We start from the raw sequence: 487,587 nt of genomic DNA, 5'->3' as shown, positions 1-487,587 counted from the left end.
CAATAGCTCTACCTTTAATAGTGCCGAGACCATTGCATTGTAGCCGAGCTGCAGCACAACCTGGCAGAAAGACATTGACAAAGCCAGTAGCTCTTATGAAGGAGAGGCCTATGGGTTTTGCCAATGTTTGCATGCAGAAACCCGATTCGGTTTTATAAAAATGCCAATAATAAAATGATGACGACTGTCACCCACACTCAAATCTCCCCCTCTAAGAGTTACCTCTAACATCAAAGAGACAGGCTTCAACATTTTAGTTTTAGCAGTTCAAGTACATAGTGCCATGTCAGTGGGAAAACACATTCTCCCAACTATTTTCTTACAACCTCCCACATGTCTACTCGAACATGTTGGCATTTATGCGATTCCCATGCTGCTATTTACTTGTAATGCTTCACATTACCATACAACATGCCAATGCTTGATTTTTATTTACAATGCGCAGCACATCCAACCTTTCGGAGGGTAAACTTTGCGGCCATCTTGGTATGGAGCAGATCACGATTGTACGTGGCGTTGCGAGTTGTGTTTTCTTATCGGCAAAACATGATTACGCTCGCAGCCACGCGCATGATACCCACGTCCTTATGCCACGCGCTATTCGATTACTCGTGAGAACGGACCCCCTATGGTTGGGCTAGCGCCCAGTCGGTGGTTGGAGAACTGCCAACGAGAAGAGAACTACCGAGTCGAGAAGTACGATAGACATAGAGAGCGGACAAAGCATTGGGAGGGATGTGGCCTGGACGGAAGGAGGAGGGAGAGGGGTCCCGAGGACCAAGGAGCTTGTCTGCAGGTGGAGGTGAAGGCGGAGGCCGCGGAGGGACCGGGCAGGCACCTGGTATCATGTCCTCCTCCACGGCGCCCGTGGGCATTCTCAGTGCCGTTACTGCGAAGACCAAGAGTAAGAAAAAACACTTTGTGCAGCAGAAGGTGAAGGTGTTCCGGGCCAGCCAGCCCCGCCTCAGTGTGCTGATGTGGGGTCTCAATCATTCGGTAAGAACACCGGTAGAGCACAGGGGCAATAGAGGAACACTCACATGAATAGGTGGGGGGGGGGGGGGGGGGGGGATGTGTGTGTTCAAGTGGCTAACACTTGAAATGAACCACCAAAACGGACGAGTAAGTGAGAAAAAGTTCTACAAAACGGTCGAGAGACTAGGTGAGCATATAGCTGGCAAGTTTTCATTGTGATCATGTGTTGACATTTCTATGTGTTCAAGGTGATTATGTATGACATTTATATGTGTTCATGGTGATTATGTGTGACATTTCAACATCTTGGTATCACACTTTGTGTGACCCACGAGTGGGAGCAAAGTAGACATTCCAATGTAACGAACGAGTTACATTTCACAGATGACTCGTCTTTTATGCATTCTAATGGTATTTAAACGATATTAAAACAAACATTGGTAATGCTTCAGCTTCGCCTATGTAATTAATAGTTGTTTTAATCAACCATCGTCTGGGAGATGGAAGGAGCTCCATGACAGATAACACGGGAGGGGAGAGGATGTGGCACTGTCAGTTACCTGGCCAAAGAGAGGGCATGAAATAGCTGAAACAGGATCATAAATTCAAAGCAGTTCTGATCAGGGGCCCTCCAAAATATGTTTGGCCAGGGTCCCCGAAATCCTTAAGATGTCCCTGGGCCCATATTACATTCATGCAGTCTCTCACATAAATGTTTTGTTTTTGAGACCTGACCAACGACCCCGCCGCCGCCAGAGCCAACCTGCACGAAGGAATGAGAGAGGTAGCCGAGTGGATGACGATGAGCCGCCTGAAGCTGAACACAGATAAGACGAGGTCCTCATCCTGGGCTCCTCGCCCTCCGCCTGGGACGACTCCTGGTGGCCCCCCGCCCTGGGCACCGCACCCAAACCGACGGACCACGCATGCAACCTGGGTTTCATCTTGGACTCCTCCCTCTCCATGACCAGGCAAGTCAACGCTGTCTCCTCGTCATGCTTCAACATCCTGCGCATGCTGCGGAAGATCTTCCGGTGGATCCCCACAGAGACCAGGAAGACCGTCACCCAGGCCCTCGTCACCAGCCGACTGGACTACGGCAACGCACTCTACGCCGGAACCACCGCCAAGATCCAGAAGAGGCTCCAGCGCATCCAGAACGCCTCAGCCAGACTCATCCTCAACATCCCACGACACAGCCACATCTCCGGACACCTAAGAGACCTGCACTGGCTCCCGGTCAACAAGAGAATCACCTTCCGCCTCCTTACCCACGCACACAAAGCTCTCCACGACCAAGGCCCGAACTACCTCAACAACCCGATCAACTTCTACGCTCCCAAACGCCACCTCCGTTCCGCCAGCCACGCCCTCGCCGCCGTCCCACGCATCCGCAGAGCCACTACAGGAGGAAGATCCTTTTCCTACCTGGCCGCCAAGACCTGGAACTCCCTCCCGGCCGACCTGCGCCTGACCCAAGACCACCTCTCCTTCAGGAAGAAGCTCAAGACCTGGCTGTTCGAGCAGTAGCGGCACCCCCCGCCAGCGCCTCGAGACCCTACGGGTAGGTAGCGCGCTATATAAATGTCTTTGATTGATTGAGAGCTTTAGTATGTGAAGTCCTCAACAGAACCTGCTCCTAAAAGACGAAATCACTATGCATCAGTGTTATGTATGGCTGCCTATTAGCACAGTATGCAGTGAGTTCAGATATTATGCCTATCCAGTCCTTAGTCTCACTGATGAGACCACCAAACAGTGCTAGTGTACCCACCTACAAACGTGTACATTTGTGGGCATTACCAAACTCCTCTCTGACCCCTTTCCATTCTGGAAATGGTGGAAGATTAAGTCCAGCTAATGGCTGAAGTAACTGCCCTGCAAGTATTATAAGGTAGTAACACATCACCTCATAATTGCTGGGGCTGTTTGTAGAAGGCTTTTTCCATGGGTGAAAATGTATTCCCCATGGAGAATTTGTTTTCATTTTCACAGAAGGCTCCATTACGCCTATGCAGAATTTTCTGCAATGGAGAACTCCGTAGAGGGAAAATTGATCCTTTAGGTAAAGTGACATGGCAGTCCCAGAGGTGTACCTGATAACCTGTGCTTGGCACAGATTTCTAGACATACTTCTAGGAATGTTTGTGAATAGAAAAACACATGTAAAAGTGCACTCAGCCAGACATGCACTGTGTACCTTCACACATTTTGTGAGTAGGGCCCACAATGTCTAGCAGTGTGCATAAGAGCAACATCATGTTTAATTTTGGGTGCATAAGAGCAACTACATGTTCAATTTTGGGCCTCTATGCATAGCATACATACAAATGCACTACACCTTTGAGTACATTTAATTGCACGCAGACAATATTTAACATTGAAAAGACACCAAGCCACTTAAACAAATCCGAGTGGCGAGGAGCATCTAGAGATGGGTACAGGATACTCACATTCATTCAGCTTAACCAAGCTAAAACATTGCTGGTAGCTGTTTGCATCAAGAGAAGGCCGTCACTGGCCTCCCTAGAAATCCTATGCATCCTTGATCTGGTTGACAAGGTCAGATCCTTGGGTTATTTTTGACACCGAGACCCAATAATGCTGTAGTGAAAATAGCTCCCACCAAGTCAACATACTCAAACCCATTCTTCTGATTACTTGCCGTAAGATTTTTTTACTGGTAGGAGGCACATCTTAACAACTGTAATTAGCTGTAGGAACCTCCTCTCACAAGTAAAAGGAGAACAGAATGTCAAGATGGTAGCCATTTCTGGGCTCAGGAGAAGAGCTAATATTTCACCTGTACACAGAACACTAGATAGCCTACCATTACCAGGCTGCATTAGGCTTAAGATCTTATGCTTGGTGTATAAATATCTGCACCTCAAATCTTGACCCCTGATTTACCAGTATTCTAGCCAGTGCTACGTAGCAAGGCTAGAATCATGTTATCAGTCCCCAGATACAATTGGACTAAACGGGTGGCAAGTGAGCGCTTAGGGGAAATCCGAGTCAAAGGAAGTACTACCTTCAGATATAAGCACTCTTCTTCATACATACGCTCAAACGGGTAGCTGAAATCTGATTTTAGTGGTTGAGGAGACACTAAGACCAGTGATAAGCGTCAACCTTGACGTGGTGGGAGCTTTACAAATGCTGTCAATCATTCACAACGTTTTTTAAAGTAAAAAAAAAACCTGTCTGTTGGCTTTGCTATTGTTGACATTGTAGTACTTTACTACACCAGGAAAACAATTTCTTCTTTCTAAAAATGATGTTAAAGACCTTAAGTAATGTTAAACGAGGTACACAGATCTGGATATTCAGTATTCTGAGTGGTAACACAATCTGGAGATGAAGTGGGAGCGATTTACAAAATCATGATGAAAGAGCGAGGCCAGGGAGATGGGGCAGAGAAGATGAACAGCCAAATGTGTGGGAGTACAAGTCTTAAATTGAACATCAAGATAAATAGAAATCCATAGTCGGGAAGCAGCGTGGAAAACATGTAAATTCCTGTATATTTGCTCTTTCTAAGAATAAATGTAAAATGTTATTTAGCCTTAGACACTTAGGGTGCCGATTTCAATGTCTGATGGAAAGGCTCAGACAGACAGTCGGATTCTCCTAGACTGTGTCGGAACCCATCCGCCAGACTCGATCAGAAACATTTCTGACTGACTGATTGCGATGCTCGCGGTCGGTAGGGTAACCGTTTGGTCTTTCTGAATCAGTCCATACCGGCATTCGGAGAATCCGAGTCTGTCAGAGACGATTCGTACAGCTCAACGTACAGCGTTTCTGACTGACTGATTATAATGTCGGAGTCTGACAGCTTTTTTGACATGGTCTGTCCAACACAAAAAGGCTGTTGGAAACTGACCTTGGGGGCCCATCGCAGGCCCCCTTTCATTCTGAGGCCTGCAGTTGGTGGCTGTGGGGGTACCACCCTATAAGACCATGCAGTGTGGCATGCACCATGGATTTGCCCGCAAAAGGGTGCATGATTTTCCACAGACACCCATTTTACCCATAGTAGCCTGTGTTGTCGGTCGGAACACAGTCTCCACTTGAAGTCAATGGGAGTCTTTCCGAACGGTGTTCGGAAGCATCATAATCGGTTGGGCGTAATCACCGACTGCGAGCCGGTCAGAGCCGATTCGACAAGGAGTCGGGCGGTTTAGTTTCTGACCGACATTGTAATGAGGCCCTAAATGTTTTACTTTCCTGCCCACTCACTACATTAATTTTCCATCGGTTTAGTGAGCAAAGCACGTGTAAAGTGGCTGCGAGGTGGTTTGTATAGCCGTAGCAGCCAAATAGGAGAGGGCAATAACGTTGTCCATGGTGGAGGAGTTTGGCCATTTACAAGTCCCTTCTTGTGGGAATCCCTGGATTTGTCAGGGTCGACAAAGTCTTTTTGCATAGGCTCCCCATTCATTTGCCAGAACAATGTTATCCTTGTGATTTCTACTTGTCAGTCTATTGACATATCCCCAGAATCCCCTGGTCTTGCTGGGTGAGTGATGCACAAGAGTCTTCCAACTTAAGCACATAATTTGTCAATCTGTGCTTGTTCCGTTGGGACAGCTGTTGTATAGTTATGAGTCATCGCCTCTTTGCAAGTTCTTATCCCATTCCGATGAAAGATTGTTCGTAAGTAAACTCGCCTCTGGTGTAGCAATACAGAACACCAGCAAACCATGTGCGCTGCCAACTCAGAATGGTATTGGCACAGACTGCACTGCCTGTGACCTGTGGGAATGTTCTTCCAGTGAAGCCTATATTCCCATATGGGCAGAGTTAGGAGCCTTTGTCCGCAGTATGTTCTGTAGGGCTTGTTGCCATTCCAACCAACTAATGTTTCTTAATTCTATGACCAAACACCATGACTTTGGTTTTCGTGGCATTTGGATGCAGAAGGTTTTTTGCAATATATATGGGGAATATGTCCAAGGCTATCTTCATAGTGATTCTAGTTTGATCCAGTAGCACTGGGTTGTCCACATACTACATGATGGGGAGTCTGTTAGGGCCTAGCTAAGGTGGGAAGATGTTTTCTTTCAGCAATTCCACGCTGCAGTGTATACGTTGAACAAGGTGGGAGCAAAGATGCATCCCTGCTTTAGCACTTTGTTTGTATAGATTTTTGCAGTAGTACGGTTCTGGGATCTTGTTCTGGTCCCATGTGTCTGTGTACAGTGCTGTGATGGCTGCAAGGAGTTTCCTCCGAATTTCCCGCTTCACAAGTTTTGACCAAAGTATGTTTCGGTCAATGACGTAGAAAGCGGCGCTGTAGTGAACAAATCAAGCATAAAGTTGAGGTAAAGTAGTTTCTGTAGCTTTAGCTGCCAAATAGGAGAGCGCAATAACGTTGTCCATGGTGGAGGAGACTGGCCATTATCAAGTGCCTTCTTAATGGAAACCCTTGTTTTGTCAGGGTCGATATAAAGTCTTGTTTCTTAGGCTACCCATTAATTCGCCAGAAAGGCGTTCTCTTTGTGAGTTCTACTTGTCAGGCTATTGACATAGCCCCTGAATCCCCTGGTCTTGCTGTGTGCTAGCAGGGAGTATATATATTTCCATTCCTCCTCTATTTGATTTTGGTTTAACATCCAGGATGGTTTTTTGTGTAATTTCCTTGCCTCTTACAGCATACTTTCCATTTGTGAGCTCTTCTCTCTTCAGTGGAGTAGATCTGCACACCGTCACTTCCATTTGCTCTCTTTGAATTATTTGTTGTCAAGATGCGAGAGCGGCCTTTCTCTTTAGGCACTCTTTGGGAGTTCCTATGCTTGTGTGCAGTTAAGGCTTCATATAGCTTTTCCGTTATCTCTGCTCAATGTTTATCAATTCCCGTGGTCTGGAGAGCACAAAAGAGTTTCTATTGTGAGTATCTGGCCATGCATGCAAAGCCTCATTTGATTCTTTTTGTTGCTTGGCCAGCTTTGAAGGGGAGTATTTGGCCTGCCGAATTGTATTCTCCCTGTGTCATCCTACTCACATTGACCACAATGAGTAGAGGATGATGGTCACTTTCGGTTCTGTGTTGGACTTGATAGCTTACACATCTACCTAAAAGCTTCTTATTTAGGAATATTTAATCCAATGTTCAGATGGTTTTGAACGAGGGCTTTGATTTACTCCACACTGGACCTGTTTGAGCCCAACTCAAATTTGCTGAAGCAAGTTTCCAGAATGTTTTGACTGCAGTTCCCTTGACTTGTCTCAGGGTGACACATGTCTCATGTGCTAAAGTCTCCTGCTACTAGGCACTCCTACCCCAGGTGCTCAGCCTATTAATGCCATTTATGGTAAGGTGATACCAAAGGGGATGAAAGACGGAGTGTTTGAACAATTCAAACACTCACCCCCAGTCAACTGATCTGGGTTTAATCCATCATCATTCTTTAGCTCACTCCACCACCCCAGTTCAGAGATGGCCATATGCAAATTAGTCTGACCCTGTGCCTCATGGAAACAGTCCAGCCCGAACTGCCAAGCCATGTCTTCTCTGGACCAGAAACAAGCAACCTGGGACCAGTTTCGGATTCATAATCCACATCAGCCAGGCTATCTTGAATCCAGTGGTAGAGTGAACAAGGGACCCACTTCTGGGCATACCCTGCCAACTTAAGGCGAACAAAGCGATACCAAAGGAGATGATGGACGGAGTGTTTGAACAAATCAAACACTTGCCCCCAGTCAACTGATCTGGGTATAATCCATCATCATTCTTTAGCTCACACCACCACCCCAGTTCAGACATGGCCATATGCAAATCAGTCTGACCCGGTGCCTCATGGGAACAGTCCAGACCGAACTGCCAAGCCATGTCTTCCCTTGACCGGAAACAAGCATTCTGGGTCCGGTTTCGGATTCATAATCCTCATCAGCTAGGCTATCTTGAATCCAGTGGTAGAATGAACAAGGGACCACGTGGGCTAATGGTTCTACTGTGCAGTGTCTCTTTCCTGGGCTCCTGTCATCTGGACTATGATCTTTTTTTCTAAAAGCTGGGGAATGATTTGTGTGATACTGCTCAAAATGCTATTTGAAGATTTTCGTTGCCATAGGTGGGGTGATCTCTGAGATAGGATGTGGGGATATCTTTCCATTGCACAGTTGTTTGAGTATACCCCAATCTTTGAATTGCTCTTTTTCTGCAACTATATTTTGACCAACAGCTGTAACTGCCTGTGAAAAGCTGGCATGGTATATGGTGTACACTCATGTAAGTGGGCACCTTGCACCAATCCAGACAATGCTTATGGTGATTTTAGTGGTCGTAGATCACCTTAGAAAGCTCTCTAAGTGGTTGCTGCGGAGAACAGCCTCCAGCCTTAGTCCAGAAGGAGTGTAAAGCAGCTTGTTTTACCAGCAAATAATCTTATAGGTATAGATTAAGAGAAAAAGAACCACACTGTGTGTTTATAAAATATGTATTTATTATAAGACATTCACTAACACATACAGATATCTCTTAGCCTGAGATACACACAATACTTTTCAATAGAAACAGGTAAGTACCACGAAATACACAGTGGTCACCAGGGGAGCCCAAACCATATACTAAGATAGTGGTATGGGAACCACAATTCAAGTTAACACTATACCCAGAAGACGTAGGAACCACCCAAGGTAAGTAACCAGGAGCCCCACAGAGCCCGTGTGTAAAGTGGGAAAACGACCACAGGGTCAATGCAAGTCAGTTGGTAAGTCGCGGTTGCAATTTTAAGGATGGATCCTTCCCAGTGGCCCCTGAAGAAATCATGTGGCAGACAGGAGTTTGAAGAGCCACCCTACCCGTGGATACCCTAGGACCCAGGATACCTACACCAGGCAAGCCTGGTGCATTGGTGTGAATTGGCATCAGAAACCACAGTCGAACCCAATGGAGTACTTCAGGAAGATACCACTGCTGGAGAAGGTGAAAGTGTCCGGTGGAACCCAAAGGTGGATTCGGGAAGAGAAGTACCTGCAAGCAGAGGGGACAGAGTCTATGCCACTCAGGCAGTGCTTAATTTGTAAAATATGAAGTCCAGGTGCTCCAAAAGTTTGTCGGAGGGCTTACCCACTTTCCCCAGCTCCACCCTGTTCCTCCACTTGCTACACCCACATCCTCTATTGGCTCCACTCACATCCTCAACTGGCACTGCTGAAAGCCAGATGTCATTTCCATTCTGCAATCCAGCAATAGAGCCTTCCTCAAAAAATGTTTTGATAGGATGTTCCCCCGCCTTGCGAAAATTGTGAAAAAGATTAAATCAAAAGTGTATTTAAATCACAATTTTGGAACTACTTAGCTAAAATGACTAACATATTGAAAAGAGACAGGTGAAATAGTCCAGTGCTCTGTGCCAGTTTGTGAAAAGGACAATACTGGGGTATGTGCAAAAGTGCTTTTTTTTGTCATTTTTTACTTAAACCATAAGTGCAGCAAACTAATTGTCTAATTATTTGTCATGAGCTCAAAGAGACGGCCTTCCGGGTGACCTCATGAGGGTTTACCCAGCGGAATGGGGAAGGATCATAGCAGCTCTCCTAAATGATATTATGAGGGGAGGAGTAGTGCCAGAATCCTGGAAAGGGGCGGTGGTGGTCCCGATTTACAAAAAAGGGTGTAGGGAGACCCCGGGCAACTATCGCCCCATAAGTCTGATAGACTCCACCCAAAAGATAGCTGGTAAAGCTATCCTTGGTAGGATTCTCCATTGGGTGGAGGAGAAACAAATCCTATCAGACTTCCAGGCAGGTTTCCGGGCTGGTATGGGGACAATAGAGCAGGTGTTTAGGCTGTCCCTTTTGGGGTGGAAGGTGGTGGAACTAGGCAAGGGTAGTCTTTACTTAGCCTTTATAGACTTGAAGACTGCCTTTGACCTAGTCCCCCGGGAAGAGCTTTGGAGGGTGCTTCATGAGTTGGGATTACCACCTTACATCTTGTCCCTTCTCATAAGCCTTCATGCCCACACCTTTGCACAGGTCCGTTGGGGTAAAAACGGAGAGCTCACTGAGAAGATACCAGTGTCCAGGGGCGTAAGACAGGGCTGCGTCTTGGCGCCCACCCTATTCTCACTATATCTGAATGGGGTGGTAAAACACCTTCAACAAGAACCAGCCGACGCCCCCTGTCTTGGAGGTGTCCGCATCCCAACCCTGCTTTTTGCGGATGACACGCTCCTGATCTCGAAGACCCCACAAGGCCTGCAGAAATTACTAACACGATTCCAGGAGTTCTGTGCTGCAAAAGGGTTAATAATAAATGTGGACAAAACGAAATACTTAGTTGTAAATCCACCTAAAAAATTGGGCCGCCCACCTACACTTAATTCTATCCCCCTAGAGAAAGTAGCCGAATTCGACTACCTTGGTATCCGGATTACGGATAGGATGACTTGGGCAAACCATATTGATAAAATGGTTCTTAATCATAGGAGAGTAGGAGGAGCTCTCATGAGGGAATACAGGGCCTCAACTAGGAGATCACTTACCCCAGTACTCGACATCTACAAGGCCAAAGTAGCGACATCAGCCTTGTATGGGGCAGAACTGTGGGGCCACTGCCGATTGGATGCCCTAGTGACAGCGGAGAGCAAGCTTTTAAAATCTTTCATCTCTGTTCCACCGAGCACACCATCAGTACCAGTGTGGATGGACACTGGATGTAAAAACATCAAAGACCAGGCCCAGCTTCGCCCGCTCCTGTTGTGGACACGGATTTGGAGGAGCGAAGAATTAAAATCCTATGCTGATGCCCTGGGAGATATGAGCCAGGGGGGTTGGGCTAAGATAAGATGGTTAACCGACACCAAAAAGCTTTTGGAGAATATCGGCCTAGGAGATTGCTGGTCATCTCGTTCAGCCCCTCCAAAAGAAGTTGTCAAGGCGCTTTATTGGAAATGGACTGCGGAGCGTCTAATTACAAACTGCAACCACTGCAGGTCCACGGCCGCCTTTCTACAAATTAAAGACACTGTGGCCTTTGAACCCTACCTGGACTTGATCACTCTCCCCTTTGACCGAGCTCTTTATTTTAAATTTAGAGTTGGTTCCCTCCCGCTAGGTGCTCTGGTATCGAAATGGTCACTAGCGGCCCGTACTTCTCCTAACTGTGCATGTTGCCCGAGTAAGGTTGAGTCCATTGTGCATGTCTTATTTGAATGCCCGGATTACGCAAGGCCTAGGAGTCTCTGGCTGAAACCACTCTGCCGAAACATGGGCACTCGTAGTTATTTAGTAGCCTTGCGTATCCTAAGCACGGACACTTCCCCCCCTATTGTGTGCAGAACAGCTAAATTTTTAAAGCAGTTTTGGCTTATTCGATGTAAGAGATTGTCAGTAGCTGTTTAATTCTCTTTTTAGTTAACTTATCAACGGTCTTTTACGTCCTTTTATCTCTTTTAATATTTTATACTGACTTCTTGTGGCAATGATTTTTTTGTACATTATATTGATTGTATTATAAATGTGCTTATAAGATATCTTGCATATCGAATAAAAGCTTATGACTGACTGACACTAAGCTGCAGTAGAAAATTGTCACCTCTGTAGCAAGTAGCCTACACCCCCCCCAGTCATATTGTCCCCTGTGATGTTAAACACACCATCCCCAAACCGGACGCAATCCCCGATATCCTACCATACCTGTAAATCTGCAGCTATTATCGAGTTAAAGGGTATTCCGTTTGTCACTACCTTTGCTAGACTCAACAGGATATTTTCACATCTATGCCTGAATTAATCCAATGACGCAAATCAGGGTGAAAGCTTTACCCATCATGACTCCTAGTGTACCCTATAAACAAATGCTGGCCACTCAGTCAGTTCTACACAGCACATGTTTACCATCTGTGAGTTTGCACAAGAACCAGACTGCCAGACCTACCCAAGCATCACACCTTTGAAACTCAAGGTATTTCTGCTATTGGATTAGTGGTACAAAAATAAAGTGTTAAGGGTAACGAGGTTATAGCCCCAAAAGCAGGTGGGACTAGGAAATATCCGAGGAACATTTTGAATTCTCTAAGCTCTTTGTGCACATGTAAGAATCTGTTGAAGAGGACTGATTATTCAGGTAGTCTCTGTGGCCAAGGAACAAATTGAAGTTAGTGCAACATTAACACCTAATGGCCATTTAATATAATCAAACTGGTCTGCGTCTCTAGAGTGTACTGCAATCAAGGGGTTGCAGTCTGTCAACCACTTTTAGGGAAGGTTATGGAAGCACAAACGGAAGCCTCTACAGAATATAATTGTAATTATTGTACAGATATTACAACAAGAAATAAGTGTGTTGACAATATTAAACTAGATACACCTGGCACTGCATGGATCTTAGCTTCCTGCTTACAAAAAAACAAGTCAAAATTTCTACATGCCTCATGCCAATTCAGAATGACACATGCAATATTGGACACAAGATTGATCCCTTTGCTAATCATCAATGGAAGATCCTAAATGCCAAATTGTTGTCTGATTAATTTATTAGGGTTTCTTGAACCCAGGAACATTTATTAGCAGACGGGCCATAATAGGTGGTTTTGGCATGAGGGTGCAAAATATTTCAAGGAACTATTGGCATCACAGAGCTTGACATTGTGCTTTTGGCTCTTGTGAAAACAAATTAAGTCAAAGCCAATAGCCTGGCTTTCAGAAAGTAGAGGGAACACAGGCTTGTCCAAACGCTACAGTAGTGGTAATGATGACAATAGTAATAGTAGTGATAAGGGTGGTAGGGAGGTTGGTAATGGAGGAGGCATGGTTATAATGGTGATGTTCGTAATGATTGTGGTAGTGGCTATAGCTCACTGAAATTGTGAGCATAATCATTTAAAAAGCCTACTGCAATAAGAACAAAATACTGAAAATAATCCTTTCCTCTACAGACTGCACATGTGTGAGCTAAATAACTGAGTGAGTGTTGACTTGGTGTATTTTCAGATGAAAAGTAATCCCTCATGCATGACAAGCCAAGCACTCCATAGGAGGTGAAATCATACGCCAAGCAGGCAACTGCAAGAGGTTTGAGAGAAATTCTCATATGGACTTAGCAACACCCCACTGAATGCATACTTTAAAGAACTAGTAACAATATGTCTGCAGATAGCAGCACTGTCAAGTCAGGCCTAAAATCCTAGAAAAAGGCTAGTTTGTCAAAACAGGAGATTTGTGCGTGGACCTACAAACGGGCGAAGGTGTGTGTGTTTCGGTGGAAGCAGGCAAGGAAAAATATCTCAACTCAAAGTGGATTGCTTACAATTATTGTTCACTTACCTATAAAAGACAGAAGAGTGGAAATTGACTAGCCAACAAGTAAATCAGGAAGTTACCTGGCAAAAGTATGATTTTAAAAAAGGTACATACTGCAGCACAGGAAAGAGGCCAACAACGTCAGGCTCAGCTTGACATGTTCATGAGCCTGTCATGTCTACTGCATTGTCACCTCTCAGAGCACTGGTAACTCAGGAGATGTTGTGATTTCCATATAAGGTAATTTGTGGTCATGTGCCAGATAAGAAAGAGAGTTAGTGCAAAACTTTTCCAAAGACATGTCTTGGAGTGTCAAAGATGTTTTCCGTGTGACGGACAATAAATTCTCCTAAATACGCTTGAGTATTCGTTGGCTTCTAAGGGCTATTGAAAAGCCCTTCAAGTTCTACCATAGAATAAAATTGCACTTGAATATATTTTGGTGGCTGAATCTATTCCTAGCTCTAACTCCTGCTGCACCACTGCCGCCTCCTCAGCGCTGGATTGAAATATATAATAGGCCCAGGTGAGCACCAAATTAAAAGTGTCCCACATTAGCAAATCAGATTGCTAACAATATGTGGACCACGTTTGCAAAGCAGGGCAGTTATGAATTTTTACAGACCTGCTGTATAAGTGTTTCGCAAGGTATGCAAGCATGCATCCATTTGTGCTTGCTGTAAGCAATGTTTGTGTTAATATCCGGAAATCAACTGTAAAAATCAGCACTCCAAACCTTAAACCAGACCCATAAACCAATAAAAAAACAGCCCATGCACAGATATGTGAGGCCAGCCCTTCAGGCACTGCCAGATTTTCCTGTAGGTGTCAAATCAATAAAGGGTTCTGGCCCATAATCAGTAAGGCTGGACATCTCTATAATGGACACACCAAGACAAATGCCAATACTGATATGAGTGCCACATGTGATTGTGTCGAATGAAGTGGGAATAGATATCAGATTTTCCTGTAGGCCAGTCCACTCCTGCACCGCTTACATAGACAGCATTGCAGAATGTTATCCCGCTCCGGTTCCTCTTGATGCCATGCAAAAAGCTGCAGTTGTTAATTGTTTGTCGAGTATTATCAATGGCCTTTCCTTTGTACACAACCACTGGTGCTACTGCTTTCTGCACATTCATACACACTACTGTGCTGAGGGTACCCAGGTGCTGCTAAAAATGTTATTAGTAGATGACATCATGCACCTCAAATAGTGCCTATTTGATATAGAGTAATGAAACCCACTGCATTCTCTGTAAGCGAATCTAAAAATACTGAATTTCTTCTACGAACTTCCTACTCTCACAAATGCCTGGTAAGGTGAACTCCTAAGTTGATTGGTGACAGGGCAGTAGTTTGTTTACTCAGTGCCACATGGCAAGACCCTCACTAACCTACTAATATGGTGACACTTTCCACTGCCCATTACAGACGTGGCAGTTGATGGCAGAGCAGAGTGAAATCAAACTGCTAGCCTATGAAAATATACTTTCAGCCCTGCCCATTGAGCCTCTAAAAAGCTAACAGTGGCTTTGATTATTTAAAAGGCTAATGTTGTCTTCCATCACACTTTACATTAAACCTTAAGTGCAGCAAACTCAGGCCAATTCCTGCTCTATCTCCGGTGAAAAGTAAAATCAAAATACATTCTGAAATCTAGCAATCGCCACATAGCAGTAGGGAGTTTAATGCATTGATGTGTAACAAAGAAAATGTTCAACTAACCAGTCATAACAAATCACCAATACGCAGAGAAGCATGTAACCCTGCTGATCTCCGGTTTCCACTAAAATTAGAATATGTATCCAAATTATAATGTTCATACACTGTCTACACCACTATATAAAGTAAGATCATCATCAAGACAGCTTACCAAAGCTGCAAAGATTTTCACAAGTTTTCCCGAACTCAGGACACCAAAATCTAACCACACCTTCTTGCCAAAAACGGGAACATATTAACTGCATCCAAAAGCTCATAACAACATGATTAATAAAAAATAAGTAGACAATCCTTCCTGATGGGTGGAAGTGGAACACACCGTACCCCAATATTTAGGACTGTATTTCCAATAATCATGATACTCAAAGTTTAATTACAACAATTTACGTCCGTGACTACGCGCAAGAAAAATCAGCGTTGACAACTTACTGGGTTACGTAATGTTAATGCAGTTACGGTTACATCCTTTATTAACAGGCCTGTTGGCTGTGGCACTATGGAGCCTTGGCTTCATATACTTACCTGTCCTTTCAAAACTCGAACTTTCACAAGACCTCTGGCTCTCACATGATCAGGAGCCAAAGTATAAATACGGAGCCCCTCAGGTGCTTGATGCCTGGCATTGAGAATTCATGGGTGGGCTCATTTGAAATTACTGATTGAGTTTTTTGAGTTCTTAGAAAGGGACCGTCTGTGACTTTCGAGAGAGAATATTAGAGTTGTGGGACAATATATGGACTTCGGATCAAGTGCTAACACATAAGGAACCTTGAACTTCATAATGAATTGCATGCAAAGTATTTTGGTTACATTTTCTAACCCTTTTGTTTTTGAGGATTGCACACAGTGTCCAGCGAAAGTGCCATGATTGCTCGAAGTTGGACTCGGAGGAGTCATTACGTAACGTTCATTATGGCTTGCTCATTCATACCAAGTTTACACTGCAACCACCCCGGTGATCACGCACAAGAAAAAGCAGCATTGGTTGATTACTTACGGCTTTACAGTTACGGTGAATGCCTTTAGAGGCTTGCTGCTGCACACTGCACAACACACTGCTTCAAATAATAGTGCCGTTGTACTCAGCTGCTGGTGCGTGCGTCGTAACTCGTGCATGTTTGCCTCCCCCTCATGAATGACGATAAGGCGGCTGGCTGGATGGAGCGTGGAATAAAAAAAAGAAAGTTAAACGCGCTGCCGTGGCTGCCGCAGAGCATACCCACAATCAGAACCAAATCCGGCCAAATCAGTGACCCACCCACCGGCACTACTGACTGAGGGGCAGGCATGGATTTATTATGGGCTAAGCGCTGAGGCACTGTTCACCGAGGAGAGTGGAGACTGAATGTATTTTCGAACACACCTTGTGCACTGCAGTCGTTAATGTAAGTTGCCACTCATGTCGAGACCCAGCCCTGATAAATAAGTGCCAGTGCTAATCACCGGCAGAAATTAAGCGCTGCAGACCAGTCAGCTGACACAAGGGAGTTGGCCGTTTTTAGGTCTCGCCTTTTCCATTCCGAAGGAATGGAAAATGGAGAGAATTCAAGTGCTCAAAATACTCGTCAAACCAAGGGTTTTTTGGTGCGGTTTTCTTCGAGTTCACGTGACCACAGGCACACGCTTTTGGGCCATAAACTTTCATGGCCATCTGTTCCCCAGCTCCAGCACCTCCCCGCACACAGCCTTACTTGGATTTCTCCTCCCCCTCCGGCTTCCCTCCGCACGCCTGCCACACTTCTCCTCCCCTCGCTCGCATTCCCGCCCCCCCACCAGGCTCTCCCGCCCCCATCCGGCTTCCCTCCGTTATCTTTTTCAGTCTCTCGCCCTTTTCTGTCTTGTCTCTTCCTCTCATTCGCTGTCACCCTCCTGTTCCCTCTCTCCCAGTGATCAGTTTTTTTTCACTCGTCCTTCCATCAACACCCTTCCTCTTTCCAGTTCCACGTTTACTCGATCGGTATTGTTCTTTTCCATGCTGCCCTCTCGCCTTAGTCTTCCCAGAACACGTCTCTCCTTGGGGGCGAATGCCTCTCATTTCTAAAAAGGAAGTCACGTTTTTCTGTGAACAGCGAGTTGTGCCAACAATACAAATGGGTCGCTGATGCGAGCCCAGGAGTTCCGTATGCGCACACCACCCCCGTCAGTATCACCGCAACCACCACCACTACAATTCACCTCACACACTTCCCATTAATGGACCCAGCAATGTCTGCAGCTGCACGAGGGGGTGTGGTCACATTCTGGGCTGGAGAAGCATCAGGGTGGCTATGATGCGCAGGATGGTGGGGGCATGGAGGAGGGAGCATCTATCCCAAATGATTTATTCAGATGAGGGAGTATCGGTCAATGACGTTCACCTCTCGTGCGCACCCATCGAAAAATAGCCACTGAATTATCAGGCAACAAATATCAATCTAGATCCGTGCCATCACACTGGGACCAGGTCGTCTTCCCGGCTCGTGCCTTCATTACAAAGTCGTGAAATATTTCCAGATCTGATATCAATTCAATGTATTCCAGAGGCATGCCATCATATTCCAGAACAGAGTCATTTTCAAAAACCCTGTTCTGACTACAGAGCACTCTCACCGGATCCAGAAACCAGGCATCATCCAAGAAACATGTCTCGGGAATTCTTACATCATTTCATAGCCCTTGCTTCGTAATCCAGAACCCGTCATCATTCTAGAAGCGTGGATTCATTTCAAGAATCTTGTTTTCATTCCAGAACATCCTTCACCATTTGATACTCATTGTATACTCATGGCTGCAAACCAGACATTGTTCACACCCAGAAAACAATGTGCTTTCTAGAAACCTATAAGCACTTGTAAAACTAGCGGAAATACATAATATAGTCTCTCTAGAGTCCCTGTCTGTTTGCCTGTGCACACGCGCGTCTAATTATACGTAAGTATATACTGATTTGTATATTAAAAGGTGTTGGAGTGATGGCTGGATTCTATATGCATGCATGTGCAACTAAATATGACAAATGTGTGAGTGCGTGTATACGTACATCTATTTGCATACATGTGCACGTGTAGCTAGACTGATATATATGTATGCTTATGATTGAGTATGCAAAAATATGATTGTATATATTTGTTAATTTCAATACATATTTATATAAGCAATCTAAAGGGTATGAATGGCCATGTGTTGGTGTGTATCTGTGTTGTGCGCGTTTGTGAGCATGAATGTGTGTTGATGAGTGAGGTATTGGCCATGCAAGTGAGAATAAACTTTCCTCGGTTGGTTACTTTACCCTTAAAACAAAAAGCTCTGAGAATTGTATCCATTATTTGGCAGTATCTGGCCTCGGGCTCTCACGCACCAGTAGACAATGTAGTTTCACATCATTTGTCGCAGATGGATGGGGGAGGACCCGCAGGGCCCTCCCCTGGCCCGCCTTTACAGAGCACAGCCATGCACGCCTGCTCGCCTGCTTTACTAGCCCTGCCAAGATTTCCATCAGCCCTTTAGAGAGACTCTCGCACATGCCATTGAGGCGAACTGCAGTCAGAACTACTGGCTGTGAGACATTAGTTCACTCAGTTACCAATCAGATGGGCGGGGGTATTCTGCAAAGGCCTCCCTTACGCTGTAAGAGGCGGCCGCTCACTCGCGCTCTGCCGAGTTCCCTCAGCGCCATCCTCACATCCCTGACGAAATTCTGCTGGCTGGTATCGTAGCGCTTTGAGCACTCACAGCACTGCAATTGAATCATTACCTGCAACGCAGCGCTTTTGCTCCGTGTAACCGCCCGCATAGAAGCAGTATTATTTGCATATCTCTGCTCGCACTGCGCTCGCTTTGCTAAACTTGTACCGTTTTGACTGCTGTTGGTTAATCTGTGCCTTCTCCCCTTTATTTCATACTTTTGTGGCCCCAAGCTCGCCCAGATCGTATTGTCTGCCCCTGCCATTTTGTTTGTTTGTGACTCGGAGCAAGCCCCTCCTCTCCGCCCCGCACCCGCCTCCCCAGCTGCTCCTCCCTTCCTCCGCCCCCCTCCACTCTCCATTTATGTCTGATGTACCCACGCGCAGCGTCCACGCGCTACGTACACGCCAAAGGTGCGCCAAAGGTAAGCCCGTCTACGCCCGTCCGCGCCTGGACCGCGCCCAGCGCCAGAGCCCCTGCCCCTCGCGCTGCCCAGCCCCCCCGCGTTACCTACGATGCCGCCACCCTCCTAGCCCTTAACCCCGGTCGCGCCCCCAACTGCGTCCAAGCCGCTCCGGGACGCACCCATGGACCGTTCTCCTGCTTCTCCTGCAAATTTAGCGGCACCGACAACATCTCCGCTACGACCACACCACAGATTCCCGACCCCAACGACCTACAATGCATCCTGCTCAACACCCGCTCGGTCCACAGACACGCCATCGACCTATGGAACCTACTAGACACCATCTCTCCAGACGTCGCCTTCCTAACGGAAACATGGATGAACGCCTCCTCCGCCCCTGACATCGCCATCGCTATCCCTGATGACTATAAGATCACACGCAAGGACCGCACCGACCATACAGGAGGAGGAATCGCTATCGTCCATAAGAAATCCATCCGCATCTCTACCAGCTCCGACGCCAACCTCGCTAACTCCGAACACCTTCACTTCCAGATCCACATCGACCCCAAGACAACTCTTAGAGGCACCCTCCTCTACAGACCACCAGGACCCCGCGCAAAATTCAGTGAAGACATCACGGACTTCATCACCCCTCACGCGCTCCCCTCCAAAGACTACATCCTTCTGGGAGACCTCAACTTCCACCTTGAAAAGATCAACGACCGCAACACCGCCACCCTCTTAGACAACCTCGCCAACCTCGGACTTAAACAACTGGTCACTTCCCCCACCCACATCGCAGGTCACACACTCGACCCCATTTTCACCTCCAGCAACCATGTCTCCTTCAGCCACACTACGGATCTCATCTGGACTGACCACAGCTGCGTTCACTTCACCTACAACAAGCCGAAACCCATCATCCACCTCCAACCAACTCTACAAAGAAACTGGAACAAAATCACCACGGATCAGATCTCCACATCGCTCCTTCGAACCTCCCCAGCCCTCTCTTCGAACGCCAACGAAGCCGCATCCAACCTCACCCTTTGGCTATCCAACACCGCCGACACCTTAGCACCACTGAAAAAACGTCAACACAAACTTGGCAACAAGAAGGCCTCATGGTTCAACGATGATCTCAAGAAGTCCAAGAAACTGTGCCGCTCCCTTAAAAAGGCCTGGAAAAAAGACCCATCCACCAGCAACAAGGACGCCTTCAAAAGCGCCACCCGTACACACCACCAACTGATCCGAAAAGCCAAGAAAACAGCATTCAAGGATCGACTTGACAACAACGCCCACAACAGCAAGGAACTTTTCAACATCGTCAAGGAATTTTCCAACCCCTCGGCCAACTCCAACGACATCACCCCCTCTCAAACCCTCTGCGACTCCCTAGCCTCTTTTTTCCACAACAAGATTGCTGACATCCACAACAGCTTTGACAACCAACCCGGAAGCCAACCCACCCTACCATCTGCTGACCATCTTCCCCCCGTAAACACCCTTAACGCCTGGAACCCAATCTCCACGGAGGACACCATCCGCCTGATGAATTCCATCCACTCTGGATCCCCCACAGACCCATGCCCTCACCACATCTTCAACAAAGCAGACTCCGTCATAGCTCCGCACCTCCGAGACGTCATCAACTGCTCCCTCAACTCCGCCACCTTCCCGGAAGACTGGAAACACGCTGAACTCACCGCCCTTCTGAAAAAACCAACAGCAGACCCCACCGAACTCAAAAACTACCGCCCCATCTCGCTTCTTCTATTCCCGGCCAAAGTCATCGAGAAAGCCGTCAACAACCAGCTCGCCACCTTCCTCGAAGCCAACAAATCACTCAACCCCTCACAATCTGGCTTCCGAGCCAAACACAGCACTGAGACCGCCCTCATCGCAGCAACAGACGACATTCGAACTCTACTGGACAATGGAGACACAGTCGCCCTCATCCTCCTCGACCTCTCTGCAGCCTTCGACACAGTCTGCCACAGCACCCTTTTACAACGCCTCAGAAACATCGGAATTCAAGGAAAAGCACTGGAATGGATCACCTCGTTCCTCACCGGAAGAACCCAGAGAGTCCGCCTCCCACCATTCAAGTCCGAGGCCTCTGAAATCATCTGCGGCGTACCTCAAGGATCCTCACTCAGTCCCACCCTCTTCAACGTATACATGAGCCCCCTCGCGACCATCGCCCGCCAACACAACCTCAACATCATCTCTTACGCGGATGACACTCAACTAATCCTTTCTCTCACCAAGGACCCCAGCACCGCCAAAACTAACTTACACGAAGGAATGAAAGAAGTCGCCGAATGGATGAAACAAAGCCGTCTGAAACTGAACTCAGACAAAACAGAAGTGCTCATCTTAGGTACATCCCCCTCTGCATGGGACGACTCCTGGTGGCCGGAAGCCCTCGGAAAAGCACCCATCCCGACAGACCACGCACGGAACCTTGGCGTCATCCTGGATTCTTCACTCTCAATGAACAGACAAGTCAGCGCCGTATCCTCTTCCTGCTTTAACATTCTTCGCATGCTCAGAAAAACATTTCGCTGGATCCCCTCCGAAACAAGGAAAACAGTCACCCACGCTCTAGTCACGAGCCGACTGGACTACGGAAACACCCTCTACGCAGGTACCACCGCTAAACTCCAGAAGAAACTACAACGAATCCAAAACGCCTCAGCCAGGCTCATATTAGACATCCCACGCAACGAACACATCTCTGCTCACCTTAAAGACCTCCACTGGCTACCCGTCAATAAGAGGATCACTTTCCGACTGCTTACCCACGCACACAAATCACTCTACGACATCGGACCAGATTGCCTCAACTCTCGACTGTCCTTCTACACCCCCTCCTACCAACTTCGCTCTTCCAGCCAAGCCTTCGCCACTGTACCTCGCATCAACAAGACCACCATGGGAGGCAGATCCTTTTCATACTTGGCTGCCAAAACATGGAACTCACTCCCCGCCTACCTTCGCCTCACCCAGAATCACCTAGCGTTCAGAAAGCAGCTTAAAACGTGGATATTTGACAAATAATCCTCCTCCCCTTCCTAAGCGCCTTGAAACCCTCTGGGTATGTAGTGCGCTATACAAATTTTATGACTTGACTTGACTTGACTTGAACAAATGTAACACATACAGACCATGGTGTGCACAGAATAAAGCAGAACTCGGTGGAGCAAACGACAGATGAAGGATCAGAGAGACCAGTGGGCGAAAAAATGCTAGACAGAGGAAACAAGCACTGGCGTTGCCAATAGGTTTCGCATTTGGAAAGTTGGAGCTATTGGTTTTGTAAATGACATTTTGTATGTATATATTATTATTGACAATGCCAATAACGATATATAAATATAAAATGTCATTTACAAAACCAATAGCTCCAACTTTCCTACTGCGAGACCTATTGGCAATGCCAGTGCTTGTTCAGAGGGCATCTCTAAGATGCCCTCTCAGTGCATTTTGTAATACATCCAACACAGGCATCAGTGTGGGTTTATTATGCTGAGGAGTTTAATTCCAGACTTCTTAGCATTCAGTAAAGCCATCATGGAGCTGTGGAGTTCATAATGACAAACTCCCCGCCCATGTACTCAGTATGGCTTCACTGCACTTAGTGTCTAAGAATGAACGTAAAAAATATTATTCTTTCCTTAGTATATGGCCAGTGAAACTATTTTTTAGTTTTCTTAGTGATACTGATAATGTGTAATAGTGAGCCACGAAATTTCATGGAAAAGCACTGTGTTTTTAAAATACCCCTCACACACGACGAATCCTGTAGTGTCATGCTTCATCATAGGGGTCTTCCCAACCCTCTACGGGGCGGGGCGTGATATAACCTGCAAATACGCGGGAGCACAGTTGTGAGAATAGGCTATGTGTAGTGTAGAAGTGAGAGTGGTAGGGTCTGTGAAGAATATAAAAGATTAAAAATTCCATGGCTAGTGGAAAAAACACATTTTATTCACTTCTGGAAATATTAAAAATGGGTGTGTGTATGGGGTATACCTTAATGTGATGCCCCCTACTGGGTCAACATGTTTTGTAAGCAGTCCCCACTGCTTTACTCGTCAGGGCCTAGTGTGATCCCTACTGCACTCAAAATATAATAGTAGTTTATATATTTTTGTATGCCTATCTTTCAAAAGCCAACCTGCAAAAATAAGCAAGGCTGGAAAAATTGGGGTGCAATGGCCCCTTTGATTTTAACAACCAAATCGGGATGCTATCTGGAATAGTACCCAGGTGTCATGAGCTTGCATCGAAGGGGAGGATGCCTTGGATATAAACAATGAAGAAGGATATGCCCTCGCCTTTATGTACCTCTGTGCTGCTCCGTGGAACTTCAGGTCACGTGGTTGTTAAAATCAAAGGGGCCATTGCACCCCAATTTTTCCAGCCTTGCTTATTTTTGCAGGTTGGCTTTTGAAAGATAGGCCTACAAAAATATATAAACTAGTATTATATCATGATATATTAATATTAATAAACAGCAGATAAAAGTAATCTAGTCAAAAAGAGTAGTTTTGCATGCAATAATTAAATGTATTCTAAAGTGCAGAATGCAAGTTACATTTGATGCTCCATGAGGTTATAAATTGATAAAATGCTATAAAAATGTGTCCAGAAGAAAAAGCGTTATGATATATTAATATTAACTTAATGGACAGCATTTAGAAAGTGCTCTAATAGGGAAGTATAATTTTACATGCACTGTTAAAAATATTCAAAAGTGCGTGTTGCAATTAGATCTCCATAACATTTTGAGTAAATAAAATACATTACAAGTACAACCAAGAAGTATTCATACGTGCTTTAGCTCAGGTGGTAATTTGGGAAAGAATCTTGCTACGCTTGTACCGAACATTGGCAAAAAATGGATGACTGCAAACAATTATGTGAGAGGTATCACTTTTCAGTATTCTCTGGGCAATAAGATATCTGGTTATCCCCCAACTTCAAATGGATTTGGTGTATCCATTTTCTGCGCGAGCCTAGATATCCCAAGCAAAAAAACAAAACATGCGCCTCAGTTTCAGAATCTAGTCCTTAGGCTGGGCACAGGCTAGGGTCTAGATCTTTGGTCCATTTGCTTGTGAAAGATCTAAGCGGGAGAATACCAAACCAGAAGCGCATGTACAAACTCTTTGTTAAAGGGGGGTTATTACATCCAAAATGGCTCAAAACAGGGAGTAAACTTAAATTCTAGGTATTATTTGTCAGAATGCCTTTATCCCCGGTCCCTGCATATAGATTTGGCCGAATCATCCTTACATATAGGTTCTGGATTGTTCCACAATCTCGCCAAACAAAGCTTATAAAACCAGTTGTGAACAAATTTTAACCAAGGTACCTGGTGGGGCACAGCAACCCACTGTGGACCTGAAACCTTTTTGTAGGATTTAGGCAGCGGCACCTACTACAGGTTAATCGGAAAAAGAACTACTAAGACCAGTGTGCAATGCGTGCACACGCCCAAGAGGCGGGACAAGTGAATGGATATTTAATTGGTATACTTGCTCCGCTGCCAAATTTCACACAAGCCATACCTGTGAGCAAGGGCGGACGACGCCCGAAACGCGTGGGAGAAATTTATGGCAAAAATGAGCTGTTCCCTTCATGCTGATGTGCGATGCAACCTGGCTGAATAAAAGATTGAACACGAAACGTGTGGACTTCCAACTGTCGGGTGCTCTTGTTGATATATATATAAGATTTAACGGCGTGGTTCCGCCGTAGGTGAACGCACCCACGAAGAGCGCTCCAAAATCGGGGAGAGGTGAACCAGCGTGTGGATATATATATATATATATTACCTACTATATCCTAACTATATACACCTACTGGCGACCGCCAGTAGGTATATATAGTTAGGATTTTTTTTAATAGGGATTTCTGAAAATTCTATGTTGAATAGCTTTGGCGTTGATGGACGGAATTGGCTGAAATTTTCAGGAAAATGGCACATTTTGTTTCTGAGCGTCCCCTGAAAGTTTGGGGGGGGGGGGGGGGGGGGTTCGTCAAGCGGGGGCCGAGAAAAAAGGGGGGTCCCAAAACGTGCTTTTAACATTGAGTTTTCCATAGGGCGGTTGGACTCACTTTTAGCTCGAACGGCTGAATGGATTTGCACCAAACTTGGCAAAATGTAGGGATTGGTAGCCCGATGTGCCTTTCCTATGTCTCAAGATATATGCTCCAGTGGTTTTTACGAAAATTAACTTTGAAAAATATATATTGGGCTACATTGGGATATATATATGTTAGAGCCCAAATGTAGCCCAATGTAGCCCAAAGATGGCCACCAGAGACAAAAAAAAAACAAATGTAGCCCAAATAGCAGCCAGATGTAGCCCAACTATAGCCCAGTGACATAATGTCCCAGAGTGTTCTAAAGAACAACTAGAGCGCTAACAGTCTTACTTATGACAAAAGTATGGCACACCTGAAGTCATCTTGATTGGAATAAAGTGTTAACACTTAAAACATTTAATTTGCAAAGGAACAAAATGAGGGGGTTCATTTTGCCATAGAAATTATGATTAGTGCTGAAGAAAGAAAAATTAGGGCACATTTTGAGTGACTTCTCAAATCCTCTTATATTTCATTAAAAACATTCTGATATGCAGTCTCCCAAGATGGCTGCCAGAGACAAAAGAGCCCAAATGTAGCCCAAATATCAGCCAGATGTAGCCCAACTATAGCCCAATGACAGAATGTCCCAGAGTGTTTTAAAGAACAACTAGAACGCTAACAGTCTTACTTATGACAAAAGTATGGCACACCTGAAGTCGTCTTGATTGGAATAAAGTGGTAACACTTAATACATTTAATTTGAAAAGGAACAAAATGAGGGGTTTCATTTTGCCATATAAATGTTATATATATATTATATATTACCTACTGGCGGTCGCCAGTAGGTATATATAGTTAGGATTTTTTTGAATAGGGATTTCTGAAAATTCTATGTTGAATAACTTTGGCGTTGATTGACGAAATTGGCTGAAATTTTCAGGAAAATGGAATATTTTGTTTCTGAGCATCCCCTGAAAGTTTGGGGGGGTTTCGTCAAGCGGGGGCCGAGAAAAAAGGGGGGTCCCAAAACGTGTTTTTAACATTGAGTTTTCCATAGGGCGGTTGGACTCACTTTTAGCTCGAACGGCTGAATGGATTTCTATGAAACTTGGCAAAATTGTAGAGACTGTTTGCCCGATGTGCCTTTGCTAGGTCTCAAGATATGTGCTCCAGTGGATTTTGAGAAATTAACGTTCAAAAAAATATATATATCTGTGACAGTGTCCCGGTTAGCGCCCCGATTCGCGTACCAGACGCGTAACGGAACTTCGCGAGGAGAAGCGGATTGGCTCTCCGGTGACTCTCCATTCTAAACAGTCCGGAGCGGCCGCCATCTTGTCTCTCGGTAGGATCGAGAGACAAGAGGTGGAAATAAACGAAGGGGGAAATGAATGAAAGGGGGCAAGGTAGACCTCTCCTGACCCCCTAGGATTGATGTGGGGGCTATTAAAGGGCCCCGCGGGGCAAAAATATAAAATAATTTTTTTTTCGATTTTTCGCGGTGGAAGCGCTACCCGGTACGCTAACCGGGTAGCTCACCGGTAGCGTATCGGTAGTCCGCCATCTTGTGTTTCGGACGAATTTAGTCACAAGATGGAGGATAAACAATGTTGGGAATGGGTATAAGGGGGCACGGGAGACATATCCTGACCCCCTAGGTTTTCTGAGGGTGGCTGAGGAGGCCCATATATGTAAAAAAAACAACCTTTTTTTTTCAAATTTTTGCACGGTTAGCGCCCGGTCCGCGCACCGGGTAGCGTTCCAGAAAACGTAACAAGGGGAAAACCAAGGGAAATTGTAAAATAATATTTTAGAGTGCTTTGAGGTAGGGTAGCTCTGAATAGAGCTGTTGTGTTGTGTGGGTGATGTAAGTACCAACATGTAGGTACCAATGAAGAGTCTAAAATTCAATGTACACCGTCTCCTCTGTAGATATTTTGTATGTTCTAATATGGGTTATTTAAATGTAAATGTGTGGAAAAGCACTTCATGCTTTAAAGCAATTGTATTTTTGAACTGATTGTTCTTTCCTCTTAGTCCTCCTCTTTGTTTTTTTCCCTCACACTCTTCTTCAGCATGATAGTTGATAAATTCGTTCCCTCAAAAAATTTATATACATAAAAAAATTATATTAAATACATATAAAATATATTTTTCCTTTAAAAGAAGAATACATTTTACAGCTTTTGATATTTGCTATTAAAATACCATTGAAATTCACTGAAAAAACCATAGGTTATAGACCACATATAGTTAGGAATTAGCATTTACAAAACCTTGAAAATTCACTGAAAAAACCATAGGTTAAAGACCATATATAGTTAGGAATTAGCATTTACAAAACCTTATTTTACTCGCACAAAACCATTGAAATTCGCATATATAGTTAGTTGCACTAACTATATATCGCGCACCCGCAATCCACTGCTGAACATGTCACATATTACATCATTCATGACATGGTCAGTGACATCACTGATGACATCACTGATGACATATCAAATGACATCACTGATGACAACATCCAGTGACTGTATGTTTCTGTAAAGTTAAAATATGTCTTACATTTTGAAGAATGAGTGTATGTATAAGTGTCTGGATGAAGGATTTAGTAGGTGCATGACTGACTGTATGAGTGAGTGATTAAATGTGTCTCACTGAGTGCATGGGTTAGTGACTAAACTGTCTTAATTTGTGCATCATTATGTCTGTTGTTCTGTAAACTGCTGCATGTGTTGATCAGTAGCTATATGAGTAACTATATGGGTTATTGATTGGTTGCCCAAGTATTTGTATGGGAGACTGAGTGTGTGTGTGTGTGGGTGGCTGGGAGGTGTATGACTCTGTGCATAGATGTGTGAGCAGTTGATTGACTAGATGTATGGGTTCAAAAGTGCATGTGGAAACAGCTGTATGGGCGGTTGACTGTGTGCATGAGTGTATTGGTGAGTGAATGGATATCTCAGTGCTACATGTCAAAGTAAGTACATATGTAAAACACAGTACATGTGAGAGTTGACATATATAAATAACTGTGCATAAGAGCCAGTGAATGTGTGAGTGGCTGTATGGATCATTGTGAACTTGTATCAGGGATTGTATAAGAGAGTAAATATGTGTTAGTATATGTTTGAATAAGTAAGGGTAAGGTGTGTATAACTGTATAGTTGAGGAAATGGAGGTGTGATTGATTCTTTGCATGACTGACTAGGTGTGTGAGTAACTCCATGGATGAGTGACAGTCTGTGTCTGTTTACACTGAGTGGATCTAAGGTTATATTAGAGTCTGAAGAGGTTCATCATATTATCACATGAATGATGTCATCAGTGATGTCATCAGTAATGTCATCAGTGATGTCATCAGTGATGTCATCAGTGATGTCATCAGTGATGTCACTGACCATGTCATGAATGATGTAATATGTGACATGATCAGCAGTGGATTGCGGGTGCGCGATATATAGTTAGTGCAACTAACTATATATGCAAATTTCAATGGTTTTGTGTGAGTAAAATAAGGTTTTGTAAATGCTAATTCCTAACTATATATGGTCTATAACCTATGGTTTTTTCAGTGAATATATATATATATATATATATATATATATATATATATATATTACCTACTGGCGGTCGCCAGTAGGTATATATAGTTAGAATTTTCAAAAATCCCATAGAGAAAAAATCCTATGTCTAATAACTTTGGCGTTTGTGGACGGAATTGGCTGAAATTTTCAGGAAAATGGGACATTTTGTTTCTGAGCAGCCCCTGACAATTTGGGGGGGTTTCATCAAGGGGGGGCCGAGAAAAAAGGGGGGTCCCAAAACGCGTTTTTCCCATGTTAATTTCCATAGGGCGGTTGGCCTCACTTTTAGCTCGAACGGCTGAATGGATTTGCACGAAACTTGGCAAAATTGTAGGGACTGTTAGCCCGATGTGCCTTTGCTAGGTCTCAATATATGTGCTCCAGTGGATTTCGAGTAATTTAGGTTAAAAAAATATATATATCTGGGCGGAGCCTAACCACACATCTGATCTGATTGGCTGTCAGCACTTCATCCAAGAAGTGTTGGCAGCCATCTTGGGACCAATATACATGATAGCACCTCATTAAAAAGCATTGTAGTTAATAGAGGGTTTTAGGACTTTAGTTACATTATAAATCATTTGTTGATGGTACCATACTCGTTTTAGGAATTGTGGTGGGTTCTAAGGTGATTTTACCATGTGAAAAAACCTTCTGCTGTGATATCATGAATATTGTTTGAAAGAAAAACTAATATCTCATGATTTTCCCACAGTGGTTTGGAAGGGGATCTATAAGCTAAACTGAAAGCATATTTTCTGTAAATTCACATTATCTTTCTCAGTCATGTGAAAATGAAGTCTGACATTCTCAGTAAAACATGTACATCCAACAAGGACAGAGACTGTCAGTTGATTCCTTTGTGTTCTACTGCAGCCTCCTAGAGTGTTCTAAAGAACAACTAGAGCGCTAACAGTCCTACTTATTACAAAGGTATGACACACCTGAAGCCATCTTGATTGGAATGAAGTGGTAACTCTTAAAACATTTAATTTAAAAAGAAACAACATGAGGGGGTATATTTTGCCATAGAAAGTATGATTAGTGCTGCAGAATGAAAAATTAGGGCACATTTTGAGTGACTTCTCAAATCCTTTTCTATTTCATTAAAACATTCTGACATGCAGTCTCCCAAAATGGCCACCAGAGACAAAAGAGCCCAAATGTAGCCCAAATATCACCCAGATGTAGCCCAAGTATAGCCCAATGACAGAATGTCCCAGAGTGTTCTAAAGAACAACTAGAGCGCTAACAGTCCTACTTATTACAAAGGTATAGCACACCTGGAGCCATCGTGATGGGAATAAAGTGGTAACTCTTAAAACATTTAATTTAAAAAGGAACAAAATGAGGGGGTATATTTTGCCATATGAATTATGATTAGTGCTGCAGAAAGAAAAATTAGGGCACATTTTGAGTGACTTCTCAAACCCTCTTCAATTTCATAAAAAAATTCTGACATACAGTCTCCCAAGATGGCCACCAGAGACAAAAGAGCCTAAATGTAGCCCAAATATCACCCAGATGTACCCCAAGTATAGCCCAATGACAGAATGTCCCAGAGTGTTCTAAAGAACAACTAGAGCGCTAACAGTCTTACTTATGACAAAAGTATGGCACACCAGAAGCCATCTTGATTGGAATGAAGTGGTAAGTCTGAAAACACTCAATTTAAAAAGGAACAACATGAGGGGGTTAATTTTGCCATAGAAAGTATGATTAGTGCTTCAGAAAGAAAAATTAGGGATCATTTTGAGTGACTTCTCAAATCCTCTTCTATTTCATTAAAAAAATTCTGACATGCAGACTGAAACATGCACTTTGAATACCAGCAGCAGACGTCCCTGGTGAGCAGTAGCTTTACTACAGTGATCTAATGTGCAACTAGAGTGCTAACATTCAGAATTTATGGCAAATGTGTGACACATCTGAATGCCTTCTTGATGGAACCAAAGTAAACAAGCATTGAAAATGCAATAGATCTCGCCCTCGTTTAAGTTAAAGCCATTCTGTTTGTAATGAGGTGGCTTTTTAGCTTTGCTTTTATTAGTGTTTTTTCAACTTTCATGTAAATAACATGTTTCTGTATGCCTATAAGTATATGTATGCATGCATTTATGTTTGTATTTATATAGATATACAGATGATATATGTTTATATATGTATGTATATATATATATATTCACTGAAAAAACCATAGGCTATAGACCATATATAGTTAGGAATTAGCATTTACAAAACCTTGAAAATTCACTGAAAAAACCATAGGTTATAGACCATATATAGTTAGGAATTAGCATTTACAAAACCTTGAAAATTCACTGAAAAAAACCATAGGTTATAGACCATATATAGTTAGGAATTCGCATTTACAAAACCTTATTTTACTCACACAAAACCATTGAAATTCCATATATAGTTAGTTGCACTAACTATATATCGCGCACCCGCAATCCACTGCTGATGATGTCACATATTACATCATTCATGACATGGTCAGTGACATCACTGATGACATCACAGATTACATCTCAAATGACATCACTGATGACATCACTGATGACAACATCCAGTGACTGTATGTTTCTGTAAAGTTAAAATATGTCTTACATATTGAAGAATGAGTGGATGTATAAGTGTCTGGATGAAGGATTTAGTAGGTGCATGACTGACTGTATGAGTGAGTGATTAAATGTGTCTCACTGAGTGCATGGGTTAGTGACTAAACTGTCTTAATTTGTGCATCATTATGTCTGTTGTTCTGTAAACTGTTGCATGTGTTGATAAGTAGCTATATGAGTAACTATATGGGTTATTGCTTGGTTGTCCAAGTATTTGTATGGGAGACTGTGTGTGTGGGTGGCTGGGAGGTGTATGACTCTGTGCATAGATGTGTGAGCAGTTGATTCACTAGATGTATGGTTTCAAAAGTGCATGTGGAAACAGCTGTATGGGCGGTTGACTTTGTGCATGAGTGTATTGGTGAGTGAATGGATATCTCAGTGCTACATGTCAAAGTAAGTACATATGTAAAACACAGTACATGTGAGAGTTGACATATATAAATAACTGTGCATAAGAGCCAGTGAATGTGTGAGTGGCTGTATGGATCATTGTGAACTTGCATCAGGGATTGTATAAGAGAGTAAATATGTGTTAGTATATGTTTGAATAAGTAAAGTTTGTATAACTGTATAGTTGAGGAAATGGAGGTGTGATTGATTCTTTGCATGACTGACTAGGTGTGTGAGTAACTCCATGGATGAGTGACAGTCTGTGAGTGTCTGTTTACACTGATTGTATCTAAGGTTATATTAGAGTCTGAAGAGGTGCATCGTATTATCACATGAATGTTATCATCAGTGATGTGATCAGTAATGTCAAATGAGATGTCATCAGTGATGTCATCAGTGATGTCATTTGAGATGTCATCAGTGATGTCATTTGAGATGTCATCAGTGATGTCATCAGTGATGTCACTGACCATGTCATGAATGATGTAATATGTGACATCATCAGCAGTGGATTGCGGGTGCGCGATATATAGTTAGTGCAACTAACTATATATGGAATTTCAATGATTTTGTGTGAGTAAAATAAGGTTTTGTAAATGCGAATTCCTAACTATATATGGTCTATAACCTATGGTTTTTTCAGTGAATATATATATATATATATATATATATATATATATCACATCCACCAACACAGCCTGAAAAACATTCATGAGGAATTAGAAGAGAGATATAGCCCACTGGGGGGAAAAACTGCCTATATCTCTACTAGGCACTTTAGAAAATGATCACACTCCAGAAATTCCTCAAAACCACTCCCCACGAGGTGTCTGATGCCTTGTTGAATACAGTGATGTCCACGACACTCACGCTGCTATAGGATAGTGGGACACCTTGGATAACCTATTGAACTTTGACACAGGAACCGTATAAAGGGGGATTGCTTTCCTAAATTTGAAATACTATTACTGATCGACCCAGCTGTTGGTGGCAAATGAATGGGCCTTTGCTTCGCAAATAGACAGTAAGAGTTAACCTGGTCTCCTGCATGGGGGCGGGGTACACAAAAACTCTCAACTCCAACAGCCTAGATCCCACAGGGGTATTTTAACACTGTTTTATTGCCATTTCTTAAAAGAAACAACAGTGAGGCGATGCCCTTTAAGTAACAAGGGAAGGAGTGAGGGGGAAGAAGCACAATTGCAAAATCAGTACATTATGAAAGACATTGGCATCATCACTCCATTCCCTTTTGAGCCAGAACTACATGGGAATAAGCACATCATACAAGAAAACCATGCAGCAGTACTCCCTCCAGCGGGCAACTACCACAGGTTGCACTCACACCTTGAGTTTTCAGATAGTCAAGGGGCTGAGGACGGGGCCATCCTGGTCACCTGCACACTGCCTGGCTCGGAGGGAGGGTCTGCATTGGGCAAGTTCCTCCCTGTCACAGTTGGGGAGGGAGGTTTCTCTTTGTCAGTGGTAAGCTAGTAGTGGCTCCCAGATATCTTTCAGGCGAGATCTCTGTACCATCCGGTCCCAGTATGTAGATAGTTGTTCTTGATAATAGATAGTTGTTCTTGATAATAGACCGTGTCCCACTGCCAGTTGTTGGCTTTATGTGCGTGCCACCTGCCCCAGTGTGTAGCAACTCATCATTTGGATAATAGCAAAAGCATAGCTGTGAGGCATCGGATTCCAGAGGGGAAATCTTTGACATAACCCAGAAGTACAGCTAGCGGTGTATGCGGGAGCGGATGGCTCGTTATCTGGTACAGAATGGAATACTCCTCGGACCAATATCCTGCCACCCGCTGACACTCCCAAACGAGATGGAGGAAGGAGGTTTGTGGATATGAGCAAACCAAACAGCCCGATTGTACACCAGTCCCATATTCATTAGTTGCAGCATGGTGCAGTATATCTTATGTAAGTATTTAAAATGGATGAGATAGCCTGTAATTAGGTGACAGCTCTGCAATCTGACCGCAGCAGTATGTCCAATGCGCACCTGTGATTGGGGGGGGGGCCTAATGTCTAGGTCAGGAGGCACGGGCTGCTGGGGTATGCACTGGTGCCTTATCCGGCATTGTCATATATAATTGGGCAACTTGTTTGCGGGGAGAGGCATTTATTAGAAGATGTTCAAGCGTGTGAAGTGTGGGTGGTGGCTTAGGGAACATGGGGGTGCAGCGCACATCAAGTAACACGCATCTGGTGCTATAGGAAGATGTCTAGTGCGGTGGGCTTGGGGCCAGGTGTTCTGGCGTGCAAAGTGGGGGCAAGAATTGACAATCTGGATAGATGCTGACAAATGTGATGAGGCCGTGTCTATGTGCGTTCTTTAGCGCCATCACCTTGGAGCACCTGTCGCTGAGAGTTTCAATGGAGAGGAATGGAGGGATCGTAGAGGCAGGGCACTTGTGCGGCGCATGTCATGCCGTCTCAAGCCACTGGACACACTTGACTACATACTTACTGGCGAATGTAGCAGAGGAAACTCCACTGGAGTTTTGGATCTTGGCGGTGCTCCTATACAAACACACAATTTCACACATCTAGGGAACACTTGTGATGAACTGTCAACACCCGCTAGACAAACTGAAAAACAGGTGGGAGGTGGACCTGGGAGCGCTGGAGGAAGCAGACTCTGCAGAGGCGTGTTGCTACCCGAGGGAGAGTGTGATAAAGGAGGAGCTCCGCCAGGTGCATCTCAAGATCTTACACAGGGCCCATTACAGTAGAACAAGGCTATTCCAAATGGGTCGAACCAGTGATAATCGTTGCCTCAGGGGGTGTGGCAAGTCTGGGACCTTGGTACATATGCTATTGATCTGCCCCCCGATTATGAGCATTCTGGGAATGTGTGGAAAACTACATATCAGAGGTTGTAGAGGATAGGAGTACACTCGTAGTGCCCTTTATATTGCTCAGATAGTGGGGTGATGTCACACTCTCCAGATATGACTTACTGATTTGAAACACTCCCCTGGCAATAGCTAAAAGGGAAATCGTACAACTGTGGGGAGCGGAAACAACACTGGGCTTCACTAAGTGGGTCAATGACATTAACTGGTTTATGCTGGCAAAGGCCAGTGTATATAAGGTGAGATGGCGTCCCAAGAGGTTTGAGAAGATCTGGTCCAAATGGATGCTGATTTGGGACCCTGAGGAAAGGGAAAAGCAGAGAGCGGGGAGGGGGCAAGATACATGATCGAAATGATCATTTGCATGGGTATTAACTATCGAAGACCACTCGGTTCGGAGGGATTCTAGAAGTGACCATATGTAAAGTTACTGTGAGATTACAGACTATCCCTGGTCAATTTGGTAATATGGTGTACCTGAACCTGTCCCGTATGATGTTATTCAATGGTGGTCAGTTGTACTGTTGAGAAAAAAACAATAAAAAGAATTTGAGAAACAAAAAATTAAACAAGTTACTTAACCTTCAGTAACGCTTTTTTTGGTGGATACTCTAACTGCAGATTCCTCACTGACCCTCCAACCTCCCTGGTCAGTGAAGTGGGCTCTTCTAGTCCATGTTAATTAGATTCCATTTTGGCAATCTGCACACTGGCACAATGTTGGTTACTAAAATTTTGTGTCAGATGGCCCGGACATATATCCGAAATAAACTGACTTCTGTGCACAGAGGTGGCATCTATGTACGGTCTCTGACTTCACATCCGGGGTAGGAGGGATCTGATGCGGAGCCGTTCAATGCCACCTATATGTACACAAGGGAATTGCTAAAGAAACTTCTACAGAGCCAGTCTGGCTCCTCTGGGTATTAGCAAGGTGAGGAATCCGGGGTTCGACTAGCCACCATAAAGCATTGGGCCATTGTCTCTGCTTTGGGAGCATTCTTACCACCCAATTTAGACCAAGTACAGGCTGGGCAGTTGCTGGAGAGCTAATGCAAACTAACCTCCAGCAGTTTCAGGCAGTATAAATGTAACGTTTCTAAAAGTTAAATTTCACAAATATTTAATAAAAATCGGGTGTAACTAGTGCATTGGATTATCATTAAAAATAAGACTTTAAATGGAGTCTGTAGTTTTAGGTCGAGCTGACGTTAGCATTCATGCGAAGCATGAATGCTGTCAGCTCGACAACTAATGCTATCCGTATTTGGGAAAGTGGACACCAAAGTGTCACGAGCTTTCCCAGTGTCGGATTTCACCGCGCGAGCGAGCGAGCGCGCTTGCGCAGACCACAGGGCTTGCATGCAAACACGGCGTGCACACAGGCAGGCCCCATCCCCTGCACGCACAGGCGCGCACACACACACACACACGCACACGCAGGCACACACATGCAGGCACACAGCCCCCCCACCCGCCCCCTCCCCTCTTACCTCACCGGAGTCGGGCTCGCACCATCTGCCAAGGGAGCCCCGCAGAGCACTCGAGCTCCTCTCCACACTCTACCAAGGAGCGGAGCTCTCCCCATAGGCATGGGGGCCTCGCAGTCTCCCCGCTGGTCTTCACCCGGGCCCCCTCCTGGGACCCGGGACTTAATGTAGTTGCTGTAAAATTGACGAGACCTTTCTTTTTCGGCTCAGTTTAAGCTTTAGTCATCCGTCAAGTATTATGTGAGCTGCGACCTAGCTTTCACTTTCTCTAATCTCTTTCGGCGTCCCCCATTAACTTGAGCAGAAATACAGGCGAACACAACAGCAACCGACTGCGCTTGCGCTTAGGGAAGTGGTACGTGCTGGTCACGTGACCCTGTCGTTGGCACGCTGCAGTTTCCTGTTCCGAGGCCGGTCGCTTCCGCAGACAGTATCCGTAGGACTCTATACGAGTGATCGGCAACATGGTAAGCGTTAACCCAGTGGAAAACCGGAATAGGGAGCTGTGTTATAAGACCCTTACAGCGCTAGCGGTGGACTCTCACACCGGCCGGATGCTTGGAAGTTCTTGGCTGTCTATAATGTGTCTTTGGTAAAAGCTTTACGTCTATCCTGTGATGCTACTGGTAGCTGCTGACTCGCGGTGTACCAGCGGCCATGCTACTGGTAGCTGCTGACTCGCGGTGTACCGGCGGCCATGGATTTGCACACAAAAAGGGCCATGGAGCAGTGCGGGGATGGGTGGTCTGCTTTCCGTGCGACTCTAGTGGCAGACCCAAGGGAACACATAGAGCCAAGATAAAATATGAGATTGCGATACTTGGGTCGCTGTGCAGTTTAGTTTTGCACTTTATTATTTACCATCTGTAGTCCAGTAAACTGAAAAAAAGTACTCTGAGATTCCATAAACTGGGGGTTAAGGTGTGGCAGCTAAACGGGGTTTAAATCAATAGAGACAGTCAAGTGGCGTCCTACAGTCAACGTTCACATTCTTGTTTTTCATACTCTGCTGCAAAGAAATTGGCAACTAGGGATGGAGTTAAGAGATCTGTGTTTCCACAATTTTGAATCGTAATAAAGTAGTATAGAGGTTTAATGTGTCTCCGGCATAGCACAAGGTGTAACAAGGAGATATGATTTTTATTTTATGTAGGTAGTTCAGTGGGTTACTGCTTTTGTTATAGATAACTTAGTCATTTGCTATTCTTTAATTACAATCCTCCTACTATAGCACACTGAGATATGAATCGACACCACAGCTGCATGCAAACTACAAGGTTACGGTTTAGTACCTTATTGTTTTTTTCCCCTCAATCGTTTGTTATTCTAAGGTTGTTAAAAAAGGGCTCGTTTTGGTAGTGAACTCCTCTTCTTTTTTTTTTCTTCTTTTTTTAGTGCAGACAGCGACTGTTAAGTTTGAAATCCTGACTTTGTTTTTCCAAACCAATCACTCTTTATCATATACTACCTACTGGTATTTATACTGTGTGTGATGTAAAGCTCTCTGGCACCATACATTGGGATGAGTAGTTCTAAATAACACACTAGTAAGTGCTATTCACTTCATTATTAATGTGATTACTGATACAAACAGATACATTTCTTACATAAAAGGGTTTAAAAAGTCAAAAACCTGCCTGCAAATTTTGTTTTCTTAACACTTGTTAAATGATGATCCGTAATACTTTTTCCTCCCCTTCATTGTGTTGGTATCTCTGTTATTTGACTTAGGATAGATCCCAGCCAGGATGTGACTGCACTAAAAGTATGACTGGTGGGCCTTTAAGAGCGGCCTTTGTATTGTGAGTAAAAATAAGAACCCGGTAATACATGTAATTCACGTAAATACAACACATATTGCATTACAAATGCTATAGGTGTCACATTTGCAAAAGTTATAACTATTGGCATTGTAAATGACAAAGCTATTAATTTCGCTATTTTCAAAAACAAAACCTAAATTAAAAAAATTGTCATTTACAATACCAATAGCTCAAACTTTCCTAATGCGAGACCTATTGCATTGCAAATGCTTGTTTTTTTTTTGCTTTTCCTGTGTACTAGTTACATCCTGGCCAGTGACAAAGTCGTTTCGGGTCTTGTCAATGGGAGAACATGACATTTTTTATATCACATATGCTCCACTCTTAAATATTATGCACCCTAACTGTTGGCAGGATGGTGCACTTAGGGGTGATTTATTTAATATTAAAAATCAGTTTTACCTACATTTAAAAAGTGGGATTTTGACCGGTCTCTGCAACAGGCTAAAGCTGCTGCTGCCAGTCTACACAGGCTAGACTCGTAGCCATATTTTACTGCCTCTGTAGAGGATGGTACAATAGGTGGCTGCAGTCATTAAGTGACATTATCTGCCAGGCCATGGATGTATTTCTGTATCCTATTCTATGGCTTCATAGGAAACGTAAATGTGCCAATCCGTTTTTAAGCCAATTTCAACATGTTTTAGGGGTCAGAGCACATGCTCTGGTCACTGGATAGTAGTGTCAGAGTTCGAAAATACCAGCAGGTATGTCCCAGAAAAATGCACTTTGCAACATTGTCCAATGTGACGTTTCCCAAGTCTGCCACTGCCAAAACTCATTCGCTTGTCAAATTAAAGCCCAGAACCTAAAAACAAATCTCCTATGACGAACAAAAGCGAGTAAAGCCAAAAGGGAATACTAACTATGTAAAGGGGTAAGACCACTTGAGGAGGGACACAAGAAATCCCCTGATGGGATGGTGGACACAATTGAGAGCGTGTGCTCAGTTGATGTTTAGACCACTTGAAGAAGAGGAATTATAACAAAGAGAGGCAACCCCCAACCTTTAACAGTGCAAGAGGTTCTTGTGCAAATTCTATAGGACAGAGGAAGTAACATCACTGGGATATTTTCCGCTCCTTGGATTTTTAATACTTGTATAATAAATATTTACTTTTGGTATTTTTCAGATTAATGAACTGAACCAAGTTCCTGTCCCGGTGATGCTTTTGCCGGACGATTTTAAGGCTAATTCAAAAATCAAAGTAGTCAATCACCTTTTTAACCGGTAAGTGCAATGCTATGTTTGCCAGTTAACCCTTTATATCTAACCCCACTTTCACTGTTTACTTGTCTCCCTCTTTATCCTTCATCAATGTTGGCTTTGCATTGTTGAGTGGGGTTACGATGTAATTGCAATCTTAATATTCATAGTGTCGATTTTATTGTTAGAGTGAATTTTTTTCCCTCTATTTTTGCAAATAGTGTGTGGATGGAAAATCCCCAAAGATGGCCTGCTTTTTTCTGGGAATAGTGTGAGAGACCGAAGAATGTGTTTGGATTTTTCAGTACAGAGCAAAAGTAATGCAGCTGCAGAGGCATTTGCCGGCTTTGCCCCTGAGTGATCGCGGAATGTCAAGTTAATGGTTAGCTGGTTTCAGGAATGCGAAAAGCGCCTCTCTCCGCCAGGAGGCATCGAGAGGATGATGAATGGAATAATCGCTAAGAGTGAAAAACTTAAATCCGTGCACAAAAAAGAGATTGCTTTCTGTTAGTGAAGTTTTCTGTAGGGCATTTTCTCGCCAGAACATTTTAAGTCTGGTCTTAGCCGCCTTATGCAGCGTTAGTAGGGTTAGCGAAAGAGCGTATATACAAAAGGGTTGAAGCTTTCTCATGGACAGTGGGTCTTGCTTTTGTTGTGTACCAAGAGTATGATCTAATGTTTCAACAATAAGGTTGTATTTCAGTTAATGTAAGTGTAGAATATAATTGAACTATTAAAGGGTCTTTACCTTTACCAGCACTTTCTCTTTTTTTCTATAACTTACTTTTGCCATGACAGCTGCAGGATTGAACCGACATTGATTATACAGAGCTTGGAAGGCATTTGTGGTATTGTACTTGCAAGTTCATAGTGGCAGCGGCCATTGCCTGCCTTTTATCGTGTGGGGCTAGATGAACATGTCTGCTATCTTCCAGGTCTTGGGCTGGCCTATCGAGCACTTTGTTACTGCTGGATGGACCAGCTTGAAAGGGCAGTGTCTGGGCTGTTTTTTGGATAAAAAAACCAAGCGTTGGCAAAGCCGATAGGTCTCGCCTACAGGAGGTGCTGACTGTGTTATAGCGCTCTTTTTTTTGTGGGCAGGCGGGAGGCAACATTGACAATGGAGGATGGGGGAGCACTGTGGTATGGCTGTACTTCTTTATTGTAGGGTGGGAGGCAACACGGAGGTCAGTGTGGAGGGGGAAGGCAACTTAGAGTCCAACACAGACAACAGGGGGGGTGGGGGGCGGGGGCGTATGACGTGGCCACCGGTATTTGCGACATAGCACTTCTTTTTGGTTATGGCGGATGGCGGGTGGTGTCAACACAGACACTTGAAAGACACAGCGAATGGAGCTACGCCTGGGAAAATTTCCATCTACCATTGACCAGCCAACCTGGGTCCATGATGGACCAAAAGTTTGCAGACTGTGGGAGCAGTAAGGAGGACTTCATACATCTTGTTTGCATTTGCCTGAATTTAGCCCATGCACAAGGCATCTTCCTAAAAAAAGCCATGAACGACCGAGGCATAAGAATGTGCAGATAGGCAATCGTGGCAACCCTAAATCCAACTGACACTCATTTGAACTGCCTACTAATAAAATTCTTTCTGGCTCATGTACATGCTCTGAAATGTAATCCGGTACCTTGCATAGAAAAGGGCAATAGGACGGTTGACTCTGCGGTAGAGGGCTCTCCCGAACTTAACACAGAATAGAACTAGAATTTCGGGAGGTACATTTTACATGGACCAACAAATGTCTTTGATCAATTTTAAACTTGTATATTGTGTATATTAAAATGTCAATTTTTTAAAAGAAAACATTTGCACAAGACACAGAAATTTGTAGGATTCAGGGAAATAGAATGTAGACAAACACTCAGGGTGGAGGCAATCCACCCGACACCGTATCCCGAATTCCCCCGCTATATTAGTATGGTGGGGGGACCGCAGCGGACGGATAGACCAGATGCCGCTTTTCCGCCCTGGTCGCCTTGCGACCGCAGCGGAAAGGGCTTAATATGGTAGCGGTGTCCAATGGACACTGCCAGCCATATTATGATGTGTGGGCATAGGTGCCTTTCCGCCGGCGGCGATGCCGCCACGGAAAGGCAGGCGGTCTTTGCTTTGGGGGCCCCCTGCGGGCCCCCCTGGTGAAGGCCGAGGTGGTGGGTGCAAATGGGGGTATCTGTGGTACCCCCCAGCATTTGCATACACCAAGCAGCAGGCACCGCGCGGTGCCTTCTGCTTCATGTATGCAAATGCGTGCATTTATTTTTAAGATTTTGGTGGGCGGTGCAGTGAGCACCGCCCGCCACAATGTTAAATATGAGGGATGCGCCCGCCACTGTGGCGGGCGCATCCTAATGCACACATCGGGACCCCCGCCCTTTAGGCGGGCGGTTCTGTTTACCACAAGGGTGGCGGGCGGGTAAAGCCCGCCCGCCATCCTAATGACCTCCTCAGTTTCATCTGTAGCACAAGATTTTATACAATGTATTGTTATGGTTTTAATTAACTGTAACAATAAACTTTTCTTTTTCTTCTTCTATTAAAAAAAAGAGTGGGTAGTAGCAGCAACAGGGGCAGGAACGAGAGTGGTTGGTCGCAGCAGCACAGACAATGGAAGGATTGAGGGTGATGGGATCAAGCAACACAGTCAGTGGAAGGAGAGCTGGCGGTGGGGGCAAGCAATACGGACATCAGAAGAATGGAGGGTGGCTGGGGGCAAGCAACAAGAACAACGGAAGGATAGAAGGATGGTTGTTGCATGCAACGCGGAAAACAGAACCGGGTGGGCTTCTTGGGGTAAGCGACACAAACAACGGAAGAAGGGAGGGCAGGAGAAACACAGAGTGGGGAGAAGTACAAAAGGGAGGCAGCTGAGAAACACACCCTCATGAAGTGCCTAAACATAAAGAAAAAGTAGCACCTAAAAAAGATGAACAGTCTAAGACACAAGTAATGCATTCATGCTCTACAGGAGGGACATGCACACAAACAGCAAACAGTAAGGAAGCCTACAGTAGCTGACAATAAAGCCAACCAATGGTAAACAATGGGCAGGCTCCAAGCCTACAGTTAGAAAGCAGTATATCTTTCAAGTGACAGCTAAACCTAGAAATATAGAAGGTGATAATTGAGTGGGGACAGGTTATCGTGAAGCTGGACATTAAAACTGCAGTGCTTTCTTTTTATTCCAGGGTGGGAATCAAGATGTAGGTGGGGACAATGTGGAGGAGAGGCAACACGTAGAGCCAACATAGACTTCAGAGGGTGCTTGAGATACAAACTGCTATGACTCGGCCAGTGGTGTTTACGTCTATGCATTTCTTTTGTCCTTGTTATATTTGATAGGGGTTCAGCATGGACCATGGAGGCCGGGATAGCAGGTGGGCAGCAACATAGACAGCGGAATGAGGGAGAGTAAGTGGTGGAAGCAGCACAGACAACGGAGGGAGGGTAGGTGGTTGCAAGCAGCACAGATAATGGAAGAAGGGAAGGCGGTTGGAGGCAAGCAACAGGGACAACGGAAGGAGGGAGTTCATGTGGGGCAAGCCACATGGACAACGCAGGGAAGACAAGTCAGGGCAAGCAGTATGGGAAACGTAAGGAGGGAGGCTAAGTGAGGGCAAGCAATACAGACATTATGAGCAAGTAGCACAGACCATGGAGGGGGTTTATCAGGGAAAACAACGCAAACATGGAAGGAGGGAAGACGGGAGAAACAAAGAGGGAGGAGAAGTAAAGGAAGGAGACAGCTGACGAACGTGTAACTTCAAAGTGCTTAAGATGAAAAAAGTAGCGCTTCAAAAAAGAGCGCAAGCACAAAAAAGAGCGCAAGCACAAAAGTTATTAGTCTGTGCTTCAGGAGAGAGACATACACACTTAGAGGAAGGAAGCCTGCGGTAGCTGACCAATAAGAAGAAAACAAATGAGATTGACAATGAAGCCAACTGATGGTAAGCAGTTAGCGGCCTCTAAGCCCTCTGTTAGGAAACAGTATATCTTCCAAGAGACAGTGAGAGCCAAAAATAGACAAAGCTACAATCAAGTGGAAATTAGTTATCAGGAAACTGGGCGTTAAAAGCATTTAATACTAAAAATAATAATGGAAATTAAATGATCCTACACTGTGGGACCTGAAGGTTGGTTCAGCAATTACATCAAGACGATATTGGATTAGTGGGCTAATCTTTAGCATATTTAAATGTATCATCAAGGCACCACTCACACCAGATGATTGTAATAGGAAAGAATGGCGGCACCCCAAAAACACACATTTGCAATGCAATAGGTCTCGCATCAATTAAGTTTGAGCTAATGGCATTGCTAAATATTGCAACACCAATTGCAACAAAAGTCTATAAATTGTAGGCCCCAAAAATGTGTATTTATTTTCGTAGCAATAGTGGCATGCTGCGCTTTAGATGAATATGTTTAAAAAGCGATTGCTACAATACTTAATTGTGGATGCTTAACAATTGATGTGTGCACTCATGGCTTGTGGTGAGTGTGCCTGTGGAAATTGTGCACTGATGGCTGGTGGTGTGTATGCCTGGTGAAAGCGTGCACTGCAGGCTGTTGGTGTGTGTGCCTGGTGGAAGTGTGCAGTGACGGCAGGTGGTGTGTGTGCCTGTTGAAAGTTTGCACTGACGGCTGGTGGTGTGTGTGTGCCTGGTGAAAGTGTGCACTGACGGCTGGTGGTGTGTGTGTGCCTGGTGAAAGCGTACACTGACGTCTGTTGGTGTGTGCCTGGTGGAAGCGTGCACTGATGGCTGGTGGTGTTTGTGCCCGGTAAAAGCGTGCACTGATGGCTAGTGGTGTTTGTGCCCGATGAAAGAGTGCACTGACAACTGATGGTGTCTGTGCCTGGTGAAAGTGTGCACTGACAGTGTGGTTGTGTGTGTGTGTGGTTGTATGTGGGGTTGTGTGTGTGTGTGTGGTTGTGTGTGGCAGTGTGTGTGTGGTTTTGTGGTTGTGTGTGTGGTTGTGCTTGTGGTTGTGTGTGTTGTGTGGTTGTGTGTGTGTTGTGCGTGTGCTTGTGTGTGTGGTGTTTAACACACACAAGCGAGAAGAGACAGGAGGATATGTGCAAACAATGGCAAAAAAATGCCAATAGCTAAAAGTTTTGTAAATGCGAAACCTATTGTATTGCATTTACACGAGTGTGAGCTCATTTTCCATGTCGAGGGGTGGGTTAAAATTGAGCATTTGGCAGATCTTTATCTAGTGTTTGCCGTGGGCAGCTCTTCTGTTGCTGCTCGGTAGATGCTATGGGACGTGCTTTGTGTACTGAACACGAAGAACCCTCCCTGAAGCGAGGTGCATTTTGTCTGCATTGTGTGATATTTAGGGGCAGGGCCTTAAGTGGGCCGGGTCCTGCCGGTGCTCAGCACTGGCAGTTCTAAAAAGCAGGTGCTGAGACAGGGCTCTCTATTTTTGCCCTCACCCTCAGAGTCTATACAACGAAGCCATAGTTGTTGCTTATTGAACAGAAGCACTGTGAATAGTCTATACAACAAAGCTACAGTTGTTGCCCATTTATCTTATGCATCTAATAGCCATTGAGAAAGCCAATAGTCCTGGCTTGTTTTAGATGTAAAGTTACTTGTTGTGTTCTATATCTGAAAGCAACGACCAAAGCAGCAAAATACCATTTCAGTGAGACACTATGATAAGCACAGATTTTTAGCGTGTGTGGTTTTTTTTGGAGCCAGTCCCTTAATTACATTGTCCACGCTCCTTTGAGAGGACCACCCCCGTCTTTGATCTATAAATAAGTGCCTGGAGGCTTCGAGAGCTTCTTAGCGCACGTTTAATGTTACTGGTGCATACTATAGCAGACAGTAACGTAATGTCCGCTCTGTATTTAATGTAAAAACACAACATTAATTATTGATACACAAACTCACGTGTGCCTGATTGTTTTATTGGCAGCTTAAACACCGCTTATGTGAAGCGACACACCCAAATGAAAGAGCCTACAGACGTGGAAAAGGGGCAGCGTGGAGTCCGGGCGCGCGCACACCTCAGACTCGAGGGTCAGTTGGGGGAGGGGGGGTTTAAAAGGACAATAAAGATGGTAACGGGCGAGAGGGGAAACTTGCTGAAAAGGGGGTAAGAGAGGGAGGAGGAGAAAGGAGGATAAGTGGTGGGTCTAACGTGAGGGGGGAGCAGACGAGGGGGTGTAAGAGGACTGCGAGCGAGATGTAAATATGTGATGGCAGAAATTTGTGCCTTGGGCATGTGTGAGAGGAGACCCAAGAGGTTGAAGAATACATATAGTAGATTGCAAAGTACCCCATACGCTGCGAATCACGGAGTGGTAAGCGCATAGAGGCGAACCAATTCTGAATGGACGCTACGCAAAAGTAAAAGAAGGGCAAATGTAACGATAGTTTTGGTTTTTACTCACAATTGGTGTATGCTAGCGAATGGCCTGAACCCCAGGAAGATAGGGGGGAGATGCCACCCTTAGCATCGCTCATCTGAAGCGAGACACCGAAATGAAAGAACCGACAGACCTGGAGCAGGGCCAGCACCGAGTCCGGGCGCACTTGTTGTGTTTGTGTGTGCTTGGAGATGCGCGAGGGATAGCGGATACGTGGAGCCTTTCTTGCTTCTGGGTGCCTTCTGACCTAAAACAAACGAGTCACGCTTTATGCTGATAAACATGCTGCGTTTATCTTTCTGGGACACCGCGCTCCGTTCTCGAGCTGACAGCTTTGTCCTCAGACACCTCCCCTGCCAGGCTGCACAGCAGACCCGTTTCCCACATCAATGTAAACAGTGAAAAGTGGCACCTGTCTTGCGTTACTGCAGGTGTCGCACTCGCATACAAAAAAGCCCCCACCAGAGAAACACGGAGCGGCGGGTGATGGACGTGAACTACACAAGCAGCACCGCGCCAAACTGCAGACACGCAGGACAACCATTCAGCTTAACAAAATGCATGTGGCTTTGTGGATGGGGGCGGCTTCACCTCTAAACACAAGTGGCGCGCACGTCACACCTGTGTCGGCACAATCCTAGCTCCAGCCACGGCCAATTGGTGTCTATCACGCGCTTGGTGAGCGTAATAGACACCAATAGGCCATGGGAGGAGCTATGCGCGTGCTTCGGGCCAATTGCGTGCAGTCTTTTACAATAAGACGCACGCAAAGGCCAATGGGGAAGCTGAAAAGGAAACGCACAAGCACGAGCGTGTGCGATTCCTAGGTCAGCTTGGATTTCCCCGTTTTTACCTACTATAGCTCACGCGACATGGGTGAGCACTGCTTCGCAGTGCACCGCAGGTCGCGAGACCTAAAAAGGACCCTTAAGTGATGCAGGGATTTCATAGATTTGGTTTTTAAGCTCTCGATGGACTGCCCGCATGTATTAGGTCTAAATTATTTTTCTGGGATGCCCTGTAGAATTTTTGTTTCACAACATAATTTTATGGTTGACAGCCAATACAAAAAGAGGGCCTTGCAGGGCACCCAAGGTATGTATACAGGATGACATATACGAATGTCAACATTTTCAAAAATGTTATAGCATTGATTATACAAGGAATACGTTGCAAAGAAAAACAAGAACAGAAAGGATGAAAGAAGAAACAACTGCGCCACATTGCCTCTGTTTAACAAGTAAAGCAGTCCTGAATATAGGGATAGTTTTTGCCACCCATAGTCACATTGATTATAAGTACTATGCAATGCCAGTCTACTAGCGTCCTAGCAACGGTTCGTCAGTGTTGGACTGGGGAGGGGCCGAGGAGGCTACAGATATAGTTCCCTGTAATCAGCCCACCTTTTCCAAATTTTGTAGTGTTTTCGAAGGCATCCCCTCGCTTCGAAGACCGGGAGTTCCAGGCCCATACAAAAATCTAGACCCCTCTTCCATACCCCAAGCGACGGTGGGGATTCATCTTTCCAGACCCGGGCAATTTCTCTTGAAGGGACCTAAATCCTGCTGCCATGCTTCTCCAGTTTGTGTAGTGTGGTAGGTGTATTATTTATGAGTGTGTTGTATATTTTAGTTATCTTGTCGTCCCCCCAAGTCGCCCATAAAAACCTCAGCCTCGATGGGGATAAATTCAGGAATCTCTGTTAGGTGGGATATGTATGAAGTAAAGGCGTGCTGGAATTGGAGATACCAGTAGAATTGTGTGCGGAGCATATCGTATTCCGTTTGCATATCAAGAAAAGACTTGAGAGTGCATCCACGTACAACTGCCCCCACGTGTCTTGTTTCAAACAAAGAACCAGGTACTTAGCTGAAGGGATACTATGCGCACCTCTGGGTACTTGGAATGGTCTATACAAAGATTAAGCTAAGGTGGTGCAGCTAGGAAAAGGGGTGACCTGTACAACCCCTAAACAATGTAATGTGCAAACACTTACATATAAATTGGATAAGACAAAAACCTGCGCAACCACAAATTAAGAAAGAACTGTAATAAATTCTTTGGTCTTGATTAACAGCAACAACAGAGGACAGGTGGTAAATGCAGCAATAATATTTATTGCGCCAGCCGACACGTTTTTCATTAGGGTGCAATACACTCTAAATCTTCAGGGCCCAATCCAAATGGACAAAGGAAGGATAATCCCCCACGACTGGTGATAATTCCAGACCAGTCCGGGTACAAGGATCTTCAAGTCAGGTGCGCCGGTTGCTTGTGTAATACACTTATCTGTAGGTTCATGGAAAATGAAAGTTTTTATGTGTTAATGTTGGCATCAAGGAGGGTGGCACTGAAGTCAGTGGCTATTACGAGTGCAGTGACCATCAAAAAGCCTCGATGGGCAAAAGAAGCCGGCACCGCCCTTCAAATTTGTTCTTTCTCGCCTTCACTGGTGTGTTGCTGTCTCCTGGTCAGGAGCCGGACTTGTCTGGAATTATCACCAGTCGTGGGGGATTATCCTTCCTTTGTCCATTTGGATTGGGCCCTGAAGATTTAGAGTGTATTGCACCCTAATGAAACACGTGTTGGCTGGCGCAATAAATAATATTGCTGCATTTACCAACTGTCCTCTGTTGTTGCTGTTAATCAAGACCAAAGAATTTATTACAGTTCTTTCTTAATTTGTGGTTGCGCAGGTTTTTGTCTTGCCCCCACGTGTCTATCCCAATGGCCTGCCAGCACCGAAAGCCGGACAATTGCACCAGCTGTGGTAATTGCCCGTTGTTCCATAGTGGAGTTTCTCTGGTGAGTCTTCCCCACCAATCCATCAGAAGGAGCGCTGACTTCCAAATCTTGAAAGCTGTAGCTGTAGCGGCTGGTAGCTCTTGAAGCAGTCCCACTGAATAGAGAACCATGTGGAGGGCATGGTCTTCCAGCTGCCAGCATTCTACAGTGTATGCCGGGTCCCCGCTGTCACCATACCACCAATCGTTGAGGGCGAGCAGGTGTGAGGCCATGTAATATGCCGGAACGTCTGGGGTGGCCACTCCACCGGAGTAGGTAGACAGGAAGCAGATCCTCAGGACCACTCAGGATTCACCCCTCAGTGATAGCGGGCTGGAATAGCATTCAATCCATGTTGGTTTTATCGGATAGGGATGATTCTGTACTTGATAAAGGAGACGAGGTAGGGAAGTTATTTTAAAAATAGCAGACCTACCAAAGAGAGATAGTGGCAGGTGTAACCTTACTCGCGTCTGGTCGCTCACCTTTGTCCATAGGGGGGGCGAGGTTCTTATTCCACCCCAATGTCTGAGACGTCGAAAGATATACTCCCAGATACTTGAAGCCATCTGGGACTACTACCTCCCACGACCAGTTGCCCAACCGACCTCTGCTCCGCAGCGGGCACAAAAAGGGATTTCCCCCGATTCATATGGAGGCTGGAGGTTTCGCCAAAGATCTTCATAATACGCAGAAGACGCGGACCAGTCCGGTCAAGATCTGTAAGGAAAAACAGGACTTCATCCGCATAGAGCGCTATGCGATCGGAAATGCCCGGAGCCCATTCGAAACCACATGCCTATATGTACCCAAGCCGCAAGCGACTCCATAACAAGAGCGAAAAGATAAGGGGAGAGCGGGCAGCCCTGGCGCGTCCCCCGCCCGATAGGGAAGCTTCTGGAAATCGAGTTGGCTACCTGGACAGAGGTGGTTATGTGAGTGTTCAGCAGGTGAATAAGATTAAGTAACCGGGCCTGATATTTAGACAATCGAGTAAGGCAAAGAGATACGTCCAGCTGAGGGAATCAAAAGCCATGTTCATGTCTGCCAAGTGGAGCTCGGCAGGGGTATCAAGCCTATCGACCATGGCTATAGCATTTTGGGCACGCTTGATATGGTGCCGCATAACATGGGGCAGCATAAATCCTGCCTGATCCGGGTGAACCAGCTCCGTAATATACATGACTAGCCGGTTTGCCATCACCTCGGCCAAAAGCTTTGCTTCCATATTGAGTAGAGAAATCGGGGATATGACTAGTATTGTTCCGGCGTATGACCCAGCTTCAAAAACACAACGATCTCGGCATGCCACCAATCTGGCAGGAAATCACCACTCTCCAAGGAAGCCTCCAGCGCCGCTAGGTAAGGTTTTAATAGTTGAGTGGTATTTCTGGAAAAACTCACAAGGATAGCCATTTAGACCAGGTGCCTTTCCCGCCTGCATATCAAGCAGCGCGTTCAGCATTGTATCCCGAGCTGTGTCTGATAATGTCCGAGGGGGAAAGTTATCAATACATTTCTGAACTAGGGCCGCGGGCAGCACTTCACGGGGGCAAACAAATCTGTAAAATACGAGGCAAAGCAGTCAGCAGTGGCTGACGGTTCCGTAGGAGCAGTCCCTTCGGGGCGGCGTATGCTCGGGAGTGTCTGTTGACACAGGCAAAGCAACAGGGCAGTAGATTTGTCTCCCCACTGGTATATCTGGCTACGGGTGGCGAGCCAATAGAGCCAGGCTTCGTTTAGGAGTTCTCTGGCGTAAGTCTGTTGTACGTTCAGCAGTTATCTGCGCGCCACCCGTCCCACTGTGTCCCTACTCGCGCGCTCCTGATCGAGTAACTGGGCCTCAAGTTGTAATAATTTGTCGAGTCGCTGTCAGCGTTTTCGAGGTACAGAAGGCAATGTCTGATTCCCATGAGGGTGGGCTGCATTGCTTCCCACAGAATGACCAGAGACTCCACTGTGCCTGTATTGAGTAATAGGGAGCCCGCTAAAGAATTATGAATTAGCCCTATATTTATCGTCTCTCTGCAGCCACGGTGACAGACGCCACCAAAATTGGGAGCGCCTGGATCTAGAGACAGGAGAATAGACATCGGCGAATAGTCATACAAACCTCTGGGGAGAATTTCGGCTACGGTCAATCTATGAGTATGCACCCCGAGAGGAAAATGTAATCTAGGTGAGAGAAGGAGTTGTGGGCTTCGAGAAATAAGTGTAAGCATGCATGGTGGGGTGTATGGTCCTCCACGAGTCAACCCACCCCAAGCCCTGAACCAGGGGCAACAATTTAGAATCCGGGGTCCCTGCAACTCGGCCCATGGCGCGCCACCTATCTTGCGATGGGGACAGAACATCATTCCAGTCCCCCCCAACTAGAGTTGGCACTGATAGGAGGTCAGTCCAGAGCGTCGACAATTTTTCAACAGGGGGGCGTATACAGTACCCAGAACAATGGGTTCTTCGTACAGTGTCCCATATATCACAATGAACCTACCCTGTGGTTTTGAACATGTTTGACTTTGAAGGAAAGGGACGCTGCGGTGTATGAGGATTGCAACTCCCCTGGAGCCTTTAGTGCAACCAGCATGGTAAGTGCACGCAAAGCCAAATCTCCCCAAACAAGATGTCTTGGTGCCCGCTAAGTTGGTCTCCTGCAGGAGGACGCCCGCCCTGTGTCGCTTTGCTTGGCGCAGCACAGCTCCCCGTTTGATCTTATCAAGTAGGCCGTTTGTATTCCAACTAAGGACTCGGAGCTCTCTACCCCAGCTAAATCCTTTGGCATAAATGGTCGTGACATGTATATAGGAAATAGCAAAGTGAGTGACTGTGGCAATCCCAGGAGCACACATGGCAGAAGACCTAGTGGCAGTAATAGAGAACAGCAAACAAATCAACAATCCGAATCCCTCCCCCACCCAATACCTCAAAACAGTAGAAGCGAATGCCGCGGTGAGCGCCGTACCGTTGCCCCAACTGGAGCAGGGCACAGCCCCAGATCAACGGTTCCCCAAAGAATTGTCCCCAAGCAAATACTACGTTCCCAGATACTGAGAAAAGAGTGATGGGGAAGGCCTCACATAGGCCCATGCATAGTGACATCAGCATAATGAGCATCCCAGTTCTCAAGCCCCAATACCAGTTGCGAACAATCCGGAGAAATGTAGGAAGAAGGGAAAGGGAGATGGGGTTCACCAGCCAGCCTGGCCCGCACAGATATGTCGCTTGTGATCCTCAGTCTCCATAGGGTTCACCAGCCAGCCTGGCCCGCACAGGGATGTCGCTTGTGATCCTCAGTCTCCATAATGTAAATGCCATTTGTAAAGCGCACAGCTACCTCCAACGGAGGTGTCCCGGCGCTGCCCTTCCTGGTTTTTCCCTGTGAAATGTCCACTCCTGGGCACCCCCAAGGTGAAGCCAGGCATCCCAGCGCTGTTGGGGCCGTTGTGGAGATTAAGCAAGCTATTGCCCAGAGTTGCAGAGTGGGACCCATGATTAGAATAGGCACTGAGGCGAGAATGATCAGGTCCGAGGAAATTGATCCCCAAAACATTTCATGATTCATGGATTACACTCAGCCAGGCCGGCAAGAGCAGTGCCCACTGGATTTCAAGGTCTCTCAGCCGGGCATTAGCAGCTGTGAACGATTGCCGACGTTGTTGCACCAGTCTTGTGTAGTCTGGAAAGATTTGATTGTGGTGGGAGTCATACTGACGTTTACCCGCCAACCTGGCCTGTGTGAGAATCGCATCATGGTCATGAAAATTAAAAAACCTAGCTATAATGGGCCGAGGTCTGGCCCCCGGTGGAGGTTTTTGCATCAAAGCGCAGTGCGCGCGTTCAACAATGAAACATTTAGACAGAGAAGTCTGAGGGATCCAGCCCGCTATCCACTCGGTGAGGAAACATTCCACATAGTTATCTTCTCAGCCCTCTGGAAAGCCCACAAAACGAAGATTGTTCCTTCGGGCCTTGCCTTTGGCATCTTCCACTCTGATCGCGAGGCCTTTAGTGATGGATTCCAGGTAGGACACCTTCTTGTGGAGGGATGCAACTGTGTCTTCTGTGGTTGATATCCGGGTTTCGGCTTCAGTTATCCTGTCAACTGCCTTACAAAGGTCCTGGCGGATCTACATCGCATCTAACCCCACTGCTTGATCTTGGCCTCCAGCTCATCTTGTGACTGCGTTATTGCCACCATCAATGCAGCGTTGTCCGGACCAGTAGCGCCTTGACTCGCCAAATCCGCCTTTTGTAGTTAGCAGCAGCAGGTAGGCCCTCACAGCGCCAGCACAGTTGTGTAAAAGCCAGTAAGCAGCGCGATCACACTCAAGTTGGCGGTCGTGGTGGTAGTAACACTTGAGGGGTGAGAGGGGGGGAAGGACTTACCAAAGCGAGCAATTTAGAGAGCGTTCGTCCACAAGGCAGGCGTGGAGGCTAGCCACACCCAAGCCGCACAAGGATCTTGCCCTGCCGCTACCGGGCGCAGGTGCCGCTTCACCCCCCTAATGGGTGCCTCTGCCTAGTCGCACACCTGTAGCTCTGTGTCGTCCGTAAGCGGGGTGCTCCACACCAAGCGTGGTAGAGGTACAATGATCTCCAGTTCACTCTGGCAACAGTGCTCCTCCAAGCCCCGTTCGATGTGTGGGGAGGCGATCCCTCGCAGGATTGTTAGTGGAAGGAGACCGGGTGCACGCTGGGCACAGCGTGGGCTGTTGATATCCCCCAGTCACTTCTTCTGTATCACAGGGTTATTTATTTATTTCACTTGTAAAGTGCTCTATCACCTAACAGGCATCCTGGCGCTAACATTAAGAGGGCATGATTTGGGGTTGGGCACACCCGGGAGCGGACAACAAATTTAGACTTTAGGGAAAAGCCAAGTTTTTAATCTCTTCCTAAAGGGGAGAAAGTCCCTAACCTGTCTCAGTATCAGTGGAAGCTCATTCCATAATCTGGCGGCTGAAACACCAAAGGCTCTGCCACCTGATTTTATTTTCTTGAATCTTGGTATTTTCACCAGTCTGGCCGAAGAGGAGTGAAGGCTTCTCGCTGGTACGTACCATTCAAACTTACTCTGCATGGATACAGGTCCAGACCCAAGCAGGGCCTTGAACATTAAACAGAGGGACTTGAACTGGATTCTTTGTCGTATCGGGAGCCATTGCAGCTCTGCCAAAGCCAATAAGGAGGAGAAACCTCTGGACCATCCCAAGGCTAGCTTGGCTGCTGTTGGCTGAATCCCCTGGATTCTATCTAAAAGATATTTCGGGACTCTAACAGCAGCGCGTTGCAGTAATCTAATCGGCTTAATATAGTGCTTTGTACTACTAGCGCTCGCGTGTGCGAAGGCAACAGGCAAAACATCTTCCGCTGGATTCTGATAATAGCGAAACAGCTTCCCACCGTTTTGTTAACCTGGGACTTCAACATTAGTTTGTTATTGAGCATAACGCCCAGGTTCCGAACCTTCTCAACCGGCCTCAGTACAGTTGATGTGTCTAAGGGCCAAAAATTTCCAGGCAGCACTGAAGGAACCTTCCCCACTGAACAGTAGAGGATCTCAGTCTTTCCAGCATTAAATTGCAGTGAGTTGTCCTTCAGCCATAGAGCCGTAGCATGCAGGCATCCATGAAACACTTCCATTGATGTCGACTGATCTCCCTCTAAGGAGAGAATCGGTTGCGTGTCATCCGCATAATTTATGATACTAATATTATGCGCCCTTATGACTGCGATCAGGGATTTTATGTAGATATTAAATGAAATTGTGCTGATTGCGAAGCCTTGAGGCACGCCATGCGTGATGTTGGTAAAGGCAGATTGATACAGGGGAAGGGCCACCGCTTGTCTCCTTTCTGAAAGAAAGGATTGAAACCAGTTCAATGCCAGGCCAGTCACCCCTACCACCCTCGGCCCCTCAGCAGAATGATGGGGGGGCCCAAGCCCTGTAGAGCGCTAGCAACCTCCAATCTGTAGTAAGCACTGAGTGTCCTTAATCCGGAATCAGGCCATGTGTATAGCCCTGTGCCGACCCAGCACGATCACCTCTGCCATACACCACCACTCTGCCAGCGTCAAGGGGCGCAAAGGAAGGAATCCCAAGGACCCCTAATGGGCCCTGCAGCAGGCATAGCCAAGAGGCCCAGGCAGGAGCGTGGCCCTTCAGGGAAGCATAGGGGGACTCCCTGGGCGTATTCTGTGGCAAGGTGGACACACACCTCGACCGTAGGAAAGCTCCCCAGCAGCCATGAGAAGCTCCCAGTATGCTGCATGGCCGCTGCGCAGCACAGTGAGTGTCACCCTGTATCCAGGCAGCCGGGCCCAGCTTCGTCGATCACCAAGGCCGCCAGCCGTGACGTCCTCAGGCAGGGGCTCAGCTTGGTCGCACGACCACAGCCCAGCGGGATATCGTTGTCTCCACCCATGGGGTCCGCTCGCAGGTGGGGAAGAAGCAGGCAGGAGCTGCCGCCGCCACCGGATTCACCAAACAGGCTGACGACATGCAGGGCCAGCGGCGGAGAGCAGCTGAACCTGGGCCCTCTGCACCAATCCTCCTGCCGCCCCAGGGCCGGCGGTGTAGTGCTACGGCTTTGATGCACTCACCCCGCGATCTTCAGAGTGGACACAGCACAATCCCTGCTAGTGTCGTTTTGAAGCATTCCCCGCACGCCCGTCTGCAGCTCGCAGCTCCCGGATACAGTCTGGCCGTGGTGCGCTGGAGGAGCCGGGATGCAGCGCAATAATAATCCACATTTGTAAAGTGCGAGCAATCACCCATAAGGGTCTCTAGGCGCTGGGGGCCGTCGGGAAGATTAAGCAAGCTATTGCCCAGAGACACATGGTGCTGGGCTAATCTGCCACCTGCGCCGGGGATCGAACCGTGATCCCCAAATTCCAACGTCAGTCGCCCTGGTGCCACACCTCTCCCTCAATGAGGCATCGAACTCCAAGGACCAGGCCGGCAATTGGCGTCACCATCGGCCGTCCCGGCTTCGATATGGCTGTTAGTTACCTCCACGGTAAGGAGGGCGCATAATGGCATGGTGCATGGGAGTCTGGGAGGAAAATATAAGCTGATGACACAGGATTTTGGAAGGATGTACAGCGGGCAGCCAGACCTCGGCTAAAGCACGTCCGCCATGTTGGACCGCTTGGCCACGCCCCCCGCCCTGTAAAATTTGATACATATTTTGTCTCATATACATAACATAGTTAGTTTACCAAGCATAGAAACAGGACAGGCTATAGGGACAGATGTACAAAGGTTTTTTTAAGGTTACAAAAAGCCCAGTTTGCAACCGCAAAAAAGATGTAGAAAAGGCAAAATGTGATTCAGTAACTTATTACCGAATCTCAATTAGCATTTATAATTGGGTATTCGGAAGGAACATGTTTAGGGCGTCCATTTCAAATACCGATCTGCAGTAGTATGTATTGATGTTATACAACCAAAATTCCAGGCGCAAAACCCTTTACTACCAATTTAAAAGTGCTAGTAACCCACTTGCTAGAGGGAAGGGGTCCCTGTGGGACCCTATCCCCTTTGAGAATTAAAAAAGGCAGGCAGTGGTTCCAGGTTATAAATAAATACATTTAAATTAACTGTTTCATTTTCTTTTTTTTTTTTTTTAAACGAAGCCCGTTTTCCTTTAAGAAAAAACAGGCATGCATGCCACCATACTTTAGATGGTTGTCATTCCTAATGAGTTGCAAACTGCGACCCACCTCAATAATATTCATGAGGTAGGTCAATTTGCGACATGTCATTTTAATTTAAAACGTTCTTAAATTAGAAATTGTGATTCACAGAAAATCGCAATTAAGAAATTGCTATTGCTAAAATGAGTACATTATGCCCATAGTGATGTTTTAGTTAAAGGTGTATGTTTATTATGGGAACCCAATGAAGGGAACATAATAAAGGTTCAGATGGAGATCGCGTAGGAAACTTAACAGTTTAAAATATGTGATGTAGGGCAACATGTTTCATGTATTGTGGTCCAACTGGATCTTAGGCAATTCATCAGACCCAAATGAATGACGCCTACCCTATATCTGATTGGGAACATAGGTGTGCCTGAATAAATGTGCCCAATCAATATTTGTTGTCGGCTATCCCTGCTGCGGTACAGGACATCGGAAATCCGACCCTATTAGAGTAGTGATTGTGCCACTTATAAATGGCCAGAGGACCGTGCTTAGCTGCAGAAACAAAGTGGTCCCACGTAGTAATTTACGATGACCTACCCTCCTCTGCTGTATAGGCTCTGGATCAAAAGCTCTTTCAATAGCAGGTGTAGGTAGCCAAGTGGGCACAAGCAGAGGGCACCTCTCTGTGCTGCGAAGAGAGGCATTGTTTACGAAAATACCCCGTAGCTTCACATTGGGATTTGATCCTCCAAGATTTCACTATCCACCATGATGATACCAGGCCACTCTAGAGGTCCCCTGATGGGGCCACTATCCATTGTTTCAGGTATAAACAGACCGACAATGACACAATCCACCACGGTTCCTATATTATACGTTCCCATGAATACCCAACATACAATTGCGACACCCTACGCATAAAAAAATGTTCTGCTGACTCTCGTTAGTGGTGGCGAGTATCTGGTGGTAGGGTATATGGTAGTTTAGCAAATGCTTTTCTTTTGATTCATCCCAAGAAAAGACTATTTAAGCGAACATCTTGAATAGTGACCTACATTGGTCGAGAGGACTGGCTGGTACCCTTCCCATATATAGTATTGCTGAACAGAAACATGCTTGATTTACCTACATTTCTATTTTTTTTACTTGTAATGAGGATATCTGAGATTGTCAATAAATATTTATTTTAAGAAAATTATACTTTTCTGGATTTACCTTTAATTGACTTGGTCTCTTTCTGTGGACTTCTGCAGTGATGCAGAAACAGGCTGTCTTTCAAGGAACATCATTTGCACAGACTTCGTTTGTGTATATATTTTTTTCTGTACAGTATGATGCTATGCTAAACAATACTCGTGTCTCCTACAGCTCCTGCCTTTAATAAGAAATGTATCTGCTGTTTCAGTTCCGATCCAAAGTCGCTCTGCACGCTTGCAATATGAGTCACGAAAAACTCTGGTTCGGGGGGTTGGATAGCGTCCTTTAGAGGGTCCTGCAGATGTTTTAATTTGTTCACGCTCCCCCTTTTTAAAGGGCGTTGTCATTTGTTTCCCTTCCCCCTTTCACACAAAAGACTTGATTAAGATTTTCTCTTTTTTTGTTGCCCAAACGACAATAAAAGGGACCATAAAAGTGGTACTACTGGCAGAAGAATGAAAAAGGTGCTACCCTAGATATTTTCTGGTCCCAAAAAAGGGAGGTTTGTGCCCAATTTTCTACCCGTGATGACTGAACTTGTTGTAAGGAGAATATGCATATGGTAACCCTACAGCAGGTTGTCCCAAGCCTTGGAGATACAGGTTTAGCTACTTCAGGTGGACTTCCAAGGATACTTCTCTGGTTGTAAAAGATCACTGGTAATTAGCGACATTTGTGATGGGAGGCCAACATTATCAATTTGCAGTTCTCCCTTTCCTATTAACACCCACCCTAGAGGTTTGACAAACGTCATGGCAGCTGTAGTGGCTCATGTGCATTGTCAAAAAATTCATACTTACCCTAACCGAAAGAAACAGTTACTAAAGTCGTCTGGGCCAGTTCTCTTCCAGGATAACGTGAGCATCATGCTCTCCATTTTTTGCATTAACCTGATTTTACTGTTTAATTATTACATTTCTGTAATCCCTGTTAAGCCGTACAGTTTTATCTTGGAGAAACTGGTCATACATTTGTTGCATTTCCATTTGCGATACTAATTAACATGCAGCTAAAGATGACAATGTTTTTCTTGAAAGTGACCTAGACAACAACATTTCTTTTGCTTTTGAGTTCGATGGTTGCATGCACCTGAGACCCCCTTTGCTGGGTGCTTTATCAGCAGTGGAATCAGTTCTGCTGTCACATGAGCAATCCGATTATTGCATTCTTCCCCGTTCACCCCAGAGCAATGTCCTTTTTCAGCAATCTTTTGGTAGGGGACTACTTCAGATAATCCAGGCAAAGTTGTCAGTGGTGATGGATTTCTCTACGGTAAGGGGACCTGACGCTCATTGCCTTGTGGTATCTCCCAGGAAAAGGCTTTGGACATCACTCTTCTGCAATTAAAGGCTGTCATGATAGCCCTGAAGGTCTTCATCCTACATCTCCTCTGGTGGCATTTTCAATTTATGACAGTTAACATTACTACCATGTTTTATGTAAGCAAGAAAGAGGAGTGGTCTCCTCACAACTATGTGTAGAAGAATTGAGTTTTTGGGTTGGGCGATAGATGGAGGAATTGGTCTGTCAGCAGCTCGTTGTGCAGGGAAGGAGAACATTAAAGTGGATCACAGAAGCCAACCGACTCAGCTGTGAGTCAGAAATAATTCAAGAAGTAGCAGATATCTTTCTGGTATGGAGAAGGCTTGACCTATATCTCTGTGTGGACGCCAATGCTCCAAAAATTGCATGCTTTAATTTCTGCCAGAGCGCTCGTTTGGCTATGCTTTAACGTTGCAGTGGAACTTTCATCCCCATTCCACAGTTCCCTCAGCCCCTCTTCTGAAAAATATGGCTCGTTTAATCTCACATGACACTGATTGCCCAATGTTTTCCAGGCAAGCCTGGCACTCAGACCTGTTGCTACTTAGATGTGCACCATCTGACCTTTGTGTCTGGTGGTAAATCTTGTCTTGCAGGAGGGGGCCTTTGGTTCCATCTCACATTTATGCTAGTAAGTGTTCTTGCCTGGAACTTGGATAGACCTTTCTGCATATATGCTTCTGTCAGATGTGGTGGCTGTTCTGCAGGTGGTTAGTTAACAGTTTGCAGGGGCGATCTATTCTAGCAGATTGTACATTTTTGCAGCATGGTGCAATTCTTGCCTATACCTACTAAGCTTCTCTTTTCAGAATGGCCGTTGCATCCAGATTTTAACAAGGGCTTCACAATAAGTTTCTGCTAATGGCCTTTCATGTTATTTTTATTAGGTCGAGCAGACCTACGCTCAATGCGTGAGCATTGAGGGTGTCTGCTTCAGACCTATTGTGGCCCGTTATTGGGAATGTGGACACCAATCTGACACGAGCATAATCCCTTCGCAGTTTTCACCGCGGGAGCGCGCGTCTGACCCGCGCATGCGCAGAGTAACTCTGCCCTTGCTCACACAGACGCAGGCAGGCAGCCCCCACCCCTCTGCACGCACGCACACACAGGCGAGCGCAGGCACACACATACAGGCACACAGACACTCGCTCACACACACCCCCCCCTCCCCCACAGTCACACACACGCACGCACACACACATACAAAGCCCCCCCCCCCCCCCCCCCGCACTCGCGCACATGCTTCCCCCCGCTCAGCAACCCACTCACCGGCTTCCTTCATGCGGCGGCTCTCCTCAGCTGCAGGGCCCGGCAGCAGGACTCTTCTTCCCTCCTTCGGCACCGGGGCGCTGTTTCCTGTTGTCGCGCCGGCCCCGCAACAGGCGCCACACTCCTCCTTCTCCCCGGCCCCCTCCTGGGGACCCGGGCTGATTCGGACAGGCAGGGCGCTCCATGCGCCGGCAGCTCGGGAGGCGGGACTTCCGGTCGGCCGCGACCGGATTGGCCCCACAGTCACACACACGCACGCACACACACATACAAAGCCCGCCCCCCCCCCCGCACTCGCGCACATGCTTCCCCCCCCCCCCCCCCGCACTCGCGCACATGCTTCCCCCCGCTCAGCAACCCACTCACCGGCTTCCTTCATGCGGCGGCTCTCCTCAGCTGCAGGGCCCGGCAGCAGGACTCTTCTTCCCTCCTTCGGCACCGGGGCGCTGTTTCCTGTTGTCGCGCCGGCCCCGCAACAGGCGCCACACTCCTCCTTCTCCCCGGCCCCCTCCTGGGTACCCGGGCTGATTCGGACAGGCAGGGCGCTCCATGCGCCGGCAGCTCGAGAGGCGGGACTTCCGGTCGGCCGCGACCGCATTGGCCGGCCGGCCAAGAGCTTCTGGGTCGCCGCGGGACTTGTTTCTATTTCTTAATAAATCAAACTTAAAAGAGACAGCGGGCCATGCTCTGACAGAGATATACAGGGGCACAAACAGGCGAGCGTGAACTTTTGTGCAGCACAGTCCAGAGAGAGAAACCTGCCCCAACTCCCGCTTTGTGCGTGGTATCCTGCTGCACAGCTTCCGTGGGTTCGAGTTGTGTTTCTGTGAACGTGTTTAATCCCTTTACACCTATTTTGTGTTCAGTTCCTCTACTGTGCCTCGTGTGTTCGCCCCGAACGGTGGTCCTGTCTAGTATGTCTAATCTATATGTGTCCGAGCCCTTTCTCGCGCTCCACGTATCCCGGTCTCCCCCCTGGAGTCATGTGGGTGTCCGATCCATCTGAAACATCATGTGTGTGTCCAGTTCATTTAAATCGGCCACTTGGGGATTGTAGCCCCCTGCCACCACCGTTCACCAAACCCACACACACTCCATGCCCCGGTTATATGCGTGACACGAGGCATCAATGTACACATGCTATATACGGGGCTTACACCAAGCACTACATGTGCTCGCCCTTACACCAAGGGCGCCAACTCGCTGCTACCCACGGAATACCGCTTACAAGTCCTCGGCTTTTTAGAAAACATTCTAAAGCCAAAGTAAAGAACTACAACACCCATACTGCACTGGGGTGGTCATTTAAATCACCGCAATGAAATCGCGATGCTGACTCGGGGGTATGGCTAAACTACCTACACCAGAGCTCGGACTTTTACCAAGCATTGGCAGTCTGGGGCGGGGTGGGGAAACCGAGGAGGGCTGCCCTGTAAACAGTGCAGAGTACAGTACACACGAGAATGGCTTCCCCTTCCACCCTCTTGGAGCCGCCTGGCCATGCCTACGCCTGATCCGAAACGGTTTAAAGAGACCTCGTCCTGATCTGTCCGACTCCCACAGAGCGGTCGCACTTTCTACAGCTGTCAGACTTCTATCGCGCCTGCCGCCGCCACCCCCTCCCCTCGCTCTTTCCAGGAGCTGTCAGCCGCTTCTAGGAGCTGCCGCACACTGCACCGTGGGCAGAGCTGGGAGACGCGCCACAGATCTGCCAGACCACCCCTACCCGGAGCTGTTTTTTCCAGGGATCTCAAGGGCCCTGATTTCCCCGCCAGTGCCTCCAGAACCCTCAACCCCTTCGCCGTAAGCCCCCTCCCCAACCAGCATGCCAGACCCTTCTCATGAATGTCAGACTCCCTGTCACTCAATTCCCATTCCCCCTGCCCCGTCATTTGTCAGCTCCCCTGTGCTAGAGTCCTGGACCGCGCGCGCCTCAGTCCGTAGCTGAGACCCCATCCTACAGACACAAGACCCCCGCTCCGAGATGTCAGATAAAAACTATTTAAAAAAAAAAAACACACTAGCAAGGCACCCTCTGGAGCGGCCTCCTTTCTAAAAGTGTCAAACCTCCCACATCAGCCTGGCCCCGCTCAGAGTTATCGGAAATGACTCTTAGAACTTTAACACCCCAAATGCAGCTCAGGCCCCCAAAAGATGACACACACACACCCTCCCCAGGACTGTCAGAAACACTCACGAGTGGCCAGACGCGTCTCCCCTTGCTGTCAGACACCCCAAAGCTGTGAAACCACCGCCGCCCCCCAGACACACACACGTCCGCCCCCTCTGAGCTACTAAGGGACAGCTCCTAGGCGCACGTGCCACGCCCCTGCCACCCCCGCAACATAAACATTAACCCTTCATTGCCCCGCCTCCTGCTCGCCAAGTCATGTGGGTTCACGGGCCGTGTCCTTACCTGCTCTGTCCCAGAGGGGCTGTCGGTGGCCGGGTCCAGTGCACACGGGGTTCAGGGTTTGAAGGGGTGGGGGGGGGCTTCAGGCCAGCCCGGTCACGCCGCAGCTCCGGGGGCTGCCGCCCCTGCTCAGCTGCAGTCCTGCTCGCCCCCTCTCCACCAAAGCTGCATGGCTGGCTGCTGCAGGAGAGAGCGGCCCGGTGCCTCCAGTCCAACACCCCCGCCGGCCGGCTCCTCACTCCACCTTGAACGCCTGGTGGTCCCCTCCTTCAGATCCCGCCCCCACTGGGGCTGCTTTTGAAAATTCGGGGGTGCAGAGTGCCGTTTTCTGCTCTTCTCGCCCTTTCCAGCCTCCTCTGCTCAGTGTGTGTCAGGGGCAGAGGAGATCATGAGACAGCCCTGCCAGCTCCCGCCCGCTCCTCCCAGCCTGGTCTGGGCCAACTCCCATTGGCATTTTTGAGGTCTAAGCTACATCTTACTGGTAAGACAACTGTTAACAATATACAGGTGAGAATTTTGAAAAGGTACTCACGTTATTTAAAAATCAATGTGTGGGAGGAAAATTGTTTTCTTCTTTAAAAATCAATGAGAGTTTCTGGAAAGGCACTTTTCTGTACATACTGTTTTTGAAGATGAACTGGGTTTCTCCCTTCCTTCCGTCTTTGTCAGCTTTAATATCCGCAGCTGACCCTTTACCTTTGTGCAAGGCAACGTGATCACAGGACAGTTCATGATTGTCCCACCTCCATGTCTATTCATCACACTGTCAACATCTCAATTATTTTAGCCAACTTGAGTTTGTTACAGCACACATACCATTGTCCTGAAGCTTCTCTATCCCACCCAATGCTGTGCCTCTTTCTCTTTTGACTTTATTCAAATGTCTTATTTCCAAATAATATGTAAATGTGAATCCAGTATTTGTAAAGCACACCGCTACCCGGAGGCATCCCGGCGCTGGGGGCCATTGGGAAGATTAAGCAAGCTATTGCCCAGAATCACATGGTGCTGGGCAGACCCCTGCCGCCTAGCCCGGGGATCGAACCATAATCCTCTTACTCACAAATAGCGCGAGGACGTGAATTACTTTTGGAGGTGTCTCTGGAGGAGGAGAACTTTGAGGTCCCTTTTGAAGGCCTGGGAAGAGGCAGTGGTCCAGAGCTTTTTTTTGTCCTCTCGCGGTTTGTAAATACAAAACATATTGCATTACAAATGCTATAGGTATCACATTTGCGAAAGTTATAACTATTGGCATTGTAAATGACGAAGCTATTAATTTAGCTATTTAAAAAAAAAGAAACATAAATAAAAACTTTGCCATTTACAATACCAATAGCTCAAACTTTCCTAATGCGAGACCTATTGCATTGCAAATGCTTGTTGGAACCTTCATTTTGTCTTCACCTTTTTCTTATTTCCTACCTTTTCGACCAATGGATTCTTGTCCTTTTGAAGTGTCCAACATTAAAAATGGTAACATTACTAGTAATTGCTTCAGTGAGAAGGTTAAGTGAGAATCAAGCCCTTTGTGCATCTGCCCCCTTTATTGTATTTTCAAGACATATGGTTTCGTAGTAAAACTTTGCATTATTCCAAAAGTAGTTTCTGCGTATCATTTATCATGTGTTGCATGTGTTTTTACTACCTTTCTTCTTTCACCCTTCTCATCAAAGAAAAGTTGCATAGTGTTGATCCCAGGCAATCGCACCCATTACTCGGAGCACCAAAGATTTTAGAGTACATGACAATCTGTTGGCTCAAAGGTAAACATTCATCTCAAGATGCTTGTCATCTGGGTGACAAATGCTCTTATGTGCTTGCTGGAAACATTCTAAACTCTACCCTAAGAGTGAAAGGGGCAGTTGACAAGAAGAAAAACAGCTAGAAGAAGTTTCTAATGGATACTTCTATGTGTGGAATCCTCACCTGTAGACCAATGTCCGGGATCGGACTGGCTCCGGAAACTTAAAAGTTTCGAAGTCGTCAGTAGAGGGCTTTGGACTCAGTCGGTGCTTGAAGTGATGTCTGATTATGCCACTGAGGCCATACAGAGCCTGCTCTGGTGCACCAATGTCAGTTCCCTTTTTTCCACACCTCAGATGCAGATACAGAGTTTCACCTCTGAGGGGAATGTTTCTTCATAAATTAGTTACTAACGAAGAAAGTCTCTTCCGGAGAAGTCTGGGTTGAAGCCTTACAGGGATTGTGAGGGACAGATGTCTTTCACAGATCACCATGCCATCTGCTTGTGGTCTTTAGGCTCCAACCACAACACTTAGTCGCATTCCTCATTCCTCAGCATGAACCCAAATGCCATTAAAAAGCGTAAGCCCAAACTGTTTATTGCCCGGGCATAGGATGATCGATGTCACTGTAAACGGTCTTATTGCTCTCATTCTCCATCAACCTCTTCAGGTAAGAAGCGACAAAAGCATAAGAAGGACAGGTATTAGTCTCAAGGTAGGTCTCATTGATCTCAGTCTCCAATAGCCCTCGTCCTCTGAGCTGGAGCTTGTTCTTGTATCCCACGTTGAACCGGCTCCCCACATAGATTTGCAGAGCACTATTATCTAGACTCAGAAGTAAGAAGAGCTGGTCGCTTTGCTAGGTTGGTTCTACACTATTTCCTGGTATAATCACCCATCAGCTCTCCACCTAGGTAAGGTATTGCTATAGAATCTGTTCAGCAGTTGAGGAATCTGCAGTTAGAAGTTTCCAACAGAAGAAAAAGTTAATTACCAGTGGTAACAATCTTTTTGGTGGATACACTGTCTGCCTGCAGCGACCCACCCACCTCCCCGTTTCATAGATGATTTATAGAAAACATTAATACAATCACAGTTTGCATTCTTTTGGTACTGCAAAACTTTTCACCAATGTCATTCTGCCCTCTTGTCTCGAAGGCATTGAAGAAATGGAGGCTCACTGACGTTGATACACCAGGATGGGCTCTATATGGCCTCAGTGGTGTCACCTGATGTCACTACTACTACCGACCGAGTCCAGCGCCCTCTAATGGCGACCGCAAATTTTGAAGATTCCTGATCCACTCTGATGGCTGGGACAGGTGAGGAATCTGCAGGTAGGTAGAGTATCCACCAGAAAGATTGTTACCGTAGTTGAGTAACTTTTCTTCAAGTCATACAATTTGACAACCAGCTGCTTGATTATCTTTCTCTTCTAAACATCTCTGCCTTAATGCAAAGGATTGAGTGTAGTTCCACCTCAGCATAGCAGTGCTGCAGAACGTCTTATAAACAAGATCACATGGGTGTCCTCAGCCCCTCTTCTATCACGGATGCCTTGCGAGAAATTTATAGAAGTAATCAGTGAGTGCGAGAATCCATTCGAAAAACAAGTTTCTTACCTTAAATAATGTGCATTCTGATGGATACTTCTGCCTGTGGATTCCTCACCTTTTGAATACCCCCTGCACCAGAATTCCGCTGGAAATTCTTTCCTAGCTCTACCACGTCGACGTGTACCTCCCAATAGACCGGCACCGTATGACCTCATCGGAGCCACAAAAGGACCTCATTGGCGTGCTGACGTCAGTTCCCTTTTTTCCGTGCCGTCGATGCTTAACGGTTTTTCTAGGGGCTCTCCATTTTCAACTAGAAAACTTTGTATCTCTTGATTGTTTATTACCTGATGGATACCTCTAGGAAGACGGGTTTAAAACCCTGCAGAGAGTGTGCCAGGCATATGTTAATCACAGACCTGCACGGTGACTGCCTCTAGTGTTTATCTTCGGACCATGCCGTCGAAGAGTGCAGAAGCTGCAGTAAGATGAATCCAAAGGCAAATAAGGAGCGTGAAGCCAAGCTGTTCATGGCCAAAGCCAAGAAGGAGCGACCTTGTAGGAAGTACTTTATCTCTCCATCCCCTTCTCCTCCGGTGATGCCGGTTCCATCTCCAGTTCCGGGGTCGCCAGCGTCAAGAGGTTCTTCGCAGCATGAAGATTCACCGGCTCTAACGACGTCCCCGGCGCCTAGGGAGTCCACTCCAGGCCGGGTGGCATCACCTGTGCAGGCGTTTTCCCCGGCTCCGCAGCTTCCAGTTCGACCTCAGGTGACTCCTCTTCGAGAAGGCACGGATCCATATCCTCCTTTTCCTGCTCCTGGGTCAGATTCTTCGTAATTTCTCAATGCAATGTTTGGCATGTTTGCCAGGGCCTCAGCTCCATCCGGCGCGCCTTTGGGCCCCTGGGTCCTTTGGCCTTTAACCTTGGTTTCCTCAATTTTATCCCCAGGCACCCTTCATGCCATTCTTGTCGTCGACTCCGGCTTGGCATTTCCCGGCGCCGAGATCCTCCACTCCGGCTACTCGGACTCCTTCGGCTGCTGAGTCGGCACCGCCTCGAGTTCGATCGACTTCGAGGTTCGAAGCCAAGGCTCCTCTGTCGACGCCGTTGATGTCTTCACCGGCGGCGCGTATGGCTCCACCGACACCTATACCTAAACAACGCTCTAGGAGAGAGACGCAGAGGCTTCTTGAAGAGGAGGAATGTGCACAGAATCAGGAGGAAGGGGAGATTGTTGACTCTATGGACGAGTTTGCAGGCCTCCATGAAGCTAGTGGCCTTGATACTTCTCCTGAATATAATCTTCCATCTGCAAGTGGAGGTGTTGTAAAGGACATTGCTCCATACCATGTAGTCATAAGGAAGGCGGCTGATTTACTTGGTCTTCAGCTTCCTTCAGCTGAGGTAAAATCTAATATTCTTACAGAAGTTTTAAACATATCTTCGTCAACTTCTGAGCCGTTGCTTCCCTTCACGGATGCTTTAACTGAACCAATCCTGGAGGTGTGGCAGAAGCCTTTATCTGCACCTGCGGTTTCTCGTTCCATCTCGAGAAGGTACAGGTCTGCCCCTGGTGATTCAGCTTTTTTATCATCACATTCTACGCTTGAAAGTTTGGTTGTCCAGGCTTCTTGTTTGAAGCAGTCTTCTGGTTCTTTCCCTACCATTCTGGGTGATTGGGATTCTAAAATGATGAAGCAAGCTGCAAAGAAGGAGTTTTCTTCTGAAAGTATGGCTCTTAAGTCCACTAATGCAACTTGCCTTCTTAGACAATATATCCATGCTTTGATGGACTCCGTTGTGCAATTAGCCCCGAAGTTGCCTGAGGAAGATTGTGTCAATTTCTTAGAAGTCCTTTCGGATTCGCAGGCTGCGGCACGTCAGGTGATTCAGTCGGGCATGGACACTGCCGAATCTGTGGCTCCTGTGATGGGGTCTTCTGTGGCTGCAAAGAGACAGACATGGCTTAGATCATCTGGTTTCTCTGCTGATGCTCATCCGACTTTGTTGGATTTGCCCTTTGATGGGTCAAAGATCTTTGGTTCAATGGCGGATTCAGCCTTAGAGCGTTTTAAAGATAGCATGGCTACTGCAAGGTCTCTGGGTCTCCAGGTGCAGTCTAGAGGATATGGCTACAAGCGGTATTGTGGACTTGGGTGGTCTGCTTCCTTTCGTGGTCGCCAACAATCTCAACAGAGTCAGCAACAGCAGAATCCCTTGTACAAGTCGTACAGAGAGAAGAATAAAGGTTAGGGGTGCAGCTCGACAACAATCCTCCTCCTCCTCCTCTACCTCTCCTCCCGCCACTGTTGGTACAACAGGAAAGCAGTTCTAGATCCCCCATCTTATAACATGTTGGTCCGGTTGTAGGTCGTGTGTCTCACTTTCTACAAGATTGGAGACTGAGCACGTCCGATCGTTGGATCTTGAATCTTGTAGAGAATGGGTACGCCCTTCCTTTTTTGGAGTTTCCTCCTCCTTACCCTCCACGCCAGGGTTGGTGCTCAGAACACCACTTACTGCTTTTGCAGCAGGAGGTTCTTACTTTGCTTCAGAAAGGTGCGATAGAGGTTGTTCTGGAGCAGGAGAGGGGTCAGAGGTGCTACTCCTGGTATTTCCTGATCCCCCAAAAAGGACGGTCGCTTTTAAAACTGTTTTCTTGATTGACATTACCTCAGCTAGATGGCTAAGTGAGCTTCAGGCTCTTAGCTCAAAACCTCCTTTCCTGACCATTCATGAGGATAAGTTGGTTCTAAGGACCATGGCTGCTTTCTTCCCCAAGGTGGTTACCCCCCTTCATATGTGACAGTCCATTAATTTACCCTCTTTCTATCCTCCCCCTCACCCTTCCAAGGAGGAGGAGAGACTGCATCGTTTGGACCCTAAGAGACCTGTCAGCTTTTATGGTTTAAATCTCTTTATTAAGATTTCAGAGGAAACAAGACAACAAGACCTCAATCTCTTCTTCGGATATCGCGATACAAACTCCAGCTCAATGGAGACAGTCTTGCTCAGTCCGTGCTATGAGTTGGTCAGCAGTACAGGTCATGTAGAACACCCCAAAACTGATCAACAGCCCCCCCCCCCCCCCCTACCCCCTCCCCCCTCTGTCCACAAATCAAAAGGAGGACCCTACCAGAAGGAAAAAGGAGAAGATAGACGAATTAGCAGAGTGTGGCCTTCCGCGGGCACACAGATTTCCTCAGCTCTGGGATTGGGGTGTCTGCCAGACGCAGAAGGCGTAGGTATCTTGGACAACTCAGTTCACGGAACTCCCCAGTGAGTAGTGTCAGGAAGGGCCACCACAATTCAGGGAATTCCTACCTTCGACCTGCTAGGACTAGCGACAGCTTCTCCATGCCTAGCACCATCCACAACCTATGCAGCCAGCCTGTATGTAGGGGGGCCTGAGGGGTCCTCCAGTGTGCTAGAATGTTTTGTGTGTCTCCCCCCTAGTGCTATAGGGATGAGGCGGCCTCTCCGTGATTTCAAAGGATACATCAAGGCGTTGGGCAACCCCAGGAGGATATAGGATGGGAACCGGGGTAGTTGGGTGTCCAAGTGTGAATCTATATCGTCCAGAATTGCTCTCCAGTACTCCTGCAGTCGGTCGCAACTCCACAGCAAATGTTCTAGTGTGCCTAGTTCCCCACACCCTCTCCAACAGCGGTCACTAATGCGGGGGTCGAATTGATGAAGGCCCTCAGGTGTATGGTACCAGTAGGTGGCTACTTCAGTCACGGTTTCAGTGAGGCCTGCATGATATGCGGAGTGTCTAGCTCTGTAGTAAATGCTGCACCATTCTTTTGGTGTGAGAGCCCTCCCTATTTCCCGCTCCCACCGACATCTGCCAGCATTGTACGTGTAAAAGTTTGTAACAAGAAGGTGTTGGTACAAATCGAAAATTAATTTTTTGTCAGACGTGCGTGTGACTAGCCACTTCTCGTACGGAGTGAGATGACGTTGCGCTCCTGGCTTATCCTGTGAATGAAGTACCCAGTGACGAACCTGCATATAAGGTAGCCTGTCCCCCTCTGGGATGCCATAGTCCTCCCTCATTTGTTGGAATGAAAGGATACCGTCCAGGTTAAAAAGGTACCCTAAAGACCTGCAAGGGGAATGCCGCCATGCCGTGAACGCCTTGGGGTCAAGACCCGCGGTGAAATCGGGGTTTGCAAATAGTGGTGTCAGGGGGGAGGGGAAGGAGGTTAACTCGTGTTCCACACTTCCATGACCGTGCCGGTGATGTGGGACGCATATAGATTAGGCGGCCGGTGGTGCTTTGGGAGGAAAGGAATCCCTTGTAAGGGCATGCCCGCCACTACCTGGTCCTGGAAGAGCCAGTTTTTGCCAGACTCCAGCTGGTGCCATTCCACCAGGCATCGGAGCTGCAACGCATAGAAATAGATTTGTAGATCGGGTACCCCCCTCCACCGTGCTCGGGTGGGAGAACTGTGATGGCCTGCTTAAAACATGGACGACGACCCTGCCATATGAAACGCGCCAATTCAGACTGCGTCTGCTGGATCCAGCCTGTCGGAGGACGCAAGGGAAGGGTCTGGAATAGGTATAGTATCTGCGGCAGGAGTGTCATTTTGGTGGCCGCTATCCTCCCCAACCAGGAAGAGGGAGTGGCGCTTCCATCTCCGGAGCTCTCCGCGGAGTTGTGTGCAGAGTCTAGAATAGTTCGCATCTATGGTGGCTGGAATGGTGGGGCCCAAGAGGACACCCAAGTATGGGACCGTGGTGTTGGACCACTGTATAGAGTGTTCCTCCTGAACCGCGGCCAATGTCTCGGCCGACAGGAAAATATTGAGGGCAATGGACTTATCGGTGTTGATCTGGAACCCGGAAGCCAGTGCGAAGCTGTGCATTTCAATAAAAAGAGCTCGAAGAGATTGGACAGGGTCAGTTAGGGAAAGTAAAATATCAATGCGTAAAGGCTAATCTTGTGTGTGTCCCCTCAGATTTGATTCCTGTGATGAGTGCATGTTGCCGAATCCTTTGTGCTAACGGCTCCATATAAAAAGCAAATAAAATTGGGGAGAGGGGACACCTTTGTCTGGTCCCTCTGCCTATCAAAAAGCGAGAGGACGTATGCCCATTGACACGCACCACAGCATTAGGCAGCCTGTAGCAGTTCAGAATACGGGTACAAAAAATGTTCCCCAGTCCAAAGAGGTGCAAGACCTGTTCAAGATAGGGCCAGTGAACCCTATCAAAAGCCTTTTCGGCATCTATTGCTAGTAGCATGCAGTCTAGTCGCGTGCGCGGCCCCGCTTCAACTAGATGGAGGACCCGCCTAGTGTTGTCGCTGGGGTCTAAAGCCGGCCTGGTCCGGTTCCACCAGCTGTGGCATGTAGGGTGCTAACCGTCCTGCCAGAATACTTGTATTCAGCTTGATGTCAATGTTCAAGAGCGAAATCGGTCGATACGAGCTACAGCGGGTTGCATCCTTTCCCGGTTTCGGTTTGACCGTAATCGCCGCTGGGCAAAGGAGTTAAAAAGATCTTGCAACAGCTGGGCCACCTGGTGACAGCAAGTTTTGTAAAAAATCGCTGGGTACCCACCTGGGCCGGGGGATTTCCCCAGTTTCAGATGTGAGATCACTGACACCACCTCTTCCAGGCCGATGGCTTAGTCCAGGAATGCAGCCTGAGCTGAGTTCAGGAAGGGAAGATGTGCACTCTTCAGATAACCCTGGCCTACTTGCGGGTCAAGGGAGTCACCTGCATAGAGGGTCTCATAAAACGCCCTGAAGGCCTCCGCCATTGCCCCCACGTCTGAGACCAAGTCACCATGGGCAGTATGTATGGCCTGCACCCCTTGTCTTTGGCGTTGCTCACGCAGCTTGTTCGCGAGCAGGCATCCGCATCCATCCCCCCCAGCGTAATAGGCATGTTGAAGACGGAGGGCTGAATATTCCGCCTTGTCTTGGTCCAAGGCTGCTAACATTTTCCTCTCTGCGCACAGTTGGCGCCAGGCCCGCGCGGCTCCCGTACGCTGGTGCATTTGCTCCAGCTCAGCTACTCTCTGTGCAATTTCCGTCCGTTTCTGCGCTCGCTCTTTGTTATTGGCTGCGGCAATATATATAAATTTGCCCAGAAGCACGGCCTTAAGGGCAGCCCACTGCGTTGCCCGCGAAGTCTCAGTGTTGTCATTGTGGGATAAGAAGTGGGTGATGGCGGATTTAATCCGGTCCACCGTCGATGGAGTATTTAGGAGGGATTCCCTAAGACGCCAGTGTTGCTGCACTGTCGTTGCGGCTGGGAGTGAGAAGGTGGCCACCATCGGGGAATGGTCAGACAGTGAAGCTAGCAGGATGTCTACCTCTTGCGCCCGCTGCACCAGTGGGGAGGAGCAGAGAAAGTAATCAAGCCTGGCATAGGTCTTATGGGCCCCTGAGTAATAGGTGTAGGCTGTACTGCGTGGGTGTAAGTGTCTCCACAGGTCAATGAGCCCTAGATCCCGAAGGTGGTCTTATGGGCCCCTGAGTAATAGGTGTAGGCTGTACTGCGTGGGTGTAAGTGTCTCCACAGGTCAATGAGGCCTAGATCCCGAAGGTGGTCTTATGGGCCCCTGAGTAATAGGTGTAGGCTGTACTGCGTGGGTGTAAGTGTCTCCACAGGTCAATGAGGTCTAGATCCCGAAGGTGTGCATGTCCGGACTTGGAAAGAGCCCCACCTGACCCGACCTTTGGCAAGAACGATCCGTTGTGTTATGGAATACTAAATTAAGGTCGCCCCTCAGTAGTAAATGACGTTCAGTGTTGGCCGTGGCTGCTGCTAATGCTTTCTGGAGAAAGGCCTCTTGCCCCTCATTGGGTGCGTATATAGAGCCCACCACCAGCATCTGGCCTGCCATTAGGAACCGATACACCAGCAGTCGCCCTTTTATCTCTGCCTCTCGGTGGAGTACCTTGCCCGGGAATGATCTAGACACTAGTATCGCCACCGCTGCTGTTTTCTTGGAGGAGGATGAGAATAGTTGCGTGTGGAAGGCACAGGACTTAAGTCGGTGTTGATCTTTAGGCAGCAGGTGAGTCTCCTGGAGGAGGCAGAGATCTGCTGTGGAGTGCTCTAAAAGGGACAGGACAGCTCGTCGTTTTATGGTGTTGTTTAGCCCTCGCACAATAAGGGAAAGGATCTTAAGTCGCGAGTGGGTCATCTTCTCACAATCCGGGACTCAGTTGCCCTGTATAGCTTGTGGGAAATAATACAGAAAAAAAAGGGTGGACAGAGGGGTGCCCCCCCCCAAAACAACCCCCCCATCCTTCCCCTTGAACCACAACACCCTCCACCCGCCCCCCCCCTCCCCCCTAACCCCAACCCCAACCCCAACCAGGAACTCCCTTATGTGAATCATAGTCCCAGGCCGATCCATACTCAGGTCAGGCCTGTGGTATTGGTATTTGGAGGAGTGTGTGGCAGTGGCGACCCCGTAGGCCCCCCGCCCGTCCCCCCGCACGCCTGCATGGTCCTAGTGCAAAGAAAGAACCCTCTTGTCATTGCTGCCTTAGCACACCGTCGCCGTGTCCTTAGTTAGTTCTTGGTTAGCCGATGCCTGTTCCTGTGCCATTATCTCTGGGTCTGGTTTAAGAGTGGGCTTGGGCGAGCGTCTGCGTCCCACTCGCTGTCATCCATCTCACAAGGTTCGCAGTGACTGCTCCTGTGAGGGCCGCAAAGCTGCCTCTCCTTCCTTTGAGCCCTCTTCGGGGTCGATGCCTAGCAGGGCACATGTGTCTTTTAGGGATCTGAGTTGATGCAGGGCCCCTTTCCATTTGAAGATTAGTCTAAAAGGATGACCCCAGGAATAAGGAATCCCAGTGTCACGCAAGAACTTTGTGTCTACCTTAAAGGCTCTCCTCTTTTGCAGGGTGATGGCCGAGAGGTCCTGATATAATGCCACTGGGTATCCTTGATAGTGGAGGGGCTGTTTCGGGCGTGCCTCTCTTAGGATTCGTTCTTTTAGTGGGAAGTCCGGTAGAAAGGCTAGAATGTCAGGTGGGGAAGCAGGTGCTCGGCGCGCCAGGCCTACCCTGTGCACCCTGTCGATGCGAATTTCAAAGTCATCTGTTTCCCCCAAGATCTCATGGAACAATCCTTGCAGGAATTGAGCGACACTATTTCACTCCGCTTTGGATGACACACCACGGACCCTTATGTTGTTCCTCCGAGAGCGGTTCTCTAGGTCCTCCGGGTGTGCTTGAAAATCGACCTGTTGCTCGCGGAGGCGAACAACTTCTTGCTGCAATTGTTCTATCTCCTCACCTTTGGCCTGTTCCGCTTCCTCCACTGCCGCCACGTGCTCCCCCAAGCCATCCACATCCCGGCGCAGCTCACGGTGCTCCCCAGCAATGTCCTGCTTTAACGTCTGGAAGTCCTCTCGCAGGGAGTTGAATAGGGTCTCCAGGAACGATTTAGTAAAGGGGGCCCCTCCATCCTCTTGCCCCGTGGTTTTTTTCGCTGCTGCTGGGGAGGGCGGGCCTTTCTCTCCTTTTGGGGGAACCCTTGACCAACATGTCCGTTATGGTGCATCCGCCTCTGCGTCCCACAGCGGCCATAGTACGCCGGCTGCTGTAGCCCCGGAAAGTCTCGAGGGGTTGTCCGTTTGAGAGGAGTTTACACCGCTAAACGCGTGCCCACCCGGCGCTCAGGCAGCGGGGGCTGTGGATCGGGCCCCCGAAACGTACTCCGCGCTGCCTCCGTCAAGTGCCTCGCCAACTGCTGCGCTTTGGGTATTATGGATGGTGTGGGCTACTTGGTATTACTCCCAGCCCCCCTCGCAGCATGGTACCGCTGGCGAGGTCGCGCCCCCACTGAGTCAGCTTGGCCTAGGTCCGATGGTAGCCCTATTGTGCCTCACTTTAGTCTGTCGCCCCTCCGTCGAATTGCTATGAGTACTAGGCCTGTCTCACCGCTCCTTCTGCCACAGTCCTCACCCTTTGTGCATCGGCCGCACCTCGCCGGGCAGTCGCTCGAATTCGGCCGTTTCATCCCCTAGGCCGTGCCCCAGAAGTATCCAGATAGCCGCGCCAGCCTCACCCTGCCTTTCCTTACCGGCATCCACCTGAAGGCCGATCCGTTCCGGTAGGCCCCAACGCCTGGGGCTCAATTTTAGCGCTTCCCAGGGGCGCCCTCTCCTCCGCCGGTCCGCCTCACCACCACTCGCCTTGCTGACGATGCGCTTCTGTCTCCTGATGCTCCGTCGACTCTCGCCCTCAGGGCTCGATGCAGGCAACCTCTGGCATCACTCCTCACCTGTCCTGGGCTGCTGGATGTAGCTCTGGCCGGTAGGCGCGTGTCCGCTGGCCATAGGCCCCAAGCCCCGGTGCTCGATTTTCGCGCAGCCCAGCAGCTCAAGGCAGCGTTTCAAACTCTGGGGGTCCGAAACCCCGGAATCTCTCCACGTGACCAGGGGGGGGGGGGAGGGGCGGGCGGGAGACACCGGACGCCGCCGGGCAGGCTGATGCAAGGTCTTTGGCAATGTAATTTAGGGCCGGATCCACGCCCGCTCAATCCACACAGTTTTAGTCACTCGCTACACCTGGGGTTCCCCGGGAACTCACCGGGTCAAAGAACCCAAGCGTAAGGTAGGCTCCTCGGCTCCTGCCTCTCTGTTGCACCCTCCCAGGTGCTGGCTGCTTCTATTCAGGCTTGCCTACTCAGAGACTATGCTGCACTGTGTCAGGGGAGGCTCCTTCCGCGGCACCGGGCTGCCCTCAGTCCCCACTGTTGGCCTCCACCGCCCCCAGGGGGGCCACCCCACACACTGCTGCACTCCTAGAGTGCGGGGGGATGTTCCCCCGCACCAGCTCCCTCAGCGCTTAACGTGAGCGTGGTTGGGCGCGCCGCTCAGTTGTAGGCCCCAAGCCTCGTGCTCGATTTTCGCGCCTCCCGGGCCGTCCCCACCGCAGCTCACCTCTTTCACCAAGCGCTGCCGCCACTTCACATATGCCCGCTCCTGGTCGCAGCTCCAGCTATCTGCGTCTCCATGGCAGTCCGCTTGTGTCCCGCCTCACTGACCCCCGCTCCGCTAGATGTGAGCCTGGCGGGGCCGTCTCGCGCCAACCAGATACAGGCCTCAAATCCCGGGGGTCGAGTTTCGTGCCTTCCGGGTCGGGAGCTCCTCGTCCGCCGACCGCTCTCGCTGCCGCTCTCCTCTGCCACCATGTGCTACAGCCTCGCTCCTCACCACAGGCGTCTGGCCACAGCTCCGATTGTCTTTCCCTCGGTGGTAGTCCCCCTGAAGGCCCTCATGCAGCAGAGAGTCGCCACGAGCTACTCAGCTCCTCCGGCCGCCATGACACTCCAGCGCCATTCTGGACCCCGCACCGCGGGGGAAGTGTGTCCCAGGGGAACAGTTCTGCCTGTCTCCCATCACCAAAGGACCGGCCCGAGCTGCTCTTGCTTTCCCAGGTAGGATGCAATCTAGTACAGGGCTCAAGTACTTTTTAACGGGTCCCAGCGGGGGTACGGGACGGGGAGCCTCATTAACGAACGTCCACTCAGGCCTCCATCTTGGCCACGCCCCAGCTGTCAGCTTTTATTTGGATCGGACAACAGATCAGAGGTTGGACGATCAGCTTATCGTGGGCTATGTTGGGAAGATGAAAGGCAAGGCTGTGCATAAGAGGACTCTTTCCAGGTGGATTATTTTGTGTATCAAGATTTGCTACACCCTGGCCAAGAAGGACCCTCCTGAAGGTATTGGCTCATTCCACCAGAGCTAAGTCTACTGCTTCTGCTTTGGCAAGGGGTGTTCCTGTTCTTGATATCTGTAAGCAGCAACATGGGCCTCCCTCCACACCTTTGTGAAGCATTACTGCTTGGAATCTGATGTTAGGAGGAATGGCCCTTCCGCCTCCCCGTTGTCAACCTGCTTCTACCAAATTTTTTTTTATTTTAATCATGTTTGTTTTAATAATGAGAAATGCATTTCCTTTGCTATTTCTCTTTGATTTTATTGATTATGTATTTGTGATTTTACATACGTGTATATATTTGATATGTTTTGTATATATTTGAAAATGTGTTGGCACGCCAGTTTGCCTCGGTGACATGGAAAAAAATGTGTGGAACTGGCATCAGCAAGCCAACGAGGTCCTTTTGTGGCTCCGATGACGTACGGTGCCGCGAGCGGAGCCTGTCTATTGTGACATCCTCATCGACTTTGGAGAGCTTGGTCAAGAATTTCCTGCGGAATGCTGGCGCAGGGGGTATTCAAAAGGTGAAGAATCCACAGGCAGATATTGTATCCACCAGAAAAAGAGTTACCAAAGGTAAGTAACTTGTTTTTCTGGACGAAAGGGAGGCTCACACTGGGTCTTTATTGCTCTTTAACTATGATAAGTTAAAAAAAACTGCAAAACTGTGCTCAGCACCTGTACAATGCCTTATATGGCAGACAGTGCCACTTCTGGTGAAGCTTGCCAAACCCACGCTGGAAAAAATCTAGTGCTGGTGACTTGACATAGCTGAAGAAAAATTCCAGATTACTCTTTGTGCCTAGAAAACTCTACTATTCTCCTTATCCATCAGAAAAAAACTCTTTCAAATGTAACTTGTTCTTTTGCAGTTTACGGAATTTTATCGGAATTTCATATGTAGAGTAAGCAGCCTCTGATGGCTTGTGATTAATATGTTGGAACTCCCAACATATTGCAGGCCACACGGACACTCCAGCATATACACCGCGAGATCAGCGTTGCACGTCAGCTGTTTGTGGATCATTCGGGGGATGTGAGAAAAAGGTGTAATGTATTCTGTCCGACTCACCCCGTGTTTACAAGCCTTGCACGAAGAGCTCCTACTGAAACCCTTACTCGCCTGCAACCAAGTCGTGTTAGTTGTTACCTCTGGACTGGACTTGACCAGAGCATCGCTCAAAGAGCGTGCTTTCCTGAAGGAAATGTCAGGCTTGGCTGACATCAAACTGCCAATGACCGGGTCATTGCAAATCAAGTTCCAGTTTTTGTTAAGAATTTTACGGAGAGCTTGGTGCTGTCTGTTGTATGTCAGAATGAGTCTAACCGGTTGTTTGGTATTTATGGGTTTCACTGCCTGGGATTTCTTATAGAGCAGAGCCTCTTTCCTCGGAACAGAATTTGACTTCCGGATAGCCATGTCTAATACTGTCTTGGTGTGCCCCCTGGCCAAAAATCGTCTTTTACTGGCCTCCTGTGCTAGCTTACATTGGGAATCCATGCTACAGATGCGTCTGATACGCAGCATCTCCCCGTAGGGGATACTGCGTATCAAATGTGCCGGATGATGGCTTTTGGCGTGCAACACTGTATTTCCAGCTGTAGGTTTTCTGTAAAGTACAGTCTCCAATTTGTTGTTGTTAACCACAACCTCCAAATCCAAAAAACAGATCTTATCTTGACTGATGTTAGAAATGAAAACAAGATTAAATGCATTGTTATTGATCATGTCAATGAAATCACTGGCCTGCTGTCTGGTACCCCGCCATATAAAGAAAATATCATCAATGTAGCGGAACCAGTGTAGCACATGTTCAACAAAAATATGGAATGTGACGAGGAGGACCTGCTCCTCCCAGTAGCCCATATGCAAACAGGCATAACTGGGAGAAAAGCTGGCCCCCATAGCAACACCCCTGATTTTCTGGAAATATTGATTGTTGAACATGAAAATATTATTGTGTAGGTGAAAAGAAATCATGGCAATCAACATTTTATTATGTTCATGCATTTGAATTGGTCTGTTACCCAAATAGAATTTTATAGCTCTCAACCCGTCACTGTGTTGAATGCTGGTGTATAGAGCTGAAACATCCAGCGTCACCAGCCAACAATCCGAATCCCATAATACACCGTCCAATTTTCTTTAGAAATCACCAGAATCTTGTACGTAAGGCGGTAAAATGTTGACAAAATCCTGCAGAAAAGAGTAAATGGTAGTGTTTTCCAACAGTCCACTTCGTGCAGAGAGGATGGGTCTGCTGGGGGGGAGGGAAGATTCTTGTGGACTTTGGGGATCAGGTAGAAGACAGGCATAACAGGATAGTCTTTTTTTAAGAAATTTGAATTCGTCCAGGCTTAGCAAACCTGCACTCCTCCAACCCATCAGGAGTGTATGGAACTCCGCCTGAACTTTCCTGACAATGCCCACATCCCACAGTTTATAACCCAATCCATCATTCAATTGGAGGTATGCCTCCTCCAGGTAAAGAGAACGAGGCCAAAGCACAACATTGCCCCCTTTATTGGATTGGTAGACGATGACGATATTGTCCGCCTGGAATTTCTTGACCAAATTGTTATAGCTGTTATGTTCCCAATATTTACGTTTCTCCTTTAATGTTGTCGTGTACAGTTTCTTGATCCCAGCAATTGTCAGTTCGTGGAGAATATCAATGTTGTCATGCAATATCAATGGGGTGAAAGTTGATTTGGGTTTGAAATTAGTGTGACCTGGTAAGTCCAGAACCAAATGATCCTATACTCGGAACTTCATTCTGCTGTGATTTCAAATCTTGTATTAATTCCAAATCATTGGCGACCAAACCAGGTGACAAAATGGCTGATGGAGTACCCTGTGCTTTTGGCTGGAGTTTGCTGCACAGAAAATATTTATTTAGCTTCAACTTACGCGTGTATTTGTATAAATCAATCTGGGTCTTAGCGTAGTTGAAGTCACTTGCTGGACTGTATGTTAATCCAAGCGCTAGTACAGTCACATCTGCTTGGGTGAGAGCAACCTTAGTGAGGTTGATGACAGAGGAGTCACATGCAGTGAGGTGGCTAACATTGTGGGATGAATTTAGTTCTTTTGATTCCATCTCTTTTTGAGGTAATATTTCTTTTTGGGTTTTTCTTGCGCGGCCTGCTTTACGTCGTTGTTGCCGCCTTTTGTTGTTTCTTTTGTTGCGGTCTGACTGGGTTTTCTGGGGCGTAAGGTATCTTGTCTGTCTTGTCGCAGGCAGTCCACTTCCTGCGCTAACGAGAACCTGATAAATCCCAATCGCTGATCATTCCTAACTGCTTCGGTGTCTGATTCACTGTCAGGCACTGACTCATGTCTGATGCAGAAGACAGCGCATCCGATGTTGGAATAACCCCAAGACTGGCCGAGGCAGAGCTCAGAGTCCCTTTAGAAGCTTTAATGCTGTCAAATTTCCTAGCGAATGTAAAAATGCGACCTTGCTGATAGTCGACTTTGTCGCGTTGAAATTTAAACGCTTTGCGCTTCTTGATTATTTCCTCTTCCTTGCGTAGCCTGGCCATCATATCTCCCCTAAATTTAGCAGATTCTGCTTCAACTCCCATTTCCAATTTGCTTATTTCAATGTTTAGTTCATCAATCTGTTGCTGTAACAAAATACGGTCGCTTTCTGCATATTTCACCAAGATAGTGACCAATTTAAGGGAGGATTCTAAATTGCATTCCGCCCATTTGTTGAGCATTTTTGGGTCCGGTTGTTCGTAGCTGGGTGCCAGAGATAGATATATATATATATATATATATATATATATATATATATATATATAAAAAATCAAGGCCTCTGCGAGGCTGAAACGCATAATGGCGGTGGTGCAGGGCATCTGAAAATAAAATGTTAATGCACCGATACATCGGTCTCCCTTCGTCCTTCCAGGGAATTGTGGTGGTGAAGTATTATATGTTTTATATATATATATATATATATATATATATATATATATATATATATCTCCTACTGGCGGTCGCCAGTAGGTAGTTATAGTTAGGATTTTTTTCAATGCAAAATCTCAAAATTCTATTTGGAATAACTTTGGCGCCGGTTGACGAATCTGCCTGAAAATTTCCTCAAATTTGCCTCGCGGAGCTCCGGTCCTTCCTTAAAAGTTTGGGGGGGATTCGTGATGCGGGGGCCGAGATAAAAGGGGGGTCCCAAAACGTGTTTTCCCCATGTTAATTTCCATAGGGCGGTCGAACTCCCTTTTAGCCCGAACGGCTGAATGGATTTCCACCAAACTTGGCAAAATTGTAGGGACTGGTAGCCTGATGTGCCTTTGCTATGTCTCAAGATATGTGCTCCAGTGGTTTTTGAGTAATTTAGGTTCAAAAAAATATATATATCTATGGCAGCGCCCCGGTACGCGCACCGGGGCGCGTACCGGGCGCGCTACGCGACCTGCGTGCGGAAAGCTGATTGGCTCTCGGGTGTCTGTAAACATTCCAAACAGTCCGGAGCGGCCGCCATCTTGTGTCACGGTAGGATCGAGACACAAGAGGTGGCTAAAACAAAGGGGGAATTGACCATAATGGGGCAGAGTAGACCCCCCCTTGACCCCCTAGGTTTGATGTGGGGGCCATAAAAGGGCCCGCGGGGCAACAAAAAATAAAAAGATTTTGGATTTTCGCGGGGGGAGCGCCCGGTACGCACACCGGGGAGCATACCATGGGGAAAAAGAATGACAGTTTAAAAAAAAAAAGTAGCTGTTTTAAAAAAAATATATTTTTGTTGTTTTTTTATATATATACAAATACATACACATACATATATATAAATGCATATGCATATATATATGCATATATGGGTGCGTGTAGAGAGAGGTAGAGAGGTAGAGGTAGAGAGGTAGCGGTAGAGACTAGTAGAGAGAGAAGTAGAGAGAGTAGAGAGTGAGTAATAGAGAGTAGAGAGTGAGTAATAGAGAGTAGAGAGTGAATAATAGAGAGTAGAGAGTGAGTAGTAGAGTAGTAGAGAGCAGTAGAGAGAGCAGTAGAGAGAGTAGCAGAGAGTGAGTAGTAGAGTAGTAGAGAGTAGTAGAGAGTAGTAGAGAGTAGTAGAGGGAATAGTAGAGTGAATAGTAGAGTGAGTAGTAGAGAGTAGTAGAGTGAGTAGTAGAGAGTGAGTAGCAGAGAGAATAGTAGAGAGTGAGTAGTAGAGACTAGTAGAGAGTGAGTAGTAGAGAGTGAGTAGTAGAGAGTGAGTAGTAGAGAGTGAGTAGTAGAGAGTAGTTGGGAGTAGTGAGTAGCGAGTAGTAGGGAGTGAGTAGTAGAGAGAGAGTAGAGTAGTAGAGAATGAGTAGTAGAGAGTGAGTATTTGAGAGTAGGGGAGTAGGAGAGAGTAAGTAGTAGAGAGTAGTGGAGAATATTCCAAAGTTTGGCACATCACCACTTGCACAATGAGTCCAATCAAATCATATCACTTAGAGTCCTTATTGAAGCGCTGCATCTTGGTGTATATTCAAATGCTTTTATTTTCCTTAAGTTTATGCACCACAGCCAGCCGAAACGTTTCGTTCGGTACAACAGAACTTCTTCAGGGCGTTCTTATTTCCTTCAAGTTATGTCGGTATCCTGTTGTCATATAACTAGATATTTCTTCCAAATGTTAGACGAGACGTAAGTACATTCTTATTCAAAGTGACTAGGTATCAATTTTACCCACACAATTCGGGCAGACTTGAGTAATTTATAGCATCCTCAAAGTCAGTCTTTCAAAAATTCCAAAGTATAGGACATGATAATCCAAATTCAAATGTTTCTAAAGAAAAGTCATTTTCAATCGTTCGGAATATCGGTGTTTGGTGCATATATGACCCAGGGACCCCCAGTATGCAAGGGGAATTAGTCCCCCCTCTGCAAACGGGCCAGTGGCCTGCATTGCAGAGAGGTGTAAAAAGGGTGTGGCCTCATTACACCTCCCTGCAATGCAGCCCCCTGGCGCATACTGGAGGCTCCTGGTGGGCTAGTTGGCCCCCAGGGACCCCCAGTATGCAAGGGGAATTAGTTCCCCCTCTGCAAACGCAGCAGGGGGCTGCGTTGCAGAGAGGTGTAACAAGGGGCATAGCCTCATTACACCTCTGCAATGCAGCCCCCTGGCGCATACTGGAGGTTCCAGGTGGGCTAGTTGGCCCCCAGGGGCCCCCAGTATGCAATGGAAATTAGTTCCCCCTCTTCAAACATGCACGGGGGCTGCGTTGCAGAGAGGTGTAAAAAGAGTTGTGGCTTCATTACAACTCTCTGCAATGCAGTCCCCTGGCGCATACTGGAGATTCCTGGTGGGCTTTCAGGTCTTATATAGTTAGGAATTAGCATTAAAAAAACCTTTGAAATTCACTGAAAAAACCATAGGTTTCACACCAGTTATAGTTAGGAATTAGCATTTAAAAAACCTATGAAATTCACTGAAATAACCATAGGTTTCACACCAGTTATAGTTAGGAATTAGCATTTAAAAAAACCTATTAAATTCACTGAAAAAACCATAGGTTTCACACCAGTTTTAGTTAGCTGGAAATTTTACTGACATAAAACCATTGAAATTCCCACGTTATAGTTAGTTGGACTCACTATATCTTGCGCGCCTGCAATGCACTGCTGATGACGTCTCATATTACATCACTCATGACATGGTCAGTGACATCACTCATGACATCACTGATGACATCACTGATGACACCATCCAGTGAATGTGTGTCTTTCTGAAAAATAAATATGTTTTATATATGTATATGTAAAGGTGACATCACTCATGACATCACTGCTAACTATAACTGGTGTGAAACCTATGGATTTTTCAGTGAATATATATATATCCATCCATCCATCCATCCATCAGCTCAACTTCGATTGGCCCTGGATGAAGGGCGGGAGCCCGAAACGCGTTGGCCAGAAAAGAGGGTTTTAAAGACTGCCGCATGCTGTAAGTTCCAAAATAAATACGACAGCATACCCTTTTGGAGTGTGTGTATATGTATATATGTATGTATATATATATCCACAGAAATGGCTCCAACACTCGCAGTCCAATGGCGCTCTTAACACCGGTGCCGACTACAAAGCAGAGCCCCGCTTTTCTATAGTCATCCAAAGCTATCAGCCGATAGCGAAAGTCAGCACTCAACAAGGGTGAAGTTTTCCCAAAATTCACGATTTATTCCAAGATAGCAGCATACATAGCACAACACCAACGCGTTTCTCAACCCACTGTTGCTTGATCACGGTAGGGATACAATGTTGCAATTAGATCAAACAGTGGGGAAAATAATGGGCAATCATCCACTGGTCACATACCGCCGAGCCAAAAACCTAAAAGACAGATTGATACAGAGCCACTTCCAAGATAAGACAAAAAAGAAAAAAGGAATCCAATGGATGAATACAAAAGGTTTCATCAAATGTCAACGATGTAAAGTTTGCCTAATTGCTATAAACAAAAAAGAAGTAATGCTGCCCAACAAAAGAATGTGGAAAATCAACCAACTAATAGACTGCACAAGCACACACGTGGTTTATGTAATTGAATGCCCATGCGCAATGAAATATATTGGAAGCACGAAAAAACAATTCAAATTACGCATCCTGGAGCACATCAGAGCCACAGTAAATAAAGACAAAAATAATGCTGTTGCGAAACACATGGAACTAATGCACAACAGTGATTGGAAACTCTTAAAAACATATGCACTGGAATGTGTGTTACCACATGAAAGGGGTGGAGACCAAGAAAAACAACTGAGGTGTAGAGAATCCAGGCAAATCCTAAACTTTCGAACGATGAGCCCTTGGGGCTTAAATCAGAGTGAGGAACTCTATGTACACTTATGGTACACTAGATACTTCGAGACCTGTTGTAAATACCGAACCAATTTCTTTGCAATGAGAAATAGAGACTAATAGTAAACATGCTAAACGTAATATATGTATAAATGTGGGAAGGGAATGAAATGTTAGGGAACAGCGTACCCATTACTGTGCAGGATGAAAGAACCATGATCTAATAACTGGCCAAATTACAATTAATTTGGGCTTAACATACTAGTTCTACCGAAAGTGAAAATGGTAGGCATAATTTCAATTTTAAAAAAAAGGGGGTAATCTTGTGATGTCTATTAGCCCACTGGAGGGCTAAATTGAATGTGCAAAATTAGCATAATTGCTCACTAGAGAGCTCAATTAAATATGTCCCATTGGATGAATTGGCCCACTTAGTGTGCGTCAATACCCCTGTCAAAAGTTTAAATTTTGGTTCATTGCCGTCCACTTTGTGTGCACCTACACACGGAGAGGTCATATTTCGCTAGTAATGTCCACCAAATCTGTATTTGGAGAATTGGATGGCCAAGTTATAATGTTCATAATGAGAAATTGTGATGTCAGACACTTTACAATAATGGGTCTGCCGAAATAGCGCTATTCCTAACCCAAACACTTTCTTTTACTTAAAAAAACTACATTTCCCAGACCACTTCCTGTCGTGGGACAGGAAGTGAGATCAATAGAATGTTTGAGGCGTTTTTTTCTAAAATACAAAAGTGAATTGCAACATTGTATCCCTACCGTGATCAAGCAACAGTGGGTTGCGAAACGCGTTGGTGTTGTGCTATGTATGCTGCTATCTTGGAATAAATCGTGAATTTTGGGAAAACTTCACCCTTGTTGAGTGCTGACTTTCGCTATCGGCTGATAGCTTTGGATGAATATATATATATATATATATATATATATATATTGATTACCAATCCAATTCCTTCGGATGAAAGGAAGGCACTGACACCGTGACTTGAACTCAAGGAAATATTTTAATCCGACATGCTGCACAGACGCGTTTCGGCGGAAGCCTCCGCCTTGCTCACTTAACTCTGTTGTAAATGGCATACGTTTTTATACTGCATTACATGCTGACACATCATGAGCTGAGTCATACAAAATGATAGGCTGTTGGTTGTTATGACAACGAGTGAGTCATGGCTAAACATACTAATTACATAGACACAGAAGAGTCTGTAGTTTTTACGCGCACAAACCAAAATGGTAACACGTTATTCTTACTACTGACATTTACTCACAACTAGTGCATTGCAAGTTGTATACACATTGTATTAGTGCGTAATATCTATAAATGCAGTTTTAAATCATATATGCGTGTCTGCCACAGTTTCCATGACTGGACTCTAGGTAACTGGCAATTACGTTTCATTGTGCTACGTTCCTATGTGGAACCAGTCATGTTACACTACGGTGCAATTGTAAATTACTTTAAAAACAATAACAATTCAAGGTAATGCTACCTATGACATTATCTCCAAGTGGACATAATTGCTGCTGTGCAAAATACTAAACAAAGAATATAGTCATGTATGTGCCTGACATCCAATTGTGTGACTATAGCTCTATTATCATACAGTTACATCTGTGTCAAAAAACTGTGTCATATATATATATATATATATATATATATATATATATATATATATACACGTGTATATATATATATATATATATATATATATATATATATATATATACATACATTCGCGCTCAATCCCCTGCAGGTATTTATTGCAAAAATATGCTGGGCAAAGAGGAATATTTATTCCTGAGAAGCAACAATCCGATAACACCAACATTTTATCACATTCCAAAAGTCCATAAGAACAGCATTGATCCCCCGGGCAGACCAATAATCTCATCACAAGATAGTCTAACCGAACATCTTTCCACTTTTATTGATCACTTTCTCAGCCCTTTGGTACAAGAACTGGACTCGTATATAAAAGACACGAAGGATTTCTTGTCAAAAATTGAAAAAATTTAATGGGATTCCAGTTATAGAATATTAGTATTAGACATAACCAGTCTATATACATGCATCAGTCATGACAAGGGCATTGAAGCAGTGGAACATTATCTTAAGAAGAGACAACTGAGGTTTTTGGAACATAATCAGATGCTGGCAACTTTTGTGGAATTTTGTTTGAAAAACAATATTTTTTTATTTGAGGATGTCTACTATAGACAAATGTCTGGAACAGCGATGGGCACCTGCTTTGCCCCCAGTTACGCAAATTTATCCGTGGGCTGGTGGGAGGAGCAGGTCCCCAGGTCGCTAGAAGTGGATGGTGAAATGGGCTGTGTGATCAAGTGGTGTCGTTATATAGACAACTTGGTCATAATCTGGCAAGGATCGGAACATACTGCCAAAGCCTATATTGACGTCCTCAATAGGAATGATAGAAATCTGAAATTCAGCGGATCCATAAGCAACACTTGTGTGGAATATCTTGATTTAAAAGTGTTCATAGTGGACAACAAGAAGGAGACATCGCTTTTCCGCAAAAGCACAGCGGGAAACTCTGTTTTGTATGCAACTAGCAATCATCCTACTGCATTAATACAGAGTATCCCCTATGGGGAGCTACTCGGGCTCAAACGTAACAGCACCAGAGATTCAGATTTCAAAATTGCAGCATCAGAATGTATCAGCAGATTTAAGAAGAAATGTTATGCTGCGGCTACTTTGGAAAGTGCATTACACAAAGTCAACGCATTACAAAGACAAAGCCTATCAATAAACAAGAAGCAAACCACTGCTGATGAAAGCACCGAAATGGGTAAATTCCGGCTGGTAACCCCATATTCGGCTGAAGCCAATTATTTGAAACATATGCTCAGAAAAAATTGGCATATATTAAAAACCGACAGTTGCATAAAAGATGATATTCCTGCATTTCCTTTGGTAACTTTCAAGAAATCCAGATCTTTGGAAGTTATTCTGGTGAAAAGCCACCTGAAGAAAGTAGAAAGGAAACCCAACACGATTGCAGATTTGAAGGGCTTTCATCCATGTCACCACTGTAAAGCTTGTGCACATAGCAAAAGGGTAAAGAGTTGTGAGATACAGGACACAGGGATAACAAAAACAATCAACAAATATCTCACCTGCAATACCCCATATGCAGTATACTGTCTCAAGTGCCCGTGTGGACTATCGTATATCGGGAGTACGATCAAGCCTTTAAAACTTAGAATTTCGGAGCACTTAAGGGCGATCGACAAAAATGATCAATCATACCCTGTCGCCCGACATTTCCAAGAAGAACATTCTAGCAACAGGCACCAATTACAATATTTTGGTCTGGGCCATATACCCGAAAGCCCCAGAGGGGGAGATAGACTCCACAAGCTAAGAAGACTTGAGTCTCGATATATAATAGATCTAATGACCAAACATCCTAATAAATTGAATGCGGGAGAGGAACTGGCATCTCATATTGGATTCTAAATGACACCCGAATATACTCGGAGAACCGGATATAAAACTGAGTGACATAAAAACCAACTAAAAAAACCGAGTTATATTACTGTGTGACATTAACATGGAAGTAATGAAACCAATGGACATATGAATCTTTGATTTCATATAAAAAAAAATTTTGGAAAGCCACATATGAAGACACTTGAATAGATTCACAAACTTTGTAATTGTGCAATTTCGCTAAATCCTCAATCTTTTGATATTAACGATAAATCATAGTATGATGTGTGAGTGACCTTTCCATAGTGAAATTTTTGAACTGATGAAACATGGAATAGAAAAAAACCATTGTAAAGGAGACTTTGGGAAAACAATTCTATGTCAAGGGAGGCTTGCCGATCCACGGCCTTATTAACTGCAAAAGTCACATATTATGTTCAAGTATATTGATCATGCTGATACACGGCAAAATAATATAGTTTGATGTGGGTATGGAATTCCAAGATGTGTCTGTCTGTAACAGACACCGCCACTAGACACTGGGAGAGCAGTTCGAAATGTCTTTATGAATAACATATGCCGAACTAGCGAATCGTGTCATGATTATTGTGGGAAAATAGGTAACCCAGGTACTGCTGTGCTATTTAGCCGATATACGGCGTGAAGGCGTGATCGCAGGATTGTGCGCATAATGGTATAATGTAAATACATAATGTGCACGTTAAAAACCCTGTTTTTGCTTATGAAATAATTCAAGCATTTTTGTAGCGTAATGGAATAGATGAGCTACTATGAAAGTATTTGTTTACTTGAACAGAATGTGACGCATAATGTGTACAACACCCAATATGGCGCATGATCACAGTCCCTTGTTTGTTTTCACTACAAATGCACGCAGAGATTGCCGTTAAAACATGGCGTCTCCCATCAATGTTTGTAACATTGAGGAAGGCGGAGCGCCGAAACACGTCTGTTGCAAATACAATGAAATAAACATCTGAGAACTACCCCCGGAGTGCGTGGTTTCTATAGTGAACCTGGTGGAAACCTTGAGCAGAATATATCTTCTCTCTCTCTCTCTCTCGCTCTCGCTCTCGCTCTCGCTCTCGCTCTCTCCCCTCTCCCCTCTCTCTCCCCGCTCTCGCTCTCTCTCTCCCCTCTCTCTCTCTCCCCTCTCTCTCTCTCTCCCCTCTCTCTCTCTCCCCTCTCTCTCTCTCCCCTCTCTCTCTCTCCCCTCTCTCTCTCTCCCCTCTCTCTCTCTCCCCTCTCTCTCCCCTCTCTCCCCTCTCTCTCTTCTCCTCCCCCTCTCTCTCTCTTCTCCTCCCTCCCCTCTCTCTCCCCTCTCTCTCTCTCCCCTCTCTCTCTCTCCCCTCTCTCTCTCTCCCCTCTCTCTCTCCCCTCTCTCTCTCCCCTCTCTCTCTCTTCTCCTCCCCCCCTCTCTCTCCCCTCCCTCTCTCTTCTCCTCCCTCCCCTCCCTCTCTCTTCTCCTCCCTCCCCTCTCTCTCTCTTCTCCTCCCTCCCCTCTCTCTCTCTTCTCCTCCCCCCCCTCTCTCTCTCTCTTCTCCTCCCCCCCCTCTCTCTCTCTTCTCCTCCCCCCCCCCTCTCTCTCTCTTCTCCTCCCCCCCCCCTCTCTCTCTCTTCTCCTCCCCCCCCCTCTCTCTCTCTCTCTCTCTCTCTCTCTCTCTCTCTCTCTTCTCCTCCCCCCCCCCCCCGCCCCCCCGGACCTTGTCCGGGAGCAATCAGGCTTCCCGGACCCCATCCCGCCCCGACATTGCCAAGCAGCCCGGTTATATTTTTTCACATAATTGCTTTTAGTGACATTTTTATAAAAACATTTTCAATGATGAAATGTCAATTTGCTATGGTAAAGTATTTAACTGGCATGTGTAAAATTTGTGTTTAACTTATCTTGCGTATTTGCACGAAGAAAAGGCATTTATAAAACACAAGATGTTGTCTATAGTCACATGACTGTTGGAAGGGCGGAGCTTATGTCACTCACCTAAAAACATTTAAAAACAAAAAAGCTGCGCTAGTTCTTTGCATGTGAACAAGGGCTCTTGAAGCCCGAAACGCGTATTGCCCTCCTGTTGTATCAACTGCAATAAAGCCAAGAACCTGTGAATCTCGTGGTCCGTCTCCTTCTCTGCCTGCCTGCCTCGCCGTTCTTGTGTAGTTCTGGAAGTGGCGTTTGTGGAGTTTCTACATATCTAATTACGTGAGCTGGCTTGCTCTCGTTTCACGGAGCCCCTTCTCGACAGCGGCATACGATTTCAAGCCACCCGCTTTGTGTATTCCTTCGACGGAAAGTATCATCGGATGCCCCCTCCCGCAGCCAAAGAAGAAAAAAAGACTCGTAAGACACGCGACGGTGATTTGCTTTCAGCGGCGAGGTCGGAAGATTTTGCCAACGCCTGCTACCATCGTAACGCGGTGAGTCTTGGAATAGTAGGCAGTGCGGAGGTGGGGAGGTTCCCTCTTCGAGGGATTATCACAAAATAAAAAGTAAACACGAACGCGCAATAATAGTTCTGCTACGGCTACGGCGCTTTGTTTACGTATTGCACATACAAGTACTAATTACAATGGAGGAATGTCTACGGAAGTGTTCCGTGCTAGGGAGGAGGAAGCCGAAGAGTTATTTAAGCAGGTTTCCGTTCCGGGCGGCATGCGTAAAAAAAACGTTACCGAATGTGGAAGCACAGGAAGATGGCAATATTAAATCCCTATATAAAGCACTTGAGAAACAGAAACGTGTGGAACTGACGAAATGGTGGGAACACTACTCGCTTTCCAAATATGCAGATGCTCAGCGGGTGCCGCGAGGGTTAAGAATAATGCTCGCACCAAGCTTTGAAAACCCCAATCCTTTAATGCTGAAGGAGTGGGGTCAATTAAATCTAACAGCTTCCATGAATTTGGTACATTTACTGATTAAATATGACGCCATCGACCGTGAGGAAATCCTGAAAACAATTGACAAAATTCAGGAACAGATTGACAAAATCGAGGAAACGGACATGAGTAAGAAGCTTAAAGATGAAATGATGGACAGATTGAAAAAGCATGAAAATAAAATAAAAATGCGCTTGAGATGCTGCAGACTATGCCAATGGCCAAATCTTTACCTTTGCACGAAAATATAACGCTACTAAAAGACAACAATATAGTAACAAAGGCAACAAAGATAAAGGAAACCAGGCTCAGCAATCCACCTCAGTTACAGAATTGGGTGCTAATCAGGTTGTGATTAATACAAGTTCTGATTCAATTTCATCTTACAGCACATCAAGTGGGTCAAATGATGATTTATCTGCAACTGTCCAGACAGCACCCATTCTAAATTTGGAACATGAGCTTGATTTTTTAGTAGAGGAAAGACTACGCACATTGAGGCCACGTCAAAAAAACGAGGCAATGTCCGCAGAAACAAAAAGAGACGCAAAAGAAGAAGCAAGCAAAAACAACGCTGTGCAAAAACAGAAGAAGACAAAAAAACACTGGCAGAAGAGGAATTAATCAATGAAAGATCAGTAATTAACCTCTCAAATATAGTCCTATCCAAAGCAGAACAACAACTTCTAGCTTTAGGCCTCAATTTCTGCCCTGCACAAAATTTCAAATATGCTTCTACAAGAATAGACTTATGTTGCTATATTCGCAAATTAAAACTCAAAAAATTCTTTGCGTTACAACATCTGAAATCAAGTACGGATATTGCCAATCCAGCCAAGGCTAAAAGTTCAACCAACTATCCCCAGTTGGTTGCAGCAGATATTCCAACGCTCCTTGTTTGCCACGATCTTAATCAGGCAACGGACTCTCAACCTATGGGTTTGGAACAAAACCTTAACACCCAGAGACGATTGGAAAAAATCAACCTGGCACAGAAAGGAGCTGGTATAACCCCCTTCAAGGGCAAATCTGACTTTGTACCACTCTTGACTAGAGATGCGGTGGATGTTTTTCAAGACTGCATCATCTCAGAAATGAAAGACTTATACAGGAACACCAACAACCGGAAAAAACAAAAGTTCAATCTAAATAAAGCCAACTACCATAAACTGATCAAAAAACTCAATGATAACCCTGATGTGGTGGTGAAAACTGCTGATAAAGCGGCAACCTTGTTATTTGGCCTAAAACTGACTATATCCAGGAGGCACAAAGACAGCTACAAGATAGCGTATGCTATGGAAAAACCAACTTGAGAGAATACAAAAAGGCCAATGAGATTTAAAAAAAACTATTACTCAAATGGCGCAGGGAAGGCCTCATCTCTGGTGATGAATTTAAATTCATGCTCAATGAATGTCCGTCCTTACCGGTCTTCTATCTAATACCCAAAGTACATAAAGGAATATTACCGATACCCGGCAGGCCAATCATCTCTGCTATTAACAGCAGTGGGAAAAATGTTGGACGCTTTATAGATTTTTTCCTTCAAAATTTGGTAAGCGAACTGCCCAGCTATGTTCGCGATACGAGTGACTTTTTGGATAAAATAGAGGACCTGGAGTGGCAGGAGGACATGCTACTTATAACTTTAGACGTTGAGCAACTTTACACCAGTATTGTCCACAGTTGTGGTTTAAATGCAACTGCACATTTTTTGGGACAAAGGCCATCTGAATTTCACCAACATAACAATATGATTTTGAGTTTAATTGAATGGTGTTTACTCAATAACTACTTTTCGTATGGAAAGGATGTATGGAGACAACTCAGAGGTGTGGCGATGGGGGCTTGCTTCTCCCCCAGCTACGCGTGTTTACACGTGGGCTGGTGGGAGGAGCGGGTCCTCAACGTCACACACCGGACTTGGGTCAAGGAAAAAATTGTTAAATTTTTACGTTACATCGATGACATCTTTATAGTTTGGCAAGGAGACGAAAAAAGAAGCTCTTCAATTCATTGATGAAATTAATGATAACACTCTCTATTTAAAATTCACGTCCCATATTAGTGCTAAACAAATAGAATTCTTGGATGTCAGTGTCTATGTAGATACAGACAATCGACTACAAACGACCCTACATAGAAAAGCAACTGCAGGTAACACGACCCTGCACGCTTCCAGTCTCCATCCCATGCACACCATTGACAATATACCTATAGGAGAAATTCGCAGAATTAAAAGAATTTGTAGCTCCAATGAAAATTTTCTCAAATGCGTTAAAGATTTGAGGATACGGCTTAAAGCTCAAGGGTATTCTGACAGGGTGTTTGATCGGGCTCTGGCGAGAGCCGAGAAAAGACCTAGATCCTCACTATTCCCCCAATCTACTGAAAATGTTTCTGACATTGTCAATTCTAATGTGGAAATCTCTAATGAATGCCCGAGATTCATCACTGCATTTTGCTGTCAGGAGAGAAAGATCAGACAAATAATCAATCGTAATTGGCCCACTATTCTGACTGACACAGTGCTAGGAAATATGTTACCAAGCAAACCATTGGTAACGTTCCGCAGAGCAAAAAGCATGGGGACAGTATTGGATCAAAGTAGTCCTGAATTGAAACAAAAGGCAGTCTGGTTACAACCAACGCCGGGGTTTCGTAAGTGTTCTTCGTGTAGGGCTTGCCAATTTGGCACCAATAAAACCCACTACAGTACTCCATTTACATCAGTGGAGACACCTATTGTTGGTAACCATACTTGCAAGACCGAGTATGCTGTATATGTCCTGACGTGCACCTGCGGCCTTAATTATATAGGCAGTACCAAGCAGCAGGTGCACTTCAGGATTTTGCAGCATATTAGGGCCATCTTACACTGTGACCAATCCTACCCGGTGGCTCGTCATTTTCAAAGCATACATAATAAAGATGTTAACAATCTATCTTATTATGTAGTAGCCTCAGTTCCCCCTCTCAGACGCGGGGGTAATCGAGAACTCAAACTGAGGCAACTAGAATCTCGATTCATTCTTGAATATGACCGCAAATGGCCCAACGGTCTCAACAATACTGAAGACTTGAGAAACTTCCTCTAAAATCTCTTCCCATGCTCATATACACCTTTTTGTTTTTTCCTCAGGTAGTCAGGTTCCCTGTTACCTAGAGTTGAATGTTCTATGAGTCTTGAGTTTTTGCTAGCTGTTCCTGATTTTGTGCAGACTATTCCTATGTTCTAAATTTCCTGTATTCGGTGGCTAGTCAAGTTCCTTGTTAGCCTCGGACACATTAGTTAACTACTCTTCACCTCCACATTTTAATCCACTTTTATCACTATTTAGAATTTTAGCACTTTTTATGGGTGTTGTTTATCTCTTTTTAACATGATAAATTATTTTATACCTGCATAAAATGTTTTAAATTATGCTTTTATTAAAAAAAGACAATTGTGATTTTTCCTAATTGTCAAATTAAGCATTAATGCATTTTTTTACACAGGTTTTTTTATCATGTTTTTACAATATTTTATATTGTGGTTATTCCTTGTAGCACGCGTGCTGGCACTTTATGTACAGTTAGACACTGATCTAGTTCAGCACTGTTATTTGCACTTTATCTTCAGCCTATTCCAATAACATTTAAATATTTTTACTATAGACTTAGAAATTTTGCATTATATGGATATATCCAGTTATATTTTTTCACATAATTGCTTTTAGTGACATTTTTATAAAAACATTTTCAATGATGAAATGTCAATTTGCTATGGTTAAGTATTTAACTGGCATGTGTAAAATTTGTGTTTGACTTATCTTGCGTATTTGCACGAAGAAAAGGCATTTATAAAACACAAGATTTTGTCTATGTCTATAGTCACATGACTGTTGGAATGGCGGAGCTTATGTCACTCACCTAAAAACATTTAAAAACAAAAAAGCTGCGCTAGTTATTTGCATGTGAACAAGGGCTCTTGAAGCCCGAAACGCGTATTGCCCTCCTGTTGTACCAACTGCAATAAAGCCAAGAACCTGTGAATCTCGTGGTCCGTCTCTGTCTGCCTCGCCGTTCTTGTGGAGTTCTGGAAGTGGAGTATGTGGAATATATATATATATATATATATATATATATATATATATTATCAATGTAAAGTAATTGGTATAAATTCAGCCAATGTACAAATATTTACGATGGTATTTTGTATTGTTTACACTCAGGGATTTAACCCGGTATTTTAAAACAATAGCAAAACTTATTGAAACAGTGAGTAATATTTATAAATGTTTCTCATATTGTTTACTGTGAATGGTATTGAGTAGCGAACACTTAAAATGTATAGTCTGTCCACTATGTCAATGCCAATGATGGTAATTTTAAATGAACCAATCACGAAACCGCACTGTGCACTTTAAAAACTCTTTGAAAACGTGGTTACGCTGTCATGTGATCAGGGCTTTGTGCCGAAACGTTATGGCGACAGCTGAATAAAATCTGAAACCAGCATCTCACGTTTGGTCCGTGTCTGTTTCCAGCGCGATCGAGAGCGAAGGCGATTGCGGTAGGAGAACGGAGGTTGGAATATATATATATATATATATATATATATATATACATTGCCAAGCAGCTCGGGCCCCTGCTTCCCCCGCGAGCAATCAGGCTTCCCGGACCCCCGCCCTGACATTGCCAAGCAGCTGGGGCCCCTGCCCGCCCCGGAGCCTTACCTCAGCCGCCGCTCCTCCCTCGCGCTCATCATTTCGCCGCTTACTGCTCCTCCCGCCTGTCCGCTGGTCCTCACCGCCATTCGTCACTGCTCCTCCCCCGCGCCATGTCCGCCGCTCCTGCACGCGCTCCTGATGTCACCATGCAGGTCGCGGCCGGTGCTACTTGCAAGGGACTACTTTTTGTTTATCTTCAATTTTTTAATTAACGTATTCTTTTTATTTACATAGCCTATGTTCATCTGCACACCCTGACGATTACAATGATGTGTCGGGTGTGTGGATTGGTGCTGTGGTTCCCGAGTTTACCCGCCTCAAAGGTGCAAAGTTCTTCCTTTATTATAGTAGTATAGATATATATATATATCATGCATCGGTCTCCTTCGACCTTGTTACGTGCCCGTTACACAGATGCATGTTGTGCTGCAGAAGGATAATGACATTGAGACATTTCCCATAATCTCAAGCATATAAAAGACAAAATGATTTTAGTTTACGGTTCTAGCACACATATGGAGCATTGACAATTCGAGTTCTGGCACTGGTCATGCACTAAAGGCTTTTTAAACTTTGCACTGCCATCCAAATGAATTGTGGGCCTTGCAGTCTGGTTGGGAGAAATAACAATAACCCGATGGCTGACATTAGTGTAGGACACAAACACATTTTGTGTAAATAAAGCCCCGCAGTGTTGCCACTAATCTCATACATTTGAAGGTGTTTCTCAGATCACTCAAACACGCATTTGTAAGTGATAATCCAAATTATGTTAGATATTGTTACCAGAACCGTTTTTCCAGCACACATATGGAGCATTTCGAATTCTTGCACTGGTCATGTATTTACGGCTTTTGAACTCTGCACTGCCGTCCAAATGGATTACGGGCCTTGTAGTATGGTTGAGAAATAACAATCACCTGGTGACCGACATTAGAGTCGGACACAAACACACTTTGTGTAAACAAATGCCCCGCAGTGCTGCCACTAATTTCATGAATTTGAAGGTGTTTCTCAGTGCACTCAAACACGCATTTGCAAGTGACAATCTAAATCATGTTCGATATTGTTACCAGAACGTTTTTTTTTTCCATTTGAAATTTGAGATGTCCTGACACAGAATTGTTCATAATTTATGCAGCACGACCTCATGGGATTCAAGCATATTTTAAATCATTTTTTGATCTAATGCAAAACGAAAGGGCATTTTATGTATTTACAGAGAGTTGGCGCCACTATGTTAAATACCCAAAAACCCTGGCTAGTCATTTTTGACAAGCTTTCATCGAGAGCAGGAAAGATAACATTGTATCTTTCCTGGGCATATATCAGCAGGCACACTATGTTTAAATGCTTGTTGTAACTATGTGGAATAATGCACTATGCTTGTATTCTTAGGTATAATCATGTTGAATTCAGCATTTTAGTTAGTAGGCAATTAGAATGTTTTGCCAGTGACATTTTCTGTTTAAGGTGTAATGGTTAAATAGCAGTAATTAGCATTTGATTATAACTACATAGTCTGTCTTCTGTGCCTATCCATTTTCAAATGGGGGAAGGGGTATTTCACTGGGATTGTTGATGTCGCCAATCAGATTGATAAAGGTTGCTGTGCAGCCGAAACGCGTATCTCATCTAATGCGGGGTCGAGGGAGACCTGAAATACAATAAATGAGCCATATTCCTGCCTACCTCGAGTACATGCCTCTTCTTCTTTGGAGTTGGATGCTTCTTTTGATATATATATATATATATATATATATATATATATATATATATATATATATATATATATATATATACTTATACTTATACTTATACTTATACTTTCAGGAAGTGTGCATGCAACTTCCATTCCCTTGTGTAAGATGAACTTATGTATAATATGTGCTTCTCTTCTTTGTTGGGGTGGAAAAGGATCTTAGTTATCACTGTAGCATGTAGATTTAGTGCCTATTGCTGGCTGGAGTTCGCACTTAATCATTACGTGGTAAAGCAGTGCACGAGTAAGAAAGCAAAGTCGTGGTCCGCCGCCTTGGCCCAGATAGTTGTTGCCTACACAAAGACATTTAGATGTAGGTTGAGACTAAACGTGGTTGAAAGGTAAGGACTGTTGGTTGTTGCAAAAACAATACTTCAAAAGACCAGACCACAAGTTCTGAACAACATCAATCATTGCCACAGTGAAGCTGACTGTTCGAATCTAAAGAGCGATTATTAGGCCTTTGGCAGTTTTCTTAGGCAGTCTGACACGTCAGTCTCATTCACCTCTTCATATGTTCACTCCCTTTGCTGCATTTGACAGTGGTAACGGCTGCCCACCTGAGGCGGATGGGAACGAGTTGATATAGGCGAGAAATCTGTTGCTGTTCATTTGTTCCAAAACCTGATTGCTAGAGTACTTGGTAGAAAGCATTGTAAAGATGAGCAACACTGTACTCTAATTAAAAAAAGAGCCTGGGAAGCCAGGTTCCCGAGCCATTTCTCATAGTGCATTGCGTTTGCTCTATCAGTAATGAACAGACTTCCAGTTTGCCTCCACTGCGTTAAAAAAAAAGCCCAGTTTGATTTATCCATTATTAATTTCTCCTCGCAACTATCCTTAAGCACAGTGCAAAAACGAACAATGACATTGTTCCTTCTCTATTAAGAAATAGCCATGGCATACTACTAACAGTAGTACTGTTACTTGGAGATGGTAGTTCAAAAGGTGACTTGTTAAATACTATTTCAGAAGAGTTCACACTTCTCAAGCCATCTGTTATATATTGTATGGTATCTAATTTGTGTTTTTTTTAGGGCTCGCCTGCTGTGCGCATGCGCATAGCTGGCGAAGCTCTAATGTGGCTTATCCAGAGGTTAACAACCACTGGCGATTCCACTGGCGATTGTATGCAGTGCATGTGTTTTTTAGGTGATTGCGCAAGCGCAAGCCCTAAAAAGCGCGTGCACAATGCCACCAGCCGCCTGCCTGCCTGCCTCGCATTACCACATCAAAGGCAGCCCGCCCCCCTCCCACAGCTTCTCTAATTATTCACGGCCTCCCGGCCGTACTTTACATCACGCCTGTTAGACCATGAAGTTCCGTCCTGTGTGATTTTATAATAAACTGATCTGTAAACTTCGTTACATAAACAGCTACGCATTTGAATTAAGTTACATACTAGTAATTTAACAACAATATTTAAGTTACAGTCAAGCTTGATGTGCTTGTTTCTAGATTGCTTTAGTTGGAGTCTGGTCTTCGAAGCTGGTGTATTAATGCAATATTCTTGCCTGGTGGCATTTACATAGCCTAGAAGTTTTGTTTGATAGGATTTTAAAGTTTGTGTTTTTTGTTTCTGCTCATTGCACCTGGTAATGCACGGAGCTGCAACTCAAATTAAACCACTATATAATTATCCATTTGTTTACCTTCTATTGTGAGCATTCTTTCATTGGTCTTGCATCGCAGGGTCCAATGCTCTTGTTGGCCTGTTTCTGAGAACCTTGTTGCATAGTTTGGTAGAGGCTACTATGCCATGGGGCCTGCACCTCCTCCTCTGACAGTGTGTGTGCGCTCTCAAACAGGAACCGGTTGCTTCTGTATAACCACGTAAAATAAAAAAATGTAGTCTCCCGATTTAGTCATCGTTGATAAAAGTGGGTACTGCTAATTTTATTTTTTTATAGGAAAACTCACAAAATGTTGTGAAATTACACAAATGGCATATCAAGTGAACATAAAACGCAAGAGCATACCATTTGTTTTAAAGGCACTAAAGAAGGAGTGGTTTGCGGAGTAAATGTGACTTTTTTCCCTCAAACTATTCTCCTGCAACACATTGCTGCTTTAACCAGTCCTCTGCAGCAAATAACTAGACAATGTCATACTTGTGTCATTTTTGACATTTTGCATAATTTTTGTAATGCAAAGTGCACAAATTTTGCAAGCTCAATAAAAAAAGAAAATGAGGCCTAATCAAAGTCAGCACTTGAAAGTGCATCTACTTTGTTACAACAGATGCCCCCACCACACAGCTCCACATATGCACCCACCGAGGCACCCACCACACAGCTCCACCGAGAGACCCTACCACACAGCTCCACCTATGCACCCACCACACAGCTCCACCTATGCACCCACCACACAGCTCCACCGATGCACCCACCACACAGCTCCACCGATGCACCCACCACACAGCTCCACCGATGCACCCACCACACAGCTCCACCAAGGCACCTACCACACAGCTCCACAGATGCACCCACCACGCAGCTCCACCGAGGCACCCACCACGCAGCTCCACCGAGGCACCTACCACACAGCTCCACCTATGCACCCACCACACAGCTCCACCTATGCACCCACCACACAGCCCCACCTATGCACCCACCACACAGCTCCACCGATGCACCCACCACACAGCTCCACCGATGCACCCACCACACAGCTCCACCGATGCACCCACCACACAGCTCCACCGAGGCACCTACCACACAGCTCCACCGAGGCACCTACCACACAGCTCCACCGAGGCACCTACCACACAGCTCCACCGGTGCACCCACCACACAGCTCCACCGAGGCACCCACCACACAACTCCACAGATGCACCCACCACGCAGCTCCACCGAGGCACCCACCACACAGCTCCACCGATGCACCCACCTACACAGCTCCACCGATGCACCCACCACACAGCTCCACCGATGCACCCACCACACAGCTCCACCGAACGACCCACCACACAGCTCCACCGATGCACCTACCACACAGCTCCACCGATGCAGTCACCACACAGCTCCACCGACACAGCTCCACCGATGCACCCACCACCCAGCTCCACCGATGCACCCACCACACAGCTCCACCGACACAGCTCCACCGATGCACCCAACACACAGCTCCACTGTGCCACCCACCATACAGCTCCACCAAGGCACCCACCACACAGCTCCACCGATGCGCCCACCACACAGCTCTACCGAGGCACCCACCACAAAGCTCCACAGATGCACCCACCACACAGCTCCACAGATGTACCCACCACACAGCTCCACTGAGGCATCCACCACACAGCTCCACTGAACGACCCACCACACAGCTCCACCGATGCACCCAGCTCCACCAATGCACCCACCACACAGCTCCACTGATGCACCCACCACACAGCTCCACCTACACAGCTCCACCGATGCACCCACCACACAGCTCCACCGAGGCACACATCACACAGCTACACTGATGCACCCACCACCCAGCTCCACCGATGCACCCACCACACAGCTCCACCGACACAGCTCCTCCGATGCACCCAACACACAGCTCCACCGAGCCACCCACCATACAGCTCCACTAAGGCACCCACCACACAGCTCCACCGATGCACCCACCACACAGCTCTACCGAGGCACCCACCACAAAGCTCCACAGATGCACACACCACACAGCTCCACAGATGCACCCACCACACAGCTCCACCGAGGCACCCACCACACAGCTCCACCAAACGACCCACCACACAGCTCCACCGATGCAGCCACCACACAGCTCCACCAATGCACCCACCACACAGCTCCACCGATGCACCCACCACACAGCTCCACCGATGCACCCACCACACAGCTCCATCGATGCACCCACCACACAGCTCCACCGATGCAGCCACCACACAGCTCCACCGACATAGCTCCACCGATGCATCCACCACCCAGCTCCACCGATGCACCCACCACACAGCTCCACCGACACAGCTCCACCGATGCACCCACCACACAGCTCCACCGATGCACCCACCACACAGCTCCACCGAGGCACCCACCACACAGCTCCACCCAGGCACCCACTTCACAGCTCCACCGAGGCACCCACTTCACAGCTCCACCGAGGCACCCACCACACAGCTCCACCGATGCACCTACCACACAGCTTCACCGATGCACCCACCACACAGCTCCACCGATGCAGTCACCACACAGCTTCACCGACACAGCTCCACCGATGCACCCACCACCCAGCTCCACCGATGCACCCACCACACAGCTCCACCGATGCACCCAACACACAGCTCCACTGTGCCACCCACCATACAGCTCCACCAAGGCACCCACCACACAGCTCCACCGATGCGCCCACCACACAGCTCTACCGAGGCACCCACCACAAAGCTCCGCAGATGCACCCACCACACAGCTCCACAGATGTACCCACCACACAGCTCCACCGAGGCACCCACCACACAGCTCCACCGAGGCATCCACCACACAGCTCCACTGAACGACCCACCACACAGCTCCACCGATGCACCCAGCTCCACCAATGCACCCACCACACAGCTCCACTGATGCACCCACCACACAGCTCCACTGATGCACCCACCACACAGCTCCACCTACACAGCTCCACCGATGCACCCACCACACAGCTCCACCGAGGCACCCATCACACAGCTACACTGATGCACCCACCACCCAGCTCCACCGATGCACCCACCACACAGCTCCACCGACACAGCTCCTCCGATGCACCCAACACACAGCTCCACCGAGCCACCCACCATACAGCTCCACTAAGGCACCCACCACACAGCTCCACCGATGCACCCACCACACAGCTCTACCGAGGCACCCACCACAAAGCTCCACAGATGCACCCACCACACAGCTCCACAGATGCACCCACCACACAGCTCCACAGATGCACCCACCACACAGCTCCACCGAGGCACCCACCACACAGCTCCACCAAACGACCCACCACACAGCTCCACCGATGCAGCCACCACACAGCTCCACCAATGCACCCACCACACAGCTCCACCGAGGCACCCACCACACAGCTCCACCGATGCACCCACCACACAGCTCCACCGATGCACCCACCACACAGCTCCATCGATGCACCCACCACACAGCTCCACCGATGCACCCACCACACAGCTCCATCGATGCACCCACCACACAGCTCCACCCAGGCACCCACTTCACAGCTCCACCGAGGCACCCACTTCACAGCTCCACCGATGCACCCACCACACAGCTCCATCGATGCACCCACCACACAGCTCCACCCAGGCACCCACTTCACAGCTCCACCGAGGCACCCACTTCACAGCTCCACCGATGCAGCCACCACACAGCTCCACCGACATAGCTCCACCGATGCATCCACCACCCAGCTCCACCGATGCACCCACCACACAGCTCCACCGACACAGCTCCACCGATGCACCCACCACACAGCTCCACCGATGCACCCACCACACAGCTCCACCGAGGCACCCACCACACAGCTCCACCCAGGCACCTACTTCACAGCTCCACCGAGGCACCCACTTCACAGCTCCACCGAGGCACCCACCACACAGCTCCACCGAGGCACCCACCACACAGCTCCACCGAGGCACCCACCACACAGCTCCACCGAGGCACCCACCACACAGCTCCACCGAGGCACCCACCACACAGCTCCACCGAGGCACCCACCACACAGCTCCACAGATGCACCCACCACACAGCTCCACCAATGCACCCACCACACAGCTCCACCAATGCACCCACTAAGCTCCACCGATGCACACACCACGCAGCGAAACCACAGCATCGCTCAGCGCAACCACAGCATCACTCAGCGCAACAGCATCAATCAGCGCAACCACAGCATCACTCAGCGCAACCACAGCATCACTCAGCGCAACCACAGCATCACTCAGCGCAACCACAGAATCACTCAGCGCAACCACAGCATCACTCAGCGCAACTACAGCATCACTCAGCGCAACCACAGCATCACTCAGCGCAACCACAGCATCACTCAGCGCAACCACAGCATCACTCAGCGCAACCACAGCATCACTCAGCGCAACCACAGCATCACTCAGCGCAACCACAGCATCACTCAGCGCAACCACAGCATCACTCAGCGTAACCACAGCATCACTCAGCGCAACCACAGCATCACTCAGCGCAACCACAGCATCACTCAGCGCAACCACAGCATCACTCAGCGCAACCACAGCATCACTCAGCGCAACCACAGCGCAACCACAGCATCACTCAGCGCAACCACAGCATCACTCAGCGCAACCACAGCATCACTCAGCGCAACCACAGCATCACTCAGCGCAACCACAGCATCACTCAGCGCAACCACAGCATCACTCAGCGCAACCACAGCATCACTCAGCGCAACCACAGCATCACTCAGCGCAACCACAGAATCACTCAGCGCAACTACAGCATCACTCAGCGCAACCACAGCATCACTCAGCGCAACCACAGCATCACTCAGCGCAACCACAGCATCACTCAGCGCAACCACAGCATCACTCAGCGCAACCACAGCATCACTCAGCGCAACCACAGCATCACTCAGCGCAACCACAGCATCACTCAGCGCAACCACAGCATCACTCAGCGCAACCACAGCATCACTCAGCGCAACCACAGCATCACTCAGCGCAACCACAGCATCACTCAGCGCAACCACAGCATCACTCAGCGCAACCACAGCATCACTCAGCGCAACCACAGCATCACTCAGCGCAACCACAGCATCACTCAGCGCAACCACAGCATCACTCAGCGCAACCACAGCATCACTCAGCGCAACCACAGCATCACTCCGCGCAACCACAGCATCACTCCGCGCAACCACAGCATCACTCCGCGCAACCACAGCATCACTCCGCGCAACCACAGCATCACTCCGCGCAACTACAGCATCACTCCGCGCAACTACAGCATCACTGGTTCAAATATGTTCTTTCAATGTTTCAAGCTGTTTTCAAGCTTTCATGCTTTATTACAAATCACAAAAAGATGTTAATATTTCACTTCTGTTCTTGGATTTTCGTCACAATATAAAACACTGAACATAATCTTGACAAAAGTTATTTACAAAAGTTTAAGCTATTGACATTACAAATTAAATAACTTATTTAAGTATTAATTATTTTAAAAAATTAAAAGCCATTGTTATTTGTAATATCAATACATCTAAGTCACGTAAATACAAAACATGTTGCATTACAAATGCTATAGGTGTTTGCAAAAGTTATAACTATTGGCATTGTAAATGACAAAGCTATTAATTTAGCTACTTTAAAAAATAACACATAAATAAAAAAAATATCATTTATAAGACCAATAGCTCAAACTTTCCTAATGCGAGCCCTATTGCATTTCCAATGCTTTTTTATAACTCTTCTCTGTTAAAATAAAGATGTGGGTGGTGGATGTGCATTCCCCTCACTGTATTTCTTTTTAATCTGGTGCCTCCAAGCTCTAACTGAACTTGGTGTTCTATGTGAAATTTTGACACCAGTTTTTCAGGCAGTCTTAAGTTTCTCAAAAGACCAGTTATGTATTTTATGTCAAATCTGGTTCTCTCGTAGGGGATATTCATTGAAGTACTATGCATTTGAATAGTTCCGCCCACGTGGGGGAATCCCGGAGCATTTCTTCATAGAATATCTTCTTAAGTGTAGACGGTTCTCCTTTGTTCAGGAAGGCCTGCAGACACACCTATGAAAGAACATAATGTGCAGCCTAGAAAACAGGCTACAATCTAGAAATACTTCTGTTTGTACTTACAAAAAGGCTAGGATACCCCTGAATATGTGTAATTTTCTTGAGAAAATGTCACAAAACCGCTTAAATGTCTTTCACAAACTCTTTTTTGCAAAGGTAGAAGATGAAAGGTAGCAGGACAGTGTAGCCTTATAGGCTGCCATTATGTGAGTTATAAATCGTGTCTGCACCTTTAAGGACTCGGAGACCACCATTACCCCATCCTGCCTAGCAGGTGGCAGTGGCCTCAGTTCTTTTTTCTGGTATGTGGTGACATGATACTGAAGCACTGACCTCCGCCTTTGAGGCTTTTTTTCTTCAACGTTTACCTGTGGAATTGTTTTTTTCTTTAATTCACTCAATGTCTTTCATCATCCTCTCTCTCTGTTTTAATCCCTTTCTAACAGAATCCTGAGGCATTTTGTCTATAATTATGCCTCCTCTGTTTGATCACCTGATTTGGCGTACTCAAAGGCCGCCTTCACCTCCTGTAACTCCAATGCCTACTCTTTCAGCTCCAAAGCCTCCTGTACCACTGCCAAGGCCCAGGTTGCGCTCCAGAACAAGTCATCCTAGGCGTCACCAACGCATTCATCTTGCTAAGCTCTCTCTTCATCATAGCCATTGATCACGGTCCAGGACACGTACATCATCCAGCTATCGATCAAAACACACAGCATCTTTTTCTACATCAACTGGACGATATTCACCAACACTGTATGATTCTCCACCACCTTGCATTCTTCGGTGGATGGCAATACCACATTCCAGGAGATTTTGGTGAGAGCTGCTGCAAAACTAAATATTCAGATGTCAGTCCCCATTCCTATCACATCTGTTAGCTTTGAAACTCTACACCAGCGGTCAGCTTCAAGACATCTGCTTCTATTGGTTCCCAGTCTTTTGGAACCAGCGATGGAATTGTTTCGGACTCCAGCCTTAATCAAAATGGCTCCTTCACTGCTACCGAAAAAGTATAGACCTCCTGAGCAAAATCCTCTTTTTCTCATATCGGATCTACCTCCTGAATTGGTGGTCATTCTGGCGACCAAGAAGTATCATGCTACCACCCCTGCTTCTTCAGTCCCTCCTGATAAGGAAAAACATTAAATTTGACTCCGTGGGTTGCAAAGTTTGTAACACGGCTGCACCTACGATGAAAGTGGCCAGTGCTACTGCCCTCCTGAGTAGGTATGATAGAGCACTCTGGGACTCTATCCAGCAGTTTGCAGACTGCCTTCCAAGGGACAAAAGGGAAGACTTCCTGGAGATTGTGAACGAAGACCTCATAGTGTCCAACTAAGTCATCAGCGCTGCAGCAGACTCCTCCCTGTTAGCAGCACATGAATATTGTCATGGCGTTGCCTTAAGGCAGCATTCCTGGCCCTGCTTCAGAGGGTTCAAACCCCTCATTGGTACCAAAGTTGTCAACAGCCTCAACAACAGCAACAATGACAATCTTGTGGGCACTCATCCTAACAGTCTGCCCTAGGGGGTAAACCCACAACTAGCGCTAAATATTGAATCTTCTTCCCTCTCTTCTGTTATCTACTCCGGTAGGGGGAAGCATCACACACTGTGTGGCAGAGTGTCAAAAATATCACAAAAGACTCCTGGGTTCAGAAAGTTGTTCAAAATGGCTATTCTCTCAGATTCACCACTCCTACAATACTGCCAAAACCACCCAGCCATCATCTGCACATGCTTCTGGAAGAAGTCAACATTGTGCTACAGAAGCGTGCGGTGGAGGTGGTCCCCCACAAAAAATGAGCTACAGTCATTTACTCCAGATATTTTCTGGTGAAGAAAAAAGAGAAGGATTAATTCTCGACTTCAAAAGTAGCCAACAAATTGATTGGGCAAGAAAGGTTTCGGATGCTGGCATTGCATCAGATGTATCCCAAACTACACCGGTGGGATAGGCTTTGCTCCATAGACCTCCAAGGTGGGTATTTTAATGTGCCCATCACCAACAAACATTGCAAGTTCCTGTTGTTTGTAGTGGTGCAGGACCAATACCAGGTCCTTCCATTCAACCTCCAGTCAGCTCCCAGAATGTTCTCGAAGTGCATGGCAGTAGGTGCTGCTTATCTCAGGAGGTTCTGAATATTATTCTATACCTATCTGATGATTGGTTGATCAATGCATCAACTTCACAGGAAGCCCAGCAACATTTCAGCTGGACATACAATGTCCTTCACCGGTTGGGTCTTCAACCACGGCAAGTCAATCTCCAGCCTGGTTCAGACTCTGCAATACTTAAGGGCCAACATCGACACACGACAAGCAACTGTGTCCTTGGAAGGAGAGACTTTCATCGATCCATCAGAAATTTCACTCTCTATTGAAAGCCTCTTATCCCACAGTGAGGTCAGTTTCATCTCTTCTTGGCATCATGGGCACATGTATTTACCTCACTCCGAATGCACACCTCCACACCTGTCCCCTACAGGAATGTCTCAAGGACCAGTGGGACCAGACCACTGGTAAGACCAAATCATTCTCCTCACTTATGTGAAGCAGTCTCTGACATTCTGCTGTTCTTTCACCAATCTCCTTCACGGGATGCCTTTCCACCAACAAGCTCCCTCTCATACCATAGTAATGGATGCATTGTTACAGGGCTGGGGAGCCCACATGGATCATCTCCAAATTCAAGGCATGTGGTCTCTGAAGGAGATGACATGTCATAAGTCTCCTTGAGCTCCGGACCGTACACCTTGCGCTGAAAGTGTTTCCCCAGTCATTCAAGACCCAGTCGCTGCTTGTTCTGACAGACAATATGACCAACATGTATTACCTCAACAAGCAGGGGGGCACAGGCCAGACCATTATCCCATAAAGCCCAATCAATTTGGAAATGTCTTGTAGCCAAGACCCTGAAGATCACAGCAACTCATCTCCCAGGTGTGCAAATTGTGCAGGCAGACTCTCTCAGCAGGGTTCTGCAGAAAAATCACAAATGGGTCCTTCAAAATTACGTTGTGCAAGACATCTTTCAGCTGTGGCGCTGGCCGCACATTAACTTGTTTGCCACCAGAGAAAACAAAAAATGCCAAGACTTTGCCTTGGGGTACTTCCAACCTTGGACTCTGGGGAATGCCCTATTGATCGACTGGTAAGGTGCATTTCTTATTGCCTTTCCAACAACCCCTCTGATCCTAGCAATTCTCCTCAAGCTTTCCCAATTGAGAGCCTGACTATTCCTGATTGCCCCTGAGTGGCCATGTTAATGGTGGGTCACAGACTTCCTTCACCGGTCACAGTGTCCGCTTCTAAAGCTGCCTTACCGACCATACTGGCTAACGAAGTTCGGAGGCCAGATGGCTCACCCCAATCTCTCCTCTTTGAGTTGGGCAGCAGGCTCCTGAACTAGTGCAGTATGGGCATTTGAATCTCCCACAAGCCTGCATGGACATCCTCAAGGAGTCTAAACTGCTGTGCTGTGAAGCATAGGACTTCAAGTGAAAGAGATTTTGCATTTGGTGTTCCTCCAAGAACGTAGGCCCTACTATTTGCCAGGAAGATGCCATTCTTCCCTATCTTCTCCATTTGGCAAAATCTGGCTTGCATTTCTCCTCCATACAAGTCCACTTGACTGCTCTCGCTGCCTACAGAAAATGTCCTTCACAAACCTCTTTTTTCAAAATTCCAATGATTAAGGACTTTCTTGTATGGCTAACGTATGTTTTCCTTTCTATTGGGCATCCATCCCCTCCCTGGGAGCTTAACATGGTCCTTTCATGTCTCATGCAGGTCCCTTTTGAACCTTTTCATCAGGCATCCCTACAGCATTTCTCGTGTAAAGCAGCTTTCCTCGTAGTAATTACATCAGCTTGTAGGATTAGCAAAATTCAGGCGTTATGCTCTCATGAGTCCTACGCTGTCTTCCACTCTAACAAAGTAGTTATGAGGGCCCAACCTAAATTCGTCCCCAAGGTAGTTTCGGACTTTCATTTCAATCAGACAATTTCATTGCCAACATACTCTCATCACCCATCAAATCCAGCTGAAAGAACTCTTCATTCCCTGGATGTGAGGCTGGTCTTGAAGTTTTATCTAGACAAGACTCGTGCCATATGTAGATCGGACCAATTGTTTCAAAAATATGACCTGGTCCGTACAGGTTTAGCCACTTCCAAACAATCCATCCAATGCCCAAAAAGCCTACAAAACCTTATTAGCTAGACCTAAGGAATACTCTACTAGAGGCAAAGCAGCTACAGCCACTTTGATGAGAAATGTCCCTACAGCAGTGATCTGCAAAGTGGCTACCTGGAGTTCTGTTCACACATTACCAAGCATTATAATTTGTATTTGGATGTTTGAGCAGACTCTGAAGTAGTTAGAGCTTCCATCAGAATTTGTATTCTTAATTCAAGCCCATTGTCATTCCTATATTGTTTCCACTGCTTTTGATGGCGATGGGCTTGCTATTCTATTCAAATGCTTATTACTAATGGAGATCCCCTATGAGAGAAGGATTGTTTGTTACTTGTAACTTTCGTTCTCTTGTAGGGGACTCTCCATTGAAGTCATAAGTGACCCAGCTGACTCCCCTGTGGATATAATAGGATATAATTGGTTTGCCTATCACTAGCTCATTCTTTCAAAAAGAACTGAGGCAACTGCCACCTGCTAGGCATGATGATATACTGGCGGTCTTGGAGTCCTTAAAGGCGCAGACACCTTTTAAATCTCACATAGTGGCAGCCAATGGGGCTACACTGTCCTGCTACCCATCATCTTCTACCTTTACAAAAAAGGGTTTGCAAAAGATTTAAGCTGTGAAATTTTCACTTCAAAATTATATGTATTCAGGGGTATTTTAACCCTTTTGTAAGTACAAACCGAGGTATTTCTCCAATGTAGCCTGTTTTCTAGGCTGCACATTATGTTCTTTCTTAAGTGTTTCTGCAGGCCTTCCTGAAGAAAGGCGCAAGTCTACACTTACGAAGATATTCTATGAAGAAGTGCTCCGAGACTCCCATAAGTGGGTGTGACTATTCAAACGCTTATGACTTCAATGGAGATTTCCCTTCAAGAGAACTGGATTTAAAGGTAAGAAACTAATCCTTATTTGGCCCTGCTAAAGAAACTGATTCTAAAGTGGTCCTTGCATGTTGCCAATGTGGACATTTCAATCATTTTATTTTACTGTGGCTACTAATTTTGTTGCTTTCTTTCTGCAGTGAGAACTTGCCTAGCCACTTTAAGTTCAAGGAGTACTGCCCTCAGGTATTCAGGAATCTTCGTGAACGTTTTGGTATTGATGACTCTGATTATCAGGTATGTCGATAATGGTGAGCACCCTCCTACCACTGTTATTTATGCCTATAAGCCTATGCTCTTTTCGGATGATGGCTTCTGCTTGGTTTTCATTAGTATCTCAGCTATGTCTGTTGGTTTGGTGAAATAATGTATCCTCTCAAGAGATTTGTGTTTGACCTCATGGTTGCAGGTTCATTAATTGTTTCAACCTTCCAAAGTAGATAAAATGAGCGCCATTGAACTGGGCAACAATAAACATGTCTTGTCTTTGTGTAGAACGTGGGGGGCTTTACATTTCAACCTGTCAGGTGTTCTTCATAGGTTTGAAACCATCCAAGGCCTACCAGGGGCTGCAGCATATCTTTTGCCACCCCTGGCTGGCCATCCAATCTGACACAACTGGCTGATCACTCAGCTGGGGGGTACAAAAGGGGGGTGGTGATGGACGGAGTATCTGAATCAATCAAACACTCACTCAGCTGGGGCAAGGTGGTGTAATCACCCCTTGCTTAGATATAGTATACCTATATCTAAACCTATATCTGGACACATATATAACTATACGTCACTCCTATGGCAGGCCTTAACAATCCTGGAGGCAGAGTGCTTGGTTTTATGTGAGATGGTGCTCTAGCCTGAGCTGAGCCTGTCTGCAGCTTTCGGAACCATGTCCCTTAGCTGTTCAGGGATATTGCCATACCATATACTCTTAAGTGCATTATAATCCTCGCGGTTACTTGCTAACTTTGGTTTGGCTTTATCAAAACATGTAGTGTAAGGTGTCATACGCTTTGGAATACTACCCCCTCACCAGTTCTGGCGACGGGGGTAGCATTCCACCCTTCTAGAGGGAGATGACATGTTACTTTCCTTAAACACGGTTTAATCTAACCAGAGCCTCAGCATCACAAAACGGATGCTGCTGCCACAGACACGAGTCTGGCCTCCTGCTGCTGACTGAAACTCCGGCAGGGGAGGCTTGGACAAAAGGTTTCGAGTCACAGGGAGGTGTTACACCACCCCAGACAGGAGATAGTGGATTGGGGCAGGGAGGGCTGAATGAAACTAGACACTGCCTGGGGCACACAAGGTGTCCCATGCAAAGTACAGTTCAAACCGGTGCTGGGGCACTCCAGCCCCAGCTCTGGCGCGAAACTGGACAAAGGGAAAGGGGTGTAACAACCCCTTTCCTGGGTCCCACCCATAGGAGGGACCTAGCAGGTGATCCAGCCCCTTGATTTGGAATAAAGGTAGGAGCTGTGCGATGGCACATCAGATCATCCTGACTGAAACTTTGAAACGAAACTCTGGACCCTTCGACATCCTACTCGACGTAGAAGACTGAAGAATCTCCCTGTGGTCAAGGAGTGGCCACCCTGTGCAAACAGGCACCATCAAGCGCATCAAGGCTTTCTTTGTCGTTGCTCCCGCCGGAGCTCGAGCGACAGAGACCGACAAGACCTGGACTCCCAGACATCAGACAGCCCGATCCACAGTCCCAGCAAAGCTGAGACCCGTGGAGGCAACACGAGACGTGGGACCGGCCATCTTGGAAAGTCGACGCAGTGCTTCCTGTGCAGCTCCCGAGGTACCCTCGACACTGTACTTTCGGGGTTGAGAAGCCAAAGCCCCGAGCAGCCTGTGCACCGAAAATCACCTCTCCATACTCACCGAGTGCTGCATGGGGCCCTTTTGCACTTTTCCTGCTCGACGCGTTGTCCGGTCACTTGCCCGTTGGCTAGTGGCCACTGAGACGACGAACCTTTGATTTTGCATTGCTGGTCTGGTTGCTCCAGACTGGCCCTAGCTCCCCTGAAAAGGAGCCACCGATCTGACCTTCCCGGTCCGATCCAGAAGACATCTTCGAGTCCTGCGTGGGTTGCCTTTGCCAAGGCTTGGTGACTCCGATTCGAGAACCGACACCGCCGACAGCAAGAGCCTTCGTGGGACAGCTCGTGTTCACAAGCTGGTCATCTTCGATCCTTCCTGTTCCACGTGGCAGCGGAGACAAACTACTCGACAGCACCTGATCGCAACCCGACATTGCCTGGTTCCGTCCTGGTTCCATCCTGGTCACTGGCTAGTGACCTAGACTCTGTCCCCTCTGCTTTCAGGTACTCTACATCTTCGATCCACCCTTGGATCCAACCGGACTCTTCTCTCCTGGCCGCCTGCAGCATCTTTTCCTCCAGGCTCCATAGAACTTCACGAAGAAACCTGACGCACTTTGGCACCTATGCACCCGCTTCCTGTGGGTGAGGTAACGAGGGTACTCCGGTGCCCCTGTAGTGATTTACATCCCTAGTGTCCTAGTTTCAAGTGGCTAAGTTCTAGTCCAGACGGAAGTCTGCTAAATCTATAACTTTCTGATTTTTACGCACCATTGACTTGTATGGTAAACGCGGTTGCCTTTAGACACTGCACCCGCATCCTGTGGGCCTCCTATGTCCTAACCTTTGTTACTCCAGTGTAGGCCCAGCGATTCCCAAGGCCCTAGCCCTAGCCCTTACCTTTGTTCGTGATGTGGTACCTATACCACTTTTTTAATATATGGTTTGAGTGGACACCTGGCCTATCCATAATTGTGCAGCTTATTGTATGTTATATTGAGTTCTTTGTTTAACGCTTGTGCTTCTGTGCTCATAAAGAGTATAGGTGATTATTCTAGAAATAAATACATATATTTTGTAATATATAACTTGTGTGGTGCCCTTTCATTTGGTATTTTAAAGGATTGCATATGGTAAAACAGCTGGCTTCACATGCCCTCTTGAGTTTAGCCAAAGACTGCTTTTGTCCATGCTACCCCTAGAATAGCTGGTCTATAAGGTTGACTTACAACCAATCATCATAAGGGTCGTTTGGACTGGTGCAAGGTGCTCACTAGAATAGTGATCATCATATACCAGGCCAACTTCTCACATTTGGTGTGCAGCGGGTGGGATTTGAGCTTGCTGTTTGTTTTACCAATTGTAATCTTTGACAATATCATTGAAAGAGCACATCAAGTACCATAGGTGCATATAAACAAAGCTTAACATACTTAAGTTCTACTGAACCTAGTGGTTGTAGACCAAAGGGCTTTGCACACCCTGACTACAACCTCTAGAGAGGTTCAAGTAGGTAAACACATAGTGTAGGTAGGTGCACCACCTTCACCTCACTAGTCATGGCTGGCCAGGTGAACCATCCAGTTCTCTACCTGTTGGTGACCCTCCCAAAGCACCATCCAGTTCTGAAAAACTCAGCTTCAAAGAATTGAGTGCCTTGTGCGTCTCAAGATGGCTGAAAAGGGGTCATACCCCACCATCCCTATCCTAATAGCTATCCTAGAGAAAGCTGATCTGAGAAGGATCCTGAGACAGGTCCTTCAGGTAAGGCAGGAGAGGGAGCCCCCACTGATGATGAGACCAATACCCCAGAAGGTGAGGTAGAGGAAGATGAAGACTCAGATAATCAGGGGGATGGCCAAGTTCAAGTCAGAAGACTTAGCAGGGCCAATGTAAGCCTACATGGGGATGGTGAGGTGTTGAACCTTCCCAGACCTAACAGTAGACTTCACCCTGGCACTAGAAGGGACATATCTCCTTCAAGGGAATCTAACCACTGTAATGCCTCCAGGGGATCTCAAAGGGGAATGCCTTCCCTCCAGAGAAGAGAACATGAGGCTAGGATGAAAGCTGTCCAACTTCAAATTGAGAAGGAAGAGGTAGCCCTGGCCCAAGCTAAACTTGCTTTAGCAAGGGAGCAAAAATTAATTGGATTAGATTCCACTGGTGGCAGCAGTATCCATAAGGATAAAGACAGGTCCTATGATCATAGAAACCCGAGTAAGATTGTGCCCCCCTACAAAGATGGGGATGACATCCACAAATGGATGACTGCTCTGGAGAGAGCCTGCATGGTACAGCAGGTTCCCCAAGATCAGTGGGCAGCAATCTTGTGGCTCCCCTTTTTAGGAAAAGGGAGAGACAAACTCCTCACTGTTAGACATGAGGATGCAAAGAACTACACTGTCCTGAAGAGTGCTCTAATTGATGGGTTTGGCTTAACCACTAAACAGTACAGGTTCATGTTCAGAGATACCCAGAAGACTCAGACTCCGGACTGGACTGATTTTGTAGATTGTGCTACTAAGGCTCTGGAAGGTTGGATGCTTGGCAGCAAAGTACATGACTATACAGGATTGTATAATGTGATTATGAGGGAGAAGATCCTTAGTAATTGTCAAAACCAGCTTTTACACAGCACCTGGTGGACTCAGATCTGACCTCTCCACAAGAATTGGGTAAGAGGGCAGACAAATGGGTCAGAACCAGGATTAGGCCTAGAAATCAGGGTAATGACCAGAAGCAGGAGTCTACCAAGCCTCAAGAAAAAGGTGGGGATAAATCTAAAGACAAGACTTCCCCAGGACCCCAAAGCTCCAAGGAAGGGGGTGGGTCCCAAGACACTTCCTCTACCCAAAAGAAACCTTATTGCCATGCTTGTAAAAAGCCTGGCCATTGGAAGACTGACAGCAGTTGCCATAAGGTCAGCAATAAGGAGAATATTCCTCCAAGTAATACTCCAACACCTCCTGTTACTACAAGTAGTAATCCCCCAGGTGGTGGGAGTGCCCCCAAGAATTTGGCTGAGTTTACTTAGGGAACTCAGGTGGACTCTGGCCTAACCAGGTCCCCTACCACAGCTACTCTTGTCTGTGAAAATGGCATGGGGTTTGCCAACTTCACTGCTTGTCCCAGCACTTTGGGCATGTACAGACAGGAGCCCCTCATCAATGGTCTGAAAGTTGAGGCCTATAGAGACACAGGGGCTAGCATCACTATGGTGACTGAGAGTCTAGTCCCCTGAAGGCAACTTTTACCTGGAGCCACATCCCAGGTGACCAACATTGATGGAGTGCATACAGATCATCCCATGGCAGTGGTAAATATCAGCTGGGGAGGTGTCACTGGCCCCAAGAGAGTGGCAGTGTCATCAAATGTGCCTGTAGATTGTCTACTGGGGAATGATCTAGAGATCTCAGCCTGGGCTGAGGTAGAGCAATAAACCCATTCTAAAATGGTAAATCTCCATGGAAAGGTTAGTGGGACTGTGATAGCCACAGCCCCAATCCAAAATGTCCCCCTTAAACAGGTCAGGAGGGCTGTGCCAGTCTCAGCCCAATCTCAAGCGGATTCCTTCCCTGAACAGGTTGACAGGGCTGTGATGGTAACAGCCCAAACCCAAACTGAGTCCCCTCCTGAAAAGGTTGGTGGGGCTGTGATGGCCACAGCCCAAACTCAAACAGATTCATGTGTTGTGAAGCCTGAAGCTATGGATCACTCCACACACACATAGAGCATTGGGGAGGAAGAACAATCTCCCTCCCACCAGACTTTAGGAAAGGATCATCCTCCTCAGGGAACTGATCTTACCCCTTGTGAAGAAACTGCCCCAGAGGTAGTCAGGCCTAGCGTGGCAGAGCCCCTGATGTCAGTGGACCCTTCCAAGGTGGGACCCAGTCTGGAGCAGGTAACCTGCCCCTCTCTATCCTGCCTCAGTCAGCCCAGGGCTGTAGAGGTCAGGGAGGCCAGTGGTGGACCCCAAAGACCCCCTGTCCACAAAAACCACCCCATCAGCAGATTAGGGGCACCAAAGCTAGCAGCCCTAGCAAGGTGAAAAAGTCAAAAACTCCTGAGGGATCTCCCTTACACTTAGTTAGGAGCCTCCCCCAGATGGATTCTGTTGGGCACAGCCAAACCTGGGACCCAAAGGCCCCAAACCTGACCGGTCCCTCCAGTAATCCAACAAAAGGGACCCCGTCTCCAGCTGTTGGCAGCCAGAGGTTGACCCTGAGAGCACAGTGCAACTCAGTCAAGGAAAGAAAGGCATCCATGGTGGATAGTGATTGGAGGAATCTGAGCCCTACATTAGTGGAGCCTCACTTCAATACTCCATTCCCACACCAGCCTTTTACTTTGCCAAAACACACCACAGGTAGGGATTCCCTATGGTGGAGACCCACTGATACCCTTAGGGTGAGGGATTGTTTAGTGGACCATGAGACCGGGGGTAACCATGCTTGTGCAGGTACTTACTTATATGGCCACTTAGGCAATATAGGCTCACCTGGTCAAGGATAGCCTTATCTCCTTTCGTTTGGGGAGGGGGGGGGGGTTTATGTAGGAAGGTGGATACCTCACTATGGTTACCCCAGATTTTTTGCCTAGTGTTTTGCTGGTTTTCGACTTAGTTGGCCTGGGATCCTGCTAATCGGGGCCCCAGGCTGTCTGCTCTCTCTGTAAAATGGACTCCATGTACCCTAGGTACATCTCCAATTGGGTATTGGGTCACCTTATCAGCCCCTGTACAGTGTACTATAGGTACCCAGGGCATAGGTGCATCCAAGGCCTACCAGGGGCTGCAGCACATCTTTTGCCACCCCTGGCTGGCCGTCCAATCTGACACAACTGGCTGATCACTCAGCTGGGGCAAGGTGGTGTAATCACCCCTTGCTTACATATAGTATACCTATATCTGAACACATATACACCTATAAGTCACTCCTATGGCAGGCCTTAACAATCCTGGTGGCAGAGTGCTTGGTTTTATGTGAGATGGTGCTCTAGCCTGAGCTGAGCCTGTCTGCAGCTTTTGGAACCATGTCCCTTAGCTGTTCTGGGATATTTCCATACCACATACTCTTAGGTGCATTATAATCCTCGCGGTTACTTGCTAACTTTGGTTTGGCTTTATCAAAACATGTTGTGTAAGGTGTCATACGCTTTGGAATACTACCCCCTCGCCAGTTCTGGCGACGGGGGTAGCATTCCACCCTTCTAGAGGGAGAAGGCATGTTATTGTCCTCAAACGCGGTTAAATCTAACCAGAGCCTTGGCATCACAAAATGGATGCTGCTGCCACAGACACGAGTCTGGCCTCCTGCTGCTGACCGAAACTCCGGCAGGGGAGGCTTGGACAAAAGGTTTCCTGTCACAGGGAGGTTTTACACCACCCCAGACAGGATATAGTGGATTGGGGCAGGGAGGGCTGAATGAAACTAGACACTGCCTGGGACACACAAGGTGTCCCATGCAAAGTCCAGTTCAAACCGGTGCTGGGGCACTCCAGCCACAGCTCTGGCGCGAAACTGGACAAAGGGAAAGGGGTGTAACCACCCCCTTCCTGGGTCCCACCCATAGGAGGGACCTAGCAGGTGATCCAGCCCCTTGATTTGGAATAAAGGTAGGAGCTGTGCGATGGCACATCAGATCATCCTGACTGAAACTTTGAAACAAAACTCTGGACCCTTCGACATCCTACTCGACGTAGAAGACTGAAGAATCTCCCTTGTGGTCAAGGAGTGGCCGCCCTGTGCAAACAGGCACCATCAAGCGCATCAAGGATTTCTTTGTCGTTGCTCCCGCCGGAGCTCGAGTGACAGAGACCGACAAGACCCGGACTCCCAGACATCCGAAAGCCCAATCCACAGTCCCAAAAAAGCAGAGACCCATGGAGGCAACACGAGACGTGGGACCGGCCATCTTGGAAAGTCGACGAAGTGCTTCCTGTGCAGCTCCTGAGGCACCCTCGACGCTGTACTTTGGGGGTTGAGAAGCCCCAGCCCCGAGCAGCCTGTGCACCGAAGATCACCTCTCCACACTCACCGAGTGCTGCGTGGGGCCATTTTGCACTTTTCCTGCTCGACGCGTTGTCCGGTCACTTGCCCGTTGGCTAGTGGCCTCTGAAACGACGAACCTTTGATTTTGAATTGCTGGTCTGGTTGCTCCAGACTGGCCCTAGCTCCCCTGAAAAGGAGCCACCGATCTGACCTTCCCGGTCCAATCCAGAAGACATCTTCGAGTCCTGCGTGGGTTGCCTTTGCCAAGGCTTGGTGACTCCGAATCGAGAACAGACACCGCCGACAGCAAGAGCCTTCGTGGGACAGCTCGTGTTCACCAGCTGGTCATCCTCTATCCTTCCTGGTCCACGTGGCAGGGGAGACAAACTACTCGACAGCACCTGATCGCAACCCGACATTGCCTGGTTCCGTCTTGGTTCCATCCTGGTCACTGGCTAGGGACCTAGACTCTGTCCCCTCTGCTTTCAGGTACTCTACATCTGCGATCCACCCTTGCATCCAACCAGACTCTTCTCTCCTGGCCGCCTGCTGCATCTTTTCCTCCAGGCTCCATAGAACTTCACGTAGAAACCCGACGCACTTTGGCACCCATGCACCCGCTTCCTGATTTTTACGCACTATTGACTTGTATGGTAAACGCGGTTGCCTATAGACACTGCACCCGTATCCTGTGGGCCTCCTATGTCCTAACCTTCGTTAGTCCAGTGTAGGCCCAGCGATGCTCTAGGCCTTAACATTGTTCGAGACGTGGCACTTATACCACTGTTTTAATATATGGTTTGAGTGGCCACCTGGCCTATCCATAATTGTGCAGCTTATTGTATGTTATATTGAGTTCTTTGTTTAACGCTTGTGCTTCTGTGCTCATAAAGAGTAAAGGGGATTATTCTAGAAATAAATACATATATTTTGTAATATATAACTTGTGTGGTGTCCTTTCATTTGGTATTTTAAAGGATTGCATATGGTAAAACAGCTGGCTTCACATGCCCTCTTGAGTTTAGCCTAAGACTGCTTTTGTCCATGCTACCCCTAGGATAGCTGGTCTTTAAGGTTGACTTACATCCAATCATCATAAGGGTCCTTTGGACTGGTGCAAGGTGCTCATTAGAATAGTGATCACCATATTCCAGGCCAACTTCTCACAGTGGACATTGCTCATGTTAGTTGGACCTATTGGCTAAAAGGAGGGGGACGTTTGAAAAGAATGTTTGGGATATCATAGTAGTCAAAAATCATTGGTATGAGTGATAGAGGTGATTGCACAAATGTTATGGAATGGATTTTATTAAACAAATGAAATAAACATATACATGTATAGAGATGTGCCTACACATCCAAATATGTAGTGATATGCATGCAGAAAAACACATATATACACATGTCACGTAGTAAAGGTTTAGTAACATGCCCTGATAACTCATGGGTGTGTCTTCTTTTACTCCAAAAGGATCCGATACCCTGCATGCCTTTCGGAGGTCCTCGTTTGGGACATTCAACCCACACCTCGACTATTCATGCTCCATATAATTGAGGGAATAGGTGGCAATAGATATAAGCGCCACTTAATGTTTCTCAGCCTCGCGATGTGGCTAGGGTGTGGAAGTGCGAGTCTCCGACATTAGTTAAACCTGGAAGAAAGGACTCAACTTTTGTATGGGTCTAGAAATCCCGGTTTTTGCAGCAAGAGGGTGCCCCCAGAAACACTATAAGGTATGGAAGCAGTAGGTGGATTACAGGGAACTAGACTTAGATCGTCCTCTTTCGGTCTCTGTTATCAAAGAATTGTTGGGTTAATGGTATTTTGCTACGCTATGGATGTTGACCTAATATATGTATGTATTAGATTGCATCGACCTACATGTCCTGAATCATTGGAGGCCTCCAACAATATTGTTATGGCAAAATTGTTTGTTAAAATGTTATTTTCTCCTTTCTCTGTAATGTGTTTTTTACACCAACACTGATATTTTATTATGGAAAATGATGAATTCAATGTTGCTTGTCATTATCTTTTGCTGCCGCTCAATATGACGTCGGATCTGTATCGGCTTTCAAAAATAAAACTGAGTTGTGAAAGGAAAAAAGGATCCGATACAGACTTAAAGATGAGTCTGTTACTTCAGGGTGATCTCATGAGTAGTACTTGTTGAACACTTTTGCTATATGTAAATGTGAATAAAACGTATCTTCTAACATTTGCTTGAACAGTGGATCGTGGCTACAGAAAAAAACCTTGAGCTGCATTGCAGGTGAACTAGAAAGAAGAGTTGGTTCCTTGCCCATGGAAAAGCACTTGTCAGGTTGCCCGCAGTTCCCTGTACCACAAATTGGTCTGGGAAGGCAGGGCTACACTTTTATTGTAAAAGAGTTCCCAGTAGCCAATTTGAAGGCTTTAACAACAGAGGCCTGTTCTGATTTATTGATGGCAGCCAATTAGATGTCCTGAAACAGGCTGTGTGAGTTTATGATTCTGAGAAACCATTAATAGCCCTGTCCCCGACGGCTCATCCCAAGAGATTGTCCATAACTGTATAGACAGGCAAGTAATCTTGCAGCAGGTTCTTGGGTGCACTTTTTCTGAGCGTTTTAAACGAGAGGGTTCAGGATTTGGGAGTTTCCCTTCTTGCCGTCAAAACTTAACCCGACCTTCTATGAGGACTGCGGGATACGTTTTTGTTACTGCTGGATGACTGCATGATTAATTCAAGAGAGTCTATAATTGCCAGTCTTCCTGCTACAACTTAACACTAAATTGTTGTTCAATGTAGTTATTAATTTTACGTTAAGCCCTTCAGCTCTACCCTGATAGGTCCTGTTAGGGTCCCATTCTCCATCCAACTGTAATCAACTCCTTGGCTATACACAGCACGAAGACCCTAACACTTGTTACATCATCACATTCAAACAGCATCCACACTCAACAACTTACAGTATGCTTGCTTAGTCCATGCATTCTTGCCTCCTCCCAGAACAGCTACAGACTCCCACGAGAAGAACTTAACCTCTAATCACAACACTGTGCTTGTATACAGCAGTGAGAACTACCTACCCTGCAATGCCACTACTTCACTCCTTTTAATCCTGCCTATCATCCACTCTCAAATTATGGTCTGTGACTCCTACTTATTGGTAGTAGAGAGGCAGATGTAAATGAACGATTGTAAGAGTAGGTGATAATACCTCAGGTGGAGGTTTTGTTCTGAGGGCAGTCAATGCATAGTTATAGTGGATTTGTAACGCGCACTAATACACTTGAGTGTCCTGGCGCGGAAGTTTGACTGGGGCAGAGGCGGAAGACCGATTAGTTGGCCTGACTGAGCAGATGTGTTTTTAGGTGTTTTTTGAAGAGTTGGAACTCTTGTATGAGTTGAAGATCTGGAGGGAGCGCATTGCAGGCCTCAGCCTTTTTTAACAGAAAGTGACTTTCCTCCCAAGCAAACTCTGCGGAAACGCGGGGTGATCATCCGGCGGAAAGAGGCAGATCGTAGAGGACGGTTCGGCACATAGAAAGCAAACCGCTTCCTGAGATAAGTAGGACCGGCACCGTTTAGGGCCCGGTGAGCCAGGGTAATTGCTTTAAACTGCACTCGCTGGGCCACCGGCAGCAAGTGTAGTTCTCGTAGATATTGTCGAGAGCTTGATCTCCTCGAGGCGTTAGAGGAGTCTTGCCGCGGCATTCTGTATAATTTGAAGTTTGCGCAGAAGATAGCCGGGCATGCCTATAAACAAAGCATTGGCATAGTCCAGCCTCGACAAAATCAGGACCCGGGCGATAGTCTCTTTGGCCACTCTCGGAAGCAATGGGATGATTTTTCTGAGTGCCTTGCGGGTACCAAAGCAGACTCCAGTCAGTTTTTTTACATGGTCAGCAAACCGCAGGTCCTCGCTGAACCAAGCCCCCAGATTTCTTGCAGGTCCACCCTTGGACCGCGGGCTAGGGAAGTTTGGAGGACATAGGCAGTGTCTGAAATCTAAAGGAAACTGACCGTACAGGAGGACCTCCGATTTATCCTCATTACATTTAAGAGAGTCTTGGGCCAGCCAGCGAAATACTGATTCTGCTGCTGAGCTGAGCTGCATCAGTGGCCAGGTCCGAGCCCCTCCAAGTAAATAGCAGCTGAGTATCGATAGCATACGCTATAACTTTTGCTCCCAGCTCCTCTGCCAGGTAGACCAGAGGAGTTGGGTATATATTAAAAAGCAGGGGACTTAAAGTGGAGCCTTGCGGAACCCCGGTTGCAAGGTTCCTGACAGAGAAAGCACATGGAGCCATGCAAACCTGCTGTGAGCGGGAATCCAAAAAGGATTTCACCCATTCCCAGACCAGGCCCAAAATCTCGATAGCAGAAAGCCTTGCTAGGAGCAGCTGGTGGGGCACTGTGTTGAAGGCGGCAGAGAGGTCGAGTAAAATCAGGGCCGCCCTGCCGCCCCCATCAAGACACTCTGATAGCCTCCGACATTTCCACCACAGCAGTCTCCGTGCTATAGGCAGACCGAAACCCCGACTGAGCAGGATGCAGAACACCAGATGCTTCCACAAACGTCTCCAGCTGCCTAAAGGCCACCTTCTCAGACTTTGGCCAAGCTGGTAACAGCGAGATAGGACGGTAATTAGGAAGGACCAAAGGGTCTAGTGAGGGTTCCTTCAGAAAGGGAAGCAGTTGCCGTTTCCATTGGGCCGCCACCAAAGCCGTCTGAAGAGAAAGATTGACAATGTCTGATACCACTGGACAAATCTCCTCGGCTACGCCAGCTAGTACATTAGCCGGACAGGGGTCAGAGGGGGAGCCAGACTTAAGAGAGCTAAGAATGGCCAGAATGTCTGACTCTGAAGCGGGCAGAAATGAGGTAAGCCTAGCGGAGACAGCACACAGGATGTGGGGGGTCCCCGAGGAAGGGGTCTCCTCAATTCTGCGATGTGAACCAACACTATCCTGGATCTTTAGTATCTTGTCTACAAAAAAGGTGGAAAGGTTCTCACACCATTGTTGGGAGACCGGTAGCGATCTCTGTTCTGCACAAGGAGATAAAAACTCCGGACAATAGCAGAGATTTCCCTACTATTGTTCCGAGCCAGCGCAATTCTCCCAGCAAAGTAGTCACTTTTGGCTTGCCTAATGACCATATAGTATTCCCTCTGTGCTAAGCGCAGGGTCGTCTTAGTGGATATGCAATAATTCTGGCGCCAACATTGCTCCAGCTTCTTACACTCCAATTTCATGTTCCTGAGCTTAGTGGAATATCAGGGCTGCGAGGGGAGAGAGTGCCAATTGCGGCCACTGTTGGTTTTGGAGCTGGCGCAGACCCCCAGGCTGATCCAGTGATCAAAATTGAACACCGCCCCTTCTAGGTCCGTAGCGGGAGTCGGACGGGACTGGCGTGGGGCCATAGAGAAGGATGGGAGATTAATCTTCCTGGCGAGTGGATCAGGAGGTAATAGGGGACTTCTGAAGGTCCTGACAGGCGACCAGGAGAACCTGATTAGGTGATGGTCAGACCACGTTACCGGCTCCGGATCGTTGACTTGGATAGGGAAGTTGGAACAGACCAAGTCAATGAGGTGGCCGCCCACATGGGATGGCAACATCACATGTTGTGTCAGCTGAGCTAGGCCTAGGGAATCCAGGAGAACCCTGACTTCGGAAGCGGCCAGGGTATCCAGATGGATGTTAAAATCCCCTAAGAGGAGAAATTTTGGGTAGCAGAGGGCACGTGGGATAATAATATCGTCTAATGCCCTAAGGAAAGCTCCGGGGGGACCCGGTGGACGATAGACCAGAGTCCCACCCAGTGTAAAATGGACGGGGGCAGGGGGAGCACACCTCCCAACACAGGTGAGTGAAAAGATCGTAAGGCTGCCCAGGAGCCACAATAAAAAAGGTTAAAAGTATTTTTAAAAGTTTCATTGATTTGGAATAATAAAGATCAAGTGGAGATCAGACAGGGAACAGAAGAGTACACAGTAATCGCGTCCACAGTGCCTCGCAGTCTGCCCCCAGCGCTCAAGCGGGTCCCCTAGGAGCTGCCACCACCTACGAATACTCCATGTATGTGGTGATGAACTGTGGCTGAGGCCAATAAATGAGCTTCTGCCATATTGTGAGTGGCCAAGTAGGATACAGCAGTTGAATGGTGGTGGACTTTAGGGATATTGTTAAAGGTTAGTGTCCGCTGTGGGTGATTGGTGTTGTGGTGGTGAGTAGTAATTTTTGATGAGTGATGGGGGCAGGAAGTGGCAGGTGTGCTGTGAATGGATGTTAGTGTGAGGGGTAAATGGCTATGGATAAGTACATGGTATGTACAAGTGAAGTCAAGAAGGTATAGAGTTAAGTTATGTTCTGAGTGGGCGACAGAAGAATTTGTACAGGTGTCAAATGCAACCGTTTTTGTTTCTTGCTAGTGTGAGTGAATGGTGTAGATAATGTACATAGCAGTGATATAAGTATTAACAAACAGAAGAGGGTGTTTAGAGTATTGTGAAAAGGGTTTTGTGAGTGAGGGGTGTTGCGATTGTCCATGGAGAACAGTACAAGTGTTTGAGAGGATATATGGGACAGGTGTTAACGAATGGCGGTGGGTTAGAGCTGTAAACTCCTGTGCTTCGGTTGAGGTGGGCTGCAGGAACTGTGAATGAACAGCGCAAGTAGCTGAGGTAAGTGTTCTCAGTGATAGCAAGTTTGAGAAGCGAGCAGCAGGGTTGTGCTGTATAAGATTGGAATGGGTTGCATGTAGCTGTGGGTGAGACATGACTGAGTGATTAGTATTGAAAGTAACGCTTTTTTAAAACAATCCTTGACATTTCAATGATTACTCTAACATCGTGGTTCACATGGTATACTTAGTATCTGCAGCAGTCCTATCATATCCAGTTCCAATTTCCATTATAAACATCCCTTATCGACATTGTCGTATTTCAGTAACAATTCACATTCTACGGATATCGATGAGAATATTCCATTATTTCAGGATCAACTTAATGAAAGTAAAGTTATGATCTGAGGACGATTGACTGGTGGTTTAAGTGGTGTTGTTTGTGTGTGTGTTGAATAGTGGTTTGCTCTGAGAATGACCAGTGTTGCATGCAGATGAATATGCGGGAGCGAGTGAAGGGGTGATGGCGTGGGTGAGTGTTATTGCATCTGCTCTGTGTGTTTGGTATTGTAACAGAGTGCTGTATGTAAAATATGGTGAGTGAATGGTGTAAACAATTAAGGATTGTGGGTTACGTTATCAGTTTGTTGTTAGAAGTGTCTATGTTTGCAGGTGCCTTGAGTGGTGTTGTGTGAGACCACATAGTATGGTGAGTGATTGACTGGTAGAAGGGGTGAACTACACCGTGAATGAGTGAATAATGTAAGTTATGCAATTTGTGCTCTAAGAGGATAGGTCTGTGGATGGCTGAGCAGGTGCATGCAGCTGAGTGAGTGTGTCTGGTGTGAACAGGACTTGTGGACCAGTTATTTTATAACTGTATTGACTCTTGTAAATAGCCACAGCTTTGTCCCACCATTGACTTTTCCTTATCCCCCATCCCTGTACTTTGCCCATGCCTTCATGTATGTAACATACCTTTCCTTGTAAAGTGCTCTGATACCCTAACTGGTCATGTTCGTGCTATATAAAACTTCAAAAAAATAAATAAAATAGATTGATATTTACAACTGAGGAGTTTTGAGTGGCAGGTGAGTGATGCATGTGTGAGTAAGTGACACTGCAGAGTTACGTTCCCAAAAACTGTATTGAGGTAGGAGTGGCTGTGGGCAAATATGTAGTGCAGTAATTGAGTTGAGTGGGGCATATTGTGCGACTAATGTTTCATACTGTGAACTGATTGTTTTTCAATGACTAAGTGGTATTATAATGTAACTGGCAAGAGTGAGCAGTGTTGTGTGTAAACTAATGTTGAGACATGAAGGTGATAGTAAATGTTGCCCCGTGCATTATTTTGGCAAACTGTAGTAATAAACACACTTTGACATTACTAGAATGCAAGGATCCAATTCCAGTTTATTACCACAGTGAAGCAAAAGTGGTATGAGAAATAAAGTGTACTGCCTCAGATTGCATGCTACAAAAGTCATTTACACCTCGTACATACACTTAGCTGAGCATTGCAGTGACTCGTAAATATATTTAAAACAAACAAAAAACGTATCTGTGTAAAAATGGTCCTCATTGTAGTGCGAACAAGGTAATGGCAGGCCTAGTCGTGACCGGTGTCTTCCATGAAGAGGAGGTCAGTAGCATCTCACTGAGCACTTTTGTGGGCCATAGGTCTATTCGCATTCAATAACATATCTGATGGAATTTAGTTTACGTCCTGGCTGTGTGACTTCCTGCAGTGCAGGTTTATTGCTTTCTCTGTGGTATTAAACAGGTCAGGTCCCTTACTTTTTCTTTTAACTTATTTATACTGCTATATGTACAGCACTCTGATACCCTGATGGGGCATGTTCGCGCTATATAAAACTTCTCATATGTGTGTATGTGTTTTGCTGCAGTTTTCTGTAGATAAAATGCAGTTAAAGGTAGGGTGTTGCAGACTCATGGAGGTGTCACCAGATTGTTCATCACTGGGGTTGCTACATCCAACGTCGGAAGAAAATATTTATAAAGAAGTGTTCCAGGGTCCCCGCACCTAGGGGGGGCTATTCTACGTTGATGACTTCAGTGAGGATACCTATGATGCAGAACTAGGATTGCAACACGCATCAACCCAGTACGATTTCACTGTCCCTCAACACGCTGCTCGTTTTCATGGTAAAACCGGGCACCAAGAGCTTCCTGTCAAAGATGCACCAAAAGCATGTGGCATTACATTGTCTGTTGTATTCTTTGTTTTGGTTTATGCTAAACTTTCCCCATTGCGGCCAGTTAATCTGTGTTGCTTTTTCAGCAATTTGGTGTTAATTCTTTGTGTTGCATGCTTTTCCTTTTGTAAATAAACTCTCTCTCTTTTCAGGCCTCCCTTACCCGCAGCCCACCTTACAGCGAGAGTGAATCACAAGATGGGCGCTTCCTTCTATCTTATGATAAGACCCTAGCCATAAAAGAGATCTCGAGTGAAGATGTTGCAGACATTCACAGTATTCTCTCCCATTACCATCAAGTAAGAGCAATCAATACAGGTTGACTTTTTTTAAAACACATTTTATTGAGTTTCTAATATGATTTCACCATCAAACAACGTGGTAAACCTATAATAACAAGGCACAATTTTTTTCACATAATCCTCACCCACCGACAGCTCAGAAGTCTACAGAACACCCAGGTAGGTAGGTCCCAAAATAATGCCATAGGCCATTCGGTGTTTCAGACCACAATAAGTCTGAACTTCCGTATCCAGTCCAGATCTTCTATCCTTGAGCTGCACACTGGAGTTCCCTCTTTAGTCAGCCCCTCGCTGTCAGATTTTAACGTATTTTAGAGGGCATCCCCAGACTTCGTATACCTGCCTATTTCTGTTAAGGCGCCAGTCCAGTCCCTGCTTTCATTATGCGATTGGGAACGGTCCGGATTCCTTCTAGTGGCAAGCAATATCCCTTTTAGTTCTAGCTAGGCTGAGCCAGAGGAAGGTGATTGTGTATAGGTCGTCCTTAAAATCTACTGAGATATGGAGGAGAATCAACCTAGGATCTTGTGGAATGGGCCGTCAAAAGACTTGGCCCAGACAGGGCAGAATTCAAGTCCAGTATGTTTGTAATACAGCACATTCCCACACAGTGTGCAGGAAGGTACCCACCAACAATGTAGATCAGAAACAAGGGAGAGGTGCGTCTTCCCCTTACCCAGAGTCTGTGACGTGTGGAGTATGTGGGATGGAGGTATTTACTCCATTATTGGAACTTTCATAGATTCGCATGCTCAGATCATTCCCCTTCGTTGGGATTAGAGTCCCCGGTATTTCCAAACAGCAATGCAAAGCTAGCACAAACTGGAAAAATAGGCCTAGGCCCATTTCAGTTTTGGATCATATCCAGCTCTTCTTTTTGTAAAAGAGACCAAAATAAGTCCTTAGCCAATCGGAACACCCCACCTTCTAGAACCTTCCTGATAGAACCTTAGACTTTCATATTTTCTACCGCACGTTGTGCTAGGGATTCTCCACTGAACTCTGCTCAGTTATTTCCTTACTTACTTTCTTATTCACATGTGAATCTATGAAAGATTCCAATACTCGATAACTAAAGTTACATGCAAGTAACTTATTTTCTTCAGCTGTATTAGCCGCAGTTGGGATGCAATGGCAGGACATCTTGGGGATGCCCTAGCCTCTGTCCAGTTCTCATCTGCCAAGGCCCCGATTCCCACTCCCAGGCTGTACACCATGTAGCAATTGAGTCCGGCATGTGATTGATTAGGGGCCAATATATCAGAGTTATTTTACGTGTATCCGTTTCCCCCAGGAGTAATTTAGTTTTGAGGTGGCTATAGCCAGGGAGGGCCTCCAACCCGTGAATGTGTGATGTAAGACGTGGCGCAGCAGTAGATAGCGGTGAAACTGACTGCGATGAAGATTAAAAAAAATTGGAGACTGGCTTACGATTTTTTGGGAGACTGGCTTACAATTTTAAAGAGCCGCCCTCTGTAACCTCCAACCGAAAAGCAGGGTCTTCCTGGGTATCAAACCACCATTCATTAATAATTATTAGGTGGGACGCTCAATAATAGGACTGAATGTTGGCTGTATTCCCCCCATCATATGTGGATTTAAAACATTTAGTGAAAACTAGGAAACGTGGTAACATGGAATACACTGTACAGAAAAAGGTCTGTGGCAGGGGAATGGGTAGTTTTGAAGGCAATAATGGAACCAGGGGAGGGCAACCATCTTGAATATAGCTCAGCGGCCCAAGAAGGGACAAAGGAAGAGCCGACAAGGTTTTGACATCTGTTGCCAGTGTATCCAGAAGCGACTAAATATTCATCTCCCATGCCCAGGAAGGGTCAGGGGTGACAAACTCCCAAGTATTTGAAACTGTGCATGGCTATCTGGAAGCCCGTGGCCCATCCACTGAGAGTGTGGGGTGTGGGGTAGGAATTGGAAGATGGTAGACATGTTCTTATTGACAGAAACCTGAAGTCTTACTGAAGATTCAAAGTTTCTCCAGTATTGGGGTGTCTTTCATAGATTCACATGCTTGAATATTCCCCGTCATCGAAGTGGGAGCCCCGCGGTAAATAAATTAGCAATAAAAACCAACAATATGTATATAGAAACATAATTACATACATTATAAAACCATAAATACTTATAAGTACCAAGGATAGCAGTAACACATAGTAATACATTAGAAGAAAAAAGCACTTTCATAACATATCCAAGTCATTATGTTAGTCCAAACTACAGCCAATCAAGTGCAAGCACCCCTCTAGAACCTTCTCCTCAGAGGCTCAGGCCTTCCGATTTTCTACCGCACGTCGTGTGAAGGGAGTCTCCCTGAGCTCTGCTCAGTTTTCAACTTCCTTGTGGTTTACTTCTGTTTTTCTGAGATGTCTTCAAGTAAGAAGTCTTTGTTTCGTCCCTGTGCTTCTTGTGGGAAGTTGCAGCTCTTCTCTGAGGACCCTCACAAGAAGTGTATTTATTGCCTCTATCCAGAGCATGAGGTAGGCAAATGTAAAATTTGCAGGACTTTCTCCACCAAGACCCTTAAGGACAGGGAAGGACGTCTCCTCCTTTGGTTGCAGAGGTTGAAGGAGAAGGATTCACCTCCATGCAGAAAGCCTTGCGTCAGTTGGGTGTAGAGCCACCTCAAAACGTAGCAGTGTGCAGGATATGCCGTCTCCGTTCCTGAAGAAGAAGAAACTTGAACTCCAGAAGGCTCCTGCTGTGTCTTCTCCTCTTCCTGCTATGCCTACGCCCTCGAGATCTGACTCTCAGGCGTCCATGGCTCCTTCTATCCATGTTTCCCTTAAAAAAACTTGGAAAATCGTGGTCGACGGTCGTTCCGACGACAATCTGCCGTCTCTACCTCTGTGACAATGACTTGTGCCAGCGGGTCATCGACGGCGGCTGCGTCAACGTCCGTGGCGATGATGGTGTGTAGAAGCTTCAAGTCTGTCTCGTCGACGATTCCAATCTCATCGTCGACGTCGAAGGGAGTCTCGTCAACATCAAAATCTTCGTCTACGCCTTCTGTGAAGAGAGCCTCTTTGTCGGCGGTTGCGCCATCGACGACTGCTCCATTGACGACTGGTTCGTCGGCGGCGGCTCAGTCGACGGCGGCTCCTTTGTCGACGGCTTCGTCGACGGCTGTGGTTTTGCCGTCGTCTGCTTCGTCAGCACCATCGTTGACGGTGGTTGTCCCATCGACAGTGTTATAGTCATCAACGTCTTCTTTCGCATCACTGCCTCTGGTGCCATTTTCATCATCAAGTTCAGGGGCTCCTGCTGTTGACCCTCTGCACCACTGTCGGCATGTACCTTTGGATCAGCTTCCCATTCCACGTCACTCTCAACCTTCATCACCTCTTTTTGCCACTGCTTCGGAGCCTTACTCTGATTCTGAAGAGGAGGTAGATGATAGATTCCGGGCAGCTCGAAGCCCTTCGGAACTTGTTATAAAATGTCAGGACTATGACGACGATCAGGAATATCCTTACTACCATGAGGAGGAACCTTCTGCTTAGGTTCCCACTGCGCAAATACCACTCTCCCTCATTTCTAATCTCCAATATATGCTGGAGGATTATAATAGGCGATTTCCACCTTCTCACCAGGGGTCTCCTCCTCCTACAGTGCCTGCAACAACAGCGGCTCCGCCCTCTACTGCAATGCCAGAGCCGTCTGCGTCTTCTGCACCACCTACTACCTCTATTCAGGTTCATGCAACTGTTTACGAGGATGATGACGTTCGCCCAGATCGGGAAGACGGCGAAGTTGATGATGATGATGATGGGAACATGGCTGATTAAGACGATTATCAAATCCAGACGCCTTCGACGCCACCTTCGGGTTCAGGAGATTCCCCTCCTGTGGATATAGCGGGTTTTCACCAACTCATGGAACGAGCGGTACTGCGCTTCAACTCCCTATGGGTCTGAAAGATGAGGACTGTTTTCTTTATGACTTCAAGAGTCAACCATTGAAACAGGTCCGGGCAGTGCCTATAATTGACTTCATCTGGAATGAGGGCGTCAAACTGATGCAGGCGCCGTATTCTATCCCAGCGCTTCTTCCTTGTTTGGAGAAGAAATGTAGGGCGCCCCAGAGTTCTCCAGCCTGCCTGGTAGCGCAACCTAAACCTGATTCCGTCATTACACAGGCCGCACAACGTCGTTCCAGGAATCCGTCTTCCAGTATTACCGCTCCTCCTGACCGTGAGGGACGTCGTCTTGATGCCATTGGACGAAAATTCTCCACTATGGCTTCTTCCACCGTGAGGGCTGCAAATTCTCTGGCCATTCTGGGGCGCTATGACCGCCAAATGTGGTTGGATATGTCTTCTTTTATCGACCTCATTCCTGAGCCCTCCAGAGCAGAGACTCTAAAGATTCTTCAGGAGGGAGAGAGAGCGTCATCTGAAATCATCGACTGCTCTGTGGACATTGCATGCACTGGTTTTCGTCAGCTTGCGGGCGGCCGTTTTGCGTCGTCAGGGCTGGCTTCATTCCACCTCTTTTCGCCAGGAGGTTCAGGCGAAGATCCTCGACATGCCCTATGACGGCGAATCGCTCTTTGGCCAGCATGTGGACAACGCACTTCAGACCATAAAAAAGGACACCGAGACAGCTCGTGCCCTGGGCACTTCGCAGTTTCTCAAACACCCTTTTCGTGGTGGACGGGGCACCTCCTCTTCTTTTCGCGGCGGATCCAACCAGTGCCGCTCCTACGGCCAAGGAAATCAGAGGTATTCCTCCCAGTCGCAGCAGTCCTATCGACAGCAGTCTTCAAAATCCTACAGAGAAAAATCTTCCTACAGAGGCTCCGCTTCTAAGAAGCAATTACTTGCCTTCCCCGCTCAAAAATGGAGGTCAAATCTCCCTCTTCTTTTCCAATTGGTCTTCAATCACCTCAGACCATTGGATGCTGGACATTGTATCAAAGGGCCATGCTTTGGAGTTTGTCATTTCCCTTCAAACACTCCTCCATCTGGTCCGCCTCCGGCACACCTCAAGGAGCTTTTTCAACCGATTGGACTCATTATTCAGAAAGGTGCCATCAAAGTGGTTCCCAAGTCTCAGAAGGGGATGGGATTCTATTCCCTTTTTTTCCTGTCCTCAAGAAGTCCGGCGAATGGCGTCCGATCCACGACTTACGAGCCTTAAACAAGTGCCTGAAGTGCCAATCCTTCCGCATGCTCATGCTTGTGGAAATTCTCCGCCTTCTCTCGAAGGACGATTTCATAACCACCATCGATCTCAAGGACGCTTATTTCCATGTACCGATACTTCCAAGACACTGGAAGTACTTACGCTTTCTGGTGGGGCGCAGAGACTTTCAATTCAAGGTTCTGCCTTTCGGCCTTCGCTCCGCCCCTCTCGTTTTCACGAAAGCCCTGGCTCCGGTGGTGGCATATCTACGTTTGAAGGGCGTTCAAATCTTTCCCTACCTGGACGACTGTCTCATCAAGTCGCAATCTCGTCACCAGGCGTCTCTGGACACTTAATTCTGTCTAACTCTATTCCACTCTCTCTCGGTCTGTCCATCAGCTCCGAGAAGTCTCAGGTCGATCCAGCTCCCTGCAGGACTTTTCTAGGCGCCACTCTGAATACTTCGCTGGCGAAGGCATTCGTGTCTCACGAGCGTCCGCTGCGGATTTTACACCTAGTGGCTCTCATCCGTTCAAAAGGGTCCGTTTCAGTTTGTGTATTGAAATCCTTTCTCGGGATGGCGTCCTCCTGCATCTTCCTAATCCCAAATTGCAGTATCAACAGTCGCCCAATTCAGGAGGAATTGGACAAGCAGCGGCTCTGGTGAGCGCTCGGATGAGGTCCACTCTTATGGTGGGCTCAACCATCAAACATCGCTGCCGGTACTTCTTTCCTAACTCTCGCTCCGGAGCTCATCCTTACCACGGATGCCTCCCTGGAAGGCTGGGGCGCACATCTTCAGGGGCTATCCATAAAGGGCAAGTGGACCCTGTCTCAACGTTCCTGGCACATCAACAGACTCGAACTCATGGCCATTTTCCTGGCGCTCAAGTCTTTCCATCTTCTGCTCCAGGGAGAATCTGTGCTCATTCAAAAAGACAATACCACCAGTATGCACTATGTGAACAAACAGGGCGGCACCAAGTCACAGCTCCTTTCTCAGCTGACACAGAGCATCTGGGACTGGGCACTCCGTCACCAAATAACCCTGACAGCGGTTCACCTACCAGGTATCTCCAACATCCTAGCGGACTCCCTCAGCAGGTCCGCGTACTCGACCCACGAGTGGGAGTTGCATCAGTCAACTCTGGACTTCATCTTTCGGTTGTGGGGTCGCCCGAACATGGATCTGTTTGCGAGCTCTGTGAACCGAAAATGCCCGTCTTATGCAAGTTGGCTTCCCCATCAAGCGTCATGCTGGAATGCCCTTTTGATGGACTGGTGCAATCTATTTGCCTACGCTTTTCCGCCGATTCCGCTGGTTCCTCGAGTGTTATGGAAAATGCGGAGACAGCTGTGCCACATTCTCCTGATCGCTCCCAGATGGCCTCGACAAGCATGGTTCTCGGAGCAGCTGCTTCTTTCATAGTGCAAACTCATCCTCCTTCGTCCTCGAGCGGATCTCCTCACAATGGATAAGGGTCAGATCTGTCATCCGGACCCCTCCTCTCTCAAATTATCGGCCTGGAACCTGAGCACCTTGAATTTGTCTACTTGAATATTTCACCAGCTTGTAGAGACATTCTTGTCAATGCGAGAGCTCCGTCCACAGTAAAGACTTGCAAGCTAAAGTGGAAAAGGATCTGTCACTGGTGTACCTCTGCCAACATCCATCCTGTGCACTCCTCTCCTGCTCGGCTTCCGCCGTTCTTTCTGCAGTTGGCTCAATCAGGACTTTCCCACTCCACTTTGATGAACTTTTTAGCGGTATTCTCTCGTTTCCGGCAGGATGGGTCTTCTTCTTCTCTCTACTCTTCCAGAGTCATTCGACAGTTCTTCAAACGACTATTAAGGATGTTCCCTGCCCATTCGGCGTCCTCCTCCTACCTGGCATCTCAATGTTGTTTTGGCGCAATTGGTGAAGGCACCTTTTGAGCCCATTCACAAAGCGGATTTGAAATTTTTGACCTGGAAGGTGGCCCTTCTTCTTTCCTTGACCTCCTCATGTTGCGTGAGTGATATCCATGCCTTTACCATTCAGCCTCCTTTTCTTCAGTTCAAATCGGACTGTGCCGTACTTCGCACCAACCCGGCATTCATGCCTAAGGTGCCAAATGATTTTCACCTCAATGAATCAGTGTTCTTAAAGACTTTCTTCGCTAATCCTCAGTCTCCGGCGGAGCAACGTTTGCATTCATTGGACGTTAAAAGATGCCTTAAATTCTACATCAACAGGACAGCGCCCTTTCAGAAGTCTGATCAACTGTTCGTTGCTTATGGATACATGCGCAAGGGGAGTTCTGTTACCAAGCCAACTATTGCACATTGGATTTCCTCAGCAATTTCATTTTGTTATCAGAAGGCCAGCAAGCCTCTTCAATCTACAGTTCGGGCTCATTCTACCAGGGCGATGTCTTCCTCTACTGCCATGTTTGCGGTTGTGCCGCTTCACCAAATATGCCGAGCAGCCACGTGGTCCAGCAGGCATACTTTTACAAAGCACTACTGCCTCGAGACGATCAACAAAGCTGATTCAGCAGTGGGCCAAGCGGTGTTTCGTAATCTTTTTAAATAAGGTGAGCCTCTTTCATTCCCTCCGCCTATATGAATAATTTGTCTGTCTGGCGGCATTATGTGATTTCATTGCATTGTATGCTTATGCACTGCTCTTTTGCCTTGCTGCCAACTATTACTGCTCACTATTCTATTCAAGCATGTGAATCTATGAAAGACACCCCAATACTGGAGAAGAACAATTGTTACTTACCTGTAAACGGTGGTTCTCCAGTATTGGTGTCCTACATAGATTCCCATGCGACCCACCCACCTCCCCTCAGAGGCTCGCTTCTCCTCTTAGACTCTTTTGTCACTCTGATGCTACGAAAATCTGAGGCCTGAGCCTCTGAGGAGAAGCTTCTAGAGGGGTGCTTGCCCCTGATTGGCTGTAGTTTGGACTAACATAATGACTTGGATATGTTATGAAAGTGTTTTTTTCTTCTAATGTATTCCTATGTGTTACTGCTATCCTTGGTACTTATAAGTATTTATGGTTTTAAAATGTATGTAATTATGTTTCTATATACATATATTATTGGTTTTTATTGCAAATGTATTTACCGCGGGGCTCCCACTTCGACGACGGGAAATATTCAGGCATGTGAATCTATGAAAGACACCGATAATGGAGAACCACTGTTTACAGGTAAGTAACAATTGTTAATTTAAAGCACACAGGAGCAGAGGTCTCTGGTTGTCAAGAAAATCAGAGCATCATCAGCGCCGAGCCAAAGGTCCACCCCCTCCTACTCAAACCCCCAGACCTGTGCATCCATATGAAGCCACTCGGCCAAGGGTTCTATGGTAATCTCCAAAAAGCAGCAGGGACAGTGGAAACCCCTGTCCAATGGGGGTGGGTCTGATGATTGTAAGATTGCAGTACTCAGACATGTAAAGGAGCTTGACGTATTTTTTTAGACATGGGGCCAAAGCGTAGCTGGTGGAGGAGTGCAAATAAGTATTTCCAATTCACAGAATCAAAACTGTTGTGAATGTATCTAGGACCCTAATTAGATATTCCTGATTTATGCCCTTGTGTGGTTATAATAAATCATATCCTTATAAAGTCATAAGAATCATATCCATATTAAGTCATAGCCAATGCAGTCCAAATACGGCAAGGCTACTCCCATATAGACTCCTAGAAAGTACAACGCGTTCTTAAACCAGCCTCCAGCAGCCCGGGAATTTCCCCTGCTTCTGTTTTGATTTGTCCTAGAACTCCTAAGAGTCCTGAAAGAACTGCCAGTTCTTAGTGACGTCTTATGTCCAACCTTACGTCAAACTCGGCACCTTCCAGGTATAAATATACCAGCATCTGCCTTAAGCAACACACAGGGGTTTGGAGCAGATCGGCTATCTACTTGCCCGACGCCCTGCTGATGCGAGTGCCGAAGGAAGCCGACCCTCCCTGCTGACGCACTGAGAAAGACGCTGTCTTTTCTCCTGCCGAGAAATCCAGCTCCAGTGTTTCCCTGATACCCTCGCGGGTTTTTGGGAGATCGTGTCCTGAGAGAGAGATACAAGACCTCCTTCATTCTATACCTAAGGTACGGAGCTGATTAGACCCATAGAGAATTCTTGATTCAGATGCATGGCAAAAAACTGTAACTCATCTACTCCTTCCCACATACTAGGCTTAGGTTAGATACACTGGTGTAGGCGTATCTTAGAAACACCAGTTGAGTACGTTTAGTCATTATTTTATCATTGTATGTATTTTATCCATTTTAAGTTATATGGCTTAGAAACCATATAAATGCTTTTACAGTATTATTTCATAATACTCCTTTTACTGTACGCACTTTACTATATGACAAGTATTGCAATTGCGGCCATTCATTTCTCTTGCATGAGAAAGAAGACTGCTCAATAAATAACACCTTTTATTGAAAACGCCCGTCTCTCTATTTCTCTGCATTTCTGGTGAAACGAAGCATGCACGATTGACTGAGTAAAATAGCTATCTATTGTTTCCGCGACTCTAGAGATATATTCCTTATTGCAGGGGGAACAAAGTTGTCATGTGATATGGTTGTCAGAAGCTAATCCCTTCTTGTCTGTTCAGGAAAGCGAAACGCCTTCTTGTTTACTCGAGAAAGTTTCTAGTGACCTCTGAGCTAGCTGGCACACACAATTAAGTCTAACATATTCAATAGAGACCTAGTCGACCTCAGTCCTACGTCTAAGCTATCGTTTGTTATTCCAATGTGCAGAGCCTATTGGGAATATAGGAACTACACTACATGGCGCCCAACGTTTGGTAAGGCGATAATTTAACGCTAGATACTAGAGTAACTCAGTCGTGCTTTTCACACAAACCCCTTTTCCCGTAAAAACTCCAATAGACGTCTGGAGTGGGTAAAAGGTTAATATCCGCCAAAACTTAGTAGGAAGAGATTCCTATGTATTAGATTTTGGTTTAGTCACTGTTGAAGGATACAGTGTTCCAAAATATTGTGCACCTAATCTTTGTTTCCTTGAAACTTGTTCTGCCAACTTTCTGTCAGCAAAATGTCAGAGAGTGACGACGAAAGGGAGAGAGCTAGACTAGCAGCTCAACTTTTGACGGAAGAAACAAGTCTCCAACAAGATCAACCGGATGCAATACTCATCCCGGTAAATGTACGGAAAACCTTAACTATGGGGGGGGCGCTATAGGGCGCACGGCGGAATGGCTGCCTCTTGAGAAAGCTCTGCCGGCCAGGGTCTTACAACGGGACTTTATGACACAAAGCTGGTGTGTTTAATAACAAAAAGAACATAAAACGAAATCGGAAAGTGCCAGGAATGACGGGGTGAAGTGAAACAAACCAGGCGAGCCTCTGCGGACCAGGAAACGGCCTCGAACTCTGGAGATGCGGACGTCCGACTCAAACTAAAATGGCGGCCCCGTGAACCAACGGATCCCCGAGCCTAGACGGATAACTCACACGGGAGGTAACAGCGCGCTGTGTGCCCGGCGCAGTTGAGGGGAGGCAGTGTAAACGGCAGCGTGGACTAGATAGCCCTGTTAGGCACTGCGCAGACACAGCAGTGGATGTTCCTGACACCAGTGACAGTCACGGACCGGAGGGCGAGATGGTGGCGTGTGAGGGTGAAACGTAAACTGACATCGGACTAGTAACAGGTCCCCCGCGCCGACGCAGCTCCTGACCCCTCAAGTTGGAGAAAATGTAGACCCCAAAGCACTTCCACAACGTTTGCTGATACTGCACTTGCCCTAAAGTGCCGCAGATGTGTGGCGGAGTGCGGTCCGGGGCTACAAGATGGCGGCGCCCATAAGAGATTAGGGGGCGAAAGCGGCTGCATATTGCGAAACTAACGGCGGCAAAGTACTGGCAGCAACTGGCGGATAACTGAAGAGAGAAGCAAGTACCAACACGACGGGTATACCGGGGGAAAAATACTATCTACACGCTGAAACAGGAACAGCCGAAGATACTCTGTACCCCAGTGGCTGTCGGACTATCGGAAGAGCGCGAAGAGAGGTGAGGGCAAGCGGCAAGGAGCGCAATGCGGGGGAGAAGTTGAGCGGGAAACATGCGCGTCTTACAGATCATGCCATCAGCGAAACGCACAAAATACCTGGAGCTGGAAGCAATGCAGATGAGACTCAACTGAACCTCACCTGAACCTCACCTGAAAGCGAAAGTGCAAATCGGAGACAACACTGGGCAGAAGTGGGGCAAATATCGGCTCAGCTGGGCCCCTGTAAGGTGTGACACACGCTGAAGTAGCAGTGGGCAGAGTTGACCGAATACAACTGCACACCGCATGCATAAAGGAAAGAATTGCATAGCCTATAACTACAATTAAGAGGGACATAGAAAACACCACTCGACTGCGCACATACACTGGAGAGAAGTATACAACGCGCGCTGAGATCAGGTGGGCTAGCAAAAATGGGGAAGCCGGAGAAAGTGCAGTCCAAGCTGGCATTCGATTCAAGGAAGACTACGAAGGGAGCCAGTGCGCCATCAGACTCTGAAATGGACAATGACACTGAATCGCAAAATGGTCTGGCGCAAACATTGAAAGCTATACACAAGAGTCTGCAGGACGTGCACAGGAAATTGGATTCCATCACGCAGAGAGTTGACAACATGGCCGCAAAACTTGACAAGCACGGTGAAGGCTGGAAGAGGCTGAAACACGCTTGTCGGCTGTGGAAGATGAGTCCTGCATAACAACTCAGAAATGTTCAGAGATTGACAGGGTGCTGGAGGTCATAAAAAACAAGTCTGAGGAGTTGGAGGCGAGGTCCCGCCGCAACAACGTCCGCATAGCGGGAGTCCCTGAATCGACCAACACTCGGAAGATGGAGACATATGTGGAAGACCTGCTGAAATCGATATTAGGATCTGAGCACCTATCGGCAGTACTGATTGTGGAAAGAACGCACAGGACTCTAGCGCCGAGACCAAAACCGGGGGCACCCCCACGCCCGATAGTGGCGCGCCTTCTCAATAATAGTGATAAAGACGCAGTGTTGAGAATGGCAAGGGAGAAACAGACAATTGAACACCAAGGCAACAAGCTGCAATTTTACCCAGACTTCACGATCAACGTGCAAATGGCGCGTAAAGAATACGCGGCGGTGAAGCAGAAGTTAGGAGAGATGGGTATTGAATATGCAATGCTCTACCCAGCCAGATTGAAAATAACAAAGGATGAAAAAACGGTAATTTGCCAAACTCCCAAGGAAGCGAACGATTTCCTAAAAAAGTTGGGGCAGAGGCGCCGTGAGCAACGCAGACAGGAACAGAACCAAGACTCCGATTGAAGAACGTGCAGTTGCGAATAGTGCGACGGATCTATGGCAAGCTCAACTACGGCAGGCTGAGAGGGAAATACTACCATAATACCGCTATACCACAAATGGGAGAAGGGGGTCAATCGCAAGGTGCCCCTTATTTTGGACATGTGCCCCCCCATTGGAGCAGTGCAGATGTGGACTCAGAGGGAGTGCAACATGGGAGGCTCAAAGGCAGATGTTAGAGCACTGGTGGCTGTAATGGCTGATGCACTGCACAGAGAGAGAAGGGTAGAGTGTGCTGGGACAGTGTTGTGCCTTGCCCGGCATCACGAGGATGACTCAGAGAAGCGTGGTAATGTATTGTACATGATTGCGCTGAGACCAGAAAATGATATACTAGCTGGGAACTTTGTAGATTTAGTGGGGCGGAGGTAAGACTATGACTGGACAGCCTACACTCACAGAGTATGGCATTGCGGGCGTGGATGGTTTCGACTCTCACTGACTACTGTGAAAATATAAGTGAGATAAGAGATAATCGCTGGTGGGAATAGCGTCACACAATACTACAAATGACCTGGCCAAGAATGGAGATATACTAGCAATACACATAAAACCCTGGCCACATCCACTATGTTGGATGAAGTTGTGTGGCCCAGGTGGACCCCCTAACAGGGTGACCCTCTACAATGGTTTTGATAAGTTAACTTTTCATGCAAGGGTGTGTCTTTGGCATGGTTGGGGTGCTGAAGTGGGTGGGGGGTGGCGGGGGGGTGTTGGGAAAGTTCGTTTCGAACTGCTGCATTTGAGAAACACTGCCGGAATCCAAGGGAGGAATGTAATTGTTTATGCATTGCAACTGCTACAGAGGGTATATTCCACATTTAAGACTAAGAGTTACAACCCGAATAATATGGAAATTGAGAAAGAGAATGGGTGAGACCCTGATGGCAGGTGGGCTAAAATTAATCACTTGGAACGTGCGTGGATTAAAAAATCCCAAGAAGATTGGGCAAATACTGGCATACCTCACACGATTGCACGTTGACATAGCCTTTCTCCAAGAGACGCACATTGATCCTCATACAAAATCACATATTGGTCACAGATGGGCGGAAGCGACGTATGGATCGGCCTATTCATCGTACTCGAGAGGGGTCCTAATATTGTTCAGAAGAGGGTTGAACTTCATAATGGAACGCGTGCATACTGACAGTGAGGGGAGATATGTGACCGTCACAGGCACCCTCAGGGGGCACAGAATGAACCTATTGAACATTTATGCACCAAATGTAGACGACCCCATGTTCTACAATAATATCTGGATGAAACTAACGGAATTTCCAGGTGTCCCGGTGGTGTGGGGATGGAACTTTAATGTGGCTTTAAATGATAACGTTGACAGGTCAAGTTCATCGGCAGAGACCCACAGGCAAGCATTGAAGAAACTCCACGACATATTAGTAGATAGGCAACTAGTAGACCTCTGGAGAATGAAACACCCAAACAAACTGGAGGCTACACACACACGACGGCTGCCTATGGCAGCTGGTCAAGGATCGATTACTGGATCGGATCCCCTGATGTGCTACAGTGGATGGTAGACGTCACTCACCTTCCACAAACACATTTAGACCACAACCCGGTGTTATTGACGCTAAATTTACCCAACTATGTGCCCCCTCCGTTTAATTGGCGATTCAATGAGAAAGCCCTACTTGACCCGCTATATAAAGACACAATAGGTAAGGCCATAGCGGAATATTTTGAACTCAATGCACCCACAACGGACGACCCCGGGTTACTGTGGGAGGCCTTCAAAGCCACGATCAGGGCAGTATGCATCAGCACGAATGCAGGTATATTGAGAGACTTGAGACCGCAGTTGACAAGGGGAGAAGCAAAAATAAGAGAACTTGAGTTGGAGTTTGCACGGACACAGGATCCGGGTATACTGGGTAAAATTCGAGTTGAAATATCTGAATCCCAAAAAAGCGCAGAAGCAGAACTTAAATATGTGCATAATAGACGAGTCGCTAGAAATTATGGTGAGGCTGGAAGACCTGGAGCTACACTAGCTGCAAAAATAAGCGCGCAGAGGCCGCCACCAGTGGTGGAAGCGGTGAGAGATGCAGAGAGGGTGTTACGACATGATGCAAAGGGGATACTGGAGGCCTTTAGAAATACATTCGGGAAGTTATACAGGGCAGACACAACTGCACCGACGGACGAAATAGCACAATACTGTGATGACGTGGCCCTGGCCTGGCTATCGGATGCTCAGCGACAGTAGTCAAAGTCAAAGTAATTTATTGTGATGATTATTTAAAATCTTACAACATTACACATCTAAAAGAAACACAATTTGAACATATATTCCAAGATAAAATAACATAAAATGTCATTTCGTGACCTTTACAAACAATTTAAGTATTTGCAATAATTGCGTCTGTTCCCTTTTAACTAACCGTAGGAACTTTACAAAGGAAGCGTTTAAAACAATATCATTTGAGACCGTACACCTAATCACGGCTTGCCTGCATGTCCATATGCCGCGTGATTTGAGAGGAACCTTAAGCAATGTTTTCCTCTCTTGAAGGAGTTCAGGGCAGGTACACAGAAGATGTTGAATGTCTTCCTCGCCCGTATTACATAGTCTACATTTCGTTTGGGTTTCTTGAAATTCCCGTGGGGGGAGATGACATAGCCCTGTCATGGATCCAAATCTCGCTTTAAGGAGCACCTGCTTGTTTTTTTCCGTCCACGGGCTTTTCAGATATGGTTGTATCTCCTTCTTTTTATAGCCATTTAGCACCGTCCAGGCATATTTTCTCTTGATAAGGGTAGCCTTATCCTTTAGAATGGATAGGTGGTCTGCGGTTTTATTAATGATTTTCTTAAATGATGACTTGTTTATATTCGTTTCCCATATAGACATGACACCAAACTCATTAATTGCATCTCTAAGGTAAAGAGCTGCACTATAATTAGTGTCCTTCTTTATTTCTCTCCATAGGAGCAGCGATATCTCATTTTGGTGGTCACTTTTTATCTGGTTCCAGACTTTAATAAAATGGCCTTGCCTTGCGAACTGTTGATTTGTTAGGCCAAACTCCAACCTTACTTGCGCCGGGGAAGCTTTCACTGGGAGATGGAAAAGCGCTCGGTATACTCTGGTTATGATTTTGTTCAAAGTATCACTGTCTTTACCCATTAGAGCTTCCCTACCATATGTAATAGTTGGTAAGAGTTTTGCACCAACAATGCTCAGGAGAGGACCATAGGTCAGGCTGGGAAGAGACTTCTGCACAGTTCTAAATGCAGCAGTTAGTGCGTTCCCTTTTCTTTGCCCAATATTCCTGGTAGGCCAGCAAGAAACCAATTAAAAAGAAGAGGGGCTAAAACGCAGCCCTGCTTCAAACCTTCATTTGCTGGAATCTCCCTGGAAAGTGTGTGCCCATCACCCATCCTCACCCTCACCCATGTCTCTGAGTATAGAAGGCGAATTAGCTTATGTAGGGGAACTGGAATTCTCATTTTTTCTAGCTTTTTCCAGAGTAGTTTTCGGTTGACTCAATCGAAAGCAGATTTAAAATCTATAAAACAAAGATACAAGGGTTGCTTTAATCTAAGCGATTTGTTCATAAGTGGCTATTGGATGCTCAGCGACAGTACCTGTCCCTACCAGTGACGGTGGAGGATGTCACGGAGGTCATACAATCATTGCCGAACGGCAAAGCGCCCGGCCCGGATGGATACACGGGGGAATTTTATAAGGCCTTTGTAGACGTACTGGCTCCACATATTGTGGCTATGCTGGGAAATGCACATGAGAATGGGACACTGCCATCTTCCCTAAGAGAGGCCATGATTCTAGCGCTGTTGAAACCCGACAAGGATCCCACTGCGTGCGACTCTTACAGGCCGCTCTCGCTAATAAATGTTGGTACCAAAATACTCTCTAAAATCCTGGCGACTAGACTTCAACACCTGATGACCAGATTAATCCTCCCCGACCAGTCGGGCTTCATCCAGACCAGATCGACATCCCACAACACCAGAACCTTGTTTGCGCTATCACACTATTTGACACCAGATACAAAGGCAGCGGCGATCCTATTGGACGCTGCCAAAGCGTTTGACACCATAGCATGGACATACCTGCGCGCTATATTGAGCAGGATGGGCTTCCCAGCAATGTTCCTTCAGTGGGTGAAATTGTTGTATACAGCGCCCACTGCACGCATTCGGATTAACAAGTATGTCTCGGAGCCCATCACTATAGAGAGGGGCACCAGACAGGGTTGCCCACTCTCCCCCTTACTATTTGCTATAGCGATAGAGCCACTAGCCTGCAAGATTCGGCAGGCACATCACTACTCGGCATTGCAGTTTCCCCAAAGACCGCTCCACATTTCGCTATATGCGGACGATGTGCTGCTGTACGTGTGAGACACAAAAGACAACCTGAATCAGCTACTGCGGGAATTTGTTAAATTTGGATACCACTCTGGGCTCAGTATTAACTGAGCTAAATCAACGATAATACCGCTCACTGACAGCACTCTCCCATTCCAAATGAAATACCCCTTGGACTGGCAGACAGACCCGGTGCAAAACTTGGGGGGTGTGGTTCCATAGAGACCCGAAGAAGTGATACGCACGAACTATGGTAGAGTAAATTAAAAAAATAAACGTTATTTAAAATTTTAGATAAAAAAAAGTAGTCCCTCAAAAGTAGCGCCGGCCGCGACGTGCGTGGTCACATTAGGAGCACGGGGAGGAGCGGCGTCCGAGGAGCGGCGGACATGGCGCGGGGGAGGAGCGGTGACGTCCCTATCGGAGGAGGAGCGGCGGACATGGCGCAGGGGAGGAGCTGTAGTGCGAGCGGACAGGCGGGACCAGCGCCGGCGAAGGTAAGGGCACTCATGTAGGGCCAGGCGGGGTGGGGGCAGCGGGGTGGGGGCAGACGGGGGTCGGGGCAGGCGGGCCGGGCGGGGGACGGGCGGGCGGCGAAAAGACAAACAGTGCATTACAGGAGGAAAAGGAGGAAAAAGTGACGTGTAGCCACAGGGGTTTTAGATGGAGGAGCGCCGGCGGAGGTAAGGGGACCCCAAGTCCATTGAGAAGTGGTTCAAGGCGGGGGACGGGCCGGGCGGGGGCCCGGCACAATGGACAATGTAGGGGCGGGCGGGGGTCGGGGAAGCTGCCTGTTGCTCCCGTACAAGGTCGGGACGGGCTGCTAGTTCAATAATATTCCGATAAAGCCGCCAGCACCAGTATTCCGAGCGATAAAATCTGCAACCTTAAAGTTGATATGGGCAGGTAAAACTGCTAGGATAGATCTACACACGCTGACTTTGCCGTTTGCGAGAGGGGGATTCAAGGTCCCGGACTTTCTACTGTACTATCTGTGTGCACAGGCCCAATATGCCCACTTTTGGTCCCATAAAGTCCCATTTCTTACGCACGTGGCGGTTGAGGTGGGGGCGCCCCTCCTATACCACTAGATGCCATACTGACTCAAGTCAGACCCCCATTGCACAAGCAAGATATAAATACAATAGACACTACAACTGAAGCATGGCGTCTGATAGCTAAAAAGGTGAACAAGCAGCCAATATATGCCCCAGAGCTGCTGTTACATCATCACCCGGCACTATCGGTCACACAAGAGAAGGTGGGGATGGAGCTCCTTAAACAGGTGGGAATGGACACAATAGGGAACTTATATCATGAAGGAATAGTTAAGACATTAGAAGACCTTTCATATATCCAAAATCAATTGACGCGGTTTAGATTTACATACTATAGGCTACAGAGAGCACTCAAAACACATTACCCGACCTACTCAGCAGAACCGGACGTATTATTGACTCCACAAATGCTCCTTAAGGCACCAGACCCCAGACACCTGGTGTCCAGGCTATATGTATCCCTGCAGGCTGAAATAGGTGTTACAGCACATAAAGCAATTCAGAAGTGGGATGCTTGCTTAGATACACCACTAACCGAAGACGAATGGAGTGCGTCGGGCACGATCACCGAATTACTAACCCCAAACGGAAATCTGCGATTAATACACATTAAATACCTACATCACACATACCACACACCACAGAGACTGCACAAATATGGCCTGCGCGCAGACTCCAGGTGCCAAAGATGTGGAACGGATAACACTGATTTTATACATATGGCATGGTACTGTAGGGGAGTGGTGCAATTTTGGTTGGATGTAACAGATATGCTGGGCAAGATGGTGGACAGCAGGATTGATGGTACTATAAGATCGTGCTTACTGGGTCTCCTACTGACCATTAGGGCAAGACAACGTAAGTTTTGTTTAATAGCCCCCCTTATGGCCAAACTAAGCATAGCAATTTGTTGGGGGGTAAGAAAGCACAGCAGATCAAACAATGAATAAGAGACCTGGTGTATTGTAAGGACACGTTGAAACTGTATGAGGAAGGACTACCGCTAAGAGCACGACCAACAGATTACTGGCATTATTTAGTGGATTATTTAACTGGGTTGGATGAACAGCTGTAACCTGATTGAGATGTAATGTAGATGGATGTGGCGTGTCATGTGTACGTTATGCTCTGTTGGACATGGAGTGTTGTAATGCAGTAAAGTTGTAAGGGGTACGAATACCTCATGTTTGGACGCCGGACTTCCTATGTTGTATTTGAAATGCCAATAAAAAAAAAACCTTAACTATAAAACTTTTAGAAACTGGAGTATCATCAAGAGGTGGTACAGTAATATTTGTTGTCGAGGCACATGAATATCGGCAGACAGAGGTATTCTATTCATGGATAACTTTTCCAGCAGCAAATGCTGTAACACACGAGTTCCACTACTACAAAGTAGGGGAACCTCCAGCAAAATACACTCCTTTCGAGGAAATTGAAAGTCCTATAACTTAGCATGAGCTCTGGTTTAATGGCGCCCTAAAACATCAAAATCACATTACCAGGCTCGGTCCACTAGGTAGACCAGGAGCCACATGGCCGGTTTTAGCCAGCTATACACCACATCCTGACATTGAAGAAATGTCAGACAGAGAACTTTTAGTTCAACTAAAACAATTAATTAAAATACATAGACAATTGGTACAATATGTCATGCGGACTTTAACAGTCCAACCAGCGATAAAAATTCCAAGCACACCCCTCACCAGGAGAAAACAAATAAAATTACACCACAGACTATTCAATCAGTCATTGGTAAAATACCCGCAAAACGGGAACAGATTCCGTTCTGGTTAGCTCAGAAAATTACTCAGAGGCAGTATTTCCTGATACTACCCCTCACGAAAAACACAGAATTCTGCCAATCTGCCTGCCAATGGGGATTGCAACACATGTGGAAGACTGTGACACTTGGGGAACGGTCTTTGTTCAATCTACAAAAAAAACACATGGTGTTCCGTCTATGGCGGTTATACCAGATGTACTAAGACATATTCAAAATGGATATGGTCCAGAACCTGCTTTAACTCTAGGTATGAAATTACTGAAAGACTTTAAGCAAGTCTCGGCTATACTACTAGCCAACATAAAAGAAGAAGCAGCATCCGTGGCAATCCGCCAAAAACTAAAAGAAACCGATATAGCAGACCGACCTTTTGAACTTGCCAGAATAATTGAAAAATCCTATGAAGAATTAGGTAGAGACAGTTTAGGTGGTAAACCACTAAAACCACAACTAACTGAAAATCCTGAAAAAACTTTCATTAAAAATATTCTCAATTCTCAAAAGAAGAAGTGGGAGGGTAATAAGCAAACCTCTCCCAGAGAAAAACATTTCCAGTCCAGAGGAAAGTCGCCCCAACGGAGAGATAGATCTCCAGAAGGGGGGGGGGGGGCAAGTCTCCACAACGGGAGCCCTCTGAAAAAAGATATAACCGTAGAAATAGGGAAAATTTGAGAAAACCTGACAGATATCAAGATATTGATACACGTCCCTCTCGATCTTTTCAGACTTCCTCACAGAAATCGGAACGAAGAGGACTGTTGGAACATAAAGAAGAGCGCGTCCAGTCCAAAGACAAAGAAGCTGCTCATCAAAGTAATAAATTACAATTTCCCAAAATAAAGGTAGCCAGTATTAAAATAAAACATGCCGAGGATCCTGAGGACACAACTCAAGAACGGAGAGTGGGCCCAAACAATGCTAGACAGCGCAGCAGAAGTGACAATAGCTCGCAAGATCCTGATGAATCTTCTGGAGACAGTGGAAACAAATGAATACATTCAAGTGGAAACTGCAGACACCAGAGTTAGCGTGCACCGTAAACTATATGAAATAACATTACGTATAGAGGGAGATAAGACTAGGAAAATAAAAGGTCTCTTCTGGGAAAACCTATCTAAAGGCTATGATATCCTTCTAGCAGAGAAAGACTGGCCACCAGAGTTTGTCAGGGAGTGCCCACATGGCGAAGAAATTATTATGCCTGCCTTCTCAAATCACATTCCAATTAATAAAAAATACACATATGCAAGAAAATGGGCAGTGGCCCAAGCTCCTCCATTATATAAAAATCATGTAGGATGGGATGAGGATTCTCCTCACCATAAAATCCAGTTAAAAAATCAACCAACTGCTCAGAGGCAGTATCCTGTTAAGCAAGAAGCTAAAAAACAAGTCAGAGAGATCTTAGATCAACTAGAATATCAGGGGGTGATTGAAACATGCACCTCACAAATGAACAATCCTTTGTTTCCTGTCTCCAAGCCAGACGATTCATATCGTCTAGTTTTGGACTACAGACACCTAAACTCGTGTTGTAAAACATATGCAGTACAAAACTCACACAGTGCAGCACTAATGAATAATATCGTGCGCAAAAAATATAAAATGACATTAGATATTTCCAATGGTTTTTTCTGTCAAAACATTGCACCAGAAAGCAGGTATTTGACTGCTTTCTCCAGCATGGGGGCCCAAAAGCAATTTTGTCATCTCCCACAGGGATTCAAGAACAGCCCAGGATTATTTTCAGCTAGGGTAACAGAGTTACTACAAATATATGATGATGAGGCATTATCCTATGTCGATGACATCTATCTTACAGACAATGACCTTGAGACACACTTGAAAAGAGTTAACACCATCATACTTGGGTTCGCATCTGAAGGGTACAAATTTAACTTTAAAAAATCACGAATTGCCCACCAGACAGTCCTATTTTTAGGATATGAATTATCAAGTGAAGGCAAAAGCCTAGCAGACAACTTCTTAGAGAAGTGTGCAGTACTCCAAGCTCCAAAAACGCTGAACAACTTACAATCAATTCTAGGTTTCCTGAACTTCGGAAGAACTTACATTCTAAATTATGCAGAGAGGGTTACACCACTCTACAAATTAATAAAACCTGATTTCAAACCAACTTATTGGACTAAAAAACACACAAATTTTAAGATCATTACAAACAGACATGTTCACTAAAACAAAACTGCAAACACGCGCAAACGAACTCAACCTTGTAAATCCGAGTCATCCCAGGAAGATGCGGATTTACATACCTGACCTCCAATGAGGGAGAAACAGTACCAATAGCTTACAAATCACACTTGTACACACAAGCTGTAATGAAATTCAGTTCTACTGAAAAAATTCTAACTGCGGTACAAACTGCTGTAGCAAAAGAAAGAGCCCTCGCACAAGATAGACGTATAATAATCGTTACACCAGTACCTGCTTTAGAAGCAGTAACAAGACCGAGCATTCCAAATGCTATGGCGTTAGATCCAAAATGGATACAATGGGTTAATTCTCTTGATACAACTGAAGTGATACACGCATTTGATCCCAGAATGAAAAAGCTAGAACATCTAGAATACGAACAAGAATGTCCTCCGTCGATCGAAATTCTGCCTCTGGAACAGTACACCTGTGTAATATACGCAGATAGATTTGCACAACACTACGTTGCAGATAAAAAGGTTTACAATTCAGCGTGTGCGATTGTTAAAGGTTGCTGGCGCTTAGGTAAATTCAGACCAATGGTCACTAAAACTGAATCAATTGGAAACAGTACAGCTTAGCGAGCTGAACTACGAACTTTGAAGATGGTGCTTAAAAATGCAGATCGCGAATTCCACACACTAATAGTGTGCGACTCGCATTACTGCGTCGAATCTTATAATAATTCCATGCAGACCTGGATTAAAAATGGTTACAAAGATTAAAGAGGTGGCTCAATCGAACATAAAAAACTTTGGGAACAAGTAGTTCTTTTGCAGAAAGAACTACAAAAGACTCACGTGATACATACGCAGAGTCTTCAACGTGATGGCGTTTACGTTGCAGGGAATTCATTGGCTAAAAAAGCCACAGCGGCAGCTGGTCACTCGGCTTCCGTAGCTACAAAAAAGCGTTCTAAAAAACAAATAGATGGTGAAACGCTGCTTGCAGTAAAAGCCTCCATGGAAGGCAATTATGCGGCGTTACCTCTGAATTATTCACTCGGAAATACATACATAATTGATGCGAACTCCGTTCCTTTTGCTCAAATCCCTGGCGTGGGGGGTAGAGTAATTCCAAACACGAACCGGAGGGTCTTCTTGATTCAAGAAGCACACATGGGATTGGGTCTGAGGCACCAAGAGATCCTGAAATCTCTAATAGAATTGCAATCACGATACTGGTGGCCGGGAATGAGCGTGCAAGTTTATAACTTTGCAATGGAGTGTCAGCACTGCAATAGAGATCGCAGTTATGAACCCGATCAACCAGATATCTAACTCTATCACAGTAAGACCAGCCCAGACACCCCTGTTAGACAGCATTAGACTATCTACATGCAGGCGTCCGACCGGACAAATGCGATCCCATAAATATTAAGACGAGATTCATTTGGATGTGGCCCCAGCACTCGGCTGACGCCAGAATTGTTATAAAAGATTTGCGAGTCTTTACCGGCACATACGCGTTTGGCATGCTACATTCTGACCAGGGTCCTGCGTTTAGCTCTCGAGCTTACAAGGAGGCCATGGCAAGCATGGGCATTGCATTTCGGTACTCTAGTCCCTTCCATCCTGAGGGAAATGCGGTAGTGGAGAGAAAAAAACGTGACATAAAGCAATCTATAACAGCAAGGGTATTAGGTTTCGGGTGATGGGTGGGTCAAACATTTAATAAGTGTCCAACGTAGTCTTAACAATCTGGCAAGAAATTCTCTGGGTGGAATCACTCCGTATGAACTTTTGTTTGGTACAAGAATGATAATCGAAGATCTCGATTGTCAGACTTCAGTGGTGGAACAAAAAGCTTTTGATATCAAAGATCGTTTGGCTGTTTTACAGGACTTGAATGAAACAAGAAGAAGTCTAAGTAACACAAAGCTAAAGCCAACGGCCACTGAAGAGAAACCATCTGTCCCAGCAAGACCTGTCTGGATTCGAAAGATTGGGGATCTGGTCAGAGAAAAGATCGCAGTGAAGAAGGAATTTGGGCCTTCTTACAGAAAATCAGTACCTGTCTTAGCTATCAGCGGAACAAGATCAGTAGTACTACCGCCCCTTGCTGGTAAAAAGGAGAACCGAGTTGTATCAATCGACCTAGTAAAACCACAAAGTTGTGGCCGATAATACGTATTAGGCCCAGTGGACTCCCAAGAAGTAGCAGAGACCATACTGTAGTGTAGTTCCTAGTTTCCCACTAGGCCCTGCGCATTGGAATAACATAAACAGTAGTATCGACGTGGAACTGCTTATATTCCAGGCCTCCACTGACTATGCTAAACTTAATTGGGTTGTGTTACCAACTAGCTCAGAGGTCACTGGAAACTTTCTTCTCTGCATAGGAAGTGATCAGCTTCCTTGGCACAGACAAGAAGGGATTCAGTTTTCCAACAACCGTGCAACATGACAACTTTGCTCCTCAGATCAAGAGTCGATCTCTAGGGTCGTGTGAAACAATAGACATAGTTTTCACTCAGTCAGTCTAGTGCAGTTTACTTTCACGAGATGTAGAGAATAGAGAGACGGGCGTGTATCAATAAAGGGTTAACATTTATTGAACAGTCTTTCTTCTCGTACAAGAGAAATGTATTGCCACAGTTGCAATAATTGTTATTATAAAAAGTACGTACAGTAAGATAAGTATTGCGAAATAGAACTGTAAAAGCATTGATATGGTTTCTTAGCCATACAATGGTTTAAAAGTAATAAAACATATATACAGTCATATATACATTAGGCTAACATACTCAACTGGTGCTTCTAACTAAGCCTACCCCAGTGTGCCTGACCTAAGCCTAACACGTGAGAAGGGGAGTAAGTAAGTAGCTTTAAGTTAAGTTGGTTTTGCCAAGGTTTGTTTCAAGAATTCTCGTCTAAGGGTTTAGTCAACACCATACCTCTGAATAGAATGATGGAGGATTGGTATCTCCTTCAGGGGTCTCTCTCGATATCCCAGTCACCCGCGAGGGTAAACCGGAAGCGCCGGGACTGGATTTCTCTGCACGAGAAAGGCAGCGGCTCTCTTCAGCGCGTCGAGGAAGGAGGGGGGACAGCGTCCGCGGGCAGCTGGAATCTGCTGGACGTCTTCGCAGAGGACGGCTGTTCAGCTCCTTAAGCGTACTGCACCATAGTTCGCGCTGTAGCGGCGATAATGGTAATCAGCAGCTTCACCACCACAGGATAGCAGGCTGCAGCGACAGAGTGCTAGTTTTTACCAACACAGGGTCATGCAGGCAGCTGGCATCAGCAACAGGCAACGAACTCACATTGCTTAAGGCAACGTTGGTAATATTTATACCTGACAGGTGCCGGGTTTGACGCAAGTTTGCTGGACATAAGACGTCAATTAAAGATGTCACTAGGAAGTGACAGTTATCAGTTGCTCATTAGAGTTCCATTACTAATCAAAACATAGCAAGCGGGGATTTCCAGGTTTGCTAAGTTTTTATCTTGTTGAAGAACTCGGAGTGTTATCTAGGAATATCAGATAGTGACTGCTGCTCTGTCATTGCACTAATTGGTCGCAAAGGAAGTAGCAGAGAGTCATGCTGGAATGTGGCTCTGTTCGTGTGAGGCCAGAGATGACTTTTCAGAAAATCGCACTTGAACGGTTATGCCAATATAGGGAATAAATGGATTTATAGCCGAATAGGGGCATAAGGTCACAGTATCGATCAGGAACCTAGATAAGCACGCAACACCCACTCCACGTTTTCATGTCCATCAAAATTACTAAAACTAAAGCAATTAGATGCATGTGTAACATTGCCCACCCCAAAATACATAAATGCATTCGAAATAGGCGTACTTGTAATACATGGAATTTAGGTACTGTACGTTTTTTTTTTTTAAAGCATAGTAATCATTCAAAAAATTATTGCATTTGAAATCAATGAACGATTATGCAAAAGGAATTACACATGAAGTATCTCTGACAGAAGAAAGGCGAGATAAATCATCACATAAAAATGCATTGTAATAACATGTGTGCTAGAGGCTGGTGTAACGTTGTTATGTCTCTAGATGTGTTTAGAAATAGAAGTGTGAAGCTTCTGTTCTCTAAGAATAGTTTTACGTTAAGCAAAGAATTGTTCGTGCCAAAAAGGGTCAATATTAAAAAAAAATTGTCCAATTCAAAGAAAATAGATTTCCAAAGCTCTTGGCAGTTTTTGTTGATCAAAACTGAAGGCCGAAATCAGAGTTCATGGGAACGCTGTGTGTCGGAAAGCTTCTCAAAAAGTTATTGTTTCTCTGTGGGGGAGAACATCGTATCAGACAGGCTCTCAAAGAATTGGTCTACAAATTCAGGTGATAGTTCAACCAAATTAGATAGCGCTGTAACTTGGCAGGTGTGAGAATGATTGCTGTCATCGAAGGCAGGACCAGCAATGCTCACAGAACGTTGTACCTGGATGATGTTGCTTTTGTCACTCGCTCCACTGTTACCACTTGGCTGTAGTACAGGAGTCTCCACAAATGCCGTCATCAGGATTGGTAGCCGCTGGGGACAACACAATGCGTGAGCCGTTATTGGACTGAGCAAAGTATCGACGTCCATTGGTACTGCTGATGGAAGTGAAAGACAGATGTCCAACACGCATTCATCGCCGCAAAGCATACACCGTAGCACAGGTAAAATGCAATTTTGCCATATCGGTCTGAATGAAAGGAACCAGGTCATGTTTAGATCTCTCAGCCTGGCCAATCCGAGGACGTTAGTTATCCTGTCCCTGTAGCGCATTGCTAGGATTGTCTCTTCCATTCCCATGGGAGCTATGTCTGAGCCGAGGCTTGCCATAACGTAGCAGGAGGGTCAAAAATAGAATCCCTGCAACGAGTCCCAAAAATAGTGGTATGCCGCCAAAAATGGAGTGCACAAAATTAGGAAAGATTCCCAAAATTGCCTGGAAGGGTGTTAGCAGTCCCGTAAAGACTGTCTTAAATATGCCTGGGATGCTTGTTGCACTAGACATGTTAAGGAGTTGGCTGAACATTTCTACGAAATGCACGGGGCAATTTGTTGATAAAAGGTCATGGACTTCAGTAGCCGTCCTTGCGACTAGAAGATCATACGTCTCTTTAGATGACGTTATAGGCACTGTTGTCTGTAAAAGCACAGATTTCATTTTGCTTAATGTATCAATTCGTATAGAATAGAGATTCAGACGAGGCCAGAGGGGAGTCACTATGTCTGGAGGCCCGCTCGGAAACAATGCTTGCATACAACATTTGACCATGGACGTTACTTGTACTAGATAACTTTTCCCGGGCGCGAGGCCACAACACCTGTGATCCGTTCTAAGAATGTAACTCCCGTTCGCGAGTTGCATAAAGAAGGGCTCTATCTGAGTTGCAGGTGTGACTAGCTGGTGGCATGAAAGGTTGTTTGAATTTCCATCACATGCTCCGTGTAAATTAATACCCTGACACAAAAGTATACCGCTTAGTGAGCGTTTACAGTTGTCACCACTAAGAAATACATTTTTGTCGCTGTCACTATAGCAAGAATGAGTGTATGGTAATTTCTATATAGATTTTACATATCCTTTACCCAATTGTTCATACTGGCCAGCAGGTATGTACTCAAGGCACTTTTTAAATCGGAAAGTTGTTATCGGAATTGTGATAATTCCGTGTATTATCCATTCAATGACAGGACTCTCTGACATTGTCAATGGTAATCTCTCGAGTTTTTCGATGCTCAGGATTGTATAGTCTGCTCCTTTCTGTGCCAAACTGATCTGTTTATCAGTAAGGTTAAAACTGGAAAATAATGACGTCGTGTTGATTAAACGCCAAGGCACATAGCCTGAACGAAGATTTTGCAGCGTCCAGCCTAATTCTATAATAGAGCGTAATTGAGACTGGCCATGTTGTAACATTAGCAAATCTCTGTCTATCACATCAAAGGCAGAGGATACAATATTGTCCAAAGAATATATTCTGGAAGACAGTCATTAACCCATTGTCTACTACAGAAAGTGATTTCTCCAAATTAATACGATCAATTTCTCGTATTTTTTCAGCAGTTTCAATTTGCTTTACTTTCCAAGCCTCGTTGTAAGCAGCATAGATACTGGTCGCTATGAAACGCTTTTGACGCTGTTTGCGTGGTCCAAGAATGAAGTCGCGCAAATCAGCACCATCTTTTAATAAAGACAAGTGTTGCTTAATTTCAGCCAGTGTGGACGAAGTCAGCCATTCAAGGCAGAGTTTCCCTACACTGTATGTTGTTATAATCCCTGGATGTTGTCTCTGGGAGTATCTAGGGTCTAATCTGGTCATTTTTAACCCCTGTGTTTTATTCAGGAACCTATCTTGACAGCTATTTGTGTCTGTAGGCCAGATTAACCACTTTTTCCAATCAGGATGTGTTCTGTTGAAATGTAAAATATGTGACACGTCTAACTCAATATCTGTGGTTGTATTCTCAGGTATTGGCTTTGGTATAGACGGTGTTTTAAGGTCTTTGATCTTAGCTAGGCCAAGACAAGATGTTTGGTGTATTGTGTCATTTAAAAATAACATTTGTTCTGGTATCATGCAGGTTCTAAATAGTGCTTCAATGCCTTGCACCTGCCAATCTTTTGTACCCCAAATTGTTTTCGTTTCAATATTATTTTTCCAATAATCAAAACCAAATGTCATCATTTTGTCATAAAATGCTTCTGAATATATCAATTTAGAATTTGTCAGCATTGTTTTCATTCCTGTTTTATCTAACAGTTTGTAATAAAACGTTTCTGCATCACTGGTGTTAAACCCTGAGAAGTATTTGAATTTCTCAAAAAATGCTTTAGAACTGCTTTTAGGTGGTGTAGCACAATGTTCCCATTGATTATACATAAAAACATTTCTAGGCTGTGCAGATTTATGCAAGTAATGATCCCCATAATGGGTGTAACAGAATAACTGCGCATAACTAGATGAACCTTGTAAATAATCATGATCTGTGAATCTAGCTGACATTACTAAATCAGACATCATGTCATTAATACTGTTAAAGTCCCAATCATCAGAGAATGTACTTGGTGTCACAAAGTCACTTAAGGAAACCTTTAGTTGATGAGGATACTTCAGGATTTCGACCGGACCATAGATCTCATAGTCTGTTTTCTCCCATACTATCCCACCAGGTATTGGAATTGCTGTGACATTTACTGTTGACAGTTCTCTTTTCTTCACGTGGGATGATCTGTGTGGTTTCAGGACTAGGTTGATGTTCTGACTTGCTGTGTCCATTGTAATATATTTTCCTTCAATGAATTTTCCCAAACACAGTACCATGATGAGCCAAAGCAGGAGGAAAAATACACCTAGACCGAACCAGAACTCTAGCCAAGGGGAAATTAGGTAGATTTCCTTCAGTTGATGAAAGAGTTCCGTTGCTTTTTCTTTAAAAGACTTTTTTGTTTCTGGCATCACTTCGGGGTCATTTAAATCTTCAGAGAAGTTGTCGAAGTTGATGAAATAACCAGAGGCAGTTCTGTCAATTGATGGGATTGTTCTTTCAATCTGTCTCTCGGTAGCACTTTCTGATGCCACATTAGTGTAGACTGGTGTTGTTTCTTGACGAACTGTTTCAATCTGTGTTTCAAGAGGCACGAGTTCCATGGCATTATTGCATAGTCCTTCATTGTGCACTGCAGGCTGATCGAATGTGATGAGTCTTTCAGTTTGAACCTCTTGGATTGTTGCAAGTTTGGGTATTCTGTTGTTTCTTGGGAGTCCACTGGGCCTACTGTTGATTATAGGCCACATGCTTGTGGTTTTACCAGATCGATGGACACGACTCTGTTCTCCTTTTTACCAGCAAGGGGCGGTAGCACAACTGATCTTGTTCCGTTGACTGCTAAGACAGGTACTGCTTTTCTGTAAGAAGGCCCAAATTCCTTCTTCACCGCGATCTTTTCCCTGACTAGATCCCCAATCTTTGGAATCCAGACAGGCCTTGCTGGGGCTGTTGCGGGTGGTGCCTCGTCAGTGGTACTTGGCTGTTGCTTTAACTTTATGTTGCTTAATGATTTTCTTGTTTCATTCAGTTCCTGTAAAACAGCCAAACGGTCTTTTACATCAAACTGCGTTGTTTCTTCTTGTACCACTGACATCTGACTATCGAGGTCCTGAACGTTCATTCTAATTCCGAACAATAGTTCGTATGGGCTGAAACCTTTTAGAGAATTTCTTGGCATGTTGTTAAGACTAGTCTGGACACTTATTAAATGTTTGACCCACCCAGCGCCTGAACCTAATACCTTCGCTGTTATAGATTGCTTTATGTCCCGGTTTTTTCTTTCTACCACACTATTCCCTTCCAGGGTATGACGGACAAGAATACCGCAACCCAATTCCCATGCTAGCCATGGCCTCCTTATAGGCTCGAGAGCTGAAAGCAGGACCCTGGTCAGAATGGAACGTGGTAATTGCGTATGTGCCGATAAAGACTCGCAAATCTTTTATAACCGTTCTAGCGTCAGCCGAGCGCTGGGGACCTCATTTTTTAAGTGCTTTTCGTCTTAACTATTAATAGGACGCAGGATGGGGTGTAGGCAGCGTTACGCTCTTTCTGACTGGTAGCCGGTAGCAAGGTTCGCTACTGCGATCCCTATTACAGTTTTCACAGTTGTTTGCATATATTTGGTGTTCTACACTCATTCCCGGCCACCAGAATACTGATTGTAATTCAGTCAGTGATTCCTTGATCTCTCTGTGCCTTAGACCCAAACCCATGTGTGCGTCTGCTATTAAAAATATTCTCCTGTTCATGTTTGGAATTACTCTGTCCCCCACTCCAGGGATTCGAGCAAAAGGAACGGAGTTTGCATCGATTATGTATGCATATTTGAGTGGATAGTTTACGGGTAGTGCTGCGCAGTCGCCTTTTACGGTCGTTTTTACTGCCAGCATGGTTTCCCCGTCTATGTACTTATCTGTATGCTTTTTTGTGGCTACGGAAGCCGGTTTAGTTGCTTCCGCTTTGGCTGTATTAGCCAATGAATTCCCTGCAACGTGAACGCCATCACGTTGAAGACTCTGTGCGTGAATCACGTGAGTCTTTTGTAGTTCTTTGTGTAAAAGAGCTACCTCGTTCCACAGCAATTTATGCTTTATTGTGGCACCTGTGTCGTCTTTGTAGTCGTTTTCGATCCAACTCTGCAGTTTATTGTTGTAAGAGTTGACGCAAAAATGAGAATCGCACACTATAAGTGTCGGGAATTCACCTTCTGCATTTTCGAGCGCCATCTTTAAAGATCTGATTTCAGTTCTTTGAGCCGAACAGTACTTTACTGATTCGGTTTTTGTTACTTTCGGTCTGAATTTACCGCACAGCCAACGACCTTTAATGATCGCACATGCTGCATCGTAGGATTTTCTCTCTACGTTAAAATGCTGTACAAAGCTATCTGTATAGATTATACAGGCGTATTGTGGGAGAGGCAGGATTTCGATTGGCAGAGGATATTCTTCTTCATATTCTAAATCATTCAGTTCTTCAAATTGCGGAGCAAAATAGTATTTCACGTCTTCCGCTCCTAGAGAATCTATGCACTGTATCCATTTTGGATCCAGTGACACTGTAGGCAGGTTTACTGGGCTGAATAGCGCCTCGAAGGCGGATTCCGCTGTAAGGATATTAATCCGTTTGCCGTGTGCTAGTTCTCTTTCATTTACTAATGCGATTTGCACTGCTTTCACAGTTCTTTCTGTGGGACTGAATGTTTTTTCTGCTTGTGTGTACAAGTGAGATTTAATTGAAATTGGTACCTTTTCTCCCTCATTAGAGGTTAGGTACGTGAATCCGCATCTTCCTGGGATGACTCGGATTACAAGATCGATCGTGTTGTCACGCGTATCTAATTTAGTTTTTGCTAACATGTCCGTTTGCAATGATCTCAAAATTTCTGTGTGTTTTTGAGTCCAATTGATTTGTTTTAAATCAGGTTTTATTAGTTCGTAGAGAGGTTTAACCCTCTCTGCGTAATTTAGGATGTAAGTTCTTCCGAAATTCAGAAAACCTAGTATCGATTGTAAATTCTTCAGCGTTTTTGGAGCTTGGAGTACAGCGCACTTCTCTAAGAAGTTGTCCGCTAGGCTTTTCCCTTCACTTGATAATTCGTACCCTAAAAATAGTACTGTCAGATGGGCAATTCGGGACTTTTTAAAGTTGAATTTGTAACCCTCTGCTGCGAACCCAAGTATAATGGTGTTCACTCTTTTCAAGTGAGTATCCAAGTCGTCGTCTGTGAGATAAATATCATCTACGTAAGATAATGCTTCATCATCATACATTTGTAGTAACTCTGTTACCCTAGCTGAGAATAGTCCTGGGCTGTTCTTGAACCCCTGTGGGAGTCGACAGAATTTTTTCTGTGACCCAAATGCGGAGAAAGCGGTCAAATATCTGCTTTCTGGTGCAATGTTTTGACAAAAGAAACCATTAGAAATGTCTAATGTCGTTTTATATTTTTTCCTAACTATGTTATTCATTAGGGCTGCACTATGCGAGTTTTGTACTGCAAAAGTTTTGCAACATGTATTAAGATGTCTGTAGTCCAAAACTAGACGATATGAATTGTCTGGCTTGGAGACAGGAAACAAAGGATTGTTCATCTGAGAGGTGCATGTTTCAATCACCCCCTGGTACTCAAGTTGATCTAAGATCTCCCTGACTTGTTTTTTAGCTTCTTGCTTTATGGGATACTGCCGTTGGGCAGTTGGTTCACTTTTTAATTGGATTTTGTGAGGCGGTGAATCCTCATCCCATCCTACATGATTTTTATATAATGCAGGTGCCTGGGCTACTGCCCATTTCCTTGCATATGTGTATTTTTTGTGAATCGGTATGTGATTCGAGAAGGCAGGCATAATCACTTCTTCGCCACGAGGGCACTCCTTGACAAACTCTGGGGGCCAATCTTTTTCAGCTAACAGAATATCATAGCCTTTTGAGAGCTTATCCCAAAATAGACCCTTAATTTTCCTAGTCTTATCACCCTCTATACGCAAAGTTATTTCGTATATTTTATGGGGCTCGCTAAGTCTGGCGTCGGCAGTTTCAACCTGAATGTATTCATTCGTGTCCACTGTCTCCAGATGACTCATCAAGATCTTGCGTGCTATACTGATTTCTGCTGCACTGTCCAACATTGTCAATGCCCACTCCCCGTTTTTCAACTGTGTCCTCAGTATTCTCGGCATGGTTGATTACTCTAATACTGGCTACCTTCTTTTTCTGAAATTGAGATTTTTTACTCTGAGCAGGTTCCTTGTCTTTGGACTTGGTGTGCTCTCCTGGGTCTGACCGTCCTCTTCTTTCCGAATTCTGTGGAAGAGATCGAGAGGGAGGTGTATCAATACTTTGATATCTATCAGGTTTTTTTAAATTATCCCTATTTCTAAGGTTATATCTTTTCTCAGAGGGCTCCCTCTGGGGAGACTGGCGTTCTCTAGTCGGAGTTCTTTCCCTCCGTCGAGGAGACCTTCCTCTGGACTGGAAAACTTTTTCCTTGGGAGTGGATTGTTTATTTCCATCCCAGCTCTTTTTAGGAGTATTTGAATTATTTTTAATAAATAATTTTTCAGGATTTTCGAGCAGTTGGGGTTTTACTGGTTTTCCACCCAAGCTGTCTCTACCTAATTCTTCATAGCATTTTTCTATGATTTTTGCAAGCTCAACAGGATCTTTTATATCCGTTTCCTTCAACTTCTGGCGAATCGCCACAGATGCTGCTTCTCCCTTTATGTTGGCTAATAATATAGCCGTGACCTGCTTGAAATCTTTCAGTAATTTCATACCTAGATTTAAAGCGGGCTCTGGACCGAATTCATTTTGAATCTGTTTTAGCACTTCTGGTATTACCGCCATAGACGGAACACCGTGTGTTTTTGTGTAAATGGAAGCAAAGACTGTACCCCAAGTGTCACAGTCCTCCACATGTGGTGCGATTCCCATAGGAAGGCAGATGGTCAAGATTCTGTGTTTCTCAATAGGGGTAGTATCAGGAAATACTACCTCTATTTGAGTGATTTTCTGTGCTAACCAGAAAGGAATTTGTTCCTGTTTTACGGGTGTTTTACCAAGACATGACTGTATGTTCTGTGGTGTAATTTTATTTGTGTTCCCCTGATGAGGGGTCAGCTGTGGTGTATTAACAGCTGGCTGGACTGTTGCAGTCCGCGTTACATATTGGACTAATTGCCTATGTATTTTTATTAGTGTTTTGAGCTGTGCTAACAGCTCTTCCTTAGACATTTTTGCAATGTCAGGATGTGGTGTGTAGCTGGCTAGAACCGGCCACGTAGCTCCTGGTCTACCTAGTGGACCGAGCCTAGTTATGTGATCATTGTGTTTTAGGGCGCCATTAAACCAGAGCAGGTGCTCTTGAAATTTAAGAGGAATTTCAATCTCCTCGAAAGGAGCGTACTCTTCCGGAGGTTTCTCTATTTTGTAATAGTGAAACTCTTGTGTTATAGCGTTTACCGCTGGAAAGTTTATCCATGAATAGAATACCTCTGTCTGCCGATACTCGTGAGCCTCTATCACGAAAATTACTGTACCACCTTGAGGTGTCAGTCCGTTTTCTATAAGTTTTAAAGTTATAGATCTTCTTAACTGGACCGGGATGATAATAGCACCCGGGTCTGTGTATTCGGGACCTTGCTGAGTCGCATCTGCTGCGGCCCCAGTGGTGCCGTTGTTTTCTACTGACATTGTATAAATGCAGTTTTTGCAGAGTAGGTCTCCAAGGAGACAAAGATTAGGTGCACAATATTTTGGAACACTGTATCCTTCAACGTTGAATAAACCAGAGCTTTACATAGGAATCTCTTCCTACTAAGGTCGGGCGGATTTTAACCTTTCACCCACTCCAGACGTCTATTGGAGTATTTACGGGAGAAAGGGGTGTGAAATATGCACGACTGAGTTACTCTACAAGTCTTACGTTAGTTTATCGCCTTACCAAACGTTGGGCGCCATGTAGTGTAGTTCCTAGTTTCCCACTAGGCCCTGCGCATTGGAATAACATAAACAGTAGTATCGACGTGGAACTGCTTATATTCCAGGCCTCCACTGACTATGCTAAACTTAATTGGGTTGTGTTACCAACTAGCTCAGAGGTCACTGGAAACTTTCTTCTCTGCATAGGAAGTGATCAGCTTCCTTGGCACAGACAAGAAGGGATTCAGTTTTCCAACAACCGTGCAACATGACAACTTTGCTCCTCAGATCAAGAGTCGATCTCTAGGGTCGTGTGAAACAATAGACATAGTTTTCACTCAGTCAGTCTAGTGCAGTTTACTTTCACGAGATGTAGAGAATAGAGAGACGGGCGTGTATCAATAAAGGGTTAACATTTATTGAACAGTCTTTCTTCTCGTACAAGAGAAATGTATTGCCACAATTGCAATAATTGTTATTATAAAAAGTACGTACAGTAAGATAAGTATTGCGAAATAGAACTGTAAAAGCATTGATATGGTTTCTTAGCCATACAATGGTTTAAAAGTAATAAAACATATATACAGTCATATATACATTAGGCTAACATACTCAACTGGTGCTTCTAACTAAGCCTACCCCAGTGTGCCTGACCTAAGCCTAACACGTGAGAAGGGGAGTAAGTAAGTAGCTTTAAGTTAAGTTGGTTTTGCCAAGGTTTGTTTCAAGAATTCTCGTCTAAGGGTTTAGTCAACACCATACCTCTGAATAGAATGATGGAGGATTGGTATCTCCTTCAGGGGTCTCTCTCGATATCCCAGTCACCCGCGAGGGTAAACCGGAAGCGCCGGGACTGGATTTCTCTGCACGAGAAATGCAGCGGCTTCTCTCTTCAGCGCGTCGAGGAAGGAGGGGTGACAGCGTCCGCGGGCAGCTGGGCTGGATGTCTTCGCAGAGGACGGCTGCACGGCTCCTCAAGCGTACTGCACCATAGGTCGCGCTTTAGCGGCGATAATGGTAATCAGCAGCTTCACCACCACAGGATAGCAGGCTGCAGCGACAGAGTGCTAGTTTTTACCAACACGGGGTCATGCAGGCAGCTGGCATCAGCAACATGTTCGCTCATTGCTTAAGGCAACGTTGGTAATATTTATACCTGACAGGTGCCGGGTTTGACGCAAGTTTGCTGGACATAAGACGTCAATTAAAGATGTCACTAGGAAGTGACAGTTATCAGTTGCTCATTAGAGTTCCATTACTAATCAAAACATAGCAAGCGGGGATTTCCAGGTTTGCTAAGTTTTTATCTTGTTGAAGAACTCGGAGTGTTATCTAGGAATATCAGATAGTGACTGCTGCTCTGTCATTGCACTAATTGGTCGTAAAGGAAGTAGCAGAGAGTCATGCTGGAATGTGGCTCTGTTCGTGTGAGGCCAGAGATGACTTTTCAGAAAATCGCACTTGAACGGTTATGCCAATATAGGGAATAAATGGATTTATAGCCGAATAGGGGCATAAGGTCACAGTATCGATTAGGAACCTAGATAAGCACGCAACAATACCTTGCTACAATCCAAGAGGTTCAAACTGAGAGACTAATCACATTTGATAAACCTGCAGTGAATAAAAAAGGACTATGCAACAAAGCCATGGAACTTGTGCCTCTTGAAACACAAATTGCAACAGTTCGTCAAGAAACACCTGTCTACAATGACGTAGCCTCGGACTATTCTAATATGAAAAAGGAAGAAGCAACTGCAAAGATTAATAACAATCCTGATGCCATTCAAACAATTGACAGAACTGCATCTGGCTACTTTATCAATTTCAATTACTTTTCCGATGATCCAAGTGAACATGGAGACAAGCCAGCAAACACAATTTTCAAAGACAACATTACAGAGCTCTTTCATCAACTTGGAGAAACATACTTGATTTCACCCTGGATTAAACTGTGGATTGTGTTAGGTGTACTTTTCCTCCTGCTCTGGCTCATCTTAGTTTTAAGCTGAGGAAGAATGATTGATGGAAAATACAATACAATGGACACAGCAAGTCAGAACATCAACTTGGTTCTAAAACCTCACATATCCTCTCACTTTGAAAAAAGAGAGCTATCATCAGTGAACATCACAGCCATTCCTATACCTGGTGGTGTAGCATGGGACAGTTATGATTACGAAATCTACGGCCCGGTTGAACTCTTGAAATATCCACATCAGTTCAAGATTTATTTAAGTGACTTTGTATCACCTAGTACTTTCTCTGATGATTGGGGCTTTGAAAATATTAATAGTATGATGTCAGATTTAGAAATGTCAGCAAAATTTACAGAACATGATTATTTACAGGGTTCATCGAATTATGAGGAAATGTATTGCTTCAATCATTTTGGTCATCATTATTTGCATAAATCTGCTAATCCTAGAAATGTGTTCAGTTATAATCAATGGGAACATTGTCCAACTCTGCCAAAAGGTAGTTCGAAAACATTTTATGAGAAATTCCCATACTTCTCAGGGTTTAATGTCACTGATCCAGAAACGTTTTATTTTAAAATTATGAATAAGACAGGAATGAAAAACATGTTGCCAAATACTAAACTGATTTATTCTGAAAAATGTTATGAAAAACTGTCTACATTTGGTTTTGAATTTTGGGAAAACAACATTGAGACAAACTGTCTGGGGTACAAAAGAATGGCAGGTACAAGGTTTAGAATCATTATTCAGAGCCTGCTTGATCCCAGAACAAATAATGTTCCTGAATGACACCATTCAACAAACAACCTGTTTTGGGTTAGCCAAAATAAAAGATTTAAACAACCCGTCTATACCAAAGCCTATGCCTGATAGAAACAACACTACAGATGAGGGTTTAGACGTGTCCCATATTTTAAAACAAAAGAGAACAAATCCTAATTGGAACAAATGATTGATCTGGCCCACAGACACTAATAACTGTCAAGATAGATTCCTGAACAAAATAGAGGGGTTCAAACAGATTAGGCCAGACCCAAGATATTCCAAGAGACAACATCCAGGGATAATTACAACCTATAGTGTAGGAAAACTATGCCTCGAATGGCTACAGAAATCCACACTAACCGAAATTAAGGGACACTTAACTTTACTTAAAGAAGGTGCTGACTTGTGAAATTTCTTACAGGGACTTCACAAACAGCGTCAAAAACGTTTCATATACGCCGGTATATACGTAGCTTACAATGAAGCTTGGAAAATAAAACAAATTGAAACTGCAGAAAAAATACGAGAAATTGATTGTATTAATTTGGAAAAATTGCTTTCTGTAGTGGACAATGGGTTAACGACTCTGTCCTCCAGAATTTATTCACTGGACAGCATTGTATCTTCTGCTATTGATATAATAGAACAGGATATGCTAATGTTACAACATGGCCAGTCCTAATTACGTGCTATTGGACAGTTAGGCTGGACGTTACAAAATTTGCATTCAGGCAAACGTGCCATGGCGTCTAATCAACACAACGTCATTATTTTCTATCTATAACCTTACTGATAGACAAATCTCTTTGGCAAAGAGAGGGGCAGACTATACGGTGCTGAGCATTGAAAAACTAGAAAAATTGCATTGACAATGTCAGAACGACCTGTGATTGAATGGATAATACATGGCACCATTACAATCCCGATAACAACTTTTCAGTTTCAATACTGCCAAGAGTATATACCAGCAGGCCTGTATGAAAGGTTGGGTAAAGGATACATCAAATCAACCTGGAATTTACCTTATACACATAGATGTTGGAGTGGGGGCAAGAAAGAAGTATTTCTTAGTGGTAACAACTGTAAAAAGTCACTAAGCGGTACACTTCTGTGTCAAGGAATTAACTTGCATGGAGCCTGCAAAGGTTCATCAGATAACCTTTCATGTCACCTGCACGGCACCCCTGCTACACAGATAGAGCCTTTTTTCAGACAGCTTTCCAACGGCAGCTATGTTCTAATAAGTGACCACAGCTGTTGTGGCATGGTGCCAGGAAAAGCCTATCTCGTGAGCGTTACTTCCATGGTCACTTGTTGTATGCAAGTATTGTATCCAAACAGCAAGCCAGACATGGAGGCGGCAATATGGCCTTCTTTGAATATCTCTTCTATTCGAATTGATACTTTAAGCAGAATGAAGTCTATTCTTTTACAAAAAACTGTGCCTTTAACCTCGTCTAGAGAAACGTATGATCTGCAAGTTGCAAGGACAGCAGCAGAGATGCATGCATTATTATCAACTAATTGCTCCGTACATTTCGTAGAAATGTTAAGTCAAATCTTAAACATGTCTGATACCAGCGGCATCGCACATGTATTTAAGACAATTTTTTCGGGACTCCTAGTACCCTTCGAAGCAGTTCTTGGCATCTTCCCGAATTTTGTGCATTCTGTGTTCAACGGCCTGCCTCTCATCTTGGGAGTCGTAGCAGGAATCTTATTTTTGTTTCTTCTGCTCCGATATGGCAAGTCAAGTCACAGACAAAACTCAGGGTACAATGGAAGACACGATCCTAGCAGTACAATACCGAGAGCGGATCACTAAAGTCCTCGGCTTGGCTCGGCTAAGAGATCTGAATACTACCTGGTTTCTTTCATTCAGACCAATCTGGCTAGATTGCATCCTACCTGTTATACGATGCTTGCTTTGCGGAGAAAAATGCTTGTTAGACGTCTGTCTCACACTTCCATCAGAAGTACCTATGGATGTCGATGCTTTGTTTGGTTCGGTAACGGCTCATGCAACGTGTTGTTCCCAGCGGCTACCCATTCTGATGACTGCATTCGTTGAGACCTCACCATTACGATTAGGTGGCGGTGAGGTACGAGATGAAAGCGGCACACATGTACAACCTTCCATGACCATTGCTGATCTAAACACCGATGATCGCAATTCATCGCACATATGCACTATTTCCACTTTTTTTCGGATTTGGCCCAACTTTCACCTACTGTTGTAGACAAATTTTTTGCCGGCCTATCTGAGGTAATGTTCTCCTATCAACGGGGATAATATTTGAAATAGCGAGCACACAGCGTTCCCTGAACTTTGAATTCGGCCTTCAGTTTTGATAAACAGAACTTCTAAAAAACATTGGGACTATTTTTCTTTCTGAAAGCGAAATTATTTTTCTCCAGTTCCCAAAATATTTACTTTTTTTTTGGCACATGATACTCTGCTTTAAGTAGAACTATTCTTAGAGAACAAGATTTCTATTTTTAAAATACCTAGAGACAATAGTTTGACTTAGCCTCTAGCACATGTACAGCAGTGGCGGTGCGTCCATTGGGGCGTTGGGTCGTTGCCCCACTAGCCATGGACGACCGTCACGCTGAGGCAGGATTAAAAATGTACATATTCATATTATAAATAAATCTGAGCGTGACTGCGTGAGCACGCACTCACAAACTTCTCTGCGGCAACCCTAGCTCAATTACCGGGACAAGGCTGACATCGCGGAAGGTGTGGGGGCGGGGCTGTGGCAGTGATTGACAGCACAGTATCAGTCTGCAGAAACAGCGCAGCAGCAGTCTGCGCATGTCAATGTATGGTGACTCATTTTTTGGACTTGCATGCGCTCATGGTACAGTCACTTCCCCTCCCTCTCCAACAGCGACTCATACTGCGAGGGACCCGGACCCCGGGGTCTCATAAGGGCAGGCACTAACCCTGCTCTCAGCCAATCCTGGCGCAGTGGTGCTGCTAATGCAGGACCAGGATTGGCTGGGATTCCACCGCGCAGCCTGGTGCATTTCAAACAACTATGAATTCAAAAACCTAGGCCATCCATAATAAGTGACCATACATGCTGAGACCAATGGAGAAGAAGAATTGCCAAAAGATAACGTGTATATTAAAAAAATATAAATTTAATTAAACATAGATAAAAATCATATAGAGACTCAAAATAATAAGTCAAACTATATGGTACAGTAAAACAGTTACATATATATTACTGGAGCAAAACCATCAAATACATTCATTAAAAAGCAAATACATCTTAAAAACAGTGTAGACCCTGACTGATTTTAACAATATTATACAAAGATGACAATTGCATTTATTAGAAAGTTATACAAAGGACTCTATTAGAAAGTTATACAAAGGACTCGACGCGCGTTTCGGCAGTGAGAGAACTGCCTTCCTCAGGAGTCGTTGGTGGAACTCTGCAAAGAATTTTATAAAGAAAGGATGTTATACATAACAGTGCATATATATTCATGTACATTTTCACACTTATCTGATTATATATCCCTTTGCATATTTACAAACTACATAATCCATGACAACTCCCTATCTAGCCAAGGTCCAGACATACTGATTAGTCACTTAGTGTCCTTTACTAGACTGATGCAAATAACATCTATAGTGCAGTACTTCAGCTAAAAACAAAAAAGGGCCAACAACATAAGTTGGCTACATTGTAGATATAGGTAATTGCCATAAATAAATTTCACATACACTTTCTCAATGTTGATTTCAATTCGCAAGTTCTTTACATATTGTTAGCATAAACTAGACATAGGGTTCATACATGTCAATTCACTTACATTGGTGGTTATATCATATACTGCTCATGGCAAAGTAATCGATGATAACTTCCTTTTGATTCTTGCCGAAAGTGTCAACCATTACAAAGAGCCAGGAAGTAAGATTGGTACCTGATTATAAATGAAATAATGAAGGAGTAAGCTACATGTTTAAAAAAATGCGGAGAGCGCTTTGCTCACACATTAGGTTAAAAAGAGCCAGTTACTTAATGTCACCGAATGTGGTCTTATTTAGAAGGGATAGGGGTGTCTATGTTAGGCGATTGTATATACCATTCTGTTGGGCACTTAAACACAGCCCATCTTATATCTGGATACATTGTTGCCGGTAAATCAAACCGTTTTAGCATATATAAAGAAGGCAGGGTGATTTTTTCGCCCATAGTGATATTGAAAGAGAACCTATTACTCTAAGGGTAATATCCTAAGTAAGGGGATAGATGGGTTTACTGTCAGATAGAAAAACAGATACCTATTAATGTTACCGCATAGAAGTCCTGAATTACAATGCCTCCATGATGGTGTTCAGAAGGATGGAGAGAATAACTGTGGACAAATACACAAAAAGAGGGGGGTATATAAATAGATCATAGATCGTTTCTATTATCTATCTGTTTTTTCAAAGAGAAAACATAATAATGCAGTTTGTGGGGCTTAAAGTACTTAGTGGGTTTAACAAAAAAATCCTGGAAGTTACCTCCAATATCGTTTTGTATAAATATTTCAATAGGGGTTCATAGAGATGACCGAATATATTGCCGATTAAAAAATGCTCCAAGCATTGGATAAGCTGGAAAATAGAAAAAAAGAGGGGTGGAGGGGACACAACGAGCATTAGGAGTAACCAATACTAGCTCTGTATGTACCAGGGTTTATAAACCACTCGATAGTTTAAGAATAAAGGATCGAATATAGCATGTATGTAGACCTGCTATTATTCATTAGGACCACATAAATCTAGTAACTAATTACCTTCTAAATGTGTAGCTTTATTCCGACCACAAGGTGGTGCTGTTCCGCTTTTAAAACATCAATCGGAATGTTAAGGATTGCAGAAACGCTGGTTCCGTGAACGGGTCGTTTCTATGGGGAAAGATTGAAAATACAGAAAAAACTGAATAAACAAATAAAAAACGGGGGGAAAAACCTATGTAGTGATGCCTAAGGATCTCGCTATAACAAGCGAATACTTTTCTTACCTAGTTTTGGATGAAATTTCACGGACTGCAGGATGGTGCAGTTCCAGGCGACCAAACGGCGGGGCAGCTTTGTCGGGTTTAGAGAGATGAGCGTCTTGCCGATGACAGCTCTTTTATAGTCGAATTTCCGCGCCAAAATCGAGTTTTTTTTAAAAATTAAGGAACAAAGCGGTAATTGAAAGGGTTGGCGGACAACTGGTAGGAGGGTTATCGAGTATGAGATACCCTCTCAAAGATGGCGTTTAAATAAACGGAAGATGTTGACAAAGAGAGCCCGGTTTGACTCATAATTACTAGCAGAGAGACGACAGCGTCTCTATCAAATATTATGTTATAGAGACATCGTAATATAATCATAGTAATAAATCTAATGGCGATGTTAAGCCATATATAATGCTATTAATAGGACTAAACCATAGTCGGGAGGTGTTCGAAATTACAGGTATTCCAGATAAAACACACAGATTGTTATGGGCTATATAGTGGGGTATATCTTATATATGTGGGCAGGGCTATAAGGGACTGAGTGCTGATTCCTAGTACAAAACAGGGAGCCCGTTCCAAGAAGGCGCTGGTTATGGCATTTTGTTCCTATGCACTTAGGATAGAGACAAGCTGTAGGTTGTCCAAATGAAGTATAGCTGTATAGTGGGATATGGTTAAATAAGTGGCAAAAGTGTGTATGGTTATCCGAGGCAGGTGAAAGAGGGAGGGAGGGGAGGGGGTAGGGGAGGGGGGGGGGAAAGGAGGGGGGGGGGGGGAAAGGGAGGGGGGGGGGCCGAAGGATATTACAGAAGAAAGATGAAAAATTTTGGGGGATGTTACAGCGGATAAGTAAGAAAGTCAGAAATACTGATAGCCCTGAGGCTAAATGATCGCATTTTCCCACGGGATCTCGGCATTTAAACCTTTTTTGAAAGTTCCCAGGGAGAAAATCCAGAATACTTCTCTTTTCTTTCGAATTTTATCACCACCTTTGCTGTTTGGGAGCCTTATTTTTTCTAGAATGCACCATCTAAACTCCTCTGGACCATGGTTATTCTCCCTAAAGTGTTTGACTAGGGGTGCCAGGGTTTTGTTGGTGCGAATGGCTGAGCGGTGTTCTGTAAGCCTGGTTTGTATCGGTCTAGAGGTTTCGCCGACATATCCAAGTTGGCAGGGGCAAAGGATGAGATAAATGCAGTTGGCTGTTTTACAGTTCCACATGTCGGTAGCATTAAACTGACAACCATTGTGTACAAAGGACTCTCCTGTTATAATATTATTGCATGATTTGCATGAGGAGCACCTCACAGTTCCTTTTACTGGGAAGTTGTTATCGATTGACCTTTGAGCAAATTCAGAATTAGCTTCTTTGGTGGTAAATCGAGAGTGTATAATGAGGTCTTTAAGATTTTTGTTCCTTTTATGGGCAAACAATGGTTTTTCCAATTTTTCATTAGTTGGATTGGAATTTAGTATGTGCCAGTTCGAGTTTATAATTTGGCGAACAGTATTGTCTATGGTAGAATGTTTGGCAATGCAAACCAACTTTTTGTTATCTGAGATAGGTTTTGGTTTAAGGAGTGAATCTCGATCATAGTATCGTGCCCTCTTGTAGGAGTCTCTGACGAGTCTATGCGGATAACCTCTATTTAGAAACTTCTGCCGCATGGTGTTTGCTTGAAGGTCGAAGTCTGCTAGACTAGAGCAGTTCCTTCTCACCCGGAGAAACTGGGAGAAAGGAATGCTTTCTCTTTGACACCGGGGGTGAAAACTTTTAAAATGTAAGAGGGTATTCCTCGCGGTGGGCTTGACATAGAGATCTACAGCCAGTTTGTTGTGCTGATGCTTAATAATAATATCCAGAAATTCCACCTGGTTATTGTCAAAATGGGCAGTAAATTTTAGGTTTGTGTCCACCAAGTTAATCCATTCTAGAAACTCACATAACGAGTCCCTCCCACTGGTCCAGATAAAAAAGATGTCATCAATATATCTGGACCAGTGGGAAATGGACTCGAAAAATGGAGCTATTTCATTGTGGATGGCTTTAATTTCAAAGGCTGCCATGTATATGTTGGCAATTGATGGGGCCACTGAAGCCCCCATACTCACACCTCTGGTTTGACGGTAGATAGTGTTACCAAATTCTACAATGTTCTCCGACAGCACAATACGAAGAAGTTCTAAGAGAAATTCTTTGGAACAAGGAATGTCAAAGTTATCAATGAACCAGCTAGTCGCTGACAGTGCTTCTTGCTGGGGGATATTGCTGTACAGAGCTTCAATATCCATCGTTACTAGAAGGTCTGTGCATGGGTCAAAGGGTATATTCTCTATTTTTGATATCATGGAGCCTGTGTCCTTGATGTACGAGGCGATTTTTGGTATATGGGGACGCAAAATAGAGTCCACAAATTTGGAGAGAGGTTCGGTATTAGTACCTATTGTAGATACGATAGGCCTATATGGTGGATCTGTGATATCTTTATGTATTTTAGGCATCCCATAGACGCATGCTGTCTTGTGTTGATGGTGGTTAAGGAAATCAAATTCTTTTTGGCTAATGTCTCCTGCTGTGAGTGCAGAGGTGGTAAGATTACGAATTTTTTTTGAGGTTGACATCGAAGGGTTACCTCTTATGGGGGTATAAGTGGTAATGTCAGAGAGCATAGTCTTCATTTTGGTTTCGTAGTCCTTGGTATCTATTAGGACAATACCTCCCCCTTTGTCACAACTTTTGATGACTATGGTGTTATCTTGTCGTAAACTTTTAAGGGAGTCTGATTCTTCTCTGCTGAGATTGTAGATTGGTTTAGGGATAAAACGGAGAGCTTTCTCAAGTTGTTGGAGAACAACCAGCTCAAAAGTGGCAACCTCAGGGCCTAATTGGTCTAATGAGGGGTTAAAAGTGGATGGGAGGGATAGTTGTCTGATGTCTTGAGACTGTTCATTATTGTCTAATTGAGAGGAGAAGAATTTCTTAAGTCTAATTCTACGGAAGAAAGAAATAATGTCTTTCTGAAATTCAAAAATATCAAGATGGGAATGTGGGACAAAAGACAAACCTTTAGACAAAAGAGATTCTGTATGGGGATCTATGGCTTTTGAGGACAAATTAAAAATCGGGATTATATCCCTTGTCCCCAATATTGGCGGTTGCGTGTCTCGCGAATAAATTGGGGTTCCTGAGGCTGATGTTGATGGGAATGTTGGTATTGATGTGGATATTGCTGCTGGTGATGGGCCTGTTGGAAATTGCCCCTGGTCTGATTCTGAAAGTGGACTCTCGGGTGTCCTCGCCGTGGGCCCCTGTTGGATAAAAAAGGCTGTTTAGGGCGAGGGCCATTGTACTGGTTGGAATTACTTTCTTGTTCATAATAGTTAGAGGGACCTTCATTCTCTGAGTCCGAAGAATCAGTAAAGTTGTTCACTCTCTGAGGTGTTGATCTCGTGTCATCCACATAGTGGTTTTGTTTATAAAAGTCTTGCCTCAGGTAGGGATAAGTACCTTCTAGGGTGTAAAAACGTTTGTCCTTAGTTAGTTTATCGTTCTTACGTTTATTTAGATAGGCACTGAAGGATTCCAACTCTTTGTTGGCTTCCTCGATTTTCTTCATTGCCTCTTCTATGCTGCCAGCTGCTTTAAGTTTAGTTTCTAGGGCATCAATTTCCTTTTTGATGTCAGCAGCTAGTTCTTTAGCTGTCTCGATGATAAGAATCATCAAATCCCTTGAGCACCTATTTGCAATGAGACTCCATTTTTCTAAGAACGGTCTATGGTTGACAAATAGTCCCGGTATGTTACGAATTTTTAACCCCATGGGAATCATACCATTTTTTAGATATGCCAGCATAAATTCCCCGTGTGCTTCCATACGGGTCAATTTCTTTTTAAGTTCAATGAGATTCCGGCTGTCCTCATTGTTTGGTATATTAGAAGGGCCCCCATTGGTAGAGTTGATATTAGTTCCTACTAAGGAGGCAAACACTTCATCTGAGAAGCCGAATGTTGGTAATTGGGCCATAATGTATAGAGAACAAGATTGTTATTCAAGCTAGATATTGATGGAGTCTAGCAACACAAAGTACTGACACTGATTGATAATCTTAGTAATGATACAAAACACAGAAAAGGCCCTACACAGACAGGCTGTGGGTAAACAATGGCGAGAAAAACAAGGACCCCCTGGGTATCGATAATACACAGATTCCTAGGGCAGGGTGTAAACCAATATGAATTCAAAAACCTAGGCCATCCATAATAAGTGACCATACATGCTGAGACCAATGGAGAAGAAGAATTGCCAAAAGATAACGTGTATATTAAAAAAATATAAATTTAATTAAACTTAGATAAAAATCATATAGAGACTCAAAATAATAAGTCAAACTATATGGTACAGTAAAACAGTTACATATATATTACTGGAGCAAAACCATCAAATACATTCATTAAAAAGCAAATACATCTTAAAAACAGTGTAGACCCTGACTGATTTTAACAATATTATACAAAGATGACAATTGCATTTATTAGAAAGTTATACAAAGGACTCTATTAGAAAGTTATACAAAGGACTCGACGCGCGTTTCGGCAGTGAGAGAACTGCCTTCCTCAGGAGTCGTTGGTGGAACTCTGCAAAGAATTTTATAAAGAAAGGATGTTATACATAACAGTGCATATATATTCATGTACATTTTCACACTTATCTGATTATATATCCCTTTGCATATTTACAAACTACATAATCCATGACAACTCCCTATCTAGCCAAGGTCCAGACATACTGATTAGTCACTTAGTGTCCTTTACTAGACTGATGCAAATAACATCTATAGTGCAGTACTTCAGCTAAAAACAAAAAAGGGCCAACAACATAAGTTGGCTACATTGTAGATATAGGTAATTGCCATAAATAAATTTCACATACACTTTCTCAATGTTGATTTCAATTCGCAAGTTCTTTACATATTGTTAGCATAAACTAGACATAGGGTTCATACATGTCAATTCACTTACATTGGTGATGTTATATCATATACTGCTCATGGCAAAGTAATCGATGATAACTTCCTTTTGATTCTTGCCGAAAGTGTCAACCATTACAAAGAGCCAGGAAGTAAGATTGGTACCTGATTATAAATGAAATAATGAAGGAGTAAGCTACATGTTTAAAAAAATGCGGAGAGCGCTTTGCTCACACATTAGGTTAAAAAGAGCCAGTTACTTAATGTCACCGAATGTGGTCTTATTTAGAAGGGATAGGGGTGTCTATGTTAGGCGATTGTATATACCATTCTGTTGGGCACTTAAACACAGCCCATCTTATATCTGGATACATTGTTGCCGGTAAATCAAACCGTTTTAGCATATATAAAGAAGGCAGGGTGATTTTTTCACCCATAGTGATATTGAAAGAGAACCTATTACTCTAAGGGTAATATCCTAAGTAAGGGGATAGATGGGTTTACTGTCAGATAGAAAAACAGATACCTATTAATGTTACCGCATAGAAGTCCTGAATTACAATGCCTCCATGATGGTGTTCAGAAGGATGGAGAGAATAACTGTGGACAAATACACAAAAAGAGGGGGGTATATAAATAGATCATAGATCGTTTCTATTATCTATCTGTTTTTTCAAAGAGAAAACATAATAATGCAGTTTGTGGGGCTTAAAGTACTTAGTGGGTTTAACAAAAAAATCCTGGAAGTTACCTCCAATATCGTTTTGTGTAAATATTTCAATAGGGGTTCATAGAGATGACCGAATATATTGCCGATTAAAAAATGCTCCAAGCATTGGATAAGCTGGAAAATAGAAAAAAAGAGGGGTGGAGGGGACACAACGAGCATTAGGAGTAACCAATACTAGCTCTGTATGTACCAGGGTTTATAAACCACTCGATAGTTTAAGAATAAAGGATCGAATATAGCATGTATGTAGACCTGCTATTATTCATTAGGACCACATAAATCTAGTAACTAATTACCTTCTAAATGTGTAGCTTAATTCCGACCACAAGGTGGTGCTGTTCCGCTTTTAAAACATCAATCGGAATGTTAAGGATTGCAGAAACGCTGGTTCCGTGAACGGGTCGTTTCTATGGGGAAAGATTGAAAATACAGAAAAAACTGAATAAACAAATAAAAAACGGGGGGAAAAACCTATGTAGTGATGCCTAAGGATCTCGCTATAACAAGCGAATACTTTTCTTACCTAGTTTTGGATGAAATTTCACTAATTTATTTATGGCAATTACCTATATCTACAATGTAGCCAACTTATGTTGTTGGCCCTTTTTTGTTTTTAGCTGAAGTACTGCACTATAGATGTTATTTGCATCAGTCTAGTAAAGGACACTAAGTGACTAATCAGTATGTCTGGACCTTGGCTAGATAGGGAGTTGTCATGGATTATGTAGTTTGTAAATATGCAAAGGGATATATAATCAGATAAGTGTGAAAATGTACATGAATATATATGCACTGTTATGTATAACATCCTTTCTTTATAAAATTCTTTGCAGAGTTCCACCAACGACTCCTGAGGAAGGCAGTTCTCTCACTGCCGAAACGCGCGTCGAGTCCTTTGTATAACTTTCTAATAGAGTCCTTTGTATAACTTTCTAATAAATGCAATTGTCATCTTTGTATAATATTGTTAAAATCAGTCAGGGTCTACACTGTTTTTAAGATGTATTTGCTTTTTAATGAATGTATTTGATGGTTTTGCTCCAGTAATATATATGTAACTGTTTTACTGTACCATATAGTTTGACTTATTATCCAGTATTAGGGGTGTCTTTCATAGATTCACATGCCTGAATCATTCCCCGTCGTCGAGACGGGAGCCTCCGGTAAATAAAAAAGTAATGTCCATAGACATACATAGAGAGAAAGGGTCCAAGGGTCTCCCCTTAGCAGCCTTTCCTTGTCCTTATGTAAAAAGGACCAAACTGACCTAGTCAGCCAATCAGCTCCGACCTCCCTCTAGAACCTTCCTGGGAGGAGCCTCAGTCCCTCAGATTTTCTACCGCACGTTGTGCTAGGGAGTCTCCAGCCTGAGCTCTCCTCAGGATTATTCTAAAAATCAACAAACTCTCTTGGAAGTTTCTCTGAACCTAAAAACTCTTCAAGGACTTCCTCAACACACTACCCCTGAAGTAAGTGTGTGTTTATACTGCCTTTTTCATGTCTGACTCGGGGAAGAAAGCCCTGTTCAGGGCCTGCTCTTCCTGCAGCAAGAAAAGGATTCATGTGGATGATAAACACGACCTGTGCCTGTATTGCCTTTACCCGGATCATAATTCGGAAAAATGCGCAATCTGTCGGTCTTTTCCCAAAAAGACCGTGAGAGACAGAGAAGGTCGCCTTCTGATCTGGCTGGACAGGCTTAAGAACAGGGACAATCCAGAGTCCTCTGTGAGCAGCGTTTCCAGAACTTCTGCTGTCTCGAGCAAGAGGCCAAGGGACGCTTCCCCGGGCCACTCAGGCACTCCTCCTGCGAAGACTCACAAAAAGTCTTCTGAGGCGAGATCGGCGTCATCCTCAGTGTCGGCGAAGGAAGATAAAACCTTCAAAATGCCTGCTCCGTCCTCCAGACAAAGCCAGAGGACTACTTCAGTAAAAACCACGGTGTCTACCACATCGGCATCGTCGCCCTCAGCTTCAACGACGATGACTACTTCCTCTTCATCTACAGGTAGGCCTGTTTCTTCAATTATTCCCCTGACCATGTCGACCACGAAGACTACACCGTCGACGACGCCATCAACAGCGACGAGCACATCGTCGTCAAAACCGTCGTTGACGAGAGTGTCGACGAGAGACTCGTCAACGAGACAATCGTCTACGAAGGCACCGTCGATGACGACGACGGCTGCGCAGTCGTCGACGACCAAGATCCCTTCGTCCACCCCTCCGTCGACGAAGACCTCGTCGACGCCCGGCTCGTCGGCGACGAGCCCGTCGACGAAGACACCGTCGACGAAGACACCGTCGACGAAGACACCGTCGACGAAGACACCGTCGACGAAGACACCGTCGACGACGGGCTCGACGACGACACCGTCGACGGGCGATTCGACGACGAACGAAACATGGAAGAAATCAAAGCTGGTGGAGACGCCGTACATGATGCTACCACCGTCGACGGCCCCCTCGACGACTACGAGCTCTACCATTCAGTCTACCAAACAGGGCTAGTCAATAATTACCCCGGAAACGACGTCTCCTAGCAAGGTGGAAAAACAACCACCTCAAGAAATTTTCCAAAGCGAGGAATCCGAGGAGGATGACCATCTGAATCCCGCTACTTCACTCACAGACCTCCACATAAAATGCCAAAGCACTGATGAGGAACAGGACGAATTCACGTATCAGGAACACTCGGTCCAAGCCAGTGTCCACACCGAAGTCACCCCCATGATATGCCTGCCGGCGACCCTGGTGGATGACTTGAAACTTCTTGTGCAAGACTACAAGCGGCGCTTTCCGGAGCCTAGCAAAGGAGGTCAAGCACCTGAGAGTCCCGCACCAGGGGACAAAGAAGACCAGACACCTCCAGTGCATGTTCAGGTGTCCGCACCGGAACGCCCTCATCCTCGCCATCAACCCCACCAGGAAGTTCATCCTCAAGTGGTGGTCTCTTCGGACGAAGAAGAGGAAGAGGAAGAACTGGAGGAAGGAGAGGTCCAGGAGGTTCACTCAGACCACTCGGACCAGGCTGATGAGGACGAATATATTACATCATCCCCAGCTTCACCACAACCACGCCAAGCGGACTCCCCACCGGTGGACATTGCGGGTTTCCACAAGCTGGTGGAGAGAGCGGCGAAGAGATTCCACATGGTGGTGGAATCCACGGAAACGGACTGTTTCCTCCACGACTTCAAGGAACAGCCTCAAAAATCTGCAAAAGCTGTTCCAATCATAGACTTTTTGTGGGAACAGGGAAAGAAGCTAATGCTCACTCCTGCTTCTGTGCCAGCGGTGGTCCCACGCCTTGATAAAAAATACAGGGCACCACTCACTGCAGCGGCTTGCCTAAATGGTCACCCCAAACCGGACTCGGTAGTGACGCAGGCGGCCCAGAAAAACTCCCGCAACCCTTCATCACCTCTGTCAGCTCCCCCGGACAAAGAGGGCAGGAAACTGGACACGATAGGCAAGCGCTTCACTTCCACATCGGCCATGTCCATCAAGGTGGCCAACTCCATTGCCTTGCTAGGGCGTTACAATCGACAATTATGGGAGGACATTGCCCCTTACATAAAGGAACAACCTGGTGACGTCCAGGGTGAGGTGAAAGCGCTCCTCGTGGAGGGTCAATCTTCTGCAGCGGAGCTCATAGACTGTGCTATCGACGCAGCCATGACAGGCTTCCGTCAACTTGCGGGAGCGGCTGTACTGAGACGACAGGGATGGCTCAAAGCCACTTCATTCCGCCAAGAAGTTCAGGCAAAGGTTCTAGACATGCCCTTCGATGGCCAGCACCTGTTTGGAGTACAGGTCGACGAGGCCCTACAGGCCATTAAAAAGGACACAGACACGGCAAGGGCCCTGGGATCTCTACAGTTCAGAAACCAGTCCTTTCGTGGCAACAAGCCCAGGGGTCAATCCTCCTATCGAGGCTCATATCAAAACAGGTCCTCGTCCTCATTCGCGTACAATCAAAAAGGCCAGTACCAAAACAAGCAACAACAGGGCAGACAGTCTTCATTCGGAAGATCGTCCTACAGAGGTAAAAACACCAAGAGGGGCGCTGGCGGCCGCCAGTGACCACCTCCTCCAGCCAGTCCGAACACCATCTCCGTCCTTTCAAATTGGAGGAAAGCTGACCCATTTCCTTCACAATTGGCAGAATATCACCACGGACCGGTGGGTTCTTCAAATTATTCGATTTGGCCACTCTCTCGAGTTCACCTCCATCCCTCCCAATACCCCTCCACGCAGACGGACACACAAACATCCACGCCTGCTTCTAAAGGAACTTTCGACAATGCTACAAAAAGGAGCAATCGAAAGGGTTCCGGCATCCTCGAAGGGGAAAGGATATTACTCCCACTTCTTTCTTGTACAACAAAAAGAAAACAAGTGGAGACCCATCCTGGATCTCCGGGGGCTCAACACCTTCCTACGAAGCCAATCATTCAGGATGGTGACAATTCAGGAAATCCTGGGCATTCTAGAGAAAGGAGATTTTATGGTGTCACTGGATCTCCAGGATGCATACTACCACATCCCTATCCTCAAAACTCACCGGAAGTTCCTAAGATTCGAGGTGGCGGACCGTCACTATCAGTTCAAAGTACTGCCGTTCGGCCTCAAGTCCGCACCGCGCATATTCACGAAATGCCTTGCGCCTGTGGCGGCATTCCTGCGCCAACTGGGCCACCAAGTCTTCCCCTACCTAGACGACTGGCTGGTGAAAGCACCCTCACCTGGGGACGCGGTCACGTCCTCCAACGCCTGCACCAATCTCTTTCAAAATCTGGGATTGACGCTCAATATCAAGAAATCATGCATGGTGCCCGCAACAAAAATTACCTTCCTAGGGGCCATGTTAGACACAAGCTGCACGAAGGCCTTCCCCTCAAAAGAAAGAGCAGACAGGATCTTATCTCTGGCCACGGCTGTGGCAAAGAAAAAGCACCTGAAAGTTCGGACTTACTCCTCCCTCCTGGGGATGATGTCTTCCTGCATACTCCTCATACCGCACTGCAGGCTCAGAATGCGGCCCTTGCAGGAGGCACTCGCGAGCCAATGGACACAAAGCACTGGCTCATTCGAAGACATCCTTCGGATCACACCGAAGATTTCAAAAGCTCTACAATGGTGGACAAGTCGTCACAATCTGATGATGGGCTTACCGTTTCTCCTCCCAGCATCACCGCTGGTGATAACAACAGACGCCTCCCTAGAGGGTTGGGGCGCGGTGCTCCAGGACCTACAGATCAGCGGCAAATGGGACTCTCAAGAGCAATTGCTCCATATCAACCTCTTGGAACTGAGAGCAGTGTTTCTGGCTCTACAAGCCTTCCTACCCCGCATCCAGAAATCCCCAGTGCTCGTCAGGACGGACAACACCACGACGATGCACTATTTGAACAAACAAGGGGGAACGCGTTCACTCTCGCTCTCACGCGAATCACAGACGATCTGGAACTGGCTGGTACTACACGACATCCAACTCAAAGCGGAATACGTGCCGGGAAGGGACAATACCATCGCGGACGCCCTGAGCAGGCAAAAATCCCTCTCCCACGAGTGGGAACTATCGGACAGCGCCCTCACTCACATCTTCTCTCTTTGGGGAGTCCCAAACATCGACCTCTTTGCCACCAGGAGGAACGCAAAATGCCCGTGCTACGCAAGTTGGCATCCCCAACCAGGATCACTAGGAAATGCGTTCTCCATCGGATGGTACAGCGTCTTTGCATACGCCTTTCCTCCATTCCCGATGATTCCACGGCTCCTGAGGAAAATGAAAGCGGAACCATGCACCCTGATCTTGATCGCCCCGTCCTGGCCGAGGCAACACTGGTTCTCGGATCTGCTTCGACTATCCATCAAATCACCGATCCGACTGCACCAACACCCAGCCCTTCTGACGATGTCCAACGGGCAAGTGCAACACCCGAACCTCCAATCGCTCAAATTATCAGCCTGGCTCCTGAGCACAGAGAATTCGGGGGCCTGAATATCCCACAAGACTGCAGGGATGTGCTAGCCAAAGCAAGAGCGGACAGTACGAACAAGACCTACTGTCTCAAATGGAAGAGGTTCTGCATATGGTGCTCGGAACAGGGCTTACGGCCACTCACCATCACACCAGAACAAATACTACCATACCTCCTGCATTTGGCCCAGTCGGGACTGGCGCATGCGTCCATCAAAGTCCACCTGGCAGCAATCTCGAGGTTCACCAGAACGATCACAGGACCATCTCTGTGGTCTAGTCGGCTAGTTAAACAATTCCTCAAAGGACTATACAGATCCTTCCCGAGGCCTCGGAAGGTACCCCCCACCTGGCAGCTTAACCTGGTACTCAACCAGCTCATGCGACACCCGTTTGAACCCATTCACAGGGCATCGCTTCAACACCTTTCATGGAAAACTGCACTCTTGCTCGCTCTAACTTCGGCCAGAAGGGTCAGCGAGCTGCAAGCCTTGTCCATTCAAGAACCTTATCTACAATTCAGACATGATAGGGTGATACTGCGACCAAACCCTAAGTTCATTCCAAAGGTACCGTCGGACTTCCATCTCAACGAACCTTTGGTCCTTAGGTCTTTCTTCGCCAACCCTTCCACAGCAGCGGAAAGGTCACTGCATTCTTTGGACCTTATGAGGTGCCTGAAGTTCTACCTGGAGAAGACTAAGGATCTAAGGAAATCCTCACAGCTGTTCGTGGCATACAGCAGGCCAAGAATGGGCCTACCACTCACGAAGCAAAGCATATCCAGATGGATCTCCTCGGCGATTTCCTTCTGCCACGAACAGGCCGGCCGGCCTCTGAATGATCATGTTACCGCTCATTCCACCAGGGCGATGTCCACGTCAGCGGCGCTGTTTGCAGGAGTGCCAATCCTGGACATCTGCAGGGCGGCGACCTGGAAGTCACCGCATACTTTCTCCAGACACTACTGCCTGGACATTGAACTCCAGAAGGATGCGGCAGTGGGCCAGGCGGTGCTTCGCCATCTCTTTCAGTAAGGTGAGCCTTCCTACATCCCGCCTTCCAGGTATGCACATTATTGCTCTGATGATATTATATCTAAGCTGTCTCTTTATTGTATGATATTATATGCATTATCTACTATGACGGCAGAGCGACTCTGTTTTACAAATGTGCTACTGTGATTGCTAGCTACTCTGATTCAGGCATGTGAATCTATGAAAGACACCCCTAATACTGGATAAGAAATGCGTTACTTACCTGTAACAGCAGTTATCCAGTATTGGTGTCTTTCATAGATTCACATGCAACCCTCCCGCCTCCCCGGGAAGGACTCACCTCCCTCTCGGAACTATATTACGCCAAACCTAGCTGGGTGCGTACGAAAATCTGAGGGACTGAGGCTCCTCCCAGGAAGGTTCTAGAGGGAGGTCGGAGCTGATTGGCTGACTAGGTCAGTTTGGTCCTTTTTACATAAGGACAAGGAAAGGCTGCTAAGGGGAGACCCTTGGACCCTTTCTCTCTATGTATGTCTATGGACATTACTTTTTTATTTACCGGAGGCTCCCGTCTCGACGACGGGGAATGATTCAGGCATGTGAATCTATGAAAGACACCAATACTGGATAACTGCTGTTACAGGTAAGTAACGCATTTCTTATTTTGAGTCTCTATATGATTTTTATCTATGTTTAATTAAATTTATATTTTTTTAATATACACGTTATCTTTTGGCAATTCTTCTTCTCCATTGGTCTCAGCATGTATGGTCACTTATTATAGATGGCCTAGGTTTTTGAATTCATATTGGTTTACATCCTGCCCTAGGAATCTGTGTATTATCGATACCCAGGGGGTCCTTGTTTTTCTCGCCAGCATTTCAAACAACTACACTCTAGTCTCTGAGGCGGCGGTATGGCGCGTGATTCGGTCCGGGGCGTGGAGAAGGACCCAAGGTCCAGAGGAAGGTAAGTTTTCTTTATTTTATTACCCTTGCCGGCCCCTGCGCAACACTCCTGTCCCCCCCCTCAGCTCTCACCTGCCCGTCTTGCCGGCCGCAACTGCTTGCTTCAGGAGGTGTCGAAATTACATTTGTGCACCAACGTCGTGTTACTCTCTACACACTCCATGGGCTGAAACCTTTCTGTTGGCTATTTCGTCGAAATAGCCAACAGAAAGGTTTCAGCCCATGGAGTGTGTAGAGAGTAACACGACGTTGGTGCACAAATGGCCCAGGGCCAGGGGTTGAATTAACAAGTCTGCGCTAATCACACTTAGGCCAGGCCTGGGAACCTCACTCAGGCTTCTCTGCACGTCGAGCGGCGCGCGGTGGAAAAGGCTGGCATTGGCTGTCCTGTAGCAATCAGTACTGTTTCGGCCTGGTTGATTTATATGTACGAGAGAAAGTGTCTTACAAGTGCTAACAAGATATACGTAAGGTTGTGCAATATGTTCTGCGTGACTGAAAAAGAAATAGGTGTGAAAAGTAACAGTCTGTACGGCACTACGTAGCAATTTCACAGCAAGAGCTAGTTAAAATTTTCTGTATGCAATGCATGACGTTTTAAGTATGACAGTTTACGGTGCAGTGACCATGATTAATTATAAAACCTAAGATCTTTAAACGAAGGGTTTCTTGTCAATGAAAGTTTCCACCTGCCAATGTACATAATCCTGTACTACGGTTTGCACCTCGAAATCAAAGTGTAAGCAGAACGAGCAAGTTTAGCTTTACTGCTGCCGACGAAGCCCTAGTAAGGAGGAAGTGTTTGTTTCCAATGACTACATTTCCCAGAATGCCTGGCTTTGAAAACAACAGCACACAGAGTTCCAAATACCTCTCCCCATCTTTAGGTCCGCGAAAGTGCTGAAAACTAGTAGCACCTGTGACTTAGTGGACTGCTCTCATGACCACCCAATGGCCGTGCAGCTGCTAGGAACTTAATCGTTGAATCCCTTGTGAAACCAATAGTTGTGCCAAATTTTAACGGATAAGGGACACCATTGAATGGCAGACCTAATGGCTTTGCCAGTGCTTGATTTTGTAATGGGCTTATGTTGTAAGGTGCTATATTTTGATGTGGAGACAGAAAACACAACCACACCGGGCCTTCAAGCACAAAGACCACACTGCAACGCATGCAATATACTCTACGTATTTGGACCCCCGCGCAGACCCAGACATTGAGTTGTTTAAATGCATATATGAGTGGATTGATCGTTGTGTTTTTGAATACAAGGAACCCTCTGTAGGTTGTTCCGGCTCGCTCGCTCGCTGTGACGCATTAGGACAATAATTTTACGCCCTACCTCTTTCCAAATGTCACCAGCCGCCACTGATGTACAGTCTTGTATAAATATGTGATGAAATGGTCTCGACCTTCTCTTCTGTATTAAGAGCCATTTCATAAATGTAATTTTCGTGATTCATTCAGTCAACATTCTAAATGAACAAAATATGCATTATCTGAATGATACCACTGCTTGAAAACGTACAGTATTATACTCGTTTTTCGTGTATACACCATTTCAAATGCAAACTATGTATTTTGGGGTGGGCTGAAAAACACATGCATAGTTATATGTTTAGTATTGCTTAGTATTTAGTAATGATGGACATTATACGTGGAGTGGGTGTTGTGAATGTATCTAGGACCCTAATTAGATATTCCCAATTTATGCCCTTGTGTGGTTATAATAAATCATATCCTTATAAAGGCATAAGAATCATATCCATATTAAGTCATAGCCAATGCAGTCCAAATACGGCAAGGCTACTCCCATATAGACTCCTAGAAAGTACAATGCGTTCTTAAACAAACCAAGCCTCCAGCAGCCCGGGAATTTCCCCTGCTTCTGTTTTGGTTTGTCCTAGAACTCCTGAGAGTCCTGAAAGAACTGCCAGTTCTTAGTGACGTCTTATGTCCAACCTTACGTCAAACTCTGCACCCTCCAGGTATAAATATACCAGCATCTGCCTTAAGCAACACACGGTGGTTTGGAGCAGATCGGCTATCTTCTTGCCCAACGCCCTGCTGATGCGAGTGCCGAAGGAAGCCGACCCTCCCTGCTGAAGCACTGAGAAAGACGCTGTCTTTTCTCCTGCCGAGAAATCCAGCTCCAGTGTTTCCCTGATACCCTCGCGGGTTTCTGGGAGATCGAGTCCTGAGAGAGAGATGCAAGACCTCCTTCTTTGTATACCTAAGGTACGGAGCTGATTAGACCCATAGAGAATTCTTGATTCAGATTCTTTTTTTTTTTTTTTTCTTTTTTTTTTTCTTTTTGTGTCCTCATACATGCCACCAGTCAATTGATACTCTGATTTAGCGCTCTTCAAGCCACTGACACAACCTTCCGTTACGGCCCTTGTGGTTATGGATAGCCTTTGAAGATTGCCCAGAGGTAGGATTGTTACCCGTCCAACTTCCTCTCGTAATGGTTCTTGCTGCATAGGAAGGACAGGACCACAGAACCTCTGGCATAATCATTGGACTATTGGGATTATTTTTCGCTCCAGGTTTTTAGCATCGACCATAATTTAGCAGACTTTTCACCGCCGCATAAAATATCTAATTTACTCACCACCATGATGTTTTTGAGACAGTCTGCAAACGTCGGAGAGAGTGCCGACTTCCAAGCTTTACAAATCTCTCTTCTAGCAATCACTATTACATAAAAAATAAATTGTGATATGTGATTATTGACAGCATAATTCAGAGTTAGACCAAAGAATACCAATCTGGGGGTACATATAATTGAAGAAGATAATACCTCCTCCATAAATTTACACACTTGCCCCCAAAAGTTGCTTATATTTGGGCAGTCTAAAAACATATGAATATCATTTGCGTCTTGTAAATTACATCTGGGGCAAGAATACGAAGTTACTGACAGCTTGGAAAGCTTAGCTGGAGTCCAATAAACTCTATACATTGTGTATAAATGATTTCTTCTTAAATTGGACGGTTTGATTACTTTCTGAGATATCAAAAAGGAATCCGTCCACAACTTCTCCAAATTCTCCAAGTTATCGGTAATCGGGACCGGACTAAGATCCCATAGCCTAGTAATTTCCAACTCGGGATTATCTTTGTAATCTAATAAAATTTTGTAGCATTTGGCGGTCTCTCCCTTCTTACCACTACAGCTGCTAATGAATCTCAAAAACAGATTTTCATCATCAGTACCCCAATATTGGGTTCCCCACCAGGCGGAAAGTTGATAAAATTTAAATCTCGTAAGAGTGCCGCCAGTTATGCCTACCAAAAAGTCCCAATTTAGACCTCTTGATTCATCGCTTAAATCGCCCCATCTGAAAAGACCAGTTATCCTCAAGGGGAGGGCCAATCGATCAGTTAAACATTCAGGGGTACCGGGGGAATCCCAAATCGGGGCATATGAATGGTAGTAAGGAATATGAAGTAACTTGCAGCACTGTGTCCAGTAATATAGAGCAGCTTTCAAAAGCTTCAGTCTAACTTTTTTGAAAAACTTTTTATCCCCAAATTTAAACAAAAAAAAATCTGCATCATATGGTAGATCTTGCAGCATTGCCTGAAACAACAAACTGTTGGAAGTTGAGTCCAATTTATTGGCTAATAACCTAAAATTTTTAATTTGAAAGGCGTAACAATAAAATAATAAGTCTGGAAGAGATAGTCCTCCTACTTTCAATCCTCTCCTCAACTTCTTCCAGGCTATCCTTGGAGTCTTAGTAGCCCAAATAAAAGATCCTATCCTGCTTTGTAAATTCATAATATCTTTTTTATTAAATATTAAAGGAATAGAATTAAACAAAAACGTCACCTTTGGTAAAATAATCATTTTAACCAAATTAACTCTACCGTAAATATTGAAAGGGAGTACATTCCACCTAGACAAAAGTCTTTTAATCTCTTTTATTACCTCTTCCCAACTAGTATTAGGAATTTCCTCCAATTTCTGGTTTAAGTAAACACCTAAATATCTCATCTTTGGTTTAGCTTCTGGAATAGGAACTGGGATATTCCAGCACATGACCTCGGTTTTATCCCGATTGATAGAATAACCGGAAACAGTACCAAAGTCCTCTGCTAGACTAAATAGTCTTGGGATTGCTACTAGTGGATTGGAAGTATACAGGAGAAGATCATCTGCATATAGTGCGGTCCTTATAGATAATTCTCCAATACTAAAAGAGGAAATTATGGGATCTTGCCTTAAAACACAAACAAAAGGCTCAATGTATATGTCAAACAATAATGGAGACAGGGGACATCCCTGTCTTGTCCCTCTGCAGATATTCAACCACTCTGACAGACCCCCATTCACCAAAATCTTAGCTCTCGGGCCCCTATATAAGGTTTCAATGCCTTTAATGTAAATCTCAGGAAAGCCAAATTTCTTCATCACTCTCCATAGATAAGGCCAGTTCACTTGGTCGAAAGCTTTGGCAGCGTCTATTGCCACAATCGCAAGTGGCTTTTCCTTCTGGATTGCATAATCAATCGCGCCAATCACTTGAAATGTAAGTTCGTTCAGTTGTCGACCAGGAATGAATCCTCGCTGATCAGGATGGATAATAGTCTTTATAACCTTAGCCAACCTGCTTGCTAGTATGCCCGAGTAAATCTTTAGGTCAGAGTTCAAAAGTGAAATGGGTCGATACGACCCTATTATTTCCGGGTCTTTATTCGGTTTTGCAATTAAAGAGATTGTAGCATCTGACCAGGAGGGCGGGATTTGATTTCCCTGGATAAAAATATTGTTAAATAGTGCCTGTAGTGGGCCCAAGATTTCATCTATGTTGTCCTTATATATCTCTATTGGACGACCGTCTGGGCCTGCTGCTTTGTTCCTTGCCATCTTTTTCACTTGCGATCTAATTTCCCCTTCCGTTATTTCCTTTACCAAAAAGGCTATGTCTTCATTACATAATTGTGGTAAGTATCCCAAAATCGCCAATTTTTCTAACTCATCCGTTGAGTTATTGATATTTTCTGAATAGAGTTCTTCGTAAAAGGATCTAGCTTCCTCCCTGATCTCACCATCTTCAGCCAAGACAAGGCCCGTTCCTCTTTGTTTTAACGTTTTGATGTTGTTCCTGGTCCTCTCCGACCTGGCTTTCCAAGCTAGCAATGACCCACATTTTTCCCCATATTCAAAATTTCTTAGTTTACTTATTTCCCATTTATCTCTAATTATTTTTTCATTTCTTAGCCTGAACTTTGTTTGTAGCTCCGAAAGTTCTTTTTCCAATCTTGATATGCCAAATTGATCGTTAGAAATGGCGGAAAGAAGTTGCTGTTCTTTTAATTTAATCGCTCTAAGATCCTTGATATCCATTTCTTTTTTTAACTTTCTAGTCAGAGCCATTTGGGAACCATATATACCTCTTAATACAGATTTAAATGCGTCCCATATTATATTGTCTGGGGCAGTATTATGGTTAAACAGAAAGAACTCTAGTATATTCTCCTTGACTTGATTCAGATTCTTGGCAAAACACTGTAACTCATCTACTCCTTCCCACATACTAGGCTTAGGTTAGGTACACTGGGGTAGGCGTATCTTAGAAACACCAGTTGAGTACGTTTAGTCATTATTTTATCATTGTATGTATTTTATCCATTTTAAGTTATATGGCTTAGAAACCATATAAATGCTTTTACAGTATTATTTCATAATACTCCTTTTACTGTACGCACTTTACTATATGACAAGTATTGCAATTGTGGCAATTTATTTCTCTTGCATGAGAAAGAAGACTGCTCAATAAATAACCCTTTTATTGAAAACGCCCGTCTCTCTATTTCTCTGCATTTCTGGTGAAACGAAGCATGCACGATTGACTGAGTAAAATAGCTATCTATTGTTTCCGCGACTCTAGAGATATATTCCTTATTGCAGGGGGAACAAAGTTGTCATGTGATATGGTTGTCAGAAGCTAATCCCTTCTTGTCTATTCAGGAAAGCTAAACGCCTTCTTGTTTACTCAAGAAAGTTTTTAGTGACCTCTGAGCTAGCTGGCACACACAATTAAGTCTAACATATTCAATAGAGACCTAGTCGACCTCAGTCCTTCGTCTAAGCTATTGTTTGTTATTCCAATGCGCAGAGCCTATTGGGAATATAGGAACTACACTTCAACACTTTTTCTTTATCCGCCAGCGGTAGCCCCGCTGGGCCATCCCGGCAGTCGGCCAGGGCAAACACATTATATACTCTAGAGTATTATGCCTGGTGGCACGTCTGGGCATGAAACCCGCCTGGTCACAATTGACCAGGGAGGGTGTAACCCTAAGCAAGTGGTTGGCTAGAGGTTTAGCTAGGATCTTGACTTCCGTGTTTATTAAAGAAAGTGGGCGAAAGGAGGAGCAGTGGTCAGGGGGATTCCCCGGCTTGGGGAGCACCACAATCTCCATCGGTAGAAGTAGGATTCTGCCAGCCGCCTCCTTGAGGGCTGCTATTAGCGGGTCTCCTAGCTTGTTCATTAACAATTTGATTCACTCATGAACCAAATGGGGTCTGGCATCTTACCAGACTGCCCATCACCTAGGGCAGCTGTTAGTTCTTCAGGAGTAAATTCTTCATCCAGTGTTGCCCTATCAGCCAGCGATAAGGTCTTGAGGGACAAGTCTGTCACAAACTGAATGATCTGTGTGTCTGGCAGGTGGGCGTGCGGAGTGTATAGGTCTTCATAGAAATGGTAGAATTGATGCGCCATAGCATCATCCCGGAGACCCTGGACCCTGCAGAATCCAACAAATAGAGGATCAGGGAGTGGAATTATAGGCGGCATTCAACATTTCTGAGATAGGCATTCAGTGCCTGGCTCACATACTGTTGTTCCAACTCTGCGATTGTGGCTTGTGTGAGACGCTTCTAAGCTACGATTCTTCTATTCTAGACTACAACACGACTTTTGAACTCTTAGGCAGAGCTGCAGTGGGCCTGCATCTATCTAGGACTTGGCAGCTTCTCTGAGTGTCTGCTTCAGAGTAATTGGGTTGGAGACTTATATGGTTAGGGAGGTATCCAGAAGCTGTACCATGTGCTGCTGATTCCACAGCTCCGGGGCTCAATATGCAGTTGTATGTGCCAACCCATTAATCTTTAAAAACTCCAGGAGTTTGTGGTCTGTGTAACCTATTTAAGATGCTAATCACTTATTCCCAGACTACATACCCTACTCGTATCTGCTGTCCTTGCTAGTTCCTCAAATCCCATCCTTCAGACCCAAATCTCAGTGAGTTTGTTTCAGTACTGTTAAGACTAACAAATGCAATTTCATCTACCTTTTGGAGATGTCCTAAGAGTTCTGGTGATGGGGCTATGGGAGAGGGAGCACTTGACTGGAAATAACGTTGTTGTTCCACCATACAAGGGGGAAGTCTTCTGAAGGGTGCTGATCATCCTTGCAAAGTATGTCTCATGTGCCCTAAACAAGTTCTATTACTGTCTTGTTTTTCCTATTGTTATATTTAACTACACCAAACTTGATCACCCTCAGCTGATTACTTCACACCATTTTTGGAGCTTCGGGTATTGGTTGGAACATTATCCACCTCTTCTAGCTTCCTGTAAAATATTTACGTTATGCCCTTCATTGGACTTTTTTCAGCTGTTAAGCTGATTTAGCTTTTCTTCTACCTATATTTGTCTACACTGTAAACATCTAGCACATTCTAGCGCAGTCTTCAAAACCCCCTAACTTTTCTTTTCACTTCTAACCCATAATCCTAATGTCTGAACACCCTTCCAAACACTCTTTACAGCTCCCAAAGACATATGCAGTACCTTAACAGGTAAAGATGACCTGCATAGTTGGTGCATCTGCAACATGCTCAATAAATTCCCCTGTCCACTGGTAATGTTTGCTGCTATAAACTAATGTATGATGATACAACACGTACCATCACAACGCGATATGTTACATCGCGGTTTTAAAAACGCAAGTCGTTACATCGACTTGCGCTGGAGGGCGCTGGACTTAGGAATAGTGTGAATTACTATTCCAACTCCATTCTACGTACAGTAGGGAAGGTGTTGGAACAGTACTTCACACTATTCCTTAGTCTAGGCGCCCTCCAGTGCACGTTGATGTAACGATTTGCGTTGTTAAAACCACAATGTAACCATACCGCGTTGTAATGGTTACGTGGTAAAGGATGTTTCTCGCTATAAACTTAGCAAACCCATGGCATTTGATTCCCAAGTTGATTCCCAAGTTTGCCTTAACATGCCTTGTACAAGTCTAATATACTGGGAATGGGCATCCCTACTTTGCTCCTGTAAGGAACATCCTTTCCTGTATGCACTCATATTTTGTAGTGGGATTCCTTGTTTCGGCTGTCAAACTGTCATAAGCAGGCGTTTCTGCACACCAAGAGCTGATGTGCGTTACCCGCCAGTATATCCTAAAAACTGTCCTATAGCGGAACCATCAGGTAATATAGTGCCAGATCTCACATTACCTTATTAGCAGTCTCCTCTCCACATTGCATGGAGTAATCCTAAGGCAAATGGCTTCATAACATACTCAAGGTTACAATGGCAGATAAGTGTGTGATTGCAAAGCGTGCTTGACTCAATGTTTGCTGATATCACAGTTATGGGTTGCTTGTGTTCTGGTTCAGGGAGGACCTGGACTGGCAGTTATGTCTAGACTGTTCCCATTGGATCAGGGTTAAGACTGATTTGCATATGGCTGGGTCTAAACTGAGGTGGAATAGTGGGAGAAAAACAATGCATTTGGATGTGGTCCGAGCTTTGCCAGTGACAGAGACTAATTCAGGTATTCCAGCCATCACTTTTTAATTCATTAATTATTTTTATTAATAGTTGTTCAGTTATACAGCAGTGAGACAGAGAAAGTTTTGATTCGTACGGAGCCATAGTTGATAATGTGATAATCTATTGTGTCTCGAGCTTGATAGAGCAGCTCACAATCTGTCATCATCGCATTCCCAAACCGATTCTACCCACCCACCCTATTGAATTCTCTTGTGAGGGAGATGCCTATCTCTCCTCTGTGTATTCCACTTCCCCATTTTTTATTCCATTTTCCAGGACACCCTCTGTTTTTGTATATGTCATTTCTCAGCGATAATACATTTATCCATATTTTTTGCTATCTTTCCAGTGTAGGTATTTCTCCTGAACACCACTTCTGTGCTATGTTTCGTTTGGCAAAAGTCATTCCTAGTGTAGGCCAGGTTTGCTCCACAGTGGTTATGTCAGTGACCTCCCATTTGTTAAGCAAACACAGTTTGGGTGTGGGGTGGATCTCCCTTTCACCCACTACTGTACTCCCTAAGAAATGCCAAAGTTACCATCTTTAACTACGCGGACGATCTACAACTCATCTTCCCTTTGAACACCAAGGACTCTGTGGAAGAATTTTATAACACCATGACACACATTCAGGGATGGATGAGTCGTAACCATCTGAAACTTAACCCAGGCAAGACTGAACTGGTCTTGCCTGGGCAAAGTGAACTAAGTTGGAGCCCATGCTTTTGGCCTTCTAGAATGGGGGCTCCACCTACGAGATCGTCCTCAGTCAAAAGCTTGGGAGTAATAATTAGCAAGGACCTTTCTTTGAAAAGACAAGTAGGTACTGTAGTGTCGTCCAGTTTCTTTCAACTTAAAAAAATAAGGAAAATAGCTTGCTTTCTTACGCAGGCCGCTCTCACCCAGGTCCTAATTGACCTTGTCTTATCCCGATTGGATTTTTCTAACAGTCTCTATTTGGGGCTCCAAGCGGGAGAGTTAAAACGACTTCAGTTGGCCCAGAATCAAGCCGCCAGGCTTATTCTGGGACTCACAAAATGGCAATCTATTAGACCTGGTTTGAAACAACTACACTGGCTACCTGTTGCGCAGCGAATTGCATTTAAAACCGGGTGTATTATTTTTAAAACCTTACAAAACTCAGGCCCGAAGTTTATAAAAGATCTGATCTCCAGATATAATCCTTCTTTAAATCTCCGCTCTGCTCAAAAATCTTTACTGATTGTTCCATCTTACAAAAGGAAGCGCCTTGGTGGCAGCTGTTTCGACCATCTTTCAGCAACCTTTTGGAACTCGCTTCCCTTACAATTGAAATTGAGTTGAGACCTTCTTAGCTTCAGACATTCTCTTAAAACCTGGCTGTTCTTGCAAGCCTACTGCTGAGCTGTATTTTACTTTTAACTGTTGTGTTGTGTTCCCTTCCTATAGCGCCATGAAGCCCCCGGGCATACGAGCGCTTAATAAATACATATTAACATAACAGCTTGCTACTTGGAAGTTATAGCCACCCAGAATGGTTTATTAACTGGGCATTTGCAGAGGGTAGAATAAAATGTGCTTTCTTTCACACAGAGCCTGAAACATCTCAAGGCCTCCCTCCTCCCCATTTTAGTCAGTGTGCCACCAGAGAGATAGGTTCTGTGTAGAATTTTAAGCTGGATTAGTTTGAGTTTCAATGGAATAGTTGCCTCTCGCGGTGAGGCCATTGCTTCCTGCCAGTCATCTTCTTCTAGGTTACCTATGCCACATTGGCAGCGCTCACACAGTGACTGGAATGGGTCCGGTAGATTATTACTTAATTTTGGGTAGGCCATTGAGATTGCCTTACAATACAAAAGCTCTGTTAGGAGTCTATCTTCCAGTGTGGACATTTCCGGTGTATCCTCACCCCGAGGAGTGAGCGTTGTCAAGGCATGATATATTTGTAGGTACTTGAATGTTTCCTGGTTCGTCAATTATATTCTTGTTGCAACTCTGCAAATGGAATTGTCTTCCCTCCCTTCCAGACATCTCCTACCGTTGAGATGCCGATAACGTCCCACTTGTCAAACCCAGGGTGACTACTTAGTTTGACTAACTGTTCTGTTAGGCATAGGGGCATTGCTTGCTTCACTTTCTTGTGCCAGCCTTATTTTGTTGTTGTCTGGTACCATATGGCTATTGTTTGTCTCATTGGGCCCTGTAACTTTTGGTGATTAGGGTTAGAGTATAATGCGGTCTTGTACCCACCAGGGCCCATGACAAGTCTATCCATCTGATATGCAGGATCGTCATGAGAATGGTAAATCCATTGGTTGACGATCACCAATTTAGTTGCCCAGTAATATAATCTGATGTTGGGGAGAATGATTTCACCATCGTACCAGCTTCTTATTAATATATGCGTGGCTATATGCGGGGTTTCCATCCCATGACAACATTCTCACTCGCTCTCTAGGTTGATGACGTAGGCCTCAGGGACTTAAATGGGGTGTTTTGCAGTGCATATAAGAAAAGTGGCAGTGCCAGCATTTTAAACAGCGCTGCGCGATCCAGTAGGGACCGAGGCAATGATCTCCAATGTCGCACATCTTTTTATAGGCGAATCAGTGGAGGCAGTAGGTTGTTTGTAAAGAAGGGGGTTGGATCTGGTGTGACAAAGATCCCCAAGTATCGAAATCACTGCTGTTGCCCCGCAATCATATGGTAGTGTTGGTGGTGGTCCATACAGAGCTTATGTAATTGATTTGGACCAGTTGATGGTAAAGCTAGAGTTTTTGCAGAAATTAGTAAATATGTGCAGGATTCTGTTAATGGATATACCCAGTGATGCTTCATACAATAATATGTCATGTGCATATAGTGAAATTTTATCTTCGTAACCTTCCCCTCATTTTAGCCCTCTGAGCATTGGGTCGCGAGGGGCTCTAACATTAATTCAAAAATGAATGGTGAGAGAGGGCAGTCCCAACGCATTCCCCTTCCTAATCCGAACTCCTGCGAGGAATGGCAATTCACTATCACTGTGCCATCGGTTCGGCATATAGCAGCTTTATCCAATTCAGGAAATGATGGCCAAATCCCATTCGTTCCAGAACTGCAAAGAGATGAGGCCATTCTATTGTATCGAATGCCATTCGTGCATCTAGAGATAGTATCACTGCCTCTTCTCTGATTGTATCCCTTCTCCCCATCACACTGTGAAGGCGTCGTAGGTTTAAGGCAGTACCTCGTCGAGGCATGAAGCCGGATTGGTCCGGGTCCAGATGTACTATTTTTGTGATGATTGGCATCATGCGTGCTCCCAAGAAGCCTTGCCAAGATTTTGGACTCTGCATTGAGCAACAACATGGGCCGATATGAGCTGCAGCTCCTCGACGGTTTACCTTGCGTATGGATTACAACTATGGAGGTTAGTCTTTGGTCAGGAGCATCACTTTGTGTTTGTTGACAGAAGTTCTGATGATCATAGTTCGTAGCACTTTAATTCTGCTTTGCTCATCTTATCACAAGTTCTTCTATGGTTACAAAAGCACAGCAATGTTAGGCATTTCTATGACCCACAAATTCTTCTGGATATAGTTTGTGGCATAGAAATTTGGATTGCTATTTGTTTCAGAACATTTGTTTCTTTGGGAAATGTATTTAGATGATGACTGGGGACACTAGGAAAGCGGTGACCATGCATATTCAGAGGTGTAGAACTTTAAAAAAATACCTTCTTGTCCAAAGGACGGAATGCTTCAGAAACTTTCTTGTCCAGTAAAAAAAAGAAAAAAATCTAATTTTCCCTTTTGTTGCCATGCATTGAGTGAGATGACAAATTATGTCAGCATTCTCGCTATATATGAGTTCTGATAATAGTCCCTCGGATAATGCCAACATTCATATTATATCAGGATTTGGATTCTATTAAGGGTCTGATTTAGCTACCTTTCGGCAAATCTACAGTGGATGCAAGTAGATGGAGAGTGGTAGTTCTAGGTTTGGAATGCCCTGTGAGTCTTGGAAGACCCATAAACTTGCATGTGTAGGGGTATTCACCAGCTCTTCTCCAATATCACTCCACACTGGAAAATGTTGGAAATTTACTCCAGACAATAACAAGAGTAAAACATTTTCCTGGGTAGGCGGAAAAAAAGGGAGGGATAAAGAAAATGAATTTGAAATTTCTGAGATTTTATTATGAGGAAATATATGTGAATATCAAATTCACAGATGCTATTTTCCAGACCTACTGATCCAAACTCTTGTGAACTCTGTTTGAAAGTTAACAAATGTGTACCAATGCAAAGACATATACTTGCGGGTCCACTTTTGGCCCCCTAATTTTTTTCTGATGGTCCTAAAACTCTGCTTATAATTATTTTCGAATACTGTTTTGTGTTATTTAACCTTTTAAAACTCATGACATGAATCGAGCATGTGTCACTAAATGCTGTTCAAATACCTGGTTTCCAAAGTTGCACTTTTTTTTGTTCATTTCATTTTGAGAACGAACAATTACCAGTAATGCTTCCAAGCTTCTGCATGTTTTTGCATATCACCAGAGAGCATTCTGTGGGCGTTATGAGTAGCCTCAAATTGTTAAAAGGTTTTGCAGCATACACATATTTTCATACTGGACCCGCCATCTGAAATGCAATCTAAGCTCACTGCATTTCCTTGAAGCAGTCGCCCGCTTGCTTTTCTTGACCCCAAACAGAATGTTCTTGGCATTGAGCAATGGGAATTGCACACCCCTGTGTATTATCCAAGTACAAAAATCATAATTAATAGGGGCTCTTCTGGCGATATGTGGATATTGGCAGTTATGGTAATTTGATAGTATTTTTGGCGGGTGATTCTGTGTTGTGATCCGCATGGACACTGACACTTATATTTATGGGTATCCACACTAAACCGTTACCTTTTAATAAAAACCAATTGATAATTGAAAGCGGTCGACCGGAACAATGGTTTTAATTCTTTTCAACTTTTCCCCCACCTTCCCTTTTTCTAGCACATAGTGCAGTGTCATGGAAGTACTCTGCTGCCACAGTTCTTGGGAATGTACCGTCTCACTGTGGAAAATGAGGAACATTACATGCTCATAATGCGGAACATGTTCAGCCACAGGCTTATCGTGCACAAAAAATATGATCTGAAGGTATGTCTCTGAAAACCTATGATGCCTTACCCATTGTGTTGTGTTTCCTTGTGCAGGTTCCAAGAATGCCAAGCAATACTCTTATCCGTGATTAACTTTTGTTTGTTGTCGAGCGGACATCCGTTACTGTCAAACCTATTCTTTTAGGTATTGCCTGTAGTTGACATACAGTAATATTGCAACCCTCAATTGATATCCAGTAATGATGTCAAATATAGTCGGAGGCTGATGTAGTGAAAGACGTAGTCCAAGATTACCTGATAGACCACTGAAAAACAGTGAAATTCGGTTGTTATGGATATCTGCAGTCAATAACTTGTACAACAGCCATCAAACCATAACTCGCACACCAAAAGCAATGCTTATGACCTCAAGCCTTGATGTAACAGATGCAAGATTGACAATTTTAAATGAGTTTGATTGCGTATTACATTATTTAAATTAAGGGGACGACTATAGTAATAGAATTATTTGTTGTTTGAGAATGCTGTTTAATGACTTACTTTTAGGTGATGTTCATTGATCGTGGGTATGGATATTGTGTGGTCATAAGCATTGTAGGTGGGGTGGTTACAGTTTGCATGGCTAGTTGTGGATTGTGATGCTAACCATAGCTGGTAAACTTTAGTGATTTTTTTTGTTTTTACACTATTACCCTAACTGTACATTAACTCTATTGTAGGTGAATTTAATTGTTTTTTTTAAAGAATATATCAAGTATTTAAAACAAATCCTAATGGAAACTTAAGTTTCACAGTTTTTTTTTCATTGAATTTCTAATGATGTACTACATCCATCTTCTAAAAAGCATTTCGTTACCTGCTGCAAAGCAATGTGGCCTACCCAGTGTAGGTGGCCTTACAGGGCCAGGATGCTAACTGAGTTGAGCTCTTGTTATAGAAATTTTGGGGGTCTCAAAGGAAATTCTTTTTCAGTATTTTGGGGTTGTTTTGTATTTTTTTTGTTTTTTTACAGGTTTGTTTTTCTTGAAACTTCAGAAGCCACTTATAATCATTTCACCCATCGATGGAGTTTTCTACTTCATAAAATAAGCAGCAACTATGCTTTGGTGGTGGTTGTTCTGTGGTGCCTTCTGTATAATCTTGGGGGTATTTCTGATTCCTGGCTTGCTGGTGTTTGTTTTTTAATTTTTGGTTTTCCAGGAACATGATGGACTCCTTCTAATCCTTCAATCATGAAACAACATTTCAAATCAATGACATAGAGTTCCTTCTGCCTCATGCTTGGCTTCTGGTCACATAGTTTAAAGGTGACCCTCTCCATGTGAATGAGTAAAGAACTCGGACACAGTTGAATCCTTGGTCTGCTTGTCCACTTCCTTACCCTTCTCATTGCAAACCAATTTTCTCTCTGGAGAAGCAGAAGATGATCTATGAATATCCTGTTGAGATTTCTCAACTGTGTTTCAGAGCTGCAATATAGTAGGGACTCCATTATTCGACTTCATAGGTGTCCTGCACTTCAACAACAATTTAGTCTGGCGCCGAAATTTGTTGATAGGTTGCAGATTTGAATTGAAGTCTACTGATCCAGCATATCCTTAATGATGCATACCGTTCTCAAACTCAAAGCAGAGATGGTGAACTTTAGCAGAGGGCCATGAGTTCCACAGTGGTCGAACACTATACAGAGTTCACAAACTATCACCGGGAACCCAATACTGGTTCAAAACCGGATTCTCAGCATTTAGGACACAGCCGGCCTGTGTCTGTCGGGGTTAATGGATCTCTTCAATGAGTTTGCAGACCCCATGCCACAAGCTTATTTTTTTTTAAGCTTTGAGGGTCAATAACACATCAAAGACAGAATCTATGGGCTGAGCTACTGCCACCTTCACCTTGTTGTGGTGGGCTCGTGACTTTTACTAGAGAAGTTCTTGTAGATTCATTACTGTTTGTGGCGCTCTGCGAACATGGGACTCAAGTGGCAGGACATAAAAAGCGCCCCTCTGAAAACACAATTGTTCCGACCCTCCACATCTTCTTCTATCTGGGACTCTGCCACGATCAAATATGGCGGGCCATCACATTTATCTGCACAGACACAGCTATTGAGGACTGAGCTTGGAGCAGAATTCTCCACCAGACCGATTGGGGTCGGGGAGAATAAACCATTGGCATCCTATTTTGAAAGGGTGCAGCCTTCTAGATTAAACCACACAGTCTCACATGGGGACTATGAAGATTGCAATAATGAAGTAAGTCATACTTTATCTTTGAATGCCAGATTAACTTCTGGAGGGTTGGGGGAATAGAAGTGTAGTATCTGACTCTAAGGGTTGACCCTCAAAGTGACACATTTAGCACTGGTTAGCGATGGTCATGTTCTCTCCTAATACTATTATGGCAGCTCCCGCTTTCAGCACCTGAGGAATTATATAATCCCAAATGAATGCCCTCAATATTAGTACCACTCTAGCCACCATAGGATCTTCTTTAGCATCCCAGCCCAGGCCAGATAATGATATATGCCCTCTATTGGTAGGGCATGCTTTCAAAAATGCTAATGGTGAGCAGTAGAGAAGCCCACCATCTCTTCAGGATAATGCTTCACCCCTTGGCAGTGAACCAATTAAGGATGCTTCACTGGATCTTACAACTCTGCCAGTAGCTTCTGATGGATACATCTGCCAGTGGATACCTCACCTTGTGAATATCCCCTGCGTCAGCAACATTCGGAAATTCTTTTGTAGCTCTACACGCCCATGTGGACGACGTCACAGAAGCATGGCATCGCGCGGCTACGCTGACGTCTCCGACTCCATAAAGATCCTACGTCAGTGTGATGACATCAGTTCCCTTTTTTCCGCGTCGTCGGCGCTAACTGTTTCTTTAGGGATCCTCGGTAGCTCTATTGTTACTGTGTTGCTGTCGAGAGTTTTCAGTGTTTCTTGTAACTCTCAAGATGTCGTCGAAGAAGACCGGTTTCAAGCCCTGTAGAGAGTGCGGTAAAATGATGTCGATCACGGATCCGCATGAAGATTGCGTGTGGTGCTTATCATCTGACCACGACGTCCAGGGTTGTCCAAGTTGCAGAAAAATGAACCCGAAGGCTTTGCGAGAGAGAGAGGCTAAACTTCTGGTTGCGAAGTTAAAAGGCAAAAAGGAGAAGAAAAGATCGAAGTCTCGCTCCAGGCGTTCGAGGTCTCGTTCGAGGTCGGCTTTGAGGTGTTCTTCTGGGCATGCTTCTGGGTCAAAAAAGAAGCATAAGAAGAAGAAACATCGGTCTCCGCGTCATTCGGAGAAGGAGTGGGACCCTAAGTCGCCAAGTCGTTGACATTGGAAGGATTATGTTTCTCCTTCACCTGCTGCACTGGATCTGGAAGGTGAGCAATCGCCTGTTGGTTCACCGGAGCAGTGACCAGCTCGGGTTTCGAATCAGTCTCTGACATCGATTCATTCTCCAGCTCGAGAGGAGGAAGAGGTTCCCTCCCCTGAGGTTTCGTCGACTCCTGTCACTCATGCCGAAGAACAGGTTGAGCGGAATCCGGTGCCTCCTCAGGAGCAGTCGGTGGGTCCATACCCTCCATTTCCGGGCCCGGGACAAGACCCTTTGCATTATTTAAATGCAATGTATGGGGTGTTCTGTTCTCGAGAGCCATGAACCCCTCTGGAACACCTGTTGGTCCCATGGGTTTGATGGCTTATAATCTTGGAGTTCCACAAACGTATGCTCCGGCTCCGTTCATGCCGACTTCGGCTCCGGCTTGGCATCTCCCGGCGCCGCCGAGGTCTTCGACGCCGATACCTTCGTCGCCGGCGCTGGTTCCAGTTCGACCACCTCGTTCGCTACAGCCTGGTGCTTCGGCGCAGAGTTCGACGCCGGCAGCTACTCCGATCCCGAAGGAGAGGTCGAGAAGGGAGGCTCAACAGCTTCAGGAGGAACGGAGATACAGAGAGATGGAAGAAGGCGAGTTGCAGGAATCTGAGGATTTCTTTGATGATCTGAGGGAAGCTAGTGGCTTGGAACTTCCTTTTTTTATTTTTTATTTAAAGACCTTTATTCTTATGAATCACAGCTTGCGTTGCACCACTTATATGTACACATATTCAGATGTAACAGTACAGTTGGATCGCAGAGCTCAGCAATGTTGAACACAGCCATTTAGCCGACATCCCGGGGGCCCGGCGGCGACCTAGGTAGCAATCCATCAAAGCCAACATTGTGTAGATGCAACCCATCAGCAGAGTGTAGTGGACCATGGGCGCTTGCAAGCATCTGAAGTTTTGTGTATGTCTAAGGTCTAGGAGAACCAAGAGAGACCAGAAACAAACTAACTAACCCAACTACCCCCCCACCCTTCCCCGTGTGCCCGCAATGGTATCCCTGGTAGCAAACTCCAAGCAGATGTGTCAGTGTGCCACTGTATACTCAATCTACTGTCAACACCCCAAAAGCCCCCCTCCCCGCTCCCAACTCCCCGGGCAGGACCCTTCTCATACTAACGCTAATCCCCGCCTCCCCTCCCCCGCAGGTTCCCCATGAGGACACTGTAACACCTAGTCCTCCGTGGAATCCCGGAGGTCTAGTGTCTCGGCACCATCCGGGCCCCCCTCCTCCCTCTGCTGCACGTAGACCTGGTACAGACCCCAAAAGTTTTTAGGCCGACTTCTAGGGGGGAGCAGTTCACTATAGAGTTCTGATTGAGTGCAGAAGTTGAGTAGCTCCCCCGTCCATCTTTTCCTGGTGGGGAGAGGTCCCCTCATCCAGCACTGGGCAACCACCCTCCTGGCTGTCAGTAAGGCCATATCGACTAGTCTACGCTGGGACGCAGGGAGCGGCCTAGAGTATCCCAGCAGAGCTAGCTCTGGGCCAATAGTCAGCTCCGAGCCTAGGATCTCATTGATCTCCAAGGAGACCTCCGCCCAAAATTTCTGAATATCCGGACAATACCACGCCATGTGGATAAAGTCTGCGACCGGGGTGTGGCACCATTCACACTTCGCCGACAGTCGTAGCCCGTACCAGTGGAGTCGTTCCGGGGTATAGTATACCCGCTGGAGGAACTTAAAGTGCACCAGTCTGTGCCTTCCGTTGAGGGATAGTCTGCGCGTGCTGGAGCAGCAATACTTCCACATACCATCGTCTATTGGTGCTTGCAAATCACTCTGCCAAGCCTCTCTGGCCTTGGAGTGCTGGATTTGTTGGTGTGCAACACCCAGCTTGTATAAGTTGGAAATAAGTTTACTGGAAGATTTGTTTTTAATGACGTAGGTGAGCTCTGGGACCTCGGGGGGTTCCTCCATTGCAGGGCCCAGCACTTCTTTACATGCTGACCGGAGTCTATGGAACTGGAACCTCTGCAGTAGGGTAGTCCCTGATGGGGTAGGGGGGAGCTGATCCCATGTCTTCAGGATCCCTGCCGTAAACAGATCCTCCATTTTCAGGAGCCCCAGCGCACGTTAGGCCTCCGTAACTCCCTTTTCCCCGAGGTGGTCCAGCCACAACATCCAGTCAATCTGCATTTGCGGCGAATACAAATATTGGCAGCCATGCGCGCGAGTAAGCATATGCCATGCATGATTGGTAGACTTAAGGGAGTCCAATTGGCCAATGGTGCGATCCTCCGGAAGACAGACGGTGGCCGGGAGAGGAAGGGGCTCCGCAAACAGGCGCTCCAGGGTCACATGCGGTATGCGTGGGTCCCCATGGATCCAGGAATGCAAATGCGACGCCTGCGCGATGCGGTAGTATCTCTCCAGGTCAGGAGCCCCCAGTCCCCCCATTTCACATGGGAGCATTAGGGTCGACCATTGGACTCTGGGTTGTTTGCCCCCCCACGCCAATCTGATAAGCACTTGCGTGAGTTGTTTGAAGAAGGCCTTCGACAAGACCACCGGGATATTGGTAAAGAGGAATAGGAACCTCGGCAGCACTATCATTTTCATAATGGCTATTCTGCCCATGAGGGATAGGGGGAGTTTACACCATGCATCAACGTCCTCCACCAGTTTAGTGTATGCTACGCCATAGTTGTCCCTGACTAAGACTTCCGGGTCTGTGTGTAGTTGTATGCCTAGGTATCTGACTGAGTCTGAGGTCCATTTCAGGGGGTATTCCATGTCGAAGGGCTGCGTCACAGGCGTCAGTGGGAAGGCTATTGATTTGTCCCAGTTCACCTTCAGCCCGGAGAGAGCGCCAAAGCGGACAACCTCACGTAGTACAGCCGAAAGGTTCGACTCCGGATCGCGGACATAGAGAAGGGTATCATCAGCATACGTTGAGATGCCTATTTTGTATGTGGGGAAGCTGATACCTTCCAGGCTTTGATACTCCCTAATAGCGCAGGCTAGTGGCTCCGCAACAAGAGCATACAGCAGAGGCGAGAGAGGGCACCCCTGCCTAGTGCCCCTGCTGATGTTAAACGGGTCCGTCACCCTGTCCCCTATCTTCAGTCTCTCAGTTGGCTGGTAGTACAAGGCGCCCAGCATCTGCAGGAACGGTTCTCCCAGACCCAGTTTCCTGAGAACTCTGATCATGAAAGGCCACTCCACTGAGTCAAAGGCCTTTTCCATATCGAGGAAAACTGCTAAGGCAGTGTTTTCCTGACGCACGTGCTGCATTGTTCCTAGTACTGTGCGAATGTTATATGTCAGGTTTCGGTTGGGGACAAAGCCTGACTGCTCAGGGGCAACCAGGTCCGACACCAAGAGCGCCAAGCGGTTGGCCAGCACTTTGGCAAAGAGCTTTGCATCCACATTTAACAGGCTAAGCGGTCTGTATGAGCTACAGGACTCCGGGGGTTTCCCTGGCTTTAAAATAGCGACTAGTAAGGCCTCCCTCATAGTGAGGGGCATAGCGCCCTCCTCACAGATATCGTCGAAGAGGGTGATCAGGTGTGGAACCAGCTTGTCTTTAAATGACTTGTAAAAGCCCACTGTCAGACCATCAGAGCCCGGTGCACTACCGGATCTCATGCTCGCCAGCGCCTCCAGAATCTCGTCCTCCTGTATGGGGGACATCAGGAATTCTCTGTCCGAGTTCAGTAAAAATGGCATGGCAATGTGTTCGAGGTAGTCATCTATCTCATCCTCTACGCGCAGCGACCTGGACTTGTACAGCTCGGCATAGTAATTCCGAAAGGTTAGGAGGATCTCCTCCTCATCTGAGATTACTTCCCCCCCTCTGGTGTGTGAAGTTCGTCCACCACAAGAGGTCTTCCGGTACCACGCACCATCCTTGCCAGGAGTGCCCCAGGTCTATCTCTCTCCCCGTACGTTCGTGCCGTCGCGTATTTGCCCATGTGTAGTATCTCCCTGTCGGCTAGCTCATGGAATTCCGTCAGCAGTTGTTTAAGTTGGGCATCAGTAGTAGACCCTGAGTCACCCCGTTGCTGCCTCTCCAAGTCCGACAGTTGGGTTTCGAGAGTTGTCAGATCTCGTCTAATGGACCGTATCACACTCGAGTGTTTGGACATCGCCATGCCCCTTATGTAGGCCTTGAACGCATCCCAAACAGTCTGGAAGCTGTCCACCGTACCCAGGTTTGTTTCAAAGAAAGAATCGATGTCTTCCGCTAGTTTGGCCCGGAAAGCATCATCCAGCAGGGAGTAGGGGGGGAACCTCCAGGTAAAGGGTGGGATAGTCCTCTTAGGGGTGGCCAGATGCAGCAGTATGGGGGAGTGGTCCGAGAGAGTGCGGGGGAGCACTTCGCATCTCCGAATGCTATCTATCATGATCTGAGATATCAGCCAGTAATCAATTCTAGTATGAATATCGTGGAAGGCAGAGTAGTGTGTGAAGCCACCTTTCGTAGGGTGTTTACTTCTCCACACGTCCACAAGGTCTAATTTGATTAATTCCGCCTTCATGTGGGCAGCCGAAGCAACAAGCCTTCGAGCAGGGCCCGAGGATCTATCCAGGGTGGGGTCAAAAACAAAGTTGAAGTCACCTCCCCACAGTGCTCTAGAAGTATCGTGTGGTCTGCATAGTGCCGATAGTTTTGTGTAGAAGTCAGGGTTGTCATAATTTGGTCCATAGACATTAACCACTAAAAGATCAAGACCCCTACCCACACATCTAGCAATTACAAACCGACCCTCCGGATCAGTTACCAGTGGAAGTAGCTTCAGTTGAGAGTTGGGGCTGACCCAGGTAAGTACCCCCCCTGGAGTGTGTTGTGAACCCTGCAGCCACTATGTGTCCCGCGAGTCCCCGGGCCTGCAGCATCCTGCTATTGAGTGGGAGGTGTGTCTCCTGGAGGAGAGCTAGATCGACGTGGTGCCTGTGTAAATAGCTTAGGACCTTACGCAGTTTACGGTAGTCATTAAGGCCCCGTACATTCCATGTCAACATCTTTAATTCCAGCTGAGTATGTGCAGTGATTCCCCCATTAGCGCTAGTCATCCTGACAGCAAATACCATAGGTAGCAGATAGCAGTTCTGTCATTGCACGTTCTCGTGCTTGTCATTTCTACAGGTAACGCATTGCAAGGCAATAATGTCAATTCTCCACAAACTGAACAGTGAGTACATTCCCCATTGCAGTATCCTCCCCGTCTATGGTAGGCCTCCCCCAACCCGGCCTTCCAGTCCCCAACCCACCCACTGCCGACCACCCCCAACCAGGTCAGACTGAACCCCAAACCACCCCCCTTCATCCCAGAAATAACGGACTCAGAACAGTCCTTTAACTGGCTCACTGCAGAGCCTAACAGCCAAAAGCACCGGGGCAGAGGTTGCCAGTTTGAATCAGTTCCCCAACTGCACAACACCGCAAAGCTAGCGCGCCCCTTTGCCTAGCCCCAGCCAGTAGTTCAGCGCCTTAAGCAAGACCCAGAATAGCAGGGCAGATGGACCGGACCATCTCGCCCTCCAATGCCTGGGGACTCCCCTGGGACCTCCGCCACTCCAGCCACCCTCTCAATAAACATGATGATCTACACGGAGTGTCAACCCAGGGCATGGGTTCCTCATGTTCATACCCAACACAGAGAGAAAGCCTCAGTTTTTCACCCACCAGTGTGTCCGCTGGGCTTTTCCAGCATGTGGTCCAGTGGAGGCCACCAGTACGGGCGTCGCCCAGGGCCTTGGAACTGGGATGTCCCCGTCTGAACAGAGACTCGCCCGTGGGGCAAAGCGCTGCACGTTCAGTCTTGCTCGTCCATTTGGGAGGCCCCATTAGTGTCGTCGCTGCGGTTCCTCAGAGCGTCCCTTTGCTCTCTGGACCATTCCTTCAGGGATTTCTGGAGCTCCCTAGGGTCCGTAAAGAAGTGAGAATGTCCCTGCTTGTTGTTCCGGAGTTTTGCAGGGTACAGCATGGCATAGTCTAAGCCCAGATCACGCAATTGTTTTTTGTAAGGGGCGAATTGTCTCCTCTCCTCATGTACCTTGGCAGTGAAATCCGGGTAAAGGGAGACGTCCATGCCCTCGTACTGCAGCTTGCCTTTGTCCCTGGCCAATCGCAATGCTGTGTCTCTATCACGATAATTCAGGAGCTTCGCTATTATGGGGCGGGGGAGTGCACCCGGCTTCGGCTTAGGACCCAGGGTACGATGGGCCCTCTCAACAATGAACATGGGCGAAAAAGCCTCCTCTCCCAGCAGCACCTTCAAGAGTTTCTCAACAAAGAGCTCCATTTTACCGTTCTGGGTGGTCTCCGCAATTCCCGTGATACGGATGTTGGATCTCCGTGACCGCGCTTCCAAGTCTTCTGACTTATCTTGGATCACCTGCAGGAGTCTGCCAAACTGCTTTCTGTCTTTGTGCCATTCAGTCTGCGCCTCCTCCGTCTCCGTAAGCCGTCTTTCCGCCATGTCGAGACGTTCAGCATGCTTGTCAACGCGCTCCGACATGCGTTCCATACGGTATGACAGGGCATCTATTTTGGTTCCAATGGACGCTGTACTGTCCTGTATCCCCTTTTCCATGGAAACCAGCAGGTCGCGGAGTTCAGCGCCCGCCGATCCATCCAGGGCTGCCCCCCTTCGGGGACGTCTCTGTAGCTGGCGCCTCCGGCCCCTTGGTCCGTCGCTGTTCAAAGGAGAGTTTCGCTTGCGTTCTGTCGTTCTTCCCCATAGCTATTCTGCTTGTCATCAAAGATGACCACCGTGCCGTCGTCCGTACACAGGCGAGGTGTTCCGGGGGGCCCGCTGCGTGCCTTGGTATTCAAAGCACCCTCCGCGACCACGACCAGGCCGCCCGTGGGGACACCAGTCCATAATGGCGCCAAGTTCCAGTATCCTGTCGCACGTCTCACCAGACCAGAGACTATTAGCAGTCGGCACCGGCCCTGCTCCGCTGACCCTGCGTGACCAGTATTGCACCACTCAGCGATTCTTTTCCGAGCCTCGTATGTCAGAGGGCCGCCTAGGGTGTAGTTGGTCCAAGGCCAGGGGGGCCACTGCTTCCCGGGGCTACAGGGGCAAGCTGTCTCATTCAGGGCGTGCACTTAGTCACTGCTTCAATCGCCACAGTCCAAACCAACATGGTCTAACTTCGCCGCTGATTCGCACTCAGGCCCTGCCGCCGTCGCAGTGCGCGATTACCCCAGGGCGAGCTCCACTTCCAGTATGGCCGGGTCTCAAAATGGCGGCGACCGTGAAGGCCCTCGGCCCGCCACCAGTCACCACCGATGATCGCCTCCACGCTCACTCGGCTGATACTCTGACCAGTCAGTGGGGGGGGGGGGGTCCGCAGTTAGCACCGTTGCAGGCCAATACCCCTCCAAGTCTCTGCGCCCCCTCTGTGTACTCACTGCTGCGGCTCCAGGCGGCAGGAAGAATCTGGCAATGTCCCTGGGTCGTTCACGGGTGCCGCTGTGCTCCAGGCAGCGCTCCACCAGCCAGACACCCGTCCGGCGCAAAGAATCCCCCTTCCAGCAGTGACCCTGTGTGGTGCAAGCCAGGCCGAGTGCACGTCGCCCGGGGCGCACCTCAATCCCCTTCTCTGCAACGCTGCCGGGGGTACTGCCAGGCACAGCGTCTCCGCACCCGCGAGGTCCCGGAGGAAGGGAGAGGAGCGCCGGGAACCGCACTTCAATTCGTCCAATTATGTCGGAAGGGACCGGACCTCCGGCTCATGCAGCGCAGCTCCAGCCGCACGCCAGGTGACGTCGCTCGGCTTGCGCCTCGGGAAAGGTCGCGGCTCCAGGCCCAGTCCGCCGCCGCCAGGACACTCTCTCCCCCTCGCCGCGGACCCCAGTTTGCCCGGGGCTCCGAGCACCTCCTCAGAGATCCGGGAGTCACCGGGGGTAAAACAGGGCATTTGGGGCCAGGCTAGTCGCTGTGAAGGATGGGGTTGCAGGATATTAGCGGGGCATAGGCGAGGAGCTGAGCGCTCACGCGTCCGCCATTAACGCCAGCAAGCTCCGCCCCCCCGGCTTGGAACTTTCTCCAGATTGGGAGTTGTCTTCTGTTCCGGATGCCCTGTCAAAAGATGTGGCTCCATATCATGTGGTCATAAAGAAAGCAGCTGAACTTTTGAATTTAAATCTTCCCACTGCGGAATTTAAATCTAATATTTTAACAGACGTTCTCCACTCTCAGTCTTCAGTGATAGAGCCTATTCTTCCTTTCAATGAGGCGTTGACAGAGCCAATCTTGGAAGTGTGGCGTAAGCCTCTTACAGCTCCAGCGGTTTCGAAAGCTGTCACGAGGGGATATAGGGTGGCTCCTGGTGACCCGGACTTCTTATCTTCTCATCCTTTGCCCGAGAGCATGGTGGAACAGGCAGCATGCTCCAGAAAATCTGCAGGTGCCTTTCCGCAGGTGCCTGGGGACAAGGAATCTGAAAAGCAAGATCAGTCGGCAATGAAAATCTTTTCTTCAGCCAGCATGGCTCTTAAGTCAACGAATGCCACTTGTCTCTTAGGGCGGTACATCCATGCTTTGATGGACTCTGTAAAGCAATTAGCCCCTAAGATTCCGGACAGGCAGAATTTTAATGAGGTACTTTTTGACACTCAGGCTGGTGCTCGCCAAGTCATCCAGAGTGGTTTGGACTCAGCTGACTCTGTGGCGAGGGTTATGGGCTAGCCGATTGCCACCAGGAGAACTGCTCGGCTGAAGTCCTCTGAGTTTTCTGTGGATGTCCAAGCAGCCTTGGTAGATCTGCCGTTTGATGGCTCGGTCCTTTTTGGAAAAAAGGCGGATGCTGAGCTGGAAAGGTTCAAAGACAGCAGAGCAACGGCTAGGTATTTGGGTCTTCAGTCCAGAGGTTCTGTGAGTAGGAGATACAGGGGATTCAGAAGGTCTTCCTTTCGTTCTTACAACAAACCGCAACAGCAGTAGCAATCGCAGAATCCTCTGTACAAGTCATACAGAGGAAGACAAAGGGCTCGTCCTCGAGGACGTCAAGTTCCTCCTCTTCCTCCTCCTCCTCCTCCTCTTCCACCCACCCCCTCCATCTACAGCAAAGCAGCCCTAGATCCACCATTCCGGATCATGTTGGTCCTGTAGGGGGTCGGCTTACCCATTTTCTGCGGGACTGGGAATCTGTCACATCGGACCTTTGGGTTCTCAATCTCGTGGAGAATGGGTATGCTCTTCCCTTTCGGGAATTCCCTCCGAATCACCCTCCTTGCCAAGGTTTTTGCTCGGAGGTCCACCTACTTCTCCTGCAGGAAGAAGTCCTGGGGTTACTGAGAAAAGGTGCGATAGAGGTGATTCCGAAGCAGGAAAGGGGTCGGAGATGCTACTCCCGGTATTTCCTGATACCAAAGAAGGATGGCAGACTTCGTCCAATCCTGGATCCCAGGATCTTGAACCTTTATCTGAAACAGGAGAGGTTCAAGATGCTCACCCTTGCACAGGTTCTTCAGGCGTTGCTGGAAGAAGACTGGATGGTGTCGATCGACTTGCAGGATGCATATTTCCACATTCCAATCCTGAAGTTGCACAGGAAGCATCTCCGTTTTACGGTAGGATCGCAACATTACCAGTTTGCGGTTCTTCCGTTTGGTCTTACTACTGCACCTCGAGTCTTCACCAAGGTGATGGCGGTGGTGGCAGCCCATCTCAGAAGGTCGGGGATACCAGTATTCCCTTATCTGGACGACTGGCTGATCAAAGCAGAGTCGCCAGAGAAGGTGCTCCATCATCTGCAAGTCACAACTCAGTTGTTGTTCAGATTGGGCTTTTCGATAAATGTACCCAAATCTCACCTGGTGCCCTCCCAGCGCAACTTGTTCATAGGTGCGGTACTGGATACTATTGTGTGTCGGGCATTCCCTCCTCCACAAAGGATTTGCGACATACAGGAAATTATTCCTTTATTCTACAATGGAGCGGTCGTTCCAGTCCTGAAGGTCCTTCGCCTGCTCAGTCGGATGGCTTTCTGCATTCTGTTGGTCAACCATGCACGCTGGCACGAGGGCACTCCAGTGGTGCATCCGCAGGCAGTGGTATCAACACAATGGAGATCTCAGGGAGTCTGTGAGGATCTCCAGAGAAGCTGCAGCGGATCTGTCTTGGTGGGGCGTGGAAGGCAATCTGTCTCAAGGAAAGCCTTTTCAACTGCCTCCATCGGTGGCCACAGTGATAACGGATGCATCCACTCTAGGGTGGGGTGCTCATCTGGGGGATCTGGAGATCAGGGGTCTTTGGTCTCCATAGGAAAGGTTGCTTCACATCAACCTTTTAGAATTGCAGGCGATACGTCTGGCGCTCAAGGCCTTCCTCCCTTCGCAGTCAGTCAGTTCAAGTCCGGACGGACAACACTACCACGATGTGGTAGGTCAACAAGCAGGGAGGAGTTGGGTCGCAGTGTCTCTGCAGAGAGGCCCTGCGTCTCTGGTCCTGGGTTCAGGATCATCAGATTTGTCTGACGGCAAATCATCTGGCTGGAGTTTTGAACATTCGTGCAGACAGTCTCAGTCGGAGGTTTTTGGTACTCTGTATATTTTTCTGGACTCTTCCATAGAGGTTCAGCGAAAATGCTCCAGTTTTTTAGAGGCTAAGAGAAAATTGAGATAGCTGGGACTATCCTACTCCATGATCTTCCCAGATCGCTTGCGAGTTGCCTCAACGGATGGCACACGTTTCTTCCAGGCCCCATAAGAGGTCTGGAGCCATATTGACCAGCAATCACCGCTAAGGCCTAGCCAGGAGGCACATGAGGGACATCTTTGCAGGGCTCAATCCAAATGCAGATGGAGACACTATCAGCAGACAGCCCCCTTCGGGGCGAGGTCCAACAAGAGCGTCGAAAGGCAGTGAAGGCTGTGGCATCGCTGAGTGATGGTGGTACGAGACCCCCTTCTCTGGTGGAGGCCAGAAGCACATGTTCGACGGACTCTGATCATGATTCCAACATATCCAGGGACTTGGCTCTGGAACTGCCTTGAATGACACCCGGCACATCTCATAGGAAACATATAAAATGCCTGGTAACAACATAAGTGTGGGGGTGCTGGCATAGGCCCAAGTAAACAGGTCTAGTTAGAGGGATAATGCATATATTAATCCCCACATGCCGAAGCCATGTTTAGACCACTAGCCACTGGGTGGGAGGGTCCATGGGTGGAGCATGCCTTTGAACTCACCCCCACAGTAGAGTGGTCCGTGGGTACTCTCTCAAACATTGGAAAGTTAATTCACCAGTTTGAATGGGGGGTTTTTACGTGCTTGTTCTGAGGTGTGGGATTTGAGATAAGTGTTACTTGTTGGTTACAGGGGATACTATGAGTGGCAACCGAGAGCAATCTGAGATAAGGCCTGGCTGTCTGCGGCGACCTGATTCACTGATGAAGAGGAGTGAAGCAAGGTGGGCTTGGTCCTAAGAACGTACCAATGACTGCCCACATGACATACAGGCTATTCTCCCGAAACATTCAAGGGATGCACACAATGTCAAAACACTATAAAGATTTTTCCAAATTGAATGGGAGAGGGATGCACATAGCTTTTCTGCAGTAGACACACTTGACGGCTCTTTATGACTTCCTCGGCATATGCCTTGGGAACGCTGATTTGGACACTGTGAGATTCCCATTCCAGCACACAGGGGCCTTGATAGATCCGGAAGGCAGATATGTAGGAATGGCTGGTCACTTAGACGGACGCAACATACTGTTGTTCAATGTCTACACCCCTAATGTACAACAGGGGGTCTTCCTGATGGGGTTATTGAGACCACTGGCCCCCTACCTTATCAACCAAGTATGTAGGGAGATGATTTGAGATAAGGTACTGCAAAACTTTGTTGACAATAATGGCACAGCATCCCCCCCCCCCCCCCCCCCAGATAGAGTGGGACGCTTTAAAACAGTAATTCGGGGCCATTCCATTTCAGAGTTGACAGGAGTTAGGCAAACATTGTTGAAAATATTATGACGTCTGAACAGGAACTGCGGGAGGTCAAGTAAGAGAACAGGCGACTGGAACTCTAACATACCCTGTTGGACTCCACAGAGATGGTGGCGGTCCAAATAAAGCAACTAAGATGCTTTGACTATATTAAATATATGGAGTGGACCTACGTCTGACGATATGGAGGAGGAACCAAGCTGCTGTGGGTGGCCAATCTCAGTAGGAGGGGCTCTGTGATAACAAAGGTGGAGACTGCAAATGGGGATATGGTATCCAGCCAGGTTGCTAACAGACAGTTAATGGAATATAATTTGTGAGCTCTATAAAAGTACCACAATCCATGATGAATTGCCGATCGCCGATTATCTGATACCAATCTCTTTGCCTAATCTCATGGAGGATGAGGCTGAATCTTAGGGTGGGGCCATCACGATTCAGGAAATGAGGGCGGCGATCAAGAGTACGACCCAAGGTAAAACTCCGGGAATGAATGGGCTCCCAGTAGACGTTTATGCCACATATGTAGAGGAATTGGCTGCTAAATTGGTTTACCTTCACGCCTCTGCCAGAAAGTTGGGACATCTCCGAAGCTCTTAAAACCAGGATGACCCAACTACGACTGCAAAGCATACCGTCCCCTGTCAAAACTTATCATCGACTATAAGCATAACTGCTCCTTCCACACATTACCAAGATCATACACCCCGACCAGGCGGGCTTTATTCTGGGCCGAACACTGCTCAAAACATCAGGAAACTGCTGAGCTATTTTTGCAGTCAACATTGAAAAAGCCTTTAACAGCCTGGAGTGGGCTACCATTATGGTGTGATGAGACACATGCACCTGGGGTGCGTTTTTTATGCTTGGATGCAGCTGCTCTATACGAACCCCACAGCTAGGGTCCCTATGGTCTGGACCATTTCTGGTAGCTATTGAGTGGAGTGAGGGATGAGACCGGGATGCCTCTTTTTGCCCCTACTTTTTGTACTGGCCATGGAGCTGCTGGCCAGTGTGGCAAGGATTGAGTTCCTTTATGGGGGCTTTCAGATATGGGCACACCATCACTGAATAGCGCTCTATGCATGTAGCCTCTTGATTTTCCTTAGAGGCCTGGGTGAAGACCTGATGAGAGAGCTTTGTTGGAAGAATTTGGCTCAATTTGAGGGCTTAGGGTTAACTGGCAGAAGTCAAGGTTGTTCCCAAACTGGTGTGGTGGTTCAGTGGACTAATGCTTCTACTGCAGGGGCCTGTGTTCGATCTCAAGGTTACAGGTTCAGATCCCATTGGGTCGACTCTGCCTTTCATTCATCTGATATAGAAAAAATGAATACCATTGAGTTGTCAGCGCCAAGATGCCTACGGGTAAATGTGCGCTTTACAAATACTTATGTTTTGTAACTGAGAGGGACCAGGTCCAGCCAGGGGGCTTTGAACTATTTTAATGGGAGCCTCGTTGCCGGTCTTACCTTGGAGTAAAGATTTTCCATAACACATCTGACCTCAGTCAGTCATAGATTATTGTATGATTAATTCAAATCTTTACAATCCCCCCCCCCCCCCCCCCCCCCAATAGAGATAAAAAAAAAATATTTAAAGGTCTATCATTACATTCCCAATATAAAACTAAATGACATTGACGCAGTCTCGATAGTTTTAACTAAAGTGCAAGTGCTTATCCTTCGGTACCAAATGTTATAAAATGCTTTGTTGAGATAACTGCTAAAAATATAATTTTCCTGGCTAAAACCAGGGTAGCGCATTAACTTACTATTGTATAGTGTCTCCCACTTTACTGAATGGAAAGCACAAAAGACGATTTATCAGTTAGTCGGCGCAGTGTGACATCAGGATAAGTACTACAATTTAAAAACAAAAACAGCCTACTTAGTAAATAGGGAGCCCTAAAAGGAGGCAAGTTCATTTGGGGAGAGCCTAGTTATTCAGAGAAGTATAATGTTTCAATCCAACTTCTGGGACCTACTAACTAGAAAGAGTTTCTTAATGATTTTACCTTCAGTCCATTTATTGCATTGATGGTCTCAGCTGTTGCCATGCCGAGTGGGTCATACTTCTTGACTTTACCCCGGGTCGGCTTGCCGTAAAAGTCTTCTAACCTCTGTCCTGTATTTTACTCCCCGGCAGGCCAAGATTATGGAGGTACCCTCCAACCAGCATATCACGGCTTGCCTGCACGTGCGAATGTTCTGATCATTGACATTTAAAAAAAAATACTGTCTCCCATGGTCCGTGGCTGTCGGGCATACACAGAGTAGATGAAATAAAGATTCTGCGTGAAAGCCACATAATTGGCAGTGTGCGGTTTGATAGGTCTTTTTCCAAGAGGGCTGTAGGTCTTTTGATTCATGCAGGCCCATTCGATAGTCTGTGAAGCTCTTTTTTAACTGCAAGCTAAAGTGAGCAGATAGGTATGCTTGTGGCTTTAAGGATTTATAAGAGTTGATGACTTGTCCACCCATGCCGGCGCTTGATAATCGCTTTTGTATCTTCCAGCAAAGATTTCTTTTTAGCTGCATCATTGGCAGCTTTTCCAAAGCTTACTCCATCAACCCTGTTTTCCCATGCTGTTTGCATTTCCAGCTTCCCCATGAGTTCGGTGTTTCGTGGTCCATCTGGTGCTTGATTACTTCCCAGCGTAACCTATGCATTGTATCTGGATTGGAGGAGCGAAATTTATAACATAGTTTTACAAAGCCGCTCATTCCCCGAAATTTCTGATTCTGAAGGCTGAATTCCAACCGAGCCTGAGCAGGAGAGGCAGACTTTGGCAGGTTAAAAACAGCCTTATAAACCTTCGTCTTAAGTTTGTTTAATAAATCTGCTTCCTTGCGAAACCAAGTGACTAAACCATATGACCGGCTGGACTGAATTTGTGCGGCCATTACTCTTAACAGGTGGTTATAGTTCGGGAAGTCCAATTTTTTGCGTAGTGATCTGTATGCGTAAATTAGCGATTGTGCTTTAGCTTTTATGGCCAGATTATATTCCTTGTGTGTTGTGCCCTGTCCTATTGTTATGCCAAGATATTTATAGGACCCTCTCTCTTCCACCTTTGCCCCTTTCACTGACCATTTAAACTTAGTTATTTTGGAGTCCACTAAACAAACGATTTTAGTTTTTTCTTTGCTTAGTTCCAATTTTCCTGATCCAGATAGGTTACTAGGCTATGTATTGCTCTTTGTAATCCAATAGGGGTTTGGCTTAACACAACAATGTCATCCGCATACTGTAAAACAGAAATTGACTCGTTGGCCATATTTGGCGGGTGGCAATCGGCTTTTCCCATATGCGTAGTAATATCTGAAGCGACAGACCTCGTGTTTAAGACACGGGATACCTGTCCAAGGAAAATTAGAAAAGGTTTTATGCGCAATTTTGGGAATTTTCCTTTCAAGCTTGATTAACCAACAGCCAATACATAGGATATCTTGCCTACTCAGACGTCTCTGGACTTTGTAAGTAGGGTCTCTGAGAATAAGCACGCCTGGGCTACTCAGATTCTACTGTTGAGTATGTGCACCATGTATTTTACCACGTTGGGCAAACCATGTTTGACACGTTGTGTGCGATTAGACCATCTAGTGTAGTCCCAAAAAGTACCCTGTCATGCAGGACCTACAACGATTACGGATAACATATACTGTGGGTCTGGTAGCAGATTGACTCTGTACACCCTCATCGCATATATTAGCCTATGGTTTGCATTAGCTAGCTCGCAGTGCCACTAGAATCTCCTGTTATCAGAGAGATTAGTTTGTGCAACTTTAGAACACAATAACCTCAGACTCGTGGAAACAATATATTACTTTTCACCCACTCATTCGTGCTTGTTTTTGCTCTCATAGACATACAGAGAAGAAGTAGTCGAACGTTTACAATAAGAATTTACTGTACAGTATTTCTTCTCATGTAGAATATAAGTGCTCTGTTACGACTGTAACACAGTAACAAAGTAATAGAACCAGCAGTAATGTGAATAAAAAGGAATAGTATTGTTCTACTATTTTGCAATAGTCATGAACCTATACATGAATATAGAATGCATTTATAAAATAAAGTGCATACTCCTAAGGTACCTGTCCAGATGTACCTAAGAGTACCTAGCATGGGAGTAGGTGCGAAAGAGCTAATGAGACTAAGAGCCTATTAGCCTAGAATCTAAGAGCCAAGAATCCCACTAGGATTTAGTTGAACCCCCATACCTGAATAGTGAGAGTGTGGGACTCCATTCTGGACTTGAGTTGGACACCCCACAAGGGATGGTTAGACCACTGTCAGCTGGGGCAATAGCATGCCAGAGCTGCAGCCTCTCTGTTCAGTGTGTCGGCCTTGAAGTCTCGGTTCCCTCCTGCTTACTGATAGCAAGAAGTGCTGTATTTATAGAGTGTATGTACGTGTGTTACCCATTGTTCAGTATGAGGATGACGTTTGGGGATTAAACATTGTGTGTCGATTGGAGAGGTGACGTGTACCTCCTGGAGAGTGTACTCATTAACCCCTTCGATGCTCATGACGAGCTCAGCTCGTCATGAGTTATACCGCTCGTGTGCTCATGACGAGCTGAGCTCGTCATGACCACACCCATTTACATTAGGGCCCAGCACAGGAGAAGGATACCATCAGCAGCGATGGTGTTAATTATTCATATGTGCCAAGATGACGTTTTAGCAGTATGGATTGGGCAGAACCCACCCTCGTCATGAAGTAGATGAAAGGTTTATTCCATAAAAGGCTGCAGACCTCATAAGGCATTATGTCTATACAAGGCAGTCTTTCCTTATTTGAAATTATGCCCTTAAGGCTCGTTCCTATGAAATGACGGCAGCTGATGTAGGGAAAGTGTACGATGTTCCCTGGAGCTATATTAGGGTACCGATATGAGATATAACACTATGGGAGCTCTCCCGGCCCCCTCCAATAGAGGTTTCTTTTGGCGGTCCTTTTCCCGAGCAGGGTCTAAGACCACACACACAGACCAAAATACATCCACTTATAAAGGTAACAACCAGTTCGGGCTGGACTGTTCCCATGAGGCACAGGGTCAGAATGATTTGCATATGGCCATGTCTGAACTGGGGTGTCAGAGTGGCCTAAAGAACGGTGATGGATTAAACCCAGATCAGTTGACTGGGGGTGAGTGCTTGTATTGTCAACGCTCCGTCCATCATTTCCTTTGGTTTTTCTTTGTTCGCCATAAGTTGGCAGGGTATGCTCAAACGTGAGTCCCTTGCTCACTTTGCCACTGGATTCAAGCAAACCGGGCTGAAGACTGCTGAAATGCCAGAAACCGGTCCTCAGTAGCTTGTTTCCGGTACAGGGAAGGCATGGCTTGGCAGTTCGGGCTGGACTGTTCCCATGAGGCACAGGGTCAGACTGATTTGCATATGGCCATGTCTGAACTGGTGTGGCAGAGTGGACTAAAGAACGGTGATGGATTAAACCCAGATCAGTTGACTGGGGGTGAGTGCTTGTATTGTCAACGCTCCGTCCATCATTTCCTTTGGTTTTTCTTTGAACAACCAGTCGCCCCCTTCGAGAGGAATCTTTCCGGGTAAGGTACAGAGGGAAAAACTCTAAGGATAGAGGAAAAGGCAGCACGCCCCGTACTTCCCCCTTCCCCAAATAAACAGTGACTCCCCCCCCCCCCCCCCCCCCCCCCCCCCCTCCTTGACTATACCACACCTGTTGGGGGGAAAACTACAACAATTCCTCTCCATTAGCGGTCTATAACTACAGACAAATGAATGTTATTACCTGGAGCTTACCACCAGTCCTCCAAACATTCCCCCTTGTTCTCACAAAATTTCACTAGAACATTTACACCTGCTCAAACAAGAAACGCAGTCTCTTTTACTATAGGGAGCCCATAGAACCTGTACCGTTACAATATCAAGGGTCAAGCATATTCTCCCTGTATTTTCTAATTCCCAAAAAGGATGCCTCTTTGAGACCTATTCTGGATCTCAGAGAACGAAACCTCTACATACTGTCAGAACATTTCGACATGGTAACACTTCAACAAGTTCTCCCACTCCTATAGCAGGGAGAATTAATGTCTACTCTAGACATAAGACACATATTTCCACATTCCAATTCACCCTGCTCATCGCAAATATCTCAGATTTGTGATAGCAGGACAACATTACCAATTCGAAGTACTACCGTTTGGAGTCACCACTGCTCCCAGAGTATTTACCAAATGTCTGGCAGTAGTCGCAGCTTATCTAAGAAGACAGCACATCCATGTCTTTCCATACCTAGACAACTGGCTCATCAAAGTCAGCACTTACCACAAGTGTCTCCAACACACTCAAGCCACAATCTAGTTGCTACATCAACTAGGGGTTATAGTGAATGTATTTGCAGCCTTCCAACATCGACTTACCTGGAAGCCACCATAGACACTGAAAGAGCTCTGGCCTCTCCCAGTGCAGCCAGAATTCTCAGTATGCAGTCTCTTCTCATTCACTTTCAGCCCAACCAATCATATCCAGCAAGAGTCTTCATGCAACTGCTAGGAATGATGGCGTCTTGCATAGTAATTGTTCCATATGCAAGACTTTACATGTGTCCCCTCCACGAATGCTTAGCAGGTCAGTGGAATCAGTCGCAGGGTCAATTGTCGGATCTAGTGTTGGTATATGGTCACACCCATTGCTCTATGCAGTGGTGGAACCCACAAAATGTATCCAAAGGGTGGCCCTTCATCGACCCTGTTCCGCAAACAGTGCTAACAGCAGACGCACCGCTCACTTGCTCAATCACACAATCCAAGGATTGTGGAGTCTACAGCACAAAAATCTTCATATAAATCACCTAGAATTACTAGCAGTGTTTCTAGCGCTCTGAGCCTTTCAAACTCACCTCATAGGCAAAGCTGTCCTAGTCCACACTGATAACATGACAGCTATGTACTACATTCAAAAACGGACGGCGCACACTCTCCAACTGTCACGCCTAGCACAAGCCATTTGGAAATGGGCTATTCGCCACAAGATTTATCTCCTGGCAGAGCACCTTCCAGGAATAAACAATCAGATTACAGACCTTCTCAGCAGACAGAAGCAGCAAATTCACGAATGGGAACTTTATCCTCAGGTTCTCTCAAGATTCACCTCCAGGTTCCATACCCGCTCTCCAAAGTTAATGCCCTATGGCTGAACTGGTTATGGAGATTTCCTTATGCTTTTCCGCCTCTCCCACTCATTCTGTTGGTAGTTCGGAAGCTCAGGCAAACATCCCTCAGACTGATTCTCATAGCTCACACATGGGCACGTCAACCATTGTTCACCACCCTGCTGGAACGGTCAGTAGTTCTACACCCAATGCTGCATCTCACCTCCAGTCTCCTCACTCAGAGCCATGGAGAAATCCGACATCCCAATCACAAAGAACTCAACCTAGCGATCTGGCTCCTGAAGTCATAGAGTTTGGTTATTTACAATTACCACCAGACTGTATGAATATCCTAAATAAACTAGAAAGCCTACTACTAGAGCATGGTATGCAGCAAAATGGAAACAGTTTATCTATTGTAACAATATCAATACTCGTAATGCTTCTGTACAGAACATCATCTGTTACTTGTAACATTTACAGCAATCTGGGCTAACCTACACATCCATTCAAATGCATCTAGCAGCATTAGCTGTATACTCACAAAACTGACAACATTTATCTCTTTCCAGAGTACTAGTGATTAAAGCCTTTATGGAAGGATTAAAAAGAGTAATACCACCAAGTGTCCCAACAGCATCAGCGTGGAGCTTGAACCAATGCAAAGGTGTTAGTTACAGTTCCACTCATGGAAAGTTGCTTTCCTCATAACAATAACTTCACTCAGGAGAGTTGGTGAACTCAAGGCAATAACTATACAAGAGCCCTTCTTTCAGCTTCATAAAGACCGAGTGGTTCTTTAACCTAATCCTAAAGTAGGGTCTGCCTGTCATATCAATCACTCGGTTGAGTTACATGTGTTCGTTCCTCAACCTGATTCTATAGCAGAATGAGCTCTACACACACTTGATGTTAGAAGAGCTCTACTGTATTACGTAGAAAGAAGAAAATTGTTTTGCAAAACAAAGCAGTTTTTGTTTCTTTTTTGCCACCACACAAAGGCAAGCCCATATCTAAATCAGGCATTGCAAGACAGATTGTGAAATGTATCCAAACATGTTATGTGAAAGCGAAAAGAACTTAAATAATACCCCCTAGAGCACATTCCACACACAAGATATGGGCTACTATGGCTTTCTTAGGGAATATTCCCTTAGCTGACATCTGTAAGGCAGCAATATTGTCTACACCGCACACATTCACCAAGCACTATTGTGTGGATGTGTTAGCCAGGCAATAAGCTAACGTAGGCCAGGCAGTACTTAAATCAATGTTTCAAACAGCTGCAACACCTACAGGTTAGTCGCCGCTTTGGGCGTATACTGCAGTATAGTCTATGCAAAGCAAGTGATCTGCAGTAAGCATCTATTCTTGGCATGTAGAGATGTAGATTCACATGCGCCCAGGGCCGGTCCTAGCCATGGGCGGTATGGGCAGCTGCCCAGGGCCTCGCGCTCAGGGGGGCCCCTCTCCGCCGGGCCCGCAGTTGCGGGCAGCGCCAGCGGGAATACATAAATTATAATTATGGGCAGGAGCAATAAGCGCTGCTGCACTCGCATGCTACTAATGCGCACTCACATTAACATCGCTAGCCATAACAACGTGCGAGCGCCGGGATCGGATTGCTGACATGTATAAAAAGCCGAGTGCCGAAATAATACATTATTGATGCGGAGTGCCGACATGTATAAAACGCAGAGTGACATGTATAAAACGCACAGTACCGAAATAAAAATTATTGATGCGGTCCACTGATGCGTGCCACTTAGATGACTGTGCCGGTGACATGGGAGATGGTACACAGGAGGTGACTGCTGTGCCGGTGATGTCATAGCAATAGCCACAGGGGTGCTGCAATGACTTGGGAGATGGTACAAGGGAGGTGACTGATGCGTACAATTATCAATTAGTTTTATGCACCGATCACTAGTATTTATTACACTTTTTTATGCAATTAGCAATTAGCATAAAATGCAGAGGGCCGAGATTTGTTAATAGACGAGATGTACATCTCAATAAAAATTATTGATGCGGGCCACTGGTGCGTGCCACTTAGATGACTATGCCGGTGACGTCATAGCAATAGCCACGGGGTTCTGCCATGACATGGGAGATGGTACACGGGAGGTGACTGCTGTGCCGGTGACGTCATAGCAATAGCCACGGGGGTGCTGTGATGACATGGAGGATGGTACACGGGAGGTGACTGATGCGTGCAATAAGCAATTAGTTGTATGCACTGATCACTTGTATTTAATACAAATTATTATGGAATTAGCAATTAGTTGTATGACTGATGTATAAAACGCAGCGTGCCGAGATTTGAGATGTATGGAGATCACTTGTATCAGACTCAGAGTGCCGACATGTATATTATTATGGAATTAACAATTAGTTGTATGACTGATGTATAAAACGCAGAGGGCCGAGAATTGTATCAGGCGAGATGTAGATCTCAAGAAAAATTATTGATGCGTACCACTTAGGTGACTGTGCCGAGGTGACAGATAACATGTACGCAGACTAAGATGAGATGGGAAATTTCAACGGCATACGGTGACGTCATACCAATAGTCACGGGGGTGCTACCAATACATGGGTACACGGGAGGTGACTGATGCGTGCACCGATCCCTTGTATTTGATAAAAAATATTATGCAATTAGTTCTATTTCATATGCAAAAAATAGTATTGCGCAATTAGCAATTACTTGTATACACCGAAAGATATGACAATCAGATGTTCACAGTGGGTCATCACATTTAAATCTTGACTCGCAGAAGGTGTGAGCAGACGTTTTATATGCATTGCTGTAATGTAAAGTGGTACGCTTAGAACTTAGCAGTAATGAAGGGCCTGGCTGCTGAAGCAGCCTGAGCCACCGCAGCTACTAAAATTAAACGATAACATTTTATATCTTAAGATACCCTCGTGTGTGAGGAGCCATTGGGGTGTACATTAACTGACGGATTTCGTTTGGCGAATGGCAAATAGTACATCCGACATGTTTTGATGGCCTTCCCATCTGTTACACTCTAAAATATTGCTCATGCCTTTTTTAAATCGGGCACTGTCTTTTTTTAATATTACAACACAGTTGTGTGAAAGTCTTGCTGGAAGTATTGTTACTGATGGGACACAATCTTTCAGCCTCAGGAGGTGACTTGCTCAAAGAGGTGTTAATTGCGGCACTGGTAGTAAACTGTGCTTGCTCTTTTATTTGAAGCAGATGGGTGTTGCCTGGCAGTAATTGTCCAAACGAATTATAAAGCAATAACACAATAAACTGCATTAAAAGCATTAAAAGGGTGCAAACGCTATCCCAGCTATTTATAAATCCTGTGCCCAACACAGGTGTTAACTAGTGCACGTGTTATTTGCACCAAACAGAGTGTTTGTATTCGTCTTTAGCGACCAGCTGTTTCCCGCAATGATGTGTATGTAGAGAATGTGTAATACAATTAAGGTACTCAATGCTGATTAAAAAAAAGCGTTGTGATGGTACGCGATGTTTTTGTATGCGCTGTCATGCCTTGTTGCATAAGGGAACATACATTGACGTTGCAACAGCACGCAATGTGGAAACTTGCGAAGTAACAGTCTTTGTGATGTTAAATCAGCGTGGTTACAGTCTGCGATGTAACGGTTGGCGATGTAGCATCATACATCCGGAAAAACACTGTCTGCGACTGCGCAAGCACCGCACGCACCGTGACGCATGCACCCCACCACCTAGCTTGCTGGTGGTGGTGGTGCCTTGGTGGTGGTGAGGTGACGTGACTCCGGCCGGCCTTGCTCATGAGTGACTGACAGTGGGTCCCAGGGCCGTCAATCTGGTAGCGCGCGAAAGCGCTACCAATGACGGCCCTGGACATGATTTTATGGCCAGCCCCCGCTCAGCGCTTTATCCAGGGCTACTCTGCAGTGTGAGATCTGAGGTGTATGACCAGGACCGACGAGAAGCACTAAAGTGCAAGTATAAAATCGAGAAATGCCCCCCTTGGCCTAGAGACCCTGATTTCCTGACCTGGAGGTCACGTGCAGTGTGAAGCTCTGCAGACACGTCATCTCCTCTCGTCTACCTAAGCTGTCATTTCCTCCCAGAATTATCATGTTAATAGCAGCCAGGACACCCCCTTCACACACTAATCCTCTCCCAAATTATCTGCCGCTCCTGCTGAGAGACACCTGCAAGCAGTGTGGGTGGGTGGGGGCATCCTGAAAGGGGGTACACAACAGAAAGGGGGTAATTGAGAGCAGAGAAGAGCCTGGGGTTCAATGCCATCTCCCCACCTGGGGGAACGCCCGCCGCCTGGTCCCTCCTTTCCCGATGCAAAAACACCGGATGGAGAAACCTCCCAAGCCTTTGTCACGTGTGGAAGCTGGGCATCACTGGTCGATGGGTAGAGTTCCTATTCACCCCTTACCCCTCGCTGGCATCCTGTAATCCTGAAATTACCACCCTGGGTCTGTGGCATTTAGACGAGCGAGCTAGATGTTATTGTGGCATGCACACACTTTGTGTGATCTTCGGCAGGCCGCTCTAGCTCATTGTACTTCATGTTGTTTGAGGTAGCTATGGCTGTGTGACCCGAAGGTACCACTCAACACATCCCAGAGAGGAGTTGAGCGCCAGAGAGGGCACAGGCCTGCACTAGAAATCGTCTCGAGGGAAAGCAACTCAGATCTCTCTGGACGAGACTGCGGTAAGTGGTGACACTTATTTAACTCACCGTTACTGGAAAATGTATTTTACATGGGTAGTTGTTTATGGTCTTATTAGATGGAATTTACCATTATATATGTATTTGCTCTCTTATAAAAAATGTTTTATAAGGTATTTATATAGTGTAATGTAATGGATATAAATGTTGTGTTGTGTTGTTTAAAGGCCAATGATGTAGATAAATATATGTTTTATTGATTTGATTGATATGCAGATTTAGGAATTAATTCACGACAAGCAGACATGAATTCTGTTCAGAAAAAGTAGTGAAGAGAGCATAAACAGAATGCTTTGGTTATCGAACTGTATTGCAAGTGTATTCGTGTAGTGCTTTCTTCCCCTGAAGAGGTGTTGAAGCGTTTTTAATTGGGGAAAAAACTCTGTTCTGGAATCCAAGCGTAGTGGTTAGTCTAGTGCTATTGATTATTGTTGATTATTTGGGTTAGCAATGTGCTCGCAAGGGCACCATTCCATGATTTATACCAGTATCTTTGTTGGAGATTAAATGAATATATTATTGTGTGACCATTAGTAGAGGGACAGAGGGGAGTCTGCTCTTTTATTTTTCTTGGACTGCAAAACGCCCTCAGTTCACCAAATTGAAGTCAGTAAACCAGAAACCTCCATGGATTATGCCTTGGTTTAAAAGTATAATTTTGAGTGTGAACCCTTAAGAGTATATTGAACTTCCACAACAATATTTTTCCAAGAGCTGGTTACAGTGTCCCACAGAGGGAAGCCACATGCGGGTTGTCACATCCACCAGGATGGAAACAACCAGAAGAAGAACCTACCTCCTGTACTGCAATCTCTCGCTTCTGACAGAAGACACTACTCGCTGAGCACCTGGACTGCCAAGCGCCCAAAAACCAGCTGTATGGATCTGTGAGCTAAATGCTTGCTGCTCCCAAATGCGGTGTTCTAAAGATCATGACTCATTTCCAGCATGGAAGATTCAGCCTTTCACCTGTCTGAGGTGGGGAAATTGTTGCTTTCTCTTACCCATAAATTGGAAAATTGCACCATATGTTATTTACTGCACTTAGAAACAGCAAAAAAGTCGCATTTATTGCTTTATAAAAATGAGTGATTATTATTTATTTAGCAAATGCACCCCACATGCTTAACTTGCGGCTCTGTCCACACCTATAAACGGAAGAAGTCAAGGAGCCCACTTACTAGAGACTAAGGGGCAGATTTACAAGCCCCTTGCGCCTCTTTTACGCCGCCGTTGCGTCACTTTCTGTGATGTCACTTAGAGGGGCCTCACATCTTCCCTTTCGCCCGGGGCCTCAGAAGGCCTAGGACCGGCACTGCATGCGCCCTCCCAGAGTACCTATATAGTTGTTGCAGTTCTCACTTTACATACATATACATGGACATCTCTAGTCTACTCTTACTACTCCATTCTCATTATCTGCGGGAAAAACAATCTAACAATGGAATCGATGCCCATGTGCACTATTACTGAAAGGAGTCACCTCACCTTGTGACTAGAAAGACTTCTTCGAAGTAAAACACTTGCAAACATCCGGATCCAACACTAGATGGCAGGAGTATGAAAAGCATGTGAATCTACAGCTCCACATGCCAAGAACAGATGCTTACTGGGTAAGTAACATTATCCTTGTCGGTTGGTGTAAATCTGTTCAGTAATTTTTTTTAGAGATGTTACCGAAGGGTGTCAAGTGTGCCACGAATCGTTAGAGAGCGGTTTTTGTACATTCATTTACGGATTCCAGTTCTTGGAGGTTCAAAATTTGAAAGGTAAACCTAACCCATTTTAAGAGGGAAGCATCCGTCATTATGTTCAGTGTGGAATTGATTCAAGATCTCTGGTAAAAAGTCTGTCTAGCAGCAAATGAAATGCCAGGCTCTCAAGCCTCCTCCCTGAAAAAACGTTTAGGTGTCAGTGGGAGCATTCCTTGACCCCAGAGAGAAGGGTCGGATGGGGTCTGGACGTGGTCTGGACGGGCAGATACTGCATCCAAAAATAGTTTAAAATAAAAGGGTTTGTTTCTAGATTTACAGACCCCTGACCAGAATTGCAAACCGATATAAAAACTCAGTATTTTGTTTTGGTGTATGAATCCTGAAAAGCAAATTTACATTGCAACTCTTGCATAGTATAGACTGTGGGCACTAAACATTGTGCAGCACCTGGCCACAGGCCAGGAGCTGTGCTAATAGCCAATCACATTCAGAGACTTACAGCTGGTTAAGTAGCAAGGAGGCCGGCGCAGGGCCCTGCATCCAGAGACCATGCACTGCTGGTTTGGCTGCGCAGATGTGGTACATATAATATACACCTTTAAAGCCCAACAGTGTCCTTATGCTGACAACATTGTACAGGAGCTGCTCTAATAGTGTCTGTTCTAAGGTTTTTAGATAGTGTGTGCATGGAACGATTTCCTAAAGTCAGGATTTTGCTGGAGGAACAAGTTATCTATCAGAAAAAATGTAACAATATAACTTTTTTTTCTCACTTAGGGATCCTTGGTGAGTCGTGAAGCTAGTGACAAGGAAAAGGTAATATTCCTGTTTCCATTTTCTTTTATTTATTAGTATGTTGTGTGTCTTTGATGTTCAGTTCAGTTTGACACTTTATTCAGAAGGTTTTTACTTCCATAAAAGTAACACGCATATAGCAATTAACATTTCATCCAGTTAAAGACATAAGTGAATATTACAGGAAAGTGAATTATAGATAGCAGCAAATGATTAAAATATAGTGCCCCTTTCCTTCACAGAGTCTTAAGATTAACCTACTTAAAAACATGTTTAATTGTCAAACATTTATATATTGGATAAAAGCACGTCTATACACCACACTATATATTAAAAAAATCAGTAAATAAAATTACAAGATAGCAAATTGTTAAACTGATTGTTAGACCTGGCATCCTTGGCGTGGTTTCCCCTGACTTTTTGATCTCTACCTCCTAGGTTTTTGACTCTATGCTGGATTACATTTTACTGGTTTAGATGCTTTGGGCTCGTTGCCACTGCTGATCAGTGCCAAAATGCAAGTGCTCCTAGTAGGGCCTGTACTGATGTAGGGGACATGCTGTAGTAGTGGACTACTGCCAAATTCGTTTTTCCCTGCAGCAAGGCTATCTTGCCCATAGGACAGAATGAGGGAGGGCTGGGTCCCATGTGTACCTGCCTATCTTCCCCCAGGAGCAAGATAGAAAATCCAAACCTGGTTTCCCAGGATTCAGAAATCAATAATACATCTTTTAGCGCAGATGGTTTTTAAATGTTGTGTCTGAAAATAGCATTTTTAGAAAGTGGCTATTTCCTTGTCCAGTCTGTCTGTGCGCCTGCCTGGGTGTGCGAGCTAGAGGGAGTGTGACAGGGTCTGGGAAAGCTCCAGCAGTAGAGTGATAGCTGGCTGCCCTGGAAGGTTAGGGGGAGGAGAGGTGCTGGGCTGTGCCCTGCCTTTTATGATACCGGCTCCACTGTCTGCTGGATGACGGATGTCCCTGCCTCCTTGCTTCAAAGGGAAAGATTCCCCGGGACCAAGAGACTCCCACCGCCAGAGTCTGGACAAGGGCGACCCGTGCTTAAATCACAAAACCTCAAAGGCATCAAAGACCATTTGCTGTATAAAGGAAAGACCCGTGTACACTAGACTCAGACTACTTCTGACTGAAGAGGAGAATCCCTGCTGAAGAGGACACCGTAAGAAGACCCCAGGAACAGTGCTGCCATTGCTGTGTGTCTGGAAGCTGACCTGCTGTCTTGTCTTGTCCTGCCTAAGAGGGACCGTTGGGACTGTGCTGTGTGCTTGGTCCCCCTCCTGCCAAGAAGAACTCTCCAAGGGCTAGAAGTAGAGCTAGCCTCCTGATCCCAGAGTTCAAGGACAAAGAATCTCTGCCATCGTCATCGCACTCCCTCCCTCCTTGCTGTGTGTGGGGGGAGCGTCTTTGTGACTACAACCGACCGGGAGAGAGTGAGTGCTGCGTGAGCCCGCCGGCTCGTGCTCTCTCTCCCCAAGCTCAACGCTACGAGGCACCGCCAGAGCCAGGGGGGCCGCTCTTCTTCATCCTGACAGAAGCGCCGTGGGCCCCTGCCTCTTGCATTGAAAACCCGGCGTCCCGAGGTGCCCCCAGTGTCAAGATTGCCGAAAGTAAAGTGCTCCGAGAAGCCGAGGGGGGGCTCGCCCAAATCGCTGCGCAGGGATTGGTCCAGCGTTTCCCGGCTACCAGCGTCACCAAGGGCTTCCTGGAAGCTGCGCTGGGAGTGGCCGAATTATCGCCACGTCATCGGAATCCCCGAGAGCCCCTTGCGGATTGGCTGCCCAGTTGCCGGGACCGTCGGAGCCCTCAGGGACCCGAGCTGCCGTAGCCAAGACCTACGAACCCCCCGGTAAGAGCGCGTTACCCCCTGTATCTCAGAGCGCCTTTCCGGGTTAACTGCCCACGGGACATCTGCTGTGTTCTCCGGCCCGCGGCTCTTCCGCCAGTGCCTGCACCTACGGGGGCCCTCGGAAGCCGCCCCCTACCTCCATCCTTCATTGCTGGTTCTATCCCAGAGTCCGGTACTAGGCGCTAGAACAGCGTGGTACTGGGACTTCTGCTGAGAGGCTCCCCGACATGACAGGGCCTCGAACAGGCAACCCAATTACCGGGGGCAGTCCTGATCTAACCCCGGAGTAGGGGAGGGGGCGCCAGAGACCCTGAGAAATCCCACAGAGGTGGCTACATTGTGAATTTGTGAATTGATCAACCTTTTGCAACAGACTCTTGTTACCTGTCAGGAACACTTTCTACCATAAGAGTCCTCTTGTTTCAAGAAGCATATTTTATGTGGGTTTATGTCCGTTTTAAGTCTGCCTAAAAGTATATAAAAATATTATTTTTTATATTATACCTGTGTGGTGTCCGTTTGTGGTGTCCATTATAATTACTGAAGGTGTTGGTGCATATACTTTACACATTGCCCTGGAGATAAGCCTGTCTGCTCTGCCAAGCTACCAAGGGGGTGAGCAGGGACTATCTACTAACGTGTGTCCACCTGGCCTTGACTGGAGGAGAGGGTCCCTATTTGGTCAGAAGCCTTGGCCTCTGCCAACTGGAGACGCCCAATTCTAACAGTGATAAAGTACCACGTGCCCTTACAGCATGTCTTAAGAATGAGCCTATGTATAAACATGCTTCACTGTCGGACAGTTGGATAATACGTAAAAACATAGCTCTGCACTGCCTAGAATGACGGTATTTCCTTTTAAAAAGTGGAATCAAAAATAGCTTTGTGTATAATACATAAAATTTACATGACAATTAAAATGTGTCAGAGTTTGGCCTGACTTGTTATTATTATTTTGTGTACTTATAGAGCGCAGACCTGTCACCCAGAGGGCATCCTGGCGCTTTGAACTACTGGACGATACACTTCTCACTGCTCAGACAGTTTCCGGGAACAGATGCGTTTTCAACGCTTTCCTAAATGGCAGGTAGTCCTTGTGACTTCTCAGAGAGATAGGCAGGGAGTTCCAAAGTTTGGCCGCTGCAACACTAAATGAGCGGCCACCCATCCTAGCTCTCCGAAACCTCGGGACCACCAGCAGATGTGCCGAAGAGGAACGAAGGGGCCGCGCTGCAGAGTACCAGGCAAACCTATTCCGCAATGGTCCTCGGCCCAGTTGGTGTACTGCCTTGAACACCAGGCACGCAGCTTTATACAGCACTCGCAGATGTACCAGAAGCCAGTGTAAGTCTCTTAGTGCGAGAGTGGAAGAGCTGGACCTGGGACGAGAAAGAGCCAACTTGGCGGCCATGTTCTGCACGCGTTGTAACTTCCCCAGCAGATTTTTTGGGGCCTCCAGAAGTAGCGCATTGCAGTAGTCTAAGCGACTAAGAATGGTACTGCGAACTACTTCTGGCCTGGCCTGGGCGGGGAGAGGGGGCAGAACTTTACGCAACATGCGTAGCAGCATCATGCACGTCGAGATGGTTTTATTAACGTGCAAGTCCAGCTGTAAATCTGGGCCGAAGATCACCCCCAAATTGCGAGCTGACCCCGCTGCCGCTACTGGCTCAGGAAAGGTAGCGGGCCAGAAGTTCTCTGGAAGAACCCGCGGAATCCGGTCTGTGGAACAATATAGCACCTCCGTCTTAGAGCTGTTAAATTGGAGGGAGTTGGCCCGTAACCAGTCCGCTGTGGCTGCCATACAGCGATGAAATGTCTCCAGCGGGACCGCGTTATTTCCCTCCAGAGAAAAGACCAGCTGGGTGTCGTCGGCATAGTTAAAAGCCGAGACACCAAAAGATTTTATGAGCTGGACTAGGGGGCGAAGATACAGATTAAAAAGTATCGGGCTGATGGCTGAGACCTGTGGGACCCCCTGTCCAACTTTCCTAGGCTCCAAGCTGAATGGAGGAAGCGAGACCATCTGTTGCCGGCTACCCAAATAAGATAGCCAATCTCTAGCGCTCTCTGTGACCCCACACTCCTCTAGTCTCCTGATGAGGGTCTGATGGTAAACCGTATCGAACGCGGCCGACATGTCGAGCAGCACTAGAAAAGCTGCCCGACCACTGTCGACACGCGACCGAAGAGTGTCCAATACGGTTACCAGGGCAGACTCCGTCCCGTGCCCGGGGCGGAAGCCAAACTGGGCCTCATCAAACCAGCCGATGTACTCCAGGAAGCCTGAGAGCGAGCGGGTCACCCATTTTTCCATGATCTTGATTGGAAATGGGAGCAGGGAGATTGGCCTGTTGTTATTACACGGGCAAGGAATAGCAGCAAGGTTTGGTTGGTGCCCAAGAGGAAAGCACAGTAAGTATTTAACAGTATTGCTCGAAACCTAAATAACACTCCGACAGTTCTAAATAGATGGGGGATGACGGCGAGTTTCTCAAGGACAAATATGTGGTTATCATCGTTTTCCCTCCTGCGCTTTGAATGCGACTTTCTGGCACTAGATCATAAAAAGCTAAGACCACTTCCTTTCTATTAAAAGTAGGACATAGTTCTTTCTCTGTAAAGACCCTCTCAATACCAATTTTTCCAAATTTAGATTTATTATATGCCAACCACAGAATTCGGAGGCCGATATCACAGGAGAGGCAGTCATTTATAATATCTCTTGTAAGTGCTGCCAGCTCGTTGCTCCAAATCGATGTGACGGAATAATAAAGGCCTCACTCTAATAAAGTCGGCAATTGAGACACTTTGGGATTTATAGATTAGCAACATAACTCTCGCTTGGCCCCTGCCACGGGGTTGAGAAAGGGACAATAGTGAACTGATTGCTTTCGAAAATAACATTTTACAATGTGCAATACTCTGTGACCAAGCTCCAGAGGCAGAGAACATATATGGAAAAGTCTTAACATTAGTTAACATTAGTTATGGAATTATCCCCTACTTGCGTACTAGACCATTGAATGTAGCGTGGGCTGCATACCATGATATGTGATTTTGTAAAATTGGTTTGAAGGTCTAGTTTAGACATAAAATCAATGAATGCAGATAATAGGGGGCGTATTGCATTAGGAGTCCGAGCCATTATTACTGCGTCGTCTACATAGAGTGTTTGTAGGGGTTTCTCTTTAACGGATGGGACATCTCTGGTTATAAGGGCTAGGGCCGGGTAAAGATCATTATGTATCCTATGAACAGGAGCAGGACTAGCACACACCCGTGGCGAACTCCCCTTCCAGTATCCCTTCACTCAGATACATTCCCATTTTCACTTAGTCTAACTCTGGCTCTCATGCCCCTATAGAGAGATGCAAGAAAATGGACAAGGGGAGCATCCAGGCCCTTAAGCAGCAACATGTGCTGTAGCTTCATTCGATTGACACAGTCAAAGGTGGCACCTAAATCCATGAAGGCCATATATAAGGGCACACGCTTGCCAACTGTGTATTTACCTATTATTACTTTCAAATTGGCACATTGCTCAATTGTCCCAACCTTGCTTCTAAATCCGTGCTGCACAGGATATAAAATGGACATTGCACGGGTCCACTCCTGAATTCTATTATAATGACCATGTCCCAAAACTTTTACAGTTGTATTGATCATCAAAAGTGGTGTATAACAACTGGGGTCTTCTCGGTTGCCCTTCTTGAATATAGGGACAATAATAGAAGAGCATCAGGATTCCGGGATGTCTATGTGTAGCAGTTTAATATTCACATTAGTTAAAATAGGAGACCACAGTTGGATATTAAGTTTGAGTAAATCGATTGGTACTCCATTGGGCCCCGGGGCTTTACCTCCCATACTTTGGATAAGGGCCTCTTCTACCTCATCTACTGTAATCCTAACATCTGTCAGCTTTGGGTGTCTACAGTAAAAAATATCCCTATTGAGGGGGGGGAAACATAAACTTTACTAAAATGATCTTCCCAGGGTTCACTTGTAATATGACAAGAGATCGGGGAGACTATTACGTTTTTGGGTCTCATATCAGAGACTATAGCACAGAAGTGCTTACTATCCTTCATATTAGCTGCATGTGCAAGTGTCTCCCATTGACCTGTTAGAACTTGCTACCAGCACTTGGCTTGACAGCCATATAATGTTTCCTCAAGGCAGCAATTAGTTCTTGGTTTCTGGGCTTTTTCCCTAATGCTATTCTTAGTTTTTGGTTAGCTACTGTGCAGTCATGGTCAAACCAACTGTGCAGCTTGTTGGGTGGGCATATTAGTCTAAGAAGGACATTTTTTTTGCCTTTGCAGAGATCGTTAAAGGCACACACTATGCTGATTACACTATCCTTTTCTGATAAACAGACCTCCACTAGTGTCTGTTTTCTTTTACAATTTTCTCTAGGGTTTGAACTGGATCGTGCATTCTCCATACCAATTTTAAGTTGTCTGTTGAGAGTTGCAGGTCTCTAGCCCAATCTAACTCTCATAAACTGTCCTGGGGGCCATAAGTAGAGCAGCTTCAAGAGGATTATGGTCACTAAAGGTGGATTTGACAAATGAACCATAGAGTAAGATCTGTTCTAGATTCCTCGTAATAAATAAATATAAAGTCAATTGTAGATGGAGACCCTCTACCTTTATAAGTGGTGGGTGATAACCTCTTTCCCTGCAGTTACCTTAATGTCTAATAGGTCATGGGATTCCACTATTGACTCCAACCCCTGATTTCTTGGGTCCAACCCTCCCTGTGTGAAACCTAAGGATTTTTTGCCATTAGGGAGGTGGATATTGAAGTCACCAGCAAGACTGAGGTGTAGCTTGGTAAGAAAATGTGTTGGTTTTAGGAATATTGGGTATGATACATCGGTAAAATCATTATTATAAAAATTGACTAAGTAAAAATGTAAATGAGTTTTCCAACAGAGCATCTGGAAACTGGTGCTGACTGTCTCCAGGACCTTCAGATGACCACCCAGAGCTATATTCATCCATACTAATAAACCACCTGATGCACGTCCAGAATGGTAGCCAATGGCTGGGATTTTATAACATTAGTACCCGTCGACAAAAGTGGGTACCACCCCCCATGTCTCCTGTAGCATAATTGTCATATTTTTTTAATAAAGGATAGCCATTCTTGTACGAGTAACTGGGAACAAATTCCTGCCACATTCCAGCTGATAAGGCGCAACCTATTATCCTGCATGGACGGCGCGAGCGCAGTATTAGTAACCAACATGGCTAAACTAGGCAGGGAGTACACTGGTGGAAAGGCCTTTAGTAGTCATTCTATATCCTCCAAAGTGCTAAGAACCTCAAATCTATTATTGCAGCTCAGTAAGGGCATTTCCCTATTGGGAAGGTCACATGGGTTCTAGGGAGCTACTAGCTAATAGAAATAGCCACGGGATAGTAGCACAATCTGAAAGAGACACGTTAGTGATTGATTCCTTACCTTAGAATTACCCCCAGGCGTCAAACTGAAACCGGAAAGGTTTTGTCAGCAATACCCCTGTGCGCCGGAAGGTGGCATTGTGCGGCTCCGTGTCCTCGTAGGCATTGTGATCCCCCGGGATGACGTCACAGCAGCTACTTAGACGCTGCCCTCGCGCACTGATGTCCGCTCTTTATTTTTCCATGCCAGCAAGCGCGGATCAGGAGAGAGCGGCACCCCAATCAATTTTTGACTGAGTTTTGGGGGAATTTTGTCTTTTTTTTAGTCTAGCGATTCCTGGTGCTGCAGGGATGCCCGGTTTCAAATCTTGCGAAGTTTGTCCTCGCAAGATGTCTGTGACGGACCCGCAACACGAGTGTCTCTACTGCTTGGGGCGCGACCATGACCCCACGTCGTGCCCCGAGTGCCGGGCCATGGCTCCGAAAACTTTGCAGGAGCATTGCTTGAGGCCCAGGAGTCTGTTACGCGCCGTTCAAGGTCCCGGTCCCGAGGGAGGTCGAGGGACTGGTTGCAGAGCCGCCATCATTGTTCGACGAAGTCTTAACACTCTGGATGATGTAAGACGAAGCACAAGAAATCGGAGAAGCGCCATCACTCTTCCCCTTGCCTGTCACACGACATGGCTGAGGGTGTGGGTGATGCCGCCCCCGCGGCTCTGGAGGGGCCTACGCATTTGCTGACTGCCTACCCGCCTTATCCGGGTCCATCTGCAACTCTGACCGTGCTGCAGGACTTTGTCTACCATGGCTTGCCTACGGGCCTCGCGGCCTCTCGTCCTCAATGGCTCTGGCCTCGGCTTCGTTGATGGCTCCGGCCTCAGCGCATCGAGACCCCCACAGATCCATGCATGGATCCCAGCCGACAGTGGTTGACCCCGTACGACCTCCACCAACGTTGACTTCTATGGCATCGCTGCTGGTGTCGCCCCCCCCCCCCCCCCCCCCCCCCCCCGGCCGATGTCGTCCCCGGCTTCCACCCCGACATGGAGACGGTGCCGGACTGGTGTCGATCGACGGCGATTCCGATGGGGAATTTTGATCCCTTTCTCCATCCTCCTCCTTCTTTCCCGCCTGCCCAGCAGGTTACAGAGGACTGGGAGGCAGCACCTTGCAAGTTCGACCCGGACTGGGCAGAGGATTTGGAGGACGCCCGTGGACTGGATTTCTCTCTAGAACCCGGTGCACTGTCTCCTTCTTCCAAGGCTACGGAGAAGGGTGGTAGTTATTCAGTGGTGTTGGGCAGCCAAGGCTCTCCACCTCGAGCTCCCTACTGTGCCCGCCAGGACTAACCTCCTGACAGAAGTGCTCCGGCCGGCGGCTTCCTCTGCGGAGCCGCTGCTGCCCTTTAATGACTCACTTTTGGATGTTCTTTTGGGCACCTGGTCCTGGCCCTACACAGAGGCTCCTGTGGATAGGAACGTGGCCCGACGCCACCGCCAGTCCCGGGCGACCCCATTTTCGTCTCCCAACACCCTACCCCTGAGAGCTCCTTTCGTGGCCACGGAAGGGGCACCCAAACACGTTTGTTTCAGAGCCACAGGCCTGCGCAGCAACAGTCTTAGCACAACCGAGGACGTGGGACCCACCGAGGTTGGTCACGGGACCAGCAGGCGGGTCAGTCTACCACCAACACTGCCACCAAACCTTCCTAGTCTGGTGCCCATCAATCGCCAGTGGGCAGCAGGATTCGCAATCACCTCCCCCACTGGCGCACCATCATGTCGGACAGGTAGGCTTTGCAAATAGTCCGAAGGGGTTACTCCCTCCCTTTTGAAACTACCCCTCCATCCATGCCACCTCAGTACCATTGCATGTTTGAGGATCATCTGGCCCTTCTCCAACAGGAAGTTGCAGCACTCTTGGCCAAGGGAGCCATCGAGCGAGTTCCTGTCCCAGAAGTAGGTCGTGGTTGCTATTCCCTCTACTTTCTGGTGTCCAAGAAGAACAAAGGCCTGCGTCCTATCTTGGATCTCAGGGACGTCAACCGCTTCCTCCGGAAGGAGAAGTTCAAAATGTTGACGCTAGCTCAGGTCCCGTCTGCCCTCGACCCTAGAGACTGGATGGTAGCGTTGAACTTGCAGGATGCTTATTTTCACATCCCCGTCCTACCGGCCCACCGGCGTTACCTACGGTTAGCAGTAGGCCACGAGCACCTTCAGTTTACAGTGCTCCCCTTTGGCCTTATTATTATTATTATTATTACATTTCCTATATAGCGCCAGAATCGACCCCCGAAGGGGTATCTCCGCGCTTGCCTTGGGAACCCGTCCTGGTTTTTCCCTGTGAGATAGCTCCTACAGGGCATCCCCAAGGTGAAAGCCAGGCATCCCGCCGCGGGGGGGGGGGGGCGTTGTGGAGATTGAGCAAGCTTAATGCCCAGAGTTGCAGAGTGTGAACCCATGATTAGGTCAGGCACCGAAGCGAGAATTATCGAGTCCGTGGACATTTGAGCTCAACACCCTGCCGCGTCGGGAATCGAACCCTGGTCCCGGGTCTGACCTCTGCTTCAGGGTCTGCCTGCTCTAACCAGTGAGCCACACTTCTTACCAGCGCCTCTCGGGTGTTAACAAAAGTGATGGCAGTGGTCACAGCTCATCTGCGCAGATCAAGGGTTTCAGTCTTTCCCTATCTCAACGACTGGTTGTTCAAAGCAGGCTTGCCCAGGCAGTCGTTTACCACCTCCAGACTACGGCCGACCTCCTGCATTTGCTGGGGTTCTCCATCAACATGCCGAAGTCGCACCTGTTTCCCTCTCAAAAGCTCCTCTTTATCGGAGTGGTTCTGGACACAGCGCAATTTTGGGGTTTATCTTCCCGAACAGCGAGTCCGGGACATTCGGGCTAAAATGCCAATCTTTTTGCCCTTGTCCTGGGTTTCGATCAGGATGATCTTGAGGCTTTTGGGCCTCATAGCTTTCTGCATCCTGCTGACCATTCATGCCAGATGGCATATGCAGGCTCTGCAGTGGTACCTGAAGTTCCAGTGGGCGCAGCATCAGGGGAACCTGTCCGAGTACTTCTAAATATCGGAGGGCACTGCACGACAATCGCAGAGGTGGCTCACGAACCAGCATTGGGTCAGCGGCAGATCACTCTCCCTTCCCAAACCGGAGCACACAGTGGTGACTGATAAGTCTCTCCTGGGATAGGGCGGCCACATGGGAGAGGCGGAGATCAGAGGCCTCTGGTCTCCAGCGGAGTCCTATGCTCCATATCAACCTTCTGGAGCTCCAGGCGATCCTACTTGCACTGAAGGCATTCCATCCCTCTGTCAAGGGGGGAGTAGTGCAGTAGTTCACAGACAACACCACCGTCATGTGGTACTGCAACAAGCAAGGCGGGGTGGGGTCGTGGACCCTATGTCAGGAGGCTCTGCGTCTCTGGACATGGCTGGAACATCAAGGCATTTCTTTGGTGGTTCAACACTTGGCAGGTTCTTTGAACGCCAGGGTGGATGAACTCAGCCTCAGTTGCATGATGGATCCCGAATGGCATCTTCACTCTGAGGTGGCGCAAGGTCTCTTTCAACAGTGGGGAGAGCCTTGGTTAGATCTTTTTGTCTTGCTGTAATTTCTGTCCCACTGTTATGATTACTGTGTTTCTATGAAATGTTTTTAACCTGTCATTCATATTGTAGTATGAATTTTTAACTACATATTTGCTTTTGTCACAATTTTTAATACATTGTTTGTTTATCTTTTTTTAACATCATTGTTCCTCCTTGATTTGCTTTTCTGGTTCACTTTGAGGATAGAATAAACCTGAGAGTGTGTTACAGAATGTCTGTTGGATGAGGAGTGTGACTACAAGAGTGGTGTATTGTATTGGTGTGTTATACTGGTTTCCCAAGGGAATCTTTTTTTAGACAATAGATCTATTTGCCACCAAAGAGAACGCGCAATGCCAGCAGTTCTGCACGTTGGAATTTCCAAGGCATCACTCGCTCAGCTACGCTTTTGGTCATAGAGTTGCGGTCTATTTTAAGCCTTTCCGCCTATACCACTTCTACCCAGAGTGCTGAAGAAGATCAGGCGCAACGTGCCCAAGTCATTCTTGTGGTCCCGGACTGGGCTAGAAGAGTTTGGTACCCCGAGCTACTAAGTATGAGCGTGGATCCCCCAATCCAACTGCCTCTTTGGGAGGATCTTCTGTCTCAGCAGCAGGGGACGGTCCTCCACCCGAACCTGTCCAGCCCCCGCCTCCTTGCGTGAAGATTGAGTGGCGGCAGTTTACGTCGTTTGACCTGCCTCCTGAGTGTGATGTTATCTTGGCAGCCAGGCGTCCCTCCACTAAGACGGTATGCGCCTGCAGATGGAACAAATTTGTGGCATGGTGCACAGCAAAGGCTGTGAATCCCCTTTCCGCCCCTCTTTCTGAGATCCTCCTGTTCCTCCATTCTTTGGGCCAGCAGGACTCTGCTCTGGGCACTCTAAAGGGCTACCTCTCGGCCATTTCAGACTTGCTTATGCTTCCTGATCAGCCTTCTCTATTTAAGTCCCCTGTTGTAAATCGCTTCCCTAAGGGCATTATTCATCTTTTTCCTCCTGTTCCCTTCATAATGCCCCAGTGGGACTTGAACTTGGTTCTTACATATCTTATGTTCACTCCCTTTTTTTTTTTTTTTGAAAACCTTTATTGGAAAATCAAGGAGATACATGCGCAAGCCCACAACCATCATGGCCGGCCGCAAAGACAGTCATTAAAAACAGGAGAATCGTGGGCAATAGGTCAATATACAAACAGGATATTTCGAAGTACACTGTAAGGACTGCGGGGTGCGCGATATAGGATGTGAGGTTTTCGTTTTTAAGTTTAGAAGAAGAGAGGGGGCTGCAACAACAAGGACTGCACACCTTACATAAAGGACAAAGAAGAAACAGGGGGGACGTACCCCAGTTACAATCGGAGATAGGCTATAGGTACAGCAACTATACAGTTAAAGCAGCCGCAGCGAAAAGACTAGACAATAGCCACAATACAAAAAGCTACTTTACCAAGTCCGATCCCCGAAAGCCCACCCCCAGAAACAGGGAACAAAGGCGTGTCGAAATGCCGGAAATAGAGAAAAAAAAAAAAAGGGTGCGAGACCCAGTGACAGCCAGCCCCACTAAAGAGGAAGACCCTCCCAAAGCCGGAAAAGAGCGATAGGGACCATAGAACAAAACAAACTAAAATAACAAACCCCCCCCCACACCCGCCACCCTGCACCCCTGTAATGGCTACGGCCTAACCCACTAACAGCGTGCCTGTCGCCCCGGAACTGCCCCACAGTAGGGAAATTATAAAGAGTGGAGGAGGAGAGGAGCAGACCCGCACCCGGTGCCCCCTCGCCGGCAATTAAAACATATCGGTACAAGGGGTCAACATTGAACAAGGTATACACAGTCGGGAAGACTACGAGCGGAGCGTAGGCAGTAACACGCCGGAAACAGGATTAATCACAAAACGGTAAAGTTCGCTCCCCAAAGCATTCATACCCACTGTAGTAACAACGTCGTGAAAGCAATACCCCTTGCAGCCAAAGTCACAAGCAAAAATGAAAGCCAACCTATAGCAGTCCCTCGGCCCCTCCCATACACTGTATTATATGAGCCCAGAATGTGAACTAGAGCAGCAAGAATCAGATCAAAGTAACATATCAAGGGACAGAGTCAACTAGGCGCAGCATCAAATAGGACAACGTATCACGCAGCCCTCACAGTCCCAGCACAAAGGACGATGACCCAGAGGGGAGACAATTATCCTTGTCCAGTCTTGCTTAAAGTACCAGAACCAGCGACAGTACCAATCTCTAGCAAGTGCGACGGGCGAGACCTGGCAATGAGACAGACCTTCCACACTCCATGCAACGAAGCTACACAGGAGAGCCCCAATCCAATGTCCAAATACAGCAGGAACAGCACCAGGATATCAAGCAACAGGTCGTTGGAAAAGGATATTGCAGCCAGGTCCAGGCTAGCATGTCCAGAACGTCCAGTGCATCTAATAGTACACGTATGGAAAGTCCCAAGACACCGTGTTTCCGACCCTCCAGCATCGATAGTAGGCGCCATCTTGAAGCATCCGGGCGCCGAAAACGGCGACTCACTGTGCACGAACGGGTCAGCCGATCTCATTCGCTCCACCGCGAGGATCACGTTATCCAGCTTGCTCCCCAGTAATAGGGCGCCCTGCACCAAGGTGTCATGAAGGGCAGCTAGAGAGGCCAGCAAAGCGTCAAGGTGCAAACCAGTTCCGTGCCCCCGTGTATCCTGGTCTCCTTCTCCATAGTAGCACGGGTCAGATCAGGTCCGGTGTGGGGCCGTGGCACGGGCAGTAAGGCAGCGAGCAGTGCAGCTCCCCCGGCAGGGCCACCGAGATAAATCAACAGGCACCGCAGGAATCCGTGCAGCTGAAGGGCGGCTCGTAGGAAATTAGGGAGCCTCCCGCCAGAAGCGGGATGGTTAGGAGAATACCTCTCAGCGGAGAGCAAGTGAAATTAGTGTTGCACTATCCGGTTACACGGGGGCACAGGGAGAGTCTCGGTCCTCACACGTAGCAGCAGACCGCAAACATAAGCCTGCCAGGAAAAGCGCCGCCACACGCCACCTCAGAGCTGACCGGTCCCTCCAGGCCAACGGCGGCCGTTGTTGTTTACTCGGGGACCAGCCTCACAAGATGGCCGAGTCCCCGGTCTCAGGGCTGCTGCTGGCCGCTAGCGTCGCCGACCATATCTCGCCTCCAGAAGCAGGCACGAACCTCGGGATTGCGCCCTCGATGATCGGGCGCTTTCATGTCCCCGTACACTCCGTCTTGCCGCGGTAGGTCACGCGGATTGCGGTCCCGGGAGGAGATGGTGATCGGAGCCGAGGGACTAGGCGGCCATTGCGGTCGCCGGCTTGGCTCCTCATGTTCACTCCCTTTGAACCACTACATACCTGTCCTCTCAGGCTTCTGACCTTAAAAACTGCTTTTCTGGTGGCCCTCACATCTGCGCACAGGGTGAGTGAGCTCCAAGCACTTTCTTCTAAGCCTCCTTTTCTGACTGTTAATCAGTACAAGGTTGTCCTTCGAACTCGTCCTTCCTTCCTGCCCAAAGTGGTTACTTATTTCCTTATTGACAGACTATCACTTTTCCCACCTTCTTTCCGCCTCCACAACCTTCCGAAGAAGAAGAGAGGCTCCACTGGCTGGATCCAAAACTTGCGCTTTTCTTTTACTTGGATCGCACAAAAAAATTCCGGGTGGATGACCAGCTCTTTGTTGGATACGTGAGCACCAAAAACGATCAGGCCATGCACAAACGGACCATTTCTAGATGGGTTGGATTGTGCATTAAAGCTTATTCCTTAACAAAGGAGGTGTCTTCAGTAGGGTTGCGCGCCCATTCCACCAGGGTGACTACAGCTACCAGAAAAAGATTGATGAGAAGTAACACACAAAATCAATAAATTGTAGTGCATACAAAACAAAGTTAGTTCTGCAGGGATAGTACGTTTAGTATTAAGTCTTGATTTTCCAGAGAGTCCTTTGTACACAAACAGCCAATTTGTTTCGCCCTTCACAAGGGCTTCTTCAGGGCAAAGGTAAGATGGCCAGATTCATGTCTCAGTTAACAGAGTTCAGCAATATGTGTTATTGAGAAACATCACTGTTGTTGGTCGCTGTCTCCATTCATGAGGCGTGAGTATTCAAATATCCTCAGTCCAATTAGAGTGTCTGTTGTAAAAAAGGAGAAGAGCTAGGTCTTGTGTCATAAATGAGCCTCCAATGTAGATAGGTAAAGTACTTGTGAGTATCTGCGTGTGTCCGCGAAAGCCCTGTCCAGCACGTCTGACACCTGGAGGGAATCTGACAGATTTCCTTAGTGCTGAGCCCACTGAGACTTCAGATTCCACCACAAAGCCCACTGTAGGCCCAGGTTGCACCATCAGGATCATAGCCAAATACTCTGGACTTGTTTATGGTGACGGATGGCTCTGAAAATCACCATGTCTGGGATGGCTCCAATGAAGGCGAGCCACTGTGAAGCCATGATTTCAGCATGTTCTTACCTTAAATGGGATAGGTTTTTCTGCTCTAAGTCATTGACCTTACAACCGTGAGACCTTCTTTGGAGGCTACTTTATTGACCATACCGTTGTTCCATTCTGAGCATGCTATGTAACAGTTACTGTATTTATCTCCTCTGACCCCTTTGTCTTGCAATTGTTCTGTTTTGTTATTCTTATCTAATGCCGGTATTACATTTATTACCTGCCTCCATCCTTTTGTAAAGCGCTCTGATATCCTTTGGGATCTTGTTCGCGCTATATACAACTTTATAAATAAATAAAATTAATAAATCTTGGAAGTGCTTTATGTACTACCTAAAGCAAGTCAGGTGACCAATCACCGTCGATGGTGGCCATCTTGGAGTGTCAAAGTGCCAAGGATGCATCAAACGCATATGCATCCAAAACCTGGAAAGTCTAATCCCCTAATCTCAGGGAATATGGTACGCATATAACTAGACAATATGAAGTCTAAACAAGTTGGAGGTCAGCCATCTTGGTAAGAAAAACTAACCAACATTGTGTGAACTATGGGATGGTCCATGTGACGAGGAAGGTACGAGTGGTGCTCAACTCGCAGTAAGCTATATTCCACCATCTCTCATGTGTGAAAAGTATAATCAAACACAATGTACAAATTAACGTGTAATAAAAGTATTGTATTCACAAATGTTACCGGTCAATTCCATGCTCTAAAAAGAATTCATATTGAGTGAAGGCTAATAACAAAAGCTCAGTTGTTCAAATCAGATCACAGCGGTGGCCATCTTGGAAGGAGTGTAAACTACAACTGAGACAAGCCAAATATGCCTCACTGTCACAAGGATTAGGTTTCAAGGCATCTCATAGGTCATGAGGGAGGCCTCTAATCTACAATAATCTGTACACTAACAAGTGGAAAGGCGCATTAACCCCTGCCCAGGGCTGTCCAGGGTGCGACGCTAGTGTAGAGTCTGATTTGCATGTTTTGTTATTTTGTCCCTGATACAAAAAGGTCAGAGTGAAATGGATTGTCCAACTATGCAAGAACTTGGGCTATAGGAACTACCTCGAGGTGTTTAGACTTTTAAATTATCATACATCCTTTCTGACGATATTCGCTACTTCCAGGTTTCTATACTCTATGTGGTGTACTAGGTGTGCAAAGATTAAAAAATAGAAAAAGAGAAATGTGTTGAACCCGTCCCCTGCCTGCAGACCTGAATTCTGGACGTTCATCTGTTTTTACCCATGGTCATTATCTAAACCCGATCATACTGTAAACTCCCGACTATTTATATGTATTGTTTTGCAGGGTTTTACTCTATTTTTAGCACATTTTATCTGATGGTTTTACATTTTATGAACAATTTGTCTGAGATTTAATTGTGATATTTTCGATTTTAATGACGTTTTTTTTTTTTGTTCAAATCTGTTTTTATTGTGAACTGAGCGATAAGCCTACAACCTCATGCTGAGGCCGGCCGCGCATATACGAACTCGTGGGCTCATACAAACTGGGGCGGGTAAGAAGCGTTAACACAGCGCCTTGCCTACAACCCCTCGAGGGGGGCCGGCCGCGTGGCTTAAGGGTGGAGGACGCAGAGGTTGGCCTCACGCGGGTGCTGTGTTGCTACGCGTGGGTGGCGCATAGTGAATAGCTGACTGTAATGTCACAGAAATTTAAGGCCCAACAGGGCACAACTGCCCCATAGTGAGGCGAGAGCCAGGGTGGCAAGTAGGAAAAGAGAAAGAATCAGAGAGTAGCTAGTCAGAGAGGAAAGGGGGGCAGGGAGAAGGTGCGGCAGCTTTGTGTGTCTGGTCAGGGGGCAGAGTGTGAGAGGACTTGCGTGGTTGCAACCGCGCCTGCGGGGAGAGCGGTAATCAGGGGCAAAGTCTGGCGGGATCCGCTGGGATGAGGGCGTCTTCAAAAAGGTGTAGAGCACGGAGCCTGGGAGGCATGTGTCTCGCGTAACTGACTGAGCATAGGTGGCGCACAAGGGGTTCCCACACTGCTTTGAAGAGCGTGTCTCTCGCTTGTATCTGCGCCGTAAGCATTTCCATAGCCAGGACCTGCCAGAGGCGCACAAACCAGGAAGCTATCGGCGGTGCTTCGGCCCGCTTCCAGTACAAAGTGATGAGTTGCTTAGCTGCGCCTAGCATTTGGAGCGTGAGGATCCAGTCGCTGCGCGTGAGGGCCCTAAGCGCGGGGGTCAGACGCCAAGCAATAACGTGCACACCTCCTCAGATAGGGGAAAGCCCAGCACCCTTTTGATGTGGCTTAGTACCTCCTTCCAGAAGACAGCTAGGTTAGGGCACGTCCACCATATATGCACAAAGTCACCAGTCGCAGTTCCACATCTCCAGCACAGCGGCGAGGTGTTAGGGAACATCTTGCTAAGTCGCAGCGGGGTATAGTACCATTGGGTGAGCAACTTGTAAGCATTTTCCCTCTGAGGGATGCTGCGGTAGATTTTGGGGATATCAGCAGCCTGTTCCATTGGGAGGGCTCTATGTCGACGCCTGCTGTCATCTGCTATTGCCTCTGGTAGGGATGTGTAGGCGCGAGGTAGGGTGCTGCAGTATGCGATATATTTGAGAGATAAGCCTCTTCAGTCCCCCTAGGGAGCGTGCTAGTTTCTCAAAGGGTGTGTAAGCCCTGGTGGCCGCCTGGTACATGTCGTCACCCATAGTCCAGTGGCGCAGCTGGGCGTATTGTAGGCCGGCGGTCGAAGGTATTCCGAATTCTTCCCTGCAGTCCTTCCACATTTTGGGCGAGCCTCCAATGAAGAGGTCTCCTATGACCCTACAGTCTCCGTGCGTCCAGCTCTCGAAAGCTCGAGTCCGGGCGGCAGGAGGAAAGTGCGGGTTTCCAGCGATTGGGGTGTGTGGGGATGGGAACGTAGTTAGGCCTTTGGACACCGCTATCCTGTCCCAGATATCCAGGACCGTTTTTGTCGGGATCGCCATGTACGCACTCCTGGAGCGCGCCACTCGCGGCAGCCAGGGTAGATCCCATATAGTACGCCCTGTGACCGCCCGGTCCATGTGGAACCAGTGCTTGTCGCTTTCACGTGCACCCCATTCCACCACGAACCGGAGGTGTGCCGCCCAGTAGTAGTGTAGTAAGTTCGGGCAGGCGAGGCCGCCTCTGTCTCTCGGCTCCATAAGGACCTTCTGGGAGAACCGGGGGCGTTTCCCACCCCAGATAAAAGACGTGAGGTCGCGTTGGAGACTCTTAATGCAGTGGAGTGGGATCGGGGCGGGAAGACATTGAAAGACATAAAGAATTCTGGGGAGAATCGAAATTTTAACTGCATTAAGGCGCCCCAGCCACGAGACCATCAAGGGTTTCCACTTCCGGAGGTCTGCCAGGACCTCTTTGCGGCATTCCGTCCAGTTCACCGAGGACCAAGATTCTAAATGGGGCGTCAAATCAAGGCCCAAGTACTTGGTGTGGTTCTCCGCCCATTGGTAGGGCACAGCCTCCTTTAGGAACGGGATCTCTTCCTCAGGTATGGTGAGGTTGAGCGCCCAGGATTTGGTGTGGTTTATTTTAAGGCCGGACGCCCTCTCGTACAGGCAAAGCACCTCATGAGCCGCTAGGAGGGAGTCGCGGGGTGCGTAAGAGTGAGGATCAGGTCGTCTGCAAATAGCGCCACCTTGTTGTCTCGTCCCCCATGGGGTATTCCGTGGATGTTAGGAGCACGCCTTATCAGCGCCGCCAGTGGCTCCACCGCGATAGCGAACAAGAGTGGCGAGAGCGGGCACCCCTGACCCGTGCCCCTGTGGATCGAGAGCGGCGGTGTAAGTTGGCCATTGACCCTGATTCTGGCTTGTGGCCCAAGATAAGGGGCCATGATCCTAGCGATCATTTTGGGACCAATACCGACTTTCTGGAGAACCTCCCTCAGGAAGGCCCAGTCGCCCCGATCGAAGGCCTTCTCCGCGTCGAGCGAGAGAAGACAAGCCGGGATGTCCCAGTGCCGCACCTTCCCTACTAGATGTGCCAACCTGCGCACATTGTCAGACCCCTGACGGTCCCGAATGAACCCCACCTGGTCCGGATTTACCAGTCCTGGCATATACGGGTCGAGTCGTTTGGCCAGCATCTTGGTATATATCTTTAGGTCGGTATTCAGGAGGGCGATAGGGCGGTAGAAAGCACATAGGTTGGGGTCTTTCCCTGGCTTGGGTATCAAGGTGATTTCCGCCAGACCCATATCGGGAGACGGGCCAGAGGTGTCAGAGAAGGAGCGGTACAGCCTCAATAGGTACGGGCGAAGCTGGGTCAGGAATACGCGGTAGAAGGTCAGCGGTAGGCCATCCGGTCCCGGTGTTTTCCCGGTGGGGAGGTCTTTGACAGCCGCAGAGATCTCCTCCTCCTGTATGGGTTCTTCCAGCTCCGCCGCTCAGGCCGGTGGCAGCGGGGTCCCTTCATAGTCAGCAAGGACGGCCGCTCGCGCCTCCGCCGTTGAAGCGTCCTCCGCATATAGGGAGGAATAATAAGCAACAAAGGCCTCCTGCTTGGCTCTTTCAGTAGTGGCACAGGTGCCGTCTTGCCGTCGTATATTGGCTATATGAGCTCTAGCCGTTCGTGCCCGCAGTCTACCAGCTAGAAGGCGCCCTACCTTGTCCCCGCCCTCGTAATATTGTTGTTTAAGTGCCAGCAGGGAGCGCTCCGCCTTGTTGGTGCGCAGTGTTCGGAGTTGCCCCCTAAGGTTGGCGAGGGTTCTCCTAGACGCCTGCGAGGGACAGTCTCTGTCCTGGGTCTCCGCCTGTTTGATCTCGCTTGTTAAGACATTCTCCAATTTAAACGCTTCCCGTCTTCTCGCTACCGCCAGGGAGGTAATATGGCCTCTAATGGTGGCCTTAAAGGTATCCCAGACTGTCGGGAAGGGCGTGTCCGAGTTGTCATTAACGGCGAAGTACAAGTCTATGGCTTCCCGGATGCTGGCAACATGCTCCGGGTCTCGAAGGATGCTCGGAGGGAGGGTCCATCTCCGCGGGCCAGCGGGTCTTGTAGCAGAAGTTCCACATGCGCATGATCCGACAGCGAGATATCTGAGATGGTGGCCTTCAGCGTATCTCGAGTCAGCTCAAGGGAAGTGAAGAGATAGTCAATACGGGAGTACGTCCTGTGAGAGTGTGAGTAAAAGGAATAATCCCGGGTTGCTCACCTCCCCCAGCAGACAGGGCAGTACCCTCCTCCCTCCACCCCCATTGCGCCAGCATCCGTGGCGTCCCCCAGGCCACCACACTACATTAATGGAAAATTTGCCAGCAGAGAGTATAGCGCAGGCGAAAAGTAGGATAAATAGAAAAAGTAGGAAAATGGAGAGTATGTGGAGCGAGTGTAACCACAACAGGCCAACAGGGCCACAGTACAATGTCCCAGGTACCGGGCATCCTCTTCCCGAGGGTTCGGATGAACACAGGAATGTCACTTCCTACGGGACAAAGTGGAGGGGTGGTTGTCTGAAGGTTAGAGTCCTGATCGTCCCGCTGCCCGTCTGCCCCGCTGTCTCGAGCAAGTTCGGGGGCAGCTAGAACCGAAACCTTCCAAAGGTAGATGTGTCTTATCCAGAGGTTCAAATGGACAGCAAGACTCGATAGGGAGGGTCCGGGCACCGAAGAAGAGGGACGTCACAGTCTGCTCCCTCAGATCTACTAGGGGGGGGGGGGTGGGGGGCGGAGGCGCCCCGCGAAGAACGATTGGGGTCTCCACCATCACTGGCGGCAGGGCAAGTCTATTTTAGTGTCTGGATAGCCCCGGTCAACTGTAGGACAGTTCCAACCTCCGGAGCATGTGCCCTTCCTGCGTAGAGAGCGAGTGGAGTCAGAGGAGCCACCGGGGTACACAGACCAGTGCACTACTTTGGATGGGGGGGTCTGTCGCCGTGTGAGGTGTAGAGGACCTTTACCTAGAGGAGTGCCGGCCATGTCTTTGCCAATCAGTGGCCATCTGGAGTCGGGGGTCGGTCCTCTCCCTCAGTCTGAGGCGAGGGGCTGGGAGGCCTGCTCTTCGCGGTCGCCCTCAAGGGAGCGAATGTGCGCTATAATGTCCTGCTTGGCCTGAGAGGTGGAGCAGCTATCCACTGGGGGGGTTTGGCGATGATGGCGTACCGTGGACCAGTCCGGGCGGGGAGGGGCCTTCTCCTGTCGGTGAGAGCGGGAGGGGCTGTGCTCTGGGGACTCCGACATGCCAAGCAGTTGGGCCGTTTCGCGATAGGACCGGATGGCCCTGCGTTTATCCTCCCACCGAAAGATGAGGGCGAAGGGGTGTCCCCACTGGGAGGAAATGTTGAGGGCCCGCAGTTTCTCAGTGACCGGACGGAAGACTTTCCTCCTGTGGAGCGTGTTGGGGGCCAGATCTTGGAAGATCTGGATCTTGTGCCCTCCGTAGCGCAGGTCCGGTTTGTCCCTCGCCGCCTTCAGTATGGCCTCCTTCTCCGTAAAGTAGTGCAGTCTGGTGACGATGTCAGGTAGGAGGCCCGTCTTGTTTCCAGCCCCAAAGACTCAGTGGGCACGGTCCAGGAGCGGTGGGGAGGCGTCGTCTTTGCCCCACACCTCGTGCAGGGAGTTGGGCCACATAGGCCATGGCGTCAGTCCCCTCTTCTCCGAGTGGCACTCCCCGTATCCGGAGGTTATTGCGGCGTCCCCTATTTTCAAGGTCCTCCTGCTTGACCTGGAGCTCGATGTTCTGTTCCTCCAGGGCGGCCACTCTCTGCCATAGCTGCTCCAGGTCTTCCGTGCGGGTGTCAACTATTTTCTCAAGGCCATCGACCCTATCGCCCAGGTCAGTTACCTCCTTACGCAGCTCCTTAACACACGAGTGGACCTCCGATCGCAGGGATCCAATTTCGGATTTCAGTTCAGTCATGAAGGAGGACATATAAGCCTGGGTCACCGGGGGGGAGTCGGCGGGCGGCCGCGGCGGTCCTCCAGATGAAGGCGGTGTGCCCGCTTTGCCCCACATGGTGGCCACTGACGTGCCCTTGGTCGTCGCCACCGGCGGGTCCGTCTTACCCCCTCTGCCACGGGTCATCGTCCGCTCCAGGTGCGGGGCACCGTCCCCTAGTGCGCCGGTCTCAACCGCGGGTGCGGGTCACTGCAGTCGCTACAGCAAGGTGGGATTGGGTGATCTGCCACCAGTGGCCTCCCGCCCACACCAGCAGTGTCTCTAGTGAGGGTCCCCTTAGTCCGATGCGTGGGGTGTAGGCTGCGTCCCCTGGGGTCGTGAGGGTGCCTCAGCGCGAGTCCGTCGTGAGTGAAGGGCTCCTCTCCCAATCAGAGGCGCTATACTGGCCCCCCCCCGGCTTGAATTGAGGGCACCCCCGTGGGCGCGCAAGGGGCCCCCCAACTGCCAGCGGCCTGTGGCTCCCCAGCGGCGGGAAACCGTGCTCCAGCCCCCCCGAGCAGTTAGTGGAGGTGGAGGGGTACTCGCGCGCCGCCGGTCAGTCCCTCCGTCAGCTTCCAGGGGGGGGGAGAAGCACACAGTCCGTCTCCGTGGCCCCCAGGCGATGTCAACCACTGCAGGGCGAGGATCCAGCACAGGGCCGCAGGCGCGGGCGTCAGATGCGTGTTGCAGGCAAGGGAAGGGCCAGCGCAGGTCCCTTCAGGCCGTAGCGCCCAGCTGTGGTAGCCCGTCCGAGTTCAGCGTCTCCCCACCAGGCAGCCGCCACTCCCCAGGACCCCAGTAGTCAGGCAGGTCAGGGCCCGGGGCCAATGGAGCCAAGCAGCGGGGTAGAAAATGGCGGGCAGAAGCAAGAATCCCCACAGGCAAGGGGGAGGGTGCCCCAACCAGTCCCACCGCTTCTTGGCTGTCCACTCAGTTGCAGCGGGGGACAGCGTGGGCGGGCGAGGTCTCCACCACCGCGTCCGGGTATGCCTCTGCGGGTGGCCGACGAGGGGGCAAGATGGAGGTCTGCACCGCCGTGAGGCCCACCCGCAGCAGGACACGGCCGTCTGCAGACAGGGGAGGGAGGCACAGGGAGGGCAGCTCACCAGAGTTGTCTCGTGGCGATCCGGGGATTCGAAGCTGGGCCTCGCAGGAGTAGGTCCGACGGCAGCTTCACTAGGCTTGGCCGTCGGACTCCGCCGAAGCCGGGGTCTCTCCTGGCGGTAGCGCCCGGGCGTCCTCAGCGCCTCTGTGCAGGGAAGTCTCCGCGCCGACAGCCGTGTTCTCTCCGCCCGGCGGACCCCCCGCCAGCAATCCGTCCCCGGGGGGGTCCGTCGCAGGCGGTTCACAGGCAACTTCTGCTACTTCTTCCGACGCGGGTATCGGCCTCGGGAGGAGCAGGGCCGGGCGTCTTGGCGGCAGACCCGTCAGCAAGATGGCGACCAGAAGTCGGCCGCGGAGGTCTCAGAGCTCCGGTCGCCCTCAGCGGGATCACCCACGTCTAGGACTCTCTCCGGGGGTTTCGATGCAGACAGGGCTTGCCTCGTATGGGGGGGCCCCCAGAAATAGCCCCCGAACTTCGCGTAATCAGGCTTATGACACAGCGGGGCGACGGAGCTCGCTCAGGACGCGTCTGCTCACATCGCTGTCTCGGCCACGCCCCTTAATGTCGTTTTTATCCTTGTTGGTCATAGAATTTTTAGAATTGCCTCTTATGGAAGTTTCTGTATGCTTTTATGGCTTCCGGACCGATAATAAAGTTTTCTTGACTGACTGACTGACTGACTACTAGATACAGAAATTTACAAACTGTGAATTTATCGCAAAGAAAGAAAGATCCAATGCTGTAGAATTTCTTTTTTTTTTTTTAACTGTAATTGTTTCTCAAGCATTAGTATCTTTCATAAATTTGCATGCAGCCCTCCCTCCTCCCTAATAGAGGCTCACCTCAGGCGTTAATATAGGGTTTGTTTTTTCTACTTGAGTTACAGAACTGAAGTCTGTAGACCTCTTTGGGGAGGGGGGGCGGTTTGAGACAGGGAGCACATATTGCCTACAGTTTGGTTCCTTTAGAATGAGGTGGATGTGCTAACAAGGTGGGCACTGTCTATGGCCTTTTTGAGCTGTGAGTACCATGTACTGTTAAATTACAATTAGAGAGGGATTCGCCCTTCGACAGCGATGAGTGATATGAGCATGTGAGTCTATGAAAGATACAAATGCTGGAGAACCAGGTACAGGTAAGTAACTCGTTTTTAGTGATTATTTTAGACATACAATTCAGACAATAGAGGAGAAATAGCATTTACTGTGCAGCATAAGTTTCACCTCCACAACTGGTGCAGTTCTACGTTTTATAAATATCTTGTAATTATTTGTAATCCAGGTGAAAGAGTTGCCTACTTTGAAAGATATGGACTTCTTAAATACAAGCCAGAAGGTATATGTGACTGAGGAGCAGAAGAAAGCCTTCATGGAGAAATTAAAGAGAGATGTAGAGGTATGGTTCTGTGATCTAATCTTTTTTTGCTTTTACCAATAAAAATATTTCAACTAAGTGATAGATTTTTTTGATGGATGCTTCTAACCACAGATATCTGATGGAGACTTCTAGCCACTGATCCTTTACCTTAGAATTATCCCCAGGCATCAGACTGGATCCGGAGATTTTTTGTGAGCAGTACCCCTGGGCGTGGATAGGTGGTGTCATTAGGCTTTGCGTAGTTTCATTGGCGTTGTTACACAAAAAATTGCGTTTGCGATGCTTAAATAAGAGGCACCTAGGCGTGCTGACATAAGTTCTTTTCAACATTTTATCCAAGCCGCCAATGGTCTTAATTCCAGGACTTTTTATCTTTTTTGGGGGACACTGGGCTTGGTTACTAACCAATTGAAAACTTTTATTATGGTATGCAAGCCCAGAAACCACAAGATGCGGGCCATCTATCGGCACAGTCATCCTGTTGCTCAGACTGTAGAGTTGTCATACTTGGGAGTAGTTATGGATGCTAGGCGTAACTGGGGACCATGTATAGCCATGGTGAGGCAGACATTTTTAAGTTCGGTCGGCCACATCTTTGATATGTCTGAACATATTGAGGAAAAACCAGTAACAACTCTATTTGAAGTCTGCAAGAGGATGTGCCTCCCGATCCTTACCTATGGTGCAGGAATGTGGGGATTTTCGAACATAAGCCCCCTCCAAGTGCAGCAAAGTAGTGTACTTAGGCGACTCCTGGGTGTCCCACCTACGTGCTCTACCTTTATTGTACATCAGGCGCTTAGGATGGAGTATTCTGAGGATACTATTAAGCTGGCTCCCTTGCTTTTGTGGTGTTCTATTTGGGCTAATCCACATGCTTTGTTAAATAGAGAGTTCATTAATGTTTGGCTCATGTGTGAGAGAGGCATGAAAATCCCCTGGTTTGGTTATATAAACTGAACTAACGAAACTGGGTAGGTTGTCCCTTTTCACCAACCCCCTACGAAAAACTGACATATTGTGGATTAAATCCGCGTTTAAGGAAAGGCTGAGAGCTCTGACAGAGGACAATGAATACAATAAACAGTCCGTCAAAGAGTATGCAGAGATTCACTTTTCCATTTCCCTAGAGCCTTATCCGAGAGTGGATGGATGACTCCAGGGAAAGGCAGCTGCACACTAGGTTCAGGCTAGGTTATGTGAGGTGGCACCTTGGTTTTCCCCTTGGCCAATTTGAGCCGTCAGAAATCTTATTGTGCCCATGTGATAAATACTTCCTGCAAAGCCTTTTGCATTTTAATCAATCAATCATGTCATTTATAAAGCGCACTACATACCTGTGAGGGTCTCAAAGCACTGGGGGGGGAGGGTGATGCTAGTGATCGAAGAGCCAGGTCTTAAATAGTCTTCTGAAGGCCGGTAGGGCTTGGGTCTGCCCTAGGGTGGTGGGGAGGGTGTTCCAGGTCTTAGCAGCAAGGTGGGAGAATGATCTGCCGCCGGCGTTCGTTCTTCGGATACGGGGAAGTGTGGCGAGGGCAAGGCTGGCGGAGCGGAGCTGGCAGGTGGGGGAGTAGAAGTTGAGTCTTCTGTTGAGGTATGATCTGTCGGTCTTGTGGAGAGCTTTGTGTGCGTGGTTGAGGAGTTTGAAGGTTATTCTCTTGTTGACGGGGAACCAGCGAAGGTCTCTCAGGTGGCGTGTGATGTGGCTGCGGCGGGGGAAGTCGAGGATCAGACGTGCCGAGGCGTTCTGTATGCGTTGCAATCGTCTCAGGAGCTTGGCCGACGCTCCTGCGTAGAGGGCGTTTCCGTAGTCCAGCCTGCTGGTGACAAGGGCCAGAGTGACTGTTCTTCTCGTCACGGTGGGGATCCACTAGAAGATCCTTTGGAGCATTCGGAGGGTGTTGAAGCAGGATGAGGAGACTGCGTTGACCTGTTTAGTCATGGAGAGGGTGGAGTCGAGGATGATCCATAGGTTGCGTGCGTTGTCGGTGGGTGTTGGGGCTGTTCCTAGGGTTGGCAGCCACCAGGAATCGTCCACGGCTGAGGGGGTGGAGCTGAGAATGAGGACCTCAGTTTTGTCCGAGTTCAGCTTCAGCCGGCTGTTCCTCATCCATTCGGCGATGGCCTTCATTCCTTTGTGGAGGTTGGTTTTGGCTGTAGGAGGGTCTTTGGTGAGGGAGATGATCAGCTTGGTGTCGTCCGCGTAGGAGATGTTGAGGTTGTGCTGTCTGGCGACGTGGGCGAGCGGTGCCATGTAGATATTGAACAGCTGAGGGAGGAGCCCTGGGGTACACCGCAGATGATTTCGGTGGCAGTGGAGCAGAAGGGGGGAGGCGGACGCTCTGAGTTCTGCCAGAGAGGAAAGATGTGGTCCAGGCCTTCTCCTGGATCCCGGCGTTGTGTAGGCATGTTCGTAGTGTGCGGTGGCAGACCGCGTCGAAGGCGGCTGACCGGTCCAGGAGGATGAGTGCCGCTGTTTCTCCGTTGTCAAGCAGGGTCCTGATGTCATAGAGGGCGGTTTCGTTGCTGTGGTTGCTGCGGAACCCGGACTGGGACGGGTCCATGATGCTGTTCTCCTCGAGGAAGCGGGTCAGCTGTTTGTTGACTATTTTTTCGGTGACCTTCTTCGGGAACTGGAGCAGGGAGATGGGTCGGAAGTTCTTGAGGTCCTTGGGGTCCACCTTGGGTTTCTTGACTTTTACTTTTTTGCAATTTTTTATTGACCTTACAAAATAGTTTTTAATTCAAAAACGAAAGCCTGGGATTAAAACCTCTAGATTAGCCCTTGTGTATCTGCAACAACTAGATTCCCCATCTAACTGGCTCAACACTTGTTCTTTTTTACAATGTGCAGTCAGTAGAAGGAAATCATTAAGATTTCAACTGGAAGACCTTCTATTATGATGGAAGCAGGGTCGGATTGGGATCACAATTTGGCCCGGGCACTGACGAAAAAAGTGGCCCGCATTAAAGGGGCGTGGCCCACATTAAAGGGGCGTGGCCCACATTCAAGGGGCGTGCCCTTTCATGAAACACCATTTGGTTACACATGTCAATGTCCTTGTATATTAGATGTAAATACATTAGGATTTTGGACAAGTATGGAAGTGCACTGTCCAGCTGAAAGAGGGTATCAAAGATCAGAAATGGATTATAAATTCAAATCTGTGCTGAACAGGGGCCCAAAAATATGTTTGGCCCAGGGCCCCCCAAATCCTTAAGATGTTTGGCACAGAAATGAATTAAAGTGAGAGGATACTGTTCTTGCACAGGAGACACGGGGGAAAGGTGACAATGGCGCCATGCTGAGCAACTAAAAAAACATCAAGGCCCTTTTCTGTCACAAAATTGTTTGAGCCCTTCAGGGAAGGAGCACCTAATAAGCAGCGAAGCCCCTGCTATTACTAACCTACTCAGCCCTCCCGAGACCTTCAGCTCAGGAGCACATGAACAGCAGTGAGGCCCCTGCAATTAGTAAATTAATCAGCCCTCCCCAGCTCTCCAGGCCTCAGGGCAATGTCCTGGCAAAGGAGCACAAAACACAGCTGCTGGGTCATCCATGGCAGCCAAGGAGAGGCTGAGGTGAAGATGGTGCAAGTTGCAAAGATCACCTGGCCCCCATAGCGAGACCCATTCTTCTTCGCCCACTATTCCCTCTGCCGTTTTTCTCTGGACCCCGACCCGCCATCTTGTCCATTCCCTAGTCTTGTACCCTTCTCTCTCGTTTCCCCCTTGGCGATCCTCAAATGTTTCTTCCCTTTTCTGCTTTGCCTTCTCTCCTTACCCTTGTATCCCTCCCACCCTCCCTTGGTGCTGTGACTGCATCCCCCCTCCAACCCCACTTAATGGAACTCTGCCTGAGAAAATCTACTATGTGTGTATATATATGTATATAGAGAACTCTAATCACTAGTATATGAAGTAGACGTTTGTACTATCTACCATTCCTATGTGACTCTTAGAGTATATCCATTCGTATCCCTTCCTTAGGTATTTAGAGAGGACTCTAATCACTAGTATATGCAGTAGACCTTTTTACTCTCTACCATTCCTATGTCACTCTTAGAGTATATCCATTTGTTTCTCTTCCTTGAGTGACTTTACTACTTGTACATTTGCAATTTTTCTTTCTGTTTGTATCTCTTCCTTGTGTGACTTTAAATCTTGTACATTTGCAATTTTTTCTGCTTGTATCTTTTATGTAACGCATGTAATCCTAAGTCCTTATGTTTCGCAACTGATTCTTATGTAAAGCGCTCTGACACCTTCTGGTAAAGTTTGGCTATATAAAATCGCATTAAATTAAAAACAAACAAAAAATAAAAAACTAACACTGTTTATGTGCTGCGTGGGCCCCAGGGGGGCCGAGGTGAAAATGGCTCAAAGGCCTGATCAACACCTGGTCCCCAGAGAGGCCGACTTTTTGCAAACAATCACCCCCTCCCCAGCCACCCTCAGCGCGATTGCTTTGCTGGGCAGGGGGTGAAGGAGAGGCCACAGCGGATATCACTGCACAGTGAAGCTGCATTCATTTCTCTGTCTCTGTCTCCGTGCCCTCTGTGGGCCGTTTTTTTTTTCCTCCCCTTTCCTAGTCCACAGAGATCACGGAGACAGAGACAGAGAAATTAATGCAGCTTCACTGTGCGGCTGGGAAAGGGGAGAAAAAAAAACGGCCCACAGAGGGCACGGAGATACCGGCCCTTCGGCCGATGCCCGAATGCCCGCATTGCCAATCCGCCCCTGGATGGAAGCCATATGCACGTGGGTGGGGTCTAGTCTGCTGATACAGAAAAGAGGCAACATCATATTGCACTACGTCCAAGAGACCAGCAAATAGAAACTTGTGCTTCGAAAACTCTAAACATGACATAACTGCAATATAGGAGGAAGCCACATATGTGATGAGAACGCCACAAGGTCCAAGGGAGAGCATACTGAGAGATGTAATCACCAAATCCGATCGCTTCAAAAATCGTAGTATGGAGGCCAGAGTTCCTCCGTACAAGAAGAGGGTGATCGGCTGATAGAAAAAATACATTCAAAAGATTAAACTGGGTAATAAAAACCCCTGGAGTAAAAAAACAGTCAGACCGAAATCTAACTATTCAGAGGGGGAAACGGCTGCTGCCTGATGCCAGAAAAAGTTAACAGTAGGCTCTGCCAGGTTAGACCAGGGTGTTCCTAAAAAGGGCCACAATCATGAAAACATGAGAATCTTCTGAGGGAATTAAATATCACAGGAGTGAAATGTCCCTAGAGAACAAGCAAATAATCTGAAAGAGATATCTAGCTGCAGATTCATTACCTGAAACTTCCAGGTGTAAGGCTGGGTCCAGAAGATTTTTGATAGCAGTACCCCTGTGCGCAGATAGCTGTCTGGTTCGTCTTGGTGACGTCCACGTCATCTATATAGGTGCCACCCCGATGTGCTGATGTCCGTTCTTTTCTTTCTGCACCAGCCAATGCAGATCCGTTGAAGAGAGCTCCCCCCAGTCACTTTTTGGACTGACTTTTTTCGACTTTTTGTTGACATTTTTGGTGTGTAGGATGTCCAGTAAGACCTCTGGGTTCAAACCTTTCAGCACCTGCCACTGAGCCATGTCGGTCACGGACCCCCATCTGGTATGTCTTCGGTGCCTGGTGCGCTACTACGACCCAAAGTCGTGCTCCGATTGCTGGGCCTTGGTGCTGAAAGCTTTGAGGAAGCGGTCCGTAAAGCTGCTTGCAGCCTGGCGTCCAGCGCCATGGAGATCTTGCTCCTGGTCGAGAGGAAGGTCTGAACACCGGTCCGGGGGATCGAAGTCTTCTTCCTCCCACTCAAAGTCATTGAGGTCCGGTAAAAGGCACCCTAAAAAGCATAAGAATTTAAAGAATGCTTTGACTTCGCCCCGTCTGTCACTCAACGAGACTTAGGAGTCTTGCAGTCGAAGCTCCGCTCTGCAGAGCGGGTGCCTGGGTCGGCTCAATTCCACATTTCCCTACCATTTCGGGGCCAGGAGTGATCCCTGCACAGTTAGAAGAATTCTATGACACCATGTTTGCAGTATTTGAGCGGCCTGACCCTGGCAGCGTGCTTTCGGGACCCGCAGGCTCAGCAGAAGGAGACCCCATGGGTTCTGCGCCTCCTGCTCCATGGGTTCCTCTTGGATCCGTTGCTGGATCCAGACTGACGGCGGCCGTATCACTTCAACGTTCCCCTGCACTGTGTCTGTTGCTGAGACACTCGACGTCTCCGGCCCCCATCAGTGGCGCCTCCCCCACCATCATTTCGGACGACACAGAGCCGGCTGAGTTGTCCACCAGCGCCAACGGAGTTTTTGGACTCCATGTTGTGCCTTGTGCCTTATTCTGAAGGGCTAGGACTGGATGAAGCTTGGGAGGGGCATCAGTCAACAAGGAAATGGATTGGTATGAAAACCTGGGTGATACCAGCGGGTTGGACACCTCCCCAGAGTCTGACATGCTGTCTCCTCCTAACCTGGCTTCGAAGGAGGGTCTTCCTTTGCAATTGTGGTGCGTATGGCTGTGGTGGTCTTGGACCTGCAGCTTCATACAGTGGCTGTCAAAACCAATGTTTTCATGGAGGTCCTGCAGCCTGGTGTCTCCACCTCGGAAACCCTGCTTCCATTTAATGAGGCCTTGACATATGTTCTGATAGGCACCCATTCAAAGCTCAGCACAATAACTCCTGTGAACAGAACTATTGCCCTCCGCCATCGCCCTGCACTGGGCGACCCAGTTTCCTCTGAAACCACCACAGCCCAGAGATCTTGGTGATCCAAGCCTCTGCTTCCCATTGTGCGTTCCCTACCACACCCCCGGATAGAGAATCCATAAGACTTGACAGCTTTGGAAAGAAGATATTCTCTTCCACCAGCCTAGCATTGCGGTCGGTAAACAGTGCATGCCTCTTGTGCTGTTATTCTCATTGATTATGGGAAACGTTGGCGCACGTGCTGCCACAAGTCCCGGAGGAGGCCCGACCCGTCCTTTCCCAGGCGGTTGCAGATGGTAGAGATGCAGCAAAGTTTGCCATACGCTGTGGCCTAGACACAACAGACTCGCTGGGCAGAGCAATTTCATAGACGGTGGCCGTCAGGCACCACGCCTGGCTGAGAACGTCTTGTTTTTCAGGGGATGTCCAAGCCAACCTCATGGACATGCCCTTTGATGGCTCTCGTCTCAACGTAGACCGGTCGGACGGTGGCGCCAGAGCGCTTTAAGGGGAGGGGGGGGCACCACGGTGTCTCTGTGTCATCCTGGCCTGTGTCCTCCTTTCGTTGCTACAGAAGGGACTTCCAACCATGCCAGTCCTAACCCAGCCAGCGGACTGTGCATGTTCCGCAACCTCTGTGTGGCCGAGGTCCACTCTGACCCTGGGGATTGGGAGGCCAGAAATCAGGTCAGGCAGCAACCACCTCCCCCTCCAAACCTTGCTAGTCCAATCTTTCCAGATCAGGGGCGTCAAGTTGGTAGCAGTATACGCCATCACCTCCAGCACTGGCTGGATATCACCTTGGACAGGTGGGTTTTGTTAATAGTCCGAAGGGGCTATTCCTTCCCCTTCGAGACTAACCCTCCCTCAATGCCTCCAATATAAAATCGGTTGACCGAGGATCACCTTGCCTTACTTCGCGAGGAAGTCAAAACTCTCTTGACCAAGGGAGCTATAGAGAGGGGTCCCGGGCTAGAAATAGGCTGTGCTTGCTATTCCCGGTATTTTCTGGTTCCAATGAAGGACGGGGGCCTTAATCCTATCCTTGACCTCAGAGCCCTCAACTACTTCCTCAAAAAAGAAAAGTTAAAGGTCCTCACTCTTGCTCAGGTCTTGTCTGCCTCGGACCCGGGAGACTGGATTGTAGCGTTGTACTTGCAGGATTCCTATTTCCATATTCCCATCCTGCCTGCCCATTGCCGCTACCTGCGGTTTCCTACGGGCCACAAGCACTTCCAGTTTGCCGTGCTCCACTTTGGCCTCACCAGTGCGCCTTGGGTGTTTACCAAGGAGATGGCAGTGGTCGCAGCCCACCTGAGGAGAACAGGGGTTCCAGTCTTCCCCCTATCTTGATGACTGATTGTTAAAGGTGGACCTGTCCCTAGCAGTCATCTCCCACATCCAGACTATGACGAACATCATGAATTCACAGGGGTTCATGATTAACGTGCCGAAGTCACACCTGACTCCCTTCGACACTCCAGTTCATCAGAGCAGTTCTGGACATGTTGCAGTTTCAGGCTTATCCTCCAGAGTGGCGAATCCAGGATATTCAGGCTATGATACTGATGTTTCAGCCTCTATTCTGGATTTCCGTGAGAATGGGCCTCACAACCTCCTGCATCCTGCTAGTGGACCGTGGCAGATGACACTCTCTACCATCCGACCTGAAGTTTCAATGGGTGCAGCATCAGGGAAACCTCACTGACCTCATTCAGATATCGGAGGGCACTGTGAACGATCTGTAGTGGTGGCTGACAAACCGCGATTTGGTCTGAGGCATACCTCTCTCCCCCACCCAGACCTCACAAAGGTGACGGAAGCGTCGCTTCTAGGATGGGGCGGCCATCTGGGAAAGGTTGAGATCAGAGGACTCTGGTCGCCGGTGGAAGCCGGGCTCCACATCAGCTTGTTGGAGCTTCATGCGATCCGTTTGGCACTTTAAGCCTAATTACCATTGAAAGAAAATGGGTTTCTGTTGCAGTAACCCCCCCACGTTTTGCCTGGCACTTGGTGCACTTTGACTTGATGTGCCCTGGGTCCCTGCCAATCGGGTTCCCAGGAATTTTTCTTTCCCAAAACTGTACCTTTGTACCCACAATTAGCATGCCTCTGGCCACAGCTAAGCCTCTTGTGAAAGGAATCATGGGTACCAAGAACATTGTGACCAGGAAAGTCCTCTAAGGGCTGCAGCACCTATTCTGCCACCTTGAGTAACCCTGGACCTTGACATACACTGCCATTGCAGGCTGCATGTTTTGGAGCTGAGAAAAGTGAAGAGACGACATGGCACACATCCCTGTGTGCCATACCTGCAGCCCACTTCCTTGGGCCAGAAGTCGCCCCTCTAGCAGTGTGCACTAGCCCACAGGTGAGGGTACAGTTGCATGAGCACTGTACCCCAACCTTGTCCCCAAGTCCATTCTTAGACATTGTAAGTGCAGTAAAGCCATACAGAGTACATGGTCTGGGTGTTGGTCATTACAAACTCCACAGCTCCCTAATGGCTTTACTGGTAGCAAACTTCTGAGCACATTAAACCCACTTTGATGCCAGTGTGGGATTTATTGTAAAATGCACTCAGAGGGCATCTTAGAGATGCCCCCTGAAAAACGACCAGCCCATGTGAGGTTCCTGAATGGGTGCCTGCCCTTTGCCACCACCAGACAGGTTTCTGGAGCCCTGGGTAGAGGGTCCCGCCCTCTGGGTCCAGAAACAAAGCCCATCCTGGGCAGAGGTGTCATGCCTCCCGCCCCAGGATGGGCTGGGTCCCACCAGTTCTGACCACTGCCTTGGGCTGGAGGATCGGCTGGAAAACCAAGTTAGGAGGAAAGGTGTGCCCATCTTTGTCAGCCTCAGCTGGGGAAGGCGAGGTGAAGCACACATCTCCGTACCCTCCATCTTGAAGAGGAGGGGACCAAGCCAATTGGAGGCTCGTGCTCCCTCCCACTGGAGTGTGGCATAATAGGGAGTGTACTCACCCTAAGGGACCTATTGGTCCTGACCTGCATACCCCTGTAAATGCCCTTTAAATGTAGTATTTAGGGGTGACCCTGCGCCTTGCCTCCCTAGATTACTGACCTACGAAGAAGGAGGACGGAAGAAGTCACACAGCACAAGAGACTGTTGAGAAGAACTGACTTGGCCTCAGCCCTACCGGTCCGTCTGCAGTTTCCAGAGATCCTGCAGCAGAAGTTGAATTGCCTTGTAGCCAATCAATCAATCAAGGTTGGGAAAGTGCAGCTACTCACCCGTGAGGGTCTCAAGGCACTGGAGGGGACAGGGGTGGAGGGGTGGCTCCATTGAGTTCTGGAGTCACCAGAAAAGCTAGGTCTTTAGGTCCTTCCTGAACTGGGGCACTATGGGAGATTGCCGGAGGGGGAGGGTGTTCTGGACTGGCTAGGAGGTAGGAGAACTTTCCTCCCGTTCTAGTCTTTCTGATACGTGGAACATTGGCCAGTGAGAGCTGGGCTGATCGCAGGTGTCTTTTGGGTGCGTGGAAGGAGAGGCAACTGTTTAATTCCCTTCCGGTGTTGTGAAGGGCCTTGTTGCGTGGGTGAGGAGTTTGAAGGTTCTGTAGTAGGGGATCTCTGTGTAGTCATAATCTAGTGAATAGTCCCGCCCATGTGCGTGGACCCCGGCAATCAAAAATAATCTCTTAAGTTGTCAAATCATGCAGAAACTGCAAAGACACTTAAGAGAGAATTTAAAGACAAATAATGCAGCCTATATCCACAGGCTACACTGTCCAGTACTTCAACTAGAAATTCCACCAAACATCACCACACACAACACATCCTGCCCAGTTTCTACCATAGAGAAACTTGCCTCCACCAGTAAAAGACTCTGGAATGATAGAGAGGAAGGCATGGACAGACAAGCCCCATAGGCTGCCATTATGTGGCTTAAATAGGATACTGTGCCTTTAAGAGAACTTTCCAGAACTCTCTCAGTATCCCAGAATGCATAGCAGGTCCCTCTTACTCTCAGTTCTTTTTTCCGGCTCCTGCTAACAGGACCCTGGCATTGAGCTCTCCCTTGTTTCAAGGATTCATTGGATTTTTGTCACTTTTTTGGATAAAAGTGTTTGAGTATTCTTTCTTGGTGCTTTTCTTCTCTCCTGTGTGTTGGTTCAGGCTTTTTAGGGCTCTAAAATGCCTGATCTTTTCGACAAATGCCCAGCATGTGGAAGGAATAAAGCCAAGAGTGATCCACACGACGTCTGCATCGTCTGTCTCCCTGACACACATGTCCCTGAAGACTGTGACATCTGCCAGCAGTTTTCAGCAAGGACCCTGAGGGACAGGCTGAAGATTAGGCTTCAAGGCCTTGAAGAAAGACGACTGCAGGCTGCAGGTGGGTCTGGGCAGGCTGGTAAGGTTCCCTCTGCCTCTGCTGAGGCCTCTGGGGGGCTCCCCAGAGGCAGGAAGGCCAGCAAACGGTCCCGGTCCCGGTCTCCGTCGGCGTCGATTGCATCGGCGACGACGTCGAGAGGGATGACGACGGTGTGTTCCCCATCTCCCCGGGGCTCTGGGTCGAGACGGCGTGAAGATTCGACGTCGAAGGACCTGGACAGGCCGCCGTCGAAACCACCGTCGACGGCGTCTTCATCGTCCTCGTCGACGTCGGAGTCGACCTATCGACGTTGAAGACAAGCATCGGCGCTCGCCGTCGATGCGACACCGCCGATCGCCGTCGCGACAACGGTCGGCGTCGAGGGGCTCCTCGACGTAGAGGACTCCGAGAAGGCGGAATCGACGCTCGTCGTCGAAGATGGAACGGTCGACGTCGCGGAGGCGGCGTTCGGCGTCAAGAAGGAAGAGGTCGACATCGCGGAGGCGGCGGTAGACGCCGGAGTCGCGGAGGCGATGTTCGATGCCGGAAAAGCGACGCTCAGCGTCGAGAAGGAAGAGATCGGCGTCTAGGAGTAGCCCCACCTCTCCTAAACGGAGCAAGAGGAGTTCTGGCGCCAGAAGTCAGGCTGGATCTAGTGGAGGACCCAAGAGGAAGAGATCGCCTGCTGAAGGGGCTGGGCCACAGTCCCCTTCGCCGAAGGAGTCACCTGGCTCGGTGTACTCGGTGGTGTACACACCAACTCGGCCTAGGTCACCCCCTCCTCCTGTACCTAAGGAGGACCCTCCCACCAACCCTCCACTTCCACCAGGCCGACCACTGCCACCACTTCCACCGCATGGGCCTGCCCCTCGGTCGGTGATACCTCCGGTCCCTCCGCCGAGGTCGACGTCTTTACCTCCCCTGTCGACACCTCCTAAGGGGACCCCGAAACCTAGACCCCAGGAGGAACCGAGGAAGACGCCCCCACGGAAACCTGTGGAACGTCCACGGGCTGGGAGATCACGCTCTCGCTCTAGGAGGAAGGAGCAATCGCGCCACAGATCGTCCACACGGTCGAGACACCGCCATAGGAGGCACAGATCTCGCTCTTGCACGAGGTCCTCAGGGACCAGGGACTACTCTCCAACCTTGTCGGGGTCACCAGACACGAGGGTGTCTCCGATTGATGACCTGGTAGCGTTCCATGATGTGCTTTTGAGGGGCGCTGCAAAATTGGGCATATCTTTGACGGTGCCCACGCCAAAGACATCAGTCATTTTCGAGACACTGCACCAGAAACATCTGTCTCGTCCACTGTTGCCTCTGGTGCCGGGCCTGGAGGAACCGGCCATGGACCTTTTCCCCACCCCTGCGGTGACAAAGGCGGCCCCATCGAGATTGCTGAAGAAATACCGGGCTCCCGATTCGGACCCGGCCTTTCTAAGGGCGGAACCTCCTCCGGATTCTGTAATTGTGACGGCGGCCCGCAAACAACATGCCACCACCCAGTCATCAACGGTTCCCCCGGATAAAGAGTCTAGATGGATGGATTCAGCGGGTAGGAAAGTATGTGGAACATAGGTGACCTCTATGAAGGCTGCGAGTGCCACGGCGTTGTTGGGACGCTACGACCGCGCCCTCTGGGACTCCCTCCAGCAGTTTGCGGAACACTTGCCCCGCGAGAAGCGGGAAGACTTCCAGGAAGTGCTGAATGAAGGGATGCTGGTAGCGAATCAGATTATCAGCGCTGCAGCAGACTCGTCCCTATTAGCAGCGCATGGTTTTTGCCATGGGGTTAACCAGCGACGTCACGCCTGGCTCCGCCTTACGTCACTAAAACCGGACGCATAGCAAAGGGTGGCAACCTTCCATTCTCTGGCGAGACCCTTTTTGGGAAACATGCGGATGACGAAATGGCCCGCATGAAGGCGGAGGCCGAAACGCTCACGGCTGTGGGCCTGGAGAAGCCCAAAGAAGCGAAGAAATCGTACCTCCCTTTCCAACGGCTGTTCGGTGGACAGGGCAGAGGACGTGGCCAACCTTCGGGATAGTCACAGCAACCTCAACAGTTCCGTAAGCCGTTCCAGAAACGCCAGAAGGGCAGAGGAGGCCAACAGTCGGCTCCAGCGACCAAAGGCCCGGCCGGGTCTAGGCCCTGAGCACTTACTTCCCCTGGATCTGTTACCCACTCCGGTAGGGGGAAGCATTCAATTTTTTCTGGCAGAGTGGAGAAAAATTACTCATGACAAGTGGGTGCTGAATATTGTTTGCAATGGATACAGTCTTCGGTTCACCAGCCCGCCTCCAGCAATTCCACCGGTCAGCTCACAGTATCAACTGTGCGAGCTCCAGGCGGAGGCCGATATCCTGTTAAGGAAAAGGGCGATAGAAGACGTACCTCTGTCTCAAAGAGGAAGAGGTCTGTACTCCCGGTTCTTCCTGATTCGCAAGAAGGACAAGAACGAGTTCAGGCCCATTCTGGACTTGCGACAGGCAAACAGATGGATTCGCAGGGAAAAGTTTTGCATGCTGTCGTTGCATCAGATTTATCCTCAGTTGCAACAGGGAGACTGGCTATGTGCTATAGACCTACAGGATGCGTACTTCCATGTGCCCATTGCACACAAACACAGGAAGTTCCTGCGGTTCCAAGTCGGCTCCAATCATTATCAATACACATTACTCCCATTCGGACTGAAGTCTGCGCCGAGAACATTCTCGAAGTGCATGGCGGTGGTAGCAGCACACCTACGGAAGAACAATGTGTTTGTCTACCCGTACCTGGACGATTCGTTGATCATGTCATCCTCCTTCTCAGAAGCGCGAGCACACTTCCAGAAGACGTGCGTTCTCTTGAACAAGCTGGGGTTGCACATCAACATGTCCAAGTCTGTCCTGACTCCGGTCCAATGCATACTGTACTTCGGAGCCTCCATCAATACGCTGTCAGCAAGCGTGTCTCCTTCGGAAGAGCGACGATTATCACTCCTTCGGAAGACTCAGGCTCTTATGACGACTCCATCTACAACAGTGAGGACGGTGTCTTCTCTACTGGGATCAATGGCCTCTTGTATCTTCCTGACGCCACACGCACGGCTGCACATGAGACCGCTGCAGGAGTGCTTGGAAGACCAGTGGGATCAGAGGAAAGGATCTTGGGACGACAAGATAAGACTGTCTCTGCATGCTCTGCAGTCTCTGAAGTGGTGGTGTTCAGTGGAGAATCTATTCAGAGGGGTTCCCTTCCACAAGGACATTCCCACGCAGACTGTCGTGACGGATGCTACTCTCCTGGGGTGGGGAGCGCACTCCGGGAACCTACAGATTCAGGGAACGTGGTCCCCGATGGAGGCCACGTATCACATCAATTTCCTGGAACTCAGAGCTGTTCACTTGGCATTGAAGGCCTTTCTTCCGTCCTTTCAGACCAACTCTCTGCTTGTACAGACGGACAATACCACCACAATGTATTACCTCAACAAGCAGGGCGGCTCGAGATCACGCACTCTGTCGCAGGAGGCGCCGACTATCTGGCACTGGCTACTGGCCAGAGGACTGACGATAACGGCTACCCATCTGCCAGGTGTGCAGAATGTTCAGGCAGACGCACTGAGCAGACTGGTTCAGGAAAACCACAAATGGGTCATAAACGACGAAGTACTAGGAGAAGTCTTCGCAAGGTGGGGAACTCCAGACGTAGATCTGTTCGCCACCGCTGAAAACAGCAAATGCCGAGACTTCGCCTCCAGGTACTACCAGCAGGGGACGCTGGGGAATGCGTTATGGATCAACTGGTCGAACAGCTTCCTGTACGCTTTTCCGCCCATTCCCCTGATTCCGGCGGTGCTCATCAAGCTGGCCCGGTCCAGGGCTCGGATGATACTCATTGCCCCGGAATGGCCCAGACAGTGGTCGTTCACGGACCTGCTTCACCGGTCTCTCCTTCCTCACATTCGGCTGCCGTGCAGGCCGGACCTCCTCACGAAGTTCGGGGGACGGATGTTACACCCCAACCTCTCGTCTTTGAGTTTGGCGGCATGGCTCCTGAGATAGTGCAATATGGCCATCTGAATCTACCTGATGACTGCATGGACATACTGAAGGAGTCTAAGAGACCTTCCATTCGGACTTCCTATGCTTACAAGTGGAAGAGGTTCTGTATCTGGTGCCAGTCTAAGAACCATGACCCGACGACGTGCAAGGAAGATGTAATCCTTCCTTACCTTCTACATTTGGCGCAGTCTGGACTTAATGTTCATTCCATTAAGGTTCATCTCGCTGCATTGACTGCCTACAGGAAATGCCCTTCACAGACTTCCTTATTCCAGATCCCTGTGATCAAAGACTTTTTGGAAGGCTTGAAGAAAGTATTCCCTCCTGTCAGGCTTCCTCCGCCTTCATGGGAACTGAATGTGGTGCTGTCCAGGTTGATGAAGGAGCCTTTTGAACCTATTCATAAGGCTTCGTTGCAGCACCTGTCCTGGAAGGCGGCGTTCCTCGTGGCCATTACATCGGCCCGCAGGGTGAGTGAAATTCAGGCGTTGTGTTGCCACGAACCTTATACTGTATTTCATGCTGCTAAGGTTGTTATGCATACTCACACTAAATTTCTTCCCAAGGTTATTTCTGATTTTCATGTCAACCAGACCATAACTTTGCCTACGTTTTTTCAGAATCCTTCGTCTCCAGCGGAAAGGTCTCTCCATTCCCTGGATGTTAGGAGGGTGTTGAAATTTTATCTGGATAAAGCCAAAGATATTCCTAGGTCTGACCAGTTGTTTATCAATTATGGATCAGTCAGGACGGGTCTTTTCAGTCCATTTCGAGGTGGATTGTGTCCTGCATACAATTGTGTTACCAAAAAGCTAATAAGACCTTAGGAGGTAAGCCTAAGGTTCATTCCACCAGGGGCAAAGCTGCCACAACAGCCTTGCTCCGTAACGTGCCGATTGCTGAAATCTGCAAGGCAGCCACTTGGAAGTCGGTTCATACCTTTGCTAAGCATTACTGTCTGGACACTGATGCCAGGGCAGATGCTCAGGTTGGACAGGCTTCGCTGCGGAATTTGTTTGCACAGTAGTGGTGTTAATTTCTTTCTCCACCGCCGCTTTGGTGTGGGGGTGGGCTTGCCATTCTATTCACTAGATTATGACTATTCACAGAGATCCCCTACTACAGAAGGAGTAGTTTCTGTCCTGTAACTCCAGTTCTGTAGTAGGGGTATCTCTGTTATAGTCATAAGCGCCCGCCCTCCTCCCCGGTGGAGATATTTCTTCATGTAAAGAATGCTACAGGTCTGGCGTGCTACGCCTTCAAAAAGAACTGAAAGTAAGAGGGACCTGCTATGCATTCTGGGATACTGAGAGAGTTCTGGAAAGTTCTCTTAAAGGCACAGTATCCTATTTAAGCCACATAATGGCAGCCTATGGGGCTTGTCTGTCCATGCCTTCCTCTCTATCATTCCAGAGTCTTTTACTGGTGGAGGCAAGTTTCTCTATGGTAGAAACTGGGCAGGATGAGTTGTGTGTGGTGATGTTTGGTGGAATTTCTAGTTGAAGTACTGGACAGTGTAGCCTGTGGATATAGGCTGCATTATTTGTCTTTAAATTCTCTCTTAAGTGTCTTTGCAGTTTCTGCATGATTTGACAACTTAAGAGATTATTTTTGATTGCCGGGGTCCACGCACATGGGCGGGACTATTCACTAGATTATGACTATAACAGAGATACCCCTACTACAGAACTGGAGTTACAGGACAGAAACTACTCCTTATTCTTCTTTGACTGGAAGCCAGTGGAGATCGCGGAGGTGTTGGGCGATGTGACTGCGACGGGGTATGTTAAGGATCAGCCTGGCTGTGGCGTTGTGGACAATCTGGAGTTTGCAAAGGAGTTTCCTATTGATTACGTTGTAGAGAGCTTTGCTGTAGTCCAGTCTGCTGCTGATGAGTGCATGTGTGACAGTTTTTCTGGATTCGGTTGAGATCCGTCTGAAGGTCTTTAGAAGCAGGCGGAGGGTGTTGAAGCAGGTTGAGGATACGGCATTCATCTGGCGGTTCATTGTGAGCGATGAGTCTAGTATGATGACAGCGACCTCTAGAACCCCTGGAAGGACTAACTTCCTTTCACAAAGACTAGATCTCCTGCGATCAGCAGCTCTCTTCCAAAGAAACTCCAAAGAAATACTCTGAGCCTGCTGCTTCCTTCAACCATCCCTCAAGGGAAGGCTTGTTCAAGTGTTCAAAGACAACACTACTGCCATGTGGTACTGCAACACGCCAGGCGAGGTGGGGTTGTGGACCCTCTGTCAAAAGACCCTGAATCTCTGAACTTGGCTGGAACAACAGGGCATATCCCTGGTGGTTCAACACCTGGCCGGTCCCCCGAGTGCCAAGGCGGCCAAGCTCAGCGATCATAGCCTAGCAAAGCACAATGTGGCTTCTCCATCCGGAGGTGGCGCAAGGTCTCTTTCAACCGTGGGGAGAGCCTTGGATAGATCTGTTTTCCTCTGAAGAGAATGCGCAATGTCAGCAGTTTTGCACATTGTAGTTTCCGAGGCAGCTCTCGCTCTGCGACGCTGTACAACTCCAATGGAGCACAAGCCTCCTGTATGAGTTTCCGCCCATACCACTCCTGTCCAGATTGCTCAAGAAGATCAGGAACGACTGGGCCCAAGCCATTCTTGTGGCTCCGGACTGGTCAGGGAGAGTTTGGTATCCTGAGCTTCTGCCCCTTCTGGAGGATCTTTTGTCGCAGCAGCAGGGGAGGGTCCTCCACCCGAACCTGTCAACTCTCCGCCTCCTTGCGGCGACAGTTGATGGCTTTAAATCCTCCTTACGAAGTGTGCAAAGTTAATTTGGCAGCCAGGCATCCCTCAACTAATTCGGTATATGCCTGTTGATGACCAACATTTTGTAAATATTGTACAGACCGGTCTGTTAACTCTTTGTCTGCCAGCCTCTCTGACATTGTTCTTTTCATCCTGTCTCTTGCCGGCAGGGCATTGAGATCTAAAAGGTTACTTTTTGTCTGTTTCTGCTTGTTTACAGTTGGCACTCCAAATGCCACTATTCTAGTCCCCTATCGTACATAGATCTCTGAAAATGCTTACACATTTGCATACCCTTCACCTTTCATTTTGCCCCAGTGGGACCTTAACTTGGTCCTCACTTATCTTGTGTGCACCATTTGAGCCACTGCACAATTTTCCCCTCCTGCTGCTCACCAACAAGACAGCCTTCTTAGTGGCAATCACTTATGCCAAGAGGGTGAGTGAGCTGCAAACGCTTTCCCATCAGCCTTTTCACCTGACTGTCTTTCCAGTCAAGGTAGTGCTCCGCACTAAGCCTTCCTTTTGCCGTAAAGTTGTGACACCTTTACACCTAGGGCAATCTGTTACCTTGGCCACCTTATATGCTCCTTCGTATGCGTCTAGGGAAGAGGAACGTCTCCACCGCCTGGACCTAAAACGAGTTATCATTCTACCTTGACTGCACTAAAGAGTTCTGGATGGACGACCAACTCTTTATGTGGTACTTTGGAGCAGAGAAGGGATGTGCTGTACAAAAGAGGACCATCTTGTGATGGGTTATCCTCTGCATTAGTATGTGTCACACTTTGGCAAAGAAACAGTCTCCTGAAATCCTCCGAGCGCATTCCACCAGAGCTAAGGCAGCCACCACGGCCCTTCAGTGTGGTGTCCCTGTTCTTGACATCTGCCAGGTGGCTACGTGAAAAAATAAATTAAAAAAGTTGGTACTTAGTGGGAAATGCACTGAAGGACATTATGAAACCTTTATTAGTCAATGCACTGCAGAGGTCTATGTGTAACCAGAGAGCCACAGAATGAAATCTTGATTGGTGCAGTGGAGTATAGTGATGTGTATTTTTACTGCTACGAGGTCATAGTCTGACAGAAAACACTGTGAATATGTAAGTCATTATTTTATACTTGCATTACACAAAGTGTAAGATAGAGTGCTACAAAACGTGCAAATAATTTTACAATAAAATAATGCTTCCAAAATGTATATTTTAGTAATACCAGAGCATAAGTAATGCAATTCTTTTTTACATAACTGTCCCTTCAAAACTTCTGTAGGAGTACTAAGGGCTTTGTAAATGCAGTTAAAATTAAAAGCAAGCACTTCACAGCCCAGTTGTTAACCCTTTGCACTACCACTCAAAAACACAAATCTTTGTATTTACAAAGCTTGGAGTGGTTTGAACAATTAAAGCAAGAACCGGCTCTCAAGCACCCTTTACACGTGCAGATTAACTGGTAGGCACATTTGCATTTCATTCAGGCAAGCAGGTACTCTGGCATGCAGGCTTTTCCAGCACTAGAGACTCGGTTGATAAAACTTCAGCGGATAACGATCTAAATTAGCTCTCCCAGGACAGCTATCTTTTTCCAAAACGAAAGCAAATGTTTTTGATTGCAGTCACAAGTGAAGCTGGTGAATGTGCGACCCCCTTCTCAGGACTCCAGGGCCCCCCTGGGGATTGCGCCCCACAGATTGAAGACCTCTGACCTAAGACTTTGCATGTTCATTCCACTAGAGCTAAAGCAGCAACAATTGCATTAGCTTGCGAAGTTCCAGTCCTGAACATCTACCAGGCAGCAATGTAGGCCTTTCTGCACACGTTTACCAAACGCTACTCTCTGGACAGTCTGGTCTGTAGAGATGGGCATTTTGCTTGTTCGATCCTGTAGGACTTCCTCGTTTGAAATTGGTCCGCAGACCCACCTCTGGGGAGGCATTTGTTGGGTTTCTTTTCTAAGGTAAGGAATCTGCGGCTAGAAGTCTCTATCAGATGAACAAGTTACTTACCTTCAGTAACGCCTTATCTGGTAGAGACTCTATTTAGCAGCAGATTCCTTACTTACCCACCCTTCCTTCCCACTCTGTGATCTGATTTTTAGGGACAAGCTTTCCCCTTTCAGGTCCCTAGTATTCCACTACAGTGGTAAGTGCACTTTGTGGCTCTGTGCTTCTGGCATGGAAAGTCACAAAAAGTAACTGATGTCAGTGCGCCTAGGTGGTGGCTATATAGGTACTGTGAAAGTCACTTACAGCTTGGACGACGCCATGCGGAGCCGAACAAAGCCACCTACCAGTGCGCAGAGGCTCTGCTAACAAAAATAAATTGGATCCAGTCTAAGGCCTGGAGATAATTCTAGGATAAGGATTCTGCGGTTAGATGGAGTCTCTAACAGATAAGACGTTACCGAAGGTAAGTAATTTGTTCTTCTTAACTTTCTGCATGTTCCTGGTTTCCTTCTCACCACTTTCACCAATGAAATGGCCTGAAAAGTTGATCATAAAATGCTTATCCTTGGCAATAATTGGTATATCACACAAGTGTACTGTTTATTATCAAGAGATGTTATTACAGACCTTTGTATCCTATATTTTGTGTGGGTAAATAATAAATATCAAGTACATGTTTCTCTGGGGAATCTTTTGCAAACATTTCTCTGAAAAATCAGGTTGATTCTGAAGTAACTGTTTTGAATGTTTTAGTTCTTAGTACAACTGAAGATTATGGACTACAGCCTGCTACTTGGAATCCACGACATTCATCGAGCCGAACAGGAAGAGGAGGAAGATTTGAGGGATGATACAGAGGAAGGAGAGGAGGAATGTCCAATTGGGACAACTGGGTCGTATGGAACATCCCCCGAAGGAATTGCTGGGTACCTGAACTCACATAAAGCACTTGGACCCGGAGAGTTTGATGGCCAAATTGACGTATATGCCATCAAAAGTGCTGATGGTAAGTAAGCTAAAACACAGCAGATTGGTCATTCGTGTGAAGAAGGCTGAGTGGGGTCATGACGGCTAAATATTATTATTTTTAAAGTTGGTATCCCCTCAACTTTTCCCATGAGTAATTTGGTGTATGATGGATTTAGATTCCTCCCCTTTTGAATGTCCCTTGCATTCCTCGGGAAACTCAGATCTAGAAACTCTTCTCCGTGAGTATGGGGCGCCAACACCTTGTGACGTCACTGCGGCCATAAAGCGCCTCCATTGGTCTTATGATGTTGATTCTCTTTTTTCTGTGCCATCAACCTCTCCTCAAGAATGTTGATTAGGTGATGATTTGCACACAAAACGTATTCCTAGGTGCAGTTTTCTCTTTGACAATTTACCACCCAAGCAGTATGACTTCAAGCTTAGTTGGGACTGTGATGGTCAGATGTCAATCACAGACCCATACAACATCTGCTTCTGGTGTCTGGCCTATTTGTCGTGCCAGAAGATGCATCCCAGAATGCCAAAATGTTTATAGTTAGGGTGCAAGAAGACCGACATGGGCGCTGTCAATCATGACTGAAGTCGAAGGCTCTAGTGTTACCTATTTCAAAAACCTCAAAGAAGAAACATAAGAAGAATTGGAGCTCCGAGTCTCTTCGCCACACATCGAGAAGCACATCCCCAAAACTGTCAACTTGACCTAATCCAGTGTCTGCTCAAGAACCTAGCTTCCAGAGGATCCGGTGCTTGCGGCTCCACACGACTTGGCGCTGGTCCTGGAGACGCTAGCATCTGCAGCGCCAACTGCAAGGACCTAGGCCGGACAGCTCTCCCCAGAAAGTCCAACTGCTGGAACAGATCCGTCAACGTTTCTGAATGCAGTGTTCAACATCTTCTCTAAATACATTGCCCCAGGTGGAGCGAAAGCTGGGCCCATTGGCTGTCTCATTTGGAGGATTACCTGTGCCCTACTACTCTGTACTCTTCATGCTGTTCCTCTCACTACCTCCAAATTCTTGTTTGAATCACTCAGACTCTGGCACAATCCCTGCCATTGGGATCGATGCCAATGATGAGCTGCTGCCATTTAACATCCCTAGTTCATTCCCTACTGCTCTGGACCCAAGAATTTACCTAGTCCCTCAGTTGATGCCTTTGGCACCTCAGCCAACATCACTGGCGTAGCGTCCGGCTCCATCTGCATCACAGTTCAGATTGATGTCTCCTCCACTGCAGCCACTGTCTCCAACTCTGCTGATGCCACAACCATCCTGACCACAGAGGAGTCTCTGCTTCTGATGAACCTACCACTTTACAACTCCAGAAGAGAGGCCCAGAGACTAATGAAGGAAGGGCAATACTTTTTCGGGGAAGAAGAAATTATTTTCGACAACTCCAGAGCGTAGGACAATGACGAAGGTCCGTCTCCTGTTGACCCAGAAATTGTGGGCCTTTGAGATGGGCTGGATAACTTCCTGTAGTGGTATCTTATGTCCCCGACTCAACTCCTGCTACCAATGGTGACTTCCTACCCGTCAGTCATTAGGATTGCAGTGGACATCTTAGACTTGCAACTATCATCCACAGATTGTAAGCCCGGTATGCTCACTGATGTCCTTCATTCACTTGCTTACATATCTGAACCATTACTTCCTTTTAATGAGTCTCGAACTGAGCATATATGAACCATTTAGGAGAAGCCACTGTTTTCTCCCGCAGGTTCAAGGGCCATCACATACAAAATATATGTAAGAGCCTGGTGATCCCAACTTCCTTGCCTCTCATTCATCTTCAGAAAGCCTGGAAGTGCAGGCATCTTGCTCCTTAAAACAGATACCGGAAGCCTTCCCCACTACTTCATCGGACAAGGAAGCTAAGAAAATGGAACAATTTACATAAAAGATGTTCTCTGCTGGAAGCAAGGTCCTCAAGTCCATTAATGCCACCTGTCTCCTTGGAAGATATGTTCATGCTGTGCTGGATTTCGCAAAGGCAAACATTCCCACTTTGCTTAGCTGAAAAGGGAAAGTCAGGCTGCAGTAAAGCAAGTCTTGAAATCTGCCATGGTCAAAACTGATTAGGTTGCAAAGGCCAATGGGGGACATCTTCTTCCCTAAGCTGACATGCCTGGCTGCGGAATTCTGGTTTTTCATGTATCAACACCACAATGATGGAACCCCTATTCCACAGCTCTCCTCTTGTTAGTAAAAATGCCAATTCTGCATTGAAGAGATTAAAGGAAAGCAAGGCCATGACCCAGTCTCTTGGCCTCCAACCTCACACCAGAGGCAACTGTAAATTTCTGAGATTTCAAGGCTTCAGCAGAAGTTTCTTTTTTTGTGGCTGTCAGCAGTACACCCATCACCAACAGCAGGTGAATTCCCACTACAAGAAACACAGGGGACGAGGCACAGGATGAACATGTGCCCTCCCTCTACCTCTCTCCTTCTCATTCTTCTCCTGTTCCCCAGCCACTGCAGGGAAGAGCCCTAGTTCTGCCTTCCACAACACACACCCTACATGTTGGAGGACGGATATCCGCCTTTCCACAAGCTTGGAAACCCAGCACATCGAACTTTTATCTTACAGATTGTGGAAAGTGGGTATACCCTACCCTTTCAACAACTCACCCTCCCATCCCTCCTTGTCTAGCTATAATCCCGCCAGGCCCTGGTCCCCAAAACAAAATGGCAGCCTTTGCCCAATCCGAAGTCTCAGGATTCTGAAGTCGTTCCTCAGAAATTAAAAGTTCAATATGCTGTCCTTAGATCAGATTCTACTTGTGTTGGAACCAGAAGACTGGATGGTGTCCATCGACCTGCATGATGCCTTTTTCCGCATCCCTATCCTGCAGTTACACAAGAACACAAGAAGTTTTTTCGCTTAATGATCAGGTCCAAGCATTACCAGCTAGCTGTCCTTTCATTTGGACTTACTAACAAACCTCTTGTTAGAAGGAGATGATGGTGATTGCGGCCCATCTTAGATGGGTGGGAATCCTTGCATTTGCTTATCTGGAAGATTGGCTTATTAAAGCCAGCTGACCCTATATGGTGACTTACCACTTGTTGCCAATAGTTTATGCTGTTGTTCAAACTGAGCTTTTTGATCAACAAGCCCAAATCTGCCCTGGTGCCTCTCAGAGCATCTTGTTCATAGACGCAGTGGTGGAAACCACATCGAGTCGTGCCTTCCCTCCTCATCAGAGGGTTCAAGATATTCAGGTGATGCAGAGTGGAACGGTCATCTTACAGTCTTGGTCTATCAGTTTCCTGCATTCTGTTGGTCACCCATGTACGATTGCACATAAAGGCGCTTTAGTGGTGCTTTTGTAGGCAATGGTTAAAATAATCTTGAGATCTCAAAAGCGGTTTTACAATATACAGGGACACTACTGCTTATCTACATTGGTGGATTGTGGACAGCAACCTTACACAAGGAAAGCTGTTCTACAAGCTTCGTCTGGTGACAACATTGATTATGGATGCCTCCACTCCGGGGTGGGGACCCCATGTGGAGAAACTGGAGCTTAAAAGCCTCTGGGATCAAGAAGAAGAGATGTTGCATGTCTGTCTGTTGGAGCTACAGGTAAAACGCGTAGAATGAATGAATGAAAGTTTATTTGTAATGCGCGAACTTAGCCCAAAGGACATCAAGGCGCAGACTAAAACATAAGGTATATAAAAATACAAAACAGAAAAAACATTTTATAATAAGCCTGAGAGAAGAGCCAAGTCTTCAAGAGCTTCCGAAAAGTGATCGAGGGTTGGTTGGAAAGTTCGGGCGGAGGTTATTCCACAATTTAGGGGCCAGAGTGGAAAAGGCTCTTCCTCCCCATTTCGCCTTTTTAAATCTGGGGACCGCAAGCAGATTTCTTGAGGATGAGCGAAGGGTTCTCTTGGGAAAATAGGGGCTAACCAGAGTCCTTATACCTTCAGGGCCAGAGTCGAACACGGCCCTGTGGGCCAGACATATGAGCTTTAAGGAAATCCTGGCATGTATGGGTAGCCAATGGAGATCCTTTCTGGCCTGGGTTGCTGATGATAGCCTCGGAAGGTTTAGGACCATCCTAACAGCAGAGTTTTGAACCATCTGAAGACGATGGAGGGATTTCTTGTTTATGCCCCCATACAGCGCGTTGCAATAGTCAAGCCTGGAAGATACCAGAGCAATTGTTTACTGCTTGCGAGTTTCAGATGACAAGTAGGGGGCAATCTTTTTTAGGATGCGGATGGTATTACAGCAGGTGGATACAGTTCTATTAACTTGAAGGTCAAAGGAGAGGGCCGAGTCAAAGAGAACGCCAAGGTTCCTGGCCGAATTGGTGGGTTGGGGACAATCTCCCAGAGAGGGAGGCCACCAGTCTTTGGACCAGATGTCATGGTTTCCTCCAAAAACTAGGACCTCCGTCTTCTCACCGTTGAGCTTCAGGTAATTACGCACCATCCACTGAGACCGCTTCCATACAAGTTCGAAATTTGGAAGCAGCCTCTTTGGTTGGTGAGGTAGTAGAGATGATAATTTATCCAGTATTATGGGTATCTTTCATAGATTCACATGCCTGAATCATTCCCCGTCGTCGGGGTGGGAGTCCCCGGTATATAAAGAAAGTAATGTCATAAAGACATATACATAACAATAGGCCAGAGGCCTCTCATTAGTAACATATCCATGTCCTTTTGTAAAAAGGACTGAACTTTGGCCAAGAGCCAATCAGATCTCACCACCCTCTAGAACCTTCCTGGAAGGAGCCCTAGTCCCTCAGATTTTCTACCGCACGTCGTGCTAAGGGAGTCTCCTCTGAGCTCTGCTCAGTTTTCTTTATATTCCTGGATTTATCGCCACAATTTTACTCAGAACTTCATTCCCGTGAGGAATCTTCTGCTTTTGTCATGACTGATTCTCCAAAGAAAGGACTATTCAGACCTTGTGCTCTTTTAGCAAAAAGAGGCTTCATGTGGATGACCGGCATGAGGACTGCCTGTACTGTTTATATCCTGACCATTCAGCTAAAGACTGTAAAATCTGCCGTACTTTTTCGGCCAAAACTCTCAAGGATAGAGAGGGCCGACTGCTGATATGGCTCCAGAGACTTAAGGAAAAAGATCAACCAGTCTCTTCAGGTGAGAGTGAGTGTTACATGGGGAGTGTACACTCTACTCCTAAAAGGCCTAGAACTTAATCTCCAGGACCATCTGTACAGCCCCCTCAAAAGAAGACGCCCAAGTCTTCAGAGGATCGTTCTAAGGCCACTGCTGTAAAGGTTTCTCTACAGGATCCTACCTTCAAGAAATCTTTGGTGACATCTTCAGCCCTGCCGGTAACAATGTTGACAGCCACGATCTCCACTACGGTGGCGTCCTCTATGTCATCGACGTCGACGACTACAACATCCTCGTCGTCGACGGGTAGGTCTGTTCCATCTATTATTAGTATAAAAAAGACCTAGTCAGCGCCACCGTCGACGAGTACCTCGTCGTCGACGAAGCCTAAACTGTCATCGTCGACAAAATCATCGACGCCGACGAAACCGTCTTCGACGGCAAGCTTATCGTCGTTAAAGTCATCGTTGACGGCGAGCCTAGCGAAGACGACGTCGACACCAGCGTTGACGAAGCCATCGACGACAACACCAGCGTCGACGAAGCCGTCGACAACGAAGCCATCTACGACACCAGCGTCGATGAAGCAGTCGACGACACCAACGTCGACAAAGCAGACGACGACGAAGTCGACCACGAAGCAAACATCGTCGACGATCCTATTGTCGACGACGTCGTCGATTAAGACACCATCGACGACTCACTCTCAGTCGACTATCGACGGTTCCCCGTCGACGACCAATCCGTCGACGACTGAATCACCTCCATTGAAGTGTTTCTATTCACACTTCAGGATGACTGCGCGTACATTCACGCCAGAATTACCATCGCCGAGCAGGGTACAACCTTTTCCCCCGGCTAATATCATGGATACTGAGGACTCAGATGAGGGCTCTATGTTTCAGCAAGCGACAAGCCCATCTGAACTGCAAGTCAAACTTCACGAAAGTTCAGACTATGAGGAACAGGAGCAGGAACAGGATGTGGAGTAGCAGGAAGAGATCCATCTTCCACTGCTTCCACAACAGCCTATGGTGTGTCTTCCTGCTTCTATTGTGACAGACCTGCAGTTTCTCATTGCAGATTATAAGCAAAGATTCCCGTCCACTGCTCCGCCTCAGCCAGTGGTGACACAAACACCTGCAACACCTACAGTGGTCACACCGCCTCCTAAATCTCGACCGGCTCCTTTGATTCTCCATTCAGAGCCGTCTCGCTCATGCCCTCTGCCGTCCTCTGATGAGGAGGAGGAAGAAGAGGAAGAGCAGCAACGTGAGGAAGGCGAGCTTCAGGAGGACGAATATGATGAATATATCATTTCAGGTCCCGCATCCCCTGTACAGGCGCAAGCGGATTCTCCCCTGGAAGACATTGGGGGTTTCCACAACATCGTAGAGAGAGCGGCGTTACGCTTCAGCCTCAAAGTCACTGCAACACCACAAGATAGTTTTCTTTACGATTTTAAAGACCCATCCCAAAAGGCAGTACGATCTATTCCCATCATTGATCACGTCTGGGACCAAGGGGAGAAGATAATGCAGACCCCGGCATCTCTGATGCCAGTGCTGCCCAGATTGGATAAAAAATACAAAGCGCCGGACACTGCCCCAGCTTGCCTTATCGGCCATCCGAAGCCTGATTCGGTAATAACCCAAGCGGCACAACGCAAGTCAAAAAATCCTTCAGCTGTTTTGACTGCGCCGCCAGATAAGGAGGGCCGGAAGCTAGACAATATAGGAAAAAAGTTTTCGTCCATGTCAGCTTTACAAGTGCGTGCAGCAAACTCTTTGGCTCTACTGGGGCGTTATAACCGCCAAATGTGGGAAGACGTAGCTCCGTACTTGGGTTCACTTCAAGAGGAGCAAAAAGAAGAAGTGAGGAAGATTCTCCTCGAAGGCGAGCGCTCCGCCTCGGAGATGATTGATGTGGCACTGGATATCTCGTCCACAGGTTTCCGACAGCTGGCAGGAGCTGCAGTCCTGAAACGCCAAGGTTGGCTTAAGGCAACGTCTTTTCGGCCTGAAGTTCAAGCCAAGGTGTTAGACATGCCTTATGACGGTAAACTTCTGTTTGGACAACACATCGATGATATGCTTCAAGGTATCAAAAAAGATACGGATACCGCAAGGGCTCTAGGTACTCTTCAATATAAAAACCCTTCCTTTTGTGGCTCCCGAGGGTGAGGTCAGTCCTTCAAAGGCAACAATCAAGGATACAAATCCTCTTGCAGCTCAGGCCAACAATATAAAACCCAGTACCAGCAAAGGCAACCGCAGAACCAGTCGTCCTACAACAAATCTTCCTTTCGCGGACGGGGGGAAGAAGGACAAAGGCAGAAGACAATGACCTTTCTCTGCCGCAGGTCTCCAGTTTCTCTCCACCTTACAAAGTTGGCGGGAGAGTTACATCCTTCCTTCACAATTGGCAACAAATTACGACAGATCAGAGGGTCCTCCAACTTGTCCAATTCGGACATTCTCTGGAGTTTGTGGAACATCCTCCACATAAGCCTCAGATTCCAATGCAACACAAAAATCTAACACAACTACAATTGGAAATCTCCCTCATGCTCAGAAAAGGAGCGATAGAAAAAGTTCCCCGATCTCAGAAAAACAAAGGGTTCTATTCCCGATTCTTTTTAATTCGGAAAAAGGTGAAAAAATGGAGACCTATACTGGACTTACGAAACCTCAACCAATACCTCAAAAAACAGTCATTTCGCATGGTTTCCATCCAGGAGGTGCTACAACTCCTCAATGCAAACAATTTTATGGTGTCTCTCGACCTTCAAGACGCTTATTTTCATATTCCGATCCACAAGAACCACAAGAAATTTCTCAGGTTCAAGGTGGCGGGCAAGCACTACCAGTTTCGAGTGTTACCCTTCGGTCTAAAATCAGCCCCACGCATTTTCACCAAGTGTCTGTCTCCAGTAGCAGCATACCTTCGCCAACAACATCACCAGGTATTCTCGTACTTAGACGACTGGCTAGTCAAGGCACCTACTCACGCAGGCGTGACCAAGTCCTCCGACGCTTGTCTGCAACTCTTCAGTGCTCTGGGACTCACACTCAACGAAGAAAAATCTGTCCTTCAACCGTCCCAGTGCATCATGTTCCTCGGAGCTGTCCTAGATACTGCTCAAAGGAAGGCCTTACCTTCAATAGAACGACAAGTGAAACTAAGGACCTTGGCCACCCGGATTCAGTCCAAAAAAATCTATCACCGTGCGCCTCTACAAGTCCTTGCTAGGGATGATGTCCTCGAACATCCTCTTGATCCCACACTGCCGCCTTCATATGCGCCCACTTCAGGAGGTGCTATCTGCTCAGTGAACTCAATGCAGAGGATCCTTCGACGTCGTCCGGATCACTCCTGCCATAGTCCAGGCTCTAGATTGGTGGCGTCAGTCTCAAAATCTGCGACGAGGCCTATCCTTCATACTTCCAACCTCGCCACACGTAATAACGACGGATGCGTCCTTGGAAGGATGGGGGCGTTTCTTCAAGACCTCCAAATCAATGGGCAATGGTCCCTAGCAGAGAAACAACTACACATAAATCTCCTCGAATTGAGAGCGGTATACCTGGCACTAAAAGCGTTTCTACCCAGGATCAGGAATTCCCCAGTGCTTGTGAGAACAGACAACACCACCACAATGCACTATCTAAACAAACAGGGGGGAACACGCTCTCTGTCGTCTCAAGAATCTCAAGAAATTTGGACTTGGCTTGTACAACACAACCTTTCCCTTCGGGCGGAATACGTCCCAGGGACGGACAATGTCCTGGCGGACTCTCTCAGCAGGCAACGTTCCATGTGCCACGAGGGGGGGTAGATCGTCATCTTCTCAGCTCGGTATTCGCCCGATGGGGCAAGCCACCTGTGGATCTGTTTGCGACTCACCACAACGCAAAATGCCAACATTACGCAAGCTGGCATCCCCAACAAGGATCCCTGGGGAATGCATTTTCGATCAGTTGGTGCAACGTATTTGCTTACGCATTTCCGCCATTTCCCCTGATTCCCAGGGTTCTTCGGAAACTAAAGGCGGAGCATTGCACCCTGATCTTAATTGCTCCAGCGTGGCCGCGCCAACACTGGTTCACGGAGCTTCACCTCCTATCACAGGAACCGCCAATCCAATTCAAACCTGGCCCGACTCTCCTGACAATGAACCAAGGTCAAGTCCAGCATCCGGATCCAGCATCTCTCAGTTTGTCGGCTTGGCTCCTGAGTTCAGAGAGTTTCAGAACCTAGACATTTCTCAAGAATGCAGGACCATCTTAGCCCGGGCTCGGGCAGAGAGTACAAACAAAACTTATTCTCTTAAATGGAAAAGGTTCTGTGTATGGTGTAAAGCAAATAAGATACATCCTTTTTCTTCCACTCCAGCACAAATCCTTCCTTACCTGCTCCATTTAGCGCATTCAGGACTGGCGCATGCCTCTATTAAAGTTCACCTGGCTGCGATTTCGCGCTTCAGGCGTTCATCGACTGGCTCTACTCTCTGGTCCGAGAGACTAGTTAAACAATTTCTAAAAGGCCTTTTCAGGACATTTCCTCCGGTGAGAGCTTTACCACCCACCTGGCAATTGAACATCGATCTTGCTCAACTCATGAAACATCCATTTGAGCCGATACACAAAGCAGACATCAAATACCTGTCCTGGAAAACCGCTCTCTTGCTGGCGCTCACATCTGCAAGGCGGGTTGGTGAGCTACAAGCTTTCTCCATTCAGGATCCTTTCTTGCAATTCAAACAGGACAGAGTTATTCTACGAACCAATCCTAAATTCATCCCTAAGGTTCCATCTAATTTTCACTTGAATGAGCCTGTAATTTTGTGGACTTTTTTCCCAAATCCAGTTTCTGCAGCGGAGAGGTCTCTCCACTCTTTAGACCTCAAGCGTTGTCTAAAATTCTACATTCATCGAACAGAACAGCTTTCAGTAGGCCTAGAAAAAGCCTTCCTCTGACAAAACAGAGCATTTCCCGTTGGATCTCAGCAGCAATAACTTTCTGCCATCAACAGGCAAATCATCCTCTGCATTCAAGAGTGAGAGCTCATTCTACCAGAGCTGTCTCTACTTCAATGGCACTCTTTGCAGGAGTGCCCATTCTCGACATATGCAGAGCAGCGACGTGGAAGACACCACATACGTTCACCAAGCACTACTGCTTGGATTCTGAACTCATGAAAGATGCAGCTGTGGGTCAAGCAGTACTTCGTCATCTATTTCACTAGAGGTGAGCCTTCTCTTTCATCCCACCTTCCTACTGCATTCTTGCACATTTCTTTATTTTGAGGTACTTGTTCTGTTTCACCAATGGCATTCTTATATCGTGTGATTTTACATGTTGTACCTTACGAAATGTGCTAGATATTGCTTGTTACTCTGATTCAGGCATGTGAATCTATGAAAGATACCCTTAATACTGGATAAGAAATGTGTTACTTACCTGTAACTGCAGTAATCCAGTATTGGTATCTTTCATAGATTCACATGCAACCCACCCACCTCCCCTGGAAGGGCTCACCTTAGTTCTCTCAGTAGGTACTATTTAGCACTGTGCTTAAGTACATCTGAGGGACTAGGGCTCCTTCCAGGAAGGTTCTAGAGGGTGGTGAGATCTGATTGGCTCTTGGCCAAGGTTCAGTCCTTTTTACAAAAGGACATGGATATGTTACTAATGAGAGGCCTCTGGCCTATTGTTATGTATATGTCTTTATGACATTACTTTCTTTATATACCGGGGACTCCCACCCCGACGACGGGGAATGATTCAGGCATGTGAATCTATGAAAGATACCAATACTGGATAACTGCAGTTACAGGTAAGTAACGCATTTCTTCGGTATCGTCTGCATAGGACAATATTTGATAGCCAAAAGATCTTATCACCTCGGCAAGTGGGGTTACATAGATGTTGAATAACAGGGGACTCAGGGAGGAGCCATGAGGAACCCCACATTGCACGTCTTGGGAGGAAGACAGAGAGCCACCGAGCTGAACCCTTTGCTGTCTCTGAGAAAGAAAAGAAGACAAGAGACTCAAGGCACTTCCCCTCACCCCTATCCCCTTCAACCGGTCTACCAGGATAGAAGGGGATAGGGTATCAAAAGCTGCTGTGAGATCAAGGAGCACCAGTAGAGTGGTCCGCCCTCTGTCCACCTCAGTGCGGATGTTATTAGCCACGACAGTGAGGGCGGACTCGGTGCTGTGAGCAGCACGGAACACATGCTGAGAGATGTCAAGAAGACCCATCTTTTCTAAATATCTGGTCAAATGAGAGTTAAGGTGGGCCTCAAGTATCTTTGCCGGGGCTGGAAGCAAAGATGTTGGCCGGAAGTTTTTTAAGACTTCAGGATTAAGAGAAGGTTTCTTTAGGAGGGGCTTTACAACTGCCGATTTCCAAGGAATTGGAAAGGACCCCTCATCAATGGCCATATTCATAACCTGCAGGAGGGGAGGGAGGACGGTCTCTTTGCAGGATTTCAAGATTTTTAGAGGACAGGGATCAAGAGGCGAACATGATTTAGTGGCATTGAGAAGGTGATTTAATTCATCATGCGTCAGATGAGGGAAGCGGGGGAAATTTGGCGAGGAATCTAATTCAGTGGTTTCAGTATCAGTATCTGGGGGGGTGGAAGGGAAGGACAAGAGTGTACTGTTGGCATCTAGTACAGTTTTGAGGGATTTGAGAGAAATGTGAATATCCGAGATTTTAGAGTGGAAAAAGCCTGCGATATCGTCGCAGAGCTCTTGCGACTCATTCACTGATTCAATTGTTTTAGGTGTTGCCAAAGTGTCAATGATTTTAAAAAGTGCCCTAGAGGATTTCAATGAGGTGGTAATTTTATTGCAGTAGTTCTTTTTTTTCTTCTTTTATAGCTTTTTTGTAATTTCTCAGGGCGGACTTGTGTAGATTTTTCGTCAGGGGGTCAGGACGGGCATACCAGACTCTCTCCTTCTGTCTACATTTCTGCAGTAGTAATCTTAGACGTTCCGAGAACCAGAGTGGCGAGGGTTTTTTTCTGGCTGAATAGTGTTTTTTAAGGGGTGCTAGCGAGTCCAGGGCATTAGTGAGAGCGTAGCACTTACGGACTTCCTTCCATTCGCAGTCAGTCGGTTCAGCTCTTAAAGGAAAACACAGCTATGATGTGGTGCATCCACAAATTAGGAGGAGTAGTGTTGCATCTTCTCTGCCGAGAAGTTCTGCAGCTCTTGACCTGGTGTCAGTACCATCAGATCTACTTAGCAGCAAATTACTTATCCGGAGTGCTCAACGTGCGAGCTTACAGTCTCAGTCGGTGTCATCTTGCCCACCACGAGTGGTGTCTTTCTCCGGAGGTGGTTCACGATATTTCCCAGCTGTGAGGTGCTTCTCAGACAGATATCTGATAGCGAATTCTAGCTGCAGATTCCTTACGTTAGAATATTCCCCACTGTCCAACTGGTTCCAGAAAATCTTGAGCATTATCTCTCTTCACCTGTAGATGACCTGATCAGCTCGATGTTGGCACCATCTGCGCAGCTGTGATGGGATTTGTGCCTGTATAGGTGTTACACCTTTGTACTGATATCCGTGCTTTCAGCACAGATCTGGAAGAGCTACCTCAGTCATGTTTTTTCACTGCTTTTATATTTTTGTCAAACCTATTTTGAGCTTTAGCTCCCAGTGTGCTTTAAGGATGTTCCCTGAAAAAACCTGTGGGTTTCAAACTCTTTGGAGCAAGTCAGAGGCCAATGTCTGTAATGTAGAAAGCTTGCTTTTTTATTTGGTAGTGCCAATGTAAAGACACACCATACAAAAAGTACAGATGACCCTTATTTGTTATCACCTTGGCTGCTAAGGGGTTTTCCTGCTGTGCGCTGGAAAGTAAGATATACCATTGTTCATGACAAGGTCAACTCGTCATAAGCACAGCTCCACTGTGTCTCATGACGAGCTGACCTTGTCATGAGCATGGAAGAGGTTAAAGAGCTTACATTTATAATCCCAAGTGAGGGGGCACCTCTGAGGTGCTCTCACAAGACATCTGATACTGGCATCACTATAGATTTTTTGAGACAAGGTATTTGATACAAAACACCTTTATTTTCAGTGCAGCAAATGTAGCTGCGTAACTCGTAATGACCAGTGCCTAGTACATACCTTTAACATGGTTGCCTGATCACTTGAAATGCCCTACTAATGGTACTAGACATTACAGGGACATACCTGCTCACGTATTATACTGCACCCTGCCTTACGGCTACAAGGCCTGCTGTATGGGTGACTTTCATATAAGACATGCAGTGTATTTGGACATTGCACACAGTGGGTGTGCAATGTCGTGTTTTCAGAAAGATTTGCGCAGTTTCATGCATTCTGCAGTTGCAGTGTGCATAGAGTTTTTGTGGGGGTCCCTTTGGGTGGTATAATACATGCTGCAGCCCCTGGGGACCCTATTTAGTATTCCTACCCTGGATACCATTTACCAGGGACTTATAAGTCTCGTAAAAAATGTGTGCTGTTACATCAAAAGGGTATAGTCGCCCCAAATTGGTACAAATGCAAATAAGCGTGTGGTCCGAAGTCCGGTGCTGAAGAACGAGAGTGGTGCTCTTTTTAATAAGAATTTTACTTGTAGCAATGCAACTTGATGTGCCATGAATTGACGTTGTGCACTACTGTTGTGGACTGCAAAAACACAAACAGCTTTGAAGAATTCCCGTTGGGACGAAATGTACCGCGTCCGCTATGAATTTTGTATTGTGTTTTTAAAACAAACGAAGTCTGATGAAGAAAAACTATATAAAGGAATAAAAGAAGGATATTTTTTCAAATAACTTGAAGACTAATTCTAGTCATTTGGGAGATTCTTTCTTGCTCGTTAATTACGGATCAGGATATTGTATTGTCTGTCATTATTTGTTTGACCATAGGTGTGTGCTAAGCTATTCTGGGATTCATTTTATGTATGATTTCCTTTTAATGTTCCGGTGCGTTCCCTTTTGCAATATACATATTTGGTCTTCATTAAAAAAAAGAGAGAGAGAACAGAAAGGTATTAATGTGAGTTGCTTCTCTTTTCTCGCTTGCCTTGGTACTTGGAGCGTTCCCATGGAGTAATGTTCACACTGTCGGACCGTGACACTAAAGGTCATGCGTGGCAAGCTTTGTCGATACTTGCGGTCCGGCAGGAAATATTGGCCAGTGGAATTCTATGAGTTGTCGGGCCACTCGGAGTCTATTGTGACACAATTTTTTATATATTATGTATATATCCATATAATATTTGTAGCAACATTTAATACAACTAGCATAAATGATGAATATCTATATTGGATTCAAATCTATTTAGTGTAATTTTAGTTTCTTTACAGTACGTTATGTAAACTTAGAGTGGTCATTTTGTTAAAACAAAATTCTTTATACCATGGAGGTATTATTGTTCATCTTTCTTTTGGTGTTCATTCATATTGGTATAATGGAATCAGTTCTGAAAGTACTTCTTTGGATTGTATCAGGACAGTTTTTTCTCTGATACCTCTTTATTGTTGTGAAGAATGCAGATTATATGGCTTTTGTATTGCACTCAGCCATTTTGGTCAACGAGTTCTCTTTCCCCTTTGGGGATAGAGGTTAATGTCTGCTAACTGACAGATGGTTCTTTAGTTTTTTCCCCCCTTTTCCTTAAAGGGCCGATTCTTTCGGGCCCTTAGGGTTGTTTATTATTTATATGTTCTGTGACAGTGATCATGGATTCTATTAAGAGCCAAGCTCTTGTTCCGCTATTCCAACGTGTATTTGGTTGGTTGTTAGGTACGACCGGCTGGTTCTCTTTGAGAACTTTTGTAGTATTAGTTTGCAGACCCTCCTCCAGGGGTGTATAGCTATGGCATTTAATTAAAAATGTAAGGAATCTCCGTCTAGATGTCTCTATCAGATGTCAAAGTTACTTACTATCTGTAACGTAATATCTGGTAGAGACACAGTGTAGCTGCAGATTCATTAACTCCCTGCCCATCCTCCCCACTCTGCGAACGACCTATGAGGTAAGGATTGTGAGAAGTTAGCCTGGCATATGGTGTCCACTAGTTCTAGTGGGCACCTTGCACCAGTCTAATCGACCCTTATTGATGGTGGTTGTAAAGTCAACTTTATAGAAAGCTGTCCTAGTGGTAGCATGGACCAGCAGTCATCAGGCTAAGACTTCAGAGAGCGTATTAAGCAAGTTATATCTGGTAGAGACACAGTTTAGCTGCAGATTCATTAACTCCCTGCCCATCCTCCCCACTCTGCGAACGACCTATGAGGTAAGGATTGTGAGAAGTTAACCTGGCATATGGTTTCCACTAGTTCTAGTGGGCACCTTGCACCAGTCTAATCGACCCTTATTGATGGTGGTTGTAAAGTCAACTTAATAGAAAGCTGTCCTAGTGGTAGCATGGACCAGCAGTCATCAGGCTAAGACTTCAGAGAGCGTATTAAGCAAGTTGTTTTACCAATTATAATCCCTTGAGTACCAAATGAAAGGACACCACACAAGGTATATATCAAATATATATGTATTTATTCTAAACACAACACCTCTGCACTCTTTATGAGGTCAGAGGTAAAAGTACAATACAAGTTACTCAATTAGCATACGATAAATTGTACAGTATACGTTATGCCCTAGGGGCCTCACAAACCTTATACTAAAATAGTGGTATAAGAACCACGTGAGAATTAGAAAGCAGGCCTGGGGCCTGTGGAATCGCTGGGGATACTCTAAACAACCAAAGGTTAGGAAGTAGGAGGCCCACGGGAGACGTGTGCTGTGTCTAAACCCAGCCGCGTGTTACCATTGACTTTCTATGGGAAACTCATCATCATTTCTTTATTTCGGCAAATTTGACATAAAAACAGCTTTATACAGTTAAAAACAATGAATTTGATCAGATCAATTAATCAAAAAGTCATAGAAAAACAGCAGCATGGTTCCTTAATTCATATCATCATACATAAAGTGTTAGTTGATCCGGGACCATTACAATTATTAAAATGATGATTGCATAAAGTTATTATTTAAAATTTGAGATATTGTTCCGCAGCCCTGGGTAATAAGAGTCTTCTCTTTATCCAGAAGTTTTCCAAGTATTTGGCCACAGCAAACACAATCATGCCTGAAAGATCTGTTTTAAAGACCCTATATGCCTGCAGACAATGGGTGAAGCCCAGGTTTTTACAGGCCGCGGTACACTCCACTGCCTTCTTGCCTGCACATAAGTTCGGCAAAAGAACAATATGTGCAGCTCTGTTTCCTGCTCATAGTTGCACCCTGGACCGAAGCTCAAGGAGGGCTCGGTCCATTTGCTAGTGTAGGCACGGATCGGTAAACTTCCATACCTCCATTGTAGGTACAGTTTCCTAGTAGTAGTTGGGAATATGACATCTAGGATTCCCTCCAGCTGGTATATGTCCTTAGTCTGCAGGAAAGAGTCAGTCAGGGTACCAGACTGTGTGCCATGTCTCTGTGCCTCGATTTTGCTTTCGTGGTACAGTAAGAGCAACTGCTTCCGAGAAATCATAGGGCAAGCCGTCGCAGGATCAGACCACAGATTAGCTAGTCCCAGACGCCCCAGCTAATTTTTTATGTAATTAAACCAGGGGATTTTCCCCAGGTTCGGATAGGTCAAGATTTTCTGCAGCTCGGACCTGTAGTTCATAAGCTCTGGTGTGGTCCAGATTCTGCGCCAAAAGGCTAGCGGCCTGGCACCCAGATCTTCGTCAAGTGGTCTCAGTCCCAGATCAAGCCTCATCGGCAACAAGGGGGTACTAGGAGGGAGTGATAGGAGCTGCCTGATAAATTTATTCTCAATTGCCACCATCTCACGTTTACAGGTGTAGCCCCATAGTTCACTTCCATACATGACCGCTCCCCTGGCCTGCACTCTATATATCTCTAAAGGGGGACCAATCGCTTTGATGGTGGATTTATTTTTATTTACAAGGCTAACAACACCTCCCGCCAGTTGGGCCAGTTTAAGTTGGCATTTTATTTGATGGTGACTCCAAGACATGTTCTCATTAAGAGTCACCCCTAGGTATTCAAAAGTTCAGACCCTTTCCAGCCTATTTACACCAATACACGGGTAGGGACGAGTTTTTGGTGGGGGATTAAAGATCATATATTTGGTCTTGAGAGTATTAATCTCAAGACCATACTCCTTACAAAATGCCTCGAATCCAGTAAGGACTCGTTGAATCCCCATAGGAGGTTTGGACAGCAGCAGGGTGTCGTCCGCGAACATAATCGCCGGCACCCTGCTGCCAGCCAGTCTGGGGGCATCGCTGTCCTCTACCCTATTTAGATGGGCAACTACCCCATTGACATAGAGGCAAAACCGGTTCGGTGCCAAAACACAGCCCCGTCTTTCCCCCCTGTCAACGGGAAATTTGTTTGATAAAGAACCTCCCGGCCACATCTGACCTGCGCATAGTTATCCGTATGTAATCGGACAATTATTTTTAAGAGGTGGTGCGGTACCCCCATGTTTAAGAGGACAGACCAGAGTTTTCTATGGGGTACGAGATCAAAAGCCGCCCGTAGATCTACGAAAACGGTCAAGAGGCTGCCACCCTCCATCTTTACCGTTTTCCAGTGCAAAAGGGTCAGGCGGAAGATTTGGTCTATGGTAGAGACTTTTTTCCTGAACCCTGCTTGGTAAGGGCTCAGGATAGAATGATCAAGCATCCACTCTAGTAGGCGATCCAGGATCAGCCTAGCGAAGACCTTTTGTGGAGCATCAAGAAGGCTAATAGGCCTGTAATTGGCTGGGAGCAGAGGGGAGCCCTTCTTAAAAATTGGTACAATCTCTGCCCCCAGCCAAGTACTAGGAACCTCCATCCCACCCAGAATTGAGTTGAATAAGACCTGTAAGTATGGGGCCCACACAATTGGTTCGTGCCTGAACAAGTCTCCTGGAAGCTTGTCCAGACCCGGTGCTTTCTCCGCTGTCAATGTAGCAATTGCGGCACCAACCTCTGCCACAGTAAATTCTTCCTGGTCCACTCGGGGAACAGAATCCACCATTAGAGTGCCTGTATCCTCTACATGCTCTATACTAGCCTGTTCATATAAGGTGCGAAAATGAACCTCCCAGACACTAGGAGCAATATTAGCTTCTACCGCAGGTATTGGATCCACTGAGCTAGTTATAACTACCTGCCAAAATTTCCGGGCATCTCTAGTGTTAAGGGCTCCCACCATTTCAGACCAGTTATCATTGTCCCATTCAATCTTGGCATTTTGGATAAGATGTTTATAATCGTTCCTTTTAGCCCTGATCAGCACAATGCTACCCCCTTGTTTCATAGCCTCAAGGAGATCAGCTTTGGCCTTCCTACAGGCTGTGTTATACCATGAGGCTTTTGTCGGCTTGCTTTTCTTTTTCATTATTCGCGGGTTCAGTACCTCCGCTAAAGTCCTAGTGAGCTCCAAATGGAGGTCTCCAAGTTTGTTATGAGTCTCCTCAGACGGGGGTAGTATAGTTAGTTCCTCAACTCTTTGTAACACTGGAACTACCATGGCATAAAGCCGAGAAATTACTTCAGGATTTCCTATAACTTTAGCCCACCTGACTCTTCGTCTATCGCTAGATAGGATCACTCTAGGGTCCGGGGGAACACTGGCCATCTGGTTATCAATAGTGGTACCAGGCACCAAGAATTTCAAGGTCAGCGCATTGTGATCGCTATCATCACGTAAAATTACCTTGAAGCTCCTAACCTTTGCCCAGTCACACATCTCCACGAAGATATAATCCAAGCGTGACTCCCATCCCGGTTTATTAAAGGTAGGTTTCGGTGGAATGTCCCCAGTGACCCGCCCATTGCAGGCCCTTATGGAATTATTAAGAGTCAGGGCCATGATTTGAGTAGTAAGCGGCATCCAGGACTTCACTGTTGGGCCCCCCACGGGTGGTATATCCCATTGGTCATCCTCCTCCATTGGAGCGCCGTCCAGAAAGGATGGCAACGGCTCAAATTGACAATTAAAGTCACCCCCTACCAAATATGGGGTGCCTTGGGGAATAGTACCCAAGACGATGGATAGATCCTCAATTGTTCTTGAGACTTTGGTTTACCCGCGTTTGGCCATTCCAACACCACACAATGGATGTCCTCAGAGTTAGTCTCGAGTGGCCTAGCATGGCATCCCAAATGTGAGCCCACCCAGATGAGTAGGCCACCCGACGGGCGTCCCTTCCCTCCCCACTTTGCCGGAATTGAGAATGTAGCAAAGCCAGTTCGCCAGTGATCCTCCCTGGCCCAAGTTTCCTGGAATAGGCAGTGTATGTCGATAAATGACCCCCAATCAGGCGAGTCAAGTTTGTTTGCTATCCCTGCCAAATTCCAGGAAACGATAGACAAGGCGCCTGGTTCGCCAATTTCTCCTTGGCTGTTATTTGCCTCAGATTCGCCCTGCAATGATGGCATCTGGGTTGTAATTGGGCTAGTTAGTCCACTTAAGTTGTTGGTAATCCCACTGTTACTAGGAGAGAGACAGTCCAATTCCCCTGTTAGGCTAAGTGGAACAGGTTTAATTCCTCTAGGCCTAACTTCACTCCGGCCACTTATGGGCACCTTGTAATGTACACTTCTACTCTCATGGGCAGGGACGGTGGATCGCTGGTCCTCCCCTTGCCTAGGATAATATCAATCGACCATGTCCAGGCAACTAAATCTGTTGGGGTGTAGAAAAGGATTGTAGTAGTCACGGGATAGGGCTTGTTCCAAGCGTCCTTATTAAATCCTCTGTTTATGGACCTGTGCCAATCCTCTCCAAGTAGTTTTCCTGGAGCTACCCAGGACCAACCCTTATCCCCCCCCCCCCCAACCCCCCCCCCCCCAACTGCTCAGGTGTATCGGGATAAAAGGCGGCTAGCAGCAGAGTTTGTATAGCAGTATCTAAGTTGGCCAGCGGCCAATTACAGATATGAGCCACTGTCCTGGGGTCCCTGAAGTTTATGAGGACACAATTCCCTATCATGTTTTTCTTTGTGGTACCCACCCATGAAACCCTTCTAACCAGCATAATTTCACTAGTGATCCCAGGGGGAAGAGGTCTAAATTTGTTAAGCCAAGCTAGAACTTTATATTTTAGAGTTATGAATGAAGTACCATCAAGCTCAGGCACTCCACTAAAACAACCACATATGGTGCTGCTAAGTAAGTGTACTGCACGATTATTGTAACCAGAACCTTTACTGTCTGGAACCTTTTTCCCCCTTGTTCGCCATATTCTTATGTGGACCCAAGTCAACTTTTGGGAGATGGGTTGCAGTGGGGAGAGGGTGAGTAATTGGAAGTGTACTACTCACAGATGGGAGGGAGGTGGCCACTGTGTGGGCTTGGACATGCGATATAGGGTCCTTAATAATATTTACCGACTGCCCCTGCTGCGGTTTAATTGCCTTTAGGTAGTCTGCAGTAGCCCCTGTTGCCTGTTCTATCTTGGCTAATCTAGCCTCCATTTGTGCCAGCCTAACTTCTAGAGGATGGAGAATGGACTTCAGCAAGCTACCCAGATTGCTATGATCTTGAGAGGCACTACCCACCCCCCGGGTAACACAGGCTGTCAATGAGCTAGCTAATGAGGTAGACTGTGTTTTGGGAGCAGTAGCGGTTTGGGGACTACTAACTATGGGTACAGTATCTCTAGCAATTTCAGCCGTAGTATTCTGCGGAAGGTTACGATGTTTAGAAACCTTCACTTTTTTACTCCCAGATGTATGTGGTTCACGTTTCCTTTTCGGGATTGCACCCTCCCTTTGTCCTGGGTGCTGCTTATTAAGTAGGCTATCATTATCGTCTGGTAGTAAGACAGCATTTGTGGTCGGGATTAAAATCAACTTGGGGCTAGCAGCAGTATTCAGAATAGGGTCCCTTGAGCTATCATCAACCCTCCCCTGGTTCAGCGGAGTACCAAGTATAACATTTACATCTAAAGGCACTAACTGTCTGGTGGGAGATAAGGTGTTTGCTATATTTCCAAGGGAAGATCTTTTAGCATTCTCAATTACCTGCGAAATTCTTATTTCTAAGGTGGTAATTTCATGCGACAAAAGGGAGCTCGCTCTTACAATGAAATTGTCCATGGCGCCAACTGTATGAGCTGCCGATGTGGCGGTTTTACTCCTGGTTTCTCTCCCCGCCATAGTGCAGGAAAGCAGTATCCTCGGACAGCGGCCTGTCCAGTCTTACCCCAAATTTATGGATAGTAGAAGTCCAAATGCAGCAGCCAAGAGGGGTGGCCCGGTCCGGTCTTGTCCGGTCTATAACGGGCTAAAACGGGCCCGCCCTTGGCCCTGGCTTCGCCCGGGCACGTCCCGCGCGCGTCCTGCGCGAGCGGGGTAGTGGGCGTATTATATATGAGAGGAGGTGAAGCTCGGGAAGAGGACCAGCTGCGGCAGGTGAGGGGCCGCTAAGCACGCTGGTCCTCACAGTCCCCTTCCAACACTTTCAGTCTTTGCAGGTACATCCCTCCGCCGTCCAGGGCACCCGTAGCGAAAATAAAACATCCTCCTCAAGCGGCAATCTCCTGGCAGCTAGAGATGATTCTGGGAGAGTACTCCCGTCGTCGTCTGTTAAGTTTCTAAAGTTGTGGAGAGACTAACCAGTTACATATTTACAATTTAAGGACACTTCCGGATGTACTACGATGGAACCCTTTTAAATGAGGACACTTCGAAGACCCACGGGAGCACCGGAGTACTCGTGTTACCTCACCCAGGGAACCCGGGTGCATAGGTGTCTTTTCGTGTCTGGTTTCGTTGTCTATTTCAATGGAGAGCTGCAAAGAAGTGCTGCAGGTGACCAGAGGAAAAGTGTCCGGTTGGATCGAAGATCTGTAGAACCTGAAAGCCGAAGGGACAGAGTCTGGGTCACTTGCCAGTGACCAGGCCGGCGATAGAAAGATGCCACCAGATGTCGGGTGATTTCAGGTGAAGAGGTGAAGTTTTTCTCTTCAGCCACGAGGACCAGGAGGCTTCGATGACGACCAGGAGCTGCATTCGAGCTGTCCCACGAAGGATCTAGTTGACCGCGGTGTCGGTATCCGGACTGGACCCAGCAAGCCTTGGCAAACGCAACCCACACAGGATGTCAAGATTGGCTTCAGTGCAGACCACCAAGGTCTGAGGAACTTCTCCTTTGTAAGGAAGTTGGAGCAAGACTGGAGCAACCAGGTAAGCAAGTTAGATTCAAAAGAAAGTCTTCGGGGGCTCACTAGCCAATGGACTAGGAACCGCGAAGACACGTCGAGCTGAAATGCAAAAGCGGGGCCCACGGGTCACTCGTGGAGTGGGGGCCTCTGAGCTTCGGTGCAAATGGTGCTCGGGTCTGGGGCTTTAAGCACCCCAATGCACGACTTCGAGTTACCTCTTGAAGTGAGTGCAGCTTGCAAAATGCAGGATGTGCAGGAGTTCCGGTCCCCCGTCTCTCGTGTCTGCCACGGGTCTCAGCTTTGCTGTAAGCGAAGGTCGAGGTCAGAGATGTCTGGAAGTCCGTGTTCTATGTCGCAGATTCTTCGGGATCCGGCGGGAGCCTCGAACATGCAGACCGGCAAAGTTGCTGTTGGTGCCTGTTTGAACAGGGTGGTCACTCCTTGACCACAAGGGAGAGGTCTTCCGTCTTCCAGTCTGAATGGAATGTCAAAGGTCCAGGATATGTTTCAAAGTTTCGTCCAGGGTAATCTAAAGTCCTAGTGACTGAGTTCCTATACTTATACTAAGTTTAGGGGCTGGACTACCGTTTTCCCTTTGTCCAGTTTCGTACAAGAGCTGGTACAGAGTGCCCCAGCAACCGGTTTGAACTGGGAAATGCATGGAGCACCTTGTGTGCCCCAGGCAGTGTCTGGAAAGCATTCACTGAATGTAGCCCTCCCTGCCCCAATACACAAAAGTCTGTCTGGGGAGGTGCCAGCACCTCCTTGGACAGGAAACCTATTATCCAGGCCTCCCCTGACGGAGTTTCGTCCAGTAACAGGAGGTCAGACTCGTGTCTGTGGCAGCAGCATCCATTTTGGGGGAGCATCGTTTACAACGCGGTGTTTACACCGCAGTGCCTTTACAACGATGCCATTACAACGCAAGTCGTTACTACGACTTGCGCTGGATGGCGCTCTTGGACAAGGAATGTTGTAATTTTATATTCCAACACCTTCCCTACTGTTACGTGGACTGGTGTTGGAATATAAAATTATAATATTCCAAAATCTGCGCCCTCTAACGCAAGTCGTTGTAACGACTTGCGTTGTAATTCCCGCTATGTCAAGTACCGCGATCTATAAGATCGCGTTGTACTGACATACATCCTCCATTTTGTGATGCTGAGGCTCTGGTTAGATTTAACCGCGTTTATGGAAAGTAACATGTCTTCTCCCTCTAGATGGGTGGAATGCTACCCCCGCCACCAAAACTGGCGGGGTGGGGGTAGTATTCCAAAGTGTTTGACACCTTACACAACATGTTTTGATAAAGCCAAACCAAAGTTAGCATTAACCGCTAGGATTATAATGTTATAATGCACTTAAGAGTATATGGTATGGCATGGCTATATCATAGAACAGCTATAAGGAGATGGTTCCGAAAGCTGCAGAGGGGCTCAGCTAATGCTGGGGCACTGTCTCACATAAAACCAAACACTCTGCCTCCAGGATTGTCAAGGCCTGCCATAGGAGTGCCTTATAGGTGTATATGTGTCTATATGTATATATAGATATAGGTATACTATATCTAAGTAAGGGGTGGTTACACCACCTTACCCAGGCTGTGTGAACAGACCTGTGGTGTCAGTTTGGAAGGCAAACCAGGAGTGGCACAATACATGCTGCAGCCCCTGGTAGGCCTAGGGTGCACCTATGCCCTGGGTACCTAGGGTACACTATACAGGAGCTCACAAGGGTGACCCAGTAACCAATCTGTTATGTGCCTAAAGTACATGGTATCAATTTAGAGAGAGACCAGCTGGGCTGTGGGCCTGATTAGCAGGTCCACAGCCACACTAAAGTTGAAAAACCAGAGAATCACAGCAAAAAGTGGGGGTAACCATAGGAAGCAGACCCTACTCTCCTACAAGGATTATACCCTTTTTCAGTTCTGGTTTTAAATGCCGGTGATCACTATCGCAACTTAAGTTACGACTCCACAGACCACTTGGCCTGGCCACATAGTTTTTGTTTAGATGTTGCCATACCATCCATTTCCAAATGTGTGTGGTCGGTAGGGTGGGTGGTGTTTTTCTCTTTCACCCTGGATTAGACACCAATGGGCAGTATTGATTTATTTGTTCTTTCTTTGAAAGTCTTTGTTTGGTATCATCATACCTTGTATTAGCACTATCAATATTTCACGTAATTGTGTGATTCAACAAACAGCTTTGTGTTGTTTTTATAGGTTTTCTTTTCCTATTACCATGCCTTCATTACCATTGATGAATGGTCTAGAGTGTATGGTTTTCTTCCCTTATATGAGGGTTATTCACCAGGGCGCAGGGTTTCACTTAGTCCTGTGTTTTGATGATTCTTTTGGGATTTTCTTTCAAATCAATGTCTGGTATTAACATACCATCTGATGTTTCTTCTTTATCCATGTTTCGGATTTTTGATCCTTTTGGCACACTGTTTCCACAACTAGTTTCTGTGGTGGCTCCGCGTTCTGGCACAGAAGAAACGGACATCCGCGTGCCGGCCGGACTCAACTGACCTCATGACTTGAGACAACATCATTAAAAAGCCATATGAATCCGTCTCCTGGTGCACAAAGGTCCTGCTGAAAAATTTCCAGATCCAGACTGGTGCCTGCGGAGTATTCAAAAAGTTAATGAATCTGCGGCCAGACTGTGTCTCTACCAGATATTACGTTACTGAAGGTAAGTAACTTTTACGGTAACTGGATATGTCTGTCCAGTTAAATACTGTTCTGAGTATATCAGTTTTTCAGTCACCATGGTGTCACTTGCACCTGTATCCCTCAGTGCTTCTACTTCAACCTTATTGATATGTGGCTTTTGTCTGTATTTCGCCAGGTTACTGGGCCAGAATGCAAGGATTTTCATGTGCTCTCTGACCTGGTCAGGGCCCACCAAGGATCCCATCTGGATACTAACACCTGAAGGTGTTTGCCTAGTGGATACCTTTTTGGGCCAGGAAGAGTCCCCAGTTTGGTGACCATTCTGCTTACAGAGATGGCACCAAGCCCTTTTTCGGATTCCAGTTCTTACCCTGGTAGAAACCCTTTGACTGGGAAGTGTCTCTGGGTCCACCCTCCTGAACAGCCTTTAGAAGACACTTGAGGTTTTTAACCCTGTGTGTCCCACATCATTCTCTGGTGGGGAAGGGGGGGGGGGAGCATTAACCCTTCCCTACTTGGGTCTTTCTGGACACCCTTGTTTTGACCCAGCAGCCAGCCTTCTTCCCCAGCTCTTGGGGAGAGTCTAACCCTAAGTCCACCAGGTACTAATACAATTTTTGCGAAGTACAATTACAGATGCTCTTTCGTTATCAAATTATAGAGTCATTATCTTGCACCTTGCTGCCTTTTAACCAGCCTCCTAGTGCTTTGACTGAGAAGTCAACAAAATCTATCCAGGACTGACTCAAAGTTTTGTGAGTCTCCCTGAACTTAAAACCGGTACTCCTAAGTGGTAAGTCCAAAGCCCTCAATCAGGGTATCCTTCATGCGAGCATAGGACTCAGCATCTTCCTCGTCCCTGCACTTTCCTGAGAATAGCGCCCACATTAGAGAGCCCCAGTGTCTGTTATGTTAAAGTTAAGTTATGTTATGTTAAAAGCATTTTTTACCGCGCACGTTCACCAAGCGGTTTCATGGCGCTCCTGACAAAAACGGAAACTTGGGCGGAGGATTTACTCGAATGCTGAGTGAAACAGAAGGGTTTTTAACAAACTGCGAAAACAATCGTAGCTGGGACAGAGACGAAGTGTCGTTGGGAGGGAGTTCCAAGTGGTGGGGGCCATGACAGAGAAACTCAGACCTCCATGCTTTTTCCGTCTGGTTTTGGGAACGACAAGTAAATTAAGAGATGCTGAGCGGAGATCTCTGTGGGGAACATAACGTGTCAGGCAAGAGGAGATAAAGGCAGGGGCTAGATCTGATAAGGCTTTGAAGATAGTACATCCAAGCTTGAAAGTGCAGCGTTTGGTAACAGGGAGCCAATGGAGGCTACGCAGAAGGGGGGTGACGTGCTGATGTTTCGGCTGGTGGAAGATCAGGCTGCCTGATTCTGCACCAGTTGTAGCCTGTGAAGATGGAATGCTGGAATCCCGACATACAGAGTGTTAGCATAGTCGAGTCTGGAGGTAATAAGAGCTAGGATGACAAGAGTCAGGGCATCTCTGGTGAGGAACCTGCTGATTTTACGGATCCTCCTTAGATGGAAAAAACAGGATGAGGTGACTGCGTTGATTTGTGGCCTCATAGAGAGGTCGCCAGAGATGACCACCCCCAGACTCTTCACAGTGCTAACAGGACTAAGTGGCGCCCCCAGTGATGAAGGCCAACATGTGGAATTCCATGGATTAGTGGGACCCCCCCACCAGTACAAGCTCTGTTTTTGTTGGGTTCAGTTTCAATTGGCTATGAAACATCCACTCTGCGATGCCAAGCATGGTAGACTGAAAGTTGGAACGGGAGGAGGGAAGAGGATCAATGGGAAAAATTAACTGAAGATCGTCCGCATAGTTGAAAATAGTGACTGGAGTATTACGGAGAGAGGCTAAAAGGGGCTGTAAATACAAATTAAACAATAAGGGTGATAGCGCGGAGCCATGAGGGACCCCGCAGGTTAAAGACGAGTAGGGTGCAGAGAAAGGAGACAGGTGCACCGCCTGAGTCCGGCGCTCCAGGAAGGATCTGAGCCAATCGAGGGCCACCCCCTGGATGCCGGCATTGTTGACACGGTCGATCAAAATTGTATGATCGACCGTGTCAAAGGCCGCCGACAGGCCCAGAAGGACAAGGGCCTGTGAGATGTTATTATCGGCACCTTTCCTAAGGGCATCCATGACGGCCACTATGACCGCCTCGGTGGAGTGGAGGGGTCTAAAGCCCGGTTGTTGGGCATCCAGGAAGGAGGAGTCCTCAATAAAGGTGCTCAGACAGCGGGTGACATATGTCTCCAAGATTTTTCCCAGATAGGGAAGGAGGGAGATAGGTCGGTAATTGCTTAAGGTAGTGGGATCAGCATTAGTTTTTTTAAGGATAGGTATTACAGCTGCCTGTTTGAAAGAGCACGGGACCTCCCCAGTGGCTAGAGAGTTATTGAGCAGGGCTAATGGGGGGCCAGGGCATGCCAGAAAGGCCTCCCTCAGAATATGAGGGGGGCAGCAATCATTAGGGGAACCTGATCTAACTTTATGAAGTAGCGAAGAGAATTCTTTTGGAGAGATTGGAGGGAACTCTACCAATCGGCTAGGGTTCATAGAAGGAAGAGGGGGTGAAGGGGAAGGGATGTTATTTTTGATGGTAGTGATTTGGTCTACAAAGTAAGAATTAAGGGAATCGCACAAGATTTGGGACGGTTGGGGTTGAGGTGTGACCCTATCAGGCAGGGAAAGCTCGTTAACAATGGAGAAAATATCTTTTGCTTTAGTGTTGGAGTCCAGTATTTTTTGTCTATGGTGTAATTTCCTCTTTTTACAAGCCCTCTCAAAGGCTGTCAACTAACTTATGACCTCATCACCATCAACATATTTTGGGACAATTCCTTTGGGGATTTCGAGATCAAAGGTTTCCTGTCTTTCCATATTTAGTTTTTTGCTGCCATCACTCATGGTTGCTAGACCCATCTCAGCCCTCTTTTTAGGTCTCGCCTAGGCAGCCCGCATGCGCTGCACTAGGAGGGCCTTTAGCCATCGGTGTTCACTTTTGAAGCACTGGACTCGTGCTTGTGGCAGTATCTACCCAGCGGGAGCGAGCAGCGGCCATCTGTTTGTAATTAACGTGGCCGCACCGCTGCTCGCTCCTGCAAGGTGGATGCCGCCACAGGCACGTGTGCAGTGCTTCAAAAGTGAAGACAGTGAAGACTGTTTGTTTTTTATTGATGCTTCCTGCCTTGAGGACGGTTCTACGTTATACTAAAACCGCTATCGCTTAATGAAGTCCTTTCCCCGCTCCTCTGTTTGCACAATATTATAATGCTTAGTAATCTGTAGTGCTCCCGCAGTGGCCTGTATCTTTAAATTGCTGCTTCCTCTTGGATTTTTAGGCGTGTCCATGGTGACGCTCATTCTCTCCTGCCTCTGATAGACGACCTGGGCCGCAGCAATGATGCCGGTCTTAATCAAATTTGGGCCACTGGTAGGTGTAGACTTCTTCCTCCGCACGAGTGCCCTGGCTGCAGCTATAATGCCAGTCTTTATTCACAGGGTACCGCCCATTGTTTCACGAAGGTCCTGGGCCGCAGTGATGCCGGTCTTCACACTCCGTAGGCGGGCCCCTGGGGAACACTCAGCCGCCCATTGTCTCACCTCTGGTCAGTGGTCGAGGCCCTCATTGGTAACTTAAATTCACTGCCTCTTTTGACACGATCACCTCCTGCCCAACCGTGTGCTCAAGCCAGATGCCCCATGAGCACTCTCCTGAAGCTGCCCTGGGTTGCGGCGGCAACTATGCTGATCATCTTCTTTGGCAAAGGTACGGCTTCTTATCTCAATATCTCTGAGGTGATGGTCACAGTTGCCCCCCCGCCTTTAATAGGGTTACATGACGGGTGCATTTTCAAATCCTGCGAGGGAACCTGCATTGCGCTGCCTGTTGTGTGTGTGAGTGAAGCTTGCACTGCTGCTGCCCATACTGCATTCAGTAAGTGTCTCTGCGAGGGAACCTGCATTGCGCTGCCTGTTGTGTGTATGAGTGAAGCTTGCACTGCTGTGTGTGCATGTTTGTGTGTGTGAATCTTGCACTTGTGTGTGTGTGTGTGTGTGTGTGTGTGCGTGTGTGTGTGTGTGTGTGTGTGTGTGTGTGTGTCCGAGTCTGTGTGTGTGAGACGCACACACCTGGGGTGCATTTTCAATTCCTGCGAGGGAACCTACATTGCGCTGCGTGGTGTGTGTGTGTGAGTGAAGCTTGCACTGCTGTGTTGTGTGAGTGACGCTTGCACTGCTGGGTGTGCAACTTGCACTGCTGTGTGTGTGAGACACACCTGGGGTGCATTTTCAAATCCTGCGAGGGAACCTACATTGTGCTGCGTGTTGTGTGTGTGGGAGTGAAGCTTGCACTTCTGTGTGTGAGTGAAGCTTGCACTGCTGTGTGTGCAGATTGCACTGCTGGGTGTGTGTGTGTGAGAAGCTTGCACTGCTGCTGCCCATACTGCATTAAGTCAGTGTCTCTGCAAGGGAACCTGCATTGCGCTGCCTGTTGTGTGTGTGTGTGAGGTACGCTTGCACTGCTGGGTGTGTGTAGCTTGCACTGTTGGGTTTGTGTAGCTTACACTTCTGTGTGTATGTGTGAGAAGCTTTCACTGCTGCTGCCCATACTGCATTAAGTCAGCGTATCTGCGTACATAGCATACAGTGCTAAACCACTTTAAAAAAAATTGCATTAGCCCCGGCTGCTTCATGTGTCCATAAATGTTTCCTGAAGTAAGCATGTATTCCTGAATCACACTGCATGACCCCGTGTGCAGTAATTGTATAGCTCTTCAATCCTTGGCAGCACAGCATCCAGGATAATGTGCTGCCTGGCTAAGGGCTCAGAAGGTCCCAAAGGCGAGACCTATTGGCTATGCCATTGCTTGTTTTCTATAGCCAGGATTTAGGCTTCAAGAGCTGCTCTTCTGGCTAGTCTCTCAAGGAGTACTTCCCCTTCCACTAGCTCTTCTACCCGGTCCTGAGTTGCTTGACCTGTCCCCAGTAGGGGAAGGAATTCGAGGTACAGTTTATGGGTAGATGTTAGGTGGTACCTCAATACCGTCTCTAGTTAGGTTAGGGGGACTACCCCGTGGAGTACTGTCTCCAGACATATGATTCCTGTCCACCACCTCATCTTGAGGGGTGTCAGGATCCTCTGTTAAATGGGTTGCATCAAACTCTGAAAAGAGCAACTGGAGCCGGTATTTGTAGGGTTTGAACCAGTTTTGATTTTGCTGGCTGTAAAGACGTTCCTTAAATGCTTCATACTAAGATGCTGATAAGGGGTCATGTTTAGTTTCTGGACTGTGTGCCAGACATTTTTAGTACAGTTGAGACCTTTTTATTGAATCGACAAAAAAGTCTCAGGCCTAACTTACTATTACACTGTTTAACTTTCTGAAGCAAATTACTTGGAGGGGGAGGGGGGGTGGCTTAACACAAGGTCCTAACAGTTCTGAATAAAAAGTTTTGAAAAAATCAAAAGTCTGATAATGTTACAAAAATATTTTTGACTAAAGTGGATTTCTTTGTGAAATCAACTATTGAGCAAGTGGTATCAGCAAATTCAAAGCCTTGTACCCCACCGCTGAATCACCAGTGTAGGAAATGGCCTTTTTATGTGGTAGGTCCAATGTAAGGGCACACCATGCAAAAAGTACAGACAACCCTTATTGGTTTAAATGTCTTAAATTAATAATCCCAAGGGCTCTATTTGTGGTAGTGTGATCGAGCAATTTAGGCTTATCAAAGGGCAGTGTTAAACATCTGTTGTACACCCAGAACTTTAGAAAAATAACACAGATTTTTATATTATTTTAGACACCAAGATCATCGGAATCAGGTAAGTATTTTTAGAGTTATAGATTTTTGTAGAAACAGAAAATGCAGTTGAATAATGATTTTGAGGAATGAGCCTTGAACGCGGTAATGTTATCTTATGGGAAAAACATACACTGCTTAGATATACTTGTAAGCAATTTTTAGATGGTGCCTTCCAGTGTTTAAGGTGCTTAGGGGCTGAGGTCTAAGAAACCACCAGCAGTTCAGTTTTAGCTGCCCCCGCTGAGTCCGGGTGCAGAGATGCTGGACGCATTGGTAGCCTCGAGCGCGATGCGTTTTAGTCTATCGAAGAAGTTCCAGTAAAAGAAAGGCTGCAAGTTGGGGATTGGGTGCAAGTCTGGCAGAACCCAAAGGAAGGCTTGGCTCTTGAGGGTCACAGGGACACAGTTAGTTTACGTGAACTTGGGCTGGGGGGCTTGGGTGCAGAGATGTTTTATCCTGCGGGTCGCTGTAGTTAGAGGCACTTACTTGGCTTTGGTGACCTGGAGAGAGAGAGAGAGAGAGAAACTAGGACAGCAGGGCAACTCTCGACGATGGCCATGTGGACCCTCAAGTCCCTCGGCGGCAGGTCGGTGTCAGTAGTGTTTGGACTGGACATGCAACAAGCCTTGGTAGACGCAAGTTTTTCAGTACCCAGGGTATTGATTCTGATAGGCTCTTGGAGGGGTCAGTGGTTCAAGACTTGGTGAAAGTGACGGGGCTGACCCCCTGGACTCACGACAACTTCTTCCTGGTGAGTTGCTCTCTCAGTGGGCCCAGTGGCCAGCAAGACAAAGTACTGGGTCGATGGAGTCGGTGCCTGCAGATTCAGGAGGATGGCTCCTCCACCTCAAGGCAGATACTGCTTGGTTGTTGGAAGGGGAGAACAGCCCGCAGTGTAAGCAGCCATGTACAGTTTTTCGACATCTTGGTGCAAGACCTCTGTTCTCACGACTTTGGATCTCCTTTGTCCTTCCTTTGGTTCCCAGTAGACGAATCTGAGTTGCTGGTGTCAGGGGGACCCCTAACTACTGAACCTAGGGTTGTTTAGGGGAGTGTAGGGAAGTAGCCAATGGGCTACTTACCCCTGGGGTGAGTACAGCCCCAATATAACCACTTCCTGTAGAAAGTGGGCATATACCTAACCCAGAGTTCCAAGTTTCACCAAATTCTAAATGGTGAAACCCTTTCTTGGCTGTCCACTTCTGGTGGCCCACCTTCGGGGGTGCCTAGCCTGAATGTGCAGTACGCCTAATGACTATCTAATTCTCCTGCTTGCTGTGGAGACAAATGGGTCACAAGTTAGGAGGTGGGGTTCCCCAATCTGGGGGGAAGCCAGGGTTGAATATCAAAAGCGGCAAGGCTTTGAAACATCTGGCCTTGATATGTTAAACCACTAGCTATCCTGCTGGAGAAGGTGTGAACATCTTCCTCCAGAGCAGGCTTTGTCTCTGGCCTCTGAGAGCGCGGGCTCTCACCTACAGGGAGTCAGAAACTTGTCTATAGTGTCAGGCTGGAGGATACCAGTCAGCCAACACTCTAGGTGCAGGTCACAATATATCTGATACTGGCATCAGTATAGAATTTTTGAGACAAAGTGTTTGATACTAAACATCATTATTTTCAGTGTAGCCATTATATAGCTGGGTAACTGTTAATGAACACTGCCCTATACATTCCTTTAACATGGCTGCCTGTTCACTTGCAATTTCCTAGTAATGGTACTAGGCATCATGCAGATATAAAACCACCATGTGCGTGGTTAAGGCGAAGTCGGTCTAGTGTACTGGCAAGACGGAGTTCAGTGTCGGACAGGTAAGAGTGGTTCGGGGTGGAAGGGAGGTTCATGTCAGTTGTTTGGGGGTGGGAGGGGTTTGTGGGGGTGGGGGGTTCAGGTTTGTTTTTAGTGGGTGGGAGGGGTTCAGAGGTTTTTAGAGGGTGGGTTTGAGTTCGTTTTTAGGGGGTGGGGAGGTTCGAGTTAATTTTTAGGGGGTGGGGAGGGTCGAGTTAGTTTTTAGAGAGTGGGGGGTTCGAGTTAGTTTTAGGTGGTGGGGGTTCAGGTCAGTTTTAGGGGGTGGGGGGTTTGAGTTAGTATTTAGGGTGTGAAAGGGGTTTGAGTTTGTTTTTAGGGGTGGGAAAGGTTTGAGTTAGTTTTTAGGGGTGGGAGTTCAAGTTTGTAAGGGTGGGAGATGTTTGTGGGGTGGGGGTTTTCGGTTCGTTTTTAGGAGGTGGGAGAAAGGGGTTTGAGTTGGTTTTTAGAGGGTGGGAGGGGGTTTGGGGTAGTTTTAAGGGGTAGTTTTTGGGGATGGAAGGGGTTCGGGTTACTTTATAGGGGGTGTGAAGGGTTTGGGTAGTTTTAAGGAGGTTGGTGGGTGTATTTAGGGTTCAGGGGAAGAAGTAGGGTGGTAGTAATCTTATATCAAGTAATCAAGAGTGGGAATGGACACTTGTAACTACGTGAACGTAGGTTGGAGAACAGATATACACCGCACAAACAACATAGCGTTTATGAGGGTGATTCAATCCAACCTACGTTCACGTAGTTACAAGTGTCCATTCCCACTCTTGATTACTTGATATATTATTCGGGGAATAGAATGGACTCTGATTCCTCCTCCCTACCAGTTGATTATGAAGTTTAAGCAGCGCACAGCTGCGGGAGTTTAATCATACCTTTGTGACACTGAAGTAGTAACAAAGGATCATTAGCCCATTTCAAAGGAGTGGAAAACATGGAGGACAATTGTGGCCTGAGCTACAGTGAAAGTGACCTCGACGAAATCCTTGCGGCACAACCCTTACTACAGAATACTGACCTTACACAAGCCCTTGCCCAAACTAATGATTGGGAATCTTTATCTGAAAAGAAGAGAGAGCAAATACGAACAGCCATCCATGGCATAATTATGACTGAATACTTGAGATCAAAGTCAGCTCCGCGAGGCCTTTGGGTAAATAATGCACCGAGAATTTTTTTGCACAACCTTGCATTCCGCCGAGTTTGGTCCTCAATCTCATGGAAGCGCACTTTGGACTACCTAGTCTTAATTGTCAAAACTGCCATAAGATTATCCGAGGCATTACTAGTTCAAATACAAACCTGGGAAAATGAACTCAAAAAATGAATAAATCCCCTAATATACAAAAAAAGACTAGAAGAAATTACTAAAGAAATGAATGAGACACAGGAGTACATTTTGCAAAATAAGTTACAGAAATTAGCAAAGGATCTAAAAAGATTCAGCCAAGAAAAGATGCACCCGTACTCCAAGGAAGAATACATGGCGCCAGACCCAAATTCAGATAATGATTCTACGGGGTGGAACTCATCAGATGCTTCAGAAGGAAGCTCCGAAGACTCGACCCCAAAGAGAGGTCGTAACAACTACAGTTTTCAACGTCCCAGGAGAGGCAACAGGTGGCAAAGACCATATTTCAATGGGAACCACGTACCAATTTTCCAACCTTTTTTACCATCTCTATGCAGGTCGGATGAACCCCTGCAATCAAGGATATAATCAAGGAGTACATCAGTTACCACAACTCATGAACCAACACATGCAAGGTATGGAAAATCCACAACAACAACCGCCTTTTTTAGGAAGAGGCCAAAACCAACCGCGTGGACAAAGAAAAAACCTGACCTGGCAAGACCAACAACGCCAAATCATGACACGGAGCATGTCGTCAGACAAACCGAGTACGAGCAAGAACAATCATTGATCGTTAATTTGTCAGATGTAACACTGTCCGAAGATCAGACGAGAGTCCTGAATAGAGGTTTAGGCTTCTCTTGACACCTTTAAACTAAAGTGCGAACTGCCTGAATTTTGCAGAACACTAAAACTGAAAGCCTTTTTCTCAGAAACAGAAAAAACAATAAGTAAGGAGACACGTCTTTAAAGAAAAAGTCCACATTCAATCCACCAAACAGCTCAATCCCAATTGAAATACAAACTTTTGAGCAAGCATTATTAAAGGGAGTGGACACCATTGAACAAAAGAACAAACGAGCATTTCAAAACCTGAATAAAAAAGAACCTCAAGCTTTGGGGGAGTTGCAACAAAATGAAAAAATAATAATAAAACCAGCAGATAAGGGGGGAGGTATTGTGATCCTGAAAAAAGAAGGATATGATCAACAATGCCTCACCCTCCTGTCAGACACCAAATTCTACAATAGGATCTTGATTGACCCGACGTCAAGACTACAAAACACCATCTCAATCATGATCCATGAAGCAGTAACCAATGCGTGGATCTCAAAGAAAGAAGCGGATTTCTTAACAACAAAAGAATTTAAGACACCTTTCTTCTACTCTCTTCCAAAAACCCACAAAAATAAGTTCCCACCACCTGGACGCCCGATAGTTTCGGGGATAGGTTCTTTATTAGAACCTTTGTCCAAATTCGCCGATGAATACCTCAAACCATTGGTGCAAAAAACCCGAACTTATCTGAAAGATACACGAGCCCTCCTAACTCAAATCTCTGAAAAACAATTTGATCCGAAGACTATGCTACTGGTGGGCCTAGATGTAGAGTCCCTCTACACTAGCCTTCCTCAAAAGAGAAACACTACAAATGCTAGAAGACCTACTCTTTTCAGAAAACTGGACCCACAACACCCCCAGACACTTTGTGCTTGAGTGCTGTCGCATAGCTCTAACCGAATTTTTCTTTGAATATAATGGAGATTTGTACTTGCAATGCAATGGAACTTCTATGGGCAGCGCCTTCTGTTGCAGGACTCTATGTAAGCCAATTTGAAGAACGCCATGTACTCAACAACACCAATCCTTTCGTTTCCAGTATTTTGTACTGGAAACGATATATAGATGACATTCTATTAATTTGGCATATTGATAAAGATCTGAACTCATTCATTGAATGGTTAAATGGGAGAGACAAATGGTTAAAATTCACCTATACATCAAGCAATAAACATCTAGACTTCCTAGACCTCACCATTTTCACCGAAGCAGGCAAATTGGAAACCAAAACATACACCAAACCAACGGCAAAGAACAGCCTTTTGTCTTAAAAAAGTTACCACCCGAAACCATTTAGAGACAATCTGCCGTACCGTCAATTTCTAAGATTAAAAAGAAATTGCAGTAAAAACAAAGACTATAAAATGCAAGCAAAAGAATTGAGTCAAAAACTAAGAGCCAGATATTATATACCTACAACAATATCTAGATGCCAAAAACGAGCAAAAAATCAGCCCAGAGAATGTCTTCTACAAACTAACATAAAGGAACCCATTCCAGACTTAGTAACCTGTGTTACTACATACTGCCCTGCAACTTACAATATTCAGAAACTAGTCAAAAAACATTGGAATATTTTGACAACGGGCCAGTATAACTGGCCAAAACCAAGATTTGCCAACAGACGGACGAAAAACCTGAAAGACCTATTAGTGCACACTAGGCCAAAAACAAAGAAGATCATAACACAGACAAGACACATGAATATGACACCGGTAACAGGCCATTATCCTTGTGGAACTTGTCTAGTGTGCAAGCTGACAACGATGTCCAAATCACTCCAACTAACAGAGTCTTTACATTGGACACAACGACAGCATACAAACTGTAACTCTACTCACGTAGTTTATATGATTTGCTGTCCATGTGGTAAGAAATATATCAGTATGACCTGTCGCAAAATCAAAATCAGAATTGGAGAGCATAGAAGTAATATAAGACTGAAGAAGAACACCATGAAACTATGCTCCCACTTCATAGAAATAGGTCATGACTGTGAAGACCTAAGGTGGACTGTCCTTGAAATGTTGGCAGATAAGACAAACAATGCAGAAAAAGTACTCTTTGAGAAAGAACAACGTTGGGTAAACCGCCTCCAGACACACATCACAGGTTTAAATGATAATATACCTTGGTATAAATTTGCCTAAAAAAATCCAGTAACTCCAACTTTATATCGGATGGACCTGCGAATGAGGAACACTAAAATAGAAACATTCAATAATCTTAATCTCAAAATCAGGAATTTCTCTCAATATCAGCGGTAATAGCACATTAATATAATTAAATCACAGCGAATATTTTTTGCAATCTTTAACCTTTAAAAGAGATAGATCATCATCTTCTAATTCCATACATACGATAACACCATAGGACTCCCAAACAAAAAGAAAGCCCTCTTTCTAATTCTATGACCACGCGCTAAAAAGGAACAGGAAACTGTTCCCTGGCGTCCAGGGGCAGAGTCAGCACCAGACGCGAAGACTGGTCCGAATGCGGGTAAGAATGGCGTCTTTGAACTATCGCAACCCGCGCCTTTTCTTTGGAGGTAAGAGCTGACCCGTAATTGTAATACTCTTATTCCATACAGCTCGGGACTAAGGAGTCCCTTTCCCCTGTTGAAGTTTGGAATCTCCTTTAATTAAGGTAATGACCGTATCTACGATACTAAGCTTTGTCTCCCTATTCCACCGCATCTTAACAAATGTGTGCTCATATGCCGAACACTCAAAAACGAAACTTTTTAATTAGTAATATGCTTACTTGCTCTAAATACTAGTACTAACTAGCGTTTTGAAATGTTTAAGCATAGAATCTCAAGACTTCTATTCTCTATTAACAACGGGACGAGATACATAAATTAGTATGTTTCTTTTTCTTTTTCTCTTTCTCTTTCCTCAATTAACTACATACCTACGTAGGTTCACTGATGAGCCTAGGCATTTCTACCAACTACTGCAATCCCGAATTTCCACACAGAAATACTTATGTAATGCGCACAGATTTTGCATTTACCCTGTAGCGTTTTCCACTAGAGTCTTCCCTCACACCACCCTTTAAAAAATATTGTATAAACATACATATATAAAATTTCCAAATAGGAGTTACATTTACAGTGCTGTAAATTACCCCCTATACTGTATGTTGTGTTTCTCTTTTGTGTCTACTACAGGAATTTAGAACAAATTAGAACCAGTGTGTTAATAACACAATTGATTACTACACAAGTAGTGTAAGTAAATAAATATTATATGTATTTTGTTTTTGTCCTGACGAAAGCTCCGTAGACCCGGCTGGGCACAGAAGGAGCAGAAACATGTCGACTTTGTTGATGATAATTGTATAACAAGATCAAGTTACACGATCCTAAGTTATATCCAACATTATTTAATTACAAAACCTCACCTTTTTTATTAAAGTCGTATAGGTGATTTTTTTGTATTTTAATCAATCACCTTCCTCCAATTCTCTGGACACTGCTATTTGAACCAGAGGTCACCTCAGGATGAGGTAGGCATACAGCACTATTGGACACCCAATGACCATGCCATAACGCGTATGCGGGGCGGAGAACAGATATACACCGCACAAACAACATAGCGTTTATGAGGGTGAGTCAATCCAACCTACGTTCACGTAGTTACAAGTGTCCATTCCCACTCTTGATTACTTGATATATTATTCGGGGAATAGAATGGACTCTGATTCCTCCTCCCTACCAGTTGATTATAAAGTGGTAGTAATCTTAGCTACAGATAGCTGGTTACCATGCATGCCTTAACCCCAAAAAATCGTGATAAATGAATTCATGGTAGAGCTAGTCGTGGTTAAGACGCAGTCGTAGTAAAGAACGTGTTATTCAGGTAGGCGTTGTAAAGGAACTCGTTGTTCTGACATACAACCAGTGTATTTGGGCATCGCACACAGGGACTGTGCAATGTCGTGTTTTCAGTAGGATGTCCGCCTTTTCACACATTCGGCAGTGGCAGTCTGCGTTCAGTTTTTGTGGGGGTCCCATTGGGTGACATCATACCTGCTGTACCCAATATGGACCCTCTTTAATACCCATGCCCCGGGAAACACTTACCGGGGATTTACAAGGGTGCCAAGTCCTTGCCAGTTGGGTTACAATTGAACACATGTTGCCGTTTTTAGGGAAAGACCACTGGGGGCATGTTTATGAGAGACCCAGTGCACATCCAGTCAAGAACATCCGTACCAGTGGGCATAAAGAGGAGGCCACCATGTCAAAAAAGCATTTTTCTGCTTGAAACAGATACCCAACTGGTTTGCTTATGGTGCCTGGAGCTGGGCCACAACTCCATGTCATGCCAAGACTGCTGTGCGATGATTCCGAGGGCGGTCCAGGAATCCTTGTCTCTTGGCCCAGGGCGATTCCATACCACAACAGGTCCCAGTCGCGTGAAAAGTCCTGGGCCCGATCTCTGAGTTCCTCCCATCGGTTATTATTGTGTCCTGTAAGTCCCGTAAGAAGAAGAAGGCCAAGAAGTCGAAATGGATTGGATGAGGCACAGAAACAGTGCCACAAATCTAGGCCCTGCTTCCATTCTTTCCCCATTGAGCTTGAATCTGGGCTGCTGCGCTTCTCCCTAAGTATCCCAGAGCCAGAACAACCTCCACTCGCCTGAAGGAATTTTATGAGGCCATGCTCCTCATATATGGAGAGCTGACCTATGGAGCGCATTCGGGCTCCCAAGGTTCAGAAGGTGCCCTGCCTAGATGTCTGGCGACTAGTTCTCCCTCTGTGTGAGCTGGGTACTCTAAATCCGTTCCCTAATCCGGACCGGCTTCTGTAGCGAATCCACAACATTCACTGGAGTCTGTTCAATGAGTCTGTTCCCGACCCCATCGTCCTTCCCAACTCAGATACAGACCCGGACCATGGCTTTCGAGCGAACCAAAACCCTATGGTTTTGAGACGGGGCCCCCTTTTTTGACCGCCCCTGTGGAGAATACAATTGGGTGTCATCTGAGGATCGTTATGGTTATTCTGACCCCCTTGACCCCGGATAACTGGTACGAGGAACTTGCTGGTGCCAGTGGTTTAGGCAACTCTTCAGACACTGACCTGGTCTCTCCTAGTAGTGTGTCCACGGAGCAAGGTCCTCATTTGCCACGCTGGTGTGGAGGGCCGCTGAGGTTCTAGACCTTATGCTGCCCTTGGTTGCAGTCAAGGCCAACGACTTGAAAGATGTGCTTAAACTGGGGTGCCCCCACAGAATCTTGTCTTCCTGTTAATGAAGCCCTCACTGATGTCCTGCTGACGCCTGGGCCAAGCCCTTCGCTGATGCACCTGTGCACAGGTCGCTAGCCTGCTGCCAGCACCCGGGGGATCCAGCATTCCTCACCCAGCACCCAACCCTGGAGAGCCTGGTCTTTTTTTTTTTTTTTTTTGTATGTTCTTATATAGCGCTCGACTACCCGGAGGCATCTCGGCGCTTGCCTTGGGAACCCGTCCTGGCTTTTCCCTGTGAGATAGCCCCTAACAGGCATCCCCAAGGTGAAAGCCAGGCATCCCGCCGCGGGGGGCCGTTGTGGAGATTAAGCAAGCTTAATGCCCAGAGTTGCAGAGTGTGAACCCATGATTAGGTCAGGCACCGAAGCGAGAATTATCGAGTCCGTGGACATTTGCGCTCAAGACCCTGCCGTGTCGGGAATTGAACCCTGGTCCCGGGTCTGACCTCTGCTTCAGGGTCTGCCTGCTCTAACCAGTGAGCCACACTTCTCCAGGCTTCCATGTCCAAAGTTAACCCTGGCAGGTTCCATACCATGCCACTGGATAAGGAATCTAGGAGGCTGGACACCTTTTGGCAAGAGGATTTTCTCTTCCACCAACTTTGCACTGCATTCAGTGAACAACGCATGGTGGCTAAAAGGCTTATTACCCGCCGATGGAAGGCAGATGACCCCCCTTCGATAAAGGCATGGTTACACGCCAGGATAAACTGGGGCAAAGCTGAGGTAATCTCATTAGTGAGAGAAGACACATTAGGGCTTCATAAATACCCCATTTTTTAAGTATGGAATGTAATGCTGTGCACACACCAAGGGTTGGGTACTGTGGAGGACTTGTCTGACATTCCTCATGTTGACTAAAAACTACTCTAAGCCAGTGATGTAATGCGTCTCACATGTGATCTGGAATGTGAAAGATGTATCATACATCTCAACCAAACTGCTTTCTCGTATGCGGATATTATATATAGGTGTATGTATGTATAAGTTAATAAAACTGCAATGGATATTGTCCGCTTTTTCCCCCCAATCATGTAGGCGTTCCTGCATTTTCCCTCTGTCCCTCCAATTGGTTGTTTTATTGTTCCTAAGTAATGTAATGTACGTTTTGTCAAAATCTTGGCATCTGGACTTGGTAGTGAGATAATCTCTGTACAACACATATGACAATAATATGTACATCCATAATACATTTACACTGGGCTATTATTAGTAAGCGTCCCAAGTTTGGAATTACTTTATTTGTATGTTGGACCAAAGGTATGGATAACCTTGATTACCGAGACAGATGGCTAGTACTCCAGGGTTGATATATTGATTTATTGTGTTGTAGTGTCTGTTTTGATGGATGCCTATTGGTTCTTCTGTAAATGTATACACCTGTCAAGTATATTGTATATGTGAAAATCTAATAAAAAGATCCCAAAAAAAACGACTCCGGAATAATGAGTACCGGAGTCACGCTAGCCTAACGACGACTTGCACAAACGACGACTTGGCCTGAACCACGCATGTGCGTGGTTCAGGTTAAGATGGTCTGGTGTTCATGCAGGGCGGAGTTTAGAGGAGCATCGAACAGGAACAGGTAAGAGGGGTTTGGGTTAGTTTTAAGGGGGTGGTGGGTTCAGGCTAGTTTTAAGGGGTTGTGGGTGTTCGGGTTAGTTTTAAGGGGGTGGGAAGGTTCTGGTTAGATTTTAGGGGCTTGGAGGGTGCTAGAACTGCATTAGCTCACAAAGTCCCGTTCCAGACATCTGTCAGGCTGTGATGTAGGTGTCCTTGCATACGTTCACCAAACACTACTGTCTCGTTGGTACGGACACTTTGCCCATTTGATCGTCCAGGACTTTTTGGTCTGAACCAGTTCACAGACCCACCTCTGTTTGGTATCTATTCTATGGCATGGAATCTGCTGCTGGAAGTCTATCAGATGAGAAAGTTACTTGCCTTGGGTAACGCTTTATCAGGTAGAGACTATCAAGCCGAGATTCTTTACTGACCATCCCTGCCTGCCTGTTTCTGCCATGTGATCTTTCTACCTAAAAGATACCTGTAGACCCTTAGTTTCTGCACACTGGTTAAATCAACGTTCTGACGTGGCTGTATGCTTCTGGCGCAGAATAGTCATGTAAAGAAACTGATGTCAGCACGCTGAGGTGGCACCTATATAGGCACTGCACACATCGCATCCAGTGCAGACTCTACTGCCGATGTGGAGCCAATTGCCGCTACCTATTGGTGCGCAGAGGTACTTCCCTAAGAATTTCCTGATCCAGTCTGACGCCTGGGGAATATTCTAATGTAAAAAATCTGTTGCTAGATGCAGTCTGTAAAGAAATGCCTCTTTTTGTATGGTGACCCCCAAGTCTTTACTGATGCTGCTGTTTTGTCGACCCTGAGAGTGCACTGATGCCTGCTAATCAGACCTCAGTGCCCTCACCCTAAAGTATATGTCGAATTGGCTGTAGCCAATTGGAAAAGGCTAACTTGCCTGTAAGTCCCTAGTATCTGGTACCCTGGGCATGTAAGTTAGAGGAGTACCCCAGAGCTTGCAACACTGATTGTGCCACCCTGAAGGCCCCCCAAGTAAAACAAGTCCCCCAGTCCACCACTGAATGCTGTTAGTGCAGCCATGCTAGCCCGACTTTGCCATTGAAAGCAATGGTAAAACCACCACTTCCCCTGAACATGTGTACATGTCACTTTTCTGGCAGGCCTACTGAGCCTTAAAGGCAGTGTGCAGCATATGAAAGAGGCAGAACATGTATATTACATGTCCTGACAGAACAACAGGCAAAACTACTCTTTTACTTTGGAAAGACTTGGCTCCCTAGTTGGCAGGTTCAGAGTTATACGCTGATCCCTCAGTTGTGCTAACTCCTGGACGGTGTGACCAAAGTGGGCACTCCGAGGCAGTGGCGTCACTAGGGTTGGTGTCACCCGGTGCGGGTAACTCATGGTGTCACCCCCTCACGACTTACTGCATGGACCTCCTCCGCTCCGAGTCCGCCAGTGGACACAGCGGCAGCTGGATGTGCACGAGACCCACCGGGCCCACAGTGATACAGCAGGTCGGGTATTTCCATTGGAACTGGTAACTCCTGCTATTGCCCTATCTTAGTAGCGCAGCATTTGTAATGGGGGCCAGAAAAGTAACTTTCAGTCAGAGTTTTAGTAAGACAAACAAAAAAGAAAATCATCTCTAGTTGCACTCAATACATGTAAACTGTCACTATGGTGGAACGGAGACAGAAAGAAAGACGCATGCACTGGTGCCCTATCTCACAGACCGAAAAAAACCAGTTCAAATGATGCTGCAAATTGTCTCCTATCATTAGCGTGAGGTAAGGTTCACATGTGATCAGCACACAGCCCCGTGATGTGTATATTTCTCATAGTCACAGTGACATCTTAGAGTACATAGTGGCAGTGGCGACTCCTCCAGAGCATCGCCCCATTGCTTTCAAGCAGTGCAAGAAGTAGAAACATAACATGGTAATAACAGACTTTCAGTTATTATCATTTGATGATTCCTGCTGCTTTGCAGGTTGCTGCTGTGCTCTTGGAGCAAGGGAGGAGTGGTTTGTCCACTCCTAAGTACACAATGACTGTTTGGTCATGACTCTCGGGCCGCCCACACAAGTCATGCACTCTTTCCGTGTGCTCCATGCAGGCTGCATTACAGCCTGCATGGAGAACATTCCCAGGCCCCCATTCCCTGTTTGAGCTTCGAACCAGGATGCTCAAAACCAATCACAAACTGCATTGCAGTGTTGCGATTAGTCTGGGGTGCCTGTGTGCCAACCAATCACAACATTGGTCAGTGGGGCCTGGCTGTGCTTCCTGTTCCTCGAGGCGAGAAAGAACAAAGACGCGTAACCCGGCGGCGCGAGTTTTTGGGGCAGCGGCAAAAATATTCTCTAGCACCCCTCCAGATCTTTAATGTGGCGTGTGGTGGCAAAAGGCAGGGTCCACCACGGGTGGCAGGCAGAGTGCCTAGCTACGCTCCTGGTGCCAGGGCTCTCATCAGGAGGCCACTTCAGCTTGCACCACACATTGCTCATGCCAGTGCTACCAATGATCGTGACAACACACTTACTAACCATCACCCTACAACCCTACAAGTGTGACAATTTGGAATATTCCAGGCCCACTAAGTTATAAGAATGGCTTGTTGGGAGGGTAAGGGGGCATAGCAGTTAATTTAATGTATATTGAATAAATAATTAACTGTTGTTGTTGTCATCTCTAAATTGGCCAGACAGTGCTATCTTGTGGAATACAGTTTTAAGTGCTGGTGCTGACAATTAAGTGCCAGTGCCGAGCACCGGAAACCGCCAGCTCAAATTAAACCCTGGTTTTAAATGCTATATATGTTAAGAAGAATCATGCTACCACAATGCACAACTTTATTCAGGCCTCATTTAAAAATATTGGAATAGACACCATACATCACAAATTATATTGAAAAGGAATATTGTCAAAGATTACCACGAAACTTATTTAAGGAATGAAAGTCTCACATTGCTAGAAGACACTCACCTAGAGGTTTTCTTTAGAGAAAATGAGATTGACAAGAGTACAGGACCAATGCTTATTTTAGCATTGCGAGTCCACATACATACTACATTTTGTATTATCCAAGTCTTGATTTTTAAGAAACAAAACCAACCAAATAGTTCAGCACACAAAACAACACTTTTTTGCATGTTTGGGGAGGTTACAGATGCACCAGACATGATGTGGGACTGGTGGGTATAAATACTAGGAAGAAGCTGATGATGAACAGTCATTGTCGGGGAACCTGGAGATGAAGGTACACAACCTCCTCACCAAGATCACAAATGTTTTGTGGCTAAAGTCCGGTTTAAATTATATAAAAAAAAGTGCAGGGGTTCAAAGTTTCCTTTGGGAGCCTGCTGCTGGCAACCCTGAAGGCTGGGGTGGCCACATGCTGGTGTTTTCAAATACCCAAACCTTTACCCTTTTCCCACCACACCCTGCCTTCCTTTATCTTATCTCTCGCTGGTTCCTTTTCGTTTGTCTTTTCTCCCTTTGTTACTTTTTCCCATCTTTATCTTCCATATTATTTCGCTTGTTTCTACCTTTCTCTCTCTTGCTTAAAGTCTAATATTGAAAAATAAGTTCCAGTCCCTTAAAATGAGCGCCGGTGCCCACCAGTAGCACAAATTAAGCATATCCCCTGTCAGTGTTTGACGCAGAAAGAGGAGCTTATTTTGCCTGCCCTATATACCCTGCTGTCCCTGGCTCATTCCCTAACCCCGCAGTAAAGTTGTGTTGCATCTCTTCAGAGCTTGTCTCCTCTTCCTGTCGCTCCCACCCTTTGTTTTCCCAACTTTGACCTGCCTACAAATACCTTGTATTTCATTTCAGGCCAGTACCTCGCCCATCCATTGTGTGGCTCCTCATTATAACATGTTTTAATAGTGCATCATACAGAGGTCTGTAAGCACTTTAAATAATATGGGATGAGACCGACAACTGGAACCAATAATCTGATGTCAGCAATATGTGTTAACTTTGAATCATCTTGCCAGCTATACAAATCGAAAAGCGCAGCTAGCCATTAACTTCTATGTTAGATGCTCATGATACAGTAGAGCGGATGTCTCAGTCCAAGTGGCGTCACAGAGCAACGCACACGTGCGCCTTATAAGTTGCAGACACATTTTACACTATGGGAATAAAAGCAGCAGACTCGTCACGGAAGGTCCCTGCGTCTGGAGAAGTGTTAACAGATTAGTGCTTCCAAAAGAAGGTGCACATTCAGCAGATTTATTCGCACAAACATTAACTCGTACTTGTGCTCCTTTTATCAGCACATGAAAGTTTAATTTTTCTAGTGGCAACAGCACTGTACTTACCACACAGCACGTTCCGTGATGAGTCACTGCCTTGAATCAGGGATAGGAGTCCCTGTTAGCAACACACACACACGGCATGAATCTTCCGATGCCTAGTGACCTGGTGACCGGTGCGTGGAAGGAGGCGGCCGGGCAAGCACTGGCTCCAAACAGGGAGGGACATCCACAGGCCCCGGCCTGCGCGCATACGATCAGACCTGGAAGAATGGCGCTGTTTTGACGCGTGCCTGGAAAGGAGAAACAAAATTGCCGCCCGCCTGTGTCTGCCTCTGGCCAATCAGACCATGCATGCACTCAAGGCGTCACTCCAGGGTTCACAAGGGGCAGTCAGAGTCTGCTATAATGCTATTAATGACAGAAACCGTTCTTAACTATAAAATGATTGCCAGGAGGAAGAATTATTTAAAGTAAACTATGCGTGACAGTCTGCATCGGTAAATACAAAATTTAGAGCTTCACTCCGGTCTGCGTCGGTCACCGCTCATTGGTGTCACCCCTAGTGCTGGTGTCACCCTGTGCTGTCCGCACCCCCCTAGGGACGCCACTGCTCCGAGGTACCAAACAACTTGTTACATTAAACCTGACTTGTATCAAACTTAATGTAACTTGTTACAGCTTTAGCAAATCTGCCAGTTTGTTGCCTTTAAAACTACTGTGCCTTTCTGGGATCACATGGAGCCTGCTCCACCTAATAGCTTTCTCCCCTCCTGGACAGATGTGCTAACGATTCTCAGGAAGGATAACATTGAGGTATTGTTGGCCAGGGAGGTGTCACCTCTCTCTTGCAGGAAGCCACTTGGGTGTTCGTTCCAAAAGGCAGACTTCAAATGTGTAGCTACCTTTGAAGAGCAGATGTGGGACACCAAGGTGGCATGCTTCATCATCTGGGATTCTCCTATTGAGCATCAAGAGAAGAATCCCAAATGATGAAGCATGCCACCTTGGTGGGTGATGGGATACCGTCCTAATTAGGGAACTCCTTTACTAGCGTTTTGAGATCATTTTTTGCTGTCTCTTCTTCAGACATGTGTTTTCTTAGACCCGAGGATTTCATATCGAACCTACAACCAGGACCCCCTCACCATCTTTGTGGACTGAGGAATCTGTGCAGGAAGACTCTGATGCATCCACAGCATTCTTGGAGAATCTCTAGCATCGTTGGAGCATCTATAGCATCCTTTATCCTTTGCATCAGTACAATTCTATAGGAATCCATTGCAGTGCGGATAAAGTGCCTTGAGGACCTTGCTGGCCCCCTGACTAGCTGCCTGACTGAGTTGGTCGCCCCAAGTACTTCTAACCGACCCCATTGACACTTACCTATGTTTTTTGTTTTAAAGTTTCAAAGTGTCCAATTCTTTGACCTTGCCACGGCTTGTGTGTGGTTTAGTAAAATTGCACTGATTTATTATTGCTTATAAGGTCTAGATCTCCAGAACCATCTGGTGGATCTTTTTCGTTCTAGTGTGTACATTTTTATAAAAAATGCAACCTATCTTTAGGTCTCGCCTAGGCAGCGCTTCCGCTGTCTCTTTGAGACATTCTGTATTATGGATATGGGCATTAAGCTCGTCCTCCTTTCAGTCCATCTTTTTAATTTTCTCCTGTCACTATCTTTTATAAATGGTGGCTTTTCATTGATCAATAGATTTAATAGTCCCTCCTTAGTACTGCCTTTTCACTTCTTGTACCTCCCATGAGGACACCCCCTGTTAAATGTGTTACTCGGTACGTTTATATATAGCCTCTGAGCACTATTTTCTTAAATAACAGTACACGCTCTTCTGCATCGTTTAAAAAATATTTGTATTTATCCAGCGCGGCTACCATGTTATAAATTTGATTCAGATTTCTATAGTGTTGCGTCAATTTCTACTTCCATGGTTTTGGTGCTGTTTAAGCGCGTAACATTTGTTCCTATGTGTAAGCCTTGCTGCTCGGTGCCACAGCTACCCAGGCTTGAGCTGAGGATGTTACAGACAAAACCTGCTTGACCTAAAGGAGTTGGTAAGTGTACTACATGGTGAGGTCGCACAGCCACACAATTTTAATACACCCCATATCCTCACATATTCTCTATCAGATAAGGCGTTCAGACGGTAAGTAACTGGATTATCTTTACCACTCACTGCCTGAAATTCTGTGCCCTCCAGCATCTGATGCAGGGAGCATTGGGAATGTGTCGCTTAAGGGGGAACGTTCTGCTTCAGTACATGTTTTCCCCCCAAACCCTTGATTAATTGTGTTTGGGGGAAGATTCCTCTTGACCAGGCCCAAGTTGCCAGGACTGGCCACAATGGGTATGGAATGCAGACCTTATCCACCTCTGACTGTGCTCTGCTCGCTGTCTCCCTCACAGTCTTAGGGGCAGGTTCTGCACCCCAGACTGAAGAGCATGCCTAGAGATAAATAACGGTGATGGATCAAGCCCTGATCTTTGGACTGGGTAAGAGTGGTCTGCTTAATTCAGACACTCTGTTCATCACCACCCCCTTTTCTGAATCGTTTTTGGCCACTATAGGTGTGGCAGGGTATACTCTGACATGAGTCCCTTTCTCACTGCACCATCAGGATTCCAGCAAGCCGGGCCGAAGACGGCTAAGATGCCAGAAACCGGTCCCCGGTAGCTTGTCTCCTTTCTGGTGAAGAATTGGCTTGGTAGTTTAGTCTGCCCTGTTCCCATGATGCACTGGGCCAGGGACAGACTGATTTGCATGTAGCCAGGTTCTGAGCTGGGATGGTGCAGTGAGATAAATAACGGTGATGGATCAAGCCCTGCTCTTTGGACTGGGCAAGAGTGGTCTGCCTAATTCAGACACTCTGTTCATCACCACCCCCTTTTCTGAATCGTTTTTGGCCACTGTAGGTGTGGCAGGGTATACTCAGACATGAGTCCCTTTCTCACTGCACCATCAGGATTCAAGCAAGCCGGGCCGAAGACGGCTGAAATGCCAGAAACCGGTCCCCGGTAGCTTGTCTCCTTTCTGGTGAAGAATTGGCTTGGTAGTTTAGTCTGCCCTGTTCCCATGATGCACTGGGCCAGGGACAGACTGATTTGCATATAGCCAGGTTCTGAGCTGGGATGGTGCAGTGAGATAAATAACGGTGATGGATCAAGCCCTGATCTTTGGACTGGGTAAGAGTGGTCTGCTTAATTCAGACACTCTGTTCATCACCACCCCCTTTTCTGAATCGTTTTTGGCCACTATAGGTGTGGCAGGGTATACTCAGACATGAGTCCCTTTCTCACTGCACCATCAGGATTCAAGCAAGCCGGGCCGAAGACGGCTGAAATGCCAGACACCGGTCCCCGGTAGCTTGTCTCCTTTCTGGTGAAGAATTGGCTTGGTAGTTTAGTCTGCCCTGTTCCCATGATGCACTGGGCCAGGGACAGACTGATTTGCATATAGCCAGGTTCTGAGCTGGGATGGTGCAGTGAGATAAATAACGGTGATGGATCAAGCCCTGATCTTTGGACTGGGTAAGAGTGGTCTGCTTAATTCAGACACTTTGTTCATCACCACCCCCTTTTCTGAATCGTTTTTGGCCACAATAGGTGTGGCAGGGTATACTCAGACATGAGTCCCTTTCTCACTGCACCATCAGGATTCAAGCAAGCCGGGCCGAAGACGGCTGAAATGCCAGAAACCGGTCCCCGGTAGCTTGTCTCCTTTCTGGTGAAGAATTGGCTTGGTAGTTTAGTCTGCCCTGTTCCCATGATGCACTGGGCCAGGGACAGACTGATTTGCATATAGCCAGGTTCTGAGCTGGGATGGCGCAGTGAGATAAATAACGGTGATGGATCAAGCCCTGATCTTTGGACTGGGTAAGAGTGGTCTGCTTAATTCAGACACTCTGTTCATCACCACCCCCTTTTCTGAATAGAGATTGAATGGGGCAAACGTAGTTCTTTTTCCCTTGAACCGCTGCTCGGTTGTCCTTTAAGGCTACTAACTTTTAAAATGGTCTTTCTGGTCGCTATTCTGTCTGATACACATGTTAGTGAGTTGGCCTTATATGTGAAACGCAAATGTATTTATTTCTTCCCTGGAAAGCTGGTGCTGAGAGGCAGAGATGCAATCCTGCCAAAAGTGGTTACCCCCTTCCAATGTTCTTTCTCCCTCCACATCCAACAAAGGTGGAAGGAAGACTTCACCATCTTGACCACAAGAGAGCGGTCAGTTTCTATATGGACAGGAGCCTTGATTTCAGGTTGAACGACAAACTCTTCATGGGATACTTTGGAAAGATGAAGGACAGACGGTGCATAGTACATGATCAAGATGGCTAATTGTGCATCAAGGTTCTACTGTGCCATGGCACAAAAGGAACCACTAGAAGGTATTCTGATGGATACATCTACCATGAAATCCTCACTTTTTATATATCCCAAGTGTCAGTTTGGATCTGGAAACTTTTCAATAGCTCTCCCATGCTGGTAGAATGCACCGGCTCCACGTATGTGCCGCATGCTGCACTTCATGATGTTACTGGAGCCATATGGCACATCTGTCAGCGTGCCGAAATCTGTTCCATTTTTCTCTGCCATTGACACAATCCGAAGCTCTTCAGATCTCACAGAACAGTCGGTATGAAACATTTTCTCATTTCATAATAGGTGGTTTCTCTTCATGTCTCCACCTAAATAGTACATACTCAAATCGTTCAAAGACTGCAACTGTCAAATGTCTTCATGCACCCTCTCACCATCTGTCTGTGGTGTCTTGAATCTGTTATTAACAAATCTGTAAATGGCAGATCAGAGAACTTACCCAAAGGGAAAGGCTTCCTCTAAATGTGCGAAACAACGCCCCAAATCTAGGAAGAGAAAATTCTCTTCTTGAGTCCGCTCACTCACCAAGGGTTGCCCCTAGGTGACCTACTTCATCATTGGGGCCATCCCAGACACCTACTGTCTGGGGCATGCAGCAACTTGCGGAACTATGTAAGAGCACTTTTTGTGAAAAAATGTGTAGTGCAGTGTATGGGGGAGTGGTGATGGTGATGCTAAAATACCTAGCCAGAGAGCGATTAATTTATTCCTGCTCCTGGTTGGTATGGATAATAAGGGGTGGATAAAAAGGGGTTAATAGTTGGGAGGAAGTGTAACTGTTATGTGTATACTTTCCCTAGTATTTGGTCGACATGTTTTGAGGTGTCCCCTAAACCTCTTATTCAGGACCACATGGGGACGAGCCTCATGCGTACCACTCCATGAGAAAAACAATCCTATACTAAAGAAATAATGTAATAAAGAAAAGATGCACACCTAATGTGTGAGCACCAAAATTAAATACATACGGTTGAAATTAGACTCCTAGTATCTGTTCAAGGAGATAAGTGACAAAGAGATTAGTACATATTGCCTGCCCACCTTTCACGTGGGCAGGTCCAAACCGTGTGCAGTGCTTAAATCAATGCGTTCCTCTATAGTTTTTATTGGTGCCCTTAGTAGTAAAATGTATAATTAGTGCTTGTATCCAATGTGACACTTTGGAACACATTGGACTACTCTATTGTGAGAAAGTATGGTTAATCGTTAAAAACATTGGTAAAAAGAAAGAAACACTTGTGAACAAACATTACAAAACAAAACAAACATATAAACATACTGTTCACAATTTGTAAGAACAAACTTCTCTTTTGGCAATGCTGTGCCTCATGGACTGCCATTTGGAGGGGCTTGTTGTAACCCTAGACGAATGTATATAAAGTATTTAAGTCAAGGAAAGGGCCATGAGTAAAAAATGAAATACTGGCTAGTTATTCCCCATAGCGTGGCCTGGAGGGAAGACCGAGCGTTCCTGTTAAGGAAAAAAAGATCTTACTTTGCTCAGGACTCCTCCCTTAATGACACCTATTCGTACCCTTCTTGAATCTGACCATGACGTCGAAGCTTGCAGTACAAGTCAGCAAATTTATCCAGAGGCATGCAAATAACATAAAATAAAAATGTTCATGGCCAGTGTGAGGAAATTGGGTGTATTATATGGTATGGTTGTAAAATCTCAGTGTAACACAATTCTAACCCTTCTTAGGAACAGTCAGTTTTCATTTGTCAAACCTTAGCTCAACCCTGGATAGTCATGGCAGTTGAGCTGTCAGACTTCAACAAAGGAGAAAGTGTAAGCATTTAAACAGCACCACAATAACTGAAAGAAATGCGGCTCTCGAGAAATCCAACACCAATTTATAAAAATAAACTCTATTTTTATAAATTTATGGACACCAAAATGAAAAAGATCCATTTGAGGGTTCTGTGATAAATATTTTTTAAGAAACATCCAAGAGTTTTCACTCGACGGCAAACCAGCATTGGCAGTTTCAACTAATTTGACACTAAAAAACGTTTTCAGTAAATAGATATATCAAGGATAGATGCGGTTTCTTAGGATTACTTTGGGTGACCAATTCTGACAGAAGGGCAATTAGGAGGACCACCAAGGGCCAATTGAACAGCTACCTTCACAAGGAAAGCAGTCTCTAGGCCAGTTTCAGTGTTATTGGCCAACTACCAACAGCTTCTATGGAGTAATCCTGATGTACGGGATGCAGGATATTGCAGATGCTGTGCAGTCGATGAGGGACTTCATGGGGCCTTTACTTCTATGTGGGGTTACTTTGGCCACTGGAGTAATGTCCTTCAAAGTCCTCTGTGGTTCAGCAAAAGTCCAGTCGCCACTGGAGTACTACTGCCAAACCAGCGGTTCCCTGCTGCTGACTATAGCTCTCTCTGGACAAACAAACTGATCTCAGGTGGTTCTCCCAAGTCCAGCAGACTATGGTGCAACTTTTGAGCATCTGGACTCAGGTTCCCCGGTGAGTAGTGTGGCGAGGAGCAACGACCCAGTGATTTGACCTACCTACTTACCCAAGCATGTTTTCCCAGCTTTTGTGGCCCTGTGATTCAAAAAGAAAGTTAGCCAACTGACTCTTGAAGTCTCTGCTTCTGGCGAGGCTCAGGGGACGACTTCTTCACAAGCACACAGTCCTCTCTTCGCTAACAAAAGGAGCTGCAGGTGCAGTCTAACGTCGGTGCAGCCTCTCTTTGCCAAATCCTTGGCCAGCAGGGAGTCCTTCTTTGGTCTTTTTCTCCTATCCAGGCAAGATGTGCGACTTGGATGCCTCTCACCCGATGATAACTTCCTGTGAAGTGTGGCATTTAGAGATCCCAGTGTTCTCTATTCTGCCCACTCCAAAGATGGAAGAACTCTTTTCTCTGTGCGTGGTGCTTGGTAGCCCACCCTAGTGGTGTAGCTACCTGAGGGCTACACACCCATAGAAAAAGTCAGACCAGTGATTTCCGCTCGCAGCCCCCAATGTCCATCTGTCTAACTAGACAAAGGAGCATCCCCTCTCATTTGTGGTTGCCATTTGCCCATCAAATGCAGCTTCCCCTTTGAATTGTGCCTTTTGGGCTCTCACTCCCTGTAGCTTTGTCCTGCCAGGAGGAGAGAACACCTCATCTCCCAGCAGATCCCTTGTAGGCTTTCCTTGTAGTCATTTACACTTATCCCCAGGAGGCAGTTAGACTGTCTTGATGACAGACCTTTGTGTGCAACTGTAAACAGGCACAAAGTGGCAACTTACTGAAATCCCAGTATGCCCACCAGTGACATTAAATTCGATTTAGCCATTAAATTAGATTTAATGCACTGATTTAATTGATAACTTGAAGTACAAACGTTAGTAGTGCTATTCAGAAGTTAATAAGGCTGGGATGTCAACCTACAACTCTACACTTGCCAACTGTTAGAACCTTGAAAACATGAAACCACAGTTCTAACCTTTTAACTTAATGCACCCTGCCTTTAGGGTTCAGTAGGCCTGATTTACAGGTGACTTACACATATTAAAAAGGGAGACTTGGGCTTTGCCGTGGCTTGAAATTGCAAAGTAGAGTTAGCAGTAAAATAGTGGTCTGCCAGTCAGCCTTGGCAGGCTGGGAGTCATGCTTTTGCTTTATCACACTAATGATGGAACAACCACGTGAGACAATTAACTCACAGGCCCTAGGTAGCCCTGGTACCATATACTAGGGACTTGCAAGGAAGTTAAATTATGCCAATTGCAAGTAGGCCAATTGAACATGTTCCTTCTTAAGCGTTAAAGCGCACACACGGAGTCCTGAGTAGCAGGTCTCAGGAAATTTCAGAGCCATTACACCAGTGCCTAGCAGTCCAAATGGGGGCAAAACGTGGGGATGAACACGTAAAAAAAAAACTGTTTCCTCACAACCAGAGCATGTGTTGTATGTCAGGGACGCCAAAAATGTGATCCAAGATCCAGGTCTCCATCCCTAGCATCTTCCAAGTCATCGAAGAGAAAGCACAAAAAGAAGAGCAGCAACAAGTCAAAATGTACCGCCTATAAATGTAAGTCTTCGTCACCAAGAATTTCAGCATTTCCTCAAGAATGAGAGCTAGAAAAACTAGCTGATCATTCGACGCCGGCAGCTCAGTCAGTTCCTATGCCGGCTACCCCATCGAGTATGGTGCCTGTGGCTCTATTTCGACTTAGCTCCAGATTCTAAACCAGCTATGTCACAGACTCCCCTGTCAGATCAAACATGTCCGACATTCCCAACACTTGGGACGGATTTGTCTCTCTTTTTGAACACTATTTCAGATATTTAATAGCTTTATGTTCCCTTTTGGCGTGCCACCTGTGCCACTGGAACCGATGGCCTACTCCCTGAATGGATTCCCCTCGCCTTATAAATGGGGATCTTTCACTCCGTTCCCACCACTATATCGGGTGTCTTGGACAAATCCAGTAGAGCCGACATCAAAGATGATAGCACCCCCACTAAATGCTCCAAGCTCTTCCCCTTCAGTGCATGGCTGTGAATTAAATCCGAAGTCGCAGTCTCCACCAGACCCGCAAATATTACATTCGGTGCTGCAAACGACACCACTGGTGTTGAACATGACCCCTCCGGCACCAAATGCCGGCTCCACAAGGGAATCCCAACACAGAGGCACAAGTAGTGCCCCTAACCATGGCACTGTAACTGCTGCTGTTGCAGAAGTCGTTTTTCTATTTAAATCGCTTTAACCCTTTGGTAGCCTTATAATCATCTTCTTCTTCCATGTTTTATTTTCACATAGTCTATCTTATGATATCCACCAGCAAGGAAATGCTAATTTTCTGGTTTTCTCATACTCTTAATGGGCCATCCGTGCCTCTTCACTTAAGAATACGTAATGATGCAATTTTCATAAAAAGCTGTTTATTAAAAACCCAATGCATTTCGGGCCTCCATGGGCCCTTCGTCAGGGGTGACTGAAAAAAATCAATTAAAACAACAATCAATGTGAGTAAAATGTTACAATTACTCTATACTTTAGACATATGCTTTCACGTATATCTTTCATCTACGACAGTAATGCAGCAATGCTTGACCTCTATATTCGTTCAGTGTAGGCAAAATGTTGTTCACATCATGTATCAAAATCAAAAAAAGCAGTTACAGTGCCATGGTTAGGGGCACTACTTGTGCCTCTGTGTTGGGATGGACTTGATTTACGTGCCACAGGGGCAGGGCACGCAACCATCGAGCACGCTTCGTTGAATGGAACAAAAACACAAAATATGATGAATTACGTATAAAAAAGGTGTGCAGCCTTTCCTCTGTTAATGGCTCCACAAGGGAAGCACAGAAACTGATCATAGAAAGCACACACTTCTTCTAGAATTCTCACACCCCTGAGGTTCCTAAGGAACAGGACATCATGGAACAGGAACAAGTGAACCCAGAGTTTGAAGGGTTAATACATGCAAGTGGCCTTGACACGTTCCTGGAGTGGGAGTTACTATCTCCAACTGGATCTTCCCCCTTCCGAGGTCACCTTGTATCACTCCGTTCTACGAAAAGCAGCTGACATGCTAGATTTGGCATCACCAACAATAGGTTAAATCAGATAACCTGACAGACGTCCTTCACAGTACCTCTGACTCATTGGAACTATTGCTTTCCTTTAACATGGCCTTAACAGAATTCATATTGGCCAAATGGGGGAAACAGACAACTTCCAATGCGGTGTATAGGTCCTTTGTCCGTCACAATAAACCAGCTCCAGGAGACCATAGCTTTTTGTTTTCACATTCTACTCCTGAGAGTCTGGTGGTACAAGCATTCAGTTCTTCGAAATGAACTCTTGGATCCTTCTTGTCCACATCTTCGGCCCAATAATAAAAAAAAAAGATGGAACAGTATGCAAAAAAAGAGCTTCTTAGCATCCTAAATGCAAATTGCCTATTGGGCAGATATTTCCATGCACTGTTAGATTAGGTCTGTGCATTAAATCCTAACTTACCATCATACATCCAGTCACATTGTTTGGAGCTAATAGATGACGGCCAGGCTTCTGCACAGCAAAATATCCAATTGAGGCTCTATACTGAAGACTTTAAAGCAAGAGCCATAGGCACTTTGTCTCCCTGCATGGACATGCCTGGATAAGCAGCTCAGGGTTTTCATAAGATGTCCAAACTACGCTAATGGACTTATCCTTTGAATGCTTTAACCCCTTGGGGCTAAAGATCATTCCGCTTTAGAAAGCGTCAAAGATAGCAAAGCAATTGCAAGTTCTCTAGGTATGCAAACACAACCCTGAGAGTACAGGCAATTTAAAAGGTTCCAATGGTTTCGCAGAAGTATTTTTTTTCGTGGACAAAAGCATCCGATAGAGACTTCTGGCCGCAGATTCCTTACCTTAGAATTATCCCTAGATGTCCGAATGGATCCAGAATCTTTTTTGTAAGCAGTACCCCTGCGTGCTGGTAGGTGCTGTCATTAAGCTCCATGGGGCATCGTTTGCACCAGAAGTGGCGTGCACTGTGCCTATAAAGGCACCACCCCAGCGCGCTGACATCAGTTCTTTACTTTCTGCGTCTGTCAGAGCAGACCTGGAGAAGAGCTAATCCCAGTCACTTTTTGACTGACCTTTTCAACCTTTTGCCAAAGATTTTTTGCATTGTTTCTCCTGGTGTGGCAGGGATGCCAATGAGTAAGGCTGGTTTTAAGCATTGTGGCGCCTGTCACCAGCAGATGTGGGTGACGCACCCACCCTCCTCTGCCTATGATGTCTTGAGCGTGACCACAGCACCAAGACCTGCTTTGATTGTCGTGCCATGCATCCTATGTCCGTGAGGAAGAGGTCCTTCGATCTACTTGTCGCTCGACATACTAAGCCACAATGGTCTTGATCCCAGTCGAGAGGAAGGTCCATTATCATAGTTGCAGTTGAATTTGTCCGGGCGTTCGAGTAAGTCACACAAAAAGAAGGCATTGATGCAGTCTTCAACCAGGAGTCACCCCTTCAGATCCGCTTCTTCTTTTTAATGGAACCCTCACAGACGTCCTACTCTGGTCCTGGTCCAAGCCCTGCACTAGGGGCTCCTGTAAAAAGGATAATTACCTGCTGCAATTGCCCTGCCCCAGGGAACCCGATGTTCCTCACCCAACACCTTGGTGGTACAAGCCTCTGCTTCCAAACTAAGTCCTGGTACATTCCTTACCACTTCACTGGACTTGGAATTCAAGAGGCTGGATACCTTAGGAAAGAGGAGGTTTTCTTATGGCACGTCACTTTTGGGCTGATACTCCACTCACTCTGGGATTCTGTTGCACAGGTGCTGCCTATAGACAGATGGGAATTTCTGTATTTCCTTACTTTGAAAACCGGCTCATCAAAGCAAAGTCTCCAGGATGTTGTCTCACCCCTTGCAAGGGACAACACAATTGCTGTTTGACCTGAGCTTTTCGATCAAGGAAACCAGATTTCACCTGGTACTCTGTCAACGCATTTTGTTCATAGTAGCAGTCCTGACCATTACATCGAGTCATGCCTTCCCTCCTCAGGAGATTGAAGACATTCAGGCTATGTATTGATGTTTCATGATGGATTGGTCATTCTGTCCTAACAGTATTACGCCTGCTAGGTCTGTTGGGTTTCTTCTTTCTGTGGATGCTGGCACGAGGGCCCTCAAGTGGTGCCTCTACAGGCAGAGGATCCAACACAATGGAAATATCCAAGCCGGTATCACGATCTCCAGAGAAGCTGCAGTGGATCTGCAATGGAAGAGTGCCAACGAACAAGTTTCTTACCTTCGGTAACGCTTTTTCTGGTAGATACAGTATCTGCCTGTGGATTCCTCACCTTGATTCCTCACCTTGTGAATATCCCCCTGCGTCAGCAATGTTCGGAAAATTCTTTTGTAGCACACCGGCGTGGACGACGTCACAGGAGCAAGGCATTGCGTGCGACTCTGGCTGACGTCACCGACTCCTTATTAGGCCTACGTCGACTTGATGACATCAGTTCCGCCCTTTTTTCCGTGCCTTCGAGGCACACGGACGGACCAATGACAGTAGATATACATATATTCAGTGTACATAGTACATACAATTCAAAACTGCACACATAGTGCGTAGCAAAGGTATGAAAAACCCAAAATATATACAAATATAAATATACATAAACTCAGGTATAGCAGAGTGGACAATAGGGAGGCGGGTGGGTCAGTGAGGAATCCACAGGCAGATACTGTATCTACCAGAAAAAGCGTTACCGAAGGTAAGTAACTTGTTCTTCTGATAGATACATCTGCCAGTGGATTCCTCACCTTGTGAATAGAGTCCCACAGCAGTCCCCCTCCCAGAGGAGGGTGTCCACTCACATATACCAGAAAATCCTGGCGGACAGAGCGCGCAAAGTGGCCGTCCCTCCTCACCTCGGCATCCAAGCAGTAATGCTTTGCGAAAGTGTGGAGGGAGGCCCAAGTCGCGGCTCTGCAAATATCCTCAACAGGTACACCTCTAGATAAAGCAGAAGTAGCAGACTTTGCTCTAGTAGAGTGAGCTCTTATACCCTCAGGAGGGTCCTTACCCGCCAGGGAGTAGCAGATCTTGATGCATAATATTATCCATCTTGAAAGTGTGCGCTTGTGAACAGCTCTTCCTTTCCTGCAGTCAGCAAATCCAACGAACAGCTGGTCATCCAACCTGAACTCCCTTGTCCTGTCCAGGTAGAAGCTCACCGCCCTTTTAGGGTCCAAGCGGTGAAGTCTCTCCTCCTCCTTGGAAGGGTGAGGGGGAGGATATAAGGTAGGGAGGGTAACGGACTGCCCCAGATGGAAGGGAGTTACCATATGAGGCAGAAAAGCAGCCCTGGTCCCGAGTACCATTCTTTCAGCATGAATGGTCAAGAATGGGGGCTTTGAACTAAGAGCTTGAAGCTCACTTACCCTCCTTGCCGAGGTAATTGCGACCAGGAAGACCGTTTTAAAAGACAAAAGTCTCAAGGGACACCTGTGCAAGGGTTCAAAGGGAGAACCCATCAAGTAGGTTAAGGCAAGATTTAAGTCCCATTGAGGCACAATAAAGGGAGTAGGAGGAAATTTATTAGTGAGACCCTTCAGAAACCTTAAAACCACAGGAGATTTGAACAGAGACGGCTGATCCGGCAAACAGAGAAAATCCGACAAGGCCGACAAATAACCTTTGACAGTAGCCACCGCAAAACCCTGCTGGGCTAAGGAAAGTGCAAATTGAAGAATATTGGACAAACGAGCCCTTAAAGGGTCAATGGACTTCTCCCCACACCAAGCAACAAATTTAGACCACCTATAAGAATAGACGGACTTGGTGGAATCACGCCTGGCTGATAAGATGACATCCACCACATCGTGAGGGAGAGAAAAAGAACTCGGGTTGCCCCGTTCAATCTCCAGGCATGAAGGTGTAAGGTCTGGAGGTGGGGGTGTAGAACCTGCCCCTCCATCTGGGAGAGGAGGTCTGCCCTGTGAGGGAGACGGAGCGGCGAGGACGAGGAGAGTTGGAGAAGATCTGTATACCACACCCTTCATGGCCAATCCGGGGCGATCAATATAGCTTGGGCTCGGTCTTGGCGAATCTTCCTCAGAACCCGAGGAATCAAGGGTATGGGATGAAACGCGTAAAGGAGTTGCGAGTCCCAACTTAACTGAAACGCATCCCCCAGTGCTCCATGCATCGGAAACTGAAGACTGCAGTATGACGGGCAGTGAGCATTTCGTGAGTGGCAAACAGGTCCACCTGAGGAGTTCCCCACGTCCGGAAGACGTGACGAACGTCCTCCGGGTGAAGCCTCCACTCGTGGTCGGCCGAGAACTGCCGATTGAGACTGTCTGCACGTACGTTCAGAACCCCGGCCAGATGATTTGCCATCAGATAAATCTGATGGTCCTGAACCCAGGACCAGAGACGCAGAGCCTCTCTGCAGAGATACCGCAACCCTACCTGCTTGTTGACATAACGCTTTGGTGTTGTCCGTCAGGACTTGAACCGACCGACCGCGAAGGGAAGGGAGGAAGGCCTTGAGTGCCAAACGTATTGCCCGCAATTCCAGAAGGTTGATGTGAAGCAACCTTTCCTCTGGAGATCAAAGACCCTTGGCCTCCAGATCCCCCAAATGAGCACCCCACCCTAGAGTGGATGCATCGGTTATCACTGTGGCCACCGATGGAGGCAGTTGAAAAGGCTTTCCTTGAGACAGTTTGCCTTCCACGCCCCACCAAGACAGATCCGCTGCAGTGTCTCTGGAGATCCTCGCTGACTCCCCGAGATCTCCGTTGTGCTGATACCACTGCCTGTGGAGGCACCACTGGAGTGCCCTCATGTGCCAGCGTGCATGGTTGACCAACAGAATGCAAGAGCCATAAGACCGAGCAGGCGAAGGACCTTCAGGACTGGAACGACCACTCCATTGTGAAATAAAGGTATCATTTCCTGTATGTCGTGAATCCTTTGAGGAGGAGGAAATGCACGATACACAGTTGTGTCCAGTACCGCACCTATGAACAGGTTGCGCTGGGAGGGCACCAGGTGAGACTTGGGTATATTTATAGAAAAACCCAACCTGTGCAACAACTGAGTTGTCTCTTGCAGATGAAGGAGCACCTTCTCCGGCGACTCTGGTTTGATCAGCCAGTCGTCCAGATAGGGGAACACTGGAATCTCCGACCTTCTGAGATGCGCTGCCACCACAGCCATCACCTTGGTGAAGACTCGGGGCGCAGTAGTAAGTCCAAACGGAAGGACCGCAAACTGGTTGTGTTGCGAACCCACTGTAAAACGGAGATACTTCCTGTGCGACTTCAGGATCGGAATGTGAAAATACACATCCTGCAAGTCGATCAACACCATCCAGTCTTCTTCCATCAGCGCCTGAAGAACCTGCGCAAGAGTTAGCATCTTGAACTTCTCCTGTTTGAGATAGAGGTTCAAAACCCTGAGGTCCAGGATTGGACGTAGTCTGCCATCCTTCTTGGGGATCAGGAAATACCGGGAGTAGGATCCCTGACCCTTTTCCTGCACCGGAACCACCTCTATCGCACCCTTTCTGAAAAGAGCCAGGACTTCTTCCTGAAAGAGAAGCAGGTGGTCCTCCGAACAATAACCTTGACAAGAAGGGTAATTTGGGGGAAATTCCCGAAAGGGAAGAGCATACCCATTCTCTACGAGATTGAGAATCCAAAGATCTGATGTAATCGATTCCCAATCTCGCAGAAAATAAGTAAGCCGACCCCCTACAGGACCCATATGATCCAGAATGGTGGATCTAGGGCTGCTTTGCTGTTGCAGGTGGGGGGTGGGTTTTAGAGGAGGAAGTTGAGGAGGAGGAGGCTTGGCGTCCACGGGCACGACCCCTTTGTCTACCTCTGTAGGACTTGTACAAAGGATTCTGCTGTTGGTGCTGCTGTTGGTTCTGCTTATAGGAACGAAAAGTAGACCTTCCAAAACCCCTGAATTTCCTGGTGGAAGAGCCTCCAGTCTGTAAGCCCAAAGACCTTGCCGTCGCCCTGCTATCTTTGAACCTTTCTAAGGCAGCGTCAGCCTTCTTTCCAAAAAGGCCAGTGCCATCAAAAGGCAAATCCAACAGAGCAGCCTGAACATCAGTCGAAAATTCGGACGACTTCAACTAAGCGGTCCTTCTAATGGCGACTGAAGATCCCATTATTCTACCCACAGAGTCCGCCGTGTCCATGCCACTCTGAATCACCTGGCGAGCCGCAGCTTGCGTGTCAGACACTACCTCATTGAAGTTCTTCCTATCCTCATCCGTAAGCTTAGATGATAACTGCTTAACCGTGTCTATCAAAGCATGTACATATCTGCCCAGCAAACAAGTAGCATTTGTCGATTTCGAGGCCATGCTACTTGACGAGAACACCTTCTTGGCATTCTGAACCAACCTTTTTGAGTTCTTATCCCCTGGAACCTGGGGAAAAGCACCTGCCGACCTCTTTGAACAAGTCGCCTGAACCACCAGACTTTCTGGCGAAGGATGGGAAGTCAAGAACTCAGGGTCACCAGGTGCCACCCTATAGCGTCTCACCACTGTTCTAGACACTGCAGGAGCAGTCAGAGGCCTTTTCCAGACTTCCAATATCGGTTCAGTAAGAGCCTCAGTGAACGGGAGAGTCGGCTCAACAACAGAAGAAGGTGAATGTAGAACCTCAGTAAGGATGTTAGATTTAAACTCTACAGAAGGCAAAGTCAAGTTCTGTAGTAGGGGATCTCTGTGTATAGTCATAATCTAGTGAATAGTCCCGCCCATGTGCGTGGACCCTGGAGCAATACAAAATCTCTTAAGTTGTCAAAAAATGCTAAACTGCAAAGACACTTAAGAGAGAATTTAAAGACAGATAATGCAGCCTATATCCACAGGCTACACTCACCAGTAGCCTGCTAGCAGGACCCTGGAGCATTGAGCTCTCCCTTTCAAGGGTTTTATTGGTGATTTTTTTCACTTTTCTTGTGTGTAGTGCTTGTTGTTAAGTACTAAGCCCCTTTTTCTTCACTATATTGTCAAAATGCCTGGCTTATTTGACAATTGCCCAGAGTGTGATAGAAAAAAGGCCAAATCCGACCCACATGGAGTGTGCATCGTCTGCCTCCCCTCTTCTCACCTCCCAGAGGAGTGTGAAATCTACAAGACCCTCTCTGCCAAGACCCTGAGGGAGATAATGAAGATCAGGCTCCAAAGCCCGGCGTCGGCGCTCGCTGTCGAGGCGACACCGCTGTTCGCCGTCGGCGAAGAGAAGATCGGGGTCGAGGGGATCCTCGCCGTCGCGGAGGCGTTCGCCGTCGAGGAGGCGTTCGCCGTCGAAAAGGCGTTCTTTGATGCCAAGGAAGCGCAGGAGGAGTCCTGACGCTAGGTGGTCGCCGATTGGTTCGCCATCGTCACCAAGGAAGAAGACAGTCACCGGGCTCGGAGTACTCAGTGGTGTATACACCTACTAAACCTAGGACACCTACTCCTCCTCCTTTGCCGAAGGGTCCACCTCCGCGGAACCCCACCCCGCCTCCTCCACCACCACCACCGCCTCCCCGTCAGTCACCATCACCTCAGCTCCCACCGCCTCTTCCCTCCGTTCCTCCACCTGTGCCTCCACCCAGGACGGCCTCGTTGCCACGCTATCCAACTCTTCCTAAGGGGACACCTCGGCCGAGGGCCCCGGCCAGGCCGACATCGCCTGCTCCTGCGAAGCCTGCGGATTGACCGAGGCTGAGAAGGTCGCGCTCCCGCTCCGGCCGGAGAGGGAGATCGCGGAGCCGTGGCCGGTCGTCATCTCGATCTAGACGACGCCACAGGAGGCGTAGATTCAGATCCCACACAGGCTCTTCCACCAGGGATTATTCACTGATGCTGTCGGAGTCTCCAGGGACGAGGGTGTCGCCCATGGACGATATTGTGCGGTTGAGGGGTGCAACTAAGCTAGGGATCACGGTGACGGTGCCAACACCTACGACGTCCGTGATCTTCGAGACACTTCACAAAAAACATTTGTCTCGACCGCTACTGCCGTTCGTACCCGGATTGGAGGAGCCCGCCAAGGAGTTGTTCCTCACTCCGGCGGTGATGAAGGCAGCCCCCTTCAGGCTCCTCAAGAAATACCTGGCTCCGGATTCTGACCCGGCTTTCCTTCGAATCGACCCAACACCAGACTCCGTTATTGTGACAGCGGCTAAGAAGCAGCATGCCACCACTCCTTCGACAGTGCTGCCTGATAAGGACAGCCGGTGGATGGATTCGGCTGGCAGAAAGGTCTGTGGAACGGCATCTACCACCATGAAGGCTGCAAGTGCCGGGGCTCTGCTGGGGCGATATGATCGTGCCCTATGGGAGTCCCTCCAGCAGTACGCTGAGCTCCTCCCTCGTGACAAGAAAGAGGTCTTTCTGGAGATATTAAACGAGGGGATGATGGTGTATAACCAGATCATCAGCGCGGCTGCTCATGTATCTCTTCTGGTGGCGCACGGATACTGCCACAGCATCAATCAGCGGCGCCACGCTTGGCTTCGCCTCACCTCACTCAAACCGGAGGCGCAACAGCGGGTGGCCAACCTGCCTTTCTCGGGGGAAACCCTGTTCGGCAAACTTGCGGACGATGAAATGGCCCGTATGAAGGCAGAAGCCGAAACCCTGATGTCGTCGGGTTAGAGAAGCCTGAGAAGAAGAACTACCGCCCGTTCCAGAGACGGTTCGGAAACTCAGGCAGAGGGCGGGGGCAGACTTCCGGACAGCAGCAGCAACAACTGCAGCAATTCCGGAAGCGCCAGAGGGGCAGAGGAAAACAACAGTCCTCAACAGCGACCAAAGGCCCGGCCGGGTCTAGGCCCTGAGCGTCTAGTTCCCCCACATCCGTTACCCACTCCGGTGGGGGTGAAGGGTTCAATTTTTTCTGGCAGAGTGGAGAAAAATTACTCGGGACAAGTGGGTGCTGAATATTGTTTGCCATGGATACAGTCTTCGATTCACCAGCCTGCCTCCAGCTATTCCGCCGGTGAGCTCACAGTTTCAGCTGCAAGAGCTCCAAGCAGAGGCCGACATCCTATTAAGGAAAAGGGCGATAGAAGACGTACCTCGGCCTCCAAGGGGAAGAGGTCTGTACTCTAGGTTCTTTCTTGTTCGCTAGAAGGACAAGAACGAGTTTAGGCCCATTCTGGACTTGCGGCAAGCAAACAAGTGGATTCGCAGAGAGAGATTTTGCATGCTGTCGTTGCAGCAGATTTACCCTCAGCTGCAGCAGGGAGACTGGCTTTGTGCTATAGACCTACAGGATGCGTACTTCCGTGTGCCCATTGCACAGAAACACAGGAAGTTCCTGCGATTCCAAGTCGGCGCCAATTTTTATCAATACACAGTACTGCCATTCGGGCTGAAGTCTGCGCCCAGTACGTTCTCGAAGTGCATGGCAGTGGTAGCGGCACACCTGCGGCAGAACAAGGTGTTTGTCTACCCGTACCTGGATGACTGGTTGATCAAGGCCTCCTCCTTCTTGGAAGCTCAAGCACACTTCCAGAAGACGTGCGTTCTATTGAACAAGCTGGGGTTGCACATCAACATGTCCAAGTCTGTCCCGACTCCGGTCCAATGCATACAGTACTTGGGAGCCTCCATCAATACGCTGTCAGCAAGCGTGTCTCCTTCGGAGGAGCGACAGTTATCACTCCTTCGGAAGACTCAGGCTCTTATGACCGCTCCATCTACAACAGTGAGGACGGTGTCTTCTCTACTGGGGTCGATTGCCTCTTGTATCTTCCTTAGCCTCACGCACGGCTGCACATGAGACCTCTGCAGGAGTGCTTGGAGGACCAGTGGGATCAGAGGACTGGTTCTTAAGACGACACGATACGACTGTCTCTGCATGCTCTTCAGTCTCTGAAGTGGTGGTGTTCAGCGGAGAATCTCCTCAGAGGGGTTCCCTTTCACAAGGACATTCCCACTCAGACGATCGTGACAGATGCGTCTCTCCACGGCTGGGGAGCGCACTCCGGAGACTTACAAATTCAAGGGACTTGGTCTCCGTCGGAGTCCACGTATCACATCAATTTCCTGGAACTCAGAGCTGTTCACTTGGCACTGAAGGCCTTTCATCCGTCCTTTCAGACCAACTCTCTGCTTGTACAGACGGACAATATGACTACGATGTATTACCTCAACAAGCAGGGGGGCTCGAGATCACGCACTCTGTCGCAGGAGGCGCTGGCGATCTGGCACTGGCTTCTGGCCAGAGGGCTGACGATAACGGCTACCCATCTGCCAGGTGTGCAGAATGTTCAGGCGGATGCACTGAGCAGACTGATTCAGGAAAACCACGAATGGGTCATAAACGACGAAGTACTAGGAGAAGTCTTCGCAAGGTGGGGGACTCCAGACGTAGATCTGTTCGCCACCGCCGAAAACAGCAAATGCTGAGACTTCTCCTCCAGGTACTACCAACAGGGGACGTTGGGGAATGCCCTATGAATCGACTGGTCGAACAGCTTTCTGTACGCTTTTCCACCCATTCCCCTGATTCCGCGGTGTTCATCAAGCTGTCCTGGTCCAGGGCGCGTATCATATTGATCGCCCCGGAATGGCCCAGACAGTGGAGGTTCACGGACCTGCTTCACCGGTCTCTCCTTCCTCACATATGGTTGCCGTGCATGCCGGACCTTCTCATGAAGTTCGGGGGACAGATGGTGCACCCGAACCTCTTGTCTTTGAGTTTGGCGGCATGGCTGCTGAGATAGTGCAATATGGCCATTTGAATCTACCCGAAGATTGTATGGACATACTGAAGGAGGCTAAGCGACCTTCCACTAGGACTTCTTATGCTTACAAGTGGAAGAGATTCTGCATCTGGTGCAAGTCCAAGAACTATGACCCTACGATGTGTAAGGAGGATGTCATCCTTCCTTATCTTCTACATTTGGCACAGTCTGGCCTTAATTTTCATTCCATTAAGGTTCATCTCGCTGCATTGACTGCCTACAGGAAATGCCCTTCACAGACTTCCTTCTTCCAGATCCCTGTGATCAAAGATTTTTTGGAAGGCTTGAAGAAAGTGTTACCTCCTACTGCCTACAGGAAATGCCCTTCACAGACTTCCTTCTTCCAGATCCCTGTGATCAAAGATTTTTTGGAAGGCTTGAAGAAAGTGTTACCTCCTGTCCGGCTTCCTTCGCCTTCATGGGAATTGAATGTGGTGCTGTCCAGATTGATGAAGGAGCCTTTTGAACCTATTCATAAGGCTTCGTTGCAGCGCCTGTCCGGGAAGGCGGCATTCCTCGTGGCCATTACATCGGCCCGCAGGGTGAGTGAAATTCAGGCGTTGTGTTGCCAAGAACCTTATACTGTATTTCATGCTGCTAAGGTTGTTATGCGTACTTACCCTAAAATTCTTCCCAAGGTTATTTCTGATTTTCATGTCAACCAGACTATAACTTTGCCTACGTGTTTTCAGAATCCTTCATCTCCAGCGGAAAGGTCTTTACATTTCCTGTATGTTAGGAGGGTGTTGAAATTTTATCTGGATAAAACCAAAGATATTCGTAGGTCAGACCAATTGTTTATCAATTATGGATCAGTCAGGACCGGTCTTGCTACCGCCAAACAGTCCTCTAGGTGGATTGTGTCCTGTATACAATTGTGTTACCAAAAGGCTAATAAGACCTTAGGGGGTAAACCTAAGGCTCATTCCACCAGGGGCAAAGCTGCCACGACTGCTTTGCTACGTAATGTTCCAATTGCAGAAATCTGCAAGGCGGTCACTTGGAAGTCGGCCCATACCTTTGCTAAGCATTACTGTCTGGACACTGATGCCAGGACAGACGCTTGGGTTGGGCAGGCTTTGCTGCGAAATCTGTTCGCACAGTAGTGGTGTTATGTCTATTTTTCCACCGCCGCTTTGGTGTGGGGATGGGCTTGCCATTCTATTCACTAGATTATGACTATACACAGAGATCCCCTACTACAGAAGGAGTAGTTTCTGTCCTGTAACTCAAGTTCTGTAGTAGGGGTATCTCTGTTATAGTTATAAGCGCCCGCCCTCCTCCCCGGTGGAGAAAGATATTCATGTAAGGAATGCTACAGGTCCGGCGTGTTACGCCTTCAAAAAGAACTGAAAGTAAAAGGGACCTGCTGTGCATTCTGGGATACTGAGAGTTGTGGAAAGTTTTCTTAAAGGCACAGTATCCTATTTGAGCCACATAATGGCAGCTTATGGGGCTTGTCTGTCCATAACTTCCTCTCTATCATTCCAGAGGCTTTTGCTGGTAGAGGCAAGTTTTCTCTGTGAGGAAACTGGGTAGGCTGTGCTGTTTGTGTGGTTGTTTTGGTGGAATTTCTAGTTGAAGTACTGGACAGTGTAGCCTGTGGATAAAGGCTGCATTATCTGTCTTTAAATTCTCTCTTAAGTGTCTTTGCAGTTCTGCATTTTTTGACAACTTAAGAGATTATTTTTAATTGCTCCAGGGTCCACGCACATGGGCGGGACTATTCACTAGATTATGACTATAACAGAGATACACCCACTACAGAACTGGAGTTACAGGACAGAAACTACTCCTTCAGCAGTTCTGCAGCCTTCTTAATAACAACATGGTAGGGAGCCACATACTTAGAGGGTGCATCAGAAACTGCGGGCAACCCCCATTCCGGCGAAAGTTCCAAACCACTTGCACTATGCAGCTCCTCAAAATAATCCTCCTGTTCCTGAAGTTCGCCTTCCTCCACTTCAGGATCCTCATACTCCTTCTCTTCCATGAGACGCTGAGCTCTACGCCTCGACCACTCCAACCAAACCGAAGTCGTCGGATCCGGTAACGACTCTGACGGAGTCGGGGCCGGCGTTGAGTGAGGAGCTGGAATAGCCTGAGGATGAGAAGCTGGAACCGGCGTCGAACCTCTATTCCGATCCCGAGGTCGCTCCGGAGCCGGCGAAGCCATGTGCGGAGTCGATGACCTCGGCGGCGCCGAACCAAGCCTAGGTGGATATGACGTCTGCATAAATGGCAGAAAAGGCGCCGGAGCGTAAGCTTGAAGGACACCCAAGTTGTACGACAATGGAACCATGGGACCAGCCGGTGCACCAGTGGGGTACATTGCTCTCGCATACACGCCATACATAGCATTAAGGAAATGCGAGGGGTCCTGACCAGGACCAGGAAACGGAGAGTACGAACCCACTGGCTGCTCCAAAGGAGGCTGCACTGGAATAGTTTCTTCTTGACCCTCCTGTTCCTCTGGATGATGCATCGGAGTCGCCGAAGCCTGAGGATCCTCAGCGTCTTCTTCCTCATGTGCTGAAGACTGACACGGATCCAGAGGCGGATCCGGTCCCGGATCCGGAGATGGCTTCGGGACTGTAAAGGCGAGGCTTCACCTACAGGCTCTCGAGATGGTGTGGGAGACAAAAAGTCCTTACGAGGTTTTCGAGAAGAAGACCTTCTTCGAGCCCGACTCCATGCCGGAATGGTGCCTCGAGCTATGTATCTTCCTCTTATGTTTTTTCTTCGAGGAACCCGAAGCATGTCCCGAAGCAGACTTCGACGCCGACTCCAATCGGGACCTCCACCTCGACCTTGACCTCTTCTTCGACCTCAACTTCGGCTTCGATATCGAGCGTCTTGATCTTGACCTCGAAGACCTCTTGGCATCCTTTCCTTTTACCTTGGCCAGAAGGAGCTTAGCTTCTCGTTCACGCAGAGCCTTCGGGTTCATTTTAGAACAGGATCGACAGCCTTCGACATCGTGGTCCGAGCCCAGACACCACAAGCAGTCACCATGAGGATCAGTTATGGACATCATCCTGGCACACGATCCGCATTGCTTAAACCCGGTCTTCTACAACGACATCTTCGGCGGGAGACAGCAACTCGAAAAAGATACAGAAACACACAAATAGCAACAAAGTCACTATCCGTAACACAAGAGATCCCAAGAAACCATTAGCGATGACGACACGGAAAAAAGGGAACTGATGTCATCACGTCGACGTAGGCCTAATAAGGAGTCGGTGACGTCAGCCGGAGTCGCACGCGATGCCGTGCTCCTGTGACGTCGTCCACGCCGGCGTGCTACAAAAGAATTTTCCGAACGCTGCTGACGCAGGTGGATATTCACAAGGTGAGGAATCAAGGTGAGGAATCCACTGGCAGATGTATCTATCAGAAAGCAACATTAATCAAGGGAAACCATTTCTTCCTCTTTCTCTAGGGGCAACAGTGATCATGAAACCCTCCACTCTAGGGGGAGAGAGCTCATCTGAAGGAATTAGTGATCAGAGATCTCTGGTCGCCAAAAGAATGCATAAATCTGATGGAGTCAAGGGTTATCCATCTAGCTTTCAATGTCTTTCTCCTTATCCCTAAGCAGCCAGTCAGTCCACATCATGACAGACAATATGACCGCGATGTGGTATAGCAACAAACATAGGGGAAGACAACTCTGGTCTTTGATAACAACTATGTCTGTGGGTGACATAACCAGTAATTCAGAGAAAGAATCTAACACCTAGTATTGGTAAAACACAGTTTAAATGCTTTGCAGAGTGTTCTCTTTTAGAGTCTGAGATTGTTAAATGCAGAGGAGTGGAATGCCTGCAGTGCCTGAAGCATCACTACTAGAGGCTAAATAAAGTGTGTAAAGAGTGCACACTGCTATGAAATTGTTCACCAGAAGTTGCTGCCGCCTCAGGTGAATTAGAGGCGCTGTAGCTGTTAGGTTTATGGCCACACTAAAAGGCATTAGTGCCCCCCCCCGCCCACCCCTCCTCCCCAAAAAAAGGGGGTTGTCTAATTAGCCATATGGCCCCTGAATAATTCTAGCAACTGCACAATGCCTAGGTCCTCAACCACCTTCTTCTGTGGTGCTAGCATCTAACCCAGCACCAAGTACATATACATTATTGTCGTCATCGGTCCTCCTCATTTGGGTTCCGACATGGGTTCAGATGGTTGCACAACTTTTTGGACTCTCAATGAGGTGTTAACCCGAACCCTGTCTCCCACTGCAGGCCTCCATTTCAGAGTCATAATGAACCTTGTTAAATTTGAAGAGACAAAGACATGGGCTCTGAATTGGGTGGTAGTTCTTTTTGCAATATATTGGACTACGGACTTGCGCAGCATCAGTTACACACAGAATCTTCAAGAATGTTTGATGTGTCCTCAATTACCAAATGACCTGGATCAGTATTTATTTTAAAAGATACATATTCAAATCTACTAATGGGGTTTAAGGAAATCTGGTTCATCGCTTACCTAACATAGCTTTGCGTCTGCAATTCAGCTTGCAAATTAAATAAATTAGCTTTTTTTCGTTCACCCAAAAGACTAAAAGGCCCTGATGCACTGCTATGAAAAGCAAAGAACCAACAGTGCGTCATCTGCTACACCCACACCACACCAGCCATCAAACAAATGTCTTCCTCTTATATACCATGGGGAAACATTATTACTGTCCATAGGCAAAAGAAAATACTTCGTTTTTACCATGTTTTTGAAACAGTCCTCTAATTTGCAAGCCATTGTGGCGAGCTAGACTTGTGAGTAAATCTCAAGTTTTTCAAAGGTGCTCTCTAAGCAGGAGAAAGAGTTTGATCAGATGTTGCATGAACTAGCATACCAAATGTTAAATACCACCCATGACTGCTCTGAGAACTCACCCAAATGTGAGGGGTTAAGCTTTATCCCACATGTCAAGAGTGGTGAACACTTCTTCTTTAACTTCTGAAAGTGCAGGACTGAATACAAAATCTCTTTTGGTAGAAATGTACTTTTTGGCCTCTCGTCTAAGAGTGTTCTCACTTAGCCTAAAAGGGACGTCTGTGATGTTATCACACCCCAGTTTTTTTTCTTTCCTTCTGTATGGTTCTCATCAGACTATACTTGGCCGTTCGAGGTAGCAGGTTCTCTGATCTGATTTAAAATTACAGCAGGCCAAGTTATCTGCATAAAGGAAAGTATACTGATAAATGTCAGTCCAAAGGTTTCTATGTGATGAAACGCACAGTTCCAAAATAATTTTTAAAAAGTTGTCTTCGTATTACAATTCTGACAGTGTTCCATCTACTGGCCAGTCAACACTTAGCTCTAGTGTTTGGGGTTGGTGAAACTTCTTTTGTACATTTGAGAATTGCAAGACATCTCAGAGGACCCCTTATTAAGTAGTTATCTAGGTATTTAGTTTGCTAGTTCTGGATCCTTCTTTCCTCCTTCTTTGTCTCCAGCTCTCACTTTGTTGGTAAAAAGCTGACATCATTTTTTTTCTTTCGCATTGTCAGCGCATATCTGGAGAGAACTACCCCAGCCTATATTTTGGACTATTTTTTTTTGCTTTTGTTGAACCCTTTTCAGCTTTTACTCTGTGTGCAAATCGGGATGTATCCTAAAAAATACTGGAGGTTTAAATCCTGTGGTTTCTGTCACAGGCAGCTGTCTGTGACAGACCCTCCTCACCCAACCTCGCCCCTCCCCTGCCCCCCCCCCTCCCCCCCAACCTAGTGTGACAATGGTGCCTAGGGTCGGGCCACAACTCCAAGGCCTGCCCTAATTGTCTAACCATGAACCCTAAGCGGGTTGCCCAGTGCCAGTCGGCTCCATGACGTTTCAGGTCCTAGTTGCAAAAGGTCCCAGGCTCACTTGTGGAGCCGTCCTGGCATTTGTCAGTGCATGGTAAGTCGCATAAGAAATCCCCGAAAATCTAAGAAGTCTAATCACTCTTCAGCTTAGCCACGCCACTCCGAGTTTTGAAACGAGGTACTGGAAAAACGCCACAGATCTAGTACCCACTCCAACGCATCAACCGCAGAGTCTGAGTCTGGTTCCGCTCTGCGCCTCTGAGAATTTCGAAGAGCCGTAGCAACCCCCACCCACTTTAAGTACTTTTATGAGGCCCTGCACCTCATATGTGGGTGGGCCAAAGCCTCTTGAGCGCCTTTGGGCCCCAAAGTATCACCAGGTGCCCCAACTTAATTCCCGCTGATAGGTTTGCCCTTGCACCACTCTAGCATTTTGGATGCTTTCCTGGATTTGGATCAGCTCCAGTCACGAGGACGCAACCTTCCCCAGAACCTGTTTTAGTCATGCCGTTCATGGCTCTGCCAACCCCATTGTTAACTCCGACTCCGATATGAGGCTGAATCAGTCTCACCCAACTTTTACTCAGGTCAGAACACGATCCTCCGAGTCAGACACAGTGCCTCCTTTCACTGAAAGACCCTGTACGGAATACGATATAGGCAGATCTGAGGATTTGTATGGCTATCCCAACCCCTTGGAAGAGCCCTTACATAACTGGTACGAGGAACTGACAGATGCTAGTGTCCTAGACACCTCTCCAGACACTGGCCTAGTCTATCCTCCTCATGTGGCTACGAAAGAAGGGCCTTCATTTGCCATGGTCGTGAGGAGGGCGGCTGAGGTACTCATCGTTACGCTTCCCTCTGTGGCAGTCAGGAAGAATGTCGTGACAGATCTGCTTCAATTAGAGATGCCCCCACTGAACCACTTCTTCCCTTTAATGTAACCCTCACTGATGTCCTGCTCGGGGCATAGGCCAAGCCGTGCACAGGGGCTCCTATCCACAGGACGTTTGCCCGCCGCCATCGCCCTACTCTTGGGGACCCAGCTTTGCTTACTCAGCACTTTACCCCTGAGGGAGTGTTTTCCAGGCCTCTATAAACAAAGTCAACCTGGTGCATTGTCTTATACACCATCGGATAGGCAATCCAAGAGATTGGACACCTATAGTAAAAGGATTTTCTCATCCATCGGCCTTGCACTGCAGCCAGTAAACATTGTGTGCCTCTTGGACTGATATTCTCACACAGTTTGGGATTCGGTTGTGCAAGGGCTGCACATGGTCTTCAAGGAGGCATAAGCCATCATGTCCCAGGCTATTGCCACTGGCAGGGACACAGCAAAGTTCACTTAAGGCTGTGGACTGAACACAACAGATTGGCTAGGCAGAATGATTGCTTTGTTAGTGGTACTTTTTCGTAACACCTAGTTGAGATCTACTGGCTTTTCGGGGGATGTCCAGGCATTCCTTATGGGAATGACCTTGCCTTTTTGGCAATAAGGCTGATTTGGCTCTTAAGCGCTTTAAGGACAGCAGGGCCACTGCCAGGTCACTAGGACTCTCCACAACCATGCGCCAGCCCCACTCTCCTTTTGTCCCTTCTGTAGCTACAAACCATGTCCATTCCCACCCAGCCACCATGGCTAACAGGCTCCCTAGTCCTTTCGTGGCCATGGATGCCGATCCTTCAAACCTTGTGGGTCCCAAGGGCAGAGATCTCCCCACTCTGACACAACCCTGGAATCCGCAGCCACCATACCCCTTTAATAGGCCCAATACCATAATAGGCAACCGGTCAGTGGCAGAATCGAGCACCACCTCCCCTGATGGTAGGTGCTAAAAATTGTTCAGTGGAGCTACAGCCTTACATTCATAGAAACCCCACCTCCTATTCCACCATCCTCCGACCTACTGATGGAGGACTATCTCTCCATTCTGTGTCAGGAAGTGCAGGCTCTTTTGGCCAAAAAAACAATTGAGGGTACCAACATCAGAAGTAGGCTGTGATTGCTATTCCTTCTACTTTCTGGCCCTGAAAAAGAACGGAGGCGTCAACCCTACAAATGAACCGCCAATGTAGATAGGTAAAGTACTTGTGTCCGCGAAAGCCGTGTCTGGCATGTCCGACACCTGGAGGGAATCTGACAGATTTACTTGGTGCTGAGCCCACTGAGACTGCAGATTCCACCACAAAGCCCACTGGAGGCCCAGGCTGCAGCCTGCAACATCAGGATCATAGCCAAATACTCTGGACTTGTTTATGGTGACGGATGGCTCTGAAAAGGACCATGTCAGGGATGGCTTCATGGGAGGCGAGCCACTGTGAAGGCATGATTTCAGCATGTTCTTATCTTAAATGGGATATGATTTTCTGCTCTAAGTCATTGACCTTACAACCGTGAGACCTTCTTTGGAGGCTACTTTATTGACCCTACCGTTTGTTCCATTCTGAGCATGCTATGTAACAGTTACTATATTTATCTCCTCTTACCCCTTTGTCATGCAATTGTTCTGTTTTGTTAATCTTATCTAATGCCAATATTACATTTATTACCTGCCTCCATCCTTTTGTAAAGCTTTCTGATATCCTTCGGGATCTTGTTTGCGCTATATAAAACTTTATGAATAAATTCATAAATAAAATTACACCTGCACACACTACTACTTTCCGAAGAAGGAGAAATTCAAAATCATCAAGTGGGCTCAGGTCCAGGTCCTGTCTGTCCTGGAGACTGGATGTGAGCGTTGGAAATGCAGGATGCTTTTTTCACATACCAGTCCTGCCAGCCCACAGACCTTACCTGCAATTCATGGTTGGCCACAAGCATTTTCCGTTTACCATGCTCCCCTTTGGCCCTACCAGCCACCACCCCCCCCCCCCACCCCCCCTCTGGTGTTCACCAAGGTGATGGCGGTTGTCGCAACTCATCTGCGCAGATAAGGGGTGTCCGTTTTCCCCTATGTTGACTGGCTGCCGAAGGCAAGCTTGCTCCAGGCTTCGTCCCCCACCTCCAGCCGCGGCGGCCGTTCTGCATTCTCTAGGATTCACTATTAATGTGCCAAAAAGTCACATCTGACTCCCTCTCAGATGCTCCCTTTTATCTGAGCTGTTCTGGACATAGTGCAGTTTCAGGCCTTTCCTTCTGAGCAGCGAGTCCAGGAAATTCAGGCTATGATTCTGATGTTTTAGCCTCTGTACTGGATTTCGGTGAGAATGACTGAGGGTGCTGGTCCTCATGGCCTCCTGCATCTTGCTAGTAACACATGCCAGCTGGCATATACGTGCAATGCAGTGGGACCTGAAGTTCAGTGGGCGCAGCATCAGGGGAACCTCTCTGACATCATCCAGATCTTGGAGAGAACTGCACCAGACCTGCAGTGGTGGCTGACAAACCATGATTGGGTTATAGGCAAACCCCTCTCCTTTCCCCAACCAGATTTCACAGTAATGACAGATGTGTCACTCCTGGAATGGGCCGACCATCTGGGAGAGGTGGAGATCAGAGGCCTCTGGTCTCCAGCGAAATCCGGACTCCACATCAATTTGCTGTAGCTCTGAGCGATTCGTTTGACATTGAAAGCCTTTCGACCCTCCTTCAAGGGAAGGCTATTACAAGTGTTCACAGACAATACTACCGCCATTTGGTATTGCAACAAGCAGGGCAGAGTGGGGCATGGACCCTTTGTCAGGAGGCCCTGCTTCTCTGCACTTGGCTGGACCAGCAGGGTGTATCTCTGGTTCAACACCTGGCAGGTGTTGTGAACGCCAGGGCGGATGAATTCAGTTGTCAGTGCCTAGCAGATCATGAGTGGCGTCTCCACCCGAAGGTGACGCAAGGTGTCTTTCAACAGTGGGTAGAACCTTAGATCTGTTCACCTTCGCCGAGAACGCGCAAGGTCAGCAGTTTTGCACATTGGATTTTCCAAGGCGGCTCTTGCTTGTAGATGCTTTTCATCTTGAGTGGAACTCGGGCCTCCTGTATTCCTTTCTACCCATTCCACTCCTGTCCATAGTTATCAAGAAGATCAGGAATGACTGGGCCCAAATCACTCTTGTGGCTCTGGACTGGGCATGGAGAGTCTGGTATCCTGAGCTACTCCAACTGAGCATCGATCCTCGGATCAGGCTGCCCTTTTGTGTGGATCTAATGTTGCAGCAGCAGCATAGGGTCCTCCACCCGAACCGGTCAACTCTATGCCTTCTTAAGAGGCGATTGAGTGGCGGCAGTTGATATGATTCGACCTACCTCCCGAAGGCTGTCATGTTCTTCTGGCTGCCTAGCGTCCTTCCACCAAGACCGTATGCAACTGCAGATGAAACATATGTGTAATATATTGTACAGAAGTGTCTATTGATCCTCTGTCTGCTTCCCTCTCTGATATTTTACTTTTTATTTCAACCCCTTGCACAGCAGGGCTCTGCTTTGGGCACTCTGAAAGGGTACCTTTCTGCCCTGTCTGCCTTTCTGCAGCTGCCAGACCAACCCTCATTATTTAAATCTCCCATTGTAAATAAGATTTCTGAAAGGTCTTGTACATATGTTCCCACCTTCTCCTTTCATTATGCCTCAGTGGTAGCTTTATTTGGTTCTCACTTTCCTGATGTGCACTCCATTTGAACTTCTGCATAATTTCCCCTTCCTGCTGCTTACCTTCTAAACAGCCTTTTGAGTGGCAATTACATCTGCCAACAGGATGAGCGAATTGCAGGCTTTGTCCTCCAAGCCTCGTTACCTGACAATTTTTCCTGACACGTTGGTGCTTGGACTAGAGCCTCTTGACTTCCGAAAGTGGTATCACCATTCACCATTCCATGTGGTGCAATCTGTCACCTTGCCCACTTGCTACGTTCCTTCCCACCCCTCTAAAGAAGAGGAGCAACTTCACGATCTGGAGCCAGAAAGAGCATTGCCGTTCTGTGTTGACTACACAAAAGAGTTCCGGGTGGACGACCAATTCTTCATGGGCTGAATGGGAGCGTAGAAAGGCTGTGCACTGCAGAAGAGGACTATCTCACAATGGGTTGTCCTCTGCATCAAGATTTGCTATGCTCTGACAAAGAAGCAGCCTCCTAAAGACGTACAAGCTCATTCTACCAGAGCTAAGGCTGAAACCACAGCGTTGCAACGTGGTGTTCTAGTCCTGGACATTTTTTGGGCAGCAAAGTATGCATCTCTGTACACATTTACCAAGCTTTACTGCCTCGACAGTCAAGTCCGTAGGGACGGCCTCTTCGACCGGTCTGTCCTGCTGGATTTTCGGTCTAAACTTTTTCACAGTCCCTCCTCCGGGGATGGTATTTCTTGGGTATCTATTCAAAGGTAAGGGATCTGCAGCTAGATGTCTCTATTAGAAAAAAAAGTTACTTACCTTCGGTAACGCCTTTATCTTGTAGAGACATGATCTAGCCGCAGATTCCATTCCAACCCACCCATCCTCTCATCACTGCGGACAGGTTTCTAGATGTTAAAACACACCAATATTAGGGGGGGCGTGGCTTAGCACGCAATGGCGGAGGTCGCAATAGGGTAGAGCTCCGTGCTAAGCTCCCCTTCCCTGGGCCGATTCTCTGCCAAATTTCACCATAGCCGCCCGAAACTGCAGGCGGACCTTCCCAGAGCAATAATCGGCATCCTGGCCGACTTTGTTGTCTGAGGCCCGGCGCGGCCCACACCGGCCTTTCCTACAGCCCACCTGCGGGACCTGCTGCTTCCCGATCGGTGGAGAAATCACGGGAGGGCGCGGCTCGGGCCCAGTACCCGGGCCTCAGCATACAACTTCCATCCTGGTATGCGCGGCCTCCCTGCAGGACACCACCGAGCCAGGGGAGCCCTCGGTCGTCCTTGACCCTCCCTCCATCTTACTGTAGAACGCCTACGGGGGACCCGGCCTGGGAGAGGAGCGGGCGCCCGGCCCCGGCGCTGCGACTACCACACCGCTGCAGACCCGGCCCGTCTGGCCGCCTGACGACGTGACAAGTGGCGGTGCGGCTCTCGAGACATCGCTGGCGAAGCGCCGGTGGGTTGGTGGGACTGACCAGCGGAGCCCTTCCACCGCACCTGGCCAGGAGACCGGACTCACCCGGTAAGACCCCTCTGAGCCTGCCCGCGCTGCCGAGACAAGTGGCGGACATTGCAGGAAGCCTGAGACGGACACTGGGCCTGCACGAAGGAGCCACCGCCGCGCCGGGGGGGGCCCTCTGACATCCCTGACCCGCCCTCCACCTTACTGTTAAGACGCCTGCGGGGAACCTGGCCTGGGAGAAGAGCGGGTGCCTGGCCTCGGCACCGCCACGGCCACGCTGCTGACAATCCGGCCTGCCTGGCTGCCTGACGACGCGCCAAGTGGCGGCGCGTCTCCAGAGGTACTATTAGTGAAGCACCGGAGGGTCGGCGAGACCGGCCGACGGAGCCCCTCCCCCGCACCTTGCCAGGAGGCCGACCCTATCCGGTGAGACCACTCCGCGGCTGCGACACATGGCGGACACTGCAGGGAGCCTGTGGCGGACTTAGGGATCTACTCGAAGAAGCTGCCGAGCACCTGCTGGAGCTACTGGCTCATTGTGAGACACGCGCTCCGCCGATGGCGACGCTGCCAAGCCACCTGTGCTAAACGACACGTAACTGCTTTGGGCACTCTAGCCGTTTTCTAGTGTCAAGGGCCTGCATTGCCCCACGCTAAACCAGACGCTCTCATAGATCTCTTACGTGGCTGGCTGCCGCCCGGCTGGCAGGGGAGTGCACGAGGGGCCGTGATTGCACGCCACGCAACTATTCTTGGCAGTCTAGCCGTCAGGGGCCTGCACCGGACTGCTCTACACTGGACTCAATTGCAGACCTCCTGCAGGGATATCTGCTGCCTGGCCGACAGAGGAGCTCACGAGGGGCCGGACCTGGACCTGGCGTCTGGGCCTCAGCGTGCAGCCTGCAGACAAACTTGCTTTGCCTCCCTACCCACTAGACTCGGATCCCGAGAGCTTGGGGCTGCCCTGGCCCCGGTACCCCATTGCACCTAGAACGGTGCGGAGACCCTGCTTCGGAGAGAGGCTGGGACCTGCTTGACGGACCCGGCCCGCCACCCCGGCGGCGACTTTGACCGAAGAAGCGACTGCGGGCTAGCCGACCCCCCACCTGGCAGCGGCGTGCTCCCAGAGGAATTGCCGGCCCGACACAGGTGATAACGCTGTTTGCCGGGCGATCCTGCACATGTCCGGAGGAGTGCGGACCCGCACTGGGACGGGAGGTGCCCCGCCGAAGGGAAAAACTGACAAATCACTGAACAAGATGGCCGCCGACCAAGTAACCGCAAGGCTGGACAGCGTGCTGGCAGCTATGGAACGCATGGAACAATCGCTCCAGCTGACCAGAACCTCCCTGGAGTCAAAAATAGACAGTGTCGCCATAGACCTCACCCACCTGAGGGACGACCACAGGAAACTGACTGATCGGACCAAGTCTCTGGAGGGTACTGTGAAGGAACTTGAACCTAAAGTCGACCAGACAGACAAGCAAGTACAGGAGCTCCTGAACAGAGTAGAATTCCTGGAGGACCGCGCTGAGGATGCGGAAGGGAGGGCGAGACGCAACATCAGGCTCGTGGGAGTCCCGGAAAAATGGGAGGGGAACCAACCTGCCCAACGTGTGGAAGACTGGCTCAGACATCTGCTGCACGAAGGCACGCTCTCGCCCTACTTCGTTGTGGAGCGGGCGCACCGAGTACCCACGAGGCCCCACACCACCGGCACCAATCCGAGGCCGCTACTCTTCAAGATACTGAATTATAGGGACCGAGACGCGGTGCTGAGAGAAACCAGACGACTCGGTGAGATTCGAATAGACAATGCTACGATAATGTTTTTCCCGGACTACACTGTCCAAGTGCAACGTCAAAAGGCACAACTTCCTGGAGGTAAAACGGCGGCTCCGCACCGCAGGCCTTAAGTACTCCCTGCTCTTTCCTGCAAAACCAAGAGTGGTGGCACGGGACAAGACCTACTTCTTTCACACTCCAGAGGAGGTTGGTGAGTGGCTGGACAGCGGTACGGACACGGCACCCAGGCAGGCACAGAGTTATGAGTCGAGGCCGCGATCACACGGGCCGCGGCGCCGCCGCAGAAACAGAGCACAGCAGGCCCAACACCCGGAGGAAATGTCACGACACTCTCTGCCGGCGGACCAAATGATCCAGGAACAGCAGGATGCGCTCCGGAGAGTCTCCCAACTGAGCAACTCGCCTTCATCGGAAGTCATCCCGGACGACGGCCCACAGCTGATTCCCAGCGATGATGATGAAGCCGTATATGGGATTCCAGACTCTCAGCTCTCCGTGGACCTACCGGACATCACACCGCAGACAGCTGACTTGCTTCATTAACAACAAGTGAATCATCTGTAGGGATCCCGCTGCGGCGGGGGGGACGGCAGCGGGAGCTGGCTGGACGCTGGGGCGCGGCTAATGCCCGAAGCTGCCGGGGGTCTTTCCCCCCCCCCCCCCCTCCCCCCTGCCTACTGGCTGGATGGTGGAATGCTGACGCAGTGAGTATTGCCCCAATCATGCAAACACAAACAGAACAAAGTGATGGTGGGGTTGTCCTGCGGCCCTTGCTCCTCCCCCGCCCCCTCTGAACGCTGGCACCAGTGAACGGGGAACTACCAATGTCAGGGGCACGGGAACTGCACCCCACCTAAATTTACTCCCCTACTGTGGCGGGCTGGACTGGGCCCCCCCGCGGGGCTAGTGGTGCCGCGTCCCGGCGCACTGACCTTGGCTACCAGTCGACTATATCATATGGCCTGGGGAAGGACTTTGATCTCCTTCTTTGACCACCTATCTGAAACGTCAGAACTGTGATTAGCACACAATACCCCCTAGACTTGTAAAGTTGTCCCTCTTTATTGAGAGTATGGACGGTGGCCCGTTTCGCTGCTGCCCCTTTGGTATTCTAGTGGGGTTCACCCACAGTTGGTTCTTGTTGTTACTTGTTTTTCCCCTCTTTAATGTCTCCCTGAACTTTGCTGAGTGTATTGGGGAGGGTGGTCGTGGAAGAGCTGAAGGGAGGGATGCAATGGACCTGTGCTGGGCTGATGTTTATGGACATGGGGGGGGGGGAGACGCCTACACTGCTAAAATGACTGCGATAAAAATATGTACCTGGAAAATTAGAGGCATGCACACACCTGCGCGCCGTTATCAAATATACTCCTACCTGAAACGACACCAAATACACATTGCACTCCTGCAGGAAACGCACTTGAACGGGGCAGAAGTGGTTGCACTGCGCCGCAGGTGGAGGGGGCAGCTATAGGCCACTGAGTACTCCTCGTTTGCCCGTGGGGCACTACTGTGGGTGAAACCGGGTACTCCCTTTACAATGACAGATATACACACGGACCCGGAGGGGAGGTATGTGTTAGTGAACGGTCGCATTGACGGGCAACCTGTAGTACTGGCATCCGTTTACTCTCCCAATACGGACCAGGGGGGTTTCCTAGCGTGCCTTTCTGAGAAATTGGCGCCCTGGCATGGAGTTCCCTGGGTTCTAGGGGGTGATTACAACACAGTGCTGGATCCCACACTAGACCGCTCGGCCCCACCTAGGCCTGATGCAACGTCTCTAAGAGCCATGAAGGCACTCACCCAGTGGGCGGCACAGTGGGATTTGAAGGATGCATGGCGCGCCCATAACCCTAACACCAGAATATACTCCTACTACTTAGGAGCGCACGCGTTACATGTCCGCCTGGACAGATACATGGTGTCACCGGAGCTGCTACCACACATCACTGACTCTCAATATCTTGGCCGAACACACTCGGACCACAACCCACACACGCTGCAATTAGCATGGGAACGCCCACACCCGCCCATCCCCACATGGCGCTTACAACCAGCCCTACTACTGGATGCCCCCTTCCGAGATTCTCTGCAAGCCTGCGTAGCACAATACTTCGTGAACAATTCGGGCACAGCGTCCTCCCCGCAGATCGAGTGGGACGCCTTCAAGGTTGTGATACAGGGACACTGCCTGGGCACACAGGGGAACATGCAGAAAACACTAGAATCTGACCTGCGCCGGGTGGAGGCTGACCTGCTCCGCTGGGAGCAGGAAGCAGTGGCGGGGACAGGCAACCACCTAAGTGAGGCCCGTGAGGAATACACGGCGTTGCTGGAACGATTGCGCCACATCAATTATGCAGCACACTCGGCACGCGTGCACCAGTACAGCGACAAACCCGGGAGACTGCTGGCCTGGTTAGTCAAGCAAGAGGCCCGTACAGAGCCGGTGTCCGCCATCCGAACGACTGAAGGAGAGGTAGTGTACACTCAGAGTAAAATACACCAAGCCTTTGTACATCACTACCGAGCCTTATACAGATCACAGCTGAGGGTCTCATCGGCGGCTATAGTAGATTACCTCACGAATTTCCAACTGCCTTCCCTTACGGACGCGCAGCAGGGGAACCTGGGGGCACCATTCACACCGGAGGAAATGCGCAAGGCCATTTTCGCTCTCTCCAATGGCAAATCACCTGGCCCGGATGGCCTGCCTGCCGAATTTTTTAAAACTTGTTCGGAAACACTGATTCCGGAACTGCTTAAAGTGCATAATGCCGCAATAGAAGACTCGACACTCCCGGCTACGCTTAATGAGGCCAACCTGGTCTCCCTTCTGAAACCCGGCAGGGAGGAAACATGCATGAGCTCCTACAGGCCTTTAGCCATGTTGAACACCGACTACAAAATCTTCACTTCTCTATTAGCCCGACGCTTAGCCACAGAGGTCCCAACATTGGTCCATACTGACCAAAATGGTTTTGTACCAGCGAGAAGCACCTCACGCAATATTCGCCGTCTCTTCCGAATACAGGAGGCCGCCACACTACACTGGCCGAGATCGGGATGTCTGGTTCTGGACCTCGAGAAGGCCTTTGACTCCATGGAATGGCCCTACCTAGGGGCGTTGCTGGACAGATTCGGCCTGGGGGATGCGTACACGGACATGGTCGGACTGCTCTATCAACGGCCCAGTGTCAGAGTGCGAATGGGCAGGTTGCTCTCGGAGGCAGTGCAGGTGCGCAGGGGCACCCGGCAGGGTTGCCCACTGTCTCCCCTTCTCTTCTCTCTGGCCATTGAACCCCTGGCGGCGCTGTTGCGAGCGAGGGGGACAGGTTGGGGGATCCTGTTAGCTGATGGCCTGCATATAGTTTCGCTTTACGCAGACGACCTGCTTCTGTATGTGAGAGACCTCACTGCTGTACCAGGCGCGCTGTCGGAAATTTTCCAGACATTCGAAGTGGTATCAGGGCTTAAGGTAAACTGGGCAAAGTCCGGAGTGTATGCGTTCAGCCCAAACACACAGGAATGTGACGTGAGCATCGGGGGTATCAGACTTACGTGGTATCCTACCACCTTTAAATATCTTGGAATGCACATATACAGGGGCACGCAGAACATACTGGAGGGTAACCTGGTGCGCGCTATGTCCTCGTTGCGAGCCCAGATGGCCTTCTGGAAGACACTGCCTCTGAATGTACCCAGTAGGATTGCACTATCCAAAATGATAGCATTGCCCAGGCTGCTCTATCACTTTGCCAACATCCCACTATATGTCCCCACAAAAATATTCCGTGACCTGGAATCCATGATCCGCAACCTGATCTGGAACACTGGGCGCCCCGTGTGGCTCTGGCGAAACTCCACGACTGTTGAAGGGGGGCTGGAGGTCCCTAACCTGGAGCTGTATTACCTGGCAGCGCAGCTACAGTGGGTGACGCATTGGCTGAGCGACACACACCTAGATGACACGCCCACCGCTACCCACCAATGGACACACACGCAGGTGTGCGCTTTGTTCCATCCCTTGACTAAGGGACCCCGCCCACTGCCTCTACATGTGGCTGTGGCCCGCAAATGCTTCCTCCGCAGCCTAAAACTGACCCGGGAAGTTAGGCCCTACGCCCCAGCGCTTCCCTGTTGGGTACCCCCAGGAGGGGCGGAACTGTGACGCTGCGCATTCTAGAGAGCTGGACTGCGGCCGGGGTGGAGACCATGGGCGACCTCTATGCAGATGGCGCCATGCTCCCCTTTGAGGAACTGATGGAGGGCACGGGACTGCCAGCGGGGCAGTTCCTGCTCCATGCGTCCATACTGCGGGCATACACGGAATCCTGGGGAGATATTCAGGAAGAACCGCCGATGCACCACCAAATGCAATACCTACATGTCATGGGCAACGGTTCCCACATCATTCACTGGCTGGCGCAGGCCCTTCTCATACACACACACAGCGGTCCACACAACCGATACGGGACAAATGGGTGGCCCACCGCGGGAGGGATTGGACGGACAAAGAGTGGACCATGATCCTAGCCAGCCCCGTGAATATCCCACGCAACTCCCGCTTCCGGACAATTCAATTTTACATACTGCATCAGGCATATTTATCGCCAGACAGAATCAACAGGTACTTCATGATCAACACCACCACCTGCCCCTGGTGCGACCTGCTGGGCGCGGACATTTTGCACATGCTCTGGCAGTGCCCCTCTCTAGACACATACTGGGGGGAGGTGACATCTCTCCTTACGTGCAGTGCAGGCCCAGGTCTGCCATACACCTGGGAGGCTTGCATTCTAGGATTATACAAAAGAAACAAGCTAAATAAGACGCAAGCCAGGTTCTGGGATCTAGGCCTCATCACAGCCAAGCGGCTGCTCACCAAACACTGGAAAAGGAGAGAACCACCAATCACTAAATATTGGTATGCTTCACAAACTGGGCTAGGGCAGAAAGTGTGGCACTGCACCGAGAGGAGATAGCGGGCTTAAGACAATTCCCTATTGCACAACTATGGGATGATATCACGACCAGAGGGCTCATATAGGGTTCACCATAAGAAGGGAAACACAGATGGAGTGAATATGGAGACGCCAGGGACACAGACAGTACTCCCACCTCACGACACTCACACACCCGGAGCACCAGTGACGCTGCACTTACAGACCGGAGGAGGCTCCCCCCCCCCCCCCCCCCCCCCCCCCCCAGCCTCCCTGAACAATGACTACACCACACGCCCGACACGCTGGCCGAGGGTCTGGACGGCCACCCACACGGGGAAACGTTAGTCCATGAATTGTTGCACTATAGTCCTGGCCCCCTTTAACGGCGTCGCTCCCTCACGTACACTCTCCCACCCCGACCCCCTCCCGCATGAATCCCCCCGTTCACCCCATATTTTTCTTTTGGTTTCTCGTCTCCCATACATAGCCCTTTCATACTCAAACGCCCCACCCTGGAAACACACTTGGACGCCAGTCAGGCCGTGAGGCCGGACGTACGTCGCGTCTTCTCAACATACAATCAAGCTATATCATTTATCCATATGATACATAACACAATGCATAGACAATCCGTGGGGCCCTGCCGTTCTAACCGGATGGCGTGAACCACGACAAGGATAGACCGAGCGCAGGTATTAACCACCTCTATTCCACTGACACGCTCACAAGGTCTTCCCGCGTACTTTATAGGTTTCAGTACAGTAGACACTGGAATGTTCCTCGACGACACAGCCGACAATTTGGGACACACCGATGAGAACTGTTCAGTTTATTGAGTTAAATCACTTAATCATTATAAAAAGATAAAACAAGACGTCATTTGAATATATAGTTGCACTATGAGCATACGTGATGTGAAGGATACATTCAATGACTTATATTTTAGGGTCACGGTCGAAGGTAACGTGTACCTTTCTTTTATAACGGTTCACCATTATAATACACCGTAATGTTGCAGCCAGCCCACAGGGTTGTAGGCTCCGCTATGTGTACTGCTCTATTGAATACCAATAAACGTCTTACCAAAAAAAAAAAAAAAAACACACCAATATTAGGTACTTCATTGCTCACCGCTTCTTCCGTGAAAATTCATGAAAAGTACCTGACATCAGCTTGCTGAGGTGGTGCGGACTTCACTACGGCACAGACGCCATTGATGACGTTATGCGAAGCTGACAGATGCCGGCGTGCAGGGATATTGCTCAAAGAAAAATCTGTCGGATCCAGTCTGATACCTGGGAAATTCAAAGATAAGGAATTTACGGCTAGATTATGCCTGGTAGCCTTGTAAAGGTTGCAGACCACCCAAAAGTAACTCCACGCAATAGCACTCAAAAAGAAAACACTACACCAAAATTATATGAAAATACGTACTGCTTTATATAAAAATAATATTCTCTTTGTTGTCAAATATTAGTAGCTCACATATAAATAGCTCAAAACATTTCAAGTCACTTTTAGGATCAGCAGTTACACTTTTTAAATTACTAGCAGATTATCACGTTGTCTTTAAAGCAGTTACTATATTCTTGAACTCCTATCACACTTTTGCATTAGGATAAACTGTACCTTAGAATCAATCAGGCTAATTATTACTCCACTAGAATCTTGTTCAATAAGACAATACACTTGTCAATGAATTAATCATAACACAGTAGACTTTCCCAGATCAAAGACCCACATCAATTATGCATTTCATAAGACCCCAGAAGTAATTACAACTGGTTACTGTATTGTGCCCTATACTGGTCTCTCCCAACACCAACCCCCCTCACTTCCTAATACACAGTTGCTGATGATCCCTTCAAGTTACTCCCTCCTGTGTGTCACTCAGCTGTGGCAATTAATAGGATGTGAGTTATTTCCATATGACCTTTAGTGCCACTCTCCCCCTTTTCAGTACACCTCCTTACTTGTTTTCAGCTGTTGTTGAAGTTGTCCTGCGCCAAGAGGGAAAGGTGACACAGAAAAGGAGGGGCTAGGAACCGAGGCTGCAGAGGCTCTCTCTCCTCAGGGGTCTCCTCGGTGTTACTGGGTTTGGGCCAACTCCTCGGTGGGTCTCTCACTTAGGGGGCGTCAGGGACCGCAATCACGATGCCCCCAGGCCCCTTCTGGGCCTCTTAGCTCCCCCTCCCTGCTCGGGCCAGCTCTTCAGGGTGGCGCTCGAGCACGAGGAGAAGGCAGGATCACTCGGCGCTCCTGTGAAACTTCCCCGGCGCCTCTCCTCATGAAGGCGCTCACTCGGCGGACATGCGCGGTAGGCGCTCGCTCTCGTCCCGCCTCTCCTCACCAGGACACTGACTCGGCGGACATGCGCGGAAGGCGCTCGCTCTCGTCCCGCCTCTCCTCACCAGGACACTGACTCGGCGGGCATGCGCGGAAGGCGCTCGCTCTCGTCCCGCCTCTCCTCACCAGGACACTGACTCGGCGGACATGCGCGGAAGGCGCTCGAATAGGGATTCACCTTCCCCGTTTCCTGAAGGGAGACAGTATTTTGCCGGCAATGCGCTAGCAGTGCGGAAGGCGCCTCCGGGGTCCCGTCCACAGAGGGAAGCCTCAATAACCTCAAGGCTCAGTGGATCCCCAGGGGTCCCGCTCTCAGTGGGGACGGCGCTGTCTCCAGAAAAACGATCAGCACCCCAGGAAGGTAGGCGAACTGTGCTAGTTCTTTTCCTTAACCTCAGCGCCCACTCTGCCAGGTCTGTTTAGTGCTAAAGTTGAGATAGGGGTTGGGATCTAGGGAATAAGGTTATTCTTCCTGAGTCTCCTTCTGCTGGGCAGAGGACTGCGCACCGCAGCACTGCAGTCTCCTTCTCCTTGGACTTCCCCTGTATAGTTTGGACAAGGGGCAAGCTAGGCGCCCAGGGTCTCCAGTAACCCTTCACAGCGGGGTCAGGACAAGTAACCCAAAAGGGGAATAATGAGGTGACAACCCAAGGCAGCTTCCCTATCTAGGAGGTCAACCCTATGTCTAACCTCTCCCACCCTTGGCTACAGCCTGTCCTCCAGCTGACTTCCACAGGTAGACAAAATGGCTGCCCCGCATTCCGCCTTATATAGGCTGCCCTTCAATGGTCCAGAATGGACCAGAAGGTTCTGGAATGCCCTATGTTAGGCTATGGCCAAGTTCTGTTGGTGACAGTTGGGGCAGTTGGTGGCCACCATTTTAGGTGGTGCCAACTTTCCTGTCAGAACAGGCCTCTGGGCCTGAGGTAAAAGATTATGAGGGGGGGAAAAACACCTATCCCCCTGGCCAACACCTACAAAAAGTCAGTAGACACAAAAATTAATAAGGGTATGAGGGGCAAAAAGGGGACAAAATAAATAATTATTAGGAGGGACTTCGCCAAAAAGCCAGACAGGTCTAACACGCGTCCCCCCCAGCTGAAAGTGGGGAGAATTACCCAACCCCTTGGGAGTCCTCATCACTAAGGCGGAAATACCTGGAGAGACCGTCTGCATTGGCGTGGTCCACTCCAGGCCGATGTTCCACCCGGAAGTCCATTCCCTGTAGGGAGATGGACCACCTCAACAACTTGGGATTTTCCCCCTTCATCTGCATCAGCCAACGAAGGGGTCGGTGGTCAGTCTGAACCAGGAAGTGCGAGCCAAAGAGGTATGGCCGCAGCTTCTTCAGAGCCCACACCACCGCAAAAGCTTCCCTCTCAATGGCACTCCACTTCTGTTCCCGGGGAAGCAGTCTCCTGGATAAGAAGACTACAGGTTGATCCAGGCCCTCTTCATTGAGTTGCGATAACACTGCCCCAATGCCATGTTCTGATGCATCTGTTTGGACAATGAACTCCTTGGAGAAGTCTGGGGCCCTCAGGACCGGTGCCGCACACATTGCCTGTTTCAACTTTTCAAAGGCTTGCTGACAAGCCTTTGTCCAAACTACCCGTCGAGGTTGTTTCTTGGAGGTGAGCTCTGTGAGAGGCGCTACAATAGTGCCATACCCCTTCACAAAGCGACGGTAGTATCCTGTGAGGCCCAGGAAAGCTCGGACCTCAGTCTGTGTCTTGGGGGGTTCCCAGGCCATGATTGCCTCAATCTTCGCCTGCAGGGGCTGCACAGTCCCCCTACCCACCAAGTGTCCAAGGTACACAACCGACCCCTGCCCGATCTGGCATTTGCTGGCCTTGATGGTCAATCCAGCTTGTCTCAGGGCCTGGAGAACGGCCTGCAAATGCTGCAGATGGTCCTCCCAACTGCTACTGAAGACAGCAATGTCATCCAAGTAAGCAGCAGAGAAACTCTCCATTCCAGAGAGGACCTGGTTCACCAGCCGCTGAAATGTGGCAGGGGCGTTCTTGAGCCCAAAGGGCATCACACAGAACTGGTAGTGTCCCTCAGGCGTGGAGAAGGCTGACCTTTCCCTCGCTCCATCTGTCAAGGAGATCTGCCAGTACCCTGAAGTGAGGTCAAAGGTACTCAGATATTGGGCAGCTCCTAGCCGGTCAATCAATTCATCCGCCCTAGAGATCGGATGAGCATCAGTGCTTGTCACTGAATTCAGTCCCCGGTAATCCACACAGAACCTAAGTTCAGGTGTGGTGCCTGGGGGTGCGGCTTTTGGCACGAGCACCACCGGACTGGACCAAGGGCTGTTGGAAGGTTCAATTACTCCCAGCTCTAGCATCTTGGCAACTTCTCCATGGATGCTAGCCTTCACCTTGTCAGACAGCCGGTAGGTCTTAGACTTCACTGGTGGGCTGTCTCCTGTGTCCACATCATGGGTACACAGGTGGGTCCTTCCCGGGACAAGGGAGAACAACGAAGAGTACTGCTCCAGGACCTGGCGGCAGTCCTCCCGTTGCTCAGGAGTTAGAGTAGGAGAGAGAATCACTCCCTCCACTGACCCATCCTTCTCTTGGGACGAAAAGAGATCTGGGAGAGGTTCGCTTTCCGCTTCCTCTTCCCCGTCAGTCACCATCATCAGCATGACTTCGGGCCTCTCATGGTGGGGCTTGAGTCGGTTGGCATGCAGCACCCGTAGGGGCTGTCGAGGGGTCTTAAGGTCCACCAGGTATGTGGCCTTACCCTTCTTTTCCAACACCTCAAAGGGGCCTGTCCAGCGATCCTGGAGGGCGCTAAGCTCTCCAGGCTCCATCACCCACACTTTCTGTCCAGGCTACAGTTCCACCTGGTGAGCATTGTGGTCGTACCACTCCTTCATGACTGCCTGGCTGGCCTCCAAGTTGTCAGAAGCTTGCTTCCACAACTTCGCCATTTGGCTCCTGAAGGCCAGCATGTAGCTCACCACATCCTGGGGGGGTTTCCTGGGAGATTTATCCCAACCATCCTTCACCAGGCTGAGAGGACCGCGTACAGGGTGCCCATACAGAAGCTCAAAGGGGCTGAAGCCCACTCCCTTCTGGGGCACTTCCCTGTAGGAAAAGAGTAAACAGGGTAGGAGGACATCCCATTTCCTCCGCAGGCTCTCGGGCAGACTTCTGATCATGCCCTTCAAGGTCTTATTAAACCTCTCAACCAGTCCATTCGACTGGGGGTGATAAGGAGTGGTGAACCGGTAGGTCACTCCACACTCCTTCCACATGGCCCGCATGTAAGCTGACAGGAAGTTGGTCCCCCTGTCGGACACAACTTCCTTGGGAAATCCCACTCGGGTAAAGATTCCCATTAGGGCTCTTGCCACTACAGGTGCAGTGACTGTCCTCAGAGGTATTGCCTCTGGGTACCGTGTGGCATGATCCACCAGTACCAGGATAAACCTGTGACCAGCGGCTGTTGGTGGATCCAAAGGCCCTACAATGTCGATGCCCACCCTCTCAAAGGGGGTGCTAACGACTGGAAGTGGTTCCAGGGGAGCCTTTAGCTTCACCCCTGTTTTCCCACTGGCCTGGCAGGTTACACATGTCCTACAGTATGTGTTGGACGCCACTTTCATCTGAGGCCAGTAAAAGTGGAGGACAAGCCGTGCAAAGGTCTTGTCCTGGCCTAAGTGTCCTGCCAGGGGTATGGCATGAGCCAATTCCAAAAGAAAGGCTCGGTACTGTTGCGGGACTACCAAGGCCCTCGATGAACCAGGCGAGGGTACCTTGGGTTCACTGTAGAGGAGTCCATCCTCCCAGTAAATATGGTAATGTCCCGTAACATCACCTGCTGCTTGGGCTTCAGCCTGTCGCCTCAGTCCCTCAAGGGTGGGGCACTCCCTCTGCCCCTTACAGAATTCCTCTCTGGTAGGACCTCCCTCCACATGCCACTCCGCAGGGATGGGTAAATCCTCCAGAGAGTCTACTTCCCCCTCCACGGACTCCTGGTCCACCACCGCAGGTGGCCGATCTGTCTCATGGGGTGTGGAAGCCGGAGCAGGCTTTCTCTGTCTCCGGGTCTGTCCCTTCTTAGCAGCGGGTTGGGCCATTGTTCCAGGCTCCAACCCAGGCGAACTCCCTCTCCGGGCAGTCGCAGACCGTGTGCTGACACAGGCCCAGTCAGGTGTACCCAGCATCGCAGAATGCGTCCGGTATTCCACCTCTCTCCAAGTGTTGTGTTCCATGTCATTCCCCAACAGACAATCGACTGGCACGGCAGGGCTTACGGCAACTCGAAGTGAACCTGCAACCCCCTCCCACTCAAAGGGAACCTCAGCCACTGGATAGTGGCCCATTCTGCCGTCAGCCATCGCGGCGGGGTGGAGTACATTAGGAACAACCTGCTCTGGGGACACCAGCTGACTTCTCACCATAGTCATACTGGCTCCTGTATCCCTCAGAGCCTCCCCTCTCTGGCCATTGATGGTAACCCATTGCCCATACTTTGTAGTATTTGGGGGCACCTCGATCTTTGGCACCATCTCCCGCTCTCCCAGGGACACTAAGGTGACACCCGCCCACTCACCCCCCTTATCTAAGGGCAACTCCTCCCCGAGCGCTACACTAGCTACTCCCGGTGACTTTCCTCCGGTGGGAGGGGGTGGTCTCTTTGGGCATCTGACATCTCCCTTATAATGTCCAACGCCACCGCATTCAAAACAATGGAGAACCCTGGGCTGCTGGCTTTGGCCAGGATGAGGGTTCCGGGGCGGGTTTGCCCTAGGGGTGAAACCTGCTCCCTTCCCTTGGAAGTTATTTTGGGGACCTTTAGAGAACTCTTTCTTTTTCTCCCCCCCCTCCTTCTTCTGGGGGGCGCCCTGTCCGGCTTTTTGAGATTCCCCTCCAGTCCCCTTGGAGGACACCCGGGTACTTGTCCAGATGTCCGCCTCCTCTGCAAGCTTCCGGGGATTGGTCAGCTTGCTGTCTACCAGGTGCTGGCGCAGCTCGGGAAAACATTTCTCGAGGAGGTGTTCTCTCAAAAACAGATCGTACAGCCCCTCATAATCTTTTACCTCACTGCCCTTGACCCAACCCTCTAAGGCCTTTCTGGCGTAATCAAGGAAGTCCACCCAGTTCTGAGTGCCCATCTTGTGGCTCCCCCTGAACTTCTGTCGGTACCTTTCTGGGGTGAGCCCGAACTTCCTCAACAACGCCAGCTTCATGGTGGGGTAGTTTGTCTGTTCCTCTGGATCCAGGGCCAGCAAGGTGTCCCGACCAGCAGGAGGCATGTACTTGTACAAACTACCCCCCCAGTGCTTCTCCTGCACTCCATGAACCTTCAGAGAAACCTCATAAGCGGCCAGCCACTTAGCTACATCGTCCCCCTGACTGAAGCTCGCTATCAGGTCCTTTGGGATATAGGGTTTGGTCTCCCTGGCTGACTCCTTTGGTTCGCTGCCACCATTCCTATCAGGAGAGGACCCCCGTCGCAGACTTTGGAGCTCCAGTTCCTTCAGTCTAAACTCGTGGACCATCCTCCTCTCCTCTTTCTCCTGCTCCAACTTAGCCAACTCCCACCTTAACTGTCTTTTCTCCCTCCTATCGGTGAGCTCGGCTTCCGTTAGGCTTCTCCCAGAGGCGCTACTGCCCCCTCTGGAGTGGAACACTGGTCCGGTGAGTAAGTTTTCCCCCTCATGGCGGAATAACTCTTCTACCTCCCCCACCGTGTCCTGGTCGACCTCTTCATCCTCCTCCTTCGTCCCTTGGTGTGCCTCCACCCAGGCCCTAAGGCTAGTCTGGAGCTCCCCCTTCCTGGCACCATGTTTGAAAAAGACCCCCATCTGTTGGCAGAACATTTTCAACTGGGACACGGAATAGACTTCCAGGTTTTCCACAGCGAACTCCATTGTGAGTCAGGCAAACCTGGATACACACCAGAAACTTCAGAGTGGCAAGGGCCACCTAAAGCCAACTCCACCCACCACCAGGAATAAATTTAGAAAAAACAAAAAGACTAATTGGGAGGGCCGCTAGGAGAAAACTCCTGGTGTAGGTTGGGTGTATTACGTCAAATTACTAGTAAGTAGCTGCAACCAAGTCCGCAATCCCACCGCTGCCACCAATATGTTGGAATTAGGTAGCCTGGCCTAGGGCAAGACTAACATTCAGAGGCACAGTGTAAAGGTTGCAGACCACCCAAAAGTAACTCCACGCAATAGCACTCAAAAAGAAAACACTACACCAAAATTATATGAAAATACGTACTGCTTTATATAAAAATAATATTCTCTTTGTTGTCAAATATTAGTAGCTCACATATAAATAGCTCAAAACATTTCAAGTCACTTTTAGGATCAGCAGTTACACTTTTTAAATTACTAGCAGATTATCACGTTGTCTTTAAAGCAGTTACTATATTCTTGAACTCCTATCACACTTTTGCATTAGGATAAACTGTACCTTAGAATCAATCAGGCTAATTATTACTCCACTAGAATCTTGTTCAATAAGACAATACACTTGTCAATGAATTAATCATAACACAGTAGACTTTCCCAGATCAAAGACCCACATCAATTATGCATTTCATAAGACCCCAGAAGTAATTACAACTGGTTACTGTATTGTGCCCAATACTGGTCTCTCCCAACACCAACCCCCCTCACTTCCTAATACACAGTTGCTGATGATCCCTTCAAGTTACTCCCTCCTGTGTGTCACTCAGCTGTGGCAATTAATAGGATGTGAGTTATTTCCATATGACCTTTAGTGCCACTCTCCCCCTATTCAGTACACCTCCTTACTTGTTTTCAGCTGTTGTTGAAGTTGTCCTGCGCCAAGAGGGAAAGGTGACACAGAAAAGGAGGGGCTAGGAACCGAGGCTGCAGAGGCTCTCTCTCCTCAGGGGTCTCCTCGGTGTTACTGGGTTTGGGCCAACTCCTCGGTGGGTCTCTCACTTAGGGGGCGTCAGGGACCGAAATCACGATGCCCCCAGGCCCCTTCTGGGCCTCTTAGCTCCCCCTCCCTGCTCGGGCCAGCTCTTCAGGGTGGCGCTCGAGCACGAGGAGAAGGCAGGATCACTCGGCGCTCCTGTGAAACTTCCCCGGCGCCTCTCCTCATGAAGGCGCTCACTCGGCGGACATGCGCGGTAGGCGCTCGCTCTCGTCCCGCCTCTCCTCACCAGGACACTGACTCGGCGGACATGCGCGGAAGGCGCTCGCTCTCGTCCCGCCTCTCCTCACCAGGACACTGACTCGGCGGGCATGCGCGGAAGGCGCTCGCTCTCGTCCCGCCTCTCCTCACCAGGACACTGACTCGGCGGACATGCGCGGAAGGCGCTCGAATAGGGATTCACCTTCCCCGTTTCCTGAAGGGAGACAGTATTTTGCCGGCAATGCGCTAGCAGCGCGGAAGGCGCCTCCGGGGTCCCGTCCACAGAGGGAAGCCTCAATAACCTCAAGGCTCAGTGGATCCCCAGGGGTCCCGCTCTCAGTGGGGACGGCGCTGTCTCCAGAAAAACGATCAGCACCCCAGGAAGGTAGGCGAACTGTGCTAGTTCTTTTCCTTAACCTCAGCGCCCACTCTGCCAGGTCTGTTTAGTGCTAAAGTTGAGATAGGGGTTGGGATCTAGGGAATAAGGTTATTCTTCCTGAGTCTCCTTCTGCTGGGCAGAGGACTGCGCACCGCAGCACTGCAGTCTCCTTCTCCTTGGACTTCCCCTGTATAGTTTGGACAAGGGGCAAGCTAGGCGCCCAGGGTCTCCAGTAACCCTTCACAGCGGGGTCAGGACAAGTAACCCAAAAGGGGAATAATGAGGTGACAACCCAAGGCAGCTTCCCTATCTAGGAGGTCAACCCTATGTCTAACCTCTCCCACCCTTGGCTACAGCCTGTCCTCCAGCTGACTTCCACAGGTAGACAAAATGGCTGCCCCGCATTCCGCCTTATATAGGCTGCCCTTCAATGGTCCAGAATGGACCAGAAGGTTCTGGAATGCCCTATGTTAGGCTATGGCCAAGTTCTGTTGGTGACAGTTGGGGCAGTTGGTGGCCACCATTTTAGGTGGTGCCAACTTTCCTGTCAGAACAGGCCTCTGGGCCTGAGGTAAAAGATTATGAGGGGGGAAAAAACACCTATCCCCCTGGCCAACACCTACAAAAAGTCAGTAGACACAAAGATTAATAAGGGTATGAGGGGCAAAAAGGGGACAAAATAAATAATTATTAGGAGGGACTTCGCCAAAAAGCCAGACAGGTCTAACACGCGTCCCCCCCAGCTGAAAGTGGGGAGAATTACCCAACCCCTTGGGAGTCCTCATCACTAAGGCGGAAATACCTGGAGAGACCGTCTGCATTGGCGTGGTCCACTCCAGGCCGATGTTCCACCCGGAAGTCCATTCCCTGTAGGGAGATGGACCACCTCAACAACTTGGGATTTTCCCCCTTCATCTGCATCAGCCAACGAAGGGGTCGGTGGTCAGTCTGAACCAGGAAGTGCGAGCCAAAGAGGTATGGCCGCAGCTTCTTCAGAGCCCACACCACCGCAAAAGCTTCCCTCTCAATGGCACTCCACTTCTGTTCCCGGGGAAGCAGTCTCCTGGATAAGAAGACTACAGGTTGATCCAGGCCCTCTTCATTGAGTTGCGATAACACTGCCCCAATGCCATGTTCTGATGCATCTGTTTGGACAATGAACTCCTTGGAGAAGTCTGGGGCCCTCAGGACCGGTGCCGCACACATTGCCTGTTTCAACTTTTCAAAGGCTTGCTGACAAGCCTTTGTCCAAACTACCCGTCGAGGTTGTTTCTTGGAGGTGAGCTCTGTGAGAGGCGCTACAATAGTGCCATACCCCTTCACAAAGCGACGGTAGTATCCTGTGAGGCCCAGGAAAGCTCGGACCTCAGTCTGTGTCTTGGGGGGTTCCCAGGCCATGATTGCCTCAATCTTCGCCTGCAGGGGCTGCACAGTCCCCCTACCCACCAAGTGTCCAAGGTACACAACCGACCCCTGCCCGATCTGGCATTTGCTGGCCTTGATGGTCAATCCAGCTTGTCTCAGGGCCTGGAGAACGGCCTGCAAATGCTGCAGATGGTCCTCCCAACTGCTACTGAAGACAGCAATGTCATCCAAGTAAGCAGCAGAGAAACTCTCCATTCCAGAGAGGACCTGGTTCACCAGCCGCTGAAATGTGGCAGGGGCGTTCTTGAGCCCAAAGGGCATCACACAGAACTGGTAGTGTCCCTCAGGCGTGGAGAAGGCTGACCTTTCCCTCGCTCCATCTGTCAAGGAGATCTGCCAGTACCCTGAAGTGAGGTCAAAGGTACTCAGATATTGGGCAGCTCCTAGCCGGTCAATCAATTCATCCGCCCTAGAGATCGGATGAGCATCAGTCCTTGTCACTGAATTCAGTCCCCGGTAATCCGCACAGAACCTAAGTTCAGGTGTGGTGCCTGGGGGTGCGGCTTTTGGCACGAGCACCACCGGACTGGACCAAGGGCTGTTGGAAGGTTCAATTACTCCCAGCTCTAGCATCTTGGCAACTTCTCCATGGATGCTAGCCTTCACCTTGTCAGACAGCCGGTAGGTCTTAGACTTCACTGGTGGGCTGTCTCCTGTGTCCACATCATGGGTACACAGGTGGGTCCTTCCCGGGACAAGGGAGAACAACGAAGAGTACTGCTCCAGGACCTGGCGGCAGTCCTCCCGTTGCTCAGGAGTTAGAGTAGGAGAGAGAATCACTCCCTCCACTGACCCATCCTTCTCTTGGGACGAAAAGAGATCTGGGAGAGGTTCGCTTTCCGCTTCCTCTTCCCCGTCAGTCACCATCATCAGCATGACTTCGGGCCTCTCATGGTGGGGCTTGAGTCGGTTGGCATGCAGCACCCGTAGGGGCTGTCGAGGGGTCTTAAGGTCCACCAGGTATGTGGCCTTACCCTTCTTTTCCAACACCTCAAAGGGGCCTGTCCAGCGATCCTGGAGGGCGCTAAGCTCTCCAGGCTCCATCACCCACACTTTCTGTCCAGGCTCCAGTTCCACCTGGTGAGCATTGTGGTCGTACCACTCCTTCATGACTGCCTGGCTGGCCTCCAAGTTGTCAGAAGCTTGCTTCCACAACTTCGCCATTTGGCTCCTGAAGGCCAGCATGTAGCTCACCACATCCTGGGGGGGTTTCCTGGGAGATTTCTCCCAACCATCCTTCACCAGGCTGAGAGGACCGCGTACAGGGTGCCCATACAGAAGCTCAAAGGGGCTGAAGCCCACTCCCTTCTGGGGCACTTCCCTGTAGGAAAAGAGTAAACAGGGTAGGAGGACATCCCATTTCCTCCGCAGGCTCTCGGGCAGACTTCTGATCATGCCCTTCAAGGTCTTATTAAACCTCTCAACCAGTCCATTCGACTGGGGGTGATAAGGAGTGGTGAACCGGTAGGTCACTCCACACTCCTTCCACATGGCCCGCATGTAAGCTGACAGGAAGTTGGTCCCCCTGTCGGACACAACTTCCTTGGGAAATCCCACTCGGGTAAAGATTCCCATTAGGGCTCTTGCCACTACAGGTGCAGTGACTGTCCTCAGAGGTATTGCCTCTGGGTACCGTGTGGCATGATCCACCAGTACCAGGATAAACCTGTGACCAGCGGCTGTTGGTGGATCCAAAGGCCCTACAATGTCGATGCCCACCCTCTCAAAGGGGGTGCTAACGACTGGAAGTGGTTCCAGGGGAGCCTTTAGCTTCACCCCTGTTTTCCCACTGGCCTGGCAGGTTACACATGTCCTACAGTATGTGTTGGACGCCACTTTCATCTGAGGCCAGTAAAAGTGGAGGACAAGCCGTGCAAAGGTCTTGTCCTGGCCTAAGTGTCCTGCCAGGGGTATGGCATGAGCCAATTCCAAAAGAAAGGCTCGGTACTGTTGCGGGACTACCAAGGCCCTCGATGAACCAGGCGAGGGTACCTTGGGTTCACTGTAGAGGAGTCCATCCTCCCAGTAAATATGGTAATGTCCCGTAACATCACCTGCTGCTTGGGCTTCAGCCTGTCGCCTCAGTCCCTCAAGGGTGGGGCACTCCCTCTGCCCCTTACAGAATTCCTCTCTGGTAGGACCTCCCTCCACATGCCACTCCGCAGGGATGGGTAAATCCTCCAGAGAGTCTACTTCCCCCTCCACGGACTCCTGGTCCACCACCGCAGGTGGCCGATCTGTCTCATGGGGTGTGGAAGCCGGAGCAGGCTTTCTCTGTCTCCGGGTCTGTCCCTTCTTAGCAGCGGGTTGGGCCATTGTTCCAGGCTCCAACCCAGGCGAACTCCCTCTCCGGGCAGTCGCAGACCGTGTGCTGACACAGGCCCAGTCAGGTGTACCCAGCATCGCAGAATGCGTCCGGTATTCCACCTCTCTCCAAGTGTTGTGTTCCATGTCATTCCCCAACAGACAATCGACTGGCACGGCAGGGTTTACGGCAACTCGAAGTGAACCTGCAACCCCCTCCCACTCAAAGGGAACCTCAGCCACTGGATAGTGGCCCATTCTGCCGTCAGCCATCGCGGCGGGGTGGAGTACATTAGGAACAACCTGCTCTGGGGACACCAGCTGACTTCTCACCATAGTCATACTGGCTCCTGTATCCCTCAGAGCCTCCCCTCTCTGGCCATTGATGGTAACCCATTGCCCATACTTTGTAGTATTTGGGGGCACCTCGATCTTTGGCACCATCTCCCGCTCTCCCAGGGACACTAAGGTGACACCCGCCCACTCACCCCCCTTATCTAAGGGCAACTCCTCCCCGAGCGCTACACTAGCTACTCCCGGTGACTTTCCTCCGGTGGGAGGGGGTGGTCTCTTTGGGCATCTGACATCTCCCTTATAATGTCCAACGCCACTGCATTCAAAACAATGGAGAACCCTGGGCTGCTGGCTTTGGCCAGGATGAGGGTTCCGGGGCGGGTTTGCCCTAGGGGTGAAACCTGCTCCCTTCCCTTGGAAGTTATTTTGGGGACCTTTAGAGAACTCTTTCTTTTTCTCCCCCCCCTCCTTCTTCTGGGGGGCGCCCTGTCCGGCTTTTTGAGATTCCCCTCCAGTCCCCTTGGAGGACACCCGGGTACTTGTCCAGATGTCCGCCTCCTCTGCAAGCTTCCGGGGATTGGTCAGCTTGCTGTCTACCAGGTGCTGGCGCAGCTCGGGAAAACATTTCTCGAGGAGGTGTTCTCTCAAAAACAGATCGTACAGCCCCTCATAATCTTTTACCTCACTGCCCTTGACCCAACCCTCTAAGGCCTTTCTGGCGTAATCAAGGAAGTCCACCCAGTTCTGAGTGCCCATCTTGTGGCTCCCCCTGAACTTCTGTCGGTACCTTTCTGGGGTGAGCCCGAACTTCCTCAACAACGCCAGCTTCATGGTGGGGTAGTTTGTCTGTTCCTCTGGATCCAGGGCCAGCAAGGTGTCCCGACCAGCAGGAGGCATGTACTTGTACAAACTACCCCCCCAGTGCTTCTCCTGCACTCCATGAACCTTCAGAGAAACCTCATAAGCGGCCAGCCACTTAGCTACATCGTCCCCCTGACTGAAGCTCGCTATCAGGTCCTTTGGGATATAGGGTTTGGTCTCCCTGGCTGACTCCTTTGGTTCGCTGCCACCATTCCTATCAGGAGAGGACCCCCGTCGCAGACTTTGGAGCTCCAGTTCCTTCAGTCTAAACTCGTGGACCATCCTCCTCTCCTCTTTCTCCTGCTCCAACTTAGCCAACTCCCACCTTAACTGTCTTTTCTCCCTCCTATCGGTGAGCTCGGCTTCCGTTAGGCTTCTCCCAGAGGCGCTACTGCCCCCTCTGGAGTGGAACACTGGTCCGGTGAGTAAGTTTTCCCCCTCATGGCGGAATAACTCTTCTACCTCCCCCACCGTGTCCTGGTCGACCTCTTCATCCTCCTCCTTCGTCCCTTGGTGTGCCTCCACCCAGGCCCTAAGGCTAGTCTGGAGCTCCCCCTTCCTGGCACCATGTTTGAAAAAGACCCCCATCTGTTGGCAGAACATTTTCAACTGGGACACGGAATAGACTTCCAGGTTTTCCACAGCGAACTCCATTGTGAGTCAGGCAAACCTGGATACACACCAGAAACTTCAGAGTGGCAAGGGCCACCTAAAGCCAACTCCACCCACCACCAGGAATAAATTTAGAAAAAACAAAAAGACTAATTGGGAGGGCCGCTAGGAGAAAACTCCTGGTGTAGGTTGGGTGTATTACGTCAAATTACTAGTAAGTAGCTGCAACCAAGTCCGCAATCCCACCGCTGCCACCAATATGTTGGAATTAGGTAGCCTGGCCTAGGGCAAGACTAACATTCAGAGGCACAGTGTAAAGGTTGCAGACCACCCAAAAGTAACTCCACGCAATAGCACTCAAAAAGAAAACACTACACCAAAATTATATGAAAATACGTACTGCTTTATATAAAAATAATATTCTCTTTGTTGTCAAATATTAGTAGCTCACATATAAATAGCTCAAAACATTTCAAGTCACTTTTAGGATCAGCAGTTACACTTTTTAAATTACTAGCAGGTTATCACGTTGTCTTTAAAGCAGTTACTATATTCTTGAACTCCTATCACACTTTTGCATTAGGATAAACTGTACCTTAGAATCAATCAGGCTAATTATTACTCCACTAGAATCTTGTTCAATAAGACAATACACTTGTCAATGAATTAATCATAACACAGTAGACTTTCCCAGATCAAAGACCCACATCAATTATGCATTTCATAAGACCCCAGAAGTAATTACAACTGGTTACTGTATTGTGCCCAATACTGGTCTCTCCCAACACCAACCCCCCTCACTTCCTAATACACAGTTGCTGATGATCCCTTCAAGTTACTCCCTCCTGTGTGTCACTCAGCTGTGGCAATTAATAGGATGTGAGTTATTTCCAGATGACCTTTAGTGCCACTCTCCCCCTTTTCAGTACACCTCCTTACTTGTTTTCAGCTGTTGTTGAAGTTGTCCTGCGCCAAGAGGGAAAGGTGACACAGAAAAGGAGGGGCTAGGAACCGAGGCTGCAGAGGCTCTCTCGCCTCAGGGGTCTCCTCGGTGTTACTGGGTTTGGGCCAACTCCTCGGTGGGTCTCTCACTTAGGGGGCGTCAGGGACCGAAATCACGATGCCCCCAGGCCCCTTCTGGGCCTCTTAGCTCCCCCTCCCTGCTCGGGCCAGCTCTTCAGGGTGGCGCTCGAGCACGAGGAGAAGGCAGGATCACTCGGCGCTCCTGTGAAACTTCCCCGGCGCCTCTCCTCACGAAGGCGCTCACTCGGCGGACATGCGCGGTAGGCGCTCGCTCTCGTCCCGCCTCTCCTCACCAGGACACTGACTCGGCGGACATGCGCGGAAGGCGCTCGCTCTCGTCCCGCCTCTCCTCACCAGGACACTGACTCGGCGGACATGCGCGGAAGGCGCTCGCTCTCGTCCCGCCTCTCCTCACCAGGACACTGACTCGGCGGACATGCGCGGAAGGCGCTCGAATAGGGATTCACCTTCCCCGTTTCCTGAAGGGAGACAGTATTTTGCCGGCAATGCGCTAGCAGCGCGGAAGGCGCCTCCGGGGTCCCGTCCACAGAGGGAAGCCTCAATAACCTCAAGGCTCAGTGGATCCCCAGGGGTCCCGCTCTCAGTGGGGACGGCGCTGTCTCCAGAAAAACGATCAGCACCCCAGGAAGGTAGGCGAACTGTGCTAGTTCTTTTCCTTAACCTCAGCGCCCACTCTGCCAGGTCTGTTTAGTGCTAAAGTTGAGATAGGGGTTGGGATCAAGGGAATAAGGTTATTCTTCCTGAGTCTCCTTCTGCTGGGCAGAGGACTGCGCACCGCAGCACTGCAGTCTCCTTCTCCTTGGACTTCCCCTGTATAGTTTGGACAAGGGGCAAGCTAGGCGCCCAGGGTCTCCAGTAACCCTTCACAGCGGGGTCAGGACAAGTAACCCAAAAGGGGAATAATGAGGTGACAACCCAAGGCAGCTTCCCTATCTAGGAGGTCAACCCTATGTCTAACCTCTCCCACCCTTGGCTACAGCCTGTCCTCCAGCTGACTTCCACAGGTAGACAAAATGGCTGCCACGCATTCCGCCTTATATAGGCTGCCCTTCAATGGTCCAGAATGGACCAGAAGGTTCTGGAATGCCCTATGTTAGGCTATGGCCAAGTTCTGTTGGTGACAGTTGGGGCAGTTGGTGGCCACCATTTTAGGTGGTGCCAACTTTCCTGTCAGAACAGGCCTCTGGGCCTGAGGTAAAAGATTATGAGGGGGGAAAAAACACCTATCCCCCTGGCCAACACCTACAAAAAGTCAGTAGACACAAAAATTAATAAGGGTATGAGGGGCAAAAAGGGGACAAAATAAATAATTATTAGGAGGGACTTCGCCAAAAAGCCAGACAGGTCTAACACGCGTCCCCCCCAGCTGAAAGTGGGGAGAACTACCCAACCCCTTGGGAGTCCTCATCACTAAGGCGGAAATACCTGGAGAGACCGTCTGCATTGGCGTGGTCCACTCCAGGCCGATGTTCCACCCGGAAGTCCATTCCCTGTAGGGAGATGGACCACCTCAACAACTTGGGATTTTCCCCCTTCATCTGCATCAGCCAACGAAGGGGTCGGTGGTCAGTCTGAACCAGGAAGTGCGAGCCAAAGAGGTATGGCTGCAGCTTCTTCAGAGCCCACACCACCGCAAAAGCTTCCCTCTCAATGGCACTCCACTTCTGTTCCCGGGGAAGCAGTCTCCTGGATAAGAAGACTACAGGTTGATCCAGGCCCTCTTCATTGAGTTGCGATAACACTGCCCCAATGCCATGTTCTGATGCATCTGTTTGGACAATGAACTCCTTGGAGAAGTCTGGGGCCCTCAGGACCGGTGCCGCACACATTGCCTGTTTCAACTTTTCAAAGGCTTGCTGACAAGCCTTTGTCCAAACTACCCGTCGAGGTTGTTTCTTGGAGGTGAGCTCTGTGTGAGGCGCTACAATAGTGCCATACCCCTTCACAAAGCGACGGTAGTATCCTGTGAGGCCCAGGAAAGCTCGGACCTCAGTCTGTGTCTTGGGGGGTTCCCAGGCCATGATTGCCTCAATCTTCGCCTGCAGGGGCTGCACAGTCCCCCTACCCACCAAGTGTCCAAGGTACACAACCGACCCCTGCCCGATCTGGCATTTGCTGGCCTTGATGGTCAATCCAGCTTGTCTCAGGGCCTGGAGAACGGCCTGCAAATGCTGCAGATGGTCCTCCCAACTGCTACTGAAGACAGCAATGTCATCCAAGTAAGCAGCAGAGAAACTCTCCATTCCAGAGAGGACCTGGTTCACCAGCCGCTGAAATGTGGCAGGGGCGTTCTTGAGCCCAAAGGGCATCACACAGAACTGGTAGTGTCCCTCAGGCGTGGAGAAGGCTGACCTTTCCCTCGCTCCATCTGTCAAGGAGATCTGCCAGTACCCTGAAGTGAGGTCAAAGGTACTCAGATATTGGGCAGCTCCTAGCCGGTCAATCAATTCATCCGCCCTAGAGATCGGATGAGCATCAGTCCTTGTCACTGAATTCAGTCCCCGGTAATCCACACAGAACCTAAGTTCAGGTGTGGTGCCTGGGGGTGCGGCTTTTGGCACGAGCACCACCGGACTGGACCAAGGGCTGTTGGAAGGTTCAATTACTCCCAGCTCTAGCATCTTGGCAACTTCTCCATGGATGCTAGCCTTCACCTTGTCAGACAGCCGGTAGGTCTTAGACTTCACTGGTGGGCTGTCTCCTGTGTCCACATCATGGGTACACAGGTGGGTCCTTCCCGGGACAAGGGAGAACAACGAAGAGTACTGCTCCAGGACCTGGCGGCAGTCCTCCCGTTGCTCAGGAGTTAGAGTAGGAGAGAGAATCACTCCCTCCACTGACCCATCCTTCTCTTGGGACGAAAAGAGATCTGGGAGAGGTTCGCTTTCCGCTTCCTCTTCCCCGTCAGTCACCATCATCAGCATGACTTCGGGCCTCTCATGGTGGGGCTTGAGTCGGTTGGCATGCAGCACCCGTAGGGGCTGTCGAGGGGTCTTAAGGTCCACCAGGTATGTGGCCTTACCCTTCTTTTCCAACACCTCAAAGGGGCCTGTCCAGCGATCCTGGAGGGCGCTAAGCTCTCCAGGCTCCATCACCCACACTTTCTGTCCAGGCTCCAGTTCCACCTGGTGAGCATTGTGGTCGTACCACTCCTTCATGACTGCCTGGCTGGCCTCCAAGTTGTCAGAAGCTTGCTTCCACAACTTCGCCATTTGGCTCCTGAAGGCCAGCATGTAGCTCACCACATCCTGGGGGGGTTTCCTGGGAGATTTCTCCCAACCATCCTTCACCAGGCTGAGAGGACCGCGTACAGGGTGCCCATACAGAAGCTCAAAGGGGCTGAAGCCCACTCCCTTCTGGGGCACTTCCCTGTAGGAAAAGAGTAAACAGGGTAGGAGGACATCCCATTTCCTCCGCAGGCTCTCGGGCAGACTTCTGATCATGCCCTTCAAGGTCTTATTAAACCTCTCAACCAGTCCATTCGACTGGGGGTGATAAGGAGTGGTGAACCGGTAGGTCACTCCACACTCCTTCCACATGGCCCGCATGTAAGCTGACAGGAAGTTGGTCCCCCTGTCGGACACAACTTCCTTGGGAAATCCCACTCGGGTAAAGATTCCCATTAGGGCTCTTGCCATTACAGGTGCAGTGACTGTCCTCAGAGGTATTGCCTCTGGGTACCGTGTGGCATGATCCACCAGTACCAGGATAAACCTGTGACCAGCGGCTGTTGGTGGATCCAAAGGCCCTACAATGTCGATGCCCACCCTCTCAAAGGGGGTGCTAACGACTGGAAGTGGTTCCAGGGGAGCCTTTAGCTTCACCCCTGTTTTCCCACTGGCCTGGCAGGTTACACATGTCCTACAGTATGTGTTGGACGCCACTTTCATCTGAGGCCAGTAAAAGTGGAGGACAAGCCGTGCAAAGGTCTTGTCCTGGCCTAAGTGTCCTGCCAGGGGTATGGCATGAGCCAATTCCAAAAGAAAGGCTCGGTACTGTTGCGGGACTACCAAGGCCCTCGATGAACCAGGCGAGGGTACCTCAGCGCCCACTCTGCCAGGTCTGTTTAGTGCTAAAGTTGAGATAGGGGTTGGGATCTAGGGAATAAGGTTATTCTTCCTGAGTCTCCTTCTGCTGGGCAGAGGACTGCGCACCGCAGCACTGCAGTCTCCTTCTCCTTGGACTTCCCCTGTATAGTTTGGACAAGGGGCAAGCTAGGCGCCCAGGGTCTCCAGTAACCCTTCACAGCGGGGTCAGGACAAGTAACCCAAAAGGGGAATAATGAGGTGACAACCCAAGGCAGCTTCCCTATCTAGGAGGTCAACCCTATGTCTAACCTCTCCCACCCTTGGCTACAGCCTGTCCTCCAGCTGACTTCCACAGGTAGACAAAATGGCTGCCCCGCATTCCGCCTTATATAGGCTGCCCTTCAATGGTCCAGAATAGACCAGAAGGTTCTGGAATGCCCTATGTTAGGCTATGGTCAAGTTCTGTTGGTTTTGTAGAAGAGGGATGTGCACCGCCTGTGTTGTAAACTGCTTTTACCGTGCTGGCATGGGAATCACTCCCCTCCTGGAGTGTATGTGGAAGTACTATCTGGTTGCGCACCTATGAGCCCATAGGTGTATCTCCCATGGCACCAGTATTAATTGCTGTTGAATCCAGCTGAAGTTTTGTTCACAAATGTAAATAAAGTTCGAAGCAAAAGGTAGTTTTGTTCAAAATAAATTGTATTTCCAATAAGTTCAAATGCTATCACATTATTGATTCATAGCATGTAGCAACAATCCTGTTTTGTTCCTATGCATTTCGGTGAAATGAGTCACCTTCGTCAGGGAACATCTACAAACAAACGAAATGTGTACATTGTAACCATTTGTGATAGAACCAAGTTTAAATCACTTGTTTATTTCAACCTTTAAACTCTGCGTGTAGCGCGTTGTGAGCATGCTTAAAGCGATTAGCGACGGTATTTAGGAGCTGGTGAGGGATGGTCGACATTGTTTTTTAATACGCGCTGTCTAGGGACATTGTTTTTTAATGCGCGCTGTTTAAGGGCATAAGCGGTGGACTAATCTGTTACATTTGGCCGTGTCGGTTGTGATCTGCTCTAACGAGGGTCGCGTTGCCGCTTACGCGTGGGCTATTTAAGTATAATCATTGCTCACCGTGTGTTGCTCGTAATCTCTCTCCGTTACTCCCCGGTTCAAAGGAGTGTTCGCATATCGGGTTCAGAAAACGCCGCGTTGTTAGCGCATGCGCTGTGTGTGGCTATAAAGGAGTGGTTTATTTAAAGGTGCAGGTTATTTTTCCCGTGTCGTTTTTTTTAAACTAGCGTGTTATTGACAAACCGAAGCTTTAGTTAACAAACATTAGTTAACAAACATATCAGGTGATACCATATATGTTTACAGGTAGAGTTCAATCAAGGCGCCACTGTTAAAATTCCAGGGTGTTATATCTAACAGTTCCACATATTATAAATACGATAAATATTATAAATCTATACCGAAAACCCACAGACAAGAATAACTTATTACATTACACCAGCTACCATCCCACAACGCTGAAGCAACACCTCCCCTTCACCCAATTTCTCAGGGTTATGAAAGTGGTATCAGAGGACCAGGAGTGCCAAGAACAACTCCAAATCATGGCTGACAGATTCTCCTCCCGAGGATACCCAAAAGAGACGATCCAGAAATCTCAGAAAAGAGCACTCACTAAAACTAGACAAGAACTATTGACATATAAAACCATCACTAAACCACAGAGAATAACATGTGTAAGTAAATACTCGAATGTAAGCTCCCAGTTCAAGAAAATCATCTATAAGAATTGGCAAATCGTGCAAATGGAAAGTGACTTTAATGGCATATTTGATCAACAACCTCTATTCGCTCATACCAGAGGCAAGAACTTAGGTGAGCTATTGAAACAACCAAAACAGACCTCTCCTCACCAAGTCTACAGAGGAACGGTACCATGCCTGAACTGTGCAAACTGCCACAATATCATGAAGGGGTCAACCATAAATCACCCCATGAAAGGACACAAAATACCACTCAAAGTAAATGCCAGCTGTGATACCACCAATGTGGTATACCTCTTAAAATGCCCATGTGGAAGTGCATACGTGGGACACACGGAAAGAAAACTAAAAGTGAGGTTAACCGAACATAAGAGTAACATCCGAACACACTCCACCAAATCAACAGTAGCCACTCACTTCACAGAGAAACGCCATAATTTAAATCAACTGAGAGCATGCATCCTGGAGATTGTACCAAGAAAAGAAGGATCATTGAACAAAAAAAATCTGCTCAAAAGAGAGAATCATTGGATATACTACTTGAACTGCCTCAAGCCACATGGACTTAATGATCGGACAGAACTTTTGTGTTATTTGTAATACAGTAGTATCATGTGATGAAGCCGTATTTATAATATGTGGAACTGTCAGATATAACACCCTGGAATTTTAACAGTGGCGCCTTGATTGAACTCTACCTGTAAACATATATTGTATCACCTGATATGTTTGTTAACTAATGTTTGTTAACTAAAGCTTCGGTTTGTCAATAACACGCTAGTTTAAAAAAAACGACACGGGAAAAATAACCTGCACCTTTAAATAAACCACTCCTTTATAGCCACACACAGCGCATGCGCTAACAACGCGGCGTTTTCTGAACCCGATATACGAACACTCCTTTGAACCGGGGAGTAACGGAGAGAGATTACGAGCAACACACGGTGAGCAATGATTATACTTAAATAGCCCACGCGTAAGCGGCAACGCGACCCTCGTTAGAGCAGATCACAACCGACACGGCCAAATGTAACAGATTAGTCCACCGCTTATGCCCTTAAACAGCGCGCATTAAAAAACAATGTCCCTAGACAGCGCGTATTAAAAAACAATGTCGACCATCCCTCACCAGCTCCTAAATACCGTCGCTAATCGCTTTAAGCATGCTCACAACGCGCTACACGCAGAGTTTAAAGGTTGAAATAAACAAGTGATTTAAACTTGGTTCTATCACAAATGGTTACAATGTACACATTTCGTTTGTTTGTAGATGTTCCCTGACGAAGGTGACTCATTTCACCGAAATGCATAGGAACAAAACAGGATTGTTGCTACATGCTATGAATCAATAATGTGATAGCATTTGAACTTATTGGAAATACAATTTATTTTGAACAAAACTACCTTTTGCTTCGAACTTTATTTACATTTGTGAACAAAACTTCAGCTGGATTCAACAGCAATTAATACTGGTGCCATGGGAGATACACCTATGGGCTCATAGGTGCGCAACCAGATAGTACAAGTTCTGTTGGTGACAGTTGGGGCAGTTGGTGGCCACCATTTTAGGTGGTGCCAACTTTCCTGTCAGAACAGGCCTCTGGGCCTGAGGTAAAAGATTATGAGGGGGGGAAAAAACACCTATCCCCCTGGCCAACACCTACAAAAAGTCAGTAGACACAAAAATTAATAAGGGTATGAGGGGCAAAAAGGGGACAAAATAAATAATTATTAGGAGGGACTTCGCCAAAAAGCCAGACAGGTCTAACACCGGCGTGCAGGGATATTGCTCAAAGAAAAATCTGTCGGATCCAGTCTGATACCTGGGAAATTCAAAGATAAGGAATTTACGGCTAGATTATACCTGCAGCAGATAAGGTGTTACCGAAGGTAAGTAACTTGTTCTTCAAAAGGTAAGGAATCTGTGGCTAGAAGTCTTTCAGATTAAAAAGTAACTTAACTTCGGTAAGACCTCATCTGGTACAGACTCGCTCTAGATGCAGATTCCGTACTGACCCACCCATCCTTCCCACTCTGCAAACTGATTTTTAGAGACAAGTCTGTTCCCCTTTCAGTGCCCTAGTTTTCCACACCAGTGGTCAATGCTTTTTGTGTCTCTGTGCTTCTGGTGTGAAAAGTTGTGAAAAGAATCGGACGCCAGCCCGCTTATGTGGCACCTACATAGGCCCCACGCACACCATGTGCAACTGTGAATGAGCAGAGGAGACTATGGGCATCAAAGTTTCAATGTGGTAAAAGTTGCACACTACAGCAAGCTTAATTAATTTTCAACTTTGACATCAAGTTGGGTTTAGTGTAACTAGTTGCTTGATATCTTACAGTGTCAACTTTGGTAGGCCTAGTCAGAAGTTAGCAAGCTGGTTGTGCTACTAGCGTTTTCCAGAGTAAAAATTACAATTGCGGGTTCCACTTTCTAATATACTGCACCTTGCCTTAGGGCTCAGTAGTCTTGTCTTAGGGGGTGACTTAAATATATTAAAAAGAGAGTAGTGGGCTTTGACATTGCTTTGAATGGCAAAGTCGAGTTGGAAGTTTAAAACGACCCAGTATGTAGTGGCAGAATAGGAGCCATGTTGGGTGTAGGCCAATCTAACACACACATTTTAAGGTCAGGGTACAAGCACTGAGGTTTGGTTAGCCGACATCAGTGCACTCCGAGTGAAACAAGCATTTACAATGCACTAGGTCTCACAATTGCAAGATTTTGAGCGATTGGCATTGTAAATGGCAATGCCTTTTATAATAACAGGCCATTTCATTTACAATAACAATAGGTCAAAGTTCGCTAAAAGTGAGACCTATTGTATTGCAGAGCGCCGTGTCCATTAAGCGGCGCCGCGCTCACTATTAAAGTAAAAACTTTTTTTTTAAAACAGCGCAGTGTCCCTGAAGCGGGCACTTCGCCCACTAGTAATTTTGTTTTCAAAATATGAAACCAAGCACAGTGTCCCTAGAGCGGGCGACACACTCAGCATGCAAGTTTATTAAGAAAGTGTGATGTCTCTGAAGCGGACACCCCGTTCTTCAAAGTAATTTTTTTTTAAGTGTCGCCATTATACTGTAGAGGTAGGGGGCAGGCACTTTTAAAGTTAGAGCGGCATAGCGCTCAATACGAAAGCTGCCGCCATAGTCCTGTGTGGGCATGCTGGAAATACAACAATCAGCCGCCAATGATTATCCCCATTAGTCAGCAATAAACTAAATAGTGCTTACCTCCTTAAAACACACAACATGTAACAAACCAAGTAAAAGGGCCAGCCGCCATGGTCGGTTACAGATGAAGACAAGGTGGTACTAAGGAGGGACTAACAAGCCTATTTATGAATCAGAAGCCAGCATTTACTAAGGACAATGACACAAGCCAATGAAAAATGTGGGCGGAGAGTGGACAGGGCTTCAAATGCATACTTCAATACAGCATGCCTCGCAGAGCAGCACTTGCACGCGGACTCTAGGCTCGACCTAAAAAACTGCAGCGTTGTACCTAAACTGGGGTTGACCATACAAGAAGAATCATTTCCTTATAACCGTAGAAAGAGATTTGCTATGCTTGTTTTACATGTGATTGAAGAATCACGATATCCCAAAAAAGCTTTCATAATTTCTTGGTCTTTATTTGAGAATAATCTTTTTTTAATTTTTAATTTTATTATATTTTATTGCAAGTTGATCAGGTTACAAGCATTTTTAGTACTAAATAAACGAAGCATAAAAGCAAGACAGTGGTGAATGTTTCATATATAAGACAGATTGCATGAGAAAAAAGGAAAATAAAGAAATAAAGAAATAAAATTTTCCAGTCGGGATTATACATTGAATGGGCGGCAATTAATGACTCAAAAGAAAAAAAAGATAGAGGACTAAACCTTTGGCCCACTTTCCCCCTCCATCCATCGCTCTACCGGTTCCCAAATTTTTATTCCCATTGCCCTTCTTTTACGTCCTTTTGTTCTATATACTGCACGTTCCAAAATATTCCTTGCCAGCAGACGCCCTCTCCAAGCAGAAAAAGAGGGTGGGTCTGGACTGATCCAGTCTTGAGTCACACATGAGCGAAAGATCCCAACAGAGATAAATAACAGCTTTTTGTGATTGTCTACCTTGGATGTAGAAGAAACTCCAATCAAAACAAGCTCTGATGTGAGTATTACAGGAATTCCAAGTATCAAAGAGAGAAAATGTTGCATTTCTGATAGGATTTTGCTTAAATGAGGACATAGAAAAAACATTTGTACGATGTCCGCTGCATGCAAGTCACATCTATTACAAGCAGTACCAACTGCGGAACCCCATTTTGAGATTTTGGCTGGCGTATAATAAAGATCCTACAGCACCATGTAATGCTGACTTCTTCTCCTTCCTGAAAACAGAATAGAGTTGGCCAAACCCAATTTCTCAGCCCAGAGATTTTGTCTAAAAAGTAAGTCATCTGAGTGTAGATACAACAGCTGATTATAAAAATAACAGATTTTCCTTCTTTGATACATAGAATCGATCAGGAGAATTCGTTGTAACGATGTGCGTTCTTGCACCGTTAGTGAATTAAAATAGCTATGCCACTGTAGGTATTTAAAATAATCGGCATTCGTAAGTTTAAATTTAAATTGGAGCTCAGTAAATGGTAGGAGTTTATTGCCCTGTAGAAGATCACTAAGCTGAGTAATACCAAGGTTGCGCCATCTTTTCATAATACTGTCTGTACCCACAAATGGAAAAATGTGGAGGGAAGTCAAAGGAGTGTATCTCATGATTCTAGGGATGTCGACAATTCGTTTGATGGATTTCCAAGCCCTAAAAGCAGCTTTTAAAATCTTAAATTTAGTTCTTTTGTAATAACTGGGCTGAACAAATTTTAATAGGCAGCCCTTAGCCTCTACCCCTAGAACCAGTTCATAAATAGATGGGGAGTGGGAATCCAAAATCGGATCCTTGTCCCCAATTATTAACCCCTTCGATGCTCATGCTCGTCATGAGGCACAGTGGAGCTGTGCTTATGACGAGCTGAGCTCGTCATGAACAATGGTATTCATAGAATGTCAGCACAGGAGGGGAAAAGTCACTGCAGCCAAGGTGTTAAGGGAGAGATGAATTGCAGCACTGATGATAAGTAATAATAAAAAAGATATGGAATGCCCCAACCCCCCCTATCCTTTGGTATTATCATTTTTTGGTAGGCTCTTCGGTGTCGTTTATACCCCCAGAGGAATCATCCTGTCATTTTCTCCAACTGTTTAAAGATAGGCATAGGGAACTCTAAAGGGATACAACGAAATAGATATAAAAATTTCGGCAGAATCATCATCTTCATGACGTTATTTCTGCAGTATAAAGAAGGTGTAGATGGTTGATACGCTCAAGTAAAGTATCAAACTTTTTTATCATAGGCACAATATTTATTTCGGGAATTTGTGAAACTGGTGATGTAATTTTAATACCCAGATATGTTGCAGTGGAAACTATATTACGAAGTAAAGGGGGGTTATGGCCGGTAAATAAAATTTGTGTCTTAGCCATATTTAATTTATAGCCCGAAAAGGAACCAAACTGATTAGCCAGATCTTCTATCTTTGGGATTGCTTTAACTATATCTGTGGTAAGGACAACCACATCGTCAGCATATGCCAGTGCCCTATAATGTATGTCTGCCGCTACCACCGGTGTTATATCATGCGCATGATTTAGTTTATTTAGAAAAACATCAATATAAATTGCGAATAGCAACAGAGAGGCAGGGCACCCCTGCCTGGTACCTCGGCAAATAGGAAACATGGTTGACTTATTTACTCCAATTTTAATAGATGAGGTGGGTGAGTTGTACAAAGCTTTCAATGCCCTCATCATACCTGGTCCAAACCCCTTAAATGATAGCAAATCCCAAAGATAAGGCCAGGCCACTCGATGAAACGCCTTTTCAGCGTCTAAAAGAGTAACCCCCACAGATGTATTTGTACCTTCTGCCCAATCAAGCAAAGCAATTATTCGGCGAACATGATCCGTGGTGTCTTTGTCCTTTCAGCGAGGCTGCATCATATAAGCTTTCAAGACTGGTGTTTAATGGATGTGTGTTATTTTCATAATGTCTGGCCCTTATGAACTGTATGATGGTCTGATGTGAAGTATCTACTTATTGATTTGTTTTTGCCAAATGGAACAAGTTCTTAAATGTTATTTGAAAGTTTACTGTCTGCAGTAAGCTCGAATTATTTGCCTGTTCTTCCAGAAGGCAACAATTGGGACATTTTCATTAAGCTATAACAGATAACCAAGTTACAGGTAGGCGACTTTGCCTTCTTTAAGAAATCGGCAGAAATGCAATGATTGGTTTGGAAGTACAACATGCTCTTTTCAGTTTGCTGCTTTAATCTTCATAATGCAGTTCTTAAGTGTTTCAAGCTCCTTTTGAAGCATAGATTGGCCAAATTAGGTGAAATAAAATGTCACCTTGTTCATGGCTTGAAATGTTTTTGTTTTTTTAAATAACTGAAACCTCCTCTTGTACAATTTCAGTCTCAAATTCTCTGCTGGTAGTGATAACTTCAGTGCAGCAGAGACATCATTTTAAGTTGTAACCATAATAACTAAGGACTTGACTAAAAGTTAGCGGAGTAATATCCCAGGTGGGATACCATTCTATCTGATCATGGCTGTCCCTGTGATTGAAACATCAGGCTGATTTTACCTGACAATAAATCTGGCCGGTAAAATAGTGGGGTTTTTCAACCAGATTTTATTGGTGTTCAAAGACATATACAATACACACATACAGTGTTCACCGGTCACCTCCCTTCTCACATTTGTTACACATACTTTACATAAACATTTCTCTCTGGCATGCTTAACTTAACATTCCCGCTTAACAGCACATACCCCCTCCTCCCTTGAAATGCGTGTGGCAGATATTCATAATCCGTGTGTGGTAGTAGGTTCGCGTGGGTCGTGCTTCCGGTTTCAGCTCGTTCCAGAGTGCTGGACAGTGCCCTATTCGATATTCCACTCAGCTGCTCCCTTGGTCTGGTGCTGCTGGTTGTGGAGTGCTTGCCCCACTATCAGTGTCCGGCTCTCTAGTTATCAGCTCATTGCTCCCGCCCATTTCTCAAGTTCTTTTTTTCCATGAGGTAATCCCGGCGCCTTCCAGTTTCTGGCTATTTCTCTTTTAGCCAGCACATAGGCCAGGTCATGGAACTTCCCAGTTGTCCTATTTTTGGCCATGTGGGGGAATCACCCTAGCAGGAAATGCTCTGGGGTATGTGAGAGTTCCTTATCAGTGAGTTTGCCTACTACTTGTCTTACTTCCTCCCAGAAGAGTTGAAATGTGGGGCAATTCCAGAACATGTGGACTCTGTGTGCCTCCTTCTCTCCACACCGTGGACATGCAGCCGTGTCCGTGCCGAAGTATCTCCTGATTCGGGACGTGTGAGGTATGCCCTATGCAAGATGTAAAAATGAATTAATTTAAACCGCGTGTTTCTGGATCCCTTTCTGGGTTCGCTCTAGGATCCTATCCCACTCCACCTCTGATATCTGTTTACCTAAGTCTTCCTCCCATTGTAATCGCAAGAGCTCTAGCGGCTGTTGCATGTCTTGTTTCATGGCCTTGTAGAGGCATGACACTGTTTTAATCCTCCCAGCAGACAGCGCCACATATCTGCACCCTGCTAGTGTCCGAAACTCTGTACCTCTCACTTCCAAGTGACGTCCAATCCCTCTAGTAAGGGACTCAAACTTCAAGAAGTGATCTCCCGGCAAGTCATACACAGCTTGTAGCTCGTCAAATGGTAGCAGGGCAGAGTCTAGGTACAGGTCCCCATCACTTCCAGTCCTGCCTCCAGCTAGTCCTCTAGCCCTGCTCAGTGCTTTCCCTGTGGTAGATAGTGCAGCAGCGTGATGGGTATATCCGGAGAATAGAGGGTCTTGATGCCTACTCGTCTCAAGTATCTAGCCTAACAGCTCATCACCACCCTGGTCTCCATTGTGTCTTTGGATGTATTCCACTGCACTCAAAGTAGTATTTTTGCAGGGGTTGCAGTGTCCGGTGCGGCCAAGCACTGCTCTCGTCCCGGGTCTCGATCTGCCGCCAGCCATTGAATCAGCCAGTACAGCTGAGCAACTCTGTAATAGACCTCAAAGTCAGGGACCGCCAAGCTCCCCTCTGCTGTAGAGCACCGAAGGGAGGTCAGTGCTACTCTCCTACGTCCAACCCCCCCAGGGAAACAACGTGATTGCTGAATCAAGATCTTTGAATGTGGCCCGTGGGAGCCACACTGGCAGGGCCCCAAAAAAGGACAGTATGCATGGAAGTGCTATCATCTTCAGAACAGCTACCCGCCCAGCTACAGACAGCGGCAGTTTTCCCAGAAGTCCATTGCTGACTTCACTGATCTGATCGCTCTGCCCACGTTGCCTTCTAGTAAATTTGCCGGCCCATGGTATATTTTGACTCCAAGGTACTGCAGACAGCTAGTCCCAGTTCAGGCGGCGGGGGTGTTGAGTGCAAGAGTGTATACACTGGATTTTCGCCAGTTGACTTTGAGGCCCAACACAGAACCAAATCGGGCTAGCATGCTTCTCGCTCTTATCAAGTCACCCGCTGTGTTTTAGATGAATAGCAAGAGGTCATCTGCATATAAAGCTATAAAATGCTGCTCTGTATCTGTCCTGAGGCCCCTAAAATCCTGTCCACTCTGGGCCCTACACGCCAGCTGCTCCATAGCTAGTGCAAATAGGAGCGAGGAGAGGTGGCATCCCTGGCTCGTGCCTCTCTTCACCTTCTCCGTGGGTGAGATGGTCCTATCCTTGCGCACCCGGGCCATAGGGGACGCATACAGTAGCTGTACCCAATCTAGAAAACCTCCCCCCAAACCCATCTTAGTAAGGACGTCATAAAAATGGGGCCACTCAATGCTGTCAAAGGCCTTCTCAATGTCTACTGCAAACACTGCTGCTTTTCCCTTATCATACCCATCCGAGTCCATAATAGTAATGAGTCGCCCTAATGTTTATGGCTGTATTCCGCCCTGGGATGAGCGCCTGCCTGGTCTGCATGGACCAGACCCGGCATGTGGGGGAGAAGGCGCATTGCAAGAATTTTTCCTAGGATTTTGTAATCCATGTTCAACATGGATAGAGGCCTGTATGCCGTATAATCGTGCGTTTTTTCCCCAGGTTTGATCACTGATACAATAAGGCCACTCTAACACTCTCCGGCAATATGCCCGCTTCTCACACTGTAACCAGTCGGGGGTGCCAATTCTTCCGAGTAGGTTACGTAGAACTCAGCCGGTACCCGCAGAACCTGTGTGCAGTCTGTGAACTCCCGCTCACCTCTCCATGGCGTTGCCACAATCCTTTTACCTCATGGGGGGCCGCGCCATGCTCACCGTCTCTTGGCGGGTCGTCGTCACCACTTCCCCCGTCCTCGATCACCACCCGACTCGGCACTCGGGCTCGTCACGTGGGGCTCGGTTAAGTCTATGCCAGCTTCCACTTTGCCCCTCTGGGGTATCTACAGGAGGGACCTTGGGGGCTCAGACCGGGTCCTGCGGTGGTACAGGAGGGGGGACAGCCGCCGCTGCTATCAGCTGCTGCTCATTCCCAATTGCACTCCCGGCTCCGTCACTGCTCGTTAGGCGCTGATCCCAGTCGCTCATCCGAGATTTCTCCTTCTGCGGGACACACCTCTCCCTTATGGAGCTGTGGGGTTGCGCCGTGGGGGCCCTGGTCTCGCTAAGGGCGTCAGGATGGCTTCAGATGGCGGCTGGCCGACAGGAGCTCGCAAGTTTGCTGCTCACTCCATCGTCTTCAAGCCACGCTCCCCTGGCAGGTAAAAGAGTGTTCAGCTTTAGCTGCTGCAGCAGCCAAACATAGTTCCCCAGTCTTTGCTGACCTTTTTTTCTGGCAATGGTAAATCATGTAGTACCCCGTCCTGCCAGAATTATCCTAACCCTATTATTTGCCTTCCATCGCTGACCCTCCCAACCCCTCTCCTTCCCTAGCCCTATCCTTTCACCTCCACCCCACACAGATTTTGCAACACTCATCTAAACATTGGAATGTTGGAACTCCAGGCTTATACCAGCCATTATAAGCCCAGAGCACTCTATTGTTTTCAATGGAGCTCCCAACATTCCAATGTTCTAATATGTGTTAAACCTCATGGAACAGGGAATACCGTGCAGAATTCCAGAGTAAGTCAGTGTCTGCACCGTTGTTCTGCAATCAGAGGGGTTCAACTCCTAATAAGCTTAATTCCATGTGTAGATATTGGTCGGTAACAGAGATTCTGGCAATAGAAGTCTCTGCATGGAATTTCACCTAAGTTCTAATTAGGATTTAAGTGGTCTGTTTGAGATTATTTAAGGGATATTGTTTGAAATAATCTGTCTAAACTGAGGCCATTTTGCCTAATCCATAGATATTATTTTTCTTTCTTATTTTTCTGCAGGTGCACCAATGAAGGAAATATATTTTATGGGGTTGATTGACATGCTGACACTGTATGACGCTAAAAAAAAGGCAGCTCACGCGGCAAAAACTGTCAAACATGGGGTAAATGAGTTAAATTACTTTTTTGCATTATAAAAGCCTTTGATGTGCTTCCTGCCCCCATCCATATTGCTTTCATGATAGATATGGGATTCAGTTGTATTTTTGTGTTTAACTCCTTTATGGCCACTTTCATGTTTGTTGAATGATGTATTCAGTTTGAGTGACTTTTAGAAGTTGTCCGGCACGCCACTTCAGTTGACATCCTAACCTTTAGCTGAAGGAATATATCAATGGCTGTTTCAGTTGCCCTTTCTGAATTCTAAAGCAGCCATTATTAAACAAACCTTATTTGCAGTTCCCTAAGCTGAAGGCCAGGATAACCTGGAGGCAATTTTCTGTGCAGGTATAACACAAATTACTAATGTTAGATTGACGCCCCTTGTGGAACTCACGCCCGACCGGAAAAAAACAGCCCAACTTTGCTTTCCTTCAGAAAGCCACTAAAAACTTGGCTCTTCAATAACTATGTTTTTTCTACTCTCACTCTTATCCAGCTCCTGGACGCCCTTGGGCATCGTGTGCTTTAGAAATTTCCAAAATCAAATCATGTTCGTTGCATGACGAGTTAACTTAGTCAAGTTGATTTTGAAGTTTACGTTTGTATGTTTAATAAAGAATTTCCTATGCACAGTAAAGATGACAATGCATTGGAAACCAGTAATAAACACAAATACAAAACTCTTTCGTATATTTCTGCTGTGATCTCCCCAAGTTAATCTGTAGTTACTTAATGTAAAACGTATTTGTGTGCAAGGGTTTTTCCGAATGATTAATACTAGACTAGATGAGTAGCTTATCGTTTTTCTTCAGTGTCGCGAATGTTAGTCATTTTCTATCTCGGCTTGGATAGCACTGTGCTAATCCTATGCTTAAAAACTTTGATAGAAAAACAGACATTTGAGGTGAGCAGATCTAGAGTGTCGCTGGTGTTGAGAGTACACTAACAGGGGCTGCTTTCCACCTAAACTTGAGAACTACCCAGAGTTCTCTCCTTCTTTTTTGCATATATATATATATATCTATCTATATATATATATATATATATATATATATATATATATCTCCCAAATCGAAGGTAATCATAGGAGAATGGATCACTTGTTCCTGTAGTACAACCAGGGTTGGGTATATTGACAGTCTTAAAAAGCCCTCAATCACGTACAGGAACGGTTTTGCGGTATATCTTGATTATTTGCTTCTTACATCGCTTGAAAGCATCATCATCGGATCTTTTTTAGAAAATATGCCTTCCTACACCGGAGGTTGATCAACTGGTGATAACAGTAGTGATCAGTAATAAAGTGAAATTAAGTGAGGTAAGTTAAAATTACCTACATCTCCATACCAAAGGCTTTATTCAGTTGGGGATGGGCCAAGGTTAAAATCATGGAGGTGCGCATATAGAATTGCTACTATTCTATAGCACCTGTTAGTCCATGCGAGTGATCGCCATGTTTCAGCCCTTCTTTCACGGGGCTTTCTTCAGGACCTGTGCAAAAGCGAGGTTGCTAATTGACCAACACTTAACGGCAGGTAAGTAACTTACCCTTCTTCTTAATTGTTACTGGTCAATAGTACTTATACGGTTCACCGGGGCACTGTAGAAGGAGCCCGCACAAGTCGTGCAACCTGACAGCTACAGCAGATTATTGAACCCGCCAGTCCCTCGAGGAAGCCCTAGCTGGGAATTGTACCTGCCCTTATGTGTTGCTGCTCTCTTCAACAAGTATCCTTTGTGTGGGATGAAAATAGCTAAATCCGACCCACACTCTGTCTGCATCGTGTGTTTGCCATTTCCACACAAATGAGACGAGTATTATTACTGCCAGCAGTTTTCCAGAAGTACTCTCCTTAGACAGGGAAAAGATCAAGCTGCATGCCATGTAGGAGAGAGGAAAATGACCTACTAGTGGCCTGGAAGGTAACCATCAGCATTTTAAAGAGCCCTTCTGTCAAGTGTGTCTGAGCATAGACAAAGAGGTGAAAGAGATGAAAAAAAGACACCAGTCAGCTTCGCTGTTGACAGAGAGAAGATCAGCGTTGAACATACCTCTCTGCTCACCGCCGGTGTACAAATCGTCAACAGGAAGACCTTTGCCATGGTAGACATCGAAAGAACGATAGCCAACGACACAGTCGACGCCAAGCACGTCAAAGCCAAGTAAGTCTAAGTCTAGACTTCAAGCATTGAGAACTCACCGACCGACGGCGACTGTTCCAGGTCCGGTTCTCCTCCGACGGCAGAGCACAAGCGCTCAACATCGAAGACATCTCTGCTGCTCATGCATGGGTGGTTGCAGTCGAAAGTCTCCTCCGATGATGTTGAGAACACCTCTACCAGTGTCGAATGCCCCACCGATGGTGAGTCATAGACACTCGGCCCGAGAACCTCAACTCCCTCGAGCCGCGGATGCTCGCTGTCACCAACGTCACAGCGAAGATGATCAAAGTCGAGAAGATCGGAGTCTAGGCCACTGTCTTCCCTGGCAAAGAAACAGAGATTGGTCTGTTCACCAGTACTGATGTCAAGAGCTCCTTCGACGTTGAAGGAGATTCAAGTGGTGGAAACGCAGGAGCCGACGTTGAGATGGTTGAAGTCAAAGACCAGATCATCTTCTCTGGGCCTGAGAATTATGCAGATCGCTAGCTCGAACAGCACACACGCCATTTAACCCCTCACCGAGGTGGCTGAGGAGTGTAAAAGAGTGGAGAGTGCCAAGGCACAGTCCAGGGTCGGACTATTCCCAAACATATTCCCTCTCGAATATCCAGAGAGGGGTGCATCCACCTACACCTGCCACAAGATCCCTCGGGGTCTCCACGACGACTGGAAATTTCTACAGTTCCAGGTAGCGTCAGAGCACTTCCAATACAGGGTGTATGGATACTGTGTGGATGGATGCATGGATGGGTGTGTGGGTGTGTGGATGGATGCTGTGTGGGTGGATGGATGAATGGATAGCGGGTGGCTGAATGGATAACAAACAGTCCCTATCACTACTGGGTGGATGGGTGCATGAAAGGGCACGAAAAACAAGGAGGGCAGAAGGCCCCAAAAAACGAGGGAAACAGAGGGCTAAAGGGCACGAAAGACGAGGGAAACAGAGGGCAGAAGGGCACGAAAAACAAGTGGGAAACGAGTGAAACACGATTTCATTAAAGCAGGACGTGTGGTCTGACGGCTAGCTCTGCCGACTTTGGGGGCCAATTATTTTTAAAAGGATGCGTAATCGTTAGCGATGCCAAAGTTTGGTGTGCAAGATTTAATAAACAGTAGCTATATAGCTTTTAAAACGATGCGTAATCCTGAATGTGATGTAAATATTCTTTAAGTAATATTAACCAAATATTATTTAATTAATATTAATCTAATCAGAGGTGCCAAATCATAAGTAAATATTAAGAAGAAACCGGTCCCAAGAAGCACGTGACCATATTTAAGAAACGATGATTCCATAAAAGCAGGACGTGTGGTCTGACTGCTAGCTCTGCCGACTTTGGTGCTGTCAACCAGGGTTCGAGCCTCCTATCATGTCGCCACACTTACCATTATAACATATCTTGTAATATCACTGTAGATACATAAAAAGTAAATATAGCGCTGAACTTCAGCGCTATATTTACTTTTTATGTATTTACAGTGATATTAAAAGATATGTTATAATGGCGCAGATGTAAATAATAATAAGAGACAGGTGAATATTAATAAAAATTAATGAGAAGTGTCGACATGAGATGTGTCGACAAGAAATTGCTCAGCCTCGCAGATCTAAATATGTAAGAAGCAGGTGCCAAATCATATGTAAATATTAATAAGAAACAGGTGCCATGAAGCAGGTGACCATATTTAATGATGATTTCATGAAAGCAGATGTCAACGCTGGCATATCTTCACCTACGTAGGACAATGATTTCCTATGAACAGAAAAATGATTGCCTTGGCTGTCTTTTAATTACCCGAAGTCCTAAGTTGATGTGACCTGTGGTTCATCATTAAATGAACAAGTGTAGCAAGAAGTGTCAACTATGTTTAGCACAACAGGACTGGATCAAGGCTGCCCAGTCAACTGAAGGCCCTGTTAGGTCAATCTACACAGACGGTGAAGACTCGGGCTTTTAAATAGAGTATCACCCAAATATTATTGCAGCAGTTCTCTCATGGGCCTCAAGCCTCGTTGGACTGAAGGTAACCATAGGAGTGCAAGCAGAAAATATTCAGAGAACAATAGCTATAGACCTGCTGGCATGGCTGCAATATTGTATTGCTGCAGGTGTACTGGACCTTCACAGACCCATATCTCACAAAGCACTGGTTGCAGCCTCGCAGATGTAAATATGTAAGAAGCAGGTGACAATATTTAATCATGTCAACAATTAAGAAACGGATGGCAATATTAATAAGAAACAGGCCACAAAAAACGAGTGAAACAGAGGGCAGAAGGGCACGAAAAACGAGGGGAAAACGATTGAAACAGAGGGCAGAAGGCCACAAAAAGCGAGGGGAACAGAGGGCAGAAGGGCACGAAAAACGAGAGAAACAGGGGGCAAAAGGGCACGGAAAACAAGGGAAACAGAGGGCAGAAGGGCACGAAAATCAAGGGGAAAACGAGTGAAACAGAGGGCAGCATCGCGTTGTCATGTCGCGCGATGTAAAGTCGCCGGTGACACGCGATCCAATTACATTACCACATTGCGGCGCAACTACTTGCGATGAGATAAAGGCCGGTGTGACGGCCGATGCGATGTAATGGACACGATTTAAAGTGCCGCGATGAGATTGAGCTCAACGGATCGTCATACAACCGTTGGGTCTGTTTATCAGCTACAAGAAGTCCATTCTCAATCCAACTCAGAGAATTCACTACTTAAGCACAACTCTGTACTCAGCAAACGCAAGAGTGTATCCTTCGGAGGAGAGGTTATCCCCAATCATCCACAAATGTTGCACTCTAGTTCGCACACCTCATCCCATGGCCAGACAAGTATCCTATCTACTGGGATCAACGGCCTACTGCAGGATCAGTGGTCTCATCTCTCCAGCCGCTGGGAGGACACCATAGTTCTTCCTCAGACAGTCAAAGACTTCCTGAGATTATGGATGCAGAGTCATAATTTGTTGAAAGGAGTCCCGTTCCATCAGGAACTGTCCAAACAAACACCTGTCACAGACGTGTCCCTCCAAGGATGGGGAGCCCACATGTGCCCTCTACAGGTTCAGGGGATATGGTCAAAAACCGAGAAAAACATCCACAGAAATATGTTGGAACTAAGTGTGGTACACCTGCCTCTTTAAGCATTCTTTCCTTCCATAAAGACACACTCCCTGTTGGTTCGGATGGACAATACTACAACTATGTACTACCTCAACAAACAGGGAGGAACCAGATCCGGACCTCTGTTACTGAAGGCCCAAACGATTTGGAAGTGGCTACTGGCGATCAAGCTGACCATATTGGCATTTCACCTCACAGCTCCTCTCAACAGGCAAGAGGACGCTCGAAGTCACTACTTCGTTGAAGCGCACAACTGGGTGCTAAGCGACAAGATAACACAAGGCATTTTTCAAAGATGGGGTTATCCGGACATCGATCTCTTTGCGGATGTAATAAACGCAAAATGCAGCGTCTTCGCATCCAGGTACCATCAACCAGGCTCCTGAGGGAATACACTTTTTATAGACTGGTAAGACACATTACTCTACGCTTTTCTGCCAATTCTGCTCATACCCCGCGTGACAAACAGATCCAGGACCAGACAGACCGATCCTGATCACACAAGAGTAGCCTCGCCAGTGCTGGTATCCATACCTTCTTCATCTTTCCAAGACACCACTCAAGAGGTTACCATGCCGTCTGGGCCTGTTAACCAGGTTTGGTGGAAAAGTGTTCCATTCCAACCTTCCAACATTGAGGTTAAAGGCATGGCTCCTGAGTTCCTCCAAAATGGATATCCAAGTCTCTCGCCAGACTGTATTCAGATTCTGAAGGAAGTGAGGAGATCTTCTACGAGGAAGTCATATGCTTTCAAATGAAAGTGCTTCTACCTGTGGTGTACCAATCAATCAAATAAACTTTATTTTGGCTGGCATACATACATTAAAAATGTTCACATACAAACATTTAAAAACAAACTAATTCAGATAGGTAGTAAGCGCATTCATAATAGTCATGATTATGCCTCATAAAGCAATCGAAATTTCATAAAAGTTCAGATTCAGTACAGAATTAGAAGTTTGTATATACAAAGAGATAAAATGACCAAAGTGGCATTGGTGCCATTTACATAATAAAACCCCATGCTAAAATACTGGTATTTAAAAATCTACTCTCTTACAATGTGCGGTCAAGTGTTTGGATAACGTCTCTGAAATACATTACATCTAAAACGTTTGTGGTCCTATTTCCATAGCAAAAGTATACTTAAAAACTAAAGCCAATTAGGTGCAAGTAGCCCCCTAATCTTCTTTCTTGCACCTTTTTCCTAATGCCCCACATGTGGCCAAGGAATTTGGCAACTGCCAGACAAAGAGGGGTCTAGTGTCCGATTTTTAGAATATGCAAGGCATCCCAGTAGTTCCGCATACCCATTTGCTGGCAAATTCGTTTAGTGCATTGTAATCTCAGGCAAGCACGCATAAGCTAAACAAGTGAACAACACATGGGCTATGGACTCCACAGGAGCCTTGCATTCAGGGCAGTTGCTTAGGCTTGGGACTTTAGTTTTCTGCATGGCTACCAGCTCATTCACAGGGAGGGTGCCAAGCCTGAATTGATTATAAATGTTTCTATCATGGGCTACTTGGATTAGATCAAGGTAGGGTTCCAGGAAACTGATCTGTTTGTGTAGTAGGAATTCTGTGGTAAGTTTTCCCCGGTCAGTCATACTGATATCTGTTTGTATGACCCATTCCCAGTAGTCCCTCTTTACTATATCTTTTTGGAGCAGGGGGTAATCAGATTTTCCCCAAGCTTCCCAGAGCCCTTTATAAAACACAAGCGTCCTTAAGTTGCTTAGCCACCCAACCTTCTTGGAGGTATCTAGACAGATAACCTCAGCCAGGGCTTCAGCATAAGGTGATAGCTCAGGGGGTCCTCTTGATTCTAGCCCAGAATAACAAAGAGCAAAGCTTTTCAATGTCACTGAAGGGGCATCGACCCATATCTAGCATTAAAGAGTATAGTGGGGTGCTTTGGGGCAGCATCACTAGGTTCCTTAAGAATTTATGCTCCGATCTAGTGAGCTTGGTTATCTTATCAAAGCCCTGTACAGGGCAGATCTGACACCCTTTAGATAATCGTAAACCCGCAGGGCAGCGGCAACTGGTCTACTTTAAGAGGAAGGGTGTTCTTTCCACAGTGCCCCTGTTATACACTTATGGTTCAATACCATTTTTGTTACCTGAGGCTTCCAGGTCATTTTCTTCAACAGTTTGACACCTAAATAGTTGAAGGTGCTTACCATTTCCGGGGGGTCCCTCCCAGAGTTGGCCTACCTCTATATGATTTATGAGGATTAAAGGACATGAATTTGGTTTATGAGGTATTTCAAAGCCCGACTTACCAGCAGGGTGTCATCTGCATACATAAGGGTCTCTACCTTTTCCCAGCCTAAGGATGGAACATTGGCGGGCTTACCACTTCATTCATATAAATAGAAAAAAGTGTAGGTGCCAGAACACAACCCTGACGAACTCCCCTGCTAACCGGGATACGATCTGTTAGTTGCCCCTGCGTGCCCCATCTTATCCTGGCAAAGTTGTGTTCATGTAGTCGGATAACCAAATTGAGCATTGGGGATGGAATTCCCATATCTTTGAGCACTTGCCACAGATTTTGTCTGAGGACTAAATCAAAGGCAGTCTTCAGGTCGATAAAAGGTAAATACAGACTACCCTGGCCAAGAACTGCGACTTTCCAATAAAGAAGCAGGAGCCGAAATACCTGCTGAGTAGGCTCTAACTTTTCTCTACAGCCTGCTTGATAAGGTGATAGAATAGTATTTTTATTTACCTATGCCTGGATCTTTTGTAGGAGGGCTCAACTAAAAACTTTTTGCAGAACATCTATCAAGCTGATATGCCTATAGTTACAGGTCTGGCCTCTGTCCCCCTTTTTGTATATTGGGACCACCTCCGTCCCCTGCCATGACCCCGGGACGGGCACCCTGCTAGCTATAGCATTTGAAAGAAGTAATGTATAACAAGTCCAGTTGGGAATATCAGATAGGTCAAACTGGACCTGGGGCTTTGGCCTGCACTATTCGTCCAATCGAACCCTCAGTATCACTGGGGAGAAAACAATCTTTACCCAAAGACTGGGGAGGGCAAGGGAGGTCCCCTGTGAAGGGCAGAGCATCAGCAACTGACTCAAGCTTGTTAGAATGGTCATACCAAGCTTCATCTGCAATATGGGCTTGAAGTGGATGAGCCCTGCGTTGTTACGCCAGACAAACAAAGACCAGAATGTTTTAGAATATTTGGTGGCACAAGCTTCCTTAAGTAGATGCCAACGCAATTCGTCCCACTCCTTCTTGGCATGTTGGAGGGCTGCCTTGTAGCTCTTTCTGGAGGCTCTGATTTGGCCTCTGTCTTTAGATTTTATGGCCAGAGCTAATTTGGATTGCTGAGTTTTACATTCCTTATTAAACCAAGGTTCAATGCTCCCTATCGGTTTTCTCTCCCTTGACTTGTGCCTTGGTGCAGTGAAATAAGAACCTACTTTATCAAAGAAACTCCAGTGGGTAGTATCAACTTTGGCCAACCCTCCTGGGCTTTTGATTATGGACTGTAGTTCTTGTATGCCTACCATCAGATCACTCTGCATGCCAAGGAGCTTATCTTCGCATAGAAATACCTTGCGCCATTTTAGTCTGCGTCTATAATTAGATGGAAGAACTTCATTCAAATTGATCGGGATTGGGCTCTTTTTGGTAAGGCCACCCCACACTGGTATCATACTGAGACAGAGTGGATTGTGGTCACTGTCAATTGTATCACCCACAAACATATCAATAACACTCCTCCACAGTCTCAGATCTAGTAAAATATAATCAATGCAAGATGGGCTGTTTACCCTATTGAAAATGTTTGCACCTAGTCTGTCTGATTTTGCTCTGCCATTCACTGCCCTTATCCCATGCTCTACGTTTAGGGCATTTATTTGGAGCACCACTTGCAACCAGTTCTTAACTGGGGGCAGGCCTAAAGAAGGAACCGACCACTTCAGATCTTCTTCGTTCGTCTCCATTACATCAGCTTTATCTAAGGGTTCAAATGTAATGTTAAAATCACCTGCTAATATTAATCTAGATTGAGATGGACTTCTATCCAGTAACACCTTCAATTGCAAAGGTGTAGCAGAAGATCTGCCCCCTCTTGTGCCTCTGGCATAAATATTATATAACTCAAGTAGGTTTGCCTGTGACACCCTTGATACGGATTCCCAAGATATCTGGGATGTTAATATTGAGGAGTGTGATCTTGCAGCCCAGGGCAATCATGACCCATATTGTTAGTCGGCAACAAAAGAGTGTTCCTGTTCTGGTTAAGGTGGAAAAAAGCACAGAGCACAAGAAAACAACAAAGCCCTATAGGTTTGTTAGGAAAGCCCTCACTCACCGACCTGGTCGGTGACTTGCTTCATCATCGGGCCCCACCGGGTGTGACCGAATGCCACCCCGGTGTGCTGCGACGCCAGAATTACTGTGGAGCTGGTTTTGTGATGGGAGGGCTATGTGAAAAATTACGTGAATAGTGTCAAGTGGTGAAATTAAAATTTGCCTTGTATGTATCAAAAATTTAATTTTAATCAAAGACCATCAAGGGCAAGGTTAAAAAATGTGTTGGTGAGTAGGGCCAACTAATTGGATGGTCTTACTCCCACTAGCATTAAGTGAAAATGTGAATGGTCAACATGGACATGTTTCAGCCGGTGTGGTATCATTAACCTGGCATTCGTCAGGACCTATGGTGTAAAACCTCGGCGGTATGGGCACTCTAAGGCCCACCCAACCAGAGGACTTGAAAGTTAAAAGTCTGTGAAGTGCAAAAAAACGGGGGGGCGGGCTTCACCACCCGAAGGTAGGACGCACACACCTCCAGCCTCTAAAATTTAGAGACCAAAAATAAAAGGCACTTCACCAGGGATGAAAATCCACCCCATAGACCGCGGGAGGGAGGGGACGGCGCATTTGGCACATCGCCCACGGCGTCCGTCTCCTGCAGGTAAGCCTAATCGCCCGACGAGACCCGGTCCTGAGGGCGATTAGGCTTACCTGCAGGAGACGGACGCCGTGGGCGATGTGCCAAATGCGCCGTCCCCTCCCTCCCGCGGTCTATGGGGTGGATTTTCATCCCTGGTGAAGTGCCTTTTATTTTTGGTCTCTAAATTTTAGAGGCTGGAGGTGTGTGCGTCCTACCTTCGGGTGGTGAAGCCCGCCCCCCCGTTTTTTTGCACTTCACAGACTTTTAACTTTCAAGTCCTCTGGTTGGGTGGGCCTTAGAGTGCCCATACCGCCGAGGTTTTACACCATAGGTCCTGACGAATGCCAGGTTAATGATACCACACCGGCTGAAACATGTCCATGTTGACCATTCACATTTTCACTTAATGCTAGTGGGAGTAAGACCATCTAATTAGTTGGCCCTACTCACCAACACATTTTTTAACCTTGCCCTTGATGGTCTTTGATTAAAATTAAATTTTTGATACATACAAGGCAAATTTTAATTTCACCACTTGACACTATTCACGTAATTTTTCACATAGCCCTCCCATCACAAAACCAGCTCCGCAGTAATTCTGGCGTCGCAGCACACCGGGGTGGCATTCGGTCACACCCGGTGGGGCCCGATGATGAAGCAAGTCACCGACCAGGTCGGTGAGTGAGGGCTTTCCTAACAAACCTATAGGGCTTTGTTGTTTTCTTGTGCTCTGTGCTTTTTTCCACCTTAACCAGAACAGGAACACTCTTTTGTTGTTGATACATATTATATTTTGGGGACTAAGAGTGTTCGTGACTCTCCCTTTCTCTCTTGTTGTTTGTAACCATATTGTTAGTCCCCATGCCGGACGTCTTATCCCCTTTGTAAATGCTGGAGAGCAGTAACAAACCTACCCCAGCTTGTATAAGGGAGCTAAGCTCCAAGTTTCCTGTAAGATGCATGTATAAAAACCCTCTATGAAGGTATTCCAATGAGAAAGGGACATTTTGCTACTTAGCGCTGCCACATTCCAGGATGCTAGTGTAAGTTGAGGATTAAGTCCTAAACTGGCACATGTTATATTACTCTGACTGCCATGACAACCATAATCAGGACTGCCCTCATGTTCTTTATTCCTGGGCTTGCGCTAGGGTGGAGCCCCCTGTTTTTATTGCCCATTCTGTGGTCTCTAATTCCGCAAGCCCTACACACTTTCCTGTTGGGATAAGGTAGCTGAATGCCATTCAAGGTAGAGCTGGGTATAGATTTTATTGAGCTGGTGGAAGGGTACCTATTCAGCAGGCAATCTAACCCGGGAGTCAATCCACTGCCCCGGGTTTTAACGGCCTGACCGGTCAGAGATAGAGGGAGGATTTAAGTTTATTTGAACTGAAGGAATGTTTTGTTTGAATTGAATGTGGGATGAATTGGGTGGTGTACATCCAATGGACATACCTTTTGCACTTGGCTAAATCAGGTCTATAGTTTACTACTGTTAAAGTACACTTGGCGTCAATTACATCTTATAGAAAGTCACCTACGCAGGTATCTTTCTTTCAGATCTTTCTGCCAGTAGTATCTTTCTGCCAGTAGTTAAGGACTTCCTGGAAGGGCTAAAAAAGGTCTACCCTCCGATTAGGTCTCTTTCTCCTCCCTGGGAGCTTAACATAGCCCTTTCTAAATTAATGGGTCCTCCCTTTGAACCCATCCACAAAGCTTCATTCCAACAACTGACTTGGAATGAAGCTTTCTTAGTTGCAATTACCTCTGGTCTCAGAGTGAGTGAGATCCAGGCACTGTGTTCTAAAAAGCCTTATCATATTTTCCATTCTAACAGAGTGGTCCTGAGAACCCACCTGAGTTTTCTGCCTAAGATTATCTCAGACTTTCACATTAATCAGTCAATTAATCTCCCCACCTTTATCCCAAACCCTACCACCCCTCCTGAGAGGGCGTTACAATCTCTTGACCAAAAAAGGGTTCTTAAATTCTACCTAGACAAAACTAAGAGCATAAGAAAGTCAGATCGTCTATTTGTGAATTATGGTCTGATGCGCACTGGTCTCCGTTCTTCTTAGCAATCCATCTCCAGATGGATAGGGTCCTGTTTTACTTTCTCTTATCAGTTAGCTAGCAAGCAAGCCTCTTAGTAGACCAAAGGCTCACTCCACTAGAGGGCAGGATTCCACTACGGCCCGTTTCAGAAATGTACCCATTCAAGAGATATGTAAGGCTGATACATGGCGATAGGTACACACCTTTGCCTGACACTACTGCCTAGATTCTGATACTCATGTGGATGCTCAGTTCAGGAAACACTCCTTGTGAAATTTGTTTGGTTAACTTGTTATTCAGAGTGTGCTGGCTATACTGGTATTCGCCGTAAGATTCTGGGGCTGGGCTAGCTACTCTATTCAGTGCTTATGACTATTGATGAGTATCCCTTGGAAGAGAAGGATAAGTAACTTATCTGCAATCCTAGTTGTCGTCCAGAGTTCTACTCCTCAAAGCCATAAGCAACCCTTTTCCGGCGTTTTTGATGTTAGCAGAAAGAAGTTATTGGCAGTGAGGACCTCGTCATTCGGCCCCAGTTACCGCTTTACACGGGGGGCAATAGGTTGTGGATTATTCCTTTTTTTCCCCTGGACCGGGTACAAGTTTCCGCGTTTTATTGATTTCCTGTTTTACTACAACCAGTGCAGTGTAGTTTTCAGGACATTGCGTGTAGGAAAGTTACCTTACATCTATTCCGGGCCCCTGGGATACTCTGTGAGGCATCAGGCTCTCGAGTACTTCGGTGTGTGACTGGCTACACACCTATTCGTTTTTTGATTCTAATGGCTGCTTTGGATATTCAGTAGGTTCTCGTGATATCCTAGATATAGGATAAATATATTTTCTACCTGTATATATTGATATTAAGACTGAGCCCCCCAGTCTGATTTACATCTTGATTTATCTACCTGGATTATCTACATGATTATAAACTGAAGAAAGTAACTCCTCAAAGAAATTCTACTTACTAATTTGTTTGCGCCCTGCCGAAGGAACTGTGGACAGTTGTCTTTTCCGAAACGCGTGTCGGCGCATTTTTGCTTTGCTTGCTTGTTTGTTGAGTGATTATTATTGTATTGTTTTTCTCCCTTTGTTGTATTGTCTTCTCCAATTGTACTGTAAATATTTTATTGAATTGTGTGTGGGTGTTTGAGTGACTGTGAGGATGTTTGGGTGCCTCAGGACGATTGGGGGTTGTATTGTGTATTTACATTGACAGTGTATTTTGAAATATATTGTGGTGATGCTTCTTTTGTGTACATATAAAAAGAAATAAAATAAATTTGTTTTTCAAATAAACTCTGTGGTGTGTTGGACAATGTTGATATAAATGGATCTATGGATGTATCACCTTTAAATTAATTGTGTTCTAGGAGAGGTTTTGTGTTTGTTTATATAAGCAACCCTCCCGCCACCCCGATTGAATACCACTTTATTTAGCACTCTCTCTTTATGATCCCTACACAGTGTAACACGCCATAAAAAAGACGTGACCTAACTGTCACCTGTGGGGCATGAAAGGAGCCTGTAGGTCTTAAAGGCACTGCACCAGTTTTTAATTCTATTGTGTTTCTATATGCAGCTTCTGGGCTCAATGCCTGCTATTACCTTGCCTTTTTCCTTGAAAATAAAGGCTATGTTTAAACTGTGAAGAGTGCATGTGTCTGACACAGAAATGTTGCTTTGATGGGTATTATTTTAAATGATAAATACAATGTAATTTTGGCAATTTAGCCTATTTGGTAGTTTAGTGTGCGTTTGCGTGGGTGTGCGTGTCACAATTTACTCCGCTTCTTGTTCCCAATTCACCGGAACACCGACCACATTTTCGTGTAATTTTTGTTTTTATTCGGAACAGTCTGCCATGCACACACCTCCCTGGACTCCCCCGGGTGTCTAGTTTTTAGAAATGTTTGGGATTGACAGGTTTCCCTAGATGGCCTATGAGCCTGGGACCAAAAATGCAGGTGCCCCTTATCTATCACAAAACGACCTGGTTATGCAAGGGGCACCTGTGTTTTAGGTAACTGTTTCAGCGGCCATCTAGGGAAACCTACCAATCTCAGACATCTCTAAAAACTAGACACCCGGGGGAGTCCAGGGGGGTGTGGCAGGTGTGGATCCCCCAAAGATTTCTTATCCAGAATCCCCTGCAAACCAAAAAGGCGAAGTTCAAAATGTTGACTCTCAGTCAGGTCTTGTCTGCCCTCAACCCTGGAACTGGATGGTAGCATTGGACTTGCAGGATGCTTACTGTTCGAGGCATATGAGCTGCAGATCGTACGCTATGCATTAGATCGCCACCTGGTGTTGGGCTCGCATGATTGCAGGTTGTTGTCTTCTTGGAGAAGTCTTTGTAGTCACGATATAGGTGACTTCTCCCTTGGACAATACTGCGCATGGGCATAGGCTCCATCCTTAGATTGTTTTTTTCCGCCACTGGTGTCGGATGAAAGTTTCTCCGCTCCGGCTAGAAATACTTTTTCAGCAACTTCGCAGCGCAAAAACTTCCTACAACTAATATCGACATCGAATATACAACTTCAACGCCATAGACTCGATTCTGGTTCATCAACGCGGGCGGCTGGGCCTATTGACGCCGTGCGGGCTACACCACATGGAAAGAACTCCGTTCAAGAAATGCCCTAAATGCCATGCAAAATTACCACATAGCCATCACCACAAGGTCTGCAACCTCTGTCTATCGCCGGAACACGACGAGTCGACCTGCACAGCTTGTGCGCTCTTCCGATCGAAGAAAACAATCCGGGATCGGAGGGCCCGTCGACACGAGATGAGAAGATCAGCCCCAGCACCGGAGAATATCTTCGACGACGAGGTTCCGCTCGTTCCGGAAGAGGATTCGCCTGATCTCCAGATCTTATCAGAGGCAGAGGACTCAGATGACTTGATTCCATCACGTCTGCCCCTGCACCACACGCACTGTCCAAGGCGAAGGTCAGCACTCCGCCCAAGGGGTCCAGTCGAGACCAAGTACTTCCTCCTAAAGCCCAGCCTTCGAGCTCGGCTCCGAGGAAAACTACACCTTCGGGTGCTTCGGCACCGAGCAAACCATACGTGCCGATTCCACCGCCTCCATCCGCAACGAAGCCCAAAGATCCTTTGACCCAGAGGCCAAAAGACCCTTCGGCACAGAAAGCGAAAGATCCTTTGGCACCGAAAGCAAAAGACCCTTCGGCACCGAAGACTAAAGAGGTACAGGCACCGAAAGAAGCTCCAGCTCCGAAGCCGTCCACTACCAAAACTAGAGAAGGAAAGCCAGCACCCGACGCCACAAAGTCGACAAGGCCAGCTTCCACTCTGAAGACTCCCGCTTCGGTGCCAACACCCACAAAGCCTGATTCCGAGGTTCCTAAGTCCTCTGACACGCCTGCCAAGCCGAAAACAACACCTTCGGCACAGAGAACTTTGCCACAGGACGCTGTAACACCTCCCAAGGCAAAACGCCAAAAACGACCTCTGTCGGAACCGAAAAAGTTGACGCCGAAGAAGGTTGTAGAGGAAGAAGAACTGTTTAGACCAGATCCTAAACAAAAGAAGATCTACATAAACCCAAAGACTGGACATTTAGGTGCTATACCTCATAAAAAGAGACCAGCAGAAACACCACCTCCATCTGTGATTCCTGCCAAAAAGGACTGCGCAACTTCTCCTATGCACCCTCCTTCTCCTGTATCTCCTTCCTCTCCTGTCCCTCCTTACATATCACCTCAAATCTCTCCTGTCCCCTCTCCTGCATCATCACATTCACCACAAACTGATGAGAAGTATGACTTAGGTGGTGGGGAGGATCCACATGCAGACCCAAATACATATCCTTTAGATGAGGATATCTATACTTGTCCACCACATAATGTGCTTGATGTCCCTGATCCACAGTTATACCCACCAAAGCCTTCTCCTCCAGAAGACAGCATTGGTTTTAATCACCTCTTACACAAAGCTGCTCTCTACCACAATGTCACAATGCATTCTGATGACATTGAAGAGGATTTTCTGTTGGATACATTTGAGCCATCACACAGATCTACTCAAATTCTTCCCATGATCAAAGGAGTCATTAGGCATGCTCCAGAAATATTCAAAGATCCTGTACGCTGTCAAAATCCTTTATTCGACTGTCAGAAAAGCAGTCATAAAAGCACAGAAATACAGTTATTATACAATTCATGCAGGATTTAAAAACACACAATTTTATAAAAGTTAACAGTTCACAAGAAAGTTACAATGCGAAAGGTTAAAAATGCAATAGGCCAATGTAAAAATGGAAATAAAAATGCCTATTTAAGACATAATTTCAAGATTACGTACAAGTCATCTAGGGATCAACCTTCCATGCTTAATCTGAACTTCCTGGCTGTTTTTAAAAACTTACAGATAAAAAATGTACTGTCAACAGGCAGCATCTGAAGATACAAAAGTGCAGGCTTAATCTGTACAAAGTTCAGCTTTTTAAGCAAGGGTTTTAAAAACATTTGTCTAGGACTTGAATAATAAGGACATAGAAATAAAAAGTGAGCCAGATCTTGCGGAGACATATTGTCGCAGCCGCAAGCTGGCAACACTTGGCCTTTATGTGCTCCACTTGGCACAGCTAAAATCAGGTGGTAGAGGCCAAATCGGAATCTGCTCAACAGAAAGCGGTCATATCTAGAAATGTTCCATGATAAATATGGTTCACAGAACACACCTGTCTTTGTTAATGTATGATTCCTAACACTAGACTTCTTCATCTCAGTATCTTCCCTGGCAAGTTGTCGTTTTAACATGAAGGTGTTCTTTACAAAATCAACATCACTCTTTGTAGTATGCTGTGGTGTTAAATATAAGTCCAATCTACCCAGGTCTTTGCAACAGTTTTTGATATAGTTCATCCAAGGTATTTTAAGATGTCCTTCCCAGGTGAGGGCTTCAGCGAGGATGCTGTGCGTCAGGGGTATAAGTGCATTGCGCCAACAGTTTAGCCAGCAGAGCAATGGGTTTGCAGCAATTCTGTCTCCTAGGTACGGAGTGCCCAGTTCCTCATGAACAGAGAAATTTGCGGTGCTTTTGGGTAAACTCAGAACCTGTTTTAAAAAGTTATTTTCTAGTGTTACCAGAGCTTCTACTGATGCGAAACCCCACAGCTCACTCCCGTAACATGCCACCGCTACACTTTTTGCCTGGTATAATTTCATTATAGCGGACACTGGTGTGTTACCTATTTTACGTGCAAAGTCCAATATCCCGAAGTTGGTTCTTAATAACTCGCCTTTCTTTTTATTTATAGCAGGGCTCCAAGAGAGTTTGTGGTCAAATAGTACTCCTAGATATGAAAAAGTTTTTGTGAAAGGTATGCTTTCTCCGTTGACTGAAAAGGGATATCGTTTTTTGGGGGTTTTTCCGACCGTCATAATAAAGGATTTGGAGTTATTGATATTCAAATCGCGTGAGGTCATGAATTGGAAGAAAGAACTCAACAACTTTTGAAGTCCTAACGCGGTTCTGGATATCAAAACGGCGTCGTCCGCATATAGTAGGACCGGCACCCCTGTTCTCCCAATACGAGGGTAATCTGTGTTAGTTTTTACCAAATGATCCTCAAGTCCATTGATGTACAAGTTAAAAAGAAAGGGTGCTAGAATACAGCCCTGTCTGACACCCCGGTTAATATTAAACTCTCTCGTGACTTTCAGGTCTTTTGTGTACCGTACATTAGCACGTGTGTCATTATGTAGGTCGGCCAGGAAATTGATTAGATTATTTTCTACACCCATGTTTTGCAGGATTTCCCAAAGTTTGCTCCTCTCGACACAGTCGAAGGCAGAGGAGAGGTCCATAAAGGCCATATACAGCGTTCCCTCTCTGGCTTGGGTGTATTTACCACTTATTAGGTATAGATTCAGACATTGCGTAGTTGTTGCATGTCCCGGTCTGAATCCATACTGCGCTGGGGTCATTATGTTATTTTGCTTGGCCCAAGCATTCAGCCGATTCAAAAGAACCCCTCCCACTACCTTCGCAACTGAGTTTATTAGGGAGATCGGTCTGTAGCAAACAGCTTTTGTTCTGTCACCCTTTTTGTAAACCGGGACGATAGTGGATGCTCCCCAGGATTTAGGGGCTCCCACTTCAACCCCGGCGTTGATGACAGACGTAAGAATTGGAGCCCATAAGGCGATGTTGGATTTGAAAAGGTCTGGTGGAAGACCATCAGGGCCCGGTGCTTTGTTGCTAGAAAGATCAAGAATCCCCAATTCAATTTCTTTAATAGAGAAATGTAGAGGGCTGCATTCGGGGAGATGAGGTAATTTTTTTAACTGTGTAGCTTCACTCTTAAAGATAGATCCGAAGTGGGTGATCCAGTCATTCTCTGGTATGACTGTGCCAAGACTCTCAGTGGTCGGGTCGTCAAAGAGAGGTTTATTAATTATTTTCCAGAACTTAGAACTGTTGCCCAGAATGGAGGGGTCGAGCAGAGATTCCCATATTTTAGTTTTTATTGTTTTTTTGCATGAGGCAATTGCACTTTTGTAATCTGCTCTGAGGGCCTTTACCAATGTTAAGTCTCTTGGATTACTTTTAAGAGCAGCCTTTAATTTTCGGTTGGCAGAGGAACAGGCATGGTCAAACCATCGTGGGTTGTGAATATTCGTTCCCTTGGCTTTTACAGTCAGAAATTTTTCTATCCTTCTAGTCACCACTGCAAAGGCAGATAGAACACATTTGGGTGAGGCAGAGTCTGTGGCACAGAGCTTGAGTTCAGGTTCACAGTCTTTGGTGACTATCTCATACAACTTATCACTATTTACCAGGTTCCACTTCAGGCGACGGTTGTTGTTTACTGGCTTGAGTATCCCTGGATCCTGAATATTCTTTCGAAGTATGGAAGAGTCACATTGTAGCTCAAGATGTAAGGGATTATGATCACTATGAGTGCTCATAAGGATGTCAAACTTAAGAACCAGTTGGGCCACTTCTGCGGAAAGAAGGATATGGTCTATAATGGACCCTGACTCAGATCCTTTATAGGAGGGATTTTCATAGATGAAGGAGTCCTCTTTCAGAGATAGTGCCAAGGTCATATTCGTGGAATCCATTAGGGTGTTTAGTTTTGATCCACGGTGGCAGTGTGTGAAATGAAGACCTGTTTTAAGATCACATCCCAAAGATCCCAGGGTTGTCAGAAGAGGGTTACCGCAAATGTGCGTATTGAAATCGCCAAGGAGGATTTTGTCCTGTGATAATTTAGTCCAATTTCCAGCAAGACAGTTTGCAAGGTTGTCGATATTGCAATCATTTGGATTTGCAACAGAGTTATAGAAATTAATCAGCGTTATAACTTTTTTTCCCCTTTTGAGTGTAACGATCTGGGTACTCCTGCTATCCATCTGCACATGATTGATCAGCATTTTAAGAGACAGGCTGATAAATATTGCCAGGCCCCCCTTTGCCCTACCACTAGTTGAAGGGGAAGCATGGACAAAGAAACTTTGGAATCCCTCAATGAAAGTGTTGCCATCTATCAGCCAGGTTTCTTGAAAACACAGGATAGTGTACTTCCTGACAAAGGCCACCCATGATGGGTCAGCAATTTTAGAGGCCAGTCCAGCAATGTTCCAGGATAAAATTTTGATGGAGTTTGAGGTAATCTGTTCTGCATTGAGATCAGGGTTTATGTTGGATAGAGAGTGCGTTTCTGAGGTGGTCCCTATCGAATGCTTAGACCTTGGATTCTCAGGTACTGAGTAAGATTGTAAGACTAAGGTCTTAGATGGACTACCTGCTTCAGTCACTGACGGAGCATGAGCTTGATGTACTCGGGGGCTGACTATATAGCTCGATGTCGTTTCAAAGGTGGAAGTTACTAGGCAGGCTAGATGGGGGGTGGCTATGTTCACTGCAGTAAAATCATTTTCTGGGAGATTCCTTGTTTTACCAGAAAGAGTTTCAAGGAGAGGATCAGATGGTAGTCAATCGACCTCATCCAAGTGGTCGTAGTCGTAAAGTACATTATATCTATTGGCAGTAGGGAACCCGTATTCTGCGAATTGAACGGTAGCAGGGTTGTAGGGGCGGTAAAGACCGTGCCTTTGCCGTACAGCTGTTTCAAATGATTGCTGGTTGTATACTTTGGGTCCCCATGGTTGAGTGTATGGATGGAGATCTAAACCCACTGGGGTATCAGGTCTGAGTAGGGCAGGGGCTGGCCAAGATTGAAGATTAGGCTGTGTCTTGTGCCATCCTTCTTCAATGTAGTTATGTTTGGTTTTGTTCCTACGTGAATCTGGGCGGGCTGGGTAGAAATAGCTCAATCCCATAGTCCTAATCAGACTACTTGTCCCCAGGCTCCTCCAGTCTGCGATGAATTTTGCCGGTCCTAGATATTTAAAGGTGACCACGATGCAGTCACCGTCTGTAGATTTGAAACGAGTGCCCACCCACTCTACCCTTTTAACCTGGTGTATAGTTCCTTTTATATTTTGAGGGAGGGGCCTATGTATAGAAAGCCACTGCATGACTTTATTCCTTAGTTCCTCCCGCGTTTCCTCCCTGTTATCATCAACTTTGGGCACCCCAATCATAACTATCGTATAGGGGTTGGCCTGTGGGGGAAGGTTGATATGTAATAGTGAACTTGTAGTGGAAGGTTTGGTAGGGTGAGCTCCTGTTTCTTGAGTACTATTTTTAGAAGACACCATGCAATTCTTATTCTTCGGTGCACCTATGTTTATATTAGGTGAATGACCTTCTGTAGCCCACTCACTGGCCTCATCATCCTCCTCAATTTGGTTATTTGGTTTATTGATTGTAGGAGTCGTTATGTTCACAGTAAGTTTAGGAACTGTTTGAGACTTTATTGTTTGGTCTGTTGTGGGTAGGCACTTTGACTGTGGTTTATTTTGGCTTTCTATGTTTTTTACAGCATTGCCAGTTTTTTTGGAATTTTTTACATTGAGTGTAGTTGAAGAGGGAACAAAAAGAGAGGTCGTGTTAGTTGAGTTGAGCGATCTAAGAATACTAGAAGATATGTCATTTTGGGTCCTCTCAAATTTACTCAGAGCCTTTTCTAAGGTATCTATTTGATGACTGATAGGTTGCAGGAGAGTTTTAATTAGAGATTCAATCTCTCTCATAAAAGGGAAACTCGAGGTACTCTTCTTATCAATATGTCCTGTTGCCTCATTAACTACTGGATTTTCCAAATTTGTCTTAACTTTCCCATCTGGGTCGTATAGATCTGGGGAGGTTGGTAGGGTTTCCCCGCATTTTGGTCCAATGGGTTCCACTATACCTTTCTTCTGCCACATGTCTTTAAGTGATCGTTTAGGTTTACTAGAGGGTAGATGGGTTTTCCTCATCGGGAGTTTGGTTCTAGGCTTTTTCCGTTTAATTTTTGGCGTTTTATGTGGTATTGGTGGTTGTGATTCTGTTAAGACAATGATCGGTGGGACATTTACCTCGGTCCCATCGTCCAATAACATGGGGGTAACCATTGACTGCTGATCATTTTTTGCACAGTTAGATATGGCCATAATGCTGTTGTCCTGATTGTTTGCTAATAACTCCAAGGATAAAGAGTTAAAGAGTTTTTCTTTAATATGTGATCCGGGTAACTCCGAGAAAGATTGTGTTAGTAGAGACTCCTGGGATGAGATAGTGTCATCCATATTTTGATCCCCAGAGGTGATATGAGAGGACAGGTCAGGGAAACATAAGTTAGGTGTCAAGGAGAGTCTCCTCTCAGTGTCTTGAATAGCATCCGCCACGACATTGATGGTTTTTTGGAGCATTTTATCAATTGCGGTTATAGTGGGCAATGGTGTACTCACTGTTTTTAGTCTGCTGGTAGATCTTGTCGCCATCGGTGTTTTAATTATTTTGGACATCGTTGAACAGTGGTAGCAGCCCCTTTGCTTTTCAAGGGTACCGGTTTGGTAATGGACTTAGAGTTGTGGCCCGTCCCGGCCTCCTCGGTCCCCTGAGGGCCACAGAGGGCCCGCCCTTTGCCCGGGCTTAGCCCGGCGCTGCCCCGCGCGCTCCCGCGACGCGGGTGTCGTAGGCTGTTTTTAAGCGCCTCCTGGCGCGCTCCGCCTCGACGCGACTTCCGGTCGCGGAGGCTGCTGGGAGGTGTAGTCTTTCCCTCAACCCCACTCGGCGGCAGCACAGGTGTTGCGAGGCTGCGGCGGGGGGGGAGGTACTCGACAATGGAGCTGCGACAAGGTCGGCGGCAATGGTGGTGCTTCTGGAAGGGCTCCGCTGTCAGGGATGACAAATCTGCGCCTGGTAGGTTCTCTGCCGATTTTAACTGTGTCCCAGGGCTTCAGTGATTCAAGGCTGCTTTTAAGCGCCTCCTGGCGCGCTCCGCCTCGACGCGACTTCCGGTCGCGGAGGCTGCTGGGAGGTGTAGTCTTTCCCTCAACCCCACTCGGCGGCAGCACAGGTGTTGCGAGGCTGCGGCGGGGGGGGAGGTACTCGACAATGGAGCTGCGACAAGGTCGGCGGCAATGGTGGTGCTTCTGGAAGGGCTCCGCTGTCAGGAATGACAAATCTGCGCCTGGTAGGTTCTCTGCCGATTTTAACTGTGTCCCAGGGCTTCAGTGATTCAAGGCTGCTTTTAAGCGCCTCCTGGCGCGCTCCGCCTCGACGCGACTTCCGGTCGCGGAGGCTGCTGGGAGGTGTAGTCTTTCCCTCAACCCCACTCGGCGGCAGCACAGGTGTTGCGAGGCTGCGGCGGGGGGGGAGGTACTCGACAATGGAGCTGCGACAAGGTCGGCGGCAATGGTGGTGCTTCTGGAAGGGCTCCGCTGTCAGGAATGACAAATCTGCGCCTGGTAGGTTCTCTGCCGATTTTAACTGTGTCCCAGGGCTTCAGTGATTCAAGGCTGCTTTTAAGCGCCTCCTGGCGCGCTCCGCCTCGACGCGACTTCCGGTCGCGGAGGCTGCTGGGAGGTGTAGTCTTTCCCTCAACCCCACTCGGCGGCAGCACAGGTGTTGCGAGGCTGCGGCGGGGGGGGAGGTACTCGACAATGGAGCTGCGACAAGGTCGGCGGCAATGGTGGTGCTTCTGGAAGGGCTCCGCTGTCAGGGATGACAAATCTGCGCCTGGTAGGTTCTCTGCCGATTTTAACTGTGTCCCCCCCCCCTGTACGCAATAGGGTACTAAATCCAAGAATAGAAAAGAAATATAAGCCTGCACCCTCTGATCCAACCTATATTAAAGGACACCCTCCATTCGACTCTGTAGTGGTGTCCAATGCGAGAAAACGTGCAAATTCACAGACTTCTGGTGAAATGCCCCCACCTGGGAATCCAAAGTTATCGATGCGTCAGGTAAAAGAATAGCTGCACAAGCTACAAATACAGGCGAATTGCAAATACGCAAGTCCTTCTCTCACGTTATGACAGGGCTCATTACAACCAATTAGATACACTACTACAACACCTTCCAGATCAATATAAAGATCAGGCAACAGAGCTCATGCAAAAAGGCAAATTAATTTCAAATGCCTCAATAAAATGTGCCCTAGATGTCGCAGACACAGCTGCTAGAGCTGTAAATACTAGTGTCATACTCAGAAGACATGCGTGGTTGCGCATTTCAGGGTTCAAACGAGGTGCAAACCACAATTTTGAACCAGCCTTTTAACCAAAACCAATTATTTGGCCCAGAAGTAGACACTACACTGGAGAAAATGAAAAAAGACACAGACACTGCAAAGTCAATGGGAGCTCTACAGTCCACACAGAATAGAGGTTCTTTTCGTCTCTCCTTTTATAGAGGAGGCTCCAAACAAACTGGAGCAGATACAACAACATCTTTCAAGACACAAACACAAACATCCTCTAACAAAGGGTATTTTAGAGGAGGATGCAGGGGCAATAATAACAAGGGAAGAGGTTGCGGTAACAAAAGCAATCGCTCCTCCTCCACAACTAAACAGTGACTTCCCTCTGCTCCCCCAAAAGCATTCCACTCCTGTGGGGGGCAGATTAACACAGCTCCTGCCTGTCTGGAACTCCATCACAACGGACAGGTGGGTGAGACAGATTATCCAACATGGCTACTGCCTAGAACTTACAGCAACCCCCCAAATATACCACCCAGGCAGCGTCCTATGTCTACAGATCACCTGACTCTGCTTCAACAAGAAGTTCTAGCACTTCTACAAAAAGATGCTATTTAACTAGTCCCATTAGAGGAACAAGGAACAGGGGTTTACTCGCTGTATTTTCTGATTCCCAAAAAGGACGGGACACTGAGACCATTTCTCGACCTCAGGCCCCTCAATCATTACATACAATCAGATCATTTTCATATGATCACTCTGCAACAAGTGCTCCCACTACTGCAACAAGGCGGTTTCCTTTCAACACTAGACCTGAAGGAAGCCTATTTTCACATCCCAATACATCCTGCTCACAGGAAGTACCTACAGTTTGTAATGCAAGGACAACACTATCAGTTCAAAGTCCTTCCGTTTGGTGTAACAACAGCACCACGGGTGTTCACAAAGTGCTTAGCAGTAGTAGCAGCACATCTCAGAAGACAACAAATACATGTCTTTGCTTATCTGGACAATTGGCTCATAAAAGCCAAGTCATTTCACCAATGTGTACAACACACTCAGCAGACAATTCAACTGTTGCACAACTTAGGGTTTATGATGAACTACACAAAGTCGCACCTAGAGCCTTCGCACGTGCATCAGTATCTAGGGGCTACCATAAACACATCTGCAGCTATAGCATATCCCAGTCCAGCCAGAATACAGAGCATTCAAGCCTTAGTCTCCGCTTTTCAACACCAACAGTCTCTCCAAGCAAGAGTGTTCATGAGATTAATAGGCATGATGGCATCTTGCATCTTCATAGTACCACATGCAAGTCTGCAAATGCGTCTATTACAAGAATGTCTGGCACAACAGTGGAATCAGGCTCAGGGTCAGCTCACAGACCTGGTGTTGGTAGACGGCCGTACGCATCGCTCTCTGCAATGGTGGAACACCAAAAACTTGACAAGAGGACGGCCGTTCCTCAAGCCTGTTCCACAAATAGTGCTCACAACATACGCATCCCTCACAGGATGGGGAGCCCATCTCTTACACCATACTACTCAAGGTCGATGGAACAACCAACAAAAGCTGTTCAATATCAACCATCTAGAGCTGCTAGCGATATTCTTAGCACTCAAAACTTTTCAACTTCAAGTACAAAACAAAGCTGTCTTAATCCAGACGGACAATATGACAGCAATGTACTATATAATAAAACAGGGGGGGGGGACACACTCTCTGCAACTGTCCCAGCTCACACAGAACATTTGGAGATGGGCCATTCCTCAAAACATATATCTGTTCGCGGAACACCTTCCAGGAGTTCACAATCAGATAGTGGATCTGTTAAGTCGGCAGTCACAACAGATTCACGAATGGGAATTACATCCACAAGTTCTTCAGCCATACTTCCAACAGTGGGAACACCCACACATAGACTTGTTTGCCACCCACGAAAATGCTAAATGCCCAACATTCGCCGCCAGGTTCCCACACCCACGGACCGAGGGCAATGCAATATGGATGAACTGGTCAGGCAGATTTACGTACGCTTTTCCGCCTCTCTCCCTCATTCCACTAGTGGTGCGCAAGCTCTAGCAGTCCCTCAAGCTCATACTAGTAGCTCCCACATGGGAACGCCAGCCGTGGTTCACCACACTACTAGACCTCTCTCTGGTTCCACATCAAAATTTACAGCTCACACCCTCGCTGTTAACAAAGAACCATGGAGAAATCAAACACCCAGACCCAAACCAACTGAATTTGGCGATCTGGCTCCTGAAGTCTTAGAGTTTGGTTATCTTAACCTACCACCAGACTGCATGAATATCATTAAAGAGGCTAGGAGACCTACTACCAGAGCGTGTTATGCCGCTAAATGGAAAAGATTTGCAATGTATTGCAAACATAATCACGTTGATCCACTGGATGCTTCCATCCAAAATATAATTTGTTACCTTTTACATCTACAAAGGTCTAATTTGGCATATTCTTCCATACGCCTACATATTGCAGCCTCTTTACAAAACAGGCAGCACCTGTCTCTTTTTAGGGTACCTGCAACCAAAGCATTTATGGAAGTATTAAAGAGAATAATCCCTCCCAAGCTGCCACCTTCTCCAGTATGGAACCTAAATCGTGTCCTTACGAAACTCATGGGAACCCCTTTTGAGCCTCTGCATAAATGTGAACTACAATTTCTCACATGGAAAACTGCTTTCTTGTTGCCATCACCTCTCTCTGAGGAGTAAGTGAAATACAAGCGTTCACTGTACAAGAACCATTTTTTCAAATACATCCTAATAAAGTGGTTCTCAGATCTAATCCAAAATTTCTTCCAAAGGTTATCACACCTTTTCACCTAAACCAATCTGTAGAGTTATCTGTGTTTTTCCAAAACCCAGACTCTGTAGCAGAAAGGGCCTTACACACGTTAGATGTTAAAAGAGCTCTACTATACTACATAGATAGAACTAAATCCTTTAGAAAGACAAAACAATTGTTTGTATCTTTCTCTCCTCCACACAAAGGCAACCCTTTCTCTAAAGGTGGGATTGCCAGATGGATTTTAAAGTGTATACAGATATGCTATCAAAAAGCTAAACGCACGCTAACAGTTACTCCTAGAGCACACTCCACTCGCAAACTAGGAGCCTCTATGGCTGTCTTAGGAAATATACCATTGGAGGACATATGCAAAGCAGCAACATGGTCTACACCACACACCTTCACTAAACACTATTGTGTTGATGTGCAAGCCAAGCAGCAAGCTGCAGTAGAACACTATTTCAGACTACATCAATGGATACAAACGACCACCTCTAGGGGAGACACTGCTGCACAATCGATGCATAGTGTACGATCTGCAGCTCATATGCATCGAACCGAAAATGCTACTTACCAGTATGCATCTGTTCTTGGCATGTAGAGCTGCAGATTCGTACATGCCCTCCCGCCTCCCAGGACTTGTATCCATTCCAGTTCTCATCTTACTTAGATGCACACGCATGGACATCCCGTTTTTTCTCTTCACTTATACTAACTCAATCATTTCCCATCATGGCGAAAAACAATCTAAGGATGGAGCCGATGCCCATGCGCAGTATTGTCCAAGGGAGGAGTCACCTATATCGTGACTACAAAGACTCCTCCAAGAAGACAACAACCTCCAATCATCCGAGCCCAACACCAGATGGCGATCTAATGCATAGTGTACGAATCTGCAGCTCTACATGCCAAGAACAGATGCATACTGGTAAGTAGCATTTTCCTTCACATCCACGTCCTGCCGGCCCACCGGCGTTACCTGTGGTTCACGGTAGGCCACGAGTACTTTCAGTGTACTGTGCTCCCGTTTGGCCTACCAGCGCACCTCTGGTGTTCACGAAAGTGATGGCTGTTGTCGCAGCTCATCTGCGTGGATCAGGGGTTCCAGTCTTTTCCTATCTCGACGACTGGCTGTTGAAGGCGGGCTCGCCCTAGGCTGTCGTCTCCCACCTCCAGACTACGGCCGAACTCCTGCATTTGCTGGGGTTCACCTTCAACATGCTGAAGTCATACCTTCCCCCCCTCAGAAGCTCCTCTTCATCGGAGCGGTTCTGGACACGATGCAGTTTTGGGTTTATCCTCGGAACAGCGAGTCCGGGATATTCGGGCTGTGATTTCGATCTTTCAGCCTCGATCCCGGGTTTCGGTCAGGATGACCCTGAGGCTGCTGGGCCTCATGGCCTCCTGCATCCTGCTGGTCGATCATGCCAGGTGGCATATGCGGGCTCTGCTGTGGGACCTGAAGTTCCAGTGGGCACAGCATCGGGGGAATCTGTCTGATTGGTTTCAGATCTCGGAGGGTACTGCACGACAATTGCAGTGGTGGCTCACGAACCAGGATTGGGTCAACAGCAGATCCCTCTCACTTCCCCAACCAGAACACACAGTGGTGACTGATGCATTCCTTCTGGGATGGGGCAGCCACATGGGAGAGGCGGAGATCTGAGGCCTCTGGTCTCCAGCGGAGTCCGGGCTCCACATCAACCTCTGGAGCTTCGGCCAATTCGTCTTGCACTCAGAGCATTTTCCCTCTGTCCGGGGGAAAGTAGTGCAGGTGTTAACGGACAACACCACAGCTATGTGGTACTGCAACAAACAGGGTGGTGTGGGGTCGTGGACCCTCTGTCAAGAAGCCCTCCGCCTCTGGACATGGCTGGAACATCAGGGCATATGCCTGATGGTTCAACACCTGGCAGGTTCACTGAACGGTGGGGCGGATGAACTCAGCCCCTGGTGCATGATGGATCACGAGTGGCGTCTTCACTCGGAGTTTGTAAAGGTTCTTTCAACAGTGGGCAGAACCTTGGTTAGATATATTCGCCACTGAAGAGAAAGCGCAATGTCGGCAATTCTGCGTGTGGGAATTTCCAAGACTGCACTCGCTAGGCAACGCTTTTCATTGTGAGTGAAGTTGCGGTCTTCTATACGCCTTTTCGCCTATATCACTTCTGCCCAGAGTGCTGAAGAAGATCAGGCGCGACTGGGCCCAAGTCATTCTTGTGGTTCCGGATTGGGCACTAAGAGTCTTGTATCCCTAGCTGCTCAACATGGCCATTGATCCTCCGATCCGACTGCCTCTTTGAGAGGATCTTCTGTTGCAGCAGCAGGGGACAGTCCTCCACCCAAACCTGTCCAGCCTCCACCTCCTTGCATGGAGATTGAGTGGCGGAAGTTGACGTTGTTTGACCTGCCTCCTGTAGTCTGTGATGAAATCTTGTCAGCCAGACGTCCCTCCACTAAGACGGTGTACGCTTGCAAATGGAATAGATTAGTGGCATGGTGCACAGCAAATGCTGTGTATCCCCTTTCTGCCCCTCTTTCTGGGGTTCTCTTGTTCCTCCTATCCTTGGCCCAGCAGGGCTTTGCTCTGGGCACTCTTAAGGACTACCTCTGTGCCATTTCAGTCTTCCTCAGGCTCCCTGATCAGCATTTTCTTTTCAAGTCCCCTGTGGTAAATAGATTTCTTAAGGGCATTACTCGTATGTTTGCTCCTGTTCCCTTCGTAATGCCCCAGTGGGACTTCAACCTGGTTCTTACTTATCGGATGTGCGCTCCCTTTGAGCCGCTACATAACTGTCCTCTTAGGCTTCTAACCTTGAAATCAAATAGAGACTACTATCCGCAGATTCCTTAACGAAGAATTATCCCCAGGCCTGAAACTGGATCCGGAAACTTTTCTTTGCCACAGCATCTCTGCGTGCCGAGGGCAGTACCGTGTGACTCCGCCCCGATATCGTCCGCGGGTGTGACATCAGCGGGGTCACATAAACCGCAACCCGGCGCGCTGACGTCAGTTTTTTCTCTATTCCGCATGCAACGCGGTTCTGAATCGTGTCCTGGCCTGTTTTCACGCTTTGTGTTGAGGAACAGTGACGTGTACTTCTTATGCATGTCAGATGTCAGCGGCGGACCCTAACCCTATCTATATGTGGTGTTTGGGCAAGTACCATGACTCTACGGACTGCGACGCTTGTCAGCACCTCAAACCGAAGTCCCTGTGGGGGCGCCGAAGAAATTGCTGTCAGCTCGCTTGTCAAGGTCGGTGTCGTTCCAACGTCCGTCCCCTGCCTCGGAAGCCAGGAGCTGCCGATTCCTACTGCGGCATCGCCCTTCACCACAGCCTCAAGGGCGTTGCTAGCCAGCTGGTAGGTCCTGCAGCTTGTCTCCGAGGCCTTTTCCTCGTTCAGTGCAGGGAGCGGGTTCCCCTTGGGATGTGGGCCCTCGCCAACCTTTCTGCAGTTTCCTGGCATCGGTGCGTCTAGGGCCCAAATGACAGCCTACGCATTGGATCTGCAGGCTTCTTTGGCCCCTCCTCCACATCCTGAGACGTCTGAGTTTCTACCTCCAGCTGTACTTGGGGACGGACGGCTTAGTTTACAGCTGTTGCCCACGGAGGAATTGCTTTCTCCTCCGCAGCGCCGTACGGAGGCCAGTGTTGCTTTTGTTCAGGCTATTTCCACAGCCACTGGCATTTTGCGAGTGGCTGACCCCATCACCCCATTGCCTACGGATCATTTGTTGGAGGTTCTCCACCAGGGCTCTGGTGGACGGGAGCTGCTTTTCCCATTCGAAGCTTTGCTCCACAACTCTCTTCTGGGGGCTTGGGTGCGTCCTTCCGCGGGTGATCCGGTGCCTCAGCCGCTCTTACACTGCCACCATCCTGCTCCACACGACCCGGTTTGCCTTTCATTCCACCCTTCTACTTGGGGCCCTCTTCTGCGGACAGCTTTTCTGTCCTTGCCTGTGGTGTTGGTTCATCCATCACGGGAGGCCCGGTGGTTGGTTTCATGGGGGCGTAACATCTTCGCTTCCTCCAGTGCTGCTTTGCGAGTGCTCAACACTGTTTGTGTGTTGGCCAGGGCTACCTCCAGCTTGTGGGATTCTGTGGAGTCCCTTCTGTCTCACGTCTCCCACGACGGTGCCCGCGCTGATCTACGGCACCATGTGTTGGATGGTCGGGAGTTGGCCGCGTTTATTCTCCGTGTGGCCTTGGATGTTGTCGATGCTCTCGGCCATGCTATGGCCAGTTCTGTGGCTCTCAGTTGCCATGCTTGGTTGCAGGATGGTATTTTTCCTGAGAATGTTAGGGAGCATCTGGTTGACCTGCCCTTTGATGAGGTTATTTTGCAGACTCTGCCATTCAACGTCTTCTTGCGGGGCTCCGTCCTCCTCCCCTCCGTAGGTTTGGTTTGTTGATCCTTCAAGGCTTGGTGGGAGGCGTTATCCCTCCTTCTTCCTGGAATCTGGTGTTTTGAGTGGCCCGTCTGTCTGTTCTGTGTGGTTGACGTGCCTTCGGGGTCCTTAGGTTGGCCTCTATTTCTCTCCTGTTGGCTGCTGGTTCAGCCCTTTTGGCAATGGTGTATTTTTTCTTTCTGGGCTGATTGATAAGCCGTCTGTGGTTCTACTGCAGGTCCTTATGTTCTTGTTCTCTGATGAAGGATTTTTTCCCTAACAGTGGTGCCCATGTTTTCTTTGGGACATTTCTTACCCTATATGGGGTACTTGTAGCTATTGTGTAGCTCTGTCCTACGCTCGCAGATTGTGGGCTCCCCTTGCGGGTTCCTCGCCTTTCCTGGAGTCACTGTATACCGCTGGTGTGGTTTCTTTGCTCTTGTTTGGCTGTAGCTTGTATTGCTCCAGGTTCTGGCCTTTTCCGGATCCGCTGCATCGCTGGACCGGTTTTGGCATGCCGCCTGGGGCGTTGTGCTGTGGTGTTTTTGCCCTTTTTTGTCTGGCGTTTTGGGTAGGTCCTCTGTCTGGTGTTTAAGGGGTGGGGATTGGATTTCCTGCTTTTTTCCTGTGTTGTGGATGGCCTTGTTTGTCCTACGTAATTCTCCTCCTCTGTTCTGGCTGGTCCCACTTCTTCGTGGGTCGGTTTTGTCTGGGACAGCCTCCCTTGTGGGGTTGTTCTGGATTTCCCGTGCCCTTGCCTTCGTCTTGCGCTCTGCTTGGTTGGGTGCTCGGCTTCATGGTGCTTGCCAGCTGCCGGCTGTGCACGCCTGCTCTTTTGGTCCACAGCTGGGGGCCTTGGCGTGTGCACTTGTGTCTTTGCCTTTTGTTCTGCTGGAGCTTTTCGAGACTGCGTCTGTCTTCTCTTGCCTGCCTTTCTTGCCTGTAGAACCGTTCCTGCCTTGTCCACTGACTCAAGGCTAAGGCCGGTTCAGCTGTCCCCTTCACTTGTGTGTTTTCCTGTAGAGGGCCTTGCCCCATTTCTACCTCTTCTTCTTGCAGGTTTGGGTACCTCTTCTTCCTCTGTACTCCTCTGCCATTGTCTGTCCCTTCTGGGCTTTCTGGTGGAGGTCCCTGGTACCTTGGATGGACTGGGGGTGTCCTGGCCTCCCCTCGCCTTGTCCTTGCTTACTTCTGCTTGGGTGGGGCTGGGTGTCATGGGTCCCTTCTTGTCCCCATGACACATCCCCTGCAGGGGCCCTGTGTTTCTTCCTAACTGGGGAAGCTCTGTCCCAGGCCCTCCTCCCCTCTGGGTATGGCTAGGGTATCTATTCTACGTTAAGGAATCTGCAGCTAGTAGTCTCTATCAGATGTACAAGTTACTTACCTTTGGTAACGATGTATCTGGTAGAGTCGATTCTAGCCGCAGATTTGTTCACGACCTGCCATTCCTCCCCGTTCTGCTACAGCCTTCAGCTTGGTTTTTTGCACTCTCCTCCCTCCGGGTGGCTTGTCTCCTGCGAGTGTCCTCTTCACTTCCTCCCTGACTGGATGCTTCGTTCTGTTTAATTGTTCTATCCCTTCCTTGCTAGTATAAGTTTGGTTGGTTCATGTGTGCTTCTGCATCCCTACACCTTGGTTTTCTATTCGGTGCGGGGGCCTACTTTTACTCTTCTTCCCTTTTAGTTGCTTGGGGTTTCTGACTCCTCTGCAGTCCTCTAAGTTGGGGTCTTTTGGCTATACCTCAGCCTTTAGCTCCTTCAAGGGGATACGACCTTCCTTGATGGTGTTGTCTTGGGGTAATTTGCCGTTACTCATCTGTTCCGGACTTGTTACCCTTCACTGTTGTGGATTGTGATAGCAGACTCTCTTCGTCTGCTAGGATGTTCCTCACATGTGTTTCTGCCTCCAGGAAGGACGTTGCCTTAGCTTGCAAGATTGCTCCTCAGAGCAGTGCTCTGCTCTTTCCCTGCTATGGCTTTCAGTAGCTTAGTACCTAGCACTTTTCCAATTGGTGCTGTTCCTCTCCTTTTGTCTCCTCCCTTTTCTATATTCACTGCTTTTTCGCACAATGTTCCCATACTCTCCACAGTTTTGTTTGTGATGGCTCCGCGTTGTGGCGCAGAAAAGTTCTCAGAAGAAAACGGACTTCAGCGAGCCAGGGTGGGGCTTATGTGACCTCGCTGACGTCACACCCGCGGACGTCAGGGTGGAGTCATGCGGTACCGCCCACGGCGTGCAGAGATGTTGTGGCAAAGAGCATTTTCTGAATACAGTCTCACGCCTGGAGATAATTGTAAGTTAAGGAATCTGCAGCTGGAATCGTTTCTAACAGATACATCGTTACCGAAGGTAAGTAACTTGTATAATTGCCTTCCTGGTGGCCATCACCTCTGCGCACAGGGTGAGTGAGCCACAAGCTCTTTCTTCCAAGCCTCCTTTTCTGGCTATTCATCTGGACAAGGTCGTCTTCAGAACTCGACCTTCCTTTCTTCTAAAGGTGGTCACTTCTTTTCATATTGTCCAAACCATCACTTTGCCCACCTTCTTTATGCCTCCGCTACCTTCAAAAGAAGACGAGAGGCTCCACTGTCTAGATCCAAAACGTGCGCTCTCCTTCTACTTGGATCTACCAAAAAGTTACGGATGGACGAACAGCTTTATATTGGTTACGTGGGCGATAAGAAAGGTCGGGCTGTGCACAAACGGACCATCTCCAGGTGAGTCTTTCTGTGCATTAAGGCCTTCTATTCTTTGGCAAAGAAGGAGCCAAAGATGGCTCTTAAGATGGCCGACAGGTGAGGACCTCTGGCCGAGAGCTCCCTGGCTAGAGATTGCCTTTTTGGCTCTTCCCCCTGGAAACATCCCCCCTCGGACCTTCATCCCCCAAGGATTCTATGGACTTTTGCCCTCTGAATTCTGCAATTCCCTCAATTGAATTTTATCGCTGACCTCAACAACATCTGAGGAATTTGAAAATCTACGGACAGCGGAGCCCCAGCAACATGGCCGATGCCCGGAGGAGCTCCCTAGATAGCTATAGAGGAGATTGGTTGTGGATCTCCTCCTTAGCCGTCACCTACCCTCTGGACTTGGGCACTGTTTCTAGTCTCCCTGCTGGTTCCTTCTTCCATGGCCGTCCGGTGGACTCCGGGGATCTGCCGGTTACTGATCCTGTACTTCATGGCCGATCCCCTGCTGGACTGCCTTTGTGGCTGTTTGGTGAGGAGACTGGGGATTGTCCCTCCGGTCGTCACCTGCCTTCTGGACCTGATCTGCGGTTGCCTGGCTCCTGCTGCGCCTTTCCGGGGCTACAGCTGGGACGAGCGAGTCTTGTTTCCCCCGATGAAGCAGCCTTGAGAGTGCTGCAACGCTGCTGCCCTCATCACCGTGCTTGTTTTCCCTTTTCTGTGTTGACGCACCCTCCTGACCCCACAGCTGCCTTTCTCTTCCGGGGCTGCTGCCTGGGCACCTGTGCTGACTTTCCCCTGACTTTGATGTCTCATGAGGGATCGACAACCTTTAGCCTTCCTCCCTTCAGATCTGGTGCCTGACCTCCCCGTTCAGCACTGCTCCTGGGGTAGGTTTCCCTGTTCGCTTTTTGACCGGATTTTTGTTTGCCCTCAGGCCCCCCCATTTTGTTGCGAGGTTATTGGGGTTCATGTCCTGCATTCTCCATCTTGCGGTTTTGATAGACTCCCAGATTGTTTCACGGCGCTGGTCAGCGCCTTGTACCGCCAGATTGACCTTTGCCCTAAGTCGAACCCCTCTTGAGACACCGTCACCCCTCTTTGTTTATGATCACGGTGAGGAACCTTTTTCGCCCCATCCCTCAGACCCGTTCCATCTCTAATTTGCGACCCGACGCAGTGAGGGATTCCGGCTCTGGATGGGGTTGATCACGACTCTGACTTTTGGTGTCCCCTGTAGTACTTTACTCCATGGCCGGTCTGCTGTGACCTAATCTGCATTCAATCCCCTTTAATTTTTCCCCCTCTTCCCTCTTTGCTCCATTGGACTTGTTTTCTATGTTATTTAAAGCTCTAGTAACAGATGTAATTATGTAACACGGGTTTTCTCTAAGCTATGTTATGCTCTAGTAACTGATGTAACTTTGTAACACTGCTTAACCTCATGTGAAGCGCTCTGATAACTCTGGGTCTAGCCAGCTATATATAAAACTCTTCAAATAAATCAAGTAAATAAATAGAGGAGCCTCCCGTGGGGCTGCACGCCCATTCCACTAGGGCAACGGCAGCTACTAATGCTTTGGGACCGGGGAGTCCACCTAAATGGCATCTGTCAGGCAGCTACATGGGCATTGCTGCACACATTTACGAGACACTACTGCCTGAACTGCAAAGTCCGGAGAGACGGCTTCTTTGGCTGTTCTGTTTTACAGGACTTTCTGGTGTGAACTTGGTTCCCAGACCCAACTCCGGGGTTGGTATTGCTGGGGTATCTATTCTAAGGTAAGGAATCTATAACTGTTTCTTTCAGATGAGCAAGTTACTTACCTTCGGTAATTATATATCTGTAAGAAACATAGGTTAGTTATAGATTCCTTACCGCCCCACCCATCCTCCCCGTTCTGGGAATTGACTTCTAGGGTTAAGGACATCCTTACAGGGCCCTAGTTTTGTGCACCAGTGGTCAGTGTCTTGCATGGCTCTGCACTTCTAGTGTGGAAAGTCGTGTACAGAACTGACGTCAACGCGCAAGGGCGGCTTCTATGTAGCTACCGCTACGTCATCCCTGTGACCACGACGCCAACGACGGACGTGGAATCGACCGACTCCACCTTGGGACTCTGGTTTCATAATCTAGTCCTGATGTGTCTCCATTTGAGCCTCTTTACAGATTTCCTTTATGGCTCCTTACCATTAAGACTGTGTTCCTTGTCGCCATCACCTCAGCACAGCGAGCGAGTGAGCTCCAGGCTCTTTGTGTCAATCCACCATACCTCTTCTCAGACAAACCGATTCTGCGGACTCAAGCATTCTTCCTGCCAAAAGTTGTGGCGTCATTTCATTCCACTTCGGTCAACCCATCACCCTGTCTACATTTCTGTGATCTCCTTCGCCCCTCTAAGGAGCAGGAGAGACTTCATTGTTCACACAACAAGAGAGCTGAGCTTCTACATTGATCATACCAAAGAACAGCGGGTGGATGGTTAGCTCTTTGTGGGTATCTCTGGAGCGAAAAAAGGCAAGGCAATGCAGAAGAGAGCTATCTTCCTTTGGATCCTACTCTCCCTAAAGATCTGCTACACATTGACTAAAAAGTAGCTTCCAGACGGAATGCATGCTTATTCTACTAGGGCCATAACTTCTACCACTGTATTAGCATGCAAAGTCCCTGTCCTAGGCCTCTGTCAAGCAGCTACATTGGCGTTCCTCCATGTTCACAAAGCACTATTGTCTGAATAGTCTGGGGTCACCACGAGGTGTATCTGATAGAGACATCTAGCCGCAGATTCCTTTACTTGTGAATTCTCCCCTGGCGTCACACTGAATCTGGAAAAATGTTCCCAGCAGTACCTCTGATGCCGGGGGGGGTGGCTCCGCATGGCTCTGTACAATGGCCCCGGATACATCGTCCGTGGACCCATATAAGTTCCCTCCGGCATGCTGACGTGAGTTTCTCTTTTTCCGTTTCATGCGGAGCCAAAGTAGCGTGTCTCTAGCAATTTTTGGTCTGCTGTGATGAGCTTTTCTCATCTGAAACGGTGTGCTAAATTCCTATCCCCTCTGGATTAAGTCCTGTGGGTCCTGTGCTCGCCTAGTGTCTGGTATGGAGCCACTTTCTATCTGTATGGGTTGCTTAGGCGAGCACCATGACGCCTGCTAGCGGTTGAAGCCGAAGGCTCTGTGGGAGTAGCGAATGAAACTTCTGACGGCGCAGTTGTCGTGGACCTCCAGGTCCTCGCAGCATCAGTCATCCTTCCGATCCAGGGGTCGTTCCAGTGAACACTGCTATTAACCTCATGGTCAATGGCAGCGGTCCCTGGCTCCGGTGACCTTATGGTAAGCGGTGTAGTAAAAGATCGAAGTCCTGGACCCATGTGGCTCCTTCAACTCGCGGAGTGGATCGTGGAGATTCTTCTCCTTACGCTCCGGCATCGCTCCCACGCCTTTCACTTTTCCGTGGAGCCGAGGCAACCTGGAACCAGATGCAGGGGTACTACAAGGCACTCCATCGTGTCTTTGGGCCCTTGTCTCCCTCTAGAGCAATTGGGGCCCCCAACGAGGTCGTAGGTCTAGTAACTGTGTCGTTGCCGATGGGTTCGCCCTCGATGGCAGTTCAAGTCTCGGACACAAACATCAGTGCATGGTCCTTTGGGACCTTCACTAGTGAGACGCCGGTTGTCCTGCTGGTGCCTATTTCAACAGCAGCGGAAGACTTCGAGCCGGAGTCGGTGCACGACACGGCAGTGCTCTTCGTACGGTCGGCTTCGCCTGGGCTCCTTGCATCTGTGCCAAAATCACCTGGCGCCTTTCTCCCTTCCCAAGCGGATGTTGGTATGGCGCCGTGTCGGTGCCATCTGACGCCGGTTATGGAGCCTTTTTTGGGACCAATGGTATTTGTGAAGATAACCTGAGGGGATAACCCCCTTGGAGCAGCCAGTGCGTGTGGCTCCTACCATGTTAAGCAGCTGGATTACTGAGCTGGGTGAAGCGAGCAGGCTAGATTCATCCCCTGCTTTCTCTCTTTTATCACCTCCTGACCTCGCCTCGGAAGCCAGTTCTTCTTGGACAGATGTTTTGAATAGAGTGGCTGATGTCTTACATCTCACTCTACCTGACCCAGTACTTCCCTTATGTGAGGCACTTTCTGATATTTTATTGGGGCCGCAGGCAAAACCTGAGTCGGGTGTACCTCTGGACCGTGCTATTGCCCACAAATATCACCCTGCCCTAGAAGACCCCACTTGCCTTATCCGACAGCCGCCGCACTGCTGCTTCCTGGGCCAGACTATTACGGCATCCCCTGATATGTAGATCCTTCCCCATTCCTCCCTTGAAAAAGAGTCCAGTAAGCAGGATTATAGCAGGTAATGTGTCGTGTTTTTTCCTCCTCTAATGTAGCATTAGTCTCCACCAACACGATTTGTGGCCTCAGAAGCTTTCTCCATGCTTTGCGGGGCTCTTTGGCACAGCATTTACCTTTGTTCCCATAGGCTGACAAGGACAAGTTGACCCATTTGATTTTTGATGGTTGCCAGTCGCTCAAACTGCTCATCATGTGTGGAGTGAACTCCACTGATTCTTTTGGCTGAGCCAGGGCGTCAGTTGTGGCATTGCGCCGCCCCCCCCCTTGGCTTCAGGCATCTGGATTTTCAGAAGCTGTTCAGACAGTCTTAATTGACATGCCATTTAATTGGGTTAATCTTTTTTGAGCCCAAGCAGATGCGGCCTTGTGTAGTTTCCGTGCTAGTTTGGGTGGACCTGACCCTTGACTTGCCCCCCCAATCCCCCCCCACCCCCCACCCCCCCTCCAATTTTTCCTCTTGTTGCAACGCAGTATGTGCATTTTGTGTCTTTACCTTGGTCTCTGGTCTTGCTGGCTAGCCTCCTGTCTTGAGACCCTGCAGAAGTTCCTACTCTACTCGCGGGGGGAATTCTTTGAATGCGACTGTTATGTGAAACCTTTATCACATGATTCCCTTTAGCATTATGTGTTATATGTGATGGCCACTTGGGCTTATTGCCCTTTCTCCTGTTACTAGACTGTGGCTCAGGACTTGTTATCCTGTCCTGTTATTGCGTTGAAATCCTTGTTTCCTGGTTCAGTTCCTTTGGCAGCCTCTTATCTCCCCTTTGGGGGGTGAGGGGGGGGGGGGGGGGGGGGGGTGGTATCATGTATCAATATCAAGCAGTTTTTGCTCTAACTCCCTTTGAGTAATCTCGTTCTATCCTTTTATTGTTAAAATGGGGACATGTTTTCTTGCGGAGGATTTTTACGTATCTCCTATAGATTGTTTTTCTCCTGTTGACTGTTTACACCTTGTAGATTTGGTTGCGCATGCCAGTGTTGGTCAATGCCACCTCACCTGGCTAGAGGTAGGATTAACAAGGTTCATGGAGACTGGTTGTATTTGGGATTCGAGAGTTCTGCCTTGTGCCTCTGCTGGTTCAAGCCTCCCCAAGCCAGGGGCCTAAATTCATCTGATGTTGGTGAATATAGGGCATACCCCAGGTATTGACCGTCCTCACCTTCGCAGACACTCAGCAGGGTCAGTCTGGTTGGCATTTGATTGTAAAACGACATAGGTTTTCCTCTTTTCCTTCTGCCCTGTCCCACGGCCATTGTGTGATCTGCTATCCTTCCCTCATGGTCATTGCATGACCTGTTGTCCTTGCCTCTCGGCCGTTGTGTTATCTGGTCTCCTTGCCTCATGGCTGTTGAGCGGTCCTTGTATGAACCTATGTTCTATATTTCATGGTCATCCGTCCAAGAGGGATTGCTGCCCTCATCTGTCTTGTGGGAGTTTTTTCTTCTGGATATTACGTTTGGTGATTCCGGAATACTCCGTCATACCTTCTTCTTGTCTAGTTTGTGATTCATGCTGTGGACAGACACACTCTTTCATGTTTTCCCCTTGGGAAGTATGTGCCTGTTGAGATTCTTCTAGCAGACATTGTCTTGTGCTCTGGTTCCACTCTGTTCTTGGAGTTTTTTTGTTGTTGTGCTTGAACGGATTCCAATCGCACTTTTTCTTCCTATCTTAGTTTCTTTTTTTCTCTTATCGGTTAGCTTTGGCTCCTCTTGTGGCCACGTTCTTTCACCTAACATAGATGCCGTCCTCTGGTTATTCAGTCTAGCGGCTCAGTCTTCTACTGTACCCATTGCAGACTTCTCTGCCCCTTCTAGTGATCATGTACCCACGTTCCAATGGGGCCATATAGCCTTTGGTTTAATAAGATTCATGCCCATCTTCCTTGGAATCGGGTTACAGCAGGCATCTGTACTTTGGTACCACTATGCCTGAGGAAACATGCTCCTTACTCTTGGTGCATATTAATTGGTTGCGTTTTTATTGTGGTTACCATCTTTAGAAGATAGCTCTCTCGCTCTCTCTCTTCCTTATCCATTCCCACTGAGAGGTAGCCGGTCTTAATTTTGGTCATCTGTTCCTCCTAGACCCATTATCCATATGGCTATGGCATCTTATTCACAAGTTAAGGGATCTGGTGTTAATGTCTATCAGAGAAACAAGTTACTTGCCTTCAGTAACGATGTATCTGGTAGAGACATAGTCTAGCTGCAGATTCCTCTACACCCTGCCCATCCTCCCCACTCTGTGAATGACCTTGAGGTCTTCTCTTTGTGTTTTTAGTTCACTTTCTTCCTGGTTCTATAACCTTGGGTGAGGTAGTGTTCCCCTTTTTTCCTTTCTGCTCCTGTTGTGATGAAGTCCTCCACTTCCACTTGTCTCGTCTCCTGACCACGTCTTCCCCCAGTACAGAGTAATGAGAGAGCGCAGAGCAGTCATGGCTACCTACCAGGTCCTGGGCGCGCAACCGGTCTACAACCCGGTATGTACCACTCCCTGCTGGGCGGCCGGGGGTGCTGGAGCCGCACCTACCGCTCCCCTGTCCTTGGGAGCAGGATGGTACCTCTCTGAGGGCACCCTAGCTCGAGGAGCACCTCTCAGTGCCAGCAACACCTCTTCCTGAGGGCTCACCTCACCATGGAGGCACCGCCGCCTTCTGGACACACTTCATCGTGGCATTCCTATGACCTGACCCTCCGGGGTAACCCCACTGCCCAAGAGCACCTCACGGTAGCAGGACATCTGCCACAGGCCAGGGGAACCATGCCTTGGCAGCACCACTCCCACCTAGAGGGGTATAACTTAGTGGGAGACACCTCACGGTGGCAGTCCGCTTCCTGAAAAACTTCTCAGCTTGGAAAGGCACCTCTCTTCCATAACTTTTACCCGGTTATATATTTTTTATCCGCATTCCACTGCGCCCTCTCTCGCCTCACCCCTCTCTTTTCTCTTAACCCCTTCCCACACACCTCAGCCCTTCGTCCCGCCCCAGGCGCTCACCCCTTTACCCTGCTCCCCCAAACACAATAATCTTTCTTGCGCGTCTCCCCCTTTCACCACTGTCAGCCATGCCCTACCGCTCCACCCTGGCACCGTCTACTCCACATCCTTCGACCATTGGCCAGTCCCATTCCTTCCCCCACCCCTTAATACTTTCCAACTGCTCATTCCACCCCAAGTAGTCATTCTTCTGCTTTTAATCCTCAACTCATGTACTCACCCACCGGCCCTCCGCTCTCTCCCATGGTCCCCCATCCACCTATCGCACCCACCTCTCTCATTACTCTCTTCTACTTCTCCCAACCTGTTCGCCACCTCTCCCTCCATTCTACCTGTCAGTCACGCTGACCAGCACTCTCATCTATCCGTCAGTCCCTCACCTCTCCACTGATCCTTCACCTAACCTTGATTTTGCGCTACGTAAGCCCGATGTATTGCAAACCGCACTGGCATAGCAGTCGATACACCACATGCGTGGTATTACAGTTGCTAAAATGATTCAAGAACCACTCCTTGCCTGATGCCAACGTCACTAGTACTTTTCTTGGTGAGTGGACACACCGAGCAAGAGTCACACGGATAGTGCCCATTGGGAATGGAGGTAGTACTCAGTGCTCTATCCATGGGCTCATGAGTGTGTACAAGTTTATCCTTAAGATTACTCGCTCTCCTGAACGCAAACCTAGGTGGTGGCATGCGAAACTCGTTATTTGATAGGAGCGGCCAATGCTTTTGTGTGGACTGTCTAATTTTAGTTGCCAGGGGGTCAAATGTCATAACCACCGGAACGCAGTCCTCGCTGTTCCTAATGTTTTTTTCAAGAAGGACACTGCGCGGTGTATTTAGGGCTCTTTTTTTGGTATGTCTGACCACTTTGTTGGGATAGTTACGATTTTTCAACTTGGAGGTCAGGTCCTTTGACTGATCCAGAAAGGCGTTGTTAGTTGAACAGTTCCTCCTGTAACTGAGGAACTGTACCACCGGGATATTGTCCCTTAATGCCAGGGGATGAAATTAATCATACAGAAGCTAAGAGTTTCTGTCGGTAAGCTTCTGATGAGCACAGGTATTAATGGCATCATCTTTAAACTCAATGACCAAATCCAAATACACTGCCCTGTACCGGTTATAGGACCACGTACATTTTAAACTAGGATCCTGGACATTGAGCCACTGGAGAAAGGAAACCAGATCTTCCTCGGTTCCCGACCAGATACAGAGCACGTCGTCAATGTACCTCTTCCAGAGCTGGAGACGGCTCTGGAAGGGATTGCTAGCTGGATAGACGACGTGCTCCTCAAATTGCCCCACGTAATTACAGGCCAAGCTGGGGGCCATAGTGGCCCCCATTGAAGTGCCAGAGGTCTGGAGATATAGCTGGTCTTTGTAGCTGAAATAGTTCCTCGTGAGGGCAAGTTCAACGCACTGTAACACAAATGATTGGGTAGTGTCATAAAACCACTCTTGGTCCCCCAGGGCATGCGCTGCTGCCACCAGCGCAACGTCCTGAAGGATACAGGTGTATAGCGACTCGATGTCGATGGTTTCAAGGAACTCATTGCTAGGGTTGAACTGCATGTCTTCCAGAATATTAAGTACTTCAGTTGTATCCTTAATGAATGACTTTTGATTAACAACTGACTCTCGAAGGAAGAAGTTTGCATACTGAGAGAGGGGCTCCAAAGCGGACTGAATGCCCGAAACTATAGGGCGGCCTGGCGGTGGACGGGCAGACTTGTGTATTTTAGGGAGGATATAGATGGACGGAGTCCTGGGGTTGTGTTGTTATTCACCAGGAACTCCGCCTCCTTCACTGAAAACCACTTCTTTTCCCTGGCTTGACCCACCATCTCACGTATGATCTTAAGTAATTCCTCTGCAGGGTCACGGTTGAGAGGTTGATAGTTAGCACGCACCCCCAGAAGGCGCATGACTTCAACATCATAGTCTGTGGAGTTAAGGACCACAACCGCCCCACCCTGATCGGCTGACTTAATCGTCACGGAGCGGTTACCCTGGAGATTCCTGATGGCCTCCCAATCATCTTTGGTCATGTTCTTGTGCCTCAAATTGTCTTGGTTGTTCTCAATCTTTTCTAAGTCCTGTAGGACTAATGACTCAAAAAACGCTACCTCAGGTCCCACCTAAGTGGCCGGGGGGCAGAATGTAGACGGTCTTCTGAGATCAGTCCCAAAGGATCTCGTATCATCATGCTTGATGTTAGCAAAGAATTTTTAGGTCTCGCTTTCTAGACCTATTGTCGTGGAGTTGCCTCTCAAGGGAGACAGACCTGGGCACGTGCGTCGATTCTGGTGTGTGGACGCGCACGTCCAGCCCGGCGCCGTGCACATCTCTTGCTCCACATTCACAGCGGCAGCCTCTCACAATCACGCGCGCACACACAGCGACACTCAAGGAAGCCCACACCCGCGTGCGTGCACACACGCACACACGCAGGCACACACACACACCCCTCCTCCCCCTTACCTCAGCACATCTCTTGTTGCACATTCACAGCGTCAGCCTCTCTCATTCACACGCGCACACACAGCCACACTCACGGAAGCACGCGCGCACGCACACACGCAGGCACACACACACACACACCCCTCCTCTCTCTTACCTCACCAGGCTCTTGTTGGGTCTCGCACATTGGCGACGCAGTCGCCAGCGAAGAGCAATCTTAACAGAGTAAACTTTTTGTGGATGTCACTTTAAAGAAGAATAAAACACTTTTTACACAAAAACAGATGCTATAGTTTGGCTATTATCATGGTTTCCTACAAAAAAAAAGTCTAGGCTTAAGCAAGAAGTTCTCCTAACATCAAGAACAGGGGCTCAGCACTGGGAAGTAGCACAAGAGTTAAACGTTATCGCTCCAGAACATGGACAATACTGTAAGCGGATGGTTTAAACGGTTCCATAACTACACCCCAGTAACCAGAGGTCATTTATAGCAACAATCAGGAACAGAATAAATGGGGATTTTAAAATGAGGAACAGTGAAAAGCTATTTCCCCTTATACTCTGAAGCAATGGAGGTTTTGAGCATAAAAAAGCAAAAATTAAGTAATTTTTGGCTTACAAACTTTGTTTCTCCTCTGGCTAAATCACGACTGTTGAAATGTATGAAAGAACACTCTTATGTCCGTCTCAGTGTCTGACAAGAAAGAGGCGTCAACCCATGTGCCTTCTTAATTCATAAAACTCACGCCAGTGTACACAGCACTGTCAACACGACATTCAAACAAAAAACACCAATACATGTCCATTGTACCTTGCTGTTGTTCTTTTCCAGTGCTGCTTTGAAGGAGACTGCAAATCCACTTCCCCCAAGATAATCGGAGATGGGTGCCCGTAAGGGTTGCAAGGAGTTCCTAACAGGAATTTATCAAAGACGAATCACATCGTAGTGACAGGAAACACCTTCTTTCTCCACAAAGGAAATGCTTAGGAGCAGCAACATCAGTGGAACAACGCACTGACGGCGCCTGTGAGAACAGTGTTTTTCTAGTCCACACGTGGCACGTCAAACCTTAATTGGCGCCTGACGGCAGCAGCGCGCACTTGTTACCGCGAGGCGGCAGCAACCAACCAATGGGAGACGCAGCTATGAGTGTGGCGGGGCGAGCTGATGGTTATCTGTCCTTCAGCGAGTCGTCCCACTAAGTTTTCCGCCGGCGCCTGTGAAGGCGGATCTCTAACTGGCTGCCTGGAAAGTGCCTGCTCTACGCTCCTCCTCAGGTGATCATTCTCGAATTTACCCATCAGCTTTCAGGTGTAAGCCTAGCAGTTGCCATGTTCAGCTGGAAGGGGCAGCTACAGAGTTAAGTGCAGCTACTGTGAAACCACGAGCATTTATGACCAAAGCGCAACTAACTGCCAGTGTTCTGGCTTATTGAGCTGAATTGGTTCCTGGCCTGTAGTGTTACATCCTTTAAAAGTTTTGGGAAACTAGAAAAAGATGGTTGTTACCTCTCTTCGAAACCTGAAAAGTAAATATGTGCCACATTCACTTAGAAATATTTTAGGGCGGTCTTAATCGTTCTACATTAAAAGAGAGGCAAATATGCTATGTTAAGTATAGGGAATGCTAATAGGCCTGACGTTGGTTGTAGACCTATTGGCTCGTTCAACGCTTGTTTTCGTTGCTCTATTCTTAGATGGCTGACCATTAGGTTTTCCACCTTGCCAGTTTTTTACCGGCGTGACAAGTTATTTTATATTCCGGCAGGTAGACAAATGTGGAAAATCACAATGTACACTTGCAGAATGCCATCATTCACAGTGAGGTGAGGCAATACCTGATGTGGGCCTACTCATTGCGCTATGCTCTATGATGCGGTGGACAGAATCAAAATGTAGATGACTGCAACAAACCAATGGATGGAGAGAATGACCAAAAGCCTTCTATGTATGATGTATATGTTCTATGTATATTTTCAAGAGTGTGTGGCTAAGACCAGGCAAAGGATTTACATTAAGTGTTCCTCATCCATTAAAAAGAGATGGATGAGCCAACAAATTAACTGGGACAGCTGAGTAAAGGGTGGTCTCTGGCTCTCATAGCTTGTGCAGGAGCTGAGTCCTGAAAATAGCTGGCATATAAATCATGCAACAAATATCATATTATGGTAAAGTACGGTAGATGTCTTCAAATTTAAAAATTTCAAAAAAGTATTTCTTTAACTCATGGCAGCGTTTCACCTTAGTGCTGCTGATTATTTGCTAAGTATATAATAAAAGTGCCCATTTTTAGGGCTCGCCTAGCGTTGCAGCGAGAAGCGCTGCCGCTAGCGAGCCTTATTGTCGTTGTGAAGGCCTCCCAAGTGGTACAGACCGGTGCACGAGCAGACACCGGTCTGTGAAAACGCGAGCTGCAGGGAACACCAACGTGCACGCTCACTGCGTCACGCTCCTGTCCTCCCGCGTCTCTTCCAAGGCGCGCTCCAGGCCGATTTGCAGTGTGCGTGCTCCAGCGTTTTCTTGTTTCGGGCTCTTCTGGTAGATCTTGTGCTTGTTATTATATACACACCTTCTGTGATGTTCTGTCTAGTGAATCAACGTCCCTGGCTCTCAGTCATTTTATAATCAATGTGTGCAAATTTCCAAGTTGCATTAATTAGTCGAAGGATGTTTTGGTTGCAATTTTAAATTTGTTCTACACCTACTACATGCACATCACTGCAGTTTCTCCAAAAATATTGGGTGTTTGTAAAAGCTGTCTCTGAAAAGCATTATTTGAATAATACTGCTGGCCCTTCTCATTCTGTACTCTTGCTTGAGCACCGAACCTGTGTCCACTGTACGCGCAACATCGCCTCTCCCTTATCACACCTTTTTAGGGCGTACGTTTTTGCAGAAGCTCTGTTCAGTGTTGCTGACTGCGCATACAGCAATGGCAGTAACAGGCATAGCGATGAGAGTGGGTCTCCTTTGGTCGCTGGGAGATTTTCAACTTTGATTAGCCAAACGCTGCAATTTAGATGTATGTAATGCACACATGACTCTGCTTCTAATCAGTAAGGATATCGGGTATCCATACACAATTGCAAACTGTTTCTGTTAGTGAAATGGGAGAGGTGGGGGTTTACAACTGCACTTTGGAGGATACATCTGGAGCAGTGCCCTGTGAAAATGTTCCAAGTGGTGCGATTTGCACTGGCAGGATTGCAAACTTTTGTATATGTAGGTCCTTCCATGCCTTCTTTTTGGACACACAGCACTGATTTTCGCCACCAATAACAACGTATTAACCCCATCGTTTTAAGGTGCAACATAGCAGAAACTGTTCATTTACCATTACAGATGATCTGCAACGGACTGCCGATGCCCGAAGTTGTTGAAATAAATCGTATTTGTTTTTCTTCTTCATGAGTGGTCATAAACTATGTGTGTATTATGAGTACACTTGGCTTACCCCTAAGCACCCTACTGTCTAAATGTGATGGCCCAGGTCCCCAAGTTAAGGTCACGTTTTAACTCAACTTTTTTTGTTAATTGATTTTCACTTCTTTTTTCAAGCTTACTCGTTAAGAGAAAAGGGAGTTTGTGAAGTAACTGTGCCCTCGCCTGCGATTGCGACATAAAATACTCAGTTCTTGAAAAGCAGAAATGCCATTGAGCTTAACTGAACATTTTAATTTGAACACGTTTACAGTGCTCTTCTTTGAAAAACAGAACAAATATATACCCTGCATGTCCCAATGACAGCTGTGTTTGAACGACCCCCTTGAAGCTGCACCTCAGAGGTCTCGCAGATGTCCAATGAACATGAAGATAAGTAATTTGCACACTGACCTGTTTTTCGCGAGCCTCCATCATTCACCCCAAGGTGCAATGTGACACATATTTTGTTTTGTTCATAGCTGGAATAACTTTACAGCACACACTGCCTTTTCTGATCTCAAAATGTGTGAACGCTTGAAGCTATACGGGTAAGAATTTCCCACGTGAGGGTACACAATCGAGCAAGTGCGCTGCTATATAAGTAGATCGGTTGCGACAGATTTCTCTCTCTGTTATCGCATCGCATACGTCTCAGTAATCCGTTCCTGACAGAAGTAGAATGGGATTCCAAGGTCAATAACATAATTGAAAAAGGTGGTGCATCAAATAGGATTTGTTTCTAATTTAAGTCTAGGTTATCCGAAAGAGTTCTTAATTTAATTCAAATGAAAACTGTATCTGATTCCTTGTAGTGCTGAGCGACATTGCTTATCCACTTGGCTACCCTTTGTTTGAATAGTGAATACAATCTGTGTCCTGGATGTTTATTTTATGCTCCGCAGGCCCTCTCTTATGCCTCCAAGCATGCAAACATGCATTGCTCTCAGGGCTTTAAACTTATTGTGATTTACCATGCAAACTACACCACTCCTTATTCTCATACTTTATCATACTGTGTATCTTCACACTAATTGCAGTGGAATAGCTTAGATTCAGGAATACAGTAAACCGTTATCGAAAGATCATAACACCTTCGACGCTCATGACGAGCTCCGCTCGTCATGAGGTACACATCTCGTACACTGATGCCGAGCTGAGCTAGTCATGATTAGTAGGATTTTCAGATTTTCAGCACAGGGGGGGAAAACCATAAGCGTTGATGGTGTTAATCACATTAAAATACATCACCTTTTTAGGAAGGTTATGCAGCCAATACTCTTATTGAACACGCACTGGAATCTTGGTACCCCAGCTGTAGACCATTCAACAAAGTACTAAACCAAAATGGGCATGCTAGAGTGCCCATAACAATGCTCCCACTATGTCCCTAGCCCCTGTATAGCTTGTCTCACCCCTAAAGGCCAGCAAACAGCATTGTTTGTCACTAATGTAGGATTCTCTCCCTCACCCCTAACTATGAGTGCACCAATTGACAACATGAGTTCCAGGAGCGCCTCACCTTCTGTCAGCACTAGTGGGCTGATACCCACCTAGGACATATGTTATAGGATTGCCACACAACTTTGTTCCTCTGGATTTCCTGAGCATGGATGTATCAGAGAATTATGGGTTTTCAGTGTTTTCATGGTGCCCACAGGCAGTAAATTGGGTGTAGTTTGTTTTGGAACTTGGGAAAGCAGCAGCAGGTAAAATTTCAGCTTAGTGTACTTGTCTTTTGTTCACAGATACAACTGCTGCACTGTGTAGAAACATACCATATATTTTTTAATATATACATATCCTAAGATGATTTTCAGCCCTCATTGTTTGTTTTTTATTCCAAATAGTTTTTTTCAAAACAGATTTTATTCATTTTCCTAGGTACGGGATGGACAATGCCCAAAGCAAGATTGCAAATACAGTTTGATGTAGAAAGTACCATATTTGTGAATACCTCAACAAACTGGCCTGCCATACAGCTGGCCTAACAACTGAAATGTAGCACAGATCATCACAAAAGTCCCTCATACGCAAATGACATACGTATGTGTATCAACTCCAGAGTTACTCGTCTTAAACCTAGAAGAAAGTAGGGCATGGTCCCTGGTGAATTTACGAGGGGTCAGTTTATGGCAAAGGGGGTAGATCAATACCCCGATATGACGCCCAGCCGGACCATATCTTCCTTTATTTCTGCGGGCAGCCCCTTGCCTGGTAGACTTGAATCTCAACCCCTATACATATGCCCATAGCCGTCTTCAACCCACCCACCCTCGGCGGGGAGGTCGCCTTCCACGCCTGAAAGATGTCCCTTTTGGCCAGTGTGAGGCCCAGGAACAGTAAGTGTTGTTTGGAGCGATTCCCAACAATGTCCTCAGTCCTGTGGAGTAAAAACAGTCAGGGTCAAGTGGGAGATCCCAGGACAGGACACGGCCCAGGCAGGACGAGATTTTCTGCCAATATGGTTGTAGTGCCTCGCAGCTCCAGACCATATGTAGGAATGTGCCCTCTCCGTCCCCAAATCTAAGGCATATAGGGGACTGGATGACACCCATTCTTCACAGACTAAACCCTGTATAATATGCGCGGTGAAGGTATTTAAACTGAATAAGGCATTATTGTGTGGAAACAGCAGCACTCTGGGGATTGGAAAGGACCTTGGTCCAGTCATGCCTCCCTGGTCTTGTGTAATGTGGTTTGGGTGCGAGTTGTTAGGGTCTTGTATATTTGTCGTATTTTTTGTGCTATTAGGTCTCCCATCAGTAGACGGCCCTCTAGGGGATGAAATTCTGGTAGTTTGTCCAGCGGATGAATCAGAGGGGTCAGGGCATGCCTCATCTATAGATATTTGTAGAACTGCGACTTGTGTTGCTGAAACTCGTTTTGCAGATGTTGAAATAATTTGAGGTGAGACCCTGCATGATATCGCCTAGTGTGAGAATCCTGAGGGATTTAAAATAATTAAAACATGCTTTAAGAAAGAACAAAACAATCAAAGAACATCCAAGTGTATACAATGTGTGCAGACTGTAATGACCCCAGCGTGTCATCGATATGAGTACATTAAGACAAGTAAGTAGAGATTTACAAGAATACTTTGATCACAATTGATTGTCAATACTCCCTTACATTAATGATAACTCACAAAGAGAATGTTAATGGTAGTAAGAGAAATAATGCAATTGTAGAATATTTTGTACCCTACTATCTAGAGGTTGGGGACAGTTGAATTAGAAAGATGACATTGAGAAACAAGCATCGAAAATGCAATAGGTCTCGCTTTTGATTAAGTTAAAGCCATTTGCTTTGCTAATGGTATTTTATAGCAAAGCAAATGGCGTTAACTTAATGAAAGGCGAGACCAATTGCATTTTTAATGCTTGTTTCAATTTGTTTTTCCTCATGGTTTCATGGAACTCTATCTTGCATTTAAAAGAATCATGTACGGGAGTGGGGACAAAGCCCAGCCCCTTATTGAGGACTCTCTCCTCACTCCTCATAAGTACATGATCCGAGAGATTAACCACAATGCTTTCACTTAGTTCTGCACCCGACCCCGACTGCGGGTCACTCTGGGGGAGTAGACTTGCCATTGCGGGGGTTGATTGCTTCGGCCTCTGCCCCTTCCTGCCTGGCCACCCCCTCTGGAGTTGTTTCTCTGACCCTGACCTAAAAAAGACCTCAGAAGGACTCCCAAATCTTCGTTACTGCGGTCTTGCTGGTTGAATCTGACCCGGTTACCCTGAGGGGTATCTTCTTCTTCTTCCTCACTGGAAGTGTTGTCAAAAGTCCTTGTTCACTTTGTTTCCTCTCGCCCCGGACAGGTGTTGTTTCAGTATGTTGACTGGCTCAGCAGATTGGTTCTCCCTGCTGGGTCCGGCCCACCCTATATTCCTTAAGGCCGCTCTCCAGGGAGACACAGGTCTACCCTTTGTCCCCACCTTTTCTTGATCCCTCCTCTCTCGTTCCCTTCCCAATTTTATCTTCCTCCCTATCTCGTCTGCTTTATCTCCGGCTTAAACTCCCCCTCCCCAGCCTGCATCTTTCCAATATTCCAATGCCATCTCCTGCCCCCCAAATCCCCCCATCTCCCCCCTACTTAATCCACCTTTCTTACAACCTGGTCTACTGATCAACTTCCCTTACCTTCCCCTTTCCTCCCCATTCTCCACATCCCTTTCCGCTATTCCCCTTCCCTCGTACCCTAAATTCTTCTCTTACACCTCCCATCTCTCTTCAACCTCCCCTTCCTCCTCCTATACTTCACAACCCTGTCTCCCCTCTCTGTAATCCGTCCTCATCCCTTCCCTCTGACCTTACAGTCCCATACTCCTCCCCCAACTACCATCTAGCCCAATCCACCCACTCTGCCTGGTGCCTGTCCTCCTACATTCACCTTTCATAGTCTACGGTACCTGTCCAGCACTTTCTCCTCTCTTCTCCCCTAACCTCTGGCCTTCCTTTGACCCCTCTCCTCCCCCTCCCTGTACAGCCCCTTCTCCTCATCTTCCTGTATCTCCGGCCTTCCGTTGACCTCCCTCCTTCCCGCTCTACCTCCTGCTCTCTCTCTCTACTCCTCAACTGTCTCCTTCTATTTGTGATCTCTACTCTTCCCCTCTGCTCAACACTACTAAAAATATCACTGTAACACCATCCACTCATGTCTACCGCCATCTTTCCCCACCTTCTACCCTTGCACCCCAATACCCCCTTGTTCCCCCAACTCTCCCTGCCCTCCCTCGCCTATTGCACTCCCTCCCTTAACCATCGAGCCACCCAACACTCCATGCTCAGCCCTCCTCTCCCTAAAAAATAAACTTAATTCTCTCATCTGTTCCATTTCCCAGCTTGACGCTTCCATCTCACTTTTAAGTGCTAAGATATCCCCCTTCCCTAACAACCTCCTGAGGAGTTCCTTGCTCCCGCACCCCAATAAAGCCAACCACAGTCTGTCCTCCCCAGACATCGCCAACTTACTGGCTAGCTACAAGACTAACAACATCAATCCCACTCCATTATCCTCTCCTAATAATTCTACTCAATTCACTATTCAGACCATCTCTTCTGTCAGAAAAAACCGGCCTCCTTCTTCTTCCCTGGCACCCTCATACAAGAATCTTATCCCTCAACAGCCCAAACACCCCCATCACCAAAAAAGTTGCATCAGAGCTGCATTGTCTGCTCCACAACTGCAGATCTGCAATCAAACACAAACTGGACATTTCTGACACTATCACCCACTACAATCTTGACATGCTCTTCCTCACTGAGACCTGGTTTGATGACTCCTCTCATACTTTGTTTGATCTTCTGATACCTACCGACTCCTCTATCCTCAGAAAGTACATAACAGACAAAATTGGGGGAGGTGTCGCTATCATCTTCAGAAACTCCTTTCAAATTATAAGCCTTTCCTACCATCTTCTTCCGTACATTCGAATGCCTATCCCTAGAACTTCAAGTACATCACGGCTCACCCTTCAGGTTCCATGCCATCTACCACCCGCCTGGTAACTGATCTTTATTTTTGGAGGAACTCACTGACTTCATCCGTGACCAATATTCTCAAAGTGACACAGATCTTCCTGGGTGACTTCAATCTCCTGTGGGGCTCTTTGGAAGACTCAGCTGCCAACAAACTTGCCACCTTTCTCTCAGCCAATGATCTTTTCCAACACCCCAGATATGGGCACTGGGGTGCACCTATGGTGCCTCCCTCCATATCCCTTCACCATGTGGCAGGCATATGTTACATGTACTGTTTTTACATTGTGGCGGGTGCTGCAACTGCAGCAGCCGCCATAATGTAAAATATAGTTGTTGCGACTGCCGTGGTGGCAGTCTCATTGTAATTACCCTTGTGGGACCGCCGCCTTGTAGGCAGACGGTCCCACTCATAGATAAGATGGCCCTTGATTTGGTACATTAGAGGCAAGTGAAATACCTATACCTCAGTCCTCAACCCATGACAGTGTAGCAGACACATCCCTGTTTGACCCCGCCCAGGGCACGTTAGTACAGTCATCAGCTCTACCACACATTCCCATCTGCATCCATGCCTCATGGGCACCTTAACTGGGCAGTACTAACAAAATCCCTCTAATGAGGATGGGCTCTGTCTGAAGTTCCCAGCACCCATCATGGCTGCCTAAAAGTAGCATTGCTCTCATAGTGGTCTCATTAGCCTGACTATGGCACCTTGGAAGCTCTGCCAATCTCTGTGCAGCGCTTCGCTGGGATTCTTGTACATAACTCTTCTCTTTTCCCCTTCCTTCATGTTTTGTTGCATTTTTTTGCCTGAAGATGGCAGCAAGCTGAACATAGCCAACTTGGAAAAGAGTTACAGCAGTGTACTGACAAAGTTACTGTATATGCTGGGCTATGCTGATGTAGGAACTCCCGGAGGAAAGAGGCAACTCAACTGAGGGACCAACACAAGTTCATCATGTTGTGCAAGCTAGGTGCTATATCAAAGCACTACTAGGCCGCTGCCCACGGTGCGTCCGAAAAGGGGCACTATATTACTCCATGAAACATAAAAAATAGCGTTGTCAGGGGAGAGGGCATTAACCATAGGGCACTTTGAGACACAAATCGCCCAAAAATGTGAGCATTACATTTAGTTTGCCTCATCATGGGTCTTGCCTGCTTTATCACATGCAATGTGACTGCCACCAAGTTCCAAACTAACGAACATTTGTAAGGTTTGCCCCTCCTTCTGGTCTACAATTCCAAACATGGGTGGTCGCCGAGGTTACAAGTAAGCTTGACCACCACAGCATCCTCCCAGTCAGTCTCCTGCAGTAATTCAACTTGGCCAAAATCATCAGTGTTGCTAGCTGCACACCGTTCAACCCTACCAGTGCTAGACACCTCTCTCCCTACTGCCACCAAGTTGGCAGGGTACTGACTGAGCACGTTTCATTTATTTATTTTATTTGAAGTTTTATATAGCGCGAACATTACCCGTTAGGGTATTCTTTAAACTACTCCTCCATTAATTCAAGGCAGTTCCCAATACCTCTTAACGGTCTGTACCAACATGACCACAGAGCTCTTCAAACCTCAACCACCTTTCAGTTCCTAACCACCCATAGCCACAAATAACTTCAAATCCATCGGATTAGAATCCCCCTAAATGTGCTTCTCGAGCGAACTTTAGACTAGTCCCTCCCTGCCAGCGGTCATGTCCAACTTTAAGGCACAGCTTTACTGCCTCAAGGGCGTGCATGGCATGGTGACACCATCTACCCAGACTTTTGTCCTTGGGCCTCAGTCAAATATATATTATTTTCTACATAAAAAACGTCAAATACAAATTGTATCGAATGTTGTGTCATTATAGTGCCCAATTCCCCACCTATTGTCTTCACCACTGATATATTTAATCATTTTTGCTGCCACCGATTTAATCTTGGTATTACAACCAGCTTTTCTGGGTGAAACTCTTATTTCATAAATACATTACATCAGTTCAATGCATTGCTGTACTGTTTTTGCTTAGCACACTATATGCCATGTACAAGTGTTGTGTTTTATATGCTGTTTCAGTCTTGCTGGTTTATCCAAGGGATTGGTTCACCAATACGAGAAAATTTAAGTTTTGGCTGCACAATTCTGCCAAGTTGGCAAGATTGAAAATGTTGTAAAGCCTGCATTGTTTAACCTCCTCAAAAAACTTCTCCTGTAAGTGAAAATTCTTGCAAAAAAAAATCTTTGAAGAATTTCCCTTCTCAAGCCCCTTGTATTCAGACTAGTCGACCAAAAAATGCAGTTTTTAGCTGGAATTTTGTCTGCCCGTGCAGGATTTTTCCACAACTAAAGCTTTGCAATCTGCAAAGGTTTGGAAAGAATATCATGGATTTTTGCAGACAAATCATCCCAATTGGGGGTCTGGATCTTCAAAAACTTCCACCACTCAAATTACTTTCATATTTCACTATACTAATTTACCACTAATCCTTATGGTTTCCGGAGTAGCTTGCTACTCGCCAGGAAAGTGCTTCAACACCCTATTATGGGTAGCAAGCGCTATATAAATGCTAACCTTTTTTCCCTCTTCAATCCCTCCGCTATCCTTCTCAATCCAAATAACTGACTAACCTATCCACCACTCAAATTACTTTCATATTTCACTATACTAGCTCAACACTAATCCTTTATGGGTTCCGCAGTGCATGCTACTCGCCGAAAAAGTGCTTTGATGCCTCGTCGGGGTAGTAAGCACTATATAAAGGCAATTACAATACAATACGGAGCTCTCCCCCCCCCCCCCCCCCCCTTTTTTTTTTCTCTTGGTATATGGTGGAAGGGAGTTCCACCCTTTTCTCCTGGTATATTGTTTAGGGTGTAGGAGGTATTTCTCTGGTGTACTGTCATGCGCCTCTGTGCAGTGTTCCACATGACTTATGCCTCATTAACTTTTTGCCCTTTTTCCATAAGGGTCTTCGTTGGTATTTACTTACCCTTCTTCCCATCCCTATTTTCGTTGTTGTTGTAAAGATTTTTCCTCTTTTTGGCACACTGTTTCTACTGCATGTTTCTATGTGTCTTTATGTTCTGCGCTGAAAGTTTCACAGAAGAAGCTGATGTCAGCGCGCCGGAGGGGACTTATATGACATCACCGATGTCATATCTGGAGCTGACATCGTACAGAGCCATGCAGTGCCGCTCCCCAGCTCGCAGATATACTGCTGAAAAATATTTTCCGGATCCAGTCTGACGCCTAGGAGAACTCACAAGTTAAGGAATCTGCGGCTAGACTATGTCTCTACCAGATACATTGTTACCGAAGGTAAGTAACTTGTTTATTTTGCCTGCTCACTCCTGGATAACTTTTTGATGCGAGACCATTCACAGAGCCCCCTCCAAATGAGCACTGCTTTGGTATCTGTTCAAAATGTGAACATTCTCCAGTTAAATGTCTGTATCAGAAGAACAAGTAGCTTTCCTTTAGTAACATTCTTTCAGGTACTCAGTCTAGTTGTAGATTCCTCACCATTTCGCCGCGTTCTGTGATTGGACTCTGTCCATTAATAAGATCTCAGGTCTAGAAATCTGCATACGGTCTGACAATTTTCTTTTGGGGTTCTGAATCTGGGAACATGTATAGTCTTAAAAGCAACTGACAGTGCGCAGGAGAGGCACCTGTACAGGCCCCTCATGTCATTTCCGGAGTGGCACAGCATCCATGTGGAGCCACAATGCACCATCTTCTGGCACCCAGCAAAGTGCTGAATAGTTTCCACATCCATTCTGACACCTGAAGGGTATTAGAAAAGAGAGGAACCGCAGCTATGTCGAGTGTCTACCAGAAAAGGGGTTACCAAAGGTAAGTAACTTGTTTAACAGATTTCTGACAATACGTAGCAGGTACAGAAAGAGGCCATGGTGAAATACTCTTGCCTCCCTTCTTGGTTGTACAAGCCAACTTCAGACTTAGCTTCTGAGAGTTTTGCAATACAGTAATTCTTGGGTTTGAAATCAACAAGAGTTTTATGTGCGCTAATAAAGAATTTCCAAGTGCCTCGTTCGTTTGAGGTCATCTGTAAAAGACAAGCCCAGCTTCAAGTGGATAAGGCCAATTTGAGGATGCTGGCTTGGTTGGAAAATTGCCAGTAGGTCTTTCAAGTAGCTACTATTCAAAGCAAGTCAGGAAATTCTAGCGGAAAGTATTTGACAAGATGAAACCGATCAGAGTACACAAAATGTCTGAGGATGGTGAGGAAAGTGCATATTTGTCTGTTCTGTTACAGGCGATGGTCTTTGACCACCTAGAATTCAGCACAGTCAAGTGTTTTTGCTTAGTATTTTTCTCAGTGCATTCTCCACTTTTGCAGACTTTAAATACCTCCTTTGTTTGAAATCACTTATTTGAATCCCCTTGCTCCCAAAGCAGAACTCAAAATTCGCAGACCGTGAAGAAAATGGTTGATTTTACTCAACGCTGATGCTGGACTTAATAAAACACAGGTGTGGAAATATAAAAAAGTCACTGTCTAAGGCAAAATTGAGCTACCTTAACACAAATATGGACACTAAACATTTGTCTCTTCCAGCCACCGAGCTGCTCATGTTGCACAATCCCTGCATGGATGAGTGGGCAGTTTGTTCTAGCTAGGTGTCGGTCAAACCACCAACCCCCTCAGCAGCTTCGGTTCAGTCTCCAAGCCCTCCTAGTCTTGGCTTAACAGATCATTGGGTGTCCAGTTGGTGGCAGGATTAGCCATCACCTCCACCACTGGAAGACCTTCACATCGAAGAAGGGGGTCCTCCAGAGGGTCCATAGGGGCTACTCCCTCCCCTTCAAGATGTCCCCCTCCCCTTCGAGACCTTCCCTCCCTCCATACCATGACCGGCCGACGGAGGATCATTTGATTTTACTCTAGAAGGAAGTCATGGCTCTCTTGGCCAAGGGAGTCAAAGAAAGGGTTCTAGAGCCAGAGGTATGCTGTGGTTACTATTCCCTCTACTTTCTGGTACCGAAAAAGGACACAAGCCTTCATCGTATCCTAGACCTACGAGCCCTCAACTACTTTCTCACAAAGGAAAAATTCATGCTGCTCCCTCTAGCTCTGCCCTGGACCCATGATACTGGATGGTAGCGTTAACCTTGCAGGACGCCGGTTTCCACATTCCCGTCCTGCCTTCCCATCGGTGCTACCTGCGGTTTACGGTCGGCCACAATCATTTTCTGGGCACCGCCTCCCTTTTGTCCTTACCAGCGACCCTTGGGTGTTCACCAAGGTAACTGCAGTGGTGGCAGCTAATCTGCCCAGATCAGGGGTGCCAGTCTTCCCCTATCTTGACATCTGGCTGATGGTGGGCTCACCCCCGGCTGTTGTGTCCCACCTCCAGATTACTGCAAACCTTCTGCATTTGCTGGGGTTCACTATCAATGTGTCGAAGTCACAGTTGACTCCCTCTCAAATGCTCCCTTTCATCAGAGCTAGTCTGGATACACTGCAGTTTCTGGCTTGTCCTCCCGAATGGTGAGTCCAAGATATTCAGGCGATTTATCCTGGATTTTGGTGAGAATGACAATGAAGCTGCTGGGCCTCATGGCCTCCTGCAGTCCTGCTTGTAACATGTGCCAGATGCGGGCTCTGCAGTGGGATCTGAAGTTCCAGTGGGCACAGCATCAGGGAAATCTCTCAGACATGGTCCAGATCTCGGAGGTAACTGCTCAAGACCAGCAGTGGTGGCTGACCAACCACTATTGGGTCAGAGGCGGACCCCTCACCATTCCCTAACCAGACTTCACAGGAGTGATAGATCCGTCACTCCTGGCATGGGGTGGCCATCTGGGAGAGGTGGAGATCAGAGGACTCTGGTCTCCGGTCGAATCTGGACTCCTCATTAACATGCTGGACCTCCATGTGATCTGACTGGCATTGAAAGTAACCCCGGGCGGGTAACTCCACTCCGCCAGCTGAGTTTACGGAGATTTGCCTGCTCCGTGGCGAACGTAGAGTAGGCAAAAACTCCGCCTTTGTGGCGGAGTGGAGTTAGACGCTGCCCCCCCTTCGCAAATTATTTTTAAAAATTAAAAGAAGCCACTTACCTGTTGTCTGCCGCCTCCCTCCCCATCTTGGCCGCTCTCCGTCCTGCTCCTTGCGTCCTTCTGTATTTAAAAAACACTACATTGTACGTCTGAAGCGCATGCGCACGGGCGTCAGACGTACAACGTAGTGTTTTTTTAATTACATAAGGGGACGCAAAGAGCAGGACGGACAGGGGCCAGGCAGGGAAGGCGGCAGACAACAGGTAAGTGGTTTAGTTTACATTTTTAAAGACTTTAGGAGGGGGAGGGAGCGTAGCGTATTTCAGCTGAGTTTTTTTTAAACTACGTGGAAATACGCATAGAGGCACTACGCCCGATATGCCCAGGGTTAATTGAAAGCCTTTGTACCCTCCATCAAAGGAAAGGCTAGTGCAAGTGTTCACTGACAACACCAACCCCATGTGGTACTGCAACAAACTGGACGGAGTGGGGTCTTGGACTCTTTGCCAAGATGCTCTGTGTCTCTGCACATGGCTGGAACAGCAGGGCATATCCCTGGTGGTTCAAGACCTGGCAGGTTCCCTGAACGCCAGTACAGAAATTCTCGTGCCCTAGATCCTAGCGGATCGTGAATTTCATCTCCATCCAGAGGTGGCACAAGGTCTCTTTCAACAGTTGCAAGAGCCTTGGTTAGATGTGTTCGCCTATGCAGAGAACAAGCTATGTCAGCAGTTTTGTGCGCTGGAGTTTCTAAGGCGGTTCATGCTCGGAGATGTTTTTTGTCTCGAGTGGAGCTCAAGCCTCCTGTATTCCTTTTCCGCCCATACCATTCCTGTCCAGAGTTCTGAAGATCAGGAAATTACCAGGCTCAAGTCATCCTTGTTGATCTGGACTGGGCATTAAAAGTCTGATAACCTGAACTTCTCCGCTTGAGGAGAGGGTTCTCCACCCGAATCAGTCAACTCTGCACCTTCTTGTGTGAAGATTGAGCGGATAGCTTTTGACCTTCCTACCGTAGTCTGCAATGTTGTTCTGGCAGACAGGCGTCCCTCCACTAAGACTGTATATGCTTGCTGGTGGAAATAATTTGTAAAATATTGTTCAGAAAAGTATGTTGTCCCTTTTTCTGCTTCCCTTTCTGATATTTTTATTTTTATTTTGTCTCTTGCCTAGCTGGGCTCTGCTTTGGGCACCTTGAAAGGGTATCTTTCGGCTTTGTCTGCCTTCCTAACCCTCCATCCCTATTTAAATCGCCTAAATTCCTGAAAGGCCTTGTACGTATGTTCCCTTCTGCACCTTTCATTATGCCTCAGTGGGACCTTAATTTGGTTCCCACTTTCCTAATGTGCTCTCCTTTCAAGCCTCCGCATAATTGCCCCTCTGGGTGCTCGCCATCAAAACAGCATTCGTAGTGGCAATTACTAGGGGTGGGCCGAATTTGCGGAATTGCCTTCTGCAAAATTCCGCGAAACAGCATGAAATCTCCGCGAACATGCTGAATTTCGCGTGCTCGCAGAGATTTTGCTGCGCCCGTTATCTATGCAGGGTCACTCTCAGGGAGTCGGCGGCAGACGAGCATCATGCCAGGATGAATCCTGGCCTGCACGTTTATCGAAGAAGATGCCACCGTTTTGTGCAATTCCTCTACCTAGTTGGGTAAATGTGTATAGTGCTTTTTTACAGCTGCGTAACTGGACAGAAGAGTTGTCTCCAGTTACCATGTGTATGGAACTTTGTCACCGCACAGAATGGCGCTGAGGTCCCTTGAGTGAGCTGTCCATCATAGTGGGGAAATGGCGGGAAGACGGTGCATACCGCTAGTGTGTGTGTGGGGCATGGCCAAACCGGCGGGGCTTCAATGCGAGTTCACATGCCTCTTGTTTATAAAGGGTCAGAGGACGATCAGAGCAGCAGATGAGGAGAAAGCAGCCTCCTGGTCACAGGAACTACACAGGGATTGCGCTCGAGAAATACAAAGACCTTCACCAAGGCTTGCAGCTAATTTTCAACTGTAGATATGTGGAGAAAGCACACCTGCCCAGCCTCGACCGAGCTCACGATTTTTTTGGGCTTTTTAATGTGTTACTGAGTTTGAGCTTCAACTCGAGCACCTGCTTTATTTATATCTGTAAGTGCTTCCTGTTGAAGTTGAATTTTTGTGACAGGAGCTCTGATGATTTCAAGGGCTTTTTAACTTTATTAGTGGTGTTGGCGTCAGCATGTTTGCCCGAGCACGCTCACAGCCTAGAGATAGTGGCTGTTGATTGCGGCATTTGTGTAACACTCTTAGGTTTAAACAAAGGCTGCCCTCGAGTTTTAAACCTTGGCCCATTAAAGATGTTGGGGGATGTATTGCTTTGTAATATGTAGCTTAGGACGTATTAGGAAGTGCAATCACCTTGTTCTTCTTAAAAGCTGGGATGCCGTTGATTGAGCTAACTATGGGGTTTTAAGAATGCGAAGATGAAGAACCCGAGGGTGAGGCTACATCTGCTTCACAGGTATCTTACCAAAACTTAGAGAGGTGATTCACACTTGGGTTGCTGAAACCGAGGCATGGACCAGGCTGCAGAGGGTACAGCCTCTTCTACATCTCTACCAGACTTAATTTTCTCCCCAAACGTTAAATGTTGCTTAGGGTTTTGATTTACATTTGCTGCCCATATGCAAAAAATCCCGATCAACGGCAAAATAAACTCAGAGGCGCATCGTACATCACTAAATTCCCCCGAGTCTCAACCGGTTCGAAGCACACTGGTCACAGGAACTACACGGGGATTGCGCTCGAGAAACTCATAGATGCCCTGGGTCTTTGTCACCGAAGCGTGGGGCTCGGACTCAGCTGGCCCTGACCTGATTAACGCCCTCCCCGATGGTTATGCCATGGTGAGACAGGACAGAGAGGGTCGTAGAGGGAGTGGAATAGGCATTGTATATAAGAACTCTTTTACCTGTCGTCTGGAGTCCCTTCCTTCTCCCCAGAAGTCCCTTCAGGCTCTTTTCTTTTCTCTCGGCACCTCCCCTAAAGAAAACTTTGCTGGTATTCTTATTTATAGACCTCCGGGTTCTAGGTCTTCGTTTGCTGCCGACTTACTTGAAGTAATTGAACCATTCATCAATAGGCCATCCTTGACTATTCTTGGAGATTTTAATTTCCATTTAGAAAATCTTAACTCGGCCGATACAACGTCCCTGGTGGACTCACTGGCTTCTCTCAGCCTCTCCCAAAAAGTGCTATCTCCTACCCATTCTGCTGGCCAAATCTTAGATGGGGTGTTTACTAACGACCCCAGGCTAGAGATTGGCTCACCTCTGCCCCTCTCCTGGTCGGATCATAAAGCAGTCCCCCTGGAATTCGTATCAGGCTTTCTTCCTGCCCCTCCCACGGACATGAACTGTTGGGTTCTAAAGAGAAACTATAGGGGTCTGTCCAATGAATCACTTGGCCCCCTTATTGCCAGCTTTAAGCCTCCCCTTCTCAGGATATTGATACTACTGCCCGTGAGTTCGCAAGTACCATCTCCAGGGCTGTGGACATCTTCCCCCTCTAAATCCCATTATTGCACTAGGAAACGCCCTTCAGCGCCCTGGTACTCAGAAACTCTTAGACTACAGAGACAGGAGTGTAGGAGGCAAGAAAGGCTCTGGAGAGTACAGCCAGATGCCGACCAACGGACCAAGCATAAAAATGTCCTTAAGAGCTACAAAGCGGCGGTGTTAGCCGAGAAGCAAACCTACTTTTCCAAGCTAACCTCATCCCTCACCTCCCCGAGAGATCTTTTTAAGGTGATAGATACCTTATCTCTTGTCCAACACCCTGATCCCATAGTTCCCTCTCAAGAACTCTGTGATCAGATCTCCACCTTCTTCCATTCTAAAATCCTGGATATTTACACAGCGCTCCAGACTCATAATCTCATTCATGCTCCCCCTCCTAGCCTAAAGCACACCCCAGCTTCCAATGATACCTACTCCAGTTTTCCCCTCCTCACGATTGAGGCCCTAGATAAACTTCTAGATTCGATCAAGTCAGGATCTCCCCTTGATCCCTGTCCTCTTGAAATCCTAAAAAAATGCAGGGACACTTTACTTCCCCCTCTGTTGGAAGTTATGAATAGGGCCATCTCCAGTGGTGTATTTTCAGCATCCTGGAAGACTGCCATCGTTAAGCCCCTTGGATCCTGGGATTTTTAAGAACTTTCGTCCAATTTCCCTTCTTCCCGCTCCAGCTAAGATGTTGGAGGCTCATTTGAATTTCCATCTTAGCGGCTTTCTTGATAAGACCTGCCTGCTTGACCCCTCTCAGCATGGCTTCCGAAAGGCGCACAGCACTGAGTCAGCCCTCACAGTGGTGGTCAATAACATCCGCGCTAAGGTCGACAGTGGTCAGACTACTCTTCTGATCCTGCTCACCTTACAGCAGCATTTGACACCCTGTCCCCTACCATCTTGGCCTCCCGTCTCAGTGAGACGGGGTGAAGGGTCTGGCTCTGAGCCTCCTCACTTCCTTTCTTAACCATCGGGAGCAAAGGGTCAAACTGGGTGACTTCCTTTCCAACGCCAGGCCTCTGCAGTGTGGGGTCCCGCAGGGCTCTGCTCTGAGTCCTACACTCTTCAACGTTTATGTGGCCCCACTCGCTAGGCTTGTTGGAACTTTTGGACTGGAAGTGCTCTCGTACGCCGATGACACCCAGATCATGGTCTCTCTGTCGCAATCCGTTGAGACCACGGCCCTAAATTTTCGAAATTGTATGGAAGCAGTGGCAGGCTGGGTGGCCTCTAACTTCCTTAAATTAAACGGGGAAAAGACGGAGATTCTGGTATTTGGTGAGAATAAGGAGATCTGGTCAGCCGACTGGTGGCCACAGACACTGGGAACTTGTCCCCAGCCTTCTCCCGTCGCCCGTAACCTGGGAGTCATATTTGATACCTCACTTGCTTTTGACAGGCAAGTAAACAGAACGGTCTCAACCTGCTGCGGGGTTCTAAGGGTGTTAAGAAAACTTACCCATTACCTCTCCCCTGATGCCCGGAAACTGGCTGCGGTCACCCTGCTATCCTCGCGACTGGACTACTGTAAATCCCTATATCTTGGCATGAGCAATAAACTACTCCACCGCTTGCAAGTCATCCAGAACGCTGCAGCGAGGTTTGTCGTCAGACGCTCTTCAGGTACCCGGATAAGGAAAAATCTCCACTGGCTCCCGGTATATGCCAGGATAAAATTCAAAATTTTGACCTTCACTCACATGGCTCTTCATGGTACTGGTGCTGAGGGCATCAGGTCCCTAGTGTCGACCTATGTCCCCGGTAGGGCCTTGCTGACCGTCCCCCGATTCGCTAAGGCGAGATGGGGAGGTAAGGCTTTTTCCTCTCTCGCCCCCTGACTCTGGAACGAGCTCCCTTTGGAACTCAGGGACCAAGAATCTCTTCTTCTCTTCCGAAAGGGCCTTAAAACTTTGCTCTTTACTGAAGCCTACTCTTAGGCCCCTATACCCTATATCTCGATATTTGTACCTGGCTATATTCCATCATTTGCGCCTTGACGCCTTCGGGCAAAGTTGCGCTTTACAAATCGCCATTCAATCAATCAATCAAATACCTCCTTTAAGGCTTGCAGCGAATTGTCGACGGTAGATATGTGGAGAATGCACACCCGCCCAGGCTCGACCGAGCTCACGATTTTTTGGGGGCTGATTAATGCATTACTGAATTTGAGCTTCTACTCGGGCTCCTGCAAGTGCTTCCTGGTGAGGTTTAACTTTAATACCTCATGCCACCCGAATTCCGTCCCGCTGCGTATCACGGATGTTTTGACATTTTCGTGTTCCGTGCGGAATTTGAAAATGTTGAAATTTCGCATGTTTCGCGAGCGGAACGGAATTTACCGCCCACCCTTAGCAATTACATCTGCCAGGAGGATGGGCGAGCTGCAGGCTCTGTCTTCGTAACCTCCCTTTCTCACAATATTCCCTTGCAATTGGTGCTTCACACTAGGGCCTCTATTCTTCCGAAAGTGGCGTCTCCATTTCATGTGGGGCCCACTTATAATGCTTTTCCGCATCCCTCCACAGAAGAGGAGCAGCCTGGACCCAAAAAAAGTGTTGTCGTTAAACCTTGACCGCACAAAAAAATTCCAGGTGGACAACAAGCTCTTCGTGGGGTACCTCCTCCAGGAATTTGTTTGCTTTGGTATCTTTTCAAAGGTAAGGAACTGTAGCTAGATGTCTCTATCAGATGGACGAGTTACTTACCTTCAGTAAAGCCTTATCTGGAAGACCGGATCTCGCCACAGATTTCTTACCGACTCACCCATTCCCCCAGCGAGAAGACTAGTTTCTAGGGTTAGAGCTGTTCCTTTTCAGGGCCCTAGTTTCTTAAAAACACACCAATGTCTGTACTCTTCATGACTCCACATTTATAGCGTGGAAAGATATGAAAATTAAATGAAGTCAGCACACGGAGGTGGTGCCTATTTAGGTGTCGCGGATATCACTTCAAGCACGGATGATGCCGACCACATCATGCTAAGTGACCCATGCCCCTACTGGCGCACAGGGGAATTGCTTGAAGTAAAATCTTCCGGATTCAGTCTGGCGCTTAGGAAATTCAAAGGTACGGAATCTGCACTAGATCTTGTCTCTACCAGATAAGGCATTACCGAAGGTAAGTAACTTGCCCTTTTTGCAGAGTACAGCATTTTATTAGGCTGAAACATTTGTTTACTATTGTAGGATTGTGGATGTATGAGTCACGGATCCCTCTAAATCAGCAGATGGCATATTCAAAGGTTTATGAACTTTAAAAATTCAAACAGCTAGCCTCCATTACTGACTCGAATAACCAAGCTATATTTTCCCAAGAGAACAACTCCATTGGCATCTGGGTAGACGTAGATTGTTAACCTATGCCTGCAAAATAATATGGAGGGCGAATTCTACAGCCCTGTTGACAGGATGTGTAGAGGTTTGTCACTGCTTTCCTATCAAATCAAACACTGTACATGCTGTACTCTGAGAAATAGTGGCTGAATATTTGAGTATATAACATTGTTGTGTGTTGCGTTCTTGTTCATAATTACATGTTTTTGCCATGTTTGGAGGATTTTATCAATCTTTGTGTACCTATCATAGTCCAAAGGCCTGTCAAATTCCTAGTGAAAGCAGGTGGGAAAATATATGCGCTGTAATTACCAAAATGCTTTTAAACAATGGTATTGTGGATCATTTAATGGTAGTAAAACCATATTTACTCTAAATTTCTTCATTTGACTGACTAATCTATTCTTTTTTCCTCAGGCTGGCGCCGAGATATCCACGGTGCACCCGGAGCAGTATGGCAAGCGCTTTCTGGAATTTGTCTCCAATATCTTTGCTTAGTGGCAATGTTGGGGTGTTGTAGAAATCATGATTGTTACACATTGAGTTTGCTCCCTATACAATATCTTTATATCCAAAGTATTCACTTTTCAGTGGAGCAATATCTTGTGGCTCTTGTCTAGTTTTTGTCTAATTTATACAGAGTAGGGTTTGCCTTTACTGAAACAAATTACAACTGTATTCATTCCACTCCACCACCTTTTGGCTTGCTATTGTTTTAAGGAGAACATGAATGGGCTTGTTGGCAGCAGTAGCTTCACTGCTCCATGATGCATTGTCCCATTACAGAATGGTACTAAATGTTGTCAAGCATTTGTCTAAAAAGAATGTTCTCTTCACATTTGTCTGAATTTCGGTACTGTCTCCTTTAACCAAAATTGAATATTTGATCTTAGTCTGTCAGAGATCCTAGTGCTACTGTACGATTCTAACCGTAACTGGGGTTCAGGAGTCGCTTTCTGATATTGTGCTGGCAGGTTTGGGCCTGGAGTAGTGTCCCTAGACAGTCGCATAACTTCTGAGGTGATGCAACATATGAGCCACTCCCCTTGAAAGGCTGTCTAACAATGGAAATCCTTTCAGTGTGCTGGGCTATGCCTGCACAGAAGTGTCTTATTCCCTTTCCATGCCTGTAGTTGGACTGCTTCTGTTCTGGTCAGGCTTGGTGAATCTGTCCTCCCGTTCTGCGTCTGTGCTACTCCCGAAGGTTCCCTGCACACCTTATTTCATGGTCAGTCTGAACCACCCAGCATTTTCCCTAGAGGGAATTTTCTTCCTGTTTCCTTGTTGAATTTCTTCTGTCCTTGCAGCCCACGAGCTAGCTGCATCACTGACTATCCCAGCACTCTCCTCCAGTCCCTTAATCTCCTTTCTCTATTGGCCTCTCACTCCCTCCTCTTGTCCTGTTCCCTTTACGTCCCTGGCTTTGCTGCACTACGGTGCTGTATATTGAAAAGGCAGACCACCACAGCAAGATGCAGGAAATAAACCCCATTGCAGTTCACAAAGAAAAACATACGTATCTTGTTCTCGCACCAAAGTAAGCTCTGTTGTGAGGCAATGAAGGTTATTGGATTCCCCTGTTGTCATGAAAGAATGGTAGGGGTTGATTATGCGAGAGGAGCTTGGGAGAGAAAAGTTCCCTTGTTCCTCTCTTTAATTACCTATAGTAGGATGAGGATGAGCCTAAAGAAAAGGAGGTTTGTAAAGTTGTGTAGGTCTCATACAAATGGCGAAACCTGCACCACGTGATGAACTACGAAGGTCTTGGATTGTATATGTTTGCCTATTGCTCTGTGGGTCTGGTTAACCCAACTTCTTTTTGAGGCTCTGACACCTTCATTTTGAGTCCTGCTTCAGCCAGTTACTTTTTTGCCTATAAGTTTTATACTGTTTCGTGCAACACAGTCATTCCTTTTTAACGCAGCACTTGGTACACAGCAGAGTCTTAACTGAGACAGTGACATCCTATAATTTATAAGGAGACATTGTCCTATTTGAACTGCAGTATTCTCTTTGTACAAAGTAGACCAGTTCCCATTCATTTGTGATGCCTGTCCAGGTGCAATAAATATTCAGATGCTTACATTCCTCCACAGGTTTCACCTTCCTCCGTTAGGAAGTGCCTTAAACTTTTACTAATCTTATATTTTATATATGAAGGTGTGTTATTTTTTTGGATGTATTATTACATGTAACGGTTGTGAAGAGTAATTTAATATATTTACCGGGAAAGGAAATTGTAAAATAAAAAAGTTTTAAAAAACATACTGACCGGTGATTGGAGTTACTGAAAGAATTTATTTTTATGGTATTTCTTGGCCTTTTGTCCCTTGACTTCTGTATTTCTGTATTTGATCGCCTATGTCTGACTTTATACAAACGCTGGAGATGTTTTAGCATGAAGTAAAATTTATGACATGCACTGCTTCTCTGAAAGGCATGCTCTTGTTATACGAGATCAGTGTGCTGTAATAAAATAGGACACATGGAATGCTCCGAAGTACACATAACCTTTCTCTTAGGTGCCAAAACATTTTTATCAGTTTTGCAAAACCCAAATCCATCAGCACTTCAATTATGGTATTTTCATTCCTTATCAGAACAGCCTTTGCATGCTCCCCACCAATTCCACACTCCCTACATAAACCAGTCTCAGCAAGTTTACAGCCAAGGTTGCTTATGGAGAACTGACTAGTCGAGTCTTAATGGTATCAATTATCTGTGCATGTATTAGTCAGTCTTTATGGGTATAGTCTGCTTCCCCAGACAGTTATTGTATGATCGCCCTCGTGGACACAGATTCAAAATACCTTGCTGGTCAACTGTTATCCAAATTGAAAGACTAGGCTTCAAGAGAATATGTAATCCCATTCAGCCAAACAGGATTCAGAGCCAAGTTTAGCACCACAGACAGGAGAACTTGGTCATGTTTACCACGATTATGGAGAAATGCTCCTTTAAAAAATAACTGTTGGGGGGCGTGGCCAAGATGGAGACTGAGTAGGACAGGCCTACTCTTCGCTCCGATCCCTTGCCTGGGCCCACGCATTATAGCAGCGTATAGCGGACCCCTCACAGCGTATCAGATCCCCCGCTGGACAAGTGCACACCCGTGATGGCCGCAGTTCGTGGAGTGAGGCAGTGCTGACACCTACGCGACGAGATCAGTGCTCCGGCCTGTGCATTGGTCCCTGTGGCTTGCGGGACGAGCGGCGCTGGGAAGCGCGTTGAGGCCTGCTCACGCTCAGAGTGCGGGGGCATTGGCGGTGCACTGGAGGTCTGAGCGGCATTGGGCTGGCCCTAGGAGGTAGGGGGCCCCTGCCCTATTTTGAGGAGAGCGACGGAAATGCGGAGAAGTGCCCAGAGGCGGCCCCCTTTGATCAGCAGGACATGCGCCACAGCCCTGGATCCAGGGGCTGCTGGGCCCGATCGGACTTCTGGAGGGAGCGGAAGAGACCGGGATCTCGGCGCTGAGGTGTGGTTGATCCCCTTCCTGGGCCCGCGCCTCCTTGCTGCCGAGTCTGGCCGGCTGACAATGGTGGGCCTGTGGTTCTTTCCCGGTGGCCTTGCGGCGGCGTAGCCTGAGACATGCTCCCAGCCCACTGTGGGTGTCCCCCTCCTCACCTGCCTCGTAGATGCAGTGACTTCGCCGCACTGAGGGGAGGCAGGCATTGCATGGGCGAGATGCCCTCCTGCCGGCGAAGCTGAGAGAGAACTTGAGACCCAAGGGAGAAGCGGAGGTGAACTAACGGGGCACGCCTGGAGTGCGCAGTTTAGACAGCGGCACAGACGGCACATCCACTTGCGCAGCTATGGCTGGAGGACCTTGGGTGTTAGGGAGGCCTGACAGGAGTGGCCCATGCAACCCCAGGTACGTACTCAGAGGGGGTGCAATACGGAGCAGCCTCCGGGGGGACTTGCGGAAGGGACCCAACAGGAGAGCCACGTGCTAGGAACTGCATGCGGGGGCATCGCCTGGGTCTGAGACCTACAGAGGCCGCCGGCCGCGTGACGTGTATAGCCGCTTACTCGCTACCAGAAGACCTACAGCTCTCTACTATCCCCTGCACTGCTTCATATTTGTGCGCAAAGGAGATGTGGCTGCCTCAAGATGGCCACAAACAAATTCAGGAAGGATAGGTCGGTGAAGGATCTTCTCGTTAAGGCTGGCGCTGGGGGTCCAGAAACATCGACGGCGCAGGGGGGAACCTCAAGCCGAGCAGGACCATAATGAATCAGAGGGCCGGTCATCAGCAGTGTCCTTGAATCTCTCTTCACTTCCCTTACGGGGAATTCCACGCTATGAAAAAGGAGCTGACCTCGAAGTTCTGCGAGATATGCAGGGACAAAGATTCGGTGGGGGAGTGAGTCGATGTCATGCTTGCAGCTTTCACAATTGATAACGGCGTTCCATTGCGCATACGCACAAACGTCAGGCTTCCAACTTAAGCCTAATCCTGGAAAGGAACGCTGCTTCGCGTTCTAGTGTTTAGCCGTCCTAGTGACTTCCTGTTTGCGGGTTCTTCCCCAGCTTTGCTGACTTTCGTTTCTTTGTGCGTAGCGTCTGAAGCTAAGACGCGCGTTCTACCCATTACTTCGGATACAGCGTCTGCTCCTCATATTTGGCAATTTGGGACATCCCTGCGTCTGGTGTTAAGACGTGTCCCCCGTGCTTTGTTTTCTTCCTTTTGTGAACTTTCAGAGCCCTCCTCATCGCTCCGGTCTTGCCAGCTGAGCCTGTACCCTGCGTGTTCCGCCCGCTGACCGGAGTTTCTCCCGTCGTCTGGCCGGACAAGCTTCTTTCTCCTAGCTGGGCTCCTACCCTGCATGTTCTGTCCACCGACCGGAGTTCCTCCCGTCGTCCGGCCGGACACACTTCTCCTTTTCCCTGCGTTCTGCCCGTTCTCAGGGATACTCGGCTGGAATTATTCCAGCCGAACCTTTGTATGTCGTTTCCGCACATTGGCCGGAGTTTCTCCCGCCAATTAGCCTGACATTATCATTTCCCCGCATTTAAAACCCCTCACGAGAGAGAAACCTGCCTGAAGGATTATTGTCGTTTGGTTTTGGCTTTGCGAGACAACCTCTAATGGGCTGGTGTCAAGGATAGACGCATACCTCTTCTGAGTCACGGTAACAGCGCGCAGCTCTGCTTTTATATTATTTACAGAATACATGCTGTTCCTCATGACTAAAGTATAAATAGTATCTCTACCTATTTCCAGGCAGACTGTTTACCTGTTATGGATTGTTAGCCAGTCACAACATTGACGCCTAACCTCACAGAAGACAGGATAGTTGGGACAGTATTTACATACCTTGTTAAATTTGAAAACATGTGATAAACAAGCGTTTATTAAAGGTATTGCTTTCTCCTAGCATTAGAATTGTGTGGTTCCTGTTCCTGCCTCATACCCAGCAAGAGAGACAGTCTAATTACGGAAACAAGGTATATATATATTGCACTAGTTTTACATAGTTATGTTAGTGTATACTATTTAATTTAATTTAATAACGATTTCTAAAGCGCCTGGTGACCCAAGGGCATCCCCGCGCTATAAGATTTGTGATCCTGTTGAGGGGGAGGAGAGGGAGGGGAGACAGTCAAGGGGACTTCATTTAGGAAACAGATGAGTCTTTAATTTCCTGCGGAATGCTAGGTAGTTAGGTTCAAGTCTGAGGGAGCGGGGAAGAGCGTTCCATCCCGTAGCTGCTTGAACGGAGAATTGTCGTCCTCCTGTGCGGGTTCTTTCGAATCTAGGAATGCTAGCTAGGTTCTCATTCTGAGATCGTAGGGATCTGGTTGCTGTGTAGGGGGTGATCATTTTGCTGAGGATCGCCGGGCCAGATCCGTTGATCAGTTTATGTGTCGTACACATCGCTTTGAATTGCACCCTTTGACGCACAGGGATCCAGTGTAGAGCTTTGAGGGCCGGCTTGGCGGACATTCTGGAGGGGATGTTAGTGAGCAGGCGTGCCGCCGCATTTTGTGTCTGCTGGAGTTTGGTTAGGGTGGCCTCAGGGGCTCCCAGATAAACCAGATTGCTGTAGTCCAGGCGGGACAGTACTAGTCCCTGAATGAGTAGTTTCCTAGAAGTAGGTGGCAGTAAGGACAGGATCTTGCGGGTCGTGCGCATGAGCCCGAAGCAGGTGCCCGAGGTTTTGGTTGCTTGTGTTTTCATAGTAAGCTCTGGTTCGAGCCACACACCGAGTGTCTTGGTATAAGGTATAAGTGTCTTGGTATAAGGTCATTAACACATTCCTTCCTCTACATTACACTAACGCAGCTGCCTGTCCAAGAAGAGGTCTCAAAGCCAAGATTTCATCCCCTCTTTCCTTGTTTTGTTTCTCTTCTTTCCCCTGTGTGCCATTTACCTTCTAGTGTCTGATGGAGGCGGAAGGCCACAGAGGAAGGTTGAGGACTTGTCTTCGGATTCCTAGCGCTCCTGCGGAACAGACTTGGTGAACCATTACAGAACGCGAAGCCCACGTGGGGTGTTCTGCCCGAGTGCCATGGAATTGGGACAATTATCTTTGGCAGATGTTGCCGGTATGATAGGCAATCTGCAGGCTGAAACCCAGGCATTGGCCACTAGGTTAGATGCCCTCCAGCAAGAAAGAGGTGCAGGTGCCACAGGAGGAGGTTCTAATGTTGGTCCTCCGGTGGTGCACGTCACCACTCCGCCTTCCATACCATTGGCTCCACCGGAAAGGTTTCCTGGGGATGCCACTAGCTGCACCGCTTTCATTAGTCAATGTCAACTTCATTTTGCATGCAAGGTCAGCTGTTTTCCTACGGATCAGTCCAAAGTAGCTTTCATGATATCCTATTTAAGTGGCTCAGCGGCTAATTGGTCCATTCCCTTAGTGGATAGGGGACGATCCTTTACTGTACAGCTTTCCGTCCTTTAAGAGGGAGTTCCGTAAACTATTTGATAGACATACATACACGCATTCTGCCGACACTGAAATATTGTCTCTCAAGTAAGGAAGTAAGGATCTTATTACGTATATAACATCGTTTCAACGGTTAGTGGTGGAGGCTAACTGGCCGGAGGAGAAGCGTAGTACTCTCTTCTACTGGGGTCTAAGAGATGATTTAAAAGACGCCCTGTCTCAGATAGTAGACCCACCTGAATCCTGTACGAATCTTATTGATCTAGTGGTGAAGATAGAACACCGCTTGCAAGAGCGAAAGAGAGAGAAGGGGAGGACTGAACTTAGGTACACATCTGTTAAGGATAGAAAGGTGGAACCTGTAAAAACTCCTGATGCTAGTGAGTCCATGCAGATAGGCATAGTGAGAGGTCCGTTGACCCCTGAAGAGAGACTACGAAGAAGAACCAATAAGCTCTGCTTGTATTGTGGTAAGGTCGGTCATTTCTTAAGGACTTGTCCGATTAAGCCAATACAGACAAGGAGTACGGAAAACTAGGAAGCCCGAGGTCCTGCGAGACAAGGACCCAGGGTAGTTCTGGTTTGACCGTCTCCTCATCTGAAATCAAGACATCACCTACCAATCATTTGTATGTTTCGGCTTATTTATTGTGGAATCAACAAGGGTACCATGTCTCTATAATGATTGATTCGGGCGCCTCAGGAAATTTCATGGACTCCGTATGGGCCCAGGAAAACATGTTACCTATAGTTAAGAGGGATCAGATAGACAACGTGACTACTATAGATGGCAGTCCACTTACTTCAGGGTCATCACCCATAAGACGGTTCCTCTTCAGATGCTGATTGAACCTGGACACCAGGAAGTAATTGAGTTCAATTTGATTAGTTTTCCACAGTTTCCTGTGTTGTTGGGCATACCTTGGTTAAAGACACACAATGCCCTAACAGATTGGGAAAAATCCACAGTCCAATTCAGCCCTGTTTCTTGTGAAAACTTTTTTGTGGCTGTTGTCAAGAAAGAAGTCTATGAGAATTCTGAAAACGACAGTATCCCTGTATTACCTTCAGAATATCAACACCTAGAGGTAGTGTTTGACGCCAAAGAGGCAGACGTTCTTCCCCCTCACAGGGTATATGATTGCCAAATAGATATGCAAGCAGGAGCCAAGATTCCATGTAGCAGAGTATAAGCTTTAACTGAGAAAGAAAACTTATATTTAAGAGAATATCTGGACACTATGCTAGAGAAGGGTTTTATACGTCCCTCACGTTCCCCTGCTTCTTCCTCCTTGTTTTTCATCCCAAAGAGGGAAGAGGGGCTTCGATGTTGCATCGATTATAGGTCATTAAACAACGTTACTATCAAAAACAGATACCCTCTGCCTCTCATCGCCTCCCTCCTTGACAGAGTCCGTAATACCCAGTTTTTCACCAAGTTAGACTTACGTGGAGCCTACCATTTGGTGCCTGTCAAGGAGGGAGACGAATGGAAGACTGCTTTTTGCACAAAATATGGGCTCTTTGAGTATCTTGTGATGCCCTTTGGGCTATGTAATGCCCCTGCAGCATTTCAGTTTTTCATTAATGAGGTGCTTAAAGATATGCTTGAAGAGTACGTAATCGCCTATATAGACGATTTACTAATCTTTCTCCTTCTATGCTAGAACACATACAACCTGTGCGGGGAGTATTAGAACGCCTTCTCGATAACCAGTTATATTGCAAATTGGAGAAATGTACTTTTCACACTCAGAAGGTGGCCTTTTTGGGTTTTATCGTTTCTCCGTTAGGTCTTTGTATGGATCCACAAAAGGTGGAGGCCGTCCTCTGCTGGCCAGCACCTCGATCTGTCAAAGAAATCCAAAGCTTTTTGGGTTTCGCCAATTTTTATAGGCGCTTCATTAAAGGCTTTTCAGAATTGATGACTCCCATAACATCAACAAGCACCAGTTCTATGTCATCCGGATCCTGCCTTGCCTTTTGTGGTGAAGGTGGACGCCTCGCAGGTGGCAGTGGAGTGGGGTTCTATCCCAGGCAGACCCTGTGACAGGAGAGTTCCATCCAGTCGCCTTCTTTTCCCATAAATTCTCACCTGCTGAATAAAATTATGCTGTGGGCGACAAGGAGCTCCTAGCTATTAAGAAGGCATTTGAGGAATGGAGGCAGTATCTACTAGGAGCTCGCCATCCACCAACAGTGTATACAGATCATCGCAATCTCCAGTTCCTAAGGTCTGCTAAGGCCTTATCTATGAGGCAATTACGCTGGTCACAGTTCTTTAGTGATTATGAATTCTCTATTCAGTATCGTTCAGGAAGACGAAATGGCAAGGCGGACGCTTTGTCCCGCTTGGGGTTTGATCAACAAGAAGAAATAGTGGATCCACCTCACATTATACCCAGTGACAAGATCATAGGAGGGGTGTTTTCAGAGGAGAGATTCATGGAACAGGTCAAAAGAGACCAATCCTTGGTAAACATGCAGGAACTAGTGGGTACCCAAGAAACAGACAGAGCGGGTTATGTTTGTAGACAAGGAGGAGTGGTGTTACCTACCAAAGAACTACAGAATCAGGTTCTAGAATGGTATCATTCGCACCCAATAGCAGGGCATCCGGGGATCAAAAAGACTTCTAATTCTGTGCTTGAGCAGTTCTGGTGGCCTACCATGCTCAAAGATATAGAACGCTTTGTGAAGACCTGTCACGTATGTGCACAAAGTAAGGTTTCTCATCAGAACCCAGTAGGCTTACTTGTACCTTTAGCCACTCCACCTGGTCCCTGGCATACGGTGTCCCTCGATTTCATTGTCGAATTACCGCTTACCAAAAAGAAACATAACACATTACTGGTAGTAGTTGATTGGTTCATAAAACCGCACACTTTGTTCCCTTACATGGTTTACCTACTGCAGTTGAACTGGCTTCCGTGTTTTTACACCAAGTGGTCCGCTTGCATGGTTTTCCTTCTGTTTTAATCTCAGATAGGGGTGCCCAATTTATTTCTCGATTTTGGAGAAGCTTGTGTTCTCTACTTCAGATTGATGTCAGACTGTCCTCCAGCCACCATCCTCAGTCGGACGGGCAAACAGAAGGGTCAACCAGTGCTTTGAGCAGTACATAAGGAATCTCTACTTTCTTTCACAGATTGGGAGAATTTGGAATGGGTGGCTGAAATATCGTACAACAATAGCCAACACTCTTCTACCAACACTACACCCTTCTTCTGCACTTATGGGTATCATCCTAAGATACTGCCATCAGTAGTTTCCTCTGATTGCCCAACCCCAGCGGTAGCTGACCTTGTTCAGAACATACAGGAAAAACACAAGAAAACATTAGACAACTTAGAACAGGTCACGGTCAGATACAAGGAAGGGGCAGATCTGCACAGGAGGTCAGAACCAATTTATACTCCAGGAGATGAAGTATGGCTAGCCACCAAATACATGTCACTTAGAGGTCCTCGCAAGTTCAACCCCAAGTACATAGGCCCTTACAAGGTCCTTAAAGTGATAAATCCAGTGGCCATGAAACTGGAGCTTCCTGCACCATTTAAGATACACCCAGTGTTTCACGTTTCTTTGTTAAAGCCCGTTGAACAAGGATCTAAACTACCAATGAAACCTGCTCCTGTGTCTATTCAAGACGATTCGGAATACGAAATTGAGGCTATACTGGACTCTAGAAGATCTAGGGGGAGCCTGCAGTATTTTATCCATTGGAAAGGCTATGGCGTCGAAGAGCGGTCTGGGAACCAGCAAGTCAAGTGCATGCCCCCCGATTGGGTCGCCTTTTCCATCAGAGACACCCAGGGAAACCCAAACCGATGGGGGGCTTTGTGGGAGGAGTGTACTGTCATGCTTGCAGCTTTCACGAATGATAACGGCGTTCCATTGCACATGCGCACAAACGTCAGGCTTCCTACTTAAGCCTAATCCTGGAAAGGAACGCTGCTTCACGTTCTAGTGTTTAGCGTCCTAGTGACTTCCTGTTTCCGGGTTCTTCCCCGGCTTTGCTGACTTTCGTTTCTTTGCGCGTAGCGTCTGAAGCTAAGACGCGCGTTCTACCCATTACTTCGGATACAGCGTCTGCTGTGATCTTTGCTCCTCATATTTGGCAATTTGGGACATCCCTGCGTCTGGTGTTAAGACGTGTCCCCGGTGCTTTGTTTTCTTCCTTTTGTGAACTTTCAGAGCCCTCCTCATCGCACCGGACTTGCCAGCTGAGCCTGTACTCTGCGTGTTCCGCCCGCCGACCGGACTTTCTCCCGTCGTCTGGCCGGACAAGCTTCTTCCTCCCAGCTGGGCTCCTCACGAGAAAGAAACTTGCCTGAAGGATTATTTTCGTTTGGTTTTGGCTTTGCGAGACAACCTCTAAAGGGCTGGTGTCGAGGATAGACTCATACCTCTTCTGAGTCACGGTAACAGCGCGCAGCGCTGCCTTTATATTATTTACAGAATACATGCTGCTCCTCATGACTAAAGTATAAATAGTATCTCTACCTATTTCCAGGCAGACTGTTTACCTGTTATGGATTGTTAGCCAGTCACAACATTGACGCCTAACCTCACAGAAGACAGGATTGGTGAGACAGTATTTACATACCTCGTTAAATTTGAAAACGTGATAAACGAGCGTTTATTAAAGGTATTGCTTTCTCCTAGCATTAGAATTGTGTGGTTCCTGTTCCTAATAATAATATGAACTATTGAATTTTCATCATAATATGAACTATTGAATTTTCACATAATATGAACTATTGAATTGTCACCATAATATGAACTATTTAATTTTCATCATAATATGAACTATTGAATTTTCAACATAATATGAACTATTGAATTTTCATGAATACAATGAACTTTCTCTAATGATGTCGAAATTTCAAAAGGAAAAGATGAATTAATAAAAGAAATCGTGAAATTGATGAACTTTTCATTTGTAATGTCATAACTCAATGGAACGTAATGAAAATTGATCAAATATATGAATAAGTGAGTGAAGAAACTCAGCAGTTTCATTTAAAAAGGAGCGCATTCTTCGTGGTTTGTTAACCACATTTGGCACTAAATTGTTCCTGTTCCTGCCTCATACCCAGGAAGAGAGACAGTCTAATTACGGAAACAAGGTATATATATATTGCACTAGGTTTACATAGTTATGTTAGTGTATACTATGGTATAAGGTCATTAACACATTCCTTCCTCTACAGTACACTAACGCAGCTGACTGTCCAAGAAGAGGTCTCAAAGCCAAGATTTCATCCCCTCTTTCCTTGTTTTGTTTCCCTTCTTTCCCCTGTGTGCCATTTGCCTTCTAGTGTCTGATAGAGGCGGAAGGCCACAGATGAAGGTTGAGGACTTGTCTTCGGATTCCTGGCGCTCCTGCGGAACAGACTTGGTGAACCATTACAGCCGATGAGCTGGAGACACAAGCAACGTTGCAGGATGAAGTTGCGCAGCTACAACAGGAGGTCCTACACCTACAGGACCAGCAAATAGATCTCCAAGCCCACGCGGGAGACCTAGAGAATTAATCTCACCGGAATAATATCCGAATCTGAGCGGTTCCTCAGGGATTGGAGGGGCAGGATATCAAGGCCTTCGTTGAGGAACTGTTTTGTCATGTCTTAGGGGCCCCCAGGGGCAAGGAATTAAGCTTGACCGGACATCGTGTCGGACCAAAGAGACCGGTGACATCTCCCCCTCCAAATATCCTAACCTGCGTTCATGATTTTCAACTCAAATAATGCATCCTTCGAGAGGGCAGGGCCGAACACCCTAAAGACTTCCGTTCCTTATGACCTGTTCTATTCCAAGATTTGGCGGCCAGAAACGAAGAGAGTTCCTGCCAGTCACAGCATTCTTACGCTCCAAAGACATCTCCTACTCCTGGGGCCATCCTTCCATATTATTTTCAAGTGGGAGGGCAAGCTTCGCCAGGTCTGTTCCCTTCGAGAGGCCTCTACGCTTCTTCACCTGCCAGATGGAGATTGCGCTACTCCGGAACAAGAGATCCCTGCCAGACGCCGCAACAGCCCAGCAAAATGGCTCAGGGTTGGGAACCAACGCCTCTGCCCGGATCCGGAGACAATGGCTAAAGAGTGTAAGGCTGTGCTGGACACTTTGACGGAGGACCCAGCTGCCGCAGACTGTAGTATGCTGGACACTGGTAACACTAGTCTTCACTCCTAGTGGGTTCCAAGTGGTATCGCTGGTTGGCCCAAAAATTATATTTACAAAAGAGGGCCCGGGGGGAACAATATTTATCGACCAGGTAATTCTCCAATCCCCAACAACTATTCATACAACAAAAAGGGGAGAAAACCAGTCAAACCATATAGAGACGGAGAATCTAAAGAAGAGTACAACCGTGAGAACTACATACGATAGAGATTCAGCCTCACCATACCGAGATGAATCCCATCAGCCCACCCCACTGGCGGAGCATCGTCATTTGGGATTGGTAAAGTGAACAAAGTGCAGTCCACCCCAGGCTCGGGGGAATTTTACTGCACCATGATCAGTCCAAGACGATCTGCCACAGTGTAATCTCAATATGGTGGTGCTAAAAAAAGGTTTTTGCAGTGCACAAAGGAAATAGTGAATATTAAAAATAGCTACTGGGAGACGGAACAGTTTTTTAATGAGTGTTGTCCTAGTGCCAAGATTAAAAATGTGTGAGAGCTGACAGTTTGAAAAAAATAACTGTCTTGTAGCAATAGGACAAAGGTCAACATGTTTCAGCCAAATAGGTCATAATAACCTGTCTTTCGTCAGGACCATGAGTTGAATACGCTACTGAAATCATATTAGAAAAATACAGTGAAAACAAACAATTAAATAACCAAATCGTTGTCACGATACACCCTACCAGAACCTGGTAGGCACTGGTGTGCCAGAATATCCAAGTTGGTGAGGGGGGAAATCCATTCCCATCTTTATGTTGGAGTAAGCCTCAACGTGGGGTACCGACGGACAGAGCGGGGCCTCATTTTCCGAGCAGTTGCCGGGTGAGGTGAGGCTTACTCCCACATAAAGATGGGAATGGAAAGACAGGCATCTCGCATCCACGTGGTCCAGGATTCACAGGGGCAGGAACACAACACTGATCACGAGATTGCAGATACCTTTCGCCAGTTTTATGAGACCCTGTATGCTGCCCAGATCTTATGAGTAGGGCCCGGCTGGCTACCTGCAGGGAGTCTCTACGGCCAAATTAGTACTGAGTCAAGCGGAGGAACTTGAAGCCCCTTTTAGGTTAGAGTAGGTCAGTCAGTCAAGAATAACTTTATCCGGTTCAAAGAATTGACCATAAGTATAACGTACATACCAAAAGAAATGAGTAAAATGTGCATATTAAGTTTGTTCATCGATACATCATATGACTCAAATACTACATAGTGAGATTTTTTCCCTAATTTAAAAGATTCAAAGTTAAAATTATTAAAAATGGCAAACAGTCATTTCTTTTACATTTCACACTGTTTCCTTAATAAACATGCAATTCTATTAAAATGTAATATTGTAGCACAAATAACTTCAGAGGATAGGGATCGCAGGAGATCGAAAACTTCCTGATAATTGTGGGGGCAACTTTTTCTTAAAAATGGCATAAGGAAACGTGTCCTTGGCTCTTTGTAAAGTGTGCAAAAGAGAAAAAGAGCAGGGTGCTTTATTGTGCTAAACCGTCACAGGGGCAAGTAAGAGGTCTATAAGATCACACGCAAGGACCGCACCAGCCACACAGGAGGAGGAATCGCTATAGTCCATAAGAAATCTATCCGCATCTCAACCAGCTCTGACGCCAACCTCGCCAACTCCGAACACCTTCACTTCCAGATCCACATCGACCCCAAGACCACACTCAGAGGCACCCTCCTCTACAGACCACCAGGACCCCGCGCAAAATTCAGTGAAGACATCACGGACTTCATCACTCCTCACGCGCTCCCCTCCAAAGACTACATCCTCCTGGGAGACCTCAACTTTCACCTCGATAAGATCAACGACCGCAACACCGCCACCCTCGTGGACAACCTCACCAACCTCGGACTTAAACAACTGGTCACTTCCCCCACCCACAACGCAGGCCACACACTCGACCCCATCTTCACCTCCAGCAACCATGTCTCCTTCAGCCACACTACGGACCTCATCTGGACTGACCACAGATGCGTTCACTTCACCTACAACAAACCAAAACCCAGCATCCACCTCCAACCTACCTTGAAAAGGAACTGGAACAAAACCACCACGGACCAAATCTCCGCATCGCTCCTTCAACACACCCCAGCCCCCTCCTCCAACGCTAACGAAGCCGCCGCTAACCTCACCCTATGGTTATCCAACACCGCTGACACCTTAGCACCTCTGAAAAAACGTCAAAACAAACCTGGCAGCAAGAAGGCCTCATGGTTCAACGATCTCAAGAAGTCCAAGAAACTCTGCCGCTCCCTTGAAAAGGCCTGGAAAAAAGACCCAACCACCAGCACCAAAGACGCCTTCAAAAACGCCACCCGCACTCACCACCAACTAATCCGAAAAGCCAAGAAAGCAGCATTCAAGGATCGACTCGACAACAACGCTCACAACAGCAAGGAACTCTTCAACATCGTCAAGGAATTTTCCAATCCCTCGGCCAACTCCAACGACATCACCCCCTCTCAAACCCTCTGCGACTCCCTAGCCTCTTTTTTCCACAACAAGATTGCAGACATCCACAACAGCTTTGACAACCAACCCACCCTGCCGTCTGCTGTCCATCCCCCCCCCCCGTGAACACCCTTAACGACTGGAAGCCAATCTCCACTGAGGACACCATCCGCCTGATGAACTCCATCCACTCAGGATCCCCCACAGACCCATGTCCTCACCACATCTTCAACAAAGCAGACTCCGTCATAGCACCGCACCTCCGAGACGTCATCAACTGCTCCTTCAACTCCGCTACCTTCCCTGAAGACTGGAAACACGCTGAACTCACCGCCCTCCTGAAAAAACCAACAGCGGACCCCACCGAACTCAAAAATTACCGCCCCATCTCGCTTCTTCCATTCCCGGCCAAAGTCATCGAGAAAGCCGTCAACTACCAGCTCGCCGCCTTCCTCGAAGCCAACAAATCCCTCGACCCCTCACAATCTGGCTTCCGAGCAAAACATAGCACTGAGACCGCCCTCATCGCAGCAACAGACGACATTCGAACTCTACTGGACAATGGAGACACAGTCGCCCTCATCCTCCTCGACCTCTCTGCAGCATTCGATACAGTCTGCCACAGCACCCTTCTACAACGCCTCAATAACATCGGAATCCAAGGAAAAGCACTGGAATGGATCACCTCGTTCCTCACCGGAAGAACCCAGAGAGTCCGCCTTCCTCCATTCAAGTCCGAGGCCTCTGAAGTCATCTGCGGCGTACCTCAAGGATCCTCACTCAGTCCCACCCTCTTCAACGTATACATGAGCCCCCTCGCGGCCATCGCACGCCAACACAACCTCAACATCATCTCTTACGCGGACGACACTCAACTGATCCTTTCTCTCACCAATGACCCCGGCACCGCCAAAACTAACCTGCACGAAGGAATGAAAGAAGTCGCCGAATGGATGAAACAAAGCCGTCTGAAACTGAACTCAGACAAAACAGAAGTCCTCATCCTAGGCAAATCCCCCTCTGCTTGGGACGACTCCTGGTGGCCGGAAGCCCTCGGAAAAGCACCCATCCCGACAGACCACGCACGGAACCTTGGCGTCATCCTGGACTCTTCACTCTCAATGAACAAACAAGTCAGCGCCGTATCCTCTTCCTGCTTCAACATTCTTCGCATGCTCAGAAAAACATTTCGCTGGATTCCCTCCGAAACAAGGAAAACAGTCACCCACGCTCTGGTCACGAGCCGACTGGACTACGGAAACACCCTCTACGCAGGTACCACCGCTAAACTCCAGAAGAAACTCCAACGAATCCAAAACGCCTCAGCCAGGCTCATATTAGACATCCCACGCAACGAACACATCTCTGGTCACCTTAAAGACCTCCACTGGCTACCCGTCAATAAGAGGATCACTTTCCGACTGCTCACCCACGCACACAAATCACTTTACGACATCGGACCAGATTGCCTCAACTCTCGACTGTCCTTCTACACCCCCTCCCGCCAACTACGTTCTTCCGACCAAGCCCTCGCCACTGTACCTCGCATCAACAAGACCACCATGGGAGGCAGATCCTTTTCATACCTGGCTGCTAAAACATGGAACTCACTCCCCGCTTACCTCCGCCTCACCCAGAACCACCTAGCGTTCAGAAAGCAGCTTAAAACGTGGATATTTGACAAATAATCCTCCTCCTCTTCCTAAGCGCCTTGAAACCCTATGGGTATGTAGTGCGCTATACAAATTTTATGACTTGACTTGACTTGACATCTGGTGGATAGGTCTGAACGCTTTCCAGCTGAATGAATGATATTTTCGGTCGACGCTGAGAAGGCGTTTACCAGGGTCCACTGGCCGTATCTCAAAGTAACGCTATCTCATTTTGGCCTGCCACCCCGCTTCATCGATTGAATATTTGGTAGCTATGCAAATCCCACTGCCTCGGTTTGGGTGAACGGGACTGCCTCGACTGCCTTTCACATACGCTGGGGGAGGAGACAGGGATGCCCTCTGTTGATGCTCCTGTTCGCCCTGTATATGGAGCCCATGGCTCAAAGGGTTCGAGATGATCCCTGCATCGCTGGGATGTGTTTTGGGGGGGGGGGGACGGAACATACACTCTGCCTCTACGCGGATGATGTGGCTACACTGGAGCGCCCCAGGAAATCTTTGCCTGCCCTACTAGCTGAACTGGACCGGTTCGCTTCCGTATTATGCTTTAAGATCGATGTGCATAAGTCACAAGCCCTTAACCTCTCTCTCTCGAACCTGCGACGCTAAGACTGTTACAACGGTCCTATCAAGTCCAATGGGCACACGACTCGCTAACACAACAAATTGTACAGCATCACTACGGCAGGTCCAGGATTTCCTTCGGAAATGGAAGCTGTACTCGCTGTCCTGGCTGGGCTGCATAGCTGCAGTGAAAATGATATTACCCAAAATACTTTGTGTTTCACACACTCCCACTAGTGCCTAAGACCGGCGTTATACTCTCCATGCAGAGGGATATAGAATGCTTACTTACAGAGGCCCCTTTGAGGGAGGACTGAGAGTTCCCGACCTACAGGCTTACTGGCGGGCGGCCCCGCTGATGGCGTTGGTGGAGTCGTCCTGCCCTGAGTCTGAGAAGCCTTGGCTTTTCATGGGTCGATCTCTTGCCAGTCGACCTCTGTGGGGGTCCCCTTCCTCGCAAGAACAGTGAGAACTCGAAATCTGTACCTTTCTAAGGTGACCCATCCAACCCTCTTGGCGTGGGACAAGGTCGCCGTATCTAGAGGGCTCACGACCTTCCTCTCCCCGATCACACCCAAAGTGTCATAACCCTGATTTTACACCGGGCTGGATTCGGTTGGGTTTCGACATTGGACTAAGGAAGCATGGTATTCCATAGGACACCTTTTCGGCCTGGAAGGGCCTCGATCCTTTACCGACCTTCGCAGGGGTCAGGACATACCCGAAACAGCGTTATCGATACATGCAGGTTTGGCATTGGGTTCTCCACAGTGAAGTACAGAAGGGTGCTGAGACATCTTACCTCATTTGAGAAGTGGCTGCTCACACGACACAATGACTCTCACATGACTTCGGACTTGTACAGGTTCACCAAACACACTCCTATCACTGGAAAAACCCCAGGTCAGTTACGCTGGGAGGGGGAACTAGGCCGGGCAATGACGCAGAAAGAGTGGAGTGATATTTATTATAGGGCCCGATGCACAGCCCGTAATGTGGCCTCCACTGAGACGGCTACCAAAGTGACTACCTACTGGTATCTCACCCCCGTCTGATTACATAGAGGCAACCCCTCCCAAAGCTCACATTGTTGGAGAGCTTGTGGCTCGTAGGGTACTCTCACCCATCTATTGTGGGACTGTTCTTCGCTAGGGGAATATTGGCAGCAGGTTTTGGACGATGTTGACTCCCACTTCGACACTCAGATCCCCCGCCTTACAGTGTATATCCTCCTGGGCCTCCCGAACGCCATCACCTTCCCGCTTAAATCCCAGAGGGGCAAACAAATGGCACTTGCTCTAGGGGCGGCGGTACAAAACATACTTTCCCACTGGCGCACTACGACAGTTCCAACTTGACATGGGTGGTTCCATCTAATGTGGGGAATATTTGGGATGGAGAATCTCACTTTCTTTGAAACACCCGGGGACCTCCTTTCATGCCCGGTGGGAGCCGTTTCTCACTCTACTGACGTCTGATTTCACGGAACTCACTTGCCCCAAATACCTAAGGCTACTGTGACTTGCAGACCCACCTAAGCAACCAACCCAAGTATCTCTGCCCCTTAGTGACTTTCCCTTACAGGGCTCATTCCTACACGACATGGACACCTACAGTTCAAGGATGTTCCCTTGATTCATGGGAGGGTGGGGGAGGTTTTTTTTTTCTTTGTTGTTGATATATGTTTGCCAAACGTAATAACTTTAATGCCAGATTGTATTCTGATGACCAAGTGCATACTGGCTCGCTGTTGATTTTTTTCGTCTTGAAAATCAATAAAAGAAATCTAACCATAAAAAACAACTGTTGTACACCTGCTTTGTGGATTTTTCTAAGGCCTTTAACCTCATAAACCGAAACCTTCTCTGGAGAAAGTTTGATGGAATCTGCACACAAACTTACTTTGTGCCATCCAACTATTACATTGGAATAGCTGGTTGAAGGTCAAACGTGGCCTGAATCAATGCCTGTCTAAAATAAAAATCAAGAGGGGCTTGAAGCAAGGGCGTGTCCTTGCGCCAACACTTTTAAATCTGTTTTTTTCCGATTTAAGCTCACACCTAGATGCAGCCAATTCTCATCCACCAAGCCTTAGGCATTGCCTGATTTCTTCGCTGCAATATGCAGACGACATGGTGCTCATGAATCTGACTGGAATAGGTCTGCAAAAGTTATTCACACCCACTACATTGAAAATGAAACTGCTGTCCACTTTGGAAAAACTCAGGTTATAGTGTTTGAAAGGAAGATCAAAAAGAAAGGAAACTGGTCTTTGGGTGAACTAATACCTCGGGGTCTAGCAGCATGACCGTTTGTCTTATCGTCTACATCTAAATTAAGTAAAGCCAAGGATTGCTTCTACGATTGCAGCGTTTCAGTCCTTACAGCATAAGTTGCGAAGCCCAACTCTGTCTACTCTTCTCACAGTTATAAAGGCCAAGTTCATTCCAACAATTAGCTTTGGAATTGAAGCTTTCGCGGTAAAGTTAGGGCCCTTTCTCAATTCTGCACATAGCAATGTTTTCGATCCCTTTTTTCATCTCCCTCCAAAAGGATCTGCATCTCCGATCCAGTCGGAATTTGGCCTAATTAATCAAGAACTAGTACAAAATGGCCCCATACTCAAATACATGTCTCTACTAAGATCGAGTCAGGCGAGCATTGTGCTTCCTTATAAGGTAAGAATTACAAATGAATACAAACTGCTGGACGCAGGCCTTTAATTTGGTCCTGAAAGTCTTAAATGCATAAACAGATATAGGATCAGTCCCTACCTCATAATTCTTTCATATCCGCGTTAGAGGATTTCATGGTATAGGTTCAAACAAAATTTCAGCAAAAAAAGCCATGCACGGATGTCTAACAATTCCTATAAACAGCCCAGTTTGCAGGCGTATTTAACAGTTCTACTTAAAAACTTTTATGAAGTCAAGTTGCTTCATCTACTCTGGGTTGTGTCAAACGCTTGAATGCCTTCCTAAAGGGCTTCCGATAACCTTGTACCTCTAAGTGCAGACTTTGTTACCAACAGGATAAAAACCTGACTCAAATCTTACAAATATGTCCTACTCTACTGACTGAACACAAGTTTCTGCTGCAGAAAGTTTTTAGTTAATCAAAAGATTGGTTCTGTCGGGTAGAAACACAAGTAATTCGGTAAAAAGCTATTAATGCAATCTAAGAACGCCCTCTAAAAACACAATTCCAGGGCCTAACAATAAATGAAATAGAGCACCTGAGATCAATTAGTTGTACTATGTATTTTGTATTTTATCTGAATTAAATTCATTCAAATGGACATTTCATACATTAAGTACATAGACTGTCAAGGTGAATTTGAAGTGCAAATAAGTGACAATGGTGAATAGTGATCACGTGGTGCAGAAGTATATACAGTGAAGAATCAATTCAATATAATCAATATATACAAGTCTTTTTCGCTGGTGGCCATGTACTGGTATGTGTCTAGGGATGCTTATTATTTCTTTTAGTTGTGAAGAATCCCTAGACACATACCAGTACATGGCCACCAGCAGTACCTGTGGTTCAAGGTGGGCCAGGAGCATTTTCAGTTTGCCCTGCTCTTATTCGGCCTCAATAGTGCCCCTTGGTGTTCACAAAAGGGCTAGCTGTAGTCTCATCATGCCTTATGGAAGTCTGATACACAAGTCTTCCCCTACCTTGACGACTAGCTGTTGAAGGGGACCCACCACAGACATTCATGAATCACCACTAAAAGATGACGAACCACCTATCATTGTTGGGCTTAACTTTCAATGCACACCTCTTTATCCTGTAGTCTTCTTCCTGCAGGATGTTACCATCCAGGTAAATACCACACAGGCCCCTTTTTGGTTCTTTACCCCACAGTATTTTACCATGCAGGTCAGTATATATATATATAATTTTTTTTTAAATGATAGTTATGAAATTTAAAACAAAGGGGGATTTAAGGGTTAAGGGATAAGTGAGGTAGTGTAGAGGTGAAGGAAGGTATGGCGGTTTAGGGATGGGTAATGGTAAAGGGAGGTAAGAGGTTTTTAGGGTTATGGGAAGGGTAGCAGTAAAAGGAGATTAAGATTTTTTTTTAAAGATTTTTTTGTAGGTGTGTTAACCCCACAATTGAAAAAGGAAAAAAGGTGAATATGGGAGGGTTCCCCCAAACAGAATAATGTATTTTAAAAAATAAGATGTATGTATATGTGTTTACGTACCTATATATATTCACTAAAAAAAGCAAAGGTACAGATTTTACACACATCAAACCATAGAAATTCAGCACTTATAGTTACCTGAACTAACTATAATTTACATCCCCACATTGCACTGCTTATGACCTCCCACATTACATTACATCACTCATGATATGGTCAGTGACATCTCAAGTAACATCACTGATGACATCATCCAGCGAGTGTTTTGTAAACGTTTTTTCACAAAATAATAAAAAGTGAGGGACGTTATATTTAAAATAATATATGTTGTGTAGTACTAATGAGTTTTAGTATTTTTCACATCTAGCATATTAAGTATAATTCTGCTTTTAAAATGGATGTAGTATTTATTAGTGGACTAGTCTGTACACTAACGTGTCCCCCTGTGATCTATGTCTGTGGTAGTATATTGCAACAGTCTAATCTGTTCATCAAGAATTCACTTTATAGTATTGGCTTAGTATAGTTTTGTTGTATGAAATACTGAACAGTTTCCTTAGACCGGTTTCCACTGTGATGAATGAGACTACTAGTAGTTTTATTCAAAATTAATTCAATTACTAAGACCTTTCTGTAAGGTGGTGGCTCATTGTAGTAGGCTTTTGTAACCGACTTACCTCTTTGATCACACCTTTCTCTAGGTTCAAGGATGATTTTACTAGTGCTTTGTGACATAGTGCCATGTACACTAAGACCTCTGTACTGGGTGTGTGTTGTAGTGCTATGTCTAAAACTGACGTAACCTCTAAAACCTCTTTCATTGTTAACGAATGGTGATGTTCTAGTTTACCATAGAGTAGCCTATATGGTTTGATTTGTTAATTTGGTGATTAGTTATTAGAGCAATACATTTAATGAGGCAGCACTATCCGCAAACTGTCTTCTGGGTAATAGTGGAACATAGTAGTTGTTAAGCATACATAAAGGTCTGTCCTGTATGTCTGTCATTCTTCTCTTTTCAGTATATAAAAAATATGTAATGGTATTTTATAAAATATATAGAAGTTTACGTTGGTGGATCATTAGTCAGGCTTGGAATGGTCTCCTGTATTCCCCTCTGTGTGGACTGTTATAGGGCTGTGCCAGTTTGCAGCTTCTTTTTGCTGGTCCCTCCACATACCATCCATGTGGTGTCCTGCCCCGACTGATATTTTCTCTCTGCGTTTTACCCTGTCGATGACAGGTTGCTGTCCCTGGTTGTTCTCTGGGACGCATCTTCTTTCTGATCCTGCCAGTGTCTATGCTCATGGCTACAGTCTTTCTTTCTTTCTTTCTACCTAGGTTCTCATTGGGTTGTTTTCATAGTATTGTGTAGATGTACTGTTGCCTTGTTCCCTGTCCGCTAGGGTACTTGGTCTGTATACCTTATAGGTGTTCCTCAATATGTTTCTGACACCGTCGTACCCCTTATAGGTGGCCTCACTTGCCATGATTGGTGCCCTGGTGCAAGTTGGCAGATGGTGCATGGGGGTTGCCACCCACCCACTTGTGGATTTTCTGCACTTGCCAGGGTGTTCTTCCCTTCCAATCAGTTGGTTCCCCTCTTGCCTGGCCAGATGCAAGGGAAGGGGCTTGGTTCTTGGCCTGCAGTTCTTTGTCTGGGTCTCACCTGAGTGGTGTTCCTTCTTTCTCTCCAAGTCTTTGCGCTCCTTATGCTAGTTCTCACTATACATGGGCCCCTGTCCACCTCTTTTTCTCTCTTAGGTTCCTGGTGGCCGTCCCTTGTCCATATCTTGGCATGAGTGGCCAAATCCTCCACTCTACTTCTTCTATTCCTCTGCATGGCCTGTTTTTCCTCTGTTTCAGGCTTGAGCGCAGCTGTTTTCACTTTTTGAGTTAAGCCTTTTCCATGACACCTTAGTGGCCAACCTCAACGTTTCGTTACTGGCCTGGCTATTCTTCAGGTGTGCCTTCTGCCCTTTCTGTCAGTATAGGTTGAATGTTCCTTTTCTGTTCTTCTCGGAGATGGGTTTCTTGTCCACCTGCTCCTTTTTGGATCATATGGATGTTGTAATCCTTACAATTCTTCTTTGGTGAAGTTCCTCCCCTTTTTGCAAGCGAGGTTGCCGTTATTACCCCTTAGCGGCTTGTCTCCCTTGTGCTAATAGGCTACTGCGTATGATCATCTCCCTTGTGCTAATAGGCTACTGCGTATGATCTTGGGTGTTCTCAGGATTCTCACCCATGTTGTTCCCTTGCTTGTTTTCCGGGTAAGGGTTGTCCCATGCATGCAAGGACTTTCCTTTGCTGCTGGCCTTCCGGCTTCCTCGGCTGTGGGCACTGCCTCGCTATCAGTTCCTTCTATTCTTTACACTGGCCCTTTGGTTGGACTTTCCTTTCTGGTGTTAGTCTTACCATACCATTTCTCTTACGCTGAGGCCTGGTTGACTGCATAGACCTCTTGTGTGTTGGCCCTGTCCACCCAGGTCCCTTGTTTCAGTCCTCCATTGTGGTGTTTATTTCTCTATTCTAGCGGGTTTGGTTTTCCAACGCGGTTTTCTGCTCCGTTGTCTCTCGACTGCCTCATCATACCATTCTGTCCGTAGCACTGTTTCTCTCTGCTCCCTTGGATTTCTGCGGTGTGTACTTTCATTCCACCCTCTCCCTTTAGACTGGCGATGTGACTGGTTTCCAGTTTGCCATAGTCTCGCCTTTGGCCCATGGACGCTGCTGTGGTTGTTGTATGTACCTTTCTTGGGCACCTATTATTGTACAGTGTGGATTCTGTATATGTTTATGTTCATTCATATCATATATGTATTCATACCTGTCTCTTTATAACTGTTTTAAACTTTCTTTCTGTAGATTCTATGCTGCATAGTCCAGAGGAGCCTCCTCTCTCCCCAAGTTTTTCCTCTGCCTAACAAGGTTATGGCCATGATTGTTGCTATTGCTCGCAATGCTTTATCAGCTACTGGTGGGAGTCCTCTGCCTTGCCTACTTCTATGGCTGGAGCTTGGCCCAGTAGCTTTAGCTGTTGTCCTTAGCCTTCTTCCTTGGTCTCTTGCCCTTCCGAGGGACGTTGTAGTGCTAGGTTTATATGGAGTGTTCTTTCCTCTTGTCTGTTATTCGGCCATGCATTTGCTCCCATGTCTTTGCACGGCTGTGGATTCTGTTACATCCAGGGTTCTCCCCGAGGTTGTTGGTGGACTTTTTTCTTCCACCCCTCCCTTCCTGGTGGAGCTGCTTCACCTTTTCTTACACAGTCCTGATAACCTAGTCAGGGATATTTCTTGGAATCAGTTTGCAGACCCGTGTCTGGAATGGTATTGCTTGGGTATCTATTCTAAGGTAAGGAATCTGCATGTAGAGATCTCTATCAGATGAATAAGTTACTTACCATCGATAACGCCTTATCTGGTAGAGCCTAGATCTAGCAGCAGATTCCTTACAAGCCCATCCATCCTCCCTTATCTGCAAACTGGTTCTCCTTTTTTCTTCCATTTTCTTTCTTTGCACCTGTATGCTTATCGTTTGTAAAAAAAAAAGAAACAGAGGGAAAAAAGAGAGAAATATATATAAAGCTCAAACATTCTGAATAACCAATCCTACTTAAGGTAGGAAGGTGGAAACCTGACTATGGTTACCCCAGATTTTTTGCCTATTGTTTAGCTGGTTTTCAACTTAGTTGGCCTGGGATCCTGCTAATCAGGGTCCCAGGCTATCTGCTCTCTCTGTAAAATGGAGTCCATGTACTTTAGGTACATCTCCAATTGGATATTGGGTCACCTATGAGCCCCTGTACAGTGTACTATAGGTACCCAGGGCATAGGTGCATCCAGGGCCTACCAGGGGCTGCAGCATATCTTTTGCCACCCCTGGCTGGCAAAAGATATGTACTTTGCAGGCCCTCTCCAAAGCAGTTATCCATTTGTGGATGTCATCCCCATCTTTGTAGGGGGGCACAATCTTACTCAGATGTCTATTGACATAGGACCTGTCTTTATCCTTAGGGATATTGCTGCCACCAGTGGGCTCTAGCCCACCTAACTTCCTTTCTCTGTCAAAAGCAAGATTCTCCTTGGCTAGGGCAAGTTCTTCTCTCTCAATTCTGAGATTGACCTCCCTCATCCTAGCCTGGCGTTCTCTCCTCTGAGGAGAAGTCATTCCCCTCTGAAAACCCCTAGAAGCATTGGAGCGAAGAGATTCCCCTGAGGGAGATCTATTCCTCCTGTACCTCTATTTAAGCCACTTGAAGGCCTGAATGGGGCTTTCCCAGTCTCAGCCCCAAATTGGCTTAGGTTAGCCTGGCTCAATCTTCTGACTGGTACCTGGTTGTCTGCCTCTTCTCCAGAATCTTCATCAACCTCATCCTCCTCATCTTCTATGACTGGGGGGTCAGTATCATCATCTGTTGAGGGTATGACCTCATCTGTCTTCCCTGTAGGGCCTGAACTAGAGGCTTTTAGAACTTCAGATTCCTCTCGGAGTTCTATTAGTTGCTGAAGAGTAGGGTTAGACCCTTGTTTCAGCCTTCTTGAAGCACACAAGTGCCTCAGTTCCCTGAAGCGGAGTATATCAAAACATGTTGTGTAAGATGTCATACGCTTTGGAATACAACCCCCTCGCCAATTCTGGCGACGGGGGTAGCATTCCACCCTTCTAGAGGGAGAAGACATGTTGTTCCTACTAATCCCGGTTAAAGTTAACCAGAGCCTCAGCATCACAAAATGGATGCTGCTGCCACAGACGCAAGTCTGACCTCCTGCTGCTGGGAGTCCTTCCAGCGAGGGGGGCTTGGACAATAGGTTTCCTGTCTTGGGAGGTGCTAGCAGGAGGTGGGGCAGGGAGGGCTGAAAGAAATGAGACCCTACCTGGGGCACACAAGGTGTCCCATGCATAGTCCAGTTCAAACCGGTGCTGGGGCACCCCAGCCCCAGCTCTGGCTTGAAACTGGACAAAGGGAAGGGGGTGTAACCACCCCCTTCCCTGGTCCCACCCATAGGAGGGACCTAGCAGGTAATCCAGCCCCTAGATGTGGTATATAGGTAGGAGCTGAGTCCCAAGACTTTAGATTTTATCCTGACTGAAACTTGAAACGAAACTTGGACCTTCGACATTCTACCTGAAGATAGAAGACTGAAGAATCTCCCTTGTGTCAAGGAGTGACCCCCCTGCACAAGCAGACACCATCCAGCGATCAACGGCTTGCTTTGTCGATGCTTCCGCCGGAGCCTGAGCACAGAGCCTGACAAGACCCGGACTTCCAGACTTCCTTCAGCCCGATCCACAGCCCCAGCAAAGCTGAGACCCGTGGAGGCGACGCGAGATGTGGGACTGGCCATCTTGGAAGGTCAGCGAATTGCTTTCCGTGCTGCTTCTGAGGCACCCTCGAAGCTGTGCATTGGGGATTGAGAAGCCCCAGCCCCGAGCAACATCTGCACCGAAGATCAGCCCTCCACACTCCACGAGGTTTGTGTGGGGCCCTTCTGCATTTTCCTGCTCAACGCGTCTGTCCGGTCAGTGCCCGTTGGCTAGTGGCCATTTTGACGACGAAACTATGAATCTACACAGCTGGTCTGGTTGCTCCAGACTGGCCCTTGCTTCCCAGAAAAGAAGAAGCCCGTCAGATCGTGCTGGTCTGATTAAGAAGCCAACTTTTATTCCTGCGTGAGTTGCCTTTGCCAGGGCTTGTTGACTCCAATCCTTAAGCCGACACCACCGACAGCCTTCGTGGGACAGTCCGTGCCTGACTCCTGGTCCTCGTCGACGCCTCCTGGTCCACGTGGCTGCAGAGACAAGCTTCACAACATCACCTGATTGCTTCGCGACATCGCCTGGTTCCTTCCTGGTCACTGGCTAGTGACCCAGACTCTGTCCCCTCTGCTTTCAGGTACTCTTCATCCTCGATCCGCCCTTGATCCAACCGGACACTTCTCGCCTGGTCGCCTGCAGCATCTGTCTTCAAGGCTCCATAGGATTCAGCGACGAAACCTGACACACTTTGACACCTATGCACCCGCTTCCTGTGGGTGAGGTAACGCGAGTACTCCGGTGCTCCTGTGGGTATTGACTATCCTAGTGTCTAGGTTTCAAGTAACTTTCATAGAGTAGAGTCAGAAGTGCCCTAAAAGAACTAGTTTCTAATTCTTTCGTTCCCATTCTAACTCTATGGTAACTTGCGTGTAAGTAAAGACTCTGCACACGCCTCCCGTGGGCCTCCTACTTCCTATCCTTTGGTAGTACAGTGTAGCCCCAGCGATTCTCTAGGCCCTAGGCCTATTCTTTGTTTGTGACATGGTTCTTATACCACTATTTTAGTATATGGTTTAGCGTGCCCCTAGGGCCCTACTGTATTGTGTGCAACCTATTGTATGATAATTAAGTATGTTGTTATGTGTTTGTGCCTCTGACCTCATAAAGAGTTCAGAGGGGTTGTTTAGAAATAAATACATATATATTTTATATATATATATCCTGTGTGGAGTCCTTTCATCTGGTATTAAAGGGGTTACATATGGTAAAACAGCTGGCTTCACATGCCCTCTTAAATTTAGCCTAAGACTGCTTTGTCCATGCTACCACTAGGATAGCTGGTCTATAAGGTTGACTTTACAAACATCACCATAAGGGTTGTTTGGACTGGTGCAAGGTGCTCACTAGAACTTCTCACACTTAATACACGCGTCTTTCAAAAAGAGGATTCTTTGTGGGCACACTGTTTCCATGGCAGTTTCTATATGTGGCTCCGTGTATTAGCGTACAAAGTAGTCACGGAAGAAACTGACTTCAGGGGAGGGCTTATATGGACTCTGATGCCGTACCATCCAGTGGACGACGTCATTGCGGAGTCGCTCAATGCCCTTTGCCGGAACGCAGGGGTACTTCTGTAGAAGAATATCCAGATCCAGTCTGGAGCCTGGGGATAATTCTAAGGTAAGATATATGTGACTAGATCTAATCTCTACCAGGTAAGGCGTTACCGAAGGTAAGTAACTTATTCGTTGAGGCACTGAGGGAAGATATCCATTTACCAGTGGTTCCTGCAGATCTAATTCGGGAGTAGAGGGGTACTACGTACTGTTTTTGAGAACTGCTATTCTTTCAACTCCACCACCTCCCATTTGCCCTTTTTCTGTTCTCTGTGCCATAGTCCTTATACCTATGTTCTGTAAGAGGAAATGCTTTGTCTCCTTTTAAATGATGTAATTGAGAGTTTAATACACACATGGGCACTATTGCCATGCATTCTCTGGTACCCAAAACAAAGAGGGAGCATGTGCCCGATTTTAGACCTTGGATAACTCAACAAGTTATTGAAGACAAGCTTCACAGTGTTAACTTAAACTATTGATGAATCACAAGAAAGCAATTATGCCATCAGATTGAAGATAGCAAAAGGTGTCAGTACAGCATGTAAAGAACTGCTGTCACTTCTTAAGGTAAGGTCTAACAGGTTTACTCAGTGCAAGTATATGTACTACCCAGCTTCCTCCACCGGAAGCAACTGTTGTTTTCTCTCTCACTCTGCCAGATGCAACGCTATCATTCAATTTCAGATTCCACCTAACATTCTGCCTTATCGCTGTTGGCAAGGATGTAGCATATCTTCCCATCTTCAAAGAACAGAAGGTAAGTAACTTATTCTTTCAGAAACTGCAACACCTGCGGAACGAAAAGGCTACATGTGGATGACCCATATACGGATAGTCTCTACTGCCTCTACCCCCAGCACAAGGTAAAGGAGTGTTAAATTTGCCCCTTTGTTTCTCCAAAACCATGAAAGACCGGGAGGGGAGGCTTCCGCTGTCGCTTCAGAATACGAAAAACACAAATCCACATCTTCTAAGGAGGACAGTGATACCTCTGTTAGGTCTCAGAAAGAGCAAGGTTCCCATGACCAAGGGACCTCTGAGGAAAGCAGAAAGGCCCTTAAAACTATCCACCAGGCCAAGGAAGCTCTAAAAAAGGAGTAAAAGAAACCAATCTCAGAGGCTGCCCCATCTGATCTCAGCACACCATCTATCTGAAATAAACAGGTTAGTATTAGATTCCTTACCTTAGAATATCCCCAGGCGTCAGACTGGATCCAGAAACTTTTGCGTAGCAATACCCCTGCGCGTCGGTAGACGTCCGCGGCTCCGTGTCCGTCGTCGGCGTTGTTAGCGCCGGAATGACGTCGCCGGAGTACTTAGACGCCGCCCTCAGGCGCTGACGTCCGTTCTTCTTTTTTCCGCGCCAGCTAGAGCAGATCTGGAGAAGCTCTACCCCTTAGTCAATTTTTGACTAAACTTTTTTGATCTTTTGATCTGTTTTTTTCGAGTTGTTTGACTCCTACGGTGCCGGTAGGGATGCCCGGGTTCAAACCCAGCGTTGATTGCAGCCGACTGATGTCGGTTACCGACCCCCATCGCCAGTGTTTTCATTGTCTGGGCCCCGACCACGTCCACCGAGCCTGCTCCGATTGCCGGGCTCTGACGCCCAAGGCTATACCGGAGCGGTCCCGCAAGCGACTTGAGCTCCGGCAGTTGGCCCGCTCCGTTCAAGGTCCCGGTCCAGGAGGAGGTCGAGGGACCGGTCGCGGGGTCGGAGTCGTTGTAGCTCCAAGAATCGGCATCGGTCTTCGGGCTCAAGATCCTCAGGTAAGAGGCATGAGAGGTCGGGAAGGCTTCATCGCTCTTCCGACCATCCCGCCCCCCCCCCCCCCTTTCCCCTCCCCGACCCTCGCGCGCGACGCGGTCGGGGGTTCGGGTGACTCCGCCCACGCAGCTCCGGCGGAGTCGCTGGCGTCGCAGCCTGCCCCATACCTCCCGGTCCCTGGGCATGACGCGACGCCGGAGGAGATCGAGCGCTACCTCATGACCATGAGGTTGCTCCCTCCTCCGTCGGGTTCTGCGGCGCCTTCGGGCACATCGGCCCCGACTGGGGGGCAGGGTGCTTCGGCCCCGGTGCAGCCACCAACTTCGGTCCCGGCGCCACAGGCCCCCGCTGGATCCGGTTCCGGATCCCGGTCGTCGCCGGTCGACCTCACGACCTTGCTGGCGCCGGCCTCTAGGGTGTCACCCCCGGCGCCGCCTCGGTGACGCCGTCCCCGATCCTACGCTCGATTCGGTTCCGGCGCCGCTGGGCGCCGCTCTCTATGTCGCTTGGAGATTTTTACTTCAATGAACCGGCCCCGTCCTTTGAACCTGAATTTCAGGAGATGGTTGGCGAAGGGGATTGGGAGGGGTCTGTGGACCCTCAGGCACAGGAGTGCCAGTCTCAACAGGACTGGACATGTGAGCTTGGGGATGCCAGTGGGCTGGACACTTCGCCAGACACTGGCTCTTTGTCTCTACTCCAACCGTGGCTACGGAGGAGGGTGCTACCTACAGTGTAGTGTTGATGCGGGCGGCCAAGGCATTGGGCCTAGAGCTCCCCGTCGCGGCCGTGAGGACTAACCTCCTCACTGAAGTCCTTAAACCGCAGGCAAGCTCGGCTGAGCCTCTGTTGCCGTTTAATGAGGCCCTGTGTGACGATCTGTTGGACACTTGGTCCAAGCCCGCTACTGGTCCGCCTGTAGATAGGAACGTGGCCAGACGCTACCGCCCGGCTCCGGGCGACCCTTGCTTCCTGTCCACCCACCCCAACCCCGAGAGCCTCGTTATCCAGGCCTCTACTTCCCAGACCGCATTCCAGACGGCTCTGCCCAATTGGGAATCCAAGAGGTACGAGCAAATCGGTAAGAAGGTGTTTTCTTCCCTGAGTTTGGGACTGCAGTCAGTCAACACCGCATGCCTCTTGGCCCGCTACACCCACACTCTGTGGGACACGGTCGCAATGTGCTGCCACAATGTCTGGAGGGGGTACGGACTAAACTCGCCAATGCCCTTGTGGAGGGTCGAGATGCGGCACGGTATTCCATCCGGTGTGGGCTGAATACCACGGACTCACTGGGAGAGCGATGGCAACGACGGTGGCGGTTCGACGCCATGCCTGGTTGAGGACCGCCAACTTTTCGGCTGATGTCCAGGCCACCCTTCTGGACATGTCGTTTGATGGCCGTCGCATCTTTGGCGACAAGGCAGACCATGCGCTTGAGCGTTTTAAGGAAGCCAGGGCTCCGGCCAAGTCCTTGGGCCTCTCGGCCCCACGCCAGCAAACGGGTGCCTTTCGCTCCTTTCGTGGCCATGGAAGGGGCGCTCCCACACGTGCTGCCAGCCACGCCACGCAACACACAGCGCGGTGGCGGCCGTGGAAACCGCTGTGGTGGCGGTCGGGGACAACGGCGAGGCCAGTCCACACCTTCCCCTGCAGCATCCGCCTCAAAACCCTCCTAGTCCGTGCTTTCAGGCCCATGTGACGCCAGTGGGGGGCAGGGTTCGCCATCACCACTTCCACTGGCGCACTGTCATGTCGGACATGTGGGTGCTGCAAATCGTCCAAAGGGACTACTCCCTCCCCTTCGAGGCGACCCCTCCAGCCATGCCACCGCAATACCACCTCGTGTCGGGGGATCACTTGCAACTTCTACAGGAAGAAGTTATGGCCCTCTTGGCCAAGGGGGCCATCGAGT

General features: G+C 47.3%; 1 protein-coding gene across 1 annotated transcript; it reads left to right on the top strand.

The window, feature by feature from the left end:
- The first annotated feature begins 708 nt into the window (after positions 1-708).
- On the top strand, positions 709-457,351 carry PIP4K2C (phosphatidylinositol-5-phosphate 4-kinase type 2 gamma). Its single transcript, XM_086966576.1, has 10 exons — positions 709-996; positions 39,047-39,144; positions 109,809-109,905; positions 126,480-126,626; positions 196,702-196,848; positions 226,467-226,505; positions 251,120-251,233; positions 271,792-272,044; positions 389,624-389,727; positions 455,504-457,351. Exons 1-10 carry the CDS (start codon positions 736-738, stop codon positions 455,582-455,584), a joined length of 1,341 nt encoding a protein of 446 aa, XP_086822702.1. The 5' UTR covers positions 709-735; the 3' UTR covers positions 455,585-457,351.
- Positions 457,352-487,587: the final 30,236 nt, after the last annotated feature.

Source organism: Lissotriton vulgaris, chromosome 1_1 (assembly GCF_964263255.1).
Source record: "Lissotriton vulgaris chromosome 1_1, aLisVul1.2, whole genome shotgun sequence".
NCBI classification, from domain to species: Eukaryota; Metazoa; Chordata; class Amphibia; order Caudata; family Salamandridae; genus Lissotriton; species Lissotriton vulgaris.
This window is presented reverse-complemented; position numbering and strand designations above follow the sequence as displayed.

Coding starts and splice junctions, on each gene's coding strand:
- PIP4K2C (XM_086966576.1), top strand. CDS start 736: ATGTGGCCTGGACGGAAGGAGGAGGGAGAGGGGTCCCGAGGACCAAGG. Junction 109,906..126,479: donor TTGATGACTCTGATTATCAG/GTATGTCGATAA, acceptor CTCTCTTTTCAG/GCCTCCCTTACCCGCAGCCC. Junction 272,045..389,623: donor TGCCATCAAAAGTGCTGATG/GTAAGTAAGCTA, acceptor ATTTTTCTGCAG/GTGCACCAATGAAGGAAATA.